This window comes from Gouania willdenowi, chromosome 8, assembly GCF_900634775.1.
Source record: "Gouania willdenowi chromosome 8, fGouWil2.1, whole genome shotgun sequence".
Classification (NCBI taxonomy): Eukaryota; Metazoa; Chordata; class Actinopteri; order Blenniiformes; family Gobiesocidae; genus Gouania; species Gouania willdenowi.
The window spans coordinates 29,430,144-30,006,859 of NC_041051.1; the positions used below are offsets into that span (position 1 = coordinate 29,430,144).

The following is a 576,716-nucleotide window of genomic DNA, read 5'->3' on the forward strand; positions in this document are numbered from 1 at the left end:
GATTGAAGTGATTTTTCTTTTGATTGAACAGTTTTTAAAATAAAATGATAATAAAGACACAAATCTACCTCCAAAGCAAACAAGCCTAGTTTATTGTTGTTGGACCAGGTTTAGACCTGAGGTTTACTGACGCACTATGAACGTCTCGCTCTGAACTTTTGTGAAAACTGATGATTATCAACATAACTTTCCACCTGTCGTCTTAACCAAACTCCATAACTTTGACTTGTTATTGATCGCCTTTAATGCCAGAAGAAATATTCAAGCATTTATTTTAAGTATCGGTGCTGAACTGTTGCCTCAGACGACGCCGTAAAACAAGGGAAGATGATTTAAAATGAAACAAAAACAAACATTGAGCGCTGAAATCAGCCGTTTGTTATCTTTAAATTATTCTGAAAATGATTTGTTTTCTTCGTGTTCATCGTATTTTTGTGGTTTTTTGTCATGTTATTGTTACTCCACACAACAATTGGTCAGTACATTGTTAGGTCAAGTTACGTAAAACAAATTTTTTAAATTCTGTTTTTTTTTTTTTTTTCCAACAGCTTTTTTTATTGAATAAAAGGTGTTTTGTTTTAAATAGGTTTTTATTTTTTATTAGAAAATAAAAGCCCTGCATGAAAAGTTTTGGTCACCATCTAGAATACTGACGCTGGATTTCTTCACACACTAACTGTTATTGCAGGAATGGCTTACATGCATTACATTCTGTTGTCTATTTTGGAGCTACTTTTGTACTTGTATTAATTTTAATAAATATGTTTAAAAGAAATTTAAACACTTGTCCTTATTTTTTTGTGTGATTTTTTTTTTTTTTGCATTTTTCTTGCACATAAAAGAATGTCAAAATCACACATTTATGATGCATTTGATGCAAAATCATATATTAATCATTAACTTGAACCCTTAAGTAGCCTACAGTAAAATAATTAGAGCAGTAAAGTGATTTTACAGCATGTAATGATATTTTATGTGATTAGAATCTGGCAGGTCGACCTTTATTAACATTGAAATGCTGTGAACATTCCTACTAGGGCTGGACGATATGGACTAAAACTCATATCTCAATATATTTTCTCAAAATCAAATGAAGTCTGACCAAAATGACAATTGTGGGTTAAATTTGCTGATGAGACTGAAAGCGCTTGTTGGTCTATAAATGATCAAATAAAACTTATGAATGAAATCAAGTCATCTTGAGGAAGAAACCATCTTTCAGTCACAAAGTAGAAGCTGCGATCACTTTTTGGCAGGTGGAAAACAGACTTTTATTGATTGTATTGGCCCTTTAAAGATATTCTAGCAGGTTTGTTTATTTGTTTGAGCAACATAAAAAAAAACACATTTAATGTACAATACATAACACGTATTCAAAGGAGAAATTGCTCAAAGGGAGTATCTACAAAATAACATTTTAAACTTTGTATTTGGTGTTTCAATATAAGGATGCTGTATACAAACATATACAGTGCATATACATACATATTTTTTTTATTTTTATCATCTATGTTCATTTGTAACAAAAAGCAATGGGAAAATAAACCAGAATATTTTCTTTTTTATCGGGAATGTTTGTTTATACTGTAGTGTATTAAAGTACTTAACATTTTGATATTAAAAGGTTTATATTATTTTAACTAAGGTTAACAGTTTCAACACATGTATGTATGTCCTCCGCAGACCTGAGAGACCTTCTTTTTTTTTTTTTTTTTGAGTAAAGTGTGTCATGGGAGTCCAGAGAACGAGGCCCAGTGTGTTATATCAATAATTATCTTTACGTTTCTAGGTCATATGTTTTCTGTACCATCAGTTTTACATTTAAGCCTGAGGGGCACCAGGCACAGAGGGCCCAAAAAAAGTAATGGAAAGAATATTTTCTTTCTTAAAATGGGCGTGTGCTCTGTAATCTGTCGATAAAAACTCTCGTGAATAAATTAACTCAAGACTTTCAGATACATATTTAAACAGGTAGGGATTGCATTGGTTTATCTAGGACACAGAGCAGGTCAAATAATAAAGACTGAGAAGATAATATAGAAAGTCATTGCCATCATTTTTCCATTACACAAGACCTAAAGTTAGTATTTGCACGTTGAATGTTTAAAGCCGCAGCAGACGGACATTGTACTGCTGCTAATGTATAAATAATATGTATATATATATATATATATATATATAAATACAGTAGGTATGTCTATATGGTGTTTCAGTGTTCTGGGACACATACTCACAAACTCTGTAGAATCACAACAAAGTGTAGTGTAATAATTTATTCATCCAAATGTAATCAAAAACAGAACATCACAAATACAAGCCCAAATAAATGAAATGTCTGAAAAAAAGGGTGATACTTTGCCAAACAAAAATCAATAAGCCAGAAATAATAAAATGTAACCATGAATCTTAAAAACAAAACAACATTTAACCATTGGGAGTACAAGGATGGGAAAATTATGACAGCAGAACATGGAACAAGACTGCATTTATTTTTTGATCTAATTTTCTCTTCTTATGCCGTGTCATGTTAGTGCACTAGTGCATACCACTGTTGTGTATGTGGAGTTCCTGTTAGTCCTGCACAACTATAATGAAATTGCTCAGAAATCTACACGTGTCCTGTCCACAAAATACCAGTAATATGTTACACATTTGCAGCAGTAAAATGTCCCATTTGCATATTTTCTGGTTTATATGGGTTAATATACCAGTAATATGTGTTTATATGCATGTTTATAGCCTCAAAAATACCTCAGCACTTTAACAACTCACTAGTTTCACAATTTAAACACACTATTTCTACCTTTGTTTTTCTGTTTGCATGTTGTTTCCTTTGTATTTAATACAATTCTTTCTTTAACAGTTACATCAACACATTTATACTGTATATAATGCACATGCAGGATGATGTGTAACAATAATCAGTAAAATTAGCTGTAAACACATTTTTTTTAGAACTAAATATAAGCTTATGCTATGAACAGAAAGAAAGGAAGACGAGCCAGATCATTCTAAACTTTACCATAATAACTTTTTTTTTTTAAATCATAAATACGATTCCTCAAAACAACAACCTTTGATATATATTGTCACACAATATCTAAGCTTCCAGTCAATAATTTACAAATACTAAAAAAAAGTTCACTGGTGAACTTTTTTATGATTTGTAAAATATTGACTGGAAGCTTCTCTGGTGGCGTGTGCAGTGGTTGTTTTTGTTATTATTGTTATTATTGTATGACGCCAACATTACTGCAGCCCTGCACATCATTGTTGTCCTGTTAAAGTCTCTTTATACAAACAATCTGAAATTAGTGGCGACTCAAGTAAATCACCTTTATTATGCATTATAACAATCTGTCCTTGAAACATCAAATCATTCTTCCTTAAGTCTCTAAATTATTGTCACAATGAAAAACATCTCCTAGAAAATAAAATTACAGAACATTAAATAATCATTTAATATACATTTCAATAAACAAGTGCACACACACAAATTCTCTGTCCTAAACTGTCTCACACATTAAAATCATATATTTACACTTACATTAATGTACACAAAGACTAGCTCCACAAAAGCAGAACGACATTTATCGATTCAGAAATTAAACTGATCTTATTAAACTTTATAGGCTCAGTTTCCTCCTTTATTTTTAAATCCCTTTGAACTTCCATTCACGGTGGTTTTTATCGTCAGAGAATCTTTATTTTCAATAAATCCACTGTTATTTGCTCTGTTTTAATCTCTCTTTAATTTCTTTCTTTCTCTCTCACGTGGTTCTCTCTATGTTCCTTGTGTCGATTTAGTCAAAACAAAGCGGCATCTTTAATGTTTCCGATACGTGTGAGTAAAATTACCGCAACTTATCGACACTGGCTGTAAAGAGCAACTTCTTTTCTTTCATAAACTGGTGGATTTTTTTCTGATAGAACAAATATGACAGAGTTTAAATGACCGTGTTGCGTTCAGGGGCCCTGGGAAAAGATTCGCATAATCCAGCCGTGAAAAGAGCACGTGTCTGGGTATATCTTGACGTATAGTTACCATACTGCTGCACAGGCTGTAATATCACCAAACTTATCATTGTACCAGTTGTTAGAACTACTATCTTTACGTTCCCACTGCTCAGAAAACTCATGGAAACTAGTTGTATTTATTTTCCAAAATATTATTATTTATAAGGTTACCTCATTCAGATGAAGCCTACGTATATATTCATAACAGGAACTATATGCACAATAATAAAAAAATGATTGTAAACTTGTAAATATTCAGTATGAACTGCTCGCCGGTAAATAAAACCCTATTAAACTCCGGAAAACAATAACAAGGAATAAATATTTGCTCCCTGGTAAAGATACTGTCTCCGAAATGTTTCTGGATGTTTCCAAGTTTTAGGATAACCCCATTATCTTTAATGGCGTACAAGTGTTTCAATTTACGGTGGCTGTAAAACCTCACAACACAACACAGAATGACAAACACCAACACACGAACGCTCACAACACAACACAAAAGCAGTCCAGTAAAAATCCAGGCCCGTGAAAGGATCGGTTACTGACATCAACGTTAATGTCACTCTTCTTCGTGGATATTTTTAATGTATCAACGTTAATGTCACTCTTCTTCATGGTTTTTTTAATGTACCAACGTTAACGTCACTCTTCTTCATGGTTTTTTTAATGTACCAACGTTAACGTCACTCTTCTTCATGCATTTTTTTAATGTTCCAACGTTAACGTCACTCTTCTTCATGCATTTTTTTAATGTACCAATGTTAACGTCACTCTTCTTCTTGGATTTTTTTAATGTACCAACATTAACGTCACTCTTCTTCATGCATTTTTTTTTAAGTACCAATGTTAACGTCACTCTTCTTCTTGGATTTTTTTTACTGTACCAACGTTAATGTCACTCATCTTCATGAATTTTTTTAATGTTCCAACGTAATGTCAATTTTCTTCATGGATTTTTGTGTTGTGTTCCAACGTAAACGTCACCCTTCTTCATGGTTTTTTTTTATGTACCAACGTTAACGTCACTCTTCTTCGTGGATTTTTTTAATGTTCCAACGTTAACGTCACTCTTCTTCATGGTTTTTTTTAATGTTCCAACGTTAACGTCACTCTTCTTCATGGTTTTTTTTAATGTTCCAACGTTAACGTCACTCTTCTTTGTGGATTTTTTTTAATGTACCAATGTTAACGTCACTCTTCTTCGTGGATTTTTTTTAATGTACCAACGTTAACGTCACTCTTTTTCGTGGATTTTTGTGTTGTGTTCCAACGTTAACGTCACTCTTCTTCATGGTTTTTTTTAATGTTCCAACGTTAACGTCACTCTTCTTCATGGTTTTTTTTAATGTTCCAACGTTAACGTCACTCTTCTTCATGGTTTTTTTTTAATGTTCCAACGTTAACGTCACTCTTCTTCGTGGATTTTTTTTAATGTACCAATGTTAACGTCACTCTTCTTCTTGGATTTTTTTTAATGTACCAACGTTAACGTCACTCTTCTTCATGGTTTTTTTTTTTAATGTTCCAACGTTAACGTCACTCTTCTTCGTGGATTTTTTTAATGTTCCAACGTTAACGTCACTCTTCTTTGTGGATTTTTTTTAATGTTCCAACGTTAACGTCACTCTTCTTCGTGGATTTTTTTTAATGTACCAACGTTAACGTCACTCTTTTTCGTGGATTTTTTTTTGTGTTCCAACGTTAACGTCACTCTTCTTTGTGGATTTTTACTGTACTGCTTTCATGTTGTGTTGTGCGCTTTCGTTTTGTGTTGCGTTGTGTCGTTCGTCAGTTGTGAGATTTTACGGCCACCGTATCAATGCACTTCGGGTCTCATTGAAGTTAGCGATGAATAAAACTAGAGGTGACGGTAACGGATTACAAGTATCGAGTTATGAGTTTTGGTCCATATCGTCCAGCCCTAGTTCAGACTGTCTGTGGTGAATGAGTAATTGACAGTTTCCAATAGGCTCAGGAGGAGGAGGAGGAGAAGGAGGAGGAGAAGGAGGAGGGAAGTGAAAGTGAAAGTCCAGTTTCTGGCTTCATGACTTTGCAGACTGAGTTGTGAGGAGCTGCTTCTTTCATTTCTCTGCAGGAAATCTTCCTTCTTCTCCCAGGATTTAAGGATTTTTCCTCCACCAGAGACACAGAGACACACTGGAAACCTGTGGGAGAAGGACACGGAAACAGGTGAGCCACCATAATAACCATGAACGGATCCCTAGCACGCGGCGCACGGTGGCTTAGTGGTTAGTACGTCCACCTCACAGCAAGAAGGTCCTGGGTTCAAGCCCTGGGTTCAAGCCCTGGGTTCAAGCCCTGGGGTGGACTTGGGTCCTTTCTGTGTGGAGTTTGCATGTTCTCCCCGTGCTGCGTGGGTTTCCTCCAGGTACTCCGGCTTCCTTCCACAATCCAAAAACATGACAGTAAGGTTGATTGGAGTCTCTAAATTGCCAATAGGAGTGAATGAGAGAGTGAATGGTTGTCTGTGTCTGTGTTGCCCTGTGATGGACTGGTGCCCTGTCCAGGGTGTACCCCCGCCCAGCGCCCTATGAGAGCCGGAGATTGGCACCGGGAGACCCCCGGGACCCTGTTAAACGGGAATAAGCGGGTATGAAGATGGATGATGGATGGATCCCCAGCACATGGTCTAGATTCTAGACTCTATGATTCTAGAATGTTACATGGAGCTTCATAGTCAGAACAAACCTTTAAAAATAGAATAATATAGCATGGTTTTATACATCGCTACTAATGAGATCCAAAGGACATTGAACCACCTGTAGGCTATTAAAGATAATTACATGTTCAGGAAAAACATACGGAAAGCTATGGAAGCCCGTTTCCGCCACTAAAAAAAATAAAAAGTCATAATTATGGGAAACAAAGTCATAATTATGAGATACTTAAACACATTTACAGCAGCTTGTTCATGTGGTGAGCTGACACTGATAAGACTATCAAAGACTACATTAGACGAGGCTTTACAAATGATAAAATACTTTGTTTGCTTGCAAATTCACATAGAAATATGCTGAGTAAACGCAACCTTGAAAAGATACTTTACTAACTCATAATTATGACTTTGTTACTCATAATTATGACTACCTATCTCATAATTATGACTTTCTAACTCATAATTATGACTTTCTTTCTCATAATTATGACTTTCCTTGGTGATTTTTTATTTTTTTTAGTGGCGGAAACGGGCTTCCATAGTAAGCCGCACATTAGTGTGGAATTAATTATTAATGCCTTAATTCCGTAAAGTGCTTTGAATGTCCATGATAAAGCGCTATATAAAATCTAATGCATTATTATTATTATTATTATTATTATTATTATTATTATTATTATTATTAAAAGCTAAGTTTTTACAGGTTTTTATCGTTGAAAATACAAAAAAAAAAAAAAAAAAATCAACGATATCTTTTCTTTTTCTTTTATTTATTTATTTTGTAACTTGTCTGCACATGTTGTTATGGAAGCCTGTTTCTACCACTAAAAACAAATTAATAAATTAAATTAACATAACCACGGTAAGTCATACTAATGACTTAGTAAAATCATAATTATGAGATACAAACTGAGTATTTGCAGCAGTCCACTGACACTGACCGTTACTCTTCTTAATGACACTTTGAATAAATGTTCATTTAAAACACATATGGCTGTTAATTCAGTTCTTACTGAATTAACAACACATAGTGTAGATTAATACATTAATAAGCAGGGCAGGGAAATAAACTGCATTTGATGTTGCTTTGGACCATAATCATATGTTAATCATTAACTTGAGTAAAATAATTACAGCAGTAAAGTGATTTTCCAGCATGCATGCGTCATTAATATCACCACATGTAGTGATATTAATGCAAACAGGTCATTGATACAATAAAATGTTCTCAAAATGGTGATATACGATATAAATCTTGATGATTTTATTTAAAATTAAGTCAGACCAGAAAGACAATTCTTGGTTAAATTTGCTGATGCAAAATGCCACACAGACATATTTATTAACAAACAACTGGACAATATGTGCTACTTTAAGCTTTTTCACCTGTAAGGGACAGCACATGTGAGTGAGTTCTGTAGTGTGGCTTGTTATGGGGAAGGTCTGGGTTAGGACGCACTCATTAATCCATCTAACTTTAGATAGATTCATCTGTTCTGAGAAGTAAAAGCAGCGACTCCTAAACAATAATTTTTTTTATACAAAATGTGATATATATTATCAATATATGCGATATTGTAGTTTTCTATATTGCCAAAATCGGAAACTCCGATACATCTTGAATCTTGATATATCGCCCAGCCCTAATTCATAGATTATAAAACAGCCTAAATGACAACATAAATGTCTATATGAAGCACATGTGTTTATTTAATATATTTACAGTTCATATACAAGTCAACACGTTGCATATTTACTGTTAATTTCATGTTGCTTGTCTTTAAATTAGACATTAACATTTTCTTTTCATTACATATAATTTCTCATGCTCACTCATGTGGTTCTCTGGTATTCACTAATGACTAACTACACACACTTTTCATCCTTTAACACTTTTTAAAAGCGGTGTATAAAAAAGCGCGCACAGCCAGTTAAGGCTGTATCGCCTCCTTGTGGCTGAAAGGAGGTTTTCTTCCTCAAGATGACTTGATTTAATTCGCGAGGGCTGTCTTTGATAGTTTATAGAGGGTTTTGACGGCGCGTCATCAATCGCGCCATCAACCCGGAAGTCACCATTTTGGAGATAAAGCAGCAGGTCTACAAACAGCAGCAGACAAGAAAATCCCAAATTTCGTGATGAAAATGGTGCACGATATCTGTGTTTTTGGCTGTACCAATCACTAAGAATTATTACTATTATTATCCATATTTTCTATGCTTGTCTTAGATGTAAATTCTTGCTCCTTATACTGGTGTCGTACATTTGTCTGGGGTCAGATGACGATGACATCATCTGATACTCTGTGTTAACATGTGTGCAGCGGTTGCAACATATCGGAGGGATCAGAGCCAAGAGAAAATCATGAGGCGAGTCTTTCTTTTGTTTTTTTTTGCTTATTCTGGCAGTGAGCGATGAAACAGACAGGATTTGTCTTTTTTAACTTCATCTCCTGCTGTTTCACATTACTGCCTCATGTTTTCATTTCACTTTTATTTGCACTTGGTCTTAAAAAGCTATTCCTGAGAAATGTGAGTACGAGAATATAGTGTTTTCTCAACAGGAATCCACAAGAGATTTCTGTGCATTATGGGGAGAATTCCCGGTAATTTCACTGACTTTTTACTTCTTTCAGAGTAGTACTGTGCAATATGGAGAAAATGTGATCTAACAATATAGGTAGATTTATATCCTAATAATGATATATATCTCGATATAGTATTTCTTCCTTAAAAGTACATTTAAATTAATGGAAAACTGCTATTAATTATCTATATACAGTATATATAATAAAAAAAAAATAACACGGCGTTTTTTAACATATATAATGGTAAAGTTTATTGTTTACTTACAGCTGAATGAGACATGAGACAACAACGTTTCTACACAATACAAGTGATGAGCTGAGCTCCTCTTCTGCAGCAGCTGTGCGCATGCATGTGAGTGAGACGGAGCACAGAGGGGAGGGGCGAGGGGGGTAAAGGCGGAGCCATCGGGGAGGCTACATTCAAAATCATGCTAGCTTTTGAAAATCACCTACCCTACCTTTAAGAAAATCAGCTTTTAAAAGTCTGTTTATGGTTCCGCTCCACTTCACATGCCATCGTAAATCATTAAGTTTGCACTTTAGTTCCACGTTACATTTTATTCCCGGTTGCATATCTAATGCAGTCTTTAATTGAATGCTTTAATGATCTTTATTGTCGATGAAGAAAGGGTTTTTAAGAAGATTGAGATGAAATTCAAAGTGTCCACCTGTCATGTCTATTCTCCACCACACACTTTGAGAAGCCTGCTCTACTAACAGGCCTGTCTCTCCTTAAATACAAACGTTTCTTTAGAATTGGGGCTAAATTTTGGTGAAAGTTGCACATCTGTAGCACCATATGGTTGATTTGTTATGAAGTTTTATAAATTTGAACTTTAACAAGAATAAGAATGTATGTATGCATCGGGTGCTGGCCCGGCCCGTCTGTCCATGTGAACCCTGCCCTGAGACAAACAGTCTGTCCACTCCTGGCCTTGTCTGACTGTATTTGCTCTGTGTGTGTTTACCAGTGGAAGCCTGGATGATCAAAGCAGCAGCATGACATGGAGGACCATGACTTACACCCTGCTTCTAATGGTGAGTCACATTTCCTAGGAGCTTTAACACTGTGAGACACACGATCAGCCACATTTACAATTCCTCACGTTACTGTAATTGAGTTGCTTTTATGGGTACTTGTACTATTTTGAGTATATTTCTAAATCAGTAATTCTGTTTGTACTTAAAAAGTAACTAAAGCCCTGCTTTCTGCTGACCTGCCACGAGGAGGGAAATTTAAAAAATGCCTTGATTATTGGTGTCACTGCTGTATCAGTAAGACACGCCCACTCAATTAGCTCATAGCGCTGTGCGCAGAGACAGATGGTAATGCACACAATGATGTACCTGTACACACACACACACACACATAGACAGTTCATACACTGAGATGTGTCACTACAACCACAGCCACACACAATCATGACGTGAAGCTCACACACATAACGATAAGACGGACACACGCGTTCGCGCGCACGCAGAGACAGACGGGAATACACTCATAGCATGATGTGTTTTTAAATACACACATAGCATAGATGTGTCTGTAAATACACTCATAGCATAGATGTGTCTGTAAATACACACATAGCATAGATGTGTCTGTAAATACACACATAGCATAGATGTGTCTGTAAATACACACATAGCATAGATGTGTCTGTAAATACACACATAGCATAGATGTGTCTGTAAATACACACATAGCATAGATGTGTCTGTAAATACACACATAGCATAGATGTGTCTGTAAATACACACATAGCATAGATGTGTCTGTAAATACACACATAGCATAGATGTGTCTGTAAATACACTCATAGCATAGATGTGTCTGTAAATACACACATAGCATAGATGTGTCTGTAAATACACACATAGCATAGATGTGTCTGTAAATACACACACGGCATAGATGTGTCTGTAAATACACACACGGCATAGATGTGTCTGTAAATACACTCATAGCATAGATGTGTCTGTAAATACACACACGGCATAGATGTGTCTGTAAATACACACACGGCATAGATGTGTCTGTAAATACACACACGGCATAGATGTGTCTGTAAATACACACACGGCATAGATGTGTCTGTAAATACACACATAGCATAGATGTGTCTGTAAATACACACACGGCATAGATGTGTCTGTAAATACACACATAGCATAGATGTGTCTGTAAATACACACACGGCATAGATGTGTCTGTAAATACACACACGGCATAGATGTGTCTGTAAATACACACACGGCATAGATGTGTCTGTAAATACACACACGGCATAGATGTGTCTGTAAATACACACATAGCATAGATGTGTCTGTAAATACACACATAGCATAGATGTGTCTGTAAATACACACATAGCATAGATGTGTCTGTAAATACACACATAGCATAGATGTGTCTGTAAATACACACATAGCATAGATGTGTCTGTAAATACACACATGGCATAGATGTGTCTGTAAATACACACACGGCATAGATGTGTCTGTAAATACACACACGGCATAGATGTGTGTAAATACACACATAGCATAGATGTGTCTGTAAATACACACATAGCATAGATGTGTCTGTAAATACACTCATAGCATAGATATGTCTGTAAATACACACATAGCATAGATGTGTGTAAACACACACAGCATAGATGTGTCTGTAAATACACACATAGCATAGATGTGTCTGTAAATACACACATAGCATGATGTGTCTGTAAATACACACACGGCATAGATGTGTCTGTAAATACACACATAGCATAGATGTGTCTGTAAATACACACACGGCATAGATGTGTCTGTAAATACACACATAGCATAGATGTGTCTGTAAATACACACACGGCATAGATGTGTCTGTAAATACACACATAGCATAGATGTGTCTGTAAATACACACACGGCATAGATGTGTCTGTAAATACACACATAGCATAGATGTGTCTGTAAATACACACATGGCATAGATGTGTCTGTAAATACACACATAGCATGATGTGTCTGTAAATACACACATAGCATAGATGCGTCTGTAAATACACACCTAGCATAGATGTGTCTGTAAATACACACATAGCATAGATGTGTCTGTAAATACACACATAGCATGGATGTGTCTGTAAATACACTCATAGCATAGATGTGTCTGTAAATACACACACGGCATAGATGTGTCTGTAAATACACACATAGCATAGATGTGTCTGTAAATACACACATAGCATAGATGTGTCTGTAAATACACTCATAGCATAGATGTGTCTGTAAATACACACATAGCATAGATGTGTCTGTAAATACACACATAGCATGGATGTGTCTGTAAATACACACATGGCATAGATGTGTCTGTAAATACACACACGGCATAGATGTGTCTGTAAATACACTCATAGCATAGATGTGTGTAAATACACACATAGCATAGATGTGTCTGTAAATACACACATAGCATAGATGTGTCTGTAAATACACACATAGCATAGATGTGTGTAAATACACACATAGCATAGATGTGTCTGTAAATACACACATAGCATAGATGTGTCTGTAAATACACACATAGCATAGATGTGTCTGTAAATACGTAGACACATAGCTTGATGAACCCTCTGAAAAATACTTAAAATGAAAAAATACACAAAATATTTACACAGACTGGTCTGCATTAAGATTATAAGATATTTTAAAAAGAGCTCACTGACGTTAGCCTGAGTATGTAGCCTGTGCTAATTACAGTAAGCTATCAAAGCAAAGCTTTCAATTCACATTCCAAACCATTTAAAGTTAACAACAGAGCAGCATCTGTGTTGGATTAATAAAGATTTTATTTGCTTTCTTGCTACTCATAGCATTCGTCATTCATTTGAACAACCATTTAGTTTGTCCTCAGTAAAGGTCACAGTCAGAGAAAGCAGAGGCTCATTACTTCAGAATAGAAAACTGTGAGTTTCTGTCGTCCCTCGTGTGTTTTATAACATGTCTGGACCTCGTTCTGCATCGCATCCACAAATCTCCGGAACTACGATCCCTCAGTGTTTGATTAAACTGAAAGAATGTTGTTTTCAAGCCTGAACACTTTCATTTCTTATAAACATAGTAAAGTGGTAATAATTATGGTTATTTTTTTTATTTTCAAAGTAGCCAACTGGTACAATTTCAAACACAGTTTTTTAACTCATTACATTTTCTAAAATTCTAACAGCTATATTCATTATATGTTGTGATTGACAGATAGTAACGATCATGTTTTAATCAGATTTCAGCCACAAATACATTACTTTAGCAAAGGGATGTTATTCATAAAGGCAACCAGGTGAGGGTGAATCAAAAATAAAATAAAATAAATAAATACATACATAAATAAATGAATTAATAAAAACAAGAACCAGATATGTGGGATTGACAAGATTGGTTTAGAGTGAGTGGATTAATATGTGGGTGGGTTCAGATCATTTTATTGCATAATTATGGCCTCAGCACGTTTCCATCGAGTAAAAAATAGTTTTCATATGTGATTTTCTCCATGTGGTATATTTGTCTTAGTTTCTCAGTTCACATATTGTATGTTGGGGGTTTTTAGTCAATTAATTCTAATACATTGATTTGCTGCTGTTGATATATTTTCTAGCTTTTCCATCAATAGCTGCTGGTTTTAGGTGGAGATTTTCCACCCTAGCATCTTTAGCTACGTTTTAATGGAATACATTTTGGTATTGATTGTTTCAAATAATATTGATATTGTTGTTATTATGTTAGTTTTCTTTGCATTGTGAATTATAACTGGTTAAAATCTCGTCATTCAATATAAGATGTCAAAGATGGGCTAAAGCAAAACGGCTAAATGAGAAGCTTCAGGTGGTCATAACGGTTTGGTTGAATTCAGAATGAAAATGATGTAGATTCTACGCAAACACATGATGATTTTAAATGTCCTTCATTTTTAAATATTTTCTCTCAAACGTGAGTTTAATTTCTGTTCGACAGGTATTCATCGCCGCAATTGACCTGACGAAGGGAAACATCAATGAATATTTCGATTTAAATGACTGGGTACGTGTTCACGTGTGTGTGTGTGTGTGTGTGTGTGTTATTATTATTCTCTACCTTATCGCCTCTTAACTGGTGGATCACGGACCTTTTAGCAGTCAGCGGTGGTTGAAAATGTAAATAAAAATGATCCTGAGTGCTATACTTTTTCCTTTTAACAATAACAGGCTGTCTCCAAAAACATACATATTGATGACAAAAACACACAATATGACTCCAAATATACACAAAATGATGACAAAAACACTAAAAATTAAAAATACTTAAAATATCAACACAGACAAATCAGTTCAAACACACAAAACAACAACAATAATATATAAAATGAAAGGAAAAACATACAAAATGACAGAAAAGTACAGAAAAATGCACCAAATGATTTTACAAACACACAGAAAGACAACAGAATACACGTTTTTTTTACAAAAATACACAAAATGACACAAAATATCCACAAAGATACACAAGTTCTAAAACAATTAATAACACAAACACACAAAACAACAGTTATGTACAAAATGAGAGGAAAAATACAAACAAAATGACAAAGACAGAAAAGGACAGAAAAATACACAAAATGATTCCACAAACACACTAAAAGACAACAGTATACACAAAACCTCAATGATGAAAAAAAAAACTCAAAATTACATTAAAAATACACAAAATGAAAAATATCCACCAAGACAAATACAAGTTCTAAAACAATGAATAACTGTAAAAACACAAAACAACAATTATATACAAAAGGAGAGGGAAAATACATCTTGTGTATTATAATTATAAATGTATTTTATTATGAATTGAAAAAAAGGGAAATACACAAGACAACAAACATACACAAAGTGACAGAAAAAAAAAAGAAAAGGACAAAAAAATGCACAAAAAGAAAACACAATACACAAAATTTCTCCTAAAATAAGCAAAATAATGACAAAAATACTCAAAATGACACAGAAAATACACAATATATCTTTTTTTTTGTATTAATGCTCAGATTCAGTCATTATTCTGAATACTGACTTAAATGTTCATAATGTGGCCCTCGGATCACACAATCATATTTCTGTGGCCCCCGCTGAATAACAATTATGAGAAAAGATGTCCATCTTTGGGCGAGTGAATCATTTTGACTTAATCACAGATTATACTTGTTACTGTTATCACTGTTTTAATGCGTTAATGCTTTAACTTATTGGTATTTTGTTTCTTTTTCAAAGAAAGAACATCTGACACAGCCAATTTCACTCAGAAAACCCAAAGATCCCAAAGTAAGTTTAAAAAAGAAAAAGAAAAAGGTTTAATGTGTGGATTCTTTGGTTGTATTGAAGCTTTGTGTCATTGCAGAACATCATAGAGTGTACTTTAGAGCGAGAGTGTGAAACCCGAACTGAACTCCAACACTTTTTGTTTCACCTTTTTGAAGATAACGAAAGAAAAGAAGTGAGTTTAATCGTCTGTTTAGCCAACAGTCGAGTTTTATTCAACTCCACTTAACTTTTGTTTCTTCGCAGGGCTCGAAAATCAAAACTGAAAAGTGCCAAGGGGAAGACTTTAAAAACATTTCTTTCTATGACTTCATATGTTTAATTGCCAAAGCAGTCAATCAGACGGCAGAAGGTGAGACTGACACTGATATCGAGCACATTCTAGTTACTGCTGCTATGTCAAACTAACGAGGCTTTCCCTGTTTCACTTTACAGGTTGCCACGACTACGGTGAGTTCTCGCGCCAACTTTGAAGGGTGTGTTTGTTTCCATCATAACTTAAACCTAAAATAAAATTCATCATATTTCTTTCTTTTTAGAAACCGTGTGGTGGTTATATTCAGGACAACCATCAAACCTTTACAGTAAGTTCTTTGTTTATGGAAAATTGGATTAAATACAAAATAAAAAGTCAAGCAATATGCTGATGACACAGTTATCTACTAGAGCTGGGATGAAAGGCTTGATTTTATCGCTACACTTCAGTGCCCATTTGATATATATTGTAATTCTGATTTGCTTGATTAACCAAAAACTGTCAAAAGTTTTTGTTCAGGCCTCCTTTTATAACGATAAAACACAAAAACCTACAAAAAGATTACAAAAAACACAAAATCACTCTGACACAGACATAGCAATATACAAAATAAGAGAGAAATATGCAAAATATTAACAGAGACACACGTGTTCAAAAACAATGCATAACATAATTCCAAAAAACAACAATGATATACAAAATGAGAGAAAAATACACCAAAGGATTCCACATACACACAAAAGGACAACACATTACACAAAATGTCTACAGAATCATACAAAATGACACCAAATATAAACAAAATGATGACAAATTTGTGTTTTACTTTCACTTCTAGAAACAATAAACAAGTCATTCGAGTTCTAAAAAACAACTTCACCCACATTGCTTAGTATGAATGTAGTGTGTGAGTGAGTGTTGGTGGTGGTGGTGGGAGGAGCCTCGCCTCCATCAGTCTGCCCCAGGGCAGCTGTGGCTACAATAACAGTTTACCACCACTAAGTGTGGAGTGAAAGAATAATCCCTTAATTCTGTAAAATGCGTATTGATGCATTATTATTATTAATAAACTAAAATGAGTTTGACAGCCCTGAGATAAAGTCTCAAACTAGTCCATGAAAACTAAACGTTACACTCGTAACCCTGGTTCTATGAGTGAGATGTCTCACTATTTTTTGTGTGTAATATTTGCATTTTGTTTATTGTCAATCTGTTTCAGTATTTTTGGCCATTTTGTGCAACTGTTGTTGTTTTGTGAGTTTAGGTGGTTGTTTTGTGTATCTGATGTCCTTTTGAGTCCTTTTTGGGCAGTTTATGAATCTTTCTGGGGCTTTTGTTGTTGTGTTGTGTGTTTTTGGAGTTATTTTGCGTACTGTATAATGGTGGCCTTCATATCACTTCCAATTTTTTTGAATTACAGTGGATTTGTCTTGGGGGGCCGCACAGAATTAGACCGAAGGCCGCATGTGGCCCCCGGACTGCCAGTTGTCTATGTCACTAACATGGTGCCTTCATGGACCATTTGAGGTGGTTTCAGGAGCTCTCGTCACCAATCAGCTTCATCAAAAATCTGATTTACTTTCCAGGATTCAAACTTGCAAAGATAATTACATTTTAGAGATGTAGTTAATACTTAGTAAATGTAATTACTGCTGATAAAGCTTTAGTAATAAATTAACCATCTTTTATTTATTTATTCAGTTCATTTGCGACATGGCCTCAATCACAGACCATTTTTTTATTTATTTTTTTTTTTGTCTTTTTGCATGCCGGAAAGGGAGACAGAAAAAGCAGTTTGCTTATCTAAATCCATCCCCTGTTTTGAACACAGTAAATTTGACATCAGAGCATGTTTCTTTCCTGGTCGAGCTTCACAATGATAGGAAGAGCCGAATCTGGGCCCAAGGTTTCTCAGACTCAGGTTTTCTCTGGCTCGCTGTTAATCTCCCATAGTCATGTTTTCAGTCAGGAGTATTGCACTCTTTATCTTTAAATGTTTGTTTGGCTGAAACAAATGGTTTTAAATGTTGCAGTTCTGGTATGTGGTCTGTGGTATGTTATATACAATATAATATATATTTATATAGAAGATGTGTTTTTTTTAAATGCATGGTGGATTTCATATAAAATGTAATGAAAATGAAACAATTGCATAAATAAGGAGAAATAAAGTGTTTCATGTTGAAATCTCAACATTTCATACCTTTGATATGTTATGGTTTCATTTGTTCAGACAAAAGATTTTCAGGAAAATTACTTTGATCTCCTGACATGTTTCGACTGTCAACTGCCAGTCTCCTTCAGAGGCGTCTGCTGATCGCTTTGATGTGTCTTAAACAGTAGTCAGAATTATTGAACCCTTTCATATTCTTCAAAAAGAAGACAAAAAGAACTTGTTTGGTTTAATTTCCTACCTTTTTACATTACTTCTAGCCTTCCTTATTATATATCTTTGCCTCAGTAAAGTGAAACCATGAAAATGGAGAATTGAATAAGTTATTTTCTAACTGGTAGCCCTTTGGACTATATAGTACCAATGAAGTAGCTCAGTTTCAGAAAGGTTGGTGACCCCTGTACTCGTGATACTTTTCACTTCACCAGTAAATCTTTTCATTTTAAAATGTTTAGTGTCTGAAATGCTTGAAGGATTTTTCCTCATATTGCACTGACTGTGTGGTCTGTGGTTACAGATACAGAAGCAACAATAACAACAACATTGCCCAGAACAACAACAGCACCAACAACACAACTGACAACAAAGTCAGAAACTACTACACTGTCACTGAGTTCAACCACAGACTATAGTTCGCCTACGACAACGAAAGAAACCACAGACAAAGGCGGCACAGTCAGAGGTCATTTTAAAACTATATACATATATGTATACATATATTCAATTTATTTTATCACAGTCTGTTGTTCATATTTTCTAAAAAGAAAAAGTATAATATTGTATAGCTGTTACAGCTGCTGTATTTCCATCATACTCATTCAGTTCATGGACCCACATCAGATTTGAACCTGCAACCATCCGTTCAACATCACAGTTTCTTATTGTTTTTTCCTCTTCTCAGGTCAAAAAACTGACAGTCATGCAGGTAAGTCATTTTCCTATCATATTATCTATGTTTTCTACTTTTTCAAATGCCAAATCAACACAAATCAACAGTCTGTACTTAACCTTGTTGTTTCAAAAATGTCTTTCTTGTGGGGAAAAAAACCCTAAGTTTTACAGCTTTTTATAAAAAGCCAAAAAGTTTATTTTGAAATGTGGTTATTAAAGGGATGCACAACCCAAACAACAGACGGCTCAACTGTAGGCTTAACTAGTAGGAATGAGAGGTGAAGCTGCAGATGCAATAAAAAACGCTTCATGCTATTTTTCACTCATCTCCAATCGTTCTAGGAACACCAAAAACATAGTGTTTGAGGTCCATTTTCCCAAACTCGCCTGTTTTCCAGAGTTTTAGCCTCTGAAAAGTCACTTTCTGAGCAACTCTACACAAACAGGCTGATTTGCGAGGTCGGCCCAAGTTGTCCTCTTTTTGGAAAGTCAAAATGTGGTCCCCCTACTTAAAAGCATTTGATGGTTGCCATGGTAGTGTAGACTTCCTGTTTTAAGGTGTTTTCCTTGTTAAAGAGATATTCTATGTGTGTTTGAGGCTAAAAGAGACTCTGAAGATGTTCTATTATTCAGCATCCTACAGTGTGTTCATGTGTTGGGTTGTGTATCTTTTTTAGATTCTTTTGACACAATCGTGATTGTATCTTCGTGCTGCCTTTGAGTTTGACTCATACTGCTTTATTATTATTTTTTATATCATGGATATGAGCAATTATTCTAAAGGTAATCTTTTTATTTATTCACCACTTTCACATGTGGGTATTGTATGTTTTTAGGAAAAGAAGGATGTGAGTGTTTATTTGTCAATTTGATTCCAGACAAATGTTGCTGTTTTTTTTCTATTGATTTGTTCATAACTTTAAAATCCTTAAATGTCTGATTTGTGCTCAGAGAATCCTGGCTTGAAGATTGTCGTCGTGATATCCTTAATCGGCAATTTGGTGTTTTTCCTCTTATTTCTTTACGGAAGAAGGAACACGTTTCACTCTGTAAGTTAAATATATATATATATATATATAATTATATATATATATATATATGGTAATTATTTGGATGTAATGATTAATACAGAAGCAACAGCAAAGCACTTTATCCCATGTAATTATTAGAAATAACATCAAAAGCCAACAAAGTTCAGATAATATAAATGAAGCTCATCTAGACTACGAATTAGAAAACAAACAGAACTCTTTAAAGTAAATATAATAATTTGCAGAAATTGTGTCTTTTATGAAAGTTGTTTTTCTATTTTCTATTTCTGGAATGTTTTATATTTATATGTAATTCCATGTTGGTAAAAGTAGCTAATATTTCGATGTATTTGTGTCTTTTTGTGGCGTAGATTTCCAAATAGTGTTAAAATACAATCAAAACATTGTAAAAAGGCAGTTGTTAGAAGAAAAATGACAAATTAATTTTTTTACTGGCTGATTTTAATTAGAAAATTTAAATTAAATTGAATAAGAAGCAAAAAAATGAAACTGGGATTTTAGTTAGATTTGCATTTGTGTGTTTTTCCTTGTGTTAATAATAAAGGTTCTGCACATAATGTGAACATTATTAAATCCAGACTCTCTTTTTACAAGTTTGGAGATAAATAAACAACAGTCAAACTTTAGACTTATATTCACTCTTGTCAACATTCCAACTCTAACCATGTATTTTTAATTCAGTTTTGTACGGTTCACTTTCTGTTTTGGAATTTAAACCTGCTCTTATCCCTTCTCAATACTTTTACCCTTATGCATTCATTTTTTACACTTTGAGATTTGTTTTAAATGTAATTGCATTACAAATAAAATGTCTCCTGTTTCTTCTTCTTCTTCTTCTTCTGCTTTTGTAGACCAACAGGCCGCTCTCCAGCGTAGGTGAAGCTCAGTCCTTGCAGCTGCTACAGGTATTAATGTTGGATTTATTCAGATGCTTTCTGTCTCACCTAGCTTAGCATCAACCCTAAAAATCCACCATCGAACTATAGTACAAACACATCAGGGTTAATATGACACAAACCTCGCTGACTATATTATTTCACAAAAGCTGTAATAATTTCAAAACTATAAATGTTTTCCATAAATGTTCCAATTGTACTTCTAACAAAAGCTGTTATTAAAAAAAAAAAAAAAAAAACCTTAAGAAATCATCTTTTTGTCTTGTAAGATGGGCCTAATACCCATGATAATTACGATCATTTTTCATCAATGAGTCGAACATCATTTACTCCAAAAAGAAAGTGAAAAGGTTGAAATTTCTGCTCGAACGGTGCAGCCGTGTGATTAAAAAGGGAAATTTGCCGGTTTTGCTTTTGCTACACTTGCTAGGCATTCAGCAACCCTTTTCCCAGGAACAATAGCATGAAAAAACATGTATCTTTGGCCTATTGTTTATTATTATCAGTTGATGTTTAACATTAGTTCAGTTATATCTGCTTTTATAGCCTTCCCTATTGAGAATTGGCTTTATATTTGATGTACATCTCTAGTTTTTTTTTTGGAGCGGACTACAGATTTATGTATTTAAAACATGATTTATTGTCACTCAGTATCATATATTTCCAAAATGTCACAACATCATCTGTAACCACTAAGGGTCCTACTTTAATTTGTACAAAAATTTGCCATTTAGGTCATGTAGAATAATTTGTTATGGGTATGTGATTTTCGGAGAAAAGTGGCTGTGGCTTAAGAGGTTTAACCTACAAAAATGGAAAACCAAAACGGCTCAGATTCCTTTTTCTATTCCGCATTTTACGTCTATTTTCCATAATCACGGAAAAACTGAGGCCCTACATTTTTCGTGGCTTTTTGGAGTGTGTCCTGAGCCTTCCAAAGGTTTGGTTTCACCTCGTGGTTCAGGTGGTAGAGGTAGAGGGTTCGTCTTCTGATCGAGAGGTTGGGGGTTCGATCCCAGTCTATACCTGCATCTAAGTGTCCGTGGGAAGACACTGCCTTGCATGGCAGCTCTGTCCCATTGGTGTGTGAATGTGAGTGTCAATGGGTGAATGAGCTGATATTGTAAAGTGCTTTGGGACTACTCCAGTGTAGGGATAAAGCACTATTTAAATCAAATTTACTATTTATATACAGTAACAGGCTGCTAAACTGCCCTCAGGCTTGCTGTACAGGTTCAAACTTGCCCATGTGTGACAACCCTGGCTAAGACGCATCCACTGTGGTTGATTTGTCTGAATGTGATTAATAATGTTGATCTTTCCTGTGCTTCTCTGTCCCATACAGTACAATAATTTTGAGATGAATAGAGTGGGAAATGCAGCACCACATTAAGGAGCGTTGTCTTCTCTGTAGACTCTGAGCACGCCCTTATCTGTGGACACGGCCCACAACACGTGAAGTTCGACTATTTTGAAAAAGCAGAAACAAGACCCTGAACAGCTGTGGATTGTCAAAAACTCTCAGACAAAATCTCCAATGTGAATATTTAATGCAAATATGAAAACTCTGCTAGTGTCAGTTCACTTAGCTTTGACACATATAGCTTATTCTCTAGCCTGACACGTTTTGGTCACTGGTCCCTCTTTTTAAGCTGTATGTAGGCTTTAGTTCAAGCTGCTGGCATTGATCTTTTTTTTTTTTTTAACCAAATCTGGCTCTTTGGAGCATCCTATTCGGCCTGTAGGAGAAAGTAAAAATGACTGAGAAAACATGAATAATTGTGTGAATAAAACCCAACAATAACTGCAGGGGCTCACAGTTTTTCCAGTGCTTATATCGCACAAAGTCTAGGAAATTTAAAGTAAAGATCCGGTTGGGATTGATATCTATCACTTGTTGATGGATATTGTCAGTTTCTTACATGTTTTGTATTTTATATATATGTAGAAGTGGAAACTTGGGCATGATGATATTGAAATATCATGTGAAAACATTTCCATTTCCCTGAATTGCATTTATTGAATGTCTTGTTATCTTAATCTGCTTGTATAGCAGCAGCAGCATAAATGCTACTATCACTATCACTCCAAGTGCACAAACATTTGATCCTGCCCTTTATAAACACACTTTTCAGATGCTAAACAGGCTGTAAAAAGCACTTTTGGATGTTTGGTTCTATTTGTCACTCTGATGTGTTTATTCTTTTTTTTATTTAAGTTTTAAGTCATTTATTTAATATTTGGTAGTAGATTATTATTATTTTTTTTGTCATACAGCCAAACTACTCAATCTGTACTTACTGCACGTGTTAATACTAAACAGGGTGGTCAAGTTTAATGCATGTTTTGTTATACTGTCATTTTGTACCGATAATGCATTAAGGATGGGGTGAGTTGCAGTGGTCCGGGTGTTATTTGAATATGTGACCCTTCGTTTAGCCTGTTTCTTTAATGGCCTAGACACCAATACCAATAATGCTAACACAGACACGTGATTGTTCTCTGATTAAGCCACACTTCTTATTTATTTTTGGTTTAAACAGAGAGAGAAAGAGCAGGAGAGTGAATAACAGCAGTGATGTAAAAATATACTCATTTTTAATGAGTTTGGTTTACGTTGATAAATAAACAAGGATGCTTCATTTCAGCAGAGTGCAATGTCATATTTTAAGGATGAGTGTTTGAAAGTGCTTTGTGCCTTTTTTGAATGTGTTTTATGAAAGAAAATGCACAAAGTTGAAGAATTTTTTTTTAATTTTAAACCTTTCGACATCCATGATTTACTGACAAGTGTCTTCTACTTCTCTAATGTCAACACAATGTGTAAGTGCAAGTTAATTTTTTCCTATGATTTTTGATTAGTTGAAGTATTAAGTATTCAAACCTTACAGAAGACAGTTACTTAGTTACCTACTATGTTGCACATTTCTATTATGAGGTATATTTAAGTAAATAATGAGTACTTTTTTGAAGTATGCCCAGTGTCGTCTCATTTAGAAATGCATTCTTATTGTAAACATATTTTAGGATGATTTTAATTTGAAAAGCTGTCTACTCCGGAAGTGATGGTTGCTACTTCCGAATCCTGTCAAACAAATCAGCGAAACGTCTCAGAAACAGTATTTTACGGTAAGTGTGAGTCAATATTGTTGACACATTAAACACAGCGCGTTTCATTTATTTAACAGTATATATGTGTAAGAATAAAGAGACGAGAAAGTGAAGTGCCGCTGCGGTGCTGACAGGCTAAAGTTAAGCTAGCGCTAAGCTGCTAACAACAACAGTGTTTTAGTGAATGGTTTTAACCAATTAAATGCGATAATTGAAGCTTTGTTTTTTTATTTTATGTTTACGTTATACAGTGTTTTTTTAGTCAGACATTTCCATTTATTTCTATTGCATTGTGGTGCTTTTCTGTAATTAATACAGTATATGTACAAAGTCAGTGTTTTCAGATACATACATTATAGGAAGATACACATATGGTTAATGCAGTTACACTTTAATGTAATTAATTATTTTACTCTTACAAATCAACAGTTTTTTCCTTCATTCTTCGAGATGACAGACTCCTCACTTCTGAATTCTGAGCTGGAGCTACAGCAACAAGAAGAGCTTTATCAACAGCTGCTCTTACAGGTACAATAACTACATGTTGAGATATATATATATATATATATATATATATATATATATATATATATATATATATATATATATAATTAAACACAGGATAACAGATTATCTGTTTTCATACACAAACTGAACGTTTTTGACAGAAGAAAGTCTGCCTTGTCGATTCATTTTTTATATAAATTGAGTAATAGCAAGTAAAAACACAAAACTAATAAAACTCTGTTAGTGCCGAGAACAAAAAAAAACAAATATTCTTATAATAATAGTTAATAATATAGCCCAGGGGCGTCAAACTAATTTTAACTCATCATCACATACAGTGCAATTTGATTTTACCTCACCCGTAAAATAATAAATGAATAAATAATTAAATCCAGGGGAAAAAACCAGAATAAATGTATGTCTTTGTTTTTCTGAAAATAAATATTGATATGTTATTAATACAGTAACATTATTAACTATAACTTCATAAAATACTTAGGATTTCAACAATATTAAGCATCAGTTTATTTACACACGTGCATTCCAAATGACAAAAGTTTTACTAAACCTGTTAACTGGTAATATTGTGCACCAAGTTATGTCTTTGATCCAAACCTGCGTATTTTTGACGTTTTTATTTTCACCAATTATTAAAGTGTAAATTCCAAGCTGTCAATGGTCCAAGCTGTCAATGGTGTAACATACATAGATGTGTAAAAAATAGATTCATTTTAAAAGTATTAAAATATATGCTCATCTGAATGTTAACTTCTAGCATCAATCACCAATTATAAGCAAAACTTTTTGAAAACTGAAAAATTATTTAAATTTTTTTTTATTTTTAGATAAATGGTTAGTTATAAGGAATGCATTTTTTATAATTAATATTATTCATTAATACAGTTAGGAGGCTTGTAGCACAGAAAGGGGCTGATTTTGTCCTTTGTAGAGCAGTTAAACTTAGTTATAACTTTAATTATTGATATACACAACTTACTATCCACAATAAAACGCAGATCGTTGGGTGTTTATACACATTGACACAATCTGCAGTAAAGCCTACCTTCTAAATAATGTAACTGCTGCTTTATTTTTGCTTTCAGACGATGGGAGCGATGAAGACTGAAAATCCAGACTCCAAAGTTATCCGACCACAGCCTGGTAACCTCTTCCACTGCATTGGGAAACATGAATCATCTTTGTCGTTACTCTGCTCACACCTGCACCTGCATTTTCATATGCAGGGATTTGTGTGAAAACCACGTCGGAGTCGGACAATCAAAAAGTCTTTATCAACATCTGTCAGTCAAACTCCGTCCCTCCTCCGCCCGAGCTCTCTAGAGAGGAATTGGTGGAGCTGCTCCAGTCGGAGGATCCCAGTGGGTTCAGAGTTCCTTTGAGCCTGGGAGAGCCTCACACTGAAGTGGACAACAGTGAGTACTACAAAAATACAAAAATGTCTCCAGAAACACAATGAAACTTAGATACACAAAAGTACTCAAAAAGTACACAAGATGATTACAAATATACACAGAAATAATAGTAAAAACAAATAAAATGACAACTCAAATGATTCCAAAAGCAGAAAATACCTACAAAAATACATAAAATGACAATGAAAAATTTGAAATTGCACAAAAGGACAACATAAAACACAAAATAACTAAAAATCACACCAGATGACATAATTACACAAAAAACACAGAAAATTACAAACAAAAATGCACAAAATTACTCAAAAAGCACATGAGTACAAATATGCACAAAAATAATAGTAAAAATATACAAAACACCAATAAAATTACATGAAATGACAACGAGAAATTAAAAATTGCACAAAAAGACAACAAATTAACTAAAAAAACACACCAGATGACATTATTACACAAAAAGCACAGAAAAGGACACACAAAAATATGCAAAATGACAAAAAACAAATATACACAAAAATAATAGTAAAAACATACAAAGCAATAACAAAAATGACTCCAAAAGCACAAAACACCAACAAAAATACATGAAATGACAATGACAAATTTTAAATTACACAAAATAAGCAAAAAAAACACACCAGATGACATAATTATGCAAAAAAGCACAGAAAATTACAAACAAAAATGCCCAAAATTACTCAAAAAGCACATAATATGAGTGTAAATATGCACAAAAATAATAGTAAACACATGCAAACGACAACAAAAATGACTCCAAAAGCACAAAACACCAGATGACAGAATTACAGAAAAAGCACAGAAAATGACAAAAATGCACAAAATGACAACAAAATGTGTCCAAAAGCCATAAAACAAAAATGCACAAAATTACTCAATAAGCACACAAGATGAGTACAATTATACCCAAAAATAATTGAATAATTGTGAAAACGTGCAAAATGACAACAATAAATAACAATAAAACAAAAATACACAAAATAACTCTAAACATGAATAAAACCATAACATATTATTCAAAAAGAAGACAAAATTAACTTGCAGGATTGACTACTTTACTTTAAATGCCCCACAAAATTAGACAGAGGGTGGAGTAGAGAGGTGATCAGAAATCAGGGAATGCCTTCATAATTGTTGTCTTCACGTGTTGTAGCCGAAGCACGATCATAATTGTTAGAGCAGGTTTGGTGGTGAAATAAACTGTCTAAGGAAAAAGGCCTGAGGACACATCAAGAGTGTGTGTTTGTACTTGTACAGTGTGTACCATCAGTTACTGAAGCAGAGCTACGGTTGTTGGTTTCTTTGTTCTTCCAAATGTTTTGTCAAACAGTTAATATGATGTCATGTGATATAGTTGTTGCAAGTTCTTTTTATTCAGTTCATTAAAGCAAATGTTTTCCAGCATCTATTTTATGCAGCTGTACAGATGTGTGGACAGAAAAATGTGCTGTGTGCATTCAAAGCAGCCTTGTGGAGTGCAGAATAGTAGTGCTTTATTTTAGATATGTAAACACAAAATAAATAAATATATTAACAAAAAATGGTACACAATATAGAAAAAGTAGGGAGTGAGAAAAACAAAACACACATTATCATAGAGACAGAAAACGACTGATACGGAGTATTAATACGGATCCAAAAAAAAAGAGAAGAAGTACAAACTTATTTATTACTTCCATCTCCTTCTTCAAAAATGAGAATAAATGATTATGTATTGTTACTACTTATTCATTGTTATTGATTCTTCATAAATGTGCTTCCTGTTAAGTATAATTAAATTTAATAATGAATTATTGTTATCTATTACTAGTATACACTTAATATTTGTAATAATATTAATAATACATACATTTTTATAAATCCATTAGGGTACAAAATACATATATACTTGTGTTTTGTATCATAAATAGAGCTTTTAACATATAAATACATATAAAAGCCTCAATATACACACAAACATGCACATACTTTACATACAAACAATATAGAATATAGACATGGGTTACTGGGGTTAACATACAAAATGACGAAAAGACAGAATGACATAAAAATACACAATATGACAACAAAAACATTCAAAATGTGAGAAAAATGTACTAAATGACACTAAAAAACACTAAGACAACAACAAAAACACACAAAATCAGAGAAAAATGCACTAAATGACAATAAAGAACATAAAACAACAACAGAAACACCATGTCGACAGTAAAAACACACAAAATGAGAGAAAAGTAAAACTGTTGTCAAGATCACACAAAAAACTACAAAATGAGAAAAATATACAAAAATAACACCAGAAACATACAAAATAACAACAAAAACACACAAAATGATTTCACTAGAGGATCTGAAGAACACACAAAAAACAACAACAGTGCCACAAAATGACGGCAAAAACACACAAAATCAGAGGAAAGAAAAACACAAGACGGCAACATAAATACTGTACATTAAACAACAACATAACTATACAAAATAGGCAATAACAATGTTCAGATTGGTGAGAATCTAAATGCTGATGAATCCTCACAGTCACATTATTGTGGTCCCTGCTGTAATGAAAAAGAAATGCTGTCTTTGACACAGAACAGGCTTAGATTGGAGTAAATTGATGTGACCCTGTGAGAAAAGATGGAAAAACGTTCCTTGCTTTTATAATCTCACTGCAGCCCTGCTGGCTCATCACTTACTTTCTCAGTGTTTATGTGGCTTTCATTGTTTTTTTCTTTTCTGTCTCAGCAGATGTTCACAGATGTTGGGACTTTGTTTTTTTAGTGACTGGATTTAATTCTGTTTCCCTCAGACTCTCAGGCCTGCTCAGCTTATGATGTCGTCATCAACCAGGACTTCTTCCAGAAATGTCAGGTGTGTTGTAGTAATGATAATTAGTAATCCTAGTAATTAATAGTAGTTATTATTAATTAATTAAAGTTTCAGTTTCAATAAATGGTTCAATGCACATTTTATTTTATATTTAAAATATGTATTGAATAATATTTATTGAAACTGAATCATACATTTCTAGTAAGGTGAATTATAAAGTTTTATTAATGTTTTTATGCTGTTTTAGAATGTGACATTTTTTTTTATTATTGTACTAAAGTGGATAGATTTAGTTTTTAGGGTGACTTTTAACATTTACTGTAATGTTTATGAATGTACATTGTCCCTGTCAAATAAATAGAAAAATTAATAAATAAAGTAACTAATTAATTAGAATTACTTATTACAACTATTATTAATAACTTAATAAAGGTACCCCTGAATTATGATTATTTAAGATCCGATACATAAATCATACATATACCGTAAGACTTATTTTGTAGCATAGTGTTGATTAAGTGATTTTACTCAAACAGAGAACAATAGGCACTGTTATTATTAACCAATGGGTTACATGTATTTCTTTTTTATTATTCATCTTATTTTGGGAGGAATACAATAGTACACAAAGATAATACACAACACACACACATTGCTCATCTTTTCTTATTTTTTTTTAACTGTAAAATTAAACCCATGGCCCTGAAACAATAACATTAGAACAGTGTCTCTGACAGTAATAATAATAATCAAATACCATAAACGGAAAATAGTAACAATAGGAAAACAAAAAAGATAAATATAATAATAATGTATATACATACACACAAACACATATGCATATACATACACAAGAGAATTATATATATTAAAAATAAATAAATTAGAAATAAATTAACCCAAATTTAGTCTCGAGCACAAGTGAGTAACTGTGACGTCTAGTGCATTGGGTTACAATAATATGGTAAAGGGACAACAGTGGCATATGGAAGGATAACATGAACAAATAATGATAATTTAAAAAAAAAAAGAATTTAATTTAAATGAATTCAAAATAGAATAGTAAAATAATTAAAATTAAAGAACACAAATAAAAGGTGGGTGGGTGCAGTGGGGTTACATGTATTTTAACCTTAAAACCATAAAAAAAATTAATAATAATTAAATAATTAAAATACATTTGATCTTCCTACAAAATAACCTCAATAAATCCAATAAAAACAATTTATATATATATATATATATATATATATATATATATATATATTATATTGGACATTTTAAATACAGCCTGACATAATCCAATACTTTATTTTTTTATAATATCAGACAGTTCTAAATATCGGATCGGGACCTCAGTTTATTAGTTCTATAATGTGTGCAATTGTTTTGCAGAAGGAGCCTTTATTCCAGCAGTTTGTTATTCTGGTGTCTGTCGAGGGTTTAGAGAACAAATACAGTCTGGAGCTGAGCAGAGGTGAGTCTGTTCTGTTTAACCCAGAATCACGTCTCACGTTTCACGTTTCTGTTCCTGCAGACTGGAAGGTGCTGAAGAACAGAAAGTTTCTGGGTTCTGTTAGTGAGCAGAACATCCGGGCGAAGAACAGGCCGGCGATTCAGGAGCTGCAGCCTCAGTACGTCAAGAACGCAAAGAGAAACACAAGTGTGGGATTTTATGTCCATTTTAATTGTTTCATTTGTTTGTTGTTGTGTTTTTTAAAGGGATGCCCCCCCTGCTTCTGTCGAAAGGTGAGTCTTCATACTGTGGGATGTGACATAAGGAAAAAAAAACAGCTGAGGTAAAGCTTTGCTTTGTGTGAACAGACCTGAGTTCACACTGTTAGTGGAGCCTCCTGCTGGTGAACCTCAGTACCTCATCGCTGAGGTGAAGCTTCCCGGAGTGGTGAGTGAGTCCATCAATGACAATCGACAAAAAATACACACAAAACAACAGAAAAAATACTTAAAATTATGGTACTCCAAAAACGACGACAAAAATAATAGAACAATATACAAAAATTATTTTAAAAAACATACAGAATGTACATAAAACAACACAAGTAGAACAAATATGTACGATTACGTATGTAAATGTCTCCAAAAGACAAAACATTACAGAAAAGCACACAAAAAAAAAAACTGTCACAACAAAAACACCTACAATTAAAAAAAAAAAATTACAAAATGACTCCAAAAGACATACATAGTGACAGAAAAAACAAATATTTAAAACCAAAATACCCTCCAAACATAACAAAAATACAAAATGACACAAATACAAATGATAGCACAATATACAAAACGATAACCAAAATACAAAAAAAACCCCTCCAAAAAAAAACTGTACATGGAAATACGCAAAATTATTCCAGTAGAAATTTACAGACAAGGATAACAAATATACACGATTACAAAAGTATTATAAATATACAAAATTACTCTAAAAGACATACAAAATTACAGAGAAACACAAATTGACAACCAGCAAATCTCCCCAAAATAAGATACAAAAACACATGCAATATAAAAAAGATATACAAAATAACGCCAAAACACATACATAGTTACAGAATGAAAAAACAGAAAAACACACAAAAAACAACAAAAGGATAAAAAAATATACAAATTTACTCCAAAAGACAAACAAAATTACAGAAAAACACAAATCAACCAAAAACTACCCAAAAATAAAATAAAAATGACATCAAAAACACAAAATTTGAAAAAAATATACACAAAATGACACATAAACTAACAGAAAAACAGACAAAAGCCTTTGTTCTTCCCTGTGTTAATGCTCAGATTGGTCATTATTCTAAATGCTGATATGAATGTTGCTAAAAGTTGCCCACCTCTGATCTACTGTATGAGGAGAATTGAGCTAAATAGAGATGTTGTTGAACTGTTGCACTTTGCTGTGCAGTCGTCGTCTCGCTCTCTGGTCCTGGATGTTGGAGAGGACCGCCTGGTGCTGACGGCTCGACCGTCTCTTTACCACCTGGACATCTTTCACCCCTTCCTGGTGAACCAGGAGAGAAGCACGGCTCAGTACCAGCAGAGCACACAGGTGTGCACGTGCACCAGCACCAACAGCGCTTTAAATGCACTTGTCTTCACACTTTTCCTCTCTTTGTTTTTTCACAGATCCTCACTGTCACAATGCCTGTGGTGTCTTCATGAAACATTCAAAGTTACTCAGTTATTTATTTTTTCCTAATGAAGGATGTCGTTATAAATAAATATTTTTACTATCACAGTTTTCTGAATTTGTTCTCGTGAATGAAGACGAGGTCGACAGAGGAAGAAAAACGTCATCCAATTCTGGTTAAACGTCTCTTTTCTGGCCCTTTTTTTGTTTTAGCTTAGCATTCAGACATTGGTCCTCTTACTCAGGGGTTCTCAACCTCGGGGTTAAGTCCCCATTAGGGGTTGTGAGACACTGGGAAGGAGGAGCCAGATTAAACCAAGAATATTTTTTGAACAATTTGAGCCCACACTTGCCATATTTTATCCTATTTTCATCACTTTTTCTTGCCATATTTTTACTTCTTTAATGCATTTTTGCTACATTACTCCCATTCCTGCCACTTCTCCATCAAATTCCAGTGCCTTTTCTTCACATTTTTTCCACTTTCAAGACATTTTCAGCTTTTATAAACCCATTCCACCACTTTTTCCACCTAATTTTACATAAGTTGGCCTTTAATTGTCACTTTTAACCTCTTTTCACCTTATTTCATGATTATTTTTGCCAATTTAACCACATTCACAATTTGTCTTGGCCAATTATTAGCCAGTTTAAACTAATTGTTCCAATATTGAAACTTTGAACCCATTTTACCTTCTTTTCTGTCCATTTTTGGCCACTCCAGTTTGTAAATTTTGACCATTATCTGTGGTTTTTAAAATCCTATTTCACCACCTTTTCCGTCAGTTTTAGTCACTTTTAACCCATTTTATTTCTGATTAAAACAAGGATTTACATCTTTAAGATGTCTATAAACTAGGGTGCAAATAATAAATGTTCTGGATAACAGTAGATTTTATATAGATCAATAATTAATAAATAAATAGTTATCACAGATTCATAGAGTAATGGACCATCATTTTGCTGAATTATTTTGGGGGTCGTGGGCTGAAAAGGTTGAGAACCACTTCTCTAAACTGAGAGGAAGAAAAGATGGTTATAAAGGTTTATTTTTTAGTGAGAAATCGGGCATTTGGATAATTGTGTAAATATGATTTTTTTTTTATAAATTGCAATCATCACCACATTATCTAGTAAATTCGAAACACTATCATCTGCTTTTTATCCTAAGGAAAAATAACATTTTGAATAGATTTGGCATCCTGTCATTGGCTACTTGAACAGGTACGTAAATATATATATATATGAATGTTTGTATCCATACTGTATTAATTATATGCTCATCCGTGTGAGGTTCATTTAAACCAGTGTTAGTTTCCTTTCCTGGTTATAGAAGTGAAAAATCTTATTTAGTAACAGGATGAGTTGTATTTTATTTTGAAATGTATTGGATTTTTTTTCTCTCTTGCTTTTCAGCTCCTCGTCAGGCTTGGTTTTGTCATCCTTTCCCACCTGCTTTGTGGCGTTCCTGCATTTGTCCAGTGAAGTCATCCCTCTGTGCTCCTAATCCTACGAGGTGCTCATCTTTCTGACTCCCTAATCCCACACACACACACCACACACACAGCAGCAGTTATTCTTGTATTGTATACTCAGACGCTCAGTAATTCTCACACATTGTCACACATGCATATAAGGCCTCCCCATGTCTCTCTATAAAACTCCCTGCTCTGTACAATAGATACTGTCTGTCTGTCTGTCTCCTGAGTGATCCCATCTTCAAACAGGTACGTTTCTCCCTCATATTTAACATTAATAGTGCTCGTAGGTAGATTCACTTTGATTTGGGTCGACAATAATGTAACTTATACGGATAAAAACAAACCAAATCCCATTTAAAAGTCCATTTTTAACGAATGTGAACACATTCAGTTGAGAGTAAATTTGGATCATGATATTATGGTTGATGATTAGTGTGGTGGTGACTCAATGTCCTAAAAAACATGTATGTTTATTTAATATATGAGGAACTTACGTGCTTGCTTGAAACTTTAACATGTGGGTAAAACCTTTAAGTCATATGTGTCAAACTTAAGACCCGGGGGCCAAATCCGGCCCTTTTATAGCATTAGATTCAGTGTGTAGAAATACCAAGTAATTCATTTATAGATATCTCAACTCAACGATCATTTTTATTGGCAAATTGTTGAAAAATGAAATATTTTATCTTTTTCAAAATCCTCCAATTTTATTACAATTATTTGGCAAATTTTTCCCAAATTGAAAAAAAATTGGTCACAAACTCAAGGAAATTTAACAATTGGATATTGCCTGTAACTTCCATTACTTTACATATATTTATCGAGTAGAATAATGTTGAAATTGCTAGTTTTCCTACGTAGCTGGTCTGCGTTTGGCCCTTGCACTAAAACGTGTTTGACACCCCTGCTTTCAGTGAACACGTAACATTGCGCTGAGTCCGACACAAGTTTCTATGAACTCAGACATTAAAGTTTTTCATCAGGGTCATCTCTACCAGCATCACCTCTGAGTTATTTACACGTTCACGTGAAACTTTTAGGTAAACACTCAAAGCTAGGAATATTTGCTTAAACGTTAATAGACATATACACCCATTCCATTCACACACTTATTAACTCCTACAGGCAATTACTGCTATTCCACTCAATTTTATATACATGTTTTTGCACGGTGGGAGAACATGCAAACTCCCCAGGAAGGTCAGTATGTAAAAAAAAAAAAAAAAAGTCTCAAAACATACTTAAAGTACTTTTTTTCAATACTGCTTTATTGGAGGTGTGCTCAAGTTCAGTCCTGGAGAGGCCCAGTCCTGCACATCTTAGATGCCCTGCTTTTGCGTTTGTGAGATCACAGCATGCCAACAAACACACACACACACACACACACTGTTCCTCTGTGGTAGCTGCCGACCACATATGCACATAGAAATAGTCTGAGGTCAGAGTGGATAAAATAGGTGTGTGCAGACAGGCTTTAATCTGTGCAGTTGTGTTTCAATTGTTTCTGTCGTTGCAACAAGACCCGACATGGGCAACTGGCAGCCCTCAGTCTAATTTTGTGCGGCCCCCAAAGCAAATGCAAAAAATTACTCTGGAAACACAGAAAAATATACTAAATGATCCCAAGAATACACAAACAACAACAAAACTACACAAAGACAGTCTAAATGAGAGGAAAATACCCCAATGTGACTACAAAAGCGAACAAAATGATTCGCAAAACACACAAGAGGACCACAAAAAACACACAACACACAACAAAATAAATACACAAAATGACTCCAAAAACACAAAATACCAACAAAAAGACACTAAAAAAGAAAACAACAACCAAAACACTCAAAAAAAGGAAATATACACAATGACAACAAAATGATAAAAAAAATACACAAAATGACAATAAAAATAGGCAAAATGAATTTAAAACACAAAACGACAGCAAACGCACAGAAACTGAGAGAAATTTGTCCAAAATGACAACAAAATCAACCAGAAGCTTTTTTATTTTTCCCTCTATTAATGCTCAGATTGGTTATTATTCTAAATGCTCTGCTGACTGTTGATCATGTGACACTCATATCAGATAAAATCAAGAAAAAAATTAGCAGCTGTGATAAAAGTTAATCATCTCTAAACAAGACCATCGCCATGTTCTATGTCTGTCTTTCTTTTCTTTATTTTTCTGAAACTTCAACAAAACAATAAAAGCAACAGTACAATTACATATGCACTGGTTAATGTCCTCATGACACAGTACAAGTCTCGAAATAAGATAAATTTAACGTAAATGAGTTGTCACGCTCTCACATTTAGAAAAGTTGGATGTTAAGAGGGCCACACTGAAAAATTCAAACATTGTTGTCCAGGAAATATCTCAATTTTCAATAACATTGTGTATTAATATTAGGAGTGTGACAATATTTCGATATGGCGATATATCGCGATATTTTTCCGCACAATCGATTATCGATATGCTCCCGCTAAGTATCGATTTTCTTCTTTTTTTTTTTTTTTTTTTCAAAACCTTTTTTTTGCTTTTCACTAAAATGTGCAGGTACGTCTTCACAGAAATTTTGTCACTGTTTGTTGAAGGAACCAATATATTGTTATATTATATTACACTATACTGGTGTCACTGGTAAGAAAAACCCTATTTTTTGTTTACCGAAAGCACTATTGGCGATACTTATTCATTTACATTGGTATGTTGACACTTACAGTATTTACAGAAATGTTACACTAAAATAGTGTCACTGTTCATAGGACACTTTTTCAATTTATTGTCTTTCAGAGATATAAAATAAAAATTGTATTTTTTCACTTAATCTTTTTTTTGTTATGTCATAGGTTATCATAGACTGATTTCTGACATATATATTGATAATCACAGTATCGTCATATTGTGAGATAATCGTTATCGTGAGCCTTGTATCGCGTATCGTATTCTAATTAATACATCATTATCCATGTAAACTAGTGCTTACAGTAGAGCGTAAATCCACTACAGTAACATATGGAACAGAAATGTAGTTTTATTCAATAATAATTCATGTTTATCCTGTGATTTTATTTATTTTTTATATAAAATGTCATGATGGGGGCATCGTATCAGATGCTGAAACAAGCTGAATTTTGTCTGGGTTTGACAGGGATAGACATAGACCTACCTGACATAGAGTGTGATGTATTTACCCTATTCAAAGGAGTTTTTCACTGTTGTAACCCAAATCTGACTGAAAATGCAGCAGATCAATCATGTCTGATTCAACGGTTCTATTATCTTTATTCTATGTATAGGATAACAATAGTCTGGCTTTAGTACTAATACGTTCCTGTTGTTTGCCCACATCTCCTCATGCACACTTGTCCTTGTCTAAAATTAACCCGACTAAAGCCAGCAAGACCTTGTTACCAACTGGAACTGGACTCTTCCACCAAATCCCCCTCTGACGCACTCATCTTTCCCCCACACTTCTATTCGGCTCCAGATGGGAATCCTCCAAGAGTTTTTGACTGAAGTGTTGAAATGTCCATTTGTCACTGTTTTTGTTTCCCAATACATCCTCCTTTGTTCAATGCTTGTAATGGTGCCAATCACAGATGTGGAGAACAGAACAATACTATTGTTGGCTCACTCAGACACTTCTCTGGGGATCCCGGATCACATCCAGGCCAACTGTGAGATCTTAATCAGATCCTATTCTTTACTCAATAATACAATAATGCTTCCAATAGAAAACACCCAATAAACATCTTGCTGAATTGCAAATATAACATATTGCAAGTTTTACCATTATTTAAAGCTGATATTTGCCATTTTTAATGAGCACAAGTGTATTGGTAATTTACTATGAACTATACTCACTTCAAACCAAATCTTTTAGTTGTAAATACAATTTTTTTTTTTTTTTTTTCAATTATTTTGAAAGAAATATTCTTCAACATCAACAACTTGTTTGAAACCAGCAGTCACAATCAAGTATTTATGCGCGTGATATTCACAATGTTTTGTTATTATTTTTTCACATTGCCAACAGAGACGAAGCCAAATGGGGGGCCAGAGGTGATTTCCCTACTGTTGCACAGTAGGTCGATACAGAGCGTAACGTCACATAAACATTGAACTGCTGCATAGTTTGCCGTTTACAGTAAGTTCCATTTTTTGCCAATATTTTTTAAACTTTAATTTAAAATTGTTAATTTACATATACATGATGTTCCTACCAACAGGCATATCATGTACAGCCTTTCAGAGACATAAATGTTCGCTCCGAAGTGGGATAGAGATACGACTGTGTCACTTTATTGCAGTGGTTTTTGCTAAATACAGAGAAAAGAAAGCGCCGACTGACATCAAACAGTGGTTTAGTCTTTTTGTTGAAAGAGAGAAAGAAAGTCATATACTTGAACGCACCAGCAAAGGGAATCCTGCATGCATCATTGAACCATAGACTGTAGAAAGAATGCATTGAACTATACGGGCATCACTACTTCTACAGAGTGGGAATAGAAATGCCACTAAAGTTTTTCTACACTTTTCTTTTTTTTTAACACAAATGCCAAATTAGACAATGCACAAAAGAAAAAGTTGAGGAGAAAGTCATTACATTACATCTCACGTTATGCGCTGCCATTTTGTTATGTCTTCATTGTGGAATTCGGTCAGGATCCAAGAAGCTAGATTCGGAGTTCCAAGCTAGAGGGCCGTTCTGTTGCACTTTTTCGATTCGTAGCATAAACGCAGCATAAAATTGTGATTAAGGTGGCTTTATATCCACTTGGGTGCGCTCAACTTCCTGATTAAAGAGTGTTTGAGCACTGCCTCGGTAGAAAGAACAAGTTCGGATGAACTTCGGCCGGGCCTACGTAACATCGCACCGAATAGCACATACTACCTTCTCGAGAATTCAGTAAAATGACTCGGTTCCACCGAGTAAAACAAATTAAATTGTAAAAAATCTATGTTGAATTGCCTTTGAAACGATATATCACACGACTATGTTCTGACAAATTTAGAAATTACCGGAAAAGGGGGTGGGCCCCCGTCTCCCCCCTTTCATAAAGGTCTCTGAGAGGCTCTTGACATCCGCTCATAGAATATTCATGTCATATTACAGCCCGATACAACAAGCATTAACGGAGGAGTAGTCATTTGAAAAATGGAGCCCCCTGGCGCCCCGTAGCACATATGGAGTAATGGGCTCCATTCATATATTGGTATGAGTCAATGATTCGATAACACCAACTGTTGCAATATTTGACTCACAAGTAAATGAGAAAACAACTTTCTTTTTTTCTTTTGGGGCCCCTTGGGGCCTCCCTGGGCCCCAAATTTAAAATCGGGCTCGAGCGTCGATGCGTACACATCCATAGATTATAGATACCAAATTTTAGCCTGATTCGTTCACGAGGAATAGTGATTTTCACTAGTGTACACAACAACAAGAAGAAGAACAACAACAAAGTGAGGGTGAAAGTTTAATTGAGGTCAAAGATGAGGAGAGAGAACTAGAAAGTGCTTAAACCGCTCTGACCTCAGACATATGTGTTGGACCCCTGTCACATTCCCACCTGTTGACGCTTCATCTGTCGCCTCACGGCTTAAACCCAGTGAGAGCGTCTGTCAGTGTGTCGGAGAACAATGAGTGTGTTGATCTGATCCCGACAGGAGAACAAAGGCTGATATTTACTGAGAAACACTCTGTCATACCTTCAGACCTCGTATAATGTGAGCCGGCAGCTTTGTTTTATAGTCAAACAGCCACACAAGGCTAAAGTTACTCTGAGATAAACATTCACTGCCTTATTCAGGGCCGTGGGATGTGCGGGTGCTAGCCTAGTGGCGAGAGGGAGATTTAAAAATAATAATAATAATTTTCATTTTTTTAACTGGCATGTTTTATTTTAAAACATTAACTACTGCACATAAATTATACTTTGTGCACTGCTGAATAATCAGTAATTCTTTTTTTTTTATTCCTCTTTTTTCTTTTCTGGAAACAATTACCGAAAAATGGCCATAGACAATATTTACAAATCTTATACTGTACATTAAATTATTGTGTGTGCGTGTGCGTGCATGATATAACAATGGTATTGTGCTACTAGAGGTGAGGGGAGGAGACAATAACAAGTTAATAAAAGTCAAATATGTAAGGGAAAAGAACAATATACTGTATAAATATTTATATATACATACATACATACATACATACATACTGTACATACATAGAGTACATATACGAAAGAAAATCGAGAGAAGAGAGGGAAAAAGAAGGAAAAAAAAGAGAATTAAATGGAAATCAATAATAATAAGTTAAAAAAAATGTAGCCAATTAAAAATATTTCGCACAATTTATAAATTCCTCATGAATATTTTGGGAAATGATTTTGACACACGTAGGCTATTACGTGTGTTTTGGACATTTGTCTTTGCTCCCTGTCATCCCACTTGTATCTGTCTTTGCTGCTGCTTTTGTTTTGTTTGTTCTTGTGAATCTAATAGGATCCTCTCTTTGCATCTCATCCAAAACTGGAATGCAATTGATCAAATTTTATCAACAAAAATATCAGGCCGTAATGAGTCCACGTGTCCAAGCATGACGTTGGCGGCTGGATATGCACTGGACTCTTGGAACAAGCGGCGAGTTGTGTGTCTGTGGATACTTTCCGTGGAACACATCTACATAATTGGAATTATGGTAGCAGGCATGCTGCTGATTGGAGCCGGCAGCTTTCTGACATATCGCAAAGTCTGGATTATGTTGGCAACTGTTTTGGGAAGGCTGCCAGTCATTTCTGAGTGATGGGGCAGGGCTCTCAACACTCTTTTGGAAAGTTTACACGGAACTCTAAAACTGAGAAATTAACCTGCATTTAATGCTGTTTAATGCACACTGTATAACTAGTCTGTTGTACTTGAGTGGTATTATTTCAATTATTTAAATCCACACTCAGGTTCATGGCACCCCTACTTTATTGTTTTATGAATGGATCATCTTCACATCTTTTCATGTTTTCTTCTGTTTTTCCTTTGCAGTCATGTCTGACATAGAAGAGGAATACGAGTAAGTTATCTTTAATCAACCAAAACTTATACTTATAATTCCTCAGATTTGTGCATAACACAATATTTTGTTTGTTTTTCCTTTAAGGGAGCAGGCAGAGGGTAGGTTTGCCTATTTTTTTAGACAAAAATTCTACTTTTCAGAGAGGAGATGTGAATGAATGTTTAAAATATTTTATTATTGTTTCTCTTGTTTTAGAGGAGGAGGAGCAGCAGCAGGAGGAGGAGCAGGTGGAGGAGGATGGAGGCGGTAAGAACTGCAGATACTTTCTGTTAACAAATCACATTAATTTGGCAAAAACTACATTTTCTCTCAACTACTGTAACTGTTGCTAGTGTGGCTGCGCTAGCATTATGAGAAAAAATGTTTTTTTGCAGCAGTAGTTCTCATTATTTTAATACATTTCTTCTCTTAAAGCAAAAAAAAACATTTTATTTACCTTTAATTCCCTTATTTTAGGCTTAATATAAGTTAGCCTGAATCAAACAGATTTTTGCATTTACTATTACAGATGTTAGAGGGAGTTTTTTCTTCCCACTGTCGCTAAATGCTTATTCATGTGGATCTTGTTGGGTTCTTTCTTTCTTACTATGGACTTTATATTTTATTCATCACTTTAAGATGACTTTGTTGTATTTTGCGCTATATAAATAAAGTTGAATTGAAAAGTTGAACGTTTGCTTATTTTATTCTATCTTTTTGAAATCTTTTCACTTTCTTATCTTAAATACATAATGTTTAATTGTGTCTTTGACATGTTACAATTAGCTATCTTAGCCGAGAAAATATATGTTTTCTTAAATTAATTAGCTACTTCTGTCTTTGAGATCTTATTTTTACTGTTCGTTAGCTTTTGGCTAACATTACTTTGTGCTTAAAGCTGGAGTCCCCAATTCTGGTTAGAAACACTTATAATTTACATGCTTTTCATTTTCTTACATCTTTCCTGTTCTTTTTCTCTTTAGCTTTAGGTTTGGCATTATTTTCCCATCAAATACAGTATTTAACATATTCTAATACTCTGTTTTCATTGTTATCTTTTTCCTTCTGTCCTGTCTGTGTGGCTGCTACATCAGATCAATATGCTCATGAAGAAGGTAAGAAATACTGAGATTAATGTTCTTAAATACTCTTCATTATTAACCAAACCGATGGATTGAAAGCAGATTTCTTTTAAATCTATCTTTACTTAATGTCACTCATTTGTCTTGTCTTATTAGTGACGCTAGCCCAATTTTTCTTTGGTAATGCTTTTACTTTTTCTGTTTTTAATGCAGAAGAGGAACGCCCTAAGCCCAAGTATGTTATTTTACTTTATTCATCTCTAATTATTAAAGTTATAGTTATTAAAGACTGTTATGGTATCCCATTTTGATGTTTTCATTTCATTCTTCAGGCCAATGGTGCCTCAGCTTGCACCCCCAAAGATTCCTGAGGGAGAAAGAGTGGATTTTGATGTAAGTTGACATGTTAGTTTTTTTCAGATTTCATATTTATCATTTTTAAAGTTCATTTATCTTTTGGTTATATGTCATTCTTTTATTTTCTTAAAATACGTATATCTATTTATTTTTCTAAAATACAGGGGAAAAGAATGATAACATTAATACAGTATATGCTGATAATCTGTTCACATTCATACCCATTTTTGCACCTGTTGCTCTTTTACTTTGACAGTAAGTATTAGTGTAAGTTAAGAGACTCACTGCTTTGTTCGACAGGACATTCACAGAAAGCGAATGGAAAAAGATCTGAATGAGCTGCAAACGCTGATCGACGCACACTTTGAGCAGAGGAAAAAGGATGAGGAGGAAATGATCAGCCTCAAAGACCGGATCGTAGGTTTACTGTGATTTCTCCTTCCACAGGGATGTTAAAAGATTAAATTATAAAACAGGACTCGGTGCCTAAAGTGTCTGTGCTTTGGTTCTTCCTCAGGAGCGTCGTCGATCAGAGAGAGCAGAGATCCAGAGAGTCCGAGCAGAGAAGGAGAAGGACAGACAGAACAGGATTGTGGTAATAAAAACATGCTCATTCTCACACAGCACACTATTGTTATTTTATTTTATTTAAATTTTTTAATTATTACTTAGTTTTTCTTCTTTTTATTTGTTTTTATTATCTATTTTATTTCATTTTATCGTATTTTTTAATTATTATTATTATTATTATTATTATTATTATTATTATTTTATGTTGTTATTGTTGTTATTTTTATGTATTATTTTATTTTATTATTATTTATTTATTATATTTTTCTTATTATATTTTTCTCATTATACTTCCTTTTATTTTATTTTGTTGGATTTTTTTATATTATTTCATTTTGTTATTATTATTTGTTTATTATTACTTTAAGATTATTAGTTTTTTCAATTTAAATAAATTGGCTTAAATTAAATTAAATTTTTAAAAATTTTCATTTAATTTCCTTTTATTTTTTATTTACTGTATATGTCATGCCAATGCTTTTGTTTCAGTAGGCTGACGGGTAGAGATTCATTTCATTTTCACATTTCCAGGAGGAACGTCACAGAAAAGAGGAAGAGGAGGCCAAGAGGAAGGCTGATGACGATGCTAAGAAGAAGAAAGTTCTCTCTGGAATGGGAGCAAACTTTGGAGGCTTCCTGGCCAAGGTGACTCATCGAATAGATCTATTGTTGTTGTTCTGCTTCAAAGAAGTAGAAACGATGATGATGATGATGATGATGTTTTTGCTCGTCCACAGTCTGAGCTGAGGAGGGGAAAGCGTCTGACGGGACGAGAGATCAAGAAGAAAACTCTGACGGAGAGAAAGCAGCCGTTAGCCATCGATAGCTTACGAGAGGACTCGCTTAAGTGAGTTCTTTCTACCTGTGGTGATGTAACGGTATTTAACGTTTTACCTGATTTACTGTTAGCATTAACATGGAGTGTTAATGCTAACACATCATCTGGTGAATAGTATTCTATATACATCAACTGTATGTTTAATATTAAATTAATATCGAATATTTAATGTTAAGTATTTCATGTCTAATATTTAATATTTAATGTGTACTATATCATGTTTCACATCTAATATTTATTTTCTAATATCTAATGTTTAATATTCAATGTATAATATATAATGTTTAATATTTATTGTCTAATTTTAATATTTAATATAATATCTAATATCTAATGGATAATATTTAATGTGTAATAACTCATGATTCATATCTAATGTTTAATATTTATTGTCTAATGTATAATGTTTAATATTTAATGTCTTAATATATAATGTTTAATATCTAATGTGTAATATCTCATGTTTCATATCTAATATTTAATGTGTAATATCTAACTTTTTTCCCTTTATTTGGATTGTTTGGAGTGCAAAGATAATTCCTGTCTTGTCCTTTCTTCTTTGTGTCCTTTCCTGTCGTATCGTATCTTTCCGCATATAATTTTTAATAAAGGAAAGGTAATATGTAAGTAATAAAATATAAAACGTTAGAGATAAATGCACTGCTTGTGTTTGTGAAGGCAACGAGCCCAGGACATGTGGAACTGCATTTACCAACTGGAATCTGACAAGTTTGACTACATGGAGCACATGAAACACCAGAAATATGAGGTGTTGCCTTTATTATACTCATTAATTCATATTTTTAAACTGGAGATTTCAGCAAAAATAACTTTTCTCGTTTTTTTCTTCAGATCATTGTGCTGCTCAATAGAATCCAACATGCTCAGAAATTGTAAGTTCTTCCCTCTGTTCTCACTCGGCTCTTGTTAAGTCTTGACGTCTTACCTTTCTCTTCCTGTTTTCATCCTTCAGTAAAAAAGTCCACGGCAAAGGGAAGGTTGGCGGTCGCTGGAAGTAAAGACGCACAAAAAAAACCCAAGAAAAAACAAAATAAAACTGCTTTAAACGACTGCAAGTGGGGAAACTATTAGATCGTTTTTAGCTTCTTAGGTCTGAGCTTCGTTGTAGGCGGTTCCAGTGTTCAACTGCTCTTCTCTTTCATTCTTATGCATTGATAATAAAATCCCCTGCACTTTATTCTGAGTGGTATTTCTCAGTTTTCTGCAACCTCTTTCTTTTGCTCTTTTCTCACTTTCTAAACCTTGAATAAGGAGGTGGTGGTACTAGTAAATACCTTTGATTCTAAATAAAACAACAAAGAGAAAAGCTTAAAAACTACAAAAGCAATAGTTATTTGGACTGTGGACATAAATTTCATGATTTAGACTCTGTATGCTGCCAATTTGGAATTCAAATAAATCATTTCAAATCAAACTGAAGTGCAGAATTTCAGGTTTAAGTCAGGAGGTTGAAAAAGAAAAACAAATGTTCAAGACAGAAACCATTAAAACAACAATAGGTCTCCTTATTTTAAAGTAATTGGAAATATTCACATTAGCAAATTGGTCTACGGTAATGTTCTTGGTTTTCTTAGAAATAACATATTAACGTCCAAAGAACTGAATGACGCGTAACTAAGCACTAAAACGTCAGAATAAAGTTCAATAAAATGCTACTTAACCATAGACTCTATGGGAGCGGAAATATAAATATAAGACGTGATGTAGTGATAACTTTAAATCTGTACAGATCAGACATGGACTACTGGGGTTCACATATGGCCCTCGGTCTGTGGCCCCAAAAGTCAACGCCCCAAAATACACAAAAACACAGCAGAAACACAAAGGATGACGAGTATGCAAGTCGACAAAAACATTAAATTACATCAAAAATACAGAAAAACGTACAAAGAAAGAAAGAAAGAAATATGACAAAAATCCTCTAAAAACACACAAGATGACTGCAAAAATAAATGGAAATTAGTCCATAAGCACAAAAGAACAACATATATACATAAACTGATGACTAAAGTATTACAAAAACACACAAGATGACGACAGAAATGACTCTATAAACACAAAAATACACAGAAACTTTTCATCTTTCCTATAATAATGCTTAAAACAGACATTGAATGTTATTAATGTGTCCCTCTGATCAGACAATCACAGTTTTGTGGCTCCAACTGTGATAAAAGTTGCCCCTCCTTGATATTTATGATAACAATACATGTAACTTAATATGTTTATACCAAAAAATAACAAAATTTGCATCCGTTTCTTAATATACATGGACATCAGTGTTTATATTTTACCAGTGTGGACCCTGACCCTTCTCTGTGTCTGTGGTAGTTGTATTTGCTCTTTGCCCCTCGCCACCTTCCACTCGTCTAAATCCTGCCTCACATGTTTGGCGTGTGTGTGCGTGTGTGTGTGTGAGTGCGTGTGTGTGAGAGACGAGGACTAAAACAGACACACTGTTAATCCAGTCTTTCACTCACCACACTGTGCTCTGTGACCTTTCTCAACTCTATCAGTGATATATGAGGAAACATTGGCACATGATTTTTAAATGAATAAATTAATGGATTCAAACCCAATCAATGTGTTTAAAAAAAAACATTAATTGCGTGTGTGTGTGTGTGTGTGTGTGTGTGTGACAGAAAAGACATCCCTTGCACATGAGGGTATTATCGCACGCATCCACACACACAAATCTCCATCACCATCTGTTGTTTAGAAACTGTTTATTTGTTTGTCTGTTTTATTTACAGTCCCATAGCGCGCGTGTTGAAAGGTAAACAGCAAAAAACAACATTTGTTTAGAAACGTCGTTACGCACACTCAGCACACAACCCCATGTAACAGCAAGATGCAGAAAGACACACAATGAATACACACACACATACACAAATACTGGGAAAAATCATTTCATTTAAACGTAATAATAATTAAGGTTAAACATAGAGACAACATCTGCTTTCTCTCAGATCGTAGATAGATCTTCTCAGTTCCATATTTTCGGTGTCGTTAGGACCAGTTTCACCCACTTTAAATAATAAACTGTAAATAAATCAAGCTTTTAATCTAAAGTAGTCAAATTAAACTTGAGAATCTGCCTGGTTTAGCTCTAAAAAGTCATCAAACATCAAAGAGAGTTAGCGAGTGTGTAATAATTTTATTGTATTGAAAATAATTGTATAATTGTGATTAATGTCATGTGTCTGCAGGATACTAGCGGCACATAGTGAACAGAGATGCAGCAAAAAAGGCTAAAACCGGTGCTTTAAATGGTGCTAGGTTGTCTGAAAAAGCACCAGAACTTGCACTTTTGCTAATATGTCAATAGTTCAGAAGATTTGGTGGTTTTCTGTCCTTTTGCCCATATTTAGAAATAATAATTAAAAAAAAAACACAACTTTTGATGTTTTTTAGGGGGAGTTTGTTGTGATTTGGTGCTTTGTAATGTTTATTTACCCCGAATGACTAAACACTGAATAGGGATCCCACTCTAGAATATACAGTATTCTCAAGAAAAACCTAAACGCCTCAAAATGTATTAGTATTATTTATAAGAGGATGTATTTAGGTTAGCACTGGATCCTAGTGAGCTAACACGGAGCTCTTAAATGACATTATCATTTTAAAAAGAGGATAAAATATAAGGTAATGCTTGTTAAGTGTGTCTATAATGATAAGCTTTATCACACATATATATATGAACTAGACTTTATACACATGTATGTGCTGTGAGATCCACTAGGGGAGCTATAAACTGGTCTCTGTTGTGCCTCGTTAACATCAAATATATGGGACTGGACTGAATTTTATTTTATTAATTTAACTATTTAAAAACAACTATAAAGCATAAAGATGGAATGAATGAGTGATAATATAACACATATCTTAAATAATCAAATTTTGATTCTCAACCTTTTTATCAAGAATTTCTGGTGACCCCAAAGACCTTTTTTTTCTAGAATTAGTTTTTAATCATGTTTGAGCTTCGATATTTTTATTCACAAAGTGAAAGTATAGAAATACAAATTTTTATTTAAAAATTATTAATTTTTCAGAAATTTCAGGCGACCCAATTTAAACGCCAAGCAACTCCACATGGGGTCCCCACCACAAGGTTTGAAAACCACTGATTTAGTGGCTCCTGAATGGGATTATTTCTATAGTTTTAATCATTTCTGGTCTTCTCGCGCCGGGGGTAGGACCAAGAATGACTCTTTATTTGTTAATCCACTCTCTCAATTTCAAGTTCAATTCAAAACAACTTTATTGACATGGGAAACAAGTTTGCATTACCAAAGCAAGTGTGACATAGAACAATGTACACACAAAAATAATAAATATTAGAAATAGCAATACTCTCTCTCTCTCTCATGTACCCCCTGTAGTGCCATGGGGTACATGTACCCCCAATGGGAAACACTGCACTAGCGGATAGGAGCCTTTAGCGCGGCGTCCACTTCCTCCTCGTTCTGCAGCGTGTGCCACTGAGCCACGGGACGTCTGGGATTGGCCAACATGTCCGACCAGTGACGCAGTCCGACTCCTGAGGCGCCGTAGCCGATCCAGCACTTACCGATGGGGTCGTTGCTGCCCAGCTTGTCGTAGTCGTACACGGTGATCACCACTTGGACTTTCTATGTGGGGAAGATAGGAATAATAATAATACATTGGATTTTATATAACGCTTTATTATAGACACTCATTGATTCTTTCACTCCACACACAGTGGTGGTAAGCTACTATTGTAGCCACAGCTGCCCTAGGGCAGACTGACAGAAGAGAGGCTGCCATAGTGTGCCATCGGTTTCTCCGACCACCACCAACACTCACTCACACACTACAGTCACACTAGGCAATGTGGGTGAAGTGTCTTGCCCAAGGACACAACGACAATGAAATTGGTCAGAGCGGGATTCGAACCCACCAACTTTTTACTTTTTTTATGTATGACTTACTCACAATTTCAATCAAGTAACAGTACTTCTACTTGAGTAGGATATGTCGGTACTCTTTACACCTCTGTATATTAGCCACAATGAAATGGAATTAATCAAGCCTAACGTAAACAAACCTGGATCTGGGAGAAAGGGATCTCAAAGCTGAAGCTCTCGTTAAAATACGGATTCAACGTGTTCTGTTTAACCGACGTCTTCTTCTTCTTCAGTCGTTTACCATTGTGCTGCAGCACCACTTTGACAAACGGGTCTGCAGAGGAAGTAAACTTTACGTCATGCGTCATGTGTCTTTGTCTCAGTCTAAAATGTGGATGAAACTCTGTTTGCTCACCTGAAAGTCCTCCCACGTCCATTTTCTTCAGATTTTTAGCTTCCATGATGTTAACTGTGAGTTTACCAGCAGTGGGGACGTATCGGAGGGAAATACAGATATCGCCCAACTTCTCTTGCTGTCAGGAACAAAATGTTTTTTTATTGGTTTGAGGCTCAAAAGTATCCATTGAAGTCAGTGTGATTGCAACTAGTGATGATGACGAGTAAAGCAAAGAAAGGTGTTATTTTCCCAGTTTGTAAAATATGGAAGACGACAACAACAAAAAAACACCAAATGCTTTTTTGTGAGACCCCAAAACAGACACACAAAATGACTCTAGAAATATACAAAATGACCAATACTGCAAAAACCACACAACCTAAACAAAATGATCTAAAAACACACAAAATGACAACGAAAAGACACAAAACAACTACTAAAACATTCAAAATGTCCACAAAATGACTCCAGACATAGAAAATGACAACATTAATACACAAGACTAACAAAAATAAACAAAATAAAAAAGAAGAAACTCCAGATAGACAAAATAACAAAATAACCATAAAACGATAACAGCAATAGACAAAATGAGTCCAAAATCACAAAAAACAACAAAAACCCACATTGGCAACAAACATTCACAAAACAACTACTAAAACTTTCAAAATGACCACAAAAATACACCAAATTACGTCAGAAGCACACAAAGCTTTTGCAACATTAGCGTAATTTGTTTATGATGCTGTGCTGTAATTTTCCATAGATAAATGTGTATTTAAAATCTATGAAAATATAGTTTCAAGGGCGAAAACCAATTCACCATCAAACATGCCCCTTCAGTGCAGTACATACAGTATGTCTATAATCTGGTTTCTTATATCCACTTCTTCAAAGGGAACTAGGTGGTGTTTTAGTTGGTGGATCTCTAGCCTTTAAAACACAGCTTCTTCTTACCTCTTCTTTTTCCCCTCCAACCAGGTCTTTCCACTCGTGTATCGGCTGTCCGAGGTCCACTGTGTTCATTGGGATTTTGATTTCTCCGATAGTGTCATGTTTTCCAAAACGATCAAAGTCAAAAACTTGGAGCACCAGAGTCTGACCTCCCAGCTCACTGTACGGTATCTAGAGAAAGAAACGGTACAAAAAACTATGTTTAACCACAAAGATGAAGAATTGGATGCTTGTCACAGCCACACCTTGAAGGTGAAAGTCTCATTGAAGACTGGGCAAAGGTTCTTGCGTTGGACTTTGGTCTCAAACTTTTTCTTCTTGTCGGGCAGCATGTAGACTTTGACGTAGGGATCTGAGGTTCCGCCCATATCCATAGCTGGGAGGTCCTGAGCTTGAATGATACCCACAATCAGCTGTAAATGGAGGAAGAGAGGGAAGGTGTTGAGTTTATTTGGTTACTTAATAAACTAATAACTACCAGTACGGTACTTCCAAAGCATCAGGTCCACAAACGTTAACTTACCTGGTTATCAGTGAAGTTGTAATCCAGGCTGTACTCAAGTTTTCCCAAAGACTCTTTCTCCTCTTCTTCTTTCCCGTCCTCTCCTTCCTGAAATGTTCACAGAGTGGTTTTACTATCCATTCATCTGTACTGAATACCTTCTTCATCCACTCTACATTTGGTAGCAACCAGGGGTGGACTGGCCATCTGGCATACCGGGCATGGTCCCAGTGGGCCGGTCCACTACGTTTCTTTTTTTTGACGAGCTAGTGGAGGCAGGCATGGTAACAGGTGGCAAAAAATGGTCCAAAAGTAACAAAAATGGCAAGAAAACAGTGTAAAGTGACTAAAATGGGCAAAAAGCAGTCAAGAGTGGCCAAAAGATGGGCAAATAAAGAGCAACCAGGTGGTATGTAATGGCAAAGGGTATAGCTTAAATGGGCAAAATGTGGCAAATAATGGTGAAAATGGGGCAAAAATGTGCAACAAAAAGAGACAAAATGTAGGGAAACAAGTGGTATTTATTGGGCAAAAGTTAGCTTTTTTGGATGAAAAGTGGCCCAAAAAATTAAAGACAGGACAAAAATTGGATAAAAGTGTCAAAAAAAACTTGCAAAAATGGACAAAAAATAGGAAAAAATTGATATTTATTGGCAAAAGGTAGCTAAAGTCTGAAAAAAGGGTCAGAAAAGTTGTAAAATGGCCAAAGGAAAAAGGTAAAAAGGGGTGAAAAAGTTTCCTCATTTTAAAGTTTTCTGGGGGAATAATAATCAAAAATGTAGACATAAAAAGCCACATGTTGAGCATCATTGACTTAATAAGGACTTCTACGTGGTCTCTGCTGATAATGTAGTAGTAGACTGGTCTGAACAGGGCCAACACAAACAATCAGATCCATCACGTTCTCACCTTCTTATCGTCGCCCTCCTCACCATCCTTATCCTTCTTCCTGCGTCCTCGTCCTCCTTTCCTCTCACGGACTTTCTTTTGCTTTGTGCCTTTATTCAAACACTTCTTGTAAATGCAGAAACACATGCAGGCGATAAGGGCGAGGACCACCACCACAATGGCACCCACGGCCCACATGGGCACTGGGAAAGTAAAGGAGATGTTCATCTCTATCAGTTACAGTTACGTTTTCAATTATACATACAATTCTACAGTGACCAGTACTTTTTAATAAATACAGTTAACTTACAATAATTTTTATCCTCAGAACGTCAATTACAATAACGTTGACTAAAGTTCAATTGCAATTATTCACAATTACTGAGCCTGAAATTAATACCTAATAAAAGTTCACCTTCCTCTTGTCTCAGACGCCCACACCCAAAATATTAATACAATTATTTGTAATTGATTAGGAAGCCTAACGAGGTAACCAAGAGATGAAAAACCAATTGGATGATAGATACATTTTTTGTGTATTTTACAGCTGAACCGTTATCATAAGAAATGGAAGAGTAAGGTTAAGTTTTATTTATGAATTGAATTTGAATTTTTGTAATTGAGAATGTATTTGAAATTGACTTTCCGCAGAAAAATAATGATTGTAATTTTAACTGGAAGTGGAAAAAATACCGGTCATCGTGAACGTAATTGAATTGTAATTGAACATGGATAATTAAAGAAGTAACTGTAATTGAAAAAAATGTAATTAACCCCTACCCTGCCTTATTCAAATTTAGTAATGGAAATATGGTATATTTGTGTTTAATATGATAAAACAACAGCTCTGCTTTTTTATAATATACTGATACCAATGTAGACCTACTGTATATTACATTTTATGGCTAATATCGGTGGGTCATGTTTTATATATTTGATTTATTTAATTTATTTTGAATATATAATTGAAAACATACAAAAATAATGATACACATAATAAATGAAAGAATAATAAATGAGTTTGTTATACAGAAAAGAAAGGGAGAGAAGGAAAAAAAGTGTTTATTTTAACATGGGAGGAAGTAAATATTATATATACAATGTGTATAAATATATATTTATACAAGTCTAGAAACTTTTATGTTTATTCACATTTGAAATGTCACTGTAGAATACTGGGATGACAACACTTTTCTGTTATTCTTGGTCTTTCTATGAGGGATGTTTAATAAACTCTAAATGATTCTACTGACAAACTGCTGAGTCATGTTCTAAAAGGTTATTTACTAGCAGTAAAAGATGACTCTTCACTACAGAAGGCTGAAAGACGTGTGAAAGACTTACTTCTGAGTTTATGATCTTTGGAGACAAAGTGGAGCGGTCACATGATGATGGAGACGATGAATTGATAGGAAAGCACATGAAAAACAATGTTTTAACAATGTTCTAAAACATGCAGGACAGGAGCTCTCCAGGACCACACCCATAGAATTGTCCATTGCTTGGATCATTTCTGTATCTTTGGCTTTATTTGTAAGTATTGCATTTGTACAGTATACTTTATATGCATTTTATGTATGGTTCAGATATTTCAGTCACCTTTATTTTATGGATGCTTTTACATTTCTACTTTTTGGGGCAAAATTGTAGAAAAAAAGCCTCCAAAATGCTTTTATGTTAAACATATACAAACGGGTTCCCAAACAGGGGTATGTGTACCCCTAGGGGTACACAGAAAGATTTAACAATTCATTTAAAAATGATCAGGAAATATTCCTAGTTCTTTTTTTACACTATTTGTTTTTTTTTTACAAATTCACCACAAACTAACAATTAAACTATTTTTAAAAAACATTTTCTCAGACTTACTATTGAAGTAATGTTACATGGTATTTTTTAAAAGATAAATTCCACTTTAAATTACAGTCATTGTTTTGAATTTGTAGATTATTATTTACTACTTAGGGAATTAATGTTTGAGACACAGTTAAGGGTTTAGGAGAATTAAAAAAGCATATGAAATTATGGAGAGGGTACTTATGATATAAAGAGAGGGTACACATGATTTGACCAAAATACAAAGGAGGCACACGGGACCAAAAAGATTGGGAATCACTAGTGTAGTGTATTTAATGTCCTTTTTTTTTTTTTTTTTTTTTTTTTTTAGAGTTTTCCATTAAACTCTTTGGAATAAAATGTTCTTTTTCACGGACTCACTTGGCAGGTGTGTGAGTTCATTGAAGAACTTGTTTTTCATGCTGGCAAACTGGTGGTTGGAGTGATGGGAGGGTGGAGGGGGCGGTGGGGGCGCCCGCTCCTCTTCCTCAGCCGCCCTGCGGAGCCGCGCCCCTGCCTCGTTGACCAATCGCATCTTCGCTCTGTGAAAAGGAATTAAGGGTGGGGTGGAGAATAAGGGTGACCTCTGTTGAGCAGTGGTTTGTGTGCGTCTAAGGGTGCATGGGTAGACTATTGAATAAATGTGAACTCATTTTAAAAAAACTTGACATTGACAACATAGAATGAAAAGTTTCTTCTCGGGTAAAATACACCGACAACATTAGAAATACACAACTAAACATTTAAAAAACATTGACCCAGCAAAGGTCTCAGATAAACATAAGTACGCGGCACTAAATGTGTTTTAGCTGTTATTTTGTGTTTTTACTGTCGTTTCATGTATCCTTGCTATTGTTTTGTGTTTTTATGTAATTGTTTTGTGTTTTATATCCTTTTGTGTGTCTTTATTTAATTTTTATTTATTTTTTAAATTTTGTGTATTTTTGCTAACCTTTTGCGTAATTCTGCTAAATGTTTGTTTCTTTTTCTTTAGTTTTGAGTGTTTTTATTTTTGTTTTTGTATGTTTTTTCCATTGTTTTGTGATTTTTTTTTTTCCATTTTGTGGGTTTTTGCTTTCATTTTGTGTATTTTCGCTATTCTTTATTGTATTTTTGCTAACTTTTTTTTATAATTTTGCTAAATTGTTGTCTTTTTCTTTAGTTTTCTGTGTTTTTACCATCCTTTAGTGTGTTTTTCTTTAGATTTTTTTGTGTGTTTTTTTCTTTTGCTTTGTGTATTTTTGCTAACCCTTTGCATAATTTTTCAAAAAAATTTTTCTTTTTCTTTAGTTTTTTCTTGTTTTGGCTTTAATTTTTTTGTGTTTTTGTTTTGTGTGTTTTTGCCGTCATTTTGTGTTTCTTTCTGTTTTCTGGCTTTTTGCTATCCTTTGAGTGTCTACGTAGTTTTGTTTCTATTCTTGCTGCTATTTATTGTACTTTTGCTGTCATTTTCCTATAGTTTTGTGTGTTTTTATTGGTGCATTGTGTTTTTGATGTACATTTGTTCTCGTGCTGTGTGTTGGTTGTTGGTTGTGTCAACAAAAATACGCAATCTGAATAAAATCTAAATGAACAAAAAGAACATGAAAAATTCACATCCCTTTGCTGATATGTATGTTGTTAATGAGGCCCCCGGATCAGACAGTTTTATGGCCCCCGCTGTAAAATAAGTTTCCCGTCCCTGGTCTACATACTGTAGCTCCATGGCCTGCAAGTAACTTATGTTAATTTCTGTAATATAATCATGAAAGAGGGTAATGGACATTTAAGTTATCATTTTACCTTCTTCTTTCTGGACACTCGTTCTGTATGTTTGTGTAATAATTCATGCACAATGCATTAGTCTTAGGCCCGTTAAACCAGATCATTGGTTTACCATCCCTAGTCTGGACCACTTCATTCTCAGCAGATGTAATTCAAATTCAACATCACTGATGCTTTTCGTCACCGTGACATAATAAATAAAAGTCACCTGGATCTGAATCAGAATATTTGTCAACAGTGGCATTTTCTCTCCCTTGTTCCTGTCATTTATTTTACAGCCACTAGATGGCACTACAGACGTCAACCTGTTAATTGGAAACATCAGCCTAACATTAAGTATCACTCTTTCACTTCTTCTACTTGGAAACAATCAGAAAAATAAGTATTTGCCTTTATGAACTCATTATAAATAACCTTCTATTCTCACATCCTGCATGTGTCCCGTGAGTCCAGATGTTGTTGGGATTTAAACATATTCACGGTGACGTGTAAACGCACGCTGATCCACCCCTCCCACAGCACACGCCCTCTGTTGTTCACCAGCAGCGTAACAAGATTAATTGCCAAAGGTAATCCAAAAATCCTCGGCTTGAACAAATTACACACGGTTTTACTCTCCAGCTCTGCTAAGCTCCTCCCCCTCCTGGGATTGTCATTTGTTCTCCCTGACAGTTGACGGACAGACGTTCCCTCCCACTCACACGCATGCATTAATCATATTTCAATAATGAGATGAGGTTTAGGTGGCAAGCTTTGTTTCACTGACCCTTTATATCCCTGTGGATTACATAATCTGAGGATTAGATCCCTCAGGTGAAGTCTGTGTATCGCAACGGATTAAGAGACATATTTCACTTTGTTTTCTGACCAAGTGGCGTTTGAAGTTAAATATGTTAGCATCACTAGTGCTGTCAAAGAAGTTAGCTATAGGCAAGCTAATGACAAGCTAACCTAGTATTCTTCTTCTTCCCATAATTCAAAAACATGGACAACTGATATTGTATTTACAATAGATGAAATAATGACTGTTTGATATTTGTTATCCGTTTCTTATTTCCGTTTGCATTAACTCCTCATAAACCGTTTGTCCGATTTTGACAATTAAGCTATCAAAACGTTCAGAAAGATCCGGTTCAGAGTCATGCTTTTACTTTTATAATTTGTAACTTCGAAACTTTTGGACATTTTTTGTGAAACTGCATTGACTTTTAAGCCCCGATCCCATTTTTAGAGCGGACAGCTGGTTAAGCTGGAGTGGAGCTGCTCGGTTAATGCTAATGCTAAGTTAATGTTAGGCTAATGCTAGATTAGTGCTAAAGCCTAATGCTAGAAAATGCTATTGCTAGGTGAATGTAAATGCTAGGTTAATTTGAATGCTGGATTAATTTGAATGCTAGATTTATGTTATTGCTAGGCTAATGCTAGGTTAATGCTATAGCTAGGCGAATGCTAATACTAGGTTTGTGCTAATGCTAGGTTAATGCTAATGCTAACCTTGGGCTAATGCTAACGTTAGGGTAATGCTGGGCTAATGCTAGGCTAAGCTAATGCAGTGTGACGTGGGCCAGCGCTGCATCCTCACTTGCATTTTCTTCAGGAAATGCAAATATTATACTTAAAATTCTAATTATTCTGAAAAGCAACTTTTTTACTGATCAAACAAAGCAAAGCAACATTATGTAGTGCATTTCAGCAACAAGCCCTTCAAAGTGATTCACGTAAAACACGACACAGGGCACAAGCACACAATGTTAGCTTGGTGTTGGTTCTGTACTGGGATCACCTCCATGTGTTAATCGTACTGACGGAGTTTCTGGCTTTCCTGCTGATACGGCCTTTTTATGCCGGGCTACCGGACTCAAAAAACCTCTCACATTGTTGTTGTTGTTGTTGTTGCTGTTGTTGTTGTTGTTGTTGTTGTTGTTGTGTACACTATTTAAAATCGCAATTGTGTTATTCGTAAACGGATCAGGCTGAAATTTGGTCGGCATAATCTATGGATGTGTACACATCGACACTCGAAGCCCGATTTTTGATTTGGGATCCAGGGAGGCCCCAAGGGGCCACAAAACAAAAAGTCGATTTCTCATTTATTTGCCAGTCAAACACTGCGACAGTTGGTGGTACCGAATCATTGACACATACCAATATATGAATGGGGCCCTTTACTTTGTATGCGAAGTATATGAAGTGTTGATCCTTCAAAGCAATGGTGGATGTTACAGACCAGCCCAGCTGAGCAGGTAGACGTGAAGGCCTTTAGCGTCCTTTAATCCCCTTCAACTAATCTTTGCCTCTTTTAGAAACGTGATGCTTGGAATCAAACGTTTTGTCTCATGGTTCGACAGAGATTTAAAAGGTGAAATAACATTAGTAAAATATAAAAAATCAACCAGCATCCACAGCTATAGGCAGTAACTTTCATCATGGGTCAAACACTAATTATACTAATAAAGAGGATGTAAAGATATCCAGGAATTTAAAGTGAAGACAATCACTGTGTAAAGTAAAATTCATGCATAAAATGTGGTTATTTTATTTATTTTCTATCAGTTTTTGCTGAAAGAAAACATTAAATGACCTTGGTTTGTTTATAATATCAAAGGAAGGGCAATAAGTACAACAGAGGGTAGTTTTACTTTGAAAACTACTACTTTTAAATCTTTAGTGCAGGACTCACCTGATTCAGCCTCAACTTCTGCTTCTTTTTCTTGTTTCTAAACGAATATTTTATCCAAATGCACTCCAACAGTGATCCACGACTACTGACGAACAGACAGACAGAAATCCTGGCTCTGTCTCCCCTCCCCCCGTCTGTGCTAATCTTTGTTACATCCCTCACTGCCCGCTGCCTCCTCTACCTCAGCTGATACATAACTTTTTCCTTTCTCATCAATACATGGAAGAAAAATAAATACATTTACCACTGAACTTTCCTTAAAAGATAAAGGAATTAAGGGTTTGAAAAGTGAAAATTAAATGTAAATCTTAATCAAGCCAAAGGAAAAAAAAACCCCACTTCTTATTAAATGTGTTCATAAGTCCATAATAAATGTCTATAGATGCATATTGGTAAAATACAGTTGATAACAATGCCCTTTAAGATCTTTTACAATAGTGTTTAATGTTGTAAACAAGGTTGTTATTGTAAGTTCAAATACTGTTGTTTTGTATGTGTTTTCTATGGAAGCACGTTTGTTTCTAAAAATGAAAAAAATTAATCACCACGGCAAGTCATAATCATACGTTAGTTAAGTCATAATTATGAGTTAGTAAAGTCATAATTATGAGATACAAACTGAGCATTTGCAACACTGACTGTTACCATTTTTAATGACACTTTGAATAATAATTTCTTCAAAAAACATATTTTGACCGTTTACTCAGTTCTTAGAATTCAACACATGGTACATAGTTTAGAAAATAGTAGAAAGACATAAATAAGTCATTACTGCTAAATAATTCTGTCACATTTTGGTATGTTTTTTTTTTTTTTGCTAATTTACATTAAAAATAATTTTCTCATAATTATGACTTTCTTTCTCATAATGATGACTTTACTAACTCATAGTTATGACATACCAAAGGGATTTTTTTTTAAATTATTTTGTTAGTGGTGGAAACGGGATTCCATGGGGTTTATTTTAGTTCAAATGTTTACAATGAGTAAAATATTTAGTTTTATGCAGAAGTGAAAAATAACAGAGAACAAAAATACTTTGTTACTATACTTAGTAGATTGTTCTGGTATCTGTACTTTACTTGAGTATACATTTTTTTGGGTGACTTTTTACTTTTACTCCTTACTTTTTTAAACAAATATCTGTACATCTTAGTCTTACTCTTTACATTATGAAAATGAGCTCGTTGCTTTTTAAGACCTTCAAATATGACGTCACGACGTGAAAAGACGCAAATCAACAACCGCGAAGCTGGAGGAGCCATGTACCAGTTTTTATTTATTTATTTTTGTTACAAGTTTTACAACATTTGCACTTTTTTTTGACACATTTTATTTACAGATTGTATTTATTATGAGTACTAAATCCTCCAGGTGTTCAAAGGTAACAGATTCGACTTGTTTCCATGTACCAGTATTCTACAAGTTTATAAAAAAATAAAAATAATGGAATTTGCTGGTTTTGAAACCCTGTTTTGTCATTGAAGGGACATTTGTTTTACTTTTTTTCTTTTGTTTGTACCTCAGTACAGTTAGTAGCATAAACTTTTTTACTTTTACTCAAGTAAGTGAGCAACTTTAATTTTTTTATTTTATTTATAGTCATTTTTTAAATTGAAGTATCTATGCTTTTACTGAAGACTAGTACGTTTTTTTTGTTTTTGTTTTTAAGACACGTACGTTTGCCAAGTGTAAAGTTTCATTCTTTAAAACACGGAACCGGAAGTGGACGACAGTGAACGCTCTTGACGGGACCGTAAACTGCACGTTGCTCCCAGTGACACTTTACTTCCGGTCCTGGACGTTTCTTCTTCTTCTTCTTCTTCTTCTTCTTCTTTTTTTCTGCTGCTTGTCCTGCAGGTTTCACCTCTTCTGAACACTGTGACATATTATGGCCGGCAGCACCTCCACTAAGACGGTGTTTGAGATCTTTGAGAGCATGGAGAGCCCCCCTACAGCGAGTCCGAGTAGCGCCACAGCTCAGGTACAACTTTACTTTCACTCATCATGTGAACTTCATTAATAATAATAATGACACTAGTGGTGACATCATGTGATCACAGAGGACTGCTAGGATGAGCTGCAGACTCAGCACAGCTTCATGTTGGAAATGTGACACACACAGATGAGCCACAACTTTATGACCACCCTGGTGCATCAGTTTATTTCATAAACATAAACAGTTGTTTGGTGTGTTTTTGCTGTCATTTTATATGTTTTTATATATTTATAGTCATCTTGTGTGTTTTTGGAGTCATTTTGTGTTTTTGTGTTTTTTCTTTTTTTTGTCAAATGTGTATTTTTCTGTAAATTTGAGTGTGTTTGGAATTATTTTGTAACCAAAACGATTAAACGACAATAAAAATATACACAATGACATCAAAAATACACAAAATAACAACAACAACAAACAAAAAAAAAACGACTCAAATGACAACAATAACAAAACACCAAAAATGAATACAGAAATTCACAAAATGACAATATATGTACTTTTTCTTTGTTGTGTCTTCTATTAATGCTCATTTTGGTCATTACTGTAAGTAAATGTGGATAACGTGTCCTTGGTATCAGACGACCACATTTTTGTAGCCCTCGCTGTGATAAAAGTTGCGAATTAGTTGTAAAAATTGTCAAACTGTTTTTGTTGAGTTTTAAATGAACGTCGGTGCCAAAACATTTCATGGATGACAGTCATGAGGTTTTCCTGAAGCATCTTAATTTTTTTTCCCCTCCTACACTGCAGCTTTTATAAAAACACCATCACGTTGCCTTTTTTTTTTTCTGACATGCACACATCCTGATTTTTGTCCATTTTTAAATATTTTAATGCAGGATGAGACGTTGACTTGATGCTCTACAAGTCACACTCATTTACAGTGCCTCAAATTAGAGAAATGACAGGCATCTTAGGGGTTAAAAACCTCTAAAATGTTGCTGGAGATGTTAAAACAGTACCCCTGTTTTAACATTTAGATTAGAATATACAAAAACACAACAAAGATATACAAAGTGACAACAAAAATACACAGAATCACTTCAAAAACGCACAAAACGACCAGAAATGCACACGACTCCAAGACAACACAAAATAAACGCACAAAATGAAAGAAAAAAAAATAACAAAAATGTACAATGACAACAACAAATACACAAAGTGACTCCAAAAACACACAAAATGACCAAAAATGTACAAAATTACTACAAAAGCAAGCGAAACAACAAGTAAAATCTGCAAAATTACAACAAAAATATACAAAGCAACACGAAAAATATGCAAAATGACTGTAAAAACACACAACGACCAAAAATGCACATAATTACTCGTATACACCACAAAAACAAGAAAAATGTACAAAATTACGACAAAAGCATGCAAAACAATAATAAAAATCTGCAAAAATATACAAAACAAGAAAAATCTGCAAAATGACTCCAGAAACACACAAAACAACTACAAATGCACATGACTTAGACAACACAAAAAATTTGAAAATAAAATTTGCAAAATAACAACACACATGCAACAAGAAAAATACACAAAATGACTCCAAATACACGCGCAATGACCAACAATTCACATTAGTCCAAGACCACTTAAAAATGCATAAAGTTAGATAAAAAAAAATATTTAAAAAGTAAGAATATACAAAAACAGCCTGTATAAGTCTTCAGATTGGTGATTATTCTAAATGCTGAGATGATATAGTGACGTTTGTGTCCCATCCCTGGTGTTTATGATGTATATTCATCTGTCACTGGTTACAATGTTAACGTATGTCTGATGATGTCAGCTTTAGTTATGGGGGAGACTCTCTGTACTTTGGTCGTTAGTCTGTAAATAGTTTACACTCACTACCCACCGCTCTCTCTCTCTATCAATCAATCAATCAATCAATCTTTATTTGTATAGCGCCAAATCATAACCAATGGTATCTCAAGGCACTTTACAGTAGAGCAGTCTTAAGGACGGACTCTTCATTTTATGGATACACACATATGCATATATACGTATATACACATACATATGTATCCCACACCCAACATGAATTCATCATGGCGGCAAGGAAAACCTTCTGTTAAGCAGCAGGAACCTTGTGTGGATCCCATTCCTATGATGAACAGCCATCCACGTTATGCTGTGTTGGGTGTGTGCAGAGGAAAGGGTGGAGACAGAGCCGCTGAGTCTCTGTAACTCCACACTGAGGATCCCACGGACCTGCAAGACAAAAGCCAGAAGGAGTACAGGAGCAAACACACAAGGGAGTAAGCAGACATAGAGGGAGTGTTTGAAAGAGGAATGGGACCCTCTCCGGTCCCTCTCTAACCTAAATGACCTCTCTCTTAACGCCCTCTCCAACCTCTCTCCAACCGAGCATGCCAGACCCCCCCCCCCGGCAGTCTATGCCTATTGCATCTTAATTATGAGCTATGAGCTGGTTCCTAACTAAAAGCTTTATCAAAGAGGAATGTTTTGAGCCTAACCTTAAAGGTAGAGAGGGTGTCTGCCCCCCGAACCGTGGTTGGTAGATGGTTCCAGAGAAGTGGGGCCTGATAACTGAAAGCTCTTCCTCCTATACTACTTTTAGAGATGAATGGAACAACGAGTAGTCCAGCATTTTGAGAGCGTAGTGTTCTGGGGGGATTGTATGGCACTACAAGCTCCTTGAGATAGACTGGTGCCTGTCCATTTAGGGCTTTATAAGTGAGAAGAAGAATCTTGAATTCTATTCTATATTTTATGGGAAGCCAATGCAGAGAGGCTAATACAGGAGTAATGTGATCTCTTCTCCTAGTTTTAGTCAGTACACGTGCTGCAGCATTTTGAACCAGCTGAAGTGTCTTAAGCGACTTGCTCGGGCAGCCTGCTAAAAGAGAATTACAATAATCCAGTCTAGAGGTAACAAAAGCATGGACTAGTTTTTCGGCGTCGCCCTGAGACAGGATAGATCTGATTTTAGCAATGTTACGGAGATGAAAGAAGGCAGTTCTTGAAGTTTGTTTTATGTGAGAGTTGAAGGATAAGTCCTGATCAAATAGAACCCCAAGGTTTCTAACAGTTGTGCTTTGTGCCAGAGTAATGCCATCTAGGGCAGTTAGGCTAGCATAGGTTTCTCTAAGGTGTCGCGGGCCCAGTACAATGACCTCAGTCTTGTCTGAGTTGAGAAGAAGAAAATTTTGGTCCATCCAGGCCCTAATGTCCTTTAGACAGGCCTCAAGTTTAGATAGCTGATTTGTCTCACCTGACTTCATTGATACATACAGTTGGGTATCATCAGCATAGCAGTGGAAGTTAACAGAGTATTTTCTCATAACATTACCAAGGGGGATCATATAGATACAGAAGAGGATTGGACCTAGCACAGAGCCCTGAGGAACCCCGTAGCTTACTTTAGTGTACACAGAAGACTTATTATTCACGTGTACAAACTGGTACCTATCAGATAGGTAGGACTTAAACCAGTTTAGGGCAGTCCCTGTGATTCCAAGTAATTTCTCTAATCTCTCTAGTAGAATATAGTGATCTATAGTGTCAAAAGCTGCACTAAGATCTAATAAAACCAGCACTGAGAGTCGTCCTTCATCTGAAGCCCAGAGTAGATCATTAGTTACTTTAACTAAAGCAGTCTCTGTGCTGTGTTGAGCTCTAAAGCCTGACTGGAAGTCCTCGAACAGGCTGTTGTTTTGAAGAAATTCACAGAGCTGAGCTGCCACAACTTTCTCAAGAATCTTTGAAATAAAAGGAAGATTAGATATAGGCCTGTAGTTTGCTAAAGTGCTGGAATCAAGAGTAGGTTTTTTGAGAAGGGGTTTGATTACAGCTACTTTAAAGGACTGTGGCACGTAGCCTATTGATAGGGATATATTTATTGTCTCCAACAAAGATGGGCAGACTAGGGGAATAACTTCTTTAAACAGCTTAGTTGGGATCGGATCTGAACTAAGCTATCAATCCTCGTCTAGTAAAGGTGGCGTCTGATTGACCAATAATATGCAAGCTTTGGTTTGTGGGCGGGGCAAAGAGTCAGATATTATCCAAGAGGAAGCAGCTTCTGTTTGTTACAGTTCAAAGGGTTGAAATGGAGACACCACAGCATTGTAATTGTCTGTTACTTCTCATATTGACAAACCTCATTTTACATATTTCTCTCTCCTTTTGTGTGCGTTTGTTGTTTTGTGTTATGGATTCATTTTATATATTATTCTTGTCGTTTTATATGCTGTCAAGTTGTGTTTTCTTTTCATTTTCTATGTTTTTCTCTTGCTTTGTGTGTGTTTGTAGTGTTTTTGGGGAGTCATCAAATATGTTTTTGTTGTACTTTTTGGAGTCATTTTGTGCATTTTTATTGTCACATTGTGTTTTTGGAGTAGTTTTTGTGTGTTTTTGTTATATTTTTCTCATTTTGTGTATTTTCCTTACATTTTGTTTATTTTTGTAGTCATCCTTTGTGTTTTTTTTTTTTTAGTTATTTTGATGTTAATTTGTTTTTCTTGTGCTTTTATGTATTTAATGGGTCAACATATGTAACATTGGGTGGGAAAAATGGTGGCAAGGGTTTATAAGTGCTGAAAGGGGAAAAATGTGCAAAACAGACATTGAAATTTGATGGAGAAGTGACTGAAATAGAAGTAATGTAGCAAAAATGCATTAAAAGGAGCAAAAATATGGCAAGAATAAGTGAAGAAAATAGGTTAAAATATGGTGTTTGGTGTAGTTGCAGAATAAGGGTAAAGAATAAACACCCCAATGTTTAGAACCCCTGCTTTAGAGGATGTGAGGCTTATTCCGACATGCCTTAGTACATGAGATGAAGTAACCTGCACAGAATGAAACGTGCACTGTTCATTTCTGCTTAAACCAGGACATGTTGGTGTTTCCTCATCAGTCTGATCTTCTTCTGTCTCCTCCTTCAGGCCTGGTTGGAGCAACGCTCACGATCGTTGGGCTTCTTCATTGACGGCAAGTTTGTCTGTCCAGTGGAGCGACAGCGCTGTGACCTGACCGACTCCAAAGGTGCGAGCACCCCAGATTTATCATAAAGTTTGTGAAAAGCAGAAAAGGTGCTGTTTTCCCACAACCACGGTTCCAGTTCCAGCACTTGTTTGCCTCATAAGTCTCTGAATCTTGACGATTATCAGTAATTCAGCCTTTGTTCAAACCAGTTCATACCTCTAAAATGCTAAGAGATGTATTACAACACATGACATGAAAATATACACAAATGTATGCAAAAAACAAGAATACAAAACACAAAATAACAACCAAAATACACAAAATGGTTTATATCATACAAAACAACACCATCGTGTTTGATATCACCAATTTCTACAAGCTCTCAGCTTTGCAAACACCACTTAATAACACCCATGCGTAACGGCATCAAAGAGTGGAACGAAAAATACCTTTACGCACGGCACAGCAGAGACCTGAATAAAAATGAATGTGTGTTTATTTCAAGCCAAATTGCAACATCTAGTGGTCAAAAATAAGACTAATAATGATTGGAGTCAATTTAACTGGCATATTCAGTTACACACTTGTTCCAGAACGTGTGAAAAAATTTGGCACAGTTTGAACTTTTTTTTGTATCACCAAACTTGCTGCAGTTGATGTCCATACATTAGTTGAATAATTTCTGCCTTTGTAGCCTTCCCTGCTGAGAATTGGCTTTATATATCATGTAAATCTCTGAGGTTTTTTTGGGGCAGACTACAGATTTCTGTATTTAAAACATGAATTATTGTCACTCAGTGTCATGCATTTCCAAAATTTCACATCACCTGCTCCTGTGCAGGTGCTGCTGTGTGCAGCACGGCGTGTGCAGAAGACGAGGACGTTTCTCAGTGTTGCTCTTCGGCTCTTGACGGCCTCACAGCCATGTGCTCCCTGACCTGTGATCAGAGAGCCAAAGTTCTGCTCAGGTCAGACACAGTCACCTCTGACCCCCTCCAGGAGCAGCAGCTGGCAGCTCTCGGACATTAACCTTGTGTTTCCCCCGTCCTCAGGCTGGCATCCGTCCTGGGGCAGCACGGACAGTGCGTCTCTGAGCTGTGCGGGCTTTGCGGCGTCTCCACTTCGCCCTCTGTCCTCGTTAGGATGCTGCAGTTCTACAGCAGCTGGGCTCAGCTCAGAGACACCCTGATCCCAGGCTGGGCTCCAATCGGTGAGCGCCACTCACTCAGGACTTAAATACAACCGTTGTTGTTGTTGTTGTTGTTGTTGATGCTTTGCTTTGTGTTGTGTTGTTGCTGTTTTCAGGTGTGGTGGCTGTGATCAGCTCTGACGACTGCTCACTCTGCTCCCTCATGCTCAAAGTGTTTCCTGCACTGGCCATGGGTGAGAAGCACATCTTAGTTCTGTTGTCTTTCTAATCCTTCATCCAACACACCATCCAACCATCTCACTGATCATCCATCGCTGCCATCCTTATTGCATTTATGATACAGAAAACGGGCGGAAATTATGAAGTTCACTTCCTGAAACAAATACAAGTTACATTTTTGAAATTGTTTATTTGGTTTCTTTGGATGGACTTACTAGGGGTGTGCACTGCCATGAATCTGACGATACAATTCACAATTTCCATGTTACGATGCGATGCGATATGTCCCAATATATCCTGATAGTAAAAAATACGAGATGCTTTGCGATATATCGCAATTTCACTAATTACAAATTTCACCTTTACAAGTACAAAATGGTACGAAATACAATTTATTTAATTTTTGTTGATTTGTGAGAACAAGTAAATGGTAACTATCACAAATTCAAGTACCAATATCAAAAACAAGTGGTGCTATGTGGTTCACTGACACCTAGTGTTTAGGTACTATGCATATGTTAGCGTTGTTAATTTTTTCTTTTTTTTTCTTTAAAAAACATGATTAAAAAATTGGGACATTTTTTTATTGATATGATGGTGAAATATTGCAATATATTTTGCTGAATAGATTTTTTTTTTTTTACACTATAATGTCTATAATATCACTGGAAAATCCTTCACCATCACATTGTAAATGCTGTATCTTGGAGAATATACCCTCACATGCAATGTTTGGGACATACATCCATCCATTTTGTGACCCGCTTGTTCCTTTTTTCAGGGTCACGGGGGTCTGCTGGTGCCTATCTCGAGCTTTCATTGGGCGTTTTGCGGGGGTACGCCCTGGACAGGGCGCCAGTCCATCGCAGGGCAACACTCAGACAACCACTCACATTCAAATTCACTCCTATGGGCAATTTAGAGACTCCAGTCAACCTAACAGTCATGTTTTTAGATTGTGGGAGAAAACCTACATAACATGGGGAGAACATGCAAACTCCACACAAAAAGGACCCGTGTCCACCCCAGGTCCTTGACCCCAGGACCTTCTTTCTGTCAGACTTCACATCCTAAAATAGCCTTAAGTTGACTTAACCCTCACCATGTTTTGGGACAATATCACTCTTTTCCATGATAATTTTTTACCATAAGTTACGCTGCCTAATGTCTAGCAAGTGCAGAAAAAACAGACAGATGTTAAATTTCATGCTATGTAATCTCACGTGATTTCAGCTTAGAAATGTATATCTTTAAAAACAATCATTAACTTATTCAAACAGTCATAGTTTGGAAGTTTGACGTCTGATTAGGGAAAGCCAGTGAAACAGAAATTGTTATCGTGATCTTTCTCAGGACCATCCAACTCTGTCCTTTCTCAGGTAACCCTGTGGTGGTAATTCCTGGTCAGAGCTGCGCTCCTCCAACCCTCCTGTTAGCCCAGCTTTTCACGGCATCAGGACTTCCTGCTGGGGCTCTCAATGTTCTCACTGGGAATGCAGTGACACTGGGCGCTAAAGTGGCTCAGAACCCCAGTATCCAATACGTGGCTTATACTGGGAACAAACAGGTGAGTGGGAATAAGACTCGCATTGATTGTAAGATGCTTGTTTGATGCCCTAAACCACGTGCCTCAAACTCATGGCTCGGGGGCCAAATCCGGCCCTTTGGAGCATCCAATTCGGCCTACAAAAGAAAGTGCAAATGACCGAGAAAACATGAATCATTGTGTAAATGAAACTAAACAATATTTTCAAGGGCTCACAGTTTTCCCGGTGCTTATATCTCATGATTGCAGTCAATTTTAATGTTAAACAGTGGGAAAAACTCCAAATTCCTACAAATCTTTTAATTTTCCTTAAAATATTGGATAATATTTCCCCTAATTAAATATATATTTGTTACAAAATACAGGAAATTTGAAGTGAAGATCCTGTTGGGACTGATATCTGTCACTTATTGCTAGAATATGGTCGGTTTCCTACATATTTTATACTTTATGCTAATGTAGAAGTGCAAACTGTGGAACAATAATGTTGAAATTACTTCATTTCTTGCATAAAATTTGTGGCCCCTGAACTAAAATGAGTTTGACACCTTTGTCCTAAACTGTGGTGCGTCTCCAGGATGGGGTGATGCTTTGTAAGGCCACAGCAGGAATGGGCGTCCCCGTGTCCGTGACCCCGTGTGTCGGCGCCACGTGTCCCTTCATCATCTTCGATTCCGCTGATATCGACAGCGCTGTGGATGAAGTCATGGAGGCGGCTTTTAGGAAGAAGAGAGAGGTGATGTCCACACATAGTTGGTGGCCCACAGACAGGACTTGGGTCAATTGTAATTGTGTAATTGATAATTAATTACAAGTATGACACAATTGTAATTGAAAAAAAATGTTTCTGTTGTCATTGAATTGTAATGGAGTTCAGATAATTGACTTTCTATCTGTAATTGTCATAGAAATTAGATAAAAAATGTAAATTACAATTTAATTAAAAAATCATAACTCGATATTTTTTCTCAAAAAGGTGTTATACGATATTAATCTCTATTTTTAACTCAATAAAGTCTGACCAGAAAGACAATTCTGGGTTAAATTTGTGGATGAAAAATGCCACATAGGCACATTTATTTACAAACTTTTTGATTTTTCTCCTCTAAGGGACAGCACGTGTGAGTGAGTTCTGTAGTGTGGCTTGTTTAGGTGAACGTCTGGGTTAGGATGCACTCAGAAATCCATCTAACTTTCATGCTGTTCAGAGAAGTAACAAAAACAGCCACTTTTAAAACAAGTATTTTAATATAGAATCAGCTATAAAATATATATATCAGGAATATGGAAAAATTGCAAAGGACACTGTTTGACTGTACTCTGTGAATAATATTAAATACTTGTATGATGTTATTTGAACTGTGTGATTGTACAAGTAACAAAAAAAAGATATCTCGATAATTTTCTATATAGCTAAAATAGAAAACTCGATATATCATAAATCTCGATATATTGCCCATTTCTACTTACACATACGTAGTTAATTATTAAAATGTGTTTCATATCAACTTTTTCCACTATCTGTCAGTTTTTTTCAAGATAATTTTACTGTTATACTATATAAATCTGGGGATATAGTGACAGGAAACAGACCCAGACGCCCCTACCAAAAATATTAAATCAATATTTTCTTTGATTAGTAAGCTAACAATGTATCCAAACAAACTGAATATTATATGTATTTTACAACTAATTTAAGATGTTGGTCAAACTGACCCGTTATTAGAGATGCTAACGCAAGAGGAATGTTGTGTTTTATGGGCTTATTTATTACATATATATAAAAATTATAATTTAAATTGTAATTGTAATGGGAAAAAAAGTTGGTCACTATAATCATAAGTGATTTGTAATTGAACATGGGTAATTGTAATTGATCCCAACCCTCACTGTGCTCACCCGCTGCTCTGTCTGTCCTCAGGTGAACTGGGTGTTGTACGTGCAGGAGAGTGTGGTGGACAGCGTTGTGGCTCGTCTTAAGATGCGCGTGGCTGGGAAGGAGTGCGTCGCTCTGCGCAGCGAGGCTGAACGAGGCCTGGTGGACGCTGCAGTACAGGAGGCCCAACAACAGGGGGCCACGGTGAGTAAGAGCACTGAGCGGGATTAAAAATCAGCCTCATCTTTACTCACTGACTCTGGATAATTCTACACACATTATTCATCTTGACAATACCTAAATAAACCCATGAAAGTGATTCAACTTTTCTTCTGGGTAAAAAGAAAATACGCCAAATTTTTTCCCAAAACACACACAATGGCTACATTAACACAGAAGTACAACAGGACAATGTTTAAAAAACATTACTTCAAAATGTACAGAAAAATTCACAAAATGAACTCCAAAGAACAACAGAAATGACAGAAAAACACACAAAAGGATAACAAATACACTTTACGTTTCAAAATGTTTTATTATCATTTTATTTTTAAATCACCGGAGGGCCGTCTGAGCAGCCGTACTCACACTGATATACTAGCAAAGTGCTCAAGTCTCACTTATTGAGCCTGATGTGAGTCACTGATGTGCGTGTGTGTGAGCCACGGAGGAGTAGCAAGTCACACGCACACACCTCAAAAAAACACGCCCTCACCACACATAATGTATTTATGGTAAAAATATACTAAATTAGTAAAATAAAACAAAAAACTAAACAATGTTTATACAAAAAGTACACAAAACGACAACAGAAATGCACAAAAATATACAAAAAGGCTCCAAAAACACACTAAATATTTATACAAAAAAATACACAAAATGACTCCAGAATCACACTACAATGGCAACAAAAAACAATAATTACACAAAAAATGCACAAAAACACAACAGAAAGATGCAAAAATACACATGACTCCAAAAAATAGAAATTATAATAAAAATGAATAAAGAAAACAACAAACACATTTATAATGTTCATGTTCCATAGAATTAAACCAGGGAAAGTGCACACGCTATTTTACTTTGCTCCCACAAATATACAACTTTATAACATTATAGAGTATGTACACCTCTTTATACATCCAACCTTCAAACACATACTTATTTGGCAATAATTGACAACTCTACTTAAGCCCCACATGAATGTATACTTCCGACGGGCACTGTTCTAGTCCACTAAATGATTCCAGAAGATTGAGGAAAATTTTACAAAATGACTCCAAAAAACATACAAAATTACAGATAAAACAACTACCAAAATAAAATAAAAAACACAAAACAGAAATGCAGACAAAAGCCTTTGTTCTTACTGTATTAATGCTCAGATTGGTCATTATTCTGAATGCTGACATGGATGTTGTTGATCTACAGTAATGTCCCTTATCTTCTCTCAGTTGATCCAGTCGTGCACGCCTCCTTCCTCTGGTGCCCTGTATCCTCCGACGGTGCTCTGTGGGGCAGCAGCTGCCTCCTCGTGTGTGGTCAGTCCTTCTGCTGGACCGCTGCTGCCTCTCATCACCTTCAGAGGCAACACAGAGGCAGTCACACTAGGTAAGAACGAGCCTCCTCCCTCCTGTTTATCTGGGTTTAGAAGGAGTAACAGTGAAGCCTTTGATATTTTTTAATTGTCAGTTAAAGGATGCATGTAGTGATGTTTATTTGCAAGCTCTGATATAATACTGGAAGTTTAGTCATCTTATTTCCTTTCAAATTGTTTGTCGAGAGGCCCCATGTTAGAAATGGGTATTTTGTTGTCATTTTTTTTTTTTTTTTGTGACATTTTGTGTATTTATGTATGTGTTTGTACTGATTTTGTAAACATTTTTTTTTGTGTGTGTTTTGTTTGTTTTTTTACTGATTTTCAGTATTTTTGTTTTGACATTTTTTTATTTTTACTTTTGTTGTTTTTTTTTAATTTTTTAATTTATTTTTTTAGTCATTTGGTGTATTTTCTTTTGTCATTTTGAATATTTTTGTGAGATTTTTAGTTTTTTTTGTTAGTGTGTATTTTTGCTGTCGTTTTGTGTATTTTTTTGTTCGATTTTTGAGTCATTTTGTGTATTTTCTTTTATTTTGCATATTTTTGTGAGATCTTTTGTGTTTTTGTTGGTGTTGTGTATCATTGTTTTGTGCATTACTTACTTTTTGTTTAGTTTTTCTTTATTTTTATTGTTTTTTAGGATTTTAAAGTAATTTTTTATATTTCATGTCATTTTGTAAATTTTTGTGACATTTTCTATTGGTGTTTTGCATGTTGTTTCCAGTCATTTTGTGGACTTTTCTTTCATTTTGTGCATCACTGTTGTCATTTTGTGGATTTTTTTGATTGTCTGGTATGTTTTTGGGAGTCAAAGTATTTCCTTGAAGCTCAAGGTGTGTTGGGTGTGTGTTTTCTTTTGGTCAGGAAACCACAGTCCTCACGGACAGGCAGCGTCTATCTGGACAGAAGAACTGACGCTGGCTCTGGAGACGGCAAACAGGTTCACACTTAATTATTTCTATTTATATCAGCAGGTCAGTAGTTCTTAACAATTATTTTGCTCGCATCGTCTTTAAAAGCAACGCGTTAACATGAAGATAAAGATGGAAAAAAATCCTTCTTACTTGGACTTTTTGATGTTCTAACTGTCTGGATGTGGAGCTGATTTGACCTTTGTTATTTTTCTCCTCGCTCATCTTTCTCCGCTCAGTTTGTCTGTTGGCTCGGTGTGGGTGAACTCCCACTCTGTGTTTGACCCCTGCCTCCCAGCCTCTGGTCACAAAGACAGCGGGACCTGCACTGACGGAGGACAAGAGGTGAGTTCACTCCACTTATAAGTCTATGAAGGGTAAAAATAAAATTAAGTAAGAATTTAAAATGAGTGAGTGACTTGGATTCATTAAAGTCCATGTAAAGCAGAAATAAATTTGTCTTTATGAGTTTGTCACACCACAGAAACATGTCAATGACCACTGAGCCAAATTTGTAAGATGAAAATAATCGCTGAGTTAATAAAATTAGGTCTCAAAATTATGGAAAAACAAGCACTTCTCTTAAATGCTGAGGGCGTGTCAGTTAGAGGCGCTAGAACCACGCCCACGCGCTGGAAGGGCCCCGCCTCTACAACCCTATAAGAGAGAGCAGTATGAAAGACCAAAAACATTAGGAAAAATCCAAAAATGCTCGGATCGGGCCAAACCATCCCACCTGGGTGGAGTCAGAACTTCATCCACTCGAAGCAAAACACAATCACGGTGCAAAAAAGTCCTAATTTCTTGGAAAATGTGGCACCAGCACACGAAAGGGCAAAAAAAGCAACTTTTTTTTCAAAATAAAAGGCAGTAAAGAAAAAAAAAAATAATTCTACAATCTGATGCCATCGGGATAGAATACAAACAACTATACACCGGTTTAAGAGATAAACATGAAATAGTTAGACATATATATAATACTGGAACAATTTCTCATAAAAAGGTTATTTAAATGCTAAAACATTGAGACTGTAGATCAGACATGGACAACTGGGAGCCTGGGGGCCACATGTGGTTACACTAATCAACAAAAAACAAAACACAAAGTGACAGCAGAAACATACAAAATGACAACATAAACAACGAAAAATGGGATACAGAAAACACACCAAATGACTCCAAAAACACAAAAGAATTACATTAAAAGCATATGAAATGAGACTAAAATATACAAAATTACCACAAAATGACTCCAAAAATACACTAAAACCTCTGTTTTCCTATATACAATTTAGTTCAATTCATCTTTATTTTTATGGCGCAAATTACAACAGTCGACAACATATGCAATTTATAATAAGAAAGTAAAAACCCAACAAGATCCACATGATGTAATATATTAATGCTTAGATTGGTCATCAGTGTAAATACTGACATAAATGTTGATAATGTGGCCATCAGGTCGAGCAGGGTCGGGCCAGCTGTGGGGTGTTTTGGATGGGCTACAAAACTGCCTTAGTGGGGGCTGGGGTACCTTTTCACCAACCAATCACAAAGAGTTTGAAAAAATATAATTTCCACGACTTGACTTTCGTCAAAATCAAGTAGAAGTAATCCTAATCCTAATCCTAACCCTTTTTGCTGCTGGTCAGATGAAATCACGATCAAGACCGGACGTTAAGTTACAATTCAGAAGCGAATAAGAAGAAGGGGGTGTTCCTGCCTTTGAAGGGGGTAGTACCTGCTTACAAAGCAAAACGCCCTTTTTTGCTGCTTGTCGAATGGTATTACTTAGATCACACAATCACATGTTTGTGGCCTTCCTGTGATAGAACTGATGTAGAGCTACGACTTTTTATTTCATCTAAACTCCCCCTGCTTTCACATAATGGTATGGTCCATGTCATTGTCGTACACTAATGACCTATCATTACGTGTCGTTGGAGGATTCTGTTGCTAATGTGTTGAATATAAATCTAAACTGTTACATTCTGTTTATTATCAGGGTCTCTACCAGTTTCTACGCCCGTCCTCTTGTTCTTCTGTTATTGTTCATTCCACTCCCGCCTCACTGGACTACGCAAAGTTTGGAGAATCAGTGGCTTCTCCGATCATTCCCAATGAGTCTGGCAGGTATGTTGCTGTTCAGAATCATTGCCATGCATCACTTAGAACACATGTCAAACTCAAGAGCCGGGGGCCAAATCCGGCCGTTTAGAGAAAACATTCATTATTGTGTGAATTAACAAATAATCCAGTTGTAAATATCTCAAATTCACCAATTCAATGAAACTGTCTAATATTTTTAGGGACTTGCAGTTTTCCTTTGTTTATATCACATGAATGCAGTCATTTTTAATTGCAAATTTTGGAAACAACTAAATTTATCCACAAATCTGGCAATTTCTCGCAAACAATTCCAGAAAATTACTCTAAATTACACAAGAATTGGTTAGAAAATCAAGCATTTTTGAAGTGAAGATCTGACCAGGACTATTGTTAAAATCTGGGGTACAATTTCATTTTCATTTACATTTCTTTATTTGGCACTGTTTAAAATACAACAAAACATAATAATATAAACAGTGGACAGACATTAACAGAAATCAATACACTAATCCCTCAAGGGGCTCGAAGAAGACGGCTGCCGATATAACGTTTAAACATTAGAGGGTAAAAATAAATGATAATAAAATAAAATCCAGACAAAATAAAGGAACGTCATGAAAGCAAAACTGAAACGAAGCAGAAACGGGGAAAAAAGAAAACCGGTAGCATTCAAATAAAAAAATCAAGCAATAACAGAACAAAAAACAACCACTGTTTGTTTATTTATTAAGGAGTAGGTTTTTGATTGATATTAAATTTGTTTTTTTTTTTCCACCTGAAATCTGTGGCCCAATTGAGATCAACCTGGTCCTTGTTTGGCCCCTGAACTAAAATAAAGATGTTTTTCTGTGTTCTTCATCCCTCAGTGCTCCTCAGTTCTACTTGCAGTTTGTGGGCGGTAAGCCTTGTAAGGCCGTGTCAGGCCGCAGTGTTCCAGTGCTGACACCAGGGGGCGAGAGTGTGTTGGCCTACGTTCCTGACGGAGGCAGGAAGGACGTGCGTAACGCTGTGGAGGCTGCCATTAAAGTCCAGCCAGGGTGAGAGCTTTGCAACACAGAAAAAAAAAAACAATTTTGGATCCAGGCTACTAGTTTCTTAAAGGGACCACGTCCTGAATGTGGTTTAGCAACACTGCAGAATTTTGTCACACATTTCAGCCTTAAGGAAGGACAAAGTCAAAAGTGGCACGAAATGTTGATATTGTGCTGCTAGCAGGGCCGGCTTTAGGTCAAGGCAAGAGTGGACTTTGCCCCACCCCCCACAGTCTGTACACATTATTTATTTTAAATATCAAGACAAAACAATGCAATTCTGTGACACAACAAACCATTGGAAAAAAGTGCATTTTTCTCCATGACCCATTATTGTTTTTCTTGCAAAACTATATTAAAAAAAGTCAATAAATAAATCAAGTTCATATCACTTATGGCCATTTTGAGGAAGAATATTGAGATGAATATTGGTCCATATCACCAGGCCTAATGTAATCAAAGCAGTATTGTTGTATCTTGTAATGGATATTATTGTCCAAACTGTGGGAAATGAGGCGTTCAAAACACTGCTTAAAGTAGGATTTTATTAACATCAATGTGTTCCCTCAATAACAAATGGAAATCTTTAGACTGACATGTTGCCTTGTTATGTAGCAAGTGTTGCTAATGCTACACCACTTTAGTTAAGTATAAAGATCGTGTGACTAAAAGACATGAACAAGTTTTGCATGTCAGCCTTTTTGTTTGATGTTTATTGTACTTGGAACCAGTTTGATAAATTGCCTACATACATTTTTAAAAAACGTCTGACCTAAATGATCTTTTATCTCTTTTTTCCCCATTAAGGGTGATGATTTTATGTCGGTGAATTGGTTTGTTTTACTGGTAGATAACTTTAAATGATCTGAATGGTGCAATAAATGTTATAATAAAACCACAGATTTGCTGATCCAGGTTGAAGTTTGCCCTCTATAAAGACTCATGCATGTCACAATCCTGTCACATCTGTGTGTGTTTATCACCAGTCCAAGTTTTATAGGGCCTTGACTGGTGATAAGAGGACATTTTTTTGCTGACTCACACGTTGCATCACCATAGTATGACTATGTTAAAATGCAGTAAATGCAGCCTTCAAAGGAACAGTCTATGGTGTCTGTGTTTTTACTAATGTCTCTCAGACACTGAATATCATCTGCTGTTCTTATCAAGATCAGATGCTGAGGAGCTCAAAGTTCTGTTCTCACAATGAAGCTAATTATTGAGCTCTAGCTGACCTGATATTTAGAGCCATGTATTTCACCTTTGTTTAGGGATGTAACGATTAATCGTAAGGCAGTTAAAAATCGATTCATAGGTATCACGGTTCATATCGATACTCTGAAAATTGAATCGCAGTACTATTTTTTAAACAGCAGAGGGCGCTATATATATTTATCCTTCTCTTGTTCAGAAGTGTAGGCGGCGGACGGAATCTGCTACTACTTTCTTTCTGGCCGCCTTCTACTCTTAAACATGTTCATAAATGATTCCTTACCCCTTTAGCACCGAAAGAATATCTGTAATATTACATGAATATCTGTAAAAGTCACGTTTTTCTATTAGCTCTGTCTGCTAGCGCATAGCATCTCTTCTTCACTGCATGAATATATGCATGCCAACCAACCACTGGGTTACCAGCGCCCTCTGCTGGTCCAAACAAATATCTGACGTGAATACAGTGCAATGACTGTTTGTTTTTTTTTTTTAAGTCGTATTGTTAAGGCACAAAATACATTTTCAGTTGCACTTTTAAAAAGAAAAATCACTACTATGCAGTTTTGCATTGTTTACTAAAGAACCAGAATTTAAATTATTAGACTTCTGTATTATTCCTTTATTTATTTCATTCAAGATTTATTTTTAGTTAAATTGTTTATATATAGTTTATCAAGGGATTCTTTTGACAATGACAAATAAAAGGAAAATAATAGTATTTTCTAGTTGTTGTTTTTTTCCCGAAAAAAATAAAGGAATATTTTTTAGTCATCATTTGTCTACAGTCTCATTTTGTAAAATAAATCGTGAGAGAATTGTATTGTGAACCCAGTATCGTGAATCGAATCGTATCGAGAGTTGAGTGAATCATAATTGCAATGAAAATTCTATAAAAATTAATATATAATTTTTACACAAAACTTGGGAACCATGTTACAGTTCTATGTACTGTTCTACTACACACATTTATTTAACAATTATTAAAATGTGTTTCATATCAAGCTTTCCCACATTTTCTCGTCAATGACACTGAGTGAGTGAATGTGGTTTGTTTTTTAATATTCCTATTATTAAACCAAGGAGCTTATTGTTGATTTGAAAAAAACAAGAAACTAAATGTAATTTAATGTTCTTTTGTCTTTAGATGGATGAAAAAGAGTCCGACTGCACGCGCCCAGTCGCTCTACGCCTTAGCCAAGGCTTTGGAGGCGAAGAGGCGGGACATCGTCGTGTCACTCAGCTCACACGCTGGTCTCTCAGTGGACGAAGCGGAGAATGAGGTGGAGCTTAGCGTCAACCGGCTCACAGTGTGGGCGGCTTACTGCGACAAAGTGCGAGGAGGATCTCTGGTGAAAATCTTCATCTATCGCTCATCCTTTCTACCCATGAGGTGACGTCGTACGTGTCGGTCACTAATCTGTTTTCTGTATTCATTCAGCCCATGCCGAGATCTGGCTCCGCCCTCTCTTTCCCAGAAGCCCTTGGTGTTGTTGGGGTTGTACTACCGGAAAAAAATCCCATCCTCTCCATGGTAACCCTTCTGGGAGCAGCTGTTGCTACGGGAAACGCCGTCATCTTGGTTCCCAATCAAGAAAATCCGTTGCCCGTTTTGGCATTTATTCAGGTGAGATATTTGGTTTAGTTTGAGTTGGTTTTTCAAAATAAAAACAACACAAAAACACTGAGTGTTCTCAAAATAGTTTATACTAGTGCAAGGGTGTCCAATCCTGGTCCTCGAGGGCCACTATCCAGCATGTTTTAGATGTTTCCCTCTTCCAACACACCTGATTCAAATGATTATTATTTTATTGTGTTGCACTTGTACTTTTACCACAACTCTGTACAGCACTTTGTGATTTTATCTGCAAAAAGTGCTTTATAAATAAGCTACTTACTTACTTACTTACTTGATTAGGATCGTTATCAGGCTTCTGCAGAGCTTGATGATGAGTTATTCATTTGAATCAGGTGTGTTGGAAGAGGGAAACATCTAAAACATGCTGGATAGTGGCCCTCGAGGACCGGAATTGGACACCCCTGACAGCTGGTGCTTATTGTCAGTCAGTCATATTCACAATATTTTTCCATCTTATCCATAAAGGATACCCATTTTGTCCACATCCTTGTAAATTTATCAATTTGTAAATTAAGTGAATAAGAATTTTTTTTCCACTGTCTCATTCTCTGTCTCACTCCCAAGAAAAACGTTTTCAAGTGATTGGGCAACTTTGTGTTAAATATTTCCTCCCATTATTTTGTTGTTTTGTATAATGCCAGCATTTAACAATTTTAAACTTTTTATTTATTTGTAATGAGAAAAGTCATTTTTTTTACAATGTTTTCATCCAGAAACTCAAGATATGTCCCATAGCAAAACTAAACATCCTTCAAAATAAAAGCAAAGGATCAGTGTATTTTTGTTTTTGTCTTGTTTATTTAAAAGGTTTTTTTATTATTATTTTTGTCCTTGCAAAGGCCTGCAACCCAATAACAACGGGTCCGCAGTCGATAACTCCAGGTTTCAACTTCAGGCCAAAAAAATGTTTCAAAGAAAGATTGTAAAGCCAGATTATGACATTATGTAGTAGCTTTGTGCGCACGCAGGATGCTGCATGTTGTGTTTAAAATATGTCTTGAAAATGTAAAATTAATGAGATAAACAGTTGCTTTACCCTAACAGATGTTTTTTTTTGTTCATTTTAATATCATATATCCTTGTTAATCTTTAAAACTGACTTTGTAATTTCATGAATATGGCACAAAAGGTTAATTTAGACAATTAACATAATCTTTTCATCTTAAATAATATTTAGAAAATTACTTTAAACTCTCTTTGATGGACCCAACAAGTTCACCTTTTGTTTAAAAGCGTAAATGAGGCTTTTATTTTATCATCTGCTCTTTCTCCTCCTCCTCCTCTTCCTCCTCAGGTGCTGCAGGCCTCTGACCTTCCCGCAGGTCTCGTAAACGTCATCACAGGAAGTCGGGACCAGCTAACGGCGGCCCTCGCCAACCACAACGTCATCAAAGCCATCTGGTACTGGGGGGGCGCTGAGGTGAGCACTGACCATTAACCATCTATCAACTACCTTCTGACAGAACCCCAGTCTCTGAATTTACACTTTAATTATTATTATTGATAGTATAACTTCTACTTGTTCATTCTATTGGGATCACAGTTAAAATGAAACCCACCACTCTCCACTTGCAGGGCTGCCAGTATCTCCAGTATACCTGCAACAGTCCATTAAAAACCTTGAGACTCTGCAGTGACAAAAACAAGCCAAGCCAATACTGGACACGGTCACTGCCCGTGCTCCTGGAGGATCTGTGGAGAAGTGGCGTGCAGTGGAAGAGCGTGTGGATTCCTACGGCGTAAGAGAAGACGTCCTACAGTGGGACGTTCCACCTCTAATCTGACTCAATCCTTCATTTCTCGTTCTGTTTTTGGAGTAAAAATGTGAATGAAATCTAACAGATTCAGAACCCACCTACCTCTTTTCTCTCCCATGTCCTTAAACCTCGGCTTAAATCATGACGGTGCCTTTAGACGGTTTTTTACATCGTGCACCAGGATTGGGATCATTTACATTTTTCACTTACAATTACGTGTTGAATTATCCATGTTCGATGACAACTCAATTACGATTACAATTACAATTTAATCACTTTTTTTTTTTTTTTGACCCCTGAAAATAAATTACAATTACGTTCTAAATTACTAAAGTTTAATTACAATTCATCACAATTACTGAGCCTGAAATAGATAAGACATTTTTTCCAATTACAATTATTTTTTTTACCCTTGAAAATAAACTACAAATACGTTCTCAATTTCTAAAGTTCAATTACAATTATTCACAATTACTGAGCCTAAAATAGATAATAATTAACACATTTTTAATAGAATTTCCTTGACAATTACACTTACAAGTCTGAACTCAATTAACATTAAATTACGGTTACAACAATAACAGATTTTTTGTTTACAATGATAATTATGCCATAATTGTAATTAATTATCACTTATACCATTACAATTATCATTGACTCCAACCAGGTTTTATGTACAGTTCTACACATATGTAGTTAACAATTATTAAAATATGTTTCATATCAAGCTTTCCCACATTTTACCATTTAATTTAAAATAATAATAATAATAATCTTGTGGTATACTAACATAAAAAAGGCTCAGACTCCCACACCTTAAATATTAAAACCTATATTTTTATTAATTATGAAGCCTAACAGGGTAACCAATAGATAAGAACAAAATTAAATATTTGTTTTTAGTGTATTTTGCAGCTGATTTGGGGTCCGTTATCATAAGAAATGCTAACACAAAGCTAATGCAAGAGGAAGGTTATGTTTGTAATTAATTGTAATTAGAAAAAATGCTGATCACTGTAATAGTAAATGAGTTGTAAGTGAACATGGGTAATTGAAAACGTAGTTGTAACTGAAAAATGTAATTGACCCCAACCTTGATGTGCACTATCTCAGTTTAGAAGCTAATAATGCTAATTACAGTAGATGTAATATTCTCGATCTGGGTTAAATTTCCCAAACCTCTGCATTCCAGTTGCATTTTTACACTGAATCTTAATTTTTTTTTACATTTCCATGTTTACTGCTGTATCGTCTCTGTCTGCTATTACATCATCAGCCCGTGACTCATGAAGGATCACTTCTAATCCTGCTGTGCATAACATCCTCTGTAACAAAGACAAGTGTCTGATTCTACACCATTTCACGTCTAAAAGTCCTAAATATTGATAATAATTTACTAATAAATAATTCTACCCTCTTTGGCTGTGTGAGTAGTCCCTCATTCACACTGAAACAGGAACACATTTGAAACAGGAACACTGGAACACACATGTTCGGAGACAAATCCTACACATGTATGTTCCCAGTGTCTAGTTTTGCTTCCGTTTCTTCTCCAAACTGGTTTATACCAGTTAAGATTGTGGTATTTCCAGTCAGAGGCATCTGCTGTCACGGGACTCCTCCCTCGTAAGTGCCGAGTCATGGCGGTGACTCTGCAAAAAAACTTGTTCTGAGCAGCCAGTAAACAAAACAGGCCAGATCACATAAAAAGGTGAGGCACAGGTATGGTTGTTATGTTGTTTGAAAGATTATAGACTTTTAAAAAAAACTCATGATCTCTCTGACACCTTTTAAAATAAAATGAAAACTTCTTTTTTTTTTTTGCTTATATGTTATTTGTAGTGTCCAAACAGCCTTGTGTGTGTCACGTTGTGTCACTTCTGTGCACAAAGGTCACAGTTTAGCTGCTATTTATCTTCTAAAGGTTTGTTTGATATAAAAGGGAAAGCAGCAGAGCTCATACATTATTTGTTCATTTTTCTCATTCAAGGCATTAAAACTCATTTATTTCTTTCGTCACAGTGAAAAATAAAATAAAATATGAATCGAAAGGAGCAGAAACAAGTAAAACGTTTAACATCTGCAAGCAGTTCCTCGGCTGTAAACTTTAAAGTACATCAGCATATTTGAAATATCAGGTGATGCACGTAAGCCTGTGAGGTAAAACAAGTTCACATTTGAAGTTTAGTTCCTGTGGCTGCATGCATGTTTAACATTTACTGGCCTTTTAAAAGCATTTAAAAAATAATAATAATAATATTAGAAATCTTTATTTCACACCCAGGAGAATTAACGTCACAAACAAAATGTGTATTGTTATTAAAAAAAACCCCACAATAAACAATTAATTCAATCAAATTTTAAGATACAGGATTGATCTAATAAATCAATGAATCCTTTACTTCATTCCTAAAGGCCTGATCATGGATTCCTCTGAACAGACATGAAAATGGCAGATTAAAGTAGTTAAAAAAGGAAATAATCATTAATAAGAGCAGCAACTGTTTTGTTCCTAAATATAGGTATGAATTTAGGTTTGTTAATTTGAAACTGCCATTCTGCAGAATGTCGTCGATAACCCTTCATTGAAAATGACAGAGAAAAGATGAATCATTGTGTAAATGACCAAATAATTCAGTTGTAATTTGTTGTTGAAAGAACTCAAAGTGTTCCTAAACTCCCGCAATTTTTGTCAAATTATTCCACAAAATCTCCCCAAATTAAATGAAAATTGGTCAAAAAATAAATAAATCAACGTAGATTTAAGTATCTGTCACTTATTGATTAGATATCGTTGTTGCCTCCCATACTTTGTCTAATTTATAACTGGAAGTGCAAACTTGGATACATCAATGTTGAAATTGTTCGTTTTCCCGCCTAAAACCTGTGGCCCACGTGTGATTGAGGTGGTCCATATTTGGCCCTTGAACTAAAATGAGTTTGACACCCTTGACTTAAAGTAACACACTTTAAGACATTTGGTGTTTTAAGTTACATCACTAAAGGAAACGTCAGACTTTGGGAATCAAACTGTTTAATTTCAGTGTTTTTGTTTAATTTCTTTCATGAATAAAATCTGAAAATCAAATCAAAATCTGGATTTAAAAAATAATTAAGTAAAGAAAACATTATGTAACATTTATTGTATCATAATATTGTATTGTAGAGTAATTTATCAGTCACACAGTGTAGAAATGATGTTTTTAGAGCAGCAGCAGAACAAATGACCCCCAATGTGCAAAAAACAAAAATAATAATTAATAAAAACATTGGAAAAATATCTAAACCCTGCATTAAGAAGTAGAAGAGACGAAAAACCCACTAATACTCATTTATTCACAGTATTTGTTTGTTTGAAAAGAAGAATCATAACAAATAATCTGTATCACTGTCAATACTTCATCTAAAAATACAGTACGTTGTATTGATTGATAAGGATCATTTACTATTGAATTGTACTCATAGGGAAGCAAATTTGTTAATAATCAATAACAATAATAAATAACAAATGTTTTTTTTTGTTTTGGATAATGGAGTGGGAGTGAATAAGTTTATATGTATACTATACTTCTACTTTTTTTTTTTTAACTTGTTTGCTGTTATATATATTTTTTGTCTTGCCATGTCTGAAATATTTAAAAAAGAAAATTATTAAATGTGTGCAAATGTATGTGTCCTGTTAAATTTTTCATACACAAAAATGTAAAACATTAAAAAACTATTCCAAACACTTCCCCAAACTCCTAAATGAATTAAAATTATATATAAAATTCCTAGAAAAAATATATACTCTTCCCTTAAAAATGTTTTACATGAAACAGAGTTTTTTTTTTTAATTATTAAAAAGCAAAATACCCATTACCTCATCATTATGTCTTTTAGTGTGTATATATAATCACTTTATTTATTTTTTTATAATTACTTTTCAGGAGGTTTTTGTAACTTTGACAATTTGTTTTTATGTCTTATGCACTTTACTATAATATTATTAATTAATATTACTGAAAAGTAATCAGAGGTGTAAAGAGTACTGATATATCCTATTCAAGTAGAAGTAGTTACTTTAATTAAATTACAAGTACACGTCATTTGTTCATAAAATACTCAAGTACAAGTAAAAAGTAGCTAAAATGAATAATAATCAAAGAACTAAGAAGATATGGATTATGTTCAATGTGATCATTTTATTAAAAAATAAAAATAATAATTACAGAAAATAACAATTTACTCAGTAACGGTTGGGTCCTTAAAAAGTACAAGTAAAATTAAATATACTAAAAAGAAAAAGTACAAGTACCCAGAAAAGCAACTAAATTACAGTAACGTGAGTACTTTTAATACATTACTTTCACTTCTGTAAATAATAAACCCTCAGAGGAAAAAAAAAATGGTTTTATAACCTTTTTTCTGTCAACTGCGTAGCCCTACGCGCTTAGCGATTGGCTGAACTCTGAGTGACGTCAGGTCCGTCACGAGACCCCCGTGTGGGTATAAATACAAGCCGTTGGGCGTCTTCCATTTCACACCGGGAAGAGAATCTACAGGAGTTCTTGCTTCAACAGTGTTTGAACGGAACTTCTTTCTTTCGTCCCAGCGTCTCATTTTCGTCTACATCCTCAACGGATTTCCAGCTATCCCTCTTAATTACTTGAAAGTTACAGTTTACGCTTAAAAAAACCAAAGCAAAAGCTTTATTTTTATACCGTTTATTTTGAAAAGACAACACGCCAGCCAAAATGGAGTCTCAAGTGCGTCAGAACTACCACCGCGACTGCGAGGCCGCCATCAACCGCATGGTCAACATGGAGATGTTCGCCTCCTACACCTACACCTCCATGGTAAGAAGAAAAACATTGTAATAATTTCACGAGTGTGTGTCTGGTGTTAGGACTTTGTAAAAAATAATATATTTGTTATTTTCAACATTTTTTTTTTTTAATGAAACTCCCAAGGTTTCATACTAAAATGTAGTTAAATGACAAGAGTGCATGTAAGATTATGAAACCGTAGATGTCTTGTTCTTTTGCAAAGTAACAAATTTGAACCGTTTATATTAAAATGTTTGGTATTAATTCTCGTGATTAGCATTAGATAATGATGTCGTTGCTTTTTAGTGTAAAGGAAAAAAAGCTGAGTCATGCTGAGGTTGTTGTTTACGCCACTCTGACGTGACTCATGCAGTTGGCCACCTAATGGTTGCTCAACTGCTGTTTATCACTGTTTTCCTGCTGTTTAATGATTACTTTGTGTGGTAATGGTAGTTTTGTTGTAACCTTTGCTTTTTTTTTTCTTTTTTTTTTAATCTACTTCCAGGCCTTCTACTTCTCCCGTGATGACGTAGCCCTGCCAGGTTTCTCCCATTTCTTCAAGGAGAACAGCGATGAGGAGAGGGAGCATGCCCAGAAGCTGCTGTCCTTCCAGAACAATAGAGGAGGTCGCATTTTCCTCCAGGATATCAAGGTTTGTATCTTTATTGATACCGCAGTGGGGAAATTTACTGTCATGATGGCTCACATCAGATAAAGTGCAAATTAATGCATTTGAACACTTGTTTTGATTAAAAAGTTTTTCCTTTTGAATAATAAACACAAATCTTCCTCCATATTTTATAATGATAAAGATACACTTGATGATCGGTTTTGCTGTAACAAAGCATTATTATTTTTGCAGAAGCCCGAGCGTGATGAGTGGGGCAGTGGACTGGAGGCCATGCAGTGTGCTTTGCAGCTGGAGAAAAACGTCAACCAGGCTCTGCTGGACCTGCACAAGCTGGCTTCTGATCACACTGATCCTCATGTAAGTTTTTCTGAGAGCTCGTTTGTGTTTTTTCTAAACTCCTCATTCTTGATTTGGTTCCTAACGTGTGCTGCTATTCTTCTCAGCTGTGCGACTTCCTTGAGACCCACTACCTGAACGAGCAGGTGGAGGCCATCAAGCAGCTGGGCGACTACATCTCCAACCTGAGCCGCATGGATGCCCACAACAACAAGATGGCCGAGTACCTGTTTGACAAGCATTCTCTGGGGAACAAGAGCTAAGCACAACAAAGTGCAACCGCGTCTATTGTTATTGGCTTTAATGAGAAATGTATCTGGAAAATGATGCTAGTCACACAAAAGATGGCTTTGCTTACAAAACAAGTTAATGACCTTGAAATAAATCATTTTTGAGCTGGAATTATGGTGTATGTCCTTTTGTTCTGTCATGGGTGTGTTGAGTTGTGGGGAATTAGCAACTGGCAGAAAATTACTGCTATGAGTTCTCTGGGTTTATTTATGAATGTAGTTTATTCCCTTTCAAAATAAAAGCTTTGAGCTTTTTTTAAGAAAGTAACATTCTGATACAATAGTAGTACAGTACTGGTCATGAATTTCAGGTCAAACAGTTTCTGTGCACTCAGTGTTTAAGTGTGCTGTTTTAAAAATAAAATCTGCTTTGTCAATTTTATTGACTAATAATGAAAATAATTTAGTTGAAGCTCTAGTAGCCAAACTACTTTTACTTTGAAGCATATGCACATTTGACCTATTCAAAAAAAAAAATTGTGTGAAATTTTAGAACATTAGTTGAAATGCAAAGAAACTTCAACATGGCCAGTATTCACACATTTTGAGGTCAAAAGTTTTGTTCTACGGTAGTTTTCGTGTTCTCATTCACAAATGTCACCGTCCCTGATAACTTTGCACATAAACAAATATAAAATACCCTAACCACAAAGTTGAAGTTTTATATTTATCTACAAGGATTCATATTGAATTATTTAGTAATTATGACAACATGCACATATATAAATGTTTTTAGTAGTTTATAAATACGATATAGTTTTTAAATTGTGTGTGCGTTTTATATACTAGTATCCAAGCTTCGTGCATGCGTTTCTTCTAACTCAAAATAAAATACTAGATTGAAATTTTTAAAGATTTAATTCTGCTTTTTTCCAGAATATACTGCACTTTGTATAATGTACCACTGAATTTAGTGGATTTGTGATTATAAAGTTATGGTTACTGTTCACAATAGCGACATGTTTCCACACGAACTTATTTTGCCAACGCACCGCGATGTCGACCGGAAGTGCAGACAAATTTCTGCGCTTCTCTTTCAGTTGAGTTGGCTCACGTCAACTACCGGGGTTTGTTTGTTTTTGTTGTTCATCTGAGAATATATCGCACCATAGGACAACTCTCACCCAGGCAGGTGGCGGGTCGCACCGTGTAAAATGCCTCGGAGAAAGGTGAGCTGGAGGTTTTTACAGCACAGTCAGCTGTTGTTAGTGCGCATTGCAGAGTGGACACACAGAGTCACGTCACTGCTAATGCTATTCAGCATGGTGGTAAACAAACCCACAACAGGAAACACACGCAAATTATGATTATCTGTTGCTCGCTACGTGTTTAAACTATTTGCGTAATCATTAAGGTCCGCGTTGCAAATGCAATACATTTGTAATGTGGGATGTGCCTAATGTAATTTTGACTTTATATACACATTTTGTATTGGTGAATACGTTTTAAATACGCTGTTTTGTACTGCTTTAGTGTGACTTTGGTGGAAATTGCGGGAAGCGCTTAAAACGGTCTTTAACGGCTGCCAATGCTCAGTTAGAGACGGGAACATGCTGTCCTCTGGGTTCGAGGGTGCTGCACCAAAACAACGCCGTGATTGGACAAAAGGAGCGCGAGCGGCACACTCATTGGCCAGGTCATCTTAAACCCCGCCTCTGCTTTAATTTGATTGGGCGCCTGCAAAGCGGGCATTCGGTGGCTGCGTCCGAGTAGTCCATCCTATCTCCTTTCCTATCTACTTTTCCATAACCCCGTGGATGACGTCACGGGGTTAAGGAAAGACGCTAGGAGAGGAGTAGGAAAAGGCCATCACGTTTATTTTGACAATCAGACGCACTAGGTGACGTAATAATCTGACGGCCGCGAAGGTTAATGACGTCTGCCGTGTTGAAAAAACTACAAATGTAAAAAATGGACTACTAAAACACATGTATAACACTTTCCACTGATATAATCTTAAAAAAATCACACAATTTGAATTGAAATCAAAGGAAAAGAGGCTACGAGGAACAAAAGTTAAACTAAAAGAACATCACATTGAGAATAGTTGCTCACACTCACCTTCCACTCAGAAATATGAATTATGTTGAATAAATGTGGCTAAAAATGTCTGATAATGTCTTACTAGGGATGTAACGATTCACTCAACTCCCGATAACAATTCGATTCACGATACTGGGTTCACGGTACGATTCTCTCACGATTTAATTTACAAAATGGGACCGCAGAAAAATGATGACTGAAAAATATTCCTTTTTTTGGGGGGGGGGGGGGGGGGGGGGGGGGAACTATACTGTTTTCCTTTTATTTTTCATTGTCAAAAGAATCCCTTGATAAACTATTCAAAACAATGCAATTTAACTAAAAATAAATCTTGAATGAAATAAATAAAGGAATAATACAAATGAAGAAGAAGCCCATTCATTTAAATTGTGATTCTATAGTAAACAATGCAAAACTGCATAATAGTTGTTTTTAAAAGTGCAACTGAAAATTTATTTTGTGCCTTAACAATTGGACTTAAAAAAACAAAAACAAACGGTCATTTCACTGTATTTACGTCAGATATTTGTTTGGACCAGCAGAGGGCGCTGGTAACCCAGTGGTCAGTTGGCATGCAGATATCTTGCAGTGAAGAAGAGATGCTATGCTAGCAGACAGAGCTAATAGAAAAACGTGACTTCTACAGATATTCACGTAATATTACAGATATTTTTTCGGTGCTAAAGGGGTAAGGAATCATTTATGAACATGTTTAAGAGTAGAAGACGGTCAGAAAGAAAGTATTAGCAGATTCTGCCCGCCGCCAACACTTCTGGATAGCGCCCTCTGCTGGTTTAAAAAAGTACTGCGATTCAATTTTCACAGTATCAATGTGAATCGTGATACCTATGAATTGTTTTTTAACTGCCTTACGATTAATCGTGACAATCCTATGTTTTACATATAACAAGATATGGGTTTTAGATTATTTATTTAAAGTTGTTAAAAGCATATTATTGCATTGGTAACTTACATGATCTTCGTCCCTTGTTCGTCATCGTGAGTTTCCGTCAGCGCTCAGATGTGCGTGTCCCTTTATTTATCCTCTGTAAAATGTTCAGTTGTTGTTATATACTGTTTTAATCCATTTAAATGTTTTTTTTTTTCGTTTTTGTTTGTATTTATTTCATCTTTACCATTTTAACCTTTATTGTGCCTAAACAAGCTTGGTAAATTCATCTGCAATAGACCGTGGGTTGAATATTTTGCTGGACTATTTTTGTTGGAAATGTGTATATTGGGATTGCAATATTTATAAAGTTAGGGAAAAACATATTCGTGCCCCAAAGTTTGCCTTTCAAAGATTCACGTCATATTGTAAAATATTTTACTTCATTAAGAGCAAATTGTTACCCCACCACACAGTATTTTTTCTGTTTACCTAAACTAAAACTTACTTAAATTTAAAAATAAAAAAATCTATGTTTTACGCTTCATTTCATTTAATCATTTTCGTGCTAGTAGTGCACGTTTTTATATCTTATTTATTTGATTATCTGTTGCTTTAATTGTTTTTATTGTGCATGTTTGTTTTTGAAAAATTATTTTGCATTTTTTAACCATTTTCTTTCATTGATTTTATTATCAATAAGTATAATTTGTCCAAGTTATTGTTTTTATTTATTTGATCATAATTGACAATTTTTAATGATGATTATTTGGTGTAAGGCATGATGAATTTATAAGAATCTAAAAATAGAAAAAATTAAGCAAAAAGTTACGATAAAACAAATTTTCATCTTACAGGGAAAATAATAATAATAAAAAATTTAAAAACAGGAATAATAATACGATTTCAACTGATTTTGCTACTTCTGTTTTAATAGCTATGTACTGGTAGGGCTGTGTTTATCATAAGTTTCACTGATGAGTATATACGTGGAAAGACTAGCAGTAGTTGTTATTGTTGTAGTTCTAAATGATAAAAATAATAATACACATACTAATGGGTGGTAGCAGTTAAAACGTTTTATTAAGAGTAAAGATCAGTGCATTTTTATGTTTTAAAGATTGTGAATAATTATCCTGAGTTTGTTTCTTAAGCAGAAAATATTTATGATATATGTTTTTGTTACATGAACAATTTAACCCCATGTTGTTATTGTTGTCTATATTTTTCCCATCAGAGGACCGCCTGCAGCAGCTCGGACGGGACAGAGGATTCAGATTTCTCCACTGACCTTGAGCACCCTGAAGCTGCTAAGAGCGTGCGCAGACGCAGCAGTGCACGGCTGACACGAGCCTCCCTGCGACTCAGTCGGAGCTCCCAAGGTACATGGATCAAGTTTCTAGAAACACTTTATTTCAGCAAGAAAATCAAAACACATCTATATAATTTATAAGTACAATTACAACTAGGGCTGGGCAATATATCGACATTCAAGATATATCGAGTTTTCTATTTTGGTGATATAGAAAATTACATTGCCTATATGGATTTATACATAACATATATAGCTAGCTTATTTTGTATTAGATACTGGTTTTAGTTGTGGCTTCTTTCACTGCTTCTCAGAACATGTAAAGCACAGTTAGCTTCATCTAAACACTACACTACACAACTCACTCACACGTGCTGTCCCTTAGAGGAGAAAAAGACTAGAGGGGCACATATTGTGCAGCTGTTTGTTAATAAATGTCCCACTGTGTAGATTGTTGTTCTTGGATTTTTATGTCCCATTCTGCACTTTTGTTGTCATTTCGTTTACCCTTCCTCCCCCCATTTCTGCCACTTTTATGCCAATATTTACAGTTTTTACCACTTTTTCTGCCCACTCTAATTTGCAACTTTTAACCAATTTGTGTGGTTTTTAAAATCCCATTTCAACACGTTTTCCACCATTTTTTATGTCATTTTTAACCTATTTTATTTCTGATATTTTGAGATGACTATATGCTATAGCACAAATAATAATAATTGTAAACTTCCTGGATAACAGTGGATATTATTCAGATAAGTAAATAAATGTAGTTATCACAGATTCATAGAACAATGGACCATCATTTTGCTGACTTTATGGATGGACCCCAAAAAGCTCTCTTTATTCCCCCTTTTAGATGGATTCTTCAATGTTCATGTATGTGTTTGATCACCTTCAGGTACAGTGGGGGTCCCTGGTCTCTGGAATCTGTTACACATATGTTTGTTTGAGAGGTTATAGGCTGAAAAGGTTGTAATATAAACAAGCACACACAAAACAAAAAAAAATTAATTCTGCATTAAGATCAGCTGTCTGAGTGTAGTCCAAGTTCATATTTTGCTCCTCAAACATTCAACCTGTGGCTCCACTAAAGATGCAGAATCTTGTCTGACTCCAAAACAAAAAATGCTTAAACAATTCCAAACCAGAAACACAGTTGGAAAACCATACATTTGGTTTGTTTGGAGCAGAAAATAAATAATGATATAATGAGAATATAATATCACTCTGTCTCTTGAATATTCAGTTTGTAATGATATAGTAATGGGACACACATAGAAACATTTACACAATCTGACTTTTAAACCCTAATACAGAGCAGAGAAACCACCATGTTTTTGAGTCGAGTGTGAGTTGTTTTTACTCAGTTCAGAAGGAGTTTGTTGTGAATGAGTTTCCTTAAAGAATGAATGGACCCAGACAGCCTGACCTCCCCCCCCTTCTGCTGCACACACACACACACACACACACACACACACACACACACTGACACTCCCACCCCCTGTGACCTCCTTCTGCTGAGGCTGCCAGAGGGGATTTATAACAGAGAAAAACCAGCCAACACCGTTTCCTCAGCCATTTTTTTTGACAGAGACGAGTCAGATTCTCCGTCCTCGTCTTCTCTCGGGCTCAGAATCCAAAACGCATTTCGAAATCTGCACAGAGAAGTGGAATTCAATGTGACAGGATCAGAATCTTCACAGCTACTTGAGGCTGCTTGCAAAAAAAAAAGTAACCCCACCTTCTTTCGGTCTACCTACAATTCCAGAAGAATCCAGATTAGCACCGAGTGTCAGACCCTGTTGATATTGTTGGGGAAAACTGCTTGTATTGAGGAAACTTAAAGATAAAAGAAAACATTTTTGTTCTTTGTAATATTTATTTCTAAATGTGAATTTTCTCTGGACTCTTTCACAGACAACGGCACCTCAGCTCGCAGCAGCTCTCCTGTGGCTGGGTCACCTGACGAAGGCCCGGAGCCCGCAGCAGAGCGAGCAACAGCGTGCACGGCGGTGGCAGCATCAGTCTTCAGCTCCCGGCGCAGAATCACACGCAGCCAACGTGGGGCGGCAATCACCACAGCCAAAAAGTATCCCCTACGACAGAGCAGGTCGTCAGGCTCTGACACTGAAGCTAATGGTGAGACCTGGGAATAGCTATCATTACATTTTTCAATTACAACTCAATTTCGATTACAGTGACCGGCATTTTTTCCAATTACAGTTAAATTACAATTATTTTTTATGCTCAGAAAGTCAGTTACAATTAGGTTCTCAATTACAATTAATCACAATTACTGAGGCTGAAATAAATAACCTAATAAAAGTTAACCTTCCTCTTGTTCGCTTTCTGTTAGCATCTCTTATGATAACGGGTCCTAAATCAGCTGTAAAATACACTAAAAACAAATATCTCTCATCTAATTTCTTTACTATCTATTGATTACCTTGTTAGGCTTCCTAATCAATGAAAACATACGTTTTCATAATTTTGGTGTGGGCGTCTGAGCCTTTTTTGTGTCAATATAACCCTAGATTAAATTTTTTTTTAAATGGTAAAATGTAGAAAAGCTTGATATGAAACACATTTTAATAGTTTAATAACTACATATGTGTAGAACTGTACATAGAACTGTATCTTGGTTCCCCAGTAAGTCACCCTCAAACAGTGTTTTATAAAAGCAAGTTCTGTCAGTTTTTTAAAAATATTTTGGAATTAATCAATAATCAAGAGCACAAGCCTCCACCAAACACTAATTATCCAGTTTGTCAGATATTGACAGTAATCTGGATCAATTCACACTTTAAAGTTCTGGCAGAAATGTATATCCTTATTAATAAAGATACAGTCTGTCCCATATATTCTTTTTGTTGAAATAAATGTGATGAAATATGCGATCTGGATGAAATTCAGTTATTTACTTGATGATTCAACCTAAATTTAAAGTGATTGGTCAATGACCAACAGAGATAGGAATCTTAGAAATGTTGCCAATGATTACAGATTGTGATTTGTTTTGATTATTGAAACAGTATATATAATATATCAGTATATTGATATGGATCCCCTCCAAAATGTAATGTAATATTACATGGTGCTTTTGACATAATTCAAGACAAGCAAAAAAGTTAATAAACTTTTTTTTTTTAATTAATGTTTTTGCAATCATATTTTTACCAGCATTTATAACCTTTTTTGTTATTTATTTATCCAAATATAACAAATGATTATCTCAATATAACAATTTACAAACATTTGTTATTCATTTATTTATCTAAATATAACAAACAATTAATTGTCATGATTTTTTTTATACATATATATGTTAATTAATACGCAAAGTGACATTTTTTTACTTGTTAATATCATGAATTATTTGGTGATTTTTGAGTTATTTTTGTTGTACTATTGTAGAATAGTTTTTAGTTTCGTTTCGTTGGCTTCATTCCTCTCCCTCCCAGTTTGTTCTTTCTGGTTCTTACACTGGTCCTGGTCCTGGTCCTTGTCCTGGTCCTCCCTGCGTGCGTGCGTGTAAGAGCATTTATCTGAAACCTTGTAAAATCACTTTAGTCTTTTTATCGCCCAGTGAGCTGTTGTTTGTGCTTCCTGTCCATCTGTCAGTAGTATTATTATTAGTTATTAGTTCTATTTAATGGACGTCTCATAACGTCTTATTTGAGACTTAATTATTGTGGGATAGAATCTTTGTTTACGTCTCAACTTGTGTGACCTGAGCACCTTTTTTCCCTGACATGTCTGAGCTTTTAGGTGACACAGATGAGGTAAAATGTCACCAAAAAAACAGTTTTAATTAAACAAGCAAATCAGCTGAAATTAGACTTTTACTAACTAGGGAATTCCTTTTTAACTTCCGCAGGAGACGTAAAACGTAGGGCGGCGCGTGACGAGACTCCTCCTCGCACGCCGACAGGCAACGCCCCCTCCTCCGAGTCCGACGTTGAGGCACCCAGCCCGAGCAACAACCTCGCGTCGCCGAGCAACAGCACTTTGGTGTCTCAGGAGGAGGATGAGCGTCTGGCCAAGGAGCTGTCGCTGAAAGAGGCCGCCGCCCACGACCTTTCCCACCGGCCAAAGCGACGGCGTTTCCACGAGAGCTACAACTTCAACATGAAGTGTCCCACGCCTGGCTGCAACTCACTGGGTGAGATAAAGCTCAGCGTCAACATTTAACACACATGACGTTTATCTTCTCAATGCAAACACACTTTCCTTTAATTCCCCATCCCCCTCCTTCTTTCTTTCTTTCTTTCTTTCTTTCTTTCTTTCTTTTTCAGGTCATCTGACTGGGAAACATGAGCGACATTTTGCCATATCAGGATGTCCTCTCTACCACAACCTGTCTGCTGATGAATGCAAGGTATTCACACAATTATCACCTTCACATTGTGATAATCAAATCAATCGATCAATTGTTGTGTTTGGTTTCCAAAGAAAGGCTTTTTTCTATTTTCTCTATTATTTTTATTCAATGAGTCACTAAACCCCTGCTTTCTCCTGACCTGCCACTAGGGGGGAATTAAAAAAATGCCTTGATTATGGGCGTGGCTCCTGGAGCAGTTAAGACACGCCCAGTCTATAGTATATTGGATGCGTTCGAATATTCCCTCATATCTCCTTTCCTTTCCACTTTTCCGTAATTCCGTGGATGACGTCACAGGGTTAAGGAAAGGTGTTAGGAAACTTTGTAACTTTGTAAACACATTTATAACACTTTCCCCTGTGCCTTTAAGCGTTGATATAATCTCAAATATCACAAGGTTTGAATGTAAATCAAAGGAAAAGAGGTTACCAGGCTACGAGGAACCTAAGTGAAACTAAAAGAATGTCACATTAAGAATGGTTTCTCACACTCACCTTCTACTCACAAATCAACATTAATCTAAAATAAGTAGGATTATATGAAATTGTTACATTTATGCAAGATATAGGCCTACATATTGTTGTAGACATACACATGTACAACCGCACAAAGCATTCCTAGGTGAATGAAATATGTTGATTAAAATAATGTGGCTAAAAATGAATGATTTTATTGAACGACAGTGCTTTGTTTTCAGTCATTGTGAGTTTCCGTGAACGCTCTGATGAGTGGGTCCCTTAAAATGTTGTCGCTGCAATGAATTGTGGGTCAGCATTATCTCATCTCCTTTGGTAAAGGATGCATCAGTGTTTCCTTGGCTAAAGGAGGTTATAAAGGAAGCGTTGAGCCTCCTTTCCTTAGCTTTTAGAGAATTGGAACGCTCCTTATCATGGCCACTATCTAAACACTTCCAGGTGTTAAGGAAAAGTGGATAGGAAAGGAGATATGCTATGCTAACTAGTTACTTAATATCAGAGGAGTAATGAGCACTATTATAGCCTACTCAAGTAGAAGTACTGTTACTTGATTGAAATTGTACTCAAACACAAGTACAAGTAAGTCATACATAAAATACTCATATAAATAGTACTCAAAGTAAAAGTTACGAGTTACTTTCACCCCTCCACGATTATTTTTTTTGGTAATAAATCATTGCCATGGTTCCCTTGCATACAGTAAACATCTCATGTATAAACTTAAAAAGGAAGAGAGCAGCAAATCTTGCACAATTGGAACTTTTTTTATTTTCCACAAAGGCATCTGTATAAAAATAAAAGGTTTGTCAAAATGTTGAAAAAAAAAAATTTACAAATAAAAAAAAATTTCTCAGGCTCTAAATATAACTACATTTATGAAAACGAAGAAAATAACCATCATTCAATGCGTTTTGGCGCCGTGCATTACGTTTAATCTGATTGGTCGGCTATGATGTGATGCATTTGATTGTTGTCTGGTCATTTCATTTTTTGTAGCTTCACAATGTCCGTTGATCATTTTAAAACAAAACAAGAATAATTCACCCAGTAAGAGTTGAGTGTATGAATTTAACGTATGACTTAACTTGTTTTAGACTGAAAAGTTGTTGGCTGTGGAGGGTACTGAGCCATCAAAGAAGTCATTTTAGGATGTTTAACTGTGATTTTTCTCTTCCTGTCACGTTGATATTTAACTCTGCCGCATTTGGTTTTGGTTTAAGGGCAAGTCATCAGCTCGCGACAAACAGGCCGAGGAAAGGACGCTGTCCCACCGCCAGGACGAGAACCGACACTCCACCAGGAACCAGGTAACACACGCACACACATGCACACACACACATGCACAAAGCTGTCAAATGTGGACAACACACAATGATGTAGGCTCACACCTAAAACAGACAGATGGCTGCACACACTGTCTCTTGTTAAGACAAAGACGCATCTTTGTGCACGAGTGTGATCTGTCGCTGCAGCAGGGTCAGCAGCAAACTGAGGAAGAGTCGTCAGTGACTCAAACTAAAAAAACGCTTTTTTCATATATAAATCAACCAGATTACTGTATATCTTCTAAAATTAAAGGCATCCTAATTACTAGCAATGATTTATTTATATTTTTACAAAATAAAAGCCAATCTGTAAATTTAGTAAGATTTAAAAAATTACCGTACATGTTCGTTTACAAAATAAAAATCAGCTTGACCAGAAATGTTTTTCCTTACCTGTGAAATAAAAGGGAATATGTGTGGAGTTTACATGTTCTCCCTGTGCCTGTGTTGGTTTTTCTGGGTAATAAAAACAAACGGACCTCGGTAACCATGTACTCGATAAAGTTGATACAGAATAAATAGGAACAGTTTTTTAATTTTTAATTTTATCCTACCTTTTGAAAATGGCCTTGAAAAGCTTCCAAAAAATAAAACAATCTTTAAAGGTAAACAATGTGTCTAAAACATTTTTAATATCTTAGCATTATTATTGGCAGATTAAATCTAATATTTCTATATCCTTCAGCCAATTTTAAAAGTCATTTTTTTATACACCTGCAAAATAGGAGCCGATTTAAAATGTTTCATGTTTTTATACACTTAGAATAAAGGTAATTAAATTACAAAACACTTTAGAATTATTGAAGTAAAAATTCCTGATTAAACACATGGACTTAAATGCACTAATTACTTCCTACCTTCAAAATAAAAGCCAGGTTAAACACTTGGCATGTTCCTGTTCGTCCACAGAGTTATACGTTTTGCCGTTTTTCTGACATTGTTAATCGGTAAAAGATCACATTTAGGAGAGAAACGATGTTATTTCGATGCTGCTGCTCAAATATGTGTTAAAGTGTTTGATGACGTGTGAACTTTAGGCACCAACGGAGCGACAGCTGCGCTACAAAGAGAAGGTGACGGAGCTGAGGAGGAAGAGGAACTGTGGTTTAAATAAGGAGCAGAAGGAAAAGTACATGGTGAGAGATGATTCTTAAATGTGAGACACGGAAACATCTGCGTGTTAGTCCCTCTTCTCTGAGCGTGGTCGTTTCTCCTTCTCTCCTCGCCGACCGTCAGGAGCATCGACAAAGCCATGGGACGAGCCGGGAGCCTCTGTTGGAGAACATCACCAGCGACTACGACCTGGAGCTGTTCAGGAAAGCGCAGGCACGTGCCTCGGAGGACCTTGTAAGAGAGAAAATCATCATCATCATCACCTCTCCCACGACTTCCTCTTCCTCTTTGTGCTTCCTCTTCCTCGGGAGACACAGATCTGTTAAAAAAAAAAACTGCCTTTCACTATTTTTTTTATTCCGACCTTCTTCATCTATTCTTCCACAAAAATGCATTGTTCTTTGGTATTTTACTACAAAATAAAAGTTTAAAAACTTGAATACATAAATTCTTAAAAAGGGTTTCCTCCCCCCTGGCTAAAAAAATTTATATTAACAACAGTTATTGAATAAAAATCAGTTGCCAGTCTTAAAACAAATGTTTGCTGCCCATATTAGGAGTTTAAAAACCAAATAAAAGGTTTTTCATACTGCGATTGTAAAACCGAATTGTTTTGCTTTACTTTAAACTGACACCTAAGAACTTCAGTACTGCAGTGTAAAGTGTAAAGTTAGTCTTTAACTTTGTTCTTAATTTAAGTAACCTTTTCCAATAATACACACAATAATTCAAAAAGTAAATTTTTTCAAATAATGCAAAAATAAATATATATATGTACACACGTACTTTCTTTTATATACAACGTTTAACAAAGTGCCACATAACTAACATTTTTTAACCCTTTACCCGTATTGTATCCAATAGTTGTTCTCATTCACTGCTGATGCCAGTGTACCCCTAAAAACTGCCAAAGTGACAAAAGTTGTTGACAAAACACCAGAAATCACGGTAAGAATGCAGGAAACTTTTACCCGCAGTTTATGTATTCTTCTATGTGACTCTAAATCCCACAATGCAATGCGTGAAACTTCCAAAAAGTAAGTCACATGAGCAAAAACAATCAAAAATCATTTAGACCAGGGGTCCTCAACTGGTCTCACCCTGGGACCCACATTTCATCATTAAATCACAAAACTTTTTTATTTTTTTTTTAGAATTCAACCAATTAGATTTAGTTTTTCAAAAATAGCTGTTGAAAACATACACACGTATATAATATTTTTTAAAACATAAATCCATATAGTTTTACTTGCAACACGCATTTTACAGCATGCTTGTCAAAAGAAAAGGTTCTTTTAAAATAAAAGACAAGTCCAACAAGAGACATTAAGTATTTGTTAATTTTTGACCAGCTGTCCACGACACACCCAGTACAGGTCTGCGACCCACTTTTGGGTCCCGACCCACCAGTTGAGAATCACTGGTTTAGACTACCTGTGGCCTAGCTAATTAGTTGAAAGTGTAGGACTGCGTTAAGAACGGCATATTAACGTACTACACACTAATGAGTATATACTGTCTACTACATACTATTTGCATAATTAGGATGATGAGCGTTCCCACTGAAGTATACTTACATTTCAAAAGATGCGTTTCAAACCTACAACGACAAAAACCTGAATCACACTTAGGCTAAATATCTCTGTTGATTCTCCACCTTTGAAAGTTCTGAAAACATTTTAAGTGAGAAAGTGACCAAGTAGAACGTGGTCATTTGACAACACATTTCAGAGCTTTTTGGAGACCCACCAATGTGTCACTGACTAAACTTGCAGTCAATTTCAAAACAAGAGCCCTATTTACAAAAGCCTTTGAAGATTAATGGAAGTCAAGAAGAGATTATTAGCTTGAAGCGGATCTCAAGACCATTTTAGTGTGACTAGTATGCCCACATACTTAAAAAAATGCCCCCGACATAGTATACATCTGGGTATTTCTCGCCTACTCAATCTTTTCATACTATCTAATGTGAATGCACTACATACTCATTTTGACGTCAGACTTAATATGAGTAGTACGTTAGTTTGACATTTACAACACAGCCCATGTCTTTACGTTTTGAGGCATTCACACCATTAGATGTTATTTTTCAAATGCTGAATTAAAACCAGGAATGCTTATTAGTTTTCTCATCCTTCTTGCATGTTTCTATTATTTTGGTGCTGCTGCTAATTTTGCTCAGTGCGATGCTAGATTCATCTTTTTAAATGAAGCGTTTCTCCCTCCCCTTTTTTTCTCTATCCTTTCTCTTGTGATCTGCAGGAGAAGCTCCGATTGGCCGGTCAGGTGTCGGAGGGCAACAACATGATAAAAACCATCGTGTTTGGTCGTTACGAGCTGGACACGTGGTACCACTCGCCCTACCCGGAGGAGTACGCTCGCCTGGGGAGGCTCTACATGTGTGAGTTCTGCCTGAAGTACATGAAGAGCCAGACCATCCTGCGCAGACACATGGTGAGAGCACCTCCCCCTACACCACATGTCAAACTTATGGCCCGGGGGCCAAATCAGGCTCTTTAGAGCCTCAAATTTGTCCCGCTCGAGAAAGTAAAATTGATAAAAAAAACATGAAACATTTTGTAAATGACCAACTAATTCAGTTGTAGATATCTCAGCCCCTCTAAATACAAAATTCAGTAATATCCACAATATTTGCAGAGCTCAGTTTTCCACTTCTGACATCCCATGACAGCAGTCGTTTTTAATTTAAAATTGTTGAAAGAACTCTCAATTTTACCCAAATATGGCAAATTTTTCTCAAATGATTCCATGAAATTTCCCCAGTTTAGAAAAATTGGGGAAATTTCATGGAAGTGGTTAAAGTGTTAATTTTTTGTGTACTTTGTGAGGCTTCATATTCCTTACAACTTCTTAGATTACTATTTTTGGGGATTTGCTTTGGGGACCACAAGAAATCAGATTGAGGGCCACCAGTTGCCCATGTCTGCTCTAGACCAATAAATGGGAGACTCGAAAGGGAAATTTCTAGCAGTGAATCCTGATCGTGTAGTTTTGTTAACGTCAGAGATGTCCTGAAAATAAAAGTTGTAGGCTTAAAAACAAAAGTAGAAGGCTAAAATTTGCAGCAAGTTGCCGGCGCTGTGTGCCGATGACGTACGACATTTAAGGGAGTGTAGGAGCATGGTCCCCCCAGAAAATTTAGCAAAAATGATGCTATATGGTGGCTTTTGGGGCATTATATTAGTGTAATTGTGGCTTTTCTTCTGTCTATTTTGTATCACTTTTCTTAGCGTGATGTATTTTCTCACCTAGTTTTTGTAAACATGATGCATTTACAAGTTGAAATCTGGTATCTATGATAATGATGACAAAGAATTGAGCATCATTATCAGTTTACCTCTTTCCAGTTGAAAATGTACCAACTTATTTTATACCAGTAGTACGGGCGCTAGGTCTCTTAATAGTCCTCTGTAGAATGCTGTCTGGCACTGGAACATATCTGCATGATTAACATCATTTTTGTGTGGTTTGCTTGTAGTTGGTTTTGGTAATATATTTAATTGTAATATTTCACATTAATATTCATAATATATCTTATATATACCCATACATTTGTCATTTTCGTAACCCTGGACTTAGGACTTTGATTTCATGATTCATGATTATATTGATCATGAATGTGTTTTAAAAGAAATCCATATTCAATTCCATAGAGAAGAATTAAAAACCCCTTCAAAATCTACTTTTTTCAAATTTGGTCTGTGAATTATTCTCACCAGAGACTCTGTTCTTTGTTGAATCTTTCTTAAAGATGAAGTTTATTTAATTTAGTTGAATTCAGTAATGTTGTGAATATTAAGATTTATTATATTATTGGGAATATGTTGAGTGAGAATGGCTGAGTTGCTTCAGTTGCAGCCGCCAGATATTTGTTTCGACCATCAGAGGGTGCTGGTAACCCAGTGTTTGGTTGGGATGCTGCTATTCTGCAGTGAATAGCTGCATATGCTATTTACAGATAGCATATACAGATATTCACGTCATATTACAGATATTATTTCGGTACTAAAGGGGTAAGGAATCATTTATGAACATACGCTTCAGGATATTCCTGCATGAAATAATAAAAATGTGATTTGTGACCTAATATGTCTTGCCTCCGCCGTATGACGTTCATAATAATATAGAATAAGATGAATCAAAAACCCAGTTTTTATTTGTTTTTTATGAATAAATGCTGTCAGGTATTTGGTTTTTGTGAGTCTGTGTTTTCAGATTCAGGCCCAGATACAGGTACAGGCTCCAGAATCTGTGAGTGTTATTTCTGTCCTAAAGTGTGTAATAGATCAAAAATGTAGAAATTGAGCTGCGGTGCAGCTTCTAAAATGCACTTTCTCGATATAAGTGCCTGAGGCCATTTCAAAAAGTTTTTGTTGATGATTCAGGCTCCATTTAAACCAAACAATCCTTTGCTCCTCAGGACTGACAAGAGCTTTGATCCCTTTGGTGCTTAACAGAGAAATGCTCCAGTTAGCCATAAGAATATAACCTCCAGCTGGTCGACAACAAAGAAACAAAGATTCTTGTAGACTGTATCTGAGCCCAAGACTTTCATTAAAGGTCCCATGTCATGCTATTTTTCACCCATCTCTATTTGTTCCAAAAACCCCAAAAACATAGTATTTGAGGTTTATTTTCCCAAACTCGCCTGTTTTCCAGAGTTTTAGCCTCTGAAAAGTCACTTTCTGAGCAACTCTACACAAACGGGCTGATTTGCGGCCAACTTATGCATATTCATGAGTGGGCGTGTCTATAGACGGGACCCTGACTTCCTCCTCCCCGCACGGTGACGTAGGGCCAGAGGACAGCCCGCCCTCCTCCCACCCACTCCGTAGCCGAGCTCATGCTGCTTCATAAACACGAGACAGAGCGTGGGGGCGGGGCATTCACCGGTACATACATAGACTGTAGAAAATACATACATAGCACTGCACGAAGGACGCTGACATGCTCACCTTCGTGGGCATGTCTGTTTACATGTCAATCACGGCAGAGAGCTTCCTGGAGGCGTGGCTTCTCCAGCTCAGTGCCGCGTCAAATTAGTCATCAAAGTGGGAACGCGTCATTAAATTGGAGCGAGGTGTTTGTGCTCACCCTGCAGTAAGAAAGGAGCAAATCACCCTCTAACTAACGATTGAGGGAATCAGTGAAAAAAACACTTTGGACATGTGTATGAAGCCCTAATAGCACTTTATGATGTTTAAAGCACAGAAAAGTTGTTTTAGCTTAACATGGGCCCTTTAATTAATCTGAATCTTTACTTTTTCAGCATGTGCTAATGTGTTAGCATAAGTTCAGAACAGGAAATCTTCAAGTCTATAAGTCATAAACTGGATTTTGAGTTCCTGAAACTAACTCAAGCTATTTATTATTTGTATCTTTCATTTTATTAAACAAGGCAATTCAATGATTTGAAGATTTGTACAAATGTTTGTCAATTTAAAAAAGTATGCTTCAGAAAGTTGATTCATGGCGTGATTTGTACCTTTTGATTTGTCATTTTTAGGTTATTAGAGAAAAGTGAAAATTGTGTGGACTGACGGGCGAAGGTTGGTGGGGTCATTAATTATGTATTTATTAAGTTAAGGGGCAAAAATAAAATAAATGTTTCATTTGGACTGTGATATTATTTTATTTAATAATCTATGTTGGTTTGTATTTTCATAGAAGGAATAAATAAATAAATCAATGTGCCCCAAATTATTAAAGGTGCAGCATTAAAAGCAACAAAAAACAGTTTGATATCAACAACAAAAACCTTCATCGTCAGCTTTGACACAACTACTGACTGAGTTTATTTTTTTATATTTGTTAGTTTTTCTCTTTTAGTCTTTAACATGCACAAGGAGTTTTTTTTTTCTGTGAAGAAAACATGGATTTCTTGCATTCGTTTTTTTTATTGGTGCTACTTTAAATCTACTGCTGGGTCACTAGAGGTGTAAAGAGTACTGATACTCAAATATAAGCACAAGTATGTCATGCATAAAATGTTCAAGTACAAGTAAAAAGTAGCTCAATTAAATAGTTCTCAAAGTAAACGTTACTAGTTATTTTGCATACCGTAAACATCCCATGTATAAACTTAAAGGAAGAGACCAAATCTTGCACAATTGGAACTTAATTTATTATCCACAAAAGGAATCTGTATGAAATAAAAGGTTTGTCAAAATGTACAATTCTTTTATAAAAAATAAAATTAAACCAATGAATTCAATTCAAAATAAAAATAATTCTCCAGCTCTAAGTATAGATGCTTTTATGAACTCTTGATTGGTCGGCTATGATGTGATGCATTTGATTGTTGTCTGGTTTTTTCATTTTATTGTAGTTTCACCATGTCATTTTATAACTAAAAAATTATAATTTACTCAGTAATGATTGGGTGTAGAAAATGTAATAAACTACTTGACTTCTTTTAAAACTTACTTAAGTACAAGTAAAATGACTGATTTAGAAAAATAAAAGTACAAGTACCCATAAAAGCAACTCAGTTACAGTAACGTGAGTACTCCAGTAATTCATTGCTTTCCCGTCTGTGAGTCGTCAAATACTGTGACGGAATGTACCAGAATCAGCTTCATCAGGCCACGTTTGTGCATGCATATCACAGGTCATTAAGCCATGACAATGCAGTCCTTTGATGATCTGTACAACAGCTGATCAGTGGGTGAAATTACACTAATATAAATCAGTGTTTGTCTGTTTGTAGCTTCACTCTCCTTCTTATCACATGTGATGATCACATTTAACATGAATACAATCCAGAATCCCTGAATGTGTTGAAGTCTCGCCACATTCAGCCTCGAGTCGTGGATGTTTCAAAGTAAAAGTGAGACGTGTTACTGACATGTTGCTGACCTGGGTTCTGCTCTGTTATCTCATCATGTTTGTGGGTGTGTGTCGCCTCCTCTAAAGGCCAAGTGTGTGTGGAAGCATCCTCCGGGGGACGAGATCTACAGGAAAGCCAACATCTCTGTTTTTGAGGTGGACGGAAAGAAGAACAAGGTAAGGACGGTCTTTCCTCACGCTAAGTTTGAAGTTTGTATTGATGTCATTTTCTTTCAGATTTACTGTCAGAACTTGTGCTTACTGGCCAAGCTTTTCCTGGATCACAAAACCCTGTATTACGACGTGGAGCCGTTCCTCTTCTACGTCATGACTGAAGCCGACAGCACGGGGTGCCACCTGGTCGGATACTTCTCTAAGGTAACTGCGCAGACGATTCATAGCACATTCAGGTATTATCTATTGCAGTGGTTTTCAAACTTGCCATTGTGTACCCCTAGGGGTACACGTACCCCCATTTGAGAAACACTGATCTAATAAATATTATTATTAATAGGAAAACTATGACCACAGCAATGTTTCACTTAAATCGTTAGTTTTGGAGTTTCTAATTGATTGTCCATCAACTTGATGCGGTGATACGTAGCTCTTACCAGTAGGTGGCGTAAACGCCATGGAAAACCACTAAAGTTCAACATGTCTTTGTTCAGGGATAGAGTTTGTTTCCTCACCAGTGACTAAGCGTGAGATTTAAATCTCATCATGGCCCTCATTTATCAACCTTGCGTGGAAATGGGTGCAGATCTGAGTTCACATTTGGTTGTATGACAGGACCAACGTGTGATTTATGAAACTTTTGTATCTGACCAATCCCAGCGTACGAATGATCGGGTGTTGATAAATGCGGCAGCTGAATTTGATCTTTATTAACTTGTTACGTCCTACTGTTTTGGAGGCCCAATCCACTGAGGTCAAACAAGAAAACAAACCTTTCCGAGATGTAAATCTGCATCTTAACACCGGAGGTAGAGCAAAACTAAAATGTGCTTTTTGAACGTGTGAAAACTGCACTTAAAGGAGTGCATTTCACTGCTTTGTGGAAGAGGATCAGCAACTGAGCAGTTGAAGTCTGCCCCCCTGTGTGCACTGAGAAAAAACTTCACAACAGAGATCCTGGAGAGACACACAGAAATATGACGTTTGTATCAACCTTAAGGCTTTAGGCAATAAATATCACATTAAAAGACTTTAAAAATGACTAAATGTTGTCCCTTGTCTGTGTTTAATATGCCCACAGCCAATTTCACCTATAATTTATCACATTACTGATTAAATATTGCAGCATATTTGTAAAAGTTTAAGGAACTATTTACATTTAAAAGCATGAATGAGATAATATTTCCTCTGTACTCCAGTGATGTGCTATATGGAGGAAATAGGACCTCATTCTCCAAGATAGAGCAAAGCAGCGCAGGGTGCACTGGGTGAACCTGTGCGCTGCGTTAGCAGAGTTTACCAGAGGAGTTGTACAGAATTTCATGAGGAAATAAATTGGACTTTTTTTTAAAAAACAAAAATAATTTTATTTAGCTTCATTTGTTTTATTAATCCATTTTTATCAGTTCTGAATGTGTGTTTGCTTATACTCCAATTACAGCTGAGGCTTGTTTAATACTTCATTTTCAGTCTCAGTCAGATTTGGCTGTGCTGAAGCACAAATCCGAACACTCAGGTTTGCGTACACGAGCTCAGACCTGACGTGAGATCTTATCGTAGCGTACGATCACGTCACAATTCATAAATTCCGAAGCTTGTGTGAATTTGGTGGAACGCACGTCGTACTCTCAGATCTGAACAAACGTTTTCCCTTCTCACTGGTCTTCTAGCGATCCGACCAACCATTCAGCTTAAAAAGCTAAACTTTGCTAAAGTGACAGTGATCAATAACCAGCATTGAGGTGCTGTTATGATGCAGAGCTGCGTCAGAAAGCAAGAATCTATTGAAAGGGAGTTCAAAGAATAAAACATGGCTCAGAGTCTGAAACTGTCTGAATGCACCACAGGTGAGAAGTTCAACCATCAGAGCCGTGCTAAGTGTAGATCTGCTGCTCGTTCTCATCGAGACTGGCCACTTAAGGTAGTTTGAGCATCTAGTGAAGATAAGTAGAAAATCAAAGGTGGCCTTCACTCCCGTATCTCATCTGTTCTATCATCAAGCATTATGGTCTCCTTTTTCTCTCTCTCTTTTTGCCAACAAGCAATATGTTTCACTATTTGCAGCATTCACTTTAAAGAAGCAGGACAATACAGATGGTTTGTATCTTAGTCCTTTTGTTGTTGTTGCTGCTGCTTGTGAAATAAAAAAACAAAGGTAGGGCTGGGCGATATGGACCAAAACTCATGTCTTGACATACAACATATATCTCTATATTTTTAATTAAAATAAAGTCTGACCAGAAAACAATTCTGGGTTGAATTTGCTGATGATAAATGCCACACAGGCACATTCACTAACAAAAGCTGTACAATATGTGCTATTTCTTTTCCTCTAAGGGACAGCACGTGTGAGTGAGTTCTATACTCTGGCTTGTTTTGGGGAACGTTTGGGTTAGGACGCACTCAGAAATCCATCTAACTGAGCTTTTCATGCTGTTCTGAGAAGTAGCAAAGCAGTGATTCTTAAAACAAGTGTTTTAATATAAAATAAGCTATATATAAATCAATATTTATCGATATATACAATATTGTAATTTTCTATATTGCCAAAATAGAAAACTAGATATATCTTGAATCATGCACCGCCCTAAACAAAGGTGGCCTTCTTTTAGTGAAGCCAATTACAGCTTGTATCAACCTCACACTGCCACCTTTTCTCTTTTATTTTGAAGGAGAAGAACTCCTTCCTGAACTACAACGTGTCCTGCATTCTCACCATGCCACAGTACATGAGGCAGGGCTACGGCAAGATGCTCATCGACTTCAGTGAGTTCACTCCACCCAATGACAATGTGTGTGTGTTTAAGGTGATGCTCAGATGACAAGTGTGTGTGTGTGTGTGTGTGCATCTTATTGCAGGTTACCTCCTGTCCAAAGTGGAGGAGAAGGTGGGCTCGCCCGAGCGTCCGCTCTCGGACCTCGGCCTCATCAGTTACCGCAGCTACTGGAAGGAGGTGCTGCTGCGCTACCTCAATGACTTTCAGGGCAAAGAGATCTCCATCAAAGGTCAGATCTCTCGCCAGGGTCGGGGACAATTCCCATTTTCATTTACAATATCAAGTTCAATTATCCATGTTCAATTACAATTACAGTGACCAGCATTTTTTCCGATTACAATTAAAATTGCTATTATTGTTTTCCCCTTAAATTCAATCAAAATGATTTACTAAATTTCAAAATAAATTAATCACAATTACTGAACCTTTAATAAATTAGCACAAAAAACCTGACCTTCCTCTTGTGTTAGCTTTCTGTTAGCATCTCTTACGATAACGGGTCAGTTTTGACCATCGTCTTAAATCATCTGTAAAAAACACTGAAAAATATTATCTATCATCTAATTTGTTTCTCATCTCTGGGTTACCTTGTTAGAATTCCTAATCAATGAAAATATTGGTATTAATATCTTTGGTGTGGGTGCCTGAGCCTTTTTTCTGTCATTATAATCCTAGATTTCAATTTTTTGGAACTGAGCGGTAGTGGGGAAGCACATTTTAATAATTGTGAACTACATGTGTGTAAACCATAGAACTGTAAAATGGTTCCACAGGTTTACGTTTAGTGACTGTTTTAATAGAATTTTCACAACAATTACAATTACAAAGTCAATTTTCTGAACAAAATTACAATTCAATTATGATTGCAACAGAATTTTTCCAATTACAATTCTAACTACGTTAAAACTGTAATAAAGCCAATTATGATGTTATAATTGACCCAACCCTGCCTCTCACATGCCGACCACAGCCTGGATTTATGTACAAGGTTAACGAAACACAAATTTCAAGAGTTGAAACGTGGAAAGAAATAAAAGTCACATATTTAATAGTTTTATTTACATGATTATTATAGTGCAATATTTATTTAATATTGAGGAAAACCTGCGTCAAAAGCAGTGGAGTTTAAACGAGAAACCATTTGCGCCGTAAAAAAATCGTCTTGGAGATTAATAAATAATAATAATGATAGTAAATAAAGCAGAAAAGCTTTTATCAAGATCTTCAATGCACTTTGTGTTTCTACGAGAGAACATATTTCATTTTACTCTCTTTCAGCAGCCCAGTCAGTTATAGGCCTGTACAATATTATTCAATGTATGAGTGAGAACAAGTTAAACTTTTAATTTTCTTTATTTTATATTGTGCTTTGTTAGAATGTCAGTGCTAAATAAATATTTTCAGATTCTTAATTTATTTATTGTTTGAAGCATTAATCTTAATTTATACAATTTCAATGTTTTAAAGGTCCAGTATTATATATACATAGTATTTAAGGTTTGTTTTCCCAAACTCGCCTTTTTTCTGGAGTTTTAGCCTCTGAGAAGTCCCTGTAATGACGCTTCTAAAAACAAGCTGCATATTCATGAGTGGGCGTGTCTGTAGACGCTGACTTCATGCCTCGCTCTTGCGAGGGAGATCAGTGATTTTCTTTTCGCTGTCCACACACTGTTGTTATTGCTTGTTGGGTCACAAACACATCAGATCAAGTCAAAAGTGATATGAGGCAAAATAACGGATACTAAAAATGGAACTGCTCCCTAAGCTCTACTCTGTGGCTGCCCACTGTTCCTCTAGGAGGGGTTAAATGCAGAGAACACATTTTGTGTATGTAGCTTTACATATGACAGTAAAGTATAATATATATTCTATATTAAATCGCAGTTTTTGTTTTTCCCGTGAGGTAGTAATACGAAAAAGAAAAGTAGCAACAACACACACACGAGATCAAACACGATCAGTATAAGCTTGAAGAGTTTCTTTCTTGCTTTCCTCAGAGATCAGCCAGGAGACGGCGGTGAACCCTGTGGACATCGTCAGCACACTGCAGTCACTCCAGATGCTTAAATACTGGAAAGGGAAGCACTTGGTTTTAAAGCGGCAGGTAAGGAAACCGTCTTTCTTCATTGCCTCGTAGAACAGATCTATACCACGGTCATGTATGGGTTCAAATCTATACTCCTCGACTGAGATTCATGTGCGTTCTCCAAGGATCTTATTGACGACTGGAAGGCCAAGGAAACCAAACGTGGCGTCGGAAAGACGATCGACCCCACCGCCTTAAAGTGGACTCCACCCAAAGGGACGTAGCCGCCTGTAACACGCAACCCTTCAGAAACCACACAGACATTTGAACAGACCGCACACTGGCACCCCCCACACACACACACACACACACACCTGACACTATCAGTGTCTCACAGCCAATCAGAGTCAGCCTGGGTTCAAACAGTCTTAGAAAACTACCAAACTAACATATTATTTATTTAGTATTTTAAACGTTACATAAGTCTAAATATGTAAATGAAAAAGAAGTGTACTTAGATTAAGTAATTAACTAATAAATTTGATGGTTTATTAAATTCTTTATTGATTTAACACAGATTTAAAAACATAGTTTGAAGTTTGTTTATTTGGTTTGATTACCAAAACACATAAAACAGGCACCACTGTATGTCATGTGACCTTTTTGTCAAACCACTTTCATGTTGGTAACCATAGTTACGTCGTGGCCTTAATTTAATTCTTGCTTTTGGTTGTAAAAGTATAAATAAATACAAGAAAGGTTACAATGAGTCCCTTAGCTGACAATTAAACTTTAAAGACAACTTTTATACTAAAAATATGAATATGAGTATTTATTTGTATTATTCATTTAGTTTATTTCATTGTATTTTTGCAGTTAACAGTGAAGAACGGGTGGGTGGGGGGTATAATAATAATAATAATAAATCAAATGTGTATTGAAATTGACTTTTTTATTTTATAGATTTCTGTTAAGATTTGTTTATCTCATTTTTATCTATTTTTTTATTATTCGTTCGTTTGAAAAAAAAAAAAAGATAAACATTTGTGTGTGATGCAGAGATGCCCACAGTTAAGTATCACTGACTGCTCATTATGAATCAGACTAATTAACAGACCAACCACTAATGTCTCCTTCACCTCGTTTGTCATCTTTTGGCCAAAAGTAAAAGTGTCTTCCTTCCGTGTCTCTTCCTGGACATTTGGCTCCCAGCAGCAGCAAGACGCACTGATCCAATTTCTGGTATTGAACCAGAAAAAAAAAAACTCGTACCATGTTTAGACGTGACATAAAGCAGCTGACACGTGGGATCGATTCAGGAGTTCCTACGGCCGCTCGAATGTGAATTAGATGGTTGTAGGACGGTTACATTTAAACCTTAGCGAGCACTTTAAAAAAAAAGCTGGAATATTTGTAAGACAATTTTGTTTCAACTTAAGTGAGTTTGGTAACACTTTACTTGAAGTTTTATACATAACACTGTCTTTATCTGTCATTAGCATGAATGAGGTGGCGTGAAGGCTGTCATCAGGGCTGGGGTCAATTAGAATTAGAATTGCGTAATTGATAATTAATTACAAATTATAATTTAAAAAATCTGTTGCTCTCGTAATCGTAATTCAATTGCGAATGAGTTCAGATATTTGACTTTGTAATTGTAATTGACATGAGAATTCTATAAAAATTGTCAATTTAACGCAAAACTGTGGAACCATGTTACAGTTCTATATGTACAGTATTACACATATGTAGTTCAAATATGTTTCATATCAAGCTTTCCCACATTTTACCATTTAAATAATATTTATATATATATATATATATATATATATATATATATATATATATATATATACTGACACCAAAATGGCTCAGACGCCCACACCAAAAATATTAAAACCTATATTTTCATTGATTAGGAAGGTTACCAATAGATAGGAAATAAATTAGTTGATAGATATTTGTTTTTAGTGTATTTTACAGCTGGTTTGGGGCCTGTTATCATAATCATTTGAGTTCAATTATTTCAGGCACTTCATTGTAATTGAATTTTAGTAATTGAGAACATAATTCACTTTCTGATGAGAAAAGGAAAACATTGTATTTTATTTGTAATTGGAAGAAATGCTGGTCACTGTAATCATAATTGAATTGTAACTGGGCATGGGTAATTGAAAACGTAATTGTAACTGAAAAATGTAATTGATGTTTAAAACTTCAAGTGTTCCAGTGAGTTTTTATGACAAATTGATGTTTAAATAAATAGTTACTGTTTGAACCCAGAACTGAAACGTCCCCTGCTGTTCTCACATTAAGCACATTCTTCACTTCTGTGAAAAAACCTTTTTATTACTTTGTTTGTTTGGATAAAGTTCTCATTCTAGTTTGCTACTGTTCCTTACCAGCTCATTTTAAGCTTGTGTTGTCTTATTTTCTATGACGTGTTCACATGTAAGTGTTGCTTTGTGTGTGTGTGTTTTTTTTTTTACAATTTATTTTGTTTTATTATAGTAAGCTATTTATATTATTTACACATTGGTTGAATAAGTGGGTGCTTTGGAAGCTGTGGGTTGATTTGACGATTGACTGAGAAGAAACTGGGTTCACTCAACATTTCTGAGGTTCTCGCGATTTTTTTTTTTTTTTACCAATGTGATTCATTTTTACAGCACTTATAACTTATGACAGAACTCGGCTGTTACCACTGTAAAAATTATCCTGGGTTTAATAATGACCTTGTTGACAATGTCTGTATCTATCCATTTGGATCCATGGAAACATGAGTTTAAATCTTTAGTAAAGGTGAAATAAGCTAAATTTGAAGCTACAAACCAGTTCAACATCTGGAAACAGAAATAAAACTCTAAGATCAGCTTCTAGACGAAACCAAAAGTACATTTTTAACCAATTTAAAGCTGCTTAACGACATAAATCACATTTCCTAAAACCGTATCTGTATTCCCTCCTCTATTAATGTCTGTGTGACCCTAAAAACTCTGCCAAAGTCACATGGATTGAAAGATCTTTACAAAAAAAATGGTGGATGTTTATATTTGGGCTTCCATGGAAAGTCGTCCGACCGAGTAGGATCTTTGACTTCAGGTGGCGTTCCAAGTCACATTTTCAAGATGGAGGTCGTAGGAGTCTGGAACAGATAAAAAATTCTATTCAGATTTAAAAATCCTTGTGTGTACCCCGCTTTAGGATAAAGCTATTCTAAGTTCCCATCGGTTACAGGGTTTCCATAATCAAACATGTCATGTATGCCGTCCCATCCCGTTTTGTTTGCCACACATTTCTCACATTAAATAAGATTGAAAACACTCTAAATGATTAATACAAATAGGATATAATTATTGTTTTACAACTAAACACCAAGCATCACTTCAACAATCTTTAAAGGGAATGAGAGCTGAGTGTCTTATTTAGTTATTCCTAATATTTACTAAAGAAAACTAAAGAAATTATCATTGGATTAGTCACATCATCAACAACAACAACAACTAAAAGGCACCGCAGGAACTAATCATAGATGACTTTCTACCATCTGTAGTCAAACCAAGGCTTATACAATAGGAAATATTAATGAAGACGTTGTGAGGACTCTTTGGCACATTTCAACAACACATCACCAGTGAGGTGTCACTAACCTGTCGACACGAATCGGATCACAAACACACAAATTGCATTGGTCTTGAGGGGGAAACAGTACGAGTGGAAAAATGCCACAAGTGGCTTGAAAATGAGATGTTATCACAACAAAGTCTGAACGAATGAGATTCTGTGTTTTTTTAGGGCATTTTGTCAACAATTGTTGGCTTTCAAGGTCATCCTTTTTGTTTTTTTTCTGGCAGATTGCCTTTGTACTTTTCTTTCTCCTTGTTTTTGTTGTGGGGGCCATTGCACTGACTCGCTAACCAGCTTTAGGTTTTAAAGAACCTTTTAGCACTGACTAATTGAATAGTTGAATAATCAACGTTTTTCAGACTACTTTATAAACACAGAAACTTCATGTTGTTGAATATTCAAGTGAATAAAAGCACTCTGACATGACGATTTTTGGGTTGTTAGGCCATTTTTTGTTCTTTTTTTGTTCTCTTAATGAAGGTTCTTTACTGTTTAAACAGAACGTATTTACGAATTTAATGCTTTGGACGTCAAATAAACGTATTATCAGACGTCGTGAGTTGTAAGCGGTATCACAAACACACCATGCAACAATCTTTAGTTTAAGTCCGCACTGTGTGTGAAGGCTCTCCATCATCCAGGTCATGTGGATTCTGGGTGCTTAGTTGAGGCAACTGGACTTGGATGTTTTGCTTGAATTTTTCTTCACCTTTAATCCACGAGTCATCATCATCATCATCATCTTTAAGACAACTAGCTAAGGTTGTTTGTATGTTAAGTTGATGTTTCGTTTATCCTGATAAGGTTTTCCAGGAAGTTTTTATGTCCTGAAATGTTTCTACTGTCAACTGCCAGTCTTCGTCAGAGGAGTTCTGCTGATCGCCTTTGATGCTTCCTTTGAAGTTTCACTTAACTTTCATGTGATAGTTCCAGCTAGATTAATTTTGTGTTCTTTTTTAATAGTATGTTAAGTTAAGGTTTCGTTTATTCACGCAAGGTTTTTCAGGAAATGATGTCCCGACATGTTTCGACTGTCAATTCTTCAAAGGCAAACTCCTCTGATGAAGACTGGCAGCAGAAACATGTCAGGAGATACAACATTTTGTGAAAAACCTTGTCTGAATTAACAAAACCTTAACGTAATATTCAAAAAGAAGACAAATTGAATCTAGCTGGAACTAAGGTTGTTTGTAGCCTGGTTGTGCTTTTGTTACTGCTTCTTCGTTCACCTTCAGCTTCAATAAACACATCTGGAGAAACGAACATCTGCTGCTGCTGTTGTTTGTTGTTTAGATGGATGTTGGTGGGAATGATCAGCTGATGAAAACCAAATACTGGGATAATTGTCTTTTAGACTTACAATAACTGAAGTGGTGATGGAGTAGCTTGAATGGGTTAATGGCAAACTCCATCAAAAGATCATAAATAATACCGGAGGATTAGTTGGCTAATTCAGAAGTTAATTAAACCTGTCCATTTGAAAGACAAAGTCATTGTGACACAATCTGTTAAGGTGATGGTGAGGTACACTTTATATAACATTGGAATGGAACACAAGGGCAACTCATTATTAGTGCATTAGGAGATGTTATGAATCTACTGGTGTTTCATGTTAATTTGTGACTGAATCAGTCATAAACTAAAATGGACACCAGTCAACCTGCAACCTGCTCATCGTGTCCAGAGCGTGAACAATTATCCCTCCGAAAATTAAAAATACTTTCCTTGTAAAATCTAATTCTGCTTACACAATCTTGATATTTTATAAAAGTACGTTTTTTAATGTATCCGAGAACAAAAAAGTTGTAGGAAATCAAGAAATATTTAATTCTTTGGCTTTAAAAGGCAAGCTTCAGTTATCCAATTTCAAGCTGTACAGCATCCGACAATACTGACAAGAGAAGGGCAACTTTTACAACAGTGGGGGCCACAAAAATGTGAATTTGTCTGACTCAAGGGTCACATTTATCAACTTTAAAGGTAGGGTAGGCTATTTTTAAAAGCTCGCATGATTTTGAATGTAGCCTCCCCGATGGCTCCGCCTTTACCCCCCTCGCCCCTCCCCTCTGTGCTCCGTTTCACTCACATGCATGCGCACAGCTGCTGCAGAAGAGGAGCTCAGCTCATCACTTGTATTGTGTAGAAACGTCGTTGTCTCATGTCTCATTCAGCTGTAAGTTAACAATAAACTTTACCATCATATATGGTAAAAAACGTGACCAAAAACTGTTTTAACTCTGTCAGCGGTGACGCGCTTTCAGTGTGAGCTCGTGTATGCGAGGGGTCAAGAACGAGCAGGGAGACGTGATTGGTTAAAAAAAAAAGTTTGGTTTTTTCCCATTGGTCATTGGTTTATAGGTTTACAGCTGCTACAGTTGATGGATTTTCTCCCTTCCTTTTTCAGAGCACATAAGATCTTAATTTCTGTCAGGACATAAAAACAATTTCAACCAAAAACTTAAAAAGTGTATCTGAAGGAAACGCCTACCCTACGTTTAATGTTCGCATTTAGAATAATGACCAAACCTGAGCATTAATACATTAAATGTTAAAGGGCTTTTTGCCTGTTTTTGTTGTTGTTTTTATATTGTTTTTCTTGTCTTTGTTGTGTATCATTTTTCATTCGGTGTATTTTTGTTGTTGATATTTGTGTTTTTTGAGTCATTTTGTTTATCTGTTTCTATTTTTTGTTATTGCTTTATGTGTGTTTGGTGTAATTTTTTGTGTATTTTTGCTGTGATTTCGTGTAATTTTCTGTCATTTTGTGCATTTACTTTTGGTGTCGCTCAAAATTATTTATATATATATATATATATATATATATACAGTATATGTTTGTTTAAGTTATAGGTTATTAATATGTGGGCTATAATGTTAATTCAACAACTATATGATTTTCTATATATAAGAATCCTGCCTGTGTTTTTCTGCTTTGTTGGACAAATGGTGTTCTTGTGTGTGTTTTCTTTATTATTGACTGTATGTATTTAATTAACTATAGTATTATTAACTGTGGATGCCTGTTTCTGTTACACTGCTTTAATTACATGGACGCAGGAAGGAGACTTGGTTAATGAAATGATCTTTAATGATTTAGAAGACAAACGTCTGACACACACGCATACACGTACACAAACACACAAGTCCTTTTGGATTACAGTGTACAGTCAGAACAAAACACATCAACAATAACTGGTCTTTATTTCAGGCGTTTGTAACGTCTGTCTCAGTGAAAGTGTCTTCAAGCACCTGTTGGTCAACAACAGGACAGAATAAGATGTAATAATTAAACTGCTGTCAGTAAAAGTCGGATCTCCACTCCTCATCTCCGTCTAAAAAACATAGAAACAAATCCTTTAGAATCTATCGTTATGAATAACCATGCTTTAAAAATGTGTTCAACCAGTTATTGAAATGAAATAAATACTTCTAAACTCATTTCTTAAAAAAATAGTAATTAAATAAACGAAAATACAGAACAAAATAACACTATGTCAATATGTGTTATTTTATTGAACTTAGTGGATAGTGTAGTAAATAATCATTATTTTATTATGGTTAAACAGGAGGTTTAAATAGAATGAGACTTTCAGAACCTTCCTCACCTCCTCCTGAGCTCCTCCTCCCCATCAGTCCCACAAACATCTCTCCTTTGTTTCCTGATGGACAGACACAGAACAAGCACTTCAGTAGACACACATTTAACTCATAGAGCTGATAAAACAAAGAGTACCTTTGTTTCTGGAATAGAACTCACTTTTCCTGCCCAGTCTTCCAGGCTGAGACGCCTCAGGCTCTAAAGAGACCAACAAACACTGAAGTTACCACGGCGCAAAAAAATGAACCTTTCAACTTCAACCTGAATGGAAGGGAAGATCGGCTATGTGGTTGGTTGGTTATTCTTTCTTTTGGTTGGTTAGTTATTTATTGTGCAGTTGATTGGTTTATTGTGTGATGGTTGGTTAGTTGGTTTATTGGGTGTGTGGTTGGTTAGTTGGTTTATTGGGTGTGTGGTTGGTTAGTTGGTTTGATGGGTGTGTGGTTGGTTAGTTGGTTTATTATGTCTTTGGTTGGTTAGTTGATTGTGTGGTTGGTTGGTTGGTTTATTATGTCCTTGGTTGGTTAGTTGGTTGGTTGTGTGTTTTGTTGGTTAGTTGGTTTATTGTGTGTTGTTGGTTAGTTGGTTTATCATGTCTTTGGTTGGTTAGTTGATTGTGTGGTTGGTTGGTTGGTTTATTGGGTGTTTGGTTGGTTAGTTGGTTGGTTGTGTGTTCAGTTGGTTAGTTAGTTGAGTGTGTTGTTGGTTGATTGTGCGTTTATTTAGATGGTTATGTATTTGTTTGATTGGTTCTTTGTGTTTTTGGTTGGTTGGTTGATTGTGTGTTTGGTCAGTTAGTTGATTTATTATGTCTTTGGTTGGTTAGTTGGTTTATTGTATATTGGTTGGGTAGTTGCTTGTGTGGTTGGTTTGTTGATGGTGTTTTTGGTTGTATTATTATGTGATTGGTTAGTTGATTGCATGTTTGGTTGATTGTGTATTTATTTAGTTGGTTATGTATTTGGTTATTTAGTTCTTTGTGTATTTGTTTGGTTGGATCATTGTGTGATGGATGGATGGTTGGTTGATTGGTTGGATGTGTGTTTATTTGGTCAGTTGTATTTGTTTGTTTGTTTACCTGGGCTTCTTCCCATCAGCCCGTGGAACTGCTGCGAGCGTTTGACAAGATCTGCTAACCGCAGGCTCAGTCCTCTCTGCAGTGGGTAACCCTGAACACACACACACACACACACACACTCAGACTAACAACTTCCAGAAAGTCATTACAGTTTAAAAATATCAAAAATTGGATTAAAATCTTTTCATAAGTGTCATATTTTTCAGTTCCCAGAAGAAAACAAATGCAAGTTTCATCACATTTGTTTCTGTGACATTGTTGCGACTCCAGCTTTGCTTTGTGTTGAAACAAATCCATCATCTTTTATTAGAGATGTTGTATAACAAGAACCAAGTATTGGATTTTACTCTAAAACAAAACAAAAAATCACATAAAATGAATCACTCTATTAACTTTAATGCAAGTTTTTTTTTACTCTGAATACAGGGAGAACATGCAAACTCCAAACTCAGCGTTTCCACATCTGTGATGGGAATCAAATCAAGGCAATGTTGACATGCGATAAAACAAAATCAAAAGATGAGAAGAAGGAAAGAAAAAATCTAATTCAGCACAAAGAGGTGCTGCACAATCATGGACATGACAACAAGCAATATGTAGCTAGAAATTAGAACAATTTAGAATTGAAATATAACAATAAAATGTTCAATCCTCCGAAATATGTGTGGACATACATCAAATAGATGTAATTTAAAGGAAATTATTCCCCGTGCAATGTCATGTTTAATTAAATAAACTTGTTCTATGTGCCATGTGATGATTCTTCCCATCACAGATCCAACTACTCTCTCCTACCTGTGAGTCCTCTACAGTCCACGCGTCTCTCTGTCCCTCCTCACTGGACACGGGGGTCCCCAGTGTACCCCAGACCTGCACGAACACCAGCAGCAGCAGCACCATCACAAACCTTAGTGTCTCCATATCAGGACTAACCTGTGAGCCTCGCACACACACACACACTCTCTCACTAACACAGTAAAAGCTCTGCTGAGTGACAGACCGCACACTGCGGCGCTCACTCTCAGACCTGCTCTTTATGAGCCTGTTAAGCTCCTCCCACCTCCATCAGATCATCATCAAATGATGAAGTCCCTCCACCAGCATCCCACACATCACTTCACACTCCAACTATTTGTTTTCATATATTTATAATATAATATATCCTCCTGAGGAGCAGCCTGTTGGTCTGGGTTTTCTGTAATCGACTTTAGTTATTGGTCTTTATCAGAGAAGAAAGTACTAACGTTACTGTAATTGAGTTGATTTCATGGGTACTTGTACTTTTATATTTCTGAATCAGTAATTAGTGTTAGTGAGAATGCAGTTTCTCAGAAACTGTTTAAGATAGGATAACCAAATTCAATGTGTGGCTTCAGGGTATCAATACCTTGATGGAGTTTGAAAATGAGAACCGCGCAATTATTTTTTCCGGAATTATTGCCCTTGTTCTGTTTCTGGACTCTGTTCGAGGTATCTTCAAAGGAGACGCTTTTATCAGAAACTGTTTAAGATACGATAACCAAATTTGGTGTGTGGCCTTAGGGTATCAATACTTTGATGGAGTTCGAAAATGAGAAGTGCGCAATTACTTTTTCAGGAGTTACTGCCCTTGTTCTGTTTTCTTTAAATTGATCAACGGACATTGTGAAACTACAAAAAAAAATTAAATGACCAGACAAAAATCAAATACATCACATCACAGCTGACCAATCAGATTAATTGTAATGTACCTCACCAAAACAGCATTGAATGGAGGTTATTTTCTCAGTTTTGAATGTAGCTATACTTAGAGCCTGATCATTTTTTTTAATTTTAAATTAAATTAATTGATGTTTTTTTTTTAATTTACATAATAACTGTACATTTTGACAAACCTTTTGTTTTATACAAATGCTTTTGTAGAAGTTCCAATTTTGCAGAATTTTGTAATTCCTTTTTAAATGTCTACATTAGATGTTTACTGTGTGCAAGGGAACCGTGGCAACATTTGTAAAAAATAAACGTGGGTGGTGAAAGTAACTATTACTTTGAGTACTATTTAATTGAACTACTTTTTACTTGTATTTCAGTGTTTTATGTATGACTTACTTGTACTTGAGTACAAAATCAATCACGTAACAGTACTTCTACCTGAGTATGATACATTAGTACTCCTTACACCTCTGGTCACTCTTGTCACTCCAATGAACTAACTGAATAATTATTATTATTAAAAATAATAGAGGGACAACCTGGACTTTCCCATGAGTAACGATTGGCTGATAATAACTTCTCAGGAGGATCAGTTTTATTATTGATGCGACAATTCAGTTCAATTTACCTTTATTTACATAATGGCAAATAAATCAAAGTCCTTTTAAGGCATTAAGCACAAATAATAAAGTTATGTTTTAACAAAAAACCCAATATTTCCACAGGAGTACGCACCTTTGAACAGAACCTAACCATTGGTTGGGGTATTAGATGTGTTAAATTCAAGGTCTGTGGGCCAATACTCACCACCCCCAACATCACATACCTGTAGAAGAATTTGTGTTGCATTTACGGCCAAAAGACGAACTGATGGAACGTGCAGCATTTAAAAGAATTTTGTCAACAATGGGTTTATAGTTTAAAGAAAGCAAAATAATGAACTTTTCATACTTTTGTGTGTAGCCTGGGAACAAAATTGTCTGATTGTTGCTTTAAACCAAGAACAAATGTCAGTTACTAAACTTGATTCCAACTTCTCTATTGGGATCATGTGCTTGGGCCCCTGGTGTATCTATAGTAACTAAAGGTGGGATGATATTTATCGTGCAAAAAATCTACAAGTTTAAACCTCAAACTGTAAAAACGAAGTAAACCTTAATATAAGCTGAGGCTCTGCGCTGCTTTGTGTTCATAGTTTGTGTTTCCTCAGACTTCATTGGATTTGACTCAAACATTCATTCACACTGATTTGTGAGTCAGCAGAAAGCATTTATTTACTTAATAATCACGGCACCTACGGTCATGAGAGCAGATTCTACAAAGTTAATTAAAATTTCTGATTCATCTTTTTAATTAACAGTTACTGTCGCTTTAGTTTATGAACAGTCTGCTTTATGAACAGCACGGCTCGCGGTAGCAGACATGAAAGAAGATCTTTGGAGCCAACCAGGAGTGAAAACCACGCTAACTGTTACCACTGATATCCTGATGTAAGTAGTGCCTACAATTATACTGACAATAGCTAATAGTGGCTAAATATTAACAATAAACAGTTCAGCCTTTCAATAGTCAGGCTTTAAACAATTGAGTTTATGTAGTTATTTTTTATATTATTTATTTATATACAACTTGTGTCACAGCGGGTGTCACGAAAGTAACATTTATGTCATCATTTTGTTTGATGCCCAATCTGAGCATTATTAAAGGAAAGAACAGACATTTATATCTATTTTGCTGTTATTCTTCTATATTTTTGTTGGTTTTTGTTTTTGTTTTTTTGTTTGTAATTTTGTGTTTTTTTTGTGTTTTTTCTTCTGTAATTTTGTGTTTCTTTTTCTGTATTTTTGTGTATTTTTTGTGTTTTTTTCTTCTGTAATTTTGTGTATTTTTTTTCTGTAATTTTGTGTATTTTTTGTGTAATTTTGTGTATTTTTTGTGTTTTTTTCTTCTGTAATTTTGTGTATTTTTTGTGGGTTTTTTTCCTGTTATTTTGTGTATTTTTTATGTTTTTTTTCCTGTAATTTTGTATATTTTTTATGTTTTTTTTCTGTAATTTTGTGTATTTTTTATGTTTTTTTCTGTAATTTTGTGTTTGTGTGGCCATGTTACCATGTTACCCACGCTCCTCCAGGTGCCCACGTATGTTTTCTAAGTATATATATAATAATAATATTTTGTTGTTTTGTTGACTTAAAACTAATGTGATGCCAAAGACCGACGGTGAGAATTTAAAATTACTTTTTGTATAAACCTTAAAATTTTAATTTTAAGTTGGCTAAAAATAGAAAACTACACATGAAAAAGAATTATTTTATTTGTTTTTCTAGAGATTTTTCAAGAAAAATTGTAGAGAAGGTGACGACGTCGGACGCAAAGCATCATGGGAAACCTGACTGGTTGACTCAAATGAGAATATCAGATTGTAAGTTGCCTTCATTAAAGCAAAAATTGCAATGAAACTCACTCAGATCCTTGAGTTACTTCAACAACTGTGGAATACAATTTCTAGGATGTAGTTTGTCAACTTTTTTAATTTAAAATAAAAAATAAAAAAAAGTCAATGAATGTAAATTATTTTAAATTTCATAGCAGTGTTTTTGCAGCAAATCCTATACAGTTTCACAGCAACTTGTGTGATAAATCTTTTCGTTGGCCAAATCGATTCGAAACCACTAATATAACGTATTTGGTGTCCTAAGCCAATCAGCAGCCTTGTTCTTTAACTGTGTGTGGAATGAATATTCTCTGTAATAGAAAGACTGATGGATTTCAAACAGGACGGACTTAAAAACAATCAGCTTGGACAATAAACAACTTTACAACCAATTATTCTGGTTATAAACATCTTTACGCACACAATGAGCAGCCATAAAAATGCTTTGAAGGTACTTTATTGATACGTCAATACAGTATATAACCACGTTTTAATAGTATTTACATGTTTTATTAGCATACGTTACCGGCTGTGTTTAACTTCCTTCTATGAACCGTTTATGTTGGAATGGAAATGTAGCTCAGGAAACAGGAAGTCTACCTAACATGACTTAAACCGCCCCATGATGCATTGTGAGCAGAATGTAAAATGTTGTTGGGACCGCCTTCAAGCTAAAATTCAAACATCCCATTTTCAAAATAAAAGCTTATCTTTTTGTCTTCCATTATAGGTTTTAAACTCTTTTGTTAATAGGGCTCTTGTTTTGACGTTAACAGGAATTTTTGTCAGTAGCACAGCTTTTCGAAAAACCCCCGAAATGGCAGAATTAAATGTGTCTATGTAAGTTTTATGGATCAAATGTTCACATGTTGATATTCTACTTGGTCACTTTCTCACTTAAAATGTTTTCAGAACTTTCAAATGTGGAAAATCAACAGAGATATTAATCCTCAGTGTGATTCAGGTTTTTTCATTGTAGGTTCCAGATGCATCATGGGAAACTTGGAAGTATACTTCAGTGGGAACGCTCATCATCCTAATGAAATGGAACAAAACTCATATCTTGATATTTTTTCTCAAAATGATGATATACGATATAAATCTCAATCATTTTAATACAAATAAAGTCTGACCAGAAAGAGAATTCTGGGTTAAATTTGCTGATGCAAAATGCTACTTCGGCCTTTTTCTCCTGTAAAGGACAGCACATGTGAGTGAGTTCTGTAGTGTGGCTTGTTTAGGGGAAGGTCGGGGTTAGGATGCACTCAGTAATCCATTAAACTGAGGTTTTTATGCTGTTCTGACAAGTAGAGAAACCTGCAACTTCTAAAACAAGTATTATTTTTGTAACATATTTTTATTGGTTTTTAACAGAAAAACCAGTTAAACATTTTGCCATCGTGTCAGTAACAGAGATAGATGAAAGAAAATGGAAGAGAGAAAAAATAAATAAATATATACAGTATATACACATAACCATTCATCCATTCTTAGCAAAAAGAAATGTCCCAGTCTACTGACCGCAGCGCTACGAACACATCCTTTTTGTGTAGTCACAGTCAACATAATCTGCTCATTAATATTAACGTATATTACATCCACTCCACACATGTCGTACTGATGTGTATTTAGTCTTTAGTTTTGTTTTTTTATGTTTGTAATCTAATGCTCTCCTGCTCTCCTCTGGGGTTCATTTGTGTTTGCAAACAGCGGTCTGGGGACTAATCCGTCCAACTCTGAGCCGATAGCATCACGGGAGGCTTTTCTGAGCTTCTCCTCCAGAACTCTCTCTACACACACCGTCATCAGTCACAGCTGAAGAGAAATGGCTCAAATTAACCTGTGGAGGTAATCCCACCGAACGCTTTCTCAGGACGTGAAATAACTCATCATTCAACATAAATGTATTTTTATATTTCAATTGTAGCCCTTGGATATCAACTTTAAATGTACATTGTGTGTTTTTTTTCTGGTATTGTTAAGGTTTGATGATAATGACGATGGTAAATACATTCCATACGATCACAGGATGATTCATAGGTGATGATGATGATGATACAGGCATTCTCACAGCACAGCCTTACCAACGCTTCACTGGACAAACTGAGAAGCTCTGCTGGAATGTGTCGTATTGAAAATGTCACGCCTCAAACATTCCAGTTCCTCTCAGATGTTCACTTTGACCCTTTTCTTCATATATTAGTGTTTTATTATTGGTATTTTTTAATCTAACTGTGAAAAAAGTCATAGATTATCCAATTTCAATTTAATAACTAAGTTAAAAACTTCTTTTTTTTTTTTTTTTTTTAGAATAAATAAAATACACTTAAATGTATTTAATTTGTCTCTTAAATCGGTGTAAACTAGTAGTTTTGCAAAATGAAATTGTTCTAGGGCTGGGCGATATATCAAGGTATTCTATTTTGGCGATATAGAAAGTTACAATATCGCCTATATCTATTAATACATATATTTTTTTATAGCTTATTTTGTTTTAACACAGTTATTTTAGAACTCGGTGCTTTCACTAATGCACAACTTCACTCACACATGCTGTCCTTTATAGGAGAAAAAGCCAAAGGTGGCACAATTGTCATTATTATATTTACACTTTTATACAAAAAGTAATAGATGATTCAATTTCAAGTAAATAACCTCTTTAAACAATAACAAAAATCCTTGTTTTATAAATCTGTAATAACCACGTTTATTGATTTATCTGAATAATTTCCACTGTTTCGTGTTTTTTGCGCCATAGTATATAGTCATCTTAAAGATGCAAATCCTCGTTTAAGTCAGAAATAAAAGGGGTTAAAAGTAAAAAGGAGGTGAAATGGGATTTTAAACACCACAGAAATTGGTTAAAACAGGCAAAAAAAAAAGTGGTAAAAAGGGTTCACAGTGTCAATATTGGCTTAAAAATGGCAGAAATGGGGGGTAATGTAATTAAATTGTCAAAAATCAGCATGAATTATGGTGAAAAGAGGTTAAAAGCGACAATAATGGGTCAATATAAGTGACATTAGGTGGAAAAGTGATGAAAATTGTTTATAAGTGCTCAAAATGTGCAGAAATTGCGTTGAAATTTGATGGAGAAGAGGCGTGAATAAGAATAAAGCAGCAAATTCAATAAAAGGAGCAAAAATATGGCAAGAAAAAGTGATGAATATAGGTTAAAATATGGGAAGTTTGGTGTAGTTGCAGGAATAGGGTAAAAATAAGCTAGCTAAGGCATCTGGTGACCCCAAATGGGGTCCTGACCCCAAGTTTGAGAACCAAGACCACAAAAAGACTCCATAAACACCAAAAACTACAAAACTACACAAAAAAATACAACACACAAAATGAAAGACTAGACCTCCCACCTCTATTTAATGATAGCCTGCTGTTACAGTTCACTGAACAAAAGTGCCGAGTCATTACCTCGACTATGTTTGTCTGTTCTAGTGTGATAATCGTTTGACTCACAAACAAATGATTACCATGAAAACGTCATCAGAGACGAAAGTCAGATTATTATTAATGCAGTTCAGTCTTTCAATGGATTTTTAAATTTAAAACCTAAACCTATTTTTTTTATTCACTGATATCCACAAAAAAAAAAAAATCATGATTACGTGACCAAATGGTCGAAAAACATGTGGTTTTACCAAATTCATTAAAAAAAAATACAGTTCTTAATATAATGTACAACATGTTATACAAATATTTTAATTGCCAAGAAAACACAGTGACTGTACAAAATACATATGAATTAATTTGTTGTTCTTTAAAAAACACGTTATTTTTTGTCATGTGACCATCGTGTTCCTTTCAAAGCTACAGCCCACATCTCTCTCCGCGCTAAAGAAAAATGATTAGCTAAGGGCACTTAATGGCTGGTATATCATTGGTTTAAAATGTAAACAAAGCTCAACGTCCTTAGTACGTCACATCCAGGCTAGCTCCGTTGAAAGACGCTAGCTACAATGCTAAAACACCAGACATCATTCAATGCAGGTTGGTTAAAAAATCTTTGTTTCAAGTCACAGATTTTACTTCTACCTCAGGTGTGTAGTTAGTTTGTAAGTTTCCAGTGAAATGGTTCGAGACTTTAGGTTGGTTTTTCTTTTGTTGCTCAATTCTTCTTCACAATGTAAAAGGTGAAGCGTTATGTTGTGGTACTGCAGCAAAAATGAAGCAGAAAGCATCTGCCGGCCTGATTTTATCATGAATTCACATTGAACGACGTGTCGATGCAAATTTTCGAAGTCCACATTATGAATTATGTTACTAATCATTTTGTGCATTATTGTGTATGTTACACACATTGTGGTTTGTGCAAATATCGAGATGGTCTATATATTTAATTCTATTCATACATACTATTTACAGCCTGTGAACCCTTTTTTCCCCCTCAAATAAATGAGTTCAAAACACAAAGAACATTAGTGTGATGAGGAAATCTGATGAAGAAAAGAGTGAGATGAACTGGAGCTTTTTGTCATGTTGACGGATCCAGTCAGTTTTTGATTATTTGTCTTACCTCTGCCCTCTCCTCATTCATTCTTCCTTTGTCTTTGTTCAAATGGCACATTTTGCTAAATACCAACCCTAAATGAGCAACGAGGATGAATAAATAAGAAGTGCAGCGGGAACAATTGACCAACATTCCGTAATTCAGGATTGCATATTCATGAATGAAACATATTTACGTACATGTGACGTCAAACGAGCTGGAGTCGACTTCAACTGGAGAAAATCTGAATTACTGCGTGTGATTGTAGTTATTTTAATGCATATATTTAAGTGTTCTGCACAGTACGACTGCAGGTTACACTCCTATGGTTGACATGGTCCATGACTCACTTTTTGGGTTCCGACCCACCAGTTGAGAACCTTGTTTACTGATGAAATTGTGTGTATTTTCTCCACTTTGAGGTCATTTTTTTAAACTTTTTTTAAAAAGAAATAAAAAGGTAACACTTTACTAGAATATTTATACATAAGGCTGACATTACGCTGTCATTAGCATTAATTAGGTGTCATGAAGGTAACTATGGGTTAGGGTAACCATGGGTTAGGGTAATAATGGGTTAGGGTAACCATGGGTTAGGGTAATAATGGGTTAGGGTAACCATGGGTTAGGGTAATAATGGGTTAGGGTAACCATGGGTTAGGGTAACCATGGGTTAGGGTAATGATGGGTTAGGGTAACCATGGGTTAGGGTAACCATGGGTTAGGGTAACCATGGATTAGGGTAACCATGGGTTAGGGTAATGATGGGTTAGGGTAACCATGGGTTAGGGTAACCATGGGTTAGGGTAATGATGGGTTAGGGTAACCATGGGTTAGGGTAATAATGGGTTAGGGTAACCATGGGTTAGTGTAATAATGGGTTAGGGTAACCATGGGTTAGGGTAATAATGGGTTAGGGTAACCATGGGTTAGGGTAACCATGGGTTAGGGTAATAATGGGTTAGGGTAACCATGGGTTAGGGTAACCATGGGTTAGGGTAAACATGGGTTAGGGTAACCATGGGTTAGGGTAATAATGGGTTAGGGTAACCATGGGTTAGGGTAACAATGGGTTAGGGTAACCATGGGTTAGGGTAACCATGGGTTAGTTTAATGATGGGTTAGGGTAATAATGGGTTAGGGTAACCATGGGTTAGGGTAGTAATGGGTTAGGGTAACAAACGGCACTTGAAGCTGATATCCGGAGTTTCTGAGAAACGTCTCAATGTCCCGCCCTAAACTGCCTCACTTCCTCCAACTGTCTCTGCCAATCTACCAGAAGCCACGCCTCTACTTTTCCGCACGCGCATCGCGGAACATAACAAGATTGCATCAGGTCACATTGATATAGATCTACAGGTCAGGTAAGAGCCAAAATCATTTACCTGTTTGATGTTGTGACACGCAGCCTTGTTTCTGTGCACAGTTCCACATTCACTTTGATTGACAGTCTCAAAAACAGGAAGTCGAAGTCTATTGGCTGGGCGCACTCTGCGATCGTTTCCATTTGTATAGAGGCCTATAGGACAAAGGAGGGACTTATATACATGAATGTATATGAATGACCATAGACAATAGTAAAAGACTCATCATACATAAACATAGATTTCTCAGAAACTCTGGATATCAGCTTTAATGACATTGTTAATGACACCTTACTCTTGCTAATGATAGGTGTCATAACAAAGAACAGCGTAATGTCAGCCTTTATGTAATAAACTTTAAGTAAAGTGTTACCAAAAAAAAAACAACTTTAGTGCTTGTTGTTTAAAAACAACTTAATGTAACAGTTAAAAAAAACAGTTGCTCTGTTTATGTGCCTAATAGACCAAACTAAGGACGTAGAGTCTGTAGGCAGCAGTAAATACTTAGAGCTGCTGAAGATGTAGAGTTTTTAAATGAGGTATTTAAACTAGATATATGAACGACTGAGGAACACCTTTTTTTTATTGCTGTGTCTGAGGTTAGAAAATACAGGTGCAATATCTGCAGCTCTCACACACTGACAATGTTAAACACTTTCAATGTGAGGAATCAAACGGTGAGGAGATTATTTCTTGTTTGTTTTAAGAAAAACATGGTTTTGTTGTGGATTTTTGTCATTTTAAAATCATTTTGTGTATTTCTGTTGTCGTTTTGTGTTTGTCAGATTGATAATGTGCATTTTTGTAGCCATTTTGTTTATTTTATTTTTCTATCCGTATTTTTAGAGTTATTTTGTGCATTATTGTTGTCATTTCGTGTATTTTTGATTCATTTTTTAATCAAAAGGTGAGGAGATTATTTTGTGGATTTGTGTAATGTTTAAGTCGTTTTGTCTATTTCTGTTGTTGTTTTGTGTCTGATTTTTTACTTGTATTTTGGGAATAATTTTGTGTATTTTGGGAGTCATTTTGAAGAGTCATTTTATGTATTTCTGTTGTCATCTTGTGTCTTGATTGATTATGGGTATTTTTGATTGAGTATGTGTCTTTTGTTGTCGTTTTGTGTGTTTTTAATTGATTATGTGTATTTTTGGAGTCATTTTGCGTATTTCTATTGATGTTTTGTGTGTTGTTATTGTGTCTTTTCGATTCCTTTCGTGTGTTTTTGTTGTGAGTTTTTTTTTTTTTTTTACTCACTTTGTATCTTTCATTGTCAACGTGCATTTTAGAAGTCGTTTTTGTGCTTTCGTGAACACTCGGGTGTTTCTAATCTCCTAATCTCCTCACTATATAAAGCAATGTTTGGACAGAGCGGCTGTAAAATTTTCTACACAATTGTTCTTTTCAGCATAAATTTTAACTTTTTCCCCGTTTGCAGGCAGAAGCTGCAGAATTTGTGCAACACAAATTGAAATAATTGTGAAATTATTTGACATTTTAAGGAATACCGGCAGGAATTTATCAGCTGTTTTAGCCAGATTAACATATTTAAGACATGTGGCTTTAAATTTAACTAAAAATAAAATCTTTATAACCTTTTTTTTTAGTAAGCTCCAGCTGTCGAACTTAACAACATGAATATCATTGAGTAGATTTTACAAGTATATTACAGTATATTACAGCAGCAGAAATGTAAAGGATTACTTTAACGCGTTTCTTTGTGCTTTTCTTCTACACTTTATAATGAAATAGTTTAATCATCGGTGGAGATCTCTGCAGGACAGCTGCAGGCTTACGTGTAACTTAATAATTCAGGAGTACTGAACGCTGGCTTAGCTTCACTGTGCAACTATTGAGGTGATGTCCCAGGAGTGATGTATGGAGCTAATTTCCCTTCTGTGTTTTATGTTATGGGTTCAGACTGGTCTAATCCTGCTGCATATCGACTGGCTGTGTTAGAACGCACATTTTTAATCTCAGCTGTGGCAGCTTTGCAGTACTTATTATACACCAATTAGTTTTTAAATTAACATATTTTATTGTACAAAAAATTCTTCATTGTAAAACATGCTGTATTTGTTTGATAGGTACATGTCTTATTTGCAGGACAAAATTCCTTTTGTTTGTGAATGATGTTTTGTTTGTGAGTCGTTGTGTTTTTGTTGTGTGTGTTTGTGAGGTTTCAACATGATATTTTTTTAACTCCATACAAGCCGGTATTAAAAATGCATGGATGGATGAAGATCATAACAGTAACTTTTAGAAAATGTATCTCATCTTATTATTAGTTGGTTTAAATTATAAACATTGATTGATCATCTAATGTTGCTATCAATATTTCCCTCCAAACAGAAAATCACCATCTTCTTCTTTGCACGTTTAAAAGTTAATTTACCCCAGAAATAAAGGTTTGTGACCCTCTTTTAGACCCTGACCCATGAGTTGTATCAAAACATTAAATATATTTTGTCATGTATATGTGTGTTTGTGTGTGTGTGTGTGTGTCACAGGATCTGCTGTTCTGAGGTTGCAGTTCATTAGAATTTTTTGTACAATTATTTTTTTAAAAAGAGAATCCACAGTTTTGTTTAGTTTTTCGTGTATTGACTTCGTTTGTCAATTTGTGATTAATTTATTCTCATTTTAGGTTAAATTATTGACTCAGTGGACCGGCTCCCTGTACAGGGTGTTTCCTAGCTTATCAGAACATTTTGTGTATTTTTGTTGTAGTTTTGTGTTTGTTTGATTCATTATGTGTATTTTTGTCAAGTCATTTTGTGTCTTTTTAAATAATTTTATGTGTTTCTGTTGTCGTTTTGTGTCTTCATTCATTATGGGTAATTTTGAAGTCATTTTGTGTATTTCTATTGTCGTTTTGTGCTTTGATTCATTTTGTGCATTTTTGTTGTTATTTTGTGTGTTTTTGATTAACTTTGTGTCTTTTATTGTAGTTTTGTGTGCTTTTATTGTCGTTTTGTGTCTTTTATTGTCGTTTTGTGTGCTTTTATTGTCGTTTTGTGTCTTTTTTTATTCATTCAATGTAATCTTAGAGTCATTTTGTGTATTTTGATTCATTTTATGTATTTCCGTTGTTGTTTTGTGTCTTGATTCTTTATAAGTATTTTTATAGTAATTTTATGTATTTCTATTGACGTTTTGTCCTTGATCCTTTTTGTGTATTTTAGTGTAACTTTATGTATTTTGTTGTCGTTTTGTGTGTTTTTGATTAACTTTGTGTCTTTTGTTGTCGTTTTGTGTGTTTTTAATTTATCGTGTGTATTTTTTTTAAGTCATTTTGTGTATTTCTATTGTCGTTGTGTGTGTGTGTGTGTGTGTGAATGAATGGATGGTGATTCCTGATACAAACATGTGTTCTGTCTACTTATTTGGCATTAATTTGATGATCATATTTGGTTGCAGTCACAAAGGCTCCAGTGGAGGATGAGGCTGACATTTATTTTGAAATGATGAGGACAATAATAAAGCACATAACTCTGTCTTCTTATTATAAAGTGCACAATGAACTTAATGGGCCTATTAAAATGGTAATCCAATGGATTGTAGCGTGAGATAAATGGGATGTGATTGCACAGAGAAGTAATTGTTTTGTTCCTACACAACAACAACAACAACAAACAGGAAAACTCTTCAATCATGTAAATTTACACAAAATTCTGTTTTTATTGTTATGTATTCTAACATCCTGTTTGCTGTTTATTGTGTATACGGCATGTGCAGGCATGTGATCTTAGAGTCCATGAGAAGTGGAGGTTAAAGTCCACCAACAGATCTTTGCTCCACAGTGTCACCACGTGTTGGAAACTCATGATCACATCTAAAAAATATCTGGCCCAGACATCAGGGGCCACAAAATTGTAATAGTCTGATTTCTATCCAGACCCAGCCCATTACATTATAGTGACACCATGTAGAAGCTGTTAATAAGTCAGTGATGCTCAACATGTGGCTCTTTATGTCTGAATTTGAATTATTATTCACCCAGAAAATCTTAAAATGGGGACTTTTTTTTTTTTTTTCTTCTTTTTTTTCCCCTTTTTTCTTTGGTATTTTGCAACTTCCTTTGTCCCATTTTAGCCTCTTTTCAAAAAGGGGGACTTTAGCTACCGTTTGCCAATAAATATCCTTTTTTCCCCATTTTTTTGTCCATTTTTGCAAGTTCTTTTTGACACCTTTATCCAATTTTTGTCCTTTCTTTAATTTATTTGGACACTTTTCATCCAAATAAGCTAACTTGCACAATAAAGACCACTTTTTTACATTTTTCCTAAAATATTTCCCCTTTTTGTTTTACATTTTTGCCCTTTTTCCCCTGTTGTTACCCATTAAAGCTACTCTTTGTCTTTGCCATACATACCACCTGGTTCCTCTTTTTTTGGCCCATTTTATTCACTTTTCACTCTTTTCTTGTCACATTTTTACAACTTTTGGATCATTTTTAGTCATTATTTTTTTTAAGGTGTTTTGTAGTCTTTTTGTGTATTTTAGTTATTGTTATGTAGGGCTGGGCGATAAATTGAGTTTCAAGATATATCGAGTTTTCTTTTTTGGCGACAGAAAATTAGAATATGACCTACATTGATTTATCAAAACACTTGTGTTTAGAGTCACTGCTGTCTTAACTTCTCAAAACAGCATGAAAAGCACAGTTAGATGGATTAGTGACTGTGTTCTAACCCAGACCTATACTAAACAAGCCCCACTAAAAAACTCACTCACACATGCTGTCCCTTATAGGAGAAAAAGCCAAAAGTGGCACATATTGTGCAGCCGTTTGTTAATAATTGTGCTTGTGTGACATCAACAAATTTAACCCTTATATTAATAATAATAAATTCATATAAAAAAATCTAATAAATTCTATTCAAAACAAAGAGATTCCCAGGCTCTACGTATATCACTAAATTAATGAACTCTAAATCTGAGAATAAAACCAGCATTCAGTTCTGTTTTGGTGCAGTGCATTATGGTTAATCTAGGATGTGATGCATTTGATTGTTGTCTGGTCATTTCGTTTTATTTGCAGTTTCACAATCATTGATTATTTTAAAATTAAAATAAATAAATACATTTACTTTGTAGCGGTTGGGTGTAGAAATGCTTAAGTAAGATTAAGTAAAATTACTGATTTAGAAGTATACTCAAAAAATGACAAGCACCCATAAAAACAACTTAATTACAGTAACGTGAGTACTTGTAATCCATAATTTTCACCTTTGCAAATGAAACATGTAAAACAAGGTCAAGGATTATACACAATAAATCATCAAGTTGGGGAGAAAAAAATAAGAAAACTCAAGTAGAAAAATGTAGAAATGTGCAGGTTAAAGAATAACATCAATTAAAAAAAAAAGAAAAAACATTTACAGCCACGCAAAGCTTCTCCGCTCATTCACAAACAATGTAAATATATGAAATCACAAGACATGTCTATATATTTATGTGTAGGAAATATACATTTTTGATAGAATATTCACATGTATTTTTGAATCTATCTGAATATTATTGAATTGCAACGTTTAACCATCCTCAAGTACCCAGAAAAGCAACTCAGTTACAGTATCGTTACGTGAGTATTTGTAATTTGTTACTTTCAAAAAGATTTTCTTTCATTGCTGTTTAAACAATTTTATTTATTTATTCATTTCATTAAAAAAAAAAAAAAATAATATTTTTTTTTTTTTAAAAACGACATAAATAAACAAACCATAGGTGTAATTCCTTTGCGTTTCAGAGGAGGCGCTGTTGCACGTGTATTGAAGTTCATTTGAAAAACAAAAAAGACGAAGAAGAAGCTGCAGAAGCTGGTCGTAAAAAGACGATATTCTTTCACTATGGCTTTGAGAGCAGCGTTGAGAAACAAATGCAGACTTTCAGGTAAGAGTGTGACACACACACACGCACACACACTCTGAAAAGTGTGTGTGTGAGGTGTTTAAAGGGACTCCGTCAGTGTCAGCTGGTCTGAAAGTGGAGTAAAGGTCCGTGCTGCGTTCACAGACACGGTCTCTGGTGGGCTACTCTATGGGGCTACCTGTAGGATTTATCAATGTTAAATTACACAAAATGTCATCCCAAAGGTCCGTGAACGCACCATGCACTTGCCTTTTACTTTATGTTGTTTTTAATTTATTGATATTTTTTTGTGCATAAAATCTCTCACACTACCAGCTTTGTTCACTTTTTTTTTTTTTTACTTTAGCCCAAAAAATTTAACAAAAATAATGACCGCCCTTCTCATACTAACCTGCCAGAAAGTTCCTCTGAAAATGTGCTGTGGTATCTGCCTCTAAGTGCTAATAATAATAAATCAAAGGGGCATAACAAGGTAACCAAGAGATGCAAAACAAATTAAATGATGGATAATATTATTAATGAAGTATAATTAGGGATGCTTACACAAGAAAAAAGGTTTTATACGATTATAACATTTATAATTGAAGACGTAAATGTAATATAAGTGTGTGTGTGTGTGTGTAGCTTTGGCCTCACAGCTGTCGTCCTGCAGCAGAAATGCAGCCGTCTGTGCTCCGACCGTTTTTGTCGCTCAGAGAAGAAATAACTCCACCTCGACAACGCTGAAGGTGGATTATGATCAAAGCACAGGTGAGGAGCTGCAAACACAATATCAGAATATTTCCTCGGCATTTATAACAATGACCTGTATAAGGATTAAAACAGGGAACAATCAAGGCTTTAGTCTGTTTTTGTTGTCTTTTTGTATATATCTCTCTTTTTTGTGTGTTTTTTTATGTTGGTTTTGTGTGTTATTAAAGACATGGCTGTGGTTTTGGATTCATTTTGTGTGTGTTTTATATAGTTGTTGCAGTTTTGTGTAATTTTGTTGTCATTTTTTTTTATATTTCTCTCTCATTTTCAGTGTTTTTGTGTTTGAGTGTGTTATTTGACAAAAAAGTGCATTTTTTGTGTGTTTTTGGAGTCATTTTGTGTAAATTTGTTGTCATTTTATATAGTTGTTGTAGTTTAGTGTTTCTCTTTCAGTGTTTTTGTGTTTGTTGAGTGTGTTATTAGAGTCATTATGTGTATTTTTTTGTCTTTTTGTGTGTTTTTGGAGTCATTTTGTGTAATTTTTTTGTCTCTTTATGTAGTTGTATTTATGTGGTCATTTTGTATATTTTTCCTCTCTTGTTTTATGTGTGTTTTTTTTTTTTTTTTTTTTTTTTTTTTTTTGTGCGCTTTTGGAGTCATTTTGTGACTTTTTGGGTGTTGTTGGAATCAAATTTTGTAATTCTGTGTATTTTTGTCATCATTTTTGTGTTTTGGTGTCTTTCTGTTTTTGTGTTTATTCATCCTTTATATTTTAGGTAAATTTGTGTATTTCGTTGTTCTTTTGTTCACCGTTTTGTAATTATTTTTTGTATATGTTTCTCTCATTGTGTGTTTTTGTATTTATTTTGTGTTTTTGGAGTCATTTTGTTGTCGTTTTATATAGTTGTAGTTTTGTGTAATTTTGCTGTCATTTTGTATACTTTATCTCATTTAGTGTGTTTGTGTTTCGGTGTTATTGGTGTGTTGTTGGAGTCATTTTGTGTATTTTTGTTGTCATTTTGTGTTTTGCTGTAATTTTTGTTTTTATTCATCCATTGTATTTTCGGTAAATTTGTGTATTTTGTTGTCTTTTTGTACACCGCTTTGTAATTTTTTATGTTTTTTTGGGGGGGGCGGGGGGTGTTTTTGGAGTTGTTTTCTCCATGTACTTTGGGGTCACATGTCTGGTGTAATTTTAGATTTTTCTTTAATCATTAAAACTATATCGCTGATGATTTAATGTCGTGAAAACGTTTTGACCTTCAGCATTCCTCAGGTCAAAGTTATGTCCTTATATTAAGACTTGTGTGAAGATGGAGGTTGTTTCCATTGTCTGATGAAGGTTTGCAGTGTCATTAAAGTTGTTTTTATTCACTGATGTGTTGAACTACTTTGTTCGTCTCTCTGTAGGCGTGGCTGTGATGCATTTGCAGAATCCTCCTGTGAACAGCCTCAGTCTGGATTTCCTCACTGAGATCAGCATCAGCGTGGAAAAGCTGGAGATGGATAAAAGCTGCCGAGGCCTCATCATCACCTCGGTATGTGTAGCACTAGAATACTGTAGTAATCCTATCTCAGACTCATAAATGTTTGTCAACTTTAGTTGTAGCCTCCGTAAGTTTCCATTTTTGACCTTTTGGAGCAAAAAATGTCCTTTTTTTTTGTTTGTTAAATATTTTAAATAAAGAAAACATTTCAAATCAATTCATTTTCTGATTTCATACAAACTTTCCTGAAATTTTGATATATATATATATATATATATATATATATACCTTTGCTTACATACTTATATTATTTTATCTTTTTAACTGAAAATAATTGAAAATGGCTTAGAAAAAAAGAATAACTTATTTTCTCTGTTTTTATTTAAACATTTTATCTAAAAAACATTTATTTTTATTGTTTTATTTATTTTCACTACTTGTTTATACTGTATACTTGTATTTTCATACATATATATTAACAGATGTATTTTTTTTGTAAAGATAAATCTCAGAAATCTTTATAAGATAAAATAAAATATTTCAGTATAATACAGCTTTCACCCCACCATTATTCTGTACCATTAACAAATGCAAAATCCTATGAACTAAACTAAATGGACAATACAAGGAAATACTTCAGTCAAGTTATTAAGAAAAACGGAACAAAAAATTTTGTTTAAATCTATGTTTATGATCATTGTATGTATTTATCTTATTTCTCCTGGCTTTAATTTCTTCACTATTTCTGATCCTGATAATATGGTAAATGTTCCTGTTAAATAGTTTTTTTGTGGTTTAAATCCAGGGCCAGCCCAAGGTGTTCTCCGCTGGGCTCGACATCATGGAGATGTACGGGAAGAGCCCGGAGCGCTGCGGGGAGTTCTGGAAAGCCGTGCAGGAGATGTGGCTGAAGGTTTACGGATCCAACCTGATCACGATCGCAGCCATTAACGTACGGATGTGACTAAGAGCTGAAAACGTGCTGCGAGCTTCCAGCTGAGCTCATGTCGACCTGCTCCTTCTCCTCCGTCTGTCTGTCCTCAGGGATCCAGTCCTGCCGGCGGCTGCTTGTTATCCATGACGTGTGATTACAGAATCATGGCGGACAATCCTCGTTACAGCATCGGACTGAACGAGACGCAGCTCGGCATCGTGGCTCCGTTTTGGTAAATAAATTCATCATCACAGTGATGCACTTTATCACTGCCTTACCTTTAAATATCTTCAGGTTATTGGTTAATGGCAATTATATTATTGACAATTATGCGTCCATTATTAAATTTCCAAAGATTGATTTACATTTTATCACTGGGTGATTTAAAAAAATAAAAAATAGAATATTTGCATTTCTTGAAGAAAAAGCAAGTTAGGATGCAGGTGCTGGCATGCGTCGCACTGCATTAGTATAGCATTAGCTTGCAATATTAGCATAAGATAGGATTAGCATAAATTAAGATTAACATTAGCACAACAGTATCTTAGCATTAGCAATAGCATAGCATTAGCCCAACATTAGCACTAACCTAACATTAGCACTAACCTAGCAATAGCGTTACCTTAGCATTAGCCGAGCAATAGTTTTAACGTAGCATTAGCATAACCCTAGCGATAGCATTAGCACAAACCTTGCAATAGCATTAACAATAACATTAGCCTTATCCTAGCAATAGCATTAGCATTTTCTAGTATTAGCATTCACCTAGCCTTAGCATTCACCTAGCATTAGCATTTGCATAGCTATGGCATTAATCTAGTAATAGCATTAGAATTAACCTAGCATTAGCATTCACCTAGCCATAGCATTATCCCAGCATTAGCACTAAATTAGCATTAGCATTAGCCTAGCATTAGCATTAGCATTAACCTAAATCTCGGGAACTTTCTTTATTAGTAGAGGTCGACCGATAAAGGATTTTCAAAGGCTGATGCAGATATCCATTTAAAAAAAATTAAAATATTTTTAACCGTCATTTATTATGAAAGACTATTGAAACACTCATATGATATAAATGTATATATTAGAAACTAAATTAAATACACCAGTAGAACTCTTAACATTTATACATACCCGTACACAACCAAGTAAAACAAAAATCATATTTGATCAGGCACTATTATATTATATCCGTATCCTACTATATTGGCACATGCTAATATTATTACTTTTTTTTTTGTTGTATATTCTTACATCTGAATTGTTTTTTGTTTTTGTTTTTTTCTTTAATGGCTACTCTAAAGTGCTAAAAAAAATGGCTTATTATGGCTTATTACTGGTAATAAAGGCTTATTATGGCTTATTACTGGTAATAAAGGCTTTTTACTGGTAATAAAGGCTTATTACAGCCTTTGGTGTGAATCAATAGTTTATTTTTATCATTTTTAAATCACTGTAGATCTTAAATTTACAAGAGCTTTTGGTAAAGAGTTGAAGTACCATTTTTTTGCTCTTTATTTTCATACTTTTGATACATTTTGTCACATGAAACTAAATTGTGTCTTCTTTTATTAATAGTTTTCACATGTTCTGCTCCATACAACCTTTTGAAATTTGTGTTTTTTTACATTCAACCAAAAATTCTTGCTTATTTGTTCATGGACGAGCTTCAGTTGTTTTTGAAATCTTACCAAACTTGAGGTTTTTTTGTATATAACCATTGATGGTTTTATGGGCGGCCGTGGCTCAGGTGGTAGTGAGGTCGAGAGGTTGGGAGTTCGATCCCAGTCTATACCAGTCTGTGTCGAAGTGTTTTTGGGCAAGACACTGAACCCTAAGTTGCTCCCAGTGGTTTACCAGCGCCATGCATGGCAGTTCAGTCCCATTGGTGTGTGAATGGGTGAATGAGCTGATATTGTAAAGTGTAGGGATAAAGCGTTCTCTAAATCAAGTCCATTTATCATTTACTCTCAAAACCTTTGGACTTTGGTGACACCATCAACAGAGAAAGAAGAGCTTGTTCTTGAACGTTTTCCTGTTTAAACACACACTGTGTGCAGGTTCAAGGACACCATGGTGAACACGGTGGGGCACCGACACACAGAGATGGCTCTACAGCTGGGTCTCCTTTACAACCCAATGGAGGCTCTGAAGATCGGCCTGGTGGACCAGCTGGTCCCCGAAGACCAGGTTTTAGCCACGGCCGCGCAGACCATGAAGAAGTGGTTGGCTATTCCAGGTACGCCCATCACCACCACCACCACCACCACACTACACTAGTCACAAAAACAGCTTCTGATCACCTTCATGAGGAGGTTTTCAAACTGAGAGGCTGACGTTACAACAGCACAGCACAGAATAAAACTGAATCTTTCCTAAAAAAAAATCTCCATTTTCCCAGATCTCAGGTTTCCAAACGTACTTAATCAGTCCCACGATAATAAATATCAGATAACACATTTTTATCAGTTGTGAGGTCATATAGTAATCGCTGCCACAGCACAGTTGGTGAGGTCAGCCTTAAGGTGCGTTCGGCGTGAAGCAACTATAGTCGCTTAAGTCGCCCCTGATGAGTCGCTTGAACAATTGTCTTGCTTTTTTGTCACTTCATCGCTCCAGTGACGTGATGACAGGGTTCCCGCAGATCCTAAAAAGTCTTAAAAGGCATTAGATTCATTAACCTAAAAATAAGGCCATAATTGTCATTAAAATGTCTTAAATCAGTTGGATGTTTGTTGTAGCAACTTTCAACAATATGAGGAAATATAAATATAATGAAAATGACCTGTCCAATAAGTTTTTTTCTTGATGGTTTTTATTTTTTGTATTTTTGTTGTTTTATAGATTTCTGGCTAATTTGAGTGATTTAAATGATTTTAGTCTGTTTTTTTTTGTGTACTTTACTGTCATTTTGTGTGTTTACTTTGGGAGCCATCAGTTAAATGTCTGCATTAGACACTGGAGAAAATGTACCCTAACCCTTTGTAATCGATGTGGCATTTTTCCGCCAATTGTGTTTACTGCGAAGTTGGTTTTCAATTAGATTTCAAATGGCAATAAAAAAGTATTAAATTTAATTTCACTGAAGCTATAGGAACCCTGGATGACCAGGAAATAGTATGTGTCTGTGGAGACGGCTGATCACTCCTTCTCAGGCTGTACGTTTACATCACCAAGTTGCCGGAATCGCGCAAGTCGTGTCGCTTGAGGTCGCTTTGTAATCAAATCGCTTCAGGCTAATTATGCATTGGGATGTTTTCATGTGCAATCCTTCAATAAATATGATCAGAGTCATTTACAGTTTACACTTGTGTTATTTATAGGAAATGTGTTTTGTCTATTTTGTTGCATTTCTAATGATGATGAGATGAACTAAGATATAATAATGTGTTTATACAAGTTAAATCTAACAGTGGAAAATACAACACTGCCAATAAAACTAACAACAGCAGTTAGAAACACGCTTATGAACTAAGATATATTACATTAAAATACTACTTTGCTTGTGAACTGGGATGTGGTGATGTGTTTATACAAGTTGGATCCCATCATCAGACAGTGGAAAATACAACACTGCCAATAGAACTAACAACAGCTGGATTACCCCTGATGTAGAGACAAAACAAGGTGACATTGTGGATGAAAAGGGAAGAATCTTCCAAACACCTTCGAAAGAGGAACTATTCTTGAACTGGAGGAATGCTAACAACGTCTGGCAGGGAACAAGGCCAACAGATGAGAATACACAAAAAAGAAGAAATCAAGAATGTTTTGACCAGAGAGACATGTAAACCCATGTAAATCTGCGATGGTAAAACAGGGGACGGGACCCGGATAAGCAAACTGCTTCTCTCGTCTCCTTTTTCGGCATGTACAAAAAATGTAAAAAAAAAAAAAAAAAAAAAAAAAAAAAAAAAAAAGTGAATGTAACCATGTCGGAAATAAACTGAATAAATAAATAAATAAATAAATAAATAAATAAAATAAATGATATGTAATTGTAGGCTATTGTGGTGCCAATGCAATTTCTTTTTTAATGTGTAAGCCTTTATGATTAATTTCAAGCAGCATTTTCATGTGTTGAGTCAGTGTTTGGTCTTTCAGGCTGAAAGTGTAATTCGCCCCCCTGAGGTCTCACTTGAAAACATTTTGACCCCCTGACCAATTTCACCCTGGCACCCTTGCCCAAAAGGTTTTCTCGTGTGCACCAGATACTTTCTCGTGAGCATGAGTAACATATTTATTTATTTTTTCATCTTTTCTTACAGCCTGAAATGTAACGAGACCCGAATTGTTACAACTGGTCAATAATTTAACAATGCTGAGCCCAAAACGTTAATGACTCACTCTATGATGTAATAAGATTATTACACTATTAGGGAACATTTTTTTGCCTGCTTCTTTATGTAATAAGCTCAAAGTTTGTACGTGTTGCACCTCTGCATTTTGTGCAGTTACTTCCACTGACTTTACGCGACGACTAACTCTTTCACTCACTCAATCACTTTCCAGACCACGCCAGACAAATCACCAAGACCATGATGAGGAAACCGACCATTGACAAGCTGAGGTCCAATCGAGAGGCCGACATCCTGAACTTTGTTCAGTTCATCACCAAAGACTCCATTCAGAAGTCTCTGCGTATGTACCTGGAGATGCTTAAGAAAAGAGGCCAGAAGAAACCAGAATAATACAGTTAAAAACACTCCAGTAAGTTCAGTAGTCTTTCCTGGTCACCTCCTGACCATTCAGCTTTGGAGGAGGAGCTTAACAAGCAGTTAAGCTTTATCTCCAAAATGCCTTTTCTGAATCTACATTAACTGTGACGGTTTGTGTTCTGTTCTCTCATCATAGTTACACGTGAATGTTTGATTTGTGCATTAAAGGATCTTTGATTCATTCTCAGGTTCTTTGATAACGGTGTGCATTCACTTAGAGGCTCTTAAAGGTGCAGTTGGTAACTCTTATGAAAGTAACTTTTTGTGTTCCGGCCCAGGCTTGTTTGAGCCGCCACAACTAAGAAGGGGGACACAATGTCAACATTTAAGCTCATATGAGGACTTTTAGTTACACCAGGTGATTGGAAGTGTGTGGGATCGCAGCAGCGTGACCTGACGTAGCCGAGCCACAGCAAATGTAGTGTGCCTATGGAGATGAAGGGAGGAGGAGGAGCAAAGACACCAAACGCTTCCTGGTTGGTGGTGTTTTATTACAAAGTAGCAGACGATATCTTTATGAAGTGTGGTTTACGTGCCAGCCTCATTTGGGGGAGGGACTTTGGAGGCATGGCCGGAGAGGGAGGGGGAGGGATCTGAAAGTTGTCCTGGTTCAAATGTAATGCTAAGTCCTTACTCTCCTCCAACTTGCAGACTGCACCTTTAATTCACTCAAAACTTTACATTATTGAATAAAAACCAAAGTTTGATTTGGTTGTAATTTGTTAGCTTTGTAAAACTCGTTCTGTCGTCAGCCGAGTCCATCCTGAGAAATTTTCTGAATTATTGTTCGTGGGAACACGTCCCAAAGTGGAAGAACGCCTCAAACTGTTTATGCAGAGTTAGACCCATTAAACTCCGCCTCCAAGTTGCAATAACATGAGATTACTATTCAAACAATCATATCAAAGTAAATGGGATTTTCTACTGGTACCTAAAAAATAATAATGTCTTACAGTGTTCTTATATTAAAATGTTAAAAACCAGATCACATTAATTCAATTTTACATTGCAAAGCCTAAAAAATAATATAAAACCTTTAACCCTGCCCCCTTATTTATTGTCGTTTTTTATTCAATCCTGATTTTTTTTTTTGTCTTGGTCATTTTTTAGTCTCTTTTTTTTTTTTTTTGTTCTGGATTTTTTTTGGTCTTGATTTACTTTTTGTTATGCACAAAAATCAAGATGACAAAAAAAAAAATCAAGGCTGGGAAAATAAAACTACAGACCAAATGAAAATAATAAATATAATAAAATAATAATTAAAAAACTTCAATTTCAATTCTGTGATTTTTGGAAAAAAAAAAAAATCCAAACAATAAGATATCAGTCGGACAGATATAAGTCCCTGCAGGAAACCTGACTTAAATGTCCTTGAATTTTTTTTATTTATTTTTTAACACATTTTATTTATTTTGGGGGAATTTTTATGGAACAATTTGAAAACAAATGCAGGATTTTGGATATATTTGGAGTATTTTCAACAATTTGAGTTAAAAAATGCCCATCTTGGGATACAAGCATGGAAAAACTGAGTCCTAGTGCGAATATTGTGGCGTTACATAAAATGTGTGTATTTGGAATGGCTAAGATATATACAACTGAATTATTTGGTCATTTACTCAATGATTCATGTTTTCTCTGTCATTGTTACTTCCTCCTGCAGGCTGTATCAGATGCTCTAAAAGGGCCAGATTTGGCCCCCGGGCCTTGAGTTTGACACATGTGCATCAGTGGCTACTATCCCTCCCTGTGTTCTTCATTGTTTTCCTGTATCTTAATATTTACGATGTTAGGTTTGGTTTTTCGTCCTGTGACTGACGGTAAACCATCGTTCACCATTTGACGCAACAACAGCAACAGTATAATATTAACTATAATAGTATTATTTCATCCTGGAAAACCTTTAAACTGGGTTGAGCTGATGGGAAAAAAAAAAACTCTAAAATTTTTTAGTTTTAAAGCCTTTTTCATATTTCTGCTCTGAGAACAGAGAGACTCAGTTGCTGTAATCTTTATTAAAAGGTGTCATTGAAGGACTTGTGTTGATTTGTGATGGTTGCAGATGATTGGCTGCTGAGTTCCTGCATGTGAGGAACTAGTTTTGACATCCGAAGCGTGACTTCATCCTCACCTCCACGGGGTAATGATCACTGACATCCAAAGCCTGGGAGATGAAGAGTTAAAAACACAGTCAGCAGGTTCTTATATCCGTGGTAACTGAGGAAATATTTCTCACCAGGTCGAGGCTGAGGTTCAGATCCCTCATGTAGTTGTAAACCTGAGCACTGCCATGATTAATGCCGTCCATCATGTCCTCAGTGGCCACAATCCTACAAGTACAGGATGAGAGCGATCTGAGGACTGAGGGTGTATCAAGATAGTCCCTCCTATCTCCTTTCCTATCCACTTTTCCTTATCCCCGTGGGTGATGTCACAACAGGGATGGACTGGTACCAAAATTTAGTCCTGGTATTTTGTGTCCAGACCAGCCCACTACATTATCAATGACATCATGTACAGTAGAAGCAGTTGTTAAGTCAGTGGTACTCAACATGTGGCTCTTAATGTCTTAATTTGAATTATTATTTACCCAGAAAACTTTAAATGAGGGAAACTTTTTAACCCCTTTTTACCTATTTCCTTTGGCCCATTTTTGCCCCTTTTCAAAAACATCTGACATGTTTTTCAGACTTTAGCTTCCTTTTGCCAATAAATATGAATGTTTTCCTCTTTTCTGTTAATTTTTGCAAGTTCTTCTTGACCCTTTTTTTTTCTCAAATTTTTGTCAAACATATTTTGGCCACTTTTCATCCAAATAAGCGAACTTTTGCCGAATAAATACCACTACGATATTTTGCCTCTTTTTCTTCCACATTTTTGCCCTTTTTCACTATTGTTTGTCACATTTTGTCCATGTAAGCTACCTTTTACGTTACATACCACTTTGTTCTTCTTTATTTGCCCATTTTTTAGCCATTCGACTGCTTTTGGCTCATTTTCGTCACTTCTCACTCTTTTCTTGCCACGTTTTTGCAACTTTTGGACCATTTTTGGCCACCTGTTACCATGTGTGCATCCACTCGCTCGTCAGAAACAAAAAAAAAGGATCGGACCGGGCCCACATTGGACAATGCCCGTTATGCCAGATGGCCAGTCCACCCCTGCGTCATGGGGTTAAGGTAAGGTGTTAGGAGACTTCCTAAAGGAGTTAAGGAAATGCCATCACGTTGTTTTGACAATCTGACGCACTTCCGCTAGGAGACGTAACAATCCCACAGCGGCGAAGGTTAGTGACGTCTGTCATAGTGAAAAAACTACAAATTTCCAAGAATGGACTACAAAAAGTACATTTATAAGTCTTTCCCTGTGCCTCTAACCGCTGATATAATCTCGAATATCGCACGGTTTGAATGGAAATCAAAGGAAAAGAGGTTACCAGGCTACGAGGAACAAAAGTGAAACTAAAGGAACGGGTTCCTTTTAATGTTGTTGCCGCAAGGTCAGCATTATGTGGTCTCCTTTGGTAAGGGATGCATCAGTGTTTCCTATGCCAAAGGAGGTTATAAAGGAAGCATTGAGCCTCCTTTCCTTAGCTTTTAGAGAATTGAAACGCTCCTTATCATGGCCGCCACTCAAACCCTTCCGGGAGTTAAGGGAAAGTGGATAGGAAAGGAGATAGGAGGGACTATTCGGATGCGCTGAGAGTGTCTGTGCCACTTTGTCGACCTTCACCTGTCGTACGGGCAGTTGGTGTTGGTCACCGTCGTGTCTGTATCACTGGAGATCAGCCAATGGAAAGTCTGATCTGTGTAGAGGCGGATCTGTTGGAACTCTGAGTTTGTGACATATCTGCAGCCTGCGTTAAAGTCTCCCAGCAGCACGATGTCCTGAAGGGAAAAACTCACCATGTGTTGAGTACTTTAAAGAAACAAGTGATTTAAGTGTGAGTGTGCTCACGTTGGTTTTCCATCGAGCGCGCACGTCTGTCACCACATCATAAAGGGCTTTCAGCTCCTCCACGGCAGCGTCTGGAGATGTGTGCTGAGGTATCAGCGTGAAGTTGCTTATACCTGCGCAGAGAAGAGTTTGAAATGTCATACTAACGTAGCACACTACTCCTACTACATCTGACGTCGTGATGAGTATGTGGTGCGTTCACATTAGAAAGTATGGAAAAAATACCCAGATGTACATGGGGACATTTTTTAAGTATGCACGGTGGGCACAATAGTCATACTCAACTGTCCCATGATGCATTGCGAGCGGAACGTAAAATGGTCCTGGAACTGACTTTAAACTAAAAATCAAACATCCTATTTTCAAAACAAAAGCATCTCTTCTTGTCTTCCATTAGTTTGTTTGTTTACTTTTGTAAATAATGCTTGTAGTTGACTGGAGGTTTTGTCACTAGCACAATGGAGGATCTTTAAAAATGTCGGCAAGAAATGTGTTTCTGAGTTTTATGGATCAAATGTTCACATGTTGATATTCTACTTGGTCACTTTCTCACTTCAAATGTTTTCAGAACTTTCAAAGGTGGAGAATTAACAGATTTCTAGCCTCAGTGTGATTCAGGTTTTTGTCGTTGTAGGTTTGAAATGCATCTTGGGAAACTTGGACGTATACTTCAGTGGGAACGCTCATCATCCTAATCTTACTTTTCGTAGATAGTAGACAGAATCTGAAGATATGATTTATGATTTACTTCACGATACATTATATCCCGATACCAAACGATACGAAATACATCGCGATATCAAGATTTACAAATTTCACCTTAAAAGTACACTTTTTTTTCCAATTAAAAATGACTTTTATTTATTGAAGTCATCTTTTTTAGTATTTGGGGGCCATATTATGAATAGTATGTTTGTGTATTCTTTATAAAAATGCAATGAAAAAATATTTCAATCAAAAAACTTTTCAATAAATGAAAAATAAAACTGTTCAAATGCAATTATTTGATTCTCAAATATTTTTTTAACATTTAAACACTTTTTTTCCATTGAAAAATTTAGTTTTTGATTGAATGATAAAGACACAAATCAACCTCCATATACATATAGATGAGGAGCAGAGTGTTTATAATTCAACTATAACACATTCAATCAGAAAAAGTTTCTGATTAATAATTATTAATGAAACCGTGCCATGAGGTAAATGTTTACCCGTATTCCTGGAGGAGAACATGACGACAAACGGCTCTCTGTTGAAGGTGTCGTTCCCACAGGGCTCACAGCCGTCATCATACGTGTAGTTTTTAGACACCGTCACCATCTGAGGCCTGACGACAAACAACAGCCACGTCTGATTTTTATGTCTGTCGTCCTGCTTCCAAATTAAATTTTCTTACCCCAAAAATTAAGTCAATATCTGACACTTATTCTCCAACTTTAAGATAAACTCAAACCTAATATCAAATTTGAGATTACTTCCAATTAGATTTAGATTTTATCGTATTTTATATAATTTAATTACATGTTTCAATTTAACCCTAAACCCTTGTGTTTACAGCTGATTTTAATATCCTTATTGATTTTTAAACTGTTTGCTGTTGCACTTTTTAATCATGTAAAGCACATTAAATTGCCTTGTGTATGAATTGTGCTATACTAATAAATTTGCCTTGCCTAAACCTAATCCTGAATTTAAAATTGTGAAAAAACGGCCTTAAAATGTCAATTCCAACTGAAACTTGTACTTAAACTAAACGTCAACCTTCACCTCGAAAAATAAAATTTCAATTCCAATCCAACCTCAAATGTAATCTAAATAAAAACCTAATTTAACCTAAAATTCAACATTAATTTAAACACACAGAAACATACTTTCTTTAATGTGTCAAATACAGTTTATACTGGTGATTTACAGTTTTTCCCACAAAAGCAAACCTAGCATTTCATCTTTATACTGCATTAAACTGTGAATGAGCCTTGAATTGTGTTTGATATGTGAATATGAAGGCGTACCTGTAGAGGAAGAGGTATCTCTCCTTGTAGGAGCTGCGACCAAGAGGCTCACTGGTGATGTAGCTGAAGTCCTCAGAGCCTCTGAACACACAGAGATAGTTGGTAATGAATCACCTTTATGATCAAACATAAGCATGATATCAATCCTCTGTGTGTCTGGACTGTGTCGTGCTGACTTGTTGACGCGTTCCATGAGTTTTTTTGTAGCCGACAGGTCGTTGTCTCTCACCTCCTGGATCAAAATGATGTCATAGCGGTGAATTATCTGCAAAGAGTCAAATAAAAACACTGGTTTTTCATTCAGTTTTATCATAAAGACGCTTCTGCAAACTCCACCTCGTACTTTAATGCAATAATAATAAAATCATTAAAATGAAGGTCCATTGTTCCATGAATCTGTGATAACCACATTTATTTATTTCTGAATATTATCCACTGTTATACAGGAAGTTGATTATTTACGCCCGAGTATAGTCATCTTAAGATGTAAATCCTTGTTTAATCAGAAATAAAGGGGTTACAAGTGACCAGAAAAGGGTGATTAAATTTGATTTCTTTTAAAAAATGGGTTAAAAGTTGCAAATTACGATAGAATGGGCCAAAAACAGACGGAAAAAGTGGTACAAAAGGGTGGAAAGTGGTCAATATTGGCTTAAATGTGGCAGAATTGGGGAGGTTGGCGTAATGTCATTTAAAAAGTATGAACATTTAGTTTAAACTGACAAATAATGGGCATGGCAAATCGTGACTGTGGTGAAATTGGCAAAAATATGCATGAAATATGGTGAAAAGAGGTTGAAAGTTTATCTGAATACAAACCACTGTTATCCAGGACGTTTATTTATATTTGCACTATAGTATGTAATCATCTTAAAGATGTAAATCCTTGTTTTAATCAGAAATAAAAATGGGTTAAAAGTGACCAAAAATGGTAGAAACAGTGGTGAAATGGGATTATAAAAACCAGAGAAATTGGTTAATATTTGTAAATTAGAGTGGCCAGAAACAGACAGTGAAAATGGTATAAAAAAAATTTTAAAAAAGGGTTCAAAGTGTCAATATTAGAACAATTAGTTTCAACTGGCTAAATTGGTAAAGAAAAAAAAAAAAAGAAATAATAAGCATGAAATATGGTGAAAAGAGGTTAAAAGTGACAATATTGGGTCAACATATGCACCATTAGGTGGAAAAAGTGGTGGAAAGGGTTTATTAGTGTGGAAAATGTCTTGAAAGTGGAAAAAAGATGCAGAAAAGGCATTGAAATTTAATGGGAGTAATGAAGCACAAATTAATTAAAAAGTAGCAAAAATATGGCAAGAAAAGGTGATGAAAATAGGTTTAAATATGACAAGTTTGGTATAGTTGCAGAAAAAGAGGAAAAATAAGCAAACATGGGCTCAAATTGTTAAAAAAAATATTCTTGCGTCTCCCGACCCCAAGGTTGAGAACCACTGGTACCTCATGTACCTGTTTTTAATCCCATTTTAAAGGAGTGTTGTGTTACAGTAGTGTTTCTCTTATACATGTAATATGTTTTTTAGAGGAAAGGAGCAGAAACAGACCGTGCTGATGATGTCCATCAGAGTGTTATTAGAGGCTTTCTTGTCTCCATATGACTTGATGTTGAAGGCCCCCAGGAGCAGTGAGGTGCACACGTGCAGCAGGGCCAAAGACACGCCCACTGTGCACAGCAGACGCATTCCTGAGAGTAAGAATGACCACCGCACACAGGAAAACTAAAGCTCAATAGGTTTTTCAAAGTAAAATCTTGATTAAATGAAATATCTTAAATCAAGGCAATATATCCTTTTTTAATCTACATTTGCCTTAGTTTTTGTGTAAGATTTTCTTTCTTTTTTATTTGTTTTAAAAAAATATTGGTAAACCAAATTTTTTCTAATCCTGTTGCCAGATAATTTTGCTTATTTTAAGTAAAATAAGATATATATTACCGTCAGGGTTTCGGGTTAATTATATATTTCAGTTACAAGTTTGTTTTCAATTACAATTCAATTACAATTACAGTGACCAGCATTTTTTTTCCCAATCTAAATTTTCATCCTCAGAAAGTCAAGTACAATTATGTTCTCAATTATTAAAGTTCAATTACAATTGATCACAATTACTGAGCCTGAAATAAATAACCTAGTAAGTAAGCTTGATAGGAAATATACTTTAATAATTGTTAACCGTGGTGCCCTTGAGCAAGGCACTGAACCCCAACACTGCTTCAGGGACTACAGATAAAAAAACAGCCCTTAGGCTAATTCTGGCTTATTTATAGAAATATTTATGTATTTTCATGGCAATTACAATTACAAAGTCAATTATCTGAACTCAGTTAAAATTTTAGTTACGATTACGACAGTATTTTTAAAATTGCAATTACAGTTAAAGCTGCAAGCAGCGATGAACGGGCCCTCGCAACCACACACGTGGGGAAGTGGTGCATGTTGAGGTGTGTTGCATGTCAATGTTAAAGTGTTGAGACGTAGCTGATCATTTTCAAGGATTATATCACAAACTTTCCTGCAATGACCAATGTTCCAATGTTCTAATCCAATCACTGGAGAGCCCACCTCCAAGCCCCACCCATTTTGGAACATTGGAATATTAGATTATATTGTTTGTATTGGAGAGTCACAAGACTTGAGGCTACAAATAAGTTACATTTCATGTTTCTAGAGCAAAATATGAGAGAACATTTTAGGGAGTGGCTTGACGATTAGGTTTGGACTGTGATGATACCGTTGATGAATTATTTTTCATTGATAACATCATCACTGTATGTTCCAAAATTGGTGGGACGTGGCGGTGGCATTTATTATTAACCAATGGGTTACATTAATTTTAACCTTAATAAAATAATATTCTACAATTTAATAAAATTAATAAAAATGATGTCATCAGTCCGATGATGCCCAAAATCTCAATTTTTTGCCAGTCCTACTATGAGTTCAAATTTTCATGAGTTTTTGAAACTGTTTAAGCCCTCAAAAATGCAATCATAATAATAAAAAAAACAAGGTGCATTACAATAGGATCCTATGTATTGTTGTTGTATTGTACACTGGAAAACTGTGTGATGTTCTATTCAAATTACGTCTTTACACTCAATTTAAAGCACAATTACAGTACGACGGTGCATCTTGAATATCTTGTTAGGTGAGAAAATCTTGAAATCATCTTGTTTTTAGAAATATTTTCGTTTTTTTTTTTTTTTTTTTTACATGTGATGAGGTCATTATGCTATACTATTATTGTAGTTTTGTCCTCCAGCCCAAACTTTTTACTTTATCCAACTGTGATGGATGAGTTTCTTATTCATGGGAGTGTTTCACCAAAGTGGAATGTCAACTTTTAGGATCATGGTAAATCCATGTTAATCTGTTTTGTAGGTTTTTATGAAACGCATTAATTGAGGAATCCTGTTTACCTGCATCCAGCAACTTCACCTGTATGTGTATTTATGAGGATTCCAGTTGATGATGGTTTGACTCATTTTAAAAAGTAAAGCTGACATCCAACATACAGATGAACAGATTTAACAAAAAAAAAAACACTCAATCTGGAGTGAAAATACTAATCGAAACACAAACTAATAGTAGAAAAGTTGTTTTCTGAGGTGGATTCAGGTGATACAGTTTGAAGTGTTCTTCTTTGTTCAGGCCGACTGTGGGAGTTTGTACCACCTGTTCCTCTGTGCATGAGTTAACCTGACCTTCACCTTATTTCACGTCAACAATTTCCTTTATAATTGCTTGCTTTTTTTCACCAAAGTATCTAAGTATTTCTGTGGCAATAATGCGTAGTGAGTTTTAGTGAAATGTGTACCTGTGTTACTGTAATTCAGTCAGAAACAGAAATAGAAAAGTAGCATATCTACTTTTGTTGACCTTGTACATTAACACTTGTGACCTTGGATTTTATATTGTCTAATATTTAAGACAAGAACACATCAGATCACATTTTTCTGCTTTATAGCAGTGAAGGCTGATTTATTTTATGGTTTTTGCAGTTGTTAATGGTGATAAAATGGGGTATAAGGACTGTTTTATAGAGATTTCTGTTTTACTTATTTTCATCCATTTTTTTATTTGTTTGTTCAAAATAAATACATGAATAGAAATAAAACTTTTTTTTTTAAAACAGGTGAGTCAGAGATTCATATCTACCTGATTCTGATCGACGCTGTTGTTGCACAAATGAACCCTTGTTGTCCAAATCCCTGCAGGATCTGCTGCACCTTCACAGCTTCACACTGACTGCGTTTGCTTCAGGTTTGAATTCACCTGATGTTGCACATGAGGGAGGAGTGAGGAGCGGCTGTGTCTAATGTTCACTGTAAAGCAGGCATAAGCAACTGGTGGCACGGAGACCACATAACAGCCTTTAGTCTAATTTTGCACTGCCCCCAAAGTAAATATGCAAAAACTTACAAATTTACAGAAAAAAACACGTCATAACGACAAGAATAGACAAACTAACGGAAACATATACAAAATTACAACAAAAATAACAATAAAAAACACACAAATTAAAAAAAACTACACAAAATGAAAGAAAAATATACTAAATGACACCAAAAACATGCAAAGTGACAACAAGAATGAACAAAAAGAAAGAAATGTGTCGTAAATGAACAAAATAATACACAAACTGAGAACAAAAAGAAACAACGTGAGAGAAAATTATACTAAATTATGCCATGGACACAAAAACAACAAAAACACACAAAGTAACAGAAAAAATACACATTATGAACACAAGAATACACAAAACAAAAAATATATACAAAATCACAACAAAAATATTTTTAAAAATACAAAAATGGAGGAAAAAACCCAGCAATTCATAGATGAATATACTAAATGACACCAAAAATTTAAAAAAAACATATCCTAAATGATACCAAGAACACAAAACAACATCAAAGTTACACTAAAAACACACAAGATAAAAGTAAAATACACAGAATGACCACAAAGACACAAAAATGGACAAAACTGCCAAAAGTAGTATTCAGATTGGTCAATACAACAAAAAGACACAAATGAAAAAACCACACAAAATCAGAGACAAATATACTAAATGACACCAAAAACACACAAAGCAACAACAACAATGCACATGACATAGTATAAAAGAATAAAACACCAGTAACACAAATGAAATACATACAAAATAATACATATATACAAAAATAATAATACAACAATTTACAAAGTACAAAACATAGCAACAGCAGCAACAATATAAAGAATTATAAAGCAATATACAGTAAATATAGACAAATATGAATTATAAGCAATATAAAGAATGTAGTTGTAGCTAGATGTATAGCTTTTGTAGTTACAGATAAATAAACTAGTGTTCTAGTCAATAAATGTATCTTTTAAGGCACGTGTGTCTAACTCATGGCCCGGGGGCCAAATCCGTCCCTTTGGATCATCCAATTCAGCACACAGGAGAAGGTAAAAATGACAGAGAAAATATGAATCATTGCATAAATGAAACTCGACAATATTTGCAGGAGCTCAGTTTTCCGAGTGCTTATACTTCATTGCAGTCATTTTTAATGTTAAACAGTTGGGAAGAAAAAAAATCTTACAAAATCCTTCAATTTTCCTCAAATTATGACATATTTCCCTTAATAGAAATAAAAATTTGTCCCAAAACTCGGAAATTTAAAGTAAAGATCCTGTTAGGACTGATATGTGTCACTTATTGCTTGGATGTTGTCGGTTTCTTAAATATTTTGTATTTTATGTATACGTAAAAGTGCAAATTAGGGCACAATAATGTTGTAATTACTTGTTTTCCAGCAGAAAATCTGTGTAACACGAGATCAAACTACTCCATATTTGGCCCCTGAACTAAAATGAGTTTGACACCCCTGTATTAAGGTCTATTTATTCATTTTTGGGTGTTAATATTAGTGATACTGGAATGGCGGCATTTTACCACGTAGTGGCGCCAAAAAGCAGGAAAAGGCCTACGTTCGCGTGATGACGTCAGACGCGCGTCACCCACAACCAGGAAGAAAACATCCAGCTGTTATCAGTAGCGGCTACTAGCCTTTCTGTGGCCCTGTGTGGCATCAACAGAGTAATGCTGTGAGCGATGTATGAGATCATGCTGAGCCCGGAGGAGTGACTGCACCCTGCGGTAACCTGGAGTTCCGTCTCCCCCTCGACTTTCCTCCGGTCTCAGCGCTGCAACGAGGTACAAGCTACAAGCTACCGCTAGCTGGGTTAGCATGGATGCTAATCGTCTAAAACCTGTTTGTCTCCGCTCCGGTGCATATTCATAAGGTTAAAACACGCTGTTGTTTAGCCTTTAGCGTTGGTGTTAGTAACAAAAGAAGTTAATACTACTGACTGACAATGCTGTTTATTTAATACATCAAGTCCCATGTGCTAAATATCACTTTTATGTTAGCATCATTGGTGCATCATCAATTATGCTAACAATATATCTTCCTCAAGTACAAGTACTGTAACTTGATTGAAGCTCTCCTCAAGTACAAGTAAGTCATACATAAAAATATTCAAGTACTAGTAAAAAGTAACTCAATTATATAGTACTTCAAAGTAAAAGTTACTAGTTACTTTCAATCCCACATTTATTTTGGTATAATAATCGTGCCACGGTTCTCTTGCATACAGTAAACATCTCGTGTATAAACTTAAAAAAGAACAGACCAAATATTGCACAATTGGAACTTAATTTATTTTACAGAAAGACAACTGTATAAAATAAAAGGTTTGTCAAAATGTAAAAATAAATAAGTAACACCAATTTGGTTGGGTGTAGAAATCTAATGAATTACTTTACTTATTTAAAACATACTTAAGTACGAGTGAAATAACTGATTTATAAATATACTCATAAAACCCCTAAAAGCAACTCAATTACAGTAACGTGAGGACTTGTAATCCATTACTTTCACCTCTGCAAATAAGACATGCAAAACAATACCACGGATTATACACAATAAATCATCCAGTTGGGGGGAAAAAAATAAGAAAACTCAAATAGAAAAATTTCAAGTCTGCAAAATTAAGAATAACGTAAGTAGGAAACATTTTTGTGTAATTGAGACAATATTTTACAGCCACGCTAAACAATTCTCCACTCGTTCACGAACAATGTAAATATATGAAATCAATAAAAACTTGTCTGTATATTTATGTGTAGGAAATATTCATTTTGATAGGATATTCACATGTGTTTATAAATCTATCTGTATAAATATGAGTGAATTGCCTGCGCCCTTCTTCAAACATGGAAAAATCAATAACTCATATTTATAATGGTTACATTAGTGTGTCCATAATGCTAGTTGATTCATATTTTATTAAAGCACAATGGGAGGAAGAGATGGGCTTTCAGATCTCACACTCAGTTGGTAATAAGCTCGGAATATGTTCATTAGGGGTGTCCCAAATCGATATTGATATTGGATATCGGTCCGATATCAGCCAGAAAACGAATATAGGATTTTATCGGACTGCATCTAAAACCCCTGATATATATTATATTTATTCAATTGTAGAATACTGTAGATATTATGTTGAAGGTTAAAATTGATGTAACCAATTGGTTAATAATAAATATGTCCTTGTTAATAAATAGGGCCTTGAGTTTGACACATGCTCTAAAGTTACCATCCTAGCGTTTATTTGAAGTGCTCCTTCCTGTTTATGTGTAGATGGTGGAGGGCGTTCCAGAGAAGAGTCGTGGTCTGAAGTTTGCTGAGCAGCAGCTGCTGCGTCACGGCTGGGAACACGGTGAGACTTCAGTTCATCTCAGCATGTGATTGGTGGGGACGATTTGTCATTTTAAACTAATTGTTCCAATAATGACACTTTAAACCTTTTAACACGTTTTGTCTGTTTTATATTCACTTTAATTTGTAACTTTTAACCAATTTCTGTGTTTTTTTAATCCCATTTCACCAACTTTTTCTCCATTTTTAGTCACTTTGAACCTATTTATTAGTGATTAAAACCAGGATTTTCATCTTTAAGATGACTATAATAATAATAATAATAATAATAAACGTTCCTGGATAACAGTGGATATTATTCAGATGAATAAATAAATGTGGTTATCACAGATTCATAGAACAATGGACCATCATTTTACTGACTTTGTCCTTTATTTTGGGGGTTGTGGGTAGAACAGGTTGAGAACCACTGATCTAATCTTCTGCACTTATTTCTAACTCTTCTTTTCTTCCTTTGTGTGTCAGAATGGGATCAAACTGAAAAAGACGGCAGTGGAAGACGACGACCCCGTCTCTAATAAGAAGCCTCCAAAAGCGTCGCTGGCAAAAGCTAAACTTATTAGTAGATCTATGTCTAACAAAACACATTGTTATGAACCATATTTTTTAATTGCCTTTTAAAATGGACTACTTTTTAGATAATTTAGCAGCTTTTTTACTCAAAATAACAACTTGTGCTGCTTTTAGTTGCTCTAAAAAACCAAGAAAAGTTAAAGATGTAGACGTAAACCTGTTTTGTTTATAGAAAGAGGAAAAAAACTGTTGTGACCACAGGGGGCAACAGTTCCAACTCTGAGGTTTGGTAGTAGACAATGAAGCAGAGAAAAAGAGCTCTCCTAAGGGACCTTTGCTCTCCCTTAAACAGTGCGCTGACACGCTCTGGTGGCTGAAGTTAAAGAGTAAATCACAGACTGTTGAAGACACACAAACCCTGAGGATAAAAGGACTTTAGGATGGAAGTCATTCAACAGTCAGTGATTTACTACTAAATGATGTAAAAATCTACTAAATGATGTAAAAATCAGGCTGAATGTTTCACTCCAATAGAAAACAATGGGATGTTTACAGGCAGTGGGGATGTGTGACATCATCAGTCACATGATTTCAAGATGGAGGAACACAGGCTCTAAAACTGTAAAGTAGTCGTATTTTTAAAAGGTAATAAAATAAATATATAGTGCATAATAGTGTGTTTTGTTGCTAGGTGATTTTAAAATGCTGTTTTTATAGGTTTTTGTGTGAAATGTGTTTAAAGATGAACTGATGAATGTTTCTCCTCAGATGCACAGCTGATAAAGGCCTGCGGAGGGCGCACCGCACACAAGTACGTCTGAGATTAAACAAAGAAATCAAAGTTTGAATGACATTATTTATTATTTATTTCAGAGGAGTCAGACACGGTTTGACCATTAGCTCCAAATTAGCTCGACTGGAGCAGCAGGAGGCGGAGTTTATGGCCAAGTACGGTGAGAAGAGCCAATCAGGAAGTTTACAAACTCCGCCCACAAAGGAGGAGGAGGAGACCACAAAGGAGAAGATGATGAAGCAAGAGCGATTAGCTGATGGTGAAGAAGAAGTGACAGAAAATGGAGTTCAGCCCAAGAAGAAGAAGGAGGAGGAAGTGGAGGCAGGAAGAGGTGAAGGTGATGAGAAGAAAAGGAAAACAAAGCTAAAGAGAAACGAATCACACTCCATAGAATCTGAAGCTCTGCCTCCTGGAACTGAGGACGAGAAGAAGCAGAAGAAACAGCCACAGGTTGAAGCTGCAGAAGAAAAAGAAGAAATCAGAGATGTGAGCGTGAAGCAGAAGAAGAAACAGAAAAAGGACAAAATAAGAGGAAGTTCCTCTAAAGAAGAGGAAAATAAAAGATTAGAGACAAACTCACATGTTCATGACTTTTAACGAGACAGCGACGTAAATAAATCTTCCAATGAACTGTGACAGACACACAATTAATCTGTGGCTCTGTTTGGAACATTCCCTTCACAATAAAAGCATGTCTTTGGGTTTTCAGTGGGTATTTGAACCACGTATTGAGAACAACTGATCTAGGCTTGGGCAATATATCGAGATTCAAGATATATTGACTTTTCTGTTTTGGTGATATAGAAAATAACAATGTCATAAATATATATTTATTTTATAGCTTATTTTGGTTTAAATTCTTGTTTTAGAAGTCGCTGCTTTCACTAATTCTAAGAACATCTAAAGCTCAGTTACATCATCACTGAGTGCATTTTAATCCAGACCTTCATTTAAACATACACACTACAGAACTCACTCACACGTGCTGTCCCTTAAAGGAGAAGAAAACACTTTGTGGCACATATTGTGCAGCTGTTTGTTAATAAATGTGTCTGGCATTTTGCATCAGCAAATTTAACCCTGAATGGTCTAGTGAGTTAAAAATATAGAGATTTATATTGTTTATCACCATCCCGCCTCCTGACCAATCAGATGTCTTAGAAAACGAGCTGTCCAATAAAAGGAGGATCATTGTGAAAACGTCTCTGTGTGGATCTGATGTGACGCTGACAGGAGAGAGAATATTTATCATTATTTACCATCACATCCTGTAGGAAACATTAATATCTACATTAGTAGCTGATTAAACCTCATTCATTCATGTATTGTGTGGTGACGCTGAGCCTCAGTCCTGGAGATAATATATAAATATTTTTCACCTTATGATGTCAGCTGATCTATATGAACACAGACACAATCTGAGCTTTAATAAAGTGAAACTGATCAGAGTGAAAGATTATTCTCCATCAACTAATATTGTATATCTCATATCAATAACACATTTATCTGCTTGTGTTCTTTCTTCCTGATTTTACTGCAGAAACTGTTGTTTTTGGTCTAAATTATGGATTTTAATTCTTCATATTTTAAAATAATTATTCCTCATTAGTGATGTAAATTGCTCCACAGTTTCTCTGGGATTGTGATTGGTCTGATGCTGTTAACTCCGCCCCCGTCACAGGAGCGCGCACGTAGCCAGGCTGAAATCAACCTGGGGTAGTGAGCGTGTTTATATCCTTCTTCATAGTACAAGGGGCTAACTGAGAGGACCCCAGGAAACTTTAGGGTTTATATAGGATCCCAATCATAAAAACTGATTTTATATAAATACATTGCATTCATATTACATAGAATAGCTGCAAGTTTGCACTTTACAAATATTTAATTAATACACACGTCTAAATACAGAGAACATTTTATCTATAATCTATACTTTTGTTTCATTTTAGTTTAATGTTAAACACTTTCAGACTTTTTCATTTTTTATTAAATGCATTGTAAATAAAATCTATTCTTAATCATTATTTTTCATCATTCTTATTCCTTTTATTATTAGTAGTAGTATTATATATATTTTAAAAGAATAATACTTTTGATCATTCTTGTTTCTTAAAATATTAGTTTTTCATCATTATTCTTGTTCCTACTCTTATTACATATCTTAATATTGTTTCTTTTTAATTTAAATACTTGACTAAAATATTTCACTATTGACATAAACATTTTGTGAAAAGATGCAAAACTTCCAGATTTAACATAATATTACTGAAATTGTAAAAATGAACACATTATTTTAAACAATTGTAGTTCACAGAGGTATTAATACCGACTTAAAGCTAAAAATCAAACATCGCCTTTTCAAAATAAAAGCATCTCTTCTTGTCATCCATTAGTTAGGGCTCTTGTTTTGAAGTAAACAGGAAGTTTAGACACGTCATAATTTCGAAGCGTAGAGCGAAGACTCTTTCATCTTTCAAAAAAAAAAAAAGAGTCTTTCATCTTTAAACGTCAGTTTGACTAAAGACACACACATAGCAGCAGCTTTAAACAGAGACAATATTATCTTTGGAAAACATCACAGAACAACTGATACAATGGAGAATAAAAACACACATGGAGATTGTTACCAACCAGGTCAAGGTCCTAATGGGAAGAAAAAATACCAGCGCGAGAAACGAGCTCGGAAGCGGGCGAGAGAACGAGCTGCTCTGCTCCAAACTCAGGGAGATGTTTCCACTGAGTCTGTGGTTGTTACCAGCCCTGTGGAGGTTCAGGTAAAACCAATAGTCCAAACCCTGCATGCAGAAGAACAGGTTGGGCTGAACGGAGAAGCAATGGAAGTTGCTCAGGAGTCTGTGGTTGCTACCAGCCCTGTGGAGGTTCACATCCTGCATGATGAAGAACAGGTTGGGCTGAACGGAGAAGCAATGGAAGTTGCTCAGGAGTCTGTGGTTGCTACCAGCCCTGTGGAGGTTCACATCCTGCATGCAGAAGAACAGGTTGGGCTGAACGGAGAAGCAATGGAAGTTGCTCAGGAGTCTGTGGTTGCTACCAGCCCTGTGGAGGTTCACATCCTGCATGCAGAAGAACAGGTTGGGCTGAACGAAGAAGCAATGGAAGTTGCTCAGGAGTCTTTGGTTGCTACCAGCCCTGTGGAGGTTCACATCCTGCATGATGAAGAACAGGTTGGGCTTAATGGAGAAGCAATAGAAGTTGCTCAGGAGTCTGTGTTTGCTACGAAAAAGGAAAAATTTTTTCAGCGACTCGTCAAAAATGTGAGGAAGCTGTGGCAGAAGATAAAACAGATTTTTGGCTCCAAGCAGACACCATGAAAACATGAGTCACATCTAAATGTTAAAAAGTATTTCAATCAAAATACTTTTTTGATTGAAATACTTTGAATCAGAACGCTGAGAAACAACCATGTGACTCCAACACAGAGCCGCCATGACACCGGAAACAGCTGAATTTGTGTTTGAATGCAAAAAAAAATAAATAAAAATTTTAAACCCAATAAATTGCGTTTGGAACGCTCTTTTTTTTTAAGTGTAAAAAGTTTTGATGCTCTTGTTTTTTTTATTTTATTGAATCATTTTAACACAAAAGTTCCAAAGTGAAACTCTGAAGATTTGCCTCTGTGTGTTTGTCGCCCCCTGGCGGTTGTTATTGCACTATTTCTACTGTAGTGTGTATACTGTACCTGTCAAGTTTTGGATTTCAAAATAAGGGAAATTTCCTGGCGCCCACTACAAGCCCTCCCTCCCGCTCATCCAAGTATCTCTTATATTTTAATATAGATGTACAATAAATCTAAAATACCCACTTATCAACCACTTATTAAATATAATAATGTGATTATTATCTGGTAGGTCGACATTTATTAACATCAAAATGCTGTGAACATTCCTACTAGGGCTGGTGATATGAACCAAAACTCATATCTCAATATATTTTTTTAAAATGGTGAAATATGATATAAATCTAGATAATTTTATCAAATAAAGTTTGACCAGAAAAACAATTCTGGGTTAAATTTGCTGATGAAAAATGCTACACAGGCTCATTTATTAATAAACAGCTGATCAATATGTGACACTCATTAATCATCTAACTGAGCTTTACATGTTGTTCTGAGAAGTAAAAGCTGATGCTGTTAACTCCGCCCCCGTCACAGGAGCGCGCACGTAGCCAGGCTGAAATCACCTGGGGTAGTGAGCGTGTTTATATCCTTCTTCATAGTACAGGGGCTAACTGAGAGGACCCCAGGAAACTTTAGGGTTTATATAGGATCCCAATCATAAAAACTGATTTTATATAAATACATTGCATTCATATTACATAGAATAGCTGCAAGTTTGCACTTTACAAATATTTAATTAATACACACGTCTAAATACAGAGAACATTTTATCTATAATCTATACTTTTGTTTCATTTTAGTTTAATGTTAAACACTTTCAGACTTTTTCATTTTTTATTAAATGCATTGTAAATAAAATCTATTCTTAATCATTATTTGTCATCATTCTTATTCCTTTTATTATTATTAGTAGTAGTATTATCTATATTTTAAAAGAATAATACTTTTGATCATTCTTGTTTCTTAAAATATTAGTTTTTCATCATTATTCTTGTTCCTACTCTTATTACATATCTTAATATTGTTTCTTTTTAATTTAAATACTTGTGACTAAAATATTTCACTATTGACATAAACATTTTGTGAAAAGATGCAAAACTTCCAGATTTAACATAATATTACTGAAATTGTAAAAATGAACACATTATTTTAAACAATTGTAGTTCACAGAGGTATTAATACCGACTTAAAGCTAAAAATCAAACATCGCCTTTTCAAAATAAAAGCATCTCTTCTTGTCATCCATTAGTTAGGGCTCTTGTTTTGAAGTAAACAGGAAGTTTAGACACGTCATAATTTCGAAGCGTAGAGCGAAGACTCTTTCATCTTTCAAAAAAAAAAAAAGAGTCTTTCATCTTTCAAAAAAAAAAAGAGTCTTTCATCTTTAAACGTCAGTTTGACTAAAGACACACACATAGCAGCAGCTTTAAACAGAGACAATATTATCTTTGGAAAACATCACAGAACAACTGATACAATGGAGAATAAAAACACACATGGAGATTGTTACCAACCAGGTCAAGGTCCTAATGGGAAGAAAAAATACCAGCGCGAGAAACGAGCTCGGAAGCGGGCGAGAGAACGAGCTGCTCTGCTCCAAACTCAGGGAGATGTTTCCACTGAGTCTGTGGTTGTTACCAGCCCTGTGGAGGTTCAGGTAAAACCAATAGTCCAAACCCTGCATGCAGAAGAACAGGTTGGGCTGAACGGAGAAGCAATGGAAGTTGCTCAGGAGTCTGTGGTTGCTACCAGCCCTGTGGAGGTTCACATCCTGCATGCAGAAGAACAGGTTGGGCTGAACGGAGAAGCAATGGAAGTTGCTCAGGAGTCTTTGGTTGCTACCAGCCCTGTGGAGGTTCACATCCTGCATGATGAAGAACAGGTTGGGCTGAACGGAGAAGCAATGGAAGTTGCTCAGGAGTCTGTGGTTGCTACCAGCCCTGTGGAGGTTCACATCCTGCATGCAGAAGAACAGGTTGGGCTGAACGGAGAAGCAATGGAAGTTGCTCAGGAGTCTGTGGTTGCTACCAGCCCTGTGGAGGTTCACATCCTGCATGCAGAAGAACAGGTTGGGCTGAACGAAGAAGCAATGGAAGTTGCTCAGGAGTCTTTGGTTGCTACCAGCCCTGTGGAGGTTCACATCCTGCATGATGAAGAACAGGTTGGGCTTAATGGAGAAGCAATAGAAGTTGCTCAGGAGTCTGTGTTTGCTACGAAAAAGGAAAATTTTTTTCAGCGACTCGTCAAAAATGTGAGGAAGCTGTGGCAGAAGATAAAACAGATTTTTTGGCTCCAAGCAGACACCATGAAAACATGAGTCACATCTAAATGTTAAAAAGTATTTCAATCAAAATACTTTTTTGATTGAAATACTTTGAATCATAACGCTGAGAAACAACCATGTGACTCCAACACAGAGCCGCCATGACACCGGAAACAGCTGAATTTGTGTTTGAATGCAAAAAAAAATAAATAAAAATTTTAAACCCAATAAATTGCGTTTGGAACGCTCTTTTTTTTTAAGTGTAAAAAGTTTTGATGCTCTTGTTTTTTTTATTTTATTGAATCATTTTAACACAAAAGTTCCAAAGTGAAACTCTGAAGATTTGCCTCTGTGTGTTTGTCGCCCCCTGGCGGTTGTTATTGCACTATTTCTACTGTAGTGTGTATACTGTACCTGTCAAGTTTTGGATTTCAAAATAAGGGAAATTTCCTGGCGCCCACTACAAGCCCTCCCTCCCGCTCATCCAAGTATCTCTTATATTTTAATATAGATGTACAATAAATCTAAAATACCCACTTATCAACCACTTATTAAATATAATAATGTGATTATTATCTGGTAGGTCGACATTTATTAACATCAAAATGCTGTGAACATTCCTACTAGGGCTGGTGATATGAACCAAAACTCATATCTCAATATATTTTTTTAAAATGGTGAAATATGATATAAATCTAGATAATTTTATCAAATAAAGTTTGACCAGAAAAACAATTCTGGGTTAAATTTGCTGATGAAAAATGCTACACAGGCTCATTTATTAATAAACAGCTGATCAATATGTGACACTCATTAATCATCTAACTGAGCTTTACATGTTGTTCTGAGAAGTAAAAGCAGCGACTCCTAAAACTAGTATTTTGATATATAATAAGCTATTATATATATATTTATGAAATATTATAGTTTACAAAATACAACAAAATAGAAAACTCAATAAATCTTGAATCTCGATATATCACCCAGCTTTAATTCCTAAATTATAAAACAGCCTAAATAAAAAAATAAATGTGTATATGAAGCACATGTGTTTATTTAATATACTTACAGTTTATATACAAGTCAACACGTTGTATATTTACTGTTAATTTCACATTGTTTGTCTTTAAGTTTGACATTAACATTTTATTATAATTTCTCATACTCACTCATGTGGTTCTCTGGTATTCACTAATGACTTATTAAACACATTTATTACAGACTTTACATTATTTAACACTTTATAAACAGTGTATATTTGTGGAACTTGTGATTGGATGATTTTTCATGGTGACTTACGTGGTTCCTTCTGCTGTGGTAGACGTTAAAATATCAGTTATTAATCTAACAGAACGTGTAACTGTGTCACATCCTGATGGTCTTTATGAAGATAAACTCTGTTATATTTTACAACATATTTACACCAGTTCTTTGTTTTTATCATCAGAACGTCTTCATTCATCATCTCTGTTCTGAGTTATTTCTGGGTTTGTTGCTGATGTCAGCACTAATCTACTCTAATCTAATCTAATCTAATCTAATCTGGGGATTACTGCTGGAGACCAGGACCTAAGGCTATCAAAGTTGAGCTAGCCTGAATCAAAAACAAATCGCTTATCATCTTTGGTTCCCAAAACCAGCCGTTCAAGGCTATCACATCTACCACCTGGATGGTATGCAGAAAGATGCTCTATGTTTTGTTTTGGTGCATGTACGCTGAGGAGGTTTTTTCCTAGTTTTCTACTGTCCTCCATAATAGGGAACTCAGTTTAGAACCTGTCTTTTCCCCTCACCTCTCCTCCTGTCCTCCCACTTTTCATCTAAGTACGGGGCGCCGCCCTTGTGCGACCCACAGTTCTCCCATCTTATAAATGATTGTCTTGTGATGTTTTTTTGGAGGGGATGAAACTGAAATGAAATTGTGTTGCTCTGTAACATGTACAATGTCAAATAAAGTTGATTCTGATGTTTGCTATTGGCTGAGGGGATCATCTTGTGACACAAACAAGCACTGTTAGCCCCGCCCCTTTTATAAAAACTAGCACCTCTGTTTAATATTTTTGAATAAAGAAGAAGAAGACGCAGCGGACAAAGGGAGGCATTATTTTAAAAGTCAACCTTGTGTGCAGGGCACTAGACTCCTGTGGACAACTTGCCGAGCAAATCAAGTTAAGATAACCAGATTAAGACTGGGGCATTGTGGACTTGCTGCATATTTAAATCGAATAGGCAAACATCCGGATGGGTTATGTCAGTGTGGACAACTTGAGACTATTTCCCATGTTCTATTGGTCTGTGGATGTTATTCTGTTGAAAGGGGAACGTTATTTAAAGAACTCTCAACTCTTGGACTGACAGTGTTTTCAATAAAGTCAATATTTGCACCAAGAACAGAGTCGATTTTAATAGATAAGGCAGTCATGAGGTATCTCCAATCTACCAACCTCTATTTGAGAATCTAAAATGGAGTGACTCTAAGTGAACAGAAGAGGGGAGCATTACGCTTCTTTTAGTGTACAGCCTGCCGGAAACAAGAAGAAGAAGAAGAAGAATTAAGTGAAGTTAATCAAGCCATATAACCTTAACTGTAATTTTCTCTGTTTCTATGATGCGTAAAAATGTTGTAAATTAGTTATTTTCTTTTTGTTTTTGTCAGTATCACCCAAAGTTACTGTCAGATTGGAAAATGGCTTTGTATCAACCAAGTGCCCCAACTGTCAGAAAGAACTGCAATCAGAGGAGGCCCTGAAGTTTCACATGGCGGTGAGTAAAGTACCTGATGAGCAAGAGCTCATACACACTACAGAACTCACTCACACGTGCTGTCCCTTAAAGGAGAAGAAAACACTTTGTGGCACATATTGTGCAGCTGTTTGTTAATAAATGTGTCTGGCATTTTGCATCAGCAAATTTAACCCTGAATGGTCTAGTGAGTTAAAAATATAGAGATTTATATTGTTTATCACCATCCCGCCTCCTGACCAATCAGATGTCTTAGAAAACGAGCTGTCCAATAAAAGGAGGATCATTGTGAAAACGTCTCTGTGTGGATCTGATGTGACGCTGACAGGAGAGAGAATATTTATCATTATTTACCATCACATCCTGTAGGAAACATTAATATCTACATTAGTAGCTGATTAAACCTCATTCATTCATGTATTGTGTGGTGACGCTGAGCCTCAGTCCTGGAGATAATATATAAATATTTTTCACCTTATGATGTCAGCTGATCTATATGAACACAGACACAATCTGAGCTTTAATAAAGTGAAACTGATCAGAGTGAAAGATTATTCTCCATCAACTAATATTGTATAATCTCATATCAATAACACATTTATCTGCTTGTGTTCTTTTCTTCCTGATTTTACTGCAGAAACTGTTGTTTTTGGTCTAAATTATGGATTTTAATTCTTCATATTTTAAAATAATTATTCCTCATTAGTGATGTAAATTGCTCCACAGTTTCTCTGGGATTGTGATTGGTCTGATGCTGTTAACTCCGCCCCCGTCACAGGAGCGCGCACGTAGCCAGGCTGAAATCACCTGGGGTAGTGAGCGTGTTTATATCCTTCTTCATAGTACAGGGGCTAACTGAGAGGACCCCAGGAAACTTTAGGGTTTATATAGGATCCCAATCATAAAAACTGATTTTATATAAATACATTGCATTCATATTACATAGAATAGCTGCAAGTTTGCACTTTACAAATATTTAATTAATACACACGTCTAAATACAGAGAACATTTTATCTATAATCTATACTTTTGTTTCATTTTAGTTTAATGTTAAACACTTTCAGACTTTTTCATTTTTATTAAATGCATTGTAAATAAAATCTATTCTTAATCATTATTTTTCATCATTCTTATTCCTTTTATTATTATTAGTAGTAGTATTATCTATATTTTAAAAGAATAATACTTTTGATCATTCTTGTTTCTTAAAATATTAGTTTTTCATCATTATTCTTGTTCCTACTCTTATTACATATCTTAATATTGTTTCTTTTTAATTTAAATACTTGTGACTAAAATATTTCACTATTGACATAAACATTTTGTGAAAAGATGCAAAACTTCCAGATTTAACATAATATTACTGAAATTGTAAAAATGAACACATTATTTTAAACAATTGTAGTTCACAGAGGTATTAATACCGACTTAAAGCTAAAAATCAAACATCGCCTTTTCAAAATAAAAGCATCTCTTCTTGTCATCCATTAGTTAGGGCTCTTGTTTTGAAGTAAACAGGAAGTTTAGACACGTCATAATTTCGAAGCGTAGAGCGAAGACTCTTTCATCTTTCAAAAAAAAAAAAAGAGTCTTTCATCTTTCAAAAAAAAAAAGAGTCTTTCATCTTTAAACGTCAGTTTGACTAAAGACACACACATAGCAGCAGCTTTAAACAGAGACAATATTATCTTTGGAAAACATCACAGAACAACTGATACAATGGAGAATAAAAACACACATGGAGATTGTTACCAACCAGGTCAAGGTCCTAATGGGAAGAAAAAATACCAGCGCGAGAAACGAGCTCGGAAGCGGGCGAGAGAACGAGCTGCTCTGCTCCAAACTCAGGGAGATGTTTCCACTGAGTCTGTGGTTGTTACCAGCCCTGTGGAGGTTCAGGTAAAACCAATAGTCCAAACCCTGCATGCAGAAGAACAGGTTGGGCTGAACGGAGAAGCAATGGAAGTTGCTCAGGAGTCTGTGGTTGCTACCAGCCCTGTGGAGGTTCACATCCTGCATGATGAAGAACAGGTTGGGCTGAACGGAGAAGCAATGGAAGTTGCTCAGGAGTCTGTGGTTGCTACCAGCCCTGTGGAGGTTCACATCCTGCATGATGAAGAACAGGTTGGGCTGAACGGAGAAGCAATGGAAGTTGCTCAGGAGTCTGTGGTTGCTACCAGCCCTGTGGAGGTTCACATCCTGCATGCAGAAGAACAGGTTGGGCTGAACGGAGAAGCAATGGAAGTTGCTCAGGAGTCTTTGGTTGCTACCAGCCCTGTGGAGGTTCACATCCTGCATGATGAAGAACAGGTTGGGCTTAATGGAGAAGCAATAGAAGTTGCTCAGGAGTCTGTGTTTGCTACGAAAAAGGAAAATTTTTTTTCAGCGACTCGTCAAAAATGTGAGGAAGCTGTGGCAGAAGATAAAACAGATTTTTTGGCTCAAGCAGACACCATGAAAACATGAGTCACATCTAAATGTTAAAAAGTATTTCAATCAAAATACTTTTTTGATTGAAATACTTTGAATCATAACGCTGAGAAACAACCATGTGACTCCAACACAGAGCCGCCATGACACCGGAAACAGCTGAATTTGTGTTTGAATGCAAAAAAAAATAAATAAAAATTTTAAACCCAATAAATTGCGTTTGGAACGCTCTTTTTTTTTAAGTGTAAAAAGTTTTGATGCTCTTGTTTTTTTTATTTTATTGAATCATTTTAACACAAAAGTTCCAAAGTGAAACTCTGAAGATTTGCCTCTGTGTGTTTGTCGCCCCCTGGCGGTTGTTATTGCACTATTTCTACTGTAGTGTGTATACTGTACCTGTCAAGTTTTGGATTTCAAAATAAGGGAAATTTCCTGGCGCCCACTACAAGCCCTCCCTCCCGCTCATCCAAGTATCTCTTATATTTTAATATAGATGTACAATAAATCTAAAATACCCACTTATCAACCACTTATTAAATATAATAATGTGATTATTATCTGGTAGGTCGACATTTATTAACATCAAAATGCTGTGAACATTCCTACTAGGGCTGGTGATATGAACCAAAACTCATATCTCAATATATTTTTTTAAAATGGTGAAATATGATATAAATCTAGATAATTTTATCAAATAAAGTTTGACCAGAAAAACAATTCTGGGTTAAATTTGCTGATGAAAAATGCTACACAGGCTCATTTATTAATAAACAGCTGATCAATATGTGACACTCATTAATCATCTAACTGAGCTTTACATGTTGTTCTGAGAAGTAAAAGCAGCGACTCCTAAAACTAGTATTTTGATATATAATAAGCTATTATATATATATTTATGAAATATTATAGTTTACAAAATACAACAAAATAGAAAACTCAATAAATCTTGAATCTCGATATATCACCCAGCTTTAATTCCTAAATTATAAAACAGCCTAAATAAAAAAATAAATGTGTATATGAAGCACATGTGTTTATTTAATATACTTACAGTTTATATACAAGTCAACACGTTGTATATTTACTGTTAATTTCACATTGTTTGTCTTTAAGTTTGACATTAACATTTTATTATAATTTCTCATACTCACTCATGTGGTTCTCTGGTATTCACTAATGACTTATTAAACACATTTATTACAGACTTTACATTATTTAACACTTTATAAACAGTGTATATTTGTGGAACTTGTGATTGGATGATTTTTCATGGTGACTTACGTGGTTCCTTCTGCTGTGGTAGACGTTAAAATATCAGTTATTAATCTAACAGAACGTGTAACTGTGTCACATCCTGATGGTCTTTATGAAGATAAACTCTGTTATATTTTACAACATATTTACACCAGTTCTTTGTTTTTATCATCAGAACGTCTTCATTCATCATCTCTGTTCTGAGTTATTTCTGGGTTTGTTGCTGATGTCAGCACTAATCTACTCTAATCTAATCTAATCTAATCTAATCTGGGGATTACTGCTGGAGACCAGGACCTAAGGCTATCAAAGTTGAGCTAGCCTGAATCAAAAACAAATCGCTTATCATCTTTGGTTCCCAAAACCAGCCGTTCAAGGCTATCACATCTACCACCTGGATGGTATGCAGAAAGATGCTCTATGTTTTGTTTTGGTGCATGTACGCTGAGGAGGTTTTTTCCTAGTTTTCTACTGTCCTCCATAATAGGGAACTCAGTTTAGAACCTGTCTTTTCCCCTCACCTCTCCTCCTGTCCTCCCACTTTTCATCTAAGTACGGGGCGCCGCCCTTGTGCGACCCACAGTTCTCCCATCTTATAAATGATTGTCTTGTGATGTTTTTTTGGAGGGGATGAAACTGAAATGAAATTGTGTTGCTCTGTAACATGTACAATGTCAAATAAAGTTGATTCTGATGTTTGCTATTGGCTGAGGGGATCATCTTGTGACACAAACAAGCACTGTTAGCCCCGCCCCTTTTATAAAAACTAGCACCTCTGTTTAATATTTTTGAATAAAGAAGAAGAAGACGCAGCGGACAGAGGGAGGCATTATTTTAAAAGTCAACCTTGTGTGCAGGGCACTAGACTCCTGTGGGCAACTTGCCGAGCAAATCAAGTTAAGATAACCAGATTAAGACTGGGGCATTGTGGACTTGCTGCATATTTAAATCGAATAGGCAAACATCCGGATGGATTATGTCAGTGTGGACAACTTGAGACTATTTCCCATGTTCTATTGGTCTGTGGATGTTATTCTGTTGAAAGGGGAACGTTATTTAAAGAACTCTCAACTCTTGGACTGACAGTGTTTTCAATAAAGTCAATATTTGCACCAAGAACAGAGTCGATTTTAATAGATAAGGCAGTCATGAGGTATCTCCAATCTACCAACCTCTATTTGAGAATCTAAAATGGAGTGACTCTAAGTGAACAGAAGAGGGGAGCATTACGCTTCTTTTAGTGTACAGCCTGCCGGAAGAAGAAGAAGAAGAAGAAGAAGAAGAAGAAGAAAAAGAAAGAAGAAAAGAAAAAGAAGAAAAGAAAAAGAAAAGAAAAGAAAGAAGAAGAAGAAGAAGAAGATGACCACAGGCTGTTTCCGGTGTCATGGCGGCTCTGTGTTGGGGTCGCATGGATGTTTCTTTGCGTTCCTGAAACTTCATCCAAACAAGAAACAAACCGAGAAGGTAAATAAAGACTTTGTTCAACGAGTGTTTGAGTGTTTGAGTACGCCATACGTACTCATCCCATTTCCTACTGAAATAAAAGATCCAGAACGTCGTGCCGAATGGATTAAATCAGTAGGTTTGACATATACTGTACTACATTAAAGCTAACTAGTAAACTAGTATATAAATATTATATTGTGGTGTACATGTTAGAGAGGTGTCTCTCACCCAGCAGGTTTCGGGAGTTTGTTGGCGTCCTTTTCTTTCTCGCCACAATATTTAACTGTCGACTCGTTCTCCCAACCTTCTCTCAGCTGCAAGGGATCTGGATTTGTCATCTGACAACTGTCAACATCGATCTCGAGCAGAGATTTATAATCAAGGTTGACAGCCTCTCGTTCCTGCTGTTTTGTCAAAACTATAGGCGCTTTTTGAAATGACAATGCCCAAGCGAGGGCCACCAGTTCTTTCTTCCTCTTCCCAGTAACAACGGGTCCACGTCTCTTACAATATTCTTTTAAAACATCCACTTTACAACGCTCAAAATATTCAATATCTTTGTCAGACTCGGCCATGTTTACATTTTATGATACGAGCTTGACGGGAGCTGGGTAGTCCTGACCTTTGACCCGGACCAGCATGCTTTGCGCGCAGTGAGATGCCGAATTAGCTTATAGTTGACTTAACTGGCTACCGTAGTTACCGTGTCTCTCTTAACAACCTGCGACGGATTATGTGCAATCCTTTTTTTAAGCCTTTCTGAACATCTCTGGTAGCTGTTGTCACACGCCTTGTGTAGAATATAAAGTTTTATTTTAAGATAGTATAAACAAAGCTAAATTGTTGACATACTTTATGTGGTATAATGGTTCAGGAACTGGGTTCGTAATCAGAGGATCACCAGTTTGAATCCAACCTGGGCCATCACTGTGGGATGTGGAGCAGGTCTCTTAACCCTAACTGCTTGTGTTGTACGTCGCTTTGGGAAAAGAAAAAAGCTTTAGCACCTGCTAAATGAAATTGTAATTTTGTTCCTTTGCTCTTTTTTTGTTCTTTCTGCTTGTAGCAAAAAACCAAAAGGACAGTCAACCAATTTCTCTTCAGAGGAGCAGTGCTGGAAAGCCAGAAATAAAGCCCCCTGCTCCCCAAACTGCTGTTGGCCCACCTCCAATCGTCTTGCCATTGAATATTGCTGGCAATGCAGTGCATTCAGCATCACCGACACTGACAACAGTCAGTCCTCGGCCTGTTATTGTTAATAATCAGGTATTCATGGTTTTAGATTTATTGTTTGCCAAATAGAACTTAACAAAAACCTGTCAAGTGTTAACTTGTTACTGTTTCTTCAGGGCTTTATCGTCACCTCTCCACAAATAGTAAACAACAGGGACTTCATTGCATCTTTTGGAACACAGTACCCTCCAGGGACATAATTTACAATTGTTCCAGGTAAATTATAATGACTTCAAATGTTAGAAATAACAATGTATCTTTTAAATACTCTAATTTACATGTTGTTGTTGTTCTTTAGCTACTCTGCATTAACCAAACACCCTGCTCTGCTTCTGTCAGCTGGACAGCAGCAGATTTTTCAACAGGTCCCCATCGTACCGAGTGCAGTCCACAGACCTCAGGTGCAACAAATCAGCAACAACATAGTGACGTTGTCAAACGTTCAAATTCCTACGGTGTACACCGCAACGGCTAATCAGCTTCAGTTTAGCAAGCCTAATCACCACACACTCCAGACCTTTTCTGCACCCGTGGTCCACAACATTAACAAAGGTAGATTTAAATGTGCAGCCAAGATTTTATATTGCCACTGAATTAGCAAGTAACCATAAGAATAAAATGCTTTTAACTTCGTTTTTACAGATGAAACCGTAGCCAAACGAGGATTGACATCAAATGAAAGTGACTTTGAAGCGAAGAAACTAAAGCTTAACATGTGTAAGTTTGGTGCTCTGGAATTAAGTGAAGTTAATCAAGCCATATAACCTTAACTGTAATTTTCTCTGTTTCTATGATGCGTAAAAATGTTGTAAATTAGTTATTTTCTTTTTGTTTTTGTCAGTATCACCCAAAGTTACTGTCAGATTGGAAAATGGCTTTGTATCAACCAAGTGCCCCAACTGTCAGAAAGAACTGCAATCAGAGGAGGCCCTGAAGTTTCACATGGCGGTGAGTAAAGTACCTGATGAGCAAGAGCTCATACACACTACAGAACTCACTCACACGTGCTGTCCCTTAAAGGAGAAGAAAACACTTTGTGGCACATATTGTGCAGCTGTTTGTTAATAAATGTGTCTGGCATTTTGCATCAGCAAATTTAACCCTGAATGGTCTAGTGAGTTAAAAATATAGAGATTTATATTGTTTATCACCATCCCGCCTCCTGACCAATCAGATGTCTTAGAAAACGAGCTGTCCAATAAAAGGAGGATCATTGTGAAAACGTCTCTGTGTGGATCTGATGTGACGCTGACAGGAGAGAGAATATTTATCATTATTTACCATCACATCCTGTAGGAAACATTAATATCTACATTAGTAGCTGATTAAACCTCATTCATTCATGTATTGTGTGGTGACGCTGAGCCTCAGTCCTGGAGATAATATATAAATATTTTTCACCTTATGATGTCAGCTGATCTATATGAACACAGACACAATCTGAGCTTTAATAAAGTGAAACTGATCAGAGTGAAAGATTATTCTCCATCAACTAATATTGTATAATCTCATATCAATAACACATTTATCTGCTTGTGTTCTTTTCTTCCTGATTTTACTGCAGAAACTGTTGTTTTTGGTCTAAATTATGGATTTTAATTCTTCATATTTTAAAATAATTATTCCTCATTAGTGATGTAAATTGCTCCACAGTTTCTCTGGGATTGTGATTGGTCTGATGCTGTTAACTCCGCCCCCGTCACAGGAGCGCGCACGTAGCCAGGCTGAAATCACCTGGGGTAGTGAGCGTGTTTATATCCTTCTTCATAGTACAGGGGCTAACTGAGAGGACCCCAGGAAACTTTAGGGTTTATATAGGATCCCAATCATAAAAACTGATTTTATATAAATACATTGCATTCATATTACATAGAATAGCTGCAAGTTTGCACTTTACAAATATTTAATTAATACACACGTCTAAATACAGAGAACATTTTATCTATAATCTATACTTTTGTTTCATTTTAGTTTAATGTTAAACACTTTCAGACTTTTTCATTTTTTATTAAATGCATTGTAAATAAAATCTATTCTTAATCATTATTTTTCATCATTCTTATTCCTTTTATTATTATTAGTAGTAGTATTATATATATTTTAAAAGAATAATACTTTTGATCATTCTTGTTTCTTAAAATATTAGTTTTTCATCATTATTCTTGTTCCTACTCTTATTACATATCTTAATATTGTTTCTTTTTAATTTAAATACTTGTGACTAAAATATTTCACTATTGACATAAACATTTTGTGAAAAGATGCAAAACTTCCAGATTTAACATAATATTACTGAAATTGTAAAAATGAACACATTATTTTAAACAATTGTAGTTCACAGAGGTATTAATACCGACTTAAAGCTAAAAATCAAACATCGCCTTTTCAAAATAAAAGCATCTCTTCTTGTCATCCATTAGTTAGGGCTCTTGTTTTGAAGTAAACAGGAAGTTTAGACACGTCATAATTTCGAAGCGTAGAGCGAAGACTCTTTCATCTTTCAAAAAAAAAAAAGAGTCTTTCATCTTTCAAAAAAAAAAAGAGTCTTTCATCTTTCATCTTTAAACGTCAGTTTGACTAAAGACACACACATAGCAGCAGCTTTAAACAGAGACAATATTATCTTTGGAAAACATCACAGAACAACTGATACAATGGAGAATAAAAACACACATGGAGATTGTTACCAACCAGGTCAAGGTCCTAATGGGAAGAAAAAATACCAGCGCGAGAAACGAGCTCGGAAGCGGGCGAGAGAACGAGCTGCTCTGCTCCAAACTCAGGGAGATGTTTCCACTGAGTCTGTGGTTGTTACCAGCCCTGTGGAGGTTCAGGTAAAACCAATAGTCCAAACCCTGCATGCAGAAGAACAGGTTGGGCTGAACGGAGAAGCAATGGAAGTTGCTCAGGAGTCTTTGGTTGCTACCAGCCCTGTGGAGGTTCACATCCTGCATGATGAAGAACAGGTTGGGCTGAACGGAGAAGCAATGGAAGTTGCTCAGGAGTCTGTGGTTGCTACCAGCCCTGTGGAGGTTCACATCCTGCATGCAGAAGAACAGGTTGGGCTGAACGGAGAAGCAATGGAAGTTGCTCAGGAGTCTTTGGTTGCTACCAGCCCTGTGGAGGTTCACATCCTGCATGATGAAGAACAGGTTGGGCTGAACGGAGAAGCAATGGAAGTTGCTCAGGAGTCTGTGGTTGCTACCAGCCCTGTGGAGGTTCACATCCTGCATGATGAAGAACAGGTTGGGCTTAATGGAGAAGCAATAGAAGTTGCTCAGGAGTCTGTGTTTGCTACGAAAAAGGAAATTTTTTTCAGCGACTCGTCAAAAATGTGAGGAAGCTGTGGCAGAAGATAAAACAGATTTTTTGGCTCCAAGCAGACACCATGAAAACATGAGTCACATCTAAATGTTAAAAAGTATTTCAATCAAAATACTTTTTTGATTGAAATACTTTGAATCAGAACGCTGAGAAACAACCATGTGACTCCAACACAGAGCCGCCATGACACCGGAAACAGCTGAATTTGTGTTTGAATGCAAAAAAAAATAAATAAAAATTTTAAACCCAATAAATTGCGTTTGGAACGCTCTTTTTTTTTAAGTGTAAAAAGTTTTGATGCTCTTGTTTTTTTTATTTTATTGAATCATTTTAACACAAAAGTTCCAAAGTGAAACTCTGAAGATTTGCCTCTGTGTGTTTGTCGCCCCCTGGCGGTTGTTATTGCACTATTTCTACTGTAGTGTGTATACTGTACCTGTCAAGTTTTGGATTTCAAAATAAGGGAAATTTCCTGGCGCCCACTACAAGCCCTCCCTCCCGCTCATCCAAGTATCTCTTATATTTTAATATAGATGTACAATAAATCTAAAATACCCACTTATCAACCACTTATTAAATATAATAATGTGATTATTATCTGGTAGGTCGACATTTATTAACATCAAAATGCTGTGAACATTCCTACTAGGGCTGGTGATATGAACCAAAACTCATATCTCAATATATTTTTTTAAAATGGTGAAATATGATATAAATCTAGATAATTTTATCAAATAAAGTTTGACCAGAAAAACAATTCTGGGTTAAATTTGCTGATGAAAAATGCTACACAGGCTCATTTATTAATAAACAGCTGATCAATATGTGACACTCATTAATCATCTAACTGAGCTTTACATGTTGTTCTGAGAAGTAAAAGCTGATGCTGTTAACTCCGCCCCCGTCACAGGAGCGCGCACGTAGCCAGGCTGAAATCACCTGGGGTAGTGAGCGTGTTTATATCCTTCTTCATAGTACAGGGGCTAACTGAGAGGACCCCAGGAAACTTTAGGGTTTATATAGGATCCCAATCATAAAAACTGATTTTATATAAATACATTGCATTCATATTACATAGAATAGCTGCAAGTTTGCACTTTACAAATATTTAATTAATACACACGTCTAAATACAGAGAACATTTTATCTATAATCTATACTTTTGTTTCATTTTAGTTTAATGTTAAACACTTTCAGACTTTTTCATTTTTTATTAAATGCATTGTAAATAAAATCTATTCTTAATCATTATTTTTCATCATTCTTATTCCTTTTATTATTATTAGTAGTAGTATTATCTATATTTTAAAAGAATAATACTTTTGATCATTCTTGTTTCTTAAAATATTAGTTTTTCATCATTATTCTTGTTCCTACTCTTATTACATATCTTAATATTGTTTCTTTTTAATTTAAATACTTGTGACTAAAATATTTCACTATTGACATAAACATTTTGTGAAAAGATGCAAAACTTCCAGATTTAACATAATATTACTGAAATTGTAAAAATGAACACATTATTTTAAACAATTGTAGTTCACAGAGGTATTAATACCGACTTAAAGCTAAAAATCAAACATCGCCTTTTCAAAATAAAAGCATCTCTTCTTGTCATCCATTAGTTAGGGCTCTTGTTTTGAAGTAAACAGGAAGTTTAGACACGTCATAATTTCGAAGCGTAGAGCGAAGACTCTTTCATCTTTCAAAAAAAAAAAAAGAGTCTTTCATCTTTCAAAAAAAAAAAGAGTCTTTCATCTTTAAACGTCAGTTTGACTAAAGACACACACATAGCAGCAGCTTTAAACAGAGACAATATTATCTTTGGAAAACATCACAGAACAACTGATACAATGGAGAATAAAAACACACATGGAGATTGTTACCAACCAGGTCAAGGTCCTAATGGGAAGAAAAAATACCAGCGCGAGAAACGAGCTCGGAAGCGGGCGAGAGAACGAGCTGCTCTGCTCCAAACTCAGGGAGATGTTTCCACTGAGTCTGTGGTTGTTACCAGCCCTGTGGAGGTTCAGGTAAAACCAATAGTCCAAACCCTGCATGCAGAAGAACAGGTTGGGCTGAACGGAGAAGCAATGGAAGTTGCTCAGGAGTCTGTGGTTGCTACCAGCCCTGTGGAGGTTCACATCCTGCATGCAGAAGAACAGGTTGGGCTGAACGGAGAAGCAATGGAAGTTGCTCAGGAGTCTGTGGTTGCTACCAGCCCTGTGGAGGTTCACATCCTGCATGCAGAAGAACAGGTTGGGCTGAACGGAGAAGCAATGGAAGTTGCTCAGGAGTCTGTGGTTGCTACCAGCCCTGTGGAGGTTCACATCCTGCATGATGAAGAACAGGTTGGGCTGAACGGAGAAGCAATGGAAGTTGCTCAGGAGTCTTTGGTTGCTACCAGCCCTGTGGAGGTTCACATCCTGCATGATGAAGAACAGGTTGGGCTTAATGGAGAAGCAATAGAAGTTGCTCAGGAGTCTGTGTTTGCTACGAAAAAGGAAAATTTTTTTCAGCGACTCGTCAAAAATGTGAGGAAGCTGTGGCAGAAGATAAAACAGATTTTTTGGCTCCAAGCAGACACCATGAAAACATGAGTCACATCTAAATGTTAAAAAGTATTTCAATCAAAATACTTTTTTGATTGAAATACTTTGAATCAGAACGCTGAGAAACAACCATGTGACTCCAACACAGAGCCGCCATGACACCGGAAACAGCTGAATTTGTGTTTGAATGCAAAAAAAAATAAATAAAAATTTTAAACCCAATAAATTGCGTTTGGAACGCTCTTTTTTTTAAGTGTAAAAAGTTTTGATGCTCTTGTTTTTTTTATTTTATTGAATCATTTTAACACAAAAGTTCCAAAGTGAAACTCTGAAGATTTGCCTCTGTGTGTTTGTCGCCCCCTGGCGGTTGTTATTGCACTATTTCTACTGTAGTGTGTATACTGTACCTGTCAAGTTTTGGATTTCAAAATAAGGGAAATTTCCTGGCGCCCACTACAAGCCCTCCCTCCCGCTCATCCAAGTATCTCTTATATTTTAATATAGATGTACAATAAATCTAAAATACCCACTTATCAACCACTTATTAAATATAATAATGTGATTATTATCTGGTAGGTCGACATTTATTAACATCAAAATGCTGTGAACATTCCTACTAGGGCTGGTGATATGAACCAAAACTCATATCTCAATATATTTTTTTAAAATGGTGAAATATGATATAAATCTAGATAATTTTATCAAATAAAGTTTGACCAGAAAAACAATTCTGGGTTAAATTTGCTGATGAAAAATGCTACACAGGCTCATTTATTAATAAACAGCTGATCAATATGTGACACTCATTAATCATCTAACTGAGCTTTACATGTTGTTCTGAGAAGTAAAAGCAGCGACTCCTAAAACTAGTATTTTGATATATAATAAGCTATTATATATATATTTATGAAATATTATAGTTTACAAAATACAACAAAATAGAAAACTCAATAAATCTTGAATCTCGATATATCACCCAGCTTTAATTCCTAAATTATAAAACAGCCTAAATAAAAAAATAAATGTGTATATGAAGCACATGTGTTTATTTAATATACTTACAGTTTATATACAAGTCAACACGTTGTATATTTACTGTTAATTTCACATTGTTTGTCTTTAAGTTTGACATTAACATTTTATTATAATTTCTCATACTCACTCATGTGGTTCTCTGGTATTCACTAATGACTTATTAAACACATTTATTACAGACTTTACATTATTTAACACTTTATAAACAGTGTATATTTGTGGAACTTGTGATTGGATGATTTTTCATGGTGACTTACGTGGTTCCTTCTGCTGTGGTAGACGTTAAAATATCAGTTATTAATCTAACAGAACGTGTAACTGTGTCACATCCTGATGGTCTTTATGAAGATAAACTCTGTTATATTTTACAACATATTTACACCAGTTCTTTGTTTTTATCATCAGAACGTCTTCATTCATCATCTCTGTTCTGAGTTATTTCTGGGTTTGTTGCTGATGTCAGCACTAATCTACTCTAATCTAATCTAATCTAATCTAATCTGGGGATTACTGCTGGAGACCAGGACCTAAGGCTATCAAAGTTGAGCTAGCCTGAATCAAAAACAAATCGCTTATCATCTTTGGTTCCCAAAACCAGCCGTTCAAGGCTATCACATCTACCACCTGGATGGTATGCAGAAAGATGCTCTATGTTTTGTTTTGGTGCATGTACGCTGAGGAGGTTTTTTTCCTAGTTTTCTACTGTCCTCCATAATAGGGAACTCAGTTTAGAACCTGTCTTTTCCCCTCACCTCTCCTCCTGTCCTCCCACTTTTCATCTAAGTACGGGGCACCGCCCTTGTGCGACCCACAGTTCTCCCATCTTATAAATGATTGTCTTGTGATGTTTCTTTGGAGGGGATGAAACTGAAATGAAATTGTGTTGCTCTGTAACATGTACAATGTCAAATAAAGTTGATTCTGATGTTTGCTATTGGCTGAGAACCAGATCATGTGACGTTTTGGGATCATCTTGTGACACAAACAAGCACTGTTAGCCCCGCCCCTTTTATAAAAACTAGCACCTCTGTTTAATATTTTTGAATAAAGAAGAAGAAGACGCGGCGGACAGAGGGAGGCATTATTTTAAAAGTCAACCTTGTGTGCAGGGCACTAGACTCCTGTGGGCAACTTGCCGAGCAAATCAAGTTAAGATAACCAGATTAAGACTGGGGCATTGTGGACTTGCTGCATATTTAAATCGAATAGGCAAACATCCGGATGGATTATGTCAGTGTGGACAACTTGAGACTATTTCCCATGTTCTATTGGTCTGTGGATGTTATTCTGTTGAAAGGGGAACGTTATTTAAAGAACTCTCAACTCTTGGACTGACAGTGTTTTCAATAAAGTCAATATTTGCACCAAGAACAGAGTCGATTTTAATAGATAAGGCAGTCATCAGGTATCTCCAATCTACCAACCTCTATTTGAGAATCTAAAATGGAGTGACTCTAAGTGAACAGAAGAGGGGAGCATTACGCTTCTTTTAGTGTACAGCCTGCCGGAAACCATTAGAAGAAGAAGAAGAATATCAGTGATACTGGAATGGCGGCATTTTACCACGTAGTGGCGCCAAAAAGCAGGAAAAGGCCTACGTTTGCGTGATGACGGCAGACGCGCGTCACCCACAACCAGGAAGAAAACATCCAGCTGTTATCAGTAGCGGCTACTAGCCTTTCTGTGGCCCTGTGTGGCATCAACAGAGTAATGCTGTGAGCGATGTATGAGATCATGTTGAGCCCGGAGGAGTGACTGCACCCTGCGGTAACCTGGAGTTCCGTCTCCCCCTCGACTTTCCTCCGGTCTCAGCGCTGTAACGAGGTACAAGCTACAAGCTACCGCTAGCTGGGTTAGCATGGATGCTAATCGTCTAAAACCTGTTTGTCTCCGCTCCGGTGCATATTCATAAGGTTAAAACACGCTGTTGTTTAGCCTTTAGCGTTGGTGTTAGTAACAAAATAAGTTAATACTACTGACTGACAATGCTGTTTATTTAATACATCAAGTCCCATGTGCTAAATATCACTTTTATGTTAGCATCATTGGTTGCATCATCAATTATGCTAACAAATATATCTTCCTCAAGTACAAGTACTGTTACTTGATTGAAGCTCTACTCAAGTACAAGTAAGTCATACATAAAATATTCAAGTACTAGTAAAAAGTAACTCAATTATATAGTACTCAAAGTAAAAGTTACTAGTTACTTTCAATCCCACATTTATTTTTGGTAATAAATCGTGCCACGGTTCTCTTGCATACAGTAAACATCTCGTGTATAAACTTAAAAAAGAACAGACCAAATCTTGCACAATTGGAACTTAATTTATTTTACAGAAAGACAACTGTATAAAATAAAAGGTTTGTCAAAATGTAAAAATAGATAAGTAACACCAATTCGGTTGGGTGTAGAAATCTAATGAATTACTTTACTTATTTAAAACATACTTAAGTACGAGTGAAATAACTGATTTATAAATATACTCATAAAATCCCTAAAAGCAACTCAATTACAGTAACGTGAGGACTTGTAATCCATTACTTTCACCTCTGCAAATAAGACATGCAAAACAATACCACGGATTATACACAATAAATCATCCAGTTGGGGGGAAAAAAATAAGAAAACTCAAATAGAAAAATTTCAAATCTGCAAAATTAAGAATAACGTAAGTAGGAAACATTTTTGTGTAATTGAGACAATATTTTACAGCCACGCTAAACAATTCTCCACTCGTTCACGAACAATGTAAATATATGAAATCATAAAACTTGTCTGTATATTTATGTGTAGGAAATATTCATTTTGATAGGATATTCACGTGTTTATAAATCTATCTGTATAAATATGATTGAATTGCCTGTGCCCTTCTTCAAACATGGAAAAATCAATAACTCATATTTATAATGGTTACATTAGTGTGTCCATAATGCTAGTTGATTCATATTTTATTAAAGCACAATGGGAGGAAGAGATGGGCTTTCAGATCTCACACTCAGTTTGGTAAATAAGCTCGGAATATGTTCATTAGGGGTGTCCCAAATCGATATTGATATTGGATATCGGTCCGATATCAGCCAGAAAACGAATATAGGATTTTATCGGACTGCATCTAAAACCCCTGATATATATTATATTTATTCAATTGTAGAATACTGTAGATATTATGTTGAAGGTTAAAATTGATGTAACCAATTGGTTAATAATAAATATGTCAGGTTTTCTCATTTTTACTGTTGCTGACTATTGTTCTCTGTTTGAGTATCATCACTTGATCAGGCCTTTTCTAACATTCCACACTACAAAATAAGTCATACAAGTATGTATGTTTCATGCTGATGAATGATCAAGATCGGCCAACACTCAAGGATGCAATATTGGTATCGTATCGGAAGTGAAAAAGTTGTATCGGGACATCTCTGATGTTTATAAATGCTCAAATATTGGAATTATTGACATAAAATCATTCAATTAATTCAAATACATGTTTGTGGATACTCTGTGTGTATTTTACCATCTGTGGCATTTAGGTCATAATAATATTAACGTTTGACAACAAAAATGTTTAACCATCCCAATGTGATTTAGTAGTTATTTATATTTTTGTATACACCTAATAATGCTAAAAAGTTCAAGACCATTAATTATTTAGATGTATTGCCATAAACTGTGGGATATTTATACACCAATATCAATTGTAACACAGATTTTTGTGAATATCTCCTTGTGGTCCTTGCAGGTGTGAATGAGTGACGTGGTGTCTCCCACAGCTCTCAGTGAAGTCCAGCTCCGCTTCCTTTGCCATGATGACATAGATAGCGTCAAGCTGCTGTGTGGGGATTGGTTCCCAATCGAGTAAGAGGCCGTTTTCCAGCTTGTTTAATTAAAAAAAAATCCTACAGAATCTATATCTCTGTGGGCATTGGTGCACTTTGTGTTTTTGCTGATGACAGAAAAGTCCCTTCATTCGTCTGTTGTTGGCCTTCAGGTACCCGGACTCATGGTATCAGGACATCACCTCCAACAAGAAGTTCTTCTCCCTGGCCGCCACCTTCAGAGGAGGCATCGTGGGAATGATTGTGGCCGAGATCAAAGGCCGGACCAAAGTACACAAAGAGGTGCCAGTTTCAGCTCTTATACACATCACATGAGCACAATACGTTTGATTTATGTCACCTGCTGCTCAGAGGTGGCAGAACTAAATCACTGTTGATTAATTAGAGAAATAAAATAGTACGTCCTGTTCAGTTAGAGGTGACGAATATTGACTGGTAGGATTGAGTAAAAGCATGGGTATCAATGTGTTTGCAGTTTCATCGCAGAAAGACAGTTTTTTTTTTTTATATGAACAGATCTGATCAGAAGCTGCATTTTCATTACCCACTGGAAATGCACAAAAATAATCTCATTTTGTAAATAAGTGAAAAGAAATAATATTTTGTGCATCTTGAATGGATTTATTTCTATAGTTTTTATCAATTAACGGTCATCTCCCGCCTAATGTGGGACCAAGACGGACCCTTGGTCCCACATTAGGCGGGACCAAGGGTTCATGTTCTAATCAAGATCATTTTCATCATCATCATTATGATTATCATTTCAACTAAAAATAAACGTGATAAAACCCCATATTTTAATGCTTTATTTGTTAATTTTCCACTTTTTCTTTCTGTGGCTGTGCTTTGCATGCACTTGAACTTTAAATATCAAAAGCTTCCTCCCCGTGAGTCGATATCATGCTTTGGAAATGTAGATATTTGGCATTAAGCCGTGACCTTTATGACCTCTGAATTAATAACCTCTTTGCTTTTTAACTTATTAGTTAAACATTGTGATCCATCAATTGTAACCAGAGGAAGGAAGCGTTAAAATAAAAATAAAAAAACTGGTGACATGTTTGCCCACATATTTTGGGCATGCAGGACAGGAGCTCTTCAGGACTGGACATCATTGGTATTACATGTAGGGCCCTATAAAATCAAGTTTTCCACACACATATATATATATGTATATATTTTTAATATTTCCATTTTAAAAAAAAAACAAACTATTTTTTCAGAAAGTATTATCGCAGTTAACTCCTGTGAGGAAATGAAATTAAACAAAAATGTATGTCAAAAATAAAAACCCTAATCCTCGCAGACGATCGGCTTAATTTAATCGTGGAGGCCAAAATCGTGATCACGATTAAAGTTTGATTAATTGTGCAGCCTTACATTCTGTCAATTTCCACGTTCAACAGCGGATTCTGTTTTCATTGGTTGATTCCGTGATTCCGTTAACGTGGATTTCATGTTACATGTTGTTGTGTTTTTTTTCTTTCCATATGACAGATTTGGGTTTGAAAACATTTCCTCGGATTAAGCTCAGATGTCAAAGATCAAAACTCTCAAAAACGACTAATGAATATTTTTGTGAATTTAACATGTTAATTGTTGTATTTATTATATATCATTTGACTGCAGGGTTGGACTTGTATCAGAAAATAGTTGATGGATATTTATAAATGAGTACAAATTTTTCATCTTTTCCCACTGCTTTGGAATCCTGATTCTGCTTTTTTTCCATGGCCTTCACTTCCTGTGGGCTATTTGCCTAACAAAGAGGGAAAAACAGCCTCGTGGGAATACAAAGCACTCTTTACCAATCTCCCCTGGAGTGAAATGTAATGTCTGCTGTGCTGATTGTAAAAAGTGTGTGTGATTTATCTCCGTGCTCTGTCTGTAGGATGGAGACATCCTGGCCTCCAGTTTTCCTGTGGACACACAAGTCGCATACATTCTCAGCCTGGGCGTGGTCAAAGAGTTCAGGAAACATGGCATTGGTACACACACACACATGAAACTGACCCTTTGAAAAAAGCCAAAAGATCTATTCAGACCTTGATTATTTCAGAATAAACTACAACTTATTGTGTTTGTGTTGTTCTGGCGTGGTGGCCCCGCCCACTCCTCCTTTGTTCAGGCTCCCTGCTGCTGGACAGTTTGAAGGAGCACATTTCCACAACAGCCCAGGATCACTGTAAGGCCATCTATCTGCACGTGCTCACCACCAACACCACTGCCATCCACTTCTATGAGAACAGGGACTTCAGGCAGCACCACTACCTGCCGTACTACTACTCCATCCGAGGCGTCCTCAAAGATGGATTCACATACGTGCTCTACATCAACGGCGGCCACCCACCATGGACAATATTATATCTTTTTTTTTATCAAAAGTCACTAAATGACTTGGTTACAATAGTCACATAAACACTGGGTCAAGTTTAAAGCTGCTATTTAATCAGATAAACATAGTCAGGGTTGGGGTCAGTTATTGTAATCGCATAATTGATCATTAATTACAATTATGACATAATAATTATAATTGTGATTGCAATGGAAAAAAATGCGTTGTTGTAATTGACTTTGTAATTGAAATTGGCATACAACACCAATACAAACACCCAGAATCAGAAGTACTTTATTTATTCCAGGAGGGAAATTACTTTAGTTACAGACGCTCAAGAAGTATTACAAATAAAAAAAGAATAAACACTAAACAAAGAAATAAAGAGAAAGAAAACGTACATAATTAAGTTAAGAAAAAAACCTGTTAATTAAATAAGGATTAAATACAAGTGCAAACGTTATAGTACAAAAAATAAGTAAATAAATATACAAATATAATACAGATATATACAACAATAAAAGCTGTCAGGTTACAGTGATGAATTGTAAAGTTTGATGGCCACAGGCAGGATAATTTCAAAAATATCAATATCACTATTTTCATGGATAAGGAAGTGTAACGATGTAACCATGAAATGTGAAACTAATTAGATGATGGATAATATTTTTTTGTGTATTTTACAGCTGTTTTAAGACATGGGTCAAACCATAAGAGATGCTAACAAAGCTAACACAAGAGGAAGGATCAGCTTTATTGGGTTATGTATTAAAGGCTCAGTAATTAATAATGTAATTGTAATTTCAGTTAGTAGGAAATGTAATAATTTAATTTGAATTATAATTGGAAAAAATGCTGCTCATTGTAATTAAGTTGTAATTGAACATAGACAATTGAAGACGTAATTGCAATTGACCCCAATCCTGGACATAGTGTTGGCCTTGATTCATAAATCCATGATTCTTTGCCCAAAAAAAATTGAAATTGCTCTTTGAAAGTTTGTTTTCATCTCACCTGTAAGCATTCAGCTTATTGTCATTGTCAGAAAAGTTTTGCATGTTGCATTGTGGGATATGGAGTCAGGAAGATGGATGCTTAGAAGGTTTTTTTCCTTCATTCTTACTATGATTTCTTGTGTTTCTCCGCCAGACAAGGAGGGCATTGATTGGCTGTGTTGTAAATGTCATGCTAACGTACTACTCATACTAAGTGACGTCAAAATGACCATGTAGTGCGTTCACATTAGATAGTATGAAAAGATTGACTATGTGAGAAATACCCGGATGTATATTATACTGGGACATTTTTTAAGTATGCACAGTGGGCACACTAGTCATAATCAATCGTCCCATGATGCATTGTGAGCAGAATGTAAAATGGTCCTGGGACCGGCTTCAAACCAATAATCAAACATCCTCTTTTCAAAACAAAAGCATTTCTTCTTGTCTTCCATTAGTTTTTTTAATGCTTTTGTAAATAGGGCTCTTATTTTGAAGTTAACCAGAAGTTTGGTCAGTAGCACAATTAAGGAATGAAATGTGTTAGTTTTATGGATCAAATGAGCACATGTTGATATTCTACTTGGTCACTTTCTCACTTAAAATGTTTTCAGAACTTTCAAAGGTGGAGAATCAACAGATATATTTTTCCTCTGTGTGATTCAGGTTTTTGTCGTCGTAGGTTCCAAATGCATCTTGGGAAACTTGGAAGTATACTTCAGTGGGAACGCTCATCATCCTAATCATATTTATAGTAAATAGACAGTATATACTCATTGGGTTTGTAGTGTATAGTACTTTACTGTGACATTTACAACACAGCCATTGATTCTCTTGACACCATTTTGTTTGAGTTATTGGTGTTTCCCGTGATATCGCAGACATTAAATTTTAGTCAGATTCAGATCTTTCCGTGTACACACCGCCATTGTTTTGCCACAATTCTCAGACCCACAAAACACCAGAAATGTGTTGCTAAGTCAATTTGGCAGAGTTTTTGGGGGGGCAAACATAAATAATCACAAATTAAAATCCTATCAAAATTGAATGTCAGGTGGAGTGAGGCAATATCGCGGGAAATACCGGGAACAAACTAGAACAAAAATGTTGCCAAGATAATCAATATTTTCCTTGTCTGGCTAATAAACACAAGAAATCACACTAAAAATAAAGAAAGAAAAACACTTCTATTTATCCGCCTACAAGACTTAACATCCCACAATGCAATGCGAGAAACTTTTTCCAGAATGTCAATAACAGACTGTTTACAGTGGAGATCATAACAAACTTTTGATCTGCAATTTTAACCCTTGGTTTCTTTTAATTCCAGCAAGTTCCTTTTGTCTTCTTTTTGAATGTTACGGTTTCATTTAATTAGACGACCTTTTTTCAGGAAGTTTGCTTTGATCTCTTGACATGTTTCAACTGGCAGTCTTCCTCAGGAGATCAAAGTAAATCTCCTGAAAAGCAGTTGTCTGAATAAATGGAACTTTAACACACTGTTTTTTTCTTAGAGCTAATGATTTTGGATATATTGATTCATGAGGCTTACACTATGTCTATCTGATTAGAAATTATTGTCTCCAGCAGCTTTAAATATTTCAAACAAAAATGTACATTTGCGTTCAGTTGTGTGCGTTTTGTGTTTTTCTGCTTCCATCACTTTCTGTCCTTGACTCACCGTCTCACCGACTACATCCAGCACATTGGCTCCACCCTGGCCAGCCTGAGTCCCTGCTCCATCCCGCAGCGGTTGTACCGCCACGCCCAGTCGTTGCTGCGCTCCATGCTTCCCTGGTCCAACATCGCCTCCAAGACCGGCATCCAGTACAGCAGAACCATGTGACGCTGGACCAGGTGGGGGCTTCACAACCACAGGGTGCGTCCGAATTGTCCCTCCTATCTCCTTTCCTATCCACTTTTCCTTAACCCCTGAAAGTGTTTATGTAGCGGCCATGATAAGCGGCGTTCCAATTCTCTAAAAGCTAATGAAAGTTGGCCCAATGTTTCCTTTATAACTTCCTTTAGCCTAGGAAACACTGCATCCTTTACCAAAGGAGACCACATGATGCTTACCCACAATTCCTTGCAGCAACAACATTTAAAGGGACCCGCTCATCAGAGCGTTCTCAGAAACTCACGATGACTGAAAACAGACACTGTCTTCAACAAAACTCTATCAGACATTTTAGCCACATTATGTTTAATCGACATATTTCATTCAACTAGGAATGTTTTGTGAGGTTGTACATGTGTATGTCTACATTATGTAGGCCTATATCTTCCATAAATGTAACAATTTCATAAAATCCTACTTATTTTAGATTATTGTTGATTTGTGAGTAGAAGGTGAGTGTGATCAATCATTCTCTTTTGTTCCTCGTAGCCTGGTAACCTCTTTTCCTTTGATTTATATTCAAACCTTATTTGAGATTATATCAACGGTTAAAGGGACAGGGGAAAGTGTTATAAATGTGTTTTTTGTAGTCCATTTTAGAAAATCTGTAGTTTTTTTCACCACAGCAGATGTCACTAACCATCACTGCTGTTGGATTATTACGTCACCTGGTGGAAGGGCATCTGATTGTCAAAACAACGTGATTGGCTTTCCCTAACTCCTTTAGGAAGTCTCCTAACATCTTTCCTTTACCCCATGACGTCATCCACAGGGTTATGGAAAAGTTAATAGGAAAGGAGATATGAGCCGGGGTGGACTGGGACAAAAAAATATCCAGACCATCCCACTACATTATGAGAGACAACATGTAGAAGCTGTTATTTAAGTCAGTGATGCTCAACATGTGGCTCTTTATGTCTTTATTTTGATTATTATTCCCCCAGAGAACCAGAGAAACCTTTTTTTTTTGCCCCTTTTCAAAAAGTTCTGGCACTTTTTTCAGACTTTAGCCACCTTTTGCCAATAAATATGCCTTTTTTTTTTGTCCATTTTTGTACGTTCTTTTTTTAGCTTTTTATCCAATTTTTTATCTTTATTTTATTTTTTTTGGCAACGTTTCATCTAAATTAGCTAACTTTTTCCCAATAAATACCACTTGTTTCCTTTTTCCTTTCATTTGACCTCTTCTGTTCTACATTCTTGCTCTTTTTCGCAATTGTTTGCCACATTTTGCCCCTTTAAGCTACCCTTTAGTTTTCCTTTACATGCCACTTTGTACCTTTTTATTTGTCCATTTTTGGCCACTCTTGAGTCTGCTTTTGGCCATTTTAGTCACTTTACACTTATTTCTTACCATGTTTTTGCCAATTTTTGACCATTTTTGGCTACTTGTTACCATGTCTGCTTCCACTCGCTTGTCAAAGAAAAACGTAGGGGACCGGAAAGGGTCCACGACGGCCCACCGGGGCGATACCCCCGGTATACCAGATGGCCAGTCCACCCCTGGATAGAAGGGACTATTCGGAGGCAGCCACAGACTCCAAATCAGATCCTTTTTACTTTTTTTTTTTTTTCTCTCCTTTGCTTCTTTTTATTTTCAGGAGATCGACTCTTCCGTTCTCATCAGTCTTCCCCCCCCTCCTCCCCCTCTCCACACAACCAAACTCTCATCCTCATGACGGCGTCTCCTCTCAGGTTCCACCCGTGCTCCACCGACAGGAATCACCACAGCGTCGTGGAGCCTCACTGCAGCTTTATTTAGTAACTGAACTCCATCCATCACTCAATCATAATCATATTTAGGAGGAAGAGGAGTGTGAATAAACTGTAATGCGCACACACAAACCTAAACTTCAATCCCCATCAGAGACTATGTATACTGTTTGTATAGTATATATTATATACTAAGCTAATATATAACTTTTTCTCTGTATGTTTGTTACTCTATGCTGTCGATAGTTTGAAAGACATCCACATTTGTCCTTTTTAGATTGAGTTCTAGCGTGTTTAATAGAAACTGGTCGTTCCATCAGAGTAATAATGCAAAGGAGAATTAAATTAGATTAATTTGACTTTAAGGAAATGTTGCCACCCTAAATTTTTCTTTCTTTTTGTCTTTTAAACCATGTCTGCATTTGTTGTTCAAGGCTGAAATGTCTTGTGGTGCAATCTTTTTGCAACAACTACACATGTTTTTTTTTTTGTTTTTTTTGCAAGAAATGAATTAGGCTGTTATTATATGAAATAATTTATATCGTACTGTAATTTATATTTCATTTGTATTCAGTTTAAACAAAGTGGATGTTGCACGTACGTCGTACAAGGGTTAGAAAAGAACCAAACCCGAAACGATCCAGCACAACGATTGTCTAATGTTTATTAATATTATTACAATACTGCACCTGACCTAATGACTCGTTTTAAAGACTGAGTTTGAAAAGTAGTGACATCAAGTGCACTTTCTGGACCCTTTTATGTGTGAATTTAGTCATTTCTAAGGCTGCAGGAAAGTTTGAGCTCTGAATAGAACGCAGTACTGTTAAGATCTTATAGAAGAGAAAAAGTCCTTAGCTTGGATTTATTAAGATAAAATCATTATTTTAATAATAATTCTCCTGTTTATTCACCTAGCAGCTGTAATGTAGCTGCTAATGTTGAATAATGACCTTCATATTTATGTTTTTGAGGATTTTTATTACATTAATCAGAAGATGGAGGTAAGGAAGTAGAATTATTGTTTAACCCCCAAATAATCAACTGTAAGTAGCACGTAACAAGTGCCAAACATTGGTGGCATCTGCATGTGAGCGACACATGATTAGCATAACTAAGTGTAGATTTTATTGCATATTGTTGCACTTTTAAACATCTTGCAAGGTGAGATTACATTATAAGACTGTAGGGGAATTATAGATTTTATAAGGTTATAATTAAGGGTACAAAATGATCGTTTGTCACTTGTCTACCAACAGGAGAATAAATCGTAAGAGCATCACTGACATTGTTTATTTGTTAAAGTAGATTATTATTGTGTGCAACTGTCAAGACTTGAGTCGGCCTGATTGCAGTCACATTGGGACTGTTTTTTTTTTTTTCTTTTTCCATTTCATTGTATCTGTCAAAATATATTGTCATAAACTTGAGCCTTGTTTTCATTACCTCCGTGCCATGGCTTCGACTCTTTGTGTCCGCTGTCATTTTGCTTTGAAAACGATTAAGAGTCGTGCACAAAAGACAGCATCGACTTTTTAAAAATAAACACATTTAAGACGTGAAGGTTTCTTTGTAGTGCAGAGTTAGGAGACCCTTTGTCAGTTGTATTATTTAAACAAACACTCATTTTTAGGCCAGGCTACCAGACTTAAAACGCCACTCACTTTGTTGTTCTTCTTCTTGTGTACACTGCTTAAAATCACTACTCCTCTGTTATTCGTGAACAGATCAGGCTGAAATTTGGTCAATATAATCTATGGATGTGTACGCATCGACGCTCGGAGCCCGATTTTTGATTTTGGGCTCCAAAAGACACCAAAAACGAAAGTAGATTTCTCATTTATTTGCGAGTCAAATATTACGACGGTTGGTCATACCGAATCATTGGCACTCACCGATATGTAAATGGGGCTCATTACCCTGTACGTGTTACGAGGGCGCCAATCTTTAAAACAACTACTCCTCCGTTAGTTTATGTTAGATCGGAATGCAGTTTGATATGAATACTCTATGAATGATTATGATGATATCTCGGAGCCATTTTTTTGAAAAAATGGGGCCCGGTGTCACAGTTTGAGTTCACATCGTACTGAGTTCCTCTTTAAATCTCAGTACGTGACTGCTACGTACTGAGATGTACCCGTACTGGGTTATACTGATTTTAAAAAATAAAGTTACATGAGGTTAACTTTTTTTTTACTGCACTGTATATTATAATCATGTTTTTTTGGAAAATAAATTATTTTCTTATGGAGCTCCTTCTTGTCGGTGTCTGGTGATGGCGTGCCCTTCACTATGAAGAAGATTAACTTGTCTATCATTTCTTTGTGGCGTTGGAACCTCTCCTGCCTCGTATATTGTACATTTTTGTACAAGAAAAGGAGCCATTCAGCACTCGTCAAATAACATTAGCTTTGAACCTTAGCTTTGAAATTAATTTTTTTATCTCCGCACAGCGGAAATAGAAAAAAGCTAAGCGGAAGTAGTATAAATTCATTTTCCAGTAGTGCGCATGCTCATAACCGATCTCAGACTGATGTGAACTCAGACCGTGACACCGGGGCCCATCCCCCATTTCCAGTAATTTCCAAATCTTTGGGAACGTAGTCGTGTGATATATCATTTCAGAGGTAATTCAACATAGATTACGATTATGCCTCGCACAATTCGATTAGGGCGCCCCTTTTTTTTTGGCAATTTCCATTAAAGTTATCTCATTTATTTTTGAGTCAAATATTGCGACAGTTGCTGGTACTGAATCATTGACACATACCAATATATGAATGGCGCAAATTACTCCGTATGTGCCACAGGGGGCTCCCGGGGGCCCCATTTTTCGAATTACTACTCCTCTGTTAATGCTCGTTGAATCAGGCTGGCTGTAATTTCACATGGATATTCTATGATCTTTTTTTACTCAGTGAAATCGAGTCATTTGACTGAATTTTCGGGAACGTGGTACGTGCTATTCAGCACGGAGACATTCCGCGGTCCCGACCATAGTTCATCAAAACTTATTTTTCAAATAAATACAATATTTAAACTTGTTAAATGCAAATATAATTATTTTATTAATTCATCCTTTAATACAGGTATTCCCATTGTTTAGTCTATTAGTTTCTTTGACAGGGACAATGTTCAAAATACATTAATCTTACAAAAAGATGCTTTTTACCAGATTTAGCTCATGCTAATTTCCATCTGCAGTACGAGACAAAAATTTAAAGAAAATTAAAATCATCAGAGGTTTAAACATTTCAGAACATTTCATAGAAAAAACGCTTTTTTTTTTCTTCGTTCAAACATGTTTTTACTTTTCTAAAATCCTCGAGTGTATAAAATGTTTAGCTGTTATCTTTCAACTGTTATATTTCCAGCTTACAGAAGCGTAGAGCTATATTTTGGATCACTATACAGGGTATTGTATGGACAATATAGTTATATATTACAAACATGATGTTAAATTGGACAAACAATATAATTATATAGTACAAACATGATATATTGTACGAACAATATACTGTTTTGTACAAACATTACAGTATATTGTACAAACATATATTGTACAAATATTATATTTATATTGTACGAACAATATTTGTACAAACAATATAATTAAATAGTCCAAACAAGATTTTGTATTTTACAAACAATATATTTGTATTGTACGTTTCATATAGTATATTGTAAAAACATGATATTGTATGAACAATATAGTATAGTATGGAAGACATATATTATACAAACAATATAATTCTATAGTAGAAACATGATATTATATTGTACGTACAATATAGTATATTGTACAAACAATATACTTACATTGTACAAACAATATTTGCACAAACAATATAATTATATTGTTCAAGCATGATATATTGAACGAACAATGTAGTATATTGTACAAACATATTATTGTACAAGCATGATATATTGTGCAAACAATATACTGTTTTGTACAAACATTACAGTATATTGTACAAACATTATATTCTACAAATATTATATTTATATTGTATGAACAATAGAATTAAATAGTCCAAACAAGATTTTATATTTCGCATACAATATATTTATATTGTACGAATCATATAGTATATTGTAAAAACATGATATTGTTTGAACAATGTAGTATAGTATGGAAGACAGGTATTATACAAACAATATAATATTTTATAAACATGATATATTGTACGAACAGTATAGTATATTGTAAAAACATGATATTAAAGAAGTTATTCAGTATTTGTGAATAAAAATATAACGTACACTTGAGGCATTCTTGAACGTCGGTACGACACGTTTTACGTCGCCGCGCAGCGCTCGTTTCATCAACGGTGACGTCACTACATAGCCACGCCCATTGAGAGAAAACAAGACTGTCGAGTTGTCTGAGACGAGTCGGTGCCAAAAGTCCAGAGTGTGAAGCTGGTGATTGTTTGCTACGTTTCAAACAACGCTCACACTGTTTCTAGACTGGAATACTTTTGTTGTGTTCTGGGACACATTTTTATCCACTCTTTGTTTGGGAAACAGTTTTTTTTTTCTCAGCGGAAGTTGGAAAAAGCTACATGTGAGTAATGATGTACAAACAAATTGACCTCCTTGTACACGACGAGCTACTCCTATTAGCATGCAGCAGTTTGTGTTTAATTCTATGTTTTCATACGTTTTTTTTCCAATATACTATTTGCTGAAACTCAACAAATTACCAAAGCATTTTTACGCTTTTTTAAAATGATTAACTCCAGACAGACTTGTGTCCGCTTAAATAAATTACAAATGAATACTCATTTATTCCTGGTTTCATGAACTGCAATATTATTTAATACGTATTTATTCATCCTTAAATTTAAATTGGTGCATTTGTTTGTTATTTGATTTTTATAATAAATTAACTGCCTTAAAAATAAAATTAAAAAATACTTTGACTAAATGAAACCAGGTGCTTTAATCCAGGTTTGTGTTTAGATATGTGCTCTGTATTAAATATCTGTCCGTAATATCCTTGGGATTATCTTTGTGCTAAATCTGGAATTAGATTTTAATTTATTGTGAAAATAATAAATGTAGTTTTAGTCCTTCTGTCATGCCAGTTTAATCATTGGGGGGAACAATAAGCAAATATAATATACTTAAACAATGTGTAGGTTCCTCTAGTGATGAATTTCAAGGTTGCATTTCTTTTTCTTTTTGCAAACAGACAAGCTAAACAACAGACCCAGACAAGTGGGAATTAAATGCATACTCTAGTGATAAGATAATAACAGTGGTGTCAAATTACAAGTGAGTGCAAGGCCAATGAGGCTGCAGACAATATAGCACGCTGAGTTAGTGGGAGGAGCTAAAAAAAAACTATCAATAATGTTTAGGAATATTTTTAAGGAGTCCTTATTCAGAAATTCCACTGAATTTTCCCATCCTGATTGCAGACATCACGTCAGATTCTTTTTTTGGAAACATAGGTGGAGATATTGGATTTCCACTCCCTGACGATTATTCTTTTTTTTTTTTTTTTTAATTTGACAGGAACAAATGCATGTTTCCTTGCTTTCATAAGTAGATGTCATTAGGAGTGTGACAATATCTCGATACGGCGATATATCGCGATATTGTTCCGCACGATCGATTATCGATATGGTCCCGCTAAGTATCGAGTTTTTATTTTAATTTTAATTACTTTTTTTTTTTTTTTACAAAACCTTTTCTACTTTTTCATGAAAATGTGCAGGTAGGTCTTCACAGAAAGTTTGTCACTGTTTGTTGAAGGAACCAATATATTGTTTACTGGAATATTGCACTATAGTGGCGTCACTGGTACGAAAGACCTTATTTTTTGTTTACAGAAAGCACTATTGGAGATACTCATTTGTTTACATTGGTATGTTGACACTTATGTACAGAAATGTTGCACTAAAAAAGTGTCACTTTTTCAATGTATTGTCTTTCAGAGATATTAAATAAATATTCACTTAATCATTTTTTTGTTGTTATGACGTAGATTGATTTTTGACCAATATATCGATAATCGCAGTATCGTCATATCGTGAGATAATCCTAATCACGAGCTTTGTATCGCGTATCGTATCGTGAGGTACTCAGAGGTTCCCACCACTAGATGTCATGCATACAGGTTTCTGGTTAGTCAATAGTCAAAGAGCGCAATTTAGTACATTCAGTCTGCTGACATAGATTTAGATATAATTTACTTACATAAGTGATTAATGCATGAGGGGTTAAAGCAGAACTAAGTAACTTGCGCTTAGCACTCCCCCTAAAGGTCCCTTTTGGTAATGTCACTGTCGTAAACACTCCGCAACTCCCGCCGCCTGCCCCACCCCATAGCTACATGTGCACCTTTGCTCTCCCAAGACAGTAGCAACCGATCACTGAAAAAACCTAATACAACAGTGACACTAAGGGTGCTTTCACACATATAGTTCCATGTGAACATTATGAGGAAGAGAGACAAGTAAAATAAATGAATGATGTTGGAGTAATACGGAAGGGAGTGTGGAAATGTGTGTGATGTGTTTGTTTGTGTGCTAACAAAGCATCTCTGAAAATGGATGGATGGATATTTGTGTGTGTGCTGCCTGATGGAGCGCCGGATTGCGAGTGTGTGTGTATTTTTGTTGCCGCAACGACAGTGTGTGAGATTGTTGTGTGTTGCTGCTGAACTGTCACCGCATGGAGTTGGGGGATGAAAGACCCCCCCATCACCCCATAAACACTTGTATTACCCTCACAGGGACTAGGAGAAGGATTTATTAAGGTGAAAAAGTTACTTAGTTCTGCTTTAAGTCTAGTTTCAGGGTGTAGTCACTTCATCTCAAAAATTTTCGGAGGGAGACCCGCCATTGTGCTACTGACAAAACTTACGGTTAACTTGAAAACAAGAGCCCAAGTGTTAAAAAATTAATGGAAGACAAGAAGAGATGCTTTTGTTTTGAAAAGACGTTTGATTTTTCACTTGAAGCCGATTCCAGGACGATTTTACATTCCGCTCGCAATGCATCATTAGACAGTTGAGTATGAATAGTGTGCCCATTGTGCATACTTAAAAAATTTCCCCATATAGTATACATCCTCGTATTTCTTACGTAATCAATCTTTTCATACTATCTAATGTGAACGCACTACATACTAACTTTGACCTCAGAATTAGTATGAGTAGTACGTTAGTATGCGAGTTTGAACACAGCCACAGCCTTTTGACTAATTTAGTCATTATTTCAGTTTTAATCAACTAATGTCATGTCGTCAAGACTAAATCTGTTACAGATAGTCAACTAAAATATAAAGCAAAGATTCAATTACCATTTATTAACATGAGCTTGTCCCAACTTCCTCGTAAGAAAAGTGTTGTTTTTATTGGATACCTTACGAAAAAGAAACTTAGTTCTGATTAGATTTCATCCCATGTGAACATTATAGTTTAATTTCTATTAGGTGATGAATATGTCAACATGTTTTTATACAGCGGTATTTATTTATTTTTTTACATATTTTTTTTAAATTAGTCATCGTCAAGTTAGTCAGTTAAAAAAATATAGAATTGAGGAAAACCTCAAGCACAAGTTAATCCCTCAGATCGTAATGCGTTTGTTATTCCCATGAAGTACTGTCGGTCACTGAAGTTTTCTGCCGTGTCGTGGGTCAGAACAGCGTTTTCTATTGACCTCTAACAAAGATGTTCTTTGTTGAAGACAAACAAAGACTTAGTTTCACCCTCAGTTTCTTTCGACTCGGCATTAGTTCTAGGTCATTTAACCATAACTAGGCTCTGGTTCAAAGATGACACTAGCCTCCATCTAATGCATGTGTGTCATTCATAATTAAGAACTGCGGGTCCAAATAGTTTTTTAAAGCATCAAATGTGTCTCATAACGCTTTTTAATTTCCTGTTGGTGAAGTACATTATATCACAAGATTTCGTTGGAAGATTTTGTGCGGAATATGACACTACCGACTTTTCTCCCATTCGATCATCGGTGGAACAATCCTGTAAATGCGTGATATTGTCCCGAAACATGCATGTGAGGGTATATTCTGTTCTGTCATATTGCAATTTCCACTTGATTTGGTCAATATAATTAATAATGCTAAAATCACCATTTCCGTTGAAGGATGTGAATCCGGTAATTTCCATGATTGTGGTAATTCAGACGCCTTTTCCCCACAGTTCAGTTCCTTGTGTCTGTGGCTAAATGATTTACAAAGCCTCTGTTTGCATCCACAAGTAATACATTATTGCACAATATCTTTCTTTTACTTTAACACAGCTAGTTTATTCTTATTATTGGGGTGGGTATGTGAGCATTATTTGAGTGACTGTTGAATCCACGTGCTGTTTTTGGAGCTTGTTGTTGGTTTAAACAAGACAAAGCATTAGCTAATATAATGCACAGGCTTTGCTGTGTTTTTTTAAAAAAATGTCAAAGGTCTCTGATTTCGAGTGGGAAGGAAAGTGTTAGAGCTTTGCCACACATGGTTTCATTCAGGATGTGAAGTGTTGAAACGGCCAGTGCTGCATGCTGAAGATCAATGGACAGGTTTGCATGTGTGCCAGTCAGAGACTTAGCATTATGTTGAGATGAACATGACATGTGATTCTTTTCATGTCTGAACTTGTTCAGAAGTGCTCAGAGAGGGGAAAGCCTCTCATTTAAAGTCTGTAGAAACTGGCTGACATTCTCCAGTTGCATAAACTGCAACTTTTCAACACTTGAAAATGTAAAAACCTAAACACGGAGTTCGAGATAATTCATCACTAGTAGGTATAGGTAGGGTGACCGACCAGACGTCCCGATTTACCTGGAACAGTCCCAGTTTTCAGAGTTACGTCCCGTGTCCCGGTCGATTTCCCCCAAACCATTGATATGTTCTGGTTTTTCACAAGCTCAGTCCCATTTGTCCCGTTTATTAAGAAATTGATGTCTGCTCTGTTGCCGCTGATAGAAAAGACCCTGAAAGCAGCAGCGCATTTTGCTTAAAAAACGTGGTCTCTGTGGACTGTGAGCTGTTAATCACAACAGTTGCCATAGTAGCGCTTGCAATATAAACCAATTAAGAAGCTCAACAGTCTTCCACACGTTTGCAACTCGATGCTGATTGGTTGATGGCATTGAAAATATTACTCGTTCGCTTCCTCTCATGCTTTCTCCTTCAACATGTGAAAAAGAAAAATCATAATTTTTGATTATTCAAAGCAATTTTAGGTTAACTTAAAATGTAGGTTTTTTTATTTTGACTGATGGCCACTTTACATGAAGTGAATGCCACTTCTGCAAGCGGACGCAGAGTCAGAGGCTCCACAAGGTAATGCATTTTAGCCTGTATTATGAGTTACTAGTGACGAGGTGCTTAATGTGCTTAAATCTCACTTGCACGCACGCATGCACACGCACACCCACACACACACACCTCAAAACATGTCCTCACCACAACTAAGGTATTTATAATAAAAATATACAAAATGAGTAAAATAAAACAAAAAACTAAACAATATTTATACAAAAAGTACACAAAACGACAATAGAAATGCACAAAAATGTACAAAATGACTCCAAAAACACACAAAATGACTCCATAAAACATATCTTATAGAAAAATACACCAAACAACAACAAAAATATAAAAATGAGTAAAAAAAAAAAAAAACCCACAAAACTAAATATTTATACAAAAAATACACAAAACGACAACAGAAATGCACAAAACTACACTAAACAGGATGCATTTGGAGAAAATAAATTAAGTTCCAATTGTGCAAGAAGATTTTGATGTTTACTTTAAGAGTTATTACCAAAAATAAATGGTGGGGGTGAAATTAACTAATAACTTGTCCTTTGAGTACAATTTAATTGAGCTTCTATTTACTTGTACTTGAGTGGGATATATTAGTAGGATATATTAGTATTTTTCCATCCACTGTAATGTTCTTGGTGTTTTTTGGAATAATGTCATAACATCCAAAGATCTAGATAACACTGAGTAATTTTTCTGTCTTAATAAATCAATCACACAGCTGTAACTGTGTTCATAAATTAACCCCTACTGGTCTAGAAACCACAATAATACTGGCACGTGTTACTGTTTACCGTAACTGTAAGGTAGTGGCAGTTCACCCGTATGTCGTTTACAAACCAGCAACTCGTGAAGGCTCAGGACAGAAAAGGTCAAGGTGAAAGTGTGGCATTTCAGAGCCAAACTAAGATTACAGCTGTTCTTCTCTACTGCCATGCTTATGTCATCAGATTATTCAAATACCAATATAGTCTTTAATCAGCAATGGTATTTCATTCTGACACATTTTCCTCACCTACTCAGTGAGTTCTAATAAAGGAAAACATATCAGATTTATGATGTTAGCTTGAGGGGGGACGTGATTTGCAATATTTAGCTTAGCGACATGTTTATAGCAGCGTGTTTTACTGCAGCTAAGGTCGTGAGATGGAGCCTGTTGTGCAATAGAACCTGCTGTAATAGTCGGCTGTTGGCAGTAAAATACTGACAATGAGAGCGAAGGTGGGCACTGAGGTGTGAGATCTATAGCAACAATAAGAGAGGCACAGAGGGGACGGAAGTGCTTGACATGCACATTGAACATTGATCAGCTAAAGCCTTGAGATCACATATAATACGAGAGCTTTAGTCAGGTGACGTTTGTCATAAGTCCTCGTGAAGCAGCCACGAATAGAAAAGATTTGCTTGTAATGGAAGCAAAATTTGCAACAGTGTTGTTTTCAATCTGCCATCATGCATGGCTCTGGAGGAATTCTTCCTCTGTCTCCTCCGTTGGGACATCTGATTTCTCCAACACACATCCCCGAGTCATCCGTTGTGGTAAATAAATATGATATTAAATAAAACGTGAAGGAAAGCGCAACAAAAAATGTAAATAAAGAGGAAAATCAAAGTAGGAAGGTGGAGCTGATGCAAAATATACGTCTGGTAATGTCTGCGCTATATTCAATGGATAGAATTGTTCTGTTAAGGTGTTATTTATTAACCTTTATTTTATGGTAATACATAAAACACGATTTATGTTGTAAACATAATAATATAAGATAGATTTTGTCCTGAAGCAGTGACAGAATTTATTATTATTTTTGGGACAAGGCCACAAAAACAACTAGAATATTTGCATTTCCTAAAGAAAATGCAAGTGATGATGCAGGTCCCACATTATTGAACACTGCATTAGCCTAGCATTAGCTAGAATTAGCATTAACCTAGCATTAGCACGATTTAAAATTAGCCTAGCATGAACTTAGCATTAGCATTAACTAGCATGCCTCCTGCATCCTCACAAATAAATAAACCACAGTCCACATTTTCCATTTAGAATTTTCCCAAATTCCGTTTTCAGGGTACATCCATTTTTTAATGCTTTTGTTTGATTTGCTTTTCTTTATTTAATGTTATTACTGACAAACTGAACTTCTAAAATCATGCAAAAGAACTAGGTTAAAACTTGTATCTTGTCATATTTCAGAAGTTGAGATGGTACGCTGAAATTACACTAGATCTTGCAGGTTGGCACAATCTCGCAAAATATTGTAATTTTGAGTGATATATAAAATAGCTGTATATGCCTTTATTAGACTAAGAAAAAGTATTTTCTCAATGCTGCTGTCGAGTGGCCCTGGTGTGACTTTGCAGCGGCCATCTTGGAACAGGACCACTCTCTCCAGCCGTTTATTACAGTCTGTGGAGGAAGGACGTGTTTGCACTGTTAAAGTGACTTCCATACATTCTGATTCAGAATAGAAGACTTAAGTTATGTGTGTTCAGTTTAATAAAGTTTTGAAACAGAATTAAAAGAAGTGCAAATAAATCTTCAAAAAAAAAAAAAATGGTGCAATTTTACTGTTTGCATTGGATAGTTTTTTTTAAGAGCAAATGTTATGACGGCAGTCAAAGGACCAGCATGTGATGGATAAAATCCAAATGAAGGAAACATTTGTCGTCCTTCTGACACAAAAATTGAGACAGAATTAAATACCTTTAAAATGATTTTATTATCTTTATTGGTCAATAGTGTTAAATAGGATTAGAGTATTGGAGGCTCATGTATGTTCATTCACCTCTGTTAACCGTGGGTGTGTGTGTCCAACCTGGCACTTTAACGTGTGTGCATGTTTGCGTAGCGCTGTTTGCCGACAGGGCAAACTCTGCACATGTGAGTAAACTTCAACTGGGTTGACCCTCGTCGACCACATGTTGCTTATGAAGACGAGAGGATTAAACATACGTGTGTGCAGAGATCATCAGTTAACAAGGTAGAGATTTGGTTCATCTCGAACGGTATTGTTACTTTTTTGCTTGTTTTGCACTGATAACTGTGTATATACAGTATATATTTATGCCTTTGTGATCTTTGATTACAGTGTTTTGTGTGTGTGTGTGTGTGTGTGTGTGTGTGTGTGTGTGTTTGGCTGCAGGTCCTGATCATTGAACAGTAAAAATAATGAATTATCTTTTTTAAATCACATGATTGCATAAAATTAAATAATGCTAATATCAAATACTTGAAATTACGTCTTCCTTAAGTTGCAACAACTTTGCAGCATTGCATTATTATGGTAATAATAAACTACAGTTGTTTTCCTATTGTAATGAGTGATGAAAGATGAAGCGTCACCGTGGGAGACCTTTTCATCAACCTTTAGGGCTTCCCAGCTAACAGTGGGGCTAAAAACACAATCTACACATGACTAGTGTAGTGTTGGAATCTCACCAATAACCATAAAAGTATATAATTGAGCCTGATTAAAACAACAATTTTTGACACTGTTTTCACTCTCCATAATGCATGCATCGTCATGGGAACCACAGAACTCACTTCCTGAAATTCGAGGCGAATATGTCGGAAATTACAATATAACAGAATATACCCTCACGTGCATGTTTTGGGACAATATCATACATTTACAGTTATTTTTCCTCCAGAAACAAGTGGTTGACTGTGTAGCAAAGTGACAAAACTTTTATATCCCGCAAAAAATGTTGCGTAATTTCATGAAATAACAAACTTTAACTTAAAAACAAGTTTAAAAAAGGCAAAAAGCTCCTGCAATGTATTGTATATCTGTGTGACTGTAGTTCATGTAGAATAATAATACAATAATAATCATGTAGGACTCAGTAAAGCAACACTAATTAGAGACTTTATCAATTACTGTGAGAGAATATATACATATCTAGTTTATTTAATTTAGTACAAACAAAACAGTTTTTCATCCTTTAGTGTGTAATCTGTGTTTTTTATCTTCTGATTAGCTTCACGTTGGTCAGATGTAGCATCTCGCGGGCTAACTTTTCTTGCCAAATAATGGTTTTCCTTATAGCTCGGAGTCCTGTTTCCTTCAGACATGACATGCAATATTCAGTGGGAATTCCTGTCTGCGGTGTACATAAACATAACTCTGTGTTGTAAAACACAACTATGTGTTGTGATGGCCCTTGAGGACAAACCGGATCAGGTTGCATTGTTTGTGGAAGCTCAAAGGTGTTCAGGAAGTCCTAGCATCCTTCCAGTGGTTTGAAAACAGTTGATTGTTTAATTTAAAATTAGTCAATAGAGTAAAAAGTACGGTGGCCGTAAAAGCTCACAACACAACACAAAATGAAGAACCTCACAGCAAAACAAAAAACGCCCTGAGAGCTCACAACACAGCACAGAATGACGAACACAAAAACAAATTCCACAACACAGAATGACACATGCTACAATGCAACACAAAACAAAAGCGCACACAAATACAAACCCCACAACACGAACGCTGTCCGGTGAAAATCCATGAAGAAGAGTGAGAAAATGATAAGGCTTGTGAAAGGAACCAACGTTAACGTCAGTCTTCTTTGTGGATTTTTTTTTTGATGTATCAACGTTGATGTCACTCTTCATCGTGGGTTTTTTTTATGTACCAACATTAACGTCACTCTTCTTTGTGGATTTTTTTATGTACCAACATTAACGGCACTCTTCTTCGTGGATTTTTATTATGTACAGTTAACGTTACTCTTCTTCGTGGATTTTTTTTATATACCACCATTAATGTCATTTTTCTTCGTGGATTTTTTTATGTACCAACATTAACATCACTCTTCTTTGTGGATTTTTATTATGTACAGTTAACATTACTGTTCTTCCTAGAGTTTTACCAGACTGCATGCGTGTTGTGGGGTTTGTTTTTGTGTGCGCTTTCGTTTTGTGTTGCGTTAGTCATTCTGTGTTGTGTTATGAGCTCTCGGTGCGTTTTGTTCTGTGAGCTTTTACACCACAGTAAAAAAAAAATAACAATCATCATAAAATGTGTATTTTGTTGTCAAAATATAAAAAAAAAATCAGGTTTCAACCAGTTCCATTAATGCTCAGTTGTAATGACAGATTTCCCCCTTTAGGGGACGAATGAGGTTTCGTCTCATCACTTGTTAAGAATATTTTTTCCCCCTAAAATATTGTTTCTTTATTGCTTTATATTGGCACTCTGCTATGATGACCTTAAAAGGGCTTTGATTTACCCAGCATGTGATGCTGTGTAAAGGTCTGTTTGACTCAGAGCCGACTGAGCGACGCCTCCTCCTCCTCATTTCCAGCTCCAGCTTCAGTGTGGCTCATTACCACTGTAATGATTTCCCTCAATGTGAGGGTCCTGTTTGTCTGATGTGTGGAGCTGTAGTGTGTACTGAGCTCTAATGCCTCCATAACAGCTGCCTGGGTTACACTGTGTAATGCAGTGTGGTATAAGCACCAGTACCACAGGAGCTGAAAGATTGGCCACCAGAACACGGAAAGCCACATTTGTCCATTTAATGATTGTCCTGATGCAGAACTGAACATTTTTAACGTAGAGCTAGTTCTTTTCAAAGCAGACTTTATTTAATTTGTTAGATTTATTTCTTTATTCAAGCCGCTGCCTGCAGATACAGTATGTCAGCTCATGGCCATTGGGAAGTATCACAGACCCTCATCCCCTGCTGAAAGCATCAGAGCTGAATAACTAAGATTTAGTGCTTCCAATCTTCCATTTCACTGTGTGCTCAAATGTGTTTTGCTTCTGTTTCATTAGCTTTCCCTAATTGGATGTTATCATTAGCTATTAAAGGTTTCAAAATCATGCCAAATACGCTGCTGAAGACAAGACAATATATTTTCATTTTAAAGGGGACATATCATGGTTTTAAATCCTTCCTTTTTACATATAAATCATACAGTTGTGGTCTATATAAAGCGGAACTGCAATGCTTGGGTCTGAATTCCTCATTATTATAGCTCCACCCCTTTTCTACCCCTTTTCTGATGTGCTTCTGAGAGAAACTCGTTTTAGTGCGGTCTCTTTAAATGCAAATGAGACACTCCATACCCTGCCCCCTCTTCAGGTGACACTCTGTTCAACTCCACCCTGCTCGGCCATTTTTGTAAATTGATAGAAGAGATACGGCTATGTAGCGGCGCATAAACTTTTTATTCACACGTTATTTACAAAATGTCAACAACGGAAGACTTGTCCATCCAGGCTTACATGTTCGAGCCAGAGTCTGACCCGGCGGAGCGAGATGAAAATGAAGATGATGAACCTGCAGAACCCTAACAAGTGAGCTAACACAAGCACCGAGCTAACGCTAGCGCCAAGCTAACGTCACGAAATGCATTTTAATGCAGTCTTTTCAAAGACAAAAACGGCAAAATGAAATGACTAATGAAAACTTTAGACTTAAATTAAATCACGTAGGCCATATCATCAAGGATCTAAAACGAGCACACGGCGCTAACATATGAAGTCTGAAGACGGTGCAACTACTAATGCTAACAAAACAATGACAGGGACGTCTTATCATCACACTTTTTAGCGTTATTTACAGCTTACCGAAGTGCTCTGTTCGTTGTCTCCAAAGATAGAAGGAATTGAACCCTCAATCAGACAAAGTCTTTCTGTAAATCCTTCTTTATACTGGCGGAGGTTGCAGAAGCAGTCATCCTTGAAGTGCTTAGCGCACACAAAAATGACCTTACCCACAGATGTGGGTACATTTCCGTGAAAAATAAAACTCAACCAGGCACTTTGAAAAGGTTCTGATGCTGGGAGACGGTGTAATGAAGCGTGTGGGTTACTACATCCAACAACCCAACATTTTGACTTATCCTCTCGTAACTTCGGCATCTTTGAGCTTGGACTACAAAATAAAAGCAAGAAATAAAAATGGCGGATTGTGTTGGACCTGGAGTTGATGTACTAATTTGGCAGTTCCGCTGCGAATACTGTGATGTAATAGTTCAAAAAACGTAATAGAGAATAGAAAAATCGAAACAGATTGAAAAATATGAGCAAAACAGAATATAAAGATATCTATGGAGCACCTGAAGAGACTAATTGATTTTTTCTGTACTTCTAAGCACTCTAAATATACAACAAAATGCATTTAAGGGCTAAAAGAGTGGATTTAGCATGATATGTCCCCTTTAAAGACAAAGTGTAGGCCTCATAGATCAATGAATCAAAGGTCATTTGCCTGAACAAAAGATGTAAAAGCTTGAAATGGCTGTTTAAAAGTTTGTTTTCATCTCCACTGTAAACATTCTCTTGTGTTTAGTGCATTACATTCATTACATTTTACATCTTTTTTTTTTTCGTGCAAATGATCTTGGATTCATAGATCTATGAGGCCTAAACTATGGCTGTGTCTGAAATTTTGCACCACTCAATGAGTATATACTGTCTACAATACTGTATACTATAGGTATGATTAGGATGGTGAGCATTCCCACTAGGGCTGGGCAAAAAATTGATTTAATCAATTAATCTAATTTGTAGATAAAAATGTTTTCTTTTATTTTGCAAATTTGAGTTTAAAAAAATACAATTTTTTAGGCAAAATCCCCCAGCCCTAATTCCCACTAAAGTATACTTCCAAGTTTCCCATGATGCATTTGGAACCTACAACGACAAAAACCTGAATCACACTGAGGATTAATATCTCTATTGATTCTCCACCTTTGAAAGTTCTGAAAACATTTGAAGCGAGAAAGTGACCAAGTAGAATATCAACATGTGAACATTTGATCCATAAAACACAGAAACACATTTCATTCCGACGTTTCCTAGATTTTGGGAGATCCTCTATTGTGTTGCTGACAAAACTTCTGGGTAACTTCAAAACAAGAGCGTATTTAAAAAAGTGGAAGACAAGAAGAGATGCTTTTGCTTTGAAAAGAGGATGTTTAATTTTTAGCTTGAACCCGGTCCCAGGACCATTTTATATTCTGCTCTCAATGCATCATGGGACGGTTGAGTATGACTAGTGTGCCCACTGTGCTTACTTCAAAAATGTCCTGATATATTGTATACATCTGGGTATTTCTCGCATACTGAATCTTTTCATACTGTCTAATGTGAACGCAGTACATGGTCATTTTGACATCAGACTTAGTATGAGTAGTACGTTAGTATGACATTTACAACACAGCCCATGCATCCGTTTACTCCACATCCCATAATGCAATGCCCAAAAATGTAAACAGACAGAAAAAAAACCTCCAAGCTACAATTTTTGACCTCTTTCCTTTCTTTTTGGATTAAATGATGTTCAATTTATTGATCAATGAGGCCTACACTATGATTTTATCAGAAAAAAATTCAACTTCACTCTCTATCAGCACCTTCTAGAGGACGAGATATACAGTATGTGTATTTTGTAAGAATGGTGACATTTCATGGCAGTGTTTTCTCTGAAGAGGGAAAACATGCTGATTAGGATGTTTCTTACAACACACAGTGTACTGATTAAATGTGATGAACTGCTGCTAACACGGTTTATTGTCTTTAAAGGCGTTCACAAACAACTTACTCTTTTTGAAGTTAAACTTAGTATGAGTGGTACAGTACTATGACATTTAGAACACTGCCTATGTCTTTATCTGATTAAAACATTATCATCTCCAGCAGCATTAATAGGGTTAATTGAGGTAACTGTTAATCTTAATTAATCTATATTTCTTTGCTTTAAATATGCAGAGGCAACGCCACTCTAAAATGAGATTTTTTTTTTGGGGGGGGGGGGGGGGGGGTGCTCTCTCCACACGTTCTGCACGTTCCCCTTGTGCACCAGCTGTTTACAACTCAAGGTTCTCTGGTTAGCTTAGCCCTAACCCGGATGTAACCAGATTGCAATGTGACCCACAACAAAAGGTTTTGTGTTTTTAGGGTCATTTTTTGTGTTTATGGAGTCATTTTGGTGTGTTCTGGTAGTCCTTGTGTGTGGTGTTAGTCATTTGGTGTGTTTTTAGAGTTTAGCGTAATCTTACTGCAGTCTAATTTCTAGATTCCGGACGTTTCCATTTCATTTGTTTCATCTGTTTTTCCTAATCAGATGTCATTACTGGCTACTAAACTTCCCGAAATAGTCTCGGGATCGAACCCTCAACCTCTTGATCTGAAGACGACCCCTCCCTCTTTCCCACCACCACACACACCATTGGTCTTACTAAACCACATCAGTGCTGCTGTTGGTGTTCATCTCGTAGAATCTACGCACGCACACACACACACACACACACACACAGACAAAAGCTCTCTTCCGCTCGTTTCCTGTAAGTTGCACATACGAGTGGACACTCCAGCCTTCATGTGAGCAGGTCAAGCTCCACATCATGTGACTCACGGCTCATTCCTCATGTTTTTGTGTCTGCCTTAAACTGTGGAATCGCTGCGCTGACGCACGTCGCGGGTGTGAGTCATCTAATTTCAGGATCCACTTCATCATTTGCCATCACACCTATAATACATGTGGCTACAAACGCGCACACACACACACACACACACACACACACACACACACACACACACACACACACACACACACAGTGTGAATGGTGTACGACAGATGTTGCTTCTTCTTTGTGTCATTGCATACAAAGCTGAATCCAGCCTGCAGCACGTGTGAGGTCTGTACTGTGGGATGTTTTCGAGGACAGACGTCACCGTCTTTGTTGCAGCAGCAGTTTAACACACTTAGCATTGAGCCTTTTGGAGATGCTGGAAGAAATTAGTCTGCAGATCCATATTTTCTGCTGCACACGGACACACACGTGTCCCTTTTTTTTCCATTTCCATGTTGTCTCTGTGAAGCTGTGAGTGAGGACGGGGCAGTTTGTGCTCTGAGGGGGCGAGGCGGTGCAGAGAGTTTATTATTCACCGTTGGCAAAGAAACAGGGAAAGTAGAGACTGTAAAAGTATGATTTATTGCTTTAAAATAAAGTTACATGATAAACAATATTGTGTATTATTCCAAAAACACAAAAAATAACAACCAAATTACTCACTGATTCACAACACACAAAAACAACAAAAGTAGACAAATTGAATCTAAAAACACAAAAATACAGACTCTGAAAACAAAACAACAATTAAAAACTTCAAAAAAATGACTTCAAAAACAGACTAAACAACAATAAAAAAAAGAAATACACAAAATAACTCCAAAAACAGCGAAAAATACACAGAATGACTCCAAATTTAGACAAAATGACAAAAATACACAAATTGACTCCAAAAACACAAAAAACTACAACAAAAGATACACAAACTTCACATAAATCCTTTTGAAGTGTACAATAACGTACTCGTACAATAACTGCTTTTACACACTTTAATGGACTTTTCACACCAGTAGTGTTTGCGTGCGTGTGCGTGTTTTCCCTCTGGACTGTTGATTGCTGTGTCAGCTGCAGCACTGCATTGTGTGGAATCCAAAGAGCACAACTAGAAAAAAGCTGCAGCTCACAATGGTTTTGATCCCATGTGTGTTGTTGGGCGAGAGACAAAGCAATGCACTAAAAGCAAAAAGCATAAGTGTTGTGGTGCTGATGCTGTAACATACTCCTCTCTTTGGTCCAATAAACATCTTCTGTCATTGTTAATCTAATGCAGAGATGATCACATTTTTATGGGTCACATGATCAACATTCATTTCAACGACCAATCTAAGGACGACCAATAAATGAGCATCAATACAGGAAATGGGCAAGGGTTTTGTGTATTTTCGTTGTCCTAAATTTTGTTGACTTGTGTTTTTAGAGTCATTTTGCGTGTTGAAAGAGAAATTTTGTGTGTTTTTGGGGCCATTTTGCCTGCTTTAGAGTCATTTTGGTGTGATTTTGGAGTCTTTGTGTGTGCTGTTAGTCATTTTGTGAGTTTTTGGATTCATATTGTGTGTTTATTCACTGTTTGTGTTTTGTAGAGTAATTTTGCTATATTTTAGTCATTTTATGGATTATCATAGTCATTTTGTGTGTTTTTTAGAGTCATTTTGGTGTGTTTTGGAGTTATTTTGTGTATTTTTGTCCTATTGTATAATTTACTGTCATTTTGTGTATTATTGGAATCATTTTTGTATATTTTTCTGTTATTTGTGCATTTTTGGAGTGAATCTGTGCGTTTACATTTGGGGCCACACAAAATGAGGCTGATGGCCACATGATCCAATGTGTTTTTTACTAGTGAAACAATGATATTAATGGTTTTCTGTTGTGCCTTGTTGACATGTGTGTCATTAATGTGGCCTCTCTGTAGTCACCGTGCACACAGCAGCTTGAAGAACACGTGTGTGTTAATGGTTTGTGATCAAGGAAGCTTTGCTTTCCAGAGCGGCTGAGATCACATTAACAGTCTATTGAGTTTAGACACGGCGCCCACTCAGAGCTGTACATCACATTGAGAACTCTGTTGTTTGTAGCTCCATGGACGTAATGTCATTTCAGATGCTTGAAAACGCCAAAGAGGAAAAAAAGACAGAAATTGAAAAATGGCTTTGGGCGTCCACTAGACGTCTACTGCTCCTCTAAAGATCTAATATCTTAGTTCTAGGTTGTCACGTTTGCTATTTTTCAACAAAATATTCTTAACAGCAATTTGACATTTCTAATATATAAAAGTATAAATCAGGCTTGACTTAAAAGAATGTACACAACAATTTGATGACTAATTTCATGAATAATTAATTTTGTAGTAAATGTTTTACAATGGGGCGCACGGTGGCTTAGTGGTTAGCACGTCCGCCTCACAGCAAGAAGGTCCTGGGTTCAAGCCCTGGGGTGGACACTTGGGTCCTTTCTGTGTGGAGTTTGCATGTTCTCCCCGTGGGTTTCCTCCGGGTACTTCGGCTTCCTCCCACAATCCAAAAACATGACTGTTAGGTTCATTGGAGTCTCTAAATTGCCCATAGGAGTGAATGAGAGAGTGAATGGTTGTCTGTGTCTCTGTTGCCCTGTGATGGACTGGCGCCCTGTCCAGGGTGTACCCCCGCCAAGCGCCCTATGAGAGCCGGAGATTGGCACCGGCAGACCCCCGCGACCCTGTTAAACGGGAATAAGCGGGTAAGAAAATGGATGGATGGATGGATGTTTTACAATGACATTAGATATTGTAATTTATCATGTTTGGACTAAAATGTCTCAATTTTTTTGATTTGATTCAACACGTTAATAACCGTTAATGAAACTTAATAACACTGGGTGATCCTAAGGCACGAAGTCTTATTTTACTTCTAAACAGTGGCTCATTAATAACGTATGATAAAAGCTAAATAAAAGGGTTTAAAAACAGCATAAAAAAGAAAATAGTTTTAACTATTTGGGTATTTTTAGGGACGAATATTAAGGCAGTTTGGTCTGTGAAAAAACTACAGTATTAATTGGTGTATTTCCACATTTTTTATTTATTTTTTTATAATTTCGGTGTATTTTTATTTTTCTGAGCTGAGTAAGGTCTTGGCTGGTTCACATCAAACATTGTAAATCGAGGCTGAACACGTCACTAAATTCTTTTTAGTAAACGTCAAGCTACATGATTTGGGCTGCATCACCCTGATTATTGTAAGTCTGGCAGGGTTTGCAACGACAAGTGCACTTGATTGAACTTGGCCTTGAAAATGTTCCAGTTCACTGTTTATTTCTGAGGACACAGAAGATGGTTTTGGGTGAAAATGTTTGAACAGTATTGACTCATCATAACCTGCACTGAGTGAAACGTGAGCAAATACTTCAAAGAAACTCTAAAGCAGTGTTTCTCAAATGGGGGTACGTGTACCCCTACGCCTAGGGGTACGCACTAAGGGGGTATGCTACCAATCTAGATTACCTCTCATCGGGATTTAATCAGTGTTTGCTGGACTACAAAGATCGCTGGAGCTTAATCACTATGGCAATTAATGCTGAACGGCTAACCTGGTCACGACCAGGTTTGGCTCTGGCTTCAATGTTAACAAGTCCTAAAGCCCCGCCTCCTGACCAATCAGATCTCTTAGAAAACGACCTGCCCATTGATTGAAGATTTTGGTTGGTGCAGAACTGACAGCTGAATTTAGGAAAGATTAATAATTATAAATGCAAACCTTTCATTTACCGATGACATCCTTTATGAAAGATATGGATTTATATTTAATGGACTGATTTACAGTCAGCTGATGAAGCCTGTGTCTCGATCGTATGTGCGGACGGGTGAAATCATTCATTCATTCATACATTCATTCACACGCTGACCGCCTCAGCAGGGGCATACTACAGTTAAACATCGTGCTCTCATCTCTCATCCCAGTGTGTGATAAATAGGTGTACTTAAAAGAAACACGTGTGTGCTGTAATAAAGTTTAACTGCAGAGCGCTGTCCGTTTGTCATCCAATGGATTCAAATCATAAATAATCTCTGTAACAACAGGGTTGTCTTTGGTCTGAGTTATGGATTTTACTTATTCATCATTTTAAACTTTAGCAAACTGGTCGGTACCGAGTTATGAAGTGGATCAGATCTGAATACGTGTAAAAGCTCCGCCTCCTGTTGTGCGCTGCACTGATATACTGTTGGTTTTCACTGTCATCATGGTTTTATATTGATTAGATTTATTTAAGATCATAAGCTGTTCCTCCATTGAGTGTAATGATGCTCAGTCTGCCAGTTCTCTCCAGTGATTGGTCAGACGCTGCAATCTCCACCCCTTTCATGTGCATGCGCACCGTGTTGTGATTATAGGTGATCAACAGTCGTAAGACAGCTCCTGTCTGACAGGGAATGTTTGGTTAGTTGAAGCTAGCTAACGGAGATTAATCCAATCTAGATTCATAACATAGGCTCTAAGAGTTAAAAAAACTACTATTATCAGCGACAACAAAGATACACTAAATGAGAATAAATACACAACATCACTACAAAATACACAAAAAACGACATAAGAAGCAACCAAATGACACCAAAAACACACACTGAGAGAGAGAGGATCGTTTAAATACTGACGACGCAGAAAAAACGACAAAATCAGAGAAAAATATACTGAATAATCAAAAGAACAGACAAACAATAACAAAAATCCACAAAAAAACACAATGATGATAGAAATGATCCTGATTAGAACATGAACTGAAAATAGTTAGTTTTGGTCAAACTTGGCAGTATCATTTAAAAAAAGCAAAAAATAACATTTCCTGCACTTGAAAGCCTATTTTTCCAAACTTTTTTTAATTTGTTAGATTCATTTTAAATTATATCTTATGACTCACTTTTACTGGTGTTAGTTTCTTAATTTAAATATTTTATTTTAACTCCTGGAAACGTTGAATTTCACAGATCTGAGAACTGCTTTCCTTGTCCTTCTTAAATTGACATTTTCCATTAGTCACCATGTGCCGAGTCACTGCAGGATTTTTTTCAAGAAAATCATAAGTAATGAAAGAAGGGAGTCAATGGAAGCTTTATGTTTGGGCCTTATCCTGATTGGCCGACACAGCAGGTGGTGTAATGACTGATGTGGGACGAAGTGAATGAAGGGACTGTCCTCAAATGAGAACATGAGATAAAAACACGTCACTGGTGAAAACGTTGAAGCTGAAGAAAATCTTTGTCCTTTTTTTCTTTCAGGTTTTAAGCCTGAAACTGTGCATTATTCCTTTTCATTCTGACCCTTTGACTTCGCCTCCTCTGACATGGCTTCCCAAGCTCCGCCTTTCCAGGGCCTGCGGCCCGTCACTCCTCCGTTGCACCCGGCAGGATCTCCACGTTCAACAGGTAATACATTTTCACTTTGGGAAAGGTTGGATTGTACATTAACATTAACATTACAAGAACTAATGGAAAAAAACTGTTGAAAAATAGTGGTTGGACTTAGTTAAATAAATATATGATTGTAATTATGACTGCATTGTTCACAAAGCAAAAAAACTGAAATTTTAGTAAGCTATATTCATGCTTTTCAGGATTTTTTTAAACTTTCTAAAATAAATTAGTTTTTGGGTATTAAAGTTAAAAATAATAAACAGCACTTAGTACCGAACATTCAGTGTAAAACAGTTGGTATGAAATAAACAGACCAATTGATGAAGCTGATGAATTTAGTTTGAAATAATCTAAAAAGACGCTATCTGTAGCAGCGCTTCTAGCTCCACATCCTCGTCTGTCCAACACAATCATTTATCAACTGACTTTGTTCATTTGTCAGTCATGGACTTATTCATTTTGGCTCTGAACCCTGTCATCTTGAGTGTGGACTGGCAACACTGCTAGCTGCTACATATTTAGCATTTTTTTCTCTTTTTGCTCTCAACGAAGGCGTACACTTTTTTTTCTCTGCTCCCCCACTACCGCCCTTACTGTACCTGCCCCTGCTGCTTGCTTTGTCTTGTACTGTGTTTTTGTCAGAATCAAATAGGAGCCTTTCTCTACATCTCTATCCAAAAGCCAAAATTATGGAATTGATCAGCCGGTCTCTCAATGCAATCGACCAAATTCTTTTGACAAAAAGAACGGGCAGAGGTGAGCTCACCTGTCCAGACGGAAAGTTTGCGACGGGATACCCGATAGACTCCTGGGAGAAGTGGAAGGTCGTGTGTCTCTCTATCCTTTCTGATGAGGACGAGGAAAACGGCTAAATGATTGGAATTATGATAGTAAGTATGCTGCTGATTGGAGCTGGCAGTTTTCTGACCTATGGCAAAGTCTGGATTATGTTGGCAGCTGTTTTGGGCAGGCTGTCAGTCATTTCTAATGGATTGGACTGGGCTCTTAACACTCAGACTCATGCGATATACTCAAAAGTAAGCAGGATGCTACTTTGGAACGTCTGCGTGTGATGGAATCTAACTTGGAGAAGTTAACAGCTCAGCGTTCGAGATAAGGCCACCATATTGGATTTACTGCTTGAGAGATGGATCCCAAGGCTGAATGGAAAATTGTGCTCAGCCTGCCAAAAGCAAATCCTTATCTTCATTCGGCTTCCGTTAGCCAGCTGATCAAGGCTGGTTTATCTATTCTCCAGGATGTTCATGTTGAATGACCCTCCGTCTCCCCCCCCCCCCCCCCCCCCTCCTCCTCCTCCTCTTCCCCACCACCAACCAAGCTATGCTAATGTTAAGTTAAAGTCAGGTAAATGCTAATGTTATAGTAATGCTAATGCTATAGTAATATTTATGCTAGTTAATGTTAATGCTAATGCTAACTTATATTAATGCTAGTTAATGGTAATGTTAATAACCTCTTAATGCTAGTTAATGTTAATGCTAGGTAATGCTAATGTTAATTTATGTTAATGATAACTTATGCTAATGCTTGCTATTATTATTGTTAATAATAGCACATGTTAATGCTAACTTATACTAATGCTTGCTAATGTTAATGTTAATGTTAATGCAAATTTATGCTAGTGTTAGATGATGTTAATGCTAACTTATGCTAATGCTACTTAATACTAATGCTCAGTTAATGCTAATTTAATGCAGTGCGATGCAAACATGCACCTGCATCCTCACTTGCATTTGCCTCAGGAAATGCAGATAATCTAGTTTAAACAAAAATAAACGCCAACGAAGCACTGCATCGACTTCTCTGGTTCTCCTGTTTCTTGTGTTGTGGTCTGTGCATCAGTATTATGGGCATACCGGAAACTTCTGAAATGAGAAAGGTTCCGCACTGTTTTTAGTGCCTCAGTGTTTTGTAATTAATGAATCGCATTAAACTCGTTAAAGTCCCAGCCCTGGTTAAAAGATTAAAAATACCCTCATAATAATAGAAATAGAGGTGGTGTGTATTGTGTGTTCTGAGGTGAGACGTGACGCTGTGCGCTTGTCCCATCAGAGACTCTGCAGGCTCCGCCCTGCAGACAGAGAGACCGCTCCCCCTCCCCCATGAGAAGTCACCTCATCCCCAGCCCTCTGCCCACACGCAGGAACCGGACCTTCTCAGCGTGAGCACACACACACACACACACACACACACACACACACACACACACACACACACACACACACACACACACACACACACACACACACACACACACACAGTAGTATGAGCCACATCAAACCAAACAAGTCGATACATTACCCTCCTTTTGGCTTTAATTTGCATATATTTACATGGAGCAGGACTTTTTATCTCCTAATTTAAACATCAAGCTCACTTCATTCTTAGTATTTATAATAGAGCTTCCTTATATCAGGTTTGAGACCCAAAAGTGAGTCAAAGATGCTTCTTTTGTGGGTCGGGAACGTCTGCTTGGAAAAAGAAAGAAAAAAAAATGCTTCTGCTTTTATTTTGAAGGGGGTTTATTTTTTCACAATAGTGCTATTAATGCAGGGGTTGTCAACCTTGGGGTCAGGACCCTATTTGGGGCCACGAGACACTGTGAAAGGGTCACCAGATGCCTTCAAGACACTAAGAATAATTTTTGAATAATTTGAGCCCATTTTTGCTTATTTCTTACCCTTTTTCTGCAACTTGCCATATTTAAACCTATTTTTATCACCTTTTCTTGCCATATTTTTGTTTCTTTTAATACTTTTTGCTACATTACTCCCATTTCTGACACTTCTCTATCACATTTGAATGCCTTCTCTGCCCATTTTTTCCACTTTCAAGACATTTTTGGCACTTATAATCCCTTTCCACTACTTTTTTCACCTAATGTCATACATGTTGAACAATTATTGTAACTTTTAGCTTCTTTTCATTCACTATTTGTCATGCCCATTATTTGCCAGTTTAACTTAATTGTTCCTACTTTTTAATTACATTACCTTTTCAATTACATTAACCATCATTTTGGTGACTTTATGGATGGACCCCAAAAATCTCTCCCCTTTAATCCCCCTTATAGATGGCCCTGTCTTTACATGACTGTTCTTCAATGTTCATGTCTGTGTTTTACCGCTTTAACTCCATGATAACCTTTATTGTTCCTAATAAGATAATCAGATCATCCTAATTCTTAGGTTTTTTTTTTTTTTTATAATAAAAAGCATAAAATGGAAAGTAGCAAATTGTTTGTTTGTTTTTACATGTATTGGGTTATATTTTTGACAAACAAAGAATGAAGAATATGCAATATGCAGATCACTTCAGCTTTATGAATTATTTAATCACTGGTATCAGAAACTCAACAATGTTTGTACAATACTTCATAAATGTCAAATTATTTCTACTTTTTGTTTCAATCGTTAACATTTACTACGTTTCTATTTACTTGTAATTACACACGTTATGAAATTAGAATAATTTCATCAGTTTGGTCATGGCGACATGTTCCATATTAATGTGTATGGTGTGTTTGTTTTCCACAGGACGGCCAGAGCGACGGAGGGTCCCAGCTTTACCGGAGTTTGTAAAAATTTCTGCCGCTCCAAAGGCCACGGCTTCATCACGCCATCGGACGGAGGCAACGACGTCTTTGTCCACATCTCAGAGTGAGTGTGTGAGCGTGGGAGAGTGTGCGGTCTCACTTGAATGTAGTTAGTAACCCACACATACACACACACACACACACACTTAATGGCTGCAGGAGTGTGTAGGAGGACAACACAATATGTGATGACCTTCACAGAGTGGCCTTTTGTGTTCACCCACAGGGTTAAAGCACACGTCAGCAGCGCTCTCACATTCACACACTCACACTAACAGCGTAAATATGCATAAAGCTTTACGTAAATGTCACTTTAAACAAGTGTGTGATGTCAGTGATTCATTGGATTTAAATGGAGGATGGTTTTAGTTATATAACTAACTACGCTTTGAAACAGCTTATTTACACGTGTTGTGTGCGACAAGTAACACAAAGGTTGTGTTTTATTATTTTTCATTTAATTATTATACTTTTATTGGTTTAAATGATAACTTTAAACACATGTCTGCATTTGTTATCTTCAGTATACAGTCATGGATTAAAATATTGACACCCCTGTAAGTTTCCCTAGAAAATACATCATTTCTCCCAGAAATGATTGAAATTACATATGTTTTCACTCGCATGTCGGGACGTGGCGCACGTTGAGAATCAGAAAAGTTTTATTTGCTTAAAACAGCGTAGGTGTGTTGCATGTCGGAGTGTGGCAGAAATTTTAGTGTTAAAATGTAGCTTTTCCTTTTACCAATGGGTGGCGCTATAACTATGAATGACGGTTGGGTTAAACCATAACTCATTTTTTAGCAAACTCTTCATAACTACCATAAGCTTCACGCTCGCTCACCACGCGATCCCACTATGTGGTAGAAATAAATAACAGTACTTACCCAGATCAGGGAAATCCTCAGTGTACTGAAGTAATAGTTCTTCAGTACACTGAAGAATTTTGTAGCAGTTCCACAGTGATAATGTGGTCAGTTCAAGCTGGGAGCTAATACAATTTTCAAGGGGGCGCTATTGAGTCATTTTGCCATTCATTTGTACAATTCCCCCCAAAATATCACGTTTTTCGCCAGTCCTAATATGCATTCAAATTTCATTGGCCCTCAAAAATGCATTCATTTCCTCTACAAGAAAAATGATAATAAAAACAAGGTGCGTTACAATAGGGTCCTATGCACCTTTGTGCTCGGGCCCTAATAATTATGCCAAAATAGTAATTAATTATCAATTACATATATACAATTATAAATGACCCCAACCCTGCCAGGAAGTGTGTTTCTGACACAGACCCAAACCTGCTACAGATCTGATCTCCTGAGCTTCTCTAAAGCGCCTCCAGAGACGGAATGTGTGATAGTTTTTATGTGTTTTCTTCAGTGTGGAGGGCGAGTACGTGCCTGTGGAAGGAGACGAGGTGAGCTACAAGATCTGCGCCATTCCTCCTAAATACGAGAAGGTGCAGGCGGTGGAGGTCACCATCACCCACCTCAACCCAGGCTCCAAACACGAGACCTGGACGGGACACGTGGTCAACAGCTGAACACTGACCTTCCCTCTCCTCAGCGGGGGGGGCGGGGTTTGTAGGGAGTGGGCGGGGGCAGCATGGTAAAGGGGGGGGGACAGGAGAGCATGGAAATGAGATTGTCAGAGCGTTAGGAATAGTGTTAACTCTTGATGTAATCATAGAGCGAATCCACATTAAGTTCAGCTTAGTTTAAAACTGCTGTGGTGAATTGTGCAGGAACTAATCTCAAGCAAAGATGGTCGTTCCCTGGAAGCTTTTGGAAGGAGAATCAAATCGTTTGCGCGGGAAAGCCAAAGTGCATTGTGTGTGTGTGTGTCAGTGTAACTACCAGAGAACTGACAGCTCTACTCGTGCCTGCTTACGTCTCTACTTGATCATGTGTAAGTGAACACTTTGTGAAATAAAGCATTTTGTTTTGGTCAGTTTTTACTGATGAGCTTTTATTTTGAAAGGTATGTAATTTTTCATGTGGTTTTGCATCATGATGCCACTAGATGGCAGCAGAGATCTTCACAGGTGGATAGAACATGTTTGCATTTAATGAGAATAAAATGTCTGGAAATAGCATAATTCAAAGTTTATACAAAATAAATAAAATGCAGTGCCATTCAGTGTGACCTCAGTATAGATTTCACATTTATCTTCATAAAATAAAATTTTAAAAATGCCCATCGACCTAGTGTTACATGGGTAAGCTAAGTTAAATGTGTATATATATTTATTTTTTTAAACAACCTATAAAATGTGACTCCAAAATAATCTGATTCAAAATTTCTCTTTTACAAACCATGACTAGTGGTCAGTTGACTGGCAAGCATCTTTTTTTAATGTAATAAAATAGCCACAAATCTACCTTCATATATATATTTATATATAAACCTTATTCTCAAAATAAATTAAAACTTTGTTATAGCTTTCATAGTTACATAATAAAAGAATATATGAATATTAAAGGTCATTTCTCACATTCCTAAGTATGTAATTTCCACAAGTATTGAAGCATAATTTAACATATATTAAAAAAAACACACAAACGAATATTGCATGCATTACAAAACAAAACAAATCAATAAATAGGTTTAAAATTATAAAGGAAGTAAATCTGAAAAAAAGAAAGGACCTTTTAAACTGAAGAATAAAGAAGGAGGGTTAGCTGGATGATGATTTATTTATATATTTTATTTATTTGAGTGTGTATTAATACACAGCCGAAGTTGTAAATACACACAATTTAGCTAAACACTAATTTGCATGCAATCGGTATTAATAATTAATAATGAATAATTTAAATTGAATTCATTTTGATAAAAATAATAAATATAAATAAATAATATCAACATTGTAAATAATAATATATTAAAACATACATTCAAATAAATGATTATAAAGGGGTAAAATCTGTTTAAAAATGAAAAAAATAAAAATAAATGAGTTTAAAATAAGAAAGGAACTTTTAAACTGAAGAATAAAGATGGAGGGTTAGCTGGATGATGATAATTTATTTATATATTTTATTTATTTATTTGAGTGTGTATTAATACACAGTGGAAGTTGTAAATACACCCAATTTAGCTAAACGCTAATTTGCATGCAATCGGTATTAATAATTAATGAATCATTTAAATGGAATCAATTTTGATAAAAAAATAATAAATTTAAATAAATAATAATATTGTAAATAATAATTTATTAAAACATACATTCAAATGATTATAAAGGGGTAAAATGAGTTAAATAAAAAAAAAAAAAAAAAAGTAAATGAGTTTAAAATAAGAAAGGAAATGTTTAAACTGAAGAATAAAGAAGGAGGGGATGACAGTGAGGATGATGATGATGATGATGATGAGGAGGAGGAGGAGTCTGCAGCTGCTGCAGGACAATGGAGCTTCTGCTGCACGGATCCTAACGGACACCGGGACATAAGGTAGGTGTGACGGGGCCGGGCAGCTCGCGGAGGACCGCTCGGTTCTTTCTTTCTCTGCGTCTCTGTCTCTCTTTTTTCCCCGTTTCTCCTGCAAACGTTTGCGGTAAAGCGGCTGTTTGTCGACAGGCTGCAGGAAGGAAGCGACGCAGCACCGAGCAGGGCCCTCCTCGGGTCTCAAACCCACATTTGGACACCACATGGTGCTGCTATACCCGTGGGTATCAATGCTAACCTTAATGTAACACCGACCTTCACTTACTTATATTGACAACAAGGGGAAAAAACCCGCTTTAAGTCCAATTTTCGCCACACGCCAAACTCCGTTATGAAAACGAGGTATTTGAAATCAACAACCGTTCTGGCTAAAATTAAGAGCTCTTAAGACACTACCAGTGCTCTGCTTAGTTTTATACATTTATACTGTATGAAACGGCTATGTAGTAATAATTTTTCTTCTTATATATGGAGTTAAATCAGACCTTTAAGTGTAAGTGCTTAGCACGTCGCTACAGTGTTTTTGACATGTAAAATACATTAGACACACAACCTTTGCGTTGATTATTGTCAATTCCCTCAAACAGAAACTCTTATTTCAATCTTTTGTCAACGCCGAATTGAAGTTTTTGTTTTATTTGTGGCTTAAAGTGAAATAATAATAATATACTTTGTTTTCTGGCGTGTGAAGAAGGCTTGATAGCTGAAATATATGGTTTTGGGAATGGAGTTCGCAAAGTGTAGCATGTGTCAGTTTTGCCAAGTGACCACAGTATCAGGGGTGTTATTGTGGTGTGTACACTGCACAGACTGTCATTGTGTGTGTGTGTGTGTGTGTGTGTGTGTGTGTGTGTGTGTGTGTGTGTGTGTGTGTGTGTGTGTGTGTGTGTGAGGACCCAGTACACATGACTGAAAGACACATCAGTGACCATATTGTCCCATTGTACTAAACACATGCAGAATCCAGAGAATACAACATGTGTTGTAGCAAAATGAGCCAAGGTCGCTTCTTCTCTGCATACCACAGAAAAACACCAAAAAAAAAAAAAAACCAAGCATGTGTTTGTGTGATTATAGCCTGTAATTAGCATTGAAAGAAACATCCAAAAATCTCCCATAAATAGAAAGGAAGTCAATAGGCATTTGCCTACATATGCTAGTCCATATCAGACATAGGCAAGTGGGCGTTATTGGTTTAAATTTGCGAGACCTCCAAAGTAAATTCACAGAATAAATTTTAAAATACTACAAATTAACAGAAATGTATATAAACGACTCTAAAATGACAATAGAATACCTAAAATGTACTCCAAAAACCCAAAACGCTAACAAAGATTTTTAAAATGACTCAAAAACATACAAATAACTGAAAAATACACTATAGGATGATATAAAAAACACAAAATGTACTCTAAATACCATAATTCACAACAGAAATGCGCACAATTACTTCTAACACACTAAAAATTAGTGAAAAATATGTTGAATGACTACAAAAATATAGGCAACTGGCAGTCCTTGCTTAAATTTTGCTCATAGTAATGCACAAAATGACTCCAAAAACACGCATGACAAAGAAACCAATGAAAGAATGACAAAACATGCAAAAATTACTCCAAAACCCAAAACAGCAACAAAAGGACCAAAAAAAAACCAACACAAAATAACAAAAAAGCAAACAAAACGACAATTAAAATACACAAAATTTACTCCTAAAATGACTTTTTTATTATTTTTTTTCAAAATGACAACAAAATACACAAGATAACTGAAAAATACATATGACGTTAAAATTACACAACATTTACTCCTAAAATGACACCAATGGACTACAAAAACCCTAAAGTATAACACAAATTCATATATCGTTAGAAAATGACAGGGAAATACACTCAAGGACAACAAAAATACACCAAAATGACTGAAAAATATGCAATAGGACAATAAAAATACACAAAATTTACTTCAAACAGCCAAATGACAAAAAAATAAAACACTCAATCACAGAAAATTACACCAAAAAATGCACCAAATTGACTGAAAAAAAACCCTAAAGGATAACAAACATGTATAAAAAGACAGAAAAGGAAAAACAAAAATACTGGTACACCAATTTTAAACTTTTGAAAACTCCAAATGACAACAAAAATATACCACATTTTCTGTAAAATTTTGTTTTTCATGGGTTTTTTTTGTTTGGTTGTGTGTATTATTGACCGAGGGTCGCATGTACGCTGCTGAATAAATGACAGGAAATCTCCTCCAAGCCAACCACAAAGGATTCTGGGTAAATTGAAGACAGAGGAAGCTGTTCCTCGATAGAGGAAGGAGATGGAAAAAGTGAGAAAGAAGAATTGGCAAAATGAGTTGAGGAGCTGACGAAGGAGAAATTGACTTTCTTTTTTATTGTGACGTGTTGAACTGGTGTTGTGCGATACGCTAGTGTTTATTCCTCTGATTGAGAACTAGCAGCTCCACGCTAACAATAACAGGAAACTGGCCGGCGCTGTTATAAATCTGTGTGCATGCGAGCGAGCGCGTGTTCCTCTTTTTGGAACCATCACTGACGTTTCTGTGCTTTGATGGAGATCTGCTCTGCTGACTTCACATGATCAGCCTGTATAACAGTCACTATTTAGCAACACACTCTCACAAGACTGTGTGTGTTCTCAGTCATGAGGTGGTGGTGGTCGTCATGCAAACTGTGGCTTCCCTGTTTCCCAGAATGCTTTTCACTATTATCTGGGCCAGTGATGAGTAGAAGTTTGCAACCTAAAGAAAAATAAAGATTCCAGAGACCAGGGATCTCCACTGTCCCTGAAGGGGGTTGAAAGTTGAAGAACAGTCTTGTGTTTGCGCCATAGTATATGGTCATCTTAAAGATGTAAATCCTTGTTTTAATCAGAAATACAATGGGCTAAAAATGAGCAAAAATGGTGTAAAAGGTGGTGAAATGGGATTTAAAAAAACCAAAAACGGACAGAGAAAGTGGTAAAATGGGTTCAAAGTTTCAATATTTGAACAATTAGTTTAAAGTGTTAAATAATGGACATGACAAATCATGAATGTGGTAAATTAGAAAAAAATATACATGAAATATGGTGAAAAGAGATCAAAAGTGACAATAATGGGTCAACATATGCAACATTAGGTGGGAAAAGTGGTGGAAAGGGTTTTTGTGTTTGCGGAGTCATACGGTGTATTTTTGATGTCATTTTATATGATTTTTCTGTAATTTTGTGTGCTTTCTGGAGTCCTTTCGTGTATTTTTGCTTTTTTTGTGTGTATTTTTGTTGCAATTTTGTGTATTTTTCTGTAAGTTTTCTGGGATCCTTTTGTGTATTTTTGCTTTTGTTTTGTTTTGTCTCATTTTTGACTATTTTGTGTGGTTTTGTTGCCATTTTGTGTATTTTTCCACTATTCTGTAAAGTTTTATTGTCATTTTGTGTGTTTTTCTGTTTTTTAGGGTCTTTTTTGTTTTTTTGTTGTAGTTTTATTTATTTTTTGACTATTTTGTATGGTCTTATTGTCATTTTGTGTATTTTTCTGTAATTCTGTGTGTTTTTTGGGGTCTTTTTTGTATTTTTGCTATAGTTTTGTTTATTTTTTGACTTTCATATGGTTTTGTTGTCATTTTGTGTATATTTCTGTAATTCTGTGTGCGTTTTTCAGGTGTCTTTTTGTGTATTTTGTCTACAGATTTATGTGGTTTTGTTGTCTTTTTGTATATTTTTCTGTCACAATCATAAACTCTACCCTACTTGTGCTTTGTCAAGTACTGTGTTGTTGTTTATGTATGAGATCGGGATTCTGTCCAGTCATCCTCTTCACCATCCCACAGTAGTTTATGCCTGTGTACAACGATGTCCATTTCACTGTATTGTGATTACATGTAGCGTTGTGAAGGTGTTTTTTTTTTTGCTGTTTCAAACTCACCTTCTCTCCAAACATGAAAATGACAGAGCAGCAGCAAACATCAGCGTGTCTGAACGTCTTCTCCTCACCTTTCAGCTAGTAGACATGTTACTGCAGGTGCTTTTACAGTGTTTGCATTCATCCTAACTGGGAATGGCTCCAGTGTTTAACACCGGCACAAACCTGTAAATGGTTGAGAGAGTTTAAGCTGAAACGGTTAGATGGTGGAGCTGCAGAAAAATGAAGTTTTCATTTTGGAATTTCTCCAAATCTGTTTCACAGTGTACCCCAGACATGGGCAACTGGAAGCTCTTGGTGTAATTTTGTGCGGACCCCAACTTTTCGTTTGTGCGCTGTCTGCCCCACATACCGAGTCAGAGAGATATAGTGATAACAGACGGGATAAATAGCTTAGAAACATTTTCTCAGGTGAACAGAACAGACGCAATTCATTTGCAGTGTGGATGTGGAGTGTGTGTGTGTGTGTCACTACGTCACTGTTGGAGAAAGCTCCTGATTGGTCGAATGCTTCGCGATTCCAGCCAAAAGTTCAACAATCCCTACTCTAGCGTCGGCAACGTTGGAGGTGCCGGATGCATGTCAAAAGCTTGAAATTGCAAAACGTGCAGTGTCCGCTGTGCGTAAAGCTTCAAAACACACCGCACAGAAGACGCGGGACAGGACCTCTCGACGCTCCTAGAAGCGCGTGTATGTAAACTTGAGGCTTTGGAGGGGTGGTGTGTAGCTCAGTGGGTTGAGCGCCCGCCCCATGTACAGAGGCTGTAGTTCCTCACCTGCAGCCGGTCCCAGGTTCGATTCCCGGCTTGGGACCCTTTGCTGCGTGTCATTCCCTGCTCTCTCTGATCCCTTTCCTGTCGAGCAACTGTCATATAAAAGCCACTAGAGCCCAAAAAATCCTTTAAAAAAAAAAAAAAAAACTTGAGGCTTTGGTGTGAATGTGCCATTATTGTAGTAATACGTGCCATTACTGTAGTAATACGTGCTTTCATGTCTATGAAACATCAGAAAACTCTCTAATAACATAAGTCCCTACATTTGTTACTAGTTTCTATTAGAAAATTCTACATACTGCAGCTTTAAACTTCCCAAAATGAATTGAGTAATTAATTGTGCAAACACTACCTATGCTTGTGTTACGATAAATGTGTGAATGATGATCTCTGACATTTCCTGAAGAGAGTTTATGTTTGAATCTTGGAAATGTTTTGTTGTCTTCTGCCATCCCCAACACTTGCTGTCTGTGTCCTTTCGACTCTACTTTTTGCTTTGCTGAGATAACCACCACTTACTTTATTCATTTGTTTGGTCATTTGTAATTCTGTTGCCCTCTCTCTGATTGGTTCGTACTGTTTTGACATCATCTAACCTCAGGTCTCTTGTGCAGAAGGTCAAAGGTAAACAGCTCCAGGATGTCGCCTTCTTCAATGCTGCTAACCTGCTGCTCACTGGGACGTATCTGACTCAACCAACATGATGAAGACCGAGCCCCCATCGGCCACGGGTGGCGGCAGCGGGAGCTCAAACCTGCGCAGCCCCTCCCCCCACCGCAACGCCTACGAGGCGGGGCTTGCGGCACTAAAGAAGGCCACCGACCACCTCAACAATGCTGCAAACGGAGGCCCCGAGCCTTCCTCGAAGCCTGCACTGCTGCCACGGCCCACAGGGAGGGGCCGGTCGTACGGCTCCAACGTACATCGCATCAAGAACATGTTCATGCAGATGCAGTCTCCGGGTGACGAGGAGGACGGAGAGAAAATAATTGGTAATGAAGTCCGTTTGTAAGCTTTATATTTGTTTAGAACAGGGGGCACCAGGTAGCCCGCATGCACCATGTGAGGGCCCCTCAGGAGCTCTAGTCACCAGTGAGCTCCATCTGAAATCTGATTAACTTTACAGGATTCAAACTCACAAAGATAAATACATACGACAGATGTAGTTAGTGCTTATTAAAGTTAAATACTGCTGCAGGTGGTAAAGTTTTAGTATTAAACTATCCATCTTTAAATGTTTGTTTTCACTGTTGCCGATTTGGTGTATGAGTAGTTATAGATATGTTTTTTTAACAATGCAACTACATAATTGTTACATTTTACGAATGTTACACGTTATATGTGATGAGTTAAAATTAGTTTATTAGTAGCTAGTAAAATAAGAAAATTATCATTTTCAATGAAATGTAATGAAAATGAAACATGTGCATAAATTAGGAGAAATAAAGTGTTTCGTGTTGAAACTTAAACATTTAGTACCTTTTTAAGTTACTGCTCGTCTTCTTTATTATCTTACACTCTAATTAAAGTGAAACCGTGTACATTTAGTATTGAAGAAGTGCTTTTCTAACGTAGCTCTTCAGGACTATTCAGTACATATGAAGTAGCTCACAGTTTCAGAGAGGTTGGTGACCCCTGGTTTAGATGAACTGGTGGCTGTGCTGTAGTCGGGACTAATTTTCCACCTTTGGCAGGTACAGAGCAGGCTGTAAAACTATCTCTGCCGAGGGTATCCAGCCTCAATGAGGACGCCGACCACAGCACTTCAGTGAAAAGTGTGGGGACCGTATCAGAAAGAGTCACCCGCTTTGACCCTAAGGCTGGAGAATTTAGAGGCTCATCTTCAGGTCTTTCAAAGCTTCAGGAGACACGAAGAATCTTTGAGCAGCGAACTTTACAGGTCAGTCTGTTTTTCATCCTTGGTAACTTTCTTGTTCGTTAACCAATAACCATTAAATGTCTTTCTGCCTCTCCGGTTAAGGAGAAGCAAGCTGCCACTAATCGAATCTTGTTGAAGAAAGAGCGTGCGTCAGGTTTTCAGGACAGCCGTCTAGACGTGGTAGCTCGTTTTAACGGGTCCACCGAAGCCCTGGATCGGCTCGACGACCCTCCTCCAACTGCTGCCGCCGCTTCCTCGGTTAAGGGTTCTGTCCAGCCGGCTGAGGTCGTCAGTCCTACCGTGAGCCAGCTCAGCGCCGCCTTCGAGAAGGGCGAACTGAAGAGCAACCACCTTCCCCAACGCCGCTCAGCCCCCGCCCTAGCACCGAAGCCCAAGCCTCCGTCGAGAGGGGAAGCTCTGGATAAAAAGGTGAAGAACCATTTTCTTAGAAGGGATACAGATTAAACTAAGCTTGGTTACATTTGTTAAAAGTTCCTGTTGGGTTTATTTCCAGACCAAGGTTGCCCCCCCACGTCAGGACAACGAGGAGGAGACGACACAAACCAGCAGCCAGACAGCAGGAGGACCACAATCATCAGGGCATCAACAGAACAACTTAGGGGAAGTAAATAAAGACGATGCTTCCTTTAGAAACACCAGAGATCAGGTTGATAGCTGTTCTCATTCCTCATCATCCTCAGTTACTGTCACTTCTTCCTCTTCCTTATTGGATCCCAAACTGGAGTCAGAAGCTCCTCCAGCAGCGACTGAAGCCCGGGGCTCCAGTACTGTGAATGCTCCAAAAAACGAGCTAGTCCAAGCTGAGGTCCACGCTTCGTTGGAGAACGGAGATCAAGAGGCTCCGCCCTCGTCTGCATCCCCAGAGGAAAAAGGCGACGACTCCGAGGACCGACTGGAGGACGACAAGGACGAAGAGGAAGGTTCCAGGAAAGAGGACTACTCAGAGGGAGACCTGATAGACATTAGTGCATACAGCGGGATTGGAGAGGAGGACTCTGGGGGAAGCCAGCTGGATGACGACGATGACGAGGATGAAGACTATGAGGAGGCGTACCAGCCAGAGGTCAGCTGTTCTGAAATACAAGGACTACCTGAGGAAGATGAGCCGGCGCCGCCCAACAGGAAGATTTGTTTCAGCACGGAGCCAATCAAGGTAAGATTGGCTTTTTCTGTCACAGCACATGAACACAACACAAAACCTGCTACACAATCAACCACACGCTTACAGGGAAAGAGAGCGTGTAAATGTGAGATATTCAGAGGTGGAAACAAGTCGCTGCTTCTCAAGTCATGTCACTAAAGTCCCGAGTCAAGTTTCAAGTCAAGTCGAAAGTCCTCATCTTTAATTTACAAGTCTTAACAAGTCATGAGTACATAATGTACCACAGCTAGTGCAATTTTACAAAGCAACTTTATTCAACTGATAGAAACAATGAATTACTTGAACAAAGAACAGTTTATCAGATAAAAGTGATATAATCTGACATAATGCTTTTATAAACAAATCAACCCAGCATCTTTTAAGATTTAAATTTTTACAGTTTCTCTGTTAACCAAACAAACAATAATCATACCGGAATCAGCTGTAATTTTTCCAAGTCAAATATTATTCACTGTATAATCTTTAAATCTAAAGGATATCATTCTTAGAATAATTAGAATATAATAAATAATTGCATTTTGTAAAATCTTTAGTCATGGAAGGGTAGGAAGTCAAGTCTTCCCGAGTCAATAGGCTTAATTCTGAGTTAAGTCACGAGTCGTTGGTTTTCATGTCTAAGTGGAGTTGCAAGTCCTTTGACAAGTTGAGTCTAAAGTCATCAAATTTGTGACTGAAATCCAAGTAATGCAACTCAAGTCCACACTTCTGGTGATATTGTATCCAAAGATACATGGAACTTGATATCACCCATTCCTCCTGGTTTTGTTTAAATAAATGAATAAATACATTTGAAAATTTTGCCATTTCCATTTTAGTAAGTTAATATTTTTTTGTTGCCTTTTCTGCATCTACATAAAATCTGAGATGCTACATAATGACAAAATACTTTTGGTAGGCTCGTGAGACGACGTACAGAGAATAAAGGCTGAAAACTAACGTACTGTGTCCTCCATCTCTTCATCCTATTGAAATAAAATGCGCGTTTGTTTTACAATGACCTTTATTGTTTTACATGTGAAGATTGAACTAACTTCTTTGACTTTTTACCAAACGGATACAAACCTGTAGCTTTGATCAGACCAAAACTCATATCTCAATATTTTTTCTCAAAATAGCTTTATACGATATAAATCTTTATATTTTTAATTCAGATAAAGTCGGATCAGAAGAACTATTCCGGGTCTAATTTGCTGATGTAAAATGCCACACAGGCACATTTATTAACAAACAGCTGTACAAAATGTGCCACTTTTGGTGTTTTTCCCTCTAAGGGACAGCATGTGTGAGTGAGTTCTGCAGTGTGGCTTGTTCAGGGGAAGGTCTGGATTAGGCCGCACTCAGAAATCTATCTCACTGAGCTTCTCATGCTGTTCTGAGAAGTAAGTTTCTCTTTCGCCAAAATAGAAAACTTGATATATCTTGGATGTCAATATATTTCCCAGCCCTACGTAAGACATACAGGAGATGGATTCACCGTTGAATTAGTTTACACAAGCTTCACTTTTGCTTCTGCTTTCTTTTAGGCTAACGTAAGAGTAACCATGCATTTTAAAAGACACGTCAACTTCCTTCCTCTTTGAATTTCACGCATGCTCACAATGACTGCAATGAGGGGATTTTCAACCATTGATTTCCCCTGACTGAGCGTTGAGCTGTGAAAGAGAAAGCATTGGTCATGAGCAGAGCTGTAGTTTTTTTTAATCTGTAATGATGCAGCAACCACATTTTTTAGCTCTGTGCATTTGTGCAGGGCAGACACACCATTGTCTGCAGAGTCACTACGTGGAAGTGTTTAAATATAGGCAAGGGTTTACCTCAAAAATCATTGTTTCCATTGTCAAGGTTTGACCTCTTGAAGAGTTTGTGGTTTGTGTTATTTACTTTAGCCGCAACTGACGCTAGAAACTGCACAGCGTAACGTGTGTTCTCACCTTCAGATTTTCTCGCTTTAATGAAAGGAAACAAGCACTGCTTTCAAAAATTCATAATGTGAAACAGGGGTTTTCAACTTTGGGGTCAGATGCCTTCAACAAACTAAGAATATTGTTTTAACAATTTGAGCCTGTTTTTGCTTATTTTTACTCATTTTCTGCAATTTCACCAAACTTGACATATTTTAACTTATTTTCATCACTTTTTCTTGCCATTCTTTTTGCTCTTTTTAAAGTGTTTTTGCTAAATTACTCCCATTTCTGCCACTTCATCAAATTTCAATGCCTCCTCTGCACATTTTTCCACATTCAAGACATATTTGGCACTTAAACTAAGAATGTGCGATATGTTATTATTTACGATATATGGTCTAAAACATTCTCACCGGTAAAAATGTGTAATCCCATGATAGAAACGATAATTTCCCATGTGGGAAATTAGTGAGGGTCACGGGCCATTTGTCCCTCAATTTAGCCAAGAATGCCCCTAAAAACCGAGACAGCGAGAACCAAAGTTGGCTTTTGCCGCTTTTTTTGTGCCATGGCACTTTTACGTGTGCCACAGCACACAGAAAAACCCCCACTTTTTTCGCTAACAACTTATTTTTCTCTGGAGCGCTGTTCACGCAGAGCTTCCGCGGTGTATGCCACTACCACCACTCACACACACATAGACAGCTCCACTCGTCACAGCTGCTGTGCAGCGACACATTACGCACCGCTACTTGGTAAAAACCAGATAAACTTCCAACAAAGTGAGCCAGTCCAAGTTCCTCCGTCTGATCCACCCAAAGTTTGACAGAGATGAACCTGCAACAACAATTATGAACTGGAAACTGGGCTAAAGCATGCTACACTAAGCTAACACACCGACACATCGGATTGGGCTAAACGCTAACGACTTCATAACAGGAAAAGACCAAGTAAAAAAAGTACACAGCTTACTGCCATTAAACCACAAAGAGCCACCGATTTACTTTATAGTCAGATTTCAAACTTGTATGGAAGGATAAAATCTAACATGTCACACGTAATGAAATAAATGTTAGCATTAAACTAACGTCACTATTCATCTGTCTCAACTTGTGAAAGCCAATATTTTTTTTATTATATTTCAGGTGTTCACAGACAAAGCTGTACACATTAGACAGTAATGTAACTATTGTGATTATTACACCAAAATATCCCGTTAGTACTGCTCTCACTAAGCCTGATATGGTTTAATTATTGGAAATCAGAGATATTCAAAGAAATTTCCCTACATTTTAAAATTCCATTACCCACAATTAGCAACTGCAAACAATTGTTGTGTTTTTTTAAAATCCAATTTCACCACCTTTTCCACCATTTTTGGGTGACTTTTAACCCCTTTTATTTCTGATTAAAACAAGGATTTACATCTTTAAGATGACTGTATACTATGGTGCAAATACTAACAGTGGATATTATTCAGATGAATAAACAAATGTGGTTATCATAGATTCATAGAACAATGGACCATCATTTTGCTGACTGGATTTGGATGGACCCCAAAAACTCTCCCTTTTATAGATGGTCCTGTCTCTACATGACTGTTCTTCAATGTTCATGTCTGTGTTCAACCATCTTCAGGTACAGTGGGGGTCCCCGCTTTTTGGCACTTTTAATTTGGGGGTCACTGGCTGAAAAGTATGAGAACCACTGCTTTAGAACACTCTCACATCAAGTCATCCATCCTGTTGTGGTTTAAAGAGCTACAGTTTAAACATTTCGGTCACACAGTCTTTACCGGATTTGAAACCATAGTTCAAAAGCAGCTTCTTCCTGTAGCGTTGTCCCTCCTTAACATTATCCTACCTTCAAACAACTTGGTTACACTGAGTAAAGTCTTATGATTTGGGCTTTTTTTGCATTTGTCTTCATTTACACTTCAATAATTATTCTTTGAGCGATTGCTTAAAGTGTTTCTTTTACAAATGAATCAATCAATCTTTCAAAGCTTTCTTTTGCATAGCAACTAACCACCCGTTTAATGGGGAAAAATATCATGAAAATGTGTGATATCGCTGATATTTTCCCAAAGCATTTTGGTGAGGGTAAATCATATATGGTGTCTATTGTCTTTGTTGTGTTCAAAAAGTTCATTTGGGATTTCCGTCCATTTTCTGTGAATTTTGAAAATCCGAAACCGAAAATGAGAAAACCAAGGCTGAAACAGAGGAAGAAATGATGCCATTTATTAGTACCATATATATATATATATATATGTATATATATATATATATAGCATTGACATTTCAACAGTGCACAATATAATGTAAAATAAAAATACTAAATATGTTCAACTTGACCCATTCATGTATACATTAAATAATAATGTACTGTACAGGACTATAACTGACTGGGCTGCTGAATGTGGTAATGAAGTTCAGAGGATCTCTGTGAAACGTGCGCTGACAGACGAGCTGATTTAATGCTGCTGGTGTGCAGTAGGATATTGTGGAACTGTGTGTCAGAAGTCGACTTGACAGAAACATAAACAGCACTTAAGTTGAGAGTGTAACTTTAATTGTTTTCTCTCCGTCTCAACCTACTGTCTACACGGACGTGTTGGCCCGTTTCCAGACAGATGCAGTTTTAAGCCTCGTCTTCTGCTTCTGCAACGTCATCTTCTTCTCTGGCTCACCAAGCCAGGTATACCCACCTGCAGCCGCGGAACTGTACAAGCGATGCCCCTACAACCCCGCCCTCTACTACAAACCACACCCACGCAATCAATTCTTCAATGCGCTGAGCCATTAAAAAAAAACGCCCACATGTGGCCGGTGAAGCAATCTAATTTAGCCAGAAAGTGGAGGTGTTAGCATTTAGGGTTAGTAAAAAAGGAAGGCAAGTATTGCAAAGTTCACCAATTTTGTCAGAAAAGTGGAGGCGGTCGAAGTTAGTGAAAAGGTTCATGTCCAGGTATTGGCTCAGGGGCATCGATAGGGCGTATTTTGTAGGGGCGACTTCTTCCTTGGTTTTATTGGCGGAGGCGTTGCATACCACTACCATATGTAAAGGAGTTGTAATGACATGCTACATAGCATTCATATAGCGAGGACAAACATTATCTATTGGTGGTGGGCCGTCAGAAATAAATTAATGTGTGGGAAACATTGGCCCTACTTCCTGAACTGTATAAAGAGGAAGCTCCGCCCTCATTGGCAAGCTGCAGCTATCAGTTCTACACAGAGAAGGGGTAATATACAGTAGGTGGGAAACATGGGGTTTGTCTCTTTAGCTCGTGCTGAGATTTGACGCCTTGAACAATGACATATGAGTGAATGGGTGTGTCTGTGTCCTTTGCTGTGCGTCTTGAGTTATTAAAAGAATGGTTTCCTGCAGCCCTGACAGCTGAGTTCAAGAAGAGCTGGTTCTTGTTGGACCAAAACCAACAACCTGTTTTTTTGAGGCGTTCTGTCATCCAACCTAGAGACTCTGTGTCGAGACACGTTAAGTGCAAAGCGGAGCTTAAAATGCTCGGTAATTGTTGCTTGACAGCGTGAGTTGCTCCAGGATGTAAACACAAGCCTGCAGACCTCAAACCACCTCAGGTGCTGCCTGCAGGAGGAGGTGTTTAATATGAAAAGAAAACAATAACCTCCTCCTGCTCCTCGTCCTCTGCAGTGTGATTATTGCACTTTTGTTTGGGAGTGTATTTGATGGTTCAGGTGATTCTGAACCAGGACACATGATGATTAAATCAAGCATGGGATCATTCTGTGCTGGACCGTGTACAAGGCCACCTCTGTGTGGCTGCAGAATGAGGCTGTAATGTGGCAGGGTGTGTTTATTTTCCTTCAAAAAACGCAGGCATACGCACATGCATGTATGCATGCATGCAAGAAGTAAGCAGACGGGGGAAGTTGATTGATAAGAATCAGAGAATAGAGCTTTGTTTGGATGAAAAGCCACCTGATGTTTGTATTCATACACACTGAAAGTCTAAGGTTAAAGAGAAAATCAGTCATGTGTTTGAAATGGACCCAGTGTGTGTCTTAGTTTAGGGGTTTTGCTTGAGTAATGTCGTGTCAACCTTTTCTAGCAGAGTGGATCACATGAAGCAGGAAGGTGTAAGAGGGTGTTGTCCTCCTGTGTTTATCACAAACACTACTGTTTACTTTAAATATCATCTGTTCTTAGTCTCTCTCACATCCACGGCTGTCAATAAAGAATGTGAGCTTGACGGGTTTTATGATTGATTAGTGAGACATGAGCAACTGGCGGTCCTCAGTCGGTCTAATTTTGAGAAAAAGATGAGAATTACACAAAATTGTGTGAAAAAAACACAAATGGACATCAAAAAACAACAAAAACACAAAATGACAATGGTGTTATATAACAAAGAAACATATTTAAAAGCACAACAGAACACTCAAAATTACTGAAAAATGCACAAAAGAATACAAAAATACACAAAAATGTACAAAATCACTCCAAAAAACACACAGTAACTCCAAAAATACACAAAACAGCAAATGTACACAATATTACTCCCAAAAAACTCAAATTTACAAAACCATCCATCCATCCATTTTCATACCCGCTTATTCCCGTTTAACAGGGTCGCGGGGGTCTGCCGGTGCCAATCTCCGGCTCTCATAGGGCGCTGGGCGGGGGTACACCCTGGACAGGGCGCCAGTCCATCACAGGATTAATTACATTACATTAAATTACAAAACAAGACTACAAAAATACATGAAAAGGCAACGGATTTATACAAAATTACCAAAAAAAATCAAAATGACAAAAGAAATACACAAAATAACAAAAACACACAAAGCAACCACAATAATACATAAAACAGCAAATATCAGCCAGAATACAAAAAAAAAAACAACAATACAGCTACACAAGAATAACTAAGAAAATAATTTTAAATGACAACAAATATCCACAAAATTACAACAAATATCCACAAAATTACAACAAAAAACATATAAAATGACTCAAAACGCACACGAAAAATACTCCAAAAACATTTAGAATTACTGGAAAATGCACAAAAGAATATGAAAATAAAAATACACAAAAGGACAACAGGATTAAACAAAAATAACAGAAAAATATTCAAAATGACAACAAAAATGTACAAATGTTGCCCATCTCTGATTTAGAGCTTAAACCGTCTTTAAATGTAGGATTAATACCATCAGTGTTGCCAGATATACAGTACATTTTAAACAAAAATCCTCAAATTTCTTCTGGCAACAATGATGATGTAGTATTTGTTTCGTTCTTCACCAGCCAGAATGGCTAGTAACGCTACAATGTTACCCGCCAAAGTTATTTGTCAGTTGACTGGTTGGTGGATGTTAATTAATGGTCCAGTATGATGCTTTTTTTACCCATCTCCATTTGTTCTAAGAACCACAACAACATAGTATTTCAGGTTTTTTTTCCCCCAAACTGGCCTGTTTTCTGGAGTTTTAGGCCTCTGAAAAGTCACTTTCAGATTAATTCTGAAAACGAGCTGATTCACGCCCTACTTATGCATATTAATGACTCCACACACTACAGCGATCACTAATGATTATCTTTTGCTCTGCACACACTCTTATCGTTTTCAGCCAAAAAGCTGCACGTTACAGTAAAAAGTAAAAAGTTGTGCAGTTTGCATTTACATATATGGCAATAAAGTACAATATATATTCTATAATAAACCACAGTGTTTGATTTAGCTGTTAGATAGTTGGAGAGGGAGCTTGTTTGGTTCGTTCACTCGCTGAAAGCTTTGTGTTTGTGAGCTTCTGACTCTGTGCGTCATCCTTTAGACACGCGTCAATAATTCAGGGACTTTTCACATCAGACAAGTTACTGTCCTTCAAAAGTCTTTTACACACAATTCAGAATCTTTGTGGAAAAGTGGAAGATGGAGTGAATCAGAGGTCAGCTGACTGGTCACAATTTCTCTTTGTAAATGTCTTTCCCTGATATAGAAAACGGATGGAAATCACAGAATTAACTTCCTTAAATAAACAAAACAATGAATTTCAACTTTATTTTTCACATTAAATGGGTGTTTAACGTGTTACAAGTAATTACATAAAAATTAGGGAGAAATTCAAATAATGTCCTCTCAAACCAAATTTCTGAAAACATTAAAATGGAAATGGAAAAAAAGGCCTGATTTGTTGTCCCTGATTCTTTATGATGTCTGTGGTCTTTATAGTTGCCCAACAGGAAGGAAATGTGACAACAGGAAACACTTAAACAATCTGCTTTCCTGACCTTGTTTGGGAATCCTTTCAGAATAAAACATCTACACCTTTTCATCTAAATATTAGACCAGAGACGGACAAGTTTTACCACAGCAGGAGACACAAAATGTGATTGTCTGGTTTGATGACCACATTATTATTTTAATCAGAATAATGACCAATCTGAGCATTTATACAGGGTGGAACAAAGATTTTCTGTTATCATTTTGATTGTTTTTTGTTGCATATTTTTGTTGTCATTTTGTGGATTTTTCTTTAATGAAATGTGTTTCTGTCATCATTTTTTGTATTTTTTGTTGTCATTTTGTTTGTTTTTTTTAATCAGTTTGTATTTTTTTGTTAATATTTTGATGTTGTCATTTCTGTTATCTTTTTGTATATTTTTTTTGAAATTTGTATATCTTTCTCTCATTTTGTGTTTTATGTTGTCATTTTGTGTGTTTTTGTTGTCATTTTGGATATCTGTCTCTCGTTTTTTGTTGTTATTTCAAGTATTTTTCCTGTCATTGTGTGTATTTTTTTCTCATTTTGTGTATTTTTGTTATTTTGGAATTCTCTCTCATTTTTGTGTTTTCTATTTTCATTTTGTGTATTTTGTATATCTTTTTCTGTGTTTTTGGAGTCATTTTGTGTGTTTTTGTTGTTCTTTTGTGTGTTTTTGGAGTTATTTTGTGTGTTTACTTTGGGGGCTGCACAAACTTTAGACCTAGGGCCACATGTGGGCCCCAGGCCACCAGTTGCCGACGTCTGTGTTCCACCCTTTGGCTGTGTCTCTCTCTTTCAGAAACATGCTAATATTAACATACCCAGCATACAGCACGAGATCAAGTCAGTCAGTGCTTAGTGCATGCTGGGTAATGCCTTTGGTTGCTATAGAAACAAAGCCAGGGGATGATGACAGAGACGGTCAATGGAGAGGCGTTTCTGGCTATAGGCAGACTGTCCAGTTTAATAGGGCCCCAGGAGCCTTATCTGAGGAGAAGGAAATGTACCCGTCTTTATTCTGGATATTCTTAAAAATAAATGCCGGACATAGGAATTTAAGTTTTAGTTTTTATAGTGAAGCTTTTACCTGTACTCCTTCTTTTGATACTCAAGTACAGGAAATAACAGCTACTTGAAGATTTTTACTGTGGTAGTAATATCATTGGAAAATGTGTTTCTTTAATTAGAAACCAACATAATTCATCTCAGGGTTTTGAGGCACGCAGCAGTTTTCATCCACAAGCTGAAAAGTTTAAAATAAAGAATTGGGGTTAAAATCTGACAAAAAAGAATGAATAAAATTAAAATAAGTAACTTTTCTTACCTTATTATAATGTTTTTCTTTCTTGGTTATTGGCACGTATCGCCGGGTACTGTACATGTTTTATTTCATAACTTTAAAGTTCTTCACTCATCAATAATTCCCCATGACTGTTACGAGTGGGGAAAGTATGAAACACTCATCCTGTGTGTTTGATTCATTTCAAAATAAAAGCATAAAGATCTCCTCTCCTCTACTGAAAAACAGTGGTGTGGCTAGGGCTGGGCGATATGTACCAAAACTCATATCTTGATTTTTTATTTTTATCAAACTGGCAATATGCAATGTAAATCTCAATATTTTTAACTAAAAGTCTTACCAGAAACATAATTCTGGGTTAAATTTGCTGATGCAAAATGCCACATGGGCACATTTATTAACAAACAGCTGCACAATATGTGTCACTTTTGACTTTTTCTCCGGTAAGGGACAGCACGTGTGAGTGAGTTCTGTAGTGTAGCTTGTTTAAGGGGAAGGTCTGGGTTTGGAAGCACTCAGAAATCCATCTAACTGAGCTTTTCATGCTGTTCTGAGAAGTAACAAAAGCAACAACTCCTAAAATGAGCATTTTTTTACAAAATACGCTCGAAAAATATATATCTCAGAAATATGAAAAAAACTGTAAAGAAGGACACTGTTTGACTGTACTCTATGAATAATATTAAATACTTGTGTGATGTGATTTGTGCTGTGTGATTGTATAAATAAAAACAAGATAAAAAAATATAGATGCATCCTTATATATAAAATAGATAACTTGATATATCTTGAATCTCAATATATTGCCCAGCCCTATGACGGTATAATGTCAGCCTTATGTATAAAGCTTTAAGTAAAGTGTTACCGGCTTTTGCAACCAAATAATTTCCTCTGTCTGTTACGAGTGTGAAAAGAGGACACTCTTCTCTTGTGTGCTTGATTTATTTCAAAATAAAAGCTTAAGATCTTTGAATACGTTTGAAGATCTCCTTATGGTCTACTGAAAAAAACAGCCCTGTGACCCACTTCCTGTGTCACAACCCACATGTTAAGAAGTTCCCATGACCCTTGAGTGAACCCAGGGTTTAGGAAAGTGTGTAGGAAAAGTCTACAGTAAGACACTGGAATAAAGCTTATAATAAACAAACTAACGCTGTTTGTTGGAAGAGCTAATCCTAATGACCTTTGACCCTTCGCCCCACACGCAGGTATTCACCACCTACTCCAACGAAGACTACGACCGACGGAACGATGACGTGGACCCCATGGCGGCGTCGGCCGAGTACGAGCTGGAGAAGCGGGTGGAGAAGCTGGACTTGTTCCCCGTGGAGCTGGAGAAAGGTTGGGACGCATTTTTACACTGGGCAAGAGTCAATGAGAGAGACACACACACACACACTGAGTGGCTGCTGCCAGTAGATACACCGTCTGCCAGTTACTTTATCCCCTGAGGCGATTGAATTTAGCACAGATTAGCCTAATTAGCTGCTAGTCATTATAAAGCTAATGTATTTAAAGTGACAACTGTGTGTGTTTGTGCTACATGCAGGGTTATGGTTTACAATTACATTTTTCAATTCCAATCACTTCATCAATTATTCATTTTCAATTACGATTACAGTGACCAACATTTTTTCTAATTCCAATTAAAATTCCAATTATTTCCCCCCCCCCCCCAAAAGTCAATAACAGTTCAATTAATCACAATTACTGAGCCTGAATTAAATAATCTCATAAAATGTAACTTTCCTCTTGTGTTAGCTTTCTGTTAGCATTGCTCATGATAACGGCTCAGTTTTGACCCATGTCCTAAATCAGTTGTAAAATACACTAAAAATAATATTATGTATCATCTAATTAGTATTTCATCTATTGGTTTGTCAGTATAGCCCTAGAGTTACTTTTTTATGTTTTTTAAATGATAAAATGATCCTCATGAGAACAGGTTTGCGTTTACTTAAATTGTAATGAACAGTTTTTGCAGAATGTCCATAGAATTACAATTACAAAGTCAATTATCTGAACTCCATTGCATTTCAATTATGATTACAACAGCAACAAGTTTTTTTCCAATTACAATTTTAATTTTAATTACACCATAATTGTAATTAATTATCAATTACATAATTACAATTGACCCCAACCCTGATTAGGACTTACTCAGTAATCCATCTAACTCTGCTTTTCACGTAGTTCTGAGAAATAACGAAAGCAACTCCTAAAACAAGTGTGTGTGTGTGTGTGTGTGTGCGTGTGTCACAGACAGTGATGGTCTGGGTATCAGTATCATTGGAATGGGAGCTGGAGCCGACATGGGTCTGGAGAAGCTGGGGATCTTTGTTAAGACGGTGACAGAGGGCGGTGCTGCACAGAGAGACGGAAGGTATGCATGTTCTCACTCGCCTAAGCTTTAAGACTGGGATCTAAAGTGTAACCATAAGGCCTGCAGCCACTGTCACCTATAACTGTTTAAAAAATGAATATAAAAATCAAGAAATGTTTAAAGGTCTTATGTCATACAAATCAACTTTTTTTTTAAGATTTTAACCTTGTTACTATGTTAATTCCTTATCAAAAACACCCCCAAAGTATTATTGGGTTTCCTTCCTGCATCTCTGAGAAATCCTCAATAATTCTTCTCTCTGAGCTGTTTCTCTGCCTTCTTCTGAAAAACGAGCGGTTCAAATTCTAGTGACGTCATTAGCAATATGAACCGCCCCCTCCAGGAAGTGCCTGCTGCCAGTGCCGCGCCTCCACAGTGAATACTGCAGTGTAGGCACCCAGGGAGCAAACATCGTATCACCTTTGACTTGATCTGATGTGTTTGTTATCTATTGCAACTAGGGATGTAACGATTTACTCAACTCCCGCTACGATTCGATTCACGATTCTGGGTTCATGATATGATTCTCTCACGATTTATTTTACAAAATGGGACTGTAGAAAAATGACTGAAAAATATTCCTTTATTTTTTGGGGGAAAAAACTATAAAAAAAACTATAGTTTTCCTTTTATTTTTCATTTTCAAAAGAATCCCTTGATAAACTATTCAAAACAATGCAATTTAACTAAAAATAAATCTTGAATGAAATAAATAAAGGAATAATACAAATGAAGAAAAAGCCTATCAATTTAAATTCTGGTTCTATAGTAAACAATGCAAAACTGCATAATAGTTCTTTTTCTTTTTAAAAGTGCAACTGAAAATGTATTTTGTGCCTTAACAATTACACTTAAAAAAACCCCAGTAATTTCACTGTATTTAGGTCAGATATTTGTTTGGACCAGCAGAGCGCGCTGGTAACCCAGTGGTTGGTTGGCATACAGATATTCTTGCAGTGAAGAAGAGATGCTATGCTAGCAGACAGAGCTAATAGAAAAACGTGACTTTTACAGATATTCACGTAATATTACGGATATTTTTTGGTGCTAAAGTGGTATGGAATCATTTATGAACACGTTTAAAAGTAGAAGGCGGCCAGAACGAAAGTATTAGCAGATTCCGCCCACCACCAACACTTCTGGATAACGCCCTCTGCTGTTTAAAAAAAGTACTGTATGCTGCTGTATGAACACAGCGCAGAGACAGACTCACAATAGCCTCTTAAATATCCATGTCTTTTACTGTAATGTGCAGTTTTTTGGCTGAAAACAATAACAACAGTGTGTGGATAGCAAAAGATAATGGCTTTGGTGATCACTGATCTGCCTCAGAGCGAGTCATGCAGGAGCCTCGTGGGCATGTCAGCTTATAGACACGCCCACTCATGAATATGCATAAGCAGGCAGCAAACAGCCCGTTGCTCAGAAAGTGAATTTTTAGAGGCGAAAACTGGTGAGTTTTGGAAAATAAACCTCAAATACTATGTTTTTGGGGTTCTTAGAACAAATTGAGATGGGTGAAAAATGCATGATATGAGACCTTTAAAGGTTACACAACATAATGGAGTTTAACCTATTTTCTTTATATTAAAAAAAGGTCGATACATTTCTACATGAAATAAAACTATTAAAACAAAGTCCCTGCTTATTGATTTGAACTATACTTTTCGAATAAAAGTGTTCCTTTCAAAGTAAAAGACTAAGGCTGTGTTTGAAATGACATACTAACATACTACTCATACTGATGTCAAAATAAGTGAGTAATGCTTTCGCATTAGATAGTATGACAAGATTGAGGATGCGACAAATACCCGGATGTATTGTATACTATATGGCGACATTTTTTAAGTGTGCACACTAGTCATACTCAACTGTCCCATGATGCATTGCAAGTGAAATTTAAAATCATCCTGGGACCGACTTCAAGCTAAAAATCCAACCTTTGATCTGTGTGAAGGATCCAGGTGAACGATCTGATAGTGGAGGTCGATGGGACGAGCCTGGTCGGTGTCACTCAGACTTTTGCTGCGTCCGTCCTTCGGAACACCAGTGGAACAGTCAGGTCAGTCTCACACACACGCACACACACACACACACACACACACACACACACACGCACGCACACACACACACACACACAGTGACACTTTAAACATGCATAATATACACACATTTGTCATGATAAGAGCTTGTCGTGTGTCAGCGTTGTGGTATAAACTGCGTGTTTTACAGGGATGTGTTGGTGTGAGCTGAAGGCGTCAGGTTTGTCACAGTGTTTGGGGGTTTGCCGTGTGTTTGTGCTTCACTTTCCTCCTCTGTTTGCAGTGGATTTCTTTGTGTTTTTTCCTCACTTTTTCTCCTGTGTGACCACATATGAGGGATTTATTTTGAAAACGGCATGTTGGTAACGAGGACTTTGTCGTTTTCCAGGTTTGTGATTGGCCGGGAGAAGCCGGGCGAGCAGAGCGAGGTGGCTCAGCTGATCCAACAGACTCTGGAACAGGAGAGGTGGCAGAGGGAGATGATGGAGCAGAGATACAAGCAGTACATGGACGAGGACGAGGAGGTACAGCCACTCACTCACTCAGTTACATGATGTTTGATTCTGAATAATTTACTTCTGAATAACTAATAGATGAATGGAGAAATGTGCAGTTTATCCTGGTTTATGGGTTCAAACAGTTCAAATGCTTGGTAAAAAGAAAATATATTAGTTTAAAAAATTATTGACGGTTTAAATAAACATCTAAGAATCTTTTTGTGTGTATCCTTACACTCCTAAGCTCTAAAAGGGACCACATTTGGGACCAATTTAAGCTCAGCTCCTCCACCTTGTGGTCAAAGACGGTTACAACAGAACAACAGACTCCTTATATAAAAACAATGGACCTCATACTGCAGAAAACAAAAATATTAGTAAAATATAGAAAATAACACAAAAATGCCTCAAAACAACAGCAAAATCATTCAGACTTTTAATTATCTTTTAACTTTTTAAAGAGTAGACACATTTATTTAGGTTTCATCAGTATTTAATCTTAACAGCATTGTTCATTTTATTATTCTATTAATAACAATTTCATATCATTAGACATAATTTTTTTTTGGGCCAAATTCTAGAAAAAAAAATCATTTTTTTGCTTGTTAAAATGTTGAAGCGGGAGTTTTTCCACAAATGTTTTACATTTTTTTTCTTAGTTTCATGTTTGACAAAAATGTGAGAAATTCATGTCTTGGACCTTGGTGTCGTTTCTAGTGAGAAACCAGTGTTCCCAGTTTGAGTTAAACATGACTATTCTAACACTGGAGGAGTTTGTTGATTTCTATAAAAGTTTCTTTTATTGTTTACCTGCAGACGGGTGAATACGCAACAGACGAGGACGAGGAAATGAGCCCCATGTTCCCCAGCTCCATAGAAGTCTTTGACCTGGCAGAGAACCAGGACACCATGTCTCCTGTGGAGGTGGACCCCGAGAAGCTCGGCCACAAATATAAGGAGGTCAGTGTGTGTGCTTGTGTGTTGTGCGTGCGTGTGTGTGTGTATGTGTGCATGTGTGTGAGCCTGTAACTCTCTGCTTCAGGCCTTGTTATTCTTGGTTTGTTACAGTTATTTTTCAATGTCGCAGTTTTTCTCTTTTCCAATGTGATTATCTTGTATTTTGTGTTTTTACTCTGCTTTTATTTTGTAAAATGTCTCCCTTAGACTTCACAAAATAATACATTTTTGCTTTGGTTTGTAATAATGTACTTTATTGATTATTACTACTTGTATTATTTATGGCAAGAGTCAGTTTTGGCTTTGATTTAAATTTTCTTTAATATTTAATCTTAAATTTAGTTTTTGTTATCTAAGTTTTTTTTTTTTCATATAAATTGACTTTTAGAGATTGCTTCTGATTGGCTCATTTTCCATTATGTAGCACCTTTTCACAGATATAATGTAGTCTTTACTTTTAGTGTAGTTTTTTGTAGTTTTTAATGAAAATACATTTATTTTAGTTGTAACTATAGTCATCATATGACTTTATCAGTCCCATATGAGGACATACTGTCAATACAACAGCAGCATGTAATAACAGAAACATGAATTGATAAAAATGCACGTCATTAAGCTTCGAAAAACCTTTTTTGTTGTCTTTGGTATATTTTTCAGTTATTTATTTGTGTGTTTATGAAACAATTTTGTGTATATTTGTTGTCATTTTTGGTTATCTTATATTAATTAATTAAAGTTTTTCTTTAATTTGATGTATTTTTTCAGTCATTTTGTGTGTTTACTGTGAGGGCCACACAAATTTAGAGTGAGGACCGTATTTGGCCCCCGGGCCACCAGTTTCCTGTGATTGGTCGTAGGGGTGTGCATTGCCATGAATCTGGCGATACGATATAATTCATGATTTGTATGTCACGATACGATATATCCCGATACTAAACAATACTATATACATTGCAATAAATCGCAATATCAATAATTACAAATTTCACCTTTCAAAATGGTATAAAATACAATTTATTTCATTGTTTTAAACTTGCAAGATTTAATAAATAGTAACTAACTGTAATTCAAGTACAAAACAACTGGTATGTTTATCACACTGTCAAATTATAATTTTCAAAGAAGTTTAACTTTTACAGATTCTGATTCTGTTCTTAAATTCTTTAAAAAAAAAAAAAAAAAGTAACCACACGCATGTATGAAAGTGTCCAGTGTGTTTTATGAAAATAAAGTGCAATCAACTGATGTAGTTTAATAAGGTCTGATGGTGCGTTCACTGACACCTAGTGACATATAGTATTAGTACATTGATAATATTAGCGCAATTTTTTATTTATTTTTTCGTAAAAAATCAAGATAAAAAAACATTTTTTTGCATTGATACGATAATCACGTGGTAAAATATCACAGTGTGGATGTTTTCTAACACCCTTAGTCTGGTCTAGTGTCTGTCTGCTGATGATTCTGATGGTTTCTGTGCGATCGGGTGCTAGTTTTTTGGAACCACTGATGCTTGTCATGTGATCCCCTCCAGCTGCAGATCAAACATGCAGTCACTCAGGCTGAGATCCAGCTGCTGAAGAGAAAGGTGAGAACACGTGTCGACGCCCACTTTTTGCTGCATTCTGCACGGTTTACTACCAACACTTCCTCCCTCTCACGCTGACCTACTCATCCTCAGCTGGCCCACGCTGAGCAGGATAAGCTGCGTTGGCGGATGGAGCGCGCCCAGCTGGAGCAAAACATCCGCGACAGCAAAGAGAGGATGGAGAAGCTGGAGGGATACTGGATGGAGGCCCAGTCACTGTGTAAGGTAATGTCAACACAGGCTGCTTCAGATCTGCGTTAGATCTGCGTTTCTGTCAGTGAGGAAACGGTTTGTGTGCAGGCGGTGGACGAACACCTAAAAGAGACCCAGGCCCAATATCAAACCCTGGAGAGGAAATACAGCAAAGCCAAGAGGCTGATCAAAGAGTACCAGCAGAAGTAAGACCACACAGAGCTCCACCCACCTCTACACACACTTCACAAGGAAATAGAACTTTGTTCTTGATCTCGAGCTGGGTGAAAAAAAACAAAAAGCAAAGGTTTTTCAGCCGTGGCGACTCATACTCAACGCTGTGGTTCTGTTTCAGGAACCTTTGATGGTTTTCAACAAACTGTGCTCATTTTAAGCCACTTTATTGGGAAGATGTTGGTTATGTTCATACATCAGTCATTTACCTGAAGATGGCAATAAAACGCCAATTTAACCAATTATCAGAAGAAGAAGAAAGTGCAAACGTAATAGTGGAAAACTGTCAGGCAATGGCCCACTTTGTACTGTGCACTAAAACCCAATGAGTATATACTGTACTATATACTAATTAGTATGGTGAGCGTTCCCACTGAAGTATACGTCCAAGTTTCCCAAGATGCATTTGGAACCTACGACAAAAACCTGAATCACACTGAGGCTAAATATCTCTGTTGATTCTCCATCTTTGAAAGAAAACATTTTAAGTGAGAAAGTGACCAAGTAAAATATCAACATGTGCTCATTTGATTCATAAAAGTCACGGAAACACATTTCATGCTGACATTTCGGAGATTGTGCTAGTGACAAAACTTCTGGTTAACTTCAAAACAAGAGCCCTATTTACAAAAGAGTTAAAAAAAAATATATTGGAAGACAAGAAGAGATGCTTTTATTTTGAAAAGGGGATGTTTGATTTTTAGCTTGAAGGCGGCCCAGGGCGATTTTACTTTCTGCTCACAATGCATCATGGGACGGTGGAGTAAGTATGACAAGTGTGCATACTTAAAAAATGTCCAAATATAGTATACATCTTTTCATGCTATCTAATATGAACGCTCTACTTACCAATATTGACGTCAAATCCGTGTATCATTCGTTCATTAGTTTTTCATTATGTAACAAAAACATGAAAAATGAAAAAAAAACACATTATTTGATATTTGTTTCCAAAACCAAAATGAAAAAACAGAAAACGCCTTGTTTTTCAAATTCAAGCTCTTTTGCTTCGGTACAGGAAACGGAAAACAAACACCATTATTTGTTTTCTCTATTACCGATTGGCCAAAGTACGTGACCCGGAAGTGAAGCGTTGCACATTCCGAGATATCTTTAGCTCTGCAACACTTAGGAGTCTCTAAATCCTCCGAAATGTCCTTGAGGAGGTTCTGTGCCCAACACCAGCTAAAGCGAAGAGAACACGTTTCTGATGCACAGTTGAAAGCAGCGATCTTGTCAAGCCAAACTGCCGTTAGCATAGCCGTTAGCGTCGGATGAGAGTACACTTCCGGGTCCCGTACTTTGGCCAATCGGTAATGGAGAAAACAGATAAAGGTGTTCATTTTCCGTTTTCTGTATCGAAGCAAAAGAGCTTGAATTTGAAAAACAAGGCTTTTTTCCGTTTTTTCATTTTGATTTTAGAAACAAATATCAAATAATGTGTTTTTTTTCATTTTTCATGTTTTTGTAACATAATGAAAAACGAATGATACACGGATTACGTCAGACTTAGTATGAGTAGTACGTTAGTGACATTCATAACACAGCCTCACATTGCCTGATTACAGTTGTCTGCTTAAAGTTTACCATTGCAAAATAAGATAAATATATCACATTTTAAGAATTATTGTTGGTTAGTATGATTTAAATGAATAACTGTTATTGTTTCACAATTTTGGCTTTTTTTGCATTTACTTTGGGGGCCACACTAAATGAGGTCAGCTTCTTGTGTCCGGCTTAGAGAGCAGTTTGTCAGAAACTAGTAACAAGATAACATGTTCGCTAGTCGATTCGTAACACTAAGTCACTCAATGCCATCAGACATACAGTAAATGAACTGATTCAGATCACACCGTGTGTTCAGCACACACACACACACACACACACACACACACACACACTCACGGAGCTCACTAAACCCCTGCAGAGCGGAGTCCTGCTCAGACGGCATGTGATGAACACAGAAACATTTATTTCTCCCAGAGAAACAACAGTTGAGTGTTTGTGTGTTGTTTTAATGCTCGTCTCTGCTGCAGGGAGACGGAGTTCCTGAAGAAGGAGTCTGCTCAGCGTCAAGCACAAGAAGAGAACGAGGCTACACACAAAGAGGAAACGGACAACCTGCAGGAAAAGGTAAAGACAGGACAGAGAAGAACAAACATTTCATCCCAGTGTTCCCAGTCTCCACCAGGCTCAGTAACAATCACATTCTCAGGTTTTCACTGATGTAATTTGCTTCAGTCGTCATTGACATACAGTAGATGAGTACACATGATGCACACTGATTGTGTTGACTTATTCTTCTACAGCAAATGTTCTTTCTTCTGCTGCTGATCTCAGTGTTTGTTACTTTTTCTGTGGATTCAGTAAAAACATCTGGAGATCATACCGCTAACATGCTAATGTTTTCACTACTAAAACTCATTTTATGTCACATCCTTTTTCCTCAGTCCAGGCTTTATATTTTATTTTGTTTGATCAGCTTTTCATTATCAGCAGAAAACACATATAACCCCATATCACATTACTATACTAACATTGATATTTTAGTGCTAACATCAGTAGCATAATGCTAACATCGATAGTATAATGCTAACATCGATAGCATAATAATGCTAGCATCGATAGCATAATAATGCTAGCATCGATAGCATAATAATGCTAGCATCCATAGCATAATGCTAACATCCATAGCGTAATAATGCTAACATTGATAGCATAACACCGATATCAATAGCATAATGATAATATTAATAGCATAATATTGCTAACATTGCTAATATAATACTAGCATCGATAGCATAATGCTAACATTGATAGCATAACGCTACCATTGATACATAACCCTTACTATGTTAATGTTAACATTGATAGCATAAAGCTAACATCGGTAGCACAATGCTAGCATCGATAGTATAACGCTAACGTCAACGTTTTAACACCAACATTGATAGCATAATGCTAACATTGATAGCATAATGCTAACATCAATAGTTTAACGCTAATATCGGTCGCATAATGCTAACAACACAGCATAATCTGTAATTGTTAACTGTAGTTTTCTGCAAACACAAACTTTTGTTCATAGTAAAAATGACTTTTTCTCTGCTTTTCAAAACAAAAGTATAAGAATACCAAAATAAAAGTTCAGACAAATGTGAGTATTTCACTTAGATTTATTTGAATTGACCAAAACCCCCTCTGTTTTTTTTTTTGTTTTTTTTTTTAACCAGATTACCAACCTGGAGACCGAAGTGGATGCCTTGAAGACCCCCAGACCTTCCTAGACTACTGCTGCTGCTCCATCCTGGAACAACTGGAGAAGATCTGCCTTTGTTTTTCCCGACTGGGGTCGTTTTTTTTAAAAGTCCAAATCAAGCAATCACAGAAAAGTAGCAGAGGAGAATTAAAAACACTGACAAAGGAAGACGCCTTTAAAAGTGGGGGTGGGGGGGTTCCTATCCTGTGACGTCCCGCCTGTCGTGTCCCTGAATGCACCTTCTGTAGTATCAACAATCCTCCTCATGTGTCTTCCTGGTGACCAGCTCTGCATTCAGCATGGAAGCCACGTTTTCCCTTAGGAACAACACATCTTTTATTTCCTAGTTGTTGTTTTTAATTAGCAATTAGCATTTTGATGTAATAACCAACCAGGCTCGTCACAAAGTGCTTTTATGAAGTGACAGCGGGCGTCAAAGCAGAAAATGGTGGTAGAACAACTGTTGGTCATTTTTTAAATAAAGTTGATTTTTCTTGGGACTTCAAGGACAGAGAAAAACACTCCCGTTGACTCTTTGAATGAAAAACACTCGGCCGCTGCAATGCAAAGGGAAATCTTGGTAGTGACACTGCAAAGGAAAACAGCCAACAAACAAACCACAAATAGTTCATTTAGTTTTAGTTTGTGCGCTCCAGCTTTCATAAAGAATATCAGGTGTGAGCTGTGTTGTAAATACGCCTTACGTTAATTTAAAAGTGTTTAACTGGCTTAAGCGTTGAACTAATATCCATCTGTGGGAACCTTTGGTATTGTTTCATCTCTTTGTTTCTTTTTTTTTTTGTCCAAGCATCGATGGCAAACAGGGTGTGAATAGTCTCAGTGTGCATTGTGTATATTCGCCACATGTTTCCTGTTGTTATTCAGGTCATTCATGTGCGTGTTGTTGAGTGGGTTCAGGTAAAGCTTGAATCTGAGGGCTATTCCAGAAAGCGGGTTATGTTCAAACTCTGAGTATGTTTGGGCTCAAATATGGGAAATTCTTGAGTTTTCGATTCTAGAAAGCGAGGTAAGTTCTACTCTGAGTATGTCACCATGGTAACATTTTTCGTGAACTGAATCTGCTCGCTGACAGGTTTTGTATGAGAAAGGCAGTGGCTATCTGTACAGTTGCCATATCAGTATACCGACATTCTATCCATACTCAGCGCCCCTATTTGGCCAGTTTAGGTCACGTGATAGGTCAGTCATTGGCCAGTTTAGATCACGTGACCAAGACTAAACCTTACCTAACTGTAACCCTAAATATTGTCGCGATATTGGGTTATAACCTAACCCTAAAATGATACGTACGTGTATTTCAGTACCAATAGCACCTGGGTTGTCCGTGCGGCATCTGTACAAATAGACACTTTCTATAAGAAACCTTGGGTTTCTATCTAGCTCCGCCCACCTGAACACCAGTCAGTCATAGATTGTCAGTTCATTCCACATCCGATCAAATAATTAGAGATGCTCTATGCCGTAAGAAGTGTTTCCGTCCAAAACTGGATATTCTTTCTTTCCCTGAGGATTACTTTTGGAATCACTACAGTCGGATTGACTCTAAATTAACGTAAAGTTAACTGTTGAGTGTTTGATTTACTGCAATCTAAGTTACACATTCACTCGGTTGAAATCTTCCCCCATATTCTCTCCTTCCTTTAGTCTGCTACGGTGTTACGTTCACCTCTTATGCTGCGTTCACACCGCACGCGTCACGACATTTTTGCGCGACCAGATTACATACAAAGTCAATGGGATGGACGAGGTAAGAGGCGAATTCTTCTGCTGTTGGGCGGCGCGGTTTGATCGGCGTGGCAAGAGCGTTGGGCGCGGCATGCGCACTCTTGGATCAGGAAGGATTTGGTGCAGCTCCTGAAGAAAACAGTGAAACTCACCAAGTTGGATGCGTCGCTGGTTAACCTGGTGAATCCAGGAAAGCTGTCGTTGAGTGTTTTGACAGCTCTTTAGCTTCATCAGAAGGTGGAGAGCATTGTTTTTACTGGGGTCTTTCATAGTTGGTGATGAAAAGAAAGGGAGTCTGGTTGGTGGCGCACTTATACTCACTTCGGACGGACATATGAAGCAATTATGGGGAAAAACATATTGTGATCCCGCGGAAGCTTCCACACGTGGCACACGTCACAGAGATTTGTGCCGTGTCCGGTGTGAACGCAGCAGTAGAATAGGCTCATATTCCCCACACACCTGCAAGAGAACTTTTAGCTCCGGCTGGTTGCCATGGTCGCTCGTGGTATCTTTGCTCCATTGATGATGGCTTTTTATCTCACTCGTGTGTGCAAGTAACCCAAGGTTTACGTTCTCAGAGTTGATTGACCCACTTCATACCAGCTGTAATACCGGATACTCGGGGTATTTTTACTTAGAGTTTATGGATAGATTCAGAGTTTGTTGAACCTCCTTTCTGGAACAACCCCTGGAGTTATAAAATGCTTGTTTTTGTATTGAGCTTTGATTGTATTTGCTGGTGTTCTGGAGCTGATTGGTGCACAGCTAATGAACTGAGATTATTAACATTAATTTTTTTTTTTTTTTACTACGCAGATTATAAAAGACGACCACATGGAGAAATGATTGACGGTAAATAGATGAGTGGAGTCAGGCATTTAAAGCAGGGGTGTCCAGGGCCGTATCTCACTCTGTTTGTGCTCAAACCAGTGGTTTTCAACTGTGAGGTTGGGACCCCATATGGGGTCACCTGGACTTAAAATGGGGTCACTTGAAATGTCTAGTAATTTGTCAAATATAAATTATTAATATTATTCAAATGAACACATCACACACAATAAATATCAAACAACTGTTTTCTACTCTTAAAATTTTCTCAAATATAAATTAAGTTCAAATAAAATGTTCGTCAACCACATTCTTTTAGCGTGACAATAACAAGACTACGACAATTTTTCATTTCTTTTTTTAAATACATGTGAACAAAAACTATACCAAAACATGTTGATATTTTCATCGACTAAAAATAACTAAACTATAATTTTGTCACGAGAGTAAATTCAATCAGAATTCATGTGGTTAAATCTGTTTAAGTGTGTGTTTACAAACACAAATACCATCAATATCAGGTTGATCAATGGTAATTGAATCCTTAAAAATGCATAAACTCCTATGCTTTATATTTTAGTCGACTATATAATAACAGCTTCTGTCGACTAAAAAAGTCATTTTGGTCTTTTTGATTCAGGAATTCACTGATTTTACAAATGTAGCCTAAAATCTTTGAAATGTACTTATTAGAAGATCTATGCCTTAAACAGTACGCTGACATGCTCTGGTGGTGGAAGTTTGAATCCTTTGACTAAAATGTTGAGTTGGATAAGAATCAATCAACAAAACTACTTCTTACCCCAAAAATACAAGAAGTGACAGTGAGGGATTCAAATGTGATATTTGTTGATTTTGAAGAGCAAGAAAACGACTCAAAAACTACATCTTGCGATTGTGGGTCATTATTTTTTTGTTGTATCCTTTGTTTATTTTCTTGTATATTAGGGATGAAGACTTTGGTTTTGGGGCCCCCTAGTGGCCACAAGATCAACTTTGTGTATTTTTACAATTCCACGTTAGCATGGCAGTGTATTAATCACTTATTGTTCCCAAGGTTTAAAACCTAAAGTTTCACTGAATGTTTATTGTTTTTCCTGCCATTTTCACTTCGAGCAAAATGTTCCAAATTGGACGCTGTGGCGGCCAGGATTTGGTCTGCGAGCCTCGAGTTTGACACCCCTGATTTAAAGAATACATGAGGAACTCAGTCTGCTCTGTAACTTGTTTTATCCTGGAATCTATTAGATTGTTTGTTTGTTTGTTTGTTTTACCTATTTTTTTTTAAATATATTTATTTATTAAGATTGATAATTATCTAGAGTTTGAATTTGACCTGAAAAAAAAATCTGAATTTAGAGAACTAAATGTGTTTTTTTTTTTTTTTTTTTTTTTTTTTTTTTGTCTTTTGGGGGGGGGGATGCAAACCGTTTTCATCATTCAGTTTAAGTAAAAAAGAAAAACAAACTATGAAAAAAAATATTTAAAACTGCATCTTTTCCTGATTGTTTTTTTAATTGTCTGATTTTAATTAATAATCTAAAATTTGTAATAACTAACAACTAACTGTGAAACTTAAGTCTGTCACTCATCTGAACGAATGCCTCACTGTCTGATAAAGTTTAACCAGCTTCACCTGTCATTGTGGAAAGATTTAAGGCCTGAAACATGATTATAAATTTTAAAAAAAATTTATTAAAATTGAATTCTAACCGAGCATATCTTGCAGAATAAGTCAATCACTGAATTTGTAAACTTTTAAAAATGATAGTCTTTTTAATAGTAGTTGTGAATGCAAATTTTAAAACTTAAAAGAACAAAACTGAGTTTTAAATTGTTTTATTTTTCTGAGAATTATTGAAACTACGTATTATACCACTTATTTATTTTTGGCTTTAAAAAAAAAAAACCAAATGTATTTGTATTTGAAATTATTAGATTATAAAGTCAAAAAAATTTACATTAGCATCACTTTGACTCTGTAGCCCTGCTAATTAGCGATGTGGTATTTAGCCTTTGTTAGCCTCATAGCATATTTGCCCAAGTCATTTTTAAAGTTTTTTTGTTTGTTTTTTATTTGCACGAAAATGCACGGTGAATCACCACAACGAGGCAGAATTCTCATTATGGCAAAAATATGACTTTGGCAAATAAGCTATTAGGCTAAAGATGTGCGTGTTAGCTATAACGGCACAAACTGGTGATTAATCACATGCACCAGCTTAGCTTGCTGTATTATTGAGAGTATGAACTGTGTTGTAAATACAATTTGTTTTTAGAAACCTTCATTCAGCTAGGCTGTCATTAGCTTAGCTTAACGCATCAGTCCTTATTTACTGTAAAATATGTCGGTAAAGGCAGCTCAGAGTGTGGCGCTTCAATTCATGTTGGCATGATTTGAACTCATGTTTTATTCAGTTGGTGACAGGGTTTATGCTTTACTCTTTGCCAAGGTTGATTTTACATTTTAAACAGTTATTTGTGGATGAATTAAAAGGACCTGCCTTCCTTCACTCCTTAAATAGTCGAGGGAGGAAATCAAAAGAATGGGACTCACCTGAGTGAAGACAGACAGGAATCCTAAACCCACAAATACAAACGTACACATTGTTCGATGTGTTTTTATGATGTTTATTGGACTTTTTAGTCAGTATTTATACCCCTCGCCACGATGCTAAAGCTATCACAAAATTTAAGTTTTATTCCTGGATAAACGTGCATGTAAAGGCACATCATCACTTTAGTGTTAGAAGAGAGATTAAACATTTCAGTAACAGTGTTAAACGCGACTAGAAAAATAACATAAGCTACTACAGACGTGATAAAAGTGTTGCAGTATTTAAAGTAGATTTTTTTTTTTTCTTTTTTTTTTAAATAGTCAGATTTTTCCAAAACGTGCACAAATTTCTCACATCACTAAAGTGTTACATCAGTGGTCAGGTGAAAACATTTAGACCATCAAATTACTTCGGACAATATATTTAAAAATACTGAAATCTTTGTACTACTTCTTTCTTCTTCTAATTTTTATTTTTTGGTGTTTTTATGCATCGTGTTTTACGCTTCTTTTTCTTCCTGCTTTGTTGCGTCCAAGGTTTTTTTGCTCATTAATAACCTCAGTAAAACGCTTCAGGCCCATCTTTGACTTTGTGCCTCCAGAGAAGTTCGTACGCGGCGCTTCCGCTCGTTCATCATTGAGTAGAACCTTGTGTACAGAACGTTTGGACGAATGCCTGACGATAGCGTTCAGACTTGTTTTACACACTGAGAAATGTATTTTACAGTCAGAAATAAAGTTCTCACTGCTCTGCCACTTGTAAAGTAAAGGCGAACACCAAAAATTCAAGAGTGTTTCTTATTTTCTTTGGTATTTTAGAGACGACTTTAGGTCATTTTGAATCGATTTTCTTATGAGGAAAAGGTGAAATTGTAAAAACTGAGGGAAGCAAAGATTTGAAATGTTTTGCCTCACAACAGGAATGTATGGGGCACCAATTTTCAAGTTGCGCATGCTAAAATAAACAGCAACATTTAGCAACAATACAGATTTAAAAAACTTATGTGAATTTTTTTTATGTTACTTTTGACCACATTTACAGCAATACTTGTGAAATTGTGACGTATTTATTCTCGTGAATATGTCAATGTTAAGTGTGAAAGTGAAATCTAAATGTTAATGTAAATCTAAACGTTAAATGTAAAATCTAAATCATGTACTTTATATATTTGTGACTGCAGGCTCGTGTAAACTCCTGTATCTTGTCCAACATTAACATTGAATTTAGACCTTTTTTAAATTCATTTATTTCTGATGTTTTACTCGTTTTAAACAAAAGTTAAAGTTCAGTCATGTATGAATGTAATGATTAATGTCTAATAACTGTAACTGAATGATACAATGACACTTCCTGTTCTCATTGGTCATACATAATCTATTGATAGAAGTGTCTACTTTAATGGTCGTTGGTTAAATTAAATGTATAAGATTTTCTTAATGCACCTTTGTTGTGATGAGCTAACATTAGCACATGTTTTTAGGGATTTAAAACTATGCTACAAAGTTAGCATTGCAAGCTTGGAACCCACTTTAGTGAATGAACAAAGAAAATACTCCCAGCTCGTAAATAATTGTCATTACGCTTTTCTTACGTGGTTTAAAGTTACACTAAACCATCTTTAAAATAATATTTAGGCTCAGAAATTGAACAACTGGCCAAATTGATTTATAAAGTTAGCATGTAAATGGTTAGCTTTATGTCTCAATGACAATGCACTGTTGTGGAAATCGACTTTGGGTCATAAAGTAGTCTATTTATAAAATAATATATATTCTTTATTTTAGTTACTATACATGTTGATATGATAGTCAAGATTTTCAGATTGCATTTGGATTATTTTATTAAAGTAGCCTAATATCTAATTTTTAATCTTTTGCACCTGCACAAAAGTAAAAGTTTAGTCATGTATGAATGTAAAAATTAATGTCTAATAACTGTTACTGTCAGTCACCAGCCTTAAAAGACGATACAGTGATACTTCCTGTTCTCGTTGGTAATTTTTATTCATATTAAGTGCAGAAAATAAATACAAAAAACACGTTAGAAACAACTGGCAAAGTGACAAAGACCTGCTTCAGTCAAGTTTTGCTTGTAACAGTTTTGAAATGTGTTTTTTCCAGCTTTAGTCTTTAGATGTAACAGTGATTCCACATTGGCCAATCAAAATCTGCCTGAGTAAAATGTTCCTCTACTTTATATCAAATCAAAAAACTAAAAATATTTGGATGTCATGGTGTTTTTTGGTCTTTGTTTTGTTAATTTAATGTAGCAAAAAAAAAGAAAAAAGACAGTACACTGAACTGAAGATGGCACGTGTCAACGAGTTATTAACACTAACTAATAAAACTAAAAAAATCACCATCTGGTTTAATTCCAGTGTTTCCCAAAGTAGAGAATAGCTTGACACAGTTGTGTTAGTAACAATAACTACAATCTCCTTCCCTGATATCGGACACATTCAACACAAACGCACACTAACGATGGAGAGGTCACGGAACGTACAGAGCTGTGAGCAAATACGTTTAGTGTTGGTAAGAAATGTGTGAAAAAACAACCCTTCAGCTCTGAACCAGTAGAAAAACACGTTCACGTTGGGTGGATTAGTCATCAACGCCGATGTTTCGGAACAGATACGACATGGACTCTCCGTTGTAGATGCGTCGTATGGCCTCCGACAGGATCATGCTGATGTCCACCGTCTTGATCTTCGGACACTGGAGCTTCTGCAGCTCGTGAGGGATGGTGTTGGTCACCACCACCTGGAGGAGAGGAATCGTGGGAAGAAAGTCCGTCAGCGGCTAAAGAAACTCCGCCTCAGCGCAGGTGTGTGTGCTCACCTCATGATATGTTAATGTTATATCGATTCAGACAACTTTTTTCAGGAAATGTACTTTGATCCCCTGACATGTTTTGACTGCCAACTGTCAGTCTTCCTCAGAGGCATCTACTGATTGCTTTCATGTGTCCTTATGAGTTCTTTCTGGGCGAGGCTAAACTTGAGAGTTCTCTCAGGCTGGCCGGCCCCCTGTTGCCCAATGGTCTGTGGAGAAATGAGTCCCAGAGTGAGAATGACATCCCGGTTGACGTCCCTTTGATCCAGCAACATTTCCATTTCCCTCATCCCTGATGATGTCACTTTGATCCCTTTGATCCAGCAAGATTTTCATTTCCCTCATCCCTGATGATGTCACTTTGATCCAGCAACATTTTTATTTTCCTCATCCCTGATGTTTCTGGATCAAAGTGACATTTTAAATTTCCCTCATCCCTGATGATGTCACTTTGATCCTGCAACATTTTTATTTCCCACATCCCTTTTGACGTCCTTTTGATTCCTTTGATCCCACACCTGGGAGACTAGGGGTCGTGGCCAGCCTGAGAGAACTCTCAAGTTTGGCCACACCTAGAAATAACTCATAAAAACACATGAAAGCAATCAGCAGATTACTCTGAAGAAGACTGATAGTTTGCAGCCGAAATTTGTCAGGAGATCAAAGTAAAATTCTATCTTAATTTTCATCTGAATAAATGAAAGTTCTATTTCAAAAAAGAAGACAAAGAAGAACTTCGCTGGAGTTACGTGTTCTCACCTCGTCAATCGCCGACTCCTCGATGAACCGCGGCGCCTCGGAGGAGAGCAGGCCGTGCGTCGCCATGACAAAAATCTTGTAGGCGCCTCGTTCTTTCAGCGTCTCGGCCGCCGCCACGAAGCTGTCCACGTCGTCAATGATGTCATCCTTAAGGGCAAGAAAGTCTCATTTTTATGTCTTTTTGTTGGAATTGAATTCAAACATGTAAAATGATAATGGAACAATAGTTAAAAAAACTATGAATTACAACAGCAGAATTAGATTTAATCTAAAAACACTTAAACTTCTCAATTTACATGTACAAAAAGGAGTAGAAAGAAGTGTAAAATTATTTTATTTTACCTATAGCAACAATAAAATTAATTACCCATATATCATCATATTAACAATCTACATATTCACAAATTGTCCATAGCTAATAAGTATTATTCAGTCTTTATACATGTTTATAAACTGAATGACATTGTTTTAGCTCCACACTCTTTTACTCAACAAATTGAGATACAAAATCTTTTCAATGCTGTTCGAACACTTTGAACTTTCCCCTTTATTGACAACAATCAATTCAATTGTAATTGAGTTTACACAAAAAAGGCTCAGACGCCCACATCATGAATATTAAAATCTATATTTTCATTGATTAGGAAGATTAACAAGGCAACCAATAGATAGGAAATAAATGATGACAGATATTTGTTTTTAGTGTATTTTACAGCTGATTTAGGACCTGTTATTACAAGAGATGCTAACAGAAAGCTAACGCAAGAGGAAGGTTAACTTTTATGGTCCTTTTTATTTCAAACTTTAGTAATCAAGAACGTAATTGTAATTGACTGTGAGGATAAAAAATAATTGTAATTTCATTGTAATTGGAAAAAATGCTGGTCACTGTAATCGTAATTCAACATGGGTAATTGAAAACGTAATTGTAACTGAAAAATGTAATTGACTCCAACCCTGAGTGGCTGTAGGAATAAGGAATTTGTGTTTTCTGAAAAACCAACATTATGAATTACTCCAATGTCTCTTTTCTGCAGTAATACTAGTACTACTACTATTTTATGACTAATCAGATGTGAGTGTGAGTTTCTCTCACCACGATGATGGCGATGCGTCCCCCCACGTCTCCGACCACAGTGATGGGGGGTTTCTCTTTAGGAATCAACACTGGAAACAAACAGAACCATGAGGTTATCGGGCTTTTTCCAACACGTGGTTTGCAGGTGATCGTGTGCTCGTGTGCTGGTGTTACATGGGATCTCCATGCTGGGGTGGATGGCTCCGGTGGTCTTGACGGTGGGCGGGGAGTGTCTCCCGTCCACCTGGTCCGACTCGGCGTCCTGAGCCTCGCCGTGGATCACAGCGATCCCCAAACGCAGCCTCTCGGCAAACGACTGAGCTCTGCCACACGCACACAACACGTTTAAATGTATGCGTTAGCGTGGGAAATTGAATAGTGTTGCATGCTTTTATTTTGAAATCCAATGTGAAGAAGAAAGAAAAACATGTATTCCTTAAATCAGTGTTTTCCAACCTTTTTTTGATCATGTTTTTTATACTGTGTAACAAACACAGAGTAGCCAGGATCAGTGCACACAGTGACAATATTTCATTCTCTATTTTATTTATTCTCTATTTCCACTTTTCTTTATACTGCATTTTATTGCACTAGATTTTACAGAAGAGGATTAGGGTCACTGGAAAAAAAAGCAAAAAAACAAACAGAGCCAGTAGTGGAAGAAAAAACTCCAACACAATTGTAATCTTGATTTTTTTTTTTTTGTCTTAATTATTTATTTTTTGTTAATCTTTTATTTTTTGTTTTAATTTATTTATTTTTTGTTACTACTTTGGGATGCCTGCAAGCTCCTCCCACACAAAACACAGGTGGAGGCAGGTAGCGGACCGAAATAGTAACAGATGAAAATAGGAAAAAATAATATGACAAATTTTTTTTTAATAAAATCAAGACAAAAAATAAATAAAAATAAAGATTACAGTTGTGATTGTTTTTCTTCTTCCACTACTGACTCTGTCTTGTTTTCTTTCAGTGGCTCTAATCCTCTTCTTTCTTGATTTACTGTATATTTGAGATACTGAAATTGTAGAATACAGTTGTTTTAGATTGTGTTTTAATTTGAAAAAATAAATAAAAATGATAATTAAAAATTCCAAAGCATATTTTTTAAACAGTAATGATTATAACTTTACATCAATTAATAGACATTTTAGGTGACCCCATTTAAATTTCACGACCCCAAGGTTGAAAAACACTGCCTTAAATAATGAGTTAAAAAGGATTCCAGGGATGTGGAGGCTCACCTTTTGGCCGAGGCTGGAGACTTAGCAACAATAACAGCATTCCTGTAGTCTGGGATCTGAGGTTTGGAATTAGAATCACACTCAACACAAACAAAACACTTCTCAGATCACATTTTAACTCAAACATTTCCATGAGTAAAAACACAGCATTACGTGTGCAGTGAATGATAGTATTTTGTTTTCACTGAGCATTAATTTCAAAAATCATAAATAGAAAACTCCTGCAGATATTTAGAGGAAATCACTGGTGTCCAGATACTTACAACATATGTGGGGAAAAAAATTACATTTCTCATTTAATCTATTTACTCTCAAGACAAAAACAGTTTTATTAGGTCAGTGGTGTCAAACTCATGGACCGGGGTCCAAATCCAGCCCTTTGGAGGATCCAATTTGGCCCGCATGAGAAAGTAAATGAAACTCAATATTTGCAGGTGCTTATATCTCATTAATGCAGTCATTTTTATTGTTAAACTGTTGAAAAACTCAAAATTCTTACAAAGACCTTACATTTTCCTAAAATTATTACATAATATTTCCCTTAAATAAATAGAAATTGGTACAAAATCTAGGAAATGTAAAGTGAAGATCCTGTTGGGACTGATGTCTGTCACTTATTGCTTGGATATTGTCAGTTTCTTACATATTTTGCATTTAATGTATACGTGGAAGTGTAAAATAGGAACGTCCCGATACAACTTTTTCACTTCAGATATGAGACCAATATTGCAGCCTTGGTTGTTGGCCGATACTGATATTGGTCCGATACGATACCAACACGAATCATACATGCTTTTATTACTTATTTTATAGTGTGGAATGTTAGAAAAGACTTGATCAAGTAATGTTTCTCAAACAGAGAACAATAGTCAGCAACAGAAGGCATGAGAAAAACTGACCCATTTATTATTAACCAATTGGTTACATAAATGTTAGCCTTCAACATAACATCTACAGTATTCTACAATTGAATAAATATAATAATAATATAATATATATCGGATATTTCAGATGCAGTCCGATAAAATCCAATATTCGTTTTCTGGCTGATATCGGACCGATATCCGATATCAATATCGGATCGGGACACCCCTAGTGTAAATTACTTATGTACAATATGTTGAAATTACTTGTTTTTCCTGCTTAAAATCTGTGGCCCACTTGAAACTGTGTGTGTGCGTGTGTGTGTGCGTGCGTGCGTTGCTGACTTCTTCTTGTATGTACTGCAGGAGGAACGGTGAAGCTCTCAGGTTGTCCACTGGGATGTTGAAGAAGCCCTGAATCTCTTTCTGGTGCAGGTCCATGGTGATCAGGTGGGTGAGGCCTGTACAGTGGAACGGGTCACATGATCAACAAGAAAGAGTCATCTTTATCTTTCTCCTTGTTATTCTACCATTTCCCCAGCTGCCCACTAGGTGGCAGGTAAACAAACTATAAATGGTTACTCTTCTTGTAGGTGAATCCTGAGAACGAAACAGGTCCTAAAATAATATATTGTACACTTAGATCAGGGGTTACCAACATGGTGGCAGCGGGCACCAGGTAAAATCTGATTTACTAGCCAGACTTCAAACTGACAAAAATAAATACAGGTTTTACAGATTTCATAGACCACATGCTGCACTTTATACGTTTTTGTATTAAATCAACCATCTCGGCTTTTTAACACTTGACGTGACCTTGACCTTGACATTGTGGCTCCAAAGGTCATCTACATATTGTTGACAATGCCCCTATGAGATGGTGTATGTGTCATTAGTGCTGCATTAATAGCCTAGAAGGGGTTTTAAGACAAAGCAAGTTGCGTAAGAAAAATAAGAATAAGAATAATTCCAACAATTCAGTTGCCAAATACAATAAACCAGATTGTTTTCTTTCCTTAAACAAATTTATTAGAGCAAATATCTTCAACTAAAACATTAGAGCTGTTTTTAATTAAACATCCTCTGCTGTAAAGTGGTTTCTTGGTGGTTTCAGGATAAACGTTCCACCTACCAGCCTTGCACATCATGGAGGCGATGAGCTTGGTGACGATGGAGCCTCTCTTCCTCATCTTACACTGCTTACTGTACGGGAAGTACGGCAGAACGCCGGTGATGCTTCGAGCGCAGGACGTCCTGCAGGCGTACACCATGATCAGCATCTCCATGATACTGGTGTTCACGTCCCTGGAGGTCAGAAGAAGTGAGCAGGAGTGACGACTGGAGACACACCTCAGGGGGAAGCGTGTGTGCGTTCTCACTTGGACATGGTCTGGATGACGAAGACGTCTTTGCCCCGCACCGACTCCTGGATCTGAACCCGCGTTTCTATGGAAACAAATGGCAGGTGTGAGGAGGAGGAGGAAGAAGAGGTGAGAAAACACACACATTCAGACACAGGTTGGATGCTGGTCTGTGGGGAAAAAGCACCAAGGTCAGAATGTTAAACATGTGCCTCCCACACAGGAGAGAAGGAAACATTGGATAGTTCACTGCTCACTGACTCTGGTCTTAAAGTTCAGCTATTGTTATTGTCGCTGCCTGGGAATGTTGTTCAAAGTCCTGGGAGGGTTTTTGTTTTGTTGGTTCACGTCTCTAGAGAGTGCTTTTCTTCTTTTTTTATATATCGAGGACACAGACAGCACTCCAGAAACTCAATGCAGGCAAAACAAAGTCCTGGGCAATATATCGTGATTCAAGATATATCGAGTTTTTTATTTTGGCGATATAGAAAATGACAATATTGCCTATATCAAGATATATCTATATTTTTTTAACTTGTTTTTATTTATACAATCACACAGTACAAATCACATCACACACGTTTTTAATAATATTCATAGAGTGCAGTCAAACAGTGTGCTTTACAGTTTATCCATATTTCTGATATATACATTTCATAGCTTGTTTTGTGTTAAAATTCTTGTTTTAGGAGTCGCTTTCGTCGGAATGAAATGTGTCTACGTGACTTTTATGGATCAAATGAGCACATGTTGATATTCTACTTGGTCACTTTATCTCTTAAAATGTTTTCAGAACTTTCAAAGGTGGAGAATCGCACACAGTAGACAGTATTAGGGATGTCCTGATATAATTTTTTCATTTCCGATATGATACTGATATTGCAGCCTTGCGTATCGGCCAATAGTGATATTGATCCGATACGATATCAGCACGAATCTTACATACTTTTATTACTTATCTTGTAGTGTGGAATGTTAGAAAAGACTTGATCAAGTGATGTTACTCAAACAGAGAACAATAGTCAGCAACAGTAGGTTACTTTGTTGGAGTGTGAACCACAGTCACCTATAGATAGAAGTGCTGGAGCGGAACATTTTATCTGAGAGCCTGTATCGGTGATTTTTGATGCAGTCCGATAAAATCCGATATTCGTTTTCTGGCTGATGTTGGACCGATATCAATATCGAATCGGGACACCTCTAGACAGTATATACTCATAGAGTTTGTAGTGTATAGTACATTAGTGTGGCATTTCTGTCGTTACCTCTGTTAGCTTCCTGGTACACCTGCAGCTGTCCAAGCTCCACCCCCAGCCGCCTGGCAGACAGAGATGATAAGCAGAATATATGAATAATATTCACACAACATAATGTGCTTCCACGTTTTAAAACTTGCGTACATGCATTTTATTTGATCTAAAAGAGTAAAATGTGCTCCCTATTGTTATTTTATTCAACAACAATAGTTCCACAAACACATGTGGGAGGTAGCATTTTGTTACATCTATTGTAGATGCTTTTCAAAACATAAAGGTTGGTTAATGTGACCACAGACAAGCTGTCACGCTGGACACTTCTTCTCTTTTAGTGTGAAATTATCCGGCAAAAATGTGTTTATATTCATATATATATATTTATATACATATATTAGGGCTGCCAACTTTGGTTGTTTAGTCGACTAATTGGTCGATGCCATAATGGTCGACCCAAGATTTTCATTGGTCGACCAGCAATGGTATCAGTTCCAATACTGTTAAAAAAATAAAATAATTGCAATGCACTTATAGAGGTGATAAGGAATAAATATCAACTATAGCTGAACAAATTAAGACAGGCTGGAAGCACAAGCATCCACTATCGAATCAATCCTTTTACTGCACATGAACATGGATTATCCTTATATTTGATATGTAAATTCTGTAAATAGATCCACTGCGGTCTCTGGGCACACTGCACACCTGTGTTTGACGTACGTTTGTTCCCCCGTGCACTGATCTGATGTTGACATTAATAGTTTATTAATAAAAGCAGGCTTACCACTAAAACAAATGTAAATATGTCATTTGTATGAGAGAAAAATAGGTTTTAATTGTCGGTTTCAGGTTGGGCACAGACATAAATACCTAATGTCTGTAGGACCTGTAGGTTTCACTTTTGCTTTGTTGGGTTCTGGTCAAAGCTTGAATAAGGTTCAGATCATAAATGGTCTGTGTTTAAAAGCAAATCGGCACCACAAAATGCCAAAACTAAATATTTCTCTCTTTTTCTTTCTCCTCATCCTCCTCTGCACCTGCTCATTCTCCATTTTTTTTTACCTTGGTTGACAACAGTCCTAATATGTATATATATATATATATATAAGATGTAGCTACATTTAGCTTGATGAAGCTAGTTTCTGTCACATGTGTTTTCAGTATGTGCTTATTGCGTTCAATAATGAATGTAAACAGAGAAACTTTCCACGTGTTGTTGCTCTGACTTTTAAACAAACCAGTCCAACCAGTGTGTGTGTGTGTGTGTGTGTGTTCATGCTCACTCTGCGATTCTCTTGCCCATCTCGCGGCTCGAGGGATGAGAGTTGGCGGTGAAGATGACCAGCCCCCCCTTGGTGTGGTTCATGTCTGCGGGGCGTTGGACACTGCTGCTCTCCCCACACTCAGGCAGTGGATCCCTGGGTACCCACGCTGCACTGAGGCCTTCCTAAAGATAAAGACGGAGAAACAGGAGGGTGAGAGGCGGAGACTCTCCTCCATAATAACAAAGGGGAAGGTGATGCCAGCATCTCACAAAAAACGGAGCTCCCTTGCTTTATAGTCAGATAGCTGACACCTGTCATTAGCAATAAAAAGGTGTCATGAAGGCTGTCATTAAATGTCGTTGGTTACCCTAATCTTAACCCTAACCCACTAGATCCCTCCACCTAACCCATAAAATGCCAACATAGCTCCAAAGGTGTCATAATTTAGAAAACAACACTTAATAACAGCCTTAATGTCATCTTATTCATGATAATGACAGCGTAATGTCAGCCTCATGTATGAAACTTCAAGTGTGACCTTGTTTCTTCCTGTAGGTTAATTTAAAGCTTTACAATTTGTAAAGACCATTTTTTTTAAGCATAAAACAAAGAATACCATCCTCCTGTTTTTAAGTCAGAGAATGCCTCACATTACAATGTATTTAAATAACAGGGCAAATAAAATATTAAGCAAATGTAAAAAAAACTTAAAAAAACATTATTTAATTAATGTTTTCAAACATGCAATAAAACTTTAAGTTGATTTGCTTAAATAAAAAAGTGGGGAAAAGTCCTAAAATAAGTAAATGTTAGTTATTTTTTTTATTTCAGTAGCAAATCTAACTTGGTTTATTGATATATTCTGTTGCAAATTGTCCTTTTATTCCTACGGTTTATGGTAAACTCACTTGGACTAATCTAAATGTACAATAAGAAAGAAGATTATACATTTTTGTGTGACAGGTGACATGATAAAGAGATATAAATCAATGCTTTTTAATTTGCATGTGGTATTTTTTTGTTTTGTTATAAATGATTAAGTAATCACCTAAACACAAGCAAAAGATATTAAACGACAGTAAAACAGATTGAAATTAGCATTAAAATAAACACTTTAAGCGAATAAGAGTAGATTAAATGTGCATCGTGCGTTTTTCTGTACCACGTGATACAAATGATCAAATCTAACAGTCGCCACGAGAATATTTTCAAGTTATACGTGGATTTTTACCTTCTGCGTTATTTGTATTCGTGGGTTAAACCGTGTGTTGACGCTTTAATGGCTTGTAAATGTCTTGTTTTGTGTAAATATAAGGTTATTTATAACAAACGGTACACGCGCCAATGACAAAATATCGCGAGATTTAAGACGAATCAATCCTCGCACGCTTAAAAGCTCCTGAAACGGTTAACTATTACAAATAATAAATACCACAAATAAACACGAACAAATAGACAATATAAAGAACACTGACCAGTTTGTTCGGTAGCGCCGTTTTACAAGCTAAACGACGGTGTTTGTTCGCTTGTTTAAGCTCCGGGCTGGGTTTTTTTCTGTCTCTGTTCTCGTTCTTGTGGCTGGAACTGACGTCTGAAAAATGATTGACGTACGGCTCGACCAATCAGAAACCTGGAAACTAACCCACTGAGAACTGCAACAGCAACACCCAAATCAATCAAATGTGTTCATCTGATGAGAAACAATCGTAATAATAAGGGAAACCCGTTTCCGCCACTAAAAAAATATCAAAATAATAATAATTACACACACACATGGTACATAGTGTAGAAAATAGTGGAAGTACATAAATAAGTCTTATAAAATAAATTCTGTCACATTGTTGCATGTTTCTTTGCAACTTTACATTACAAATAATTTTCTATCTCATAATTATTACTTTCTTTCTCATAATTATGACTTTTCATCTTATAATTATGACCTTTGATCTCATAATGATGACTTTCTATCTCATAATTATGACTTTCTTTCTCATAATTATGACTTTCTTTCTCATAATTATGACTTTCCTTCTCATAATTATGACTTTTGATCTCATAATTATGACTTTCTATCTCATAACTAAGACTTCCTATCTCATATTTATGACTTTTCTTCTCATAATTATGACTTTCAATCTCATAAATATGACTTTCCATCTTATAATTATGACTTTAGTTCTCATAATTATAATTTTTTCTCATAATTATAACTTTCCTTCTCATAATTATAAACTTTTTTTCTCATAATTATGACTTTCTATCTCATAATTATGACTTTCTGTCTCATAATTATGACTTTATTAACTTAATTATGACTTGCAATAGTGATGAATAGTGGCGGAAACGGGCTTCCATATTATTAAATCGGACCAATGATTATTATAATATTTTTATGACAGGACTGTTTTTGTTGCAAACAAATAAAAATATATAACAACGTATTGTGTTACATCAAAATAAAAAATCAATAGAACCTTCTCTGTCAGGGATAATTATTCTGATTTTTGTAAAGATTTAGCTTTGTGGCCATTGTTTGCTAAATATAAGGAGATGCAATTTAAAATGTATAATTTTGTTTATCCATCAAATGAATTTACTGTTTTATGTGCAAATTTACAAGTAAAACTGGAAACTGTGAGTTTGCATGTTCTCCCCATGTTTGTATTGGTTTTTCTTGTAACTATTTTTCTATCTTTGTCACAACAATACAGAAATCTAGTCTTTTCTCTAATAATACCTTACAAATAATGATTTAAATGTGCTTTTTTTTTAACCTGTAAAAATTCAGTTGTTGGATTTGAAAATCTTTTGAGTTGTATGGATTAAAAATGACCGCTAGAGGGCAGTATGCCTTTGAGTTTTCCTTATGCATTCTTTTATGTTAATTCTGGCCTCAAACAACACAGTTTTGCTCAAAAAAAAGCTTTAAAGTTGCTTTTTTTTTTTTATGAATTTTTGGACATTGGAAGTGTAGTTTTATCCTATGGGACGCCGATTGTAAAGTTGCGCATTTTGCAACATTTAGCAACAAACCACGTTTAAAAAAACCCTGTGTGAATTTTTTTATGTTAACAGATTTACAGCAATATTTGTGAAATTTGTGATATTTTTTCTTGTAAAAATATAATGTCAATATTTGTTCATAAATATTAAATCTAAATCTTAAATGTTAAATCCAAATGTGAAATCAAATATTTAGCGAATATGCAAATTCACCATTTGGATTTAGAATTTAGATATAATATTTACCATTTAGATTCAACATTTAGATTTAACATTAATATTTAAATGTAACATTTACATTTAACATTTAATCTTAATCTAAATGTTAAATTTTAAATCAAATATTTAGCTAATATCCAAGTTCACCATTTATATTTAGCATTTAACATTTAGATTTATATTTCACATTTAATATTTAAATTTTGATTTAGATTTAGATGTAATATATAGCATTTACATTTAACATTTAAATTAAAAATGTTGATTTAGTATTAACATTAACATTTACATTTAACATTGACATTATATTTTTACAAGAAAGAAAAGCACAAAGTTCACAAATATAGCTGTAAATCTGGTCAAAAGTAACATAAAAATTTGCAACTGGTTTGTAGCAAAAACAATGTTGCTGTTTATTTCAGCAGGTGCAACTTTACAATCGGCGCCCCATACTATCCACACATTCCGGGGTCACGTTTATTCAATCAGCTCAGGTTTTAAAATCAAACTTTACTCAAAATGCAAGACAAAGAATATCCTATAGTGAGTCCATCATAGGGCAAACACAGATATACCTACACATGTTTACAGCTTTAGTCAATTTAAAGACTTTATTCAACAAACAATGCATGCATCTCTTGGTTCTGCATTAATTAAAAACAAAAGACAGATTTCTAAATGCACCGTTGATACCATATGGGATACTGTTCAGTGTTCTGACATAACTGGTTGGATATGTGGAGGAGGTAGAGAGCTGCAGCATCCAAACACACACACACACACACACACACACACACACACACACACACACACACACACACACACACACACACACACACACACACACACACACACACACACACACACACACACACAGATTAGGAGAGGAGTTAAAAATCTGGAGGAGGATAAGCAAAGTCACATTTATCCTCACTGATACGTTCTTCTGTATCTACATGATTACAGTGTGTGAATCTATAGGCTCTTACATCCTGAGAGTAGAACGCGTGTGTCAAACTCAAGGCCCGGGGGCCAAATCCGGCCCTCTAAAGCTCACAATTCGGCCCACAGGAAAAAGTAAAGATGACCGTGAAAATCACCAACTGATTCAGTTGTAGATATCTCAGTACCTCTAAATCAGTGTTTTTCAACCTCGGAGTCGAGACCCCATGTAGGGTCGCCTAGAATTAAAATGGGTTGGACACCCCTGGTGTGAGTCATGCTATCTTTAAAGGGCAAATAGAGTATATTTAAATAAAGGAGCCAGGGTGGGTAAAAATAATCATTTTCTGCAGTATTTCCCACTGCCCATCATGGACAATCATTATGGAATCTGACATTGGGCTTGTTGACTTAGCTGGAAACTTTGACAAAGACCCCAAAAAGTTGGCAGGAATATGATGTCAATAAATTATGAGCCAGTTTTTAACTGGGTTCTAATTTTATGTGTGATGACTAATACATTAACATGATTAACGTAAGAAATTGGAGTGGTCGGAAAAAGCACAAACAAGCACAAGGAAAACATGCAAACACCACACAATAAGCCTAGTTAGCTCTTAGGCTAACAACTCTTCTTAAGTAGATATTTGTGTGTTTTTTTATTTATTCTATTTTTATTGTGTTGTAACACCATTCTTATGAAGGTAGATGTGTGTCTTTATTAATAAATAAATAAATAAAAATCACTCCAATGAAAAAATGTTTACTTCAATCAAGAAAAAAACAATAATATTTGAGACCAAAACAATTTTTTGATTGAAATGTTTTCTTTTTTGATTGAATAATAAAGACACAAATCTACTTCCATACTTTACAAGCTGCTGCAAATTTTGTTGTAAGATTTGTCAATGAAAGTCTATCTATCTATCTATCTATCTATCTATCTATCTATCTATCTATCTGCTGTCAGTGGAATCGAACTCGCACCTTTCTCCGTGTAATCCCAGGTAAACCTCCTCCGCATACATAAAGCACCCCACTACTAGCCACGCCCCCAAAGTGGCAGCACGAGCCGTACAAGCCACGAGCTGGGCCAGCTGTGGAGCGCGCGGGGCTCGGTCGCGTGCATGTGTTGGTTCACCGTTTTTTTTTGTTTGTTTTTTTTACCGTACGCTACGCAGAGAGCACGCGGGACGATGGATCGTCTGTCTTTCTACTCCACGCACGGACGCACGCCCTTGCTAACTAACTGACTGACTGCACGCACGCGCGTTCACGTGCAGCGTGTGAGCCCCGCGAGGCTTCTCCCTCCTCCGCGCGCTCCGTCGGTTGTTTGTCGCGGATTCAGCGCAGCACGAGCACAGACACCGACCGACCGACCGACCAGGCTCCTGCAGCACGAGGAGGAGGAGGAAGAGAAAGAACCGCAGCAGGGCCCCTGGTCGCGGTACCGGATCCATCCAGGAGGAGAACGGTGTGTGGCGGAGAGGGGGGAACCTGAGAGCGCCCCCTGTCACCTCCTCCTCACCCTATACTGGAGAGGGAGGTGGGGGGGTCTCACCGTCAGTGAGCCCCGGGAGGGAGGCGGTGGTTTGCTGGGATGCTGCGGGATTAAAGGCGCCTAAAGATGGGGAAGGACCAGGAACTGCTGCAGGCGGTGAAGACCGAGGACCTGCTCACGGTGCAGAAGCTGCTGCAGAGGCAGGGCAAAGCAAGTAAGAACCGTCACCATTATTCAGCCACAAGATAGACCTGTGATGCTCCTGGGCTTTAAACCAACCACACACACACATGCACGCGCACACCTACACCGTAACGCGGGCTGTTTGCCACTGAAGGGCCTCACCGATGGAGGAGGAGGAGGAGGCCTCAGGATCCACCAGGATGGATCTGAGGAGATTAGTGGTGTGATGGGAGACTGACAGTCCCTGGTTGAGATCACTGCAGGTGTGTGTGTGTGTGTGTGTGTGTGCGTGTAAAAGGGTAAAAATGTAGGGAAAAGGGAATAAAACGGGGCAATTTTAATGAGCAAAAGGTAGCTTATTTGGATGGAAAGTGGCAAAAAAATGGTTCAAGAATCCACAAAAGTGCCAAAAAAAGAACTTGTGTGTGTGTGTGTGTGTGTGTGTGCGTGCGTGCAATCTTTTGGGTGACCCTGCCTCATCCCATTGAGATATGATATAATTAAACTTGCAGCTGCTGAGGTTTAAACATTAACACCAACGTCAACAAGGAGCAATAAAACCTGCATCTTTCATTCTATTCTACTACTTACTAGGGCTGGGCAATATATCCAGAATCAAGATCTGTCTAGTTTTCTGTTTTGGCGATATAGAAAATGACAATATTATCTATATCGATATATACAGTATATCACAGAGCTCTGGGCAATGAACCCATAACATTTGGCATTTTCTAGTCTTTTCTAGTCACTGCTCCTCCATTCAAGGGTGGAAACCCAATTTAATTGGGGTAGATTCCCAGGTGGAGGGCGGAGCCTCTAAACCACTACACGTGATGTTTACTAGTACTGGGGTGTCAAACTTTTGGCCCAGTGCCTGTCATAGTCTGGCCTCGTGTTTAGAAAACTGAACGATTAAGCAAAAATATCTACAAATGTACATTTTTAATAAAAAAAAAATGTTGTTATAACATATTTTGAAGAAGATGCAATGGCTACAAGTCTGAACGACCTCACATGACATGTCTAACAGCACTACATTCCTATTAGAGCTGCACGATTAATCAAATTTTAATCGTGATCACAATTTTGGTTCCCACGATTAAAATGACCCAATCGTCGGTAAAATGTACATTTAGCCTGAGATCAGCCTTTGGTACAGTTTAAATTCTTGGGTTAATTTTTTTAAAATGAATGTGTTATTCTTATTTAAAGCTACATTTTGCACTGTAAACTCTACACTTATTGTTTGTTTAAATATTTGTGATTACAATATTGATCAAAATAATCTTGATTATCATTTTGGTCATAATCGTGCAGGCCTTATTCCAATAGTCTATTTAGATTTCTGGAATTTTGTATAGGAGTTTGTCCATCTTTCCTCATTTAGATGTAGGGATGTAACGATTAATCGTAAGGCAGTTAAAAATTGATTCATAGGTATCACAGTTCATATCGATACTTTGAAAATTGAATCGCAGTACTTTTTTTAAACCTACCTATTTATCTATTTATCCTTCTCTTGTCCAGAAGCGTAGGCGGAGGGCGGAATCGCCTTCTACTTTCAAACATGTTCATAAATGATTCATTACCCCTTTAGCACCGAAAGAATATCTGTAATATTACGTGAATATCTGTAAAATTCACGTTTTTCTATTTGCTTTGTCTGCTAGCATAGCATCTCTTCTTCACTGAAAGAATATCTGCATGCCAATCGACCACTGGGTTACCAGCGCCCTCTGCTGGTTCAAACAAATATCTGACGTAAATACAATGCAATGACTGTTTTTTATTTATTTTTTTTAAAGTCCAATTATTAAGGCACAAAATACATTTTAGTTGCACTTTTAAAAAGAAAAATAACTATTTTGCAGTTTTGCATTGTTTACTATAGAACCGGAATTTAAATTAATAGGCTTCTTCTTCATTTGTATTATTCATTTATTTATTTCATTCAAGATACATTTTTAGTTAAATTGCATTGTTTTGAATAGTTTATCAAGGGATTCTTTTGACAGTGAATTGTTAAATCCATAATATATATATAACATTGTCAGAAATTCACCCACAGTTTTCTGGGGAAAATATCATGTAAATACATGATATTGTGACAAAACATCTACGTGAGGCATTTCTGCTAAAGAAAAAAGGCTTCCTATTGATTGCTTTTTTTGTTTCAGAACGTGAAATCCACGTTTTCCGTCCATTTTCCGGTGACCACAGAAAATCAGAGTCTCTATCTAATTTGAATCTTAACTAATGTGAAACTTAAAAATTAACAGCCATGTATGACTGCCTTTTATCTTGTTTTGAGTAAACTTTTGTAAAGTTATAAGTATTATAACGCTCGGATCATCTTTGTGACCAAAAGTAACATTTTGGGGGATTTTATTTGTTTGGCTGTAAACATTCTGGTCATTTTAAAGACTAGCTGTATGAAATGTTGCCACTATTGTTTCTACATTTTTATTTGCATAATTCCAAAGTCCTGTGTATTAGAAGTGAATAGAAAAGGAGATATATTATGCATCATACTGGCACTTAGTAAACCTCGTGACCAAATTTGCCCCATTGACCCCCATTGTAACCACATATTTTTTTATATTCTATAATCATGACTTATCATAATGCTTTTTCAATAATACCTAATAGATCAAAGCCTCTACCTTCAAAATAAAGGGAAAATATGATTTAGGTGATTTTTTTTTTTGTTGTTTTTTTCCCCTCAAGCATGATACATTTTTGTGATTAGAATCTTTATTACAATATTGATTAGGGATGTTCCAATGCAACTTTTTCATTTCTGGTATGATACCGATATTTCAGCCTTGCGTATTGGCCGATACCAATATTGATCCGATATCAGCATGAATCATACATACTTTTATTACTTTACAATAGTCAGCAACAGTAGGTATGAGAAAAACTGACCCATTTATTATTAAATAATTGGTTACATACATTCTAACCTTCAACCTAATATCTACAGTATTCTACAATTGAATAAAATAAATAAAAAATGAATTAGGGAAAGAAAAAAAAAAAAACGGATATTTGTTTTCAGGTGGATATCGGACCGATATCTGATCGGGACACCCTAATATTGATCAAAATAATAGTGATTATCATTTTTGGCCATCGTGCAACCCTATCACAAGGGTTAATCGTACCCTGGGTAGGCAACTATTCCCCAGTTTTCAAAGGACAGACGGGGGGCAGTAGGACCCTGGGTATTTATTTGGACCTATCAATTTATTCTATTCTACTCATTGATCATGTTCACTTTGTCATTTTTATTCACAATGCAGCGTTTCTAACCACCTATTGTAATGGTTGATCATCTGCTGCTGCTGCTCTCCCACAGCCCACTCCACAGTGTGGGCAGCACAAAGGGAAAGCTGCATGATGATGATGATGATGATGATGATGATGGATCATTCTGTGGTACAGCAGATTATTAGGACATCGCTTCCCTGTCTCAAAAATATTTGTCTCGTTTGAGCAGTTTGAGCTTTGGCTGCAAAAGTTGGCAACTGACGGTGATTGGTGAGGCTCGTCTAATTTAGTTTGTCTTTATATGTCTACAATTTTTCAGCAACTACCCCAAACTGGCCATATTTTAACCTATTTTCATCACTTTTTCTTGCCATATTTTTGCTCCTTTTAATACATTTTTGCTTAATTCCTCCCATTTTGACAATTTTTCCATCAAATTTCAATGCATTTTTTCCACTTTCAAGACTTTTTCGGCACTTATAAACCCTTTCCACCACTTTTCCACCTAATGTTGACCCATAATTGTTACTTTTAGCCTCATTTCACCATATTTCATGCTTATTTTTGCCAATTTACCAACATTCACGATTTGTCATGCCCAGTATTTGCCAGTTTAAACTAATTGTTGAAACTTTAAACCCTTTTTACCACTTTTTCTGTCTGTTTTTGGCCGCTCTAACTTGCAACTTTTAACCAATTTCTATGGTTTTAAAAATCCCATTTCACCACCTTATACACCATTTTTGGTCACTTTTAACCAAATTTTTTCTGATTAAAACAAGGAATTATAACCTTAAGTATATACTGTTTATACTAGTATATACTATGGTGCAAAAAATAACAATTTATGGAGTACATTTTTATTGCACTTTTATGAGATGGACCGTTTATGTTCACAAGGTGTACATGTGTATGTAAATCTAAACGATTGCACAAGGTAGGGCTGCACAATTAGTAGTGCACACATTTTCCATCCATCTTTTCTTTTTTTCTTCTCCATCCATCCATACATCCATCCATTTTTCCTTTTCTACATTCATCTTTCCTTTTCTCCAAACATCCTTCCATCCATCCATCTTTCCTTTCCTCTAAACATCCATCCCTTTTCATTTCATCCATCTATCCAACCATCTTTCCTAAATCCATCCATTTTTATTTCCTCAATACATCATCTCTTTCCTTTTCTCCAAACATCCATCCATTTTCATTTCATCCATCTATCCAACCATCTTTCCTACATTCATCCATTTTCATTTCATCCATCCATCCATCTTTCCTCCAAACATCCGTCTATTTTCATTTCCTCCATACATCCATCCATCATCTTTCTTTTCCTCCATGCATCCATCCATCTTTCGTTTCTTTCATCCAGCCATCCAACTATCCTTTTATCAATTCATTCATTCATCCATATTGATCTTTCCTTTTTTCCATCATCCATCCATCCAACATGTTTTGTTACTGTAACATGAGGAAACTAAGATACTAAAACCTCACACATGTTTCGGGAGAACATGCAAGCTCCACTAATGATGCAAAAACCTAGCTGAGAGACAAAGTAGTGCGTGCGTGCGTGTGTCGTTGCTGTTAGCAGAAATTTGTGAGTGCAAACTGCTGATTGTGCAACAATCATCCAGTGCTTGCAGGATCACAGCATGTTTTTCATTAGAAAGAGTTTTTTTCCCCTCTTAGAATAAAAACCCTGGGAAGACGTTCCCTGGAGCACCTGGAGAGGAGAGGATGTGTTTATGACGTGTTGTGGGACGTTTCTCAGTGTTAGCGAGCGTTGGACCTCGGAGGGAAGCAGCTAATCCTCACCAACTCTTCCTTTAGAACCTAAAATATATTGTTTTTCCTCTGCTTTATTTAATCACTCTCAGTCTTATAGGATTTCTGATTTATTTTGACTGTGATGTTTGGATCTACTGTATATCAACCAGGGTTGTGTCTTGTGTAATTATGGTGTAATTAAAATTGTACTTGTAGTTTAAAAAAAATCTGTTGCTGTTGTAATCGTAAATAAATTGTAATTGAGTTTAGATAATTTACTTTGTAACTAATTGCCATGAAAATTCTATAAAAATTATTATCAATTCAACACAAAACTGGGGAACCATGTTCTAGTTCTACTCATACGTAGTTAACAACTATTGAAATATGTTTCATACCTTACCAAGCTTTCACACATTTTACCATTGACCACTTTTTAAATACTTTATTGCATTAATTAACAAACAAAATGTAATTTTGACAACTGTCATCAAAAATACACTGCATTTAAAAAAAAAAAACATTTCAAAATAAAACAAAACGGACCGAAAAGAACAGAACAAACAATGAATTAATGAATAAATAAATAAATAAATAAATCTAGGATTATACTGACACAAAAAAAGGCTCAGAAGCGCACACCAAAAATATTAAAACCTATATTTTCATTTATTAGGAAGCCTAACAAGATAACTAATAGATAAGAAAAAAAAAACAAGATGATAGATAATTGTTTTTAGTGTATTTTACAGCTGATTTAGGACCAGTTATCATAAGAGATGCTAACACAAGAGGACGGTTAACTTTTATTAGGTTATTTGTTTATTTCAGGCTCAGTAATTGTGATTAAATTTTTTATTTTTTATTTTTTAGTACTTGAGAACAAAATTGTAATTGACTTTCAGGGAAGAAATAATTGTAATTTAGTTATAATGGGTAAAAAATGCCAGTCAGGAGTGGTGTTTAGCTCAGTGGGTTGAGCGCCCGCCCCATGTACAGAGGCTATAGTTCCTCACCTGCAGCGGGTCCAGGTTCGATTCCCGGCCTGGGACCCTTTCCTGCGTGTCATTCCCTGCTCTCTCTGACCCCTTTCCTGTCAAGCAACTGTCATATAAAGGCCACTAGAGCCAAAAAAATCCTAAAAAAAAAAAAAATGCCAGTCACTGTAAACGTAATTGAATTTTTACTGAGCACGGGTAATTGTAACTGAAAAATGTAATTGACCCAGAAAGGGTCAACACTAAGCAATAAGCTGATTAAATCCATGTTTTTGATATCAGTGATATTGACTGTTTTCCCTTTAATTGCCTGCTTCGTAACAGCAACAAAGCAGGGTTTTATTCATCATAACTGTTTCCATGTTAGTGTGTGTAACCGTACTAGAGTTAAATCCTCATAAAATGTGTTTGGCTGCAGGATTTTCTTTGATGTAGTTATTTTTTTCTCAGTTACACAACGATTTATCTTGTGACCCTTTTGGAGGCACCTGACCACAAAACTAATCCACAGTTTAAAGCAGTGTAAACATTTCTACTTTAACTTGTGAGTGGATTTCTATTGGTTTATGTCGCCTGCTTATCCAGTTAAAGGTGCTGCAGCTTATTCCTGCTTACTCGGGGTACACCCTGGACAGATGTGCAGTTCATCACAAAGGGTACCAGTAACGGTGTTGTGTATGGTTTTATTGATTTTAGCTATTGTATTCTAAAAACCACAGATAAAAACAGGATGATAGGTGTGTAGTGCCGCCAATTTCTCCATTTTCTCATCATTTACCCAATTTTCATTTTGTTTCCATTTCGTCGTCTTTCCCTAATTACCGAAATTATGCTAAATGTGCTCAATAACTGTTAATTGCATTAACAAATTTCATGTTTCTATTAGGCCTATTGAGAGTAAAGATATATATCGAAATGTCTGTTTCTGCGACATAGAAAATTACAATATCAGCTATATTGATATATTTTTGTTTTATAGCTTATTGTGTATTAAAATGCACATTTTAATAGTCACTGCTTTTGCTACTTCTCCCAACAGCATGTAAAGCTCAGTTAGATGGATTACTGAGTGCGTCCTAACCCAGACCTTCACCTAAACAAGCCTCACTACAGAACTCACTCACACGTGCTGTCCCTTAGAGCAGTGTTTCCCAACCTTTTTTGTCTCATGTAACCCCCGAGGCCTCTCTTCAGATGAGGAGAACCCCTTCGTCACGCCAATTTAGTAACCTTTCTTGTCTTACTTACATGTTGTTAATAGCTTGAAAATGTCAACCTGTACGTTTAACGCACACTAAATATCAATTTTGTGCATTAAATTTATTGTTTAGCAGAGAATATATTTACCTCAATTTTTAGTGATGTGCAGAACACATTAGTATCAATTAGTAGGATATTAAGGCCACAATATTGTTTATTTCATTAATGCAGTTTATTGTCAACAGGTGGAAAAGCTGTTGGATGAGCATTTACAGTGTCTGAAATAGGCTTTAAAATGACTCAGCATGTTGGAAATAGATTCATCAATGTTTCCAAGTACTCCCTACAATGTGTTCAAGTACCCCTAGGGGTACACGTACCCCTGGTTGGGAACCACTGCCTTAGAGGAGAAAAAGCCAAAAGTGGAACATAGGGATGTAACGATTAATCGTAAGGCAGTTAAAAATCGATTCATAGGTATCACGGTTGATATCGATTTTCTGACAATTGAATCGCCGTACTTTTTTTTAACCAGCAGAGGGCGCTATCCGGAAGTGTTGGCGGCGGGCGGAGTCTGCTAATACTTTCTTTCTGGCCGCCTTCTACTCTTAAATATGTTAATAAATGATTCATTACCCCTTTAGCATCGAAAGAATATCTGTAATATTACTTGAATATCTGTAAAAGTCACGTTTTTCTATTAGCTCTGTCTGCTAGCATAGCTTCTCTTCTTCACTGCAAGATATCTGCATGCCAACCGACCACTGTGTTACCAGCGCCCTCTGCTGGTCCAAACAAATATGACGTAAATCAGTGCAATCGTTTTTTTTTTTTTTAAAGTCCAATTGTTAAGGCATAAAATACATTTTCAGTTGCACTTTTAAAAGAAAAAGAACTATTATGCAGTTTTGCATTGTTTATTATAGAACCAGAATTTAAATTAATAGGCTTCATTTTCATTTGTATTATTCCTTTATTTCATTCAAGATTTATTTTTAGTTAAATTGCATTGTTTTGAATAGTTTATCAAGGAATTCTTTTGACAATGAAAAATATAAGGAAAATAATACAGTGTTTTCTAGTTTTTTTCCCAAAAAACAAATTTGTCTGCAGTCCCATTTTGTAAATGAAAAAATCGTGAGAGAATCGTATCGTGAACCCAGTATCGTGAATCGAATCGTATCGGGAGTTGAGTGAATCGTTACATCCCTAGTGGAACATATTGTGCAGCTGTTGGTTAATAAATGTGCCCGTGTGGCATCAGCAAATTTAATCCAGAATTGTCTTTCAGTAAGGAAAATATTGAGATTTATATCATATATCGCCATTTTCAGATAAAACTGTCATTTTGGTTCATATCGTTCAGCCCTAATCGCGACGCATTCACAGCCGTTATTTTTTTCTCACTGTGACACAGATGAATTAGTGCTGGGAAAAGCTAGCATTTGCATTCAGACACAGGAAACAAATTGACCTCCTTTACCTTTTATCAAAGGAGCAGAGGAAATAGAACCGCATGGTAAAATGCCAAAGTAGCAGCATCCTGGCTTGTAGTATGCAGATTATGATATATATATATATATATATATATATATATATATATATATAGTATATAATAAACAAAATCAGCAGCTCAACCACATTGATTTTATATATGCCATTAACATTTTTGTTACAGTATTTGCTGCAATTTACTATTTAAATAATTGATTAGAAATTTTTGCAGATTTTTATCTGTAATGTTTATTTCACCCAGTTCAATGTTTTATATATGAAAAATGTTGTGGAAATGCATGATATTCTCCCAAAACTTGCATGTGAGGGTATATTCTAGGGCTGGGCGATACGGACTAAAACCCATACCTCAAAATAGAGATACACAATATAGATCTCGATATTTTAACTCCATAAAGCCTTACCAGAAATACAATTCAGGATTACATTTATTAACAAACAGCTGCACAATATGTGCAAGCTTTTGGCTTTTTGTCCTCTAAGGGACAGCACGTGTGAGTAAGTTCTGTAGTGTGGATGTTTAGGTGAAGGTCTGGGTTAAGACGCACTCAGAATTCCATCTAACTGAGCTATTCATGCTGTTTTGAGAAGTAACGAAAGCAATGACTCCTAAAACTAGTATTTTAAAACAAAATAAGCCAGTGTTTCTCAAATGGGGGTCTTATGAGAGAGAGAGAGGAAGTGGAAAATTAACAAATGAAAGCAATAAAATATGGGGTTTTATGATGTTTATTTTCAGTTAAAAATGATAGTCATTATAGTGATGATGAAAATGATCTTGATTAGAACATGAAATGAATATACAAGGGTCAGTCTCCAGGTGGGAGATGACCAGAAATGATAAAAACTATAGAAATAAATCCAATAAATACTGTTTATTTTCAATGAGATTCTTTAAAATGTGTGTTACCACTCATTCATTTCATTATTATGCTCTATAGGTGTTTTCATAGGTCTTTTTTCATAGATATCTGAGCAAAATATTGTCGTCAGACAAAGGTGTTATTTGGATTCAGAAACAAGAGAAAGGGGGTACCAATGAAACCAATGAAATAAGCTATAGAATAAAAAGATATTGATATAGGCGTAAACAGATATATTGCCCAGGTAACCTAGTATATTTCATGTCATATGGCAATTTCTGCTTAATTTGGTTTTATGTGTATGTATATATATATATATATATATAACAATATTCTCCCCTGGGATCTTTAAAGTATTTCTAATTTCCATTTCAGGAAGTGAAATCCATCATTTGCCTCTGTTTTCTAGGCTCACAGTGTGTTTATTTGGACCATGTGAGGTGTGTTTACTATTAAACTCATTATCAGGTATTTGATCCAGCATGAGCTGCACACAGTCCTTTAGTGCTGTGAAGGTTACATCATTTATTAATAAAGCCTTTCTCTCCTCCTTCACATCATCAGCAGATGTACACACACACACACACACACACACACACACACACACACACACACACACACACACACACACACACACACACACACCGACAGCTCTACAACTCCCTCTAACTAACGTATCCGTTCCTTTCTGTAGACGAGAGGCGTTTAAACGCAGCTTATCCAACTGCTGCAGTATCGCTGCAGCTAAACAAGGGCAGCGCGCAGCTTTTATTAAGCATTATGTGACATTTTAGAAGCAACGCTATGCAAACAGTATCTGTTAAACACTGACATCAGGGCAGAGATGGAGGAGTGCAGCTGAGATTCAATGACGTGCGTGTGCGTGTGTGTGTGTGTGCGCGTGCATGTGCGTGTGTGTGTGTGTGTCAGACAGAAGCAGACAGAGGTTGGTTTGATGTGTGTTTTGTAATGGCTCTGTTCTCCTGTAACTCATTTATTCAAACGCCAGCCAGACATGCAGTCGGCATTTACCTGCAACACATATAAACGCGCACGCGCACACACATACACACACACACGTGCAGTTACTGTAACTCTCACAGGCTTGAATTAACAACACATGCACATCTGGCACCATCTGGAAAACTCTCGTCAGTTTGCTGTCACTCAACCTGTAGGATGAGGTCATAACACTTTTTCTCTCTCTGTGTGCGCGTGTGCGTGCGCGTGTGCGTGCGTGTGTGCGTGCGTGATGTCTGTACCTGAATGCTTCACACAATCACACCTTAGGAGATTATTAAGTGATTTTATATATACAGTAGTTGTTCACATGTTGACGTGTTGAAGCAAGTGCAAAAACACTATTGATTAATGTTGATTCATGTTCAGCTTTCCCGTTAATAAATGCTGAATTTTTGTGTTTCGACCCACTTAAGATCAGACTGGGCTGTTTGTGACGTCTGAACTAATTTTAGTTTGACACTCCTGCTCTGATGGATCGGATGTGAATCCACGATGAAGCTTCATGTTTTGAGGTTTTCAGGCCACGCAATGGCCCTCATTTGTCAACCTTGCGTGAAAACGGGTGCAAATCTTCACACATTTGGTCGAACGGCAAGACATACGCATTCCCAGCATATATACCGTATGATCTGGTGTTGATAAATGCGGCTGCTGAATTCGATCGTCAATAACACGTTACGGCCCCAAATCTTCCTGGTTCAGAGGCCCCGCCCACTGAGGTCAAACAAACACTAGTAAGAAAAGACAGGAAATCTTAACATCTGAGGTGGAGCAAAAAAAAGATGTGCTTTTTAAAAGTGTAAAAAACTGAATTGAAAGGTATAGTTTTGCAGTGTTCATTTAAGGTGATGTCTGCCCCCCTGTGTGCGCCGCTGGGTACCACTTCACAGCAGAGATTCTGGAGAGACTCACAGAAATATATTGTTTATATCAGCTTCAGTTGTCCGCACGCTTTAGACAATAAAATAACACATTAAAATAAATTAACAAATCCCTTAAAAAGCCTAAGTTAGTTTTATTTAGTTTGAATATTCCATTTAGATTTGTTCTGAATGTGTGTCAGCGTACACAAGCTCAGACCTGACGTGAGATCTGATTGTAGCGTATGCTACAAAAAATCAACTCTCGGTTTGTTTGGATGTTTTTATTTATTTATTATTCCGTTTGATTTCAAAATTGACGCGACATCTGTCTGTTCATCACCAGGAGTGTTGGACGTGTTCCCATCCGACTCTCGTTGTCTTTTATGTTCCTCACAGAGAGAGATGCAAATGCCTGCAACCCTTCTACATTTACAAACCCCTCCTCCCCTACCTCACTCGCTCTTTTTTTTTTCCTTCCTCGCCCTTGTCTGTGTTGACGTGCGAGTCTGGCAGTCAGAGCGGAGCAGATGATTGCATCCAAGCCAATGCACATTCACAAAGGAGCAGGCATGGAGGAAGCTTCATGTACTATCAGCCAGAGTCTCCATCATAGAGAAATGGGCTCAGACTGATGCTTTTCAGCTGCAGCGACGTTAGGATTTGGTTCAGTTCATTTCAGTGTGATTTGAGGGTTGTAGGCAGAACTTTTTTAAATTGCATCTGCTTGTCTTTGACAAAACTGTTGTTAGAGAACTGTAGAATAGGGTGACCAATGACCACTCGGACGTGTCCTCTTTTCACGTCTTGTCCGGGGATATTTAAAAAATTATTGAAATTGTCCAGGTTTCCCAGGGACCTTGAAAACATCCCGGGAACTCGTTGATTTAAAATACTGTAACTCCGCTAATACTTGCTCCATCTGAGAAATTCCACCAGTTGCTGAAAGCTAATTGGTTGTTTTTTACAGCTAGTACCAGGAGTGAGACGAGCCATCTGGCATATTGAGCATCGTCCCAGTGGGCCCTCGACCCGACCGGCCCACTACTTTTTTTTTTTTTAATGAGCGAGTGGATGCAGACATAGTAACAAGTGGCCAAAGAATGCCCAAAAGTGGCAAAAACGGGGCAAGAAATAGTGAAAAGTGACTAAAATGGGCCTAAAGCAGTCGAGAGTGGCCAAACCAGGTGGTATGTAATGGCAAAGAGTAGCTTTAATGGGCAAAATGTGGCAAAAAATAGTGAAAAAATGCAAAATGTGGCAAAAAAAATTGTGAAAAAGGTCAAATGTGGCAAACAATAGTGGAAAATGTGGAACAAAAAGATGCAAAATGTAGGAAAAAAAATGAATTTTTTTAAAAATTCTGTTATAAAGAGAGAACTGTATTTTACACCTTATAAAAACATATTGATATACTGCAGTATATTGTCAATACAAGGTGGAATAAAGAAAACTAGTACTTTTATAGTATGCCGAGGTCGGCACAAGTGTCCTCTTTTTTGGAAAACAAAATATGTTCACCCTATGTAGAAGACAGAGGTTAGATTTTAAATGTAGGATTACTTAAACTTAAGGTAAAAAACAGTGATGGATTTAAACTTGAAGGTTGTATAAATGTTAATGTTTTTTTGTGTTATAAAGATTGTAATCTTTGATTTCTGTCATAACCGCAACAGAGAAGCATTATTGTTTCTGCGAGTAAATAGATCTTAAGACTTAAATAGATCCAGACGTCAGTAATTTGCCTTCAAGTTAAAATGTTTTTGGCATCCTTCCCCCCTCACTGGCCTCAACCCAATGTTGTTTGAGTCAAATCAACGTCTGAGACTCTGTTTTGTAAAAGATGAACTTCCTAGAAATCATTGATGAATTGTTTTTAAAGTTAAAGTAATAAGAATGTTGTTTAAAAGCATTTAGATTAAATCCAGAAGGATTTTGTGTGAACATTACTGTTAGGTTTGCATGCGTAAAAAGGTGCGCTAACGTAACTTTTCAAAATTTCCCAAATACTGTGTCAGGGTATATCATTTTTATTTCAGTTTTATCGTCTTTGCCTAGTTTGGTGTAATTACTGACATACTAAACCTCCAAAAATCATGCCAAAAATGGACCTGGTATGTATGCATACGCGGTTCCCAGGACCAGCGGCGCTGGGAACCCTATTGTAATTGTTCAGATTTTTATTATTTTTTATTTTTCCCCCGGTAAAAGTGCTGTTGTAGGATAAACTGTGCAAGGGCGGGTGGTGCCCTTTGGAGGGTTGGTCCAGACCCCTCAGCTTACCTTGGACTCAAAAACTCAGATATGGCCGCCAGTAGGTGGTGCTATAACAGAGGTGAATGCATTTTGGCCTATAACTCCCACACTGTATGTCGCACATTCAAAAACCTAAGTTCCACAGATTCACTGAATAGCACTGAATCACCTGGGCGGGGCCATGCCCATTTCCTTGGCACAAAATTGCGAAAACTGGAAAACCTACTTTTTCCAACTCCTCCTTGGGGTTTTTTTTTTTTTTTTTTTTTTTTTTTTTTTTTAAGGATTTTTTGGGCTCTAGTGGCCTTTATATGACAGTTGCTTGACAGGAAAGGGATCAGAGAGAGCAGGGAATGACACGCAGCAAAGGGTCCCAGGCCGGGAATCGAACCTGGACCTGGCTGCAGGTGAGGAACTATAGCCTCCGTACATGGGGTGGGCGCTCAACCCACTGAGCTACACACCACCCCTCTCCTTGGGGTTTTTGTCCAGTCAGTATTCAGACACTGATCTAAAGTTGAGTAAAGAATTTTGTTTGGTCAAAATATGCGCAAATTATTAACAAGTAAAGTTTTCTAGCTACTAGCTCGCCATAAAAACGCGAATTGTTGCATATCTCGGTCAAAATAAATGCTAACAACACCAAATCTGAGATCTTTGGTTGGCATGTGACTGTGGGAGTGAGCCAAACTGGAATAATGTTGGCCACTAGGGGGCGCTGCAAATATGGGAAATTTACTGTATATCTCTTAATTGGCAAAACCGATTTTTTCCAAATTTGGTAAGTTATGACTTTGGGTTGCTCCTGAGGCCATATCTCGAAGTAAATCTTGATTGGTCAAAGTGGGCGTGGCTTATTACAAGAACCAACATTTACTTCAGCTGAAATATTGTGTTGAGGGCTGTGAAATTCACAGGGTATATACGGCAGAGCACACAGACCACCCATATCAAAAAGTGCGCAACTAGGTGGTGCTATAATGGGTGCAAATGCATTTTGGCCTGTAACTTTCCCATTTTAAATCACAACTCCAAAATCCACCTGTTCACAGCAAATGGCACAATGGCCTGTGTCCTGACGCTCCCCCCAAGCCCGTCGTCCTTCGTGACGTACTTCCATAGGCTCCGAAACCTGGGGGCCGAGTCGTGCGGGAAGGCTTGGCCCCCTTTCATAACTGCTTGCAGTTTTAGTTATATTTATTTTTGTTTCAGGAAGTTAATTCCATTACTTTCGTTTATCTTTACAATAACAAATAATATCAAATTGTTGATAAATGTATACTTGCGTCAAGATTTTGATAATTCAAGGGGTAAAACTAGGAGAGATATACAGTATATCCCCATTTAATAATGGATTGCACACCCCTCCCCCCCCCCCCCCCCCCCCCCCCGCCCCAATTCCTCTCGTTTCCGGTACCTCTGAGATGTCATTTTAACGTTTGTTTGAGGCTGTGTTTAAACTGTTCAGGCTCTCTAACTGCTCCATTTGTCGCTACAGATCCCTCGCCAATACAAAGTAAGACAAAGTAAAACACTCCAGTGTTTTGGAGTCGCTTTCACATCAAGGACAATGAAAACGGCCTGGAAGATTTTACTGTATTCCCAAGGTTCATATTTTAACTGTTGTGCAAGATATTATGATGGGAATAATGAGAACGTGGGTGGATGGGTTTCCTAGGTTCCGTGAGTTTTCCTCCAAAAAACATCATTGCTCACGGCTCCCGCTGCCAGTGACTGCCTCCATGATTGAATTACAGAACAGAGCAACGAGAGAGAGGCTGATGGATATTTTAGCTTGGAGGGAAGCAGGAATAGCGATGGGAGCTACAGAGACGGAGAGAATAGGTGGCAGAGATATCCTGAGGGGTATTCCATAAAGCAGGTTATGTTCAAACTCCGAGTATGTTCAGGCTCAAATGAGGGAAACTCTGAGTATCTCATTCCTAAACGTGAGGTATGTTACCATGGCAACAGTGTTCGTGAACTAAACCTGGTCGCTGGCAGGTTTTATCGAAGAAACCCTGGGTTTCTACCTGGCTCCGCCCACCTGAACACCGTTTTTGAACACTTTAATGAACCTTGACACTTTTCTCTGAAACACATTAGTAACATCACACACCACAGATGTGCTCACATCATTACTAATGTGTTGCTTCACGGTTTTTTTTCTGTGCAAACGATAGTTTTCTTTATAACATTGTGGATACAGATCATTAAGTGAAAGTCACTGAGAGGTTGATCTGCATTAAAACATCTACTGATGTCTGTAGTAAAGTTCACTGAATACAGACCTGTGGATAATATAAAGGATGAGATGACAATTTAAATTAATCCACTTTTGAGTTTGATCTATAGATCGTGCAACTTCGAAGTTATCATGGCGCAGTGTATTATGACATCACTTTTCAGAGCGATAGGTCACGGGTTCGCGTCCTGTTTCAGTTTTTTTTATTGACATTTTTTAGACGTTGAGATGACTCTGGCGACAATCATACATTAAAAATCAATATAATTGATTTGATATCAAACGGCAGTCACTGTCTTTATAGCCAGTGTAACGGGAGGGCTCGCTATGCAGCCATCCTATGCTGCTGCCACGTCTCTACAGACACATTTTATTCATATTATTCACCTCTCGTTACGTCACTGAAGTGATAAAGTGATGAAGTGACCAAAAAGCGTGACTAATCACGGGTGATTTAAGCTACTCTAGTCACTGAAGGTGCGTTCTTAGTGAACGGACCTTTAGAACAGGCTCATATTCCTCAAACACTGGCTTATTTCACCCATCAGGGTGGTTACCATGGTAGTTTGTGTAATCGTCGATCCATTGATGATGGCTTTTTATCACGCACATGCACTTGAGTATCCCAAGGTTTACATACTCAGGGTTGATTAACCCACTTCATACCAGCTGTAATGGTATCCAATACCCAGAGTTTCCCATCGCGGGGTATGTTGACCCAGAGTTTAAGGATAGACTCAGAGTTTGTTAACCCTCCTTTATGGAACACCCCTCTGGAGTCAAAAAAGCCTGAGTTGAATGTTTGGGTTTTTTGAGGAGTGAGGGAGATGGATGGGGAGGGCTGAAGAAACACTGGAAGTGATGAAAGAGTAACATAGTAATGAAACGGCCCTATTTTTATTACTGCCTGACAACGGTTTCTGTGCTTGATTTTACTGAGTTGCACAAAAACGTGCACCAAAAATAACATCCTTCTTAATGTTTAGTGGGTCAGGGACAAACAGAGAGTGGTGGATGTGAGACAGTAGAAATGGAATGGGGTAATAAAAGTAAAGTTAGTAAATGGAAGGACTTGTTGTTAGACTAAAAATCTGAATTCAGGGGTTTAAAATTGATAATTGATAATCGGCTATACACGTTGAAATAGTTTCTTCCATCAGCAAAAAAATGTAAATATAATCCAACTAGTAACTAGTTACACCTTTTGACACGTAACTTTTGAAAGGTTTGTCACATTAGTTTTCCATTTCTTTTCCATTTCATCATCTTTATTTGTTCAGATGACTTTACTGGCTATTAAACCTCCCAATAACATAGCAAACATGCAAAATAGTGTTCATAGAATCGACTACTGTTCTTAATTTTACTTTTTATATGCTTCAGATGATTTCCAAAAACAGGAAAGTTACGTTGAAATCACTAGACCGACGTTAGCCACAGTGCTAACAGACGTTAGTCCCACTGCTAACGGGTAAAATCACATGGAAATCTGTGATATGATCCCAAAACATTTATTTGTGAAACCTTTAATTACCTTCCCGTTTTGCACAAAAACCTGCACTGCCGTGACTTGTCACCAGATAAACTTATTACCATTAGCACCAATACACCAACAGCCAAACCTGTTTTTGTACAAGTTTTTTTTCGGGTTTTAATATAGTCGTCATAATAATCTGATACGCTTTTACATCACAACACATTAAAACACACTTGAAAAGAAGCTATGCATTGATTATCAATCACAGGATAACATGATCACTAGTCCACCCATAACCCGTAGCGTGAGAAAATCCACGGATCAAGGGCGGAATTGCAAATATTGTGTAAGTGTGTGAAATTGTCCCAAAAATGGAGAGTTAAAAAAATCTTCAATCAGGAAATATGTATTCCCGGTGCTTTGTTCCGGGACCTCATGATTTATAAATTAAGCACTGACTGGTTGTGTATCTTTCAATGGAACGAGAGACCCTACGACATGGGTGTCAAACTCATTTTAGTTCAAGGGCCAAATACGGACCAGTTTGGTCTGACGTGGGTTGCAGATTTTAGGCAGGAAAACTGACAATTTCAAAATTAATGTGCCCAAGTTTGCACTTCCAGTTATAAATTAGATGTGGTATAGAACAATTATAGAAGGCATCAACAATACCTGTTTGGGGAGATTTTGTGGATTAATTGGAGAAAAAAATGCCGGTTTTTGGAAAAAATTTAGTTCTTTGATCAACAATTTACAACTGAATTATTTTGTAATTTATGCAATGATTCATGCTTTCTTTGTCAGTTTCACTTTGCCCTGCAGGCCAAAACGGATGTTCTGAAGGGCCGGATTTGGCCCCTGGGCCTTGAGTTTTACACATTACACATATTCCCTCCATGTAGGGTGTCTGTTTTTCCATAATCGCGAATTATTTTTCTCTCTCCATGTCAAGTGTTGAGTGCAAATCGTCTCAGTTTACTTGGTTCGTCCAAAGCTGTGTTCTGGTAATTGTAATTGCAATTGCAATTGCAACTGCAACTATTATATATTTTTTTTAAAATCAGCAACTGGGCCTTCAGCATGATTGGCCAGTGGAATGACTTATTTGTTCTGAAAGGTTGAAAAGTTGAAGTTGTGGTACTGTATGTGTAACAATGTGAACTACATAGAGCCACAGTTATGCAGCTGTTGGAGATGGGCCGTTGGACATTGACGCTTCACTTCTGGAAAAAATGTCATGTGTGAGGATTCGAGTATGACTGGTTGAAGCAGCTGCAAAACTGCAGCACTTGCAGTGTTTTTCCATTTAGCAGTGTTGAGTATCTGACCGCTGGAGACGGGGGGGTCAATGTGATCAACTGGTGATAAGTTCATGGGCAGTCAAGGGTCGTTTATAATCACTGGGAGCTAAAGCTGGCCTGTTGTCCAATCCAACAGAGGAACTACTGTGGCTCAGCTCTGAAGAAGTGGTATCAGAGTTCAGTTCAGCAGGGAAATGCACAACATCAAGCAGGTAGTCTTCATTAATTGGTTGATTGGTATATGGCAGGGGTGTCAAACTCATTTTAGTTCAGGGGCCAAAGACGGACCAGTTTCAGCTCAATGGGCCACAGATTTTAGGTGATAAAAAGAGCAAAGTCAGCATTAAAGTGCCTTCTTTTGCACTTCCACGTATAAATCATATCATATAAATGATGAAGTATGTGAGTATATCAGTCCCTGCATGATCTTCACTTAAATTTCCCTGATTTTGAAATTTTTGGGACATTTATTGGAATAATTTGAGGAAACTGCCAGATTTTGGAAAAATTCAGTTATTTCAACAATTTGAGATAAAAAAAACGACTGCCGTCATGTGACATAAGAACTAGAAAACTGAGCTCTGCAGATATTGTTGAATATGGTTGAATTTTTGTATTTTGAGGAGCTGGGATGTCTACGACTGAATTAGCTGGTAGTTTACAAAATGTTTTTGTCTTCATAACAATTAATATTCAGGCATTATATTCTTATTTAACTCAAATCAAACATACAATTATGTTGCCTTCAAGGCAATAAAAATGACAGTTATAAGAAATAATATTATAGTGAACAGTATTAATACTGTATTATTAATACTAATATATTATGATGATATTGTTATTAAAGAAAAATAATAAAGTTGAAATTTGAAAAAAATAGGAAGAAATAAAAATAATAAGTAATATAAATAAATAAATACAAAACAAATAATTAACCTGCCTGTGTTATATATAACTTTTATGACATTTACCACAAAAGGAGCTTTTTGGAATATGTCCCCTTTAAACAGGCATTTAAATTTAAAAACAAGTCATTGCCTACACGTATCATTTTATTAACAAATTTATGAAATGACTGAGAATATTTTTTATAATCTTTTATTATTTTTCCACGTACCCCTAGGGGTATGCGTACCCCTGGTTGGGAAACACTGCTCTAAAGCAGTGTTTCTCAAATGGGGACACACAATGACACTACAGGGGATACTTGCAAGAGAGAGAGAGGAAAATTAAGAATTAAAAGCATTAAAAATATGGATTTTCATAATGTTTATTTTTAGTTAAAAATTACAATCATGCTAAATATTACCAGCAACTCACACAATGACAACAAAAACACACAAAATAAGAGAAAAATATACTGAATAATAAAAAGAACAGACAACGAAATACTCAAAATGACACCAAGAACACACGCACTGAGAGAGAAAAATACTCACTATTACCAACAACACAGAAAACGACAACAACGACACACTAAATGAGAGGAAAATACACAAGATCACTACAAAATACACAAAAATAACAGAGACAGAAACACACTAAACAACGCCAAAAACACACACACTGAGAGATACTGATTTAAATAATACCAACAACACACACAAATGACAAATAAAAGAAAAATATACTGAAGAATACAAAGAACAGACAACGAAACACAAAATTATCTTGATTAAAACATGAAGTGAAAATACAAAGGTCAGTCTTGGTCCTACATCAGGAGGGAGATGACTGTGAATTATAAAAACGATAGAAATAAATCTATTCCAGAGGCACTAAATACAGTTTCATTCACTTTTTTAACAAAATGAGATTCTTTAAAATGTGTGTTATCACTTATTCATTCCATCATTATGATCTATAGTTGTTTTTTTCACAGAATTCTGAGCAAAATGTAGTAGTTGGACATAAGGGGGTACTTGAACCACTGCTCTAAAGGGCCAAATTTGGCCCCCGGGCCTTGAGTTTGACACACGTTAAATATGGTAACGTCACTAAGAGGATACAGAGTGAGAAAAATGTAACAGAAACCATATCTGTCGTATCAGGTGAGATGTGAAGAATTGTGCTGCAGTTTTCCTCTGATTACCAGGATTAGAGGAAAGAAGGCAAGTGGTTTAGTCTGGATATGAAGACCACCCACATACTGAGGACAGGGGGGGCGGTACCTAGCTCGCCCAATCAGTGCAGGTTAGCGGTGCTGGGGCTGTCATGTGATGCGAAAACTCAACCAAACTATGTTTTTCTCAGTGTTTGAAAGGTTTTTACCAGCTCCTGGTGTTTATGGACATTCCTAAAGATCAGAATATTGAACTGAATCATAACAGAATTGCAAAAGGAAATAATTCAACTAAACTGTGACCTGAACTCAGTCATTTTATCTACTTAATGTTGTTTTGTTATGACCTGAATTTTTTTTTTCATTCATCTGAAATCTCAAACTGCTGGTTGCTATTGGTTTCAGTACAACACATGCACTAAGAATGCCCAGCGGAATACTTCATATTTTTCAAGAGAATTAAATTAAATTAAATTCAACTTTATTTATATAGCACAAATTACAACAATAGTTATCCTGAAAGCGCTCAAATTGACATTTCCGTCTGTCTGACCTCCCGTTTACGAACACAAATTGCGTGTAAATGCGTGATGTTTTCCCAAATAATGCCTTTAAGGGTTTATTCAGTGTCATAATACGTATTTTTTTATTTTAATTAAAAAGTTTTTTAATAAATAAAAATAAATAAGAAATAAATTTGGTTTTTTCTGTCCATTTTCTTCGATCAAGGTTAATTGGAGCCCCTACTGTTATCAATAAAATAATGAGGTTGTTTTCCTGTTTGTGGGATTGATATCAAGTATTTTTTTAGTAAGATTTAAATTAGTGGTTCTCTAACTTTTTTGGCTCAAGTACCCCCTTTCTCGAGCTCAAGTACCCCCTTTGTCCCACTAGAACATTTTGCTCAGAATTCTGTGAAAAAATAACTTATGAGCGTAATGATGGAATGAATGAATGATAACGTACATTTTAAAGAATCTAATTTTGTAAACAAGTGAAATGAAACTGTATTTAGTATTTATTTCTATCGTTTTTATCATTTATGATAATTTCCTGCATGGTGTGGAACCAAAACTGACTCTTGTATTTTCAGTTCATGATAATAATTTCTATCATCTTGTGTATTTTGCTGTTGTTTCTCTGAAATATATACTGAATAATAAAAAGAACAATTATTTTGCATTTTTTTGTTGTTGTTTTTGTGTGTTGTTGGTATAATTTCAATTATTCTATCTATTCTATGTGTGTTTTTGATGTTGCTTAGTTGTTTCTCACGTCATTTTGTATGTCTCTCTGTTATCTTTGTGTATTTTGTAGTGATCGTGTATATTTTTTTTCTCATTTGTTATGGTTTTTCGTTTTCTCTCATTTAGTGTGTTTTAGTGTCATTTAGTGTCATTTTGTTGTTGTTTGTCTGTTCTTTTTATTATTCAGTATATTTTTCTCTTATTTTGTCGTTTTGTGAGTTGCTGGTAAAATTAGTATGATTATCATTTTTAACAAAAAACAAACATTATAAAACTCCATATTTTCAATGCTTTCATTTGTTAATTTTCCACTCTCAAGCCTCAACTGCTTTAGATAACAGACCAGGAGAGGAAATCATCTCTTTCTGTGTGTGTGTGTAAATCTGACGGGGGAGCCAAGGTTGTGAGAGTTCAAACAGAAGTTGTGACTCATGCAGATGCTCACAGAACAATGTGCAGCTGAGGTCCTGCACTGACAATATAACTGTGATATGGAGGAAAGTCCGAGAGAAAAGAGAGAGAATCACAGGAGAGGAACAACAGAAAGCTGAGGTGTGTCATTGGAGAAGCGTTATGTAACTAATGTGGTGACGGTGTGTGTGTGTGTAGGAGAGGAAAGCTCACAAAAGTGTGTGTGCTTGTGTTTTAAGAGTTATTTTCTATCACAGTGTGTTGTTTACCCATTTAGATAACTTTTGGTACATGGCCTCAGGGTGTCAATACCTTGATGGAGTTCGAAAATGAGAAGCACGCAATGATCTTTTCTGGAATTATTGCCCTTGTTCCATTTTTTGGATTCTGTTCGAGGTATCTTCAAACGAGACAGCTTTTCTTAGAAACAGTTTAAAATAGGATAACCAAATTTGGTGTGTGGCTTCAGGTTATCAATACCTTGATGGAGTTTGAAAATGAGAAGTGTGCAATTATTTTTTCCAGAGTTATTGCCCTTGTTCCATTTTTTTTTTACTCTGTTAGCGGTATCTTCAAATGGGACAGCTTTTCTTAGAAACCGTTTAAGATGGTTAGTAATTTTATATTCTGATGTGATAATATTTTCTTATGTATACATCTAACTTCTTAGATTTAGGAAAAAGTTGTGAGTTATAATGACAACCAATCTGGCGGGGGATGTTATGACTTTTTTTTTTTGTTACTATATTCATATACTTTACACAGGGCACATGTGATCTTTGCATCCTTCTACCTTGTTTCATTTTGATATGCAATTAAATTGACAAACTTATGTTATGTGATTTGTAATTTTTATGTATATCTCTGTCCTAATTTAGAACAAGTGTTCTACAAAAAAAGATAAACCTGACCTGTTAAGTCTGATGCATTCAAATAACAAACGGTGCTAACTTTTTGTTCAGTGTGTAACAATCCCACACTTTTAGTTGCTTCTCTTATTTTTCTTTTTGATAAATTTCTTCTTTCGCAGCATTTCCCGCCACTCTCTGGAGGCTGCATTGCATAAAATCAAGCTCCGTGTCTCCGATAATACAAATATAACGTCAAACCATTTTCTTAACCAGTTTAGTCGATTTAATCAACATTCAACCGCTTTTTTTTTACTGTAAAAAAAATTGTGAAAATGCCATCTTGTATGTACAGTATTTCTATTTTACAAGGTAAATTTGGTCAAATAATACAACGTGCAGCCTTTAATTGCTACCTACTGCCTCCTACTGACATGGAGGGGTATTTCATTACTTACCTTTTTTTATGCTAAAGGATTTTGTGTTCAGAAATTGCAAAACAATTCTAGAAATAACTGCAAAAGGCCGAGTAACAGCTTGACTTCCAGTGATTAATTAATTTGTGAAGGCACAGAAACAGTCTAGAGGGTTGTTTGTATTACAGTGTTTGTTTGAATAAAGTGAAGTGCAGGGTTTTCTTACCGTGATTTAGCGTCGCAGAGCCATCTGTGGGTTTGTGTTCCTAGATCAGTCACTGCAGCTTTTCTTTCATCATGAGGATGCTGTGTGACACAGTTTGCATGCTGGCCTTTGGTTGCCTGATCACATGACTGTATGCAAAGTGCTTCTTTACCTTTCCACCTCGCATTTTCATCACTTACATCTCCTAGACCAGAGTTTCTCAAATGGGGATACGTGATGGCACTACAGGGGATATTAGAGAGAGAGAGAAATGAACAAATGAAAGCATTAAAAATATGGGGTTTTATAATGTTTATTTTTAGTTAAAAGTGATATCATACTAAATATTACCAGCAACTGACAAAAAGACAACAAAAACACACAAAATAAGAGAAAAATTAGCGGAATATTAAAAAGAATAGACAAACGGCAACAAAATACACAAAATGACATCAAAAACACACACTAAAAGAGAAAAATACTAGTACCAGCAACACACAAAACGACAACAAAGACACATTAAATGAGAAAAAATACACAAGATCACTACAAAATACACAAAAAGAACAGAGAAACATACAAAACGATATGAGAAACAACCAATGACGACACCAAAAACGCACACACACACAGAGATAGAATAATTTAAATAATACCAACAACACAAAATAAGAGAAAATGTATATTAATAATGAAAAAAACAGACACACAACAACAAAATACACAAAATGACACAAAAAACTCACAAAAATATGATAGAAATGATCTTGATTAGACTGTAAACTGAAAATACAAAGGTCAATCTTGGTCCCACATCAGGAAGGAGTGACAGAAAGTTATAAAAACTACAGAAATAAATCTCTTCAGAAGGCACTAAAGAGTTTCATTCACTTATTTACATAATGAGATTCTTTAAAATGTGTGTTATCACTCATTCATTCCATCATTATGATCTATTGTTTTTTCACAGTATTCTGAGTGAAATGAGTTAGCTGGACAAAGGAGGTTTCTTGGATTCATAAATAAGAAAAAGGGGGAACATTAACCTTGTGTGGATGTGTGTGTGTGTGTGTGTCCTCATGAAGAGGGCACTGATTGAAGCCCAGAGGGGACTAACCAGTGGGACAGATGTTGAGTCTGATCTGGTTCGTGGGTGTATGCGTTCGTGTACATTACGTTCATGTGGGACAGAGTGGACGAACAGATGGTTCGAGTCGGGGCATCGTCTGCACAGCTGCAGATCTGCAATAGATTTCATGTGATGTATCCGACCTCTGCATAAATACACATGTTCACAGTGTACAGCGGACCACTTCCTGTCACCTGATTGATAAATATAAATATTTCACAGGTTTCTTGGGTCGGATTATTATTTGTATTTATTTTAGGACGTTTTGATTATTTAAAGGTTTGTGTTCTGACTAATGGTGAGAAATGATTGCGGAGCAGATGAGGTCAGTCTCCTACACCAGTGTTTCTCAAATGGCGGTACGCGATGGCACTACAGGGGGTACTTGAGAGAGAGGAAAAAAATGAAAGCAATAAAAATATGGGGTTTTAGAATGTTTATTTTTAGTTAAAAATATTAATCATACTAAATATTACCAGCAACTCACAAAACGACACACAAAGTAAGAGGAAAAAATGCTGGATAATAAAAAGAACAATGAACAAAATACACAAAAATAACACAGAAACGTACAAAACAACCAAACGACACCAAAAACACACACACACACTGAGATAGAATAATTTAAATAATACCAACACAAAAAACAACAACAAAAACGACAATAAAATATACTGAATAATAAAAAGAACAGACAGACACCAAAAACCTGCTAAGAAAACACAAAATGGTGATAGAACCTGAACTGAAAACGCAAGGGTCAGTCTTGGTTCCACATCGGGGAGTGACGGAAAATGATAAAAACTATAGAAATAAATCTATTCAGGAAATGTTCAATTTTCTTCTTATTTACAAAATTAGATTCTTTAAAACGTATGTTAACACTCATATATTCTATAATTATGCTTTATTGTTGTTTTTTCACAGAATTATGATCAAAATGTTGTATTTGTTGTAGTAGGGTACTTGGATTTAAAAGTAAGAGAAAGGGGGTATTTGAACCAAAAATGTTTCAGAGTAACTGCTTTACACAGCTGGAGAAATAATACCTAAAGGCCACAGCTACGGCAAGACTAAATGATCACTAAAATAAAAAACTGCTGAGTATACTGGAACGCAGACTAAAAGAACAATTGAGTCTGTAGTTCCCCAAAGAACCGCAGAGATGACATGAAGTTGTTTAGTGTGAAGTGGTGTCACAACAACAGCCACACAAAGAATGACCTCATGCATGTGCACAGAAGCTAGCAACATGACGCTACGATTGTTTGTGCAAGGAGGAAGCAGACCTTTGTCGTCCATCTTCAGAGAAACAAACCCCCTTACTCTGGAGTTTCCCTCAATCATCATTCATCTGCTCTTCCACATTCCTACTCTTTGAACTGGATTAAACTGGAACACGGGGTTATCTGGGAATCAACTCACAAATTGGATCATGACTGAGCGGTTTCCCAAGATATCGTAGCACTGGGTTTTGTATCATGAGATTTTGTTGCGTGGGATTCCATTTGGTGAGATTTCATATTGTAGGGTTTTGTATCGTAGGGTTTTGCTTTGTTGGATTTTGTAGCATGGGATTCTGTATTGTGAGATTTCGAAGCAGGGATTTTCTTACGTGAGATTTCATAGTTCGAAATTTCGTATCTGGATATTTTGTATCATGGAATTCCGTAGTGTGAGATTACGTATCGTAAGATTTTGTTGCGTGGGATTCTGTTTCATGAAATTTCACAGCAGGGATTTAATTTTTTGGAGATTTCGTTGCACGGAATTTCGTATCGTGAGATTTCGTATCATAGGGTTCTGTATCGTGACATTTTGTCGTGGGTCGTTATGTTGTGCAACAAACATCGTGTTCGTTTATCTCTTCCAAACAGTTGTGTAACATTTAACCATTTGTTCAAGGGGAAAATGTAGTGAAAATGTGTCTCATTCGCCGCATGTTCCTGTAGTTATTTTGATTCAGGAAGGGAAATAAGCATAATAGGCATAAATTCCCTTCGTATTCCACATTTGTGGAAAATCTGAGACCTTATGCTTGTGCTACACAAATGCTTTTTGTCCATTTGAGAATAAGATGAGATGCTATCTTTGTTTTTTTCCTTGCCTGGAATGTTACAGAATATTACTAACTTCATCATTCATTAGCTGCTCCTTTGGGAGATAACTCTCTATGAGTATCTGTCATTTGTTCTGACAGGCCAGAGTGTGACGTTGTAGGAACTGGTTGCATGTTAGTGTGCCGGCACAGATCATAAATTTCCTCGGGGTTCGGCCGTTGTTTGTCGTCGTCCTTCCCTCTACATCTCTTCCTCTTTCTTCCACCTCTTTTTTCCCTCTCTCCATTTGTTCCTGCCCACTCAATGAATCAGTCTGGCTGGCAGTAGGTTTGCTGTCAGAGGGCTGGAGAAGGCGATTAGTCATGTTGAACTGGGCCAGGACCTGAACCCCTTGGCTGATATCAGGGGAGAAGACATTCTAGGCGAGCCCTATATGGACACCTTTTTCCTTTATGAAATATCCTATATATGGTTTTTATAGGTTTTATTGGTAAAGCACTTTAAAAAGGTTTTTTTAAGAAGAGGTATTCTCTGAATAGGTCCAAACTGGTCTAATTCAAAGGAACCAGTTGACAAACTATTACCAAAGTTCTAAAGCTGGGTTCCCCAACCCTCTGTAGACCATTTCATGTTGAGCAACAAACAACAAAAAAATTAATTCAAATAGAAAATTAGACCATTACACTTTTGTGAGTGTACAGGGTATTTTACTTTGAAAAACAGTTACTTCCCCTTTGTGCGTGCATCAGTCTGCAGAGGCGAGGCACAAATACATCTATCTGAAAATATTTCTACTATTGCTTAATATAAATAATGAATAGTGACCTTAATACCCACTTACCCCAAAGAAGAAACAGAAAAAAAAATTACGATTTTGCATCTAGGAAATGTTTCAAAGGGAAATATTGTTTTAGGAATCTGAATATGCCACAAAGGGAAGTAAAGCAACTTTAAAGATAATACCACATGTGTAAAACTATTCGGCCCTTCAGAGCATCCAATTTGGCCCCCAGGAGAAAATAAAAATCCAAGAGAGAACATAAACCATTGAGTTTTAGATTTCAATCCCTCCAAATTCACTAAAACTCCACAAAAGTTTCAGGGGCTCACATTTTCCCCGTGCTTTTGCATGACTGCAGTCATTTTTAAGCACATCTTGCCCACGGTTACATGATGTTTTTAAATTATTTATTCCGTCTTAAATTATTCTGAATTTAAGTGTTCTGCTTCGTGTTTACATGGAAATAGTAATTCCGAATTGAGGTTTACATGGAAAACCGGTTTATTCGGCTTTATTCAATTTCGCTTTAGGTCTGGGGGTTGGGAAGGGTTCTGATTGGACGGGGGCGAACATGACGTATCACGTCCATCGGGAAAAACACAACAAACCTTTTCTTTTCAGCTCCAACATAGAAGACCACATGACATTAGTTTTCACTTTTATTTTGATTGTAGTTTTGAAGCAGCAGCTGGACAATAACATACGGTTTCACTTTCATCCGCGGAGCAGGAGAAGGAGATAGAGCAGCGGAGAAGGAACACAGAACATCGTACTATGGTCACTGAAAGCCAGCGGTTAATGCAACAGCTGCTTTACCTCCACTATACAGGACGTTGAGTGAAAAGTTTACTTTATAATGATCCGCGCATCATTAGTGAGGCTCTGTGGGTCTGATGCTTCATGGCCCGATGAAGCCTGTTTCGTTTGCCGACGTCCGTGTGTCTGTAATAAGTCCGTGTGAATGTCTGCATGTTTGTGCTTACGTCCATCCACTCTTTTCATTAACGCTCTTATTAAATAAATAGTCTCAGCTCTAGTCTGGGCGGCCATCCTGGACTATGTTGTCACCAGCGCATCATCACGGCAAGTCACTCATGCGCAGAACAACCAGAATTAACTTAGTGGAATTAAGTGTTTACAAGAAAGAGGAATAATTTCATTCAGAATTAAAATCGGAATAAATCAGTCATCTAATTGGGATTTAAGTTTAATTCGGAATTACATTTGCATTAGGAATTAAGTGTTTACAAGGTCAGTTTAAAGAGAATTAAAGCTCCCATGTAAACGTGGCCAGTGTGGAAAATATTCACAATTCTTCCAAAAAATGCCTGTGACACCCCTGCACTGTACCTAAAACAATAAGTTTGAATTAAGTTTAGTTTTGTTAATGCAAAATCAACAATTTATACAACTTTAAATCTGGCTGCTTTATGAGCTTGGATCTGCTATTTTTTTATGTTTATAGAATGAATTACTGGAGTTTTCTGCTCTTATGAATAAAAGTACACAACATACAGTATAGACTACTGTGGTGTAGTCTCTACAATTATTTTTTTTTCTGACTTGTTTTAAAAGGCAATAAACATTTAATTGTACCCTAAAAGCAAAGTTCGGTGGCACCTGGCAACGTGAGACCTTTAATGTTAATATAGTGTTTATTACACACAGAGCAGCAGCGGTGCAGTTAATTGCTGTCACAGCCTCAGATCTCAGTTCACGTGCCTGCTTTGATCTATAAGCCCTATACGCTATTGCTGTATTTTCAGCCTCGTTAGCCAATGAGAAATAATCGGTGTGTGCCCCCCCACCCCACCAGACCCACCCCGCCCTGCACCAGCCAATGAGCACCACTGTTTGCATGTCGGGGCTTAAATGCAGCTGCTTGACACATGCCGAGCGTGCGGTTGTGTGTATTTGTGCACGCTATACATTTATAGCAACAAAAAAAAAGACGACTCCGCATCTTTTTGGTTTTCTGGATTTTTTTCCCCCATGCCTCTGTTTTTTTTTCTCTCTCCTTTCTTTAATCTTATCTTCTGGCTCTTCCTGGAGCTGTCACCATGGCAACAGGAAAGCCAGGAAATATCTTTAACAGTGGTGGTGGTGGTTACACCCATTCTGCTGTGTGTTTGTGCTTTCGTGTGGGATTACACTTTAATCTGACAATATGGATTATCACAGACAAACATACAGGATTTGATTGATACACACATTATCTACCCTATCACAACAAAACAAAACAAAGTTCTCTAGATTATATCTCACAATTGTTTTTTAAACTTATATTACCATTTTTACAATATGTAAATTCTGCACAAGTTTTATATATACAGTTTATACATGCACATCAAACATACATACATGCACACACGTGTACACTAGGGCTGCACGATTATGGCAAAAATGATAATCACGATTATTTTTGATCAAAATTGTAATCCCGATTATAATGACAATTATTTATCATGTTACGGGGAAAATGTGTATTTTTATTACACTACTTTTAAACAATGTGTGTGTAGTATACAGTGCAACATTAAGCTTTCAATAAGAATTATACTTATAAAGTATTTAAAAAAATTTACCCAATAATTTCAAATTTAACAAAGGCGACTGAAATAAATAGATTATTAAATGTAAATATTACAGACAATCAGATTTATTTAATCGTGGCAACCAAAATCATGATCATGATTAAAATATTATTAATTGTGCTGCCCAAATATACATACATACATATACATGACATGACATGTACATAATATTTATCTCTTCCAAGCGCAAAGCAAAGCAAAGCGCAGGGCAGTAGGTTATGTTTTCAACTGTGTCTGTCTGTCTGTCTGTCTGTCTGTCTGTTAGCAAGATAGCTTGAAAGGTTATGAATGGATTTGAATGAAATTTTCAGGAAATGTTGATAATGGGACAAGAAACGGGTGACTACATTTGGGTGATGTTCTGGATTACCAAAAATGAGAAAATATCACTTAAAGGGCGGTGGCTTATGGGTAATGTAGTAGTGGTAGGGAAGTGAGTGCTATACTCTAGTCCAGGACTAGACTAGAGCCGACGTAATGAAAACAGTGGATGTACAGAGGCATAAACATGAGATACACACACACTGACTTATTCACACACAGGTACACACGTCAGCAAATGGAACAGGCTTCATCGAGGAATTTCTTCGTCCAGTTCCTTTCTTCACACCCAGATACTATGTTTCTAGTTACCTGCAGCTAACAGGCCCCTCCCCCTTTCATATATTTCTCTATCTCGCTATCTCATTACTCATTTATTCAAACCTGATCCTCACACGATATCGTAGGAAGAGGGGAATGAAAGAAGTCTGTTTTACACCCTTCCCCCCCTTAATCATTGCCCATCTCCTCCCATTCAACCCAGACCCCCCCCTGCGACGTTGTACCATGGTTTCAAAGCTGCGTGCCAACACTCAGAATGTTGGGGGTGCGGTTATCACAGTTTTCAGTCCTATTGTTGTCTGTAATTCATCCATTTCATTCACAACACACAGGTCTAAGGCATCCATGGGAAAATAATACGACGCATTAATTTACACCATAAGGGTGATTTACATCCTTTTTTCTGCAGTGTTAATTTGTGTGTGGTGCTGTTTCTATGGCAAAGCTCCTTTTAATTGCAATGACTTCTTCACGCTGGGTTTTTCTCACCTCCCGACATCTAAGACAAAGGTGTTAAACTCATTTTAGTTCAGGAGCCACATACGGATCAGTTTGAGTCAAGAAAACGTCATCAATGTGCCCAAGTTTTCACTTTTGATTACATTTTATTTCGAACATGAACACAACAGCAGTGTATTTACCACAAGAAGAAAAATGATCATGATAACTAAGCAAGACCTGTATTCACAAGGCAAATACGTATTTGACAATTGAAAATTGTCAAATACAATTGTTCATGTGAATGACATCTTATTGTGTGTATTTTCTTGTTGAGTAATGTCCCTTTTATGTTGTACTTTTTACTAATTAAATTGAAAGTAATAATGCAGGAAAAAAAGAAGACTGACCTTGACCTTAAATATGACCTTGAGCAAAGGTCAAGGTCACACATTGAAAGGAAATTATGTTCATCGCTACTATCACTATCACTTAATCAAGCCTTTCTAACATTCCACACTACAAAATAAGTAATAAAAGTATGTATGATTTGTGCTGTTGATAATGTATCGGCTAATAAGCAATATCAGAATCGTATCGAGAGGGAAAACATTGTAGACCCTTAGTTTATTGGTAAAAAAGACATTTTTACCATCAAACTGCACTGGCTTTCCATCAAACGCCTGATCGCCAGTTGAAATAATGGGAATTAATATCCAGCCCATCCTAAAAAGAAACAAGAAAGTAAATGTCAACAGTTGCTTTCCATAATTTTGTGGGAAAAACCCAAAGCAAAAAGATAAACAAAAAACTACAAAACAACATCAAACTTGCAAATGGAAAGTGTCATTAATAACAAAGCCACAAGTAATCATAATAATATGACAATAACAATAATTGTATTATAAATAACTGTCATTAAAAACTATAATTATAATGTAATTCAGAAAAAATGTCTCCCTTAATTACATTTTAAGCAATATTCAATGCAAACTAAAGAACTAAAAACAACAAATCTGTGCTGTTTTGTCCCCAAATTGACAATAAACCAAACTAAACCTTTAATTAAATCTAGAAGGTAATCAAAGACTATATATCTTGAATAAACTGTATACTGGTTGAGGTGCTAATATAATGTAAAACATTCTGCTGCAATAATAAAGCTAAGAAAAAAAACCCTAATTTATATAAGTATGTTTAGGTCCCAAACTTTGAGGAAATGTTTCCATGGCTCTGCAGAAAACCATTGAGTGTCCACTTATTTCAAAATAAAATGTCATCCTGCAGAGAAATAAAAACATTTATTAAGTTAATCTAGTATAAAGTGAAGCTGGTAAACAGACTGTAGCAGCAGACACATGCAGGTACAATCAGCCTATTGTTGTCATGTAACTCTACCACACACACACACACACACACACACACACACACACACACACACATACACACACACACACACACACACACACACACACACACACACACACACACATACACACATTTCCTCAGTCAATGGACGAGTCCGAGCTTTCCATTGGTCAACGTGTGTGAATAGGCAACATACAAAGAGACATTTAATAGGCTGAGGGAGAAAGAAAGACTGTTTAGTGCTTCTTCAGCTCAGGCTACATCCGTCAGTAAGAGCCTGTTTCCTTTAGTGCTTCACTCAAATAAGTGATACTTGTTTTAAAACTTCCTGCTTTGGTTAAAGAAGCTCAGAGTTTAAAAACATTAGTCATGTTTTTGGGGTCAACTACATTTTTCCATTATAATTACGTCTTCAATTATCCATGTTCAATTCAACTCAAATATGATTACGTTGACCAGCATTTTTTGCAAGTTACAATTATTTTTCCCATTAAAGTCAATTACAATTAATTTCTCAATTAATAGAGTTAAATTACAATTAATGACAAATACTGAGCCTTTAATAATAATAAATAAGCCCAAAAACTTAACTTTCCTCTTGTGTTAGCTTTCTGTTAGCATCTCTGATGATAGCGGGTCAGTTTGACCCAGGTCTTAAATCAGCTAAAAAATATTATCTATCATCTAATTTATTTCCAATCTATTGGTTATCTTGTTAGGCTTCCTAATCAATGAAAAATATTGGTGTTAATATTTTTGGTGGGGGTGTCAGCCTTTTTTTGTCAATATAACCCTAGAATTAAATAGTTTTTAAATGGTAAAATGATCCTCAAGACAACTGACAAGAAAACTTGATATGAAATATGTTTTGATAATTGTTCACGACACAAGTGTAAGACGTAGAACTGTAACATGGTTCCCCAGGTTTGCGTTTATAGAATTTCTATGCCAATTACAAATACAAAGTCAATTATCTAAACTCACTTACAATTCAAATACGATTACAACAGCAACACATTATTTCAATTACAAATAGAACTATGTCATAATTGTAATTGATTACACTATTACAATTATAGTTGACCCCAACCCTGGTGATCATGTGCTGCATGGTTGAAACCTCAAGAATGAAAGGTTATTTGAACTAAATTATTAAATGTAGAGTGAACCGGAAGATTTCAGGTATCTCTTCTTTTTTTAATAAAATCGTCCCAAAAAACGGTTCCCACAATGTAAATATGAGAAAGTGATTATTAGGGATTATTAGAGCAGAAGGAGAATAAATCCAACATCTGTACTGAATCCTTCATTCATCTTCTACACCCATTTATCCTAATCTCACAGTTTAACTTTTTACAAAAGGATAGATTAGCAGTGGTGAGAACGGCCTTGCTGCACATTGTGCATTAGAAATAGTAAAACTGTTTTATTTCTTTGCACTCAAGTGTCTTATTACTGTTCTAACTGCACATTTTATGTTGTTGTTATTGAGTTTTGAAGACTAGAACCTTTTTTGGCAAAAAGTTACACAATTTTTTTATCCATTTTGTCAAATTTATTACAAACGATATAGAAAAAGACAATATTGTGTAATGTGTATATGCATATATCTTTATTTTAAATAGTATGGAGTGTGACATTGCTAACAGCCCATATCTCTTCAGTAGGGATGTAACGATTAATCGTAAGGCAGTTAAAAATCGATTCATAGGTATCACGGTTCACATCGATGCTCTGAAAATTGAATCGCAGTATTTTTTTTTAAACAGCAGAGGGGGCTATATATCCTTCTCGTCTAAAGGTGTAGGCGGCGGGCGGAATCTGCTACTACTTTCTTTCGGGCCGCCTTCTACTCTTAAACATGTTCGTAAATGATTCTTTATCCCTTTAACACTGAAAGAATATCTGTAATATTACGTGAATATCTGTAAAAGTCACGTTTTTCTATTAGCTCTGTCTGCTAGCATAGCTTCTCTTCTTCACTGCAAGGATATCTGCATGCCAATTGACCACTGGGTTACCAGCGCCCTCTACTGGTCCAAACAAATGTCTGACGTAAATACAGTGCAGACTGTTTTTTTTAATTTTTTTTTAAAGTCCAATAGTTAAGGCAAGGCAAGGCAAGGCACATTTATTTGATTAGCGCATTTCATACTCAAGGCAACTCAATGTGCTTTACATGATAAAACATTCAATTGTTTAAAATCAATAAGAACATTTAAAATCATCAGTAAAATCAATTAAAATCATCAGGAAAATCATCAACATGAACAACATGACTAAAAATCTCTCTCTCAATCATATGCAGTAGAGAAAAAAAGTGCCTTTAACTTTGATTTAAAAATGTTCACATTGGATTCTGACTTCAGCTCTGCTGGCAGTTTGTTCCACTTCTTTGCAGCATAACAACTAAAAGCAGCATCACCATGTTTACTGTGAGCTCTGGGCTCCACTATCTGACCTGTGTCCAGTTAAAGCACAAAATACATTTTCAGTTTCACTTTTAAAAAGAAAAGGAACTGTTATGTAGTTTTGCATTGTTTACTATAGAACCAGAATTTAAATTAATAGGTTTCGTCTTCATTTGTATTATTCTTTTATTTATTTCAGTCAAGACTTATTTTTAGTTAAATTGCATTGTTTTGAAAAGTTTATCAAGGGATTCTTTTGACAATTAAATATATAAGGAAAATAGTACAGTATTTAAAAAAAATAAAGGAATATTTGTCTACATTCCCATTTTGTAAAATAAATCGTGAGAGAATTGTATCGTGAACCTTGTATCGTGAATCGAATCGTATCGGGAGTTGAGTGAATCGTTACATCCCTTCTCTTCAGATTAAGTGTAAGCTAGGTTTATATTTCGCATATATTTAGCAGCTTTTCATTTTTCATTATGGAGTGAAGGAATTATATTGGCATGTTGATATTGTGCAGCTGCTGTTTATTATTGGTTCATCAGTTTTAGGAGAACAGATGATCTCCGACAGGCCTCATATCATTGTAGGACAGTCACACCTTCACCTTTTATTTCCTTTTTAGTCATCAGAAAGCCTCCATGACTGTAAATCCACATTGTTTTCAGACTTTAGAAGGAACGAAAGGCATCCAGACACAAAATAATAGGTGTATTCATCATTCAATCATTTTAAGTCTAACCTCTGCTCCCCTAAGTCTTAGTTTTTCCTCTTTTGAATGAAGAGTTTTCTCGAAGACTTCTGTTTCCATGACAGTGGGAGTCTTTAGCAAAGATTCCAAAGTGAACAGTCAAATGTCATCAATTTAAAGTTCATAGTTGGCATTTAAACTGGAGGAGTTTGTGTTTGGGTTTCAACTTAGGAAAAGTTCATTTGAATAGTTTATTTGAGCGAGAATATTGTGTGTTAGACCAGAGGTTCTCAACCTTGGGTCATGAGACACTTTGAGGAGGGGTCACCAGATGAATTCAAGAAACAAAGAATATTTGTTTTGAACAATTTGAGACCGTTTTTGCTTATTTTTTTTTAACCTTTTTTTCCTGCAACTACACCAAACGTGCCATATCACTTTTTCTTGCCATATTTTTGTTCCTTTTAATCCATTTTTTCTACTTTACTCCCATTTCTGCCTCTTCTCCTTTAAATTTCAATGCCTTTTTTGTAAATTTTTTCCACTTTGAATACTAATGTCACGTATGTTGACCACTCATTGTCACTTTTAACCTCTTTTCACCATATTTAATGCTTATTTTTGCCAATTTAACCACATTCACCATTTCTCATGCCCATTATGTGCCAGTTTAAACTAATTTTTCCTACTTATTGTTCCAATATTGACGCTTTGAACCCTTTTTACCACTTTTTTCTGTCTGTTTTTTGGTCACTATAATTTGCAATTTTAAACCAATTTTTTGTTATTTTTAAAAACCACCTTTTTTCCACCATTTTTGGTCACTTTTAACTTTTAATTTTATTTCTGATTACAACCAGGGTTTACATCTTCAAGATGATTACATACACTATGGTGCAAATAATAAACTTCCTGGATAACGGTGGGTATTATTTAGATAAATAAATAAATGTGGTTTTCACAGATTCATAGAACAATGGACCGTCCTTTTGCTGACTTGATGGATGGGCCCCAAAAATCTCTGCCTTTTATTCCCCTTTATAGATAGCCCTGTCTCCACATGACTGTTCTTCAATGTTTATGTCTGTGTTCAAACACCTTCAGCTACAGTGGGGGTCCTCGCTCTCTGGAACCTTTATTTTGGGGTTGTGGGCTAAAAAGGTTGAGAACCTCCGTGTTAGACCAATCATTTCAGCTTGATTAGAGTCTCAGGCCTTGGACGGATGCATCGGTAAACTTCAACATGCTTTGAGCAGTTGCAGCTGTTCCTTTCTCCCCGTCAAGGTGAAACATCAGCCTTCTATTGCTTAATGCGGTTTGATTATTCTCCATAAATCGTCTCATTTTATGTCCGATCTCTCTCTGAGGGTTATTCTATAACTGCAAATTGAGTGGCTGCTGCTGCTGATGGTGTACGACACCACTTCATTGAACGCCTCAATGGACTCCATCCAATATCTGATCACCACGCTCACCTCATGAACTCGTTTCCTAAACAATGGAAAGTAGATGTTTGAATTCATTTATCAGGTTTGGTTTTGATGTCGCTGTGAGGGTAGGAGGAAGAGCCTGATGTCCAATAAACAGTTGGATGCATCCTAGGTTTCATTGTTGTGTCCATATGGAAAAGTATCTCATTTTATCATTTATCATCCCCGCCAGAAAGTGGAAGGTGGATATATGTTTGAGCTCCGTTCATCCGTGTGTCCATCAGTCCGAGTTAAATGGGACAGCATTTCTCAGAAATTGTTTAAGAAAGGATAACCAAATTCGGTTATTGCGCTTGTTCCATTTTTTTTTTTTACTCTGTTCGAGGTATCTTCTAAGGGGCCAGCTTTTCTTAGAAACTGTTTAAGATAGGATCACCTAATTTGGTGTAGGGCTTCAGGGTATCAATACCTTGATGGAGTTCGAAAACGAGAAGTGTGCAATTATTATTTATTGCCTTTGTTCTGTTTTTTTTTACTCTGTTAGAGGTATCAACAAACGACATTTAGGAAAAGGTTGGGAGTTATAATTACAACAATCTAGCGGGGGATGATATTTGTTTCCAAAACCAAAATGGAAAACGCCTTTTTCAAATTCAAGCTCTTTTGCTTCGGAATGAAAAACGGAAAACAAACACCATTATTTGTTTTCTCTATTACCGATTGGCCAAAGTATGTGACCCGAAAGTGAAGCGTTGCACATTCCGAGATATCTTTAGCTCTGCAACACTTAAGAGTCTCTAAATCCTCCGAAATGTCCGTGAGGAGGTTCTGTGCCCAACACCAGCTAAAGCGAAAAGAACACGTTTCGGATGCACAGTTGAAAGCAGCGATCTTGTCAAGCCAAACTGCCGTTAGCATAGCCGTTAGCGTCGGATGAGAGTACACTTCCGGGTCACGTACTTTGGCCAATCGGTAATGGAGAAAACAGATAAAGGTGTTTTTCGTTTTCTGTACCGAAGCAAAAGAGTTTGAATTTGAAAAACAAGGCGTTTTCCATTTTTTCATTTTGGTTTTGGAAACAAATATCAAAAGAATGTTTTTTTTTTTTTGGTTTTTCATGTTTTTGTTACATAATAAAAAACAAATGAACAAATGATACACGGATTCCCAGCCCTAGTTTATTCCATAATTTGATAACGCTTACAGTTGTGTAGAACGCTATAAATACCCAATAACTACGTGGAGATTTCTGACTTGGAATATTTTCAGCTATGGTTCTGGTGGGATTACTTCCTGTGACTGTAAATGTATCCCCTTCAAAGGATGGATGCTGATTGTATTTTCTTAAGTCGTTTGTATATTTTGAGTTTAAAAATACTAGCAAGGTGTTAAATTCACAACTCAACATGTGTTGATTTTGAGGAAGGATTCATAATGAAATTTTCTGTATTTACCATTGCATGCTCTCCTTTTCTGTACAGTCCCCAGTCCTCATCCACTTATTTGGGTCCTTGTTTCCCAGCAGTGGGACAGAAATAGCTTTTGTGTCGAATAGATCTGCATCAGGACCACACACACGCGCACGCACACCTTCACACTCACACACAGTCTTTTGACATTCACGCACCATCTTGCACTTCAAAGCCCTTCTTAAGCTCCTTTTTTACCAATTTCATTGCATCGATTAATTCTAATTAATTATGCAACCATATGCCTGCCAGTTTGAAATAGTGACTTTAATGTCCCACTTTAAAGGTCCTTCCTGTCTACAAATAGCTTTTAAATGAACTAATGGATCCATTGGGAAAAGTAATACTTGCAGTTAATACAAACGTATTTTAAAAGTAGTACTAAGTACCATCTTGAATACAAGTTTAAAAGTATTTATACTTCACAACTACAGGATGACGCTAAATTTGCAAAACTATTTTTGTTAAATTAATATGGGTGTAATGGTTTGTTTCACGATTTGTTGTTGCCAATTCGATTAAAGGTTGATATTGGTTAATTTAGAACGATTTGATGTTAAATTAAACGATTCAGTGACTTTTTAGCCAAAATAAAAATTCAACCAGTGTTGCTGTGAAATAAAAACCTGAATACTGGGCAGTACAGGTGAGCTTTCCTAGATCATTGATGTTTCTTGTAAGAATTAGTCTGTAAATTGATTATAGACAAACAACATTTAATTGCAAATGTTTTAACAGTTTATTTGAATAAAGTCTAACCAACATTTTAGTTTAATTTAACAGGATGTTAACTTTCCTGCTCTCATTTTCATTACTCAATATGTTTTCAATAAAAATACATATAAGATTTACCATGACTAATTTGCTTGGTTTTTCAACATAAAAATAACAAGCTATAAGATAAGATGATATGAATAAAATAAAGATATGTTCAAGTTAAATGAGCAATGACTTCTCAGAAAGTAAAGCACTTTAAAAAACACATCTGTATAAAGTCTGCAGTGCTTAAATCCAATGCTTTATTTCCTTGTATCGATATAATCGATTGATTACCTTTTAAAAAGATTATCTGGAATATCAACTTGCCGAGCACAGATAGATGTAGTTGGATTGTAGGAATATAAATCAATCAATTTATATTCTTATAAATTAAGCATAATTAGATACTTAGATTTCAGACATTCAAAAGTTCCCCAATTCTGTTTCAGTTTACTCTCTTCCTTCTGTTTTTGTTTTATTGTCTTTCCATAGTTAGATGACTTTACTGGTTAATGAACCAAACATGCTAAGTAAGGGGAATAGAGTCAAATTGCGAAATCACGCAAAGTTACGCTGCAAGTGTGTCCATTAGCTACATTGCTAGACACTCGGTTATCCGTTTTAGGAGAAAAATATAATCAAAATGTGTGATATGGTCGCAAAACTTGTAAGTATAGTGAGAGTTTAGTTCACGTGCTTATTCTATTTCATTTTACACAAAATCTTGCAAAGCTGTGATTACGTAGCACAAATTTTAAACAAAATAATGAGCGAATCTCAACTTATTGTCCATTTGCTAGACATTCAGTCACTCTTTTTAGGGGAAAAATACAATAATAATGTGTGATATGGTTGCAAAACGTGTTAGTATGCTGATGGTTTAGTTCACATCATATTACTTATAAATTAAGCATCATTAGATACTTAGATTTCAGACATTCAAAAGTTCCCCAATTCTGTTTCAGTTCACTCTCTTCCTTTTGTTTTATTGTCTTTCCATAGTTAGATGACTTTACTGGTTAATGAACCAAACATGCTAAATAAGGGTAATGGAAGTGATTACTGTTATTGATTTTATATTTACATGCTTCAAATGACTTACACAATCCGAGAGAGTTACACTGAAATTAAGTGCCTGTTGGCTACATTGCTAGACACTCGGTTATTTGTTTTAGGAGAAAAATATAATAAAAATGTGTGATATGGTCGCAAAAGGTGTAAGATTATGGTTTAGTTCATGTGCTAATTCTACGTCATTTTACACAAAATTTTACAAAGCTGTGATTACGTAGCGCAGGTTTCAAACGAGATAATGAGCGAAACTCGACATATCGTCCATTTGCTTGACATCATCACCTATTTTTTGTTGGAAAACAGCATGAAAATGTGTGATATTGTTTAAAAACATGCACGTATTGAGCCAGATTTTCAATAAATTAAATATTTTTTAAAAAACTGGTTTGGATTCTTATTTATTTACTTTTCAGAACTGATTTCCGCCTTGTCTGTCCATTTTCTGCGACCACTGAAAATCGGAGTCCCTACATATATCCATTAATTTACCATATATTGGTAGATTTGCATGATATTTTACTGCCATATAATAACTAGTCTAAAAGCTTTACTGGAGTCTATGATATTCTGTTAAAAATGTTCCTTTTCTGTTTCATGTTTACACATTTCCATAATAATTTATGGCTAAACTTCCACAAAACACTAAAACCCTCTGGAGCAGCTGATCACATGATGAAAATGGATGATCAACTGATGCCGGTCCAAATCTGTCGTGTGTTTTTTAGTTTCCACATGTATTAAAAGTAAAACTCACAAGTGATTAGCGAACGTTCAACGTTCAATGCTTTCACAGCTTTAGTTGTAAAAGCTTTGTGTGATTAATGGCGACTGAAGTCACCTATAATTGTTCAGTTTAGTTGTTTTTGTGTAGCCACGATTGAGTCACTTCAGCAATTATGTGTGCGTCTCCATCCGTCTGTTTGCCTAATTGATCGTCGCGGTATTATTAGCGACACGTATTGGCCTTTTGCCCTCAGCGTAGAGATAAAATCCAACTTTTGTGAGTGATATGTGGATTCAGGTTTGTGTGAAAATGTCAGTGATGTGTGTGTGAGTTTACATGCAAATGATGATGTTATTGTAAATGCTAACATCTGGCCTCTTTTAGCATTGTGGGTTTAGGGCTGGGCTGAATTCACTCAGCGCACATACTGTTCTGAGAAATACTGAAAGCAGTGACTTAAAAAACAAGTAATTTAATAAAAAATAAGCTGTTAAAATATATATATATATATATAAATATAAGCAATATTGTAATTTTCTATATCGTCAAAGGAGGAAACTCAATGTACAGTATTTTGAATCTCGATATATTGCCCAGCCCTAGTTACAAGGTAGATTGAAGAAAATGTCGAGTCCTTTTTGCGTATGTCGAGGTCGGCCCAATTGCCATCTGTTGTTTTTGGAAATCAAAATATGGCACAAAAAAAAAAATTTGAATTTTTCCTTTGTAAAATCACGATCACGATTTTTTCATTCATACCATTTAGACTATTTTCAAGTAAACAAACCAATTCACCTACTTAAAATCATCATCCTAAATGGAAAAAATTAATAAAAGATAATTTAAGTCAGGCTACTTTTCAAACATTTTTAAAAAAGTATGTAAGCAATTTATCAAACTGATTCTAAGTACAATTAACATCAAACAAACAGGCTGAAAAGCAAAACTTCAAGTTCTTTTAGTCACACAGTCTTTTGTTTAGCTAAAGTGATGTAGCATTAGCATTACTTGCTACATAACAAGGCAGCATATCAGTCTAAATATTTCCATTTGTTTTTGAGGTAACACTCATATTAATAAAATAATAATTAATAAAAAAAAAAGATAAACTGTTACTGCTTTGATTACATTAGGCCTGGGTGATATGGACCAGTATTAATATCTTACTATTTTCCCTCAAAATAGCGTTAAGCAACATAAACCTTATTTATTTATTTTTTTCAATATAGTTTTACAAGAAAAACAACAATTGGTCAAAGTCAGTGGAAAAAAATGCCCAAAAAACCCTTTTATTCATCACGAGCAGCACAATATCAACATTTTGTACCACTTTTGACTTTTTTCTTCATTACGGCTAATATGTGTGATTAAAGTTTGTAGTTTTTTTAACCACATTCAGGACCTGGTCCCTTTAAGAAAATCAGCGGAGCTGCGAGTTAAAATTGTTACAAAAGAGAAACGCATGCGCTGTTTCCTCAAACGTCTCTCAGTGCTATGACACAGACACGGCACCGCGATGGATAAAATGTGCACTACAGATCTGCCGTGATTTGGCAGATCGTTGTCATGTTTTAATACTTCACGATCTAATATCGTCAGATCGCACACCCTTTTGGTTACCCTATAATATACTTTTCAAAAAAGATCCATATATTTTACATTTCGATTAATTGATATATGTCGCTCCAGTGTAGAAGTCGCTTCCTCAGTTGTTCATGTTTGGGAACAAAGTGTGCTGGAATGTTCCGTGTGGTGTGGAGACGTGGCTCCCTGTTAGCCTGTCAGGTTAGCTTACGGCGTGGAAACCTGAGGGTGTCTGGAGTGCAGCTGGAAAACGCTCCTCTATTGTCTGCGCGGCTGTGACGGAACAATTGTGACTGCGCTGTCGCCTTCATACCCAGACACACAACTGTTTACAACAGGTTGATTATGGTGTAGTGTTAGCACTGTGGTTTAACCACAGTTTGGCAGCTTTCCTGCGTCTTTCTCCAGCCTGAGAATAGAGATAACACATGCCGTTTAATGAAAGGAGTGAGAGGAGGACACAAAACCAAGACTACCAAAGAAAAAAACTGCAGGGGAAAGAAAATGGAGATTGTGGGGCCAACAAGGGACGGACAAAAATAATAGGATGAGTGTGTGAGCAGCGAGAGGATAAATGTATTAATTTATTCACAGTGTAACATTAACATCATCAGAATAAACTCCTGCTGATTTAAAGATGACAAAATATGCCTGTTACAAAAGAAAAACTCTATAGTAAATAAATAATTTGGTAAATAAATGTAAACAAGATAATGTGTCATTTACAATACGTAATAATAATAATAGAAATAATAATAATTCTTTTGGTGCTAAAGGGGTAAGGAATCATTTATGAATGTGTTTAAGAGTAGAAGGCGGCCAGAAAGAAAGTAGTAGCAGATTCCGCCCGCCGCCAATACTTCTGGATATAAAAAAAAGTACTGTGATTCAATTTTTACAGTATTGATGTGAACAGTGATGCCTATGAATCGATTTTTAGCTGCCTTACGATTAATCGTTACATCCCTAATTATAACATTTGAACTTATTAGAAATGCTGATGGTCAATCTTTTGGCGTGCATGTGTAGCTTGGAGTAGGTGTGCGTGTAGCGGTGCTCTAATGGACAGGGTTGGGTCCGCCTCATCTGACATAATTCACGTTGTAGCCACCTTGAGTGGCTTCATTACCTGGATAAGTTTATTCACCATCCCATCCAGGGTCCGTTGGTCTGCTGCCGGACCATGTGAGGGGCCCTCAAGAGCTCTAGTTACCAATGAGCTCCATCTAAAATCTGATTTACTTTCCAAGATTCAAACTCACAAAGATAAATACATATAAGAGATGTAGTTATTACTAAGTAGAGTTAAATACTACTAAATATAATAAACATTTATAAAGTTTTAGTGTTAAATAAACCATCTTTAAATGTTTATTTTAACTGGAACATCATCACAAATGCTTTTACGTGTTGCAGATTTGGTGTATGTGTTGTTATATATAATAGGATATATCTAAGATTATTTAAAAAAAATGCAAGGTGGATTTTCGTAAAATATGACAATTGTTACATTTTACAAATGTTACGTTATACGAATAGGTAAAAGTAGTTTGTTTTCTACAAAATGTCATGAAAATGAAACGATTGCATACATTAAGATTTCTTACATTTTTAAGTTACTGCTGGCCTTCCTTATTATCTTACCCTCTAATAAAGGGACAAAATATAGTATTAAAGACATGCTTTTCTAACTGGTAGCCCTTTGGACTATACAGTACCTATGAAGTAGCTCACAGTTTCAGAAAGGTTGGTGACCCCTGATCTATACTATAAAGACAGAAAGGTCTGTGTGCGTGTGCGTGCGTGTGTGAAAACCCCAAAAGACAACAGAAATGCAAAAAACTACACTAAAAAAACATACAAAATGAGAACCACTGCTGGAGAACAGTGGTTCTCACACTTTTTTAGCTCATGTACCCCCTTTCTCTTATTTCTGAATCCTAGTACCCCCTTTGTTCAGCTACAACATTTTGCATAGAAAACTATTTAAAAACAACAATATAACATAATGATGTAATGAACGAGTAATAACACACATTTTAAAGAATTTAACTTAGTAAATAAGTGGAAAGAAACAGTATTTAATGCAGTGGTTAACAAACTTTTTTGGATCGTGACCCTATTTTGATCGTTTTCAATCATGTTTGAGATCAGATATGTATTTATTTTTACTGCATTTTAGTTTTTAACTATATTCACATAGTGAAAGTTTAGAAATACAGTTGTTTAAATTTGTGTTGTTTTAATAATAATAATATTAATAATTACAAAAAACTAATTAAATATTTCAGAAATTTCAGACGACCCCACATAGGTTGAAAAATAGATTTAGTGGCTCCTGAATAGATTTATTTCTATAGTTTTTATCATTTCCAGTCATCTCATGCCTGGGGGGGGACAAAGACTGACACTTTATTTGTTATTTTTCCACTCTCTCACTCAAGTCCCCCCTGTAGTGCCATTGCATAACCCTAGGGGTACACGTACCCCCATTTGAGAAACCCTGCTGTAAAGTAAGCTAACCTCCAACGTCTAACAGGCCCCCCCACTGAAGACTTTCAAATTCTGCTTTAAATCAACTTCTAATCATTGGATTTTAATTCACCTGAGTTTTTATTTATTTATTTATTTATTTATTGGTGTGTGTGTGTGTGTGTGTGTGTGTGTGGGGGGGGGGGTCTTAGCCCTGTTTAGATTTCTTTAATTTCATTATTTTTTTATTTGTTAACAAAGCAGCAGCAAATCATCATTTAGAACGTTGTGTTGATTGTCACCAGGGCAACAGAAATGGATTCTGGAAAGTGTTGCTATGGTGACTGTGTAAACATTCTTTTAGTTAAAATCAGTTGCTTTGAATTTGATCACACACAGCTGTTGCTCCAGACAAGATAAGATTCATTTGGCAAAACATCACAGAACAACTGCTATGATGGATAAGAAGAACGCACACAAAGATCTCTACCATCCTGGGGACCAGAGACCTAAGAACGATTCATCTGAGGCTGTGCCTCCAAAACATCCAGCCAAGGCTCCCCCTCAGAAGCCTAAAATCTTCAGTAGCATGTTCCTTCATGATCCAACATGTTTACCTGGTCGTCATGGAGGACAAGTGAAAAGATCCAATGGGGTTGGTCCAGGAAACAAAAAACTAAACAAGGAGGAGCGGAGAGCTCAGAAACAAGCCAGAAATCGGGCTGCACACCTCCTAGCTCTGGAAAATGCAACCACTGAGTCTGTGGATGGTAAGAGGCCTGAAGAACAGGTGAGGATTCACAGAGAACCTGAAACCTTCACCTCACACTTTGAGGACCATGTGGAGCTTTCTGGAGAACCTGGAACCTCCAACTCATACCTTGAGAACAATGTGGAGCTTTCCGGAGAAGCTGGAACCTCCACCTCACACCTTGAAAACAATGTGGAGCTTCCCGGAGAAGCTGGAACCTCCATCTCACACCTTGAGGACCATGTGGAGCTTCCTAAAGAACCTGAAACCTCCATCTCACACCTTGATGACCATGTGGAGCTTCCTAAAAACCCTGAAACCTCCACCTCACACTTTGAGGACCATGTGAACCTTCCTGGAGAACCTGGAACCTCCACCTCACACCTTGAAGACCATGTGGAGCTTCCCGGAGAAGCTGGAACCTCCACCCAGGAGCTCATACAGCTCAGTTCTTCACTGTTCCAGGTACCAGAAGACCAAAAGAGTCCACAGACCCAATGGGAGCTTCGGATCCAAGAGCTGGAGGACCAGCAGAGCCAGTGGAAGACCACATTTCTGAGTCACCAACATGAGACTTATTCTCTCCTGGACCAGCAGAAAAAGGACATTGATGTCCTCAAAGAGTCTCTGGTCCAGGTCCAACAAACCGTAAAGGACCAACAGAGCCGGTGGCAGAAAGACTGGGACGGCTTCATGGAAATACAGGAGGAAAACAGCAAGATGATAAACCTCCTTCACACTGCGCTGATGGACAATGAAGACCATCGTCCCAAAAAGAAAAATGTCTTTCAGCGATTCATCAAAAATGTGAGGAAGCGATGGCAGAAGATAAAAAACAGACACCGCTAAAACATGGGTCACAGGGAGCAGCTCCGCAGCTATGGAAGAAACCATTAGAATATGGACCATCCTAAAATAAATTGCAACTTTTAGCAACAAACCACGTTTAAAAATTTGTGAATTTTTTAATGTTACTTTTGACCAGATTGACTGCAATATTTGTGAAATTTGTTGTCTTTTTTTGTAAAAATATAATGTCAACGTAAAATGCAAATGTAAAATTTAAATGTGTGATCTATCTATACCAGGGGTCACCAACACGGTGCCCGCGGGCACCAGGTAGCCCTCACGGACCATGTGAGGGGCCCTCAAGAGCTCTAGTTACCAATGAGCTCCATCTAAAATCTGATTTACTTTCCAAGATTCAAACTCACAAAGATAAATACATATAAGAGATGTAGTTATTACTAAGTAGAGTTAAATACTACTAAATATAATAAACATTTATAAAGTTTTAGTGTTAAATAAACCATCTTTAAATGTTTATTTTAACTGGAACATCATCACAAATGCTTTTACGTGTTGCAGATTTGGTGTATGTGTTGTTATATATAATAGGATATATATAAGATTATTTAAAAAAAATGCAAGGTGGATTTTCGTAAAATATGACAATTGTTACATTTTACAAATGTTACGTTATACGAATAGGTAAAAGTAGTTTGTTTTCTACAAAATGTCATGAAAATGAAACGATTGCATACATTAAGATTTCTTACATTTTTAAGTTACTGCTGGCCTTCCTTATTATCTTACCCTCTAATAAAGGGACAAAATATAGTATTAAAGACATGCTTTTCTAACTGGTAGCCCTTTGGACTATACAGTACCTATGAAGTAGCTCACAGTTTCAGAAAGGTTGGTGACCCCTGTGTTAGACAATACGCTACTTGTCAGGAGCAGAGTTTAATACAGCTTTGGTCATGTGTCTAAATCCGTTTGCTATGGAATCGGTCAAAAGTATGTCCATACTTTTGACCGATAAATCGTACAGGTGCAGGTTTAATGACGGTTGTTGGTTTGTCTGCCAAAGGGAAATCACAGCTGCTGCAATTCTTCTTTGTGCTGAAAGTCTTCCTCGTGTTTGCATTCACATGTTGGTGCATTATCGCCAATACAAATACAAATTATTAAAAAAAAAATCAAAAATAGGTGGTACTTTTTATCAAACTGTCAAGTTAACTTTGATTAAGTTAAGTTCTGAAATTCTTAAAAAAAAAAGATAATAATTTACATTTAATCATGTTTTTTGTTAAAATAAACATGGTAAAAAAAAAAACAAATTGGTTTGGAATTTTTTTTGGATCGATACGATAATCGCGCAGTGAGATATTGCAAAATATCATCGAATCGATTATTTCTCACATCCTGAGCATTTTCCGTTTGTTTTCCATGATGACGGAAAATCTGAGTTCCTACAGTATGTAAACTTTTCGCTCTCCTTGGTTTTGAGATCTCAGCTTCAAACTAGATTAAAAAAAAACCTGTCCGCGCTCAAGTCCTGCTTGATTTATTTTAATTCTGGCTAAAAAATAGAATGTATTGTATGTGTATGTTCTTAAATCAAATCCACATTGAACAGCATAGCTCCATGCCAGGTGCATGTTTATTTTGTTCAGAGTTATGTTTGACTCGCTGTAGACCTGAAGGCAGCATCATGATTACCACGCTGGGGGAGACGATGATCTCATCACACACACACACACATTCAAGCCAAAAACCAAGCAGTTTCCACTTTGCTGTACCCAAAAAACCTCACAACATTTCCACCGCTTTAACGCGCTTCCACACACGTGTTAAGCCTGTGTTAAATCACGTCATTTCTTCAGCAACAAAAAGGCTTCCGTTGGTAAATAATTCATGCACAAACACCCCAATGCTGTCATGTGACTGTGAGGAGGGATTAGAACACAAATGTCTGCAACAAAGAAGCCACAACGAAGACATAAACAACAAAGGCGCTCTGGGCTTTGTTAGATAAAATAAAAAAGGAAAACAAAGCTAGAGGTGACAGATTTATTGCCGATGTGGCAGGAATCGTGATCTGGAGTCAGACGCCAACAAACAACGCAGCATCATTTTTTCCTGTGATTTTTTTTTTTTCCCCTCCATGTCTCAACACACCTGTCAATCCTCTTTTATACTCTTTTGTACAATGTGTGCAGGAATGGACAGAGTATTGTGATTACTTGCTGCATTCATCTGATGAGAAGTGGAGGAGGTGAAAAATAGAAAAATCAGAAGGTTGGAGACGAAGAATGAGGCTTTGAAAAACTGCATAACCTTTCAAACAAAGCTAGTTAGCCTTGAGGCTCTAATAAAGGGGAACAAGGTGTGTGTGCGTGTGTGCGTGCGTGCGTGTGTGTGTGTAGTGATCCATCCCTTCTCCCTAAGCTGTAGTAAATCTGCCCATATACAGTGAAAAAGTGAGAGTCTGCATTGTCCCAGTTTATCCTTTGATCTCCGTCTGTCCGTCTCTCGCTGCCTGATGGTAGTTCGCCATTTAAGAGAAAGAAAATATAGAGATAAGAGTTTTGGGCCATATTGCCCAGCTCTAGGTCATATTGCGAAGTTTCGTGGCAAAATTTGACGTTATTCCCTCTCTTTGCTCTACCGTTTACCGAGAAAAAAAATTGCATTTAAGTGTGATATCGTCCCAAAACATTCACATGAAGGTATATTCTCTGTCATATTTTAATTTGGATTTTCAATTGATTTTGTAAAAAAAAAGACTAAGAAGTGAATTATGTTATTCTGTGTCATCATATTCATCAGATGAGTCAGTAGCAGCTTGTTGTTCACCCACCGCCTCAGTAGCAGCTTCACAGCCTCGGTAAATAACGTGCATGTGTGTGTGTGTGTGTGCACGTCTTTGTGGGAGTGTATCGTTGCGAGTGTTAATGCACTCGGCTCTGGCTCTCCCCGCAGCACTCCAGCAGGCGGTTGACCCCGTGTGTTCTTCCTTTGACATCATGTCAGAGATATTATACTCGGTTGATGTTAAAAAGCTCAGGCAGGAAGAAGAGCTGGAAGTCACATGTTTGTTTTGTCCCCAAGCCCGTGGTCACATTCCAGTTGGCAGGGTTTACTGTCTAAATACCAAAGTCAGACAGATCATGGGGGCAAGTGAAAGGTGGAGAAGTCCTCGGGTTTGATTGTGGAGGTTAGAGATGACGTTTGTTGTCATCTACACAGCATTTAAACACATTGGGCTATGGCGTGCGATGACATTCTTATGGTCTCACACCGTGGCGTGCAGCAATGTGTTCAAGAGACGATTAAAATGATGCAAATTTAAGGATAAAATGTAGAAATATATAGACCTAAATGAAAAAATGTGGTTAATATTGGGTTGCATTTCTAAATTATTTATTATTGTGGAAAAAATAAATCATGGTCGTAATGGTTTACCGAAAGTAGACATGCCCCCTCAAGTGAACACATAAAAATACACAAAAGGACAACAAAACTAGTACAGAAACACTCAAGACGACTACAAATATACGCAAAAATACTAGGAAAATATAGAAAATATATACAAAATAAAACACAAGAGGATTCGTAATATACAAAATGACAAAAAACACACAAAGCAACAACTAAAACATATACAAAAGGACTACAAAAACACACAAAATAACAAAAATACACATAAAACCAAAAACAGACGAAACCACAAAATGACAACAATAATACACAAAACGACAACAAAATTACTCAAAATGACAAAAAATAACAAAAAATAACTCAGTAACGCACACAATGACAAAGAAAATACACAGAATGAATCCAAGAACATCCAAAACCACAAAAATACACCAAACGACACTAACAATACACAAAATAACAACAAAAACACTCAAAATCCACAATGACAATAAAAATACACAAAATGACAGAAAAATACACAAAACGACAACAAAAGCACTGAAAATGACAACAAAATACACAAATTGACAACAAAAATACACAAAGGCTCAACAAAATACACAAAATGACAGAAAAACACATCAAATGACAACAAAACTACACAAAACCCTTTGTTGTTGTTTCCTGTATTCATGCTCAGATTAGTCATTTTTAAAATGAAATGAATGTTAATATCAATCACATTTTGTAATAAAAGTTTCTCAAAGTGATTAAAAAAAAACTTTAAATCTAAATACCGACGCGTGATTTTTTTTTTTTTTTTGACGGTACTTTCACACATTTTTCTTGAATTTAGTTCAATGAATCTCCCCAAAATGTGGAGTGAAAACATGGATTGTGCTGCGATGATGAATAACAATGAGCTTGTTAAGAAGCTCCTAAATGAGAAGCCAGTGATGATGGTAGAAACACATGGTCCTCATTGATCACTGAGCCATGTGACCGTCCCATGGGTGCATTGTGGTCCTCTGTAAGTTTCTCAGCCCTCCAGCCATCCACGCTGGGCTCAGACTGTCCTTAGTGCCGTCTGCACGTCGCTGCTGCTTAACTGTTGCAAGTGGAACTTTGTTTTGTTTGAGGAAAACAGCAGACAGATATACATCTTCATTTCCTTTTTAAATTAAACTCTTGAATTCTGCTCCAAACACCAACACATCTGATACGCTTATAGGATTTCCAAGGATGTGTCCTTCATTTGGTCGCTTTCTGATTGTAGAACAAACTTTTCCTGTGTCTCTCATGTGATCAAAGAGCAGCAGTGTCGCTGTACACACATTTTTGCATCAAAACCAGCAAACTTTAAAATCATCTGCTGAGAATTTTTGAAGACGTCCAATAGAACATTTGCTCACAGTAGATATGAGAAAAAAAATTCTGGCCGTGTTTCTGCTGCTGCCGCTACTTTGGTCGTCAATCGGCCACGAGGAATAGAGGAGATGGTTACACAGGAGATGACTACCCCCAAACTAAAAAGTCCTGGGTCATTCCGGATGTTTTCACACGTACAGTACCACTTTGGTCCGCACCAGGCTTCGTTTCCTTGGATATTTCGGTCCATTTGAAAACTCATTCAAAGTCTGGTGCGGACCAAACAAGTGAAGTCTGGTCCGCTGTAAAGTTTGGGTCTCGGTTCGCCTCAAATGAAGCCTGGTGCAGTTTTTATGACGTGAGAAAGCTCGGGCCGGGACGTCGATGCAAAAAAATAAGTTGACGCAAAATATGCGGGCCGATGAGTCGTCCGACCAAAACAAAGATGGCGGCGCTGGAGAAAAACCAATGCGAGTGGCTCCTCCGAGTTTCAAAAGTGATAAACAGCAAAGACGCACACTCGTTCGTTGAAGCTAGCTCTTCGTCCTTTAGCCCGAGTGTGATCGGAAGGCAGCTCGTAGACGGGACAAGGTGGTAACACCCGCCGTGACATCAGCAGCAGCAGCAACAACACGCACACACACTCACTATTCTTAAGGTTAAAGGAAAGTTTCTTTTTTGTTGGAAAAGCACTTTATGTATTAGTATTTGGAATTTCGAGTTTAAGAAAAATGTGAGTGGCAGAGTGTATTACTTAGTTATTTTCATGTGAGCTAGTCCTGTGTTTTCAACATTAAGATTAAAAAGATTAAATCGGGGCTTTTGCCTTTAATTGGCCATGTAATGTTGTTATTTACATGGAATTTGTCCTCTGCATTTAACCCATCCCTGAGGAGCAGTGGGCAGCCATTTTTGCGGCGCCTGGGGAGCAGCAACATAAATTCTGTTGGTTGAGGAAGGACACCATGACAGGCTGCTGGCTCCCACTGCCTTTTTTTTTTTTTTTTTATTGAATGCTACCTCTGCCTCTAAATGCATTATTTTGTACTTTTATATTCTTACTTGAACTTTATTTTGGAATTTTGAGTTGAAGAGCAATAAACATATATTGCAATGTTAAGGAGTTTTTTATTTTTCATTTTAGATATGTAAATTAACATGTATAAATTACTTTTAGTTCATTAATGAGGAGATAATCATTAATCGAATCGAACTGGAAAAATGAATCGTTAGATTAATTGATGCATCAAAAAAAGCTAGATTAATCGTTCAAAAAATTGTTTATCCCAGCCCTAGAGAAAACAAACCCGGACTAAAGACAGGTTGTGATGTACAAACACAAACATCATGAGAACAAGGAAACACTAGTGATGGACTGAAATTCTGGCCACCAAAAATATTTGGTCGAAAATGGCCCAGAAGTACATTTTCGGTTTCCGGCTGAGACGCTTTCCTCACCGAAAAAAACCCGACTAAAACTGGATGGTTGAAACAAGCCAAGTTGTCCCTGTGATTTCAATACATTTGAGCGCCAAGCTTCTTCTAAGCAGAGTTGTCGGAGCACTAAGTGTGTTGTATGTTTCTGTGTCACTCCGACACTGTGGTTACGTCACGTTTAGCCCTCCGTTAAACACGGGCCACACGGCAGCCATGCACGCCGCTGTCCCTCAGCAGTAGAGTCAGTTTGTCAGCGCACATTTCACAGAGATCTTTACTACATCACCATGGTACTTGGTTTGCGTTATAAAGATCATTATTGGGATGGGAATAAAGCAGTGTGCACAAGTTTTCAAGTTCAAGCACGTTATGTTATTTTTAGGTTTTTGGTTTCGGCCAAGAATTTTTGTTTTGGTTCATCCCTACTTGAATCCATCCTAGATTGGTCAGGAGATGAGGACAGGTAGCTCCGATATAGACCACCAGCCTATCACAACTGAAGAAAACTACTGCAAATGTAACAATCTGGTAAAAAAAGAAAAACTGCAACAAACCCAAAGAGACTCCTTAAAAAAAAAAGCAGCGATTTAAGAAAAAAAGAAGAAGAAAAAAAGCTGCAGTGGAAAACTCTTAACAATACTAACAAGAAGAAGAGCTGAAAAGTCACTTGCTTGTTTTCAATCCATTGCATTCAAAAGTCTGTGTGTGTATGTGCACCATAATCGTGCTCGCCATTGGGGGAATGACCTTAACAGTGGGCGAGAAAGCAGTTGCTAGGTAACTATTCAGTGCCGGTGTAGCTCTAACTGTGGGAGACGCCTCCAAACCAAGGTCTGAAATGCACTGATAATCAATACATGAAGCCAATGCAGCCTGATGCTCACTGTGGGATCTGCACACGCACTCATTCACCTGCTGTACACAAAGTAAATAAAAATAATTAACATGTGGGTGAACAGTTGAGACGTGTTTAGTTTAGAGTCCGACTGAAACCAATCAAAGAATCAAGTGTTGTGTTGTTGTGCATCTTGTTGGGTTCTTTTTCTTACTATGGACTTTATATTTTGTTAAGCGCACTGAAAAGACTTTGTTGTAATTTGCGCAGTATAAATAAAGTTGAGTTGTCTTTCTTCATTTCTTTAATTCCCTCACAGTCTCAGAGTGGGAAGGAGGTTAGTGAGGTGGAATCTCAGTTCAGCATTTGAAGCATCTTTGTTTTGGTTTTTAAAAAGAGTCATTGGATGACCTTGTGATGCTCTAATACTGCGATGGGCAACTTTTATCACAGCGTGTCTGCATTTAGAAAAATGACTAATCTGAGCATTAACAAAGAAAAGTAAAAATCAAGGATTTTGTGCATATTTTTTCTATTTTGTGTTTTGGAAGCATTTTGTATATTTTTCTCTTATTTTGTTAGTCGTTTTTTCTATTCTTCTGTAATTTGTTTGCTTTTTGGAGTCATTTTGTGTTTTTCTCTCATTTTAACATGATTTTGTATTTTGTGTATTGGGTGTTTTTTCTTATTTTGGTAATTATTTTGTCTATTTCAGTTTTTATTTTGTATACTTTTCTGATATTTTTGTCTTGTGTATCTCTTTTTGTGTTTTTCTTTAATTTTGATTTTTTTTTTTGTCATTTTTTGTATGTTTTTCTGATATTATTTGTTGTGTGTTTTGGGAGTCATTTTTATGTATTTTTGCTGTTGTGTAATTTTATAATTTTTTTGCATTTTCTTTTGGGTCCTGCACAAAAGGAGACAAAGGGTTGTGTTCCCCAGGCCTCCAGTTGGTTATATATCTGCTCTAATACCTGGGAGTGTATTAGCTGCTTGTATCTTTTTCTGACTTGTTGTTTTTGTGTGTAAGATGTGCAGGATTTCCCATTTTCTTCATTTGGTGACCTCTGGTTTTCCTGTGTGTGTGAGGAAAACATAATGTCAAAGACAGTTAATTTCCTGCATGCAAAGGTTACATGTTCTCTCATTTTTTCCCCTTTGCTTTCCTTCCTACTGGATATCAGATGTATTAGAGTCTATGAAGAGAAGCCTGCGATTGTTTGTTTGTTTGTTTGTGTAGGTTTTGTATTTTTCTGTCCGTGGTGTACCCTAGTGACTCAGGTTGTGTTTCTGTTTAATTTTAAATTTAATTTCCTTTATTTATTTATTTTTTAACTTTTATTTGTTTTAGTTGGTCTTATTTTAGTATTGTATTCTGTTGGTGTCTGCACTCAGGTGTTCCTCATTCCCTGATTACCCTCCCTCACTATTAAAAGAAGGCACTGCTGGTTCATTGATCATCCTCTCCTACGTGGCTGGTTTGCTATTTGTTCAGTAGGTTTTGTCATTAAATTCAATTTAATTTGACTTCTACACTCATCCCGCCTCCTCCTTTCTCTGTGATTTACACTTAAAACTATTATTTTAGCACAAAAATAAGCTTTCGCAATGAAGAATATTGTCTTATCGTCCTTAGTTTTGGTGTGATTGGTCTACTTTCGTACTTATGTAATTTTTTTTTCATATAGTTGTGGGATCGAGACGTTAAAACTGATTCGTCATAATCACATAAGTGCTGTTATAACGGCTGTTTAAAGATTATCTTGTTTACTTTACGGCATCACTGGAATAATCTAAAAAGCCCAGGAATCAGATTTATGTATGCATGTAATTAACAAATAAGAATGTGTGCATTGTATTCCCACCATACATATGATGGATTCAGTGCAAACATGTAAAATATGGCCTTTTAAGGGCATTTCAAGGTCAGCTGTAGCCATATTTAAACCCGTGCCTTGTTTTTATTTCCTTTAATTGTGTGTCTCTGAGATAAAGAGCAGGGACGTTCCCACTGTGATTGGTGATGGTGGAGGTTCTGTGAGAGATAATGTTGGTTGTGTAATGAGAGTGCCGCCTCCAGCAGGAGTTCAGCCTCCTGCGGTAAGCCGAGTGTGAGTGAGTGAGTGTGTGTGTGAGATAAAAGCAAAGGTTAGCGTTTCACGGAGAGTAAAAATAGCAAGTTATAATGGAAACAATCCCAGTAAAAGCCTACTGTGTGTATGTAGAAGAGGGCTTTCTGCTTTCTGCTACTCTACCTACCACCAGCTGTTCTAGTGTTGGCCTGCTTTGGCTTTCCAGGACATGTAGTCGAGCCCAGAGACGCTCGTATGAAAACCATTGACATGATAAAGCTGGGATTAGCGCAGGGCTTGGTGATATGGACTAAAACTAGGGCCGAACAATTTAGGAAATCAATCTAATTGCGATTTTTTTTTTTCCTCAATATTGCGATTTAATATGCAATTATTTTTTCAAGGTCCTCTTGTCTTGTATTTTTCAATGAACACAAGCAATAAATGAATCTGTTTCATAATAAACAATTTCAGATTTATTTAAACTTTAAATAAATATAAAATAGACATTTTAAAGCACAGATTACAACAATAAAGCAAACAAATCTGTGGCTTTACCTCCTTACCACACTTCTTAAACACTATGAACTTAACTAAAACTCATATCTCAATATTTTTTGTCAAAATGGTGATATAGAATATTAATCTCTATATTTTATATATCAATGAAGTCTGGGTTAATTTTGCTGATAAAAAATGCCACACAGACATTTATTAACAAACAGCTGCGCAATAGTTGCCACTTTTGGCCTTTTCTCCTATAAGGGACAGCGAGTGAGTTCTGTAGTGTATCATGGGGGAATGTCTGGGTTAGGACGCACTCAAAAATCCATCCAACTTTGCTTTTCTTGCTATTCTGAGAAGTAGCGAAAAGCTCCTAAAATAAGTATTTTAATACAAAATAAGCTATAAAATACAGTATATATCTCCGAAATATGGAAAAATTGTAATGAAGGACATTGACTGTACTCTATGAATAATTTTAAATACTTGTATGGTGTGATTTGTACTGTGTGATTGTAGAAACAAAAACAAGTTTAAAAAAAAAATAGAAATATCTCGATATAGCTAATATTGTCATCTTCTATATCGCCAAAATAGAAAACTCAGCCCAGCCCTAGATTAGCGTGGTGATGCTAGTCGTTATGACTCGAGACCTGTTGACCAAATCCAGCTCACCTGACGGCTTTACCGGGGCCCCTAATGTGAGATGCTTTTTGTAGGCCCTCAGTTTGCCAAAGTACGTAGATTCCTAATAATAAAATAATCTAAAAAGCAGGTTGAACATTTCACTCCAATATAAAACGATAGGATGTTTACAGGAAGTGGGGCCGTGTGACATCATCAATCACGTGAAAAAAGCGGCATGTGTCTGAAGTTTTGGACCACTACCTGTTCCATGGAACTTATTTAATGTTAATGTTTTTATTATACCAAAGGAACTGAAGGACTAGCACAGGCTGGACGATATTACTGTATATGGGCGTGTAATATTTCAACTGGTCAGCGTAACAACTGGTGACACTTGAATGATGTCGAGCAGTGATTTTATCTGGTTGTTGAAACTTTATTACATAAATAAAACACTCAGATAACAACTGCAAACATGCATCAATTAACTGGTTTAAAAATTAATAGATTAATCCATCAGTAAAATAATTGTTTACTGAATTCTAGGGATGTAACGATTCACTCATCTCCCGATACGATTCGATTCACGATACTGGGTTCACGATACGATTCTCTCACGATGTATTTTACAAAATGGGACTGTAGACAAATGATGATTGAAAATACTGTACTATTTTCATTTTATTTTTCATTGTCAATGGAATCCCTTAATAAACTATTCAAAACAATGCAATTTAACTAAAAATAAATCTTGAATGAAATAAATAAAGGAATAATACAAATGAAGAAGAAGCCTATTCATTTAAATTCTGGTTCTATAGTAAACAATGCAAAACTGCATAATAGTTCTTTTTCTTTTTAAAAGTGCAACTGAAAATGTATTTTGTGCCTTAACAATTGGACTTTAAAAAAAACAAAAAAGTCATTGCAATGTATTTACATGAGATATTTGTTTGGACCAGCAGAGGGCGCTGGTAACCCAGTGGTCGGTTGGCATGCAGATATCTAGCAGTGAAGAAGAGATGCTATGCTAGAAGACAGAGCTAATAGAAAAACGTGACTTTTACAGATATTCACGTAATATTACAGATATTCATTCGGTACTAAAGGGGTAATGAATCATTTATGAACATATTTAAGAGTAGGAGGCGGTCAGAAAGAAAGTAGTAGCAGATTCCGCCCGCCGCCTCAGCATTTGGACAAGAGAAGGATAAATATAAAAAAGTACTGCGATTCAATTTTCAGAAAGTCGATAACCGTGATACCTATGAATCGATTTTTAACTGCCTTACGATTAATCGTTACATCCCTACTGAATTCCTAATGAATGTTAGTGACATTGTTTTGCTGTTGTAGATATATACAGTGTTATTTAATTTTCGACCAGGCAGAATTAGATGGAAGATGTCTTAAAATAGCTTTCCATATCTTACCTGACTGTGTTCCTGCTGGTCTGCAGTTCCTAGTGTGAAGCCTGTCCTACTTCCCACTTAGTATTTTTAGGATTGACCTGACATGGTTTGGACAGTGGTGACCTAAAAATCTGAGAAGTGTGCCTCTGATCAGAGAGTTTTCGGTTATAATACAACGCTCAATAAAAAGTTACAACTTTTAGCCCAAAGGCTTTTTCAGGATAGGTTAAATGTAGGCAAATGTCTTTTCCTAAATTTAAAAAACAAGCTTTTAACTGCACACTAATGCTGCTCCATGCTCCTTTGTGAATAAATACACATAAAATGTCCACAGACAGTTTATCTCCTTGTAGCTCTGACATTCCGTTTCAGAATTTTCCCAAATTTCGCCTCAGTTTCTGTTATTATTCTTTTTATTGGTTTTCACTAATCAGGTGACATTACTGGCTTTGAAACTTCCTGAAACCATGTCAAACATGCTTTATTTGGTTCACTGAGTAAACTGTTGTTAATCTCATATTCTTTGCTACTATTTGCTAAAATTGCTTGTACATGCGTAATGTCCTAAAATATGTCGGTGAAGGTTTAGTCTGTCATACATCTATTTTCATTTCAGGAGGTGAGCTCCATTACTGTATATTTTCTCATGTTTTGCATAAAAACTTCAAATTCCGACTTGTCGTCCACCCCTTTACGCTGAAAAATTGCGGGTAAATGCGTGATATTGTCCCAAAACATGCATGTGAGGGTTTATTTTCTATCATATTGCAATTTCCACTCGTTTTTGTTTTTAAAACGACAACAAAAAAACAACTTTTTTTTTTTTTTTTAAACCAAAGAAAAACTAACAGATTATATATATATATATATATACAGTATATAGATAAGAGAGGATGCTGAGTGTGTAACGCTGATATTTCTCATTCACTGTAATGGTGTAAAATCCTCCAGTTTTTTTTTTTTTAAAGTATTATATGGATTATAGTTAAGGCTGCGTCCTGTGCATCATCTGCTTCCTCCTCCTTCTTCTCCAGATGCTTCTGTGTGCGTTCACATTGTCTACCCGCTCTAATTCAATCAGCGCTTTTCCTGTTTACCTGTTACTGAAGCAACAACTCACAGCTGTGTGTGTGTCTGTGTGTGTCTGTACACACACAGCTGAGTAAATATGGATTAACGACTGACGTCACTTCCTGAGCGTTATTAAAGTCGAACACTTAACGATACAGTGAAAAAGTCAGTGAGGTTTGATGGTTTGGTGGGTTGCAGGGTTGGGGTCAATTACATTTTTCAGTTACAATTACGTTTTCAATTACCTATGTTTGATTACAACTAAATTACATTCTCAATTTTTAAAGTTCAATTACAATCAATCACAATTACTGAGGTTGAAATAAATAACTTAATAAAAGTTAACCTCCTTCTTGTGTTAGCTTTCTGTTAGCATCTCTTATGATAACAGGTCTTAAATCAGCTGTAAAATACACTAAAAACAAATATCTATCATCTAATTTCTTTTTTTATATATTGGTTACCTTGTTATTCTTCCTAATCAATGAAAATATAAATTTAAATTTTTTTGGTGTGAAAATCTGAGCCATTTTTGTGTCCGTATACCCCGTGATTTAATTTTTTTATTAAATGGTAAAATGTGTGAAAGCTAGATATGAAACATATTTTAATAATTTTTAACTACATACTGTATGTGTAGAACTGTACATATAGATCTGTAACATGGTTCCCCAGTTTTGCGTTAAATTATAATTGACCCTTCTTATAACCTTCTTATAACATTTTCATGGCAATTACAATTACAAAGTCAAATATCTAAACTCAATTACAATTTAATTACAATTACGACAGCAACAGATTTTTAAAATTACAATTATAACTACACCTTCATTTAATTACACAATTACAATAATAATTGAACCTAACACTGGTGGTTGGCCTCAAAAGAAGAGGGTCCTGAACTGTTAAAAATACAGTTATTACAGTAGTTATTACAGTTAATGAACTGGATTTTAATGAATTATCTTGGTATCATATAAAATTACTAAATTGAGGTCAATTCTACCATTCAAACTCAATTATTTTAAGTAAATCCTGCAGCTGAATAAGATATTTATTTATGAATAACTTAATAATTAGTTGTAAGCTGACTATCATCATGCTTTGCTTGTGTTGCGGTTTCAAAAAGGATATTAACAAAAAGAAAAAGTAATTGTTTTTGGTTCTAAATAATCATGTACTTACTCATGGCATGTATTTTACATTAAAGTTTCATATTTGCATCAATCCTGCCTTTCACTGCGTCTCTGAGTCACAACATTAACAGTAGGAATGAGTTACATTAATTAAATGACTGTGAGTTCAGTGAAAGTATTCAAAACTGAACGTTTGATTGAATTAGTCACATTTTTCTTTGGTTTTAAGGATTCGAAAAATGCAACGCATTCATTTGTTCGTTGCTTTTTTTTTTTTAAAGAATTGTCAACATCAGCAGTTCTTTATATAAAGATTTTAATAAAACCTCAAATGAAATATAAAAGAGAAATATAATTAAAACAATACAGCAATCTACCAAAAGCAAGAATCATAATCAGTGACAGATTATGATTATTATATATATTAAACAATAATTGAAGGAAATCATGTGTATTATGTTAACTATAAACTATATAACTACATTATTGATCCCAGCTGTGGAGTTTTTGCATGTTTATTATTTATCTTTTAAGGAAATTAACTTTTCCACCTTGAAAAAAAGAACAAGCGGGTCAGAAACTTTTCTATGTTAAATAAAGTGTCGTGGGGCACTACAACTAATCCTTGGTCAGTGGCTTTTAGCACCGCGTAAGTTGTGCGATTCCCTGTGTCTTTTTATCTATGTTTTTATTTATATTTATTGTTTTATATTAGTTTAGTGGTGGAGGCCCATTTGCATTGTTCTGGTTTTATTGTATTTATGATCTCATGTGCAGCACTTTAGAAACCTTTTTCTTGTTTAAATGTTCTTTATAAATGAAGTGGATTGATTGGATTGAACGCACCACAGCGTTATTTTCTGGCTGTCCAGGTGAGCATCAGCATCAGCATCAGCAGCAGCATCAGCAGCAGCAGCGTGTTAGATACGTTTAAAAACAAATGAAAGGAGGATTTTAAAGGGATTAAAATGTGATGGTGGGAGGAGGATGAGCCTGTTTAGCGTTCAAATCAACATGAGTGTCTGTTTACAAAGTTTGTATCAGTTATTGCTCAAGTTGATCCCAATATCTGACAAATGAACATAATTTTGAGGTAATTCCTAGAAGATGTTTCAAGGAATCTTAAGAGGTTTTTCAAATTTATAATGATAATAATAATTAGAATATTTGTATTTCCTGAAGAAAATGCAAGTGAGGATGCAGGTGCTGGCCCGCAGTGCACTGCATTAGGATAGCATTAGCACTAACTTAGTATTAGCCTAGCATTAGCACTAACCGAGCATTAACCTGACGATAGCATTAGCCTAACAGTAACACTAATCTATAATTAGCATAGCGAGCTTTAGCATTAACCTAGCATTAGCAATAACTTAACATTAGCCTAGCATTAGCACCAACCTAGCATTAACCAAACAATAGCATTAGCCGAGCATTAACAGTAACTTAGCATTAGCCTAGCACTATAATTAGCCTAGCATTAGCCTAACATTAACACTAACCTCTCATTAGCATTAGCTTAGCATTAACACTAACCAAGCATTAGCCTAACAATAGCAATAACCTTGCATTAACTTAGCATTAGTTTTGCGTAGCATTAGCATTTACCTCGCTATAGCATTAACCTAGCATTTGCATTGATCTAGCATTACAATTAACCTAGCAATAGCATTTGCCTAACATTACCCAAGCAATTGCAATAACCTAGCATTAATTTAACATTAGCAATAAGGTTGAAAAAAGTTGAAAAGGGTTTAAATGGGTTGAACGTACAGTATTAGCTGAACATATTAAAGGTTGAATGCTTTGTAATTTGTTTGCAAAGATATGAGGAAAAAAACAGATAATAGTGAGGATGTGTCCACTAATAATATCTCCAGATTTCAGTGAAGAAATGGACTTGAGGAGAAGATCTTCAGTGAGTGAGACGTTCTGTTGGTTTAATCTGGAGGTCAGACAGTCGTCATGTTTAATCTCTTCTGCTCCAAGGCCTCAGAGACAGATGTGTCAGGGTCACACGTCTGTGAGGAAACACACACACACACACACACACACACACACACACACACACACACACACACACACACACACACACACACACACACACACACACACACACACACACACACACACACACACACACACACACACACACACACACACACACACACACACAGATGTCACATGAGTACATGACCACTACGTTTAAAGTGAATTAATTCATTACACTGTGAGCATACACTTTTTCTGTTAATGTCCAATGGTGCGTTGTTTACACACACGGTCGCTCTGTCTTTGCCGTCTTGTCGCCATGTGACGGCATCGTAAATATTGACCGTCCCCTTCCTCTAATGCAGCGTCCATCAATACATCTCGTCTCCCGGCGGCGATTTGAGTGAAAGATGATGCAGAGTTGATTAGTCAAGCACAAGAGCAAACGATCATATCGATGTACGCGTTTCTATTTAATCAACTTAACACTTCTAATTCAATAACAATGATTTACTTCGTAGAAAAGGATTTTTTTTAACTTTTTAACTAATACCAAATCGATCTTGATCAGAGATGGACTGAGACAAAAATGAATCGCTGGTATTTTCTGTCCAGACCTGCCCACTACACTATCAGTGACATCATTTAGAAGTTATTGAGTCAGTGATACTCAACATGTGGCTCTTTGTGATTTAAATTACATTTTTATTCCCCAGAAAACCTTAAAATGGTGAACATTTTCAACCCCTTTTTATCCATTAATTTTGGTCATTTTGCAACTTCTTTTACCCCTTTTCAGACTTTAGCTACCTTTTGCCTTTAAATATCCCTTTTTCCTATTTTTTGTTCCATTTTGCAAGTTTTGTTGTTCCGATGTTGTTGTTGCTCTATATCAGCACTCTTGGAATGTCTGTCGTCCAATCAAATCACTTCTAACACAACTAACTGTTGCTTAATCCCCTCTTATTTGCATCGATTAGGTTATATCCTTACATCCCTAGTGGCATATCTGGCAACACTGCACACCAAAATCTGTCTTTATTCTTGTGTACAGTAGTTAGTGAACTATTGTGGTTTATTAATGAGTGTAAAAATGTGCTAATTACAGTAACTAACACTATTCAACATTGGCTCCACCCACTAAAACATCCGGCCAAGTCTTCATCCAGGGATGGATGCTGATTTCTCCTTACATTGTGCTGTATGAGTGGTCATTATGTGTGAGCGTATGCATCGATGAATCTGAATCTGTGTGTAGGAAGAGTGGAAGAATGCCTGTTACCTAGCAACCACCTCTTTGCAACCCAGAGCTTTCCAGGCTTGTGTGCGCTTGTGCATGTGTGTGTATTTGTATAAAATCGTTGGATAACGTTTCCTTGAATGTCTGAATTATGAATTTGAGTTTCTCCTACATTCGTGATTAAATGTGAATTTGGTTTTGGTTTCTCTCCACTTTAAAGTTAATTCATTTACCGTATATGCCCCGCGCCATCTTCTGAACCATCTTATCCTGTTCACGGTGTGTCAGCAGCGGTGATGACACCCACTGGTATTCATGGGATCACCCAGGAGCCACTGGGGCGTCTCATCAGTGTGGAGGAGTGGGTGTTTATTCCAAAGATATGTTTCAATATCAAACCCACCTTATGGCTCCTTTATGAAAAATAAATGATATGAACAAATATTTTCATTTTCATAGATGCTCTTCAGTTTTCTCATCACAAGTAGCTCCAACACACTCACATCCTTGTGTTCAACTCATTAAGAATATTGGAGATAATAAGCGTGAAAAAACGTAATAATGTAATAAAGAGAAAAATCTAAGAAAGAAGGTGCTAGCTAATGCTAACACTGTCACATTCGCTCTAGATTAGTCATATTTCACAGAATAAAAGGGTTCAGAAAAGTTGTTTTATTGCATGCATTAAATTCCATATTCAACCACATGTTTATTGGGAAAAATGCTTCTAAATGAGTGAAATTGTGACAAAACATGCATGTCATGGTATTAGCCGCATTCCTTTGTAATTTCTATCTAACTTTGTTTCAATACATTTAAAACAGAAAAAAAGAAAAAAGCTGTTTCTGTTTCAGGAAGTGGTTTACGTGAATTTCCTTAAAACGGCATTCAATAAATATTTAGTAAACTGTTTCTCAACCTTGATTTTGTCAGTTTTAGTGTGGCCACTAGAGGGCAATGTTAGCCTGATTTCGGTTGATGCTGTGGTGTCCGATAACTGATACTACAAAATAAAATGTATCAGAACCATAGTTCTAAACATAAGGTGGTTGCTTTCAACTATTTTTTTTAGTTATTTTTTGGATTTGTTAGTTTGAACCCAAAGATGCCAAAGAATTTAAATAGCACCATCATTCAAAGTGAAATAATCAACATTTGTGTGGTGCAAACAGGGGCCACACGTGGCCCTCAAAAGTAAATGCACAAAATAACAAAGAAATACATGAACTGACAATAAAAAAAATACAAAATGACTCCAAATACACACTGAAAGAGAAACATATAGAAAATGACTCTGAAAAAATGCCTCAAAAAAAAACATTGAAATGACGAAAAGCACAAGAGTGAAATCAAAAACTAAAAAAAAAAAAAAAAACAGATAAAAATACATAAACTGACTCCAAAAAGATGCAAATTATAACAAAAACAAGAGGAAAAACACACATAAAGATCTCTAAAAACAAACAAAATATGGAAAAAAAACACTTGAAGTTTTATACATAAGGCTGACATTATGCTGTCATTATCTGTCATTAGCATAAACAAGGTGTCATGAAGGCTGACATTATGCTGTCATTCGCTAAATTATGACACCTTTGGAGCTATGTTGGCATTTTTTGGTTTAGGTGGAGGGATTTGGTGGGGTTAGGGATAAGGTTAGGGTTCAGGGCTAGGGTAACAAATGACACTTAATGACACCTTATTCATGCTAATGACAGCGTAATGTGAGCCTTATGTATACAACTTCAAGTAAAAAAAAAAACACAAAAATGGCAACACAAACAAATCAAAACTACAATAAAAATATACAAAATTACTATAAAAAAACCTACATTAATGGATGGATTATTGTGTATTTTTCAGTAAAGTGTACGCTCCCCACAGGAGGGGGAATAAAAAATAAAGGCAGTGCATTTAAAGCCTTCATAAATAATCAGAATTGGGGTTTTAGGAAAGAAAAGAAGATTCCACGGACTTTGCGGTGACAAAAGCTTTCCTATGATTAAAAACCAGAATCAGTGAAAGACAATTGACTCGTTCATACATTTCTTTGGCACCTATTTAGCAGAATTCAGTGAAAAACCCAGTAAGAACAGAAGGAAACATCTTCACATGAGTTAATAATTAAGTGCTGTCAGTCACCTTTAGAGGGAGGAAGAGGAGGAGGAGGAGGAAATGAGGACAGATCGATGGAGGCCAAGACAACAGGTCTGCTCTTAGAGCTCTCCAGAGCCCAGCCACAGCTCTGTTTTCTGTCCTCTCTGCCAGAGAGAGAGAGAAGAAATATGGTGCAGCAGGAGAAAGTGCAGAGGCCATAAACGCACAACCAGACCGTTTCTCTTTTTCTCTTCTTTCATGTTGAAACATTTTTTTTTTTTTTTAAATGCAGCCATAAATTGTTCCAAAAGTAATCTTTAGGCCATTGTGAGTTTTACCTGGACACGATCTTACATAAAAAAGCCTGAACAAGCTTCCACCTCTTGGCAACGCTCACCTCAGGACGGAATTATTCCTCAGCGACAAAAACACAGTCACAGAAACAAGAATAATCCTCCATAAACACTTCAGTGTTTAATGTTTACATCTCTAACCTGCTTAAAATATTCATCATCTTCTATCTTTATCATAGGAAGGCTAATATTTAGTGAGCAACACAAAGTCAGGATTAAGACGGATGGCTTTCCTCGATCCCTGCGTTGCCAGATTGGATGGGCTCACAGCTCGTGGGCTGTTTTCTTTTAAACTGCATGTGATTGGAAAGATTTACAGACACTGGTGAATACCATTTAGTTTCTGCAAAAGCACTTTATTATATTCATGTTTTTGGTATTTTCTCAAGATATTTTCCTTCTTGTTTTGCACTAAGGATTATATTTAGCCTCCATATTTGTGCTGTTGCTGAAGAAATGAATGCTGTTGTTGCTGGTATCTTGTCAGTATTATTATTCTAGTAATACGTTTCCATCTTATTTGGATGTTCCATGGTTACCATCAGCCGGCTGGCTTCTCTCTGCATTTGGCACTGTTTATTTTGGCCCATCCACACCCAGAGCTTCTGAGTTATGAGTTTGATAACTCTCCCACCATCCCGTCCATGTGACGGATTTATTTAGCACAACTGTTTTGAACTCACTGCAGAGATAGTGATTTGAAGCAGTGCTTCTCAACGTGTGGGTGGGGCCCCAAAAGTGTCTATTATTTGTCACAGGATTAGTGTTATGCAGCTAGATTAATGCAGAGGTTTACAGTATCAATGCTCCGAGCGGAGCTTCCTTCTTGGAATCTCCTCCAAACTATGTAAGTTTGGAGGAGATGAACCATCTTTCACCAGGTCATGTGACCTGGAGAATGCCTGAAGAATATATCACTTTACGGCAGTCACGTGACCACAGGCTCTGATATACTCATTGGGTGAAGGCTTTTGCTACTATTTTTTTTTTTTTTTGCCTGTTCGGCTACTGGTCATGGCGGAGGCAAGCAAAACGTTTAAAACTGCTTCTGAGTAGGCCGCCAAGACTCAGCCGCCGGCACCGTCCCCGCTTCCACCCGTTTAATAAATAAATAAATACATTATTTAATAAAATTATTGCACTTTTTTCCCTTTTTAAAAAGAATAGTTTTTCTTTTTTCAAATATTGAATCAATCTTGTCCAATAGTGTGTATTGTATTGTATCATCCCACTCTTTTTTTTTTCTTTTTTTTTTTTTTTCTTCAGAAATACGAAGAGTTAACGTTACGTGACTACATTGATACGTGGGCACTGATTGGCTGAAATCTCCAAAATGGCAATGCCCACATACAGTATGAAGCAATATTACGTGTATTTGAAGTTAATATCAATGACTCTAAAGACATTTCTGCCATGAATTAGTAAAAGTTTTATTACTGAGCTTTAGGCTGATTATCTAAAGTGCATTTATGGGATGGTTTTACTGTTCAATAAGTCACACGCTCTTCTCATATCACACGCAGCTTAACTGAACTGGTTTGTGTCTGAAATATGAAAACGCTGAAATATTAATGACCCACCAGATGTTAACTACAGCGTGTCTATCCCTCACTTGTTTTCATTAAACATCTTCAAACCGTGCATCGGGGAATCATTATTCATGTTTTTCATATCTCTGAACATTAACGGCCCCTTTGCTCTAGCTGACCAGACACACACACACACACACACACTGTGTGTAGAGCCAGATACAACTATGGGTTTTGTTTGTGTAGGAAGTCGTTTGTTGGTGGTTTTTCTTTGGTGTGAATGTGTTTTCTTCACCTCCAGGCTTTGTGCGTCTGTCAACTTATGAAACTTTCTTCCACTTAATTTTTCCGTTTAGCATTTTCCGTGGTTCTGCCTAGGGCTGGGCGATATATCGAGATTCAAGATACTCGAATCTTCTGTTTTGACGATATAGAAAATTACATTAATTTTGTATTAAAATGCACTACTGCACTATTATCATATTATTATTATATTTTATTATTATTTTTCTTTTTTCTTTTTATATTATTATTATTATCTATTATTATTATTATTATTATCTATTATTATTATTATTTATTTGGTTTTGCACATTCTAGTCTAGCTACTGTTTATATTTATTATTATTTTTTCTAGTTGACTGTTATTATTTAATGTTTACACTATTAGAGAGAGCACAGTTCACCAAGTCAAATTCCTCGTGTGTATATCATACATTACTTGGTCAATAAAGTTGATTCTGATTCTGATTGTTTGAGGTCGATTACATTTTTCAGTTACAATTACCCAAGGTCAGTTACGATTACAGTGACCTGCGTTTTTTTCCCAATTACAATTAAATCAAATTTTCTATTTTGACGATATAGAACATTATAATAATTTTGTATAAAAAACAAAACTTGTTTGGGGTCAATTAGATTTTTCAGTTACAATTACGTTCTCAATTACTAAAGTTCAATTACAATTAATCACAATTACTGAGCCTGAAGTAAATAACCTAATAAAAGTTAGCTTTCTGTTAGCATCTCTTATGACAGCGGCTCCTAAATCAACTGTAAAATAATTGTTAACTACATATGTGTAGAACTGTACATAGAACTGTAACATGGTTCCCCAGTTTTGCGATAAATTATGTTTTTATAGAATTTTCATGGCAATTATAATTACAAAGTGAAATATCTAAACTTAATTGCAGTGGTTCCCAGTCTTTTTTTTTAAATCCCATTTTGATGATCAAGAATTTCAGGCAGATTTTTTTTAATTTTATTTGACAAAAGGAAACCATAGTATACGGTTGTTAAAGATTGTGTTTTCATTTAAAAAAGTATAATAATCAAAAATGTTATATTTAATCAGTGATTTTCTAGACATTTCAGGCGAACCCATTTCAACTCCAGGCGACCCCACATGAGGTCCCGACCCCAAGGTTGAAAAAGACTGCACTAAAACATCCTGGAGATGTTTCATGTCCATCAGAGAAATGTCGTTATTTAAATTCGATCCTTTTTGTCTCTTTCACTGAAGGATTAGACTCTTTTATTTTGGTAATCAAAGCTCAGTACGACCTCACACTTCTCTTTAAATGTAGTTAAATGTTTAAATTATTTAGTTTCATATTAATATGATTCTGATACATTCTGATATATTAGTAATTCTCTAATCTCGCACCCAGGCAACTACAGGGGGCAGTTCTCGTGAGGCTAGTGACAGTGTTCAGTTAGAGAGGCAGAGGAATTATTTATTTATTCATCTTTTAAGTATTACTACATTATAATACGGGATATTTACAAGAGAATACTTAAATGGGAAGATGGTGGGAAAGAGGGGTAAAATATGATAGTTTCCCAGCCAAAACAGGAGACTTGACAGATCTGGGGTAACTAAGTGTGTAGATGTGTGTGTGCGCGCCTAAAACAAGCCCTTTCAAAGTAAAAGTGGTTCAAAGTAAGATGCATGTCTGTCTCGTCTTAATACGGTTCATGCATATCAGGTTCTGTGGTTCTCTCACACACACACACACACGCACGCACACAGGATGTGGATCTGGTTGTGGAGAGCTCTTGTGCTACTGAGAGTTTTGAGTGAATCAAAGCATTTAAGGGACAGAAATAGTTCATCAGGAAATCAATGTTTCCCTTCCAGTGACGCTGAGAGCTGTCTCCTCCACAATGCAGGGACTGTCCCATTTCCTGCACCCTGCAGTGTGTGTGTGTGTGTGTGTTTGTAAAGAGTGCAAAGCTCATCATTGCTGCCTTTCTGTTCTGCACTCTCAGCCACCAGGAGACATTAAAGGGCAGAAAATGAGAATGAATGAGGGTGAAGGGAGCCAGATTCTCTGTGTGCGCGTGCGTGTGCGTGCATACAATGAACTCGACCTCAATTGCTTCCAGTTGTCTGTTGCTAAGTATTTCCAGATGTTTTACAGGTGCAAGCAGACGTGTGTGTGTGTGTGCGCGTGCAATGCGAGAATCAGGAAATGACCTCACCATCTCTTAGTGCTTTACCTGATTAGTCACATTCACACACATCCAACATCATTGAGGACAAACATGATACAAGAGGTGCTGTTCATACATAACTTTATACTTTGGGACACTTTAACACATGGAAAAACACCTCAAATCTATGACCGACTCTCTTTAATCAGTGGGAACTGATCGATTTAATATTAAGCTGTTGATTTAGGAGGAAAAAAACCAGCTTGTTTATTATGTTTACAAGCTGTTTACTATTAATATTTGATAATAGGGATGTAACGATTAATCGTAAGGCAGTTAAAAATCTATTCATAGGTATCACGGTTGATATCGATTTTCTGAAAATTGAATCGCAGTACTTTTTTTAACCACAAGTGTAGGCGGCGGGCGGAGTCTGCTAATACTTACTTTCTGGCTGCCTTCTACTCTTAAATATGTTAATAAATGATTCATTACCCCTTTAGCACCGAAAGAATATCTGTAATATTACTTGAATATCTGTAAAAGTCACGTTTTTCTATTAGCTCTGTCTGCTAGCATAGCTTCTCTTCTTCACTGCAAGAATTTCTGCATGCCAACCGACCACTGTGTTACCAGCGCCCTCTGCTGGTCCAAATAAATATGACGTAAATCAGTGTAATCACGTTTTTTTTTTTAAAGTCCAATTGTTAAGGCAAAAAATACATTTTCAGTTGCACTTTTAAAAATAAAAAGAACTATTATGCAGTTTTGCATTGTTTATTATAGAACCAGAATTTAAATTAATAGGATTCATTTTCATTTGTATTATTCCTTTATTTATTTCATTCAAGATTTATTTTTAGTTAAATTGCATTGTTTTGAATAGTTTATCAAGGGATTCTTTTGACAATGAAATATAAAAGGAAAATAATACAGTATTTTCTAGTTTTTTTCCCAAAAAAAAAATTTGTCTACAGTCCCATTTTGTAAAATAAATCGTGAGAGAATCGTATCGTGAACCCAGTATCGTGAATCGAATTGTATCGGGAGTTGAGTGAATCGTTACATCCCAATTTGATAATGAATTAACTTCTTTTTAACAAAATCAAGAAATTGAAAAATGACACTTAGTACTCCCTTAAATGCATTCTTTGTGAAAAATATCATGCGTTTACAACAATTTGTCTTTAAACATATTGTTGTAAACAGATGGTCAGACAGACGGAAATGTAAATTATCACAAAGATTTTTTTATTGCATTTCGTATCGAAACCAATGACAACTAACAGTTTTAGAAAAGCCAAAATCAATTACCATCAAGATAAATTCCGCTCATTATTTATTTATTTTTTCCGTTATTTTGCACGGTTAAAAACCCAATACATAATGTCACAGAAATAGATAGAGTGCACTCAGTGCAGTATATAATGCATTATACCAGCTAGTCAATGATAACCTTTAAATAATTGTGAAATTGCATATAATTATCATCATGCTTGTATGTTATGATTTTTATTAGACCTCTAATTAGCGATAAGAACCCACCAGAAAGGGAAATGTATTGATTAATAACCCATAAAAGTGATCTAGAACACTTTAACAACAATTTTCTAGATGGCACCTCTGCCACACAAACGTATTGATAATAAATAATAATATACAATTCTAAAAACACTTGTTCCCCTACAGCAGGAAGTAGCAGAAAGCTACCAATTATTATTTTTCAAATTAAAGCACCACATACAATCCCCAACAACTGTATTTTATAGTTTTAATCTCTCAAATATAAATCTAGATCAAATTAAATGCAGTATGAAAGTAGTCACTTTGTGCACGAATCATGGCTACTCTGTAACTAATTTCAGAAAAACAGAGTTAGTGAGTTAAAAATGGGGTCAAGACACAAAAAAGGTTGGGAATCGAACCACTGATATTTTTATTTAAAGTTTTCAGAAGTTCTGTTTTACCTTCACTTATTTTTGTTCAGGTTTTTTATTCGTCAAGTACAGTTTAACAACAGTACAAGGAATTTATCGTGGTAGTTGGTGCGAAGAACAAAAAACAAACCAGAAATAATAATAATAATGATAAATATATACTGTACATATATAAGTGCTAGTTATTTCACTTTTTTCCAGCGTTTCATACACAATGCAATCCTATGTGCTTTACATGATTAAAAGTGCTGCATTCATAAAATATTAAACAGAAGGGGATGTAAAGGAATTAAGTGTCATTTTTCTACGCTTCAGCAGTGCATGACACTCAAACACTTAATAATGGGAAAATCGGGTGAAAATGCTTAATAATGTCCCATATTTTCATTTCACAAAGGTAATTCTGTCATTTCTGTACATTTTCTGTAATCACAAAAATTAGAATACCTCTGAATTCCATATAGGAAATCTCCACATTGCTTTTGCCATAATTAGCATGGCCACAAGAGGGCACTGTCAGCCCTATTTCTGATTTCAGCCTCTAGTTTACTCATATTTCAGAGTTTCTGTTGATTTACTGTTTACAAGCCTAGTCTTTAACCTCATTCACGGGTTACGTTTGTACACAGAGCAGCACTTTAGCGCTGAATGGTCATTCTTTATCACTATGGGGCAGGAAGGAAACAACGTTCAACCGTCAGCTTGTGTGGAAGTTTGGAGTCTGTATGACACATACTCGGAGCTTTTTATCGTTCAGATGAAATGGAAATGGCAGAAACGTGTGAGATGGAGCTCAGAGCTTCTTTCTAGTTGACTATTTTAACTTTTCTTTCTCTTTTCTTTCTTTTTGTGTGTGTTTCAGAGCTTCTCGGTTCTGCAAAGAAAGTGAATGTCAACTTCCAGGACACAGATGGGTGAGATCTGATCTCCTCCCTTTTTTTCCCCTCTCATCCATTTCTACTCAAATTTCTGCTCGCCTTAGCATCCATTACAGCCTCCTTTCTCTGCTCACAGTCACATAAAAGCAGCGTTATCATAATAATTCTGTCTATTATAAGATGAAGGATTAGCCCACATATTACACAAATCAAATGCGCACCATAGTTGTGTGTCTGAGTATTAACGCAACATGTTGTGTATGTGTTTCATGTCCTTGTTTTTGTTTTGTTTTTTTTGGTTGTTGTTTAAAGCCTATCGTGTGTGAATATGAAACAAATAATGAAGAAAATGTTAAATAGAAGACAGTGGCTCACGTCCATGCAATCTGGCTTCATTACGTAACAGAAGAGTTGCAGGAACAGAGGGACACTCCACCCTTTCATTGTTTTCTCTCTTATTTGCAAAAGTAAGCCTCGAAAAGTCAACTCACTTTTTTTCTGAGAGACTTTACTGTGAGCTGTAGTAGAATCTTTACAAAGGTCTGCAACTATTACAATACATCATTAGTAGGGTCGAATTAACCTCACACACAGAAACCAAAAGGTAGCACTGAGATACTATGGCTGTGTTTGAAATTGCATACTAACGTATTATACACTATACACTAGGCCTGGGCAATACAATATCGCCTAAAACAACATGTTTTTATTTTGTGGCTTGTTTTTGTATCAAAATGCTCGTTTTAGGAGTCGCTGCTTTCACTACTTCTCAGAACAACATGAAAAGCACCGTTAGTTGGATAGCCGAGTGCGTCCTAACCCAGACCTTCCCCTAAACAAGCCACACTACAGAACTCACTCACACGTGCTGTCCCATAGAGGAGAAAAAGTCAAAAGTGACACATTTTGCAGCTGTTTGTTAAAAAATGTGCCTGTGTCGCATTTTGCGTCAACAAATTTAACCCTGAATTGTTTTTCTGGTCTGACTTTATCATCATATTTAATGTATATCATATATCACCATTTTGGGGAAAAAAAGGGGCCCAGGCCTATTATACACTACACACTTCATGAGTATATACTGTCTACTATATGTAAGATGAGCGTTCCCACTGAAGTATACTTTCCCAGGTTTCCCATGATGCATTTGGAACCTACAATGAAGCACACTGAGGTTAAATATCCAAGTGAGAAAGTAACCAAGTAAAAAATCAACATGTGCTCATTTGATTCATAAAACTCACGCATACACATTTCAGAAATTCCATATTTTGTCGCCCTTGTGCTACTGATGAAATTTCCAGTTAACTTCAAAACAAGAGCCCAATTTACAAAAGCGTTAAAGTTATCAGAGACAAGCAGAGATGCCTTTGTTTTGAAAAGGAGATGTTTGATTTTTAGCTTGAAGTCGGTCCCGGGACGATTAGTATGACTAGTGTGCCCACCATGCACTACGTACTCATTTTGACTTCAGACTTAGTACGAGTAGTATGTTAGTATGCCATTTTGAACAAAGCCTAATGTATATAGGGCTCCAGCTATCCAACCCTCTGTGTCAATAGACACGCAGACACACTTTACCACGACGTAGGGCTGGGCGATATATCAAGATTCAAGATATATCGAGTTTTCTATTTTGGTGATATAGAAAATTACAATATTGCCTATATTGATATGTTTTTTATAGCTTTTTTTTTTTTAAAACACTTGTTTTAGGAGTCGTGCTTTCACTACTTTTCAGAACAGCATGAAAAACTAATTTCACTCACACATGCTGTCTTTTTATAGGAGAAAAATCCAAAAGTGGCACATTTCGTGCTACAGTTTAATACAGTAACTGCGTGGCATTTTGCATCAGCCAATTTTACCCTAAATTGTCCTTCTGGCCAGACTTCATTTAAATTAAAATTATTGAGATTTAGATTGTACAGTATATTGCCATTTTGAGAAAAAATATCGAGATATGAGTTTTGGTCCATATCACCCAGCCCTACCGCAACATGTGTGCATATTAGCAGCTTGGATTCAGCTTCTGTCAGCGTACAATTCACAGAGATCCTCTGCACTTCATCACCACTATTGGTCTGCGTTATAACTACGATAGGATTAAAGCGGCGCGCGCAAGGAATGATCCACGCAGCGTTTATCACAGATTTCAATGTAATAAAGCAGAGAAGCTGCTCTTCATCAACAACTTTAATGCACTTAGTGTCATGATGAGAGAACATATTTAATTTGACTCTCTTTCAGCAGCCTAGTCACTTAAAGGCTCGTGCATTATAATTTAATGTACGTCTTAAAGAATGTATTTATTATTTTATTTTATATTATATTGTGCATTGTTGGAATGTCAGTGCTAAATAAATAATTTCATAGTTTTAAGTGATTTATTCTGTGAAGCATTAATATCAGTTTATACAATTGCAATGCTTTTATTGTGATGTTAGTACACATTCATATAGCCATACATTATTAGTATATGTGTAAAGGAAAGAATGAATGGGGCCATGTATCGTGAGATTTAGAGTGAAAACCTCCTTCCATCAGCAAGGGCATTGAAGATGAAACATGGCTGGGTTTTTCAGCACGACAATGATCTCAAACACCCTGCCCGGGCAACGAAGGAGTGGCTTCGTCAGAAGAATTTCAAGGTCCTGGAGTGGCCTAGCCAGTCTCCAGATCTCAACCCCACATAAAATCTTTGGAGGGAGTTGAAAGTCTGTGTTGCCCAGCGACAGACCCAAAACATCACTGATCTAGAGAAGATCTGCATGAAGGAATGGGCCAAAATACCAGCAACAGTGTGAGAAAACCTTATGAAAATTTACAGAAAATGTTTGACCACTATCATTGCCAACAAAGGGTACATTACAAAGTATTGATATGAACTTTTGTTATTGACCAAATACTTATTATCCACCATAATTTGCAAATAAATTCATTACAAATCCTACAATGTGATTTTCTGGATTTTTTTTTTTCTCATTTTGTTTCTCATAGTGGTGGTTTACCTATGATGAAAATTACCGGCCTCTCATCTTTTCAAGTGGGAGAACTTGCATCTTCTAATATCAATTGTAGAATATTCTTTTGTTTAAGGGTAAAATCTCTGCAGTCCATTGGTTAGTAATAAATGGGTCAGTTTTTTTCATACCTACTGTTTTCATACATACTTACTGATTATTATTGTTCTCTGTCAGGAGAGAATGTGTGAGTTATGCTAGTTTTAACCTTTGGGAGGATCATTTAAAACACCGCCTTACATGAAGTGGTATGTTTTCAGATGAAGATCCAAACTAATCCATGCAGAGCAGCTTTTTCTGCTCTGTGATGAAACCGAACAGTGTAATCTAATTAGTGTGTTTACTGCCTCTCTGCTCCATAATTCCTCCCACAGTATTACGAGTTCTGTTTGAGTGGATGCTAATGTGGCTGATGCCCAAACAAGAAAGCCATGAAGACTGTTTCTGATAGGAATGCTTGAGTGCTAATAGTTAAGGAGTTGTTTGTAACCTGTAGATGTAGTTAATTAGTCTGCACACTAATGAACTCAGTTTGTATTAAAAAATGCAGTTTTTTCTGACTAATTACCGTCAGTCTTTTTTGGATAGTTTGTTTACAGATGAGCAGCCTTTGACTGATTTAGAACTCAGGGATCCGTTTGAAAACACAAAGGGAAGAGAAAGTGGTGAGGATATAAAGAGGATGCACGTCCAAGAGTTTCAAAAGAAACAACGATAAAGCACTCGCAAGATTTCTATTTAAAGAGCTCAACAAAGAGAGTCCCAGTGAATCCTGGGAAAAGCCTTTTAGAAACCAGCGCTGTCATTATGCACACATCCTGTGGAACATGACTTATGGCAGCATGTTAAATATACTGAATTATGTAAGAGCTCCATACATTGATAGGTGGCGCTGGCTTTAGAAAACAGTGCGTATTAACGTAGTTCCTGTTGACCCGAAGAGTTTTACGTTTACGTGTATTTAAAAAGGTTCAGAGGCCTTATTTATAAAACATTGAGTAGAATCTGCATTAAAGGTGCAGTCCGCAACTCTCAGATTCCTCCCTCGACCCTCCCTCCCCGCTGCTCTCTTGCCCTGTCTCCAAACTTTCCAATGTCCCTCCCTCAGAGGAGTTAACAAGCTAACGTTTGTCCGACAGCAACGTCACAGTAATATAACATTCTCTGTTAAAAGCATATTACTGCAGCGCTTCTCTCTCTCAATGTGCACACACCTCAGCAGCAGCAGCAACAACACAGTGTCACTTACAGCATCCCATACGGAGGCTGCTGCGCGCACTAACAACACATGCACTACAGAGTTCTAGTGTAACAATTGCAAAACACAATCCTGGCTCTGATTGGTTCTTTTTGCTCGGTCGCGGTGCATTCTGGCAATCTACCAAAGGCTGCAGGAGCAGCAGGGGGCGGGGCTCAATGAGCCTGTTTTTTTCACACAAAGTAAAGCTGTCCTTACATAGTGACAGCTTTAGTAAATATGACAAAAGTCACTTTTATAGGAGTTGCAGACTGCACCATTAAAAGTGAAAATATGTCAAAAATCTGAAAATGTGCTATGGCAAAAAAAATTCCGATTCATAAAACCATGCGGCGATTACCTGCACGCACTTTTCTCTTTATAAATTACAGCCCAGCTAGAAGTCGGTGCAGGTGATTTTACTTAATATGTCACAATCAATAATTAATGCTGCTCTTATACATCTTTATATACCATTAGAATAATTCAAAAGGAGCAGTCAGAATAATCCATGTCGGTACAACGTATACCTACCTTTTTAATTGTATCTTACTCATTATTTTAAATTACATTTTTATTTTTGACATACATTTTTGTTTAATTATAGTTTTCTTTTTTTTTTTTTTTTTAATTAGTATTTTTTTTGTTTCGTCACAGAAATTAGAAACTAATATTTTTGGAAAAAAATAATAAACATTCCTAAAAAAACATGTATATATATATATATATATATATAAAAAAAAAAAAAAAGAATTAGGAAAACATGGAATTTGGGAAAAAATTTAAATGAATTTGGAAAAAAAATAAAATGGATTTTATAGGGCCCTACGTCAGCACCGTCGTTTTCCCACATCTCCAAAGTGTCCGTGCGCATATTCTTACCTCAAATTTCCACTGGATACGTCTCCGCTGCGTTACGGCTTCGATCCGGTTTTACTCCGCTGCCCGCCGTCCGGCAATCCCCACCGGTTGCGTTTTGAGTGCGCCACGGCGCAATTCGGTCGGACGACTGACGTCACGAGGCCGAGGAGTTCTTGCGATATTTACATAATCGCGTGAGAACGCAGTTAAAGGTGTGTGTTATAAACGCAACAACAAACAGATAAACAGGTCCATGGTGTCGTCAATGAAAACCTCTTACCTGTTGACTCCGGGCCTGGCCCCGCCCATTATGATGTTTTGGTGATGTCGTTACTTGAAATATGATCTTAAGTGTTTTATTTTGAAAAGTAACCAGATGTTTTAATGTTGAGTATGTGATTAACTTCCTGTTTTGCGATATTTGCTCTGTGCGTCGTGCTCCAACATCCACCAGAAGTAGAAGTCCTGCGTATTCCTCTTCCATTTTGTTGCTTTATGTTATTAGATTTCATTGCTGACTTTTAAACTTTCCAAACTTGTGCCATACATGTGAATTAGTTAATTGAGTTCCACGTTGTTATTAATTTAATATTTTTCTGCTTTATTTAATGTCCGTGCGTTGGTTGCTACACATTGCATTTCAGGTGGTGAACTCGTAACATATTGCATTATATCATGTCATATTTTATCATATTTTGCATGAGATTTGACATTTTTGTGTCTTTGCACACCCATTTACGGTATAAAATTGTAAATATTATATTGTCCCAAAACAAACATGTGAGGCTTTATTCACTACCATATGGTAGTGAATAAAAACAAATGCTTAATAACAGGCAGTTTGACAGAACAATAATAATGTAGATATTTTGAAATTATTATAGTAACAATATTGCCATTTACTTTTTAGTAAGTGAATTCCCTTTTTTCCGTTCGTTTTTCGCAATCATCAAAAAATTGAGCACCTATATTAACTTGATATGAAATTAAATTATCTGGGTGCGTTAACCCAGCTTTGGATTGTTTGATTCCAGCCGAGTTAACCTCAACTCAAACTTTATTTATAAAGCGCATTTAAAACAACCAGGGTTGACCAAAGTGCTGTGCAGATTAAAGCAACACAATTGATTAAAATGACAAATATTTGCAAAAATATAGTATTAAGATACATAAATGTAGTGCAAATATACTCTATAATGGAGTGAACTGAAACAATAAAATAAACCTCTTAACATTCTTTTACAATACCAGCTACAGTTTGTAACAGTAGTGACTGACAAGGTTATTAATCAGCAGCTTTTAGTTTGAAGGTCTTAGCCACTCACCAAGTCCTTATTAAGGGTTTCCTATTAAAGAATTAACAGTCATTACATTTACAGTCTGAATATTCTGAATGTAATCACTATTATCCTATTATAATAACAACTGGAGTTAATGAACTTAAAAATGCAGATTTTTTTTAAGTTCAGTCAAACTCTAAAAATGTATTTCAACCATTTAAAAATGTTCATGTATTTGGTTACCACAAATATTTTAAGTACTTTCCATTTGTTTGGGTTTAAAGTTTGTGTGTGTATGTATGTATATACAGTATGTATTGACTTTTGACAAATGTTTGGGCTTTTTTGTGAAATAAATTACAACATTTGATATACTCTGTAACTCTGGGAGTATATGTTATGAGTCTGAATATATTAAATAAAGTTTAAATATATATATGAAAGTCTATATACACTTCTATAAAAGTTTGAATATATACTAAACTATATTCAAACTTTCATTGTATATATTCAAACTAATATATATGTTTACTGTGTTTATATATGTGTTCATAATGTAATTACAGTATATAAATATATATATATTCAGACTTTCATATTTATTCTAACTTTTATTTTATATATACAGTATATATATATATATGGACTTCTATTATATATGTATATATATTCATAATGTAATTACAGTATATAAATATATATATTCAGACTTTCATATTTATTCTAACTTTTATTTTATATATACAGTGTATATATATATATATATATATATATATATATATATATGGACTTCTATTATATATGTATATATATTCGTAATGTAATTACAGTATATAAATATTTAAACATATATATTCAGACTTCTATTATATATATTCAGACTTTCATATTCATTCAAACTTTTATTATATATATATAAAGTATATAAGTTAAATAGCTTCTATGTTACATTGTGATTGTTTTAGTACTTTCAAAGTTATTATAAGGACCAGAACTAACTTTAAAAAACACCATTTCATCATCATATGATGTTTGGACTCCACAGAGCATTAGAAAGCAGATGGAGCTGAGGAGGAGGTGAAGAATCATAAAAAGGCCTCAGGAAGGATGTGGAAATCACTGAAAGGAAGGATTGTTGGAGACGAACCAGAGGAAGACAATAAATATTGCATGTCAGGGTTTACTACTTGGCATAAATGAGGGCTTTCCTCCACTCCCCATCAGTGCACCCCACTGACACACACACACACACACACTGGAGTGCATTACTCAGCCCATTGTAGCATTGTGTAACTGCGTCCCAGTCTCACCCTGAAGGAATAAGTGCATTCACATTACATCATTACATAATCACTGCCTTGTGCAGCGACACGTGACAAAACCAAACACCTGTTTATAGTTTAGGAAACGTTACCATGGTTACTGTTAATCACATGACCAACAGCCACAGGACAGTGAAATCAAAGTGAGAGATGTAGATGTAGTGAGGTCCTGTTAGAGCTGGTGTTGTTCCCCTGAAGCAGGGGTTCTCAACCTTGGGGTCAGGACCCCTTTTTTGGTCGCGAGATACTAGGAGCGGTCGCCAGATGCCTTTAAGAAACCAAGAATATTTTTTTAACCATTTGATAAAATCTTTGCTTATTTTGACCTATTTTCATCACTTTTTCATGGTATATTTTTGCTGCTTTTAATGCAATTTCCTGCTACATTATTCCTATTTCTGCCACTTCCTCATCAAATTTCAATGCACGTTTTTTCTACTTTCAAGACATTTTCAACACCACTTTTCCCACCTAATATCACATATGTTGACCCATTATTGTCCTCTTTTTACCATATTTCATGCGTATTTTTGCCAATTTAACCACATTCACGATTTGTCGTGCCCGTTATTTACCAGGTTTGACTAATTTTTAGTTTTTAAATTACTAATTTTTGCCACTTTTAAGCTAATATTACCAATTAGATTTTTTTTTTTAGTTTTTACCACTTTTTCTGTCATTTTTTGGCCACTCTAATTTGCAAATTTTAACCAATTTCTGTGGTTTTTAAAACCCCATTTTTGATCACTTTTAACCCATTCTGTTTCCGACAAAACATGGATTTACTATTTTAAGATGACTATATACTAGAGTGCAAATAATACTAAACTTCCTGGATATATATATTCAAACTTATCTATATTCAGACTTTTATTCCATACATCCCCAGAGTCAATCAATATGTATTTAATTTCCTAAATGGCTTACCATATATACAGAGTACGTGTGCTATTTATATATATATATATATATATATATGTATATGTAGCATGTTGTCCATTACAGAAGGCATGCTAAAAAGTGACATTACAAAGTAAAATAACTGATTTTGATGGAGGTAGGAAATTAGATAAAGAAATAAAAATGATGGAACTGTATATTCTTGTGTACCAGGAGGATATTAATGCACATAATGATGTAGCATCATCACTGTAAGAGATTAGAGTGTTTGTTGGAGGAGGAGGAGTGGTTAAAATGACTCTTGGGAAAGTAAAGGAAGCAGACGCCCTGAACAGGTGCTGGAAACGGATTCATCCAATAACACGTTATTCCTCAAGTGAGGGGACATTAACATTAAGATGACGTCAAGCTTATACCGGAAATGCGTTAGTTCTTCCGTTGATCATCCTCTCCTGAGGCCAAACAAACAATGCTCAAAGGTCTGTTATATACTGTAAATATATGCTTTTTAAACATTTTTAGATTATTTATATTGGAATGAAAAAGGGTCAGTGTCCCCATGATAGCAATATGATTAATATACTTGTACTCACCGCTCAGTAAAATGATCAGAATCAGAATCATTTCATTGGCCTGGTACAGTTTAAAACAATACAAGGTATTGCACTTGGTAGTTGCAGCGAAAGAACACACATCAACACACTGGAGCAGCCATTTGTGGCGCCCTCATATATTGGGGATGGGCGATATATCGAGATTCAAGATATCAAGTTTTTTTTATTTTAGCAATATAGAAAATTACACTATCACCTATATCGATATATATATATATATGTATGTATTTTTTTATAGTTTATTTAGTTTTAAAACATTTGTTTGAGGAGTCGCTGCTTTCACTACCTCTCTGAACAGCGTTAAAAACACAGTTAGATGGATTGAGTGCGTCCTAATGCAAACCTTCGCCTAAACGAGCTACACTACAGAACTCACTCACACATGCTGTCCTTTTATAGGACAAAAAACCCAAATTTTGTGCAACTATTTGTTAATTATTGTATATATATATATATTAGTTATGCCCTCTCACCACCCCCCAAAAAATGAAGATTTACCAGCCGCCACTAAATTGTAGCAAAAGTGTGTCACAAACACAATAGTCAATATATAGTATAACAGATTTATAAAATACAAGCAATAGATATGGAGTCATTAGGTTATTATGAAGAAAAAAGAGTTTATATACTGTAATAATGCAAGAATACTAGTATAGTTTCCAGGAAAAAAAAACAAAGTGTACATAACTTACAGTAGGGGTTTGTTCTCAGGGCCCAAAATGTGGTGCTGCAACACATTCACTGGGTTCTGGTTCTAATGAGGATAACCAGTATGAGAACAGTGAACACACTGGGATTGGTGATCTGAGTCAAATGGGGCTTAATCTGTGTGTGTGTGTTTGTAAAACTCTGCTGTGTGTGTCCGTCTGAGACCCTCAGGCTCTGCTTATCACTTCATATATTCTGTCACACCGCTCATCCATCAAAGATGACGTGTCAATCTTCCCGACGCTCACCCTCTGGACTCTGTTCTCATCATAATGTGATGCCTCTGCACGTCCTCCATGTTTGGATGCTGTTAAACCTGTCCGTCATGCTGAGCTGTGCTCTTATCACAGACGTGTGTGCACGTTAGGGTGCTTCACAAAATACAGCTTCACCAATGTTTTTCCAGAACCCTTTTCGCCTTCTTCACGTTGACATTATATCGTTAAAGTTTCTGATTTCTGTGGAAGGCAGAATCTGATCTTTTTTTTTATATACCATTATAATGTGAACCACGCTAGTGCACGTGGACTGTTTAAGATAAGTAAAGCTTTCAAAAAGGAAAAGCTTGGAATGTACTTGAGATGTTATTGACACTGTGTGTTTGTGTTCTGTGTGCAGGTTCTCTCCACTGCATCACGCATCCCTTAATGGGAACCTGGAGGTCATCTCTCTACTGTTGGACTCACAGGCCGCCGTCGACATCAGAGATCAGAAAGGTAAGGAACGACAAAAACACACAACCTGGAGGGGCCTATACTACGTAGCTAGATAATTATATCCTGGATTTATCTCCGTTAGCGGGCTTCACCGAACCAAACATTGTCCGTCAGACAGAAGCTGTCCTACGCATCTCGATTACAACACGCTAAGTTAAGCGAGTTGATTTCAGCCAGGCTACGTGCGCGCTCTGGTGACAGAGGAGGAGATTACAGCGTCAGACCAATCACAATCAGAGAAACTGTGGAGAGTAGTTTACGTCACACTTGAGGAAAAATTCTTTAAATATATGAAGAATTAGAATCCATAATTCAGACCAAAAACAACACTGTTGCTGCAGTAAAAGCAGAAAGTAATTAATGCAAGTATTAATGAGTGTTAATGCTTATATTACTGAGATTATAAACAGACACTCTGATCAGTTTCTCTTTCACTTTTATCTTGTCTGTGGCTCTGATGCTGCATTCATACAGATCAGCCACATCATAAGGTGGAATATATTTATATTTTATATTATTTTACAGGACTGAGGCGCTCAGCATCACCCCAGAATACATGAATGAATTATTTAATTAACTGATTTATGGGTCTGAAAGCGTCCGATGCACGCGGGCTTTATTAACTTATTTTACTTTATCAATCCATCAGATATAAATCTATATGTTTCCTATAGGATATAATTGTAATTAAGGATAAATTTTCTCTCTCCTGTCAGCGTCACATCAGACCCACACATAGACGTGTTCACAATGATCCTCCTTTTATTGGAAAGCTCGTTTTCTAAGAGAACTGATTGATCAGGAGGAGGGACTTTAGCACTTGCTCAGATCTTATCCAGAACAAAACCTGCTCTCAACCAGGTTAGTCATTCAGCCTAAGTTACCATGGTGATTTAGCCCCATAAGACATTAGCCAGCTTCGTAGTCCAGCACACTCTGATTAAATCCCGGAAGTTAGCGCGATAAGAGGAAATCCCGCTTCATAGTACAGGCCACTTATTTCAACTTTTTTTGTTTTAGCTTATTTCTTATTAATATACCATATACTGTATGCATGTGTCGTCAAAGGTTAACACTATGAGACTTTTGGACTCTTTTTCAGTTCGGTACTCTTTGCTCTCTTTCCGGCGCAGGAATGCGTCCTTTGCACTACGCAGCTTGGCAGGGGAAGGCGGAGCCTATGAAGATGCTGCTGAAGTCCGGCTCATCCGTCAACGGCCAATCAGACGAGGGGCAAATTCCTCTTCACCTGGCGGCGCAGCACGGGCACTATGACGTGGTGAGTAACCAGAAGATAAAACCTATCTAATCAAACTCTTAAAAGGTTTATTTAATATACGAGCATAATAAAAAATGTATGTTTGCAGTCACTGAATACATTTTATTACCTCTGTAATTTAACTGGTAGCCTCTCCTCTGCAGAGGTGAAAGTAACTGATTATAAGTACTCACATTACTGTAATTGCATTGCTTTTATGGGAACCCATCAAAAAAGGGAAATGTGATGATCAATAACCCATACAAGTGATCTAGTACACTTTAACACAAATTGTAGATGGCACCCTGGCAAATCTAAATGTTAATATTAATAATAATCAACGGACATTGTGAAACTACAAAAAATGAAATGACCAGACAACAATTGAATGCATCACATGCATTATAGCCGACCATTCAGATTAAAATTAAATAAAACTACCACGCCAAAACAGCATTGAATACCGGTTATTTTCTCAGTTTTAGAGTTCATAAATGTAGCTATACTTAAAGCCTGGTAATCTTTTTGTTTTGGATTGAATTCATTGGTGTTATTTTATTCAAAAAATAATAATAAATTAAGTTCCAATTGTGCAAGATCTCATCTCTTCCTTTTTAAGTTTCTACATGAGATGTTTACTGTATGCAGAGGAACAATGGCAAGATTTAGTACCAAAAATAAACATTGGGGGTGAAAGTAACTAGTTACTTTTACTTTGAGTATTATTTGCATGCATTGTAAAGTGGCCTTGGGTGACCTGAAAGGTGCTGCTTTTCAAAAAAATTAATTATTATTATCATTATTGTTTGATTGAGCTACTTTTTACTTGTACTTGAGTATTTTAAGTATTAAGTACAATTTAAATAAAGTAACAGTACTTATACAGGATATATCAGTACTCTCTACATGTTTAATGAGCAATGAAAGTGCTTAATTATCCAGAAATGGAAAGAATAATTTAGGAATTCCTCCAATATGAAGTTAAAATGGACTGATTTGTATAAAACTGTTTGTGTTTCTCTCGTCAGTCTGAGATGCTGCTGCAGCATCAGTCCAATCCGTCTATCGTGGACAACGCAGGGAAAACTCCTCTGGACCTGGCCTGTGAGTTCGGCAGAGTCGGGGTGAGGACCTTCTTATCATTCATAGAATCCACAGGGCTGTGTGTGTGGCTCACACTCTTTCTACACGTGTGTGTGTGTGTGTGTGTGTGTTCAGGTGGTCCAGCTGTTGCTCTCTAGTAACATGTGCGCTACTCTGCTGGAGCCCAAAAAGGGAGACACGACCGACCCCAATGGGACGTCCCCGCTCCACCTGGCTGCAAAGAACGGACACATCGACATCATCAGGTACAAACCTGGCACTTTATTAAACTAAATATCATTTATCAAACATCACTTTGATTATTTCAGATGAGTTTAATGGAGTCTCTAAATGAGAGGACAGCCACACAAATGTGATGGTCTGATCCAAGGGTCACATGATCAACATTCATGTCATCGTTTAGAATAAAGAGCAATCTGAGCATTTTTACAGGAAAGAACAAAGGCTTTTGTGTGTTTTTATTGCCGTTTTGTATATTTTTTACCCTTATTTTCTTTGTTTTTGATGGAGTGTCGGTTTTTGTTGTCCACTTGTAAATTTTCCTGTCATTTTTGTATTTAGTTTTTGTTGTTTTGTGTGTTTTTTGTTGTCATTTTTTGTTTTTGTTGTCATTGTTTTGTTCTGTTGTTTTTCTGGCGTTGTGTGTTTTCTGACTCATTTTGTGTTGTATATTTTTCTCTAATTCCAAGTGTTTTTGTTGACATTTTTTGTTGTTTTGTGTATTTTTCTTGCTGTTATTCAGTCTGTTATTCTGACATGTTCTTGTTTTGTGTGTTTTTGGAGTCATTTTATGTATTTATGTTGTTCATTTTTGTCGTTTTCTCTAATTCAAGGTATTTTTGGTTTAATTTTGTGCATTTTTGTTGTTATTAGGGTCCGAGCACAACAATGTGTAGGACCTTTTTGTAATGCACCTCGTTTTTATCATTATTTTATTTACGACAAAATTATTGCATTTTTTAAAGGCTAAACACATTCAAAAACTCATGAAAATCTGTTCGCATATTAGGACTGGCAAAAAAATTTATATTTTGGGGGAATTGCGCATGTGAATGGCAAAATGACTCAATAGTGTCCCCTTGAAAATTGTATTGCTCCCAGTTTTCTTTATGTTTCTGTGATTTTTGGAGTCATAAAACATAAATTAGTATCCAACTTAGTTCAGGAGCCACAAACATCATATTTTGATATTTATTAATTACTATTATTAAGAATAAGAACATCTTTTTATTTAGGTTTTTATTTTAAATCAAACCATTTATTTCGTTTTTTTTTTTTTTTAATTTACGTTATTTAATGTCTCTATTTGAGTGGACAGCCACTGAAGGTCTTCCTGACTAAGCAGATCGGTGGTGATCACAGTGTAATACAAACAATAATGGCACCCGCTACAGTCTTTTAATCCTAAATACATTTTTGGAGACACTCCACTTCGTCAAACCAGTAGAAGCTCATCTCAGAAGGAATCTGCAGGGCTGCGTTTATTTACACTCTTCTATGCAAAGCGGCTTTGTGGGCCTGATGCCGTCAGCGTCTCATTGGTGCAGATGTTTCCAGATGCAGACGATACGAGAGTTAGCCTGAAGTGAAAGGATGACAACAAAGAGATGAGAAAGAGAGAGACGTCATCGCTGATAGAGCTGACACTGATGAATGAGGCTCGTTAGCTGTGCACACACACACACACACACACACACACACACACACACACACACACACACACACACACACACACAGTAAAACATGTGTTTGGCAGCGTGTTGCTTGACTAACTTTTTTAGTGACAGAGTGTCAAACTGTCAGCACATCCAAAGAGAAATGTCTAAAATAAAATCATGCTTGAGCGACAGTCAGCTCACTAACAGTGTCACCGTTAGACTTTTCTTGTTTGTGTGAGTTTGATTACCTCAGGGGTGCTCAACATTTTCAGTCTACGACCCCCAATATAAAGGTGCCAGATACCGGGGACCCCCACTGTACCTGAAGGTGGTGATAACCACCTTTATTTACTGTATTTATCTGAATAAAATCCATTGTTACTCAGGAAGTTTAGTATTATTTGCGCCATAGTATATAGTCATCTTAAAGATGTAAATCCTTGTTTTAGTCAGAAATAAAAGGGGTTAAAAGTGACCAAAAATGGTGGAAAAGGTGTGAAATGGGGTTTTAAAAACCACAGAAATGGGTAAAAGTTGAAAACAAGTGGTAAAACAGGTTCAATATTGGAAAAATAAGCATGATATATGTTGAAAAAAGGTTAAAAGTGGCATTAATGCGTCAACATATGCGACATTAGGTGGTGGAAAGGGTTTATAATTGCTGAACATGTCTTGAAAGTGGAAACATTTGATGGCGAAGTGAGTAATGTAGCAAAAAATGCTTTAAAAGGAGGAAAAATATTGCAAAGAATAGTGATATAATTAAGTTAAAATATGGCAAGTTTGATGTCATTGCAGAAAAAGGGTAAAAAAAAGGAAAAATAGGCATAAAAAAAATCATTCTTAGTTTTTTTGTAGCCATCTAGCCACCCAGTGTCTTACGACTATAAATAGGGTCCTGACCCCAAGGTTGAGAACCCCTGGATTACCTGACTGTGAGGTCAATCCAGGTCAGCTGTTTGAAACTAAAAATGTAATAATTAATGAAATCTAAATCTAATTGTTTTGGTTTCATGTCTGTAGTTTAATGTCTATTAACTGATCCTCTTGTTTCTTGTTGTTCTGTCACCCTTTTCTCCCTGCTCTACAAAACGCTCCTCCCTCTTCCCTAACACTCCTGCAACGTTCCAGGCTGCTGATCCAGGCGGGAATCGACATCAACAGGCAGACCAAAGCAGGCACTGCCCTACACGAGGCCGCTCTCTGCGGGAAGACCGAGGCTGTGAGACTCCTGCTGGAAGTAAGTGGAACATCACAAAATAAATTCCCCCTGAACAAGTAGCTCCTTAGAAAACAGTGTGAGTCACTGTTGACGTCCTGAAGTGACCCCAAAAACACACCAAATGACAGAAAAATACACAAAATAACAACAAAGATACACAAAGAGGCTACAAAAACATACAAAACGACTCCAATAAATAGAAAATGACAACAGAAATGAACAAAATTACTCCACAAAACCAACAGTATAAACACACAAAAAGACAGAAATGTAAACAAAATGACAACAAACATACAAAACGACTCCAAAAAATAAAAAAAATCACAACAGAAGTAAACAAAATGACTCCAAAGATACACAAAATGACTCCAATAATACACAAAAAGGCTCAGAAATGCAGAAAAACAACAACAAAAACACACAAAATGACAACTGAAACACAAAAAATTACAGACAGGTAACCAAAATAACAACAAAAATACACAGACACTCCAAAAAATTGAAAAATGGGAAATAAATAAAATGACTCCAAAAATACACAAAATGACAGCAAAATACACAAAATGTCTCCAAAAATAAAAAAAGGCTCCTAAAATATACAAAACTGAAAACGAAAACACAGAAAACAACAAAAACAGAAAATACGTAAAATAACCCAAAAAACAACAACCCTTTTTCTGTATTGTTTTTTTTGGTCATTATTTTTCATTTTGTAGCCCAATTAAATGATATTGTCTTTACACCATGCAATTATATTTTTACACCAATATATTTGATAATATATTATAACCAATGATATCAATGGCTATTATAGATTGCAACCTGTTTAAAGAAACGAGAAACTGATGTGAAGATTGAAGTAGTTTGTAGAATTTTGATCTGAGAAATAAACCAACGTGACGGAGGAAAACTGGTGTTGCTGCACCGCTATGAGAACGTAGCTTATAAATCCATCTTTGTTTTGATTCAGCAGATTTCTGCCTTTTATTGCCCTCTGACTCAGCAGAAAAATAACAGGCAGCTGTAATTAGTAAATGAGTTCCAAGGAAGCGCTGGTATTTTTTTGCCGACGTCACATCTGTAAATTATCGTCAGCCTCTGGCATTAAATCAGCTGATTTATAACATTTAAGTTAAAGGTTGGTGCAATGACTGAAGATGTTTGAGTTTGTTTAATTAAACAAACACATTGTGTAAAATTATTCCTATTCCATGATAAACTGTCGTTAAACCTCAAAACTTTATGTGACATTTGTTTCAACTTACATAATGGATGGGGTCAATTACATTTTTCACTTACAATTACGTTTCAAATTACCCATGTTCAGTTACAATTCAATTATGATTATTTTGACCAGCAATTTTTCCAATTACAATAAAATTACAATTATTTTTCATCCTCAAAAAGTTAATTATTATTCGTTCTCAATTTCTAAATTTCAACTACAATTTATCGCAATTACTGAGCCTGAAATAAATAACTTAATAAAATATAACCTTCCTCTTGTGTTAGCTTTCTGTTAGCATCTCTTATGCTAACAAGTCCTAAATCATCTGTAAAATACACTAAAAACAAATATCTATCACCTAATTTATTTCCTCTCTATTGGTTACATTGTTACGCTTTCTAATCAATGAAAATATAGGTTTTATTATTTTTGGTGTGAGTATAGCCCTAGATTTAAATTTTTTTTTGAAAGGCAAAATGTGGGAATGCTTGATATGAAACATATTTTAATAATTATTAATTTACATATGTGTAGAACTGTAACATGGTTTCACAGTTTTTTGTTGAATTATAATTAGCAATTTATTTCATTTTTTTCCGAACTTGCGAGAACAAGTAATTGGTAACTAAATGTAATTCAAGTTTTTCAAACTGTCAAATTCCATTTTTCAAATAAAGTTTAACTTTTGCTTCTTAAGCAGATTCTGGTTCTGTTAAGTTCTTAAATTCATTAAAAAAAGAAAAAAAAAAAAAATTAAAAAAAGTAATCATATACATCTACTGTATAAAAGCGCCCAGTATATTTAATGAAAATAAAGTGCAATCAACGTCCAAGCTAAAATGCACTGAGGAGTGATGTAGTTTAACAGAATCTGATGTGGTTATGTTAGCGCAATTGTTCATTTTTTAGTTAAAAAACATGATTAAAAATATCGATTTGGACATTTTTTTGGATCAAAACGATAATCGCGCAGTGAAATATCGCAATATATTGCTGAATTGATTTTTTTCTTACACCCTTTAATGTAACCTTGCAGCTTCTGTTGCGCTCTCGGTTTTCTGCAAGAATTAATTTTCGTTCGACAGAGTGGGATCAACGCTGCAGTGAGGAACACCTACAGTCAGACCGCCCTGGATATCGTCTACCAGTTCACTGCTACGCAGGCCAGCAGAGAGATCAAACAGCTGCTGCGAGGTACGACCACTGGACCAGTGCATTTAATAGGAGCTGTTTTAAACAGCTTTCACTGTGTTCTTTAGACCTGTGGTTTTTCATAGTCTCGTACCCCTTCTGGCATTTAACCTGAAGCCATGTATCCTTTACTCTTGCACACTTTAAAAAACATAATAATGTAATGTCATATATAGGGATGTAACGATTCACTCAACTCCCGATACGATTCACGATACTGGGTTCACGATACGATTCTCTGCTTTATTATACAAAATGGGACTGTAGAAAAATGATGATTGAAAAATATGCCTTTATTTTTAGAAAATACTGTACTATTTTCCATTTACTTTTCATTGTCAAAAGAATCCTTTGATAAACTATTCAAAACAATGCAATTTAACTAAAAATAAATCTTGAATGAAATAAATAAAGGAATAATACAAGCCTATAATTTAAATTCTGGTTCTATAGTAAACAATGCAAAACTGCATAATACTTATTTTTCTTTTTAAAAGTGCAACTGAAAATGCATTTTGTGCCTTAACAATTGGACTTTAAAAAAAGACCGGTCCGCACTGTATTTACGTCAGATATTTGTTTGGACCAGCAGAGGGCGCTGGTAACCCAGTGGTCGGTTGGGATGCAGCTATTCTGTGCAGTGAAGAAGATATGCTATGCTAGCAGACAGAGCTAATAGAAAAACTTGACTTTTACAGATATTCACGTAATATTACAGATATTCTTTCGGTGCTAAAGGTGTAAGGAATCATTTATGAACATGTTTAAGAGTAGAAGGCAGTCAGAAAGAAAGTAGTAGCAGATTCCGCCCGCCGCCTCAGCGTTTGTACAAGAGAAGGATAAATATATAGCGCCCTCTGCTGTTTAAAAAAAGTATTGTGATTCAATTTTTAGAAAATGATATGAACCGTGATACCTATGAATCGATTTTTAACTTCCTTACGATTAATCGTTACATCCCTAGTCATATACAATTTGTTTCTGGATTGTATCTATCGTGTTTAGGAATAATATTGCATGAAAAAAACAAGAAAACATGTTATTTAATTCAATTTAATTCAACTTTATTTATATAGCGCAAATTAAAACAGTCATCTCAATGTGCTTAACTAAATATACATTTTTATATATAAATATTTAGAATTATAATTTATCTACTGGTATTTTCAGTGAGACTGAGGATGGAAATTAGCTTTGGCTACAATCCAGCATATTCACAGGTATATGTTTTCTTTTAATATGCATTGGCACTTGATTAAATAAACAAATCAAATCAAAAATCCTAATCCTGAAACTGAAATACAACTCACTACAACTTTAATGAGGAACGTGAGGTTGAGAAGATGAACGGAACACAACTCTACAATGTTTGGCTGAATTTCAGAGTCTTGAGTCTTAAATCATTCTCTATGCCAGGGGTCTCAAACTCATTTTAGTTCAAGGGCCAAATACGGACCGGTTAGATCACATGTGGGCCACAGGTTTTTGGCGGGGAAACGAACAAATTCAATATTAATGTGCAATAGTTTACTCTTCAGTTATAAATTAGACATAATGTATGGAAGGCGTCAACAATATCTAAGCATTAAATCACAGATATTTAAATGTCCTTTGATTTATTGGTTTTTTGAAATTTTTTTTTTTATTTGGTGATATTTTGTGGAATCATTTGAGAGAAAATGCAGGATTTTTGGGAAATTTTAGTTCTTTCAACAATTTACAACTGAATTATTTGTACATTTACACAATGATTCACTTTCTCCAGTGGGTTTAATTGGATGCTTTGAAGGGCCAGATTTGACCCCCGGGTCTTGAGTTTGACATATGTGCTCTATGCAGTCTTGTCTACTTTTACACAAGTACTGTACGTGGTAGCAAAGGGCATCAAAGTTTTGACAGCATGTTATTTGATGATATTGTGTTTCTCTCACCACTAGAGGGCATTCTTACATGTGTAATTTGTGGCAATGCATGGAGGCTCCTGACTGCTGCTCTATCTGTAATTGGCAATTGAAAATTGCCAAATACATTGTAATCGTAGTCGGAGTTCTTATTATTTTTTTTTCCACAATTCATTTGTCCTAGAACTCCTCCTAGGCTATTAATGCAGCACTAATTACACATGTCGTCTCATAGGGACAATGTTCAAGGATGATTTGTCGACCTTTTTTGGAGCCAAAAGGTCAGGATCAAGTTTGTGTGAAGTGTCAAAACCCAAAATTTTATATAACTCTATGAATTATTCTTGTACAAGTTTGATGCTTACATTTATGAAAGCCTCATCTCAAGTATAGTATTTTATTTAATTACACCGAAGCTGTACATCGGTAGGGGTCAAAGTTCATGACGTCACAAAAAAAACAAAAACTTTTTTTTCCATGTAACTTGGCCATTAATTCAGATACAGTGCTCAGACTGGTAACATTGAACAACATTTCCTTTCAATGTATGACCTATCAGTAAAAAGATTGGTTGGGGTCAAAGTTCATGACGTCACAAAAAAAAAAAAAAAATCTAAAAAACTTTCTTCCCTCGAGCATGGCCACAAATTGAGAGACAGTGCTCAGACTGGTACCATTGAACAACATTTCCTTTCAGTGTGACCTTGACCTTCACTCAAGGTCATATTTAAGGTCAAGGTCAGTCTTCCGTTTTTTTTTTTTTTTTGCATTATATAACTTGTCAACAAATCCAGATACAGGTTGTCATTTTAGACAATTTTCAATTGCCAAATACGTATTTGCCTTGCAATTACAGGTCTTGCCTAGTTATATTCTAGTTTCCAATGTTGCCATGCTGTTTTTATTCACGTGCCCTTTATGACAGTTTGCTTACCCCTGGTGGTACCCGTACCCCACTTTGGGAACCTAGACTTTAGACAAATGTGACCATAGTGTATTTAGCTGCTTAAATGAATTAAATGGAAAAAGCTGAGGTGATACTTTATAAATCAGTGCCTTTACGTGTGTGATTGATTGTTTCTCTCTCAGATGCATCGGCAGCTCTTCAGGTTCGAGCTCTGAAGGATTACTGCAACAACTACGATCTGACAAGCCTCAACATCAAAGCAGGGGACGTCATCACGGTAACACGCACGCACGCACGCACGCACGCACGCACGCACACACACACACACACACACACACACACACACACACACACACACTTGGGCTGTGTTTGAAATGTCACCAGTGTTGGGGTCAATTATAATTGTAAAGACGTAATTATAATCGTAATTGTATATTTAAGAATATGTTGCTGTCGTAATTAAATTGTAATTGAGTTTAGATAATTGACTTTGTAATTGTAATTGCCATGAAAGTTCTATAAAAATTGTCACTTATAATTTACTGCAAAACTGGGGAACCATGTTATAGTTCTATGTACAGTTCTACACATATGTAGTTAATAATTATTAAAATATGTTTCATATCAGGCTTTCACACATTTTACCATTTGTTTTTAATTTAGTGGTATACTGACACAAAAAAGGCCCCAAAAATATTAAAACCTATGCTTTGATTGATTAGGAAGCCTAACACGGTAACCAAGGAAAGAAAATTGATGATAGATATTTGTTTTTTGTGTATTTTACAGCTGGTTTACAGAAAGCTAACACAATTATTTGTTTCAGGCTCAGTAATTGTGATTAACTGTTATTGAACTTTAGTAATTTAGAACGTAATAGTCATTGACTTTCTGAGGATAAAAAATGTCACAGTGACGTACTATACAATACACACTCTATGAGTATATACTGTCACCTATATACTATAAGTGTGATTAGGATGATGAGCGTTCCCACTGAAGCATACTTCCAATTTTCCCAAGATGCATTTGGAACCTACAACAACAAAAACCTGAATCACACTGAGGTTAAATATCTGTTGATTCTCCACCTTTGAAAGTTCTGAAAACATTTTAAAAGAGAAAGTGACCAAGTATAATATCAACATGTGCTCATTTGATCCATAAAACTGACGGAAACACATTTCATGCCGACATTTCAGAGGTTTTCGGAGACCCTCCACCGTGCTACGCAACTCAATCAACCCATTAGACATGTTCAATAACCAGTACTGACATCTAATCAGGGAAAGCCCATGAAACATAAACTAAATGGGTAAACTATGAAACCAAAATTGGGGAAAATCAGAAGCTCTACATGCTAATTAGCATTTCCACAAGACTACATTCTGACTTAATCATGCCTCAAAAACACTATCCACAGCTTATGGTGGCTGTTGTTTCATTTTTTAAATTCTACATTCATTTTTATGCACCTTAGGGATTAAGAAAGGCAAATTTCATTCTTCTTAAGATGAGGCCAAGGACTATGCTTTGGTGCCCCCTAGTGGGCTAATGTGCCCTTATGTAAATGAATAATTTGCCTATAGCCAGAAACGCCTTTAACAGCAGCTCAAAGTATGAAATAAACTGAGGAATTTGACTTAACACTATATATAAACTAGGGTGGTCACATTTAGGGGTCGAACACTTTTTCACAATGTTGACTTTTTTTTTTTCAATTTTCAGGAAAAGTGTTTAAACTGTTGTAATGTTCATGTACTGGTTGAAACTATTAATGACCATACTTACCTTCATATGGTTTAAGTTTCTGATATCTGTGAAAGTTACGCATGCTTTGATTGAGCAATAAAAATTGTGAAAAAGTGTGCCACCCTTTACTGATGTTATATTGGCTCAATTTTCGGTACAGATGTTCCAAATATCAATAGGGAGAAGGCAAAATGTAATCCGGCATATACACAGTATATATACACAGAGTAATCGAAATGTGTATTTCTAAGATATCACAAAATAGGATGCTAAAAAATAGACGAGACAGAGCCCTGATACACTTTATTTACTACAAACATGTTAACAATAATAATAATAATAATAATTCATTTTATTTAAAAGCACCTTTCAGGCCACCCAATGACGCTTTACAATAAAAACAGAATAATACAAAATAAACAGTTCAACAGTAACATATGCTCATCAGCTACTTTGCAGTACAACCCACGAGTGAATATAAATATTTATCACGGTTTCTGCCTCCTTTGGGTGCTTTTTTTTTTTTTTTTTTACGTAAGTTGAAGCCAAGTTCTGCTATTGCGTTTTTTTACCCTGAGGGACCAACTGACTCTGGGGATTTAAAGCAGTGCCAAGAGTGGCTTTGCCTTCTTGTTTTGATGTAAAAGTGAGGGATTTGTCTCTAAAAAGATGTTGTTGTCCAATAAAATATATTGCTTATAAGTGCTGAGTCAGTGTGACACCTTCCTTGATCTTGTGTCAAACTAAACTTTTAATTTATGATCACTCCTAAATCTGATGCGGTCGTTTTTTTGCCCCGACAGGTTTTGGAGCAGCATCCCGACGGACGCTGGAAAGGCTGTATCCATGACAACCGGACAGGAAACGACAGGGTGGGCTACTTCCCGTCCACCATGGTGGAAGTGATCAGCAAACGTACAGGTGGGTCGCCAGCGTGAGTCCAGGGGTGCGTCGAATAGTCCCTCCTATCTCCTTTCCTATCCACTTTTCCTTCACCCTCGGATGTGTTTAAGTGGGGGCCATGAAAAGGAGCGTTCCAATTCTCTAAAAGCAAAGGAAAGGAGACTTAATGTTTCCTTTATAACCTTCTTTAGCCTAGGAAACACTGATGCATCCTTTACCAAAGGAGACCACATAATGCTGACCCACATTTTTTTGCTGCAACAACATTTAAAGGGACCCGCTTATCAGAGTGTTCACAGAAACTCACGATGATTGAAAACAGAGCACTGTGTCGTTCAGAAAAAAGGGATCAGAGACATTTTTTGTCACATGATGTTTTATTCAACATAATTCATTCACCTAGGAATGCTTTGTGTGCTTCTACATATGTTATGTAGGCTTATATCATAAATGTAACATTTTCATGAAGTTAGTTTCACTTTGGTTCCTCGTAGCCTGGTAACCTCTTTTCCTTTGATTTACATTCAAACCTTGTGATTTTTTAGATTATATCAGTGGTTAGAGGCACAGGGGAAAGTGTATAAATGTGCTTTTAGTAGTCTATTTTCAGAAATGTGTCGTTTTTTCACCACAGCAGACGTCAAAACAACATGATGGCCTTTCCCTTATTCCTTTTGGAAGTCTCCTAACACCTTTCCTTAACCCTGTGACGTCATCCACAGGGTTAAGGACAAGTGGATAAGAAAGGAGATAGGAGGGACTCTTTGGACACAGCCCAGGTTTTCTGTTTGTGCTCAAATCTGAAAGCTTGGGAGTAAATGTTTTTTATTAGAATTAAAATCAGAAGAACTTTTGTCTTTTTTTTTACATCACAACACAGCATTGAATAAATGTGAATAAACATTGTCACATACCAGAAGTGAAAGACATGGCGAAGCGGCTGTCGTTCCTGCTTCTATCACCATTCCCCTGGAGTTTGTGCACAGTTTTAATCTCTTAGTGTCACTTTATTTTCTATCTAAGCAAACACAAAGCCAACAGGTGGGTTACGCGATGAAAAAAAAAGCTTTGCTGAGTCGACTTTGGGTGCTAGCATTAGCATCGCAATGTTAGCATCACTCAAAATGACATGTAAAGTTTATTTGACCATGTATGTTTTTGGTATTATTGAACTTCTCTTTAACTAAGTTTCAAAGGATATTTTGAATTTGTGCTAGTAGTATGAAGCTAGTAGCGCCTTGCTAGGTTAGCTTAGTTTTGGTCTTACTGGGATTGGCACAAACCGTGGGATACAGCGACATGCAAACACCTCTGTTGTTTTTCCAATTATTGTATTGTTGTTAATGAGTGAAATATAACCAGTTTTGCAAAATAACTTTTACAGCCTCTGCAACAAACAAAAAAATGGGTTGTGGTTTGTTTTGGGACTTAGAAAGAACTGGTTTTGGTTGATTTTAAAGACATAATTTATTGGTTCACATTATAGGGCAATTAAACATGCACCCCAATATTAAAAGTTTAAGCTGTTACTGCCGATACGTTATTTATTAGATAAAATCATAGTTTATGACTCATTGATTAATAAATCAAATGCAATTTACTCCAGATAGAAAAAGAAAAATGTCAAAATTGCTGCTTGAAAGTTTATTTTTTATTTCCACTCCGTTTGTTGACATTTTCTCGCATTGCATTGTGGGATATAGAGTCCTGTAAATGGATGCATTAAATAAAAACACGGATGTGTTTTTATTTCATTTTTACCGTGGTTCCTTGTGTTTCTTCGCCAGACAAGGACACTTTTTGTTCTAATTTGTTACCCGTGATATCAGAATAAAGTAACAACACTTCTGTGCACGCGTCTCCATGACTCCACATCCCACAATGCAGTGCGTGAAAATGTCAAATGGAGATAAAAGCTAACTTTCAAGCTATAATTTCAACCTTTTTTCCATATAAAATATGTTTGATTTATTGATCAATGAGGCACACACTGTGATTTTATCTCATAAAGAAATGGTCATTGGTTGTAGCTTTAAGATGGCACTGCTTTCGTTTTGGTTTACATGCTTTAACCTGCTCCAAACTTCTTTAATCAACACGACGACTGGCTGAGTGAAACCACATTCAGATTTGTGGGAAAGTGAAGTTATTCAATGTCTTTTTGTAGGGCAACTGGCTCTGTTTGTCCTTCTGTCTGTCCGACTGTCTGTAGCTCTGTGATACATCACATTTGTCAGTGTATGTGACTGTCCCGCTGTGATTGTTCATAATCACATGTTTTCACTTATGATGTTCACGGGATTCATCTGGTTCTGGTCCTGTTCTCTGAGTGATTTCACTTCGTATCAGTCATTCTCCATCACTGAATTTAATTTAAATCAAGACCTAAATTCATTTAAAGGAAAAAAAAAACACTTTCCCTGACTATTTAGAAATATTAGGAGAAATTTCTACGGTTTTTAAACAGGTTTTTAAGAATCAGAAACTTAAAATTATTGAGGAAATACTGTAGTTTCTTTTGGTGATAATTCATAGTTTACAATGGTTCAAATATAGCCTTATTATTTAATCTAATAATTAATGACTAAGGTATTGTATATTAATTTAATTTAACCTTTAAAACTAACATGTTTCCTGTTAAAGAGTGGAAATAATTTATCACACAGCTGCCTTACTTTTTAATTGCATTTTAAGCTATGATGTCACATTAGAAAATAGTTATAAATTTTCTTTAACAGAAAGTTTCTTTTTTTGTTTTTTTTTATTTGTGTTATTTATTACATCCAAATAAAAATGGTGTGTTCTTGTATTTTATGCATTTGTATTTGTTTAGAAATCAAGCCTGAATAAGTAGTTGAACAGCACAGGACACACACACACACACACACACACGTAACCATCCTAAATATTGTCTTTTATGATGAAGTTTTGATGCTCCTGTGCCATTTTAATAACAGGCACCGTTATGTTTGCAAAAAAACCTAGCGATCAATCCCGGACAAGCCCCCAATTTGTTTTGTTCCTTTCGACCCCAAGGAGTGAAAGAACTGACAAAAGATGAAAAATAAAGAGCCTCCCGAGTAGAAAAACTTGGAAATTAGTTTAAACAGGAAAACCGTGTAGTTGTCAACTATGTGAGACACATATAATCATGTTTTTTTACTTCATAGATAGCGCTATCATTGATTCTAAAACATTTTATGCTCCTAAAGGGAAGCTAATGACCACAAACCATCTGCAAATATCTATCCTATGAAAGTTAATCCCGGACAAGCCCCCAAATTGTTGAACTGACAAAAGATGAAAAATAAAGAGCCCTCGAGTATAAAAACATTGATTCTAAAACATTTTATGCTCTTAAAGTGAAGCTTAATGACCACAAATCATCTGTAAACCGCCAGTGTAAAAATACAGCTTCATATTTACAAAAACAGCTCTGGTAGTAATGGTTTCTAGCCCACGTTTGAGGCTGATTCAAATCCATGCTAAAGATCATCATCAATCTCCATCCATCACATCCGTCCACTCACACCCACATTTATCCGTGCTCTCCGTCCTTCTTCTTCTCCCGTCTCTGCTTCCCTTTTCCACCATCTTCTTTCTCTTGGTTTAGTTTCTAACTTCACTTTTTGTTTTTGATTTTCTCCTCCCCCCCCTTCTTTTCTTTTATGTAATTCTCTGTTGTGTTGTGTGTTTGTCTCGTGGCGGCGGCTCACTTGTCGGCTGGTGTGTGTGTGTGTGCTGTGCGTGTGTATGCGTGTTCTCCGTCACGGTGGGTGTTGTTATATCCAGGTTTGGCCAGCACAGTCATTTGCACCCAACAGTTTCAAAAGATACCGCTGGTTGTCCCGGCACCGGTTGCCCCGGCGGTGGTTGCCCCGGCGACGGCTGCCTCCGCCAACGCTGTAGTCAACGGCAACGACGCCACGTTCCATCAGATCCATATCCTGCCTCCACCGCCTCCTCCTCCTCCACCACATTCCCATCAGCCACTGCTTCCACTTTTCACTTCGTTTGGCTATAACAGGTCGCCCGTGACAACCCCACAGGGAGACACACCCACTGGCCCAGGTACACGCCCACTTTTTCATTATTATTATTATTATTATTATTAAAACTTCAAGGGATGCTTTCTTGATTGGTCATGTGATGTTCAGATTTGAAGTTTGAAGTGAAATGCTAAAGAAGGCATCCATTAAAGTTTTACTGTTATGGATCATTATTTCTGTACTTTTTATGTGTTGCTCATACTGTCTAACTTTTGTTCACTCTGTTGCCATTTTCATTTTTTTAACGTCAGAGTCACTTTTTGAAGGGCTGCTTTATGGGTGCGTTATAATAAGACGGACACCTCAAGTTGAGAGACGCTTTTCTATGACTGGATATATGTATTTGATAGAGATAGTGGGTTAATGAACGAGTCTTTGTACTGAATCAGGACTCACAGATTCTTTTGGCACCTTTAGGTGCGTAAAGTCGATAAACTCGCCATATACGGTACATGACACCCTTTAAGGATTCAGTTGAATTGATTTACTAACAGAATTTCACAAAAAAGCATTAACCACCACAAACAGTCAGGACTCAAATGGTGCGTTTACGCAACCTGGAAACTCTTATTACAGGACTTTAGAGTGGTAAACATACAAATATAAGAATAATATTAGGAAAATATAATATATACATACTATGTATATTAGTGGTGTCCCGATACGATGCTGGTGTTGCAGCCTTGCGTAATGGCCGATATTGATGCAATACGTTATCTGCACGTATCATACTTTGTTTTTTGTTACATATTTTGTAGTGTGTATTGTTAGAAATGGCTTGATTGTGTGATATCACTCAGATAGGTAATTGTAGGTATGCTTTTAGATGCAGACTGATACAATCCAATACTTTTTTATCTTAAGGACACCTTTAAAATATGTTATAGTGTTATCGGGCTCGATGGGGGTTGGGGGGGTCAATGAAATTGGCTCAAATGACTCATAAGAACCGGATCAATTGAGTGAGAGACGCCGATTAACCTTAATCAAGTGGTCACCAACTTTTTATTATAAGACCGTGATAAGAAAAAATTGAAAGAACTTATCGGACCGTGATGTAGAGTGATAATGTGAGCGTTTATCAAAGCTAAAACCATGGAATGCTTAAGTTGTTGCTCTAAACTCACAGTCAAGAAAATCTTTTAGAAAAGCAGCACTTTTAATTAAATCTCAATTTTAAAAAACACACATTTCTCCCACCTTCCAGTTACTTAGCCTGTAGCTAATGGCCATAGCTAACGAATCAAGCTAATCTGGCCAGAGCTAACGTGCTCTAAATTGTAAATGTTAATGCCACTGCCTTGTTATGACTTGATGAATTTACCAAACTGGCCTCAAGTAAGGGACACATTTATTTTAAAGTGAACTAATTTAATTGATGCTAAAGCTAATGTGAGTCAGGATGTCTCTGTGGTTCTGTTTCAGTGTTTGTCGACTCAAACGTATCCACGTGCTCTTCTTTCTTTTCCCGAGTCCACCGTCCTCCACTGGATTGAAAGGCCCCACACATGTCATGACACATTCTATCACTTATCAATCACTGTGGTTGAACCGTAACTCACACCACACACTTTGTTTTACTGCATCCTGTAATGAAACGCTGAGCGTCAGATGTGCTTAGTGTGCACTTTACAAAGCGCAGCCGTTGAGCTGATCGGTTGATCCGTAGAACTGTTGGAAAGCTTTTACGTTATTCTAATCTTCTAATTCAGACATGGGCCACGTGCGGCCCTCGGTCTAATTCTGTGTGGCCCCCAAAGTAAACGCACTACAAAAAGAACACATTTATTCCAAAAACACACATGACGAATAGAACTATACACCAAAAAAAAAAAACCTGAAATAATAATAAAAAACTGAAATTCACATTAATTATTTCAAAAACTCACAAAAAAAATAGAATTACTCCAAAAACACATGACGACTAGAAATGAACACAAAAAATACCAGAAATAATAATTAAAAAATCTCAAATGCACCTAAATTATAAAAAAAAAAAAAATGCTCAAAAATACCCATAATAACTTCAAACACACACGACTACAAAAATACACAAAAAATACCAGGAATAATAATAAAAATAAATAAAATGCTCATAAACTATTTTAAAAATACCAAAATACACTAAATGACTCAAAATATTCACAAGACGACTAGAAATATACACAAAAAATACCAGAAATAAAAAACAACAGAAATGCACATAAACTATTTCAAAAACTCACAAAAATACACAAAATGACTTCAAACATACACATGACGACTACAAATATACACAAAAAAATACCAGAAATAGTAATAAAAACTTAAAATGTGAAACACAAAACAGAAAAATATATAAAATGACAACAAAAATCAAAAATAAGAGAAAAATACACATTACTCTAACAACTCATGAGATGACTGGATATGTGCAAAAATACTCGAAAATAACAAAAAACAAGAAAAAAACTAAATTACTTCAAAAACACAAAATGACATCAAACATACATAAAATCACTCCAAAATGCACATGATGACCAGAAATATACATAAAAATAACATAAGAATGTAAAAAGCAAATACAAAAAACACTGAAAATGTCAACAAAAATGCACAAACCATTTGTTCTCTCTTGTGTTATTGCTCAGATTGGTCATTATTCTAAATATCAACATGAATGTTGATAACGGGGCCCTTGGATCAGACAATCAGAAACTGTGATGAAAGCTGCCCATCTTTGTTCTTAATTGTGGAAAACCTTTAATACTTTGTATTAAGCTGATTTCTTGCTGCTCTTTGCTTCCCCTCCTTTGTTTTTCCTCTCTCCCTGTGCACTTTCATATTTCCTGTTGCACCAAAACACCCACATCCGATACACAACTGCCCACTGACTGCCCCGATTTTGCAAGTTTTTGTTCAATCATCTGAAAACTGTTGTTGGCTGCCTTTACAGTCAGCTACCGTCTGCGCGTGCGTGCTTGCAGCATGCACGCGTGTACCGTACCAGCATGTGTGTGTAAAATGTACACAAAGTCAAATATGTCATCCTTTAATGTGTGCTCCAGACGCTGCTAAAGAAAGGGAAGCTGCTTTTTTGCAGCTTTGCATCTACCAAAAAGAAAACATGTAGTAATGCTAAAAATGTACTTGATGAATTCGTGCACTGTTCGTTCTTTGGTTATTCCGTTTTAAAACCAAATCAAAATAACAAATAAACGGTGTGGTTATTTTCTTTGAACTGACTTAAAACCTAAACAGAAATACAGAAAAATAAAAAAAAACAGACAAGCGGTGTTTTTCTGTTAAAATTAAATATTCTGTTTGTGTGGTATTTGGATAATTAAGGGAAACTAGGACGAGAGCTTCATGTTTTAATCTCACCACACAGAGGGGACCCACAGACGGGGGAGGACTTTTACTTCTGGACAGGACAAAAAAAGGAGCAACATATTAGTCACATTACTGATGAACTGGTGAATTGAAATGTTATTAATACATAAATAAATCAAAACAAAAAAAAATTATGTTACGTAAAACATGTGTGTGATATGTGATTCAAGGAACCAGAGGTGGTGTAATGAATCTACTGGTGCTCCTCGTTTTTTCTGATCAACTTCTGTCTGTGTTTACTGCTGCCGTTAGTGCTTAGCTGTATTATAACATGTAAAAAAGTATTTTTACTGCCCTCAAAAAAGCTTTAATTGTTTTTGCAAATGTGTCAAATGGTTGTTGTATTATTTGTTGTTCCTCACACGAGTTATTTAATTTTAAAACCAAATCAAAATAACAAATAAACGGTGTGGTTATTTAGTTTTACTGACTTAAAACCCCAACAGAAATATGGAAAAATAAAAAATATAATCAAAAAAGATAATCAGCGTTTTTTTCTGTTTTTAAAAATATGTTGTTCTGTTTGTGAGATATTTACGTGAAAATCAGAGCGATAACTGCAGTGCACTGCACCTGTTTTCCCTCCACAGGTCCTGGACACAATAGGACTATTTAGGATTTATTATCCCCCTTCCACAAAGTGTAGAAGAGGGATATAGGTTTGAGGATAACCAAATTCAGTGTGTGGCTTCAGGGTATCAATACCTTGATGGAGTGCGCAATTATTTTTTACGGAGTTATTGCCCTTGTGCCATTTTCTTTACTCTGGGGACAGATTTTCTTAGAAACCGTTTAAGATAGTTAGTAATTTTATATTCTGATGTGACATTTTTTTATGTATACATCTAAGCTCTTGGATTTAGGACATTTAGGAAAAGGTTGTGAGTTATAATGACAACCAATCTGGCAGGTGATGTTGATGACTGTTTTCTTGTTTCAGCAGTTTTCTGCTCCTGCTTCATGCAGTCTGTGGATGTTTAAAGTTAATTCTTTTATGGTGTTCCGGTCCAGATAGTATCCAAATAAACTGGTGACTGACTATCGATTGTGAGGCTGGTGTGAGTAACAATAGATGGTAGAACTTCTACCATTTTGACACTTTTGCAGTTACATAGCTATTTTGAGGGCAGTATAAATATTTATTTTGCACGTTACAATACAGCTAGCCACTAACGGCAGTCGTCAACACGCACGGAAGTTGATTACAAGAAACGAGGAGAGCCAGTAGAGTCATTACACCACCTCTGGATCTTTTAATCACATATCATGTGCATGTTTTTTGTAATATCCACTATTTAAAAAAATATCTATGTATTAATAACGTTTCAGTTCATCAGTAATGTGACTTATGCGTTGCTCCTTTTTTTGTCAAGGAGTAAAAGTCCGCCCCCGTCTATGGGTCCACTTTGTGTGATGAGATTAAAACATGAAGCTCTCGTTCATAGTTCTCCTTAAATATCCAAATATCACCCAAACAAAAGTTTTAATTTTAAAACAGAAAAATGTTTCTTGTCTGGTTTTTCTGTTTTTCTGTTTTGGTTTTAAGTCAGTAAAACAAAATAATCACACTGTTAATTTGTTATTTTGTTGAATCTTCATCACAAATGTTGCATGATATGCTGAGAGATTCACTAGATAAAAGATGTAAAATGTTAGGTTAAGGGAATGCCGTACAGGTAAGATCATGTGAATGCAAAATGCTGATCCAAGCACATTTTTGATGTGTTCAGCTGGTTGTGTGTAAGTGTCCTCACAAAGGATCTGTTGTCCCTACATGAACCCAACTGTTTCTACGTTGGTCACACATAAACCATTAATAATCCCTCCCCCACTGGTTATAATGGTTTATGATGCTCTCCAAATGCACTACAGCAGCCCCATTCTGAAAAAAAACCCAACATATATAATCACACACTACAGATGCATTATATATGTATGTGTATGTACATTATGGCACTTACTGTACGTGTATATACACAGATATTCATGTTCTTGATTTATTTATGTACTGCTGGTATATACATGTTTTCATATATTTATATATATGATGTATTTTCTGTGTGGGAGTGTGTGTGTGAAAGTGTGGTGTGTGCGTGGGTGTGTGTAGATGTAAAGTTTTATAAACCGTCACGCTGCTCTCCTATTGGCCCTTCTCTGCTTCTGATCTTCAACTACAATGAGCTGGAAATTAGTTTAATTAACCTTTTTTCACCTTTTTTCATTTACAAAATAACCAAGCTTGAGATGACAGTAGAAGTTGGACCTTGACGGATCCTTTAAAGCGTTAATGTTTCACTTTTTGTGCAAGATTATCTTGTCCCTTAATGTTTTACACCATCCATGAAGCCGATTATCAATTACATGTTCTGGCTTTTTACCTCCTTGTTTTTCAATAACGTATCTTTTCGCTATTTAATCAAACAAGGCGCCCGTTTTTGTTTTTGCATGGGCATATTGATCCTCTGTTGTTTACATATAATAATATAATAAATGTGTATTGATAACCATTAGATATGGCCTTATTGTACCGTTTAGTTATTTAATTTATTTTTAGGACCAAAAATAAAGAAAACAGCGAAATTACATTGAATGGTTTTGATGTTGAAGATTGGAGATAACGTTTAGAAGCCCTAAGACCAACTTTTCCTCAATTTGAGGTTTTTTGCTTCAAAACTAACCATAATCTTGTAGTTAAATGAACAAACAAACTTATCTAGGCTCGACCCTTTGGTTTTAGCTTTTCTTGCTCCCTATGTTACCTTAAAATTCCCAAATTATGAATTAAATGTCGCTTTCAAAAAGGACTGCACGTTTCTCGGCCTTGCTAGGCTAGTTTAGCTGCTAACGGTGGTGTTCTGTGTTAAAGGTTGTCGCGGCTCAGAGGCCAGTCCTCACAGTTCTCCCACCCCGTCCAGCGGGCCCCATGGAGGCTCCAACGAAGAGATCTGGGTTCTGCGCAAACCCGTGGCAGGTAACTCAGCCGCGTGGCGCTGAACCCTCAACCCCCGACCGACTCCTTCCGCTCCGACAACGGCTCAAACAGTATCTGACGTCCGTTTCAAATTAAAAAAACATGTCTCTGCAAAGCTTTGCGAGAGAGTTTTAGTTTTTTTACAAAATGTCCCCACAAAGCAGAATCATTGGGACTTTCCTGTTGCTCATTTGACGTTCTCAGATACTCTTTGATCTGCACGTGACAGTTTCCAGTGTCCTGCACATCTCACCATCTGGAGTTTAGCCGAAGTCGGAGGCCTTTTGTGTAGGACTGCAGTCATCTGCATCGGTCTACAGTCTCTGTGTGTGAATGAATAAGAGGAATTGTGTGTGTGTGTGTCTGTGTGTGCGTGTGTGTGTGTGTCTCCTTCTTACACTTTTGTGTTTGTCGCTCACCACCACTCCATCCGTTGGTCACGTTCATTCCACCACACGCTGCTCAGTGCATTCCTATGGAGAGTTCAACAGCTGGACGTCATGATGCTGTGGATCAGGGGTCACCAACATGGGGGCCGCGTGCACCACGTAGCCCGCATGGACCATGTGAGTGGCCCTCAGGCCTGTTGTGGAGCTCTCGTCACCAATGAGCTCCGTTTAAAATCTGATTTACTTGCCAAGCTTTGAACCCATACAGATAAAGACTAAGCATGGGAATGTCCATCACTGACAACGATTCGATACGCATCTCGATCAGTGGGCATGCACTGTAGCTGTTCCCACTCCCCACGTTCTTGAAGCCAAAATACAGCGCTTAGGGGCGCTTCCATCTTGCAATTTTGACGTTATTTGGAGCCAAAGTCTGCGCAGTAGGGTCCAGCGGGAGGAGCCCTAGTAGCACGCCCCGCCCATTTTGCGCACTGCCCACTCATCGGCTGTCAATAATCACCATATATGACGTCAAATCCCTTTTTTCAACCTCAAATAACTTATTTAAATCAAACTTCACAGAAAAATGAACACTTGAACACATGGTAGAGTGCAGTGACGTTCCGTGACCACTAGGGTTGGGTAGGCACGTTGCATATCGAGACCACCAATGACAATTTCATATGTTTCTGCTGTCAAGTGTTAATTCAATTCAAATCAATTTTATTTGTATGAAGCAATTTCCAACAAAGTCATCTCAATGCACTTACCAAATATAAAATTCATAATAAGAAAGAAAAAACCCAACAAGATCCACATGAACAAGTATTTAGCCATCTAACAAAATCAGCATCGTAAACACCATTAAAGAAACATAAAACAATTATTTTATCGAGCCTCCATATCTCATGAAACTGCAGCGCATGTGTTGGAAACACAGAAACACGGAGAAAACAACTCGGAACAGCCTCAGTCAGGAGCATCCACAAAGTCAATCCTTCCTTTTGTACCATTCACTGTGAAAAATATGAAACATTTTCTGACCTTACCTTTGCTGAAGCTCTGGTAACTCAGGTGTTGGTCTCACATCCTTTAAAAGCTGTCGTTTTTCCTCAAAAAAAAAGTCTCTGTTGCTGTCATCCTGACTGTAGTGTTATCCCGCCCACTCGCTAGAGAATGTAGCAGCAGCGGTCACATGGCATCAATTCACTAATGCACTGTGAACTTACGTATAGCATTTAGCATAGCGCGGTTAGCTGCCTTTGGACGTAAATGGTTGTCATATTGGGGACCTGACTGTGCATGCGCAAACATGTAAAAACATGCAATGGGACGGAGGCAGAGGGGGCGTGGCCTCCCTCTGCCTTACAGCGGAGTGAGACTGTGCAGCTGTTCCAGGAAATAGCGCTTTTTAGTAATTTGGGCTATGGACACTTTCAAACGTATAGTTACTGTAGGCTCTTGGAAATAGAAAAATAAATAATTTATAATTATATTATAATTAAAACGAATAATCAAAATATCAATTCACCCTTGGGTAGGCACTGCCTACCTTGCCTACCCTGACGGCACGTCACTGGTAGAGTGATAATAACTAATGATCACAGCAGATTTTAGGTTTGGAAAAACTTTATGTGATGAGTATTTTAACTTTACAGTTTGACCAACATCCCATCTGTTAACATTGAGGAGGCGGGGCTTATGACCTATACTGCAGCCAGTCAGCAGGGGGAGCTCTAAAAAAAATCTTCACTTCCCCGTGAGCATGCGTCGTCCATTTTTTTTACAGTCTATGATCTCGATACACTACCAGTGATACGATATATTAGCGATACATTGACACCTCTGGCGATACGAAGCAATACGATGCACCCCTGTTCCCAATTCGATACGATTTGATATTGATTCATTGACAATTCTACAAAATGCCATACAATGCAGTTTTGTACGATGCGATTCCACATGATGCAAAGAAATGATACCTAATATTTAAATAGTAAATGAGCAGCTGCGATTCAGTATGGTACTAGAGGCAGAGGATTTGTTGTATGCCTTATAAGCAGCATTTTGCTTATCATCTCCACTCGAACTATGCATCACTTTATGCAACTTATTTTTGACCTCTAAAATGCACAATTAAAAAAAACAGGCCTTTTCACCAGTAGCATTGGGATTCAACCTAAGGAACAAGAATCATTTCCTCACATTTAGAACCTGTTTATCACAATGTCACAACTTAAACAGTAAACAGTGAGACAACATCGCTCTCAATGAGTGACTTTCAATAGTACAATGTCCACATTCCTGTCTGCCACACAGATATTAATATGAACTGTTGGCTAATACAGTAGCATTAACATTTATACTAATAATAATAACCATTAGGTCTTTCACAATTGCTTGTATAAAGAAAGATGAAAACGAATATTTAACAGTCATAGCTGCTGTAAACAGACCCTCACTGAGTCCTATTTAATGTCCATGAGATAATAATAATAATAATTTAGATTGTAATTGATTTTCTGAGGATAGAAAATAATTGTAATTGCGAAAAAACTCTGGTAACTGGAATCAGAATTGAATTGTAATTGAAAAAAGTAATTGTAACTGTAAAAATTTAACTAACCCCAACCCTGGTGGCTAGTAAATTAGGAATGTGATGATTTCCTGTGAAACGCAATGAAAATGAAACGTATGCATAAATAGGAGAAATAAAGTTTTGCCAATTAAAACTTAAAGTGAAAACGTGGTATTTAATAAGTGCTTTTTAATCTGGTGTTCAGTAGTTTGAAGTAGTTCTGCATTTCAGAAAGGTTGGTGACCCCTGCTGTGGATCATCACTCAGTGTGTGTTTGTGTGTGTGTGTCGGGGTTATTACAACATGCATCTGTCCTGTTGTTGCATGTGTGCATCTGTAACGGAGACAATCAATGCATGTGTGAATACATGTATACTTGTGTGTGTGTGTGTGTGTGTGTGTGTGTGTGTGGGTGTTCCAGGTGGGGACCGCAGCAGCATGGGCAGCTCTGGTAGTGTGAACAGCATCAGGTCGTCAGGCAGTGGTCAGAGTGCAGGGAGCGCTACTCAACATATTCTACACGTACAAGCTGAAGGTGTCAAGGTATACGCACGCACACACGCACACACACACACACGAGCATGTGCACACATACAGGTTTGTATGAAGGTAGATATGTTGCAAAATGGGAGAATTTATAGAATGTGATGTGAGCTTGTGTGTACAAAAATCCACACACGAAAGAAATTTCATGTCACAAATGATGGAAAAATATTGAACCTGTATAGTTAAAATTTAACACCCAAAGAAAATATTCACACATGCGTGATCTGAATGAAATATTCACAAATGTGTAGACTGTTATTTTCAAAAATAAAATGACAGCTGCAAACTTGTAATTCAGTGTTTATTTGCATGTATTTTTTTTTAATTACTTGTGCCTATTATCGTTTACAAACACATTTCTCCGGTTACAACGTCTCCAATATGACGCTACAGATGCACAAACTACTTTTTTTTTTTTGCGTTAATCTGCGCTGCTTGACCTTTGCAACACAATTTGCGAGACGTCTGTAGCAAAACAGATTTGTACCTGAAGAAATGCCCCCACCCCCCTCTAGAAAGGTTACATCTTTGTCCGATTTTGTTTACATTTCTTGGGATGGGGCATTTTTCACTCTTCGAAGGGGGGCGCAACAGGAAAAGTTAGAGAACAGCTAAATGAAGTCAACAATTGCAACTCTATGCTTTTGCCTTTTACTGTTGTACCTTTTAGCTGCTACTTTTAACATTGTCTTTTTTTTAATTACTATTTACTTTAGGGCAGCAGATTCATAGAAAAATCATTCACTTTGGTACAAAAGCATAAAATGTGGCACAGACACTCTCTAAGGGCCACTATTTTGGAAAAAGGTGTTGGCCACTCAAAAATTCAATATGCACATATTCGGACTTGGGAGGACCAGACCTTTTCGCTGACGCCTCTTTTGGCCTGATCCGAGCATTTTTTGGTTATATAATAAACATTGAATATCAATGAAAAATGGCCGCCATATTGAATTTTTGAGTGGCCAACACCTTTTTCCAAAATAGTTGCCCTTAGAGAGTGTCTGTGCCAAATTTCTTGCTTTTGTACCAAAGTGAACGATTTACTTGAAATATACAATGAATCTGCTGCACTACTTCTATTTATAACCACATATTTTAATTTTTTTTCTGTATGATGATTGATTGCGACCAAGAAGATTTAGTAGTAATGACACAGATCTGAGAGACCTGCTGGGTTCATGCCTGACTAACATCTCACTGATGGATTCTGCACCAAACTACAGTGTACATTTTAGGACATCCTCAGGTATCAGGAAAACTTCTGTCATTTGTCAGACCAAACGGACTCATGACTCAGCAAAACCTCCGCCAAATCTAACGCCATCACTTAAGCAACAAGCAGTGTCAAATGGTACGGCCTCAGGTTTCAAATTAAAAGTCATCAGACTCGACAATACGTTTTATTTTGAAGAAACCAGAAATACACATGACTGCATCAATATGTGCTGCTTTGGATAGAAGAGTAATTTGATTTAACTATGTATTTATTAATCAAACAATACGTTGGTATAGTTTAACTTTAACAAAAAAATAAAAGGAAGAGAAAATTTTTTAACCTTACTTTGTCATGTGTACTTTTGGTTCCTTCAATGTAAAACGCCATGTCATGTTTTAAGGCCGTTGAGTCTAAAGACTTTTATTTTGAAGCCTGTGGCCCTGCCATTTGATGGAAGTTTTGCTGAGTCATGAATCCGTTTGGTCTGATAAATGACAGATGTTCTTAATACCTGATACCTCACTCTGAGACCTGAGAATGTCCTAAAATGTACACCATACCAAACCCATTCACACATTTATACATCAGCAACACAACTTTAAAGTCATTCAATGTAGTCGCTGCTATATTAAAATTTAAATGTCATTGTAGCAGCAATAAATTAGTAAATAGGGATGTAACGATTAATCGTAAGGCAGTTAAAAATCGATTCATAAGTATCACGATTCACATTGATACTGTGAAAATTTAATCGCAGTACTTTTTTAACAGAAGTGTTGGCGGCGGGCGGAATCTGCTGATACTTTCTTTCTGGCCGCCTTCTACTTTTAAACATGTGCATAAATGATTCCTTACCCCTTTAGCACCAAATATCTGTAATATTACGTGAATATCTGTAAAAGTCACGTTTTTCTATTAGCTCTGTCTGCTAGCATAGCATCTCTTCTTCACTGCTAGAGTTTCTGCATGCTAACCGACCACCGGGTTATCAGCGCCCTCTCCTGTTCCAAACAAATATCTGACCTAAATACAGTGAAATGACTGTTTTTTTTTTTTTTTAAGTCCAAATGTTAAGGCACAAAATACATTTTCAGTTGCACTTTTAAAAAGAATTATGTAGTTCTGCATTGTTTACTATAGAACCACAATTTAAATTAATAGGCTTTTTCTTCATTTGTATTATTCCTTTATTTATTTCATTCAAGATTTATTTTTAGTTCAATTGCATTGTTTTGAATAGTTTATCAAGGGATTCTTTTGACAATAAAAAATAAAAGGAAAACAGTATAGTTTTTTATAGTTTTTTCCCCCCAAAAAATAAAGGAATATTTTTCAGTCATCATTTTTCTACAGTCCCATTTTGTAAAATAAATCGTGAGAGAATCGTATCGTGAACCCAGTATCGTGAATCGAATCGTATCGGGAGTTGAGTGAATTGTTACATCCCTATTGGTAAAGGAAAAAAAAACTTGTATATGTTGCTCATCCAATCTAATACTACAATACAATAAAATGATGAGTCAGTAGGAAACATTTCTATCTTCTAGCAGGATCTTCTAGCTTCGCATCTTCGAATGGACGAAAATCTGCTGGGATTCCTTTCGTTGGTTTCTCTGCTGTAATCGAGTAAATCTGGTAAAATTGGCCAAAGAAGCTTGACTTGCTCGGAGTGTATAAAACAAACGCTATCTTTGATTCCAGCGTGCGTCACGACATCATGTGATGATGTGTTGTGTTTGCAGCTTGTCCTTCTGCCTGATTGTGGCCCGACAATAAATGACTGGTCTTTTAATGCAAACCAACGTAAGTCGCTCAGCCGCTGTTCACGTGAGTCCTTTGCATGTGCTTAAGGATGTGTGTGTGTGTGTGTGTCTGTGTGTTTGTAGCTTCTTGCCACAGTCTTGTCCCAGTCTGCCAAAGCTAAGGAGCATCTGCTGGAGCAGTCCAAGTCTGTGGAGCCACCTGCAGGTAAGGCAGGGAAGCACATGCTGCCATTAACGCTGTCAATGTTCTGCCTTCAATTATATATGTAGCTTTGTGTTGCATGGGTTACAAGTTTAATTATGGAAAAATGTTAAGACATCATCTTTCAGGGAAAGGAAGGACTTATTTTAACAGGAAACAGACTCAAAAATTAAAGCTGACTTTTGTGGTTTGGGTTAGCACAATGGTTGAGGTCAATTATAATTGTTATTGCGTAATTGATAATTAATTACAGTGATGGCGTAGTTATGATTGTTATTTTGTAATTTAAAAAATGTATTGTCGTAAATGTAATTAATTTATAATCGAGTTTAGATAATTGACTGTAATTGGATATAAAACAACAAATAAAATATACAGAAATTACAGAAAAACATTAAAAAATGCAGCGTTAACATAATGAAAACAAGAATGAAAAACAAAGATGACAGATAAACCACAAAAAAACCTGCAAAAGCCCACAAATTGACAATGAAAATATATAAAACAATTAAAATACACAAAAATGACAGAAAAACACAAAAAAATGCAGCATAAACACACAAAATGACTATTCAAATATAAAAAAACACACACAAAACCTGCAAATACCACAAATTGACAATGAAAATGTATTAAAAAAAATTACATAAAAACTTGAAAAAACACAAATTGACTATGAAACTATACAAGAATGACAGAAAACAAAAAATGCAGCATAAACACAAATTGAATATGAAAATATACTAAAATGACAGAAACACACCAAAAACACAGTGAAAAACACAAAACCACAATGAAAATATACAAAAATGACAGAAAAACACACAAAAAAACTGCAAAAACACACAAATTGACAAAACAACACTTAAAATATATGAAACAAAACTGAAAAACAAAAAAAAAATGCAGCATAAACAGCTAAACACACAAAATAACAATTAAAATATACAAAAATGACAGAACAACACACAAGAACCCTGCAAAAACCACAAATTGACAATGAAAATGTATAAAAAAAATTACAGAAAAACTTGAAAAAATACAAATTGACTATGAAACTATACAAAGCAACCCTTTAAATATACAAAAAAAACTGGAAAGAAAAAAAAAAAAGCAGCATAAACAGTTAAACACACAAAACGACTATTAAAATATATAAAAATGGCAGAATTTTTTTTAATAATGTGGCCCTTGGATCGGCCCCTTGCTGTGTTTAAAGTAGTTCACCTCTGGTCTAAAGCATTCATCTTTAACAACCGTAATTCGTAATGATTGTCAGCGTATGAAAGTTAAACTGGGAATAGAATGGGGCAGGTAAAGCTGAATGATTTTAGTGTAAATCACTGTACCTGTGAATCTCTATTCAGTCCTTGTAGAACCAGTGTGAGAGCACAGAAACATGGACTTGATAGAGAACAGACTCTCTGTTCTGTTCAGCAGACAGATGGCCACGGCCTGGCCATGTAGGAGGAAGTGTCGAGGGCTGCCGTTGGTTGGGGGGTTGAATACGGCTGAAATCTGGAGGAAAATGAAAGGCGTTTGTTTGGTTGTTGACCTGAGAACGACTCTGTAGGAGGAGGATGTGGTCAAAGGTCAGACTGGAACGACTGGTGTAAAAACATCTTGTTATGGTGTCCCCTCAGGTCCTGCCAGCTCCTCTCGCACATCCAGCCAATCAGGGTGTCCGCTCCACGAAGCACCGCCTTACGATGCCACAGCAACTAGGAAAGGGGAGGGGCCAGTGGATGGGAAGGTAGGACAGTCCTAGAGTCCCCCCATCAGCATCGTTAGCATCTTTTTTACACACACACACGCACACATACACACACACACACTGCTACTGCAACATGTTGACAATGTAGCTCCTCAGCCTCAGTCAGTCAAACTGACACACACATACACTTACACACACACACACACACACAGTCAGGATGTCCCAGCGGTTTCTTTCACAGCTGGCCTCATCTGTGCTGCGAGCGTTCGGCTGCAGCCATGACCCGGTGAGTGCGTGAGTGAGTGCGTGCGTGTGTGTGATGGAGGATGCTGTCCCTCTTCTATCTGCTCTCCATCCTTATTCACTCCTTTTCTGTTGCAGCTCCTCTCTCTCTCTTTCTCTCTCCATTACAGCTTTTTGCTTATTTTGCTGAAGTCTGTCTCCATGCTGATAGTTAGTTTACCTCAGGCAAACGTATGTGTGCTTTGTGCATCACTTTCCTTCCTCTTCTACATGCCGCTATATATAACTATATATACGTGTTTGCTGCTCTGCTGACCATATCTTTATCAGCTTTGCATTTTTAATCATTTATTTTAAAATGGGGGGGGGTTGGGGGAGTGAGGATAAGCCTGTCATCTTTGAGGGACAGCGTGGATAAAAAGACAAAGAGGGAAATGAGAGGCTGATGCAGGTTGTTTTACTGTAATACTGAACCAAAGCAGGGGTTCTCAACCTTGGGGTCGCCAGATTCCTTTAAGTAACTAAGAATATTATTTTTTTACATTTTGAGCCCATTTTTGTTTCTTTTTACCCTTTTTCTGCAACAACACCAAACTGACCATATTTTAACCTATTTTCATCACTTTTTCTTGCCACATTTTTGCTCCTTTTAATGCATTTTTGCTACATTACTCCCATTTCTTCCACTTTCAAGACATTTTGGCACTTATAAACCCTTTACATCACTTTTCACACCTAATGTCGCATATGTTGACAAAGTATTGTTACTTTTAGCCTCATTTCACCACAATTCATGTTTATTTTTTGCCAAATTATCAACATTCACAATTTGTCCTGCCCATTAGTTGCCAGTTTAAACCAAATTTTCTCTTTGACCCCTTTTTACCACTTTTGTCTGTCTGTTTTTGATCACTCTAATTTACAACTTTTTAAATCCAATTTCACCACCTTTTTTACCATTTTTGGTCACTTTTAACCCATTTTATTTCTGATTAAAACAAGGATTTACGTCTTTAAGATGACTATAAACTATGGCGCAAATAATAGTAAACGTTTTGGATAACAGTGGAAAGTATTCAGATTAATAAATAAATGTTGTTATCACAGATTCATAGAACAATGGACCATCATTTTGCTGACTTTATGGATGGACCCCAAAAAACTCTCCCCTTTATTCCCCCTTATAGATGGTCCTGTCTCTACATGACTGTTCTTCAATGTTCATGTCTGTGTTCAACCACCTTCTGGTACAGTGGGGGTCCCTGGTCTCTGGATCCTTTATTTTGGGGGTTGTGGGGTAAAAAGATTGCAAACCACTGCTGTACAGGACCTGTATTTATTGACTGTATCTGTATGCAGCCTTGCTATCTCTTGAAAAGCTCTTAATATGATCCTCAAACCAAGAAAGGAGGCTAGCATCACACATCCCACCGAAGAAAGCTATTTTTACACCATTGCACTGCTTAATAAATTGCAGTAAGTAACACATGTAAACCAAAAACAGGTGCAGAACTCCTACTGCATCATCGGCACGAGAATTTAGACAAAAAGTTTAGTTTAGCTTCCTTAACTCTTCAAGAAACTAATTAGCTTGGAAGTGGAAACTCTGTGACGGTTATTAGTTATGGAGGTCATGTTTATTCTGTAGCTTAGCTGGACAGAGAGAAACTCTAGAGATTATTCAGGGAAAAAAGACATTAACTGGTGTTTTAAATTCTGCAACTCGGATGAAACACCAACCTTTCTGAAACTGTGAGCTACTTCATAGGTACTGTGTGTGTGTGTGTGTGTGTGTGTGTGTATATATATATATATACACACCAGTTTGAAAATAACTTCTTAAATTTCATGGTTTCACTTTAATTAGAGGGGAAAAATAATAATTCATTTTATTTAAAAGCGCCTTTCAGGCCACCCATGGACACTTTAAACAGAACTTTAAAACAGAATAATAAAAAGTGCAATACATTAAAAACAGTATAATACAAAGAATGGAAAAGAAAAGCAATGAAGGTGAAATTAGGGATGTGAATTTAGGGAGTGGGCAGATTGGAAGAGATGGGTTTTCAGTCTGGATTTGAGGAGGGGTATGGTGTTGATGTTTCTGATGTCCATGGGGAGGGAGCTCCACAGTTTTGGAGCAGACTTTAGTCACTCCCCATGGTACTGAGGTGGGCAGTGGGTACAGTGAGGTGGATGGAGGATGAAGACCTGAGGGAGTGACAATATGAAGGAGGTCAGACACTTGAAAGTGTACGGGAGGATTTTGAAATTGATTCTGAACTTGATGGGGAGCCAGTGGAGCTGCTGGAGGACAGGGTAGATGTGGTCAGAGGAGGGGGTTCTGGTGTCACGCTCTGAGTTTACCTCCGTACTGAGATTCTAACCCTAACCCTCACACAGTCCAATAAACAAACAAAACACAAAATGGACAACATACTGAGATTGTATATGCGCATGTGCGCGCATATACAATCTCAGTACGATGTGAACTCAGTACATGTAACCGGTGCAGAGTTCTGGACCAGTTGGAGTTTAGTGAGGGATAAGGAGTGAGTTACAAAAATTGATCTGGATGAGCAGTGAACCATGATGGCAGTGGAGTGACATTAGGAGATAATCAGATAATAAGGAAGGTTAGCAGTAACTTAAAAAGGTAGAAAATGTGGAGGTTTCAACATGAAACACTTTATTTTTCCTAATTAAAGCAATTGTTTCATTTTCATAAAATTTTAAAGAAAATGTATTTTTAACAATATATATATATCATATTATATATAACAATGACCAAATATCAGTTCTGCAATGTTTAAAAATGTTTGTCACAACGTTTCTGTAAAAATAAACATTAAAAGATGGTTCATTTAATGCTAAAACTTTATCAGCACTATTTAACTTTACTCAGTACAAACTACGTCTGTCATATGTAATTATCTTTGTGAGTTTGAATTCTGGAAAGTAAATCAGATTTTAGATGGAGCTCACTGGTAACTAGAGCCCTCACATGGTCCATGTGGGCTACCTGGTGCCCGCGGGCACCGTGTTGGTGACCCCTGATCTAGGAATTCTTCAGGGGAAAAAACACATTCCCTACAATGACGATGAAATACCAGGAGCAATGTAGTCTATGCAGACCAATGCAGTAAAAAAAAACTACAGCCACACAGGAGAAAACATCTGAAGGAAACAGGAAACTCGTTAAAGGACAGTGATGTACGGATCCTGATAGTCAGTTTGTAACTGAGGAGCGATGATGAAACGTCTTCATTTTAAACTTTAATTCCAGTTTACTCGCCTATAATAATAGAATCTGAGTGTTTAAAAATCAATTAGTTACTGTCCTTTCTGCTGAAGTCAATATGTATAAACAATAATAAATGATAGTCAAGGCAAGGTGCGTTTCATACATAAGGCAATTTAATGTGCTTTACGTGATTAAAAAGTGCAACAAACATTCAACAGCTTTAAAATCAATAACAACATTAAAATCAGCATTAAAAACAGTAAATCAACAATAACTATCTAATAGTTAGAAATCTCCCTCTCAGTCACACGCAGTGGAGAAAATACGTGCCTTTAACTTTGATTTAAAAATGTTCTACAGTGATGCTGACTTCAGCTCTGCTGGCAGTTTGTTCCACTTCTTTGCAGCATAACAACTAAAAGCAGCGTCACCATGTTTACTGTGAGCTCTGGGCTCCACTATCTGACCTGTGTCTATAGATCTGAGAGACCTGCTGGGTTCAGACCTAGTAAATAAACTCTACCTGTTAAATATGTTCAGCTTGTAATGAAATAACTATAAATCTTGCAGTTTATAGAGTATTTAGGGGTAAATATATTTGAAAACTAGAGCTTAACTTAAATTACTCTTTATTTTTTTTTTTTTTTCATTTTTTAAAAAAAATCTTCAAACTTTTCTGGGTTAACCTCTCCTCCTTTTATAATTAAGGTTTCATTTATTCTGACAAATTTTTTCAGGAAATTTACTTTGATTTCCTAACACGTTGCGACTGTCTACTGCCAGTCTTCCTCAGAGGTGTCTGCTGATCGCTTTGATTTGTCTCATGAGTTCTTTCTGGGTGTGGTCAACATGGCAGTCCTGTCAGGCTGGCCACGCCCCCTGGAAAAGAAGCCATTGTGTCTCTTCTGTAAGACTGGCAGCTGACAGTCGAAACATTTTAGGAGATCAAAGTACATAAATTTCCTGAAAGACGTTGTCTGAATAAATGAAACTTCAACATATTATTCAAAAAGAAGACTAAATGAAGTTGCTGGAATTATTCCTCCTGTAGCCTGGGTTTCACTACAGGGCCAATGAGGGCTCGCCATCAGGAGCCAGTCAGACATCAAAACAAACTAACCACTAAAATAACTTTGGATTTATAAAGACAGGTTATGTTTTATTTCTCTTCCAGGGACAGTAGGGCAGACTTTCTGAATCTAAACTGTGGCCCCTGTAGGGGTGATTTAAAAAAAAAAAAAAAAAGCCGACACGGTACCAGTGACCGCCCCCCCCCCTGTCTTCTCTTCCGTAGAGCTCAGAGGCCGTTGTCCAATGGCTGAGCGACTTTCAGCTGCAGGTCTACGCTCCAAACTTCCTGGGCGCCGGGTATGACTTGCCCACCATTAGCCGAATGACCCCAGAGGTAAGGCTACTGAACCCAGACCCCCCACCCCGATGAACCCTGCGAGAGGTGGTGGCACCTCCAAGGACCACAATGGATACCAAGTCTGTGTGACTTGGATATGTGGCGTCCTTGATGCATGAACTTTACCTTCAACGGTTGAATCAAGTGAAGTTTCAGTATAACTTGTAATATTGATATCATCCTTATGATATGGTTATGATTACCATTGGTTGTTTCCATGGCAACATGGTGCAGCAGAAGTTGCCCTAGATATCCGTGCAATGACTAATAAACAGTCATTTGGCTAAAATTACATAAAATGTGTCCATGTAAACAAAACAGGTTAAAAAAGGAGTTGCTTTAAATATATGAATTAATAAACTCTGGTGCTTATAATAATAATTGATTACAGTTATATATAATTTCTGTAGATGAACGACCGTCATGCTGACAGAGTCTTTGTGGCCTCTTTACATTTAGTCTAATGTGCTTATGTGTGTAAAATATTTGATAGTATGTCCTTGTGTTGTTCTATAACAATGTAAGATACTGAAGGAAGTAGATTTCTCTTGTCCACATGAGTAAAAGTAAGAAAGTAAGAAAAGCTAAAGTAAGTTGCTGTTAAAGAAATTAATGGATCAACATGATTTAAAAAAAAAAAATGGCTGGTTTTTATCTCAAATAGAGGTAGGCCAAATATTTTTCACATTGGTCTGTGAATCTCTGAGATCTGGCCCTAGAAACCGATAATTTTTCAGTGACATCACTCTGCAAACTTTACACCATACATTTAGCATTTAGCTAGCTCTATGGTAACGTCTTTGACCATTGAAACCTCATTTTCAGTGTGTTTTGGCGATGTTTTGCTCCAATACGAAATAGTTTGAGTGGCCGAAAGATGAAAAAAGCGCTCGCAAGTGGACGAAGTTTATTCAAACAAAACAAGACAATCTCAAGGTGAAAATTCAGTTCATAATGTAACGTCACACTTCCTGGTTAGCATTTTTTTTTTTAGCGGTGTGTCTTTTTTGTCTTTAAATTTCTCATTTTAAGAAAACCTTATTTTTGTTTGGAAGGTAAGGGTGGGGGAAAAGTTTGATTCACAATTTATTGCAATTTTAATTTTTTGTATTTGTGACACTATTGAAAATCAATATTAGGTTCACACTGCATGAAGTAAGGCACAAGGTCATGATTTTTGGAACTATGACCCACACACAGTGGTGAAAGTAACGGATTACAAGTACTCGCGTTGCTGTAATTGAGTTGTTTTTGTGGGTACTTGTACTTTTTTGAGTATATTTATAAATCAGTAATTAGAGGCCAAGCCCGCGTGGCCTGGGAACTGCAAGGGAGGGTGGTGCAATTTGGAGGGTTGGTCCAGACCCCCCTGCTTACCTCGGACACAAAAACTCACATATGTCCACCAACAGGTGGCTCTGTAACCAAGGTCAATGCATTTTGGCCTATAACTCCCACACTGTATGTTGCACATTCAAAAACGTCATATCCACATATTACCTACATAGCACTGAATCACCTGGGCTAGGCCACGCCCATTTCCGCCTGCAATTGTGTGACGCAAAATCACAAAAGCTGGAAAACCTACTTTTCCAACTCCTCCTTGAGGTTTTGTCCAATCAGCATGAAACTTGGCATGTAGAGTCTTCGGTTGGACCTGATCTAAAGTTGAATAAAGAATTTTGTTCTGTCAAAATTTGCGCAAATCATTAACGTGTAAAGTTTTCTAGTTAGCTATAAAAACACGTATTTTTGCATATCTCAGTCAAAATAAATGCTAACAACACCAAATCTGAGATCTTTGGTTGGCATGTGACTGTGGGCCTATGTGCCAAATTTGAATAATTTAAGCCACTAGGGGGCGCTACAAATATGGGAAATTTACTGTATATCTCTTAAATGGTAAGACCGATTTTTACCAAAATTGGTGGGTATGACCTTGGGTCGCTCCTGAGGCCATATCTCGGAGTATTATGTTGAGGGTTGTGAAATTTACAGCAGAACAAACAGACCACCCATAGCAAAAAGTGTGCCACTAGGTGGCGCTATAATGGGTGCAAACACATTTTGGCCTGTAATTTTCACATTTTAAACCACATCTTCATAAACTTTATATCCACGTGTTCCCTAAATATTCACATCTTCTGACATAGGCCACACCCACTCCCACGGCATATTGCTCTTTGTAAGTCACTACACATAAAAAAAAACCACTTTTTCGAACTCTCCTAGTGTTTAAGCTCTATCTGCAACAAACTTTGCTCATAAAATCTCCAGAATTGCCTGATCGCTACAAGCCCGTCATCCTTCGTTACGCACTTCCATGGGCTTTGCAAAACCCGGTGGCCGAGACGCGCAGGAAGACTTTGCCCCCTTTCATAACTGCTTGCAGTTCTGGTTTTACTTGTACTTACCAAAACAGCAGTTATTTTCTCACTTTTAGAGTTCATAAATGTAGCTATACTTAGAGTCTGAGATTTTATTTTAACTTTAAATTGAATTCATTGTTCTTATTTTATTTAAAAAAAGAATTGAATATTTTGACAAACCTTTTATTTTATACAGATGCCTTTGTGGAAAGGAACCGTGACAAGATTTATTATCAAAATTAAACGTGGGTTGTGTAAGTAACTTGTAACTTTTACGTTGAGTACTATTAAATTGAGCTACTTTTTACTTATACTTGAGTATTTTGCGTGTGATTTACTTGTACTTGAGTACAATTTCAATCAAGTGAAAGCACTTCTACTTCAGTAGGATATATTAGTACTCTTTACACCTCTGGTCACACAATGTTTATAGAAGTGTAGGAATCAGTTTTTGTTGCGGGAAATTACAGTCGCAATAATCGTTATTGAATCGCAATACTTGCAGGATCAGAAGCATTGTGATAAAATCGAATCGGGACAAAAGCAGATCGTCCCAGCCCTAATACAAGGTATCTTTGTGTCATTTTGACCATGTGTTTGCAATATATTAAGTGTAGGAAAATTGCTTTAGATCCTAGCTCGACCGCTAAGTACACAGTGTTCTGTCTTTTCTTATTCAGTCTTTTCTATTGAATGAAAATCGAGGAGTGTTTAAAAAAAAAAACAAAAAAAAACTGAAAATTCACACGAGACATTTGCTTTTGTTTGCTCTGCTTTTTCTTATGATTTTACCACATTTGCATCTCTGCTCTTTTATTCTGGGCTGGCAGAAGCTTTCATCAGATGTCACTCTGTGTGTGTGTGTGTGTGTGTGCGTGCGCGTGTGTGCGTGCGACTGAAATACTGCGAGGCAGCTGGGGAGACCTGATTAGATTCTGTGGGAACAATGCTGAAAAACATCTCACTTCACGTGTGTGTGTGTGTGTGTGTGTGTGTGCGTAGGATCTGACGGCCATTGGCATCAGTAAACCAGGCCACAGAAAGAAAATGACATCCGAGATAAACAAAATCAGTGTCACGGAGTGGTTGCCTGATCAGAAACCTGTGAGTAACAGTGAAAAACACACACACTCACACACAATGGGTTTTTTTTATACACAAGTCTAACATGGGATGTTTGTGTTTGTGCCTATTTCAGGTATTTTCTATGTTTTACTGTGTAAATAGTAAGACAGGGATTGTTTGTATGTAATTTCCAGATTCTATAAATATATTTAAAAAAAAAAGAGGAACATCTAGAGATGAGTAATTAAAGTGACTTCATTTGAGCTGGGTATCACGACCAGTTTCCTGAATCCATTTAATTTTGATTATTAGGGTTTTGAATCGATTAATTTCGATTCGATTCAGTATTGATTTATTTTTAAAATTTTACTTGGATATCATACATATTGTCAAAGAAAAAGCTGTTGGTATGAATCCTCTACATTGTGAATTATTAGAAACATGAATATTTATGTAGACAAATCACGACAATGCAGTTACAAATATGAAAGTTCTATATTTTCTGTTAGGTCCATAAACAATAAAAATATGTAGCCAGTGTTAGACAAACAGCACTAGTTATAGCTAGTTATTCAAGTAATAACTATTCAATTTATATAAACAAACATCTAAAGGAACAGTGTTTCTTGAACACTGACGTAATAAAGTGCAAAGTTTGGACATAATGCAGGGTTTTCACCAGGAATTTTTTACAGCATTGGGAGATCACGTGACATTTATAAGTCTCTGAGGGTCAAATTTAGTGAAGCTAAAGTTGGGTTTTTTTTTGTTCCAGCCTTACTTTAAAGCTAAAAGTGTTTTGTTGAATTGGTGAAGGGTCATTATGAATGAATTTTATGGAGTTTATTTTATTTATTTTATCGAGTCATGCTTGGTTTCTGTCCTTCGCTAATAAATTCTCACAGACACTGAATAGACAAGAAATAACATTTTATTAAAAAGACTGATTCCAAGATGTGCTTTTCAAATTTAAATGAGGTATTATATGGGACCTGTAGTAATATTGGAACACACACACACACACACACACACACTAGGAGCCACTTGAAGCTTTTGTTTTCCACCACCGTGTACAGGCATAAATCTTTGTAAATAAAAGCTGCGGTAGGTAGTTTTAGTCACTCCGTCAGATTCTTCTGTTTAAACCTGGGCGCCGTGTTGGAGGCTGACAATAGCGTTTCAGAGTGTTACCTCATTAAGTGCTTTATGAGATTTGTGGTATTTCTACAGTACCTCACTTAAAAACAGCTTTACTTTTATCAAGCTCGCGTCTGTCATCAGTTTTTTTAAAAGCCGAAATAGTCTTACCCAGTGGAGCACCGTCTGCATCCACCATGTTTGCACTGAAAGCACTCCGCGATGCGCTGCTATCGTGAGAATACTAGGGTAATACTAGGTAAAAAAGGAATAAAATAAATATTGATTTCAGCACCTTTGGATTGATTTTTATAAATGTTAATGAAATTGATATTTTTACCCAGCTATAGACTTCATATGTTAACTTATCACCATCTTATCCCATAGATAAAATCATACAAATAAACGTAAAGAAAAGTGCAAAACATTGCGTGGTTTGCCAGTAATTGTCAATTAAACATCTTTATTTCAGAAGTTTCAGATTTTAGAAATCTGTGCCATCTGTGTTAACAACATGAAACTGAAGAACTACTGTACGTTTTCTTTTTTTTTCTTTTTTTAAAAAATTGCGACAGAGAACATCTGGTCACATATAGCCACAAGTTTTATATCCAAATATAGTGCTGACCAAACAGTGGCTGTGTTCAAAATGTCATACTAACGTACAACTCATACTACTCATACTACGCCTGACGTCAAAATGACCATGTAGTGCGTTCACATTAGATAGTATGCAAAGATTGAGTACGCGAGAAAATAGCAGAACATTTTTTTAAGTGTGCACAGTGCACACTAGTCATACTCAACCATCCCATGATGCATTGCAAGCAGAATGTAAAATGGTCCTGGGACTTCCCCTTTTCAAAATAAAAGCATCTCTTCTTGTCTTCTATTAGTTTTAACACTTTTGTGAACAGGGTTCTTGTTTTGATGTTAACCGGAAGTTTAGTCAGTAGCACAATGGAAGGTCTCCGAGAATCTCCAAAATGTGAATACGTGAGTTTTCTGGATCAAATGAGCACATGTTGATATTCTGCTTGGTCACTTTTTCACTTAAAATGTTTTCAGAACTTTCAAAGGTGGAGAATCAACAGATATTTCGCCTCAGTGTGATTCATGTTTTTGTCGTTGTAGGTTCCAAATGCATCTTGGAAGTATACTTCATAGGGAATGGTCACCATCCTAACCATACTTCTAGTATACAGTAGACAGTATATACTCATTGAGTTTGTAGTGTATAGTACAGACTAAGTATGACATTTTGAACACAGCCAGTGTCTCAATCCTTATATGGTCTTTCATCATGTCCACGTTAGAAAGTAATTGTGCAAGATTTTCCATTAAAATGCAAAATTCCATTTTAAGATGGACATAATAATGAAAAATACTTCTTGGAATCGCTATTCAGGGTTTGAAGTTTCACTGAGCATCCATAAAAAGTTGATGACATGACTTTAAATGCTAATGTTTGTAATTAATATCGGTTCTACTGCTTAGCTGAAGGCGTTCACGGAGCTGTTTTTGAGTTCTCCGTGTTTCCCCACGGCTGCTGGGCTCTGTTAGCGTTTCCGTTTCCTTTTGTTTCAGGCCAGTTTAGGCGAGTGGCTTTCTGCTATCGGTTTGAGCCAGTACCACCAGGTGTTGGTCCAGAACGGCTACGAGAACATCGACTTCATCACAGACATCACCTGGGAGGACCTGCAGGAAATAGGCATCACCAAACTGGGTGAGAGGCTTGGAAACATTAATGCTAACGTTCATGTGTTAGAAGAGGGAAAATAAACGTGTGTGTTTTTATATATCCAATGTAACCATCACATCTACTTCCTCTCAACTTGTATTATGTCATGGGTTTGCTATTTTTTTTAAAGTACTTATCTGTGTCTAGTCCTTGAAATGTTTTTCCTCTTTGGGGTTATGGAAGTTTGTTAAAATGTCTTTATCTACTGCTGTAGTGGGTAACAATTAGGGGTGTAACGATTAGTTTTAGCAATGATTCGATATTGATTTGATATTGATTAATTTAGGACAATTTGATTCAGTGACTTGAAATTGATTCAGTAACTTTTTTAGCTGAAATAATAATTCCACCAGTGAGTGAGTGTGAAACAAATCCCTGGATACTGTATGGTGCATGTGAGCTTTCATAGTTTACTGTAATTCCTTGTAAGGGATATAAATTAATTATGGACATAAAAGGAACAAAATTTAATGGCAAATATATTCACATTTTGTTTGAATAAAGTCCAACCAACACTTCAGTCTGAATTAACAAGATGTGCGACGAAAGATCTGTTCAGGTTAAATGAGCAGTGGTTGAACCTGATATAAATTTGAACATGATGTTGAAGCCTAAGGCTTTCTGCTAATCGATTGATTACCTTTTAAAATGATTTTTGATCGATTAGTGTAGGGCTGGACAATATATCGAGTTTTGTATTTTGGCGATATAGAAAATGACAATATCACCTATATTGAGATATATCTATTTTGTTTTTAAACTTGTTTTGATTCACACAATCACAGTATAAATCACATCATACAAGTATTTAATATTATTCATAGAGTACAGTGAGAGTACAGTGTCTTTTTTTTTTTTTTTACAATTTTTCCATATTTCTGAGATATGTATTTTATAGCTTATTTTCTATTATAATACTTGTTTTAGGAGTCGCTGCTTTCGTTACTTCTCAGAACAGCATGAGAAGTTAGATGGATTTCTGAGTGCAGAACATCCCACACTACAGAACTCACTCACACGTGCTGTCCCTTAAAGGAGAAAAAGCCAAAAGTGGAACATATTGATCAGCTGTTTGTCAATAAATGTACTGGTGTGGCATTTTACATCAGCAAATTTGACCCAGAATTTTCTTTCTGGTAAGACTTCATTTGAATTAAAATCATTGAGATTTATATCGTATATCACCATTTTGTGAAAAAATATCAAAATTGGTTCATATCGCACCGATGTAGTTGGCTCATAGGACCATAGGAAAATCGATTCATCTTTAATAACAATAGATTAATTTATCAGTATGCATTAAAGTGCATAAACATGATTCTTTAGGCTATCTTACCCTAGCATTCTAGATAGCTTTATTATCCAGTAATAGTAATGTACGGATTATAGATGGACTAGGAAAATAAATCTTAATTTGAGAACTCTCTGGTTGTAGGTCATCAGAAGAAGTTGATGCTAGCAGTGAAGCGTCTGGCGGAAATGCAGCGTGGATCAGATGGGCGGGGCTCCCTCAGGAAAAAGCCTCCACCAATCACACAACAGCAAGAGGTGATATTGATGGACAGCCCGCCCCCTGATGGTGAGTTTAGAGATTGAAGTTTGGTCGGCACAACTTCACAGTGAGATCTTCGAGTGGGAAGCAATATTGTGTTTGAAGGAGTGGATGGATTTTCTTCAAAGACTGTAGAAATGTTCACTCTGATTTTTTTTTATTTTTTTTTTTTTGACTAGCGAGTGGAAGCAGACATGGTAACAGGTGGCCAAAAATGGTCCTAAAGTGGCAAAAACTTGGCAAGAAAAGAGTGAAAAGTGACTAAAAGCAGTCGAGACTGGCCAAAAAAGGGGAAAATAAAGAAGAACCAGATGTAATGGCAAAGGGAAGCTTACGTAAATGAGCAAAATGTGGCAAACAATTGTGAAAAAAGGCAAAAGTTGGCTTATTTGGATGAAAAGTTGCCAAAAAATTTAAAGAAAGGACACAAATTGGATAAAAGTGTCAAAAAGAACTTGCAAAAATGGACAAAAAATAGGTGGAAAAAAAGGATATTTAAAAAGTTTAAAAAAAGCGTCAGAACTTTTTGACAAGGGGCAAAAATGGGACAAAGGAAGTTGTAAAAAGGTTTTCTGGGGGAATAATAATTCAAATTAAGACATAAAGAGCCGCATGTTTAGCATCACTGACTTAATAACAACTTCTACATAGTGTCGCTGATATTGTAGTGGGCTGGTCTAGACAGAAAATGTGAAGGCTGAATTTTTGTCCCAGTCCACCACTTCCTGCTTTCAAAAAAAAAAAAAAAAACACTGCCTGCTTTTTGCCAGTTTGCTTGGGGAACCATGTTTCCTCCCAGCAAAATTAACTGGCTTCCTTTCTTTTGTTTGTCCTCAGAGATTATGTCTCCAAAGATGAGCACTTTTCAGGACAGCGAGCTAAGCTACGAGCTACAGAACGCCATGACACAACCTGGCCAGGAGATCAAAGCTCAGCGATCGCGGACGCTCAGCAAAGACCACGACGAGGCGATGACCGGAGGCGGACCCCCAAAGAAGGAGGCCCGGACGATGAGGCAGCAGAGCAGCACCTCCTCCCACAGAGGCAGTGTGTCTTCACAAGGCAAACACCGCCATTCCCATTCCCAACCGGCCCCGCCCTACACGCCCCCTCACACCCCTACCAAGACCAGGACGTCATCGTCCTCCTCCACATCCTCCGTCCAGAGCCAGGCGTCCCCACAGAGCAAGGCCAAGTTCATCCAGGGGGAAAGGCCTCAGTCGCCGCGCTCCCATCCACCGCAGTCCCCGACCCACCGTGCAGCTACACCGCAAGTGACGGAGATCCAACAACAGCAACAGGTCCCGTTCCTCTGCCTACCCCCGGAGGCGGAGCTTCCTGAGGAAGAAGGAGATGAACCATCCGCTCTGAAGAAGAACCGAACGCACAGCCTCAACCGACACGCCGTCTCCGATGGCGAGTGTGACGAGAGAGGAGAAGCAGGCGAAGGTGAAACTGAGTCATCGAGAAGTAAGGGCTCCGCCCCCAACAGAGGGGACATTGTCAAATACGCCACGGTGACGCACCGTGTCAGCCGCAGTCACTCAGTCCGCAACCAGGAGAAAAGCGCCAGCCGTGGCCAGCCGCAGTCCTTCGCTCTGCGCCAGAAGAAGAAAGGCCCGCCCCCTCCGCCCCCCAAACGTTCCAGCTCCGCCATCTCCAGCTCCAACTCTAACCTGACAGATGCCAACACGCAGCCCCCCGCCGTGTCCACCACAGGGGGGATGCTGGACGTGCCTTACCACCAACAGCGGCGGGCGAGCGATCTGGGCGTGTCCATGGAGTTGACCGCTGTGGAGACCAACAGTGTGGGCAGCGTGCGGAGCATCGCCGCCATGCTGGAGATGTCCTCTATAGGGGGCGGAGCCAAAGGGATGGCTTTGCAGAAAAACTTCCTGCAGGTGCTGCACACGTGAGCGATCACCAACTTCACGTATTGTCAATGAGTGACTAACTAAACCTTTTGGCGTCCTCCAGGTGGGGAAAACACGAGAGGCTATCGGTCTGGACGGGGAGGTGGTGAACCGACGACGAACCATCAGTGGGCCGGTCTCGGAGCTTGTAGCGGCTGCCATGCGCGATCAGCCGACGCCGTTGGAGTTTTCCTCTCCCCAACCCTCCACGCCACCCCCCGTGAATTCCCCTTCACCACAACCTCCGTCCTCCCCCCATCCCAGCTCAGGAGGAAGTGGGAGCTCATCGGAGAACCTACCGTTTGCGGAGGAAGGAAGTTTGACCATCCGCCGCCAAGGTCGAGGAGAAGGAGAAGGACAGGTAGCTATCTATATGTATCTATCTATCTATCTATCTATCTATCTATCTATCTATCTATCTATCTCTTCCCATCTATATCTCTATCTTTATTTATCTATATGCATCTATGCATCTATCTGTCTAAACATCCATTTATCTATCTATCTATCTATCTATCTATCTATCTATCTATCTATCTATATCTTTATCTATCTATACATTTATCTATCTATATACTCCCATCTATATCTTATCTATCTATATTTCTATCTTTTTCTATATATATATATATACACAGTACATCTATCTGTCTTTATCTCTATCTATACATCTATATATATATATATATATATATATATATATATACTAGGGATGTAACGATTAATCGTAAGGCAGTTAAAAATCGATTCATAGGTATCACGGTTGATATCGATTTTCTGAAAATTGAATTTTTAACCAGGAGAGGGCGCTATCCACAAGTGTAGGCAGCGGGCGGAGTCTGCTAATACTTTCTTTCTGGCCGCCTTCTACTCTTAAATATGTTAATAAATGATTCATTACCCCTTTAGCACCGAAAGAATATCTGTAATATTACTTAAATATCTGTAAAAGTCACGTTTTTCTATTAGCTCTGTCTGCTAGCATAGCTTCTCTTCTTCACTGCAAGATATCTGCATGCCAACCGACCACTGTGCTACCAGCGCCCTCTGCTGGTCCAAACAAATATGAGGTAAATCAGTGCAATCACGGTTTTTTTTTTTTAAAGTCCAATTGTTAAGGCACAAAAGACATTTTCAGTTGCACTTTTAAAAGAAAAAGAACTATTATGCAGTTTTGCATTGTTTATTATAGAACCAGAATTTAAATTAATAGGCTTCATTTTCATTTGTATTATTCCTTTATTTCATTCAAGATTTATTTTTAGTTAAATTGCATTGTTTTGAATTGTTTATCAAGGAATTCTTTTGACAATGAAAAATAAAAGGAAAATAATACAGTATTTCTCAAAAAAAAAAATTTGTCTACAGTCCCATTTTGAAAAATAAATCGTGAGAGAATCGTATCGTGAACCCAGTATCGTGAATCGAATCGTATCGGGAGTTGAGTGAATCGTTACATCCCTAATATATACACATCTCTATCTCTATATATCTATATCTACTGTATGTATTTCAATGTGCTAAAGTTAATTCTGCTTACTTGTATTCTTTGTATTTTGAGCTTCCGTGTTCTGCTTTATTCATGCAGTCCATTTATATATTTCTGTGCTATTTTTGATTGTTTGTGCAAAAATCACCTCTTGCCATGAATGTATGAATTTTCCGTTAGTGTGTATTCTGTGTCTGTCTGCAGGGGGACGGCGACGCCCCCCAGGCAGACGGCGGATATACACAGGACGACGCGCAGGGCGCCGAGATCCCGGCCGGCTTCAAGCGGCGCGCCCGCGGCTCTAAACCCCACCCCAACGGCTCCGACTTCACCCTCCAGGAGTCGTCCACCGTTAAGCGCCGGCCCAAGAGCCGCGACAAGGAGCCGGAGGGCTACGCCGACCTGGCCCCAGCCAATGGGACGCCTGTGCGGGCGGAGCAACCCAACATCACGCAACCCCTACCCTTCCAGAACGGAACGGGAACCGTGAAGCTCCGATCCGTGTGTGATGCAGGAGTTACGGAGCAGCCTCAACAGCAGCAGCACCCTCATCCTCAACAGCATCCTCATCCTCATCCTGAGACCACCGCCGCTCACAGGGACAGTGTCGACCAATCAGTTTCAGCAGGAGGTGAAGGATCTCTAATGAGGAAACCAAAGCCTCCAGTCTCACCCAAACCTGTGGTGGCTCAGATTAAGAGACAGGCGGGGCCCCAGACCCCCCCACCTTCTGCCTCCAACAAGAGAGTCCCCCTACCTGGACCCGGAACACCAGGAAGTCCAGGTACTCCTAAAAGCAGCAAACCTGAATCACTTGCGTTCAGTTTTTTCATGACTTTTATCTCCTCGGGTTCGTTCGGGATTTTTCAACCTTGGGATCGAGACGCCATGTAAGGTCGCCCTAAATGTCTAGTAATTGGTTAAAAATACACTTAGATAAAAAACAGAATAGAAGGTATTTGAAATAGTAAAGACGTCCTGCTGCCCGTGCTTTACCCTTAGTCCCCTATCCTATACCCTAACCCTACCTAGCTCCACTAGAACCCTCCACCTAACCCAAAAAATGCTAACATAGCTCCAAAGGCGTCATAATTTAGCGAACAACACTTAATGACAGCCTTCATGAAACCTATTCATGCTAATGACAGCGTAATATCAGCCTTATGTATGAAACTTCAAGTTAAGTGTTACCGAAAAATGTCTCTGAGGTCGACGGACATTTGTGATATCAAAATGAGATCCCGACCCAAAGAACCTCTGGTTTATTTTGACCATGCTTGATTTTGATTACTTTGATGTCTTTGATGTTTTTGTGTCTTTGTGCAGTGGAAGGAAAGAAGGTCCCACCCCCAGTCTCGCCCAAACCGGCTCCTCCTCCAACGGCGCCCAAACCCACTAAGCTGATCCACTCCATGACCAGCCCCCCCTCCCCCTCCCCGGCCCCTCCCCCCACCACCATCAAGCACCACTCCTCTGTGTCCCGTCAGACCAGCTCTCCGCCCTCACTGCCGCATTCAAACACCCCGAGCCCGCCGCCCAATGCCAAACCCATAAGCCCCTCCCCCCAGAGCCCCCACACCCCACAGACGCCCACCACGCCTCAGACCCCTGCCACCCCGAGCCCGACCCCGCCGCCCGTCAAACCGCCCCGCTCCTCTATTGGGGGCGTGTCCGTGGACAGCGGGATGCCGGTGGGTGTGGTCACGGCACCGCCCGCCGCGTCTCCAGACTTTGGCGTTGATTCATTGGTTCATCAGAAGCTGGAGGAGACCAGCGCCTCTCTGGCTGCTGCTCTGCAGGCCGTGGAGGACAAAATACTCCGGCAGGAAGAGTGAGGACCACACACACACACACACACACGCACACACACACACGCACAGATACACACACAAACACATATGCACCTACACACACACACACATATGCACCTACACACACACACATACACGCACCTATACACACACATACACATGCATATATACACACACACACATATATATATATATATATATATATATACACATATATAGTTATTAATCTGCTTCCGTCTTGCTCCTACTACTCCCACTATATGCAGCCGATTTCAACAAGTTTGGTGTCAAAACGTGCAGATCATTTCTTGCTATTTTGCTATGTAATAGCGTTTTTCTAACTTTTCAACTTTTTAATTTTAAATTTTTTTATTCATTTTTCCATCCCACATCAGATATTTTCAACATCTTAGACCTTCAACTTTGAACTCTGTTTACTTTCAGCTGACACCTTCAACCCATTTCATAACATTTCAAGCTTTTTAAAACTTTTTCAAACTTTCTTTACTTTATTTATATTGTTTCAGATCCTTCAACCTATTTCAACATTTTTTTAATCATATTTGATGCATTATTTCACAGAGGGTTCATTGGCTAGGCTAATACTAGGTTAGTGCTAATGCTAAGCAAATGCTAATCCAGTGCTTTGTTAATGTTAATTCTATACTAATGTTAGGTAGATGCTAATGCTAAGCTATTGCTAGGTTATAAATCTAGTTAATGCCAATGCTAGATTAACGTTAATGCTAGGTATTGCATGTGCTAACTGTTAATGCTAGCTAGTGCTAATGCTTGGCTAAATCTAGATAATGTTTATGCTAATTAATGCTAAGTTTAGGCTAGGCTGATGCTAATGCTAGGTTAATGCAGTGTTGGACGACGCGGGTCAGCACCTACATCCTCACTTGTATTTTCTTCAGGAAATGCAAATATTCTAGTTGCTTATATTATGTCTGCATTTACCCACCATCCAAAAAAGAAAATGAAATCAAAGATTTAAGTAATGAAAAAACCCAAAAACAATAACAATGTGTGTTACTTTGGGATATTGTGACGTAGTACTGCAATTGCCAGAGACAAATACAACTTAATTGTGACCAAACCACTGGCTCAGATTACCATCAACACTGTGTATAATAACAAAAAATGCTTGCTAATGCTAACACTGCGTGTGTGTGTGTGTCTGCAGCTCCGTGGCTGAACAGAAAACCACGGTCAGCATCCTGGATGACATCGGCAGCATGTTTGACGACCTGGCCGATCAGCTGGACGCCATGCTGGAGTAACGGCCTTCTCTCCGTGGCAACGTAGGAGACGGACAGGGTAACGCGGCTGGACGCAGGCTTCCTCCATCACTTCCTGTCTCGGGTCCCTCGTCCACATCTCGCTCTTGCTTCTTGTTGTTCGGCTGCTCTGTAAAAAAAAAAAAAAAAAAAAAACACTTCGTATTCCTTCTCTTCATCACGTCTCCTGAGGGAAACATCAGTGATGGAGACGGACACGGAATATCCAAAAATGTGGGGATTGTTTATCGAACAGAAAAACACACACAGACGTACAGAAAGGAAATGCAAAGAATGCAACAAAAACGTGAGTCTGTGCAAGAACTCGGCGTAAAGACTCATCAACACCAACTGTGTGATGATTCATAGTGTGGTATGTGTACATTCTACGCATGGAGAGTTTATATCTACTGACAAAAGTCCTGCATTAGCACAGTAATATATATATATATATATATATATAATATATAAGGATGAATCTCTAGCTCTTTGGTTCGATGTCTTGGTTTGTGTAGAATGGTGACCTCTAGTGTTGTGATGATGTAAAAGACTCGATGGAACAAAAATTTTTAACGTGACCAAAATGAGACTATTCAGCTCCTGGTGTGTGTGTGTACGCATGCTGTGTGAGTGTGAGAGTGTGTGTGTGTGTGAGCTTTTATGGTCAAATTAATGGTTCACTCTCTTTTATCTGCATCCCTGTCACGTCCACTTTGTCGTCCCGCACAAGCGCGCACACACGGGGGAAGCACAATGGCCCACGACTCTAACCACACACACACGCATGCACACACACACACACACACACGCATGCACACTCTTACATGTGGGAGTCTGCACAATTCAAAAAGAGAGAGAGAGCAAGAGAAGGGGATCAGGGTGAAAACTAGAGACCGACTGCAACTGCTTGTGCTGGCTTTTATTTTGAAAAACCGTTTGCCCTTGCCAAATTCCTTGACTTCAACCACAAAGTGGAAAAAAATGTCACTGTAATATAAAGTAACCACAATGATCATAATGATCATGAGAAAACATATTATTATTATTATTACCTCCTCCAAGGAAGTCATATTTACACCAGTGTTTGTTTGTTTGTTTGTTTATTAGCGAGATTACATAAAAAGTACTTAAAGTATAAGTACACCCCTAGGTTTTTGTTGACCTGCCACTAAAACAAAATCTTGATAATGGGCGTGGCTCCTTGAGTAGTAATGCCACGCCCAGTCACAGCAGCCCCGCCCCTCAACTTCTGCACAGTTCCGCATGGAGCTGTCAATCACTGCTCACTGAGGGCTGTGAGAAGAGGAAACCTAATCCTTCCTCCTATCTTTTATAGGAGGGGCGGGGCCAAAAAAGACATCACTGATCATATTTCAGTCAGTATCAAAATTAAATTGCAATAGCTGCCCAAACAGGGCAGTCACTCTAGCATATTTCTGTTAGACACGCACAATTTAAATACTTAGACTAAAATGTGAAGAGTGGGACTAGGATCAATAAACTACATTACTTCATACCTAATCAGAAAAAATACATTTTAGTCTACTTACATTTTAATAAATTTTGACAAAAGTTTAACCAAAACTAGACCTAAGGCAATTTCATTATATTTTGGAAGGGATTTGGATCAATATACTGATTATGGATCAGTTTCAAAAATTTCAAAAATGCATATCCTGGTTTGTAATTGGCCAATATTTAGGAAATTTGACTCTTTTATGTTGAGTTGGTTTGTCATTTGTCACAACAAGTTTAATCTGGATCAGATCCAGATTGCACGTTGTATTGTGATTCTTCAAAAAAATGAAGGTGCCCATACAGTTGGACCTACTGTATCAATGGGGTTTAAAGTGTCAGTGATCATTGTACCATGATCAGGATCAATGATCAGATAATATCTGGAAAAGAGGAGATTTGGTGCTTGGTGAATGTTTGTGCTCTGAGTTGATCTTGTTCGTGAATTTTACATAAACTCTGCTCCAGTTTGAAATGCTTAGACCCCAGTCCAGTCATCAAGCTATTAAAATGTGGCTTTTGTCCAAATTGTTCCCTTTATTACATTTAGGTATTTTTTCTCCACAAACTGATAATGGCTGTTTGTGTTCAGGCTGCTGGTGTAACTAAACGGCAGACTTTCTCTCTCTCTTTCCCTCTCTCTCGCCCCTCACTCCCCCAGCCTCACACCCCTGTTGCCATGACAATCTACATCATCACCGGTCTCGTCCGCATCACCGTGGCGACGGCACAGTGTGTTGCCATGCGATGAAATGAGAGAAGAAGAAAAAATAAAAGCATGTTGGGACGGAGTGAGCTGTGAAACTGGTGCAATATTCCGACTCTCCGTACGCACTGAGAACAGTCAAAACGCTCCTCCTATTACAAAAACAGTGATCACATGAAGATTATATATATATGGATATATACAAAAGAAGTGAATAATGAGAAGTGTATTTATGATGTATGTGTCATACCTGAAAACTATTTTTCAAAAATCCTGAGTGGTGAAACATCTTGCTTGTTCATGCTTAAGCGGTTTGCGCTGAGGGATTATTGTAGGATATCATGTTGGAGGATTACCAAGAAGGTGTTTTTTTTTTTTTTTTTTAATCATTATTTTTGAACCGTTTTCTGTGTCTGGGTGAGATGATGTGTTGTAAATTACTGGCTATTCTTTGGGAGTCGCTCCGGGGGCTTTTTTGTATAGTTTTTGAATGTTTTTTTTAAACATGTGCCTTGCTTTGTGGTTTTTGCTAATACCGTAGATGAGTATGTACAGACTAAGGGGGATTCCTCACCTTTTGTTTTGCTTCGTTTTGATGTGTCCGTTCGAGAAAACCTCACAGCTACCTTCCACCGCCAGTGCAGATGTGTCGTGACTTAAGTTTTTCTTTATTGTTTTGTGTCCTGTGATGTTCACTCCCCATCTAGGTGCTATTTTCCCATTTTCTAGACACACAAAAGTTCTGAAAAGTAGAAACTTGCCACCAAGAGCGTTAGCGAGTGTCTCTTTTTTTAGGGACACTTTCACCTTCTAACTCAGGCGTTTGAGCACCGAACATGAACAGCATGGTATAAAATTGTTTAATTTTTCTATGATTTATTCCAGTTTTTTTTCCTGACATAATGTAAGCAGTGCCACTAGATGGCAGAATAAGGCACAAGTTATTCTCTCCCAGGTACGACACTTTAATTCAACAATTTATTCTCACAACAGCAGCATTTTGGCAAAAAAAAAAAAAAATTCCAAATTATTTTTAAAATGACTGTAATTAATAAAAGAAACATCAGGATATGTGCAGACAAGACAAGCAGTTTCTTTAAGAACTAAACACAATTATGCTCAGGAATTCTTTGATACGACAAAATATTGAACCCTAATTTCTCTGACTTTTGATGAAGCAACTTCAAAAAGAAACAAACACTTACCGTAAGGAAATGATCTAGTTAATCTTAAGCAGATCAATAAAAATGACATAAATATCTGTAATAATCGATCTGTACTGAAATGGTGAGAAAATCTGTATTTAAGTTTTTTATTATTTAAAATGAGAATTCAGTTTAACTAGTCACAATTATAAACCTCAGAATTTTGGTTAAAAAACACGTTTTAAATCCAGGTTAAATATAAGCTAGACTTGCAAGAACTGGTTAGCTTCTTGTTAGCCAGAGAAAATTACACACTTTTACATTTAAGTGTTTGATATTCATTTGTTCTGTGTGGTTTTTCAACAAAAGCATTAAAACAAATTTTTGCCACAACCCAATTTGAAATGAGAATGAATTCACATGAACTCATTACAAAAAAAAATCCTGGTAAAAGGGGCTACAAAGCTAGGCTAACTTTTGGAAGTCCCAAAAACTACATTTTTTGGTTTAAAAAAAACATTAAATAAAAAAATTAAGTTGTGTGCATAGTTTGTGTTGAAGCCTAAATGCTAAAAAAAATTATCTATGCATCATTTTCTGCACGTTTGTTTTTTTTAATGTAAATTAATTTAGCTAGCAAGCACTGGTTAGCTTCATGTAGCCTAGCCTAAAGAGAGACAAACATAAATTTCAATATCCAGCATAAATACATGTTTTTACATTAAAGCAGTGTTTTAATTAAAATTAGAAAAATTATTTGAACATTTTATTCTTTTTAATGCAAGAGAAAAAATATAACTATCAAGTTTGAATTGAGATTTCATTGAAACTAAGTAATTGGTGGTTAAAAACAGGTTACAAAGCTAGGCTAGGCTAAGCTTTGAAAGTCCCAAACATTGCTCAGGAGACCAATAAGTTTATGTTTGCAAAGCTTGTGTGACAAAAAAAAAAAAACTTAAAATTTATATAGTCTTTCTTCCAGACATTCTTCATGGGAAATTATAACGCATCCTACCCACTAAAAGTTGGCTGTTCGTGGCTCATGATTGATGTTATTTTTTTATAGCATTTTTATTTTTCTGTGCCATATTTATGAGGCTTGAGGGTGTTAATGGATTTTTCCATGAATGTTAAGACACATCTTTTTAAAAACGCTAATGTTTATTTCGTAAAGAAGCTCCTAAAGCCGCCTTTCCCACTCACAAACACAGTTGTTTATATTGTTGTGGTGCAGAATTCTTTTTTATTTCTTGATTTTTAAGGAAAATACAAAGCCAAGCTTTTTCCATTTTGATTTTCCGCTTGTGCTTATATGAACACCGAAGTGCAGGCGACTCCTCTGCAGTGACTGTATCGAGCTATGAAAGACCAAGAGTTTGTGGCTCTGCTTTTGGTTGTGTGAATTGAGTGTGTGCGAGTGTGTATGTGTGTGTGTGTGTGTCGTGACTGGACATTTGTGTGCTTGCAGTGACTGCATCTTACGGCCATCCGCTCTGAATAAAATAAATGTTCTATACAAACCTTAATATCTCTGCATTTCATCTTCATAGCTTTTCATTTCTTCACTAACTTTTAAAACTTTGTTTTATTATTGATGATAGTATCCCATGTAAGCACGATGAGAACATGCAAACCAGAGTTTGGGTCAATTATAATTGTAATTGTATAATTCAATTATGATGTAATTGTATTTGAAAATTAATTTTATAAATAATTCTAGAAAACCTTAGCACCATGCAGGGCAAATAAACGAAAACCTTTTTTCTGAGGTAAGGGTATCATAAGATCCTAAAAACTTGTTCAAATATGATGAGCACATTTAAATTGGGGTTAAAATGCATTATTAAGGCATTAAAAAAATGGCGAAAAACTTAAATTTCAGAGGTAAGGCATAAAAACTGGGAACATTTTTGAGATAAGGCTCATAAGACCCTAAAACTAGTTGAAATATAGTTAAACTGGGCTGAAAATGCAGTAAGGCATGAAAATACTGAAAAACACGCAAATTTCAGAGTTAAGGATATAGTAAGAAATAAAAATGGGGGGGGGGGGATTTATTTTTTAATTTTTCCTGAGATAAGGGAATCATAAGACCCTAAAACTGGTTCAAATATGATGAGCTCATTTAAATTGGGGTTAAAATGCAGTATAAGGCATTTAAAAAATGTGAAAAACAACTTACATTTCAGAGGTAAGGCATAAAAACTGGGAAATATTTGAGATTTTTTTTTCTCAGATAAGGCTATTAAAATATGAGCATATTTAAAGTGAGGTGAAAATGCAATAAGACATGAAAAATGAGAACATTTGAAAAACACCAAAATTGCGGAGAAAGGCATAAAAACGGGCGAAACATTTTCAAACGTCTCAAAACGTAGGCAAGGCTATCGTCAAGTGTTACGGCCCTTGTGGTATTATTGGTGTTCTGTTTGTGTTCTTCTTTGCTGTTTGTTGCCTGGTTCATGTTTCTGTGACAGAGTGGGACGTCCTCATCGTGGAACAGCTTTGGTGACGCTTCTCATGGTTGGCTGCCAGCAGGAGGAGTGGTGAGCAGACCGGATTGGCTGATGAGAACGTCGCCACATTCGAAAAGCAGCGCTGCTATCATTCCGGGGTTCACCAACCTTAGCAGCAGCATTATGGATTTTGGTCCCATTAGAGAACTATGTTGTGTGCATTTGTAATCTCCGTTAGCGAACATATTTTGGTTACGCTTGTCACCTGTATATACTGTATAGCGCACTTTATTTCTCTGCTTATACGTAGTCTGATTTACTACGTTTCTGTTTCTTAGTATATTCTTATTTATTGTAGTTGTCTCTTTTTGTTAAGAAAAATATTTGTTGGTTCCCGTTGACGGTGGTTTTTGGAGAACGGGTTTTATTTATATTACGTTTTTATGTTGCATCCTGGAACTTCTAGAATGGGGCATAACATAAGGCATAAAAAACTGAAAATTTTTCAAATTACTCAAAATGGAGGTAAGGTTAGGCATTTTGTTCAAAAATTTTAAAAAAAAGTGAGTTAAGACCATCATTAGACCCTAAAAACTCTTGCAAGTATAATGCACATACTTAAAATAGGTTAAGAATGCAGTAACGCACAAAACATGACAAAAATCATTAATCACCCAAAATTGGAGGTAAGACTTTAATAAGGCATTTTTTCAAAAAACATTAAAAAAAAAAATTGAATGAAGACCATCATTAGACCCTAAAAACTACTGCAAATATAATGCACATACTCAAAATGGGCTAAAAAAGCGGTAAGGCACAAAAAATGACAAAAAACAAAAATCACCAAAAATCAAAAGTAAGGCTATAACAAGGCATATTTTTTCAAAAATTAAAAAAAAAAAAAATGAGCTAGGACCATCATTAGACCCTAAAAACTACTGCAAATATAATGCACATACTTAAAATGCGCTAATCAAGCAGTAAGGCACAAAAAACAAAAATCACCAAAAATCAAAAGTAAAGCTATAACAAGGCATATTTTTTCAAAAATTAAAAAAAAAAAAAATGAGTTAGGACCATCATTAGACCCTAAAAACTACTGCAAATATAATGCACATACTTAAAATGGGCTAAGAAAGCAGTAAGGCGGGGTGGTGTGTAGCTCAGTGGGTTGAGCGCCTGCCCCATGTACAGAGGCTATAGTTCCTCACCTGCAGCCAGGTCCAGGCTCGATTCCCGGCCTGGGACCCTTTGCTGTGCGTCATTCCCTGCTCTCTCTGATCCCTTTCCTGTCAAGCAACTGTCATATAAAGGCCACTAGAGCCCAAAAAATCCTTTAAAAAAAAAAAGAAAGCAGTAAGGCACAAAAAATGAAAAAAAACAAAAATCACCAAAAATCAAAAGTAAGGCATATTTTTTCAAAAATTAAAAGAAAAAAAAAAAAATGAGTTAGGACCATCATTAGACCCTAAAAACTACTACAAATATAATGCACATACTTAAAATGGGCTAATCAAGCACTATGGCACAAAAAATGACAAAAAACTAAAATCACCAAAAATCAAAAGTAAGGCTATAACAAGGCATTTTTTTTCAAAAATTAAAAAAAAAAAAAAAAAAAAAAAAAAAAAATGAGTTAGGACCATCATTAGACCCTAAAATCTACTACAAATATAATGCACATACTTAAAATGGGCTAAGAAAGCAGCAAGGCACAAAAAATGACAAGAAACAAAAATCACCAAAAATCAAAAAAAAAAAAAAAAAAAATGAGTTAGGACCATCATTAGACCCTAAAAACTACTGCAAATATAATGCACATACTTAAAATGGGCTAAGAAAGCAGTAAGGCACAAAAAATGACAAAAAAACAAAAATCACCAAAAATCAAAAGTAAGGCTATAACAAGGCATTTTTTTTTCAAAAATTAAAAAAAAAAAAAAAAAAAAAAAAAAAAATGAGTTAGGACCATCATTAGACCCTAAAAACAACTACAAATATAATGCACATACTTAAAATGGGCTAATCAAGCACTATGGCACAAAAAATTACAAAAAACTAAAATCACCAAAAATCTAAAGTAAGGCTATAACAAGGTATTTTTTTTCAAAAATTAAAAAAAAAAAAAAAAAAAAATGAGTTAGGACCATAATTAGACCCTAAAAACTACTACAAATATAATGCACATACTTAAAATGGGCTAAGAAAGCAGCAAGGCACAAAAAATGACAAGAAACAAAAATCACCAAAAATCAAAAGTAAGGCTATAACAAGGCATTTTTTTTCAAAAATTAAAAAAAATAAATAAATAAAAAAAAAAAAATGAGTTAGGACCATCATTAGACCCTAAAAACTACTGCAAATATAATGCACATACTTAAAATGGGCTAAGAAAGCAGTAAGGCACAAAAAATGACAAAAAACAAAAATCACCAAAAATCAAAAGTAAGGCTATAACAAGGCATTTTTTTTCAAAAATTAAAAAAAAAAAAAAAAAAAAAAAAAAAAATGAGTTAGGACCATCATTAGACCCTAAAAACTACTACAAATATAATGCACATACTTAAAATGGGCTAATCAAGCAGTAAGGCACAAAAATGACAAAAAACAAAAATCACCAAAAATCAAAAGTAAGGCTATAACAAGGCATTTTTTTTCAAAAATTAAAAAAAAAAAAAAAATGAGTTAGGACCATCATTAGACCCTAAAAACAACTACAAATATAATGCACATACTTAAAATGGGCTAAGAAAGCAGTAAGGCACAAAAAATGACAAAAAACTAAAATCACCAAAAATTAAAATTAAGGCATATTTTTTCAAAAATATCAAAAAAAAAATAAAAAATGAGTTAGGACCATCATTAGACCCTAAAAACTACTGCAAATATAATGCACATACTTAAAATGGGCTAAGAAAGCAGTAAGGCACAAAAAATGACAAAAAACAAAAATCACCAAAAATCAAAAGTAAGGCTATAACAAGGCATTTTTTTTCAAAAATTAAAAAAAAAAAAAAAAAATGAGTTAGGACCATCATTAGACCCTAAAAACAACTACAAATATAATGCACATACTTAAAATGGGCTAATCAAGCACTATGGCACCAAAAATGACAAAAAACTAAAATCACCAAAAATCTAAAGTAAGGCTATAACAAGGCATTTTTTTTCAAAAATTAAAAAAAAAAAAAAAAAAAAAAAAAAAAAAAATGAGTTAGGACCATCATTAGACCCTAAAATCTACTACAAATATAATGCACATACTTAAAATGGGCTAAGAAAGCAGCAAGGCACAAAAAATGACAAGAAACAAAAATCACCAAAAATCAAAAAAAAAAAAAAAAAAAATGAGTTAGGACCATCATTAGACCCTAAAAACTACTGCAAATATAATGCACATACTTAAAATGGGCTAAGAAAGCAGCAAGGCACAAAAAATGACAAAAAACAAAAATCACCAAAAATCAAAAGTAAGGCTATAACAAGGCATTTTTTTTCAAAAATTAAAAAAAAAAAAAAAAAAAAATGAGTTAGGACCATCATTAGACCCTAAAAACAACTACAAATATAATGCACATACTTAAAATGGGCTAAGAAAGCAGTAAGGCACAAAAAATGACAAAAAACTAAAATCACCCAAAATTAAAATTAAGGCATTTTTTTTCAAAAATTAAAAAAAAAAAAAAAAAAAAATGAGTTAGGACCATCATTAGACCCTAAAATCTACTACAAATATAATGCACATACTTAAAATGGACTAAGAAAGCAGCAAGGTACAAAAAATTACAAGAAACAAAAATCACCAAAAATCAAAAAAAAAAAAAAAAAAAATGAGTTAGGACCATCATTAGACCCTAAAAACTACTGCAAATATAATGCACATACTTAAAATGGGCTAAGAAAGCAGTAAGGCACAAAAAATGACAAAAAACTAAAATCACCAAAAATCAAAAGTAAGGCTATAACAAGGCATTTTTTTTCAAAAATTTCAAAAAAAAAAAAAAAAAAATGAGTTAGGACCATCATTAGACCCTAAAAACAACTACAAATATAATGCACATACTTAAAATGGGCTAAGAAAGCAGTAAGGCACAAAAAATGACAAAAAACTAAAATCACCCAAAATTAAAATTAAGGCATTTTTTTTCAAAAATTTCAAAAATAAAAAAAAAAAAAATGAGTTAGGACCATCATTAGACCCTAAAAACTACTGCAAATATAATGCACATACTTAAAATGGGCTAATCAAGCAGTAAGGCACAAAAAATGACAAAAAACAAAAATCACCCAAAATCAAAAGTAAGGCTATAACAAGGCATTTTTTTTTCAAAAATTAAAAAAAAAAAAAAAAAAAAAAATGAGTTAGGACCATCATTAGACCCTAAAAACTACTGCAAATATGATGCACATACTTAAAATGGGCTAAGAAAGCAGTAAGGCACAAAAAATGACAAAAAACAAAAATCACCAAAAATCAAAAGTAAGGCTATAACAAGGCATTTTTTTTCAAAAATTAAAAAAAAAAAAAAAAAAAAATGAGTTAGGACCATCATTAGACCCTAAAAACAACTACAAATATAATGCACATACTTAAAATGGGCTAATCAAGCACTATGGCACAAAAAATGACAAAAAACTAAAATCACCAAAAATCTAAATTAAGGCTATAACAAGGCATTTTTTTTCAAAAATTAAAAAAAAAAAAAAAAAAAAAAAAAAAAAAAATGAGTTAGGACCATAATTAGACCCTAAAAACTACTGCAAATATAATGCACATACTTAAAATGGGCTAAGAAAGCAGTAAGGCACAAAAAATGACAAAAAACTAAAATCACCAAAAATCAAAAGTAAGGCTATAACAAGGCATTTTTTTTCAAAAATTTCAAAAAAAAAAAAAAAAAAATGAGTTAGGACCATCATTAGACCCTAAAAACAACTACAAATATAATGCACATACTTAAAATGGGCTAATCAAGCACTATGGCACAAAAAATGACAAAAAACTAAAATCACCAAAAATCTAAATTAAGGCTATAACAAGGCATTTTTTTTCAAAAATTAAAAAAAAAAAAAAAAAAAAAATGAGTTAGGACCATAATTAGACCCTAAAAACTACTACAAATATAATGCACATACTTAAAATGGGCTAAGAAAGCAGCAAGGCACAAAAAATGACAAGAAACAAAAATCACCAAAAATCAAAAAAAAAAAAAAAAAAAATGAGTTAGGACCATCATTAGACCCTAAAAACTACTGCAAATATAATGCACATACTTAAAATGGGCTAAGAAAGCAGTAAGGCACAAAAAATGACAAAAAACAAAAATCACCAAAAATCAAAAGTAAGGCTATAACGAGGCATTTTTTTTTCAAAAATTAAAAAAAAAAAAAAAAAGAGTTAGGACCATCATTAGACCCTAAAAACAACTACAAATATAATGCACATACTTAAAATGGGCTAATCAAGCACTATGGCACAAAAAATGACAAAAAACTAAAATCACCAAAAATCAAAAGTAAGGCATATTTTTTCAAAAATTTCAAAAAAAAAAAAAAAAGAGTTAGGACCATCATTAGACCCTAAAAACTACTGCAAATATAATGCACATACTTAAAATGGGCTAAGAAAGCAGTAAGGCACAAAAAATGACAAAAAACTAAAATCACCAAAAATTAAAAGTAAGGCATTTTTTTTCAAAAATTTCAAAAAAAAAAAAAAAAGAGTTAGGACCATCATTAGACCCTAAAAACTACTGCAAATATAATGCACATACTTAAAATGGGCTAAGAAAGCAGTAAGGCGGGGTGGTGTGTAGCTCAGTGGGTTGAGCGCCTGCCCCATGTACAGAGGCTATAGTTCCTCACCTGCAGCCAGGTCCAGGCTCGATTCCCGGCCTGGGACCCTTTGCTGTGCGTCATTCCCTGCTCTCTCTGATCCCTTTCCTGTCAAGCAACTGTCATATAAAGGCCACTAGAGCCCAAAAAATCCTTTAAAAAAAAAAGAAAGCAGTAAGGCACAAAAAATGACAAAAAACAAAAATCACCAAAAATTAAAATTAAGGCATATTTTTTCAAAAAAATCAAAAAAAAAAAAAAAATTGAGTTAGGACCATTATTAGACCCTAAGAACTACTGCAAATATAATGCACATACTTAAAATGGGCTAAGAAAGCAGTAAGACAGTGAAACAAAAATGTGAGAAACACCCACATTTCGGAGGTAAGGCTATAGTGGGAAAAAGAAACCAGAAAAAAATGTGGGATCTTTTTTCTTCTGAGATTGGGCTCATAAGACCCTAAAAATTGGTTCAAATATGATGAGCACACTTAAACTGGGGTGAAAATACAGTCAGGCATGAAAAGTGAGAAAAATGTGAACACCACCCAAGTTTTGGAGGTAAGGTTAGGGATAAAAAACTGAAACAATTTTGGAGTATGATTTTAGGAAACTGTTACATTACAGGCACACAAATGTAGAACCGCATGAAATATGTTGAATAAAACATAATGTGGCTAAAAATGTCTCTGATTCCTTTTTATTGAATAACAGTGCTCTGTTTTCAGCCATTGTGAGTGAACACTTAGATGAGCGGGCCCCTTTAAATGTTCATGCCACACGGAATTGTGGTTCAGCATTACCTGGTCTCCTTTGGTAAAGGATGCTCTCACTGCCCAATTCTTTCACGGGCCTGATCTTTTCGGATCCGTTTCCAAAACGCGTCTACATCCGATCAGCCTATTTTACCGCAGTTTGTGTACTATTTAAAAGGCTGAAACCAGCAATTTAAAGATAACTACACATTTATGTTTTGAGTGAATTTTGTTTTATTTTGGTTTTTGATTGTCAATGTTGTGTATTGTATTTTGATTTGTTTTTGTATATATCGTCTTGGGGTGCTTTTTCCTTTTTGTCTTTTTAAAAAAGTAAATAAACAATTCAAAACACCAAATGGTCGGTTAACATTCAAATATCAGAAGCTCTGTCGTAAAGATTGCGAGTAAAGGAAGTGACGTAGTCTACGCGCATGCCATGCGTTGAAAGGACCCGAAAGGTTCAGGTCCCTTGAAAGGATCAGGGACTGACAGATGTCTCAGTGTTTCCTAAAGGAGGTAATAAAGGAACCATTGAGCCTCCTTTCCTTAGCTTTTAGAGAATTGGAATGCTCTTTATCATGGGGTTAAGGAAAAGTGGATAGGAAAGGAGATAGGAGGGACCATTTGCACCAAGCCTAAACCCTTCTCCACATGATCCACATGCAGCCCTGGGTTCAACCACTGGAGGGAGACATTGCACCTTTCCACTCCTACAGAGGAGCCATCATGAAACCATCAGCCATTTTAGGCTTTTAGAGTAGCTGTTTAGTTTGAGTGTAACAATAATCACTTCACCACCCGCACTGAGACGGACCATTCATCTTCTTTTGATTAAGAGCTTTCAGAAAAGCCAGAGTATCAATAGGAGCTTCCTGATGGCTCCTCCCTCCATCCAATCATCTATCAAATAGTTTTAAGTACTTATTTCGGCATTGATGCTAAACTCTCATGTTTATTCTTTAGTTGTATTTGTAGATGGTGGTGAATCTTCCAAAAGCCCAAACGATGCATCAGCTCATCTTTACGAACCAAGCGTGTGCTTTAAACCTGAAACATGAGCCTCCCATCGCGCTCCGAGAAACACGTCTCTCTGGAGCGGCAAATAGGCATCGACGTGTACGTTTGTGATTAAGATTGTAATGACATATACCATCAAGGACGACGCAGGGATTTGAGCATGGTCCCCTGGGGGAGCAGCAGGAGGGAAGGAGAGAAAGAGGGAGGCCCATTACAGAGCTCCTCCATTTCCTCTCTCTGGGGCAGGAACCAAATGGACACATTAATAACACTCCCCATGTCTGAGGGAGCTAATGGGGCCTTGAGTGCTGATTAAGGCTGGGAAGACTTCAGAATAGAGCAATATTGGTTTCATCGTTTTGGAGCAGAACGTGAATCAGATTTGAAAGTCTCTGTATATATAAATATATATAAATAGCTCAAACTAACAGATTACAAGTACTCACATTACTGTCATAGAGTTGCTTTTATGGGTACTTGTACTTTTTTGAGTATATTTCTAAATCAGTAATTTTACTTAGTACATTTAAAAAGAAGTAAAGTCATTTGTTACATTTCTATACCCAATCATTACTGAGTAAATTATTTATTAAAAAAAAAAAAAAAAAAAAAAAAGACAACGGACATTGTGAAACTCAAATGTAAAAATCAAATGTATCACATCATAGCCGACCAATCAGATTAAACGCAATGCACCGTGCCAAAACAGCATTGAATGCCAGTTATTTTCTCAAGTTTAGAGTTCATAAACGACTATATTTAGTTATATATACAGTATATACACATGTTTAGTTAAACGCTTTGAGATGACTTTGTTGTAATCTGCGCTATATAAATAAAGTTGAATTGAATTCAGTTTAATAAATGTAGCTACACTAAGAGCCTGTTTTTATAATAACATAATAATTGTATTTTATTTAGAAAATTTATTTGTACATTTTGACAAACCTTCATCACTTCCTTTATAGGGAACAAAAAAATAACTACTAACTTATACATTTAATACTATATTATTGAGCTACTTTTTTTTACTTGTACTTGAGTACAATTTCCAGTTTCCACTTCTCTGAATTGTTCTGTACTAAGTGCTGTTTTTTATGCACAAAAAACCCATTTGTTTTAGAAAGTTTACAAAAAATTCAGAAAAGCATGACTGTAGCTTACCGAAATTAAAATGTTTTCTTTTGTGAACAATGCAATTATTATATTCTTTATTCATATGGCACATTATGGTAGCACTCTGTGGGTGAAAATAATAAACACAATTTTGTTGTTTAAGATTCAGTCGTATAATTAATTCTCTAATTAATTAAGCGATACCATAGGTTCATCACCCTTTAATCATAAAAAAAGTATAAAATGTGATGCTAAAAAAGTGAAAAATAATATTTTCCAAATTTTCTGAATCAGTAGCTTTTTAGTAAAAAAACAAAAAAAGTGCATTTCAGTGTTGTACGTGTTAAAAATGTAAACAATCTGTAATGTTTCATCACTGAAAATAAAAATCAAATCCCCTTCAAAATAAAATTGCAAGATGAACTTGTATCCTTTATTAATTTTTGTCGTTTCATTTCCACTTCTTTTGTGTGTTTTTTTTTTTTTTTTTTTTTTTTGGCACGGATGTACTTGTATGACCTGTTTGTGACCAAAATAACCTTCCTGAACCTTGATTCTCCTTGTGTAAAAAGGCGGGACTTGATGTTAAAACAGCCAATAGGAAGTCATCCCTTTATATGGAGGAAGTTAAAACATGCTAATAGCAGCTGAAACTAGACAAACTGCTTTTATAGAAAAATGGCAAGTGGAAATCCTTACAGCATTCTTACAACAAAATATTCTAATCAAGATAAATTGAATTTTGTTAAAAAAAAATAAAAAAATAAAAGTAAACTTCATTTATGGAGAAATGGCAAGTGAAAATGCTTTGTGCTTTGAAGCATTTCTTTTTAAATCATTTTTTTATGAATAGAATAAATCTTGCTAAAATAACAGAATAAAAAATGAGCATGCAGTCTTAGATTAAGTTTTTAACTTTAACCTTATTTTAGTGATAAGACTTATTTTTAGTCAAGTTTCAATGGAAATAAACATGGTTGAAGGTAAGATGTTTTACATTTAAAAGTTAAATTAAATTAATGTTTTTTTTTTATTGTTCGTACAACTATACATTGGCTTGGAGGCCACATGCGGCTCTCGGCCTAATTTTGTGTGGCCCCCAAAATAAATGCAAAAAAATGAGTGGATAAAACACACAAAGTTCCAGAAAAATACACAAAAAGGACAACAAAAACTACACAAAATGATAGAAAAGTACACGTAAAAATAAAAAAAAAAACACAACCAATAACAATACACAAAATTACAAGATATATACAAATAAACAAACGGAAAATATACAAAATGACAACAAAAATACTCAAAACACACAAATTGATTCACACAACACAACAAACATATACAGAATGACAGAAAAAAACAGGAAACTACGACAAAAAACACACACAACCCTTTTGTATTTCCCTGCGTTATTGCAGGTTATTGATCATTATTCTAAATGCTGATCATGTGACCCTCAGACATTGAACCAGAAAGTACAAATGAGATGAAATACTTTAAGAGGTATAAAATGTTTGGATATGAAAGAGTGTAGGGAACAAAAATTGGGGTATTAGTTTGAAAACATGGCCTTCAATGAGGAAAATAAAATAAAAAATGACCAAAACTAAGACCATGTTTATATGTCAGCCACAAACCAACGCTATGCTTTATTCTCCTGCTCACAGACTCCCTTTAGAGCAGCTTGTTTACGCCCAGTGAAACCGGCTGCTTCATTATTCCAGTGTTTTGATGGTTTGGGGGGCGGGACTTCCTGAAACAATAACCTCCAGTGCTAGTTGGACTGGTTTTACACACACACACACTACACAGTGCAGTCATTTTCAAAGCATCTTTAGTGATTAGACTTCATCAGAAAAACGGTGCAAAACACGTCAATTTATACACATCGCTTGTGTACGTGTGTGTGTGTGTGTGTGTGTGTGTGTGTGTGTGTGTGTGTGTGTGTGTGTGTAACAGAGAAATAAATAAGTTTGTTTCTAAAAGTTTCCTTCAAACAAAAGTGCAGAGTCATCCTTGTTCCACTCGGAGCGTGTCCGACTGCTGAGAAGTCGTTTTTTGACCCAAAGGAATTGAGTTCAGGTAATCTCCAGGGATTAGCCAAATGTAATCCTGGATGTGAAGTTATCGCGTCTCCTTCAGCCGAGGCCAAACCTCCATATATGTGAAAGTCAAACGTTGAACTCCTGCTTCATTCATTTCAGTCCCATCAGTCCTTTTCACCTCCAAGAAGAAGAAGTGGTCCAGCATCTGGTGGCCCTCACAGTATGTCCCTTCTGGGTAGATGCAGCTCCTCGTCGGTCACGGTCAGGCTTCCCAGGTACCAGAAGATCCATGGAATCAGGCTCAGGAACATCAGCAGAGGCCCCGACAACACCAAGAAATCCCAGAAGCTCAGGCCGGAGAAGACCCCCACGAGGAAGATGATGAGTCCGACCCCGTCAAGAACCAAAGCCAGGGACAGGAAGGCGATGCCACCATTTGTTATCTCCATGTCTGGGACAGAGGCTGGGCTGAAGGCTCTGGTCGGAATGGGACGCCGGTCTGTCTCAGTGTGGAGACTTTCCTGTCACTCCTTTACACGGTCCTTCCCCGGGCCAGCCAACCACGGGCTGAGACACAGCCGTCCATCTTCATTCCTCTACAGGCCCGACTCGTTCTGCACCTCACATGCCTGTCATTAAGGCGACACATCATCACCATGGTATTCATCAGCCAAACAGATTTATGCACATATTTAACAATCAGCTGTCACTGGGAGTGTGTTTACACGCTGATAAGGAGGCAGTAAGAATACATCACAGACCCACTGATCTCCCGCCATCGAGCTAATAAAACAAAGTCAGTCGCTTATCGGCAGAAGTGACAAGTAAGGAAGTACAAATACTTTATAACTCTACTTAAGTAGTTTTTTCTGGTGTCTGTAATCCACTTGAGTATTTACTTTTAGGCCGGGCTAGAGGACTGAAAACACCTCACTTTGTCCTTGTTCTTCTTCTTGTTGCTGTGTACACTAGTTAAAATCACTACTCCTCTGTTATTCATGAATAGATCAGGCTGAACTTTGGTAGCTGTAATCTATGGATGCGTACGCATTGACGCTCTGAGACGATTTTTGATTTGGGGCCTAGGGGGACACTTAGGTGCTTCAGGGGAGCTGAAGAACTCTCCCCACATGTCTGCTGCAGGTCAGTTGTTGTGCCTCCCTCCTTCTTGTCCTCTCAGCCCTTTATACAGCTCCTCCTCCCTCTGCTACTTGATTGCTGATGTGAGTCAGGTGTGTTAGGAGTGAGGAGGAAGGGCAGGCTGAGAGGCCACGAGACACCAGCCGTAACAGGCACATACCAATATAAAAATGAGGCCCATTACCCATTACGTGTCATGGGGTCGTTTGATATATGGTTTTGCCACCTCTGCTTATCGGATCTGTCTTTAACTGGGAATACATTGGTCTGCTCTGCAGGGAGGGACACGCTTTGTTCTGTTAACACCTCATTAGTCAGTTTCTGTCAGTGGTTCTACAGCAGGAGCTCAGAGAACACATGGATTTGACTTTATTTACTGACACGTTATCACTGAATGCAACACGTCACTTAAACAAAGTGTTACTTTACTCAGTTTGCATAAGGTGTGCCCTAATGGATCACAGTCTAAGGTCAGGATTCCTGGACACGCACACTTCTGTACAGTGACTCTTGGGTCATATGATCCTCAGGAGATGATTGTCTTTTCTTTTCAGCTTTGTTTTAACAACACAGCGTTAGAGTGAGTCAAACCAGTCTGACCAGTGCTTCTGCTGCTTTGACAGCAAACACAAAGACTAACCATGACAGACAGAAAACATCACTGACCAACGTATCCACCTCTACCAGAAAAAGACCAAGCATGCAAAATGTGATTTTATCATTAAAAATTGGATCTGATCCCATAAACACACAGATTAGTCAGTGTGTTTACACATTTCAGTTTGTTTCTTCTTCTCAGATGTCGTTAGAGGATTTTAAATTTCAAGAAAAGGTTAAATTTGGTTAATTATCGTAATTATTTTCATATTTTTACACAGCAGGAATGCGCTGGGACAAGCCCACACTGAGATCATTTGAGATTTCACGTCCAGCCGTTTGCTACACTTGCTAAAGCTAACATTAGTCCACCAGTGATACAGTGAAAAATATGTCAGGAATGTTTGATGTTGTACAAAAACATAAGGGTGAGGGTTTCATTTGTGTCATTGAGAGATTTACATTTCAGAAGGTGAAGTCTGTTCCATCAATTAGGTCCAATGTTGCATGAGAATGGTTGGGTGGTCATTCATAACCCATATATCAAATCTGTGACATTTAAAAACATATCACATTTTTTTCTAAAGATGGGTAATTTAATACAAAAACTTGTGAAGTTGGGCACAAGAATTTCTGTCTTTCTGTAAATGTGCAGCTTGTCTAAATACATCAAAAACGATTTTAAAAACATCAACTAGAATATTTGCATTTCCTGAAGAAAATGCAAGTGAGGATCTAGGTGCTGGCCCACGTCGTCAAACACTGCATTAGAAATAGCCTAGCATGAGCATTAGCTAAAATTATCATTAACATTAGCAAGCATTAGCCTAGCATTATCAAAAGCAAGCATTAGCATTAGCTAGCATTAGCTTAGCATTATCAAAAGCAAGTATTAGCATGACCTAACATTAGCATTAGACTAGCTTTAACATTAGCTAGCATTAGCAATAGCTAGTATTAGCAGGCATTGTCCTATCATTAGCATAAGCCTAGCATTAACATTAGCGAGCATTAACAATAGCTAGTATTAGCAGGTATTGTCCTAGCATTAGCATAAGCCTAGCATTAACATTAGCTAGCATTAACAATAGCTAGTATTAGCAGGTATTGTCCTAGCATTAGCATAAGCCTAGCATTAACATTAGCTAGCATTATCATTGGATTGCATTAGCATTAACCTAACATTAGCTTTAGCTAGCATTAACCTTGCATTAATATTAGCTAGCATTAGCAATAGCTAGCTTTGTCCTAGTGTTAGCATAAACCTAGCATTAGCATTAACATTAACTAGCATTAGCATTGGCTAGCATTAGCATTAACCTAACATTAGCATTAGCTAGCATTAAGGATGTGAGGATGCCTCCTCCCTCCTCACAATAACAATAACAATCTTGCGAGTTCCATTTCAGAAAGTGAATTCATGCCATTTCCTTAGAATTTCTGTGTTCATAAAAGATTGAGACCCTAGATCACCACAATTCTGATATTCCATCAGTTACCCTGATCCGTTGATTAATAGAACACATTTGGAATAGTTTATTAAAGTATTTCTATGACAGAACAACAATCGACTCAGTAACTCAGGTTTTTTCCATCAACTTGACAATAAAGTGACAAAACCCTGACAGAGGAAGCTGGAATCCTTACATCTGCAGTGGATACATAAATAAAAAGTATTAACCTAGATCAGAACAATCCAAATCCAAAATCTGTTTAAACAATTCCAGAATTCGGGGCCAAATTTGAAGCTTTGGACGGCCAGATTTGGTCCACAGGCCATGAGTTTGACTCGTCGAGCATTAACCGTTTGTTTCAGTTCTTCTGATAGTGAAAACACTCGACGTTATATGCAGCGAATCAACTTGAGGACACGAACAAAGGAAAGGAAGAACACCCAGTGAATGTGTGCCGTGGTATCTGCACCGGCAGACGTCGAATCGTGACGTTCCTCAAACCATTGCTGAGTCACTCTTGCTTTGTTGCGTTTTCCAGTCAACAGGGAACAGTTTCCATGCAACAGTGCACACTCTGCAACAATGCAAAGGTAAACAGTTCCTTTCCAAACAGGATGTTTCCCACGTTCCACAGCAGAGGAGTCCACGAACACATGTTGCCACTTCATAAAACTTCTGTTTAAATGTGATTTAAGTTCCTCGTTTAATGTTAAACATACAGTGAGTTTTTTTTTGGTTCCTGATTTTTGTCTCTGTTCACTTTTTTAGCTTCAACAATGCTTTAAACGTCTTATTTCTGTACATGTGCAAAAAATCATTTTGATATCAAAATTTCTGGTGACCCTGAAGACATTTTTTTTCCTCAATTAGTTTTTTTATCATGAAATAATAATAAAATAATAATAATAATAATGATAATGCATAATTTTTATATAGCGCATTTTTGGGACTCAAAGTGCTTTACTGAAAACAGAAAAAACAATGAAAGTAAAATAAAGGTTAAGGAAAACAAGTTGTGCCAGCTCAGATATTTTTATTCTGCATTTTTTTTAATAATTGTTATTATTATTATTATTATTATTATTATTATTATTATTAATAATAATAATAATAATAATAATATGAATAATATTATTAACTAGGTAGTTGTTTAAAATTGTGTGTTGTTTTAATTTGTAAAATAATGATAATTTCCTAAATGAATTACAAATCAGTAATATAAAGACATTATTATTAACATTAATATTATTATTATTATTGTTGTTATTTTTTTTTTTTTAAATCAATTACTAGACATTTTAAACAAGCCCATTTAAACTCCAGGTGCCACCAGATGGGGCCCTGACCCCAAGGTTGAAAAACACAGGGGTAAGAGATTTTAAATGAAGCACAACAAACTGTGCTTTCGATCAGAACCAGAGTCCACTCAACATCTTCAGCGTTAAAGAAATATATGTATAAATATATATATATATTTTAATAAAAACAAAGAAATAATCTAAACTCTGTGAACATAACAGATTCAGTCGCTTTAGAGCAGGGGCCACCAACCTTTCTGAAACAGGGAGCTCTATCAAAGCCAGTGAATGATATACCAGTTTAAAAAGCACTTATTAAATACTACATTTTTACTTTAAGTTTCAACATGCAACAATTTATTTCTCCTTATTTATGCAATTATTTCATTTTCATTATGTTTCACAGGAAATCATCGTGTTCCTATTTTACGAGCAGCCACTAATAACTTTAAATAATGGGAAAAAATATGTATTTGCATTTTTGAACCGTTCACAACCCATATATTAAATCTGTGACACTTAAAAACATGTCACAATGTTTAAGTGATTTTTTATTTTCAAAGATGGGTAATTTAATAAAAAAAACATATAAAGTGCTGCAGTATGTAACTCGACTAAGGCACTAACTACATCTGTCATTTCTATTTATCGTTGTGGGTTTGAAGCCTGGCAAGCAGAGGCGACAAATAAAGTACAAATACTTTGTTATTGTACTTAAGTAGTTTTTCTGGTATCTGTACTTTACTTGAGTATGCATTGTACTTTTACGCCTTACTTTTTTTAAACAAATATCTGTACTTTCTACTCCTTACATTTTAAAAAATGAGCTTGTTACTTTAAAGACCTCCAAAGATGACGTTATGACGTAAAAAGACGCAACATTTGGGTAGTTTGAGCTTTTTTCTGTTAGGACAGGGACGTTAGTTTTATGGTTGACATTTTCAAGTTTAAAAAAATGCTAAACTCAAAGCTGCTCTGGGTTTAATTGAGCATTTGCATTATTTTTTTTATTTACAAATTGTATCTATAATGAGTGCTAAATTCTCCAGGTGTTCAAAGGTAACAGATTGTTTTCATGTACCATTTTTCTACAAGTTCTGGGAAAAAAAATAAAGATATGGAATTTGTTGGTTTAAAAACCCTGTCTTATTATTGAAGGGACATTTGTTTTTAGTTTTTACTTAAACACATTTAGTAGCATGTACTTTTTTTTGTAAGGGAGCAACTTCAATACTTTTACTTTATTTCTTATTCAAGTATCTATACTTTTAGATGAGCTCCTTGGTGCCCTCGGGCCTCATGTTGGTGACCCTTGCTTTAGAGAATTACATGTAAAACATAAATTAGATCAACCAACACTGAAATAAAGCTAATATTTTTTTTTTTGCATGCTCAACTATAAAATGGCAATGAATTGATTAACTCAGAGTTGTTTTAAAGAAAAATGACAGGAAATAGAAGTAATCGAGGAGTAGTTTTTGTGCAAAAGTATCCTGAAGTATCCTTAGAGGTGATGAAGAGTCATCAGGATGAAGAAGCTGATGCATCAGTTTTATTCTCCACTTCTTCATCCAGGGAAGTATCATATCCATGGTTGGTGTAGGTGCTGGATCTGCCCCACCCCACCCTGCTGGCTTTGTGTGGGGGCAATGGTGATGATGATGATGGTGGTGGTAGTGGTGGTGCTTCCACGTCCTTCATCCTCTGGCTCAGCCTCTCAGACAGTGTCCTGGCCAGCTTCATGATTCCTCCACCTCCTCCATTGCAGCTGCTCTTCCTCCATCCTCCCTTCTCCTCCTCCTCATCCTCATCCTCCTCCAGCTCACCCTCATTCTTCATCGGGACGTTAAACACGTACCACATGAGCCACAGAACCAGGCTGAAGAACAGCACCAGGGAGCCGGTGTAGATCAAGAAGTCTCCGTAGAAGCGTCCGTCGAGGCGCAGGTTGGCGAAGATCCCGACGAAGATGACGACCAGGCCGATGACGTCCATGAGGAGGGCCCCGAGGAAGACGGGCAGACAGCCGCCGACGCACCGCATCACCCGCATGACGAGGAGTGAGGAGTGAGACAGCATCACCTTTACCTGCGCCTGAGCTCAGGCCACGCCCACATCACGCTCTCTCACTAACTACATCAATGGCTCAGAGTAAAACCAGGAAAAAGGGCTGTGGAAATCTCTAATGTTCATGTTTAAACTGTCCCCAATAGGGGTTCTCAACCTTCGGGTCAGGAGCCCATTAGGGGTCGCATGACACTGGGAGGAGGTCCCCAGATGCCTTCAAGAAATTAAGATAGATAGATAGATAGACAGAAATACAGACAGTCAGTCAGTCAGATAGATAGATTGAACAGTCAGTTTCACTCCAACAGTGCAGTGCCAAAATTCACAAAACAATACAATAAACGCATTATTGTCACTTTTAACCTCTTTTCACCATATTTCATGCTTATTTTTGCCACTTTAACCACATTCACTATTTGTAATGCCCATTATTTGCCAGTTTACACTGTTCCTATAATTTGCCCCCACTTTTAAGCCAATATTGACAATATGAACACTTTTTATGTCTGTTTTTGGCCACTCATTTTTGTGGTTTTTAAATTCCCATTTCTCCACTTTTATTGCATTTTATTTCTGATTAAAACAAAGATTTGCATCTTTAGGATGACTAGATACTATGGCACATATAAGAATAAAGTTCTTGGATAACAGTGGATATTATTCAGATGAATAAATAAATGTGGTTATCACAGATTCATAGAACAATGAACCATCATTTTGTTGACTTTATGGATGGGCCCCAAAAATCTCTCTCCTTTATTCCCCCTTAAAGATGGTCCTGTCTCCACATGACAGTTCATGTGTTCAACTACCTTCAGGTACAGTGGGGGTCAATGGTCTCTGGAACCTTTATTTTGGGCGTCACGGGCTGAAAAGGTTGAGAACCACTGTCCTAATGTCCTGCACACTCTGTATTTAATACACTGATCATCTGAATGTCAACCACAACCATATATTGATCCGAAAAGTGTAAAAAGGTTGCATAGAAGGGACAGAAAGTCAACAGGAAGTCAAAGAACGTCAATACAACCAACAGAGAAGAACCTCTGAGACTTTACACGTCCACAAACCATGCAAGAGAATAAACACAGAATCAGCAAAAATGGAACATGACCTGATAAAGAAACATGGATGCAAAAAAATTCTGGATTTTAGCTTTACAATGAGGTGCGATCATCATGAAAGCATCCATTTTTTTACACAAAATACCAGAAAGACACAAAATGACTAAAAAAAGAAAAAAAAGGAACCAAAATACACTAAGAGTTAAAACATATACAAAAAAAAGAAAAATAATTAGACAGCTTTAAACTGATTTCTTCAGCATGACAATATGAACTCCATCCAATATGAACAATCAGCGGCCACCAAAGTAAACGCACAAAATGATCCCAAAAAACACAAAATTAACTGAAAAATACACCAAAAATAAAAACATAGACAAAATGACAGCAAAAACACACAAAACAAGAACAAAAACATACAAAACGAGAGGAAAACATACAAAATGATAACAGAAATTCCCCAAAATGACAACACAATACACAAAATGACAACAAAATATAGGACAACAAAAGCAGACAAAAAGGACTGCAAAAACACACAAATAGCAGAAAAACACAAAATGGTGACTCCAAAAACACACAAAACAAGAACCAAACATACAAAATGACAACACAAATATACTACAATCACTCTAAAACCCACAATTAACAAAATGCACAAAAAGACAAAAAATAAAAATAAAATAAAAAAATAACCACACATAAATTACTCAAAAAAACAAACAAACACCAAAGCCTTTGCTGTTTCCTGTGTTAATGCTCAGATTGGTAATCATTCTACTGTTGATCATGTGACCCTCAGATCCAATAATCTCGTTTCTGTGGTTCGCTGTGATAAAAGTTTCCCATGTCTGATACAGATTATTGGATTATTCTTGTGACACTGAGATGATGGAGCTTTGAATAGATTGACGGCTCGATGCAGGTAAATATTAAACTCCTTTATAGCTAACTGTGTGTCCATCATTGTACCGAGCTATCACTTCTCAACACTTACACATATATTGATTAAGCAGTAGACAATATCTGTATCTTAGCCACAGAGTGCATTTTAACTGGACAGAACTACTTAAATATTCATGTTAATAAGAGGAGCAACTGGGTCTGAAAGGGTTAACCAAAACTTCCTGCAGTGCAATATTTAAATCTTAAGTAAATGTGTTTCTATGTCACTCTAGTCAAATCGTCACCTTCTTTCCATATATTTCTAATTTATTTAAATTCAAAGCATTTCTTAATCAAACAAGTGCTGGATGCAGAAAACAGGGAAGTGAGAAAATATTGGCTCAAAAAACGTTTAATTATTCATCATTTGGCATTTTCTCCAGCACAAAGCATTAGAAAGTCCCAAAGGTCCACTTTGCTGCTTTATTCATGTTCACGAGGAGACATTTTCCTTCTGGTGTTGTCTCAGCATCAGCCCTTCATAACCAGCAGGCGCCGAACCCAAGAAAACCTTCAAACACTCAAGTATATTCCTTAAGAAGGTGTGTGAAATAAAAAGGCCATGTTAGAAAAGGACTTTTCTATAATTATTAGAGATAAATACTATTATTTGTTTATAAATTAACATTTTTGGTTGGTTGGTTCATTGGTCAGGCCACTGTTTTAATCAAAAATCTAAAGAAAATCTCAATGTTACATGTGTAAATTAACGTATAAGTGATTTTGCTCAAGCAAAAAAAAATAAAATCTGGGTACTTTACTTTGAAAACTCATCATTGCACGCATAAACCAATCCTCCCCCCCATTCCACGAGCTGTGAAAACATCATCTGATCTGTTTCACAAAAAAAGGAGGGTTGGGATCAGGATAAACTGTACCAACTAAAAAAATTAATAAATCAAAAGACCTTCAAAATAAAAGAGTTTCCAGATTTGAAAAACCAAAATGTCAAGCTTTTAGGTCCAAAACCAAAACATAACGACATCAAAATTTTAAATTGAGTAATCGAACTAGTGACAGAAATCGAGAAAAGTAATTGATTTGAATTAATGATCACCAACTGTGTTTCCACATGTTACAAGTGGAAATTGAATGCACAAAGGTCTAATAATACGTTCCCTTTCAAAATAAAAGAGTTTCCGGTTTTGAAAAACCCAAATATCAAGCTTTTTGGTCCAAAACCGAATGGTGCCCGAAAGCTAAAAACAAAAACAATTAATTGATTAATAGAACAACTAGTGACAGAAAACGAGAAAAGTAATTGATTTGAACAAATAATCACCAACTGTGTTGCCACATGTTACAAGTGGAAATCGAATGTACTAAGGTCCAAAAATACGTTCATTTCAAAATAAAAGTTGTACCTTTTTGAACCTGTGACCCAATGGAAAAAGGTTCGCGACCCATGAGCATGGCACACATTATCTTTGGGATCTCATCGTGTCGTCAGCAGCCAAAGACGTAAATGCACGCGTCGTCATGCTCGCGTGATTCTGCGATCGTATTTTCACTCGAATATAAATAAATAGAAACATCACCACGTGGAAGATTAATGAATGCTTTCCATGCTGAGAAGATTATGGCTACGTCTGAACCTTTACAGGTTGTAAACAGGGGGCCGGTAGTGGCTCAGGGGCTTCTTTATCGTCAGCTGCTTCCTGTTCTCTTTGGTGATGGGAATCAGGACGATGCCCACCACGAAAACCATCAGGCCAATGGAGAGCAGGGCTGGGCCCAGGATGTTGGTGACCTTCCTGCAGTGGCCGGCGAAATACAGGCCGCTGATGATGATGCCGCATGCCAGGAAGCTGCCGCCCGTGGACATGAGGTGGATGGGGAACCAGAAGACCTCGCACTTGTCCGAGGCCTCGGTGGTCCAGATGGACTCGCTGCGGGAGAGGCTGAAGACGGTGCTCTCGGTGCGGCTGGGCGGCGTCAGCTGGTCCCTGGACTCGGAGAGCGTGCACTCTCCCAGGGGGATGTTCTCGGGGTTGCCCTGCATCTCCTGTGTAGGGGTTCTGTGGGAGGACCAAGGCCAGGCCATCAGTCTGAGGCTTCTATGCCTCCAAATCTGAGCAGATACCAAAAAAAACAGGACACACCCTGGACGGGGGAGCCAGTCCAACACAGAGAGACAGACCCTGACTCATGTGAACCTGATGAAAACCAGTGGAACTATACAGAAATTCCTCTTCTTCTTCTTTTTATTTCAGCAAAGGCAATCATCTCATTAATAATCTTGTTGAAAAACTTTCATGCTTGTAACAGATTAACCATAATTTAAATTATTAATTTAAACTCAAATTCCCACTTTTTATTTTCCTGGAAACCCCTACAACCCATTCAATAAAAGTAAACCAGGAAACTCACCTCTCAGGTCTGGCTCTCTAACTATTATGTATCACCCAAACGTGGAATCGCTCAAAGATCCACGAGCATCCTAGAAAACCAGCTGAGGGAAATCCTCCTCCACTCCAGCGCTGCAGACCTCTGACTGAACCCCACCTTCCAATCCATCACACCCTCCTGTGCTTTTCTCCTGCACCTCCTCCATCCAACCCTCTGACCATCTCCTCACCATCGACACTTCTCCTGTTCTCCCCAGTGGAAATCCATAGACCTCCAGCCTAGTGTCCCTGAAAGGGGTTTCACTAAGTCTGTCTGGTGTCCATGATGGAGGTTTTCCAGTCCAGGACGGAGCGTATCCGACTCGTTGGATGGATGCACACAAAGTGGAGCAGGGCAGGGCAGCAGATTGATGGAGGGACTTTTCAATGTGAGCCTGATAGGTTGGCATCATATTGATCCTAAAGTGGCCTGAAGCAATGATGTGTTGATTGTATGAGATGATGCATGTAATGCCTTTAGCACGGCCTGGTATAAGATACGTTTACTTCTTATTGTGCTTCTGACACCTACTGCCTTCCTTAGTGCACATGTTCAGGGAAGTCGTTGCAACCGGACACTCCTGCTTTCAACAAGCATCGCCTTTCTGTCTTTGTTACTTTGGACAGACGAGAGAAAAGTGTCCGTATATCGTCATCGATCAACCTAACAAGATTACCCTTCCAAACTCTGGAAATGGATCTTGGGAAACTCCAATAATTCCTGCCTGATTTCATTACCTCACTGCTGTAAATGCTCCATCAGCTCCATCAGAGGACCTGCACTGAGCAGAGTCATCCACCAGAGGGCAGCACTGACACATGATTTACCACTACATTAACTTCCCACCACATTAACACCACACCTCATGTCAGAGCTGGTTAATTAATCCCTTCATTCACTGTTTTCTTAATAGTGTTTGGCATCATTTTCACTCTGACGTTCCTCCTCCACAGTGTTTTGAAACTAATTGCCCGTCCCGTGTTTGTGCTACACTTTCTTGCCGTCATGATGAGCTTAATTGTCTTTAATGGTGCATTTAGGCGGGTTATACCCCGTTCACTTAATCACAGTCATCTGAGGGGCCGTTCCTCCAGAGCTGCTGTTAAACAGATGCTTTTATGTTTTAGAAGGAAAACAAATATTTATGAACACCTTCCAGGCAGTTACTGGACATCTGAAGGTGTGCTGTGGTATCTGCATGCCAGATGTGAAACCACCTGTGAGTCTGACAGATCTCGGATTGGAGTGAAATCTATGAGGTCCTCACATGCTGCCTGAAATAAACAAAAAAAATTAGAAGTACATCAAAATGAAAATTTTGGGCCAAAACCAAAAATGTGGAAACTGAGATCAAAAACCGAAATAAATTATTAGGCCAATTATTAGTACCATTGCCTTTATGGCTCTGATTGTGTACTAAGGTCACTAAAATTAAAATGAATTAATGTTAATACTTGAAAGAATAAATCAATTGAAATTAAACAATGCACCATGTAAAACAAAATACAAAAAAAAATGTTTATTTTCACCCCACTCATACATTAAATAATAATGTACAGTCTCAACCTCTGCGTAGTAGATGTTTTAGTTCTGAAATATGTTACAATACATTCACAGCGCAGACATATTGGCTTGTATCCAGACAAACATAACTACATAAACTGACTCCCAAAACACTCATAACATTAATAAAATAAAAACACAAAAGCCCACGGAAAACACACAAAATGACTCCAATACTTACATAATGAAAGAAAAATACACAGGATTAACACTAACAAGCGTAAACTTCTAACAAACATACACGTAATGACTCCATAAACACTCAAAACAACATCACACAAAATATAAGACACTACACAGAATGATTTCAGGTATTAAAAAAAGAGACTGGACAAAATGAATCAAAAGCACACAAAATATCACCAAAAATACACAAAATACATACAAAAGTACAATAACGACTCCAAAAACAATCAAAAACATTAACAAAAACACAGGAAATTACTCCAATATTCACAAAATGAGATTAGCTCTAAACTACATAAAATTTCACCAAAATTAAACAAAATATCAACAAAAGTAAAAAAAAGTGATTGATAACATGCATAAAGAAAATGACATCAGGAATACACAAAATTAATAAAATTCAATTGAATTCAACTATATCGCAAATTACAACAAAGTCATCTCAAAGCGCTTAACAAAAACTCAAAAAGGCACAAAAAGGCTCAAACACACAAAAAATGACCGAAAAATACACAAGATTAGCTCAAAGATTACACAAAACTACACAAAATTATTCCAGGCATACAAAACAACATCATAAATACAAAAAATGACCCCAAAACACACACATTGACAAAATAATAATAATTAAAAAAAAGGAACCACTGCTTCAGATTAAAAGTTCCACAGTCGACTACGGGAACTTTTCCAGTTGGTTGTGATTATTCTCCCGTGCAAAGTAATGCGTGGTATAGATGTTTTTGATTATTTTAACAATAGGTGGTAAAACTCTGGAGCTATTTTTGTAAAGCCCAGTATTTTCCAATATTAACATATAAATGATTTAATGGATTAATTATAGCTTGAATTTGTCCGTTCAATTAAAACCATTTTCAGTGATTAACACAAATACCTGAATTTGTTCAGTTTTGACTTATGGGTGGGCTTTAGGCGACTCAATAAACTCAAAGGTGTTTCTGATCAGACGAAGAAGTCTTACAGCAGAAATGAGAAAACTATGTAATTTATGGTGAATCTCTTTGTTGATATTAAATGTAGTATTCCACAGGATGACAGAAAGCAATAAGTTGCACGAGATGGATTGGAGAAATAAAAGGCAAGCGTGTGAGATGGAACGGCTCCCCTCATTAATTCAAAACCCACCTTTTTATCATCCTCCATTAAATGTTGGGGACAACCGCCAATATAGTGTAAAGGGAATCGCAGGCAAGAATTCATCCTTCCTAAAACACTAAAAGGTGCAATAAAGAAGGAAGATTAAAGAGTCGATGCAGGTTAGTTTAACCTGTGGTCAAGAGGAACCATTTTTCTTACAACACTAAAGTGGAAACATCTATTGCTGTGATTGTAATGTGATGCAAATGGTTGGGACAGAATGTGATTTATAAACATCACGTAGGTGTTAACAATACCTCTCAGACACAGGCGGATGACGTACATTTCTTTAATGACCTGATAGAGGAATTAGACTATCTGGTGTATACATGTGTGAATGGGTTTGGTCCAGAATACATCAGTGACATGTTAGTCAGGTATGAACCCAGCAGGTCTCTCAGATCTATGGACACAGGTCAGATAGTGGAGCCCAGAGCTCACAGTAAACATGGTGATGCTGCTTTTAGTTGTTATGCTGCAAAGAAGTGGAACAAACTGCAGCAGAGCTGAAGTCAGCATCACATGTGAACATTTTTAAATTAAAGTTAAAGGCACTTTTTTTCTCTACTGCATATGATTGAGAGAGAGATTTATGGTCATGTTGTTGATGTCATGATGATTTTAATTGATTTTACTGATGATTTTAATTGATTTTACTGCTGATTTTAAATGTTCTTATTGATTTTAAACAATTGAATGTTTTATCATGTAAAGCACATTGACTTGAGTATGAAATGCGCTATACAAATAAATTTGCCTTGCCTTGCCTTGAGCCAACATTTATTTATGAAACAACCTGAAATACTTGAAAAATTGGAGGCTAATGAAAGTGCTTTCAAGAAAAAGGTCAAAGAGCAAGAAGTCCAACTGTGTCGACAGAAAAAGTAGATCCAGGAAATGCATCAAAACTATGGAGAAAAAGTGCAGACTGCACAAAAAAGAATAGAGGAGCAAGTAGCACAACTGAGGGTCGAGACATCACAAAACAACGATGTCTGTGTTTCACAGGATCCCAATCAGCTGTGGACACCAGTATACCCAGACCCCAATACTGGTATCATCTACCACTACCATTCCACACCAGATGGACAGTTCTGCACAGAACAGGTACAAAACAATTGTGCCAAACAACCGCAGTTGATACCAGTATACCCAGACAGCAATAGTGGTATCGTTGACTACTCCCAGCCCCCTCAGCGGTTAATACCAGCATACCCAGACCTGACGAGTATGGTCCACTTTGGTCAACCATTAGAAGCAGTTTACCAAGAACCCTATACCGGTATGGTCTTTTACTCCTTCATTTTGACTCTTATTGTTCCACATTTTTGCCCTTTTTTCACTATTATTTGCCACATTTTGCTCATTTAAACTATCCTTTGCCATTACATACCACCTGGCTCCTCTTTATTTGACCATTTTTTGGCCACTCTTGACAGGTTTTGGCCTATTTTAGTCATTTTTCACTCTTTCTTTGCCAAGTTTTTGTTACTTTTGGACCACTTTTGGCCACCTGTGACCATGTCTGCCTCCACTAGCCCGACAAAAATAAACGTAGCTGATCGGACCGGCCCATTTTTGTCAATGGCCCACCGGGATGATGCTCTGCATGTCAGATGGCCAGTCCACCCCTGAACCCATATTGGTCCTATCTTTAAGTCCTATATGGGTCCAGTTCTAACTCAGGCCCACTTGGTAACCGTGTAGCCCCTTTGTAACCAGAGGTAAAAGTTATGGATCACAAGTACCCGAGTTACTGGAATTGAGTTGCTTTCATGGATACTTGTCCTTTTTTGAGTATATTTCTAAATCAGTCATTTGACTTGTACCTAAGTACGTTTTAAAATAAGTAATTTGTTACATTTCAACATATACAGTAAATTAGTAAAGAAACAAGGCAATTAAGCTGATTTTCACTTCTGCGTAATTCTTCCTGAGGCAATAAAACCACGACCACATCAGTCCTCAATGTGGGTCGAGAACTTTTTGCCCGAGGATTCAAACATAGTAAAACAATAAAGAGCGAGTTATGGTCGGCCTTCACCCGATGTCAGACGTCAGGAGGCCTCGGCCTGTTCGATCGTGGGAAATAAGAGCAATCTATGGCGGGTCAAAGGAGTGAAGGCTGTGATAGACGATTTCACAATGCAATATGGAGGTTCCCATGGCAACCGAGCAGTAAAGCTGCATGCGCAGTGTTTTGCAGGCTGTCTTTGCAAGAGACGACAGGTCACAGCTGGAGCAATTCTAGCTCACATTCATTGTGGGAGACGTCATCTTTTTGTTATTTACTGAGATACTTTAGCGGCGCTTATCGCCTCTTCTATCGATTCGCGTCCATCAGGAGCCACGACACGTGTGAACACGCTGTTCAGCTCCGTTCTGGTTCTCGTGCAGAAGCAGGATGGCTGAAGCCAGCACTCTGCAGAGCTTTGATGAGCGATGCTGCTGCACAGATGTGAGGTCTAATCAAGATAAATGGGAGTCTTCTGATCAGTCGATGGGTTGCTCCTGCTGAGTTACCTAAATGAACTCCCCACGGAGACTCAGAGGAAACGTTCAGGCCTCTCAAAGCAAGCAGAAAATTATCCAAACTCCGGATTTTTTTTTTGCTGAAAGAGTTGCTTTTTTCGGATTCTAAAAGTAATCCCTGACCAGATTTGTCTTGTAGAAGTAACTCAGCAGAGCTTTATCATATGGGTGAAATGTTAAGGTTTTCATATAAATAAATGATCAAAGTCATTGAGGAGGAGAAGTTGAAAAACGATTAGACAGTGAGGCTGCATTCACTCAGGGTTCACAGCCCACAATTAGAACCTATTCCTGAATGCAGAGAAGGATTCCTCCCACCTTTGTCTCGCCTCAGATTCAGAACATCCAAAGGCCGAGTTTGTGCATCTGGTCCCAGGCAAACACTTTTTAATGGGTCACACTTAGTGATGCACAATAATATCTGCACATTATCTTTATTGGACGATTGGCTTTAAAATTAAGTATCGAAAATCACAAAAATGAGAGAAAAATATAGAAATCACAGAAAAACACACAAAATGTAAAGAAAAACAATCACTAATGGCCTGTATTACAAAGCTGGATTTCCTGTTATTGTATTTATTCGGTCTGTCCTCTACTACGGTGCTGGTTAACTTCTTACAGCGCTAAATCACTGTGTTAAATAAGGCCGAATGATTAAACTGGTCGGGACCAGGTTTTGTTCTGGCAAGGATATGAGCGAGTATGAAAGCCCCGCCTCCTGACCAATCAGTTCTCTTGGAAAATGACCTGTCCATTGTTAGAAGATCCTGGTTGGTAAGTGGATCTAACAGCTGTGTTTAGGAAAGAAAGGTTATTAATGGATAAATGCAATCTTTTCATTTACTGATGACACCCATGAGGAAAGGTTCGGATTTACATCTGATGAACAGCCAATTTACACCTTCTTCTGAATGCAGTGAAGGATTCCTCCTGGTTCTGATGTGTGCACCCGGTCTACACACACTTTTTAATGGGATACACAGTGACGCATTATATTATCAGCACATTATCTGAATCGGTTAATATAGGCTTTAAAATCAAGTGTTGGACATTGGCCGATATATATAATATATACCAACATTCTAACTGTACGCACCGCCCCTTTTTGGCCAGTTTAGGTCACGTGATAGGTCAGTCATTGGTCAGTTTAGGTCGCGTGACTAAGACTAAACCTTAGCCTAAAACCTAACTCTAACCCTAACCCTAAAAATTGTTGCGATATTGGGCTATAACCTAATTCTAACCCTAAAACGCTACGTACATGTACTTCGGTAAACGTACCAATAGCACCGGCGGTTGTCCGTACTGCAACCGTACAAAATAGACACTTTCGATTAAATAACAGGCTTTTCTGCCTTGATCGACCCATCGTCCATGGAGAGGCGAGACTAAACGGCGCCATCTTGTGTGTGGTGAGCAGACTGCAGGAGTGTTTGTAAATCAATGGAAGTAAGAAACCCTGAACAAACAAAGTAGAATCATTCACTAAATTTACCCAATTACCATAACTCTGATTAATTTCCTCATAAAAAGCTCTGACACAGAATGTTTGTTTACAAAATGTAAACAGGTCAGTAGGTAACTGCTGCAAGTATCTTCACTGTTTGGTTTAAAAACTACTGTCATGGATAAATATGACATTTTACATGAATTCTGTGCAAAGTAACATTTCAGGGATCCTATAGACATTGTTGCTACCTGTAAAGTTCTGTGTTTATGTTTGGACTTTTAATGCAATATTTTGTCAGTTTTTATGAATATGTAAAATATGCATTAACACTGAATGATTACCAATGATTTGCAAGGTGGAACAATAAAAAATAAACGTGTCAAGCTTTCAGTATTAGTGTCATACATTTAGCGCAGCAATAATAAGCAATAACTATAAAAATAAAATGTGGTGGTGATGCTAATTACCAAAAAAAAAGTCTAATCTAAATTTTGATTGTTTCTAACACACATGCCTACAAACCCTGAGGATAATATGTCCCCTAACTGTCCAGTTACTAATTTATTGAATTGTTTCTGCTCTGTGCTGCAGTCCTGTGCAGTGTGTGTGTGTGTGTGTGTGTGTGTGTGTGTGTTGAATCTATGGCCTTTCCCTGTAGGCAGCAGTTGGGGAGGCTGACGTGAACTCTGATCTTCGGCAGCTTTTTTTTTGCAGCAGTATTCACTGCTTGTATTGTATTTTACTGTTTGTATTGTAATGCTGTAATATAACTTTTTTTTAAAAAAAAAATTAGTCAATACATTTAATACACCAATACTTAAAATGCTCCACAATTTTAAAGTGTAACTTAAACCCAAAATGACAGCAAAAAATACACAAAATAATTAAAAAAAAACAACAAATATACATAAAAATTCAAGAAAAATATAGAAAATGAAACACAACGCGAAGAAGAAAAAAAAATCACCGAATGACTCTCAAAAACACAAAACAACAACAAACACACAAAATGAGAGAAAAATATAGAAAATTACAGAATTCACTGAATGATTTAAAAAAACAAAAAACAAAAACACAAAAACAATAACAATAACAAATGGTCATATTATATATTAAAATGCTAATTATTCAAAATGTTGACACAAATGTTGATCATGTGGCCCTCAGATCACATACAATCACATAGCTGTGGCCCTCCTGTGATAAAAGCTAAATGGATGGATAGATAAAATCTGCATCTTACACATTGTTAATCTTTAAAAAGCAAATCCATAATCTCATTGTTTTACTTTTAATTCCTAATATGAGAATAATCCCTGTTCCCTAATTGCTGCTCCTGTCGATATTTGTACTTATAGGAGGACTTTGTCCCCGTACTTGACCTCTGTGCCAATGAGAGCTTTTATTCCAGCTTTGTTGGAGATGGTTTATCGATGAGCGCCTCCAACTGATGACAGGAGTCTTTCCTGCTCTGAGCTTTCAAGCTTTCATTCAGCTCCAAAGACTTCATTCAAACATATACTCCCACAGATTGCATCGATACAATTGACTTCTCCCTCCTTCATTTTCATCTCTCCAGCCAGACAGCCATTGATTTTTTTTCCTACGGGCTTCATCTCAAAGGAGGAGCAGGAGTATAATTACAGCAGCTCCGCGCCGCGGGCAGACCCTAAACAAACTGTTTCCTCTCCTTAAAACCTCCTTTTGTCTGAGTCCGTTTATCATGCTGTTCGTTAACCGAGCGCACATCTGCTCGTATCCGTCACCATCACACTGTTGTGTAATTGAGTCATATGTAACAAACATGACGAGCTCATTTGGAGCGGCTCCATGGAGTTTCTGCACTTAAGAAGTGATAGTTTTGAATTATTCATGAGCGTAGGTCTTTTTTCTCCTGGTGAATCAGTGACTGCGCACTCAGTCGCCATGACAGGTTATGAAATGATGTTAAAACAACAGATATTTAGCCTTGACATGGTAATTTCTTCACCATTTACTGTTTCAGTGGTTGGAAAACGCTTGCAGGGTTTGCAGGACGGACAAAAAGCCAGATAACCTGGATTTAAAGGGAGGTCAACGGTCTTTTATCAGACCAAGAAAAAGCTTGAAAACCCAGCGAGTGTACAGTATATATGAATCTATGAATAAAAACTCGGAATGAATAGGGCGAAAGCAGGTGATACATACAAAACAAGAAAAAAAATGAAAAAACGACAGAAAAACACACAAAATGAAAGAAAAACCATTACTAAATGACTCCCAAAAACACAAAACAACAAACACACAGAATGAGAGAAAAATATAAAAAATGACAGAAAAACACACAAAATGTCAAGAAAAACCATCACTAACTTGAATCAGTGACCGCGTGCTCAGCCGCCATGACACGTTATAAAATGATGTTGAAACAAAAGATATTTAGCCTCGACATGGTAATTTCTGCATCAATTACCCTTTCAGTGGTTGAAAACAGTCATAGTGTTTGCAAGACTGACACAAACCAGATAACCTGGATTTAAAGGGAGGTCAACGGTCTTTTATCAGTGTATAGCAATCTATGAATAAAAACTCAGAATGAATGGGGCGAAAGCAGGTGATACGAGAGCAGAGCCTCCAGAATGTGAACGCACGTGAGCAGCCTGTACGGTGGACATTAGAGATAAGAAGAAGGGTTAATGTTGACAGGCCTGCAGGGTTATCTTCTGCTGATGAAAGAGAAGATATGACAGAAAAGAGCAGGATTGATAAGACCTGGTAAAAATCACCTTATTTTTCCTCTGGACAGCTTCAATGCAGACGCTCTAAAGCAGTAGTTCTCAACCATTTCAGCTAGCAACCCCCAAAATAAAGCAGTCAGAGACCGGGGACCCCCACTGGAGCTGAAGGTGGTTGAACACAGACATGAACATTAAAGAGTGATTCTCTGAGGTCCTAAAATCACTCCTTGAATAAAACAACTAATGGTGTCAACTGGGGACAAAGAGGATAAATACTATCAGGTGAGGTTTTGCTTCTCCTCCTCCACTCGCCTTCAGTTTGTTGTTTGAGTTTAAGTTTGAGCTGGTTAAGTTTCCATTTTTGTGTGTTTTGTTGATACTAATTCTTATTTTTCATTAAAATACTGCTTTGAGGAATGTTTTTTTCTCTACTTCTCAGAACAAGTAAAGCTCAGACCGTCCGCACGTAGCCGGGTATTTTGCAAACAAAGATATTTTTCTCCGATTTGCCCTGTCATCTACACACTACTGGAGTTTATAAAAACTCCAACCAAAGTGTGGATTTGAGGGAAACGCCGGCTATGCATTTGAGTGTGGACAGTTTTAAGTTTCCAAACGTCACGGGTCCTGTGCTGGTGGCACTGGTGTGGGGTAGCGGTGCCCGGTTGGGGGTGTTTTGGTATGCCTGCTCGTCTGTCTGTGGCTGGCCGTGCGGGCCTGCGGTGGTCTCTGCTGCGTGGTCACTCCCTGTTGTGGGGGGGGCGGGTCGCTCGGGGCCCCGATGTGCCTGGGGTGTGGGGGGCGTCGAAGTGCTCCAAGGGACCGGTGTGGTTCGAGGGATGCCACGGGGTGGATTTCTGGCCGTGCTGCTCTTTACGTTCCTCCTACATAGACCAGGTCTCAAACATTGTTAGGCAGGTGTGCAAAGCTATCGTTGCACATTTAGGCACTTTGGTGTGGATAGTTTTTTTTTTTAATGATGTGTGAACTTTTTAGGCCGGGCCCCAAAAGTAAAAAAAAGAAAGTTGATTTCTCATTTATTTGCAAGTCAAATATTATGACGGTTGGAGGTACCGAATAATAGACACATACCAATATATAAATGGGGCCCATTACCCCGTACAGGTCACGGGGGTGCCAGGGAGCCCCATTTTTCAAATGACTACTCCTCCGTTAGTTCTTGTTAGATTGGAATGCAGTTTGGTATGAATACTCTATGAATGATAATGATGAAACGCTCGGATCCGTTTTTATAAAAAAATGGGGCCCCGCGGCCCACCCCCTATTTCTGGTAATTTCCAAATTTATGGGAACATAGTCGTGTGATATATCGTTTCAAAGGTAATTCAAAGTAGATTACGATTATGCCTTGCACACATTGATTCAGGGCCCGAGGGGCCCACCCTCTTTTCCGGTAATTTCTACATTTATCGGAACATAGTCGTGTGATATATCGTTTCAAAAGCAATTCAACGTATATTACAATTTTACATCGCACAATTTGATTTGTTTTACTCTGTGGAACCGAGTCATTTGACTGAATTCTCGGGAACGTGGTACGTGCGATTCGGTGTGAAGACGTTCCGCGGGCCCGGCCGTAGTTCATGCAAACTTGTTTTTAAAACGGAGAGTGGATATATGTTTATAAAAATATCTGGCTATGTGTGGACAAGGCCTTAGTTAGATAATAACTGAGTGTGTCCTAACTCAGACCCTCCTCTAAACACTACGCCAGTGACGCCACACTACAGAACTCACTCACACGTGCTGTCCCTTAGAGAAGAAAAAAGACTAAAGTAGGACATATTGTGCAGCTATATGTTAATAAATGTGCCTGTGTGGCATTTTACATCAGCACATTTTACTTAAAATTGTCTTTCAGATCAGACGTAATTGAGTTAAAAACATTGAGATACAAGTTTTGGTTCATATCGCCCAGCTCTAGGCTGATGGTTGTACTTTTGTTCATTTTGGTTATAGTCTCCATTCGCTTCTGTCTTCTTTAATTTTTGATTAAAATTCAGTTTTAACTTTCCACGATTCAATTCAACGTAATATATTCAATAACACGTTGAAAACTTTTTTCTTGTTTGGTTTCCTTCATACTGTATGTTGACGTCTCCTCATCCAACAAGCCTTCAATTAAAAGTTACCTGTAGTGAATTTTAATTGCGAGCTCTATCAAAAGCTCATGTATAATACTGGTGGTTTTCTCTGGGTTTTTTCCTTTTAGAGCAGCCAGGAGGCATTTCATCGGAAATACTCGCCACCATGTTGATCATCAGAGTTGTGACACAATCCGTGACCTGACTGCATGGTGATTGTGCAACGTGTGCAAAAAACTTTCCATTAATCAGGTGGATATTGCAACTAGCGGGACTCTTCCCTTTGGAGAAGTTACAGTGGAGGATTTTTCCTGCAGCGCTTCAGGTGCTGTTTGATAAGTACCAGACAGTTCAGCTACCGGCTCTGCGTGCACGGACACGTGCACGTAAGAAATAAGAAGGAAAAAGTGCTGCCACAAAAGGCTTTTGTGCTCATTGTAATTGCATTCTCTGATGTAGAGATTAGTCTGCTGCTGAAAGCTGAATGAGCTCAGGATGAAACCACTGCTGTGATGTCACCAGGTCAGTCAGGTGGGTGTTAGCCTTAGCATTAGCGTCTATGTGTGTCCTTAAATTTCCTATTAGACAACTTTACATCAATCAGCCAAATAATCAGGATAAACCTGCTGAAGAATGACCTGTTCTCTGTTTTACTGCCTAAAATGGATAAAACTATAAACTTAAATTTAATCATCATTATCATGAATATTTTATTAATCCTGCATATGGAACCTAAAAATACTACATAAAAAGACTAAAACTTTGGCGTAACCATAATTGAGTTCAGATAATTGACTTTGTAATTGTAATTGCCATGAAAATTTTATAAAAGTTGTCAATTATAATTTAATGCAAAAACTGGGGAACCATGTTACAGTCTATGTACAATTCTACTACACATATGTAGTTAATGATTATTAAAATGTCTTTCATATTAAGGTTTTCCACATTTTATCATTTAAAAAAAATTAAAATCTTGTAATACACTGACACAAAAAAGGCTTTGATGTCGACACCAAAAACATTAAAACCCATATTTCCATTGATTAGGAAGCCTAACAAGGTAACCGATAGATAGTAAAGACATTAGATGATAGATATTTGTTTTTAGTGTATTTTACAGCTGATTTAGGGCCTGTTATCATTAGAGATGTTAACAGAAAGCTAACACAAGAGGAAGGTTAACTTTTGTTAGGTTATTTATTTCAACCTCAGTAATTGTAATTAATTATTTGAATTAATTGAACTTTAGTGATTGAGAACGTAATCAACTTTTACAGGATAAAAAACAATTGTAATTTGAGTGTAATTGTAAAAAAATGCTGGTCACTGTAATCGTACTTTAATTGTAATTGAACATGGGTAATTGAAAATGTACAGGCACAATCTGAAATGATGGAGGCTATGGAAGAGGAATGGCTCCCACCATCCCACTAACAGTCTGGAGAATAATAATGTTAAATATTCAGAGTAGAATGAAGTTAAAGCAGCGTTTCCTCCGCTCCACGTCTCGCCCCCCAGCTTCCTCTTAGCTATGGGTAATCAGTGCAGTGCTGGGTTAAATTAGCCGTCTCTGATTTGTTAAATCACAGGAGGGACAATATTGGTAATTAGGTTAGCGGTTAGCCTGGTTTCCTTTGCCCTGCAATCATATGCTCCCTCTGAGTCCATCTCTGACAGGATTTTAACACAAGAAAGAGGAGTTTAAAGGTGCATAACCTAGTTTTTAATGTTTTTCTGTCTCCTCTTCTCTCCCTGTGAAGGGATTTTACATTTTTTTAAATTAGGAATATGAAAATAAGAAGCGGGTCTGTGCAGCGGCTTTGTCATATCCAGGGTTTAAGTCAATTAAATTTTTCAGTTACAATTACAATTCAAATCAAATTAAATCACAAGTACTGAGCCTGAAATAAATAACCTAATAAAAGTTAACCTTCTTCTTGTGTTAGCTTTCTGTTAGCATCCCTTATGATAACGGGTCTTAAATCAGTTGTAAAATACACTAAAAACAAATATCTACCATCTAATTTTTTTCCTATCTATTGGTTTTCTTCCTAATCAATGAAAATATAGGTTTTAATATTTTTGGTGTGGGCGTCTGAGCCTTTTTTTTCTGTCGGTATAGCCCTAGATTGATACTTTTTTAAATGGAAAAATGTGGGAAAGCTTGATATGAAACATGTTTTAATAAATGTTTACTATTGAACATAGAACTGTAACATGGTTCCCCAGTTTAGTGTTAAATTATAATAGACATATAGAATTTTCATGTCAATTATCTAAACTCAATTATAATTGAACCCAACTCTGGTCAGTTTTGCGGTGACTTTAGGGGTTTGTTTTGTCAGAACATACTCAATGAGTGTGTACTGTCTACTATATACGAAGGTATGATTAGGATGGTGAGCGTTCCCACTTCCAAGTTTCCCAAGATGCATTTGGAATCTACAACAATAAACACCTGAATCACACTGAGGCTAAATATCTGTGAGAAAGTGACCAAGTAGAATATCATCATGTGCTCATTTGATCCATAAAACTCACAGAAACACATTTCGTTCCGGCATTTTGGAGATTTTCAGAGACCCGCCATTCTGCTACTGACTAAACTTCCTGTAAACTTCAAAACAAGAGCCCTATTTTGAAAAAAAAAGCATTAAAAAACTAATGGAAGACAAGAAGAGATGCTTTTATTTTGAAAAGAGGTTGTTTGATTATTAGCTTGAAGCCAGTAACAGGATTATTTTACATTCCTCTCGCAATGCATCATGGGACGGTTGAGTGCCCATCGTGCATACTTCAAAAATGTCCCCATAGATATATAAACATCTTCGTATTTCTTATGTAGTCAATCTTTCCATATTATCTGATGTGAACGCACTACTTACTCATACTGACGTCAAACTTCGTACGAGTAGTATGCTAGTAGGATATTTCGAACAAAGTAAAGGGCGGGGCTTGTTCTTCTTCCTTCCACTTGGCAAGGCAAGCCAAATTTATTTGTTTAGAGCATTTCATACACAACGCAATTTATTGTGTTTTACATTATTATGTCTTCCTTCTTCTCCTCCGTCTTCGGTGTTACTGCGATCGGCATCAACTTTGTTGCATTTCTAGCAGAGCAAGGTCAATTTCTCAGTTTATTATATTAACTTTGGGGTTTTTCTTATCACAAGAATAACACTTATTTACTGATGTGACTTAAAGTGTGAATAAATGGCATAAATAAGCCCTCTTCAATATTTTTTTATTCAACCTGGTAAGTCATTGGGAAGAAAAAATACAAAATTAAATAAGATCGACCTCGTGAACCTCGGCTTTAGTTTGTTTTTTCCGCATCAAGGAAGCATTAAAAGTCAACTAATTAATCCCATTAATGTTGCTAAGGTGCTCCATTAAGCATTTGTGCATTAATGGCGGTCGTTGGGCTTCTTTTAGAGATTAAAAGCAATCTATAAGGTTCCACAGTGAAAGCTAATAAGCAACAAAGTTTCTCTGATCATCAAAGACACACACGTGGAGGCCACTTTCGATTAGATAGAGGGTTTCCTGATAGAATCCACGCTCGCTCTGCTTCGTCTCCTCCGGGTTTTGAAAAAGAGTGGATTTTAAGGTCATGAAAGTGGGACGTCTGGACTCAGGAGACGATCGGCTTCTCTGAACTCGACACTGCATCATTCAACTCACCCGTTCTCATCCGCAGACTGAGGGAACGTTCTTTAGACCACTGTTTCTCAAATGGATGTACGTGTACCCCTAGGGGTACGTGATGACACTACAGGGGGTACTTGAGAGAGAGAAAAATTAACAAAAAAAATGATATGACCGGAAATTATAAAAACTATAGAAATAAACCTATTCAGGAGCCACTAAATCAGTGTTTTTCAACATGTGAGGTCGCCTGGAGTTAAAAATGGGGTTGTCTGAAATTTCAGAAATATTAAAATAGATTTTTGACATTTTTTTTAAACTTTTTTAAATTTAAAAACAAAACTAAAACTTATCTTAAACAACCTTGGGGTCTGGACCCCATGTGGGGTCAGCTGAAATTTCTGAAAAATTAAAATAGATTTTTGAATTTTTTTAATTATTCTTTTTTTTAAAAAAAACAAAAAAACGACAACAACACACAATTTTAAACAACTGTATTGCTATACTTTCACTTTGTGAAATATAAATGTAGTTTAACTAAAATGCAGTGAAAAAAAAAAAAAAAAAAACATGATCAAAAACTAATTCTAGATGTTGCCAGAAATTCGATCCAAAAAAGGTTGCGAACCACTGCACTAGTGTTTGTGTCCACTTATTCACAAAATGAGATTCTTTAAAATGTGTGTTATCACTCATTAATTCCATCATTATGATCTATAGTTGTTTTCTAAGCAAAATGTTGTAGTCGGACAAAGGGGGGACTTGGATTCAGAAATAAGAAAAAGGGAGAACTTGAGCCAAAAAACGTTGAGAACCACTGATTTCGACAAATACAAACTGGTAGAAATTCTGTTTTTATGTGAAATTAGCTTTGGACAGAGAAGAGTACTGACAGATCTCTGACATGCTCGCACAGACACACAAACACAGTGTGTCTCTGTAAACAGTGCTGGTCTCTGCTGGAGTCCCTCGTTTCTGTCCAAACGCACCCAGCAGGAAACCGACAGACCAGCAGCATCCCAGTGACAGCTCCTCAACATCCTCGCTTCTTTTAACCAACAGTGGGAGGCCTCAGCGCAACTCAGTGCTTGGAAGGAAATTGGAGGCACATCACAGGCTCAGACAAGCACTGCATCAGTGGGACTGTTAAAGCACTTCAGATGCATGATAATAAGAATTTGTAACTGTAGCAGTACAGTACGGTACAGTGAGCTCCATTCATTACTGGGTGTGTTTAGTGAGAGTGGGTTACGCATGGACGATGTGAGGCTGTGGACGTTCCTAAATTGAAGAACTGTCTTTGAAAACCTAAATGTGACAGAAAGAAAGATAAACTTGTCGCTCTCGTGCTCTTGGTGCATTGCAGCACCAAGAACTTGCTGCTGGGTTGACGTGGCGAACTGCAGAAGAAGGAAAATTACCAGCCGGACCAAAACATGCTCCAGAAGAGGGAGTCAGATGCCAACTAAACGACTGATGAATAAGAGACTGGGAAAGTTTACTTTTCCTCACTTTATCCTATTTTCAACTTGACAACATCCAGATAAATGAAACGGCCCCAAACTCAAACGAAGTTAGTGGGTGATACATCAGGTAGTACAACACCAAAACACACACGCACACACACAGAACTACATATGAAGTAACAATTCATCTTTGTTGACGACCATCAAATCCATTGATCCCTAGACTTTCCACTGTTAAAATGTGACTGGCTGGAAAAAGAAAGATATTTAATCGTAAATTACCTCACTTGGTACTGCTTCGACATCAGTGTGTGCACAAATTGTAAGTGAAATTAAACTCTGACACTGGTAAACCCCAACAGATACACAAAGCTTCTATTTTTGCAACGACACATGAATTCAGCAAAGATAAGCTTGTGCAGGACAGGAAGTAGTGTACAGGCACACGGTTTATTTTCAAAATGGAATAGTCCATGTTCATGGTGGATTGTATTTCCATCGATTTTCCGATTCGTTTGCTCCTTTTCAGGGTGGCAGGGGTCTGCTGGTAGCCTGGTGATAAGCCACACCCACTTCCTTACTTTTTCTAAAAATGTGGGTATGGTAATGGTGCCATTTCTGCTCAGTTCCTTGGATCAAAAAGGACCGAGCCAATCAGAGCCGTACAAAAAGAACGTCATATCTCCTCTGTCAAGCAGTGTCAAAACAAACATGGCGCCGCCACGGAGAAGACGTTCAGAGCCGCTGCTCTGCTTTGTTTTAAAAGATCTGGATATATTGTTGAAACCACAACAAGAACAGGCATTAAAACTCTAAACCTGTACCATTTAGGGAGAAAGGTCTACGCTTGTCGCACTATTGTCATCAGGGCCGTTCATCATTTGATTGGTTCCTCTGCGCGTGTTTGTCCCGCCCCCAGAACTTAAACACCTTGTGAGTGTCTCCAGACTAATCGCCTGTATTAAATATTGAATAATACAAGGAGATTAGGATGGATTCCAGGCAAGTCTGCTGGTCCAGCTTTCTTCAGGCGCTAGGCGCGGACAAACCCTGGACAGGGCTGCAGTGGATCATATTTCACATATACTGTAAATATTGATTCCATGAGTCCATGGTTGAATCGTAATAATCTCCACAAAAGTGGAAGATCGACTGGGCAGGATTGAGTTGATTTCCTTCAGCTCCTCTGCAAGGACACAATGAACTGTTTGTATGGTTTTAGGGTTCTCATTTAAGAGACTACAACTCTTTATAAATTGCGATTACGTGTGAATTAGGGAGAATCCCTGTGCGGCAGAGACAATACGCACCGCCGATGCTAGGGATTGATGGACAGTGGAGCATGGAGACGCTACGCAGCAGAGGTGTTACAAAGCCGTTACGCATCCAATGGAAATCTAGTGTTAGTCAGTGCCGCTACGTGCTACGCTAACCCAAACATGTGGAACTGGTCTCTGGTATGGAGTTCCTTATCGCTCCCAGAAAAAGACGGGACATTTTCCATCAACAAATCATGGAAAACAAAAATTACACCTCAAATTTCCTTCTCCCTCACCGGGAAAGAAATGCAAAATGTTTGGAAGGAATATGAAGCGGCCGCTACATAAACAGTCAGAAAAAGACCTGAAAGACATGAAGGAGATGTTTTTTCATCTTTTCAGTTAAACAGCTGCACATTAATGTGCCTTCATTGAGGTTTTGGTTCATGTTTGTACATTTGTCTGTAACAAAGCATCCAACGAATGTCCTGCTACTTTAAAACTTTTACTTAATTTATTCTTTGACAGCTGACAAACCTTTACCAAAGTCTTTTTTTCACTTTGTCATGGGTTTTCAGTTCTTTATAGAAAACTGCTAATCAGAGTATTTGAAAAATTGAAAGACTTGTCTCTTTAAATTCATGCTGGACTTCATTTCAGGTCAAAACATCAACGAGTTCTCCTCTCCATCGCTGTTTTAACATTAGCGCCACATAAAGAGCTGCTGGAGTGTTTAATATACGGCTGATTTGATTGGATGATCACTTCAAGTCAAAGTGACTTTGACCAGAAGAATTAAATGAAACAAAGCAGAGGAAGGAGGTTGGTGGGAGACGACAGGGATGAGTAAAGGCTCACTGCCATTCTTGTCATGTTAACAGATGGAGAAAGAACTGTTTGTTTGCTTTGTGATTAATGACGGTGGTCGTCAATACGAAGCTGCAGTTGGGAAATGAATTTATCTGTATGACAGGAGTGTCCGTCGGTAAGTGAAGTCTGTCGTCTCTGAATGTGGAGCGTCGGGAAACAGCAGAAATAGGAGTTACTTTCATCAGTGGATTACATCCACTAATACTCAAGGCCTATTAAAGATTAGTTCAACAGGATGTACAGTTTTTTATTTTTTAAAGCTGTTGGAGACAATCTTTAATCAGATAAAGACAGCGTCGGCCTCATAGATCAATAAACCAGAGATCATTTGCAGAGAGCTCCACTGTAAACAATCGCTTTATTGACATCTTCGGAAAGGTTTCTCCCATTGCATTGTGGGATGTGGAGTCTTGTAAATAGATGCATAGAAGTTTTTTTTTTTTTATTTCATTTTTACTGCAAATTTCTTATGTTTCTTCTTCAGACAAGACGTGATTTGTTGACTCCATGTTTGTCCTAGTTTGTTCCCAGTATTCCCAGTGATATCACCTCACTACACCAGACACTCACTGTCGGCCAAATTCGCTTTGGCAGAGTTTTCGGGGCGAAAACACAAGAAATCACAGTAAGAATGAAGTAAAAACACTTCACACTCCACATCCCACAATGTAATGCACAGAACTTTCCTGATAATGTTAAAAAACAGACTTTGAAGAAGCAAGTTTAGCTTTTTACATCTTTTTTAGAGAAAATGATCTTTATATGATGAAAAACTTTAGCCTGTAACTGCTTTAAAGGGATCCTCTACTTTTTTTTTTTTACAAGTTAGGCCTAAAATCTTTTAAACATACTCATTAGAAGATCTCTGCCTGACAAAACACACTATTATGCATCATAATTATTTAAATGCCTTTTAAAAATGGGACTACTTTACAGTTTTACAGCCAGTGTTTCGCCATCTTGAAATCACGCGATTGATGACGTCACATGGCCCCACTGCCTGTAAAGATCCCATCATTTTCTATTGGAGTGAAGCATTCAGCCTGATTTTTAGATCATTTAGCAGCTTTTTCAGTCAAAATGACAACGTGTTGCTTTTGGTTGCTCTAAAAACCAGGAAAAGTTAAAGATGCTGATGTAACCCTCTTTTGTTTACTAAAAGAGGATAAAAATGGTTGTGACCGAAAAAATCTGTGACAGCAGGGGGCGACAATTCCAACTCTGTGGTTTCGTTGTAAACAACCAAGCAGAGAAGAAGAGCTCTTCTAAGGGACTTTTACTCCCCCTTAAACAATGCATAGCTGACCTTCTGGTGGCTGAAGTTAGCGAGTAGGGATAGAAGGACATTTTACCGCACTTTCTTCCTGTTTCTGCTGCAGTTGCTGCTTGTGCACAAAACACAAAGCTAATATTTCCACTAATCTCTGATTGGGAGTTTGATACGAACTCTCATGATCGTTGTGATTACTGTTATGACAATATAACCATCATCATTACCTGCTCAGGGTTCTCATCGTCCACACTTCAGGGCTCACTGGTCCCATAACTCCACGAGGTAGACAATTAGATGGGAGCGCAATTAGGACAGACTGATGGTCTTCTGTGGTCAAGCGGAGCCTCATTATACCATTACTCTGATTATATTCATCTTACGGTTTGTTACATGAGAAACTGTGAAGACTGTGGGTTTTAAAACCAGTTGGAGCTCATTTTGTGGTTCTATAATGAGCTCACACTCGTTTTAAAAGTGAGGGTATTCTAAGGGTGGGGCAACCGTCGACTCCCAATTTAGTTTATTAAATTAGTGTAGATATTTATGTCTGAATTTGAATTATGATTCCCCCAGAAAACCTCAAACCACTTTTTACCTTTTTCGTCGGCCATTTTACAACTTCCTTTGTCCCATTTTTGCCCCTTTTCCCAAAAACTTTTTGGTTTTTCAGAATTCAGTTTCTTTTTGCCAATAAATATAAATTTTCCTAAATTTTGTCAGTTCTTTTTGACACTTTTATCCCATTTTTGTGGATTCTTTTAAGATACCTTTTACTATTGCATACCACCTGGTTCCTCCTTACTTTTAACAATTTTCTTGCCACGTTTCTGCCTGTTACTCATTTTTTGTCACTTTACTCATCGCTGTTAACTCTTTGTTCACCTTCTCGGAACGGCAGCTTCGTCAAATGGCTGGCTGTCATTGGTCATTCAATCAATCGAACTGGACCAATAGTTTTTCAACAATAAATCCCTCTGTAAAAGTGAGGGGGGTGTTTTGGTTTTTATGAAAGTGCAGGTGTCACAACCCCCACATCCACGGGTGAGACGCTCCTGAATGTAGCCGTTAACTTTTACCATTTAAAACTAATAAATCTATCTATCTATGTTTTGAGAGTCAGATGTTCTTTTCGTTTCTTTTCCTTCCATCCATTTCTCAGCTCGCTCTGCTATCGACTGCTCTAATTGAAGCGATGGTGAATCAGGATCTCTGAGGGATCGATAGCAGTGGTCTATGAGAACACATAGCGTGTGTGTGTGAGTGTGTGTGTGGCCCCATTAGGCTGCATTCATCTTCCGGCTCCCATGGTGGTCCGCTCACTGGTGAATGCCATGCTGTTTACACAGGGCTCCTTAAGCACCCGGCACTATTACCTCTGTGCATTTACATTCATTTCTCCCAGAGGTCGGAACTCCAGCGGCGAAGCATAAATTACACAAAGTGTCCAAGTCGTGCACAGCCTGGGCTTCTGTCGCTGTAGCCGCCTGCAGCTCAGATAATGGTTCCCACTCGCTCCTGCAACTGACTGTGCGGTGAACACAGAGAAAGTTCATTCTACTCATTACCACACAGCTTTCTGAAGTAAACACACTTACTTAACCTGTGTACACATTCAGGATTTATAGTTATCCAAGCTTATTTAACAGCTACATATTTTCAAAGGCTCGTTAAAGGCAGGCATACACTGTGAGCGTCTATTTTGGGGATTGGGCCGAGTCTCTGCTAAAATCTACAGACAACTAAACTAAACAGAAGCGATTAACACTTCACGACCAGCTCCCGATTAGCAATCATATGGATGGCCCCAAGAAAATCAAAGATTTTTTAAATCCTGGTCGCTCCTCTTGAGGGTATCTGTTAAAGCAGTGCCACGGAATGGCTTACCTCAAACTCTCTTACTGCACATGCGCGGACACCGTAGGACCGCTGTAGAATTGACAGACCGTACTTCACATGTCTTTTCTTTTTTGAAGCTTTTTTTGCTGAGATTCGCGAGTCTCTCCACTTCTGGGTTGTTCTTCTTCTTCTTCTGTTTTAATGGCAACGCTTCAGAGTTCTTCTTCTTCTGATTTGTACGTTTCATTTCCGGAAACAAGACCCCGACGTGTCATGTATGAAGATACAGTGTGTGTAAACTGGAGCTGAGTACAACGATTGAAAAAATCGAACAGTGTCGCAAATAATCAACTTGTTGTAAAATTTTACAACAAGCTCTTAATACTAGTGATAGATCCAGCAACAGAGATGTGTCGGCACATGCGTCAACCTCATAGAGCGAAACCCTGTGTCTGTGCGTGTATCTGTGCGTGTATCGCTTTTAGAAAAAGTCATGTGACCAATAATTACCGGTATTTGGCCCGTTAGCGCATCTGCTACCTGTCAACAGGATGCCTCTCTGTCCTAAGAAAAACGTTCGTAATGCACATCAACCCACTGTCAACAACGCTACAGAGCCTGAACGAAAAAGAAAAGTTTCTGTCGTTTGGGACCATTTTGACCTTATAAAGTATTTGTCCTAATTTCCTTGTTTCAAAATTAATCTGTTTCAGCTTAATCGCTCAGAATTCAAATCTATTTCCAAGTGACTATTATAAATTATTCATTTTATGTTCTGCAGGTTAAATGCTTAGATAAAGGAGTGCTAAATTTTATTATTAAGGACTGCCAACCCCTCAGTATAGTAGAGAGTGAGGGGCTTAAGGAACTATTTCAGGTTTATTGAACAAACATATTAATAATAATAATAATAATAATAATAATGCATCAATTTTATATAGCGCTTTATCATAGACACTCAAAGTCGCTTTACAGAATGAAAGCATTATTCTTTCACTCCACACTTAGTGGTGGTAAACTACTAGCCACAGCTGCCCTGGGGCAGACTGACGGATGCGAGCCTGCCATAGTGCGCCATCGGCCCCTCCGACCACCACCAACACTCACTCACACACTACATACATGTATGTGTTGCCATCCAAAATTGTATAGAAAATGTCAAGTGAAGTATTTGGTGTAAATAGTTTATTTTATAATGAATTCAAATATATTGATTTGATTTTACAAATAATATACTGATTTTTAATTGACTAAAACTAAAACAGAATAGTTTTCTTTATTTTTTCTTAGATAACCTGCATGCGCCAGCATGATAGCATCAGCAGGCAAACTACTAATAAATAATCAATATGTGGATCAATACAGTTTGGGTAACGGGTTGCAACGTTTCACATCTACCCATCACTATCAAATACTAGATGTTGGGTCGGATTATTTTCTTTAAAGGTCCTATATCATGCTATATTAAGACCTTCCAAAATCCCCTACAGACACATATGGGTAATATTTTATATAAAGAAACATGACTTATCTTCTTTCAACCCGGAAGTTGAGACGCACGGTTTCTCGGAGCGCCGCCTCTCCCCGTGTGAGTACCGCCCATTCCATACCGTAGCACTAGAGCCCCGTCAGCATGGACAACAAGCACGCCCACCAAACTTTGTAAACAGTTCCAGAGAATATATTTCAAATATAAAGACAAAGAAGTGAGTATGGTTAACATTTCACTAGAGGTTTATTTTACTTACGGCTGTGGCCTCTCCATCAGTAGATTTTATAATGGGAATCGCTGCGGTTTGAAGACGTAATTTACTGAACAATCCACTTTGGAACTGGCCAAGGTTCACCAAGCAGTCTTCTGTAAAGTGACAGTCAGACTAATGAATGCTGGATGGTGTGTCACGTGTTCCCAGAGATAATTTCAGAAATCAGAAATGTTTTATTGGCAGATTTTAGGACAGCACAAGGAATTTGACTTGTTAGTCGGTGCGTGAAACAAAAAAACATAGAAACAAGCCAGCAACAATAATAATAATTTCCAACCACTTCTGGCAAGTAGACTCTTCTTTAGGAAGTTTGAACAAATTCCGAGGGCTTTCGCAGTCAAACATGCATTGTCGGTTACCAGACATTATCGTTTGGTACAAAAACAAAGTCTGTTTCTTTTCCCTGTGCAGACTGGATAAGAAAGGACAATGACCATCCGAACAGATGTTCTTCGGCCGCTCGCATGCCTGTAGCACCAGAGAGAATGGGTGTGTATGTTCACTGTGGAGGGGCGGCACCAGCAGCAGGCACTTCCTGGAGGGGGCGGTTCAGAATTCTAGTGACGTCACTAGAATTTGAAGCGCTCGTTTGTCAGAAGCCGCTCAGAGAGCAGGACTATTGAGGATTTCTAAGAGATGCAAAAAAGAATCCCAATAATACCTTTGATAAGGAATTTACACTGCAACAATGTTAAAAGCTCAAAAAAGTTGATTTGCATGATATAGGACCTTTAAAAGTCCTTGACAGTAGCCAGTCGTACACAGGTGTACGTGACTCAACAAAAAGGTGACTACGGCGGGTGAAGTCTGTGTTTACTCCTAAGGGGCCTTTACTTCCCCTTAAATAGTGTAAACGTCTCTCACTAATCGAACCGATGAGTAGGGGTGAGCATCATCACTGGTTTTCAATAAATGAATGATAAAACTTACACTTATTACTCATTAATATTGAAAAAACAAACAGATATACAAAAGAAAAAAAGTATTTGTGTCATTCTATTTATATATATATTTATCCTTTATTCTCTATCTATCCTTTATTTATCCCTCATCCTTTATATTTATCATTATTATTATTGTTGCTGGCTTGTTTCTTTGTTTTTTGTTCCGAGCACCGACTACCAAGTCAATTTCCTTGTGCTGTCTTAAAAACTGTACTTGGCCAATAAAACATTTCTGATTTCAAACACCAATGAGCTGCACAAAAGTTAAAAGTTAGGTAACTGCTAAAATACCTCCAAGTTACTGAATTCAATCAACACTAATTAAGGCGGTGGAAGACGTTTTTACCATTAGATTCCAGCATGCTGCCTCTCTTTACCCTCCATTGTTCTTCTTCTTCTTCTTCTTCTTATAAACTAAATGCAGCTGAGGATTGTTGCTGCCCCTGTAGGTTGGCAGAGGAAGTGTGTTGGGACCATAAACTGTGCATGGCCCGTTTCCTTTTCCACTTTACAATATGATTTTTGTATATTCTTTTTTAAAATATCACGTCGTATTGATCTCATGAACCCAATATCGTGTACAGTATTGTATCGCAAACTCATTGTATTATCCCACTCTTACTAAATAGAGCGAGTGAGCAATGCTACACATCTGAAGGTTAAAATACCCATGAATCGATGTTCCCCACAGCAATAATCAATAATTTATTTATTTCTTATAATATAATGTACATTTTTACTGATGAATCCTGGTCTAACTCACTTAGTGTCACAGTCAATGCAGTTATTTTCCACTCGTGAGTTGATGCTCACGTCTGATCACAAGTATCAGCTTTAGGATCTAATCGGCTCACTGAGAACAGAATTAAATGATTGCACCAGCAAACATTTGACCGTTCCATCGAGTTCAACTGTTGCCCAAATCACCTTCTTCTCTTTTTCTATCTAAATGCAAATGGATGAGTGTTGAAGGATGACGAGGCCACTGCTATTAGCTGTCGGCCCTATTGCTAATGCATTATCGCAACCACAAAGGTTTGTTCAGGGGATGCATTGCCTGCACTCGGCTCTGTGAATTTCAATAGAGTCTCTGAGGGCCCGGGACATGATGGGAACCGTGCAAACATGTAATAAAAGTACTTTTTTTGAGTGACTGGATGAAGTATCGAACAAAGACAAAGTTTAGGCTAAGAAAAACCCTACAACATTAGCAACCTGAAATGCTGAGTCATTTCCTTTAGCTTTGTCAGCTAAACGCATTGCTTGTTTGTTGTAGTTTAAGTGTTATGATTATATAAAATGTGTATTGAGTATCTGAGGAGGCTGTAGGTCCTGAGCCGAGTCCGTTAGCATTAGCCTCCATCAACAATGTTAGCATTCCCTTTCTAACTCATACAGGAGCGTAGCACCACACTTTGGGCCCTGGGAACAAATCATCTTGTTGGGCCACTACTATAAGTTATGTACACTTTTATTTTGCCTGGAAAATGTACTTGTATTCTTGCATTATTATATAAGCTTTCTTTTTTCTTCACAATAACCTACGGTAATGACTCCATATCTATTGTTTGTATTGTATAAATCTGTTCTACGATATTTTAGTTGTTTATTGAATATTGTGTTTGTGACATACTTTTGCTACAATTTTTATAATTTTGGGGTGGGGAGGGGGTTTATCGAAATATATACAGGGCTTTAAATTAACACCCACCAACCCATCAAATGCGGGTAAAAATGAACTTTGGCCGGTAACATTGTAGCGTGACTAGCCATTCTGGGTCTGTTTGAATCGGCAGGCTGCAGAAACGATGTGACAAGTCATTGTTGCCAGATTGGGCTGTTTTTCCATCAAGAAATTTGAGGATTTTTGTGTGTGTTTAGACTTAAACGTAATGTGTATCTGGCAACACTGCTGGTTGTACTAATCCTACATTTCCCACGAACACTATGTTGTGACGTGTCATACAACAATTGGCTACGTGCTTATGTTAGCATGATTGTTATGGTTTGGTGTTGGAGAAGACAAACGGAACAGTGCAAAACAAACAATAGCAGCTGAAATTAAGTTGTAAAATGAGTTCGGAAAAAACAAGAAAACGTATTTATCGGGTGTTGAAAAACCCGAACTGCTAAAAAGGAAGACTGCTGACGACACAGGGGGAAATTAAGATGAAAAAGGATCTGAAAAGAAGAAGAAATCGAGGAGTTTTATTACTAAATGGATGTTGGGCCGTGAGTGGCTGGTATTCAAGCATTTGTTCACCTTTAAAATGTGCGCTATACAGTTTGTGGCGAGTGGGATTTGTTTACATTTGAAGAGCATGCATGTTAGTCAAACATGTTTTCTGTATACATGTAATTCTTAGTACTTATTACTTCTATTCTTTCTAACTTCAAACAATGTTCCAGGAAACCAATTTTCATCTGAGTTAGGTTTGTTTATTAAGTTATTAGAATATACTTTATAAAAGATTCACTTCTCCGACACACCCATATTGCATCTTTTAGGCATTGTTACATTGTTTTTAAATGAAATGTTTATATTTTTACCATTTTAATGTATTTCTTCAATCAACTAAAATAAAACTTTAGAAATATCGCTTTTATTTTGCAAAAAACTGTCATGGAAACAGCAAATGAGAGTCACATTGTTTCAATTACACTTGATTATATCGTTGAAATATCAATACATTTGTCAAAATAAATGAAACCGTAACCGTCTCAGTTTCTTCATTTCATCTTGATAATATTCAACTCTTTTTTTTATAGTCAGAAATATCTCAGGGTTTTATTTCATAAATCTTGTTACCTGAGGTCAGTGTTTCTCAAATGTGGGTACGCGATGGCACTACAGGGGGCTCTTGAAAGAGTGGAAAACCAACAAATAAACTGTCAGTCTTGGTCTCACCCCAGAAAGTGATATGACCAGAAATTATAGAAACTATAGAAATAAATCTATTCAGGAGACACTAAATCAGTGTTTTTCAACCTTGGGGTCGGGAACCCATGTGGGTTTTCTGAAATGTTTTATTCAAACACTTTCTACACTTTCACTTTGTGAATTTAGGAAAACTTAAATGCAGTTTATTTATTTATTTTTAATCTATGATCAAAAACTAATTCTAGAAAGTCATCAGAAATTCTTGATATCAAAATGGGGTCACGATCCCAAAACAGTTGAGAACCACTGCACTTATTTACACAATATGATTTCTTAAATGTGTGTTATCACTCGTTCATTCCATCATTATGCTCTACAGTTGTTTTTAAATAGTTTTCCAAGCAAAACGTTATAGTCGGACAAAGGGGGGACTTGGATTCAGAAATAGAAAAAAGGGGGTATTTGAACCTAAAAAGTTTGAGAACCATTGCCTGACTTACATGAGTTGGTAACATGTGGAAAAAAAACCTCCTGCTGGTGTTTTATATCCTCTTAGTTATAGTTCACATTTCCTTATTTACCAAAGACACAAATTCAACATGGGCTGCATGTAATACATATAATGTATCTTTAATTAGTTGTAAACAAATAAACAAAATGAACAGAACATACTGTATATGACACTTTTGTAAAACCTTTAAATCAGTCCCCGGTAATTTTCCAAAGCACAAGAAACATTTGTCATTGTACCACATTTGACTGCATTAAAAAACTGAAAGACAACACACTCCTACACCACAAAAGGTTTCGATTGCAGCAAATGGACCACGCGAGGTGTTAGAAGTCAAACCGCATGAATAATAAGAAATATTGCACATCGAGAAAAGGCTCTTGGGATGACATCATTGTTTAAGTGAGAAGGAGGAGCAGAATTTAGAGCGATTTGTTGACCGAGGAGGATGAACCAGTTGACTCCGTTATCCATGTTCGTCCAGCTTCACTGAGCACTTTCTTTCTAGGACAGTAACAACACAGTGAAGACAGTGTGGGGGGAAAACAACAGCTTGTGTTTGACATCATTAAATGCAGACCTGGCATTTATAAATAAAGTGGCACATCGAGTTAAAGAAAAACATTTCATGTGATAGCTTTCATATCCCCTTCCACCTACAAAACAATTTAATATTTATATCAATAAATACAGAAAAGCAAACATTTGCAAAGAAACACAGAAAATAAGGATTATTATTTCATTTTTACATATTAAGGAGTTTAAAATCTATTTTTATATGTTTACTAAGGGATGTTCATTGGTCTGGTTGGGAACCAAAGGATAAATTTGACAACACTGAGGTCTTCGGATAAATGAGAATCTGCATCATTCAATTTGGGATTAGTTTTACCAATGGACAATATCAATGAGCCAATATCATCAGCCTTATACTAACATAATCATGCATGTTAGGGGTGTAACAGTCCACACACTCCTACTGAATTGTTACGGTACAGACGTTAGCTACGGTACTGGTGCGTACTGAACGGTTATAATCTTTAATCTTTACAGTCATTCTGATTTGAACAAATGTAAAATCAGAATTCTTACAAGAGAGTTTTAAGGCTGCAAATAAGAGTATGTTCCTAATTTTTCTGCCTGTTGAATAAAGATCAAATAGAAGCTAACTAGCTTAGCCTGTGCTAATCGCAAGGACTCAGGAGATCTCACTAATTTAACTGTAATCACGCAATATATGTATCATGAGTTGTAGTCTAATAAAGAGAACCACAAAGCCATATAAAAAGTTAGCTGTGTCCTTCGAGAGGTGCAGAAAGAATTTGACTCGTTCCTGCCCTGGAGATTATTGTGATTCAACCATGGATAAGTGCAATATTAATGTGAAATACGATCCACTTCTGCCTTGTCCACGGTATAGGCACCAGCAGACCCTGAAAAGGAGCAAGCGTGTTGGAAAATAACTGCATGGAACACAGTTTGTTTATTTTAAAAATGAACTAGATGTTTTATTTTGCCAGCGTCTGGCAAAGACAGAAGCTGTGTGTGTGTGTGTTGTGGAGGCCACCTCGCTGTTCCGTATCTAGTAGAAACGTTCATCTTCTGTGGTTGGAAACACAGGGTTCACAACACTTCCTATGGTGCTGTTACACAGTTTGAAATATCCACCTCTGTTACGGCCTAAGTCACATCCCTTCTCACTGGCGAACGACTTCTGTTAGCGTAGCTGGTTGTTGTGGTAACAGAGGTGCCGTCGTCAATTTTGTGTTGGTTTTACTTATGTTTACACACATTCGATATGAATCACAAACTGTTTTATGTTTGGCATTTTCTTCTTTACTGAACCCAAATATAACCCAAACTTCAAAACCATCATAGGTTCCAAACAATAATTAAAGATGTGGTTTGGCCAAAAAATTGAGAAAAAGTGCTATTGTGGCTGCTAAATTAAAAATTGCAGACTTCCTGTTGAATTTAGTTCAAATTACATTTTTGCTAGTCACGGTCCACTGCATATACTTACCAAATGCCATCTAGCTAGTTCAAACCAGTGAAAAGTAACAAACTCTAGATGGTGCTAATGAGTCCTGAAATTGCATCAAAAACATACATCTCAAAATTTTTCATCACACTATACCGTCCTGCCAAATTTAATGCCCTAATTATAGCACTTCAAGTACTTATCGATACAGGGTGAAAAAAACTAAATTTGATGGAAAACTAGTTCGGTAGGAGAAAAAGGCCTATTAGTATTGATTTGTATTGGAATCGTAAAGCAAGTGTAAAAATGTAGCTTATGGTCATTAGAAAAAAGTTAATTTTAGACGTTTCTGTGTTCTTTTCAGTTATGGATATATGCCATGTCTTGAAAGCCTTTTTTGACAAAGGGAATGAATGTTAGAACGCAAGGTGGAGACTGATCTTTATTTGATAATTGGACAGGACCAATTTTCTCCCCATTGCACAATCTGATCTCACCTCTACGCTACTAATGCAAACAAACCCAGATCTCATTCCCTTCTCAGTGCAAGTGAACACTGTTGCATTAGTGTCATGTCTCAATGTTTGTCTAGCAGAGGTGAAGCAGACAGTGGAGGAGCAGTGGGAGCAACTGATTGGCCGTGAATGCTTACTGATTTACGGGCTTCTGCTTCTTTTTCTGCTGGTCAGTCATCGTCAGTACAGTACCCAAAAAAGCTAAGACAGACCAAAGTATGATTGTTCCATTAAGAGCATATGGGAATCCATACAATAAGGCATTGTTTTAATGCAAACGTTCAAACAAACATCTCTTTGTTCAATGCTTCAATGGCTGTCATGGTCTCGCTGATTCTGTCACCTAGACACAAAATTACTACTTTACCTTTAAACTCCCCAACATCGAGAACCTGAAAAGTAAAGATGAAAGCAGCCGGCAAACCACAAACAAATCCCACAAAGCCAGGAAGAGCAAACTACAGAGATCAAGGAAATACTTAGATTTATGGGACAAGCACAGTTTAAAATAAACAAATTCCATTTGTACATCTGAAATACCACGGATCATTTTCGGAGTTTGTCTTATCTAACATCAAACTTATAGGTGAGAGACAAGAATAACTCAAAATGTAGCAGGAGGACTGGCTTTTCTTGCCTAAACACTGCTAGCGTAGCCTATATACAATCATCTATTTAATGCAAAGGAAGTAGCCTCTGTTTCCACTAATGAGCTGATATGTTCTCACCGTGGTGAAAAATCAACTAAAAGTAAAACAATAGGAATTCAATTGTGCTTCTTAACCCGTGAAATGGGTCGGTTTAACAGGTCCCACTTCAAGTGCACACATCAGTTAATGAGGATCTCCAAATCTATACCAAGGACTGAAAATACAAATAGTAAATATATTGTGTTTATATGTTTATAAATTTGATACAATCCCCCATCAGTCTTGTAGTCATTTAAAAAAATCTTCTTTACGGCGTTACACTTGAATGATCTTTGAGTCAACGCGCAAAGCCCTTATGATGCTAGGAGAGGAACGTCTAGTGACCAAAATCTGGATGACGGCGGTGCTAAAAGCAGGAAGTGTGTTTAACTTGAGGGAACAAACAGCTCTGCAGAGATATTGTTCATGGTAAGTATGAGAGGCATCGCGTCCATTCTGCCATTACACAGTTACCTCGTTCTTACTGGCAGTGCGGTAAGTGTGGTAGTGGCCGGGAATATACTGTAGGTGGTCCACCGTGTGTGTTCGTCGGGAGGCGAAGGCCTGCCTCTTGGACGTGGTCCCCTGATGGTTGACAGTCAGCGTGTTGTAGGAGTCGTTAGAGGCATTGGGCTGAGAGTGCATCTTGGTCATCTTGTGGCGGTCCACGACCGGCGTTGTGGGCATCATCATGTCGGCGTGAGACATTGCCCGTGCCATTGCCTTCTCCCGAAACTTGTCCCGCCTCATTGCCGGGGACAGCAGCAAAGGATCCTGGGAGTGGAGGCGGTCTGCTGAAAGCAGCTGCTCGTCAGAGAGGTGGCGACTGCTTCCGTACGCCGCAGCCGCTGACGCGCCGTATGAAGACAACCCATAGTCTCCGCGGCGCGGAGTCCTCGGGGGTGAAAGAACGTGGTCCTGGGACATCGCCCTCTGGACCCGACGGGGGCGCTGTCGCTGCTGGTGCTGTTGCGGTTCTGCATTTAGCTTCACCATGTGGGTCGGTCCTCGACCACCAAAGTCTGGATGAAGATGTTTTCTCGGGTAGTAATCTTCTACTTCTTTGTCATCTGAAAAGGACAGCAGAGGTGATCAGAGCAAGGAAGCAACATTAGGACTTACGTCAACAAAGTTTAGACTTATGAGGGGTCGTCATGAACTGAAGTATCTGGAGAGAAACCAGTCACAAAAGCCAAACACCTGCAAGAACCCTTAATCTGTTCCACCATGCAACATTTGGTTTGATAAAAGATACCTTGTAGGAAAATGTGTTCATGATTCGTCTGAAAAATGCAGTGGGGCAAAAAGTCCTGCTCTTGATTTTTAGGATAAATACAAATCGTGAAAGTGGGGCATCAGCAAACAGGAGTTTCCAATCGAAGTCTAGAGCAATTAGGTGCGCTGTGAATGTATACGGACACGGGGCAGAAGTATCGGAGATTACGTCTAGCGCACGATATTGTGGGTGGGCAGGATATCCGGCAATGGTGCAAAATAGGGCATTTAAATCTCAAAAAGCACGTCAATTTGTTGCTGCTCCATTGTTGACTGTTTTTCTAAAAAAACAAACAGAAGAAAGAAGTTTCTAAGCACTCTTAAGAGCTCGCTTTGACCCATAAATGAGAGCCTCTTCTTTGGGTTTCCGTTTGTCTGCCTAGAGACTTTGGTGCGGATCAGAAGTTGCAATCTGAACGCAAACCGAGCGAAACCAAGGTTATAAAATGATTAGCTGTCCTCTGCCCATTCGGACCGAGTCCGGGACTAAACCGAGGATGTACCCTTAGTGTTACTGAGTCTTGGATGTTGCATCATTGTGGAGCAGAAATCCCTTATTGTTGAATAGTAAACGTGAGCTGGTTTAGAGAGTTGTGGGATGGGTTTTTTAACCTTGCTGATGATGCAATAGTCATCCTGCTGATGACTTAGTTGACAACCTAAACACACTTTCCAAGCCCTACTGTGATTCCAACGCAGAATTTAATTGATTTTCAAAGTAATGCTCAAATCCAGAGCTGTTTTTTTGGTATATACAGGATTGCAGACTATGCAGCCATGCACAAATATCCACATTGTCACAACTCCACACATAAATCAATTATATTTCCTCCTACATGTCACCCAAACAGAGCCGTCACAGCCTACACACCCAGGACTTCATTTATTTTCCTTAAACTGGAAAAATGATCACAGGCACTTAATTCTTAATCTTTTCAACCATTTAATAAAGGAAATGAGTGTCTTTTATGATTGTTTTATCAATTTCTATATGACTATTGTGATGTGTGCAACCAATCTTGTCTCGATAAAATGTATTTCTTGAATGAAAGTTAAAGAAAATAAATGTATCATGTGGATACAAGGGACAACAATCATGACCAGTGACTTGTTAATGATTATTCCTGTAGTTAAGCAGCTTTTTACTTTTTGCACTTCAACCCAGATGTGTTCCATTAATTGTCAAGTAAAATATCACTAGGTTTTGTTTTTACTGTTGGTGGGAGAATGTTATTTCACAGCATGTCAACTTGTTTTAAAACCGTTGAATATTTATTGACTTTATTATCGTGCTTATGCTGTTAGAAAACAGTTGCATCGTAACATCATAAGAAGGATTGTACACAACCTCGCTGATCTCAATAATAAAAGGCTTGCGAACATTGAGAGAAGCAGTGAATAAATCAGTTTGACCTGCGCCAAAAAATGTAATATATCACAGCGGAGAGAGTGCGAGTGGATGATATGAGTTTGCTTTGACGCTGTTTTCCCTGCCTGTCTGATAACGGCCTGCTTGTGGATGGTGATGGGTGAGCTTTACTCATGGGTCGGCCCATCTGATATGTCTGCTGAGCTAACGGGTTTTGCCGTATCTCACGGTACAACTCAATAGATAAAAACAACTTCTACACACAAAAATACTCACTATCTGCTTGGAGAATACATGCTTTGATTGAGTTTAGAGCAGAAGCATTACATTTTAGCTTCGACTGTGGTCTATGAACACCTCCAGCTGTTTGTTAGCAAACATTATGCGATGTTGATAACAATAGTCGAACACCGTCCCTTACACATGGATTAGAGCAGCAGTAGATCGACAGAAGATGCTTAGTTGTCACGAATAGTTTTTCATTGTTACGGTTGGTGAGGGTGCTTTCAAACCGACTGATCCTAGAGCATTTAAAATACTCTAAAATGTGTTTGCCCTGATAGTTCGCCACATTTGGGTGGTTTGATCATGCAAAATGAAGTCTTGAGTGGATCAAAGAGGCAAATTCAAGAGAGATTGTTTCTGCTGCTCACAGAGCGTTTCCAATCAAAGCCTAGAGCGATCAGGTACGCCGTGAATGCAAAACTAAAAACAGAAACTATCGGAGATGACGTGGAGCGCATGGCATTGTGGGCGGTCAGGAGAACCGGCGACGATGCAAAAAATGCATACTTAGGGCACGCTTTGACCCATAGATGAGAGCCTATTGTCATGGTTTCTGTTTCTAGAGAAGTCACTACTCCAGCAACTGCCCTCCACGTGTTTAACTCCTGTAACTGCACCAGAGGCTTTTTGGTGCGGATCAGAAGTTGCGCTCTGAACGCAAACCAAACCAAGGTAATAAATTATCAGCTGTCCTCCGCTCATTCGGACCGAGTCCAGGACTAAACTGGTGTGAAAGTATCCTTAGTCTTGTTCAAGTTGGCATGGTGGTGCACTGCATCAAGATGAAAAACCTCCATGAGTTTTTCTTTTGCTTTTGTTTTGGGTATCATATTTACTATTTACTTTCACAACATATCATAACATTATATCGCTCTGCATCTAAAATACCTAATTTAATATATATTGTTTATATTGGCTTTATTGGTCATTTTTCAGGGTCTTCACTTGTGGAATATTCTTTTTAAGGTTAAAATTTCTGTAACCCATTGGTTAATAATAAATGTTGTCTCCTTTTAAATAATATCACTCAAGCCTTGTCTAATATTTTCTATTAAAATCAGTATCAGCTAATACCCAAATATGCAATACTATCATTATTGGTTTCTTTAGGTTTTTTTTTTCTTGTGACGTGTGGGTCACAGTCCCTGTTTGTGTGTGAGAACAGAGAGAGTGAATCTTCTTCTGATCTCTCACAGATGATGCTCCATAAAGCATTGTATCTATAACTATATATCCTGCATGTTTTAGGTGCACCCCTAGCCCACCACAGCTGACTGGAAGGGGACTGTGATTGGTGAATTGTGACTGCGTTCATGCATATTCAGAGATATGCATAGCACACAATCAACCTCCCGCCATTGTTTGAAGCGCTGCAGCGCCGGTAGAGAGTTGAGACGCTTGTACCTGCAGGGCTGGAGGGATCGTGAGCAACATCACAAGTATTTAAGTTTTGTTTTTGTTTTTTTAGATACAAACTGCAGATGTTGCATGAAGAAACAAGCAGATGAGGACAATCCTAAGATGGTTATTTTCATCCCGGAGCATCAAAACTGCTCACATGTGATACTCTTCAGTGTTTTGGGGCCATTATGTTTATAGTTTTTCTCATGTTTTCATTCTGTGAAAAGAATCAAAATGTGCGGATCACTATTGATCACTAACACTGCACTCAAATTACATATTAATATCAGAGTTTTGATGCAGAAGTGGATGTGAATGCAGTGTTTTTTTTTCAGGATTTCTCAGAGGATTGCTTTGGGTAGGTTTGCTGTGAACGCTGCTTTAATTATTTTGAAGACTATTAAGGTGGAAAAACAAGGTTTCCCCTTATTGGAAGAGCAAGGCAGGTTATTTATATTTTTAGGAAATTTAAAAAAAAGGAACCTATTGTTTAGTCACGATCTAAAACACTAAAGATCTTGGAATTCACAAAATACAGTTGAAAGTAAAGGAATGATTAACAGTGGCTGAACCTGCATTGATCCTTAGTCTTCTTGGATGTGTTAACTGGATAGCTTCATATTCCTTTTTCACCGTCACTCTATAGCCGAGAGCCAATTTTCAGAATGCATGGTTCATCAATCAGAAACTGTTTCTTTGCAGGATAACAAGTCTGCCTTTGTGTCAACATGCTCAAATTAGGAGTTTTTTCCTGATAAATTACTCTCAAGAATCCTCTTTAATCTCCAGTGTTTTTAGTGAAGCGATCTGTTAGTGTGGCTGCTGGAAGTCATGCCTGCATATAGAAGGTTACCCCATTGCCCTTCTCCTGAAGCGGTTCACATGTCCCTCGCTCTGTGCATCACTAATAAAGAAGTCCACGCTCCGGCCTCAGCCAATGAGCTTGGGATTTTTCCCCAGGGGGGGTGGGGGGGGTTTGGATGCAGCAATATGGCAGAAAATGTCATCCAGAGGCAGAAACGTGGCCCAGGGCTTCATTAATAGGTCAAAACGAGGGATACTGCCACACACACTAACTGATGCTGTCGTGAAGCTACAGTGTGCAGCAACTGGGACAACATCTGGCAATCACAGCCATCTACATTAGTCAGATAGACAACATGGAAGCAGACTGGAATTCAAACTGGATTTAATGCAAAGTGCTTGTTTATGGTTGGTTGACATTGGGCCGACTTCTCCGTGTCCATTAATTTAATTGGTTTGATTTAAGTGGTTAGAATTTAAGGAGAAGTGATGCAGAATGCAGCATCCGATTTAGCTGCGATACTTAGTGATTAACGCGACACACAGAACTCAGCCAATCACATTTGAGGTGCTTACTTTCCCTCACACAGGCGGCGTGATACTGAACCGCCTATTGATCATTAACACTGCAAATAAGACGGAGCATTAATATGGAAGTTTTTGTGCAGAAGTGGATTTGAATGGAGTGGTTTTGGCTTTTTAAAGGATTTCTGGGAGAATTGCTTTGCTGTGAACCCTGCTTTAATCCTTTTGAAGACGCGTATAGTGGAAAAACAACATCCAAATATAATTGGTCTCCCTTTATTGGAGGAGATAGGCAAGTTATTTGAATTTTAAATATTAAATTTTGCGGAAAGTAAAAAGATCTTATTCTTTGGTCCTGGAGACCCACTGTCCTACATGTTTTAGTTGTCTTTCTGCTCTAACACAACAGTCTCCCACCTGTCGCCGACAAGTTCAGCGGTTTTTATTTTAACTGGTGGACACATGGACGTGTATAACTATATTTGTTTGTGATTGTGCAACTGTTTGGTCCACATGTTTTAAATGTACTTTAGGCTGAGGGTGGGGGACAAAACTATTCAAGACATATCGATGCTAGAAATCACGATATATCGCAATTCTAGTGACGGTTTTAAAAACCGACTTTTACGCTTAGAACCAGTTTATTCATTATTTGCCATGTCTGCATATGCAGTTAAAATAGTGACTGACTGACTTGTGATGTGCATTTTTTGTTGAATGATGAAAACAGAATACTCTCCCTTTCAGCTGTTACATGCTTAAACACGTGCACACATACTTGACTTTCAGCTTCAGCTAACCTGTAGATCACAAGTGTCAAACTCATGGCCCAGGAGCCAACTCCGGCCCTTTGGAGCATCCAATTCGGCCCGCAGGAGAAAGTAAAACATGAATCATTGTATAAATTAAACTCAACAATCCTTATATTGCATGACTGCAGTCATTTTTAATGTTAAACTGTTGAGAAGACTCAACATCTTACAAAATCTCTACATTTTCCTCAAATTATGACATATTTCCCTTAATTGAATAGAAGTTAGTCACAAAATCTTGGAAATTTAAAGTGAAGATTCTGTTGGGATTAATAGCTTTCACTTATTGCTTGGATATCTGTTGGTTTTTTCTATTAGATGTATATGTAGAAGTGCAAACTAGGACACAATCATTTTGAAATTACCGGTACTTGTTTTCCTGCATAAAATCTGTGGCCCTCTTGAGATGACATTGCTCCATATTTGGCCCCTGAACAAAAATGAGCTTGACACCCCGGCTGTAGATGGAGCTCATAACAATGGCTAGTCGGGGCTAGAACGCAAAGAACGTCTGAAAAGGAAACGGTTTTACACGGTTTTAATCGCCATGTTCAGCTTTCAGACACTCTTTAAATTTACAGGAATCCAACAAACTTTGTTTGATGGTGAGGACTCAGGATCAAGAAGTATGTTACGTGTAAGAACTAACTACTAATTTACATAATTTCCTTCAGATTGGAAAATGAAAACTAAAGGAACTGTTGACCAGAAATGCATGTGACGCCTTAAAGAGGAACTTATAGTTTATCTTCGGTGTCCTCTGACTCGTGATGGTCATTTCTATAAATTCAAGAGGGATTTGAACCTCACACTTTATTATTTTCTCATCTCTTATAGGACCTAACTTTTCAAATGCCATCATCAGAGGTGGGAACAAGTCACTGCTTCTCAAGTCAAGTCAAAAGTCCTCAACTGTCTAATCTACAACTAATTCTGACGCTCTTTGGTTGAGTTTCTTACACCATAAATACATCCACAAACATTAAATCTATGATGAATATCCACACATGCAGACGTTTGAGGAATGTGAGATGTGTTGGAACAGCTGTGCTAACGCCAAAGCGAGGATAATGAGCTGTAGCGTCGCTGGGCCTCTGAAGCAGCTCCTAATGTGTCATTATGAGACATCAGCCACATGACACGGGCCGCAGATGGAGCCCATTTACACCAATTAATGTCAGGCGATGGGCTTGTAGATGAGGCGATGGAGGTGGGCTTTTATTAAAGTTGATTTTCCCTAACATGGCCAGCAGACATGGACACGGAGATGTTTGGTGGAGCCGTGACGTCAGTCCGTGCTCGTCGGGGTGAAACGGTGACGGATGACGAGCGAAGCAGCACCTACTCGTTCTGTGCAGAGCGTAATTACTTAAGTCAGACTGGAGGCTCAGCTCGTAGGAGGGCGACATGTGGCTCAGGTTCTGGAAGGATCTGGACAGGGAGAGGTCGTAGGGCTCGGTGGCCGCGGTCAGGATGTTGTTGGTCCGCTGGGGTCTCTCTACAGGGGGACAGGGGAGGACATTCAGTGAAAAGGACGGCTTTGACTGGATCTACTGGAGGTGGAGGAGAACTGGAATGGGAGGGAGATGCAGTGGGAAATGTGCTTTAAAGGAGACTGACAGGGAGGACAAAGCACTTCTGGTTGGTTCTTGGTTGATTCCCTTTAAATGCAAATGATGATGATGATGAGTGTTTGAACTGAAGCCAGAAGACATAAGATCAGAGAGCTGTGCTGAAAATGCCAATTTCTTCACCATTGATGCAAGTCTTGTGGAATCCTCAACCCTTCCCTCATGAACCAGAAACGTCTGAGTCAGCAACAACAGAGAATGTGGTTAGGTGGAAGGTCGTCATTTAAAACCCTCATGTGTTGCACAGCTGAAAGACTTTGTAAATAAAGTTAGAAAAAACACCGCTGCCCAACCACCGTTTAATCCCTGTATCTCTGGATTTGATGCTGTCCTGGACAAGTTATCATCTTTATTTTCGGGTTTACACGAAAAGATCCGAATTAGGCCAAAATTGAATGTCTGGTGGCGTGAAGTGATATCAAGGGGAACAAACTAGAACAAAAATGGAGTCGAGCTAATCACTGTCCTCCTCGTCTGGAGAAGAAAGCAAAACCAATTTCATGCATCCACCTATGGGACTCCACATCCCACAATGCAATGCGCCAAACTTCTCCAAAAATGTCAAAAACCTGAATGTTTACTGTAGAGATTAAAGCTAACTTTCGAAAAGCAATTTTCAACCTTTTTTTTTAGCAGATGATCTTGGATTTATTGGTCTATGAGTTTTGATGTTGAACAAAAAGTCCTAACACCATGGTCGTAAGTTGTCACCAGTTATAATGGTGGCCACTTAAAGGAGACATATCATGCTAAATCCACTTTTTTAGCCCTTAAATGCATTTTGTTGTATATTTAGTGTTTAGAAGTACAGAAAAGTTCAAATTAGTCTCTTCAGGTGCTCCGTTGATATCTTTATATTCTGTTTTGGTCATATTTTTCAATCTGTTTTGATTTTTCGATTCTCTATTATGTTTTTTGAACAATAACGTCACAGTATTTGCAGCGGAACTGCCAAATTAGGACATCGACTCCAGGCCCAACACTTCGAGCAATCTGCCATTTTTATTTCTCGCTTTTATTTTGTAGTCCAAGCTCACGGATGCAGAAGTTACGAGAGTCAGACTTTGTCTGATTGAGGGTTCAATTCCTTCTATCTTTGGAGACAACGAACAGAGCACTTCGGTAAGCTGTAAATAACACTAAAAAGTGTGATAAGACGTCCCTGTCATGGTTTTGTTAGCATTAGCAGTTGCACCGTCTTCAGACTTCATATGTTAGCGCTGTGTGCTCGTTTTAGATCCTTGATGATATGGCCTACGTGATTTAATTTAAGTCTAAAGTTTTCATTAGTCATTTCATTTTGCCGTTTTTGTCTTTGAAAAGACTGTATTAAAATGCATTTTGTGACGTTAGCTTGGCACTAGCGTTAGCTCGGTGCTTGTGTTAGCTCACTTGTTAGGGTTCTGCAGGTTCATCATCTTCATTTTCATCTCGCTCCGCTGGGTCCGACTCTGGCTCGAACATGTAAGGCTTCTGTTGTTGACATTTTGTAAATAACGTGTGAATAAACATTTTCTGCGCCACTAGACAATCGTATCTCTTCTATCAAACTACAAAAATGGCCGAGCAGGGTGGAGTTGAACCGAGTGTCACCTCTGCAACCTGGAGAGGGGGCGGGGTATGAAGTGTCTCATTTGCATTTAAAGAGACCGCACGAAAACGAGTTGCTCTCAGAAGCACATCAGAAAAGGGTAGAAAAGGGGTGGAGCTATAATAATGAGGAATTCAGACCCAAGCATTGCAGTTCCTCTTTATATAGACCACAACTGTATGATTTATATGTAAAAAGGAAGGATTTAAAACCATGATATGTCCCCTTTTAAAACATAACACCAGATTTCCACTGGATGAGTAACTACTCCGTAACTTCTCAGATGTGTAACTGCTGCGTAATCTGCCGTCCGTCAATCCCCACCGCCTTCGTCTATGATGCGTATCGGTTGTGGCGAGGACTCAGTAGATCTTGCTAATTCACGTGCAATCACGCGATTGAATGAGTTGTTGTCAGTACAAAGAACCACAAAACCATTAAAACAGTTCAGTGTGTCCTTGGAGACAAGCAGAAGGAAATTGACTCAGTCCTGACCTGCTTGATCTTCGCTTTTGTGGAGAATATTGCGATTCAACCATGGATAAGGTTAATAATGCTGCCGCCCTGTCCAGGGTGTAGCCCCGCCTAGCGCCTGAAGAAAGCTGGAGATAGGCACCAGCAGACCCCCGCCACTCAGAAAAGGAGCGAGCGGGTCGGAAAATGGATGGAAATACAATCCGCCTTATACACCGAGTATTTTGATTTGAAAATAAGCGACCACACGAGCCTCCACCAGTGGGGACTACCTTGTCCCAAGATGCAGGACTTCTTTTGGTCAGTGTACTCTCTCCGTAAAAGGAGCAAAACTGTGTTAGTCGCCACCCACAAATCTAGAACTAGAGACTAGTGACAATGCTTTCAACAATGGACTCAAAAACAACAGTGTTCATGATAATAGTTTTAACTAGTTTCTCACTTGCCCGTGTTGCCTCTGCCCTATAACTAATGACTGTTTAACTTTGAATATTGCTTTTCTTTTTGTAATGTTTTGTGCATTGCACATTTCCTGCTTACTTTCTTATTATTTCTGTTACTTTTAACCTTTTTAAAAGCCTCCTGTGGACAGGTGTTGTAAATTAGCACATGTGCTAACACACGCAAAATAATACATCTAGGTTACCAATGGATAAAAAATCGAATAAAAGGAATCGATCATTCAATCAATCAATCAATCAATCCATCAATCAAAATAAACCGGATGTTTTATTCTGTCTGTGCACTACTTCCTGTCCCAAATAAGTTGATTTTTGCTGAATTTATGCGTCGTTTCTCTGGCGTTCGTCAAAAATAGAAGGTCTGTGTATCGGAGGGCTCCGGCATGACAGAGTCGTTACACAGCTGTGATGGACCACATAGGCACGCAGTGGAAACTGACACATTGACTAGAATGGAAACAAATTAGCTCCAATGCTGTTACACAGCAGATACACATCCAGTGGGAATTAGGGGTAACACCTGCTGGGATCTCAAACTGTTTAAACCTTTTTTTCCAGGTACTGACAGAGACTGACAGACTGTATGTACAGAACCGTCTGTGCTAAGTCAAGTTCAAACACACGCTCGGCTAACCTTGTAGTGTGAAGTTAGTAGATTTGTGCTACAGCCTAGTGCGAGTCTAACGGACACTTCCTCTGTCAGCTGTTTCCAAAGCACACCTTCAGAAGTTTACTTTGGGGATCAGTGAGCTCCATGACACTGTCCTGGCTCCCTGCCCTCCTCGGACATCCTGCGGTGTCAGTATTTAGGACGTCGAGCTGTGGGTCGAGAGACGCAGCGGGGAGGGAGGAAGCTGGGATTCAAGGAGGTTTAAAAATAAGACGAGAGCAACTTCTGCGGAGATGAAGGATGAAGCTAAACAACACCCAGGGACACTGTGTGTGTGTGTGTGTGTGTGTTGACAGATCCAGGTAAGTGGAGTGAAGGAGGGAAAATAATGTGTGAAGAAGAACCAGAAAAAGGTCATGGAATTTAAAACAGCAGTGAAAAAGCTTTGTGACGGCAAAAGGCATTTCAAAATAAAAGAAAAACAAAATGACCCCCAGTGTGAAGGGAAAGGTTTCACTGCTCTGAAACATGTGAGAGTGAGGGTGGGTGGGTGGTTTGGTGGGGTGGGGGGGATGGAATAAATACACATATGCACCGTGTGTATGTGTATTACTTACCGTGTCTCATTTGTCTGTGGGCTAACAAATCCAAGTGAGAAAGAAAGGATCAATAACAATCAATGTGCACAGCATGGCCCAAGCAAAGCCTCCAAACCAGAGGCTGCCTTTGCCTTTCAAACCAATGTTTAGACAATTATGCACCGCAGCACGACAGAAGCTCCAGAGGCTTTCTGCGTGTTCACGAGGGCCGTTTCAAGAGTTTCATTTGGTTGTAGAAGTACTTTTGAATCACATTAATGCATCGCTAAGCTGTTTAAGGGCAATGGCTGCGATTATTGTTAAAAACCTAATGTATGTACTCAGCTTTCTTCATCTCTGATACATGCACGGTTTAGCTTTTGTGTCCCTTTAAGCACAGGTGTACTGATAGAAGTACTGTTACTTCATTGAAATTGCAATTCATACGCAAAATAATGAAGTACAAGTAAAAAGTAGCTCAATTAAATAGTACTCAAGTAAAAGTTACTAGTTACTTTCACCCCCCATATTTATTTTTGGTAATACATCTTGCCACGATTTCCTTGCACACAGTAAACATCTCATGTATTAGAGACAAAATCTTGCACAATTGGAACTTAATTTATTTTCCACAGTCATCTATTTAAAACAAAAGTTTTACTGATTTTACTTGAAGTACCAATAACATCAACTCAGTTACAGTAACGTGAGTAAATTTGTTACTTTCACCTCTGGCTTTAAGATCAGTAACAATAGAAATCCCTCCAAAAGGCATGTTTTCTTGGGGAATAATGACCTACTGGTCGTACGTTACTGGTCGTACAGCTGTGATGTCTTACCCAGTTTAGGCGTGAGTGCCGTCAGGTCCAGGTGACTGTGCTGGTACTCGTGGTGGTGGTTTCCTATCAGAGAGAAAACAAACAAGAAGCCCATTAATGAACATGTCCCGATCAGTGCAGCTCAGCAACGACGCAGAGCAAAGTAAAACATCCTCTCAAGATCAATTTTTTTTTAATGGCAAAACACATTAAATGCCTATAAGAAATAGCAAATAAAAAAATGCACAAAAATACACTAAATGACTCTAGGTTGCTGTACGTGAGCTTCGTTCCACCAAACGAGGCACTACTTTTTATTTTGCTCAATATGTTCAATAAAAGGTATCCAAGCAAAAAGTTCTCCACGCATTATCCTGCAGTTAATGAGAAAAGTCTCATTTATTGGCGCACTCAACTGACTGCGCATTGAGACCGTTGAGCTAGATTTTCAACCAGTCAGCATCGAGGATGTTCGTCGGTCAGACCTAATAACACTACGCAGATGTTAACCTGAACGAGAGCGTGAGCAGCGCATCTTCATCTCATAGCGGCGATCAAGGCCGAATAACACCCGTAAAGTGCATTCTTCATGTAGGAAAAGATGGTGGAGAAGGTCCGCAGCCGTTCACCGAAGTCCGATGGGGAAAAAAAAGCAGTGTGTGAAAGAATGGCTAAAAATGTCGGACACTACGGAGCTAGCTATTGCTAATCAACATGTTGCCTTCCTGGACAAACCAGTCTCTGATTTCCCAACAAACTACGGGTTTTACCCGGCCTGCTATCGGCGTTTTCTAGACACGTTGGCCTGTGTCCTGACGCTCGCCCCAGGCCCTTCATCCTTCATGACATACTTCCACGGACTCTGCAAAACCTGGGGGCCGAGACGCGCGGAAAGGCTTCGGTCCCCTTTCATAACCGCTTGCAGTTCTAGTTATTAAATCAGATGGAAAAAAAAATACCACAAAAAAAGCTCAAAAAACGACCACAAAAATCAGACAAAATGGCTGAAAACCACATAAATTGACAGAAACAAACCTTTCTTTTTCCTTGACTGTATTAATGTTGCTCAGGTCATTTTTCTGAATTCTGACATTGATGTTGATAACGTGAAGTTGGGATCAAACACAATCACATTTTTTGTGCTTTTTAGTAACTCTGTAATAGATTCTGGACGTAAGCAGGAAACAACAGGTTGGCACATGTTGAACGTACACTTTAAAGCTTCCCCATCCACTCTGTGTGATGTGTTTGTGTGTCCCTAGATAGTGTTTTGTGCGTTTCCTCAAATTGACTGAATTTCGCCCCAAAATGATTGATGACGCCACATGTACGAGCGCGGCAGATTCACGCCACCATCCATCTTCGACGTGAGCCAATCAGTGAGCGTTTCTATAATGATGTCGTGTGTTTGAGGGGAGTCCTCAGTGACTGAGCAGAGGGGAAACATTGCCTTTATTCAATTACACCTGTTTTTCCTGCACAGAGTGAACTTTGTCACAAAAGAAGAGAGAGCTTTGCCACATTTGCATTTAAATGCGCTCATCTATCATTCAGTACAAGCACTAAGAACGGTAAAAACACTGCTGTGATGACTAGGAACAGTTTGTTGGTGCACTTTAAATGGCTTTGAACTCACCACGTTGAAAAATATACAAAGTGATAACAAAAAGCACCAAATTAGTCACAAAATGTCAAACTGATCAGGAGGCAATAAAAATATTAGAAACAATAACTGACAGAAAAAAAAACCCACAGGAAACAACCACCACCAAAATACAGACAGAAAAATGACTCCAAAAAAACATGAATAAGTGACAGAAAAAACAAAACAAAAATTTCCCCATAAGAATAATCATCTCATTTTTTAGATGGTCCTCAAGATTGCATCAAATGACAAATACAGCAAAACAGACAATGAATTATTACAAAATACATAAGGAAAAACAAAACAACACACACACACTTGACTGCAGTTCATCATATTATATTTATACATATTGTATATATCTATACACACAAATAGAAACAATACACATATACATACATACAGAACCTATAATCAAAAACACTGACGAGCTCTGGAGATGGTGTACAAGAGCAGAGAAGATAGAGTATTCTCCAATCAAACAGAGCTTTATATTTAAATGAGTGTTTTCCAACACAAACACAAAAATGACTCAAAAACTGATAGGACTAATATAAAAATAATCAAAAGTAACACAGAAAAATAGAAAACTTCAACAAAAACACAAAAAACAACAAAATGCACAAAATTTATAAAAAAATACACAAAACGACTCCATAAGACATACAAAATCAAACAAAAACATAAAACAACAAAAACACAAAAAAAAAGTCACACAAAATTATTTAAAAAATTGAGAAGACGACTGTAAAAACAGAAAAAATAGGCTGACAAAAACGCAAAACAAAAATACAAAGAAATAAAAAAAATGCCGGAAACAGCAAGCATCAAAATACAGAAAATGACTCTAAAATAACATGTGAAATCGACAGATACAAAAAGACAAAAAAAAAAACACAAAAATGACTTAGTCACACAAAATGACTCCAAAAACTGATAATATTAAAAAAACTCAAAAGTGACAGAAAAATAGAAAACTTCAACAAAAACACACAAAACACAAAATTATTTAAAAAACATAAAAAAATACACAAAATAACAAAAACACACAAAAGGATAACAATAAAATACACAAACTGTTATTTCCTGTGGTAATGCTCACATTGGTCATCATTCTAAATGCTGACATGAATGTTAATAATTCAAACCTCAGATCAGATACAATCACATATTTATGGCCCCTCCTGTGATAGAAGTAGTTCAGATTAGAAATGACTGAGTGGACTGGCCATCTGGTGTACCGGGCGTCGCCCCGGTGGGCCGTTGACCCAAAGTGGGTCAGTTCGGTCCGCTACTCATTTCTACATAAAAACAAGTAACCAAAAATGGTCCAAATGTGGAAAAAAGTGTCAAGAAAAGCGTGAAAAGTGACTAAAATGGGCCAAAAGCATCAAGATGGCCAAAAAATGGGCAAATGAAGAAGAACCAGGTGGTATGTAAGGACAAAGGGTAGCTTAAAGGGGCAGAATGTGGCAAACAATAGTGAAAAATGGCAAACACGTGGAAGAAAAAGAGGTAAAATGTAGGAAAAAAGGAAACAAGTGGTATTTTTTGGGCAAAAGTTAGCTTATCTGGTTTAAAAGTGGCCCAAAAAATTTAAAAAAAAGGACAAAAATGGGATAAAAAAGTAAAAAAAAAACTTGTAAAAATGGACAAAAATGAGGAAAAAAGGGATATTTACTGGCAAAACGTAACAAAAGGAGCAAAAATGGGACAAAAAACGTTGCAAAATGACCAAAAGAAATTGGTAAAAAGGGATTAAAATATTCTTTTTAAGGTTTTCTGGGGTAATAATAATTAAAATTAAGACAAATATCCACATGTTGAGTGTCTCTGATAATGTGGTGGGCCGGTCTAGACACAAAATGCCATGGTAGACTTTTTGTCCCAGTCCACCCCTGGCCTGTGGCATTAATAAAGGTGCTTTATTACCTCATAACAAAATCACAGAGAACAAAAATAATGTTCCGGAAATAACTGAACATAAAAGCTGTTCAAGACTGAACTTAATATCACTGTATGCAGTTGAAATACGTTACAGTTTGAACTTTGTAATACAGGATATAACAAAAGATTAATGGTGCGAGACAGGAACATGTTTCTCTGCCGTTCTCAGTGTGAACAATGACATCTGAGCTGCAGTGGTTCAAGGTCAGACTGGAAAGAAACATGGATGTTAAAAACAACCTGTCACACGGACAGAAGGAGAGCGTCACACACGTCTCTACGGAGACGGGGAAGTGACTTTTTATGTTCTAACCTCACACCTTCTGCCTCTGACCAGCGTTACACACAATCAAGATGCATCATTACGTTCAAAATGTAGACCACGATGCAAAACTATTCACAAAATGTAGACCACAATGCAAAACTACGTATTCACAAAATGTAGACCACAATGCAAAAATACTCTCAAAATGTAGACCACAATGCAAAACTATTCACTAAATATAGACCACAGTCCAAAAATAATCACAAAATGTAGACCACAATGCAAAACTATTCAGTAAATATAGACCACAGTCCAAAAATAATCACAAAATGTAGACCACAATGCAAAAATACTCACAAAATATAGACCACAGTGCAAAACTATTCACAAAATGTAGACCACAATGCAAAACTACGTATTCACAAAATGTAGACCACAATGCAAAAATACTCACAAAATGTAGACCACAATGCAAAACTATTCACTAAATATAGACCACAGTCCAAGAATAATCACAAAATGTAGACCACAGTCCAAAAATAATCACAAAATATAGACCACAGTGCAAAAATAATTACAAAATGTAGACCACAATGCAAAAATAATCACAAAATATAGACCACAGTGCAAAAATAATTACAAAATGTAGACCACAATGCAAAAATACTCACAAAATGTAGACCACAGTGCAAAACTATTCACTAAATGTAGACCACAGTGCAAAAATATTGATGACTAAAGTCAAAGCCGCTATTTTTTTTTTGTCTAAAAGAACGATTCTGTTTTTTTTTTTTTTTTTTGAAAAAATATAAAATAATTAATTGAATTCAAAATAAATACAGTTCAGGCTCTAAGTAAAACTATATTTCTGAACTCTAAAAATGAGAAAATATCCTTCATTCAATGCTGTTTTTGGCGCCGTACATTACGTTTAATCTGATTGGTCAGCAATAATGTGATACATTTGATTGTTGTCTGGTCATTTCATTTTTTTGTTGGTTCACAATGTCCGTTGATCATTTTAAAACAAAAATATGGCTGTAGAAATGTAACAAATTAATTTACTTCTTTTAAAATGTACATAAGTACATGTAAAATTACAGATTTATAAATAGAGTCAAAAAAGTACAGGTACCCATAAATTACAGTACAATCACAATACCGTGTGTACTTGTAATCCATTACTTTCACCTCTGAGAATAATCACGGTAAAGGTTAACGCCACCAAACCAACATTCATTTAAGGAAACCAACTTGGAGCAAATTTAAAATAAATAATCAGGAGCTTCATTTAGCAACGATGGTGTGTAAGATTAGACAAACTTCTACTCAGAAAAGCCTTATTATCTCATTATCTGTAGGTTGATCACTTTTCCGACCCCATCGGTGTGCACTTGAACACATCTCTGTGCTAAGGTTGCAGCTTTTATTAATAGATTACACTTTAATAATCCCCACAGTGAGAAAATACACTCGATACAGTAGCAAAAAATAAAAAAAAGTAAAAGCAAAATATGAAATATACCCAATGCAGAGAGAAAAACACTAATAATATACAATAAATATAATAAAGCACATGACATAAACAGTTAATTACATTTTATAGTGTGTCCTGTTCAGTTTCTGTGCATAGTTTAATGAAGGTGTTGATTGACTATCACTAACTTTAGGAAACATTCAACATCATAGTTTATTTTATTTTTTTATTATTATAGTAAATTCCTCTTTTAGTTTCCATTTCTCTCAATGTTTGTTTGCTTTTTTATTTTATTGTAATGTCACATAGTATTTGTGTTCCACTCTTTCTCCCCGTCAGCCTGTTCACATCATTGTCCTTCACATTTCCAGTCTGCGTCATGAATTACAGAGAGAACGCAGAAAGCTACAGCCTCCTGTCAACACAGATGGCTGTTTTACACACACAGTCAGGAAATGTCTCGTTTTGCCAAAAGAAAGAAAGTGGATCAAAAACCACTTGGAAACAGCAGTTGAGTGTGCCGTTTGTGCTTTCGAGGCTTTTCAAGCTGATGGAAGTAGATTTGTGTTTTTTTATTAATAAAAAAAACAACTTTTAAACCAAAAAAAACAAAATTTGAGCCCCAAATAATTACATTGGAACACTTTTTTTTTCCTTTGATTGAAGTTATAATTTCTGTATTATTCAATCAAAAAATGTAAAAGAAAAGAAATTGTATCAAAAAAATATTGAACTCAAAAAAATATTTTGCCCCCAAAAATTGCGTTTTTAACACTTTTTTTTATTGAAAATATTTTTTTCATTTCAAGTGAACTTTGAAGAGATTTTTTTTTGTTAATGACAAATCTTTTTTTTTGTTTAAATCAGTGTTGACCTCAGATCAATAAATCAGGGATTATTCACTTGAAAAAAAAGATGTAAAATAAGAAATGCTGCTCAAATAAGTTTTTACTGTATATCCACTGTAAAAACACTCTTATTGAGGTTGTTGGAAAAGTTATAGGTGCATTGCATTGTGGGATGTGGAGTCCTGTAGACGGATGCAAATAAGTGTTTTTACTTCATTCTTACTGTGTTTTTTCTACTTTGTACATGCTGCCATAGGTCAACACTACAAGAAGTGCAATCTTTTAAAGACATATCAATGCATCTGTGATTTCTGTCTAATACTCCCGTTATTAATATTAGACTTTGTAGTATTAGTAAAAGCTTTTTGAAACCAACTTCATCTGGTGTTTCTTTCTAACTTTCTCTTCCCTCCTGAAGCGGTGATAACTTAAGTGTCTGTGAGGGTTACACAGTTTCCCTCCGTAGTAACTCAGTCTCAGATACTAATGGAAAGTTTCCAGGTGGCAGCAGGCAGAGCGAGGGGATCCCACTGTGACCCAGAACTATTTTAAACGCCTCCCTCTGGGGGAGTGGATGTCCAGATGCCCGCTGCAGAGGGCGGAGGAGCACGTTGGACACACGTGGTCAAGAGAAACTGAGCCAGAGAAGAAATATATATCGCAGTATTTTTGCCCACGATAACAGAAATTCTGCCATAATAGATACTGTATATCGTGGGAAATTTCATCCACGATACTTTACGATATCTGTGTCACTGAAGAAATTCAGAATTTATTGACTGCACTGAATCCATTTCACATGAATGACAGTAAAACACACACTGACCACAACTAGTCACATGTCCTTTAAGGGAGGACTGATAGAAAATAATGCTTCATCAAAATATTGTTCATGATGTTTGTGCAAATGAACTTTAAATCATTTAAAAACAAAATGAGTGCAGAAAATACTCATTTCAGTGCTAGTATCAACTTCTCTGTAAACATGGACACATATCAGCGCTGCTTAACACGCAGAATGAACTTGTTTTATAAATAATATATTTATATATAACATAAACAACTGAAAACCTGGGCACACATTTTATATACATTTTATACTTACCACCATGTGTAAAGTTTAACTTAAACCTGCATATACATTTCATTGCTAATACTAATGTCAATTTCTTCTTTGTAAACCTGAGAACATTTAACTTGTTTTCAGGATTTAACTTGTGTAAAAAGGAAAAAATAAAATTTTAAAAAATCGACATTATGCAGGAGTGTATCGATAACGTACCGCAAGACGAAATATCATGATATATCATATCAATATTTTGGCACACCCCGAGTAATTTTAGATTCTTGTTGGGCGTGTTTGTGTGCACTTGTGTGTAAAAAAATACCTTCATGCAAAAATTATTAGTAACATAATTGGTCATAGTGACTCCAAAAATTTGTGTCAACGCGTCATTTATTGTTGTAAAATCATGATAAAATCAGGCCGGCGGTCGCTTTCTGCTTCATTTTTGCTGCAGTACCATACATGAACTGCTGGGGGCAGTGTCGCTTCATCATTTACATTGTGAAGAAGAATTGTGCAACAGAAGAAGAACCAACCTAAAGTCTCATAAGTTTCAGACCATTTCACTGAAAATTTAAACTACACACCTGAGGCAGAACTAACATCTGTGACATGAAATTAATAGTAACATGTTAAAATCAAAGCAGCAGAAAAAAATAAAAATATATATATGTATATATATACAAACATCTCAATAGCATTTCAACATGGTTTCACTGCTGGAAAACTGTTTGACCTTCTCAGGCTTTAAGACATACTGAAATGTGGAATGAAATACAAATAGATAATTACTTTTCCAGATTTTGTTTCTAACGGAGTTCAGTGATCACATTTCTATCATGATATGTATCATTGTTTTATTGCACAGCCTTATTGTATTCCAATGTACAATACAAATGTGTGTGGTTTATAAATTATGTTTGTTTAACTAAAAATAACATGTTAGAATTAATTTATATATTATTTTGACCGGCATTTATTCTGTCTATATTTACATTGTTGTTGATCTGATAGAAAGAAAAACATATACAAATTGAATTAGGGTGCCAGTAGTACCTCTGCTTTCCTGTAGGGGGCAGCAATATGCGCATGTTTCTGTTGTTTTTAAACATACTTCTGCTACCAGTTTGATATACACTGATAAACTAACATTTCACTTTAATCAGTGAATTAATAAAAGGATGAATTTCATCATGTTCTCATTTTCACTTCTTTATATTCTTTTAATGCTGTAAACACGCGTTACACTCACCTTCGCTCCGACAGCGTCCCTTGAAGCTCCAACGAGTCCGTGCTTTACTAACAAGGATAAGCACAGATTTATCTGATGTCTTCATCGACATGTCAGAAGTAACATCACACAAAGCTGCCGTTATCCTTGCTGTGAAATAAAGGGGACGGGACGCAGGACCTCCTTTGTCGCACAGCTTGCTTAAAACAGCCCAAAAGTTTGATGACAGAAAACAAATTAAACACTTTTCGACTCGTCTGCTTTAAAGAAAAATGTAAACACAGAATTTCACAAACGAATTACCCGCTGAGTTATTTCCAATAAACACGCTTGGTGTTGTCTGTAATTACATTTCTATCAGGCAGATGGAAGGCAGCCCTTGTCTGGACACCACAAAGCAGAAAATTAGAGCCAAAAATCTGTTAATGACTTTGATATTCGATGCCAAGCTCGGCTGCTTTTTGGAATTTAAAAAGTCTCCATAAAGCTCATTTCTTTGTAAGAAAGCAGTTAGTTTATGTTCACACTTTAATCCAGTGCAGTCAGTCAGCGCCTCTATAACAGTGGCTCTAAACCCATTGGGTTTCAGATTTCACCCTTAAACACAAGCAGTAACCTCTACACAGGAAACATTTTTCACTACAATGAAAATCTGCTGCAGTTAGAAACAATACATGTAACATCATATCAATGTGGACAAGATTTTGTTGGTTTTTGTTAAGAAAAATTCATTTTTTCAAGATAATTCACTCCACAAAATTAAAAACAAATTAAATAAAATGCAGTTTTAAAGAGAAAAAGTCAATATTATCATCATTGTAAACACATTAAAAAAAATGTATCTCTGAACAACGAATATAGGCGTTAACTTTCTGTTAAAGTTTATAAGAAGCAAGAATAACTACATAAATACATGTCCTTCAAAATAAACGCACAATATCTAATTTTACAAAAGTCTTGGGTCCCGACCCACAACCTACTCTCTAAATTTGAGACTGAAAAACAATGACCAGTGTTATTAATCCAGTGTTAATTCAACACCAAAAACATTCAGAGTGAGGCTTTAAGGAGTCTATAGAGACAGAATGGTCTATGGAACAATACTGGTCCCCAACCACTGGTTTAGAACAAAACAAAAAGTGTCTTAAATTGATCAAATCAAATGGCTGATAAGCATGAACATCTGTAAATTGGATTAAAAAAAAAAGGGTCAATTTCATTGCATAGTGTAGCCTATACATACAAAATGGATTAAAGTTACTCTTTTACACTAGAAATTGTATTAAATTGTAACTAAAAAAAGTGTATTGTTTAACCCAGTGGTTCTCAAACTTTTTAGGCTCAAGTACACCTCTCTCTTATTTCTGAACCCTAGTACCCCCTGTGTCCGACTACAACAGTTTGCTCAGAAAACTACTTAAAAACAACTATAGAGTATAATGATGGAAGGAATGAGTGATAACACACATTTTAAAGAATCTTAATTTGTAAATAAGTGGAAAGAAACAGTATTTAGTTCAATGGTTCCCAACCTTATATGGATTGTGACCACACTTTCGGTCACCCCAAAGACATTATTTTCAAGAAATAGTTTTTGATCACGTTTGTGCTCATATATATATATATATATATATATATATATATATATATATGTAGACTGCATTTTAGTTGACCTAGATTCATATTTCACAAAGTTTACATGTAGAAATACAGATTGTGTGTTTTAATAATTTTACATTTACAAAAATCTATTTGAATTTTTCTGAAATTTCAGGCGTCCCCACATGGGCTCCCAACCCCAAGGTTGAAAAACACTGATTTAGTGGCTCTTGGATAGATTTATTTCTATAGTTTTTATCATTTCCTGTCATCTGCCATGTGAGGTGGGACAGAGACTGACACTTTATCTGTTAGATTTCCACTTTCTCTCCATCCCCTGTATTGCCATTGCGTACTCCTAGGGTACACGTACCTCTATTTGAGAAACCCTAGTTTAACCCATAATAGTGTTAAATTCAACACGTTGACTTTAAACATGAAGTGAAAAGTAGGATTGTTTCCCATGCAGGTGATTTGGTGACATCATACACTAGCTCCAGTCAGTTTTTCTCTCTCTCCTCCTTTCTGAACAAAAGGGCGACCGAGGCGACTGTTTCAGAATTACACAGTCTTCCCACGGTTCCCTGGAGGCAGAGGATCGTCGTTTCCTCTCTATTGATTAGAGGATTGTGTGTCTCTGTATCGTCCAACCCTGACACACGTTCTCCAGTTAAGAGCGAGCCGAGCGCCTCGGTTCCTCTGCTCAGGCTGACCTTCGGACTTAGAAATAAGAAAAACTCACCATCCGTTAAACAGACGGCGCATCAGAGCAGGGACGCTGAAAGATAATCCAATATTGGATTTTATGTTTCGGGTTTGTTTGATACAGGGTAAAAGCAGTAGTTTACATCATAGTCAACCAAAAGTGGGGTATGGGTACCCCCAGGGGTATGCAAATCGTCACAGGGTGTATGTGAATAGAAATTAAAAACAGCATGACAAAAATTGGAAACCAGAATATAAATAGACCAGTAGTCAGGAGCCTCCATGCATTGCCACATATTACACAATGACCTACAGTGTATCCAGAAAGTATTTCACTTTTTTCACATTTTGTTATGTTACAGCCTTATTCCAAATCATATTAAATATTCCCCTCAAAATTCTACACAAAATACCTCATAATGACAATGTGAAAAAGTTTATTATATTTTTGCAAAAAGTTCAAGAACCACTGCAATAGAGCATTATCAAGGGTTTAATGACTATATATCATCAATGAGATAATGCTAATGTTGTTTTTGAGTTGATCGTTAGTGACAAGAGTTAATATAGTTAAAGCTGCAGTATGTAGAATCGTGAGACTTTTGGTATGCAACATATCGTCCCTTGCCGGTGTCATCGTGTGCGCGCACAACCATGGAGCTCTTAGCGACTTTTTTCTCAATAGAGACTAGTGACAAATGTAGAGAATTTATCTTGTGTTATTGGAGAGTTTTCTGGTGTTTTTAGACTGAAACGTTCCACCCGAGTATGTTCTGTTGCTTCTCCACGTCGGTCTTCCTTTTTCCGCTTGCTTTGCCGTGTATCCATTGTGCTTTACGTACATAGAGCCAAGAGAAGAAGTAAAACACTTTGGATTACAATATGCTCAAAGGTGGTTATAGATTACATACTGCATCTTTAACTAAAACAAATGGAAAAAACTAAAACTAGACCAGAAAAAACTAAATTTTTGTTAACTGAAAAACCAAAACAAAAAAAGTGTGGCCATAACATCCTTGGTTTACGTCGTCGTGAATGTATTTTTATATAGGTTGATCTGTTTTTATCGGCTCTGCTGGTCTGTGACGTCACGTGTTGACATTCTACCCACATCAGCTCTAGTAATCGCTTTTACAACAAGTTGGGAGCAAGTCCTGGCAGTCCTATTTGGGATACATTTTTAAAAATGGTACATTTTTTTGAGAGTTGCACCTGACAAATATTCAGATTTAAACAAACCAATAAATGCTAAACTAAAACTATGCATTTTCCCCACCAAAAAATAAAAGCTATTAAAAACTCTAAAATCTGCTCCAAAAACTAACTGAATTTAAAAATACAAAGTGAAAATGAAATAAGGACTAAAACTACTGCAACGTCTGCCTGTAAAACTGGATTAGTCTTGGATTAGTCTTGCTGTCCACAAGGCGGCGCTACTAATAAAAGCAACTTTTTGATACCTTTACCTTTAATTGTGAGATATATGAGAAAACGTTGGTAAACCAAATTCTTCTCCACTCCTGCTTGTCAGGAAGCATTAACTCGGTGTTATTTTACAGTTTCTTCGTCTCCTTCACACTTCTGCCTCTCTCACAGCATTGACGCCCTTTTCGTTATCAGTGTGTCATCATCACACAGACAATCACATCTATTTACATATAAATGTGATTCTCCACTTCCTCCCTGAGCTCCTTCTCGTCCTAATCAATCCTTAATATTTTAAGCCATGGTTTAAAGCTGCTTTAATGAACCCACTCAACAGAACAATTGATGACAATCAGTGAAACACACACAGAGAGAAGATGGTGGCATGAAAAGGTGTTTATTAAAAGTTAAATCATGTGACGAGTCCAGTCACTCCAGCGTCCGCTCTGGTCCCTGAACGCAGCACAGAGCCGGAATGGCTACGGGGTTAATTGATTCGGCGCCGTCATTCACACCGTCGACGGACTCTCAGCATCTCAGATGAGCTGCGGAGTGATAATGCCACCACCCGTTAAAGTCAAGGCGCACTGGGACTTTGGAAAATGTCAAGACGAGCCCGACTGGCTGCCAAACACGAGGACCTTTTGTCAACAGACGCCACAAAGTGTGTGTTTTTTTTCAAAACAAGCCGCAGCAGCGACGTCTTGATTGTTTGCTCATAATTCAGTGATCTAATCAAATCTACGTCTTCCTGCTGCGCTTTCACCTTTTAACGGATTCTCATCAGCGTCGCCCTGCAGTCACGTTAGGCTTCAATCATTAGGACAGCGGTTCCCAACATTTTTTGTGTTGTGACCCCCTTTTTAATATTGTACATTTATTGCGACCCTGGAGACTTTTAACTTTCTTTCTAGACTCAGTTTTTGATCAGATTAATCATTAAAAAAAATATATATATACACGTTAATCAAGTTTTTTTTTGGTCTTTTTTAAATTACGAGACATTTCAGGTGACCCCATTTGAATACTAGGTGACCCCACGGTTGAAAAACACTGCATTTGGAGCTTGGTTTGCATCCCAAATGTGTGACTTCAGGTTAATAAAAGACGGCCGTGTCATATTCCTGACACGCTGACGAGGTTTCACTCATTGTGACCTTTGAACGAGCTCCAAATGTCAGATCTGTAAGTCGGCCCTCAACAACATGTGCATATATCAAACATAAGACCAGAGGTGGCGCCGTTGAGCAGGTTGAAGATGACCTGTTTCAACGCTGCATCCACTTTTTTAGTTTTTAATGATCGCTGCATTTCACGCACAGTTTGGTTTGGACTCAAAACATCTGATTATAAGTGGGTAAACTGAAAAAGGGGAGTGGCCTGGCCTTAACCAACCAATAGGAAGGCTGTAGTCTCAAACTAGCATATGAGTTGGCATAGTTTAGAGCTGTTTATTATTATTTATTATATGGGTTAGGGCAGGCATGAGCAACTAGCGTCCCAAATTAAATGCACAAAATTGAATAAAATAAACACACAAAATGACAAAAAAAAAAAAAAAAAAATCAAAATTAGCAGAAAAAATGAACCACAAAAATGTGCAAAAAGGATAACAAATGAAAATAGAAAATTACTCAAAAGTAACAGAAATATAGAAAACGATGACAAAACACAAATTACACAAGTGCACTCATTCTGATCTGATCTAAGGATTCATAAGGATTAGTCAATCAACAATTGAAATATGATTTTTTTTCTATTTTGCTAATGAAAGGTAGAGATTTTACAATTTTTTTTAAATGATCCAGAATCAATATATTGATTAGGATCGCCTCCAACATTTACCAGAATCTTCCATTTTGTCAAAAAACGTTTGATATAAACCTGCTAACAGTCAAACAAACAAACAAAAACAGATGCCAGTGAAAATATTTCCTCCTTGTTGGAAGAAATGACTAAAAAACTTAAACTCTTTGTTCTTTCCAGCAATAATACTCCAATAAAAACATCCTGTATTTTATTTATAGTGTTTTAATTTAGTTTGAGTCCAGTTTTATACCTTTGTTAAAGTGAAGTCCATAAAAACTAGGCTGAAATGTATGAGTTGAATACTTACAGGTGGACACAGATTGGACACTAAAACAAACCAAAGATGAACGTTGATGGTGAAAGATGAGAAAGTTTTTTGAGATCTTTCACAAGATCAAAAACTTTTTGTATCGAAATCCAAAAGTCTGCAATCAGATAAAGGACGGCAGAAGTGGAGGAGATGAAATGAAAGGAAGGAGTGAGAGGAGCAAAGTGTCTGAAACAGAGAGGCGATTGTTTGGCTTTGTATTTGAGCTTTTGAAGAGCCGTCTGTACGCTACAAAAGGAAAGGGTCAGCGAACAGATAAGGCCAGAATAGGTGAGGTGATGTGTGATCCCATGCTGCAAAGCAAAAAGAAGGAAAGCTACAGGTGAGGAAGACCTCGGAGGGATGAGAGACATTTTCTGGACCCGGGAACATCACAGAGGAGTCGCCGATGAACAGCAGAGAGAAGACGAAAGCTTTTATGTTGCATTTTAAACCCAGGGGATCAGACCAAGTCCAAAGGCTCTTTGTCGACTCGTTTAAACACAAACACACGTGATGAACGTGATGAGTCACGTCGAAGGTCTTTCTGCAGAAACAACAACATTTAGCTTTTGTTTCCGCTTTTGGTTCCAGAAAGTTCAGCATTCACATTTCAAAACAATCTCTGTTTACATGAGACCACAGGAAACATAAAAAAACCATGTAGTAATCATGCCAGGCCAATAGATGGAGGTGTGGTTTTGCAATGAACCAAAATAAGGGCATGTACAGAGACACTTCCTCTGAACACAAGTAAGAGTAGAGCATCAACCAGACCCTAGGCCGACCGAATAGGACCCTTTACCCTAATAAAGCCGATCATTCTTTAAGTCTGATCCCGTTCCTGCCGACACTATTCAAATACATGCGCAGCGCACACATGTAGAATGATCGTAGGCGAGTTTCCCGAATAACTTTATATACTAGTCACTTGTTCTGCATCCAACTATAAACATGACACCGCTCAGAGCTGCCCTCTACATATGTGACACACAGCTCCACAACAAGTCGAGAACGAGTTCATTACACATTTTTAACAATATTTATTCATGTACCAGAGGACAGCTTCCAATTCAGCAAACCCCCTCAACTAACATTTGTGTGTATTTGTTACATTACTAGAAACACTTTTCCAGACCGACCCAACCAGAGTCCATGTTAAAAAGATAGAAACTAAGCCTGAAATGACATACTCCGTCCTACACACTAAAAACTCAATGAGTATATACTGTCTACAATATACTATTAGTATGGTTAGGATGAAGAGCGTACCCACTGAAGTATACTTATAAGTTTCTCAAATGCATTTAGAACTTACGACGACAAAAAACCTGAATCACACTGAGGCTAAATATCTCTGTTGATTCACCTTTGAAAGTTCTGAAAACATTTTAAGTGAGAAAGTGACCAAGTAGAAGATCAACATGTGCTCAGTTGATCCATAAAACTCATGGAAACACATTTCAATGCAGACGTTTCTGTGATTTTCAGAAACCTGCTATTGTGCGCCGGTCAAAACTTCTGGTTAACTTCAAAACAAGAGCCCTTTTTACAAAAGCATTAAACTAATGGAAGACAAGAAGAAATGCTTTTGTTTTGAAAAGAGGACGTTTGATTTTAGGCTCGAAGCTAGTCCCAGGACCATTTTACATTCTGCTTGCAATGCATCATGGGGCGGTTGAGTATGACTAGTGTGCCCACCGTGCATCAACTCAATATTTCCACGTTATCTAATGTGAACGCATAACATACGCATACAATGTCTGTTTACGTTTACGTTCATTGCATCAAGTCTCTAAAAATCAAAGCAGTGATGGCGGAATAATGGAAAAGATGAGAGATGAAGTAAAAGAGTAATTTAGTAGAGCAGGGGTGGGTGAAACGTGGACAGAAATGTCTTTTGAAGAAGGGAATCAGTGACCTGGCCAAAAACGGGGATTAAAACATCCATGTTTTACAACTCAAGAGTGCCTCGGACTTTCAGTTTTGGCTGTCGATGCTCCATTGAACTGTTTTTTAATATACTAGAGAGGCAGGCCACTGATTCAGTTCCTCAAAAGAGTTTTTTACTATCTTGTTCTTCATGAACCCGCGACACAGTCCTCACAGCGGCTCGCTGCTGCATTGTGTTCATTTTGGGCGTGACACGCCATCAGTGGATGTTCACTGAGGTCCAAACCTCCTGCTGGCCGTCGCTCGACTGCAATGGATGCGGAGATTTGGAGCAGGAGAAATAAAAACCGACAGTGACTGAAAACAACCCACGTGAACGTCTCACAAACAGACACAAAATACATGAGCCATAAATCAGAGCGTCTGCAGGGGATTGATTAGGTAACACTAATAAACGCTCACAGAAGCAGCAGGATGTTCAACTTTAGGACGATTTCTCAAGTTATTTAATATTCTTTCTACACTCCACCAAATGTTGTGCTCTGTAGCAGGAGATCACATTAGAAATGTCACCAGGAAAGTTACACACGGGCTTGATTGGAAGAAAAATAAGGCAGAAGGTGATGTGTTTTTTTTTTTTTTCCAGCCTGCGTCGCTTCGGCCTCGCTCAGCCACACGCTGCAGATTGTGTGTTTTGCTGATTTTGTGGCAGATAAAGACACAAATCACACGACACAGAGGGAGAGACGATTTCAAAGATCATAATCCTAATTAAATTCCTCCACGAGCCGCCGAAGTCACCGCGGCGCCGTTTGAGCTGAGCGCTATTGAAACGGCGTTGGTCTGAAGCGCAGCTAACGATAAGAGTGATGATAAGTGGGGGGAGACGGCGTCCCTGCAGGGTCACGTCTGTAAATCAGCGTCGCACCTCGTTGCTCTGCTCAAGTGACTTTCAAACTTTTAATACACGTTCAGTGCTGCAAACTTTGCTTCGTTTACAATTAGACGTAGTGAATGCATCACTTCTGATTATTGCACGAGGATTAAATAGACACAGATTTATATAAAAGCTGTATTCCAATAACATTAGTGCTAACACAGAGTTTATGGAGGAAATGCAATGACTGTCTTTACCTAAACATACACCACAATATACGAGCAGATTCTCATTTTAAAGCTGCTGGAGATGATATTGTTTAATGGTAAATGATTTATGTAATGCCTTATCACTACACTGAAGTAATCCCAAAGCACTTTACATATCAGCTCATTCACAGAGATGTGACATGGATGCCATGCAAGGCGCTAGTCAACCACTAGGAGCAACTTAGGGTTCAGTGTCTTGCCCAAGGACACTTCGACACAGACAGGTATAGACTGGGATCAAACCCCCAACCTCTTGATCAGAAGACGACCCCTCTACCGCCTAAATAAGGTGTAGACCTTACAGATCAATAAATCAAACACCATTTGGGGTTGCCAGATGCCTTCAAGAAACAAAGAATATATATATATTTTTAACAATTTGAACCCATTCTGCAAATACACCAAAAATGCCATATTTCACTTTTACTTACCATTTTTGTTACATTACTCCTATTTCCGCTACTTCTACGTCAAATTTCAATGCTTTTTTCTGCAAATTCTTTCCACTTTCAAGATATTTTTAGCACTTACTCAACCTTTCCACCACTTATCCCACCAAATGTCGCATATATTGACCGATGAACCTATTTCCATTATATTTCATGCTTGCTTATTTTTTTTGCCAATTTAACCACATTCACGAATTCTCATGCCCCATTATTTGCCAGTTTAAACTAATTGTTCCGACTAATTGTTGCGATACTGACACTGTGGTTTTTAAAACCCCATTTTACCGCCTTATTTACCATCTTTGGTCACTTTTAACCTATTTTATTTCTGATTAAAGCCAAGATTGACATCTTTAATATATACTAACATCTACTATATATACTATGGAGCAAATAATAAACTTCCTGGATAACAGTGGATATTATTCAGATGAATAAATAAATGTGGTTATCACAGATTCATAGAACAATGGACCATCATTTTACTGACTTTATGGATGGACCCCAAAAATCTCTCGCCTTTATTCCTTCTTATAGATGGTCCTGTCTCTACATGACTGTTCTTCAATGTTCATGTCTGCGTTCAACCACCTTCAGGTACATAGACACATTTTGACTTATTCTTACTGTGATTTCTTGTGATTACCCCCAAAAACTTGCCAGAGTGACTTCCCAAGACATTTCTGACAATGGGGGATGTTTATTTTGGAGGATGTTTATTTTGGGGTTTACACGAAATCCGGCCAACATGGAACAACTGTTGGAGTGATGTGACTCACAGGGAATACTGGTAAATGTAACAAATCACAGTAAGAATGAAGTAAAAACATTTCTATGCATCCGTCTACGGGGCTCCACATCCCACAATGCAATTCACCAAATGTTTGCAACAATGTCAATATAAAAGTGTTTACAGTTGAGATTTAAAAAAAAAAAATTTTGAGCAGCAAATTCTGGCCTTTACATCTTTTCTGAACAAATGATCTTCCCTTTATTGATCTACGAGTCCCACACTGTGTCTATATCTGATTAAAATGTGTTTCTCCAACAGCTTTAACTAAGTATTCATAATTACTCACCAATACACAGTATTATCGCTCAACATTAAATTGTTTCTGTGGTATTTTTCCAGGATGGTCTCCATCCAAGAACTGTCTCGGCCAATGATGCTTAGCTTCCAAGATCCAGATTAAAATGGGCGTGTCAATACTCATTGAAGAGCAGACAGTTTCAATATTAAAATTCTCACCCAGAAAATAATCAGGAACAACAATCTGTTAAAATGTCTGATGATATTACTTTCTTGGGTGTAACCGGAGGGTCACTGGTTCCAATCCACTGTGGGACAATGAGCTTGATGAGTCCTTTAATCCTAAATGGCTCCAGGTTGTCACATGTTCTCAGTGTTATCTGGTTACATAAAGGTAAAATAAAACACAAAATTGGTCTGTTAACCAATATTTAGTCTATAATCTCTAATCTGTTTCAGAAATGTCTTTGCAGTCATTTATATGAAATTTTAGCCTCAAATACACGTAATTTCCTATTTTTTTTAAAATCATGTTATTGTTGATTAAATGTTTTTAAAGTCTATGTTACCATGGCAACTGTCAGATGCCTTTTAACAAAACAGTGTGAGTAACGTAAATGGAGCACTTCCTTGAGTAATCACTACGTCACAGTTTGTCAAACACGTCGACCCCCAAAAGCGTGAGTTTAAAGTGTTTTTTTTTATTGCATCGGTAGCTTCAAAATCACCTTTTTACATGAAAACAGTCACAAGAGTTGGACTTGAACAAAAAGTCAGCCCTGGCATTTTGTGTCCAGACAAGTCCACTACATTATCAGAGACACCATGTAGTTATTAAGTCAGTGATGCTCAACATGTGGCTCTTTATGACTTAATTTTAATTATTATTCCCCCAGAAAACCTTAAAAAGGGGTAACTTTTTAACCCAGTTTTACCAGTTGACATTTTGTCTAATTTGTTCCGCTTTTCATAAAGTTCTGACACTTTTTTCAGACTTTTGCCAATAAAAAACTTTTTTCCCTATTTTTTGTCAATTTTTGCAAGTTCTTTTTGACACTTATCCAAATTTTGTCCTTTACATTTTTTTTTGGGCCACTTTTCATCCAAATGAGCTCACTTTTGCCCAATAAATACGTCTTGTTTGATTTTTTTCCATACATTTGTCATCTTTTTGTTCCACATTTTTGCCCTTTTCATAGCACAAGGTACCATTTGCCATTACATACCACCTGGTTCCTCTTTATTTGCCCATTTTTGGCCACTCTTCAATGCTTTGGGCCCATTATCGTCACTTTACATTCTTTTCTTTCCATGTTTTTGCTTCTTTTTGTTCCACATTTTGCCCTTTTTCACCATCCTTTGCCATTACATACTGTCTTTATCTTTATTTGCCCATTTTTTGCCACTCTTGACTGCTTTGGCCTATTTTAGTCACTCTACACTCTTCTTGCCACTTTTGGACCATTCTTTAACCACCTGTCATGCCTCCACTCGCTTGTCAAGAAAACACCCCCCAAGAATGTAGCAGACCAGCCCACTTGGGTCCGACGGCCTACCGGTACGATGCCCGGTATGTCAGATGACCAGTCCACCCCTGATAGTCACCCAGTGGAGCTGTCTTACTTTGGGTTGAGGATCCCTTTAAAGGTTAGAAGTTGAACAATGGTGTCTAAAATAGTCTGGGCTTTATTCTGCTGTATTGACAATAAGGAACACTCTGGAGCTTGAGAGGAGGATGAGGGTTAATGGTCCCACGTTGGTAGCCTTAAAATAAAATGTAAACTGGGGCAGCACTCAAGGCTGTCGGTGGAGCTGCAGGACACTCAGTGGAATAGAAGTGTCTAACATCTACAAGACAAGATGCTCCCTGAATCTCGACGAACATGATACTTGACGGAAAATACGGTGAAGAACAAGCAAGTGATCGGCAGTCGAATCTAAAACAGCCTCGACTGTGACTTTTAGTTCTGTCGCCGAAGCACTTTTTACACCCAGGGTGTCTTAAAACATCGAAAAAGTGCAAATGTGGTTAAAGATGCATGAGCTCCCTTTGCCACTCGGCGTGTTTCAGTAATAAGGTCTGCAGCGAGGGATTAGAGGAGCCGTGCATATCGCTGGAAACTAATTGGTGCATTTTAAATCACGCAGCATTACCTTGTCTGTCCCGAGCACAGAATGAATCCCAGTAATGAACGGCGCTCCATAAGGAGAACACAATGTGATGGGACACAGCAGGCAACATTATTTTAGTGCGCACGAAGCTGTCTGTTTTGCGTTGCCAGATGCAGCTGATAATTCTGCACACAAAGTGTAAAAAAAAATATACCAAAATGAACCTTTGGATCCAAGAAACCCAACCTGGCAACCAGGGTTGGGGTCGATTATGATTGTAATTACAATTATGGCGTAATTATAATTGTAATTTTAATTTGAAAAATCTGTTGGTTTTGTAATCATAATTACATTTTAGAGTTTGGATAATTGTCTTTGTAATTGTAATTACCATGAAAATTCTATAACAATTGTCAATTGTAACTTAATGCTAAACTGTTGAACCATATTATATTTCTATGTAACCTATCAGGAGCTTCCAAAGCAATTACATCATCATCTGGGCTTCCCTACGTTGTTTAAACACATAGTACTTTTTGTGTATGTAAACATATGACCTTGAAAAAAGTAATTAAAAAAATTGGCCATTTTTTAAGACGTAATGTTTTGAAATGGCAGCTTTTTGTGGGAAAATGTAATAAGTAAAAGTAAACAATGGAGTAAAGTAACAGGATGTGGCTCAGGGGAACAATGGCAGAACAGAAGAAGTGAAAACGATTCCCACGGCTGCTGCTACGCCACATCAAACGGTTCCGCATCGGTTGATGTATCAGACGGTTCAAAAAAAAAAAAAAGAACAAAAAAGCGAGCTGCTGTATTCTCACTGCTGGAGCGAAGCAGAGAGTCCTGGCAGGACTGAACCACATCAGATACCCAATCACCTCCTTCCCTGCTTCTGTGAGACAAGTGGGTAGTTTCACCCTAGCAATAGTAATTCTACTCAATAATAAGAATAACTTCCAAAAACACTCTGATTGGCATACTCTTTAACCCGGTGTTTCTCAAATGGAGGTACGTGTACCCTTAGTCCGGGGTACGCAACGAGAGAGAGAGAGAGAGAGAGAGAGAGAGAGAGAGAGAGAGAGAGAGAGAGAGAGAGAGAGAGAGAGAGAGAGGCGTGATATGACCAGAAATGATAAAACCTATAGAAATAAATCTATTCAGAAGCCACTAAATCAGTGTTTTTCAACCTTGGGGTCGGGGCCCCATGTGGAGTTGCCTGAAATTTCTGAAAATAAAATAGATTTTTGAAATTTTTTGAATTATTATGATTATTTTTTTAATTAAAACAACACACAATCCTTAAAATGTTGTGAAATATAACTCTAGTTAAACTAAAATGCAGTAAAAAAAAAAAATCTGAGCTCAAACGTGAATAAAAACTAATTCTAGAAAAAAATATCTTTAAGGTCACCAGAAATTCTTGATATCAAAATGGGGTCAAGAACCAAAAAATATTGGGAACCACTGCACTAAATACTGACTATTTCCACTAATTTACAGCAAAATGTTGTCGTCGGACAAAGGGGGGACTTGGATTCAGAAATAAAAAAGGGGAACTTGAGCCAAAAACGTTTGAGAACCACTACTTTAACTAATAGCACGTCTCATGAGAAGTTAAGGTCATTTATCACTGCACATGCTTAGATACACCTACGTACTGTCTACTGCAGCAGAACAATCTGTGATAATGTAGGGGACAAAAGGTTAAAACACCTCAGTGGGGGTTTACTGTACATCAGATGTGGGCAAATGGTGACATGGGGGCCACATGCGGCCCTCAGACTAATTTATTGCAGCACACATCGTAAACGCACAAAATAACTCAAAATATATGGAAAATATCTCCAAAAATGTAAGAGCAAAAATACTCAATATGACACCAAAAATATACAAAAATAACTGAAAAACACACAAATCACTCAATACATTGAAAACGACAGCAGAAAAATACACAGACTGACTCCAAATAAGGCAGAAATACACAAAAAGACACATTACACACAAAACAACAGCATAGCTAGATGAAATGATAAATAAAACGACTACAAAAACACTAAAATAATAGAAAAACATACACATTTTCAACAACATTACACAAAATTACGCACACAAAATGACAACAAAAATAAACAAAATGAATCCATAAAACATACCAAAAAAACAAAGAAAAATACACAACACTACAACAAAAAACACAAATACTTTGTTATTTCCAGTATTAAGGCTCAGATTGGTCATTATTTTTTGTGGCCCCCGTTGTGATTTAAGAAGCATCGACATCTTTGTTCCTGTTTTTCCATCATTAGCAGCTTTGTTTTATTTTAAATAATGTAAAAATTCCTTTTAGCGAAAGCCTCCATCTGGCTGACATGATTAAAAGGGAATTTCAAGTTACTTCTAATCAATATTTACTTAATAATTTGGGGGACGACATATTCATTTTTGATTGGCTCACTTGTCATCATTTACCACTCAAGCTTCGACTTAATTGGTTTCATTTAATTTAATCATTTTTGACTGGTTTTATTTCATCAATGTCAACCTGCTCTCGTTTGCATCTGGTCCATGACAGGATGTGATTATTGCTAATAAATTAGGGAGGTGTAACCAGGTACTTCTGATGAGCTTTGAGATGTTTGGTGGTTCCATTGCTGCAGCAGTGACTTGCTGCATTAGAGTCGGGGACACTTTGTTCACTTGGATCAGCACATGCGGAGTCATTTATCACCGCTTTGCACAACCAGCACATGATTAATGGCGAGACTGAATCAAAAGTTTCTGGGTCTTAACGACAAACAAAAGGAGGAAAAAAAAAACCAAACAAACAAGGTGAAGATCATTGAAATCCTATTTAACTCAGAAGTGACTTTGGTCAGGTTGGCCTACAAACACGCTACGGTTCAGTCCTTGGCCTTATATCTACATCCCAGCACATTCTCCTCCCCATGCGCACAAACACACAGAGATGTGTGTTGCCATGGTTACCCAGTGCAGAGCAGCGAGTGAGCATTTCCTATACAGAAGTAAGTGCATCTTTAGCTGAGGGTCTCCTGTTATTATGCAAATGTATGTCGACGTGCTGACATTTTACTCTAAAAGGTGTGAATTGTATAGAAAACATGACGAATGCACGGTTGGGGTCAATTCTAATTGTAATTGTTTAATTGACAATTAATCACAATTATGGCGTAGTTATAATAGTAATTTAAAAAATCTGTTGTTGTCGTAAACAATTAAATTAGAATTGAGTTCAGAATATTTACTTTGTAATTTCCATGAAAATTCTGTAAAAAATTGTCAATTATAATTTAACACTAACCTGTTGAACCATGTTACAGTTCCATGTACAGTTCAACACATACAATATGTAGTTAACAATTATTAAAATATGCTTCATATCAAGCTTTCTCACATTTTACCATTTTATAAAGATTAAAATCTAGGGTTATACGGACACAAAAAGGACTCAGAAACCCACACCATGAATATTAAAACCTATATTTCCATTCATTAGGAAGCGTAACAAGATAACCAATAAATAGGAAAGAAATTAGATGATATATATTTGTTTTTAGTGTTTTTTGCAGCTGATTTAGGACCTGTTATCATAAGACATGCTAACAGAAAGCTAACACAAGAGGAAGGATATAATTATATATTATCTAATAGAACTTTAGTACGTAGAGAACGTAATCCTAATTGACTTTCTGAGGATAAAAAAATCATTTTCATTTATTTGTAATTGGAAAAAATGCTGGTTACTGTAATGGTAAGTGAATTGTAATTGAACATAAATAAAGTAATTGACCCCAACCCTGGACGTGTGGATATGAAAACGGTGTCGTATTCAGATAGTCACTGAGACCGCGGGAGAAGTTTCTCGCCTGACGACAATGACAAAGGTCGGAGTTGGATTGAAACCCACAACCCTCATTAGGCAAGCTGCAGTTATAGACAAACAACGGCCTGTGAGAGTGAAATGTGTAGAGTACGCAGCCCAAACTCAGATAGGCAGACTACACGTCTACATGATGAGAAACCTTCGGTAAATCGGCAGACAAGCTCCAATAAATAAAACCTAAGATGAGCCGACTAGAATATTCTGATGGTTAGAAATACGACTACAATATGCACCACACACCCATACCCAACCCTTGGGGGGCTGGATGGTGGGACTGGGGGTGGAGGGGGCCGCCACCTGTGTCACTGTGTAGTGGCGTGGGGGCGGCACTCCCACCTCTAGTTACCCTACTAATCCCTCCAATTTTAATCACACCTCAACATGCCACCCCCCGGAGGGTGTACCCTCACTTACACCCTCCGGCCTATTACACCACATACACGTATATCCACAGAGGTAGGATGGGGAGCACCGCTCCCCTCCATCCCCCTTCTTTTAATTACACCCCATACATTCACTGAACACACACACTCACACAGGGGATAGGGAAGTGCCTCTCCATTGGGGAATGGAGAGGCACCATAACAGGGTGGTGGGTTGGCTCACATATTTGGGCCTCTCCGGTGGGGGCCTGGCCCCTCTGTTGGTGGCTGGGCCACTACATAGAGTGAAAATACATCAGGATGGTGTGGTCGGGCGTGGCGGTGGGTCTCGGGGGGGCTTTGCTGGGGTCTCTCCTTGCGGGGTCTTTCCGGGCGGTGTCGGCCTGGTGGAGCGCGGGGGCGCTTCCTCCCCTTGGGTGAGGCTTGGTGCTTGTTTCGTCGGCTGGTGGCCTTGGGGGCGGGCCCCGCGGTGTGCGGGCCTGGGGCGGCCTGCCTCGCCGGTTTGGGGGGTGGGTGTGCTGGGGGTGTGCTGGTGTCCTCACCGGGGTTGGGGCGGGGTTGCTAGGTGCCTCGGAGCGATGCTGTTTACTGGGGGGCGGCGCTAGCTGTTCCGGTGGTGGAGGTTGCTGTCGGCCGCCTGGTGGGTCTGTCCTGCCATCTGCGGACTGGTGGGTGGGTCCGGGGCATCTTTGGCTCGGGGCTGCGGTTCCGCACTTGATGTGGGCCTTTGGGGTGCCTCCGTCCCCGCGGTGGGGATCGCCGGTTGCTCGCGGGCCGGTGGGTGGCGCTGCTCCGTGGCTGGCGCTACCCGGGGGGCGGCGGGCCCTGGGCTGCTGGCCTTGGGCTGTCCGGGGCTGTGCGGTCCTGCTGGGCTGTGGCCGGGTCCTGGGCGGGGGTGGGGGGTGCGTCCCGGGGGGCTTGGCCCGGGGACTTGCCCTTGGGGGGCCCTGGTCCCGGGGGGTGCTCCTGGGGCCCGGGGTGATTGGCTGGCTGGCCGGGCCGGTCCTGGTGGGGGTCTTTCGGGGCGGGTGCCGCGTGCCGCGCCCTTGCATACCTAATGGTACGGCCCCTGCTTGGGCAGTGCCCCATGAGGCAGGGTGCTGGGGATGCACAAGGCGGTCTGGCTTGGCCCTTGGAGGGGGCCCTGGCTTTAAAAAAAAAAAAAAATAAATAAAAAAACTAAAGCCCGTGGCGCGGGCGACATCAACAATAGGTGATTTGGGGCGCCATGGGGGGCTAGGTTGGGGTGCCTGGGGGCCGACGGGGAGACTCCCGGCGGCCCCCTGGTGCCTTATGCGGCTTGGGGTGTGGTCGTCCTCCCTGGGCGGGCTGCTCCTGGTGCTGCGTTCATTCCGGGTCCCTCTGGCCTGGGGTCGGGTCCCTGCTGGCTCTGGGCCCGGCGGCGGGTGCCCGCCGGCTGCCCGTTCGGCGTGGCTCTGGTCGTCTGCTGGGCGTGGGCTTCGGCTCCTCCGCTGGGGTCTCGGGCGGGGAGCTCTCTGGGCCCTCCCCTCGGGGGGTTGGGCGCGGGGGTGTGGGGGGGTGGGGGGGGGATGGGGTGGGGGGTCTGGGGGTTGGGGGTTGGATTGGTGGCATGGTGCGCTGGGTCCTTGGCTCCTTGGGGCTTTCTCGGGTGTGTTTGGGGGGGGGCGATGGTTGCCTCTCGGTTTGGGATCTTGGGGGCGTTCGGGGGGCTGCTTGGCCGTGTGGTGGTCGCCGGGGGCCCCCGGGTTGCCCGCTCTTGCTGCTGGCCTGGCTGCTTCCGGGGCCCGGGGGCGGCTCGTGGGTTTTTGCAGTGGCGGTTCTTGGAAATACATTTGTCATGGATGCACTGGCCTTGGGCTGTGGGATAACACTCATACTGGGCTCAACCACAGACACGTTGTTCCCAAATACCTGTTTTATGGAATTTCCACTCACTTCTTCCTCTGCTCACAGCCACCACCATTATTCCTAAGCCGCACACTGGTCACCAAACTGGCTTGATAACACAACAATAAGCACAATATACACAACCACAATTTCACATCGCATCACTTGAAATCTATCGACTACTCCCCACCCATTCCATTTCCTATCTTGTATTCCTCTTCCCTGTTAACTTCAACTCCAACCCCTCACCTTGGTGTAACACTGCCCTCTCTTTTTTTACATCCTCCCTTTAATAAAGTATTTCTTACCCTTCCCTAGGGAGGGCTGGTGATGGTCACAATTATGCAATGAAATAAATAAATTTATTTAATTGCAATAACAAAATATGCATTGCTGTTAAAAGATTGCACTTCTTGTAGTGTTAACCTTCGACAGAATGTGCAGACAAGAGGAAAAAAAAAAAAAAAAAAAAAAAAAATAAATAAAAAAAGAAATACGACTACCCAGTACCCAGGCAGCAACTCTGTTCTCAACTGGATAATAAGAATAATAATAATGGTTTGGATTTAGGTTACACTTTTTTCAAGAAGTCTCAAAGCGCCATAAAGAAGTTACAGAAACCATTATTCATTCACACCAGTCATACCAGTGGTACGATAGAAGCGTGGCTGCCATTTCGCGCCTTCGGCCCCCTCCAACCACCATCACCAACATTCATGCACAATTCATACACATTCATACAACGCAATGTGGGTAAAGTGCCTTGCCCAAGGACACAACAACAAATAACTTGGATCAAACAGGATTCCAACCCCAAACCCTTCGGTTATTGGACGACCAACTCTACCACTGAGCCACGGTCGTCTTGGAAACGGACAGATCAAGGTCAAAGTACTCACACCATGAGAAGAAGGAGTAAATGTAACGAAATGGATCAAAGACTGGCCAACCATAGCCCCCGATTGACTTCTAACCTTCTAACCAACAGTTTGGTGTAGAGGAGACATAGACAACTGGCAATTTTATGCAGTTCATAAAGTAAATGTACAAAATGACAGAAAAATACACAAAACAAGAACACATTAAACAATACAAAGAATAACAACATTGTAGGAAAATACAGTAAAAGACAAGAGAAAAACACAAAAAAATGACAACAGTAGTTCACAAAATTAGTCAGAAAAATATACAAAATTACAGAAAAATATACAAAATTACAGAAAAATATACAAAATTACTCAGAAAAACGTACACAAAAAGGCAAGAAAAACACAAAAAAACCTACTTTACAAGTCCACAGTACTAAAAAACAAGCAAAACGACAAAAGAAAAACAAAAATTACTCCAAAAAACGCAAAATGGCAGCACAAATACACAATATGACAAAAAAAAAAACATATTTTACAGGAAAAATACACTACAAGACTACAGAAATGCACAAATGCCTCAGAACGAGCAAGACAACAACAAACATACACAAAATTACTGTAAAAAGTATTTGTTATTTCTTGTATTCATGCTCAGATTGGTGATTATTCTAAATGCTGACATGAATGTTGATCACGTAGGCCCTCAGATTAAAAAAAACACATTTTTGTGGCCCGCGCTGTGATAAAAAGTTGTCTACCTCTGGTGTAAAGAGTCAAAGACAATGCATGGCCCAGCGAAGTGTAGACCCAATGACTCAGGATCACGTGTGTCAAACTCATGGCCCGGGGGCCAAAGCCGGCCCTTTTAACCTCCCAATTCAGCCCGCAGGAGAAAGTAAAAATGACATTGAAAACATGACTCATTGTGTAAATCACCAACTGATTCAGTTGCAGATTCCTCAATATCTTCAAATACACAAACATTGCTTGATATTGTCGGTGCCTACATGCTTTAAATACTATATACGTGGAAGTGCAAACTTAACAAGATCTTTTTCACACAGCTCAGAAACAAATGTAACTAAGAGCTGCGTTTTAAGCCAAACAATGACATTTTGAAAAGCAAACTAAATTAGGTGCCTCTAATCCAAGAACACTAAGGCACACACTTCAATCAATAAATGGTGGAAGTAAAATGAAGAACTGGAGGAGCGTACACATTTCAATCAATGGAAATCTCCTCACTGATCATGGCCAAAATCGCAAATGCTTTCAAACACTATTTTATTCAGTCTGTAGAGGAATTATCTTCTAAATTCACTCCACCTCAGTGTCTATCACTAGCATCACTCCATGAATCTCAAGGGTTTTTCTTTTCTGAAATTACACAAAATGATCTTATCAATAAACTCCATTCTCTTAATGCCTCACATGCCCATGGTTTAAATCATTTAGATATTCATTTCTTAAGAACCCATGCTACCACCCAGGGCCGGCCTGTGGCATAGGCAATATAGGCAAATGCTCGGGGCGCCGGCCATCATAGGGGGCGCAAAATAGATTGTAATTTTTTTTTATTAATTAAACAATCAAAGCGCTGATATTATTAGCAAACTAAACTTGGTAGTATTATTAATAACTAGTAAGTCTAGCTTTAACGAAAATAAAAAAATAAAAAAGTTTTATTCCCACCCTCCAAATTGATTGACAGTTAATTTCTGAGGCGTGACATCAGCTTGGACGTCATGTCTAAACAACCAAACTAATGATCTGGTGCCCAGGGAAAAAAGGAAAAAGAGAAGGAAAACGTGGAAAAGCCAGAGGAAAGCCAGTGTTTGAAGATCCATGACAATTTATGAATCCATGACAGTCAACAAGCTAGCAGAGCGACCATGCTAAGGCATGTTAGCAGCGAGTGCTAAACAGAAACAGATAAAATACTAGCTTAAGAAAAACATGGATTGTATGGCAACAGCGGTCTATTAATTTATTACATCTTAGTTTAACGTCATTTTAGGAGAACTGTGTATTATTATGTACAGTATAAAGGAGAGACATCACAGTTTGTGTTTTAATTTAATATATATACTGTACTATGGGTGACCAAACAGAATATCAACATGGGGTCATTCGATCCCTAAAACTCACATAAACACATTTCATTCCCACATTTTGGAGATTTTTGGAAACCCACCATTGTGCTACTTACTAAACTTCTAGTTAACTTCAAAACAAGAGCCCTATTTACAAAAGTGACACGACAAGAAGATACACTTTTATTTTGAAAAATATGTTTAATTTTCAGCTTGAAGCCGGTCCCAGTACCATTTTACATTACGCTCCCAATGGACGGTTGAGTATGACTAGTGTGCCCAGTACCATGCATACTTAAAAAATGTCCCCACTATAGTCTACATCCTGGTATTTCTCACATACTTAATATTTTCATACTATTTTTGCTACATTACTCCCATTTCTGACACTTCTCCATCAAATGTCAATGCCTTTTCTGCACATTTTTTCCAATTTCAAGACATTTTCAGCACTTTTACACTTAATGTCACGTGTTGACCCATTATTGTCACTTTTGTCATTTGTCATGCCCGTTATTTTAAACAAATTATTCCCTTTTTTCAGCCACTTTTAAGCCAATATAGACACTTTGAACCCTTTTTACCACTTTTTCTGTTCATTTTTGGCCACTCTAAAATGCAACTTTTAATTAATTTCTGTGGTTTTTAAAATCGAATTTCACCACCTTTTCCACCATTTTTTGTCACTTTGAACCCATTTTATTTCTGATTAAAACAAGGATTTACATCTTTAAGATGACTATGTATACTATGTGTGACCAAGTAGAATATCATCATGTGCTCATTTGATTCATAAACCTCATGTAAACACATTTTCGTAAACACATTGTGCTATTGACAAAACATCCAGTTAACTTAAATAAAGAGCCCTATTTACAAACTCGGCTCTTTCCTCTCATGTACCACCATGTAAACCTAATCTTTAACACCACGTTTGGGACACGTGCAACAACACATGACAACCTTCTGGTTTTAAACCTTTTAGTTGCAAAAATAAGAAAAAGGTTAAAATGCCTGAAAGACTGTGTTGCTTAAGAAAAAAACATGACTGATGTAGGTTATCCAATCACCCTAAAGAACTAGTAGTGACGTCATAACACAGTCAGCAAATATAAAACGTTTTCAACACATAAGCATATCCCTAAAATATGCATTTTAAACTAATATAAAAAATGTGAATAATGATAAACTTAAAACATATAATTCTGAAAAAAATTACATTTAAACAAATACTACTATTATTAAAATAGTATCTTCATGGCCCTTACAGATACCTTTTTCTTTGGCCATTTTGGAACTTTTTTTGTCCCATTTTTGTCCCTTTTCCAAAAAAATTGCCACTTGTTATTTTCAGATTTTAGCTTTATTTTGCATATAAATATCCCTTTTTTTCCTAATTTTTGTCCAAGTTTTTTTTTTTTTTTTACACTTTTATCCAATTTTTGTCAATTATTTAACCATTTTTTGGTCACTTTTCATCCACGTACGCTACCTTTTGCCCAATAAATAACACGTTTTCTTTTTTCCTTACATTTTGCCTCCTTTTGTTCCAAATTTTTGCCCTATTATTATTATTAAATATTATATATTAGCTGATATATTATATATTAGCTAATATGATATATTAGCATTTATTTATTGGCTTAAGAAGTCCAAAACAAAAAATGCAAGAAAAATAATCATGACACACACTTATTATTTAATCAGAGATTTCATCTGAAAGTGTCCTTTTTCTGCTGGTCCAGGAGAGAATCAGTCTCATGTTGGTGACTCAAAAAATTGGTCTTCCACTGGCTCTGCTGGTCCTCCAGCTCTTGGATCAGAAACTCCCATTTGGTCTATGGACTCTTGTGGTCTTCTGGTACCTGGACCAGTGAAGAACTGAGCTGTGTGAGCTCCTGGGTGTGAGTTCCAGGTTCTCCGTGAAGCCCCACCTGATCTTCAGGGTGTGTGGTGGAGGTTACAGGTTCTCCCTGAAGCCCCACCTGGTCCTTATAACACTTCATATTTCTTTTGTTGTTTCACGTCTAATGTGGCAGTAATCATTTTAAAGTATAATGCTAAGAAATGTCCCGGTCTCCTCTTCTGTCGACTCGTGCGGCGCCATGTTTTCTCGGAGAGCAGTGGTCATGTGACCAGGTACGTTACGTTCTTGTAACGTGTGTTTGCAGAAAATGTGTTTCCATGGCGCTTTTGCGACACATTTCAATAATGAAACGTCTGAAATTCATCCTCATGAAAGCGTAAAATTTTTTTTAGTGATATTAATTTTCAAAATTCAGGCATTTCCATTACTAGTTTTTAATGTGCTATTTAGATTTTGTGTAGTCTAGACTTCGTTTGTTCACACCGCCCAAAGGAGGCGGACTATCCAGGCAAACAAAGAGTGTTTTACAGGTTCTAGGGTTCATCTGTGTGACATTATTATTATTATTGGATACATCTAAAGGACATCAGTAGATCCATCTATAAACCTCAAACAACAGGTTTAAACGTCTGGGTAGAAGTTAGCCATGTATTGGCAAAGGTTATAGTAGTACCGGGAAATGTAAGCTTAACATAGCTTAGCTTACCTCCCTTCCCCAACGTATAATAAGAGGTTAAAGTGTCAGGGTACCTGCTGATGGTACTGGTTAAATGTCTAATAAAAGCTTCTGGTAGTCAAATGGGATTCTGTCATGGATTCACATTGAACACGACACTAGTTTTGCACCCACACGCTGTAGAAGTGTGTAAAACACGTCGTTCTCACCTCGGAGAAGTCACACTGAGCAGTTCAACAGACTAGATGCTCATTAGTTTATCAGAGTGTTTTTTAATGGTAGAAAAGAATTATTGTTCACAAATGATTATCTGAAACAGTATACACATGTGAGACAAGCCCGCACTGATGTCTCTGTGCAATAAACCTTGTGTAATAAACCTGTCAGTGGCGAGATATAATCAGATCACATTACCCAAACTCTACTCATTAGAAATAGTTTTAAGTGGTGTTGGAAGTAATGTTTACCAGTGTTTCTGCTCTAGCACATTCTCATATGACTGTATGTCATAACTTGTAAGGGTTTGGAAAACGTGCTGCCTAGCTTAAGTTTTAAAGTCTAAAAAATAAATAGAAAACAATGACACAAGCTGTTGTGCCTGAATTACAGAGAACCGTCATAATATTATGAGTCATCAGCTGTTGGTGGGCAGTGAGTAACGTGATAGGGTAGGAGATTTAAGATTGTGAAGAGCCAAAGTGTAACGATGAGACTTTTGTTGGGTTTGAGCCAACGAAAAAGCTAGGTTTGGATTTCTATCTACTCTGATGGCTGTGACTGATACACTCAATGAATAAGTTCTCATCAATCGGAAGCTTTACACGTATCTGAAGTCAATGTTTGCGGAGAACTGCGTTAATAGCTACACAGGTCGGTTGCCACATTAATTCACATTTGTATATTTGTGATTGTAGTCTTTTATACAATGTATGTACAATACACCAGTTACCAATTAAAAAGCACTACAAATGAGCTGCATTCTGGGTAGTTTCTTTTTTTTGCTAGGCTACAGCATTTAGTCGCGAGCTTTGAGCAGTTTCTTTGCTAGGCTATGACATGGAGATACACAGAAGAATGGATATGAGCCCTGCCACAACGGGTCAACTTTGACCACTATTTAAACCAGAGGCTAACTGCACATAGCATCTAATTTCTAAGAAAATCCAACAATAGAATAAAATATTAAAAATAAAAATAAATTCTAGAAACTTATTATTTACTACAACGCTGCAAGTCTTGACACTATATGTTATTTTATTATTTTTATTGCATCTTTTATTTATATTTTCATTTATTATATTTTTGATCTTGAATATTGCTAAATTTGACAAAAATGGTTTGTTATTGTGATGCATTTAATAGTTGCTTTGACTATTTACATAGACAGAAGCTGGCTGTTGTAATAATAATAATGTAAATAATACATTTCATTTGTGTGCATTAGTTAGTCCTTTGGCAAAATGGCGTCCATTTTTGGGCTATTGAAAATCACAATATCACCACATATATTTTTTATAGCTTATTTTGTATCAGCGTACTTGTTTTAGGAGTCGCTGCTTTCATTACTTCTCAGAACAACATGTAAAGCTCAGTTCGATAGATTTCTGAGTGCGTTCCAACCCAGACCTTCCCCTAAACGAGCCACACGACAAAACTCACTCACACGTGCTGTCCCTTAATAAATGTGCATGTGTGGCATTTTGCATCAGCAAATTTAACTAAGAATTGTCTTTCTGGTCAGAATTCCTTGTATTTAAAATAATCAAGATTTATATTGTACAACGTCATTTTGGGGACAGATATTGAGATTTGAGGTTTGGGCCATATCGCCCAGCTCTAGCACAATCTGCATTAAAACAACTGAAATATCTGAGGTGGCGAAGATTAATGTAAAATCTGAAATTATTGTTTTCCAGTTCTTTTTTAATCTAAAAATCTTAAAATTCTAGCAAATATTCATCCAATTATTCCACAAAATTGCCCCACAATACCAAAATTAGGGAAATTGAAGTGAAGATCCTGCAGGTATACTTGCATATTTTATCATTTATATGTCATTTATACGTTGAAAGCAAACTAGGGCACATTCTTGATGAATTTGCACGTTTTCCACCAAAAATCTGTGGCCCACTTAAGATCAAACTGGTCTGTATTTGGTCCCTGAACCATTTCTTTCATCACTAAGAAGCATTTTTGGCATGATCTAAGTTGAACAACTACTGACCAATATCCAACTTACCATTTTTAAGCAAAATCTTTGGAAAAACTTATTTTTATTCAACGCGGTGAAGATTAAATTAAAATTTGAAATGTTTATTCATTGAATGAAGAGGAAAAAGAAAGCTGAGGAGGAGGAAGGCAGTGAGCAGTGGACATATATATGAGATATTATTTCACTGCCTTGTGTTCACAGTGTGAAACCCACAGCAGGAAAAGTAGGCCATCCAATCCCCAGCAAAGATGGTGTAATATCCTGAAATGAACATCGTCAGAGCAAAGGCCAATAAAACAGAGACACACCTCTCTGCTCAGCTCTCCATAACGGGGTCAAGTGTTAAATATGCCGCCTCTCCGAGTGGATTTCATTTCCCCTCGGACCGCTCTCTTCCTCACTCCTCCTCGTCTGCTGTGTCTCCTCGTGACAATTTAGTTGATGCAGCAGCAGCTTGACACACACACACACATGCGCACACACACAGACACACACACACACAAACACAGCCAGACATCAGCTGGACATGACATCTGCGGGACAACTGGTGACCACACTGAGGTTAAGGCTAGAAACGATCCTGCAAACACCACGGAGCATCCAACAAACGCCCATGCATGATCATCCTTCTTCAAACAAACCGTCATTCCTTTTACACGTGTCTCTCACATTGACAAAAAAATGAATTAATTCATCACAAATGTGACTTCTCATTGATGCTCCACTAATCGTGTTTCTCTTCTTCATCATGGTAAATGGACTTGATTTTATATAGCGTTTTATAACCACACTGAAGCAGTCTCAAAGTGCTTTACATATCAGCTCATTCACCCAATCACTCTCACATTCACACACCAGTGGGACAGGACTGCCATGCAAGGCGCTAGTCGACCACTGGGAGCAACTTAGGGTTCAGTGACACATAGTCAGGTACTGGGATCGAACCCCCAACCTCTCGATCAGAAGACGAACCACTACCACCTGAGCCACAGTCGCCCCGAAAAGTCATCAGTGTGACTAAAACTTCATCCTTTCTGATCTGATTCATAGCGTTGTCATGGCTACAGTATATATATATGTAAATCTGAGCTCAAACATGATAAAAAACTATGAGGAAAAAATGTCTAATTCCTGATATCAAAATGGGGTCATGATCCAAAAAGGTTGGGAACCACTGCACTAAATACTGTATATTTTGACTTATTTACAAAATCAGGGAAATTTAAGTGAAGATCCTGCAGTAAACTTATTTTTTTTTATAGTTTCAGTTTTCTATAGTTTTCTTCTTTTAGGATTACTGTCCCAGTGTCTGTGTGTGGTGAACAAAATACAAAGGCGCTTTTTTCATGCAATTAATCGGAATTAGATTACAATTTCAATTATGACACTCAACAATTACAAAAACAACAATCAAGAAAAAACAACAATAATAAAAAAAAAAGATGTGTTTTATTTGCTAAATAAAACAAACTTCCATGATTTAGGATATCTACAGAATAAAGCTTGGCACACACCAGAAAAAAAATATTATTGATACTGAGTTGTTTAATGAACACGCGTGCAAGCTCCTAACCCCGCCCCCGCTTAAAACTAAAGCTGTGCAAAAGTGAGCATACTTGATTTTAGTGTTTAAAGGATGTTATTCATGTTTAAAGAACATAATTCACATTGTTTTATACAAAAAATGTATAACTTTTTGGTTGACAAATAATATTAATCATGATTATTATTTTTTCTATAATCGAGCAGCCCTATTTTTGTATGAAAAGTGCTTTTTATGAATAAAGATTGATTTTATTTTATTTTGCCAGTACCATAGACTAATAATAATAATAATAATAATAATAGACGGAACAAACTCCGAGGTGGAGTGAAGCTTTTATTTTTAGAGCTCCCCCTGCTGACTGGCTGCAGTATAGGACATAAACCCCCCCTCCTCATTGATAACAGATGGGGTGGGAGCAGCTACACGGCACGCCCACTGGTCCGTACTGATAGATTAAAAAAAAAAAAAAAATGGATTAAAAAAAAGAGAAAAATCAGAGTTTTACGTAATTTTAGGTATTAAAAAAGTGCTTATTTAAATACTTAAATGTGCACATATCTTGTTGATCGTTAATCCGTTAATGAAACCTATTGGTGATGTACGCTATGTGATGAGCACAGGTAGAAAGAACATCTGAGTCCAGGAGTGAGCGTGACGCTGACAGCTGGCTCACAGGCTCCATGATGAGCCGTTCTTTTCACAGCCCCGTTTGACATTCAGCCTGTTTGCATAAGAAACATTTCAGTAGGCATGAATAAATTATCAGCAGCACACTTTCAAATGGAAGATATTCCCATTATGTCTCACTACAAACATTTATTACATAACTCTAGGCGTGATTCATTAGGAACACTAAATATTTGACTCACATTTTGGTCAGAGACAGGGTTTTTTTTTGTTTTTGTTTGGGTTTTTTCTGCATCTCTATGTCAGGACCAGGCAGTGGGAATGTAGTGCATGTGGATGGATGTGTGTGTTCATGCCTGGAATGACTCACAGCGGTTTCAATTTCACACAGTGTTTGGTTTCGGTGAAGCAGCCGCTGCGTCGCCTCATCCTCTCCTAAAGGAACAATCACAAAACCATAAAAGTGGCTTTGTTTCTTTTCCTTTCATCTCAGCGCCTCACAAGTCCCAACAATAAGGAAATCTTTGCTTTTTAATGTTTACAGTAAATACACTATGATCGTTCCCTTCCAGGATATACAACCAGTCGGTGCTTCATTTATTAATCATCAGGTCCCGTAACAAACGCAGGGAATACATTTTTTTAAAGCACCTTTTATTAATTAATTGGGTCAAAAATATCACAAACAACTAATTAACCTCAACGTTTAATAAAAAGAATGATGAATTAGCCTTAAAGGAGCACGGACAATCGCCCGTTACGGAGCGCCTTCGTTTCTCTGAGTGACAGCCAGAGCCGGCCCTTAGCATAGGCGACATAGGCGGACACCTAGGGCGCCATGTGCTGGAGGGGCGCACTGCAAGCGCCCTCCCCCTTGGGAAAATAAATAAATAAATAAAATTATAAAATAATGCTGAGCTCATACTCGACTAGTGCTTAGGTAATGTTTTGCTAATGCTAGGCCAGGTGTCGGGCATTTTGGGGGTAGGGCTAGGGTGGCGCTGGGCATCAGAGCTTTTAGGTTTGTTGGTTGGAAAAGAAAAGCAGTGGGTGAAAACGCTGAGCTTCCTGAAACTAGTGCAAGTCTTCCATATCTCACCTCTTTGAGCTCAGAAAGGCTGGAGAGACGTGACGAGTGAAACGAGTGCATGTCCTTATTGATTTGAGCGTTTTATTAGACATTTTCAGCATGTACAGGCCTCCTGCACTTCACTGAACACCTCCAAAATGAAGCGAAGGCAATGAACGACGTAATTTGTTAAAAGGCAGCTGTGTGAATTTGGACGATTTGAGACGAAACACTTTGAAAATGAACTCCTGGCGTTTCCTCCTCTTTTCCCTCTCGCCATGACCTGGTTTAGAGCTGCAGGAGGGGATCTAATGGTGGCCGGGGCAGATTGCATTGTGTCGGCGGCACCAGGGAAACTTCAGGGACATTATGTGCTCAGAGCAGGAGTCTTAAAGAGAGACGACCCGATCTGTTAGCCTGTTCAGCTCTGTGCCGGCAGCGAGACGTAATTGATATGCGAGCTCCTGCTGATGGAGTGCAAAGAATGGAGGGGAATGTTGTTTAACCTGCATGGATTACATATCTTCTTATTCTTCACTTTTTAGGCTGAACCCATCGTTAATGTGTTTGATTTTTACCTGAGATCAAACTTGCTTTTCCTTTCACTAAAACTACACTAATGCTAAATGCAAACTTGACTAAAACAGAATACATTCTCGTAAAAAAGATCCATCACGAGATAAAAAAAAAAAAAAAAAAAAAAAAAAAAACTTACAATGCACATTTTACATCTAATGAATTTCAATAGTTTTAAGTTTTTCTGCTATAGTTTTGTGCCTTTTGTGCAAATCTGTATCTTCATTGGTTGTTCTGGCTAGTATCTCATCTCATGTGAAGATCATTGCCTCTAGTTTTCAGCCTCTGACTTGGCTTTTTGAAACTCCATTCTGGATTTGTGGGGATAGAATTTTAGTGGTTGTAGATTTGTCTTATCGTAGCAAAGTAGTTTTAATGGTTTCTTGTATTTATTACGTAGACAGTAAAGCAGGTGAGGAGAATGGGAATCATCTGTTGCGATGCAGTCCTCATTTTACGAGGACAAGCTCGCGACCTGGATTAGTCATTTATATCAACTTTTCAGCCTGAAACACACAACATTCATCGTCATTCTGTCTCTGCAGCCAAGTACCCTTCCATGGACCAAGGTTTGGGGACCACTGCTCTAAAAGATCAATCATAACCAATGTTGGATAATTTTGTCAATAAGTGGTAATACCACTGTGGTAAATCAAGACATACCAATTCTAGTTAAATAATAAAAAGTGCAGAATGGACCTGTTTTCAGGGATCGCACACAAGAAAAAACAATGCTGTGCTTTTAATTTGTAACACATTTAAGCAGGCTACACGGAAAAAGATAAAAAACGGCAAACTCTGGATCATTTTATGTTTTATAGATTATTCTCTGGTCTGAGGTGCGTTCAGAGTGAACTTGTCCTGGAAATCGGCTCTGAAACGATCGTAAATATTAAACAATGTTTACAACCAATACTCCTCTGTGTTTGTGCAGAAAGCTGATGACTCTCGACTCATGACCCATGATTTGTCACGTGGAATGGAATGTAGCCAATTAAGAAAGATACGAATTCTTTGGCTGAGCAATAAAAATTGTGCCACCCTTTACGGACGTTATACTGGCCCAATTTTTGGTACGGACGTTCAAAATATCAATAGGAACAAAGCAAAATTCAATAATTCAATCTGGCAAAATTTGGAAAACTTTTTTTTTTTTTACCATTAAGTGAAGCACCCTAGAGTATGTGTGTGTGTGTGTGTGCATTTAGATTATCAGAGCTGAACACACAAAACCATCCAAACTGTTCCATATCTGGTTCTATATCTTCAGTCTCTACTGATTCTGTTTCAGGGATTGTTGTTATCGACTCCTCACATCTTGTCCCTGAACATCTGGACACAAACAGTCTCCAACAAGAAATCAATCATCCATCAATTTTCAGCATGATTTCATGGGAATGTGAAGTCCGGTCACATTAATTCAAGCCAACAACAGGAACGAACATCCCAGCCAATCAGAGACAATGTCACACGAGTCAAGTGCAGCATCTTATCTGAGAGGCTTCTTCAGACATCTTGTCGAGGTAACTGACCGCAGCATCCGGCCAACGCTCGGAGCCTCTCCTCGTCCTTTTTGTCACGGTCGGTTGTGAGCACGGATGCACACGCTCGCCTCCTCGGGCTGGATGCTGGTCTTTACCCCTCAGAGCACAAGTTCAATTAATTTCACAGTTGGCGGCATCCAAACTCTTTTGGCCGAGGCCTTTTGTCTGGAAAGCGCAGAGAGGGGAGCGATGGGAGAGATTTGATCTGATCTGATGTGATCAAGCCGTGGCTGCAGCAGATTAAAGCGATCAGAGGTTTGTGCATTATTACAGCTCAGTGAAGACATCACTTTGCACAAACTGCTTGGTTTTCAGCAGAAAATGCACGTCTTTAAGCAACTTTTAGCCAGAACACTATCTGCAGATCAATACAAGCAACTACCTTCAGCTCAAATGCCAACATAAAAAAATCTGACAAGGCTACATAAGTGACATAAAGTTCATTTTTATGCCCAAATTCAATTTGCAGACGCTTGAATGGAAACAACAGACCTTTAACAGCCTGGGAAAGGTTAGCCGACTAACAAAAGGTAATTATTCAGTCACAAAAGTCATATCGAGAGACGGCATTTTCTTCTTTGTCTTACTTAAAAGTAAGGAAAGAATTAGTGAGTCAGTCGGTGAGTGTTTTTTAAAAGGTTTCTAGGATTATTCAAATAAATTCTTTCCAAAGGTAAACTATGTTTACATCACTCAGGAAACTGCTCTTTGGTTGTATTTCAATAACGGCCAGTGAATGAACAAGAGTCTCTTTGTCCTCGATCAGGACTCATGAGTTTAAATCATATTTTATTTCTCATGTGTTTCTCCTACGCCGACATGAGAAATATAGCAAGTGCAGAGACGTTTAAGGCGGCATTGCTTCCTCCCTAATTACTCCCTCATTTAAAACCTTGGGTAGGAGGAAGAACATGTGTTCTAACAGAATGTAATACAAATAGAATCAACAAACGACTTGTTTGAGGAGAGGAACATGTTTGAAAACAAGTGAGCTGGATGAAAGATGGATGAGAGGAACATTTGGACAGTGTTTAATCACCGTCTGCATTGTTTCAAGGCGCCGCCAAAGAGTTTCACACGTGTGTCGGCTTTGATTCACCGCCGTGTTGATGACGAACACCCATCATCCATCCATCGGTAACAGAACACTTTGATTCTGATGATTCCATGATGAAAAATGTCACTTTTTGTTTATAGTTCATCACAAAGAGCAGTGGTTGTGGCTCTAGTACCCCATTCTCATATTCCTAAATCTAAGAACCCATACAAAATAAATAAATCTAAGTACTCCCTTTACCGACTACATCATTGAATGAACGAGTGATTTTACATGACATTTTAAAGAATCTCATTTTGTAAATAAGTGGAAAGAAACAGTATTTAGTGCAGTGGTTTCTAACCTTTTTTGGCTCGTGACCCCATTTTGATGTCAAGAATTTCTGGCGACCGCAAAGACATTTTTTCTAGAATCAGTTTTTGATGTTTGAGCTCAGATATACATATGTTTTTTTTTTTTTTAATACTTTTTAGTTTAACTAGATATATATTTCACAAAGTGAAAGTATCTAAATACAGTTGTTTAAGAGTGTTTTAAAAAAAGAGAAAAAGAAAAAAATCAAATATCTATTTTCATTTTCAGAAATTTCAGGCGACTCCACATGGTGTCCTGACCCCAAGGTTGAAAAACACTGATTTAGTGGCTCCTGAATAGATATATTTCTACAGTTTTTATCATTTCCGGTCATCTCCCGCCTGGTGCGGAACCAAGACTGACACTATTTGTTAATTTTCTACTCTCTCTCTCTCTTTCAAGTACCCCTGTAGGCGTACCCTTAGGGGTACACGTACCCCCATTTGAGAAACATTGACGAAGAGCACATCCAACAATTGGTATGATTTTCATTGGGAGCAGGTTGATCTTACACAAAGTGAGCTCAGTGCTGCAGGATTAAAATCAACAGAACGTTGTGCTGATCATAAAACACGCTGTGATGAATGACACAAACACCCGTTAACATCCTAATGAAGCCATCACGCATTCCTGCAGGCGCCCAGCTGGCATCCGCCCTAATGAGCGTTAAAGCAGAGGCTGCAGCCTGTCGGAGCGTCTCCCTGGATGTTTCACATTAGGGGCCAAGGGGCCACATTCCCTTTCATCATGTGTTCATGTTCAGTGATATTAACCATAGTTTAGAGCTACTCGTATCACATGAGGAGTACATGTGCTCAATTTGGGTTCATACACTTCACTCGTAATGAAAAACAATCGCTAGTACTGCAAGTAAGCATTGTATGCTAATAAAGCAAATTCAGGCTTTCCATTGGATTTTTGAAAAGATTACAACCAATCAGAGAGCTGGACTTTAGAATAAGTACTACTTAGATCTCTGAAGCTAAGCAGGTCTGGGCCTGGTGAGTAGTTGGATGGGAGACCATTGAGAATTCCAGGTGCCACAGTGGGGGACAGTCGCTCCAGTGGTATCTGTCATTGTGTCCTTGGGCACTTCACCCACATTGCATAGTAACACGCAGTGTGTGAGTGAGTGTTGGTGGTGGTGGGAGGGGCCGATGGCGCACTATGGTAACCTCGCTTCCTTAAGTCTTTCTTAAGTACAATTGAAGTTTACCACCATTAAGTGTGGAGTGAAAAAATAATGCTTTAAATCTGTAAAGCACTTTGAGTGTCTATGATAGAGCGCTACATACAATCTAATGCATTATTAATTATTAGGATAAGATAAGAATGTACAGTATATCTATATTCTATATAGTTTTTCTATTTATACAGAACATAGCCTCAATTATTGGACTGGAATATTTGATCTCCTTCATTGCACCATTTCTCGGGTGTCTTTTGGGTATTCTGTGTGTAGCCTTCTGTTGTATTTTTCTTCATCTGAGCTGTCATAACAGTACATTTCCCCATTGTGGGATCGATAAAGCCACTCTATTCTAATTGTAGACTAAAACTTTCTCTGTTTTACCTCTACTATAGTACTAGCGAGCTTTTGAGAGTAATTCTGTAAAGCGACTGAGTGTCTATGATAAAGCGCTATATAAAATTGATGTATTATTATTATTACTAGTATTACTCGTAAACTCTTTTTTGGCGCACTGGTGAAAGAGTTGACCTTACTAATAAAGCAAAATCATCTACTGCTAGACCATTTCTTATTTACTAGTAGCAGTGGCGGCTGGTGCATCTTTCTCCAGGGGGGGCTACATCTCCAAAATAGACATACACCATAAACAGGGTTTGTGCAGCTTTGAACAAATAAGAAAAATTAGTCACAATTGCTTTCAAATGAACCAAATGTATTGCCACAGAACCCATAAGCAAGAAAGAACAAATGTAGTACATACAATAGAGTGAGTAAGTGTGTGTCTGGATAATCAAACTTCTTGAAATGTTATTTTTTAAGTTTTTAATTTGTTTAATTTGTTAAACGTTCCAAAGCAGCCTCCTGCTTGCTTATGAGATCATTCATCACATGAGTCTGAGTGTTGAGAGCTCTGCTCAATCCGTCAGAAATATCTGGCAACTGTCCCAAAACAGCTGCCAACATAATACAGACTTTGTGATAGGTCAGAAAGCTGCCAGCTCCAATCAGCAGCACGCCTGTTACCAACTTTTTATCAGAGTGAATGGTAAAGATTAGTGTTCCCCAATGTGGAAACACATCACCAATCGATGATGAGCAAAGTTGTTTTGTTCAGCTGTGTCTATCTATATAATATTTATTCAGATTATTTAAATACAGGTATACATTTGTTTCATAGTATTTTTAATTCATTATTATTTTTATGTCTTCCTCAAACTAGGGGTGGGGCGGCGCCCTAGCTACCACTGACTAGTGGTACTAGTCAGTCTTTGAGTTTTTAAGTAGTACGACTAGTTTAGGTAGTACGACTAGTTTAGCAAGACTAGTTTAGTAAGACTAGTTTAGGTTCTTGGTTGTTGTCACATTCCCATGCTTCACTGCTCTGTGTGCAGGAGGAGGATTCTAAACCAAAACCAGTCAAACCCATGTCCTACACCAGTATAGTACTGGAGTACGGCTGTGATCCCAGTGGCAGAGGATGCAGAATGTGTCATAAATTGGCATCGTTCCCATCTGTGCTTCGTAAACACATTTATGAATGAAGGTTTTCAGGTTTTCCTCGGGGGTCGCAGGAACTCTGTGGGCTGGTTCCCATTCATCCAGCAGCTCTGCCTAATGAAGCATTTCAGGCTAGTGTGAGACTCCTCCGGAGTCGTTAACCTGCACAAACGTTGCATCTTTCATCTCCAACGCTTTTCTTAGTACAATTACAGTCCATTGGTGGCGTTGCCTGCAATTTTCCTCTCGAGGAGCACCGAGCAGTGGGAGCGAGTGGGAGGTATGATGTAGATGAGAGTCACATCTTTATAACTCACCCGCTGCCGATTTGTTTTCTGTTCCCGTGATGAGCTTATTGTTCCTCCAGCGAGTGATATTCTGTGTGAAAACTCTCAGTTTCCCTCCAACTGCAGATTGCCAGGCTTTCCACATCAGACCACTGTATTCCAACATCACACAGCTTCAAATGTCGGCCACGACTCACTTTATTAAACATTCATCACACAATAACAAAGGTTTGTTGTATATTAATGAAAGCAAACCAGCAACAGTGTTCACCGACTGATCTTATTAAAATTTGACTCAGTTATGTTAGGTTGGTTCCTCTATTACCTCACAGAGTTTAATCCGGTTCAGATTAGGATTGCGCATGTAATCGTGGTTTAAAAAAAAAAAAAAGAAAATGTGGAAATGAGGATATTTGGAGCTGTGAGGTAATTTTCTCTCTTTTTGTGCTTTTGTTGTTGTGCGTGTTTTTGGAGTCATTTTGTGAATTTTTGTATACATTTCTCTGTGTTTTTGTCATTGAGTATGCTTTTGTCGTTTTGTGTGTTTTAGGATAATTTTTGTCGTTGTTTGGTTTAATTTTCTCTCAATTTGTGTAATTTTGGAGTTGTCTTGTGCATTTAGCACATATTTGTTGCCATTTTGTTTAAGTAGTTATTTATGGCATTTTGTGTATTTATGTAATTGTCTTGGGTGTTTTGCGAGTAATTTTGTGCATTTTCTAGTCAGTTTGATAGTTTTTTGTGTATTTTTGTATCGTTTTTGTATATTTTTCTATCCTAATGTTTATTTTTGTTGTACTTATGTCTGTTTTTGGACTAATTTTGTGTATTGTAGTTGTCATTTTTTGTATTTTTGGACTAACTTTTTGCATTTACTTTAGCGGCCCCACAAAATTAGACTGAGGGTCATCATGTGGCCCACACGCTGCCAGTTGGCCATGTCTGACCTAGAGTTATCAGACCTGTGAGCAGCATGTAACCAAAAAATGCATACTACATTGGAGATCTTCCTTTTTTATGTTCCAGAAAAGTGATTTCGCCCGGATATAAAAAACCTGTAAACTCATTAAATCAATGGATCTTTGATGACAGAGTAAAACTAAATCCCTTGTTTTGTCGTCTCTGTTGTGGAAGACGTGATTTACTGATTCATGTTTGAAGCTCAGAGAACAAACGGTAAAGTAACGATAAAATGGTTTCCCTTCCCGACTCGACACAGGAATGTTTGAAATAACAGTAAAACATGGCTGACAGCCTCCATGTGGCGTCACGGCTCTGTGAATGCCAGATGATTGTTTGATGTTCTCGGAGCGTGTGTGAGACGCCTCTAAAGTGAGTGGAGATGATGAGGTGTGGATCGTAGGTGCATCATTCTGCTTTTCCTGGCAGTTAACCTTGCTTTTTTCTTTCCCGATTTTAGGTCCAAAAACTAATCTGGGACCTGTGTGTGTGCGTGTGTGCACGTCCTCTGGTTGTAAATGAAGCGAATGCGACTGTTTTGAAGTGGAGCGCCATTAGTTTTCCAAACGAGGACGTTGTCCTTCACGTCGGAGCCATTAACGCTCTTCACTCCTCAGATGCTCAAAGTCCTCCGTCGTCCTCGGCTGTCGGCGCCGTCTCTCTCACCGCTGCCTCGTCCTGTGTGTTCAGACGCGTTCACTCCTGCGTTGATTGGTGATGGAAACACGGCCCGTGCATACCAATGCTCGCCCTGCTCTGTGGAGTATTGGTGCTGGGTGGAGGGGCTGTGCTGACCGTGCAGCTCTGCCCCGTCCTTGCCCTCCTTCATAATAGATATTGACAGCCGTAGCACAGATAACACTAATCTGCATCCTAACAGGGTTTTACACGTCGGACGTCACTTTCTCGTCGCCGCAGCATTTAATTTGTCACTTTGTATTGCTGCTGATGGCGTTTCCTGCTGCCACAGGCTGTGGATGGACACAGGTTTCACATTCCAGATTCTTCACCTTTATTAGCATCAGGGTTCAGTTTCTACGGTAAATACAAGTCTTATTCTAGTTTTTATTTCTATTTAAATGATTTCATGTTCAAACTAAATTGCTCCTTCCATCAAATTAGTCATGGATTTTTCCAAAATGTGTTCGCTACTGCTGGGGTCATAACTAATTTTTTATCATTAAAAAATTCAAATCTAGTGGTTTACTGACACAAAAAAGGCTCAGACGTCCACACCAAATATATTAGAATCCATATTTTCATTGATTAGGAAGCCTAACAAGGTAACCAATAGATAGGAAATAAATGCAATAATAGATATTCATTTTTAGTGTATTTTACAGCTGGTTTAGGAGCCGTTATAACTAGGGGCACCCATCACCTCAGTGACTGAAACCGTACCCAACCAAAACCACAGACTGGACAACAAAGGCACCCGAGCAACCCTGGGTTAGGGTTACGTATACATCCAAGTATGTATACGTAATTCCAGAGTAAACCAAATATTTTTCCAGCTGCAAGTATTTTTTATTCTTTTTTCCTTTCCAAAAATTATTGAATCATATGGCGAGCTGTACATCATCTGTCACAGTGTTTCTCAAACGAGGGTATGTGTATCCGATCACTAGGGGGTACTTGAGAGAGAGAGAGAGAGAGAGGGAGAGAGAGAGAGTGGAAAATATGTATTTTTGGTTAAAAATAATAATCATAATAGTGATGAAAATTATGTTGGTTAGAATATGAACTGAAAATACAAGAATCAGTGTTGGTCAGGTGGAAGAAATGATTAAACTGTACTGTTTTATTCTACTTATTAACAAAGTTTGATTCTTTAAAATGTGTTTTAACACTCATTCATTCCATCATTAGACTCTATAGTTGTTTTTAAATAGTTTTCTGAGCAAATTGTATCAGGACAAAGTGGGTACTTGGATTCAGAAATACTGTAAGAGAACTGGGGGCTTCTTGAGCAAAACGATCTTGAGAACCACTGGTGTATAATCTCAATGTATCGTCCCATCATTAGTAAATATTGTACATCCATATAAAGCCTTGAAAATGAAACCTTATTTCAAACAATTGGATCGACCCTCTTCAGTCACACTAAAGCAAACCTTCCCGACTGACAGCAGCGAGTGTTGAGTTTACGCTACACTCTGGATGCTCAACCTGGTCCATGAATTCATGGAGTACTTTCCCGCGCTCTGAGTCAGCTGACAGGTACAGCTGCTTCTATTTAAAATATCTCCACTCTGAGATAAAGGCGGTCGGGCAGAGACTCTGGAAGATGCGCGGGTTGACCTTCGGAGCTCTTCAGATCTGATTTCCGTGGCTCTTACGTCGTACATAATTCATTAGCAGCGCTGGGATGAGTGGAGGTGTGAGAGGCTTTGTGTGCGTGTGTCAGGAGCTGAAGAATGAGTCCAGACCTCAGTGAGCTGGGACGACCTGTGGGATTCTCTGAGTGTCGGGTTCACCTCACCAACATATCAGATACAGTCACCTCCAGTTAATGGGAAGGTGCTATAACCAGAGGATGGTGGGGTCACTTCATGTGGTTTGAAGACTGGCTTTGTGCTTCTTTAAAAACTAAAGAAGTTTGCACTAAAACCTAGGTTTCCAAAGTGTCATAGAGGATATGTGAATAAAAATTAAAAACAGTGTGACGACATTGGAAACTAGAAAAATAGAAGCAGTAGTCAGGAGCCTCCATATTGCTACAAATTACACATTGGCCTCTGTAATGCTGTGTTCACGGCGGACGCGGCGCAAAATGTTTGCGCAGCCAGATTACATATAAAGTCAATAGGAAGCAAATTCTTCTTTGATCGGCGAGGCAAGAGCGTTGACCACGGCATGCACGCTCACGATTTTCCGTGACATCCGTCATTCGCTTCAGTTAAAAATACTGAACTCCAGCAAATGTTTCGAGTTCGTAAGGCCGTCAAAACAGACACTGTCTTTTCACCCATTTTAGCATGGAGGAGAAAATAATTGAGGCGGTGTGTGACCACCTGAAGGTCTACGACACCGTCAGTTTTTTTTTTTTTTTTTATCGGGACCAGATCAGAAGGATTTGGCACAGCTCCTGAAGAAAACTGTGAAATTCACCGAGTTGGATGTGTCGCTGGTGGTTAACCTGGTGAATCCAGGAACGCCGGCGTTGAGCGTTTTCACGGCATAGATTTTACAGGAGTCCGCCATAGTTAATGGTGAAAAGGTTTTTTTATATTCACTTTAGACCAGGGATGCCCAATCCTGGTCCTCAAGGGTCACTATCCAGCATGTTTTAGATGTTTCCCTCTTCCAACACACCTGATGCAGAAGCCTGATAACGATCCTAATCATTTGAATCAGGTGTGTTGGAAGAGGGAAACATCTAAAACATGCTGGATAGTGGCCCTCGAGGACCAGGATTGGGCACCCCTGCTTTAGACACACATTTGAGGCGACTATGGGGAAAACGTTTTTCAATCCTGCGGAAGCTTTCGTGTGAACGCAGCATAAGACTGCCCTCTAGTGGTGACAAAAACAATCTCATATGATAAGAGCTACATTGCTTTGCGCTAGTTAAACGTGCTTGATTTTCAGTTCAGGCAAACATGAAAACAATAGACTGAACAAGACTTTTCAGGGAGAACGATTTAAAACTCAGACTTTCTCAAATTCAGCCAAACATTACAGAGTTCTGTTCATTCTCTCAAACCCTTCTCATTAAAAGTGTAACTAGTTGTATTTCACAGTTTCAAGGTGATCAATATGTTGTATTGTGCTATACGTTTAGTCCACAAATGTTTGGTATATTTCTTTTTCCAAAACAAAGGGAGATTGTTTCTCACTGAAAATGCAGTAGGCTAATTATTTACATAAATCTGAATAAGGTGTTTTATTGGGTTCTTACAGATTATTAGTCTGTTTTTTTTACTATGTATTATTCGCCAACAGGACAGGTAGAATTCAGGGACATTTCACTGTAGGGCCACATGTATACAACATTACATTATTGTGTTTTTTAAGTGTGCCAGAGTAGGGAGTTCATGGCGTCAGGTTAAAAGTCTGAAGGGGTACGGGACTGTGAAAAGTATGGGAACCACCGCCCTAAAACGATGATTCTGCCTCCAAACTTTTCCCCTTCAGTGTGTGTGTGTGTGTGTGTGAGACGTCTTCATCCACACAGTCGTTTTTCTGTCGTTTCCGAACCCTAAAGCTTCTCTCGCTGCTGGAAATCCCCCCGCACATTCCACTTTTACCCTCGCTCATTTTCTTCTCAAACCACTCGAGCCCGAGTCTAATCAGCCACACGAGGTGAAAACTGAGAGCACAGCAGGTGCACGAGGCTCATAACAACGGCGCAAATTTGATTTGTATTACCAATTACTGTGTCCCAGTCGCCGGTGCGAGCTGTGATTCTGCCTCGTTCCGAACACACAATGTGTAACTCATTTACTGCCCGTCCGACGGCGTGGTTTTTGTTTGGATGCGGCAGACACTACACAGCGCTTTATTGGCCTGAAACATCATCAGCTGAGCCGTACTTTGGCAGAGAGAGAAGTTAGAACTAAACCCTGACTTTCCCGAAAACAAACATTTTATTGGGATCTTCGGTTTGGACTCATTCTCCTTTATTGGCAGAAGTTGATTGTTATCCATCAATATGAAGCATATATACCAATGACTGTTTAAAACATGTGTATTACTATGTAAGCATAGAGTTTAATCCACGCTGTTTGTAAGTTTATGCTTTCATATCTTTAAAATCAACGCCGTCACTGATCATCTAGGGAAGGGAGAAAAATAAATAAATAAAAGAAACAGAGATTTCTGAAGTTAAGTTAATGAAAATCCAACTCTTTCATTTATTCATTTGAATGGAAAACTGATTACGTTCAAGACTTTCTGCACATCGTTCGTTCTCGCACCCAAATCAACCATATTGTGCTTTCAGCTTAACATAGAGTCAGGGTGACGAGTCAGTTCAGTCTAAGAAGATGCATTTGTTATTGCATTAACCTTAAAAAAATATCACTAAGATTACTAACAATCACTATCGCCAGGTATATTATACCCAATAAAATGTAACTATGATAAAAACATGTCATAATAAAATGTGACAAGTTAGAGTGTTTTTTTTCATTTTCACCGATACCATGCCAAACAAAATTCTGAAAAAAAACTTCTAAATATATTAACCAAAATTACTGGAAAAATAGGAATGTAAAAAAAAAAAAAAAAATTCTGAAAAAAACAGTGAAACTGGAAAATTGTTTTTTTGTCCAACCATTTCTGGTGAAGGTGGAACAAAAAATGGCATTTTTCGATTTGTTAACAATCATCACCTGACTAAAATATTTTCATCACCATATGAATTTCCTTGGAAATTAATACTTTGTGATATTTATCTACAACTACTGGATTGAAAGATAGCATAGTAAATTTCAGGACCATTTTTACTTACTTTCTTTTGTAGATGCAGTTAGTACATACAGTGAAGTAATAATGGGACATCATCAATTATGCCATGTGATAATCACCTGAGAACATCCACTCCTTATAGACTAAAACATGAGAATATGCTTAAGCTACTCTGGAACCCAAGACACTCTGACAAACAACGTCATAAAAATAATGCGTCACACTTTACTGGAAGTTTTATACATAAAGCTGACATTACGCTGTCAGACATGACACCTGTCATTAGCATCAATAAGGTGTCATGAATGCTGTCATTAAGTGTCGTTCGTTACCCTAACCCCAACCCTGGTTGTAATCGTGTAATTGATAATTAGTTACAATTAGGATGTGATTATAATTGTAATTAAAAAAATGATTGCTGAATCTAGGGATATACCAACACAGATGCCCACACCATAAATATTAAAAACCAATATTTTCATTGATTAGGAAGCCAAACAAGGCAACCAATAAATAGGAAATAATTTAGATAGATATTTGTTTTTAGTGTATTTTACAGCTGATTTAGGACCTGTTATCATAAGAGATGCTAACAGAAAGCTAACACAAGAGGAAGGTTAACTTTTATGGGCTTGTTTCAGACTCAGTATTTGTGATTTCTTGTAATTGAGAAAGTAATTGTAATTGACATTCTGAGGGTAAAAATAATTGTAATTTAATTGTAATTGGAAAAAATGTTGGTCACTGTAAAGGTAATAGAACATGAGTAATTGGAAAAATGTAACTGACCCCAACCCTGCCCCTAATCCTTAACCCCACTAGAACCCTCCACTCAACCCAAAAAATGCCAACATAGCTCCAAAGGTGTCATAATTTAGCGAACGACACTTAATGACAGCCTTCATGACACCTTGTTCATACTAATATGTATACAGCTTTATGTATACAACTTCAAGTGCTACCAAACAATGTAAATCCATTTGCTCACCTCATGTTCTAGGGTTCAGATGTAAAGGAGAAATCAAACCCAAGCTGAAACTGTACCAGAAAAAGTCGTTCGATTCCTTGAGATCAATACGCAGCACGCAGAGGGGCTGATGATGTCACGTTACATGATTCCATTGATCAACATGCTCAAAGTTTGACGTTACAAGCAGCTAAGGCTCAGTGCCAAGAGCAGCCACACGTGAAGAGTCGTTTCAGAAGAAGCCCAGCAAAGACACGCTGATGGGCCGGGGGGGATTTGAGCGAAGAGGTGGGTGCACTGCAGCAGTACCACCACGGCCCAGTAAGACAAGGTCACCTTAAGTGGATTGGGATGGAATAGGAGTGGGTGGAGAAGGGAAGGGGGGTTGCAATTCCCTAAGGAGGAAAACAGGGAACAACTCATGAAAATGTAATCAAGCAGGATGCACATCAGTGGATGCCACAGGCGGAGCGAGTGAGGAGAGAAGTAAACAAGCCCTGAGGATGGGAATAAACAAGGTGACAGAGGGATGGAGGCTAAGTGCACACAGAAGGATAGTTTCACCTCCGACTCATTCATTCTGAGGGGTACACACAAATACACTCTTATTTTGAAGACAATCGTTGCAATGAGGAAAATTCAAAGGTCAAAAGAAAATTATCACTCCTCACAGCAGAGGACAAAACCCTCGGAGTAGACTGCAGACACCCCGCCCCCTTCACAGGATAAGCATACACATTCCAAGAGACAAAGGAATGGGATTTAAGGAGAACTAGACTCAAAGACCAGTTTCAACCAAAATGAGTCGGCAAATTCAGAAAAATAAAACAAATAAAACACGACACCATCTGATGTGTTTATACTAATTCAAGATATACGATTCTCAACTTTTAACAGTGTTTTCATTTCCAGAAAAAGTGTTTCTTTTGTGTGTCTTTATCTGATAAATGTTTAATCACTAACTTAAAACTTTTCCAGGGAAAATGTTTTGAAACCATTCATATTTGTTGTGATTTAAGCGTTTCTTCTTTTATGTCTTTTTGTATTAAAGTGTAAAGTTAGCATTACCTTAAATTAAATGCTAAGACTATAATTATTTGAAATTCATTTCCAAAAATTACAGTAATACAATCTAAATCATATACTAAGGTTTCAAAATGTTTATAGTAGTTAAAACTTTAGGGGCGGATTCACTAAAGGTTTGTGGTATTAAAACGTGCAAACGTTACTCCACTCGCTAATAAGGAGTACAAAGCCCAGGGAATCAGGAGTGCACCGTCGCTGTACTTCCCAATGCGCCCTCATTCCATTTAGCGCATTTCCCCCTAATGAATATGCACAGTAGGCGGATCTCCCAGGCGGAGCAAAAACATGGGAGGAGGAAAAGCAAATAAATTTATGCAGGGGGGAGCAATGCGATTCATGAAATCTGGAACTGTTTGCGGTAATAGTTTTAGTACCAGAAAATACCACGACTGAGGAGGTGCAAACACATACGCAGACATCATCGCTGCCGTAAATGTGGACAGAAAACACAGCGTAAATTTAAAAAAGGCTCCAGTTGTGTGTGTGTGTATGTTTGTGTGTGTGTGAGAGAGAGAGAGAGCGAGAGAGAGAAAAAGAGGTTTGCTGTACGCAAACTTAACTTCCTTGTGCGCACTGTCGTCTCCACATTAAACGAGCAAAGCGCTCATTTAAAAAGGGGCGGTCAGCACCAGTTCTGCTCGTGCACTAATGATTGCTGCGATCTTAGTGAATTCTGCGCAGCAGGTGAGGAAACTGCGTCACTAAAGGATTTAGGGAAGCAAATGAATTACAACCTTTTATTTCAGATCTTTGTGAATCTGGCTTTTAGAGTCTTTCTTCTCAACATGTGCTTCATGACACCTCCACATTCTTTTCCACCATTTTGTGTTCATGAGTCTTTGAAAGCACATAGTACATAGACACACCCCAGACGCCATTTTGTCTCTTCACAGTAAAGTTAAAACTCCGCCTCCTGTGTTTAACCAATCAGGTTACACTCCACCTACACTGCAAACGTGTGTTTAGCCAATCAGATAACATCGTGAAATGCCTATTAATTGCATTGTCTTCCATTTTTCTGTTTTTTGTTTCCAGTTCAACTCTTGTCTTCAGTTCAGAACAGTCAGAAAGTTTTCCAGTTTGCAGTTATGCAGATTTTTGAGAAATGATAGTCATTCTCCCCAGTCAGGAAGTTGGCCCTAGGCCAATCCAGCTATGACCAACTATGGTTATTTTTATTCTTTTTTTTTTATAACTAAGTAACTTTTTATAGCTTTGTAATAAATATATAATGTGGATACCAGTGAGTCAAATTAATTTGTGCATAATTGTGATACTACCTACTATTTATCATCATGCTTGTATTTTATGTCAATAGAAATACCTGTAAAATAAAATGTACATATTGTAAACCGCTGTGTTTTTTATTAACATTACGATTCTTATTAGACCTGTATTCTAATGCCAAGAACCCACTGAACAGGAACTGTAACAATGAATGAAAAATAATAAGTCATCTGGCACACTTTAACTCAATTCTATATAGCACTCCTGGCATGATCCAACATTAATATTACTCATTAATATTTTTAAATAATAATTACCTCTGTTCTCCCTACAGTACGTAATTTTGAGGATTTCAAACACAGCCATAGTTTAGTGACCCGACAACCAGAAGGAGAACATGCAGTCCTCTTTGTGACCAGAGAAACTCTGCAACACAACGCCACCATGGTTTGCAGATAAAGAAATGCAAAGAGAATCATGTTGCGTTCACTTTACAGCGGATCTATAATAAAACCAGTATCTCAAACTGGGAAAATATTATAAGCTGCACATTTTTCTGCAGCATCATACCTGTCAGAGGTGTAAAGAGCACTGATACATCCTACAGTATATAGGAGTATATAGGAGTATAGGAGGAAGAGCTTTCAGTTATCAGGCCCCACTTCTCTGGAACCATCTACCAACCACGGTTCGGGGGGCAGACACCCTCTCTACCTTTAAGGTTAGGCTCAAAACATTCCTCTTTGGTAAAGCTTTTAGTTAGGAACCAGCTCATAGCTCATAGTTAAGATGCAATAGGCATAGACTGCCGGTGGGGGGGTCTGGCATGCTCGGTTGGAGAGAGGTTGGAGAGGGCGTTAAGAGAGAGGTCATTTAGGTTAGAGAGGGACCAGAGAGGGTCCCATTCCTCTCTCAAACACTCCCTCTATGTCTGCTTCTTCCCTTGTGTGTTTGCTCCTGTACTCCTTCTGGCTTTTGTCTTGCAGGTCCGTGGGATCCTCAGTGTGGAGTTACAGAGTCTCAACAACTCTGTCTCCACCCTTTCCTCTGCACACACCCAACACAGCATAACGTGGATGGCTGTTCATCATAGGAATGGGATCCACACAAGGTTCCTGCTGCTTAACAGAAGGTTTTCCTTGCCGCCATGATGAATTCATGTTGGGTGTGGGATACATATGTATGTGTATATACGTATATATGCATATGTGTGTATCCATAAAATGAAGAGTCCGTCCTTAAGACTGCTCTACTGTAAAGTGTCTTGAGATACCATTGGTTATGATTTGGCGCTATACAAATAAAGATTGATTGATTGATACTCAAGTAAGTACTGTTACTTGATTGAAATTGTGCTCAAGTCATACATAAAATACACGAGTACAAGTTAAAAGTAGCTCAATTAAATAGTAGTCAAAGTAAAAGTTACTAGTTACTTTCACCACCCTCATTTATTCTTGCCAATCGCTCAATTGTAACTTAATTTCTTTTCAACAAAGCCATCTATATAAAATAAAAGGTTTGCCAAAATGTACAATTGTTTTTTTAAATAAATGAACATTAATAAATGAAAGTTCAAAATTGATGAAAAAAAATTCACAGGCTTTAAGTATAGCTACATTTATGAACTCTAAAACTGAGAAAATAACCTCCAATCAATGCTGTTTTGGCGCCGTGCATTACGTTTAATCTGATTGGTTGTCTATGATATGATGTGATTGTCTGGTCATTTAATTTTTTGTAGTTTCACAATTTCTGTTCATTTTAAAACAAAACAAAAAATAATTTAGTCAGTAAGAGTTGAGTGTAGAAATGTAACTAATTACTTTACTTCTTTTAAAACGTACTTAAGTACAAGTAAAATGACTATTTTAGAAATATACTAAAAAAGAAAAGTACAAGTATCCACAAAAGCAACTCAATTACAGTAACGCGAGTAATTGTAATCCATTACTTTCACCTCTGATAGCTGCTGTCCACATGTGAACCAACACTGAACAACAGTCATGTGACCAGTTCAGTTTTAGGAACAATATTCCGACTGAAGCCGTGTAGCAGCTGCTCAATCATGTCAAAATGAACCCAGCGAGCGCAGAAGTCATTACTTCACCCTTTCACTGCAGGAGAGCATCACCAGCTATATGGAGACACTTACTGCGTGAGTGAGCCCACCATTCACATTTATTACCCACAGAAAGCACAACCCAAACATGTCATCACTGCACCACATGGGCAATAAACACACACTGCACACACACACACACACACTGCACTCAGATCTTTGTTTAGCAGCTTGTCAGGACTGACGTGCATCTGAATCTGAACTGTTTGTACTGTTCTCTTGGCTGTGCAAAGCAAGCAAACAGACAAACACACTCAGAGTTTTAGATCATCATTGTCACCACCATCAGGCTTATTAACACTACAATGGAACAGGAAAACCAGTGGAACCAGAACTCCAACCAAACCCCATGCGACACATTGCAAGTCAATAAATAACTGCATTTGTTTCTAAATTAAAGACCAAAACTCACTTTCTGTCATCGAGTTTAAAGCTGTTCAGTTTCATCAGATAAAGCCTGTTTTTATTGAAAAGTTTAAATATATCCCAATGTATGTCGTACTGTTTAGTATCTGGATATATTGTTTCATGACAAACAAGGAGTGAATCGTATCAAATCGTCAGATTCATTGCAATGTACACCCCTACCACATATTAAAGTGACCTGGGTCAGATTTGAAAAAAAATAAAAGTTATTGTGCTGTTCACACTGTCTTTAACAGATCAGATACAGGTCACATACGAAAAAAAAAAAAAAAAGATCGCATTTGGGTCAGATTTTCCTGCAGTGTGAACGTAGCTTTAAACTCCTCTGTTCCCATGGGTGAAGCAGTGATTTTAAAAGTGAGGGTGGTTCTAAGGGTGGGGCAACCGTCAACTCCCAATTTAGTGTATTAAAATAATTTACTAAAACCATGATAAAGCTGTTATCATGTCAGTGATACTCAACATGTGGCTTTTTATGTCTTAATTTTAATTATTATTCAACCAGAAAACCTTAAAAGAAGTAAACTTTTTAATCCCTTTTTCTTTGGCCATTTCACAACTTCCTTTGTCCCATTTTTGGTTCCTCTCCAAAAATGTGACACTTTTTTTTTAATTTTTGCAAGTTCTTTGTGACACTTTTATCCAATTGTTGCCCTTTTTCATCCAAATAAACTACCTTTTGCCCAATAAATAACATTTTGTACCCTTTTCACTACATTTTGCCTCGTTTTGTTCCACATTCTTGCTTTTTTCCAATATTGTTTGCCACATTTTGCTCACTTAAGCTACGTTTTGCCATTACATACCACCTGGTTCTACGTTTTTGTCAATTTGTTGCCTTTCTTGACTGATTTTGGCCTACTTTAGTCACTTTTCATTCTTTTGCCACTTTTGGACCATTTTTTGCCACCCCTTACTCGTTCGTCATTTTACTCTGTCGCTGTTAACTCTTTGTTTACCTTCTCGAAACAGCGGCTTCGTCAAATGGCTGGTTGTGATTGGCTTGAACACCATTCAATCAATAGAACTGGACCAATGTCTTTCCAACAAAGATTCCCTCTGTACTAAGTGAGGGGGATAAATTTTGTTTTTATGAAAGTGCGGGCGTCGCATTCCCCACAGGTGAGACATGCCTGCCTGTTCCTACACAGGGTGACCACATGCCTTTCTTGGAATTAATCCAACATACCTTGCAAACGTAACGCTCCAACAGTTTATCTGCAAACACAGTCTACCCCTAACCAACAAAAGGCAGACATTCATCCACAGCTTTAAAAGAAAAGTAAAGAATGGTGCGATGTGGTTATCAGCTGACTGCAGCCGTCTAGCCTGTGAATGAAGTGTGTGAGAAGCTTTGCTTATCTGCAGCTCGTGCAGCTTGGGGAATAACGTACCGTAGGAAATGGGGATGTCCAGATCGCCCTGCCAGGACATCTGGCCCGGGTCGTCCATGGAGTGCTGAGCTGTGGACACACAGCAGAGCGCATGTTTACGACTCGTCCAGGCACCCACACCAAAGCCTGGGATACATTCCCAGGACAATGGAGAGGAAATCTATCACTGTGCCATTCTGCGCTGACAAAGTGTTACTGTGAGAGAGATGTCACTTCAAGTCATCATGATGTCTAACTTTCAGAGCTGCAAACAAAAGTCACACTGATTGTTTTTTTTTTTTCTTCAGTTATTTGGCAGCAGGAGTGCGACAGCATGGAGCCGTGACGGCAGCGTTTGTTTGTGCTGCGGAATGAGGACGAAGTACCTTTCAAGTGGCCGCGTCCGAGGGTGACGAAGCCGGAGGAGATGAAGTTGTGCATGTCCTGGCCACCGCCACGCAGGTTTTCCTTCCCGTAATGTCCTGTTGAGACACAAAATGAGATTCTTGAAATGCATGAGAAGGTTTTGCACAACGTGCAGGACTATTTACATATAGAACGTGACAAAATAATGTGGCCATTGTTTTAGTTTTTCAGAGGTTTGAAGGAAAACTGTGTTTTTATGGAAACATGTTGTCAGATTGGGTAGTTTTCTGTCTTATGTAGTGTTTTAGTCAGGCCAGCCACACTATAAGACTTGCCCAAGACCAGAATGTACTGAAACCAAAACGAGACCAAGCCCATAAAGAACCATAAGGAGGTTGAACAGTTAAAGAGTATTCTCTCTCTTTAATTTTAGTTTGCTTTTAAATATATTTGACAATCAAAAAAACGTCTGCCACTCACTCAAAGCACAACATGAAGAAATCTAAAATTCTGACAATTTTTTTTTAACTAAATTCTGGCAATAAAAAGAACAGAAATCCTTGTATTTATTTAAAAGCCACAGATAAGTCCAGAATTATTTTAAACATCTGAAAAAAAAGATGTTTAGGTGAATGAGGCCTCAAATAAAGTGAGTGTTCAGAGGGATTTCTGACTAGAAATAAGATGAACTGATGTTCCAGTGTAAGGCACTGGAAAAGATTTCCAATCAGCGAGCTAACGCTAACGCTAAAAAATAAGAGAAAAGCGTCACAATAAAGCCAAAATACCATTGGACAAAGCAGCTGGGGGGTGGGGTTATATTCAGCCACCAACGTCACACGGCCTGAATTAATCACCTCATTAGTCCAGAGTATCTTTTGCATCACGTGAAGGAAAAACATGGTGAACACCTACACTGACCTAATATAACAGCTGTTCAGCTCTCCCACTTTTACATTACCGTACTTTGAAACACACACACACACACACGCACGCACACACTTCATAAATACCTTCCTGTTAGCATCCAATGTGAAATTCATTTTAGTTGAGAGATTTTTCATGATTTTATTGTTAATTTAATGATGATGTTTTTACTGTTAATTTTTATCTCTGAAAAGTACAATTAGGTGAAGTTACATTTTCTCACTTCCACTCTGTTGCGTCTGTAAATACCTACCCCAACTGGTTTACCAAACTTTGTATTGGCCAATGCAGCATGGCTAACTGGTTTTGATTATACACATAAATAGATGGGTGAGGTTTTTTATGTGTGTCCACTGATGTTGTAATTATTTCCTATGTTCACTTCCTGTTGCACCCACTCATCTACGTAGCTTAGTTTCCCTTAGAGCTAAAGTCAGTTCATGTAATTACATTGAAACTGTTTTAACAATTTTATCGCAGATGTATTTAGTCTAATTTGATTAAACACTTCAAACAACGTAGAAAACACTTTTCAAGGATTGTTCTCTCAGAGCTTACATGAGAAGTTTTAGTTGTGCTTTAAATGCTATTTGGCTTGTTTGAAAAGCTACAATTTCTGCTAATGTAAGTAATTTTATATAGTGACTAGTGGCTCGGTGTGGTCCAAATATCCAATATTATTAACATAACGTATTGCTCGTTTTTAAAGTGAAACTAATGCTTGTAATCTTGTTTTGTAGTTATTGTGAATGTTTTTCAGCTTCAGGCTGTCGGACATCGCTCATAACTTTATTACACACCCCGACCATCAAATCCAAGCATTTATTGGCTTGATTAGTAGTGCATTGAGGGCCATTGCGCGCCTGAAATGTCTTTGCTTGATAACCTGAAGGATCAACGTAATGGAGACGATTATGTGCAGCTGAAAGAGTTGGTAAAGTAAAACTCTGTGTGTGTATTTGATTGGAAAGAGTCTGTGCTGACATCCCAAAAGGTCAACAGTGTTTGGACTTTTCTTCATCGATCGGCGATTTAAAGTTCATCGAGGTTGAACTTAACAGAGTCATTTCACATGGATTTGCTTCGCTCCCTTCTGCTAATCCACCGGCTCAAGTTGGTTTATTGAAAATTATTGATTTCACTCTAAAAGTAGTGAATGTTGAAGCAGGTGAGCCTTTAAAAGTGAGCCGTAAACGCTGTCGTTTTCTGGTGGTTTCCGAGAAACACTGATGAAAAGGGCAAATATGGCCCAAACCAACGGCCGCTAACTGACACACGCTAGCTCTGCGACGACATTAACGTTTATTAATAATCATGCAAAGAAAACATAACATTTACAGAGTAGAAATCCTTGAGCTGGCTCGATAACCTTGAGGATTACAGTAAATAAGTCTGTCAGGATATGAAGGGCAACGAGAAAATTATAGATGAACAAAAAAAGAGGTATGAATCAGACGTACAGTAGCCTTTAAAATCTAATTACAATTATTCAATTAAAAAAAGTAAAGAGGTAAAAGAGGCAAACCATAAGTCACTGGTAACCTCTACTAAACAATCTGAACATTATTCCTGGACATAACACCATCAGTTCCACAAACCCAGATACTACAATTATTAATAGGTCAGAAAATTTAAATTACATGAAATTATACTACAATTATTAATAGGTCAGAAAATTTAAATTACATGAAATTATAGTATGCTGGGTCAGTAAACTTAATTAAAAATCAAGCACCAAGGAGAAAATAGCTGTTGCGCATGAAGCAATGTTTGAGGCTAGGCAATTTCAGGCAAAATTAGGCAATTCTGAGCAACAAGATTGTAAGAAAATGAAAAAAAAAGTTGCATTCTGATGTGAATTTTACATCAGTTGAGACTTGAACTCACAATTTCTGGCACAAGAGACGACGCTCAATGTTACTAAGTTAATTAGCACATGGAAATGTGCTAATCACTAATTTACTAAGCCAGTTAGCTGTGCGCGAGACAGCAGCTGGTAGTGTTTAAAGCAGTTTTTTTCAACCTTGGGGTTGTGATCCCTTGTGGAGTCACCTGTAAACAAATTGGGGTCACCTGAAAGGTCACACATTGAAAGGAAATGTTGTTCAATGGTACCAGTCTGAGCACTGGATCTCAATTTATGGCCAAGTTATAGGGATTTATTTATTTTTAATTTTGGGAAGTCAGGAACTTTGACCCCTACTGATCTTTTTACTGGTAGGTCGTACACAAGGTTGTAAACAATAAATCGATGCGACCGGATATTACAACAAGTGAGAGATACGGCTGCATCGACAGTAGCCTCCTCAATCGATAGGAATTAGACATAAATACTTAGATTAATCGGTTGTAGAGGCATGAATCGGGTATTGCGAGACTTGGAATATGTTGGTGGCATTACACACATGCCAGCGTCTCGAAGCTCCACTTAAAAAAACAACGTGAATGCTGAAGCTGCCGGCGAAACCAAGGCTGAGTCCGAATAGTCCCTCCTATTTCCTTTCCTATCCACTTATTCCTTCACCCTCGAAAGTGATGGCCGTGACAAAGAACGTCCGAGTTCTCTTTAAGCTCAGTAAAAGAGGCTCATTTTTACGTCCCTTAGCCTAGGAAACACTGATGCTTCCTTTACCAAAGGAGACCAGATAATGCTGACCCACAATTCCTTGCGGTGACAACATTTAAAGGGACACGCACACCCGGGCGCTCACGGTGCCTTGAACAATTTTAAATAAATAATCTAAAACCCATATCTTATTATATGTAAGACACATTATTAGATTATAACTGACATAAAACAGACACTGTGTGGTTCAAGAAAAAGGGATGAGAGGACGAGCCATTTGGACAAATTCTGCCTCCAAAAAGACAGAGGACAGTGATGATGAATAAAAAATGCAAAATGCACAGGCATGTATGATATGTATGTATTTTCTCTTAATTTTTTTTGTCACTTTGTGTTAAGCATTGATTAGACAAGATGTAAAGATAATGACCACCAGGGGTCATCATTATAAAGTTATTGTTACATGGTTTGGTTATAGGTGTGTAACTTGTTTACATTGAAATGTTGCATCTTTGTTTCTTACCGCTCGTGCTCAAAACTCTATGCTCAGGTTGGAATTGTGCACTTTGTTGTTATTCTTCTTTTTTTGGTCCATGTCTAAAAATGAAATACATTGACATGTAATTTTGTTGTTCTGTTTTAGTTTTGCCAGTGCCAGAAAGCCACAATGTGTTTTTTTACATATTTGAAAAGAAATATTGTCACTTTAGAATTGGCTTCTTCATTTTATAAAATATCTACAACAAATATTTACCGTAGTAACAAATCCTATAGTTTCTACAAGGGGTGTGTATTGCCTGGCATCTGGCGATACAATTCATATCCCGATACATTAGTTCACGATGCGATACATCCCAAATTTAAAACAACAGGCGATTATTATGAATTTTCTTTTTTTTTATTATATATGACTTAAGAAACAACTCATCTGTACATATGTACACCTTCACAAGAACATTACGTATGAAATATATTTTATTGGCACTCAAACCATTGGCTTTAACATGCCATGTGCCATCAACTTAAAATAAAAAGTAACATACGATCTGCCTGTGGCTTTTAAACCAATTTTGACTTTAGTGCAACTTAACTGAGGTATATGCCTAGAACAACAAATAAATGCAGAAACTTAGTACTTTCTTTTTATATTTTTATGAAAAAACACAAGCTGGTGGCCACTGCCCATCATAATGACCATCTGCATGAAAGGTAATTACTGCTGCTTGATTTACATTATGTTTAATTTGTAATTGTTACACTAGAACTCTGTGGTGCATGTGTTGTTCAGCCTCCATTTGGGCTCCTGTAAGTGACACGTGTTGTTGCTGCTGCTGCTGCTGAGGTGTGTGCACATAGAGAGAGAGAAGCGCTGCAGTAATATGCTTTTAACAGAGCATGTTATATTACTGTGATGTTGCTGTCGGACTAACGTTAGCTTGTTAGCTCCTCTGAGGTAGGAACTTTGGGAAGTTTGGAGACAGGGCAAGAGAGCAGCGGGTGAGGGAGGGGGGGAGAGGGATCTGAGCGTTGCAGACTGCACCTTTAATGAGAGCTGTCAAAAACTAAATTATTAAGACAAAAATCCACAAATTGCATCTAGACAGCATGGAGATGTTGGTCATTTGTTTTAACAATGATTATTTTGGTTACATAAGTGAAAAATTGATGTTTATAAATGCCATTTTCACATTGCAGGGAAACAATACAGCAATATCCCATCTTTCCAGAATTTGTTTTGATGAACATGTTTAATATACTTTTTATAATGAGGTGGATGAATTGAGTTGATAAAAACAATCAATAGCTGCTCCTCAGGCGTTTCGTTTTTTCCTCCTCATCGTCTATGTTTGTTTATGTGAATATGAATAAATAAATTATGTGCTACTCAGGCCACGTCTACTCCATCTGCATACAAAATGTACAACGGTGTCATCGCAAACACCCTTAAAGGCACAATAATCAGATTTGATCAGGTTTGTACTTTAACATTTTACTTCAATGATAGAAAAAAAAGAGAGAAAAGGTTAGGATTGATTTTCTATATGTGTGCCTCATAAGCACGTTGGAATAATTTAACGCACAGCAGCAGATCCACACATGGACCAATGGGGGGTCAATATGGCAGAAGTGTTTTAGTGTAATATAATAGATGAACTGAGTTGAATATGTGTCAAAGGTTTAGAGGTTCTCAGTTCTTCTGTTTGAATAACAGCTCCCACTTTTCTCAGATTGTGTTCTTCACCCATTACGGGTTGCCAGGTTTGGATAAAACTGGGTCGAAACCTTAAGAATCAGGGTCTTTACTCGTGAATAAAGTCAAAGTTAAACCTGAAATAAGGTCGACTCTTTAGGAGGATTGCTTTGGAAAACATTTATTCTGCTGGTTATTAAACTCTGAGGTGGATTAAATAAAGTCTGATGTGCCAATATGTTATTTTTTCCTTCTTCTTCTGAGGAAATCATAATTCCCATGCAGGGGAGAAAAAAAAAAAAAAAAAAAAAAATCACCAAAAACTGGCATATCAGTTTGCCTCAGCTGCAGAAACAGGCCAATCATCCTACAACAAATGTGTAAAGTTTAAAAACTCACAACAAATCAACCAAATGTGCTACAGACTTGCAACCTTCACCAAAATGTAGCCCCAATACTGGAGAAACTTTAGTATATTAAACCTATTGCAAATAATGAAGTCAATTACTCTGTTTTTATCAAAAACTGTAAAACATTAAACCCACAAATGAGGATCAATTCACACCAAACTGTCCAAAGTTCATTTTCACACTGTTTTACACAAACAATCCACACAGATTTAGGATTTATCTCAAATTCAGACTACAGTGCATTAAAATGTTTGACTGTAAAGAATAATGTAAACATTTAATGGCAAATTCGTGCTAAATACATGTTCAGTGTACATTAAAATATGACAATTTCAGAGTAATTGTAGATGATGTTTGTATTATACCAGAATTGTATCTAAAAACTGAATTTTTCTTGTTAAAACATTTTGATTTTCACGCTCATGTGTAAAATTACAATCCATGCATCAGTTTTTTCACTTATGGAGTCAATCAATCAGTGTTAAAAATTGATTACCAACATCACCATGCAGTAGGGATGTAACGATTCACTCAACTCCCGATACGATTCGATTCACAATACTGGGTTCACGATATGATTCTCTCAGTTTATTTTACAAAATGGGACTGTAGACAAATGATGATTGAATAATATTTCTATACTGTACTATTTTCATTTTGTTTTTCATTGTCAAAAGAATCCCTTGATAAACTATTCAAAACAATGTAATTTCACTAAAAATATATCTTGAATGAAATAAATAAAGGAATAATACAAATGAAGAAGCCTATTAATTTAAATTCTGGTTCTATAGTAAACAATGCAAAACTACATAATAGTTATTTTTCTTTTTAAAAGTGCAACTGAAAATGTATTTTGTGCCTTAACAATTGGACTTTAAAAAAACAAAACAAAAAAAAAAACCAGTCATTGCACTGTATTTACGTCAGATATTTGTTTGGACCAGCAGAGGGCGCTGGTAACCCAGTGGTCGGTTGCCATGCAGATATTCTGTGCAGTGAAGAAGAGAAGCTATGCTAGCAGTAATATTACAGATATTCTTTCGGTGCTAAAGGGGTAAAGAATCATTTATGAACATGTTTAAGAGTAGAAGGCGGTCAGAAAGAAAGTAGTAGCAGATTCCGCCCGCCGCCTCAGCATTTGGACAAGAGATGGATAAAAAAAGTACTGCGATTCAATTTTCAGAAAATCAATAAACCGTGATACCTATGAATTGATTTCTAACTGCCTTACGATTAATTGTTACATCCCTACCACGCAGTCTAGATGCAATTTTTTTTAATCTTTTTCAAGTTTTTGAAATCTGCCTTTAAACGCTAACAGCTGCTGTCTGGCACACAGGTGACTGGCTTAGTTAATTAGTGAAGCTACAGGTGACATTTCAATCTGCTAATTAACTCAGTGACTTTTGATATTACATCGTTAAATAGTTGTGGATTATTATTGTGTTTGACTTATTGATTTATTGACTAATGCATTCCTACAAAAACTTTTAAACACAATGTACTAAAGAGTCATTTCATGCTAATTAACTCAGTGAGATAGAACAGTGTTTCTCAAACTTTTTTGTCTCGTGTACCCCAGGTACCCTCTCCATAATTTCATATTCTTTGTCATTTGTGGAACAGCGTGCTTAATCTACAAATTCAAAATGAGGAGTGGAATTAAATTTTCTTAAAAAAAAAAAAAAAAAAAAAAACACTTTTCTATGAATACTTCAATAAGTTCATACTGTCTCCAATATAAAATGTAGCCAATTAATGTCTTCTGTTGTCAGAAGTGTGATAAATCTGCCTCCAGCATAAAATACTCCTGTTTCAATAAATCACTACTAAATATAGTATTTTATTGAGCAATGGTACAGTCAGTTTGTAGTTAATTTGTCCATAAAAATCACCTAAAAGGAACTTGGAGCATTTGCTGATTTTCTTTTTAAATTAATTGTTAAATCTTTCTGAATAAACACTGCAAAATGCTCCTGTATCCTGGCTGGGGGTACATGTACCCCCATTTGAGAAGAGATAGATAGAGCTTTGTCTCCTTCCAAGAACAGGATTATTAGGTGATCAAGTGGATATGAAAGGGTTAGAAATGTATCTTATTGATACTTTAATTTAAAAAAGAATGAGTGTGAAAATAAAATGTGCAACATAATGCAGATGGAGTGCGTTATGCATTGTGGAATATGAAATTGTTTATTTCATAGTTCAGTTCCCTTTACAGGCCGTGCACTGTGACTGAATTCCTGAATGTCATGGTTTTTAGTGTTTGTCACCTTCTCTTTATAATAAAACCTCTCACTGTAGTTTCTGTTGTGCGTCATGAATGCAGATGGAGATCAGCTGTAAATCTGGTGCAGAACGTTTCTATTCGTACTGAGTTCAATGCATTTCGTGCTATTAATAAAAGTACTAACATTTGAGAGTTTGGAGGGTGAGGTGAAGTGGTTCAATGCGGTGAAGCTCAGGTAAAGCTGGGATGGATTTCCCCTCGGTAAAGATCTTTAATGCACTTTGCACCGCAGCACTGATTGCTCTGCACCGCTGTAATTGAGACGGCAGAAGGAACACAAAGAGGCACGACAAGGAGCCTTGTAACACTGTTGTAACGTTCAATTGTGCTGTCAATCAGAAAAAAGTGGAATTAAAGAGTGCAGCACCACTGGAGCGTGAACTCCAAACCCCGGGGAGGAGCTCCATCAAACTGCCTCTCCTTTCTTCCTCCATGTCTGCGTCTCAATGCATTAAATAACAACGTGTTCAAAGGAACGACTTCAGAAGGAAAGTCCATCAGTTGTAGGTTCAGGTCTGCAGATCCAACTGCATTTCATCCTCAGAGGAAGCTGCTGGGTCCATTAGGTCTTTTTATTAGTGATGTACAATATTATCGGCACTTTTTGGCTTTAGAATGTGGTAATGACATAAATAATTGATGACATAACAGGCTTTGCTTCCTGCGGAATAATTCTCTTCATTCCGTTACAGGAACTACTCAAATCAACTTTATTTAAATAGCGCAAATTACAACAAAGTCATGTCAGAGCTCTTAAAATATAAAGTCTGTGGTAAAATAGAAAGAAACTTAACTGCCCAAACCCGGCCCTTTGGCTCATCCAATTCACCTCACAGGAGAAAGTAAAAATGACAGAAAACAAATCATTGCGTAACTGAAACTCAACATTATTTACAGGAGCTTATAGTTTTCCCAGTGCTAATATCCAGAGGTGGACTGCTCATCTGGCATATTGGGCATTGGCCCGGTGGGCGGTTGACTCGAAGTGGTTCGGTCCGATTCGCAATTTTTTATTTATTTTTTTACGAGCGAGTGGAGGCGGACATGGTAACAGGTGGTTAAAAATGGTCTAAAAGTGGCAAAAACGTGGCAAGAAAAGAGTGAAAAGTGACTAAAATGGGCCAAAAGCAGTCAAGAATCGCCAAAAAAAAGGGCAAATAAAAGGAACCAGGTGGTATGTAATGGCAAAGGGCAGCTTAAATGGGCAACTTGAATTCATTCTGATTGACTCCTTTCAACATCATGCCGCGCCCTTTCACACTTAACTGCCTCTTCATCAATATTGGCCACTTATTGGAAGGAAGTTTTTTTCTGAATATTTACAGTCTTTTTGTTGAGTTTTACGGTTTCTGTCCTCATTGTTTTTTTTTTTTTTTTTTTGATGACAACGTTGTGCATTTTAGTGACAGACTTAGTCATCCTGCAGGTGAAAAATAAACACCAAAAGACAATAAACGTTCAACAGGCGAGGACTGTATGGTCTGTATAGCATTCATATGTCCTCGTGCTCCTTTCGATGCCATGTGGGACTTGTGTAGTAAAACGGGCCTTCGGGGTAAAGCAAACACCAAATTAGAGGCTTCTATTTTTGTCACGCAGTGTTGGAGGTAATGACACATAAGCCACTCGACGTGAACACTTTCCTCCAACGACTGTAGCTGTGGGCCATATCGTCATTCTCGTGGGAAAACGTAATTTACAAAAAACAACCTTGAGTCAAGGTCGACGGATTAGCCCGCGGGTCTGTGTGGAGACAACAAAAGCTGTCAGAGGTTTTTATTTTTCCATTCACCTGCTTGCCGGAGCCCATCCCAGCGTGTTCTGAACGGACCCCCAACACCATCCAATCAGAAACCGGGGTTGGAAACCAGAAAACAAAGAGGAAAAAGACCACATAGAACATAAAACCACCTGATAGTAAAACAAAGGGAATGAACTAACAGTTACTGTGCCATCAAAAAAGCCTGAACACACTCTTTAAATGTGCAGTTTTTCAGGGTATCTAAAGCATTTAAGGTCCTGGAGGGCTTCAGTACTGCATGTTTCAGATGCTTTAAAGCTTAAACAAAGTAGCTTGTTAATACTTGTAGATGAAAAGATTAGAGCCATTTGCAATGAGTACATGTGTACTAGTTCAAAGTGATTTAGCAATAGCTTTGGAGTAAATATTCTAATAAAATAGTAAACGTAAAATCTGGGATATAATATTAAAAAGGATCTGACAACAGAACAGGAAAATTAGGCTTATCAAGACGTTTTAAAACGGATAAAAAAAATCTTATATAAAATCTAACTGGTGAAAATAAATAATTTATCAGGCTCATAGATCAATAAATTGAGGATCTTTTGCTCCAAAGAATGATGTAAAAGGTTAAAATTGTCATTGTTTTATTGACATTGTCAGAAATGTTTGGCACATTGCATTGTGGGATGTGGAGTCCCATAGACCAGAGGTTCTCAACTGGTCCCACCCTGGGACCCACATTTTGCCACGGACATTAAATCGCGACCCACTTATTTTTTTTAGAATTCAACCAACAAAATTTAGTTTTTCAAAAATAGCTGTTAAACACATATATAATCTATTTTTAAACATAAATCTATTTATTTTCTTGTGCAACATGCATTTCACACCATGCATGTCAAAAGAAAAGTTTCTTTCAAAATAAAATACAAGTCCAACATGAGAGACATTAAGCATATATTTATTTTTGACCAGCTGTCCGCGACCCACTTTTGGGTCCCGACCCACCAGTTGAGAACCACTGCCGTAAACGGATGCATTGAAGTGTTTTTAATTTATTCTGACTGTGATTTCTTGTGTTTCTTCTCCAGACGAGGACAGTGATTGGTTGACTCCATTTTTGTTTGAGTTTGTTCCCAGTATTCCCAGTAATATCACCTATATATATATATATATATATATATATATATATTTATTTATTTATCCCTTATCCTTTATATTTATCATTATTATTATTATTGTTGCTGGGTTGTTCTTTGTTTTTTTTTTGTTGTTGTTCTTTGTTTTGTGCACCAACTACCAAGACAAATTCCTTGTACTGTCCTTAAAACTGTACATGGCCATTAAAAACATTTCTGATTCTGATTCTCATTGCACCAGACATTCAATTCTGGCCTGTTTCAGATTTTTCCATCTAAACCTCAAAATAAACATCTGCCATTGTTTATTAAAAACTTTGAGAGCAAACACTAGAAAAATGTCTGAAAGTCACTGTCGGCAAACACAAGGAATCACAACAACAATAAAGTAAAGCGCATCTTATCGTCCCACCCCAGTGACGGACGTACCGTCACAGAGCCATGAATGCTCACTCAGGCTGAACCTCAGCGCTTCATCTGCCTGTGCAACATTAAATACATAAATCCATAAAGTAAGTGAGTATACACAGAAAACTAATATCAGCTTTTTCTTTGACCACATAAATCACTTTATTCATCTGTGACTTTGTCGTCATCTCTTGAATATTTTCTCCTGAAATGAGCTCATGCAGTCAACCAGGGTTGGGGTCAATTACATTCTTTTGTTACAATTACGTCTTCAATTAACCATATTTAATTACAATTAAATTACGGTGACCAGCATTTTTTCTAATTACAATTATGTTTTGTCCTCAGAGAGTCAATTACATTCTTCAATTACTAAAGTTTAATTATAATTCCTGAGCCTGAAATAAATAACCTAATAAAAGTTAACTTTTCTCTTGTGTTAGCATTCTGTTAGCATCTCTAATGATAACGGAGCTTAAATCAGCTGTAAAATACACTAAAAACAAAAATCTATCATTTCATTTCTTTCCTATGTATTGGTTACTTTGTTAGACTTCCTAATCAATGAAAATATAGGTTTTAATATTTTTGGTGTGTAAATCTGAGCTTTTTTTCTGTCACTAAACCCCTCAATTTCAATTTTTATTTTTATTTTTTTTTCTTCAATGGTAAATTGTGGGAAAGTGGGATATGAAACGCATTTTGATAATTGTTAACTACATATGAGTAGAACTGTACACCTGGTTCCACAGTTTTATCTTTAAATTATAATTGACTATTTTTAAAGAATAGTCATGACAATTAGAATTAGTCAGGTATAATTTCATTACAATTACAACAGCAACACATTTTTTTTTAAATGACAATTATATTTGCACACTAATTGTAATTAATTATCAATTACGTAATTACAATTGACCCCAATCCTGCAGTCAACATGAGACAAGGTCGCTTTATCTGAAACATGAGATGACTTTTAATACTGAAAAATGTGTTTAATGCTTATTTTCACAGCATGTCCAAATATCTGAAGGACAAAATGAAAGAAGGCAGTTCAGCTGTTAGAAAGAGAACACGTGTCTATCAGCCTCAGCTGAGAACGCTTCATGATGTGCACATACACACACACACTTAGAGGTCAGCAGGTTTCTTTTGCAGAAAAACTCTTCCTAAATTCTGCTTTCTTCCAACACGTTGTTAATCACGCTAACCTCACAGCGTTCCTGACAGAAATCCATCCTTTTTCTTTGTGTGGTAATGAACTGTGATCAGACACATAGACCCAGAGGGACGGGTTTCACAGCCGTGAGCCGTACTGAAGCTTCTCAATTACCCCATCAAACCTGCAGACTTCATCTTATGTGCTGGACTGTTCTGTATCATCTTTTCCTGCTTATCCTTGAACTCCTTTAGTCCCCCCTCGGAGAAGTTGTAAAGAGAAATGTGCAAAAGGTAGGAGAGGAGGCGTGATTCACACAATGCTACAAGCACTCCACCATGACACACACACACACGCACGCACACGCACACATATATATATATATACACACACACACACACACACTATATGCTGACTGGAGTCAACATAGTGTTTGTGTGAAGGACAATACAAATACACAAAATTGTAGAGAAAAAAAAAAAAAACCACAAAACGGCAGAAAAAGAAGAATAAAAAACACTCAAAACTACAGAAAGAAAATGAAAACAAAATACAATATACAACAAAAATACACAGGATGACACAAAAATATAGAAAACAAAAAATACACAAAACAGCAGAAAAACTCAAATTTACAAAGAATGATATAACAAATGAGAAAATATACAGAAATACAACATACAATACTACAAAACATAACTCATTATTCACAAAACAAGAAAATACATACGTGATGCACTCGCAGAACAACAAAATTGTACAGAATGCCAAAAGATATACGAAATAAACAAAACAGCAGAAAAACACAAGATTACAGGATAAAATATATAAAATGACTCCAAAAATACAATTCCTTCCAAAACATAAAAATAATTAAAATGACATCACTCAAAAACAAAAATCCGCAAAAAAGAAAAAAAAAAAAACCCCACAAAAGAGACACAAAATTGAAACAAAATATGATTACTCCAAAACACAATATATAACAAAAATAGACAAAATGACTCAAACAAAACAAAACACACAAAATGACAAAATATAGAAAAGAGAGAAAAAATACACAAAACAGCCAAAAAACTCACAAAATTACAAAGAACTATATACAAAATGAGAAAATTTACAAAAATACAACAATACTACACAACATAACTCATTACTCACAAAACAAAAAAAGAGTGTCGCAAAACGACGCGAACACTGAACACTGAGGTGTGTGCATGATGTGCAACCTGTACTTTGATATATTTATAGCTATTTTATGCATTTTCAAATATAATAATGAAATTTGTATTATTTTCATCCATCTGTTCAGTCCAGCTCGTATCAGCTCTTCTGCTTCATGCTCTTTGTGGCGATGCTGATGTGAAAGTAGTGCACTCGGACAAAACGCTGGTGAATCTGGGACAGCTTACTGGGACATTTGGTAATGGAGCTGATCCCTGGAGCTGGGAACTGGAGACCGACTGGATAAAAGCAGCAGGAACAACTTTGCATGTGAGAAGCTCGTGTTCCAGCTAAAGATTATTACCATGCATGCTTATCAACCAGCAGCTCCACGTCAGTGCATGTCCATAAATATCTTCATATATATTTCATCCTCAGATGATTGAGAGCGAACGGCAATCAAACGTCGCTGGGGCAGATTTCTTATTTCTAATTCATTTGTAAGTTATGATTCATATATGATTCACATACATAATACACATTAAGAAATGTATGAGGAACCAAAAGAAGATGAAAAGTATCTTATCTCCCCCTTTTTTCCCCCACAGAAGTTAAATTGACCCGAAACATTAATGAAACACGTGTGAAAAAGAAAAATAATGCTACCATTCCTCAGACAGTCTAAAGCTAAGCTTCTCAACTCATGCTCAGGATCCAAAACTAGGTCACAAACCTGTTTTACGTGTGCAGCCATGGCTAGTTAGCTTTTCTAAAAAAAAAAGTTTTGATGAACGACAGCCGGGCTCGCACCAAAAAGCACGTCATTCAGTGAAATGACTCGGTTCCACAGACTAAAACAAATGAAATTGTGAGACATAAAATGGTAATCTACTTTGAATTGCCTTTGAAACGATATATCACACGACTATGTTCCGATAAATTTAGAAATTACCAGAAAAGGGGGTGGGTCCCTATCCCCCCCTTTTCAAAAAGGTCTCTGAGAGGCTCATAGAATATTCATGTCAAATTACAGCCCGATTCAATGAGCATTAATGGAGGAGTTGTCATTTGAAAAATGGCACTTACGGAGTAATAGGCTCCATTCATATATTGGTATGTGTCAATGATTCGGTATCACCAACTGTCGCAATATTTGACTCACAAAAAAATGAGAAAATGACTTTAATGGAAATGCCTAAAAAAGTGGGGTGGGTCCCGCTAATCGAATTGTGCAAGGCATAATCGTAATCAATGTTGAATTACCTTTGAAACGATACATCACATGACTATGTTGCATAAATTTGGAAATTAGCGGAAATAGGGGATGGGCCTCATACCAAACTGCATTCCGATCTAACGAGAACTAACGGAGGAGTAGTCATTTGAAAAATGGGGCCCCCTGGCGCCTCCGTGGCACCAACGGGGTAATGGGCCCCATTTATATATTAGTATGTGCCAATGATTCGGTACCACCAACGATCGTAATATTTGACATGGGCCAAAAATCAAAAATCGGGCTCCAAGCGTTGATGCGTACATATCCATAGATAACACCTATCAAATTTCAGCTCGATCCGTTCACGAATAACAGAGTAGTGATTTTAACTAGTGTACACAACAACTACAACAACAACAAGGAAAAGAAGAACAAAGTGAGGGTGTTTTGAGTCCGATAGCCCGGCATAAAAACTGCATGCATAATATGTGTTTTGTATTAAACAATGTTTAAATAATGCATTGGATTCAACACACACAAATAAATAGAATATGTTTTGGCCAAATGTGAGTCTGGATTTGGTTTTAATCCCTTCCTAATCACGCACTAGTGAACATAAATTGAGTACATGTTCTCCAAATGTGAGCGCTAGTAGAGCTCTACTATGGTTGATATCACTGATGCTCAAACAGCTTTCCATATGCATTAAAGCTCTGTGACTCACTGAGAAGAAGTGAGTCAATGACTCTCTTACTCGATTCACCTTTGCTTGTTCCTCAAACACACCAGCCGTCACCATCAACAACTTCAAGTTAAACGTTTCAAAGAAAAACCCATGTGGCCCTCATGTATCAACCTTTCATATGTAAATTCACGCAAGCTTCGGAATTTATCACTTCTGACGTGAGTGTACACTACAATCAGATCACACGTCAGGTATGAGCTTGTGTACGATAATCAGTGTCCGGATTTGTGGTACAACACAGAAAAACCTGAAAACAATCCAAAAACAAACATCAGCAGTCATTCAGATGAGATTAAATCACATTATTAAAACAAATTAAACAAAAGAAGAAGACAGTCATCAACATCCCCCGCCAGATTGGTTCCCATAACTCACAACCTTTTCCTAAATGTCCTAAATCAAAGAACTTAGATGTATACATAATATAAAATTACTATCTTAAATGTTGTCTAAGAAAAGCTGTGCCCTTAGAATATACCTTGAACAGTAAAAAAACAGCACAAGGGCAATAACTCTGGAATAAATAATTGCGCACTTTTCATTTTCGAACTCCATCAAGGTATTGATACCCTTGAAGCCACACACTGAATTTGGTTATCCTATTTTAAACAATTTCTAAGAAAAGCTGTCCCCTTTGAAGATACCCAGAACAGAGTAAAAAAAGATGGAACAAGGGCAATAACTCTGGAAAAAATAATTGTGCACTTCTCATTTTCGAACTCCATCAAGGTATTGATTGATATCCTGAAGCCACACACTGAATTTGGTTATCCCATCTTTAACAGATTTCTGAGAATAGCTGTCCCCTTTAAGTCAGATGGACAGACAAATCTCAAACCTACTGTATATCCCCCTTTCACCTTTTGTGGTGGGGGATAATAAAATTAATTCCCAAAAAGCCCAAGTTAGAAATGATACCACTTTTTTGGTTTTCTTTCCACGAAACACCGTATAACCAGAAAACTCTGGTTCCATCCGAGCAGAAGTGTATGGTTCAATGGAACAGGAGTGCAGCACTGCTTCTGCTCTGTATTGTGTATTATACAAGCTTTTAAAATGTATAGTATATATTAAACTTTTACAAATGTGCTGCAGTATTTAATCTGTAACATGATGAAGTATAGGTGAAATTGGCTAAAGGCAAAATAAACAGTCCAGGGATAACATTTGTTAATTTTTTAGGCTTATTTAAGGTTTTCATTAATTTCTTTTAATGTGTTATTTATTGCCTAAAGCGTACGGACAGCTAGGGTCAATATAAACGGTATTTCAGTGTGTCTCTCTAGGATCTCTGCTGTGATTGTTGTTCACAGTGCACACAGGGGGGCAGACTTTACCGGCACAATAGCTGATCCTTCACAGAGCGTTTTTTCTGAGCTCTACGCCACTAACACAGGAATGCTACAAAACTATTACTTTAAGTTCACTTTTCACACTGTCAAAAAGCACATCTTTATTTTGCTCCACCTCAGACGTGAGGATTTTCTCTCTGTTCTTGCCAGTGTTTGTTTGACCTGAGTGGGCGGGGCCTCCGAACCAGGAAGATTTAAAGGAGTAACATGGTTCTGATAAGTAAACAGAGCACGTTACGTACCGTGGTTTGCGGCCTTGGCGTGAACCGGCGTGTAGTGATTCTTTGAGGTCCGAACTGGTGTGTCGTCTTTGGGGGAACCGTTCATGGCTGCGATGTTTTCATGTTCGTACTGGGAGATCGGTACTGGTCCCTGTTGCCTCAGAATGTCTGCCAAAGCTCTGCAAGGATAAAATCAAATAAAAATCAGGAAGTCATTGACACATCGTGGTCATATTTCTGTGAGTCACAGCTCGAATATTTACTTTCCTGGTGTGATATTTTAGTTGGAAGCTGGTGTTTTTTTTAACAGCAGAAGATAGTGATATATCACGAGCCTGGCTTTGAATGCCAGCTGTCGTTTTATGTGACGGATTGGAGGCGCTGAGCGTTCTCAAAGGGAATGAAAAGGGCATTTCAACTGTGTCAATGTCAACCTAAAGCAACCGCACAGTCCACTTTCCCATAAGTGTGTGACTTTGGGAGCTTCGCTGCATGTAATAATAGCTTTTCCCTTCCAGGACGGGAACACTTAAGCAGCTCCTTATTGCAGACAGAAGCGACCTGATTTTCCATCGTCCCAGTTGGAAAACTCATCATGTGCAGATGCAGCGAGCCCAGCTTTACTACATACATCCTAATGAGTAAAAATCCCAGACATTAAACACAAATGCATTATGTAGATTCAACATTAGAGATGACATCTGTGCAGCTGTTAAATAGTAGTAGACGTTTAATCTTCTGTTTTCAACAGAATGTCTGTAAAAGTGTAACTTTTTCAGACTCTTCTTGGGTCATAAATTTGATTTACGAGTTTAAATTGTGATTTTATTGATATAAATAGATGCCGGAGAGCTCATTTCTCTACCGAGTGTCTTCTGGTCTCGTTTCTGTCCAAACTTCTCCAAATTGATGCCCCTGATGAGATGGACGTCAGCCAAGCTGCCTCCAAGTTAGAAAAGTTAAGGGTTTGAATCCTCCATCTCCATATGTTGCAATGTAAAGTGGATGAATAGATGGCAGGGAATGAAGATAAAGGGGAAATGACTAAAACATTCCAAAGCTCACAAAGTTATTTACATTTCAGTTCAAATGAAGCCAAGAACCGACTCCTGAGAACAGCAACATCAGCCTCTATTATTAAAAACTGATTATAAAACTGTAGTTTTTCACATAACTTTACATGTTTTGAAAGATCACACATTTTAATCATAATTTTCCACATAAAGAGGTGGTTAAACATGCAGCAGGTATTAGAAAGATGAACACACAGACTTATCAATTACCACACAATCTATTATAATAAAGCATTAATTTTTGACATCTAAAGCATTTAAAAATGAAATAATTTACAAAATGTAATTTAATTAATCCCCAGTGAAGCATTTTCGAAAATATTTTTAATTGTTTGGTTTATCAGTCATAGATTGTCCTCCAAGACAGAAATCTCACGTGATTTAACGTGATCTAATGCTGCGACTTACTACTTGTAAAGGTGACTAAACGCTCCCGAAGTCGGAGCTCCTACTCTGTAAAGTCGAGAAAAAATCTAATATTATGGTGGTCAGCCATGTTGAAGATATTTCCATGAGCTGCCGCTTAACTCGGAGAATGGAATTTTCAACTTGGAAATGCAGAGTTCTGAGTTGCCTTGAACGCAGCATTGTTTTTTGTTGTTTTTCAAAGTATTGTTTATTGGACAGGGACAATGTACATTCGTAAACATTACAGTAAATGTACCATAATAGGCTATTTTTCCATCTGCTGTCCCTGGACAGCTGTTAAAGTAACCCTAAAAACTAAATCTATCAACATTTGTACAATTAAAATTGTCACATTCTAAAACAGCATAAAAACATTCATAAAACTTTATTATTCATCTTCCTAAAAAATTATGTTTCATTAAATTGCTCAATAAATATTTTAAATATCCATTTACTACATGCGCTGCTTCCTGATTGGCTACATTTCGTTCCACACAAGGAGTTTTGGTCGTAAATATTGAACAATTTTAATATTTACGATTGATTCTCATTTTCAGTTCCAGGCAAAAAATTTGATTTCGGTGCATCTCTAGTGAAAATAAGAACAAAAACAGCCTGATTATGTTTGTGCGTACGCAGCTTTAGGTAAAGTGAATAAAATGGCGATGAAACCAAAATCGTTACATGCTGACACAGAATTTTGGAAGGTTAGAAACTGAGAATCAGACGCCCTACACACTGAACGGACAGTGGCAAAAGAAGTTTAATTAAAATAAAAGTATAATGATGTCACGGGAAAACGTGACACTGCTACAAAAATAAATGTTTCTTTTTTCATGCGTGTCAACACAATTTCCACATTTATTTTGTGCACGCTGGACATGACTTTTAAACTCGTGTATCTTCAGGGTTAGTTATTGGGTAAGGTTTAAGGTAATAAATGTCATTGAGATTTACTGTTTGGCAATTCCTTCCAAGCAACGACACAAATTTGTGTCCGACAGCACAAAAAAAGAAACGCACGAAGCACAAAACATTTGTGTTTCATGATCCTTGTGAGACTGGGATGAACTTTATGAGCTTGTGTGTTTATTTTCTAGAGAATAAGAGCGTCAATAGATGTTTGTATCAAAAATGTGAGTTCAGGTTGTTTGGGCTCTTTCTTTTTCTTGACTTGTTGTTTCATCTGCACCGCCTTCCATTTCATCACATTTACTTTCTCGTGCTCCAAACCGTGGTTTTTATTTCCTATCCGTAGTGTTGTAGTTTTAATAAACACATTTAAACCAAAGTCAAATATGTTCTGCACACAGACGAAAAGCTTTTTCCACCTCAGCTCGGCTGGTGTGAATTCCACTTTAGTTTACTCTGTGGACCGTGATCAATACAACCTGTTTGAATGGCCGACTTTAGCTCTCGCTCACATTTCTCTCGTTTCCATGAAGGTCACGCACCAAAAAGCAAAAGGTCTGCCTGCTGCTCTTTCACCTTCTCTAAATCACCTCAGAAAAGCACCGGTAACAAACACAGACGCTCCTGCTTTTCTAAACGCACATCCTTTTCTAAACCCAAAGCCAAAATCTAATCCCATGTTCCACCACTTCTCCTCGGTCACGGCTGTCAGCACCGGCCTCACGGGTCGAACGCAAGGAAACGGTTCCAACGGAAAATAAACAAATCATAAAAAAATAACTGTGAATACGCTGCTTAGCACCCAGCAGGCCATGCCTTCCCATTTAATTGCCTTCCCTCAAAACCTTCAATGCCACCGCTGGCATCTAAATGGTGGCATTAAGCAGATTCATTTAAAACGACGCCCCATGGCTCGAGGAGAGCAACACAGATGAGACATAAACTCCACCATCGGGGAAAGAGATGGAAAAATATTGCAGCGTCATGAGCTTCGAGGCTCATTCAGTGTCGCTTTCCTATATAATGCTGTATTATTTCAGTCCATATGGAAATCTGAATCCGACTGCGCCAGCGGTTTTTATTCCAAAGGCCACGTAAAGCCATCGCTGTGGCTGCGATGGACTCCATCACAGAACTCTGATGTGGATGTCGGAGCTTGAATTTGGATAATATCTATTCAGAGTGAGTCGCTGTGTGTCTACAGAAGGCAGCGCTGAGTAATCCCCTCCGACATTAACAAAGCAGCAAGCTGCAAAGTTATATCTTTCAGCCACAACAATGCTCAATTATTCCAAAATCAAGGACTTCTGCACTAGGATGAAGATTCAGGTTCTCCAAAACAACTCTGCACAGAAAATAGCTCTGGGTCAATGTAATAAAGTCATCAGTGGACTATTTCATATTTCATTTATCCATTTATGTATTTGTTCACCTTGCCTTCACATGCTGAAGGTCAACACTATGTAGTGCAATCTTTTCACGACAGCAATGTATGTTTTGTTATTGCAATTAAATACATTAATTTATTTTATTGCATACTTGTGACCATCACCAGCCCTCCCTAAGGAAGGTTAAGAAAAAAAAATTATTAAATGAAGAATATAAAAAGAGAGGGCAGTGTTACACCTACATCAGTGGATCAGACTATTTAAAGAGTAACTAAACCCCAAAACACTTTTTTCTGCTGAATACGAATATATTTGTGTATGAAGTAGTGCTGATGATTGATCCTGGTCTAACTTTTAACATCTTACGTCACAAACAAACACTGTTAGCCCCGCCCCTTTTATAAAAACTATCACCTGTGGGCTCTACAATCTGTGGTGAATAGGTTGGATTGAGAAAATAGTAAAAAAAAAAAGAGGTATCGTAAGTAATGAGTAGCTAGTTAGCATAGCACAGATTGTTCATTGGCGATTTTATAGTATAGACTGGGCGTGTCTTAACTGCTCCAGGAGCCCCACCCATAATCAAGACATTTTTGGAATCTCCTTCCTCGTGGCAGGTCAGGAGAAAGCAGGGGTTTAATTGCTCTTTAAATAATCCACTGATGACATATTTACATTTATCCAGGATGGCGTATGTAAAATGTTTGCCAAACTTACGAAAAACTTTATTTATAATATTTTTGTTATAGAACATGGGCTTTCAATAAGTCAATTTGATTGAGTTATTTTTTGTACCAGTTACTCCCTGCACTGCATGGATTTACGCTTGCGTTTGCGCTCTGCTTATTGTGATTTAAAACACCTACAAATGAAGTGCTTTGAGAGCCAATCCCACTGCTTGTTCCTAGGGCTGGACGATATGGACCAAAACTCATATCTCAATATTTTTTCTCAAAATGGCGATATGCTATATAAATCTTGATGATTTTAATTCATATAGTCTTACCAGAAAGACAATTCTGGGTTTAATTTGCTGATACAAAATGCCACAGTTTTATTAACAAACAGCTGCATAATGTGCGTCATTTTTGTCTTTTTCTCCTCTACGGGACAGTACATGTGAGTGAGTTCTGTAGTGTGGCTTGTTTAGGGGAAGGTTTGGGTTAGGACGCACTTAGAAATGTGTCTCTCCTGAAATGAGTATTTTGATGCAAAATAAGCTATTTATATATATATACACACACACACACACATATCTCAATATGGGTAATATTGTCTCCAAAATAGAATAGAAAACTTGATATATCACTGTGTATATATATATATATATATATATATATATATATATATTTAAATTTATCCTATTTATCCTTTATTCTCTAGCTATCCTTTATTTATCCCTCATCCTTTATATTTATCATTATTAATATTGTTTCTGGGTTGTTCTTTGTTTTTTTTAATTTTTTTTGTTGTTTGTTTTGTGCACCAACTACCAAGACAAATTCCTTGTACTGTCCTTAAACCTGTACATGGCCATTAAAAACATTTCTGATCTCCCAGACCTACTTGTTTCTCTTTATTGTATATTTTGTATTATATTTTACTGTGTGCCCTTTTATTTAATCCTTCTTTAAATAACAGACTTTTTTTTACTTAATTATGCATGTTCTCATTTTTTAGTGTTTCTTCTACTTTTTCTTTCATCTGTAATATTTCTTGCACCTCTGTAGCTAAATTATTTCCCTCTAGGATCATTAAATCTCAGTGTGAATGTGTTCTAATAGCGCACGAATCCTGGATGTGTGCATGTAAATTCTAAGTCGCTGTATGATCTTTTTTTTTTTATCTAATCAGGTAAAGACAGTATAGGCCTCATACATCAATATATCAAAGATTATTTAGTATCGTAAAAAAAGTAAAAGGTTAAAAAGTTTGGCTTGACATTCTGTTTTATTATTGATATCTATTGGTAGTGTTTTGTTTCCAGTATTCCCCGTAATACGACCTCATTTTGCAAGACATTCCATTTTGGCCTGACTTGGATCTTTTCATGTAAGACCCAAAATAAACACCAGAAATGTGTTATGAAGTCACTTTGGTAGAATGTTTGGGGGCAAACACAAGGAATCGCAGTAAGAATGAAGTAAAAAAACCACTTCAATGTATCGGTCTACAGGACTCCGCCTCCCACAATGCAATGCACCAAACCTTTCTGACAATGTCAATAAAGAAATGGCACTTTCAACTTTTGACATTTTTGAGCAAAAGATCCTCAAATGTATTGATCAATGAGGCCAACACTATGTCTTCATCTGAGGGTTCATGTATCTTTAAAGAAAGCACTTTAGATGATTATTCTAAAGCTGAATAATAAACCTTTGCTACTAATTTTACCAGAAACATCTTTGGAGTCGTTTATATCAACTTTTAGCCTCAAACACACATAATCTCCCATTATTTGAGGGCGTGGCCATCTTGGAGGAGGAGAAATGGGACTTTGAAAATGTTGGTCTTTTCAGTCTTACTACATATCCACACATGCTTACGATACCATGGCAACCATCAACTCGCCTTTTAACCTCATCAAAGCAGTGCGAGTTACGTGAATGGAGTGCTTCCTTGAGTAATAATCGCTACGTCACAGTTTGTCAAACATGTTGACCTCCACAAGCGTGACTTTATAGTGTTTTTATTTCATCTGCAGCTTCTAGATCACCTCTTATTCCTACTAAAGGTGTACAAAAAAAATCTATTTGGTGATATATTGCGATATTCCACTGTGCGATTATGGTATCGATAAACATCTGCATAGCGCGTAAACGCAGGTCACGAGATGTCAGTGAACCATATTAGACCTTGTTAAACTACATCACTCCTCAATGCATCCTAGCTTAAAAGGTGATCGCACTTTATTTTCGTCAAACAAACTGGGCACTTTTATAGACGTACGTGTAGTTTAAAAAAAAAAAAAAAAAAAGAATTTAAGAAAAGAATTATAATCAAAACTTTTGCAAAAAAAGTACTTTGACAGAAAATGTTCTGCCCAAAAGAGCATTTTCGGTAAAAACGCTTTTCACATTGAAAAATGCAGACAGAAACAGGATGTTGCGATAACGCAGTCAGCGCGCTGAAAACATGTACGCGGACTCAGAGCGGCTGTATTTCTGTACATCTGAGCACTAAAGCGCTTTCTGAGCAGAGTTGACGGTGCACGCGTGTTCAATGTTTTTTTTGACACTCAGACACTGTAATTACGTGTAGCCCTCGGTCAACATGCATTGCTGCACATCAGCAGCAGAACCTGCTTTCAGTCCGTTAGCGCACGTTTCACAGAGATCTTCACTACATCACGACGGTACTTGGTCTGCGTTTTAAAAATTATTACTTGAATGGCATTAAACCAGTACGTACAAGAAATGATCAAAGCAGCTTGGACACACTTACATGCTCTTTGTATTTTAATGAAAACATTTAATTTGACTATTTCAACAGCTCAGTCAGTTTTAGGCCTGTACATTATTATTTAATGCACGTGTGGGGTCAAGTTAAACATTTTATTTTATATTGTAAATTGTTGGAATGTCAGTGCAAAATAAATATTTTGAATTGATTTATTATTCATTTATACAATTGCATTGTTTTAATTTTAGTGAGGTTAGTACATATTTAGAGCCATAAATGCAATTTGCATAAGAATTTATTTCCGTGTTTTGGTTTTCGGACGTGGTTTTGTCATTTTCCTGTTTTTGGTTCTGCCAAGAATTATTATTTTGCTGCATTCCTTTTAGTTGCCATTTACTTGTTCACACAAAAAAATAAATAACATGTATTTTATACCATTTTGTACTTGTAAAGAGGAAATTTGTAATTATTGATATTGTGATATATATCATATTGTGTATTATCAGGATATATCGTATCGTCAGATTCATAGCAATGCACACCCCTAGTTTCTACTTGAGATGGTTTAGAAGCTGCTGTTTGTTCCCAGAGGATCTTGTTCCTTTAATATTGAGCCTTATGATAGAACTCTGTCATGGATGGACGGATAAAGGTCGCACAAATGCTTTAATGATACAAAGTTTGCCACAAGTGGCAAAAGTTGGCGTGCAAGCGATGATAATGATGATAATAAAACAGTCTGAGTGTATAGACGCATCACCCCAGGAGTGTTTGCAACATCACCAGAAAGCAATTTCCTTCATCTGCTGCCTGAAAATGGCCACAGGAGGCGTTTTTATGTCGCTTCAGCGAGCAATGCAGTGACCACTATCGACGCCCCGAGGAGTTTAATAAACGGCCGCTGCAGAGGAAGCCACTCCCATCCAGCACAACCTGATAACTTCTAATGGTTTCTGGTGGCATTTACTTTATTTGCAGTGAGGTGGAGCGAACATAAAGTACAATGCACTGAGCCTCTGGGGGGGGATAGGTTAGCTACAATATTCCCACTTAGTCTTAACTGCATTCATTGATTAACAGCAACAGGACATTGTCTGGTTTCTGAAGTCCTTCGTTATGGTGAAGGTTCTGCAGGCGTCGCACACCCTGGAGGTGCAGGTGAGCTGCATCGCTCTATTCCTTCTTCCATCTGCAGCTCACGCTTTGAACAGAAAAAAAAAAAACATGCACAGACCTTGATGATGTGCTTTCTTTATTCATGTGATTCATACTACAACCACAAAATGCCCAAAAAACACTCTTATGCACCTGAGAAGTGCACAAAGGCCTCCGTGGGTACACGACTTCAGTGACTAAAATAATGGCCTTCTCTAACCAACCCTCTGGAGTGAAAAAAACACCATGAACACACGAACATATGATTTGACAGTTTCATGTTGATTTAAAGTCCATTTGTACATTTTAATACAGACTAAGAGAAAACACGCCCGATTTAAACCAATATTATCAGGACGAACCATTCATTTTCTAATCAGATTGTTTCATATATGTTTAAATTAGACCAAATGTTCCTTAAACTCATCTGTGATGAGTGTGATCCATCCCAGCATCAGTAAGCATAAAACATCAGCTCTCAATCTTGACATAACCTGAACATTTTCACATTTTGTCATTACATTTTTTTATGAAGACTTTTCCTCTGAAACAGAAGATGCTCAAACGGGGGCTGGGCAATATATCCAGATTCAATATCAAGCTTTCTATTTTGGCGACATGGAAAATTACGACATCACCTAAATCGCTATATTTTTTAAAGCGTATTTTGTTTTTAAACAGTTGTTTTAGGAGTCACTACTTTCGCTAGCTCTCAGAACAGCATGAAAATCAGTTTGATGGATTTCTGTGTGCGTCCTAAGCCAAACCTTCCCCGAAACAAGCCATACTACAGAACTCACTCACACATGCTGTCCCTTAGAGGGGGAAAAAGCCAAAAGTGACACATTTTGTGCAATTATTTGTTAATGTGCCTGTTTGGCATTTTGCATCAGCAAATTTAACCCAAAACTGTCTTTCTGGTCAGACTTCATTTGAATTAAAAATATTGTATATCGCCTTTTATGGAAAAAAAATATTGAGATATGAGTTTTGGTGCATATCGTCCTAAACCCATTGTTACATTTTATTTAAAAAAGAACAAAGATGGTCAGTGGATTGGATGCAGCCCTGCCTGGACAACATGGGTTTAAAGCCAACCAGTGCATTGGTTTGATCCAAATTTCCACAATGGTAAAATTTATACTTTGAATGAAAACAAATGTCTCAATGAACATTATACACACATACATATATATATATATATATACACAATCTTAAGCAACTCTAAGTATCTAGGGATAGTTCGGGGATATCTGAGCCGGTGAAATCACAACAAGGGGAGAACATGCAAACTCTACATAAAAATATTCTGAAGGTTTTTCCACTTTTGATAACATCTTACAGACAACAGAGGTCCTACCTGTGCACGTTCATCTCCTGAGGGGGTTGGGTGGCTTTGTCGTAGGCAACTTTCACAGAAATCCCGATGGCGATGATGAGCGCGATGACCCCGCACGTGATGTACACGGTGGCGTTGGTCTGGTCCAGCTCGGGGTCGTACGTGTCCCCCGTGGGGGCCGGTGACGGGGGCTGGGTCTTGATCCAGTCCGGGGTGTTGTAGTTGGTGCAGGTCCTCTGCTCCAGCCGCTTCCCGCGGTCCGCGCAGCAGAAGCGCAGGAAGCAGCTGCCGCAGCAGAAGCGATGGTCCGTGTTGTTGCACGCGAACTCTTTGTCGTACTGTCCGCTCACGTCGTAGTAGCCCATGCAGGTGTCGTGCTGCACGCCGCCGGCCGGTGAGCGGACCTGGGTGATCCTCCCCGGGGGGGTCGCGGTGCTGCTGGCGTTCGCCTCCCTCGGCCTGGGCAGCTTCCGCGACGGGGCTTTGCTCTTCTTGGGGCCGGTGGCGACGCACGGGACGTTCAGCAGGTGGACGAACATGAGAATCAGCAGGAGGCGCGTTATCCCCATCGTTTGAGGACGCGCCGCTGTCCGTGTCCGTGTCTTCCGTCTCCACTCCGCCTCTCACCGAGGGCGCATGGACCCGGCACCGGCACACTTTGTCTGCGTGCTTCTGCGCTCATCGCACGCAAAATGCATCTTCAGCTTTCAACACAGACTCTTCTCTAAAAGTCACTTTGGACAAACATTTGTCTGCAGAAACACGTCTGAGGTCCAACTCCCCGTAAACTGCAGAGAGAGAGAGAAAAAAAACACATTCTGTCGACAAATGCTGACTTTTAACATGACCGAAAATGTTTAAAAGCCGACATATTGCTTAGAAATCACAGTAAACGTTGTTTTTTTAGACACTTCCAGCACCACGGACAGCGCCCAACTTTGCACCGCTGCTACGCTCTCCAAACAGAAAAGTGCCAGAAAAACCACTTCCTCTCTTATATTTCAGCTTAAATATCAAACTTAAGTCTCTGCTGAATAAATCAAACAAAAAATATCATAATAAGCTTCTCAAATGTTAAGTCTACCACCTTCACGCGTTTTTTGCCTTCTTTCTTTCTTCCTATACTTCCTTTCCCCAGTTTTTTCACTTTCATTTAAAAAAAAAAAGGGACATTTTCGACATCTACATCATCTCTACACACACATGGAGGACAGCGGGACTTACCGGAGTAAAGACAGTGGCCGGTAACCGGGAGGTCTCAGCCTGAGCCGCTGAATCCAAGAGCTGCTGCAAGACAAGAGTCAAGAAGTGACTCTCCTCCACGGCCCGCCTCCACCACTTTCTCTCTCTCCTTCTCTTTCTCTTCCCCACACACGTCACCATTCAGACATCTGAGCTAACTATCAATCAGCTTTCTTCCTATCGTTGGCCAAACGCCTCGGGGTATCAATAACTTTCAGAGGAGGGGGAAAAAAGAAAGAAAGAAACGCCCAGAAATGAGTGTTTCGTGCCCTCGGTGCGTATTTACGCATGGGCGCTGGAGCGGCACGGCTGTGTTAGTGTGGGAAACATGCCAGCGATGGTTACTTTTGAATTATGAATCAAACATCATGTTAGTTAGTGGAAGGCGGAGGGTGCAGAGAGCTGTGAATACATGGGGGACTGGGATTTTCAAAGTAAAAGCTGCACCTGTTGGAGACGCAGGAAAAGAAGAAGAAGAAAAAAAAGGTGATAAACCGACAGCTTCTGTTTGTGCAGCGCATGGAAACATTTGGAATGGTCTTTTTTTTTTTTTTTTCTTAACTATTTTTACTATTAAAAACCATTTCACACACCTACACCGTGTGTACGGTGACAGAGAACCATAAATAATGGCGAGAATGAAGGAGTAACGCTCACAAAACTCCTCCATATTTATGAATAAAGTAACAAAACGAAATAAAGAAGAAATGACGACACAAAACCGAACGTGACTGACCTGAAAAGGTGAAGAAACAGACAAGCAGGAAGTGACGGCAGCTAATCAGGGAGGATGAGACACACCTGTGCAGGAACACACACGCACGCGCACACACAGAACACACAGATTTGTGATTTACAAAAAAAAAAAAAAAAAAAAGTGAGATTAAACGTTTTACTGTAAACGGTGATGTAAACATTCTCTTCAGTGTTTATTAAAAAAAAAAAAAAAAAAAAAGACAACACTTTGGAGTCATTTTAGACAATGTTTGTAAAATGTAAGAACGGATGTTTTTAGCTCCCATGATAACAATTGAAGTCAAAGCAAACATTGCATTTTTAATCATCAGTTCTTCACTAATTAAGCCCATAAATCATTGTTTAAAACAAATTACCAACACCTCCATGCTGTCTAGATGCAAAATGCGTGTTTTTAGATGTTTGCCTTAATAACTGAATTTTTGACAGCCGTTTGAAATCTGCCTTTAAACGCTAACAGCTGCTGTCTTGCACACAGATGACTGGATTAGTCAATTAGTGAAGCTACAGGTGACATTTCATTTTCACGTGTTAATTAACTCAGTGACATATGGGCTGTGTTGTCACTACTCATACTAAGTCTTTTGTATCTAGTGCGTTCACATTAGATAGTATGAAAAGATTGAGTACGCAAGAAACACCCAAATGTAGATTATATCAGGACATTGTTGAAGTATGCACGGTGAGCACACTAGTCATACTCAACCGTCCCATGATGCATTGCCACCGGAATGTAAAATCGTTCTGTGGACTGGCTTCTAGCTAAAAATCAACATCCCCTTTTCAAAATAAAAGCATCTTTTCTTGTCTTCTATTAGTTTTTTTTTTTTTAACACTTTTGTCAATAGGGCTCTTGTTTTGAAATTAATTGGTAGCTAGTAGCACAATAGAGGGTCTCCAAAAATCTCGAAATGTCGGAATGAAATGTGTTTCCGCGAGTTTTATGGATCAAATGAGAAGATGTTGATATTCTACATGGTCACTATCACTTAAAATGTTTTCAGGAGTTTCAAAATAAAGGTGGAGAATCAACAGATATATTTAGCCTCAGTGTGCTTCAGGTTTTTGTCGTTGTAGGTTCCAAATGCATCTTGGGAAACGATCGAAGTATACTTTAGTGGGAACGCTCATCATCCTATTCATACTTATAGTATATTGTCGACAGTATATACTCATTAAGTTTGTAGTGTATAGTATGGCGTGTGTTATTTTGAACGCAGCCTGAGATTAAAAACATTAGCTTCAAATGGATGGAAAACGCAGAATTCAGATTTTGAAACTGGAAAAGCAAACCAAACCTTTTTGCCTAATTTAAAATTGGCCCCTTTAAGACACAGAAATGCCTCACTTCCTAACTAGGAAGTATACTGCAGTGGGGATGGTCACCATCCTAAATACCTATAGTATATACTAGACAGTATGTACTCATTGAATGTACGTTAGTATGCGATTTCGAACACACAAGCCACATGGCTTGTTGCTCAGAATTGCCAATATTTCCTAAATTGCCTGGCCCCGACCATTGCTGCTCAGGAGCTATTTTTTATGTTTATTTTTTTCATACTTTGTTTTATTTTTATGTTTTATTTTACCTCACTTATTTTTCTACATTTTGATCATTCATTGTCCCAACTTGTCCAAAGACTCCAACACGTTTCCAATTCTAATTCATGCTTCTTCTTCTTCTTCTTCTTCTTCTTCTTCTTCTTCTTCTTCTTCTTCTTCTTCTTCTTCTTCTTCTTCTTCTTCTTCTTCTTCTTCTTCTTCTTTTTTTTTTTTACTATACAACACCAGAGATAATATCTAGATGATAAAATATTGGTCTCATTAATATCCACACATTGGTGAACAAGTATAAAATGTACTTAGAGCTTTTTATCCCTCACTGCTTGTTCACTGCTGAGGATATTAATGGTTTCACACACACTCGATCGACTATCATTGAGCCGTGCAGGGCTGTTGAAGAAGCAGCTGATTCATGGTTCACAGTGACGCCAAAGAACTGCAGATCTCGCCCCAAAAACTCCTGAAAATCCCAACACGCTCCTGCAGCTGACGCAGAATCACTGTTTTGGTGTATGTTCTGCTCGTGTGGCTCTGTGGGTTAATTCACCAACAGTCTACAAACACGTTTGTTATGTCAGTAAATACTAAAAAAAAATCCCCAAAAGCAGTATTAATATGGAAGTGTAAAAACTGAAATCATCCTAAATTTAAAAGGCTGGACTCAAACTGACAGTCGTGTTTGATGTTACTTTGTGATCTGTCGACTAAGCAGAGGCTCCCAGTGTTTCTGGTCGGATACAAAGAACATTGCAAATGGTTTATTAAAGATTGATGAGATTTTTAGAGATCAAACAGTTTAAAAAAAAAAAGAAATTAAACTCACAGTTCCTGCACAAACACACAAAAATGAAGAAAAACTCTTAGTACAAAGTGCTTTTATTCTGAAATATATTCATTTATGTATTTATTTAATGTATTTATTTCAATTATAAATATATCTATCTATCTATCTATCTATCTATCTATCTATCTATCTATCTATCTATCTATCTATCTATCTATCTATCTATCTATCTATCTATCTATCTACTTACTTTATCCAATTTTTTAGGACATTATATGGATAAGAGAAACATTTCTGACTTAATTCTGACTTATCTTTTATTGATATTACATATTCATGTAACTTTTTCTGTTTTCTAAAATAAACATTCAACTGTATTTATTTACTTAACACATAAAAATGCACCGACGTTTTTCCCCCCACTTCCAAATTAATCTGTTTACATTGTTTAAAAGTATGTTTTGTTTTTTGTTTTTTTTTTTAAGGCAAACTGTGGTGCTGTTAACAAAAAGCTGCATTTTTAAAACTGAAAATGTATGTTATGAGCAACTCTTGCTGGAGAAAGTGTGAGTTTGGATGCATGGACAAAGCTTGGATGTAAAGTAGTGGGTATACAAGGGCAAACACTGGTGGGTCTCACAGTTACTTGCCTGTCTTTAATGCAGGCTAATTAAAAACCAAATGTAGCCCATGTGTGAGTGCTCCTCAGATGATGAGACTAAAAAGATAAATATGAACTTTCAGCCGTGCACTTATATTTCCATTTATTTCTTCAGTTGAACTACCGCAGAGGCTCGAAAGCTCCTCTCATTTGTTTCCATTTGACACACCTCGTTGCTCGGTGAGGCATCGAAGCTGCAGTAAAACACCCAATTTGGAGCTCAGCGACACTGTAAAGGATGCTTACTAAGAGGGTCGAGGGAAATTAAAACCTTTCCCTTCTTTGTTTGTATTTTAGATGCTGTGTGTGTGTGTGTGCGTTTGCGTTTCATATCTTTGTTCATTCTGGTGTGTGTATCCATTTATCCTGGGCTGTATATCTGTCCCCCCTGGAACATACTAACCCACCTATACTGGGAGTATTCACCAACTTATCCTGTGGGGCCTGTACTATGAAGCTGGATGTATATCCGGGATATCTCACCTAACCAAACATTCTCTGTCTGAGAGCAGCTGTACTATGAAGCAGGATATATAAAAAAAAAACACGTTCACTTAAGCGAGGTGATTTCAGCCTGGCTACGTGTGCGCTCCTGTGGAGGGGGTGGAGATGGCAGCGTCAGACCAATCACAATCATGGAGATACTGTGCAGACATACGTGACAATTGAGGAATAATTCTTTAAAATTATAAAGATGTAAAAATAATTCAGACCAAAAACAACACTGTTGCTGCAGAAAAAAAAGTAAGAAGGAATGAATGCAGGAATTGATGCTTAAATTAATGATGAATACAATATTTATCAGAGAAAACAGACACTGATCAGTTTCACTTTATTAAATCTGTGGCGCTGATGCTGCGTTCATACATATCAGCCTACATCATAAGGTGGACAATATTTGTATTTTATATTATCTTACAGGACTGAGGCTCTCAGCGTCACCACAGGAAACATGAATGAATGAATGAATTTATGGTTCTGAAAGCGTCTGATGTACGCAGGCTTTATCAGCTGACTAATGTAGGTCAGTCCATCAGATATAAATATATATGTTTCCTATAGGATGTCATCGGTAAATTAAAGGATAAATGTTCTCTCTTCTGTCAGCGTCACATCAGATCCACACAGCAACGTGTCCACAGAATGATCCTCTTTTTATTGGACAGGTCATTTTTCAAGAGAACTGATTGGTCAGGAGGCGGGGCTTTCATACTCGCTCAGATCCTATCCAGAAAAAAACATACTCCTGACCAGGTTAGGTGTTCAGCATAAGAGGGAATCTGTATACCTGTATATATTGGTATTTACCCACCTATCCTTGTTCATATTTAGGCTTATCCTGTTATCCTTTGTTTAGCTGTTCATCATAAGCTATAGTCCTGTGTATGAGTTGCACAATCAAGGGATATATACCTGCTTGTATCCAAGGATGTGTGGCTGCGTACATGTTTATCTTTGTTTGGGGGTGAATACCTACATGTAAGTACATATTTAGCCAAGGATGCATGACTGTGTACATGTTTATCTCTGTTTGAAGTGTATACCTGCATGTAAGTACATATTTATCCAAGTATGTGTGACTGCGTACATGTTTATCTTTGTTTGGGATGTATATACCTGCATGCAATAGGTTACATACACATTTATCCAAAGATGTGTGGCTGCATACATGTTTATCTTTGTTTGGGGTGTATACCTGCATGTAAGTACACATTTATCCAAAGATGTGTGGCTGCATACATGTTTATCTTTGTTTGGGGTGTATACCTGCATGTAAGTACACATTTATCCAAAGATGTGTGGCTGCCGTACATGTTTATCTTTGTTTGGGATGTGTATACCTGCATGCATTAGGCTAGATACACATTTATCCAAAGATGTGTGGCTGCATACATGTTTATCTTTGTTTGAAGTGTATATACCTGCACGTAAGTACACATTTATCCAAGGATGTGTGGCTGCATACATGTTTATCTTTGTTTGAAGTGTATATACCTGCACGTAAGTACACATTTATCCAAGGATGTGTGACTGCATACATGTTTATCTTTGTTTGAAGTGTATACCTGCATGTAAGTACATATTTATCCAAGGATGTGTGACTGCGTACATGTTTATCTTTGTTTGGGGTGTATATACTTGCATGCATTAGGTTACATACACATTTATCCAAAGATGTGTGGCTGCATACATGTTTATCTTTGTTTGAGGTGTATATACCTGCACGTAAGTACACATTTATCCAAGAATGTGTGGATGCATACATGTTTATCTTTGTTTGGGGTGTATACCTGCATGTAAGTACATATTTATCCAAGGATGTGTGACTGCGTACATGTTTATCTTTGTTTGGGGTGTATATACCTGCATGCATTAGGTTACATACACATTTATCCAAAGATGTGTGGCTGCATACATGTTTATCTTTGTTTGAGGAGTATATACCTGCACGTAAGTACACATTTATCCAAGAATGTGTGGATGCATACATGTTTATCTTTGTTTGGGGTGTATACCTGCATGTAAGTACATATTTATCCAAGGATGTGTGACTGCGTACATGTTTATCTTTGTTTGGGGTGTATATACCTGCATGCATTAGGTTACATACACATTTATCCAAAGATGTGTGGCTGCATACATGTTTATCTTTGTTTGAGGTGTATATACCTGCACGTAAGTACACATTTATCCAAGGATGTGTGGATGCATACATGTTTATCTTTGTTTGGGGTGTATATACCTGCACGTAAGTACACATTTATCCAAAGATGTGTGGCTGCGTACATGTTTTTCTTTGTTTGGGGTGTATATACCTATACGCATTTTGTTGCATTCTCATTTATCCTGAGGTGTGTTTATAATCGGACATCATAAAGGCGGCTCTGGTTTGGTGGATGTTTTCAGGAGGAAACTGACAAACACAAACTCCGATAGTGTTGGGGTGTGTTCATTCAGTCAATCTGCAGCTTCCTTTGGCCTCGCTCAGCATGTTATCGTTTTAACCGTCTGCGGCCGGAGCTCAGCGAGCGATAATCAGGAGTGACAACTGCGTGTGTGCGTGCGGCATGAGAGGCCATTATTTCTGCCCTGCAGGCCTCAGCAGCAGCAGCAGTAATCCTCCCCTCTGGATCCTCTGCTTACCTGCTCTGTGCAGGTGGAACACACCAGGAGAGAAGAACACTGTCTGTACTGCCAGTGGCGTCCAATCAATACCAGCCTGGACTGTGTGTGTGTGTGTGTGTGAGTGTGTGTGTGTGTGTGCGCGTGTTTGTGTCAGTGTGTGTGTCCGTGAAAAACAAGCCCTTTCTATTTCTCTGGAGACCGAAAACAACCATCACAAAAGAAGATCCTTTCCCTCCTTTCGGGGACTTGATCCCACCCCCCACCCCCACCCTCTCACGGCCCCCCCAAGAGTAGTGTTGTTAAAGCGGCCCTGCATACTAACAGCTTCCTCTGAATCAATTACCATTTGGATATAAATGTCACAGCTTTGGAAACTGTCACTGGGCAGAGACTGGGAGAAGCTGCGGGTTTAATAAGGATGGCATGGACGCCTGTAAACACACACACACACACACACGCATGCATGCATATACACGCATACGTTCTGCTCGCGGGAAAAATGTGACATGTTTCCAATTAAAGAAACATCTTGCACTGAGATATGCAACGCAGGGCCAGAGAACGAACAGAGAAATGACCAGAAAAAGAAAAAAAGGCGAATAAAAAATAGTCTCTTATTAACGCCAACAAATTCAGTTTCTTATCTTTTTTTTTTATTTAACACTTTTAATTAAATGTAATTTCATCGACAAAACAAGATGGGGCTTATTTGGTTATAATCAAAACAGACAATTTTTGAAAACATAGAAACATATTCAATAAAATGTGAAGATGAAAGAGTCAGATCAAAGCTCCAGGCAAAGCCAATGTTCAAACAGAAATGTATCAAAAGCAAAGAGGAGAATATGAGAAACCTGTGGAAACAAAGAGCCTTTCCCTTCATTAGAGAACATTTTGTTTGTACTGCTGCTTATATCACACAGTGACACATTAAAAAGTGCTTAATAAAAGAGAAAAATGTTTCGTTAAGCTTTATTTGCGAAATTGATCCTGTTATATTTGAGACAGGCACACTTCACATGCTTATCATTCAAAACATAAGGCTGGGAAACTTGATAGAACACATTTTCTGGTTTTGGTTTAAAGCTGCTGGAAGCAATTTTTTTTCAAATCATATTAAAGGAGCATAGGGCAGGATTTGTGAAGAAATAAACGTTAATTTTAAGTCTTTTAATGCGGTTGATGAAGCGCTGTAAACCGAAGGGAATGAGCCCACACACATTTCTACCTTTTGTCTTGAACAGTTTGTGAGATACATTTTGTTCTGCTGTTCTGGGTCTGATTTCCCGGCAGTTCTGCGGACGTGACGTGGTGGTGATGTCAAATGACGCTGGTGTGTTTTCTCTACGGCTTGGAGAGCCGTCCACCAGAAATAAAGAAGAATGAGAAGAAGACAAGCACAGTGGACCAAACTACTGTTTGGTTCCACAGATGTACGCAGAGGCATGTGCACAGCTTTTGCAGTAAACAGTCACATCAGCAGCGAGTAAATAAATAACCGTGTCACAGTTGGAGTGCGGATCAAGCCGCAATTTCTCGTCCGAGTTCGACCCAACAGTGAAAGACATATTTACAGTGTGTTTGTTTTAGTGGTAAACACAGATTTTTATTAACTAACAGCTGTTAATGTCAACATCAGATCAGCACACATGAGAAAGTGAAACACAAACAGGCACAACACACGCAAGACACCCATCAGATCTATTTACAAAATCCATGTATCACAGATAAGGATAATCCATGTTATTGTGCAGAAAAAGGAATTTTTCAATGGTGTATTTCTTTATAATGGCGCGTTCACACCAAACGCATCAAAAGCGTCGAAAGTAGAGATGTAGCGATTCACTCAACTTCCGATACGATTCGATTCACGATACTGGGTTCACGATACGATTCTCTCACGATTTATTTTACAAAATGGGACTGTAGACAAATTTTTTTTTTTGGGAAAAAAACTCGAAAATAAGGTACGATTTTCCTTTTATTTTTCATTGTCAAAAGAATTCCTTGACTATTCAAAACAATGCAATTTAACTAAAAATAAATCTTGAATGAAATAAATAAAGGAATAATACAAATGAAAATGAAGCCTATTAATTTAAATTCTGGTTCTATAATAAACAATGCAAAACTGCGTAAGTTATTTTTCTTTTTAAAAGTGCAACTGAAAATGTATTTTGTGCCTTAACAATTGGACTTTAAAAAAAAAAAAAAAAAAACCGTGATTGCAATGATTTACGTCATATTTGTTTGGACCAGCAGAGGGCGCTGGTAATACAGTGGTCGGTTGGCATGCAGATATCTTTCAGTGAAGAAGAGAAGCTATGCTAGCAGACAGAGCTAATAGAAAAACGTGACTTTTACAGATATTCAAGTAATACTACAGATATTCTTTCGGTGCTAAAGGGGAAATTAATCATTTATTAACATATTTAAAAGTAGAAGGCGGCCAGAAAGAAAGTATTAGCAGACTCCGCCCGCCGCCTACACTTGTTGCTGGTTAAAAAAAGTACTGCGATTCAATTTTCAGAAAATCGATATCAACCGTGATACCTATGAATCGATTTTTAACTGCCTGACGATTAATCGTTACATCCCTAGTCGAAAGTATCAGGTTTACATATAGACAATATATAGTGGATGCGCTTCTAGGAGCGTCAGAGGTCCCGCTGCGTGTCCTGCGCCTCCTGTGCGGCACGTTTTGAAGCTTAAGTAGAAACAGTAGAAAAAGGGAATTTCCCAATTATTATAATGAAACTTTTTGCACAAAGAAAATCGCTAAAAAAAAAAAAATGACAAAAGTTACAGATCCCAAGAGTAAAAGCACCACTGTGCTGAATTGTCATAATCGGTTAAGCACAGAAGGAGGTGAAACGCACAGAAACTGCGACAGAAGAAATCACTACTTGATTAATAATAAATCTAGTGACGCGTCCTGCATCCTCACTAATTATGCCATAATTGTAATTAATTATCAATTACGCAGTTACAATTATAATTGACCCCAACACTGCTCCACACAGAATGAATCCTGTTCAATCTGTACTGTGCATTGTTTTCATGTTCCTGGATCCCTCATGTGAGAACTACAGTATCTATGTTTTAGTCTAGTCTAGTTTGTTTAATCTGTGTTTTGACCTTTGATGATTTTCAGTTCCATTCCCGCCACATTGTAAAACTCATTTCACTGGGCCTGTCCCGTCTCTTTGGCACTAACGGGTCATTGTAGATGATCTGTGCTGCAGGAAAGACGAGCCGCGTTTTTAATCACAGAGAATGGGAGCTCAGAGAAGCTTCCACGGATGAAAGTTGTCAGTGTCTTGAGTGAGGAGGAAGCAATAAGCCTGAGTGATGGAAATGTCAATATAACATTTACTTTTAATAACCTGGAGGCAATAAGGGCACTGTGTGTATTATGAAAAGGGGAATCTCTTAAGCCTGGGCATTGTCTAAGAAAAAACATCTGTTATCACATGTTCCTCCTCAACCTGGCCTGAGGTCTCTCTTTACTGCCCAGTCTGACAATTGGAGCCCATTTGGGGGTTCCAAGACACTGGGAGGGGGTTGCCAGATCCGTCTTCAAGAGACTAAGAGTATTTTTTTTAACAATTTCAGCCCATTTTTGCTTATTTTTACCCTTTGTCTGCAACTAAACCAAACTTGCCACATTTTAACCTATGTTAACCATTTTTTTGCTCCTTTAAATGCATTTTTGATACTTTACTCCCATTCCTGCCACTTCTCCATCAAATTTCAATGCCTTTTCTGCACATCCTTTCCACTTTCAAGACATTTTCAGCACTTATAAACCCTTTCCACCACTTTTCCCACCTAATGTCACATATGTTGATCAATTATTGTCACTTTTGACCTCTTTTCACTATGTTTCATGTTTATTTTCACGATTTTTCATGCCCATTATTTGCCAGTTTAATTAACTAATTGTACAAATTTTTAAATTACATTATCCCATCCCCGTTTCCTCAATTTCTGCCACTTTTAAGCCAATATTGACACAATGAACCCTTTTTACCACTTTTTCTGTCAGTTTTTGTCCACTCTAACTTGCAACTTTTAACAAATTTCACCACCTTTTGTACCATTTTTGGTCATTTTGAACCCATTTTATTTCTGATTAAAACAAGGATTTACATCTTTTAGATGACTATATACTATGGTGTAAATAATGATACACTTTGTGGATAACAGTGGATTTTATTCAAATTAATAAATGAATAAATAAATTTGGTTATCACAGATTCCTAGAACAATGGATGGCCCTGTCTCCACATGACTGTTCTTCAATGTTCATGTCTGTGTTCAAACACCTTCAGCTACAGTGGGGGTCCCCACTCTCTGGCACCTTTATTTTGGAAGTCTGGGGCTGAAAAGGTTGAGAACCACTGGTTTATTGAAATGTGTGGGTCATTTTGCTGAACTACTGTCAGTTGTCTGCACTGAATACAACTTTTTAAAATAACAACAAGTGACTTTAATATTAATGTAGACAATAGCATACACAGTGCTGCCAAGAAACTCTAACCTTTACTGGAAACCTTCGGTTTATACAACATTTATACACTTGTTATTTTGTATTTGCCCTGATGCTGCCTCTTGGACAGGTCTTCACTGTAAATGAGAACTGGTTCTCAGTGACCAACCTGGTAAAATAAAGATAAAATAAAGAAAATGTGAGAGGACACACTCAAGGACACATTTTTGATTATTTCTTTGTAGACGTACGCATGGCAACATCTGTTCGACTTACGTCTGTGTCTTAAGAAAAGGTAAATGAATGACAACACATACACAGTTTGTGAAAGCCATAGTAATGACACCAACCAAGTGTCAAGTGCCAAGAAAACCAAACAGACATAAATCAGCTTGGAGGAAGACTGAAATAGTGCAGAAATTAGAATCTGATTGTAGAAAAGCTGAGCGTAAATGGAGATCAACAAAACTCCAAATTCATCTAGAAATGTACAAAATGAATCTGTGGAAATTCAATGATGGCTTAGTCAAAGCAGGCAGCAATAGTTTTCAACTTTCAAACATTATTTTCTATAACTGAAAAACTCACAAGCTCCCAGATCAGATAGGTCCTGAATTACTGTCAACTGATAAATGCAGTGAATTTGTATTTCAATTAAAAATGTAGTCGATGACGTCATTTAGGTTGAGGATCCAAATTGGGATGATGGGGTTTTTTCTCCACCCAAAACATAGAAAACGTGTCAGAAGAAAAAAAAACAAAAACACACAAACATTTGCCCTCAAACTCTTCATAGACGTTGACTATGTTTTGTATTTAACACAGGAGTTAATAAATAAAATATCTTCATTAATTTTGATTCATTCATTGAAAAAATGCTAGAAAATAAGACCTTGAGTCTTGTTTTCGATGAAAACTTTATTGAAAATTATGACTTTACATATTTGCAAACATAACATCCTGTGGGACTAAAAGCAGAGCAGGAAATGTTGGACTAAAGCTTCCACAGTGAGCACGGGTGAGCGTTTGACATCATTATCTGCTCAGTGTTTGGCCTTCCTGCCGTCCCGCTGTGGATCTACACTCTAATTGTGGAGGAAATTAAAGGCGGAATGTGCGTAACGGCTGACATTTTTCCTCTTTATTGTTGCCTAAAGCCTGGTGGTTATGTGTGAAATGGTTCTGGTGGTAAGGTGTACACGTTTTAAGCCAACCACTGTCACACAAATGCATTCATAACTTATACCAATTGGAAGAAGTAAAGTATTTTGTTTTATTTTTTGTGGTTTGTAATGTGCAGCCACGCGCACACACCCTGCAGAGCTACATGGGTGTTATTGTTTTTAAACTGGATTTTAACCTGTTGGTGCATCTCCCGGGGAGAGTAAATTGTAATCGGCTCATTAAATATATATATGAACACGCGCACACGGACACAGTGGGTGAAATACATTGGATTTTTCATTTGGAAGAAGGCGTTGGGGAATGTTTGAGCCCAGCAGCAAAGAAGACAGAAAAACAATGAGATAATTACACTTGGACTGAGAAGAAAAATGTGAGGCTCCTCCTTTCATTTGCTTTCTTCGTCTACGAGAAGATGGACAGATAGATGCACAGATAGATCTACAGATAGATCCACAGATAGATCCGCACATACTATAGATCCACAGATAGATCCGCACAGATAGATGCACAGATAGATGCACAGATAGATGCACAGATAGATCCACCGATAGATACACAGATAGATGCACAGATAGATCCACAGATAGATCCGCACATACTATAGATCCACAGATAGATCCGCACAGATAGATGCACAGATAGATGCACAGATAGATGCACAGATAGATGCACAGATAGATCCACCGATAGATACACAGATAGATCCACACATACTGTAGATCAGTGACGTGCCGTGACCACTAGGGTTGGGTAGGCACGTTGCAAATCGAGACAACCAATGACAATTTCAAATGTTTCTGCTGGCAAGTGTTA

At 36.9% G+C, this 576,716-nt stretch overlaps 19 protein-coding genes across 43 annotated transcripts; 14 read left to right on the forward strand and 5 right to left on the reverse strand.

Annotated features, from left to right (window-relative positions):
• Positions 1–6,033: 6,033 nt before the first annotated feature.
• On the forward strand, positions 6,034–23,526 carry LOC114468432 (uncharacterized). 4 transcript variants are annotated; one of them, XM_028455318.1, is made up of 13 exons: positions 6,034–6,207; positions 10,251–10,317; positions 14,281–14,346; positions 15,564–15,614; positions 15,691–15,786; positions 15,858–15,963; positions 16,047–16,061; positions 16,151–16,195; positions 18,558–18,722; positions 18,942–18,965; positions 19,883–19,980; positions 20,835–20,888; positions 22,220–23,526. In XM_028455318.1, exons 2-13 carry the CDS (start codon positions 10,279–10,281, stop codon positions 22,241–22,243), a joined length of 783 nt encoding a protein of 260 aa, XP_028311119.1. In that variant the 5' UTR covers positions 6,034–6,207; positions 10,251–10,278; the 3' UTR covers positions 22,244–23,526. The 4 variants fall into 4 exon arrangements, with proteins under 4 accessions (XP_028311119.1, XP_028311117.1, XP_028311120.1 ...); XM_028455316.1 differs by having other exon boundaries at positions 22,225–23,526; XM_028455317.1 differs by lacking the exon at positions 6,034–6,207 and adding an exon at positions 9,575–9,631 and having other exon boundaries at positions 22,225–23,526.
• Positions 23,527–23,901: 375 nt separating this feature from the next.
• pih1d1 (PIH1 domain containing 1) lies at positions 23,902–32,033 on the forward strand. Its single transcript, XM_028455327.1, has 11 exons — positions 23,902–24,008; positions 24,420–24,518; positions 25,601–25,658; positions 25,742–25,930; positions 28,755–28,816; positions 30,170–30,251; positions 30,312–30,408; positions 30,497–30,523; positions 30,599–30,677; positions 31,698–31,841; positions 31,919–32,033. The coding sequence occupies exons 2-11, from the start codon at positions 24,441–24,443 to the stop codon at positions 31,952–31,954; spliced, it is 852 nt and encodes a 283-aa protein (XP_028311128.1). The 5' UTR covers positions 23,902–24,008; positions 24,420–24,440; the 3' UTR covers positions 31,955–32,033.
• A 1,502-nt stretch (positions 32,034–33,535) lies between these two features.
• Positions 33,536–44,497, forward strand: tnnt1 (troponin T type 1 (skeletal, slow)). 5 transcript variants are annotated; one of them, XM_028455207.1, is made up of 16 exons: positions 33,580–33,649; positions 37,004–37,081; positions 37,441–37,551; positions 40,443–40,470; positions 40,558–40,571; positions 40,669–40,719; positions 41,547–41,567; positions 41,748–41,769; positions 41,867–41,927; positions 42,192–42,308; positions 42,409–42,486; positions 42,993–43,106; positions 43,199–43,308; positions 43,978–44,068; positions 44,152–44,192; positions 44,273–44,497. In XM_028455207.1, exons 4-16 carry the CDS (start codon positions 40,445–40,447, stop codon positions 44,316–44,318), a joined length of 792 nt encoding a protein of 263 aa, XP_028311008.1. In that variant the 5' UTR covers positions 33,580–33,649; positions 37,004–37,081; positions 37,441–37,551; positions 40,443–40,444; the 3' UTR covers positions 44,319–44,497. The 5 variants fall into 5 exon arrangements, with proteins under 5 accessions (XP_028311009.1, XP_028311007.1, XP_028311010.1 ...); XM_028455206.1 differs by lacking the exon at positions 37,004–37,081 and having other exon boundaries at positions 33,539–33,649; XM_028455209.1 differs by lacking the exon at positions 37,004–37,081 and having other exon boundaries at positions 33,539–33,649; positions 40,672–40,719.
• Positions 44,498–47,681: 3,184 nt separating this feature from the next.
• On the reverse strand, positions 47,682–57,319 carry syt5a (synaptotagmin Va). Its single transcript, XM_028455120.1, has 10 exons — positions 57,213–57,319; positions 53,150–53,310; positions 52,277–52,291; positions 50,954–51,135; positions 50,066–50,152; positions 49,788–49,955; positions 49,546–49,713; positions 48,607–48,724; positions 48,392–48,525; positions 47,682–47,954 (listed from the first exon to the last, which is right to left on the reverse strand). The coding sequence occupies exons 2-10, from the start codon at positions 53,301–53,303 to the stop codon at positions 47,745–47,747; spliced, it is 1,236 nt and encodes a 411-aa protein (XP_028310921.1). The 5' UTR covers positions 53,304–53,310; positions 57,213–57,319; the 3' UTR covers positions 47,682–47,744.
• Positions 57,320–58,966: 1,647 nt separating this feature from the next.
• On the forward strand, positions 58,967–79,520 carry aldh16a1 (aldehyde dehydrogenase 16 family, member A1). Its single transcript, XM_028455078.1, has 17 exons — positions 58,967–59,196; positions 64,128–64,227; positions 65,009–65,135; positions 65,220–65,377; positions 65,473–65,550; positions 66,916–67,103; positions 67,660–67,818; positions 69,004–69,162; positions 70,413–70,569; positions 71,423–71,498; positions 71,709–71,814; positions 73,475–73,602; positions 74,445–74,615; positions 76,969–77,173; positions 77,263–77,448; positions 78,755–78,880; positions 79,036–79,520. The coding sequence occupies exons 1-17, from the start codon at positions 59,104–59,106 to the stop codon at positions 79,201–79,203; spliced, it is 2,385 nt and encodes a 794-aa protein (XP_028310879.1). The 5' UTR covers positions 58,967–59,103; the 3' UTR covers positions 79,204–79,520.
• Positions 79,521–83,723: 4,203 nt separating this feature from the next.
• Positions 83,724–85,394, forward strand: LOC114468290 (ferritin, liver middle subunit). Its single transcript, XM_028455093.1, has 4 exons — positions 83,724–84,055; positions 84,531–84,677; positions 84,888–85,013; positions 85,100–85,394. Exons 1-4 carry the CDS (start codon positions 83,954–83,956, stop codon positions 85,253–85,255), a joined length of 531 nt encoding a protein of 176 aa, XP_028310894.1. The 5' UTR covers positions 83,724–83,953; the 3' UTR covers positions 85,256–85,394.
• Positions 85,395–86,286: 892 nt separating this feature from the next.
• On the forward strand, positions 86,287–109,941 carry LOC114468765 (histone acetyltransferase KAT7-like). Of its 3 annotated transcripts, XM_028455828.1 has the most exons (16): positions 86,287–86,451; positions 89,452–89,596; positions 91,444–91,665; positions 93,404–93,688; positions 93,822–93,904; positions 95,604–95,690; positions 96,746–96,844; positions 96,945–97,055; positions 97,686–97,769; positions 99,084–99,275; positions 103,758–103,847; positions 103,908–104,048; positions 106,517–106,610; positions 106,704–106,850; positions 108,619–108,725; positions 108,833–109,941. In XM_028455828.1, the coding sequence occupies exons 1-16, from the start codon at positions 86,437–86,439 to the stop codon at positions 108,929–108,931; spliced, it is 2,001 nt and encodes a 666-aa protein (XP_028311629.1). In that variant the 5' UTR covers positions 86,287–86,436; the 3' UTR covers positions 108,932–109,941. The 3 variants fall into 3 exon arrangements, with proteins under 3 accessions (XP_028311629.1, XP_028311630.1, XP_028311631.1); XM_028455829.1 differs by lacking the exon at positions 97,686–97,769; XM_028455830.1 differs by lacking the exon at positions 97,686–97,769 and having other exon boundaries at positions 96,945–97,034.
• Positions 109,942–132,717: 22,776 nt separating this feature from the next.
• On the forward strand, positions 132,718–140,827 carry eci1 (enoyl-CoA delta isomerase 1). The gene is made up of 7 exons (XM_028455243.1): positions 132,718–132,833; positions 133,437–133,562; positions 134,916–135,043; positions 135,798–135,944; positions 136,037–136,158; positions 137,987–138,165; positions 140,439–140,827. The coding sequence occupies exons 1-7, from the start codon at positions 132,791–132,793 to the stop codon at positions 140,615–140,617; spliced, it is 924 nt and encodes a 307-aa protein (XP_028311044.1). The 5' UTR covers positions 132,718–132,790; the 3' UTR covers positions 140,618–140,827.
• A 1,813-nt stretch (positions 140,828–142,640) lies between these two features.
• Positions 142,641–150,962, reverse strand: dnase1 (deoxyribonuclease I). 2 transcript variants are annotated; one of them, XM_028455293.1, is made up of 9 exons: positions 150,789–150,962; positions 148,176–148,315; positions 146,790–146,878; positions 146,614–146,694; positions 145,813–145,928; positions 144,602–144,714; positions 144,377–144,531; positions 142,881–142,974; positions 142,641–142,808 (listed from the first exon to the last, which is right to left on the reverse strand). In XM_028455293.1, exons 2-9 carry the CDS (start codon positions 148,311–148,313, stop codon positions 142,740–142,742), a joined length of 855 nt encoding a protein of 284 aa, XP_028311094.1. In that variant the 5' UTR covers positions 148,314–148,315; positions 150,789–150,962; the 3' UTR covers positions 142,641–142,739. The 2 variants fall into 2 exon arrangements, with proteins under 2 accessions (XP_028311094.1, XP_028311095.1); XM_028455294.1 differs by having other exon boundaries at positions 142,667–142,808; positions 148,176–148,294.
• A 3,406-nt stretch (positions 150,963–154,368) lies between these two features.
• LOC114468526 (nucleolar protein 58-like) lies at positions 154,369–156,556 on the forward strand. Its single transcript, XM_028455487.1, has 4 exons — positions 154,369–154,406; positions 154,871–154,967; positions 155,687–155,729; positions 155,792–156,556. The coding sequence occupies exon 4, from the start codon at positions 155,859–155,861 to the stop codon at positions 156,306–156,308; it is 450 nt and encodes a 149-aa protein (XP_028311288.1). The 5' UTR covers positions 154,369–154,406; positions 154,871–154,967; positions 155,687–155,729; positions 155,792–155,858; the 3' UTR covers positions 156,309–156,556.
• Positions 156,557–157,920: 1,364 nt separating this feature from the next.
• Positions 157,921–172,506, forward strand: LOC114468967 (uncharacterized). Its single transcript, XM_028456153.1, has 8 exons — positions 157,921–158,896; positions 161,048–161,233; positions 166,296–166,667; positions 170,837–170,901; positions 171,019–171,272; positions 171,363–171,437; positions 171,562–171,668; positions 172,426–172,506. The coding sequence occupies exons 1-8, from the start codon at positions 158,306–158,308 to the stop codon at positions 172,504–172,506; spliced, it is 1,731 nt and encodes a 576-aa protein (XP_028311954.1). The 5' UTR covers positions 157,921–158,305.
• On the forward strand, positions 164,270–189,859 carry naa60 (N-alpha-acetyltransferase 60, NatF catalytic subunit). 6 transcript variants are annotated; one of them, XM_028454706.1, is made up of 12 exons: positions 164,270–164,377; positions 170,554–170,753; positions 170,837–170,936; positions 171,019–171,272; positions 171,363–171,437; positions 171,562–171,668; positions 181,375–181,490; positions 181,624–181,753; positions 183,363–183,459; positions 183,600–183,834; positions 186,494–186,683; positions 188,303–189,859. In XM_028454706.1, the coding sequence occupies exons 7-11, from the start codon at positions 181,381–181,383 to the stop codon at positions 186,648–186,650; spliced, it is 729 nt and encodes a 242-aa protein (XP_028310507.1). In that variant the 5' UTR covers positions 164,270–164,377; positions 170,554–170,753; positions 170,837–170,936; positions 171,019–171,272; positions 171,363–171,437; positions 171,562–171,668; positions 181,375–181,380; the 3' UTR covers positions 186,651–186,683; positions 188,303–189,859. The 6 variants fall into 6 exon arrangements, with proteins under 6 accessions (XP_028310507.1, XP_028310504.1, XP_028310505.1 ...); XM_028454703.1 differs by having other exon boundaries at positions 171,060–171,272; XM_028454704.1 differs by having other exon boundaries at positions 171,060–171,272; positions 186,494–186,661.
• On the forward strand, positions 172,829–177,194 carry LOC114468058 (uncharacterized). Of its 3 annotated transcripts, XM_028454701.1 has the most exons (3): positions 172,829–173,593; positions 173,687–173,965; positions 176,117–177,194. In XM_028454701.1, the coding sequence occupies exons 1-3, from the start codon at positions 173,375–173,377 to the stop codon at positions 176,642–176,644; spliced, it is 1,026 nt and encodes a 341-aa protein (XP_028310502.1). In that variant the 5' UTR covers positions 172,829–173,374; the 3' UTR covers positions 176,645–177,194. The 3 variants fall into 3 exon arrangements, with proteins under 3 accessions (XP_028310502.1, XP_028310501.1, XP_028310503.1); XM_028454700.1 differs by having other exon boundaries at positions 172,829–173,965; XM_028454702.1 differs by having other exon boundaries at positions 172,829–173,779.
• A 2,918-nt stretch (positions 189,860–192,777) lies between the features above and the next one.
• carhsp1 (calcium regulated heat stable protein 1) lies at positions 192,778–217,646 on the forward strand. The gene is made up of 5 exons (XM_028455157.1): positions 192,778–192,987; positions 212,330–212,476; positions 214,538–214,646; positions 216,022–216,144; positions 217,461–217,646. Exons 2-5 carry the CDS (start codon positions 212,395–212,397, stop codon positions 217,621–217,623), a joined length of 477 nt encoding a protein of 158 aa, XP_028310958.1. The 5' UTR covers positions 192,778–192,987; positions 212,330–212,394; the 3' UTR covers positions 217,624–217,646.
• A 1,779-nt stretch (positions 217,647–219,425) lies between these two features.
• On the forward strand, positions 219,426–248,992 carry LOC114468678 (neurabin-2-like). 3 transcript variants are annotated; one of them, XM_028455704.1, is made up of 15 exons: positions 219,426–219,532; positions 224,847–225,224; positions 225,927–226,132; positions 226,214–226,540; positions 226,626–227,285; positions 237,961–238,093; positions 239,015–239,135; positions 241,093–241,197; positions 241,566–241,701; positions 242,491–242,634; positions 244,166–244,219; positions 244,313–244,444; positions 244,520–244,617; positions 246,682–246,778; positions 247,879–248,992. In XM_028455704.1, exons 2-15 carry the CDS (start codon positions 224,933–224,935, stop codon positions 247,930–247,932), a joined length of 2,559 nt encoding a protein of 852 aa, XP_028311505.1. In that variant the 5' UTR covers positions 219,426–219,532; positions 224,847–224,932; the 3' UTR covers positions 247,933–248,992. The 3 variants fall into 3 exon arrangements, with proteins under 3 accessions (XP_028311505.1, XP_028311507.1, XP_028311506.1); XM_028455706.1 differs by having other exon boundaries at positions 225,933–226,132; positions 247,879–247,932; XM_028455705.1 differs by having other exon boundaries at positions 219,460–219,532; positions 224,850–225,224; positions 247,879–247,932.
• A 6,031-nt stretch (positions 248,993–255,023) lies between these two features.
• LOC114468818 (phosphoribosyl pyrophosphate synthase-associated protein 2) lies at positions 255,024–265,277 on the reverse strand. The gene is made up of 11 exons (XM_028455920.1): positions 265,169–265,277; positions 263,712–263,875; positions 262,441–262,493; positions 261,194–261,260; positions 260,947–261,119; positions 260,160–260,275; positions 258,952–259,007; positions 257,882–258,030; positions 257,726–257,796; positions 256,630–256,776; positions 255,024–255,798 (listed from the first exon to the last, which is right to left on the reverse strand). The coding sequence occupies exons 2-11, from the start codon at positions 263,792–263,794 to the stop codon at positions 255,640–255,642; spliced, it is 1,074 nt and encodes a 357-aa protein (XP_028311721.1). The 5' UTR covers positions 263,795–263,875; positions 265,169–265,277; the 3' UTR covers positions 255,024–255,639.
• A 4,207-nt stretch (positions 265,278–269,484) lies between these two features.
• On the forward strand, positions 269,485–409,723 carry caskin1 (CASK interacting protein 1). 3 transcript variants are annotated; one of them, XM_028454423.1, is made up of 24 exons: positions 269,485–269,572; positions 342,973–343,024; positions 353,552–353,649; positions 354,783–354,928; positions 355,936–356,031; positions 356,126–356,256; positions 358,801–358,909; positions 361,205–361,313; positions 364,301–364,395; positions 366,674–366,791; positions 370,566–370,844; positions 377,061–377,165; positions 380,554–380,675; positions 383,784–383,865; positions 385,506–385,615; positions 390,358–390,468; positions 393,843–393,944; positions 396,630–396,768; positions 398,219–398,362; positions 399,173–400,236; positions 400,313–400,609; positions 401,918–402,521; positions 403,064–403,568; positions 404,738–409,723. In XM_028454423.1, exons 1-24 carry the CDS (start codon positions 269,485–269,487, stop codon positions 404,832–404,834), a joined length of 4,803 nt encoding a protein of 1,600 aa, XP_028310224.1. In that variant the 3' UTR covers positions 404,835–409,723. The 3 variants fall into 3 exon arrangements, with proteins under 3 accessions (XP_028310224.1, XP_028310225.1, XP_028310226.1); XM_028454424.1 differs by having other exon boundaries at positions 401,942–402,521; XM_028454425.1 differs by lacking the exon at positions 390,358–390,468.
• Positions 409,724–430,325: 20,602 nt separating this feature from the next.
• pirt (phosphoinositide interacting regulator of transient receptor potential channels) lies at positions 430,326–432,716 on the reverse strand. Its single transcript, XM_028456289.1, has 2 exons — positions 432,360–432,716; positions 430,326–432,007 (listed from the first exon to the last, which is right to left on the reverse strand). Exon 2 carries the CDS (start codon positions 431,989–431,991, stop codon positions 431,587–431,589), a length of 405 nt encoding a protein of 134 aa, XP_028312090.1. The 5' UTR covers positions 431,992–432,007; positions 432,360–432,716; the 3' UTR covers positions 430,326–431,586.
• A 27,780-nt stretch (positions 432,717–460,496) lies between these two features.
• Positions 460,497–563,453, reverse strand: LOC114468808 (shisa family member 6). Of its 4 annotated transcripts, none has more exons than XM_028455900.1 (9): positions 563,316–563,453; positions 562,113–562,879; positions 552,436–552,593; positions 534,900–534,995; positions 534,535–534,603; positions 476,386–476,448; positions 475,586–475,606; positions 471,571–471,699; positions 460,497–464,800 (listed from the first exon to the last, which is right to left on the reverse strand). In XM_028455900.1, exons 2-9 carry the CDS (start codon positions 562,658–562,660, stop codon positions 464,193–464,195), a joined length of 1,692 nt encoding a protein of 563 aa, XP_028311701.1. In that variant the 5' UTR covers positions 562,661–562,879; positions 563,316–563,453; the 3' UTR covers positions 460,497–464,192. The 4 variants fall into 4 exon arrangements, with proteins under 4 accessions (XP_028311701.1, XP_028311700.1, XP_028311702.1 ...); XM_028455899.1 differs by having other exon boundaries at positions 471,547–471,699; XM_028455901.1 differs by lacking the exon at positions 471,571–471,699.
• Positions 563,454–576,716: the final 13,263 nt, after the last annotated feature.

What these genes read in the sequence shown, in the direction of transcription:
- dnase1 (XM_028455293.1), bottom strand. Translation starts at nt 148,313, where the DNA reads ATGCGTCTGCTGTGCACAGTGGGCGTGTCTTTGGCCCTGCTGCACGTG. An exon ending in TGATGGACATCATCAGCACG is followed by an intron (nt 146,879 to 148,175) that starts GTCTGTTTCTGC and finishes GACTCTTTGCAG; the next exon opens with ATAATTCACCGCTATGACAT. An exon ending in GCGCTCGATGGAAAACCAAC is followed by an intron (nt 144,532 to 144,601) that starts GTGAGCACACTC and finishes TTTTCCCTTCAG; the next exon opens with GACATCGTGCTGCTGGGAGA.
- LOC114468765 (XM_028455828.1), top strand. An exon ending in CTCTGACACTGAAGCTAATG is followed by an intron (nt 91,666 to 93,403) that starts GTGAGACCTGGG and finishes TAACTTCCGCAG; the next exon opens with GAGACGTAAAACGTAGGGCG. An exon ending in CACGTGCCTCGGAGGACCTT is followed by an intron (nt 97,056 to 97,685) that starts GTAAGAGAGAAA and finishes TGTATCCAATAG; the next exon opens with TTGTTCTCATTCACTGCTGA.
- LOC114468526 (XM_028455487.1), top strand. Translation starts at nt 155,859, where the DNA reads ATGGCCAAGTACGGTGAGAAGAGCCAATCAGGAAGTTTACAAACTCCG.
- LOC114468290 (XM_028455093.1), top strand. Translation starts at nt 83,954, where the DNA reads ATGGAGTCTCAAGTGCGTCAGAACTACCACCGCGACTGCGAGGCCGCC. An exon ending in TTTTCCTCCAGGATATCAAG is followed by an intron (nt 84,678 to 84,887) that starts GTTTGTATCTTT and finishes TTATTTTTGCAG; the next exon opens with AAGCCCGAGCGTGATGAGTG. An exon ending in CTGATCACACTGATCCTCAT is followed by an intron (nt 85,014 to 85,099) that starts GTAAGTTTTTCT and finishes TATTCTTCTCAG; the next exon opens with CTGTGCGACTTCCTTGAGAC.
- eci1 (XM_028455243.1), top strand. Translation starts at nt 132,791, where the DNA reads ATGGCTTTGAGAGCAGCGTTGAGAAACAAATGCAGACTTTCAG. An exon ending in GGATTATGATCAAAGCACAG is followed by an intron (nt 133,563 to 134,915) that starts GTGAGGAGCTGC and finishes GTCTCTCTGTAG; the next exon opens with GCGTGGCTGTGATGCATTTG. An exon ending in GAAGTGGTTGGCTATTCCAG is followed by an intron (nt 138,166 to 140,438) that starts GTACGCCCATCA and finishes ATCACTTTCCAG; the next exon opens with ACCACGCCAGACAAATCACC.
- LOC114468058 (XM_028454700.1), top strand. Translation starts at nt 173,375, where the DNA reads ATGGAGAATAAAAACACACATGGAGATTGTTACCAACCAGGTCAAGGT. An exon ending in TCCTGCATGATGAAGAACAG is followed by an intron (nt 173,966 to 176,116) that starts GTTGGGCTTAAT and finishes GCAGAAGAACAG; the next exon opens with GTTGGGCTGAACGGAGAAGC.
- aldh16a1 (XM_028455078.1), top strand. Translation starts at nt 59,104, where the DNA reads ATGGCCGGCAGCACCTCCACTAAGACGGTGTTTGAGATCTTTGAGAGC. An exon ending in CCCAGGCTGGGCTCCAATCG is followed by an intron (nt 65,378 to 65,472) that starts GTGAGCGCCACT and finishes TGCTGTTTTCAG; the next exon opens with GTGTGGTGGCTGTGATCAGC. An exon ending in CCGTTTTGGCATTTATTCAG is followed by an intron (nt 77,449 to 78,754) that starts GTGAGATATTTG and finishes CTTCCTCCTCAG; the next exon opens with GTGCTGCAGGCCTCTGACCT.
- tnnt1 (XM_028455208.1), top strand. Translation starts at nt 40,445, where the DNA reads ATGTCTGACATAGAAGAGGAATACGA. An exon ending in GAGAAAGAGTGGATTTTGAT is followed by an intron (nt 41,928 to 42,191) that starts GTAAGTTGACAT and finishes TTTGTTCGACAG; the next exon opens with GACATTCACAGAAAGCGAAT. An exon ending in ATCCAACATGCTCAGAAATT is followed by an intron (nt 44,193 to 44,272) that starts GTAAGTTCTTCC and finishes TTCATCCTTCAG; the next exon opens with TAAAAAAGTCCACGGCAAAG.
- LOC114468967 (XM_028456153.1), top strand. Translation starts at nt 158,306, where the DNA reads ATGGAGAATAAAAACACACATGGAGATTGTTACCAACCAGGTCAAGGT. An exon ending in TCCTGCATGATGAAGAACAG is followed by an intron (nt 166,668 to 170,836) that starts GTTGGGCTTAAT and finishes CTGTTTCTTCAG; the next exon opens with GGCTTTATCGTCACCTCTCC. An exon ending in ATTGCATCTTTTGGAACACA is followed by an intron (nt 170,902 to 171,018) that starts GTACCCTCCAGG and finishes GTTGTTCTTTAG; the next exon opens with CTACTCTGCATTAACCAAAC.
- caskin1 (XM_028454423.1), top strand. Translation starts at nt 269,485, where the DNA reads ATGGGGAAGGACCAGGAACTGCTGCAGGCGGTGAAGACCGAGGACCTG. An exon ending in GCAGAGGCAGGGCAAAGCAA is followed by an intron (nt 269,573 to 342,972) that starts GTAAGAACCGTC and finishes TGTGTGTTTCAG; the next exon opens with AGCTTCTCGGTTCTGCAAAG. An exon ending in TACAAGCTGAAGGTGTCAAG is followed by an intron (nt 380,676 to 383,783) that starts GTATACGCACGC and finishes GTGTGTTTGTAG; the next exon opens with CTTCTTGCCACAGTCTTGTC.
- LOC114468808 (XM_028455899.1), bottom strand. Translation starts at nt 562,660, where the DNA reads ATGGGGATAACGCGCCTCCTGCTGATTCTCATGTTCGTCCACCTGCTG. An exon ending in CAGGAGATGAACGTGCACAG is followed by an intron (nt 552,594 to 562,112) that starts GTAGGACCTCTG and finishes TTATCCTTGCAG; the next exon opens with AGCTTTGGCAGACATTCTGA. An exon ending in CCACAGACAAATGAGACACG is followed by an intron (nt 471,700 to 475,585) that starts GTAAGTAATACA and finishes GTCCCCCTGTAG; the next exon opens with AGAGACCCCAGCGGACCAAC.
- LOC114468432 (XM_028455316.1), top strand. Translation starts at nt 10,279, where the DNA reads ATGACATGGAGGACCATGACTTACACCCTGCTTCTAATG. An exon ending in ACAACCATCAAACCTTTACA is followed by an intron (nt 16,196 to 18,557) that starts GTAAGTTCTTTG and finishes CTGTGGTTACAG; the next exon opens with ATACAGAAGCAACAATAACA. An exon ending in CAAAGGCGGCACAGTCAGAG is followed by an intron (nt 18,723 to 18,941) that starts GTCATTTTAAAA and finishes TCCTCTTCTCAG; the next exon opens with GTCAAAAAACTGACAGTCAT.
- pih1d1 (XM_028455327.1), top strand. Translation starts at nt 24,441, where the DNA reads ATGACAGACTCCTCACTTCTGAATTCTGAGCTGGAGCTACAGCAACAA. An exon ending in AGTTATCCGACCACAGCCTG is followed by an intron (nt 25,659 to 25,741) that starts GTAACCTCTTCC and finishes TTTCATATGCAG; the next exon opens with GGATTTGTGTGAAAACCACG. An exon ending in CAGTCTGGAGCTGAGCAGAG is followed by an intron (nt 30,252 to 30,311) that starts GTGAGTCTGTTC and finishes CTGTTCCTGCAG; the next exon opens with ACTGGAAGGTGCTGAAGAAC.
- pirt (XM_028456289.1), bottom strand. Translation starts at nt 431,991, where the DNA reads ATGCAGGGCAACCCCGAGAACATCCCCCTGGGAGAGTGCACGCTCTCC.
- naa60 (XM_028454706.1), top strand. Translation starts at nt 181,381, where the DNA reads ATGAGTGACGTGGTGTCTCCCACAGCTCTCAGTGAAGTCCAGCTCCGC. An exon ending in GGGGATTGGTTCCCAATCGA is followed by an intron (nt 181,491 to 181,623) that starts GTAAGAGGCCGT and finishes GTTGGCCTTCAG; the next exon opens with GTACCCGGACTCATGGTATC. An exon ending in GTTCAGGAAACATGGCATTG is followed by an intron (nt 183,460 to 183,599) that starts GTACACACACAC and finishes TCCTTTGTTCAG; the next exon opens with GCTCCCTGCTGCTGGACAGT.
- carhsp1 (XM_028455157.1), top strand. Translation starts at nt 212,395, where the DNA reads ATGGCTTCCCAAGCTCCGCCTTTCCAGGGCCTGCGGCCCGTCACTCCT. An exon ending in AGGATCTCCACGTTCAACAG is followed by an intron (nt 212,477 to 214,537) that starts GTAATACATTTT and finishes TTGTCCCATCAG; the next exon opens with AGACTCTGCAGGCTCCGCCC. An exon ending in AGGAACCGGACCTTCTCAGC is followed by an intron (nt 214,647 to 216,021) that starts GTGAGCACACAC and finishes TGTTTTCCACAG; the next exon opens with GACGGCCAGAGCGACGGAGG.
- LOC114468678 (XM_028455704.1), top strand. Translation starts at nt 224,933, where the DNA reads ATGATGAAGACCGAGCCCCCATCGGCCACGGGTGGCGGCAGCGGGAGC. An exon ending in GCTGCACAGAGAGACGGAAG is followed by an intron (nt 239,136 to 241,092) that starts GTATGCATGTTC and finishes ATCTGTGTGAAG; the next exon opens with GATCCAGGTGAACGATCTGA. An exon ending in CGGACAACCTGCAGGAAAAG is followed by an intron (nt 246,779 to 247,878) that starts GTAAAGACAGGA and finishes TTTTTTAACCAG; the next exon opens with ATTACCAACCTGGAGACCGA.
- syt5a (XM_028455120.1), bottom strand. Translation starts at nt 53,303, where the DNA reads ATGCGATTGGTCAACGAGGCAGGGGCGCGGCTCCGCAGGGCGGCTGAG. An exon ending in ATGAGACTTTCACCTTCAAG is followed by an intron (nt 49,714 to 49,787) that starts GTGTGGCTGTGA and finishes TTCTTTCTCTAG; the next exon opens with ATACCGTACAGTGAGCTGGG. An exon ending in TCCCTTTCTCCCAGATCCAG is followed by an intron (nt 47,955 to 48,391) that starts GTTTGTTTACGT and finishes TTCCCCACATAG; the next exon opens with AAAGTCCAAGTGGTGATCAC.
- LOC114468818 (XM_028455920.1), bottom strand. Translation starts at nt 263,794, where the DNA reads ATGAACCACACCAAGGGGGGGCTGGTCATCTTCACCGCCAACTCTCAT. An exon ending in GTACCAGGAAGCTAACAGAG is followed by an intron (nt 261,261 to 262,440) that starts GTAACGACAGAA and finishes TTGTTTCCATAG; the next exon opens with AAACGCGGGTTCAGATCCAG. An exon ending in TGCAGTACATACAAGAAGAA is followed by an intron (nt 259,008 to 260,159) that starts GTCAGCAACGCA and finishes TCCAAACCTCAG; the next exon opens with ATCCCAGACTACAGGAATGC.